The sequence below is a fragment of the Ixodes scapularis genome, unplaced genomic scaffold (genome assembly GCF_016920785.2).
Source record: "Ixodes scapularis isolate PalLabHiFi unplaced genomic scaffold, ASM1692078v2 PGA_scaffold0__279_contigs__length_252992795, whole genome shotgun sequence".
NCBI lineage: Eukaryota > Metazoa > Arthropoda > Arachnida > Ixodida > Ixodidae > Ixodes > Ixodes scapularis.
This window is the reverse complement of record NW_024609835.1, coordinates 35,315,356-35,892,071: the sequence shown is the minus strand read 5'-3', so window position 1 is coordinate 35,892,071 and position 576,716 is coordinate 35,315,356. Positions and strand designations below refer to the sequence as shown.

Below are 576,716 nucleotides of genomic sequence, written 5' to 3'. Positions count from 1 at the left end.
CAAAATGCAAATCGGTATCACAAGAAAAAAAAAAAAAAATAAAAAATAAAAAAGTGGCCAGAAAGTAAAAAAAAAAAAAAAAAGAAAGCTCTGAATGTACTTCTTAAGTATAGTCATAAAATTTGAAGCTAAACACAATAAAATAATCAGGTTTCTCCCTGTTTACGCCGGTTTATTCCCACCATGTTTCGAACGGTTCAAGGTTATGCCTGCTTTTTCTCCGAAAGCAATTTCGCGCAGAAATTGAGCACACGCAACAGAGCGCTCAGGACGCCATCCTAAATTTCCCTCGAGATTTAGCGGTGCTTAATTGCGTGTACCGTCAACAAATCTGGGCGTCGAAAGGGTGTGCACGGTATCGGAGCTCGTGATTGCAGAGGAATAGCGAGGGGTTGCTGAGGCGCCATGACCACCTCTTGGCCTTTTTTAAAATATCGCGTAAATTATTTCAAGTAAAAAAAAAAATATGCGGTTGTTTGTTTGTTAGAGAGAGTTGTCAAGGCAGTCAACTTGTTTCTTCTTTCCGTACTGTACGACCCCTTAATTTTGTAACCCATCAGGTCGCTCCTCCCATAGTCTTCAGACGTCGCGGCAGCGCTGCTAACCTGTTTGCATAACACCCTCCCTTCTCCGAATGGAGCGAGCGAAAGTCTCACTCCACGCGGTCGACCTTGCCGCAGGCTTCGGCGAGCCGACGCCACGCCGGTCTCGTCAAGTACCACGCACACAGAGCGTCGTGCGAGCATGTGCTCCGGTTTTATGTAGAAAGAATGCGAGGAAACAAGAAAACCAAACTTAGTTATGAGCCTCTCTGTGCCCAGATTTATATTGCCCGTTCACGAGTGCAAGGGTGCCCGAAAACAAACTGGCGCATTCTGAACGCCATTTTGTTTTTGTTTTATTTTCAAGAGAACGCCACGGGACACGTATGAACCAGGAAGTGCGTAAGTCAAACTGGAATAAACTAAGTCGTTTTTTTTTTCTTAAATTTTGTAGAGTTATTTAGAGTTGCTTTTCGCCGCCTTCTTCCAGTGGATAAAGACGGCGATGAATGAATTGGCTACTTATAGGTGTTGGACACTGTTGGATATCACGTGGCAGACGTCAAGGTGTAATCACCAAACACGTAAAGTTGAGAGAGAGAGAGAGAGAGAAGTGTTGAAAAAAAAAAGGAAGCCTGGAAATCTAAAGTTGAATTAAAACGTAAGGAGCGTGTTGGTACAGAGAGGTTCATTATGGGTTGAAAGATCTGTACTCGTCTGTGTTCTTGCCCTCTTTGTGTTTATTCTTTCTCTCTCTGTGTGTGTGTGTGTGTGTGTGTGTGTGTGTTTGTGTGTGTGCGTGTTTGTGTGTGTGCGTGCCTGCGTGCGTGTGTGTATGTGTGTGTGTGTGTGTGTGCGTGTGTGTGTGTGTGTGTGTAAGTAAAGTTGCGCGTGCGAAACTCGTACCTTCTGCAGACTTGCCCGTGATACATGATGATTGCCTGTGGCATAAGAAACATCTGAACTTGTTTTTTTTTTTTCTTCATAAAAATTTTAGGAGGTCTTAAAAAGTGAAGGAATGAACAAAGTGAACTTTGAAATATCGCGCCATTTTCGGAGCTGCCACGCGTTAGTCTGCGGTCCCGCGAGGGAGCGCTCGCGTCGTCAACATCTTGCAACATCTGAACTCGGCTGGGTCAGCAAAGTGGCTGCCGGGTGTGTCGCGAAAATAAATTAGACGAACGCCCGCGAACGAAACATAAAACTGCCTCTCGAAATGCGAGAACATGATAAACACATTAGAGTTATCGGCGACACCGAACTCAAGCGCAAAAGCGCAACGCGAGCACGATCCTTTTCTTAAGCAAGCAGGTTCGTTTCCGCTAGCAGACGACGATTCCGCCGCGGGAGAGGAGGCAACTCTCGTATGCGAGAGAGTATGCGAGACTCCGCGTGACCTCGCGAGAGCTCCTCCGTTCGCTGCTCGCTCGCTGGGCAGTTGGGCAGACTCTGTACAGTTTATGCGGCATGTGTTCCTTGTTGCATGGTTGTTGTTTCAGTGGCTGTCGCGCGTAGAAATATTTCAGTGTGTGCGGTTTCCCTCGAGTTTCCTTCGTTCACGGTTCATGCATTTGGTGCTGCGTTTGACTTTGAGTGTGGCCCGGCCTTTGCCTCGTTTCAAACGTCGCCGGAGTGCGCGCGCGGTTTTGCTAGCACCACGACTCTCCGCCGTGTGCAGCTGCCTCTGATGATCTGACATCGTCGTGTGTCCCTGGGTTTTACGCATTTTGGAATAGCATTGACCTTCTCCTGGAATTTATTCAAGGTGAGTACCATCTCCGAGCCGCTCCACGCTCGCCTGAGCGGCGATCGCAGAGAGCTGCGCTGTGCGAGTCAAGGGAATACCGACTTGCTTCTGTCGATTGTTTAGTAGAAAGTGCCGCCGCGAGCGGCAAATCGTTTTTTGCCGCTTTAAAATGTCAAAATCGGTCACTGTGCGAGCCAGCTTCGACCTTCAACTTCACGTGTAGCTGGCCCTTCTCGACACTATCGCGGGCTTGTGAACAGCTGATACGATATCCCGCGGCAGCCGAATCTGATAGTGCCGGACGTTGCTCTGTTTTTTCCTGCGACATGAAAGAAGTCCACCGCCCCAACGTTCGCTGTGCACCCCACCTCACCTTTTGCGATACCGAGAAATGATTATCTCCGGTCTGCAGATATTGCGTAACGCGAACCTCGTCTGCGAGCTTGAATGGCTGTAAGCAAGCTTCGGATCTAAGAATAGATTTTGACAAGGGCCCGGGCTCTCTTCCGTCGCTAATGTTTTTGCTTCGCAGATGAGGACGAGCTCGGAGAGGGGTGCCCATTTAACCCGAGCGCGCAAGCAGCATCGCGGTACTTGTGAAGTCGAGAAGCAAATTTTATGACGAGCGAACGGCGCGGACTCGCTGCCTGCTATCGCCATGAATAGCCGCGGTGCTAGCTTTCCGAACTCGCTCGCTCGGCCGCGCCGACGGCAAAATTAAGATTCTTTGGGTATCGGGAGGCACGTCCGGACGACCTCCCATCTGGTCTTAGAAATGTGGGGTACGGGTGAAAGCTGAAAGCGACGACGAGGGAAAACCAGGTAAGGGCAGGGGAGGGGGAAACGTGTAAAATGTATTTCGTTTCTCATTGCACCGCATTTCTGTCTCCCTCCGTGGTTCCGTTTTTCGTCGTTTTAATGAACACGGTTCCGCAGCTGTCTTCTCAGCGAAGTGCCGACCGGCACTCAAGTCGTGTGAACAACGTTGGGAATGTGGGCTTTTCTAAAATTGTTTTGTTGCCTTTTTTTTTTTGTGTGTGTGTGTGTGTGTGTGTGCGCGTGCGCGCGCGCGCGCGCGCGTGCGTGCGTGCGTGTGTGTGTGTGTGTGTGTGTGGCTTTTTGCCCTTTTTTTAACTTAAAGTTTGGTGGCGAGTTTTTATTCGTGTACGCCGCCAGAGGAGGAGACATTCAGCGACGGCGGCGGCATCATTCATAAAAGACCTCGGGCAAATTGCACTTCAATGCCGTCGTCTCTGAGGAACGCCAAGATCTATGATGGATGACGTGAAAGCGTTTGCTGTATAGTATATTTTGCTTGGAGGGGACCCGGCCCCACCGACGTTGATGAGATATCCTCCTATTGTAAACTCATCACTTGGCTCTTCGTGTGGAGTCTTAGATTGGTCGTGAATTTGAACGACCCACCCGTGGTTTGGAAAAATAAAAAAACACCGAAACGAAAAAAAAAAGGGGGGGGGGGGCGAACAAGAGTCGTTATCGTGCTTACAGGTGCGCGGTGTGTGGAGATCCAGCTGTGTGTATATACGGGAAATCACGACTCTACTGCAGGGTTAGCACTGTAGGCTTTACTATATTTTCTTTTTCTTTCCTTCCGAAATTCAAGCGAGCATGTTTATTAAAGATAACAGAAAAGATAGGGATAGTCTGATGCATTTTAAACATCGTGAACTTCCGCGATGTTGAATGTTCACTGTAAACAACGGAGTCTTCGCGAGGACGTACAGTTTTCGCAGAATTAGCGAAAAAAGAAAATAACGTGGGAAATTGATTACGCGAGTACACCACACATGGAAACGTATGCAAACTAGCATACCATTTGGAATCACGAAATTTTGCGCCCGCGGGGAATTTTCTAAGCCCACATTTTGCAGATTTTGCGAAGCAGAAACGTCGCTAAAACCGTCGATCGTAGCAACGTCACACCGCATTCGCGATTTTTTAAAAAAAGAAACAGTGCACAATAAAAATAATAATGAAAAAAAAATTGTTTTTTAACCTTATATATAGGGTTCCGCATTTTCGGTTTTTATTTTTTCGAAATTCGGCGTACTTTTTTCGGTGTTTATTTTAAAATTAAATTTTCGGTTTTTTTCGGCATATATTTATTCACAAAACAGTTTACCGGTTTTTTTCGGTGAATATAAAAGAAGCACCACCAGACACCGGATCAGATGATCCTTGTAGCTGTGATATTTGCAATCACTCAAAGAATAACGACACATATACATACCTGGTCCTCGCTACAACTTCCGTCAGGACACACCTAAAATCGCGGAATTCGCGGGCATAACGTCTTTAGCGCGCTTCTTTTTCCTTCCCATTCTGACGACGTCACCGTCTGAGGTGATGACCGTACAAAGACCAGCGGAATGTCAAAAAAATCCATCGTATTTATGTTTTTAACAATAGGGAAGTTTAAGAGAGCATGTTAAGAAAGGTATTGACGGTTTTCCTCGATGTCCTCTGAAGTGCATGAAGCGAGAAGGTTATACTAGCCCACATCCGAACTTTCTTTTTTTTTCGGGACCGGAACTTGACACACTAAGCCCGATCACAGAAAAGACACAGATGTCCCGCGAAGGCCAATCCACGACCGCTTTTGTTGCATGTTGAACCTTGGAAGAGGGCAATCACGAAGACGTCGCACAATGTCGCCCGCCTCAACGCGGGCGACATTGTGCCCCACCTCACCCACCTCAACGCGGCCCTAAAAAATCACTCCCCCACCCACCTCAACGCGGCCCTAAAAAACTGAGCTTTTTCGGTTAAAACCAAATTCTTGAAGACGGATTAGACGTACTTTTATCGGTGTTTATCGGTTTAAACCGAAAACGCCGAACCTACAAACTGACCTTTTTCGGTTAAAACCGAATTTCCGAAAATGGATTCGGCGTACCTTTATCGGTGTTTATCGGTTTAAACCGAAAACTCCGAACCCTACTTATATACACGTTATTTCCCACAGACGGGATCTCTGAAAAAAGGTTGGACCTTTCCCTTATAAACCGACATCTTCATAAACTCGTTTTTGTTTTTGTTTGCATCATTCAGTACTAAATAAAATAAAAAAAGTCCCCCTCCCCAAACAAAAAAACTGCATTTTTGTTTACTGTTTTTTTCCCTTGGTGCATGACTATTTGCATAAAGGGTGCTTTAAAATGGTCGTGATTGAGTTATTGTGCTTCTCCCTTCGCATCTTTTATTGCTTCCGGTCGACCTCGGGCCGTTGATGTCGTTGATACATGACTGCCATATCTTAAACCCTCAGGCTAGGAGGAATAACATCTGATTCCTCCTATCTCCGGGTTTAGATTTTGACGTTCCTTAAACGACTGGCCCGCGTACTTTCATTTCTTGCGATATGACCGATCCGCCGTTTCTCTACGTGTTCGGCAACCGCATTCCGTTGCTGAGTGGTGGTGCCCGTACTTTAGTATTACAGGACTTGGTTTGCTCTCGAAATTAGCTTCGAGCCCAGAGGTATAGCTCACGATATAGCAAAAGGACGATGTCCTGGGTGGGTGGGATAGGTCGAAAGTGATGCATAGTCTAATCGTGCTTCTCAAACACGCAAAAAAAAAAAAAAAAAAAAATTGTAGTAGATGTGTGGTGTTTATATCAATGCAGAGGAGTGAACCCATTCCATCCGTTAGATCCACTTGCAGGTTCTTCAAATACCACTGTTTCTTCGTTCGTTCTTCTTTCATCAGCGTAATGGCTGCGCGCATCGGACGCACTTGCGTAAGGGATTATTACCGCTTCTCTGCTCAGTGTTGCGCGCCAGGATGTGCACCTGCTTTGCGCAAGTAAATTACGAGTACAGTTACCGGCGTGACGTATTTTTGTTTCGCGGACTGTACGACCCTAGCCGTGGGGGTGCGTTTCGCAAGTTAATGGAATTTCACGAATGGGCGGTTCAAATGAAAAGGTGGCTCAATTATGATAATAATAATAATATTTTTATTAGCTCATGTGAGCCGCAGCACCGCAGAAAGGCACAACCCGAAGTATGATTCTACGAGCTTTAATCGCGAAAACCTGCGTTGCCGCGTTTACGAGTAAGGTGATCATTCAAGGATATATACAAGATGAGAACGATTCAAGATACAGTGTTTAGGGAAACCCTCGCCACCGTAATACGCATGTTAATCCGAGGAGACGATCCGGTAACATAATGAATTCTCCCAGGTGATAGGAAATTCTGTTGGGGATCCCAGTTAGCAGCCGTAACAACTTCGCGGTATGACCTGTTGTGAGAGCGCCCTGCAGCCAAAGAACGGAACCTTCAAGATAAGTAGAGACGTTTATTCGTGACGAAATAAAACGATTTTAGAGCCCTGGCCCGGGGAGAAATATAACGCTTCGAAAGTAACTTTAGGGACAAGTGTAGGCTTAATAGCTGAGCGTCCGGTCTCGAAGTTCCCATTATACTACATTCGTCGACGTCTTTCACCACCGTCACTGGTATACAATAGTACAGGAGGCTATAATATACTTCTCTAACTATTTGAGGAACAAAAAAAAAAGAAAAAAATAGCAAGCTCATTTTGTCTCGGACGTATTTTTAGACAAACAGCAACGAGAAAGAACAGCAGCAACAACCTTGGTTCCTTTGAAAATCGTTCTAAACACTCTTCTGGGGATTGCATACCTGAAAGTAGGAAATGACTCAAGGGAGGAAAATACAGAACACTTTAAATGTATATATCGAGGGATATCAGAGAAATTGGTCTTAATCAGGAAATAATTATCGTAGGAGACATGAATGCCCACTTAGAAGAGTTTGACGGATTCACAGATACAATTGGAAAGCTGCTAGAAGATTTCTGTGAGGCCCTGGACCTAGCGTTAGTTAATGCACAAGCAAAATGTGACGGCAAAATAACGTGGGAACGAAACAACTCACACTCAACAATAGATTACTGCCTCATGTCCCACAAACTGTATGTCAGTTAGGAGGTATGAAAATAGATGAGGAAGGAACAAAAAGCCTAGGGAGTGACCAGAAACGAATTATGATTAAATTTGGCGCATCCAAACCAGAACGGCAAGTCCAGGAACGAGCGGGCAAACTTAAACTAAGTGAAGCTCAAATACAAAAAGTATCGAAAAGCATTGAGAACACCGTATCGGAACAACCAGAAAGAGAGTGGACGTATGAGGATCTAATAGGAATCTTTAAAAGTGAATTAGAGAAACATCAAATTAAAACAAAGAGGAAAGCAAAAACGAAGGCACAAACCAAAAAGCTGGTGGGATAAGGAGGTCAAAGCAGCCATACTGCGGCGCCAAGGTGCACCTAGAAAGCATAGGTGGGAAAACAAAAAAAAAAAAAAAAAAAAAAAAAAAAAGAAGGGGAGCCTTGTCAGCTGAAGTAGCTTCAAAAGAGGAGAACTTCCAAGAGCGGAAAAGGGAAGCATCAGCTTTAATACAGGCCAAAATTGGAAGTGCAGGACTGCAGTGGATGATGGAAGTAAATAAAAAAGATAGGAATGCGGCAAAAAGGTTTTGGGAGCACATTAAAGCGCAGGAGAGAAGGAAGGAGGGTTTCCAACACATACTGACCACACAGGAGGGGAGGAGATTAGAGGGGGAAGAGGCTCGGGTATATATTAGGCATGCAATCGAAGAGACGTCTCTCAGCTTGAGCAGAGGGGGACAGTGAATAGCACGGCCAGCAGCAGTGTAGAGGAGGAACAGAATTGTGTACCGATGCAGACGACTACAAAAGATTAAGACAAAGGCAAAAAGTAAGGTTCCAGCAGGTACAGCGACAGGCCCAGACGACATACCCATGGAACTCATAAAGACACTAGGAAAAACAAGCGAATTGAAGTTACGGCATCTGATTAACCAAGTAATTATGGGAGGAGAGGGTCCCAATGATTGGAAACTAAGTAAAATGAGTCTAATACATAAATGCAAAGGAAACAAAGACATCATTAAGTCATATCGCCCGATAACGGTAACTTCAGCTCTATACAGATTAGCTATGCAGATAGTAAAGCGTAGAATGGAGCAATGGACAGAAGATATGCAAATACTGGGCGAGCTCCAAAATGGATTCCGAAGAGATAGAAGACTGGAAGATAACCTATTCGTCACCACTCAATGTATAGAAATAGCAATGAACAACCAAACTCCTTTGTGGTTAGCTTATTTGGACATCAAGGGGGCGTACGATAATGTGAACCAACAAAATCTCTGGGGTCAGCTGAAGGAGTATAATTTAGATAAAACATTGGTTAGGTTTCTTCAGCAGGTGTACACGGAAAATAAGGTAGTGATAACATGGGAAGCAGAAATTACACAACCCGCAGCAATACAAAGAGAACTCAGGCAGGGCTGTCCACTGTCAGCTCTGCTCTTCATGATATATCTCAATAAAATGGAAAAGAAATTAGAGCAGTGCAACTTAGGTTTCGATGTGAGTTATATGGAAGGAGGGAGAAATTTAGTACAGGTAATACGAGGACTGATGTATGCAGATGACATAGTACTCATGGCAGATAACCCGGATACATTACAGGAACTAGCTGGAATATGTGGAGAGGAAGAGGACACCTTGGGCATGAGTTTTAGTAGTGACAAGTCTGGAGTAATGGTGTTTAACGATGAAAAGAGGGGACCCTTGAGAATTCAAGACATTGTAATAGACCATATAGGAAAATACAAATATCTGGGAGTCTAACTCAATGAGGGAAGGAAATATCTAGAGGAACACGAGGAGAATAATTAGAAAAGGGAAAAGAAATTAATCTATAATGAAGCTCAAGGCACTATGGAACTATAACAGATATAAGGTGGTCAGAGGTATATGGAAAGGAGTGATGGTAGCAGGACTGTCTTTTGGCAATGCAGTACTGTGCATGAAATCTGAGGTTCAATCAGGATTAGAAATTCGTCAAAGAAGCGTAGGCAGATTGGCGCTGGGAGCACATGGAAAAACACCAAATGAGGGAGTACAGGGGGACGTGGGATGGTCGTCTTTTGAGAGCAGGGAGGCAATTAGTAAGTTGAAATTTGAACAAAGGTTGACCGAAATGGATGATACGCGGTGGGCACAGAAGGTATTCAAGTATTTATACATGAAAAGTTTAAACACAAAATGGACAAATCGAACCCGAAAGCTTACATTTAAATACCTTCACACTGGTGATGGAGCTGAACAGACTACTTCAGTGAAAAAGGGGGTGAAAGAGGCAGAGAGGAAAATGTGGGAGGGGAGAATGCAGAAGAAGCCAGCTTTAACTGTGTACAGGTCACGAAAGCAGGATATAAGAAAGGAAAATCTATTTGACAATTCACTGGGAAGTGCTTTACTCTTCGAGGCAAGAACGGGAGTTTTGAGGACGAGGACGTATAGGGCTAAATTTCAGGTAGACGGTCAGATTATGTGCCGCCTGCCAAAATGATAGCGAGACACTAGAGCACTTGGTTTTGAAGTGCCAGGGGCTTCGCCCTGCTCTCTCTGAGGGGGTAACGGATTTGGTCGGGGCCCTGGGTTTTACTGGCGACGATGGAAGGACGGGAGAGAAAGGGATTACAGTGATAAAGAGACGATTAGAAGATTGGTGGAAATTATCTAGGGAAAATTAAATGATGCACAACTAACTAGCACAGCTGGGGACAGGCGGGACAGAGGAAAATTAGGACTCCCTCCCGCGTGGCTCCGACCCAAAGTCTCAACCCTGTCTCCCAGTGGGTCCGGTGCTGGGGTAACGTCGACAAGGTTGACCAGAGGGAAATTGGTGACTTCCTCGCCCGGGGGGAAGAAGCAGGGGGGTGATGTTTTTAGTTTTTTTTTTCCCTATCCCCCGAAGGTCATCCTGGTGATATCCCACACTGCGTGGTGATAGTTAGGGGGAGAAAAATTGGTCTTAAAAGGGCGGGAGGAATCACGTTTTTGTCTTTGTAGACTTAGGCTAGGTGGCGCAAGCTACCGCCCGTTACTAAGGGTATAGCCATTAACACCCATCCATCCATCCATCCATCCATCCGTTTCAAGTGGAAATGCATTCTGCAATAACCCGATTATAATCGCTGATAGTTTAAGAACTGCAGGGCGTGATTTACCATTAAAATTTATAATTCGTTTTTTTTTTTCCATTTTTATTTGTTAATTTCACAATCTCATTGGCTGCGGAGTGGTGGCAAGGTGCACAGACTAGTCTATAGTGGATAGGCCCCGTTAATACGTCAATCGAGAGGGATATAATCAGGGACCATTAATCTAACGCCGTCATGTCAATTAAAGCCAAGCCTCGCGGCTCTTATACTGTCATGGACTGTAGGAAAGATAAAGCTCACTTATGTGGACTGGGCCCATGCGTTATTCCCCCGTAACATCCTATTAAAATTGCGTTCGAAAAAAAAAATAAATAAACAGAGCTGAATCGAACGTTAAGTGGAATTTTGAACCTGCAAACATAATTCAACGCGTCTAAACACAGACGAACAAAGAAACAAACAAAGAAACAGAAATAACGATGCGTTGGTATTTACTCTACAAAAAACATAAATATGTTTTATTAAAAAAAAAAAAAAAACATGTTTAAGGTCCGCGCGCGAAGTCTGTCTTTCGCGAGTAAGACCTTAAAACGATTTTTACGTGTTTCAAATTTGTGTCCGTTATTTATCGTGCCGCTTCTCACTGACACGGGCACACGTCCGTCGACTCCGAATATTGTTCCGCAAGAACGTAATAAAACTAGCCTAATTGCGTGAGTCAGCGCAAGCCCGAAATGCAAATGTTTATATTAGACCCCCCCCCCCCCCCCCCCCCCCTTTTTTTTTTTTTTGGACCGTGCGACTCAGGAGCTTCGTCTCGGCTGCGTTGACTTTGTCATTGCACCAGCAGATGCGAAGCTTTTCTTTTTCTCCTTTATTTTTCTTCTGCAGTTCTCCGCTTCCATCGCCGCATTCCAGCGCTAGGTGCACGCGTCCACGCACGTATATTTTTGAAATATGCAAATACTGCGTGTGTGCGCGCGCATCCCTCCCCGCGCATACGCGTGCCTCGTTTGGAGGAGGAAAATGCCGAGTGGGTTTCTGCTGGCGTTTCCTGCCTTTTTTGATTATTATTATTTCTCGCTCCTTCCCTTTCTTTCTTACACTCTTCTGTTTACGTCGGTGCCGCTGGTGGTCCGTGCGGACGCACACACAGTTTGTTGTTTGACGGTATATATGCCTGTCGCGTCAAGTTATAGGGTCAGTTCGTCCGACATGTCTACCCGGATGAGAGGGGGAAGAAAAAATGGAACTGAGAATATAAACCATGTTGAATTAACCTGGAACTGGGGTAGAGAAGAAACATAAAAACGTAGAAGGGACAAAAAGTTGACAGGACGATGTCTCAGGACAGAAACTAGGCAGGACGAAGTCTCAGGTCGATTCCGCATGGTTAATATTCACCAGCTCGCCTGCAGCCTTACGGCTTTTTCTAGAAACTGAGAAGTTACGGGTTTTATTGCCGTAGTCTTACTGTGCAGACGGGCGCACCTGCGGTCGAACCTAGAGTTAATGAATAAGCTACGCTTCCGAGTATAGACCTTTCCAGCGGCAGTCTCGATCGAAGCAACCGGGCGAAAAATGCTGAGTCACTGAGCTGTGGACGCATGCGCAGCGTCCAATATACCGCACAACAGATCAACAGCGCATGCTTGGAAGGCGTTCCACAGCCCAACAGACAAAGATGGCAGCGCGCAGGAGGCGATTTCTGCAAACGTCTATAGGACAAGTTCGGCCATCTTGGTGCTTAAAATCACCGTTGCCAGTTTTCCGGAACGTAATTTCAGATCGCAGGAAGCTGTTTATCGTTCTCAAGAAGCGCTAAAACAGTCCCCGACAGGGCAAAGCCAAAATAACTTCCTGACACTACATCTACTTGAAGCTCAGGAGGTCGGATTTTCGAATCGTAACGATCGCCAATGGCGCCCGCGCTCTCCACTTAGCACCAAAAATGGCGGCGCCCACAAGAAGGCCGGGGATGGAGGGGCGGCGGAGAAAAGCTCACCGGAGAAAAGCTCACCGGAGAAAAGCTCACCGGAGAAAAGCTCACCGGAGATAAGCTCACCGGAGAAAAGCTCACCGCAAAACCGGCAGATGCGGAGAAAAGCTCACCGATATTTTCTTAGCTTAGCTTGATTCTGCGTCAAACTTGGCAATTTAACACAATTCGCTTTCGTCACTTCATTAAAAATATGTCCTCGTTTTTGTAATATTCTTGAGATTCATTGGGCATATTTACTATTTCTTCAGAAATTAGTAATCAGCCATTCTGTAAATTATTGAAGCCGCAACTATAAAATCAGAACATTGTACACCGGTAAAAAAGGCAACAATTTATTGACAGCTGAGGGTGCGCCGTCGGTACTTCTGTCAGATAAAGAGGTTTGTTTTTTGCGAGCCAATATGAATAGCAGTGTGTGAATCGCTTGAGGTCCAAATATTGTGCAGTGCCTAATAGATAAGTAGATGTTTGTTGATGTCATCAGTGTCGGCTACGCTGTTTTCTTTGTGTTAATTTCACTAAGAAAACTTTAGTTGCGAGAACAGCTTCGTCTTGTCGTGTTTGTTGTCTTCACTCCGTCGTCGTCGTTTGAGCGGTTTTCATCATGTATAACGTTTACCAACCGCTACCTACCTAACAAAAAAATAGTTCTTATATAGCTCACGAGTAACAACGGTGACATTGCGCAGCTTTGAGGGTCATGGGTGGCTCACCGTAGAAGGCGGTATCACACCAAGGGGACGTGTGGAAACACCATGCAGCACGAACGGCTAGAAAGCGTGCATGTCCGTGGAAGCACGAACGGCTAGAAAGCGTGCATGTCCGTGGAAAAAAAGAAGCCTCGATATCCTATTGACAGCTTTATCCTGCTTTCAAATGTTAACAAAAGCTTCAAAGAGAATTTCAGGCACCGTGTTGTTGCGCATGCACTTTTGGATTTTCGGCATTTACACCTTTGATTTTTAGGTTTTAGGCAATCATCATTGCGTTTTTTTTTTAACTTTTTCCTGTTTTTAAGTTTATAGAGATTTTAGTTAGGATTTCGTCGCATAAAAAGCCACAAAAAACACTCTCCCGCAATTATTAATTTGGGAGCAATATACCCAATAAGCTTAACAAATATTACAAAAGAGGACATTTTATTTTTTACAAAGCTGACAAATTTTAATGATAATAAATTGATATATGTTACGCTCGATCCAACAGCCTCCATATAAAAAGAAGAAAAAATATCGGTGAGCAAATTTTCTCCGCATACGCTCAATGGCCGGTGAGCTTTTCTCCGCATCCGCCGGTTTTGCGGTGAGCTTTTCTCCGGTGAGCTTATCTCCGGTGAGCTTTTCTCCGGTGAGCTTTTCTCCGGTGAGCTTTTCTCCGGGATTCGGGATGGAGTGTCGGTACTCTAAGCGTGGCATATTCAGGGGCTCTGAGTCGAACCCATTTTGTTAACATCAAAACTTCGTTGCTCGGACTCGGGTGTTTTGCAGCGGGCTTTAGGGCGGCGAATCAGTTGGTACGCAAGCCCGGTGTTGTGTAATAAATAATAAAAATAAAAAATAAAAAAAGCGCAGTGCGCATGACTTGTTTGATCACTTTTCTCGCATTGTGACAGGTTACTTGATCAACAGTAATGCAAATTAGCAGAGTTTGAGACGTTGCCTTCTGCCATTCCGTTCCTTTCCCTTCCACTTTGGATTCCTCGCCGCCCAATCCCAGGTAGTTGAAGGAAACGGCAAATCTACGCCAGCTCGCCTGCGCCATCACTGCTTTATCAAACTGGACGCCAGAAGCTTAAACTGGTTGGAGTCGGTCTGCCCCTGAGATGTGGCGACACCCGTTCACGCGGTAGATGAGAAATTTTGCCAGTGCACTACGACGACTGCTGACTCGGGGTCTTCAACGCTTAGAGTATACCGACACTCCATCCCCGACCTTCTCGTGGGCGCCGCCATGTTTGGTGCTAAGTGGAGAGCGCGGGCGCCATTGGTGATTCTTCTCCAATTGTCAGGCGGTACAACCTGATGGGCTATGCTTGCGACGCTAATCGACCATTGATGTCCCACTTTTGTGCCTTATCTCTGTCAGTGACACAGTCGGTGCATGGTGACCGGAGTCAATGAACAATTCCTTAGGGCATGCTTCGGTTTTCCGAACAAAACATAGTGCGTCGTAGCTGTAGGCTATAAAGGCAACTTCCGTCGCTCGTATAACACGGCCGAACGTCCTTCTGTGTGCAGGGGAGGGCGATGGTGCCCCGAGCACGAGGAAAAGCCGAGGATTCGGAATGTCGTCCCTCAGTTCCTCGTGGCTTGTGTGTTCGCCCATAGCCCCGTCGTTATTGTGAGGAGAGCCGCGAGGGTTAAGGTCGGCCGGCACCACGCCTCTCCTGCACCGCACATGTTTTCCTCATTGGGCTCGCATAATTGCTGCGCCATTATTGCCGACGTCGTTGCCGGTCGCATCACGCACACGAGGCCTCAATTGTGGCTGGTCGCCTGAAGAACACGACCGAAGCGCTCGTATTTCGACCCATAAAGTGACGTTGTATCGCCCTCGCTTTGGAAATCAAGGGAAATCAGCTTGCGCCGAACACCTAAACTATAATCATAAAAAAAAGGGGTTGTCTATCTCGCATCATTCGCCGCATGCCTTTTCCATAGCGATACTCTTCTAACTAATCCGTCAATGTTTATTTTTTCCTTCTCAATGCAAAAAAAAAAAAAAAAAAAAAAAAAAAAAAGCTATCTCAGGTAAATTAAGACAGTTTTTGTTGACGAGCAAATACAAGCTGGTTGAGACATTTGGGTTTGAGTGGGACCGACTGCGTTGCAACCGGGCTTGCGAGCGCTTACGACGAGATTAGTCTGCTTACATGTCTGACTGTCTCAGGGAGAAGACGCCCTTTGTTGCACTGAGTGGACCAGCGTGCCAGGCGCTGGCGCACTGAGTGCGCGACTTTTGCAGTAAAATGGCATCAGAGTATTGGACAAGGCTACGCGCCCGTGCTGAGTCACACCAACTTGCGCAAACTTCAAAATACAAAAAAAAAAAAGACGATTGGGCGGAAAAATGGCCGAGATGTCACCACTCGAGCAAAGTTACGTGTGTGTATGAAGACACTCTAGACGAGATAACATCTGTCGGGTAACCATGGCCCGCTAACGGTCTGCGCATATTTCCTTTTTTTTTTATGCTTCGTTGTTTATTATTGGCTGGAAATCTGACAATATTGTAAGCGACTGATTTTCATAGAGAGTGCGATATATTTGATCTCTCGACTGCTGCGAAACCTTCAGTCTGGTTCCGCAAATATATATATCGCTGACCGGGATTGAGTCAGGGCTTCCCGATAGATGGCGCTCGCCGTAAGCAGCCACTAGAGTAACTACGCATACTGCTAGAGTAACTGTATAAGCAGAGCCTCTAGCAGCCACCGGCAGCCACTGGCAACTGGAGACGGCCTAAGCAGCCACTGGCGATTGGAGTCGAAGCAACGGACCCAGGCTAGCACCCTGTTTTCGAACAGCCTCGGCCTACCATGGGTCGAACTGAATTATCCGAATCGACCAGTAAATGACAGATAGTGACACTGTTCAATGTCATACGCGGGTTCCTGTTTCCACTGCACAGAACGTCCGGAAATTACCCTCTATGGAGGAAATAGCGCCTGCGTGCGTGCGTGCACGGACTGTTCTAAGGAAAGATTACTTTTCCATCAGCACACGCCCAGCTCGAGTGCTTGTGCTTACAACGCGTTTTGCACAGAGGCTCTGGCTCTGGTTTTGCACGTCTATGCGGACTCTCGTGCCCGTCCCTATCATTGTGTTGCACGCAACGTGAGATAGAACGCTTCAGCTTGCTCGCGCTCTTCCCTTCAAAAATATGTCTATGAAAAAAGCAAGAAAACAAAAATTGCACTGTCTCTCGCGCACTGCGCGTGCGGACCTCTTCTACAGGATATCTTTAAATGGGTCATGAAACGATATCGGGTTGAAATGTTCATAACTTCGCAGAGGCGTACTGGTCTACTCGCACAGACCGCCACTGATTCAGAAGCTTCTTTGTCGCGGTGAAATTACGAGAATAAAAGGGGCTATTTCTTTTAGGCTTGCCTCCGAAAAACTTGATGTCGTAATTATAGGATCGAAACCTCCCGCCTGGGCGACGGTCGAACGCGGCTCATGGAGTGGACACGGGAGCTGCGTGAGCGCTCGACTTCGGTTCGTAACGATAAAGGCCTCGGCAGACACTCGGGTAGCGGCTCGTGTCCAACCACTGCGGTGATGAGAAGAGCCGAACTCTAACAATGCCTAGAGCTCAGCACGCGTTTTCTACTTTGCCGACCTCAGCGTGTGATTAACGTTGGCGGCATAGGATAGGCACCAGGCCGCGTGGCCGTTAGTTCTGGCTCCGAGTTGAGTGGATGAACAATGCTCATATTTCTCGAATTTTTTCGGCAGCTGCCCCTGGCTAGAAAGAAAAACAAAGGAAAGTTTATTCATTTATTAACGTCAGGGCGTGATTCAAGTAGTATTTATCGAAAGTAGAAAAATTGTTTCATAAACATCGTTTTAAGCCGAACAAGTTAAAGTAGGCTAGCGGACAAGCAAAGCAAGCTTTGATATTTATTTTTTACACGTCTGCTTCGAAGATTTGTCTCTACTAGGAAACCATAGGCTATGAGGAAACCCCTTGCGCAGTGCGAAGCCCCGTCTTCTGGGACGTTCCAGAACGCGGCATGGAGATTTCGCAACTGCGACCCGCCTATCCGGGTCCGACGCCCAAATCCTCGGAAAGGATCGATCCTCGGCGTTCCCCGTCTGCGGCTCCGCGCTACTTTGCGTCTCCCGAGTCTCGTTCCGACGCACACGCAGCTGTCCCGGTCTAAAACAATGCCACCCATAGAAGCCACGTGCATTTCCTCCCCCATGCGTCGTCACTGATGGATTGTAGGTGCTGCGTACCTTTCTTACGCTGAAAACCGTGTTCATATCAAGTTTATCGTGTGCACCGCACCGTACCGTTGGCAAAAAAGGAAATTTAATTTAAACCCCGAGACTCGGATAAATCAAATCACGGACAAGACGGCACGTAATCTCAAGCGCAGCTGGGTTTAGATTATGATGTTTTCTAACCAGCTCTCCTGTACGTATAGTTTCGCTTCGGACATAATGTGTCGCGCATTGTGCATACGTATTCTCTGGGTACGGCAGTGTTGATACGTGTGCCAGGAGCATGAGACTTGATATTGATACGCGGAAACTTGAAGCGTGGAACGTTGTCACGTTGCGGTCAATGTAGACGTCAGCGGGAGAGCAGCAGTTTTACCGTTTTGTTTATTTGTAAGCTAGGAAGTATTTGCGGGGTAAGTATATGATTACTCCATTCGTACCTTTGGGATTAGCCACGGAGGATCTGTTTGTTACGCGGTAAATAGGTGCAGTCAGAGGCGTGACCAACGACGCGTGCACGCATCGTCTATCATGCGGGCATAGAAGCGCTAGCTCTGAATTTAGCTGAGACGGTGGACACCTGCTTACATCTTGGTTTGTACGTGGCATCATCGCATCATGCTGGTGGTCATACCTGACTGCCATAACAAAAACAACAACAACAACAACAAAAACACGGTTGGTGCGAAATGCTTGATGCAGCACTCTCAGCAGCGAGGCCACCACGATTGTGGCAGCTTTGACGTCACTGCAATTCATGTATATAGATATGAACTCGAGACGGGCATGGGGGACTGTATGAGGTGGTTTCTGTTGGCCATCTGTACAAGAAAGGAGGGTTGGAAAGGAAAGATTGAAGGTTGGCTCGCCATATAGTATAAGCTACTGATTTACCACAGTTCAAAAACTCGTCGAAATTTATTATTTTAAAAACCTAAATTGCCTCCCCCCCCTCCCTTTTTCCCCTTCAAAAGAGCATAACCTAATGAGAGTTTTCGATATGTATGTTGACTAACATTACTTCCGCCGACCGACCGACTTCGTCGTAGTTTTCCGTTGCCCAATTTCCGCTTTCAAGATTCTTCAACACGCTGATGTCAAATGGCGCTGTGACTCGCCATCGGACGGCGTACGCTGCATTAGTGTGCTATATGCTGTCGCCCTTTGTACGAGGAACTGCCGACAAAAAAAGCAACAGCAGCAACGCCAAAGTGTTAGTCGACACTACATTCTGGGCGGTGCGATCCCCGGCTAAGTTAATCGTGAGCCGGAAGGTTAAAGGAGCGCGTCCAATGGAGTTAGCTCCCCTCGAGGGGGAGGGTCGACGAACTGCGAGGGAATTTAAGTGTTCCCGGCGTTGCGACGCCGCGCTCCGGAGCCCGGCCATTACAGCTGTCGGTTGGCAGAGACAATTCCGAAAAGAAAAAAAAAAAAAAAAAAGTTAAATACACGGAAGGCAAGACCCATCCTCCGGGAAGGAGCGGACTGGAAAGCATTTCTGACGACAAAACGCACTTGGCTTGACCTGGCTGCCTGCCATCGGCTCGAAGCCATCCTTCAGCGTGCTCTTCCGGAGTCTTTCCCTTCCCGCACTATGCTGTCCAGTGGTAGACCACTCGGGTCACCACTGCACTGTCCCTGTCCGGTTTGTCGTTCGTTTTATGGCGTCTTTGCAGTTAGCGCACTATTCCAGATCGGAAAAGTAGGGGATGTATATACGTGTACACGACTTTCCCCGACGTCACACGAGCTGCCATTGTGGCTACCTTGACTTCTGAGTGCATTCATTTCTGCGGCGCTCATATTCGCACTACCGAATTTGTTTTTGTTTTTTTCTCGGCAAGAACGACTATAGAATGACCCAAAACGACACCCAGCACGAGGCGATTACGTCACTTGCAAGCCGTGTAATATGCGCGTGAATGATCACCGCTACAAAGTTCCGCAATTCCATCCTCGTGCGTCCATTCCCCGTTTTTCTGTTTCACACATTAGCCGCTAGGCCGCGCTAGACTGCGCTGCTGATTGGGATATAGGCGCAAACTCCTTATTTCTCGGTGTCGCATCTTTCCCGCTGCGTTGCGTCGCCTCATTTTGATTTTCGAGCGTGGAGATTGGTAGGACAATGCGGTTTGTAGTGGCTTAGGACGGGCGGAGTAGCCATGCTTGCCTGCTTCATTTTTCGTTACACGGGAAGGACACCTTCCTGAAGGAAACAGGCTTGCAGCTATGCCCAATCATGTTGTTGTTACAAAAAAAAAAAAAAACTTTTTTTTTTTTTTAATTTTTGAGCAGATGTGGGCTTGGAGGTTGGTCTATTTTTAAACGCCTCTTCCGTAACCTCTGATCTTGCACTTGACTGATCCCCTCTGAATTTGTAGAGTCTGTTCAGTCGAAAGAACACGCTGGTTGTTCATTGTATTCGGCAGTCAAATATCGCGGAAGAAGCATCATAGCTGCTTCATGGGGTTCTTGTCTTCCTAACCTTCACTTCGGATTTTTTTTTTTTTTTTTGCGTTGGCATCTTGTGTTTGATTGCACCTGTAACTATTGTTCACTTCCAACGACCTACATGATTTGTATTGTGCAACACCTGCGCCTCCACGAGCCACAATGTCTTTCTCGTCGTCATATTATTTTCTGACGAAACAGAGGCTGCAAGAGCGAGCCCCACGCTTTAAGCGAGTTTGTCCGGAAAAGAAAGCCTCTGCTTGTTACTGCGCGCACGATAAGAAAAAAAAAAGAAGAAAAGAAGAGGCCTAACAAACAAACAATTTAGTAATTTAATTAAAATGATCGCCTTCGGGTGATTGATAACATTACGAATTTTTTTACGCCATAAAGCAATTATTTTTGTTACTCATTAATAAAGTAAATTAATTATCGTAATTTTATTACTGTCGCTGCCTCAGGATCTGATCATCTCCACCCTAAGCACGCAACTGTGGCGAGCATAGCCGGCCCCGGGGTAATCCGCAAGAAGACGGGACTTCTTGTTTCGGCCTCAGGTCGAGAAGGCTCTGATAGACCGATTTCAGCGGGCGTATATGTATACGGCGCCTTCACAACGTCGCCAAAACTTCAGACATAGCCTGGCAGATCGCCACGAGAAGCGGCCGTCCGAATGGAAAAGGTGGAGCGGCCGACAACGGATGAGAGGAGAGCCACGTGAGTGGCGCCCCGCTGCGGCGAGACGCCGAAACACTCTTCTCCCGAGCGAACAAGTGTGTCTCGGGTCCTCGCCGCTGCAAAAGCTGTGCGCTGAATACCAGACTCCCCGAGAAATGCTCTGTGCGTACCAGACACTCGCTCTCCAAATCTGCGACCGGGCACTCCATGGCTCCTTCGTCGAACTGCCAGTCTTCGTGAGCATAGACGAGTATGGCCGCATCCTCTAATACATCGTACAAAAGACAGTCTTTAGGGACACTGTCTGAAGCATGTTTCCTGCTTGTGTGACACACCCCTGTAGCATTGGCCATACAAGAACTGTCTGCAGACATGTGTGAAGAAAGTACTAAGCAAACATGCTTCTATAGACGCTTGAGTCGTGTGTCTGCAGATAACTCCATCATCATGCATCTGCAGCAAACATCCGTGGCTTAGACGTATATGGGCGGTGTATTGCGGCATGCGGTGACGTGGACAAACTGGCTGGTGAGATCGGTGGTCCCTTCGCTGATTCCTCCCACACATCTCGTGAGATTTGTCGAAGTAAGAACGCTATCCTTTTATCTTCGAAAATATTTCACTAAGAGATAGACGATGACTCTATTATAGTCTGTTTCTGACAAGGGGTGAAGGTGCACGGCTACAGCTCTGATTGGCTGTCTCGAGTCGGCTGTCTGGAATTGGCTGTCTGCAGCTGGACCAATCAGAGCGCCGGCTGTTTGCCAAGTTACGTGCCTGCCTACAGAACGGGTCATTGTCCGGAATTCTGTTGGAAGGAGCGAAGCAAATATTCTAATCCTCATTACTAAAAAAAAAAAAAAAAAAAAGCAAAAGAACGAAAGAAAAATAAAACTCGGGAGAGCAGACAGCAGCCGATTCCATCGAGATTGTCGTTCCCGGTGCCCTATTGTGACCCGATGAGTCGGCTCTACGAAACACATCCTAATGATTCGAATAAATGCGGCAGAAGGCTCCTCCGGGCTCGGAGCGCTGTAAAGAAAGAAGCCTGCGTGACCTTTGGGGGAGATTCTTTGGAAAGTGCCTTCTAGCTGTAATGAAGATCCCAGAAACGGCGCTGTGTCGCGAATTCGGCCCGGATTATCTTCTTCTCGTTCGGCGCTTGAATATTACGTTTCTCTATCGTCTCGTTAGGAGGACTCGAGAAGGGAGATTTCTTGGGACTCCAGAAGAAAGCGGTCGGTGCGTGCGTGGGTAATGGAGCAAGGAGCATCGATCGGCCGACCGTGCCATTGGCTAATAGGCGTCATGCATTGTCTAGGGTGCCTCGAAGAGGCTGTGTGTGTGTTTGTTTGTGTGTGTGTGTTGTAAGGGGGGGGGGCGCCTTTTACCAAGTTTGCCGCGTGTTGCGCACGCGTCTGCTCGTGGCAAGCAGTTGTAAAGAGAATGAAAGAGGACGTCGCGATGCGAGTATGCTTTCAAACCCTTTGCACGAATATATATAAATATATATATATATATATATATATATATATATATATATATATATATATATATATATATATATATATATATATATATATATATAATATGCCAGCACGTTAAGTCTCAAATGCATGAGCGACGAAAACGGACGTCGCGTGGCTGTTACCATAGCAACCGCCGCGAACGCTGGCGTGATTTGCTATGGTAACAGCCACGCGACGTCAGTTTTCGTCGGTCGTGTGTTTGGGGCTGTAACTTTTCCGCGATGGACTCGTAGGATTAGCTCTTGTGTCCTTCGCGCTAAATTGTGCCGTTCACCGAGGCGTTTCGTTCAAATTTTTTATTGCAGAATCTTTTTTTGGTTGGTCCGCGCGCATTGTCTAGCTTGAGATTGTTGGCTTGAGATACGATACTTAGTCCGTTATTCCTTGCCCAACTCAGAGAAGCCATCCGAGGCGGGTCTGGCCGGTACCATTTTCAGCGTTCGTGCGTATGACGCGCTATTTTCTCGCTTTTCGAAGCGACAAACGTGCGCGTTCTGGACTGTGTGTGTGTAACAATGGAATTGACTCCGTAAGTGTGACTTCATGGGTCAAAACAAACCGTTGCTACGGTCGTTGTTATGGTCAAATACATCTGACTAGGTTTCGCTACTAAAATCGGACCGTTCAAAAATCATGAGTAGGATTTAAACCTCTAACAATCACATATATAAAAAGCTTGATTGTCATATGTGTTTCGACAGAAGTGTGCCGGTAAACGCTTGTTTCTGAGATATTTACGACTGCAACTTCCGGTCCTCAAGATGCCTGCAGCAGACGACGAATGCAAGAAGTATGCCGTCTGCCACACGCCGGCCGGCCAAGGAGACGCCGTCGTTTGAATCATGTGAATAAAGACGATATTCTGATATTGCATTTGTTTGACAAACAATACGTTTCAGACACTTATGAGAATTCATAGTGGGGTGCAATGCAAAATATGGTTTAGCCAAAGATTGGGCGTCGATCAAAGATGATCATCTGCTAAGGTCGCATTTGCAGCCGTGAGAAAAGCACTCCAGAGATCCAAAATGTTGTTTGGGGACTCGCGCTATGGGAGGGTGCTTCGTACCTGGTTGTTACCATCGCTTGAAGAAAGATTTCCGCAAGACCGCAAAGCGCGAAAGAACTGTATAAAAAACATAAGGTGCGAACATGTACCATTGGCGGACAGTTGCCTTGATGTAAAAAAAGGGCCAAACCAACCGAGAGCACGTAAAACCCATATTATGTTCGGTCATAGTGTCTTAAAATATGGCGCTATATCTATATATTATTACTATATTATTAATAAAGTAGTTGCATGCAAGTAGTAGTGAGAGTAAAATCCAGCTCAAACTTGCGGTAGTCTCATACTGCTATGGCAAAAAAGCGTTGAGAAGTATGTCTGTGCATGCGCTATCCGGTTATTTTGTTTATACGCTTCTATATCTACCTTTAGTGATGTTTTTTCATTGTGCTCTTCATATGTTCTCCTGTTCGGACTAGTCTTTTAATTAAGTATTTAGTACAAGCCTCAATGATAATAATAATAATAACAAACGACTTACCTGGACGGCGTACGATTTGTTTCTCATGCTCCTGCACTACGCCTGTAATGGACTTCAGGTCGTCGTCGTAACTGATCTTCATGACGTGGTTTGATTTCACGGAATGTTCACCCCTCGAAACTCAACTGGGTTCTTCACACATACAAAAAAAAAAAATAAAAAAATAAAGCTTATTGCTGAGTTTTTTACGGCCATGGCGATGCACTTGTTTTTGTCGCTCGCTTACCGACGCTATTCAATGAAGACGCCCGCTGCAACAGAGGCCAGCAAATCTATCGTGTCGTCTGCTACCAAAGCAAAGCGGAGTGTAATACTTCAGAAATGGACTTCATCGTGGCAATACGACACTGAGACGACAAGAACATCTTCATAATTAGATATCAAGAAGTTAGGCTGCTTGCAAAAAATTATTTACTTGTAACCAAAAATCTAGCCTCATCTGGAATCTCCATGCATTAGCCCATAGCAACGTCCCTAGCAACGATTTGTTTTGACCCAGACTCTATGTTGTGACTTAGTCACTTACGGAGTCAATGGTGTTCGCTCTTCCTCGATAATATAGTAAGGGTACAGGCGAGCTGGTGAATGTTAACCATGTTGAATAACCTAAGACTAGGGCAGAAGTGAACAAATAAGTCGAAGGAACAAAAAAGGACTCGATGACGCTTCAAGTTGAACCATAAGAAAAGGGGACTAAGCCTTCCTCTGGTGTGAGCAGAGATAATAAAGTAAGGGTGCAGGCGAGCTAGTGAATGTTAGCCATGTTGAATAACCTGAGACTGGAGCAGAAGTGAACAAATAAGTCGAAGGAACAAAAAAGGACAGGATGACGCTTCAAATTGAACCATAAGAAAAGGGGACTAAGCCTGCCTCTGGTGTGAGCAGAGATAATATAGTAAGGGTGCAGGCGAGCTAGTGAATGTTAGCCATGTTGAATAACCTGAGACTGGAGCAGAAGTGAACAAATAAGTCGAAGGAACAAAAAAGGACAGGATGACGCTTCAAATTGAACCATAAGAAAAGGGGACTAAGCCTGCCTCTGGGATGATCAGAGATAATATAGTAAGGGTGCATGCGAGCTGGTGAATGTTAACCATGTTGAATAACCTGAGACTGGGGCAGAAGTGAACAAACAAGTCGAAGGAACAGAAAAGGACAGGAGACGTAGTCTTGTCCTTTTCTGTTTCTTCGACTTATTTGTTCACTCCTGCCCCAGTCTCAGGATACTCAACATGGTTAATCTTCCTCGATCACCGAGCCATGAGCGTGATCGAATGTCGAACGCGATGAAATCGCGTGTTTGTGCCTTTTAGGTATCTGGCGTGGCCCGTGGCCTAGTCCTACGTGAGCCCGTGGTTCTCCTCTCGCGAAAACTAGGACCTTTACTAAGTATGGGCGTACATTAAAACTTGCCGCCACCGTATACGGCAAGTCACGTCGCGCCAGCAACATCATTTAGCGCGACGAGCTTAATGACCCCCGTCTGGAGATGGCCCGTCGAGACAAGGACGGGAGCGTGCTCCGATGATCCGGAAGAAGACTCGTAGATTCTCGATGAACGCCTCTCGGCCAGCCACGACAGCCCGATCAAGGACGAGTGGCAACCTTCGCGTTTCGGGCGCGGCGGCGACGCTTCTTCCGAGCGTTAATGGCGCCTCGAGGGGTGGCCGCGCGCGCTCCTTTCTTCGAAATACTGGCTCTGCCCAATACCACCTTGAAGACGAGACTGGCGCCTTTGCCCCACAAACGTTATCACTATGGTAGACCCAGGCAGCGTTGCCTAGCTTGCATCACCATGACCGCCAGCGTCTAGCGCAGGGTGTAAGATAGACAGGTGGGGAAACGAGAGCCAATTGAGCGACCGGATTGTGTCCCTCTCGGTTTTCTCTTCTTCTGTGGCGCCATCTATGTGGAGCACCGCGAACACTCACTCCGGGTGGGTGACCGGTTGCGACCGGCTAAACTGACGGAGATGGTTTCTCGTGGATTTTCAATGGAGGACTGTCGTGCTCTCGGTTTATTTTCGGCACTCTTCCATAAAGTTTCATGCAAATCCAATTCCAAATTTTTTCTTCTCGCCGCAGCGCCATCTGTCGCAAATCGGCGGTACCCGCAAGCAGATGAGTACACAATCCGGTCACGGTGCTGCGGTAGGCTTCTATGGGCCGTTTCCCCACCTGTCTATCTTACACCCTGGTCTAGCGTCTGACAACGAGCGCGACGTTATATGCGGAGAGCAGGTCGTCTGCTTCTGGTGTAGGAGTTGCGGTGACGTCAGAAAGACACCGAGCTCTGATTGGCTCGGATGGAAGGATAGTGGGTAGATCTCAAAGCAAGCTGCCTTGAGATGTACACACTATCCTTCATTTAGAATCGATGAAAGCTCGGCGTTCTGACATTATGCAGCCCCTGCAAAAGAAGCAGACGAACTTGCTCTCCGCATAGCACGCGGCGTGTTTGCCGCTTGGGGCGGGTCCATCTAAGGATGACGCCACGAGCGGGCCTTGTCTCTTCTAGCTGGTATTGCTCTTCGGCGGAATCGGGGCATGCTTGGTAAGCCCCGGCCGACCCGCGCCGCTGAAAGAGCGATCATGTGGTGTGCCGAACCGAGCTGAACACCCTTTCATGTTCCATGGGGTGCCTGATTAGCGCTGCGAGCACCCATAGCTGAACCAAAAAGAATACTAAAAGGAAAAAAAAAAGCATCGAGATGCATGAAATACCTACATTATAGGGATTTAATGGGAGAATAAGTGAGAGATTTGGTGTGTCACGCATTGCATATTTTCCCGCTAAATTTGGCGGAGAAACTGACTGGTTGACGTGGACGGGCATTCAGCTTCCCCCGTAAACTGGATGAATGGCTGCCGACGTATGCGGAGTGGTCAACGAGCTGTGCTCGTTGAGCACTTTGCAAACGCCGGCAGCCATGTTCGATATCGTTTCACACCAGTGAGGAACAAGCAAGGCTTGGGATACTTTTGAAGACAGCAATGACTTTATCTAGCTTATTTGTTTCTCGCTTCGGTATGTTCAGCATGTCCTTTTTAAATTAAGTTGCCCCTTTTGATTAAAATAAACAGGAGAGGCAGCAGTTAGTGCAAATAATTAGTTATACCGTAACCATCTCAGCAGCCGAGTTGATACCTCGCTTAATGGCAACGGAGGACTGGAATATATGAATAATTATTACATCAAAACTTTGGATTCGGCCAAGACAGGGATGAATGAACTTTTTATTGTATGCGCTCCTTCGTTCTTGTGCTGTTTGCGCCGTCTACAGTTCTACTCGTCAAATAAATTAAAATATTCATTAGATGGATAGCGTATGCAGGGATCGCTATTGGATTGGATAACGGGATTGTTATTGCATGCATGGTTAGCGGCATTGTTATTGGCACACCGTCCCTGACACACAGTCTCACCTGACACAATATTTTGTCTGAGAACACGTTTGCCCGACACTGGACAATCAGCTTCTTCTTCTTCTTTATTATAATCATCATCATCCCTTTTTCCTAACGTCAATGGTGATAATGCCAGTAATGATGACAGCTTTCGTAGCGCTTCAGGCAGGCACGTAGCCAGGATTTTGTTTCGAGTGGTGCCCGCCCATGACAGAATGTTGTATGAGAGGGAGGGGGGAGAGAAGGTCCCAGCAAATTGGAAGATTTCGGGGGGGGGGGGGGGGGGGGCGGGCCCCATGCCCCCCCCCCCCCCCCCCCCCCCCCCTTCCTGGCTATGTGCCTGGCTTCAGGCAGCATGGACGCTTGCTCGGACGAGTGTGTGTGTCGTGAGAGTCGACGTAGCGAGCCTCGAGTGATACGGAAAGATTAGGTCGGATAATAGCGGCGAGATGTTTTGGTGGCGCCCTCCTACGGTTCCCCCTTGTGACGTCATTACCTTGCAAATAACAAGTTCGATGGTGTTTGTAAATAGCATGGTGGAAGCCTGAAATCATTGCGCCTTCAAAGCAACGCTGCCAACACCGTCGAAATTAAAGTTCTTGTATTCCTCTTATTTCCGTCGATGGTATACCCTTTCCGACGTCATAGTCAGCTTTTGGGCCAATCGTGGAAGGTCGACCACAGCGACGCTTTCGGTCGCGCACGTCGCCAAAAGGAAACTGCTTATGTGAAGTGTCACAATCGCTTGCGGTGTAGCGGTCTGTCGAAACGCACATCCTGGCTTTCTTGCCGGGGACGATGTTTCGAAGTCGGTTTTGTGCGATGTCATAATGGGGCTGAAAACATCTGAGGTCTGCGCTGATTGGAGATGAATTGTTCCTGCCTGCATCTCGGGAAGGGGGTTATTGCGCTTCTATAGGAATACGGGCATTTGCTCCCGCTGAAGGTAAGATAATGCCTCATGTGCTATCTCCGTGGTTATTTTATCTGGTGTATTTGTCCTGTGAGGGAGTGACAGGTGTTCGTCGAATGTGTATATCTCTCGATTTACTGTCCGCGCTCGCGTTGCACGTCGAGGCTTGCGAGCCCATGGATGGTAGTTTCAACGATGACCTAATTAGGAGAAGGATGTCAGAAACGTAGAATCTTGTCCAGTTTTATCATCGTTTCTAAGCCGTGCTACTTGATCAGTATAAGCATCGAACGGTTGCCCACCGAAACATTACGGGTAAGATTGATCAAAGCGTAGGGGGTCAAAGTATTATGGGAGATAGTTTCATCGATGACATCTACGTACAGTCGGCGGAAAAAGTTTTGCGAAACACGGGAGCACCAGCCGAAATGACTTGCTGCGCTTTCGACGGCGGGCGGCTGCTCTCAAGTCTCACGCTTTGAGAATGTGCTTCCTTTCGTGCCTGCAGTCGTGTCTTTTCGACTCGCTTCCGTCCGACGCGCACGAGATGACAGGGATCGGTGCAGGGTGCCGCGAAACGATTCCTGGAGCACGCGAGCTTCGCCACCCATCACGGTGGTCGAGGCACACGCGAAATGACGGCTGACAAAGCGGCATCTAGTGGCAATCCCGGGTATCCCTTGTGCGTTGAGTAAAAGGTGTATGGCCAGGAGCACGAAAGGACGGGTACGCGCAAAGCATGGTTCTTGAGAGCGGGGCGGCTCGCCGCCAGAAAGCGCAGCAAGTCATTTTTCGTCTGGCGTTCCCGTGTCCGGCAAACTTTCGCTGCCGACTGTACGCTGCGCAACAGTCTGGCAAATCGGACAGGAAATCGTGCTATCCTGTTAAGAGTTTTGCATGACAGACGCAGTTCTGGGTCAAACGAACCCGACGTACAACATGCAATGCTCCGAAAATTCGTAAACGTAACTTTCAGCTTTTCTTTGCGTGAGAGCGTCACAAACTGACCATTAAATGGCATCTTTGATCTGTGTGAGCCTGCAGCAGCTAAAAGCATCAATCAGTAAATAAAGAGACCGGCCGTAATTAGGTCTGTACCGACACGGCATTGTAGTTTGGGCAAGTGCTGCATGATAAAGCGGTGAAAACCACGCGCTCGTCCACTCCCACTCAGAGACCGGGGACAGGTGACGAAAGACTTTGGAAGAAAGCTTAGGAGCGCTTCGTGCCGCCAGCTGCGTATATTTATCTTCGAACTACCGAATAACCACGTGTCCCCGGGCACACGTCCTTCTGCTCCCCGTGCCCCCTTCATCTTCCTCGTTTTATTCAACATGAGGATGGTCCCGCTGGTCCCGCGAGTGCGTTGCTTCCACGCACTGTCAGCTGACGTGTGAGCTGAGTATAGGAGTCGCTAAACGTATATGCTACGTTGCCACTCGATTTCTCATTCGACGTTATCGGGCGTGCCTCGCCGTCCGAACAGCCGCTGATAAGACGTCGGGGTGTTTGCAGAAAGGGTGCGGTGTACTTCACATCTATCGCGACTGTGCAAAAAGTGTGGCGGGAACGGGGGTCTTGCACGCGCACAATCATGGGAGGAAATAAACAAGAACGGGCGCGTTGCCATGCCGTGTGAATGTCGGGCGAGTTACCTGCACTGAGAGTGAGCCGAAGCACCAGCTGTTTCCGAGTTTGCGGCGTATCGGAGGATCGGGTGATGTCGATCCAACTTATAAGGGACCTTTAGTTGATTGTGCGCTAGAGCTTCGCTTTACTAAGGTGCTTTCATGAGTGTTTTGCTTAGGGTTATGACATTTTTTTTTAAGTACCCGATGCCGACAGCACACGCTCTCGAGGAAAATACAGACATAACCGGTTACAAAATGCCGTCGTTGTACTGTCAGTGCCAAGAGCTCGTTCCTAAAAACGCGCATTCTCGCGCAAAAAAAAAAAAAAAAAAAGGCAGCGCGAAAGCGAGGGACAAAATAGTCAGATGTTGTCACCCTAAGCAAAGCGCACATGAAGGCACCGCATACGTGAAGCTGGTACTAAATACTTTACTATACTCCGTTTCACCTTATGTTGTACCGCAGCGAAGGCTAGAAGCGCGAGCTGATAGCGTTGACAGCTGCCCTTACTGCACGAGAGCTTCTGCCGCCGAGACTGTGCCCTGAGCAAGGAGCTCGCGCTTGTAGCCTTTCCTGCGGTACATCATAAGGTGAAACGGAGTATAGGGAATACATTCCACTCTGCTCATTTGCATTAGACAGAACGCCTACAACGCCGAATCCAGCCCTGACGGAGGGGAGGTCCGTGTCAGTCCACGAGCATGTGCACGTGGATATTCGCGGCGGCCGCGGCAGTGTCGTCTCCGATTCCACCTAAAGCCCCTTCATGTTTCAAAAGTAGCGCAAGGTTCGTCGATGCATGAGGCACGTGCAACGTGCAGCCCTTGGGAAGATCATGGCGGCACAGCGCAGCAACCCGAAGGAAAAATCCATCAATGTAACCCTGTTTGGCAGTCAATGTTTTCTAGTGGACCGCTGACTGTGCCTGACTGTACGTCAAGCATGTCTGATTGGCCAACAAGTTACTCTGACCGACAGTCAAACTCCAGTCAGACTCCACTTGTCGGCTTTCTGATGGTTTTCTGGTGGCAGTCGGCCGCCGCGGAATGCCATCAAGATGTCTTGGTGGTGATTCTGATTGTACATCGATTGTCTCTGACTGTACGTCAAAAAGCTTTGACGTGCAGACAGACGTACGGTAAAAGGACGTAAAGTTCATTCGGATACCACTGTTTCGTCAAATCTATGAATACGAAATATATTTTTTCACAAGAAAACGATTTCGGGACGTGAGCCCATAAAACCGCTGATGTTAGAGATATGACATGCAGCCGACCGACAACCTTGGTCAGAAGCCGGCCGAAACGCCGAACACTCGGCGTTTCGGCGGACTCGGCGAAGCTCGGCGAAGCCATAGAGGCTTTGCCGAGCTTTCATGAACGATCGCTGTCGACTCGTTTTGTTTGCCCGCTTGCTCCAACCTGTCGATCCTGCCCGGGCTCTACAATGTCTGATGTTTTAGTAGAATTTCTACTCGACAAGACCCAGCCTGTTGTGAGTTTCGACGATGTAAGGGACTTTAGCGGTGTAGTTGAAGACGACAAGGTGTACCAGGTCTACTGGGCCGGAGACGCGCGAACAAAAGGAACGTTCTACGACGCGAAAGTACTCTACATGGCAGGTGAGTAGAACTGAAGTACGGCGAGTGATATACGAGTGCTTTGCATAGCATGCTGAAGACTTAACTGCATTTGCAGCCGAAGCATCTCGTTTAAAACGAATGGTCAAATCGAGTTTCCCACGCGATGGCATAGTATAGAGGTTAAGGTGTCCGATTTGTACGCAAGTGGTCGCAGGTTCGATCCGCGGTGGTCCTGCTTTTTTTTTTTTTTCTTTTTTTTCCTCGAACATTTTGTTTTATCGAGGCATTTGGCGATATTTATGAGTGCGTATAGCTTTACTCTTATATAAATGCTGCCCTTGTTGATGAAATTCCCTTGGCAGTGGCAGTCAGACGTCATCTGATGGACCATCAGATGACGTCTGATGGTCCATCACGTTCCACCAAGGCTGCTGATTGGCAGTCAGTGTCCCAAATTACGTATCTTGATGGAATTTTTAATAGGGAAAGTATTTGGCGCAGCACTGAGCTAGATTTTAAACGTCATGTTATTTTTAGAAGTGGCGCGCGGTGCGTGTCTGGCGCATTTCCACGACAATGAATTAGTTATGTAGAACAACCATCATCAATATCATCATTTACCGCCCGATAGCCGGGACCTCCCCGACGATAGATGGCTCTCGCCAAGCCCATAAAACCTGTCCGCGCCGAGGCTATTGTATTTGAGAGGAGTGGAATGTATTCCCCTTAGCAAAGTATTTGCTGGTGCCGTCACTTCGAGCCGAAGCATGGATTGAGCACGCGCCCCCTGAGCCCGCTCTCCACATCGTATACGGTCTACTAAACCTCTGAACTCTCGGGGGTTGCAGTTGATGGTCGAGTGCCTGACCGCATTCCCGTTCGTATATGGATTTTGGAGAGTGGCGATTAAATTGTGCCATCGCTCTTCCATGTAAGTGCCTATACATATGGATTGCACGTGGTGTCATCGCCCCGTGCTGCATGCTGGCCACTCCGGGTCATTTCTGCTCGTCCTTGCGGAGAAAAACAAACTCTGCGTTGCGTAATGACTGCCACAAAAGGTACTCACTTAGCAGAAGGACCACCGCAATGGTCGCTGTTTCGACGTCAGTACAACCCGTATGTTCTGTGTGACACGTCCTTAAAAGGTTTCCAAGTTCCTTAAAAGGTTTCCAGTCTTACTGTACTAGTCGATTAAATTCCCCGTCGATCGCTGTGGACCGCCCTTCCTTTTTTGTGATCTCTCATTCTGCCTCTCTGTCTCTGTATCTTAAAAAAAGAAAAAAAAAAAAAAAAAAGAAGAAAAGTCGGTAATTTTTTTTTTCTTATTTCAGTTCTAGATAGACTAAAAATCTACTTTTTTTATGTTGAGAGCTGGACAGATTGATTTGGTACGACATAGTCTCCCGACAAGATGCGAATAAAATGTTGCTCCCTCCGCTTGAAGTTATACCTCGAGGGCGCACCAATCGCCAGGGCAGATAGAAAAATCCATTTATTGGATGGACGAAAAGAATACCCCGCGGAGATTGGCAGGATGGCTGATTCATTCATGCACGGGGTAGGGAATGATCGGGGGATAAAGGTTAGAGGAAAAGAGGTAGGAATGGATGAAGAGAAAACAATTCCGAACCTTGTTCTTTGTTCGTTTAAATGTATGCCCCAAAAAGTCTAGACCAGTTTTTTTTGTTTTTTGTTTTTGTTTTGACAAATAAGTGAGGTCGTTGATTTGATACTTTACAAAGTTGAACTCCATGGTCCGAGCAGGCGAGTCAACGTAAGTGTTTCTCCGTTCGAAAGACACATGGAAACGCTGGCACGAAAGAAGAAAATCTCGTCTCGTCCAACGAGTGGCGTGTCTCATGTTCGATGCGCCCCCCGTGATACGCGTTTGTACTGGATTCATTCCGCGCGGTGCGGTCGTCAAAGTCGTCAAGGCTCCGTTCCATTCGGAAGCAACAAATGCCGACCAGTCTCCCCCCTCCCCCTCTCCCTCCCTCGTTCGGAATCTCTAACGAGTTTCAGGAAAAGCTGGACCGTTGTAATGCACGCCGTGCACGCAACGCGCACCGCGCCGTGCTGCACGTTGCTCCCGGCGCGATGCATTTCAGGAGTTCGCGTGCTCCGAGAAACCGAAAAGAGCGGGAGAATAGATTCTACCGACCGGGGAATCGACCTCGAGTCACATTTCTCTCACGCGTTCAGCTCCCGAATACGACCGCCGCTCCGATGCATGGATACGACCGTTCCTATACCGCTTCACGAGCGACCCAGAACCCACTCCTTTGAAACGACCGATGCTTTGCTGTAAAAATTGAAATTTATTCTTTTTAATACTTCCTTTTTTTTTTTTTTACGCGACGAAACTTTCGTGCAGGCGAGGAAGAAACGGATCCCTCCGCGAATATAAGATAACGCGTTTTGTGACTGCGTGTCTCCACGCGGACGAGAAGGAATCGTTGTGGGCCCTCTTCTCCGCGCGTTCTCGCGAGGCTTTGAATACGCGGCGTTGTCGTCGAGTGCCTATGTTTGGAATTGAAGTCTCCCCGTCTGTTCGCGGAGAATGTCTACCCGCTTGTGCACGCGTTCGACGGCGGCCAGACTATCTGCCGTGCCTGCTTTGCTGGCTCGTCCTCGGTCGCTCGCTTGGGGATGAAACGGGTGCCTTGTGCGCCGCGTGGCCTCTTTCTTTAAAGGGACCTGTGCCAAGGATGGCGAATATGTGCCATCGCGGGGGTCACACGCAGGGAGGAAGGGAGCGTGTCGCTTTCACGGATCGTTTGGTTGTCGACGAGCTCCGTTCGCCTCCGAGCTGAATGCGAGATGGGAGCTACGCGCTCGCCGGACCAGCCGACCGAATCCCTTTCGTCACCTGACCCGTCTCTCTGCGCGTGGGTATGGGCCTGGCGAAAGATATGACGTACGACTCGTTCATAAGTTCTTAGCTTCCAACGCACTGTCAGCTTTGGGGTGAACGAAGTTGCAGTTAAATTACGGAGGCGTACAACGAAATTCGAGTGAGAGCGCACTGCAGGCGAGCTGGCGTATGTAATTATCATTTTGTTGGATAGTAAATATGCAAAGGGTGGCGGCCTTGAGGGAGCTCTACCGAATAAACTTTCAGCTGATTTTGAGACTTTTTTCTTTCTCTTCCACGGTTGATGTGTCCAAGGTTTCTCGCCCTATATCTCGGGTATAATTCGGCAAAATGGTGTATGCGTTGTTGGAGAAAACAAGGGGGTATGGAGTGGATCGTCGTTCCTGAACTTGGCGGTGTGTAACGGGCTCTGTCTTTAACAAGTAAGAAGAAAAAAAAAAAAAAAGGCGTATAATCAGCGGCGCAGCTTGTCGAGAAATATTGAATAACCCTCGCTTCTCCTTGAACCCCCCCCCCCCCCCCCCCCCTTTTTTTTTTTAATGTAATACAACGCTGTAAGACATTTCTGGCCTCGACAGAGGCAAACACCTCTTCATTTTGTGTGGGCGTAAACATATGAAGGCAGAGAGATGGTTTCGGGTGCGGTTGAACTAAGATTACCTTACCTCTATATAACGTTTTTGTTTGCTCCATTATTTCTCAAACGCCGAGTGCCGCGGCTTGTACGGGTTCTCGTGCCCACCATCTGACGAAATATGTCTACGGTGCACTAGCCCCGTATGACCATAATTTTGGATGCACTAATTATTAATTAGTCTGACTCTTTGGCATGCCGGGCACCTTTATTTGGTTTGAAGCCTGAACTCCCTCACTGCATTTATTTAAAGCTGACTGTACAGTTTACACCTTGTCAACTGTTATTTCCGGCGCCAACAATGCTGCTAGTAAAGGAGTAACCGTTTTATACAGTGCATTAGATGGTATACACTTTCCTGTTAAGCATGTAATACACCGTACTGAATCTACTGATAAATAATAATAATAATAATAATAATAATAATAACAATAATAAAAGCGCTGGTATCCCAGGGAACGAAATAAGCAACTTTTTCACTTGAGCTGCTTTCAAATGAGATATTTCTCAATGACGGTGCTTATAAAGAGCTAGACGCTCGAAGTAAATAGACGCGCGAGTCTCTTCCTCAAATATGCCTGAGACTTGGACTCTCCTAGATTAGGCTCCCGTCTTAGATCCGTCACCCACCGATAAGGAGTGGTATGAGGAGGGGCGATCGCTGCGAAACACGGTTTTAGCGATAGAGTAGTAAGGGCGGTTTCAGGGTACGCCTTTTTACTTCCGGTAAGCCGGCTTCGGCCGTGCTCAGATCGTTTTCCGCCACTTCTCCTATTCGTCCGCACGTAAGCGATTCATCATTAGAGTCGGCCTTATTGTTGGTAAAACGCTTGAGTAAACGGAGATAGAATTCTTGAGTTATGTTGACGATATAAAACTCAAGAAGTACGATCGGGGACGCATCCCTTGCTTGGTTCTTTCCCCCTTCGGAGTTACACCAACGGCGTAGGTTTTTAGCAGCCGGCCGGTCGACTTCTCAAAGGCAGGAATGTGTAAACATCGGATGGCAGGCGATGATCCTTTATGTCGCCTACTGTTTAGTGCTTGTTGTTGTCGCAGGCATCGTGGTCTGGAAGGTACTTGGCGGAGGTCTAATTCCTCGAATAAAAAAAAGCTGAAACAGCTAGCGCAGTCCTTTCTTAGCAAGCTTCATATCGCAGATGAGCGCGTAGGGAATCCGATTGCCGTACACTCCGCGAATTATTATTCTTTTTTTTTTCCTGGAAAACACTACAGCTACCTTCTTCCTTACGGTCAGTTTGCCGTTGCTTAACAACTCGGCCCGGCTGCATTCCCGATATGAGTGGCGGTATGTTGTGGGTTCCGCTGTTTCTCTTACGTTTACGATGCACGCAGATCCATATATGTATCCAGGGTAACGTGATGTGGAGCGTCTGTTTCGTTTGAGGACTCTGCATGCGCGCTTTATCGGCACGGTATTGATAGGCTCGATGGAGCCTCGCACGCCTGACGGGTTGCCTGCAGTGATGTGATTGCTGCGCCATTTGCGCCAAATTGCGCCAAAGGGCTTACCCTGCTATATCCTGCTGCATTTAACCAAAATGTGAGGAATCTACGCCACCTTTGCGCCAAAACTTCATTTCACTTTAATAGTACTCAAAATAAATAGCTCAGTCGCTACCCAGTAGGATTGTTATGATATGCTTGTGCGCGTTTTCAGAACTTACGATAATCGCCTCAAATAACGAACTAGTTATTTGGTTTGATTTCGCCTCAAACGCTCGCAGTACTCGGAAGTTTCGCAATACTTCTCATGTTTGTGGTCTGTTCTGGCGGGTTAGTTATTAATAATTATCGTTAAGTGCGCTTCTCACCGCACAGTGATGCACTGCTGTGAAGCAACAACCGCGGAGTAGTCATCGCGGTTTTTGTGTGTCTTGCTTTGCCGCAGCGCACCCGAGTGCTCAGGGGAAAGAAAACTTTCGGGAGAAAGGAAAATGCCCCCCCCCCCCCCCCCCCCCCCCCCCCGGATACGTGCCTGATTTATTGGCTATATATGGGATATCGTTTCGCATCGTAAAGCTTAGCCATGCACCAGAAGATGATCTCGCTGCTAAAATATTGAACGTACCAGCATGCACACTGCTCCGCGATGCACTTAGGCACTAAAGCTCGATTTCCCTTTCAATACAGTTCGACACTCAGGAAGACGAGTGCTACCGCGCTCAACTGATCAGGCAGTCCCAGTAACAAATGGGGTTAAATGAATATGAGTGATTGGCGTCTCAGCTGCACTGCGGAGCAGTGCACATGCAGGTATATACTTCTGAGACAGTATGTAATCGTTATTTTATGATATTAGGGTCAATGAAAAAGAGAAAGCGCCTGTGCCGTGTTAGGCCTCGTTCCCACAGACAGCTTTCCTCCCGTCAGCGGCACGGACGGCTTCCCCGAAGCAGATTCCTCGTCGTCATGAGCATGCGGGCAGTTTTACGAGTCGTTTTTGAAGCACGGTTCCAAAATCTTGAAGGGTGCAGCTGGTCCGTTCCGTAAAACCGCACGTGAAATTTAACATAACTTAGCGAATCGTAAAACTGGTCCAACCGTGTAAACGATGATGATGATTTAGTTTGACCGGCAGCCTCATCTTCTACCAAACTTGTGAAACATTCTACAGCGTGCAGATCCGTGGAGGCTCGTGTTTTCGGCGTACGCCTTATGTAAACGAGACGGTCGACGTGACGTTTACCGGTCGGAGTTTCATGACCTGAGAAGCTAGATAGATTAAAGATAGGTGGTGTGTCTCCGTCATTTTGAACTTTAACGATCGTCCACGTCTTGTGCCCTCGAACCAAGTCATTTCGTCTGCTCGCGGTCGCCGCGGCTGCCAGTCTGCCCGCCGATCGCAAATATTTTCTAGCATGCGTAGTTTACAGCATTCACGATCGCTTACCATTGTGAGCACTCCTCGAAATGATTTGGTTCAACCTCTAGAATGAAGCATATTTTTATTGGTTTTACATAAGTCATGAACGGTGCTGGTTGCGTTGCAATGACGACTCCAGCGGCCGGAATGAAAAAAACGAACGAGAGGAACCTCCCAACGCCTCCAACGACTCGCGCGCGCATGCGCAGTTGCGTCGCCGATACGTTCGTGGACGAACCGTTCGCGTGGAAACGACTCGCTAAAACTCCCGGGTGAACACCTGAACGGTTTCGACCGGTCAGCGTGTCGCGCTCTCCGTTCGAGTGTCTCGGATCGATGCCAGGCAGGAAGGAATCTTATCGTGGCCAGCGAACTCTGATTAGAACGCCTGCGTTGCCGCGGCAGCAGCGAGGGAGCGGTACACGACGTCGTCGGAGCGTGGCCGTGGCTAATCCCCCGCTATAAATCGGCTCTTCTGGGCCTCGGGCGGTCTTGGCTAGGCTCGGCTTGGCCCATATGGCTACCGCGGCGTTGTCCTCGTCGGCAGCGACGTGGGCGTTCCATCACGCAGCCTTGGAAAGGGGGATGGGTGTCGCTGTCCTCATTGAAACCTCGCCACGGTGACCGCGGGCGGTAGTTTGGTTCGTTCCGTCGAGTGTGTATCCTGTGGCTTATTATGTAACAGATGGCGGTAGGCCACCTTTCCCTCTCTCGGTGTCCTCCACGCTTACCTTCAGCGTCTGTTTTACGAGGTCTCCTCCTCCGAGGCGCATCTTCACCGTCCGGTGAGAGCAGAGCTCGTGCGTCGGCTGTTCTCGGAAGAAGTTCATCGCAAAATACAAATTTATTCGTGGTATCAGAGCCGTAGAATGGGGAAACTAGGAAGGTGCATACACCATTCCAATCTCTATTCGCGACTCCAGCGAGCTATATCGTGAACGCCACTATCGGGCAAACATGGCGGTCTAAAACAGGTCGTGCCGTGCCATGTGCCAGCTCAACGCACAACACTGGGGCACCAGCAACCAATCGTTGGACTCAAAATGGTTTGCCCCGATTTTTATCCTCCACGTCTTGAACCTGCGGCGATGTGTTGGCGTAGGCGAGCTTCCAGAGGCTTGACTTTCTTCGAGAAAGCGACGATAGCACTGCCTTATATACTGTCCTTCCAAGGTGCTGATGAACGTTGATCAACGCGGAATGTTTAGTTCACGCGGTTACGTAGGTTGCGCTTAGAGCAACCTGGGTAACAAGCTAATACTACAGCTTCGTCAGGGTCACAGGGACAACTGTTTCATCGCACAAACCACCGACAACATGTAATCGAGGAAGCCGCAAGAGACTAGCAGAAATCGCGAAAGGACCTGTTCCGGCCAGTTCAGTGTTTTCCCGCTAGGTGCCGTCGCTTTGGAAAACGAGCAAATCACGTGCCATCCGCACGAACGCTAATATATGGTGGCGGCCAGACGCTCTTTCCTGGAAGGATCGATACTAGGCTGGTAAAATTAAGATTTAGTGTCTTAACTAACGTAACGTTAAAAAAAAAAAAAAGTTTTTGTGCCACGTAAGCAGTGCGTACGCTCGAGCTCCAGTTCCAGCCGTTCCGATCAAATAAACGTCGGTTTTGATGGCCACGTGACCAGCGCGGCTTTCTAATGGAAGATGAAGTAGCCGAAACGTGCGACTGCACAGTTTGCTTTAGTGCTGTCTGAGTACTGTTGGTAGTGTGATTGTGTGAAAAGACAAACTACTTCCTGCAACTTCTCTTCTTAGCCCTTGTTTCACATGCCTCGCGCATTCCCTCAGGTTTTTTTTTTTTTAAATTTTTTTTATCGTTTTTTACCTCGTAGATAGCTGCTTCTGAGGAACAAAAAGAAAACAAAGAAAACTCTACCTCCACTTTTTTTCTTATTTTTTTAGTGTTGTGGAGATAAACGTTGACAGGCTCTGTACAAGATTTGCCGCCAGGAATTCCTTTGTCTGTGCGTGGTCTACCGTCTCCCTATTGTCTGGCGAGGCCTCACTGTAGACCGACCCAACAATGCCTTCGAGATGTCGGCGCCAGAAAGCGGAGAGGTATAGGTGAGGGGAGTTCATTGTGCCCCTGTAGCATCATATATGACGCTCCAGGTGCTCCATCCCTCGCTTCATTAATCCGCCCGTTAATCCTCGCCACTGTGCAAGCACGTGCTTGTCCATTAATCCGAGAGCTTAATCGATGAAGGGGGCCACCCTCGCTTATCGAAACGCGCCATCGGCGTTTCGAATCGCGGTGGAACCTCCGCCGAGCTTCGTGCAGAGCCGGGCGCACCGTTCAACCCCAAGTTTACAGTGTGGTGAGAGAGAGTTATACGTGCTCGCCGAACCAATCAGCCGCCTCCCTCTCATCACGTGACCACGCTCTCTGCGCATGGGTATGAGCGGAACCGAAGTCGAGTGGCGAAGGATAGACGTCCAACCAGCATGTAGCTTCCACCACACTGTCCGCTTCGCGGTGAACGGAGACGCAGGAACAGGTAACGCACGGGGCGGTGCCTTGGCGATCGTTGGGCTCTTCCAGTGTGTACAAACAGGCGGTTGCTGCTCCGCGCGGCACTGGCGTGTTTAATGTCTGCTCACGGTATAATTGTAGTGTCCGCCGGGCTCTTTACTCGCGCCGCTGCGTGCGTAGATAAGTCGGCGACGTCGTGGCACGGCCGCGGTTGTGGAATTTATTGGCGCGTACGCGAGCGCGCAGCTTCGGGAAGTGTTCTGTGCGCGTGCGGAGCGATGCGTCAGCCAGTTTAAGCCGGGGCTCCCAGTCTTCGTGTCTGTAGACGCGACATTGTCCCTCATTTGCATGAACCAGGGAAAGGCTGTGCTCGCACGGGCAGTGTGCGTTTTGCGTTGCGCCGTATATACGACTGCAGCCTGCCGTTAACTGATTTTGGGGGAGTTTTGCGTTCGCGTGCGTCTTTCTGTGTTGTTTTGGGACCCTTGCTATCGCGACAGGCTCGCGCACTGTCGCTGCGTGTTGTTAACTGTGTGTGTGGTCCCGAACGTGTGGTAGCTGCGCACGATTTGTCGCCGAGTCGCAGCGGCAAGCGCGGTTCTGATTGAGCGGGACGTTTTGCGAGAAAAATTACGTAATGATCGGAACGCAGCGCCGCGTGGTGAAGGTGTAGTGATTCCGATTCGCAAAGCGCACGTATTACCTGCACCCACAACGCGGTGTTTTGTTCCGAAACAGCGAACGATAACCAGCCATTCGCTTCAGTTCATGTTACACGTCGCTTCGTCTGCCATTCGCGTGGTTCTCCCGCTGTATGCATGTTGCACCTACTGTGCTTCCTTTACGTTGTAAATGTGGGACGCGGGTAGTAAGCTGGAACAACCACCAGCATGTTTTGAGGAACAACGCTGGCCGTCTGTATATGATTGGCCTTTTGATTGCACGCTGCCTTCGTGCGTGCATTCGGGTGCTTTTTGCCGCCGTCGGGCGTGCATTAGGGTCGATGTTCTGCAACAATCGCGCGGCATCGTTTGCGCAGAAAATACAGCATCTAATGCGCGATGTGACACCAAGCATGACGTTTCATAGCTCTGTTTTAATTCGCAGACATTGTTTTAAGAGAACCTTTTTTCGTGCTCAATTTGCTGAGCTGTCTCCATATAACAGCCGGGATTGACTCTTCGGGTGTTCTGTGGGAAACTAGTAGGAGCAGGGGCATATCTTTTTTTAATACAAAATCTTGACTAAGCATGCATCTGTTACCTCCTTGGGGCTGTCTAGAGGACGTCCATTTTTGGTTGTGCGAAAAATCCGGCTTGGCCATCGACCTCGCGTCAGTACCTCCCGTAGTGTTCTGCTGACCCTCCAGAGGTGCGGTTATCGGTCATTTGGTCGGCAGTGCAAGGTCCAGTGAGATGCCGTCATGCCATAGAGAAATATAGTACTTCGTAAAGAGCGGACACTTCCATAGGCCCCAGCGGCCCAATTCAGTGTCAGCGAACCAACCCAGCGGCCAGTATACACCTTTTCCGTCTAACCTCGACCCAGCGCGTAACGTGCGTAGCCTCGACTCGGCGACTCGGCGCACAGCGGGAATAGTTCTTCCGGTTCTAACACTTCCGGTATGCGGGAGCAGGCCTAGCGGCTGGCAAGATGCTGAAGTGATGCGCGTTAAATGGGTTTTGAAGCACTTAACAGCGAAGTGAGTTGTAATAAGGTGGGTTAATACGTCGAAGCATCATGTCCGCGCATATTTGGTCATCGGGCTGCCACTGCGCAGTCGTTGGCTGCAGCAGCAATTTCCGAAAACGGAAGACAGCGCGCGACAAATTGTGCACCGAACACAAGAAGTCGCAAAGCGAATGCGGCTGTAACGTATACCTTTTGCATCGCTTCCCCGCTGATATCAGCGGGGAAGCTATGCAATATCAGCACATAAAAAAAGCAAATAGGCAGTATAGAAACAGACATCTACAAGTGCAGTAATAGGCCTCGATAAGTCAAATGCAGAACGAATTTTGCAGCTTGTGGTGCAAATGTAAGCCCCTGGGTGTAATGAGCCCCTGGGTGTAATGAGCCCCTGTAAGCCCCTGGGTGTAATGATTGTTATTGTCTACTCATGTTTTGCTTTTCATTCCGTTCATTCCTACGAGGTTGTGCACTATAATGTTGTATGTTGCTCGGTAGCGACGCCCCTTAAAGTACGTTAATAGAAACAATACGAAAAGAGGGCAAAAAATCGTCGTCGTCCTCCCCCCCCCCCCCCCCCCCCCCCCCCTTTCACCCCCATCTCCTGAATAGTTCCGAAGCATCTGGGCGTCATACGAAGTAGAGATGTCCCGGTACTAGCGATCGTACCTCGACGGTGCACCATAACAATAAACCGTTCGGCCCGCGTCGCCAACTCCCATTGTGAGTATTTCTACGATTAAACGATGATACTTCTATGTCCAGGGTCGCCCTCGCTCGCCCATAGAAACCCTCCGGTAGTCATTCGCAGAAGGCAGACATTCTTCACAAACAACAACACGCGAAGAGTAAACACTGGTAAACGTCCTCAGGAAAAGTGAACATGCCTCCGATTTCGATTACCGGCGACGCTGGCGACGAACCTCTCGGCGCTGTTGGTGCAACAACGGGCGCCATGAAGGCGAATAAACACGCCAGAACACAAGAGTAATTCACACTTTCAATAAAAAACAAATTAAGAACTCACTAAAGGGAAAACAATGAAGATACAATGCGCGGGGTCAATGGGGACAACGCGGGAGCTAGGAACAACGCTGCTTTCCGCATACCACAATGGGCGCACAACAACTAGACGCCAGACGGCAGACGGCGCGGCTGTCGCTGCAACACGCAAGATGGCGACGACTACGCGGAAAAGGTGTATAGTCCCTAGTTGAGTGTTGAATGGGTGGATACACGCAGTAACCGCTGGCCAGATTAATGAATGGATTCAAGGCGAATTCTGGCGGTATTTTTGTATCGGGCAGTAGCATGCGCCCTCTAGTTTAACAAGTCAGTGTTATTATAACTAGCATGGTTTTTGTTTAAAATGGAATTGTTTTATAAGCATACCTTAATTGTACTGCAGAAGAAAAGTCATCCAGCGATACATATAATTCAAACTGACCGCACACCGAAAAGGATATTTTCACATTTGTCCTAACTCTCTTTGAGGAACGACATAGACGACACCAGGGATTGACACACAAAAGTATTTATTTTTGTAACTATGACAAGCAAAACAAACATCTACTCTGAAGACAAGGAGTGATGTATGTCATTCATACATTATAAAAATAAAATTACACATGCAAAATGTATGAATAACGCGTCAACATTTGAAAAACTGGGAAAAAAGTACTGTATTACAGCGAGACTTACGGCGACAAATGCAATATGATGGAAAGCGTTTAAAAAAGTTAACGCCCAAGTTCCATGAAAGGCGCTTGCACATATGACCATGTGACTAATACAGCAACAATAGAAGAACAATCTGGCCCAGTGACATCTAAATTCAGTAACCGAATTAAAATGTTCGTCAACAAAGAAACTACACTCACAATACTTTTTACGTATACCGTATACCATGGCCGCAACGAAAGAATGACTAGAAACCCGCACGAGACAACAATCCGCGGATCCAACTCAACCCACACAACGAGGCAAGAGACACAGACCAAGCAGCCGAAGTACGTATCCGCGCCCTCCGTCGAGTGCACGACTCCGAAGCCAACCGTCGCGCCGCAGCCATAGCCACAGCCGTTGAAGCGTTTTGAAAGTTTTCAAAGTTCGCAATAATTTTAAGTGCACTCTGTACAACGAAGTTATTTAATAATATTATATATCTGACAAATGTTGTGAGTAAGTGGCACTGTTGCACCGAGTAACGTCCAGTAGAGTCCCTAACCCCTGGGCCGCGAAACGGCTCGAGTGACCACTCTTTACGTAGTACTATATTTCTCTATGGTCGTGCTTCGGCACTTTGTGGCTCCGCGGCGTGTCCCCAGGAGATCTCGCATCTCGGCCACCCTGGCCACCGGCGATGCTTCGTCGCGCGCAGATATAAAAGGCGCGGTCATGCGTAAAAACATATTACCCGAAAGAAATGGATCTGGCTTAGTTTTGTTTATTTTTTTTTTTCGCGGTTCGCAACTATCGTATTCGTGGAGAACGTAGCCCTGATTCTACTTTTACCCGGTGCTTGCACGCGGTCCGAGAGCTCCGCTTATAGCAGCGCCCATCGAAGACGACATCGCGGCTACTTTTGCTGCGAGCACAAGGCGGCCGCAAACGGGTTTTTGTCCTCCGATGGCTTTCGCGTCGTGCCCGAAAGTGATGGACGCGCAACAAAGGGCGCCCGGTGTCGTTTGCAGCGTCTGATGATATCGCCGATTAGCGCATTGTTCGAGGGGGCGTACCCTCGTACGTCAGAATCAGGGCATCTGCGAACGATCCGTTCGAGAGTGGGAAGCTGCCCCGTGGTGGGACGTCCCGCTCGCGGGATCATCTCCAGGTGATCGAAATTCTGCAGGGCGGGTTAAGGCGTCCCGCTGTACCCTGTTTCACCTTACGGTGGACCGAAGAGTACGCTATAAAATGTGCTAGCCAGTCCAGCGCTCAGAACTCCATCACGTGACTTTGCTCCTCCCGCGTCGGTGAAAGTCACGTGACAGTCGTAGGGCAGTGAACTGTCCTCGATTGGTCGTTGCGTCCTCTGCGGTCTATTTCAATGTGAGATAAAATATAGAGAAGCCTATTTATTTAAGTATCTTTAGAACCCTGAGAGTATTTAAGTGTCTTCAGAACCCTGAGAGTATTTAAGTATTTTTAGAATCATGACGGGACGTGACATTATGATCTCACGCTAAACCAAGACGCCACGCACGCACGCACGCACGCACGCACGCACGCACGCACGCACGCACGCACGCACGCACGCACGCACGCACGCACGCACGCACGCGCACACACACACACACACACACACACACGCGCGCACACGCACACGCACACGCACACGCACACACACACGCACACACACACGCACACACACACACACACACACACGCACACACACACACACACACACACACACACACGCGCGCGCACACGCACACACTGTATGCAGCTGATTTGCAATACTTTCTCGGCGTCGCTCGGACAGTGCGGCCGGTGGTGTCCCACTGCCGAGTTTGTTTCCCCGAGAATATCTCTTGTCGCTTCTTTGTGCACGAAGAAGGCATAGCGCGCCGACACAAAAAGGTTTATGATCGATAAGGACGGCTGTCTGATAGACTAGTGTGCTTCTGTGCCCGACCCCCGCGGCTTGGAACGAATGCGTGCTCTCGGATGGTCTGAGGCGCAAGGGGAAGGGTAGGTGGGGGAGAGCGTGAATGATGAAAGGATCGTGTGAATCGGCGACTCCAGCCGGACTCCAGCGAAATCGACGGCAGCTAAATAACGGCTATGCAAACAACAGAAAATTGTGGCGGCAGGTTCGTTCACCAGCCTTCTCGAAGGAACGAGGTATGCACGGGCAGCACGGCTCCTGGCAGTCTAAAGACAAATGAAAGTAGGCTTAGAAAGACGCGACGAAAATCGCCAATACTCAATAGACCTCTTCCAGAATCGAAGCGCCTCTGGCGGCCGGTCGCCACGTGATACATTCTTGGACCAGTCGGCTACTAGGCGTAGGTTTTGATTGTCCATTCAGGTTACCGTAGTTTAGAAAAAGAAGGAAAAAAAAAAACGCTGCATTTGAAACGTTTACAAGGCACCAATGAAAAAAAAAAAAAAGACAAGAAGACAAATGCTTCGTATGAACCATGCTTGACGACCAGCGTCCAGAATAAAGGCTGGTTCAAACAGCGCCGTTTTATTACATTTTATTACGTAACGTCAAAGTTAGCGAAACATTCGTGTCTCGAATGTTGTGTGCCAGACTGTCTCCTTGAATTGGTAGCCACGCTTAATACGAAGCACAGATGTCTCGGGGACTTGTACGTCGGCTTTCATAGCGAGAAAACGGGGCTCTCTGAACCAGCCTTTCGTTGTCACCGACGCACTCCTTCATAGCTTATCCCTGAGCATATTGCCAATATAAACGCTTTCTGAACTGAACATGCTTTACATATGGTCCCCAAAATAACTTTTTCGTCCACGAGTCGAATTACCGAAATTACGTTACTCCACGTACTCCTCGGCAACTTGTTCCCAGAATACAAGAGAGGGATTTCTGGAAGTAATATATTGTCTTGTGTTTAGAGCAGTAGCTTTTTCTTTTTTAGTAATTGGTTTTGGTTTTCCGCTAGCTGGATGTGGGTGCTTGCCAGCAGTGCATGGTTCCTCGAATTGATGGTTATACATACTGCGTAGACTCCTGCGGGAGGCGTCTGTGACGTGGCCCGGATACTTATCCGGGACCAGCGTGTGGTTTGGGCTCGGTCTTTGTCAACGACGTGTACAGTGGACGATACAGTTTTCGTGCAAATGGATTTGGAGTTTTTTTGCTGTGACACGTCAGTGTCGAGCAGCAAACTTTGGCGATGGAGTTGGTGCTTCGCGTAAGCAGTTTCCAATACTCTGGCAGTTTTGATTGCAGCCTTCCCGCTGCGCGAGATCAGGTCTGCTTCAGACTACACTTTAGATAGCTTCAAGCAAATATACAGTTTTCACTTTCGCCAAGCAAGAGCTAATCTTCAACAATGACCCAAACATGGGTTTATACGTATGCACACAGAGCAGCAAAACCCTGGCAGTGGTTTTGCTGCACATCACGTACTCCGGTCCTGCCGAAACCTAAAGTCGGAGTCCCACTGCTCGTATACACCATGCAACAGACACGGTGTTGTGTGCAGACAGGATGACAGAGTTATCTGTCGTCACGCCTGAAGCACGTTTGAAGCATGCTTGCTTCGAACATGCCCTGTTTTTGCATGGATGGATGTTAATAGCTATACCCTTTGTAACGGGCGGTAGTTCGCGCCACCTAGCCTTCATGTCTAGTGTAACTGGACCTCCTTCGTACAAGGAAGCAGCACGCAATAGACGGTGTCTGCAGACTGTTTCTTGTACGATGTATATAGCAATGAGGGGGACCGCGGCTTTAAGCACTACAGTGTGGACCGTCAGGAGGTATACAGAGCGTGTATACATACCAGACGTGCTGCAGCTGTCGTCCTATCAAAACTAGATTTCACCGGGGACGATCCTTTCCAGCCAAGGACAAGAGGAAACTCATTCGGGAGGAACTCAGCCTAGCTTCATATCTGCTCTAGCCTCCTTCTGCCGATGTCAAAGGACAAGAGCGGGTTCATCTCCGACGAGAAAACCCGCGTTTCAATCAGTCGATCTCTCCACATTCGGTGACCATCGTCTTACAGGTCATTTATACGTATCAAACTTCCCTCCGTACAATGGACTATGCAGCCTAAGCGGCCGGCCATGCAGCTTTCCAGCACTCATCATCGAGCCAAAACAAATAAAAATAAGTTGCTGGGCAGCTACCGCGCATGCGCAGAATGGGTTTCCTCAGCCCAGTAGACAAAGATGGCGACGTGCAGAAGGCGGTTATTGGAATGGCCCAAATACTCCGTTTCACACCGCAGCCACCGCTACCATCCGACAGACCCAATCGAGCAGTGCCAGAAGTGCATCGTCACTGCAGTCGTCGTTTGTGCGTTCGATATATCTACGGCTGAAGCAATCACGCACAGTGGATGCGGCGTGAACGTGCGCTTTCTTCTTTTTTTTTCTTCTGTGCGATCGGTTTAGCCGCTGATAGGAAACGCACAAACATAACGAGCTCCGTCACTTTTGACACTCCTTGATTGTCTCCATCGGATCAAACGGTGCACAAGTTCGTCTGCTTCTTTTGCAGGGGTTGTAGTGACGTCATAACGCCGAGCTCTGATTGGCTCCGATTGGAGGATATAGTGGGTAGACCTCAACCCACTACCCTTCAATCAGAGCCAATCAGAGCTCGGCGTTATGACGTCACCACAATCCCTGGACAAGAAGCAGACGAACTTGCGGTCCGCATACCGTTGGTTGCGGTCAGACTTGTTGTGAAGCGGAGTGTAATCCACTCACGAGCCGGTATACTTTATGGTAAAGTGAAAGAGCCTTTTCGCCTCCCGGTCTTTATCGTGGATCTGAAATGTCGCTTTCTGCGGCCGATTCGGTCTGAGATCCACGATGCCTGCCGCTCACCGAGTCGTCGGCCAGCACGGAAGCCCTCTCTCGCCTCGCGGCTTACGATTATTCCTCGTTCGGACCGTCCGAGGCTATCAGCACCGCCGCGGCCCCTTCTCTCACTGCTGCAGCGAGCAGCCTTGGCCGAAAGCGAATTCCTGTCAGGAGCGCTGCGGGTGGGGGGCGTGATAGCCAGTGTGCCGACGGAGGAGCCCTTTAAACAGGAAGCCGCTCAGACGCGCGCTCGCGCTAATGGAGCGTCGCTCGCGTGGCTCCCAACGCGCTGGGCGGCGAGACCGGGGGGAGGCACCCTCCGGGCCCTCCCTCACGCAACGAGGCCCTAGTGCTGGAGTTTCTTATGTCACCTACAGGAGGCCAGCGCCTACCGCGGAGATAAAGTACGCGTCGCCGCCGTATGTGCTCGGCATCCGCCTAAAACGAGGCGCTAGCGCTTGGGACTGCTAAGAATAAGATACCAAAGTCTTAGAACTCACAGTTATTTGAGTCGAAAGTTACGAGCGAATTTCGGACATCTTCAACGAGGAAATGCGATCAATGGAGACCGCGAATACCAGGAGGAGATGAGTGGCGAACGGTGTACCGGGGTCGCCTCTCGCTTTCTCATAAAACATTTTCGAAAATCGCCGATAACTTTTGAATTAAGTAAGGCGTATTTCTGAAACTTGGAATTTGATTCAAACAGCTAGTGCTAGATTAAAAAAAATAAAAAAAATAGCGATAAAATATTAAATTCTGTTTTGGCACATTTTGTAATATTGAACACGTCACACGAGTGCTGCTACAGCGTCGGGGTGATTGAACGCGACTCCCAGCCCGACGCTAGCGCAGCGCTCGTGTTCGTTCTGTGACCCGCGCTTGGCCTTCGGTAGGTGACGTAAGAATATAGAAGATGGCGGCCTCGTTGCGTCACAGAGGCCTGCCAGCTCCCGTCACGCCGTGCCGGGTGCACCCACGCTACCCACGCTGCGCTTTCTTCTTTTTTTTCCCGGAGTTGGGCTGGTTCGTGTTGTGTTTCCTTGGCGCCTTCATCCCCATGGTATCTCTCTCTTTTTCCCTCCGCGTTTCTGGGTGTCGACGGACGCACGGCGAGATAATAGAGGGTCGGTGTGAAAAGATACAGCTAGGAAGCATTAGTATACTTTTCTCGGAACGAGATTAGTCCGTGGAAGTACAAGATTTGCCCGAAAAGTCAAAAAAAAAAAAAAAAGTGTAAAATGTTTGCCATTACGTGGCGTCGTTCCGGTCTTGTTGCTGCTTTTGACGGCGTGGTTCAGGGCGTGGCACACGCATCTCGCGCGTGTTTCTGGTTGCGTATCGTGTCTGTAAGCGGAAATGCAGGCTGGTTTGATTTTTTTTTTTCGTTCAGTTTTCGGGTTGGGTAGTTATAGTTTCGTCCGATTTTCGATAAGCCAGTTCTTGGGCTGCCCTGTTTCTGCGCCAACGTATTAGCGGCGAGATGTTGTGGTGGCGCCCTCTTATGGTTCCCCCTTGTGACGTCATTACCTTGCAAACAACAAGTTCGATGGTGTTCGTCAATAGCATGGTGGAAGCTTGAAATCATTGCGCTCTCAAAGGAACACTGCCAACACCGTCAAAATTAAAGTTCTTTCATTCCTCTTATTTCCGTCGATGATAAATCCCCTTTCCGACGTCATAGTCAGCGTTCGGCCAATCGTGGAAGGCTGACCACAGCGACGCTTTCGGTCGCGCACGTCGCCAATATACTCCGAGGGGCGCCCTCGCGCGCGATTACGCGCTGCGGAGGTGGCTGAACGCGGCCCGATCGTTGCATTCGACGAAAGGAGCGGTGATGAGACCGAGCCCGGCTTATTTACGCGCCCGAAGTGGCCCCAGTTGTGTTCTGTGTATGGAACAAGGACGACGATAGCGCTTTATTGCCGAGTATGAATACGAAGAAGTCGGCGGTCAGCCCAAGTCTCCAACAATATCATAGCGCGTGTCTCTCCCTCGTTCGGGCTCTCTGCCTCGAGTTCGGTGTAGACCCTAGTCACGAACGGCCCAAGAAACGGAGGAGCCGTGGCCTATGGTTGGGATCACGGCTCTTGCTTCGTGATTATCCCTTCGGTGTTCTTATCGGCTCATGCTACAGTCTGATTGGCCGAGGAGCGATAATGAGATGCATGGGACTCGCCACGCCCTGCCTTTTTTAAGCTGTAGGTGAGCCTATGGATCTCGAACATTTCGCTCACTTGTGCTGTCATAGATCCCCTCTGCTCTTGACCCTCACGTCGCTTTGTTCCTGGTGCACTGCGTGATAAGCTATTTATTGTGCTTCTTTGGTGCGGTGGAATGCACACGAGATGTTAAAAGGACAACATTGGTGGAGAACGTATCCAGAAAATGTTAAAATAATTACAGAAAAAAAAGTGAGCAACAGATAATGTGACGAAATAAATGATGTGGCGAACAATAGACGGACTAATTAAATTTACATAAATACGAACGATCGTCCAGAAGCAGCCTTAACCGAGATGGAACGTTAGGAAGTAAGTTTAAACATAAATGAAAGATACTTTTCGCTCGTTTCGCTCTTGGCTCTCGTTATTCGCGTATTGGCGGAGCTGACGAAAAGGTTCTTCGCGGAGCAATAATAATAATAATAAAGAAAATAAATAAATAAAACGGAAGTAAGTCGGGGACTGATAATATTTGATCAACGGTAAAAAGTGAGGTCAAAGTACGCTTTGCAATAAATCAAATAAGGGGAAAAAAAAAAAGAATGACGGTATAAGTAAGTGCGAATAAGAAATCAAAGAAGCTCAATTCCTGTTTCGAGACGTTTGCATACATCTTGTAGGGAGCGGATAGCACGGAATGCGATATGTGCTCTTTGTCTCCCTGAGGTCGTATAGCTGCCGCCTTACCTGTCGTACTCTACGGCCTTGGAGTCTCGCTCGCGGTAGATTCACCGCTCGCGTCTCATATCTATTGACACACGACTACTGTATATGCAATGAACGCTAGTAATGCCACTGATTGGTGGCATTACCCGGCGTGACCTCTTGTCCGGATAACAATGAGCGGTGTTTTTTCTTGTCGTGACATCATTTCATTCGCAGCGGCCGGTGTTCCACTTGGCCGGTATTCTACTTGGCCCGTTTCCAGATATGTTAAATCGCCCCTTTCACTAAATTCATGTTTACGAGGCTTGTGGAGCGCTGTTAACTTGCGGGAGCGAAGTTTTGTCAAGTGCTTCTTTGGCACGAGGGTTGGCCCGAGGATAGTCTAGAAGCCCGGGCACATCACGTAGTATAAATAAGTATGTACGCAGTATTTGAGTATGAAGAAGTAACTGTTTAGAATGTATGTTTAGACAGCCGGAAGTTAGTCCGCCTCGTTGGGCGACAGCCGGCATACGGTGGTCGTCCAGATCTAAACGGGCGTGGGTGTGGATTGAAGCGAGTGTAAATCTACGCAGTCGCCCTTGAGAGCGCGTCCTTTGAACGGAGGTAGGAACTGCATGCTTAGGGTGCCTTCAAGTGCGCTTTGCTTAGGGTGATGACATCTGGCCATTTTGTTTAGAAAGCTTATTTTTCTTTTTCTGTTCCGAAGCGCGTGAAAGAACGTCTCCCTGCACGCGCTCTTAGCGTTTAGTCATAGCCCCCTCTCTACGCACAAAGCGTGCCAGTTCGACGACGGAGCCATAGAGTGCGCGGTCGCAGATTTGGAGCGCGAGGATCTGGTAGCACAGAGCATCAAAGAGCCATTTCTCGGGGAGCCCTGTACGTCAGCGCACAGCTTTTGCAGCGGCGAGAACCCGAAACACACTTGTTCGCTGGGGAAAAGTGTGTTTCGGCGTCTCGCCGCAGCGGTGCGCCCGTCACCTGGCTCTCATCTTATCCGTTGTCTGCTGCTCCATTTTTGTTTTTTTCACTTCGGCGGCCGCTTTTTGTGGCGATCTGCCAGGCTTTGTCAGTATATAGGAGGCTATGATTTAGTGCACCACGGCGACATTTTGTTTTCGGCGATTTCTTCGTATTTTCCCTGTGAGAGCGTGGGCTGTCGGCGTCGGGTATACTAGTGCCACTAAACGCTGCCTCTACAAGAACGACGCCTTCGGGGCACCTTGCAATTCATTGCAATAGATGCTCTTGCACCCCGGCCTTCAATGACATCCAGATTTTGGCTAGATACAAAGATAAAGTGTCGCGGGAATTACACGAGGCGTATGCAATTAGGACCAGAGACAAGAATTGTATAAGTGACACGTCGGTATCCTTATCTACAAATGAGTTTGAATTTTTGAAACGCGGGCTGAGTAGATAGAAAAGAAAAGATTTTTTTTTTTTGTGTGTGTGTGGCTATATAACGTGTGAATTTTTCAATAAACATCAGTTGAGAGTGCGCCTTGTCCTGTTTCCCTTCGTCTGTGTCCCTGTATTTTTTCGGCGCTTTTTTGCTCACTAAATGAGCTACGCTTCAGAGTAATGCCACTCGGCCATATTGTGTCTTAAAATCATGGTTGCCAGTTATCTGAAGCTTTATCTGAAATCACAGGAAACGCTTTTCCTCCCTCCACAAATGTTTAAACAGTTCGCAACAGAGCAAGGCGATATTACTTGACCTTCCTAACACCGAATCTAATGCTGAGGAAGTCACACTTTTGAACCATGACGATCGGCAGTTGCGTCTGCTCTGTATACGAGCCAAAATGGCGACGCCCACAACAATGTCGGGGAACAAAGTGCCGATACTCTAAGCGCAGCTCCTTTAGTGGCGCTAGGGTATACTACGGAGGATGTCATCACCCTAGACAGAAAAACATTGAGGCTTCCTTGAATACTGCTAAGATGGATGTCACGCGGCTTTGCCTCAACAGCGGGGAAATTTTCGCTTCAAGTGTGTATTTCACGAAGATAAACAGAGGAGCGCTCTCTTGAGCCCCGGTCACGCTTCTAATGCACCACACAAGAGACAGCCTTTAGAGGTACTGTCTGGGGAATTGCCTGCATGACGCTTACGCTTGTCATACACAAATTAACTGTCTGCACACATGTACAAACATGCTTCCAACATGAGTGAGGCGTGTGTCCACAGGTAATTGCGTCGTCATATCTGCAGCGAACACTTTTTCAGGATTTGCGGGCAGTGTGACTGTGGTTTTATTGTGCTATACGTGCGGCTCATAACAGTGAGTTTTAGTATTGCGTATATATGAGCAAATGCAAGCGCTGTGCATTTGCGTTTCGCGCTGCGTTCTCCACGACGCGCCTGCGCGAAATTGATCGCCACGCGCCAATCCAAGGCCGCAGTTTGGGCTCCGCGCACGCGCAGTGTGGAACACGCAAGGCTAACGCAAACGCACAGGGCTTGCGTTCGCTCCTATACGCAATACTAAAACTCACTATTATCTCCTCACGGATAATTGGAGGGATGCGCTTTTACATTGCCACATCGGATCTCGGAACTGCAGCGGGTTCCAGTCACGTCGTCGATGTCGTTGTAACGTCGTGACGTGTCGTGTTCGTTGTGGAGGGGCCACGGCTTTTTCCGCAATGTAAACCGCAAACGCCTTCGGTGGTCTTTTTTACCCTTAAAATCTCTTCCTGAAATGGAACGGACTGTTTCGTGTTTCGTCGTCATTTGTGGAGTCTGTGGAAACGTGTTTGCATTTTGGGCAGGACGCCAGGCCGTAAAAGTGCTCACATCCGTTCGTTGCGCATGCACTCGTGGAAAAGGTACAATAGCCGAAGGCGAAGGTCGCCCTTACAAATATTATCGACAAGTTTCGATCGAGTTTCTAACGTACTCCATAAGAATACATTAGAAACTCGAATAAAACTCGTTGATAATTTTTGTAAAGGCGTCTAGCACACCATCTCTCATGACTGAAAGCTCATTCACGCAGTAGCGTCTGACTACGTTCGATTACGTCGCTGGGGCTAATACGTCGAGATACTATTGTGTAGAGAGCTGGCAAAAACGTCGGCAAGCGCGCTGTGACGCCGTCTGCTTCGCGCTTAGCAGACGACCGAGTGGCGGTGTGATCACAGACTGGAAGAACAGTCAATGTGCGAGGGGCCTCGCAACGTTTTATTCCTCTCGGAGAGCAAGCGGCGCTGGGAGCAGAAACTGCCGCACCGCTTACGCTTTATAGACAGCTGTGTTGACGGCAGTATGTCACAGGGGTAAGCCACGGTAACTGATAGTCGTATCTCGACGTACAATATACGTTCCCGCAACCTAGTCAAACGTAATCAAACGCGACTGCGTGAGGCGTTTTCAATTTCGCTCATGCGAAACCAGGTTTGCGCGATTCACGATGGTTTGGTTTTTTCAGTTTTTTGCGTGGTTTTTCGTTCTTCTTTTTTTTTTTTTCGTTTGCTGAGTTGGGTTAGCTTAAGTGCCGACAAATGCCAGACCAACTTCGTTTAACACGTAAACGTCAAGGCACCAATGGCTAACAATCCGAGAGATGAAGCCCTCCCTTACTGATATGATTCCTTACCTCAGATATACTCAAGTGGCACATATACGCAGGCACGTAGCCAGGATTTTGGTTCGGGGGGGGGGGGGGGGGGGGGGGGGGCCTTCCATGACAAAATGCCGTATGAGGGGGAGGGGGAGAGGAGGTCCCAGTAAAATGGGAGATTTTGGGGGAGGGGAGGGGCCCGGTCCCCATGCCCCCCCCCCCCCCCCCCCCCACCCCCCTAAGCCCCCCCCCCCCCCCCCTGGCTACGTGCCTGTATATACGGTATTGGAGATAGACGCAGGTTCGCCACAGTTCTGCCAAATGGTCTCGACTTGGGTTTTTCTCTCCCACGTGTAAGGCGCGTAGAATCGACGCCATAACGAGGCCGTAGTGGTGGGGTTTCAAGAGGCGAACCCTATAGACTATAGTCTTGAATGAGTGAGGAAGGACACGATGCTCAGCAGAGCACTGACTCAGCACCCGTGCTCAATCCGTGTCCCGCGTTTGCTCCTTAGGTGACGTCGAGAATGAAGCCCTCCTTGTTACCTGTACTGGTTCTCTCTCTCTCTCTCTCTCACGCACACACAGACACAGAGAGAGAGAGAGAGAGAGAGAGATTTACTCATTATTCGTGCGCTGCGCGAAGCAGTTCTTACAAGATTTGGTTGTCGAAGGAAGAGAACGACGCTTTTTGCGCTTGAAACGTCTACGTCTTGATAAAAGGACATAAAGCTAATCTAGGATGCACCCACACATTTCTGAATTCAACACACGAAGGGGGAAATTAGTAACGTTCCGCGAGGAGGTGACCGCGAGGATAGAGGCGCTACAATCCCTCGCAAAAATGTAACCCCCCCCCCCCCCCCCCCAAAAAAAAAAAAAAAAAAAAAAAAAAAAAAAGGTTAATAACGCGTGAAAGCTTTATATGGTGTTATTTTTTTCTTTTAGAGCGACGCCCAAGATCGAGGATGCTGTCAGCTACGCCTACTTGTGCGGTCTCTATCCGGGGGTCGCGTTATTAGAGAAGGCAACAGCGATGGATCCCCCATAGGGCCAGCCCTCTTCCATTGTGTGGGCAGCCTCCAATTGGGCTTCGGTCGGCGGACGACGATGGAACGGCTCCTAGAGGCCCGTCCTAACTCTCCCGCCGTTTTCTCGTTAATTCTTCGGGGGGATTTCATTCGACCCCGTTGGAGGCCATGGGATACTTCTACGAGTACACCTAGGCAGTACTTCGGTGGTATACCTGCTGACGAAAAGGCGCACAGAAAACGGGGACTAAAGGAAGTGCAAACAGGAGAAGCGCTGACTCTCAACTGAACTTTAATTACCTGAAAACAAAACAAAGGAAACAGCAACCCCGCCCACGTCACGTGATATTCACCACGTTATGTGACGTGGGCGGGGTTGCTGTTTTCTTTGTTTTGTTTTCAGGTAATTAAAGTTTATCTGAGAGTCAGCGCTTATCCTGTTTGCACTTCCTTTAGTTCCTGTTTTCTGTGCGCTGTTTAACCGACATCGGCACCCTTATTCGGTACCTGCTGCTTGAACTGCTTGAAAATTCTGACGTTTCCATAAAGAAACGGTTCGAGTGAAAATAAGTGTGGATACGGCGAGTGAATGTTACAAAATGCGACTAGAGAACACACGATAACGGGGCTGACAAGCGTGAGTCGTCTTTGGTTGAAAGAGACGAAGAACTTGCACGCTGTATAGAATACTAGCAACGCATAATGTTAAATACGTAAAAAAAAAAAAAAAAAAAAAAAAAACAACAACAAACAACAACAACAAGAAAAAAAAAAAAAGACAGGGACAAAGAAAGAAGAACTAGCCCAACTCTACTAGAAACGCTTTTCCTTTCCTGGAATTTGTAACTTTTAGCGATGGTCGCACTCGTACCGTGAGCTAATGGAGGACTAAAGCCTAATCAACTTCTAGGAAACAATTACTTTTTTTTTATTTGCTCGTTGCTCTTGATTGATTTGATTAACGCCAATCAAACCCACTGTTAAGGACAGTTCATATAGTGCCGTTTGGACAGGTCATGTTACGGTGCTTAAAGTTACCGGATCTTATATCTGCTTACGTTGAGTTATGACCTCCAGTTACCTGGGCATCTGTGCTTTGAATCAAGGAGCAGCTTTGCACGCGACATACGGAACGTAGATGTCCCAGCGACTCGCGGTTGTGGCATAACGTGACGTCAAGATCGAATATAAGGGATTTACGTGCCAAACCAACGACGGACATCTGGCACGCCCGGAGGACTGAAGCGTGCAACCGAAATTGGCGTGCAGCCGAGAGCTCCGTTACACGGCGCCTTCTCCGCAATAAGGAGTATTCACTGGGCGCCATATTTGTGGGTGATGTCTAGAGCGCATGCTCTGAACGAGCCCACATTAATAGGCTGCTAAGACCGGCAATCTCTATGGTGTAAAATGCACGTTGCAAAAGAACCGGGGAAGCTCGATATCAGCACGCGCTCAGCAGCCGCGCCCACAGCTATGGCCGCCAGTGAATACTTCCTATAAGCCTCCATCAGATTGCGGGCACCTCGTCCGGGATTCGAACCCGCCACCTGGAGATCCGTAGGCCGGCGCTCACGGAGCCACTGAGGCGGCTGCATAACGAAACGTAAGGAAACGCTCCTGCGTGAATGGGTCTTTGCCTTGACACCCATCTCTTATACACAAGTTTTGAAGGGCGTCGCCTCATGCGCTATACGGCTTGTGGAATAGTGATGTGTGAGATGCGGGCGTTCTGCGGCACGTTGCCATGCGAGCACGTCGCGCGGTGGGAATTTTCCGGGCCTACTCGTCTTTTGCTCATGTTCGATCGCTGTCAGAAACAACGACAAAACTTTCATGCGGGTCATCTGAGCGCCGTTAAACTAGTGTCGAGATTTCCGCAAACTGTGAGAACGGAACGTCAAGGTGGCTGTCGATTATCTCATACGATGTTTATTGACCGTTTACTGGTAACGAGGCAGAGTAAAAAGCTAACCGCCATATGTTTGTTACCCGCATAATAATAAAGTCAGGATTAAAAGCAGTTTGCCGATTAAAAGCAGTTTGCACAGAAGACCGCAAGCATACCCTTGTCTTCTGTCGTAACTGCCTGGAACTTCCTCGGTCTTGGTGACAAAGTGTGGACCCACTCTTTGCTTACCCGCTTTGTCTCTACGCTGCTCCCCCCTGCAGATGCACGCTTTCAAGGGGGCGGCCATTTTGAGAGTGCTGTGGCCACGTGACATTTTCCGCGGCGTGCACAGCTTACTTTAGTGGAGGGCCAAACGATATTTGAAGCACCCCGGGATTCCGACTTTTTATACCCAAAATGCGGTTACGTTTTTACTCTTCCTTGCATGCCAAACCCAGCTCTCAGAAGTCAGCATGGCTACCGTCCCAGGAAGACACCTCGCTGACAAAGAGAGAGAGAGAGAGAGTGAGAGAAAGAGAGCGAGAGAGAGAGAGATGCCCAAGTGCCGGATGTGGAAGAGAGCCACTCAACGAGATGACAGCCCTTCGGCGTCGCCACTGAGACGGTCTGCGCTTGCTCGGCTCCAGTACACGGACTCCCTCAGGAGGAGCTCGTCGACACTTGGGGAGCCGGTAGCTAAGTGGCTTAGGACGACGACGACGAGGGCTTCTCTATCGCGGGTTTCTGCCGCCGCGAGGACACCGGGAAGATGAAGAGGACGCCGAACGACGACTGCGCGCCCCCGGGGGGTCTGTCGAACGCGCGCGATGCGAGAGCCGATGGCACCGTGGTTTTCGGGGCGAAGAAGCTCTATATTTCTATACGGGTATATAGTATACTGAGCGATCGGAGGAGTGGTCAGCGGAGGCCGCGGTCCCTTTTATAGTTCGAGATCGATGGGAGTGTGGACGTAGATGCGAGGACACGTGCAAGCTACTGATCTGCATACTTTTTCTCGACATAGCACACGAAAGGCAGTCTTTAGAGACACTGTCTGAGGTACGCTTCTTCCTCGTAACTGTCCGCAGACATGTTCGAAGAATACGCGAAGAAAACAGTCTTCGAACTTACATGAGTCGTGTCCGCGGATAATTCTGTCATCATGTCTGTGGAGAAACTCTGTCTTTGGTCTGATGCGTACGAGCAGTGTTCATTACGGCTCTACGTAGAGCCGTAGCTTCTTGACACCGTCTGTACAGACGGTGTCAAGAAGCTCGGCCGATGTCGTTTTTTTTTCTCTAACATTGTATCGAAAACTCACGAAGTCGTATTTCTTAATTGCAAACTATCTCCAGTTTTGGCCGCTCTGCACTATAAACATCAAAATGGCGGCGAAAAACGAGGAAGTCGGGAAATGAAGTATAATGCAATCGTAGCTTATCTAGCGGAGAACTACCTCATATCGGGTCTTTATTTGTTTTTGTGTTTTATGTACAAGACTTATCGGTATATATAAATATCCACGAGGGTTATAAGCCCTTCGAACTGATCGGAATGATCGATCGTTGGCGTGCTTCGTGAGCGTGTATTATATGCCCGCGAGGTATTATTATATTTTTTTTTTCGAGTGAAGGCGCAGGTAAGGAAGATGTTCTTTCGAGATGCCTGCAGCCCGGGGTGGCCCTTATACCAATCAACCACCGGTTCTGGGGCAGGTTTCCTTGGTGTAGCACTCCCTGCAGCCCGTTCGTTATAAAAAGAAAAAAAAAAAAAAGGGAAAAACAAATGGAGGGTTTCGATATTACCACCGGTGTCAGTCCGGGTGGTCCGACGGCTGTCCCTCGATCGCGCCTCAACGAATTCCCTCTGTCTGAAATGGCGTAAACCCAGTCGGCTTGCGCAATCTGCCAATGGCCGGGTTCTTCGGTTTCAGTGGAGCATTAAGAGTTGTAGAGAAGTTACGGACCCCATTACGTTGGGCAACCCTGGGTGGCACCCCCTGTGAGGCGGAACTGGAATGGGTTGCACTTGGAACTGGTCGCCATGAAGTGCGCGCCCGCGTACATTTGTGCTCTTTTATTTCCTATCCGCAAAAAAATAAAATCGCTGCAAATGAAAAAAAAAAAAAAAGAAGTGGGCACTTTTAGAACGGATAAAAACATATATCAGGATTTTTGTTTTTTTGTATATCCTCAAAATCGGGTCCGATTGTGTCGTACCGTGTTCGATAGCCGTTATATAATCGTTAACGTTTTTGTGGCAGCGCGATGTTAACAACAACAGCAACAACAACGAAAAATCCCTTCCCCGCATTGTATCGTGGAAGAGGGTGCACGGCGGTAACACAGAATATGATACTGTGAAATGCAATGATGCAACGGGTGACAAAGCAATGATGATCATTTCGGGTAAGGTAGAGCCACCGTATCCTTCACGGCTTAAGAAACACGGGCCGTGGCCTGACTCCCTCGGCATTTAAAAAGGACCGGTGCAACGATATTCAATTGGAATGTTTTTCACTCTACACGAGCTTACTGGCACACCTGGGACTCAAGGATACCCACACGCAACGCCACTGGACAAGGTACTCCTTTGTTGCGGTGTAATTTCAAGGACAAAAGCGATCATTTTCATTCAATCTCTCCTTCGCAAAATTTGATGACGTAACGTGGGGATCGCAGTACACCCAAGTGACGATATTTGAATGCGGTTCATAGATTGGACCCGAGCATTGCGTGGGCACTCGACTTGGGCTCGTGATAATTGCTAGCTCGAGAAGCATTCGGGTAGTGACCCGTGTCCAATCGCTGCAACGACGACAACAGCCGAGTCATAACAATGTATGGAACTCAGCGCGTGTCCTGTGCTTTGCCAGCCCCAGCGCGTGGCTATGATCAACACTGGCGGCACATAATCGGCTCCAGATCACGTGGCCGCTTGTTCTGGCTGTGGGTTGAGGGGGTGAACGCTGCTCGTTTTTCATAAATTTTTTTCTGGGACTTCTATTGCGTGGGGTGAAGAACGAACGCGTGTTTCATAGGTCATTAACGTTAGGGATCCGTTTTAAGCGGTATTTCCGCAAAGTACAAAAATTGTTGCATCGCTCCTTTAAGTCAAGCATTCGTTGAAAGGTGTCGGTGGGCAATTTCGTCACGACATGTTGCTAAACTCGCTATAGATAGCGTAGGAAGACTGTGACGCGCGGGTACTCAAACTAATAGGTCAGCCTGTGCCGAGGTGCACTTTAAGCAAATGCTGCACCTTTTATGGTGATAAAAATGAGAACGCGGGAGTTTTCTTTGTGCCGAGGTTGAAGAAGTCGGGTCAGTCGCACGCGGCTCTAGGTTTTTATTGCTTTTCTCGTGGCGTAACGTAATTTCCCCGGGGAAGTGGGTATGTTCGGGGCTAATTGCTGTGAACGCCCACCTTCTAAGGCTCTGCAGCGCTCTTTCTTTGGGGCTGGTGCCGTTCTTTGCCGCATCCAATGCCGGCTAATGTCGGCAACGCTCCAACGAATCGAAAGCTATATACGAAGTATAACGTCAGACGAAATCGCGGCGGCGAAGCAGAGATGTTCTTCCGCGTGCATCAGAACAAAACACACCGTGTGGTAAAGTGGCTCGATGGCACCACTTTGAGAATCGCGAGCACTTACCAGGTCTTTCTAAAGTTGCGATTGATGTTTTTCTTTCTGTTTCCATGTTTGAAACATCTTTTTTTTTTTTTGAGCAAGTAGGCTTAACGCGTGGAGAATCAAGCAGAAATATAATAAAGAAGCGTTGGGCGAGCAAATGGAGCGATGCAGCGAAGCGCTGCAGTGGCGAAATCGGGGCTTTAAAAGCGTGTTTTGGCGGAACGAGCTCTCGGACTAAAAGGACACCTTTCCTTCGCTGCCTTGTCAGGCAATAGCGCAAATAATCTGTTTTGGTGTTTGGAGGTTACGGCGACGCCCTTGACCTCAGATGCCGAGCGCTATCCGAGCTCTTCCTGCAAGCATCTCCTATGCTGACGGGTTTTGCTTGACTGCCGAAGTTATATTCTCTTACTCGCTTGTTTTAGCGTTGAATAGTGTAGCTCTGCATGTAGCGCCCAAATCGTTTTGCTTGCTCAGTGCTAGAGTTCGATTTGGGCTGTGCTGGTATAGTCCGTACCGATAATCTTCTGCGCGCTGCCACCTTAATGCACCCACCCTCCCGCCCTCTGCCCCTACCCCCGGAAGGGTAGAAGGCAATAAATTCAGATTGAAAGACAGCTTGCTTACTAAATCAACACAGCGCACAAAAAAACGAAGACAAAGTAGAACGGTGTACACAAGACAAGCGCTGTACACTTTGCCATTTCGTCTTTGTTTTCTGTGCGTTGTGTTGATTTTACTAAGTATGAATAGGGTGACCACTTTCCTCAAAGTACAAAACGGGACATCCCAGCGGTAGGCGAGGGGGGAAGGGGGGAGACTACTAAAGATTGAGAGTGAGAGAAAACATTTCACTGAAATCATTGCTCTTATTTCGAAATGTTACCATATTGCACTAAGCCCTACGGCCTGTCACACTCACAGTTCGGTTGCACGCACTCATTTGGAATGTCCTGCTTTGGGTCGTTCGTTGGTGTGGACGTATTTTTCCGTTGGTTGAAGTTTCCTAAGCAGGATTTTATCCTGCAGGACTCGGTTGTCAAAGTCTGCGCACTTATATGGGGGAAAAAAAAAAGAATAATGTCCCGAAAACAGGACATGATTCTTTATTGGGACAAAAAGACGGGACGGCAGAAGCGGACCTCAAAAACGGGACTGTCCCGGCCAAAACGGGACGTCTGGTCACCCTGAGTATGAACCAACTTCAGTTCAGTTCAGTTTTGGCAGCCTTGTGCCACCATGCGAACATTAGTCTAACCGTAAAAACTGAAGCGCATCTAGGTCATTGACGAGCTAACCATGCTTCAAGGTGTTGTTTCCGGAATACTTAAAGCTGTTCACTTCCAGAATTGTTCAAGGAATGGGGACGCACAATGAAAAATCTGTTTGATCAATCATTTTAAAAGTAAAATATTTTGTAACCACCAAACCACAAAAAAAAAAAAAATTGTTATGATTAATTTTTTATACGGCTTTTTACCTGAGGTGGTTAGTTTTCGTGGCTTTTTGCACATGTCCGTCTGGCCTCCTCTCCTGAATACGAACGGTCGCAAGGATATGCAGAAGGCAGCGCCCGGAGTGTAGCGGTGGCCAGGAGCACGTCATGGCCGATTATACGATATCGTCTTCGCCGGTTGTGCGCTACGGCACACTTCCGCTGGTGTTTGATTCAGAAGCGTTCTATCGCATAGCTTTCCTGACCCGCAAAGTAGACTATGAAACTGTGTAAGGGACTTTGTCAATCACATACATCCAGATTTTGAATGGAGTTCCCGCTCAGAGACGTAGTTTCTTGATGCACAGAGCCATGCCATGGACCTCCGTGTGCTTTGACCTTTTTCGTTTATTCTCGTCCCCGGCCACCTAAGGTATGGGCGACGAAAGAAATAATAAAACATCTCTACCTGTAAATAGTAAAAAAAAAAAAAAAAAAAAAAAAAAAAAAAAAAAAGAGAAAAAGAGAAACGAGAATTGGTAGCGGTTACGCATATATCCTATATGTCTTATATTGGCGTGGCGATGGCAAAACAATGTTGGAAGTGACGAAATCCAAAGATGGCGGCGACCTTGTGGAAGGTTTATACGCTGTATTTTTTTACACTCCGGCGGCTCTGAAACTTGTGTTGCATGTATCTCAGTAAGGCTGTTCGGCATTGGTCTATAACCCTGCTCTGACTGCCTACTCGTCGTTATTAATGGCCCTTCTATGCGTGTGCATGCCTACGAAAGCCCTTGGCGGCAATCTGAAATGACGACAGTCTGGCGGAATATTACGGGCACTCCCCCCTTCTCTGTCTCTCTCTTTCTTTTGTACGTGAGATTTAGCGAGGGATATCTCGTGGCAGATTGTCGCGCTTCCTTGATCCCGTGGGGAACAAGGCGGAGTTGTTCATGTAGTCGGATGCAGGCTGAACGCAGATGAAAATTTCATCGCGATGAGGTGACCGCGACCGCATGAATGATGGTGCTGCGAGCTCTAAAGGCCCGTTCACACATTTGCGTTCGGAGCGACCACTATGCTTACGAACGAATGCAACCGCTGCGACTCCAACGACAACTGTGCGCGACGTGTACACACACATGCAACCGCATGCAACCATGCGAAGCAACAGCCAATGAGAAACGAGCTTCAGCTCTTGCTCCTAGCCAATAGGAAGCGACCCAGCTACGCTTACAAACATGGCGGACGGTTTCGTACCCGACGCGGGGTAGCGGGGTCCTCACCGGAGCAGCCCGAGGGTTCGGCTACGGCGTACAGTCACGAATATCTGCTGTGCGCCTACAATAGCTGTGTAAAGGCTGGTTCAGACATCTAAAACGAACCCGTTATCCGCGACTGCGTCCGTTGTGACCAGAGCGACCGAAACGATCGCTCTGCGCCGCGCGTACACTCCTGCTACCACTGTAACAAGCGCAGCGGGTCGGCAGCAGGGCGACCGCCTCTCCGTTGCCGTCAGCTGTTTCAGCGGTGCCTCCAAAAAGAAGGGGACGCGCTGCCACTCACTTGCGTAACCGAAAATAGACAGACCGTCTTCTATGACCTCAAGCTTTATTACTCTTTATTTCAGGACACGCTTGCAGGGTAGTGCATAAAAAAAAGAAAAAGATGCAGTACGCCGTCTTGGACGATCACGACTTTAATACACGACTTTGCCGACAGTACAAATCTCGCCACACGCCTTTTTTACGATTATAAAAGACGATGTAATCTTAGCAACGATATAGCAACGTAGAAATATAATTTGACAGACGATGCGAGCGTTCAGGATTGCTAACACTAATCACCTTTTTCGGGCGATGAAAACAAGTAAAAAATTCGCATCCTTTGTACGGTACGCACCAGTAATACCTTGAACTTGAGCACACGCAAGGAATGCGCCAAAAAAGAAATCCGGGTGATGTTTGAGGACACAAATGCTAAGAAAGCACCACTGTAGTCGAAGTAAACAAACACGACGGCACGGGCGTTTCTGCTGTCTTGAGAGTGCCGCCACGAGATCGCCGCACAAGTAGGTGGATCTTCCCTTCTAGTACGTGCTGGGTTATCCTAACGACACACGACGAAAATTCACAGTCAAGGATAGCCCTTTTACGGGGAACGATGAGCCTTCACCACACCGTCTAATAGAGTTGGTCGTGGTCCTGCCGACGATCACCACCGACGCCATGTTTGCAAATAGAAGGAGCCTGGAACGACCGGCATGCAACGCGCGCGACCGAGCTCTCCTCGACCTGTGATTGGTCTGTCGCTCCCGTCGTTCCCGAACGTAACGAAAAAGTTCAGCCTGGCTCAACTCCTTGCGTTGCGAACGAACACGAACGAAACGACCGTTTGGCGCTTCGTTGCTATGGTAACTTGTCGTTCCAACCGGTTGCATTCGTTCGTAAGCGTAGTGGTCGCTCCGAACGCAACTGTGTGAACGGGCCTTAACAGCTGCACCGGGGCTGAGCGTAGCGCTTGCTTATTATTTGTGTTGTCTATCTAGTTAATTTTAACCTTTGGGATGCCAGACCGTGCGCCTACAGAACGGTGCACTTATTGTTGGGCTCGCATATGCATGCATGCTAACGTAAATATAAAACACACGAAAGCACGGACATTTGGTGGGACACGAAATATGTTATACAGGGTGTCACAAAAGAAAATTTACACGGTCTTTTTTACCGCAAAAATAAACTAGGCATCGCCGAAAGCTCATTGTCCGCCCAAAGGTAGCGTCAGAGGTCACAACCAGATGCCAAAGTTTCAGTTCGATCCGATAACTTAATCAAAAGTTATAAGCGATTTTCTGAAAATGTCAATGGGAAAATGGCGGCCGACGGAGTTTTCAAACACATGGGGCTCCATGGCACCAGAAACCGAAAACGGGCAAAAATGGGCTCCATTTTCCCATTGAAATTTTCAAAAAATCACTTATAACTTTTGATTAAGTTATCGGATCGGGCTGAAACTTTGGCATCTGGTTGTGACCTCTAGCTCTACCTTTGGACGGAGAATGAGCGTTGGGCGATGCCTACTTTATTTTTGCGGTAAAAAATACCGTGTAGATTTTCTTCTGTGACACCCTGTACATGTTGTGCGGCGTATTTTGTCTCATAGAATATGTTGTGTACATGGCTTGCTCCGGCGTCACGCCCGCGGCTATTGTGGTGACCTTGCCGCTAAGCGCCAACTTCAGCAGCCTTCATTTCGCACAATCGAGTCTTTTTTTCGGCAAGAACAGGAGTGACCACGAACATGATGAGATGACGACATGTGCACGCAGTGTCTATCTTGAGCGGGAAATATCGCGTTCTCTATATGTGCCCCGGCACACATACCCGATAACCCAGATCTTTGTCGAGGTGATCAGAATCACATAAGACAACTGGACTTTGGTTATACGAGTGCCCACGTCAGTACGCTTCCGATAGACGGGGCACGTTCGGATTCTTATGGACAGATTCACCGCGGTTACGACTGCGCTTTCCTGTGTTTCGTTAGCTTTGCGCGCTTCATCGAACGAAATCGTGCGGGTTTGAGAACCAGGAGAAATCTTTGGTCGGTGTGAGTGGCCACCTGGGTGAGATGCGAGCCAATTTTCGCGACTTTGACTACCTATTGGGTGCGCGCTGGTGCCTATTAAAATGACTGTCATCTGGACGATCGACATTAAATAGCAGTACGAAGTTAAGATTTGTGACGCGCCTCTCTATTAAAAAAAAAATATATATATATATATATATTAGTGATTTCAGGACCTTGCGCCATCTTTCTATGTCGGGAAAGCGTAAACTAGCGTTTTGATCGCGAACTCTCTCATCCACAAACTAGAGAGCGTGAATGTCTCTCCGCGGTACCACCACGCACGCCGAAAGTTTCGAATATAAATCCACTAGCCCAAAACTTGCATGTCTACGCTTCGTTAGAAATCGTATTATCATCCATCCTAATAACGGGCCTTGGCCTTGTCATGCCATCTCGTTGGCTAGCTCGACTACGTTGATTCTGAAGCGTAACTTATCGTTAATTTCTGTGTATATCCGCTCACGTCAGAATCGGGATTTCTCTTTTAAGGATGCTTCAAGTTCCGCAGGGACCACCGACAGAAGGGGCGGATTCGAGAAAAAATGAAGGAGCGATTTTCTGTTAGCTCGTGGATAAATCTTATGGTTCCTTTCGGGAAGGACTCTGCGACTTGAACGAGAGTTAAGAGCGCGTGCTTGCAGCTTTCGTTTTAGTCTGCGAAAGCCGTCAACGGAGTCTTGACGTGTCGGTAAAAAAATGAAAGCGAGGAACATATACGGACAAGACAGACATCTAAATAATGGCGGTGTGTGTATGTTTATGCAGCCAGAAGTTATTCAGCCTCTGTGGGCGTCTGGTGTCTGAGTTGTAGATGCGAAGTTTAGCCAGTGCAGTACAACCGCTTTAGCCTGGGGTTCACACTTTCGTTAGCAAGGACAGAAAGCTCGCGCTGAACACATAGTTTCTAGTAGAGCCCACTCGTTGTTTTGAGCTGAGCAGTTGTGAGATAAAAGTCTGCATATTCACCTCGGTCTTTGTCTATTTAGCATATTTGCCTCGCTTTTGTACCGTGCTATCTACAAATATTGAAGTGTCATTGAAGTCGGCGATAGCCCCCGAGCCCTAAGTAATCTCAGTAAATGTCGTTCCGCTGTGTGGCATCACAGATTTCCATATTTATGTCAAAATGTTTTCTTTCGGTTTCGATATTATTCGCCCATCTTCCTCCCCACATCGCAGTGATCATTATAATTAAAGAAAGCAGCTACGTACATACGAACCAGACACGGCGGTTTATAAAGTTGTCGAAATACCGGATGCTTTTGTCAGCTGCTCTTACGAATTAGCGTCGTCCATTACCGTCTTACCGTAATATCTTCGGGGCTATGATCCGCGTCTGTCTCCTCGAGGTTGAAGATGGGGTTTCAGCTGCCCCTTTCGCGGGGAGGGGAACAACCGCAGAAACGAAACGAATCTATTGTATATATGTTTCCTGTATTGGGGAGGGGATCGTTTCATCTCGTAGGCAGGGGTCACAGGAGGGTCATCCAAGATGGCGTCCGAGGTGGACGACCTCGTTAGCGGCCGATTGACAGGCTCACGACGTGCGGTGATGAAAAGACGTCTTTGTTCTTTCGAGGCGAGAGCTAAAAGCCGTTGTCCGTTTTCCTCCTGTGCGCGCGCCGAGTGTGGGCGCCGTGGGAGAGCCAGCCCCTCGGAGAGTGCTGCTGCTCGCTTCCTGCGCTCCGTGATGGATGACATTGTTTCGGGGCTACCCTCGCGAGGGTCCTCCGCTAAGAGGGAGACAGATTTTCGACGCTTTGTCTCTTTCGCTGCTTCGGTCGAGTGTCTCTCTCTGGGGCGGGTCGGGCGCTTCGATAGAACGCATGACACCGCGTGCCGTGCTTTATTTTTATCTTTCTTTCTTTTAAATATTTTCCGACGTAAGAGATACGCCACATTTCATGTTCCGAGACAAATGGTCCTCTTTTCTGGCCGTATAGTTCTTCTTTTGTCGTTGTCTCTTTCTGGCTGTCTAGTCTCCTTTCTGTCTTATAGATGGGCGACAAGTTCGAGAGAGTACTGCGACGTTCGTCGCGATGTAGTGTGTAATGCGTTCGTTTTGTTAAGAGAGACTTTATGTACGAAACACGGACCTCACATAACAAAGCACGAAGAAAGAGAAGTATGGTAATAGCGTCAGAACGGTCTCAAACTGTAATCAAACCCTGAAATTTTCTTTTTTTTATACTTTCCGTTCTTTTTTTTTACTAATTCGAACATTTCCACTACCTTTCCCCCCTTTTGATTTGTCATCAAGTTCAACGAATGATACCTAAGCTTCCCGTTCTAGTATGTAGTTTGCACCAAAGCCTGCTCATAAACTGTAGGTACACTGAACAAAAACGGACCGTGGCTGATCGTATTGTCCATATAGTAGATTGTAATCGGCGATCGTACCTGAAATGAAGTTAGTTGGACGTCCCACAGCACTCGCAGTAACCTTGTATTTTTGACTTACCTCCCGCGACCAGGTAATCTTTATAAATACATCTAGAATGACATCTCAGCCAAATGCAGTATGAGTGTATGAAGCAAATCACGCTATTCGTACGAAACGGGCACGCCGCCAGGTGGCCCGGCGTCTCCTCGCGTTTTTGTCACGCTTGCCAATGCTTTATTCGACTTGAGATTCCGATACTTTGGCTCCGATGCCATCTTGGGCAAGCCGGTGCTTCGATACAAGCGCCCGCCGCCCGTGGGTTGTTGTCGACTGCCCTCGCAGCGAGGGGGTCTACTCGTGGGCGTCCTATCAATTGTGCCTTCCTCTGTGCGCTCGTGGGCACTCTGCATCGTGGGAAGAACGTCGAGCTCGCCTACAGGAACGTGAAGAAACGGAGCAAGTGCTCAGCTGCGCTTCATTAGTCGTCGAGCAAGCTAATTAACGGGCCGACACCTTTCTTTTTTTTTTTTCACTTTCATTTCTGGGGACATTTTTTGGAAGTATGTTCTCATTTTGACGAAGTAACAAAACCAGTCATACCGCTCATATGCACGGTGCCAAAAAAAAGAAAAAAAACACAGTGATGTTTTGTTAATATGAACACCTCCGTTCCCCCAGAAAATCGTCCATAATGTGAGTTGTCCGTAATAGCGAAACAAAAATGCACGTATTTTCCCAGTTTGTCACCGAAAAAGGTGTCCATATAGCGGGATATCCATATTGACGGGGTCCATATTAACGAAACATGAGTACTTTTTTTTTTACCGCAAAAATGAAGTGTACGCTTCGCCGAACGCTCATTTTCCGCCCCACTTTAGCGCTTAGCGGTCCAAAGAAGATACCGAAGTTTCGGCACTAACTGTTTTTTTATTCAAAAGTTAGAGGTGATTTTCCGAAATGTTCAGTAAGACAAAATGGCGGCCGACCGAGCTCCGGAATACATATGAAGCTCCGGCATCATATGGCCCCGGTTACCGAAAACAGGCCCCATTTCCCCACGGAAACTTTTCTGACTATCACTTATAGAGAGAGAGAGAATAGTTGTTTATTTACACTCACGAAGAGGTCAACCTGCTTAAAAGCTGATTTGCTACTTCGCGAGCACTTATAACTTTTTCGATAAGATAACGGTAGAGCGATGAAACTTCGGCACCTGGTTCGGACCACTGCGCTACATTTTGGGTGGACAAGGAGCGTCGACAATAAATAGTTCATTTTTGCAATAAAAAATGTAATTTTTTTGGGCGGAAAAGGGGGATTGGGGGGGGGGGGGGGGACAACACGTTGTGCAGTATACAAAAACAAACAAACAAAATCTTTGAGCCTTTCCACTCTGGTGAAGAAGGAAGACCAGCGAAGCTGTACGCTCGTCCCATGTGTTTCTTCTTCGTCCTCGTGTTTTGCGCGCTGTTTCCTATACGATGAATTCCCAACAACACGCCCAGCTATATCTATTATTGTATGATAGCTGGAAAGGTTAGCGCCATCTATGATAGACGGCGGCAACCGTCTATCTATGAGCGACGGCGTCTATCAACGCCGTCGCTCATAGATTTCGGTAGCTGTCCAGAGTTTTGTGTCGACATTTGTTTGATACCGGACACGAAACTGGGAAATCCAGCCCTCAACAACACCGCTGTAAAAAAAAAAAAAAAAATACCCGGTGTTTGTTGCAGACGTAATAAAGGAATTATCTGCGTCTCAAGCATGCTCGAAGCACGTGAACTTGGAACATGTCGCTGCGGACAGTTTTTGAATGGCCAGTGTGACACGACCGAGGAACGTCTTTGACAGTATCTGCGGACTCTCTTTTCTATGGTACATAAGCAATGTGCATGCACTCACGTCCTCGTTTAATGGCATAAGGCAGATGGAGTGTATGGTGTAGCAATTTTTAAAGTAGTCATTTTATATTGGATGCCCCTATGGGTTTTCGTGCAGTCAGTAACAGAGCGATCTAGATCTGTTAGCAGTACCCTCGACCGCTGTTGACTGAACTGCTGTTTCGAGAGAGCCCAGACGTATGATGCGAATGGGTCGAATTGCGGTATTAGCGTTTTTGCTGAGAAAGAAAGAGAGAGGGAACAAACAATCATCATTACGCCAAGTGCGGCGCTCGGACAGTGGCCAGTTTCCTCCGTCGTTCTCAGGCTGCTGGCATAACAACCTCGGGCGGTTTCCTTCGAGGCGCGATCCGCTTTTCCAGCGATTCCTCGAAGGAAGTCGCCGATGGAGACATCGGTCTGGAATTCTTTTCCCTCGCGGCACGGGGGCTCCTGGAAACTCGCGACTTCCTCCGCGTTCTCCCGACATCAATTCTCTTTTTTGAAGGCTGTTGCGTGCGTCGCCCGGTCGACGCATGCATGGGGGAGATAGGAATTATCGCTCGTAAATGGCCCACTGGAACGGGGTCGTCCGCTCATTAGGGCACACGCTCGTCAAAGTATACTCGTCAGCGTTGCAGAATGTTGGCTCGGAACGGCCCTTATAGCACGCAGAGGCAACCGCCTGAACGAGGGGACGGAGCTCCGTCGCGGGGCGGGCCACAATATACAAACGTAGCTTGCACGCTGCATGGTGGGTGCAATGCGAGTGCTCTGAACGCTACCAAACTCGAGTCTACAATGCGGACAAATGCGCAGGAGCGTGAGCCAAGAATAAGCAAAGCCTGTGCAGGATCCTTTCGACATCATCGCGGTGTGATCGAGCGCAGATTAGACAGGAGGGCTGAGTCCAGTGAGTATACGCCACTCAATGTTGATGAACTATTGTGTGGTCACGCGAAAGCGCTGGGCACGGCACATATGCGGAAGACTATCTCCGTGTGCGAGCAAAGCGAAACCTAGAAGCGCGAGCTTACTGCCTTGAACAGCTCTTGCACTGCACGAGCGCGCGTGCTTGGCAGGTCCGTCGTAAGCACGGAGCTCGCTCCCACACTTTGGGCGTGAAACGCCAGAACAGCGAAATCGCCGTAGAGTGGCGTTTAAAAAGCTACAAGAGCGAACTCCGGGCTTTCTGCCTCTGTGGCAAGCACGATACAACATGGATCGGATCGGCTGCTCTCGCACATAAAGCGAAACAAACACAAAGGAAGTTCTTTATTTATTCTTTTCCCCATAATTTTTAATTTTTTTTTTTACTGTCAACAGTGACACCTGCGAGCTTATATCACGGAGTTTGGACATAACATGTTTTGAACAACGAGCCATATACGTTTTGCAGGGCTGCTCCTGTGCCGTAACTTGTAAACTTTGCAGGCGCGCATATCCTTTTTACTTTTTTTTTTATTTGCACATGTGTTTGTGGCCTTCGTGTCAGTTGATTCCACGGAAAAGTCATCATAATAGTTTATTGCATATGCCTCGGCAGTACATAACGCTATTGTTCATAGAGTTTGTAGTCGAGCGTCTTGCATGACTCTTCGGATGCGGTTGGAAAGGCCGAGAAGTGACGTTATGTTCTAATTCAAATTCAAAGCTTTATTTTGCCAGACGTACACTGGAGGGGTCTCCCGGACAAAGAGCTGCTAAAAGCAGCTTGACAGGGAGCCTAGTACACAAACAACAACAAAAGAAATCATATATTACACAATAATAACACCAGTACAACACAATATGAAAAAGAAATACATAAGACATATTATAACATCAAAAAAAATTAATAAATTGGATGGAAGGTAAACGTAAGTTAGCTTTGGAATTTAGAAATATTTCTCTCTCTCTAATTAACAGATCACTTATTTAGAACTGTGGGGAGGTTGTAATTGAGGGACTGTAAAAATAGTTTGTGCGGTATCGATGGACGTGGAATTACTTTCTATCTAGAAAATAAGGGTTCTCAGTGAGGATCGTAGGGCAGATTTGCTATATAACGCAACAATTTCTTTTGAAGAATCGGAATGTTATTTAGGTTTGTTTTTGTAGTATAGTTGCCCACACCAGATGGCAGTAGGTTAAGTGATAATTAAACAGGACAGAACAGCAAAATTTATTATTAACAGGTACGAAGTTTCGGCACCTAGCAATCACGCCAACTACTTGAGCTAGCTTTTTAATTAAGTAATCGATATGAAAGCTTCCAGCGGGTGTGCCCTGAAAAAGAAGAAAAAAAAAAAACAACCCCGCTTTATGCTGCTGCACTAATTCAATTGGCGCCGTCCTGATCTTTAGAAAAAAAAAAAAGAATTGGACGAAATTAAATTGCTTTAGACTTTAACGTGTTAATTTTCAATCCGTTTATTTCAGACGACATACAAATGTATTTAAGGCTAAATTTGCAGTTCTACTGAGGTCATCAACATCGCCGCCAGAAAACGAAGAAAAGGCTTTGTCGTTTGCATAAATTACAAACTGAGCTTGACTGTCAATATTGTCAATATCACGAAGAAGTTGGTCGGCAACTGTATACATATCTGATATGGCTTATCCGCCAACTGGCATGCTGGCTTTGGCTTTACTTCCCTGAACCTGTGTTTGCCTACCACAGGCGATTCCAAAAATAGAATCTTCCCTCGCAGCCGCCCGTATATACATTTGTTCAGAATCATTTTATTCTAAGGTACGCGTTATCGTTCGAATCAACCGTCGGATGATTTTTGCTCGGCTATATTTATACTTCTGCTTTCTTTCTGCTTTACACTTTCTCATCCCTCGCTTATTAAAAAAAGAGAAAAAAAATCTCTCGTAGGCCTTGAAATAAGTTCGTTCTATTCATCCCCCCCCCCCCCCCCCCCCCCTCTTCCACACCATATAGATACGTCGTTGTTTATTGCTCGTATATTTCGTTACCGAATAATTTAATATGATGCAGGAAATGGAGTTACTCTAAGACTCCTAGTTTTCTGGATATCTAGATGGTCAGTGACAGCTGAAGAAACCAGGGACGTGGCTGGCTTATTAGGTTCCCTCTCTGTGTTTGGTTCTTGGGCCTTCTTATCGGCGAATGCAGCAATCTGATTGGTTGCGGAGCGATAATGAGATGCACGGGACTCGCCACGCCCTGCGCTTTTTTAAGCTGTGACTAGAGTCTCTTTTCCCCCTCCTCACCTCAGACACTGTCGGGGGCGTGTTTGTTTTTTGGCTTGTGTGACGTCACATTGCATGGCCATGCTAAACTGTCTGCAGACAGATGTTCCAAGCATACATACAGAAGCATGGTGTGAGGCGGAAAAAACAACGGACACATGGAAGAAGACACAGGCGCCTGCGTCTTCTTCCTTGTGTCCGTTGTTTTTTCGCGCCTTACACCATGCTTCAGAACGTTCAGCGACTAGCCCAACTACAGGTTCTTCTACAGTACTTACATACAGGGTGAGTTCGTACAAGAACCGCCATGTTTGGCACGCCTCTCAAAATTCTAATTCCCAACGTGTGTATACCTGGGCACGCGAACGTCGTTTCGCAAAAAAAAGTATTATGTGTAATTTTTTTTTTAGAGTTTAATTTGAAGGTAGCGAAATATTCGAAATAAAGCATAAACGGCGCCCGTGTATTTTCTGTGCCCCGTACCAGCGTGTTCGTCGTCTGCTCACTGGTTAGCGAGCTCGCTCCCGTGTGGCGGCTTGCCGAAGGCAAACACGCCGAGAACGCCGAGTAAAGAGGATAGCGACGGGCGGGAGAATCGCGATAAGTAGTTTTAACGAAATGGGTGAAACGACAACCAACCTCACAAACCAGTGTGCAGTCGACGAGCATCCGCTACAGGACGTGCAAAATGCACAGCCGCCGTTTTTGTACTCTTTTTTTTTTTTGCCTTTTTTAATATTTCATCATTTCCGAGTTCAGCTCTAAAATAAAATGTACGTACAACTTTTTTACTTTTAATTTCGAAACGACGTTTGGGCGTGTTTACTTTTAGGTATGTGTGATAAGAATTGGAATTTCGCGGGGCGTGCAAAATGTGCTGGTTACCTTACCGGCCTCCCCCTGTATATATACCGGGTGTTTTTGCGAAGACTTTCAAAAATCCTAAAAATTAGGGCGATTGAAAAAAGAAGAAAGTCTCTTCGGGAACAAACTACCAGCCACGGCGGACGTCAGGAATTGCCGAAAACCTACTAATTAGCCAGATAATTAACGAAAACTTGTTAATTAACTTTTTAATTAGGGGAAATAGACATATGGTTCCAATTAGAAAGTTGCTGAGCGTTATCGAAAACCACTAAATCAGTCATTTTCAGAAAGACTTTGAGCGCGTGAGACGAGTAGTAGCGCACTAAAGTTACCACTTGTGGAGCAGGTACAAGGCTTGCGGTTGCGGTAAGGCGCCCGCGCGATTTTTCCGCCTCTTATCTAGCCCCAGCCTTGTACCTGCTCCACGAGTGGTAATATTAGTGCACTACTACTCTTCTCAAGCGCTTGAAGTCTTTCTGAAAATGACTTATTTAGTGGTTTTCGATAACGCTCAGCAACCTTCTAAATGGAATCATATGTCTATTTCCACTAATTAAAAAGTTAATTAACAAGTTTTAATTAATTATATGGCTAATTACTATGTTTTTGGCAATTCCTGACGTTCGCCGTGGCTGGTAGTTTGTTCCCGAAGAGAGTTTCTTCTTTTCTCAATCGCCCTAATTTTTAGGATTTTTGAAAGTCTTCGCAAAAACACCCGGTATATATATATATATGCAGCAAACGGTATATGCCTCGAAGTTCAAACACATGCTTCGGGCGTGTGCGCAGATAATACTGTCATGGTGTCTGCAGGGAGCACAGTGTCTTTCGTATATACGACGTGCGAAGAGCGTGACAGCGCCTTCGTGGCTCACACCAACCGAAACCACGACCAACCAAACCCACCAACGACGGATTTCGGCGGCTGATCCAATAGGCGTTGGAGGAACTGCGCAATGGGAATTTCATTCGCGGAATCGTAAAGTACACAGCCACTGTCGCCTAACACCTTCCGTTCCGTTACCTCGCCCACCGGCCTAAAGATAAGCGGTCTACTCGCGGAGAGTGCTTTTGCGCGTCTTGTTATCGGCAGAGTTGCGGGCCGTGTCTCTCGTCCGGTTCCTGGTCGAGGCCTTTGATGCATGTTGCTCGCTTTGGTGTACAGTTCGGGGGCCGACCGCGTGGACTGACTTTGTTGCCATCGTCCATGCCGGTGGTACTCGTTGTTTGGGATATATAGTTGGTGCATGATGCCTAGGAACCTTGTTTGCGCAAACAAGAGACGAACACGGAGAAGGGGACACGGACGTTCATTGTGGAATCCTGCAGTTGCAGCTTAAGTATATATACCCACGACGCGAGAGAATAAACACGTCGATAGCGTAACCGATGCGAAGCCGAATAAAATCGTGGATGGTTAAAAATCTAGGTTTTTAATTTTGACAAAGTTGAAAGGAAGGAAGCTTATATAATAGATTCGAACCCCGAATATTTGACGCGGAATGTGTTTAAAGAAAGACTCCGCTACATTTTTTTTTTTTTTCGAATTTAGGGTAACAGTTGTTTTTAGTGAAGGAAGTGTCCCTGAATTACGAGGTGTCCCTTTCTTTTCCGATGCCTCGTGTAGTTCTGTACATATCTTATCTCCAATTTTGTTTCGGGGGTCTGCAACGAAACCGAAACGGCCGGCTCGAACATGATGGCAACCGTTTCGATCAGCTGCATCGCCATCGTGTGACGCAAAGTTCGTACCGCGGTGCAGCCAAATGTACAGCTGGCTTAGTCGCAAGAGCGGTTCCAATCGGTGAGCTAAGGTGCTACGGCTGTTTCAGGGCCTTGTTTCGTAGATATCAAACATCTGTAGCAAACATTAATGCACATGATGGGCGGACGTTCAGAACGAGCCCCCATCGATCTTCCGAGAACCACAATCTTGGTTGTGTGCAATGCACGTTGTATGCAGACGCGTTGTGGGAGCTAATCGGTAAGCTTGCGCTGAGCAGGAATAGGAATAAACTATGTCCTCCAGTGAATGCCACCGTCGTCATCAGGACGCGCTTGAGCGAGCGGGGGGTCAATAATCTTCGTGCGGGAGTGCTGAGGACCACTTAGAAACTACGACCGCTAAAACATAACAAAACAAGCAGAAATCGTCCGCTGGAACGGCTGAAAACGCAACAGAAAAACATGGCGAAACAAGTGGCAGCACAAGAAGTAACCTCCTTGAGTACAAACATAACATCATGGCACAAGGTTGCTTGATAAGCAGCCAACCCGCTGAATGCCCGTTGAGAAGCTGGTGGTAACACCCTTTTATCGGTTATAGAGTGAATACGCTGTTTCCCATTAGTGTAATATTTTAGCAGTGCTCGTATTAGTCTCCGTAAATCGATAGCGGTCATTTATTATGGTTCGACTTCTGACCGAGCATCCCCGAAGAAAGTGCGACTTTACCCACGCTATCCCACGAAAAACCCTCAAGGAAAAACGTCACGCGCTCGCCAGATTCAGCGGACGCGGTTTTCACAAGGGACGTCATCAGCGGGATGGTCGTCACGTAAGACCGTGACGCGTCGCGGTCTCACGCGACGTCATGCGTCGTGTCGCGTTTTCACATTTAGACTGTTACTGAGCGAAGTCTGAGAGGCGCGGTGGTCGTATCCAGTTCTTGAGCTGGATTCGGCAGTAGTAGAGTAGTGCATTATATTCTACTACTACACCGGCGCATATGCATGCATAAATGCATCACGGCACAATGGCACCAACCTTTGGGATAGCGAGAGAGAAATAAATTTTCTACTTTCATTTTCGAAGCGTTACAGCGAAATCTACGCTTTTGCATTCCTACTTTCGTGCGCTATAGCTCTTTTTAAACTACAGATTCCAATAACACTAGCGGTCGCCATATTTAGGGCATCGCTTGGTGCGCGAAGCCAGCGATGCGATCGCTGCGCCATTTGCGCCAGCTGCTGTAAAAGTGTTTACCGTGCTACATCCTGCCAAAATGTGAGGTATCTGTGCCAACACTGCGCCAAAAAGTACTTTTGTTTTATTAATATTGAAGACAGAATAGTAGAGGCCCCGCTACCAAGCCCTTATCGTTACGGCAGGCTTGTACAAAGTTTCAGAACTTCCCATTATCACCTAATAACGTAACTTTCGATTTGATTTCTGTATGAGACACTGACAGTACTCTGACGCTTCGTAATATACCTCACGTTCGTTGTCTGTTCTGGCGGGTTTGCCAGCTTCGTTGAGTGCAGTTCTCACCGCGCACTGGTGTACTGCAGTAAAGAAACAACCTCAAAGTAGGTATCGAAATTTTGCATATCTATCTTGCTTCCCCGCAGCGCAAACGTGTGTTAAAAAAAAAAAAAAAAAAAAAAAAATAATAATAATAATTAGAACTAGACGTTACACACGCTTTTTAAATAAACCTGCGGCTGGCATCGGCTGCGAAATTCTGAGGATAATCTTTAGGAACTCAAGATTTGACAAGGAAAATGCTCGAGTATTGCGATATTTATATAGAATGGTTTGTAAGCTAAACTTTTGTCAACTATTTTGTTTATTTATCGTCTTTATATAGCTCCTGTCAGTTCGATGGACTAGTCAAAAAGTAAATAAGAACGAAATTAGCTGGAGCGATGAATGGAAGCTTTATCGCCTCCAGCTTAGAGGCCCTAAGCTGGACACTTGGCGAAAACGTCGGCGAGAATTCTGGCGGCCGCGGTTGGCCGATGCCGCACTTGACCTTGGCGCCGGCCAATCATAGCCACAGGATTTCTCGCCGACTTTTCCGCCAAGTGTCTAGATTAGGCGTATTTATTGTTCACGTACGGATTTTTTTTTATCATGACGTTCTTCATATAAAATGTTATGGATGTTCGTGACTAAATGACAAAGCTTTGTGTTTTTTTTTAATCCGAATTAGGAATTCTAGTTTTATTACACTGTTTGAAATTGTAACGAAGCATCCATTTGGGTGCTGAAAAATATTCTATTCTCACATTTTTTTTAGTTGAACATATATTATTTGGTCTGCCTTTGATTCCGTATCTAAAATAACCATACTGTCGTTCATCAATCAGCATCTTGCTGCCGTTCCTTTCGCTTCTACGCTCAACAAAACAGCAAGCCTGCTGTGGAGTTGTTACTAACAAAAACATGTACGGGAGCGAAAAGGCAAAACAGACATTGCTTTTTTAGTTCTTAATCTTAACATACTATTCGTATTGGTGTACATTAAGATAGAGTGTGTGCTTCTGCTCCGAGAGCTCCTTTTGCTGCTCCAAAATGGACTTTTGGCTGCTCCGAAACGTGCTCCAAAATGACTGAGACCAATCACGACACTGGACGTGTGTAATTGGGTCCGAGACTCCGAGCTGACGCCGAGCACCGACGCAGCACTCCTGACCAGGGCGTGCGTGCTCAAAGCGCATGCGCAAAATATGGCGGCCACATGATAATCGACGCAGCAGCTACCCGAGGGCACGCACTTTTGAAAATGGTAAAGCGGCAAAAACCAACGGACGCGTTTTTGGCGCTTTTGTCCGCAGAGTAGGCCATACCAACTGGCCTAAGTACGTCACCCTTACAATGTCGTTTTATGGTCCTTTTAATGTCCGATAGAGCGAATCGACGAGCCATATCCAGCCGGGAAAGGTCGGTGGAACGTTTGCGCATGCACGCACATTCACGTTTTCCCTCTCGCGACCGTATTCCGAACATAGAAAATTGATTCTTCGGTCGTTCGATCCCGAATCAAAGGAAGGCAGGTCGAAGACCCCGTCTGAAAATGATGTGACCAGCGCTGGACCTACGAAGCCTTTCTCGCTTTCCACGTCATAACGGGACATTCCGTACTCTCATTGTTAGCTTTCTAACTTTTTTTCTACTTGCCTCCACATTAATTTTGTTTTCTCGTTAAATATATATCAGGTTGCGGACCAAGCGGTCCAAGCAAGAGGGGATCTTGCATTGAGATTGTGCAGCTCGTCTGCTGTATACAAGTCGGAAGAGAATGCATCCATACAAGAAATCACGAGCAACGTATACATGCAAAGTATCGTTTGGGGAAGACACGAACTGGGAACAAGAAAATAACTCGGTTGGGAGGAAGTTGTAGTCATTTATTGTTCTAACTCCTGGAGAAATAAAGAAAATAACTGCGACATTGCGCGTGCGCAAAAAACCGAATTTGGGAGGAGTGAAGCGTCTGCGCATGCGCTGTGCCGCCGACAGCGCCACCGCAGCTGCATGACGTCAGGGCCGCGTGTTGGTCTATACGAGAAAAGCAGCAAGGCAGTGCGCGGGACTGATTGGTTTGTTTAAAAATAAACGGCGCGATTTAAAAAAAAAAAAAAAAAAAAAAAAAAAAAAAATTGTCATCAGCATTTTTGTATAAAGCGAACGCAACATGCAGTTCGCGTGTCCGGCATATGGGACTCCATCGAGAGCGCGAGCTGTTTATGGGCGCCGCCATAACCGACCTTTAGTTTTTTGTTTCCTCTTACTCCGTTCGCTTCCCTCCATCATTGCCGCAGCAGGACAGATTATTGCCACTTTAGGTGCTACTGTGTCCTTCTCTCCAGGATACGACTTTGTGCTGGCGTGTCCTTCTCTCCAGCATAGGCCTTTGTAGAGGCTCGTCAACGCCCGCTTTCGTACCTCGGCCTCTGGGCAAGGCAAGCGAAGGTCGGTGATGGGTGGCTCAGTCTGACGCGTGTTTAAAACGTCTATGCAATTTTTCCATTTTAAGTACGAAGGAAAATCCGTCTGTCTCAGTTTCTCGCGTCTTAAGGGACCTACCCTTAAGACGGGCAGATCCCTATGAAAACGAAAATAAACGAATCAACTCTTTACTCGTTCAAACAAAAAAGAACGTGCATTGCGATGGCCCATGAATGTTTAAGTGGGCAACGCAATAATTTTTGTACTTTGCGCATATACCGTTAAAAACTAATCCCTGACGTTAATTACCTATAAAACACGTGTTCGTTTTTCACCCCAAGCAATAAAAGTCTCCGAAAAAAAAAATTAAACAAAAACGAGCACCGTTAACCCCCTCAACTCGCAGCCAGAACAAGCGACCACATGATCTGGAGCCGATTATATGCTGCTAATGTTGATTATAGCCACGCGCTGGGGTTGGCAAGGCACAGGACACGCGCTGAGTTTCAGACATTGTTATGGCTCGGATATATGGTCGTCATTGCAGCGATTGAACACGGGCCACTACCCGAATGCTTCTCGAGCTAAAATCGAGTGCTCCGCTTTTGTCCTTGAAATTACACCGCCACAAAGAAGTTTCTTGGTCAGTGGCGTTGCGTGCGAGTATCCTTGAGTCCCACTTGTGCCAGTAAGCTCGTGTAAAGTGAAAAAAACATTCCAATTGATTGTCGTTGCACCGCCCCTTTAAAGGATCCCACGGAGGCCGCATCCTTGTCGATTAACTGACGTCTATTTGAGGGGCAGCGCGTCGCTCCTTTACTCTTAATCAGAGCCGCGTTATTGAAGGTGTCCGCAGATAAATCTGATACGTCATGTCTGTCTTTTGTGTGATACTACGCGCGTACACGTTCAGTTTCGCTACTCTGCATTCCGACACGCTCCCGTTGCGTTATTGCGGGACGTTGTTGCGCGTCTGCCAGGCGCTGCTTCTCTTTGCCGACCTTGCTGTCGTGCCGTCTGCTCCGCATCAGCGACGAATTGTGTCGGCCGTTTCGGTCCCGTCGACGCCGAGTGATCGGTTGCTGCTGCTGCCGGTGTTACTTGACGCGAGTCGATTTTAGTAACACGCGGCCGGGCGAGAGCTCAGGTATATATAGCGAGAGATTGACAGATTGCCGGCGTTTTACTGGTTCGGGGCGGACGTGAAAGTGGAGCGGTATCGCGCGCGCGCGCGCGCTCAGTGGCATTCCGACGCTGACATCTCGTCGTCCCAGTGACACCGAGGCCGACGGTTGGAATCTGTTCTGCTCACTCTTCTCGCGAAATTTGACGCGCTGTTACTCCTGTCGGCGAACACCCTTTGTTGTGGAAGTGTGACCGACAAATACGCATCCGTTCTTCGGGAGAAGCGTGGCGTTCGGGTATGAAGGCAGTTGTTACGAGCGGCGAGCATCGAGTCCTCCTTTCTTTCTTCCCTCTGAACGTGTAAGATACTTCAAGTGATACGCGCGGGTATTGTCTGTACGAATGCAATTGTACGCTCGTATATCTAACTAAATGTGGTTTAAATTAGCGCAATGTAGCGATATGAATTTATCTGTCTCTAGTTGTTCTCAATCTCCGAGCCGCGATCGCAGTCATACGCGCGCTCATGACTGCGATCGTATACCATGCATCAAATAATAAACTAAACTTCGAGCGCGCGAGCTCGAAGTTTGGTTTATTATTTGGTGCATGGTTTCTGTACGTGCGCGGCATAACGTTTTGAACTTTTCTTGTACTCAGTCTTGGGCAGGTCTCGGTTAGCCGCAAGTGGAAGACGTGTGTCACGCAATCCTTCCTTGGGTATCAAGGAGACGCATTAAACGTACAAAAAAAAAAAAAAAAATAGCGTGGATACATTGTGAACCCTCAGTTAAAAATTAGGCAAACCAAAGCTAAACTTCATCGCATTGTCAAGTGTCAACACATCGGAAGTATGATAAATTGGTATTACCTAGGCTCAAGTTCCACAATTTGTTTCTCGTGCCGAAGCAGGCGCGGAACCCCGAAGGTTCTGAAATCTGTACCCCCCCCCCCCCCCCCCCCCCCCCCCCCCCGACATCTGCTTCCAAGCAGCGTGAGCGGGTCGATGGCAAAACAAGTCGCCTGAGGTGGTATCTGTGTGTACTTCTCGTTATTGTTCAAGAACGCGGAACGCCGTAGAGGTATACTGGCCAAGGACGATCAGCTCAGCCTTGCGTGCTCATCCTTTTATGTTCTGAAACGTCGAAAATTCGTTTCGTTTTTTTTTTCTCCGGCCGAGCTTGCACGCAGTGTTCCCGTTGCGATTGTCTAGGCAGTGGTGCATGAACGCTGCGATAATTCACAAGTCGCTTTTTATTTCTTATTATTTTTTTTATTTCGTATCACTTTGTCACTCAGCGAGAGGTGATCACCTTTCCTGACATCATGGTGCTCTTTTTTCACATGCAGGGTTTCTTTTGTGTGTTTGCCACCGCCAGCCTCGGCATCTAGGTGAAACGTGGTCAGCCCGGTGAAAATGTCACAACAGACCCGAAAATCTAGGGAACTGTATATGAAGCTTGGCATCGACAGTTCGTCCCTTGCTCAACTGATATGAAGCGCTGCAGTTGCTATAAAAATAATAATTACAAAAAAAACTTAGTTTCAGCCTAAGTCCAAACGCAGCCGATGTTACGAGCGCGAGCATGTGGCCCTGAATAGTGCTTGCACTGCGCGAGCTCGCGTGCTTGGCAGAGACGCTGAAAGCCCCAAGCTCGCGCTTGTCTAGCATCGGCTGCGGCTGGACTTAAGCTGAAACAAAGTATAACCCAAGGCATGTGGAGTAACGTGCCATGCAGTTGGCATTGCCTTAGTTTTTGCAAATAATTCTTGTCCCCAAAGCGCTTGTGGCATTTCGTAAATATAATCTGTAGCCATTTTTTATGAATTGTCATTCTTGGACGATGCCACGTAGAACTCTGACGCTCAACCGGCATTTTTATGTCAACGCTTAGTTCGTGGCCGAGGTTGAGACTACTTTCCTATCTTATATACCAGAAGAGAGCTGAAAACGAGTAAACCTTCGCGGTTAGACGATTAACTTGTTATCGATTCACGGCGAGAAGTTTCGGTATCGCCGCCTGGTGGAATTTTTCCACAACCCAAAGTGAGGATACTTCCAACTTCCTCTGCTCGTGTAAGCACGTGCAATGGCAAGCTTCTATGCACTATGAAAAAAAAAAAATAATCGCGTGGGTAGCACGTGTATTAGCGCCGCCAGCGAGCTTCTCAAGGAGACTGCAGGGATTGGTGTTCCACGCGCCACACGCGCACGCCTTCCCCGTAGAAAAGTTTCGAAGTAAATAACCAAAATAAAGCGTTGACGAACGCGCGTGCAAGATACAATTTGTCTTAGGCATTTGCTTTAGAAAAGTTACTATTGCTGAAGCCAGCACGTGTGGCACGTGGAACACCAATCGCTGCATTCTCCTTGACCGAATGTGTTGCAGCTCGGAGCGCGTGAAGCGGGAGCTCGCGCTGCAAAACCCAGGGATCCCGGGTTCAAATCTTAACCCTGCCCATTTCGATCTGGATTAGCATCGTATACCGGCGTGCAGTCGTGTATCACTACTGCGTGGTCTACATTAAAGACCCCAGGCTAGCAGTGGTACTGCACTGGCTAAATTTCTCATCTACAGCGAGATACAAGGCACAATGGGGCAGGCTGACTTCCCGATGTCTAAACATACACACAACGCAATGAAGTTTTTCATCAATCTTTCGTCATCGGTGCTTCGGGGTACGGATAGGTTTATCCAAAATATCACTAGCGCGGCTATTGGACCTTGACGGTTAAAGGATCGATCTCGGAAGTAATTCATAGCCAGATCTTGTCTGTTACGCTATGTCCATAATTACGACTAATTGCCCCAATTTTCCGATGTCCTGTTGGTGCTTCTGTGAGTGGGACGGATTTTTTTCTTTTAAACTTTCGCCCGGTATTTTTGACCACCAGTAGACGGTACACGGTGGTCAAAACGGCACTCGTGGATAAAATAATTGGAACAGGCTCGGACATCAAAGGAACGGGAAAAAGAAACGCGACGCTCTGACCGCTCGCTTCCTCTGACACATGAAGCGAACGAGGAAGGCGCTCTGAAGCCTTTACCGCGTTCCTTTGTATAAACGCGGGTCTGTGTTGTGTTTCGTCCGGGTCCGCACCTCCGCGACCACCCAGATTCCGCGGCGTATATCCCTCGGGAAATTCCTAGGCCGCTGTACCACGGTCGCTTGATCAATGCTGCTTCGCTCTACGGCCTGCCGCTTCACCAGGAAATGCACAGACACAGTGATCCAGCTGAGTTTCCTTCGTTCGTCGCTGGAGGCGCAGCTAAATGTACACGAGCAATGTTTTTGCGTTGCTCAGGTCTCGCACCGCTCCCGCTCGTTGGCCGCCAGCTACACACACACACACACACGCACACGCACGTACACGTACACGCACACGCACGCACGCACGCACGCACGCACGCACGCACGCACAAAAGGACATTTTGCGCATTATTCGCGCGCTGCGCGAGACAGTTCCTACAAAATCTGATTGTCGAAGAAAGAAGCGAAGATTTTGGCGTTTGCAACGTTCCCAGCGGAGCGGGAACCAGAATTAAGTGGCGCTGGCTGTACGATGCAGTGGCCCCTGCTAGTAAACACGACATCGTGTCGGAGTCTCGGATTAACTGTAATCATCGAGAAATAACTAGGCGCGTGAGACTCGGAAAAGTCCGACAATTGCGTTGTCACTCGATCAGTCAAGCAAGCGTTACCCCATTATCCGGGTGCAGGAAAGCAGAAGAGTGGAAGAAATATACAAGAACTGGAACATAGAAATAACACTGAAGACACTAGCGAGCTGAAGAATTCTTCGCACCGTGAACACTCCATACACGATGCGAAGCTGTTAGCGCAAACAAGCAACTCCGCTTTGCCTGTTTTGTGGCGCAAACTTCTTATTCGGGAGAGTGACTATAAAGTTTGGTCTTCATCGATGCTCCGTTTGAATAAAATGCAGAAAAGCGCCGATGACGTGTTCGTGCTAACAGCGCCCCGCAGTGTAAGTTTTCGGGGAAGAGCGGATCTGTTCTCCGTTTGAACTTCCACGGCCACTCGATTAGGACTCCGAACTTCGGAGCAAAGGCTACGGGCTCAAGCTTCTTTGAGCGCTGAGCCATGCTTGTGCGGCGAGTTGAGTAGACGCGTTGAGGTACAGAGAAAGGGGGACGCCGGGAGAGATTTGAGGAGATAGGGAAGCAGCGTTTTCATATTTTTTTTTACCTGGTATTCTGCCCGTTTCGATCCGGATGAGCATCGTACCGGCGTGCGGTCGTGTATCACTACTGCGTGGTGCACGTTAAAGACCCCAGGCTAGCGGTTGTGCTGCACTGGCTGAATTTCTCATCTACAGCGAGTGTCTTGTCGCAACTTTGAAATGGCTGACCAACTACACGCTGTATTAATATTCACACAACCCCAATTATACCTGGTATTCACCTGCCGTGTAAATGACGAGGGAACCATATTAGACGAATAGCACTTTTTCATTCGATTCTGTGGCCTGTCCCTCAACGTCTATCTCCATCTGCGCATGCGCGTAGGTGACGTTCTCACTATTCTAGCTCATCTCTAAATGAGTGGCGATTAATCTGTTAATACCTCTTTCTTACTAACACCATGCCACTGAATCACTGGTTTTCTTTTTCACGTTTTTTCTCCCCACAGTACTGTTTTTCTGCGTCTGAATTTCGGCAAGCTTGACAACGCTATCTCGGCGTACACATGGCAAATCGCGGAGCCACATTGGGTTCCTCTTTAGCGTCCAATCTCTGCCGTTGGGAGAGAGTCGCGCGCCCTGGCGTCCATGCGAGTCTGTAGTCCGCAGCCAGTGCCAGCGGAGCGGAGGGGCCTGGGACGAATTGTTGACGTTGGCTCGGGCCGATGTTTTGTCTTCCGAGTCTGCTCCGGAGGGGCGGACTCTAAATAGAGCAGCTTTCCCCGCGGCGGAGCGCGGCTGACGCCGCCGCACGCCGCGGTCGCCGGAAGCGAACGTCGCCTATCCTTCCTGGCTTTTCGGTGCGGGGCTGATATTGATCCGTTTTCGCCCTCGGGTCATGTTATGGCTGTGGTTGTCGGGGAGGGCACCCTGTCCCGTTTGTCCGGGCACATGCGTGTCTGAAACGTTCAATATTGGAGGTGTTCCGCGTGCACTCCGAATCAAACTCACTAGGGAGCCGGCACTGTTTTGACCTTCAGTTAACTGTGTTGTGAACTTCTATCACTAGATCGAGAATTGTAGGAAAGCTTCTATTTCTAACCACTGTAGCAACGTCCTTGATAAAAGCTAATATGATTAAAAGAAGCCCTGCCAGACAATCAAAACAAAAGAACGGACAGCACAGCACAAAATATAAGATTTTATGTCGTGTTGTCTGTTTTTTTTTTTTTTTAATTTTCCTTAAGCGTGGATTAGACAGAAACGGAGGTATCCAGTTCTCGCTTTTTAGATGGTTTAATTTAAACTAAGCCAGCTAATAACTCACTTGAAAGTCTATAATTATAATGACTTGCAAGTCGACTGGGAAACACGGTGTCCTTATAGGTATGTGCTGTTTACACTTCCAATGTTTCTCTGGTGGTCTCTCGGAGAAACCACTAGAGAAAGTATAATTTGTTAATTAACTTCTTAATTAGTGAAAATAGACATATGGTTCTAATTAGAAACTTGCTAAGCATCATCGAAAACCACTAAATCAGCTTTTTGAGGAAGATATAAGACAGCGGCAGCATTTTACGGCGTTCTGAAAAACGCTCGATTTGGACGCGTTTCTAGGTTTCGGTTTCTTATCGGAGCGCATCTCTGCGCCCGCGGTCCTGCTCCCCGGTGGTCGCGGCGCGAAGCCACACCCTCGCCTCCCTCGTAGAATGGAGGGAGGTAGGGCGCACGTGCGCTGCGCGTCTCAGCCAATGGGGAGCAGGACCGCGGGCGCAGAGATGCGCTCCGATAAGAAACTGAAACCTAGAAACGCGTCCAAATGGAGCGTTTTTACGGAACGCCGTAAAATGCTGCCCCTGCGTTATATCCTTCTAAAAATGGTTGATTTAGTGGTTTTCGATTACGCTCAGCAAGTTTCTAATTGGAAGCACATGTGTATTTTCATTAGATAAAACGCAAATTAACAAATTTGACTTAATTAACCGACTGATCGTTACGATTAACCCTTTAGCCGTATAACTCGCCTGCACAAACCGTATAAGTGTATCTTTCACGTTTTTTTTATACAAATCTGTAACTGGTTGGTAAAATTTAGTGTTATCTTGTACCAGAAAAATCTGTAAAAGTACCGACGGTTGCTATTCGTTACACCACACTCCTTGTAGCTGTAGCAAAGAGTGTTAGAGAACTCTAGTTTGTACATCTAAAGGACGGAACAATGAAGGGACAACATATAAGGGGACAGCCCTTATATGTCAGGATATAAACGCGGGGAGAACACAATCACACAGATGTCTCCTTTGAGACGCCTATGTGTTTGTGTTACACATGTTGCCAAGTAGCTCAAGTCCGAGCGATGTGTGCGTTTCTGTGTGTCGAAAAAAAAAAAAAAAAGAGGGGGGAGGGGCGCATGAAAAAAGAGAAGAAACAAAAATGTCAGAAATATCGCGAAAAAACACCAACAACAAATAAAAGCATATTACCGATCACTACATGCGAGTTGTTTCGAGTCAGGCGTCCAAATAAATATGTGGAAAAAGATTACAAAGCTACACGAAGTGCTTGAGGTGGTCGACCCAGCAGGCATCTTCCTCTCCCTTCTATGTTCGAGCGACCCAGCAGGCATCTTCCCTTCCCTTCTCTGTTCTAGCAAACGAAGCGTCGGCCAGTCCCTGCCGCGTGTGCGGTCAGTTTGACCCGAGGCCATCGGACCCAGTTCCACGACGACTCGCAGGTGTGGGGGGGGCCTAGGTGTTATCGAACGGCACCGACGTGGGGGAGGGATATCGCGGCTACACAGACGGACCGATCGGCCGACGGACGCACGGCGTCGTGACTCGGCGCACGGGTGCACGCGGGCCGCCGCTCGGGGCGTGCGCCCGACCGGCCCGTGCTCGCCAGCGTCGTCGTCGACCGCCGGCGCTCTGGGTCACGATTCCCGTGCTGCACGCCCGGCGCGACGGCTCCGCGAGACGACCGCCCCTTCGCGCGCTCGGCGATGCTTCGAGCCACGCTGAAAGTCGTTTGCGGGACGTTCTCGTTTGTGCACCTTCCCTTTCGCGTATTGGCACGACGCCATGTCATTAATTAGCACGAACGTCTAGGTGTCCGACGGAGAAGGACTAAAAGCGGCTAATTGCATCACCCCGTTATCTTTAGATGTATTCGCTTTGACGGTTGTAGGAACGTGAATGCGGTCTTTATACATGTGTGTTTCGAGGTCGGGGATGAGTTTCGCGAAACTTGTGCGAGATACACGCTTCGTTTCTCGAACACTAAGAGCTCGTATATTAAAATCGTCACCCAGCGACTCGTGAGGACCATGAATAAGAAGCTTTGGTTTTGTAGAATGATCGGACCTTACATGAACAGATGGCGCTTCTGAATTGTACCGTGGACGGCAGGGGCTTTGTGCTCACCCTCTTTAAAAATCACTTCACAAAAGCTAAAAGAAAAAAAAAAATGGAATGCCACATTTTTGAAACAACAGTAGGTAGTTTCACCGAATATTCGTTGCTACGTTTAGCAACTCTGCCTGGCCGTCTTTACCCAAGTTCCCGACAGAAGGGGAAATCGATGCGGGAGTGTTGAAATTTGAGTAAATCGCTTAACACGACGGGAAAATTAATGAATTGTGAAGTTTAGGTAACCCTTCTCATGCCATAAAAAATTTTAACTTTTATAATATTTGTTTCTCCGTGGAGAGAAAAAAAAAAAAGAAAGAAAGAAGAAGAAGATGAAGTTGATAATTTCGGTTTAAAAGCCGAGGTCAAAATGCACACGGTAGCGGTGTCGCTTTTTCCTGGCGGAGTCGCTTATTTTCCACTTTACCTCGAGCAGCGTCTCTTTTCGCTCTCGTGTCTGGTTTTTGCTTTCGCCATCCGGCCCACCCTAGGATGATCCCTGTCTTTAGACCGTACTACCCATTGCTTCGCGTTAACGCTGTTTCGCTTCTCGCTTCGGGCGATCGAAATTCGCACCTATCAAACGTTCTTTCAGGTTAGTCCGTTGGGGAATCGGTGGCCGAGTGGTCTATACTCCGTTTCCCCTTATCTTGTACCGCAGCGAAGGCTAGAAGCGCGAGCTCATAGCGTTGGCAGCTGCCCTTGGTGCACGAGAGCTTGTGCCGCCGAGGTGTGCCAAAGAGCGAGGAGCTCGCGCTTGTAGCCTTTCCTGCGGTACAACACAAGGTGAAATAGAGTATAGCGCACTCCAGCTCGGAGCGCTGCAGAACCCAGGGATGTTGGGCTCGAGCCCCACCCCTGCCCGTTTCGATGTGGATGAGCATCGTACCGGCGTGCGGTCGTGTACCACTACTGCTTGATGCACTAAAACTAAGGAGAAAGGTCCCACTTCGGGGACCTTTCTCCTTAGTTTTAGGAAAGCCACGGTAACAGGGGTTTCTCGAGGAATAAAAATTAGGGGGAAGGTGCTTAAATTTTCGGGGGAGGGGGGGGGGGGGGGGGGGGTAGGGGACATTGAGAATAGAGGAGTCGTTACGAATTAAGGGGGTGCCTTCAGAAAAACATAGAGGGGGGGGGCGGGGTGTGCGTACAGCCCCCCCCCCCTCCCTCCCCCCAGCGCGTGTGTAGGGAAATAATGCACGGTAACGTAAACATCCTGAAACATCGGGTAAATTCCGAGATTGCTGCGTAAAATTTACACAGTTTATGCATTAGGTATCACGCATGAGATTCTACAGGTTGGTTTCGACACCCTCAGCTGTGTGCTGGTCATACACTTTCGCAGTCCATTTCTCTCGAAGTGCCCCACTTCATCTCAAGTTTACCAAACAAACAAAAAAAAAAAAAAAAAAAAAAAAAAAGGCGGCACGACAGATTAGCGGGCCGTGCCAAAACCTCTTTCTCCTTTTTTTTTTTTATTTCATTCTGGATTCGAGCCGCTGACAAGACACTCCCGGTCGCTCGAAGCCTCGAAGCCTCTTGGCAGCCCCTCCCCCGAGCTGGAGCCCTGGCTCGCGTCCAAGCGGGGAGGTTTACGTCTCAAGCGCGGCGGTGGAACCGCGCGGACCCCTGCAGTGTTGTGTCCCCGTTCCGGCCGACACGGCTAGTTCGTTGAACCTCCGCGGTTGCGCGAGCCCCCTCTCCCCTCAAGTTCTAATTGATCGTCCCCCCCCTCCCCCCCCCCCCCCTCGTGTTCGCGCGCCACCGCGTCGCTTCCGAGGGCTCGTGTGTATTGTCGCCGCTGCTTGCTGCTGCCGCCGAGCCGTGCGGCCAACGGAAGCGAGCCCCCCTTTAAATAGGGCCCAGTGGAACACGCGCCGTGGGCTGTTGCAGACCGGGGAACCCGCAGCACTACCGTTGTTTGTTTGGGACCTGTCAGGCGGGGCTTCCGCTTGCCGGGGGCTCTTGACCTTTTTTTTATTTGGGGGGGCTCTTCTGTGTCCCGAAGCCGACGTAATTGGGGAGTTGGACTGCGCGAGTGTCCTGGCTGGCGTTGTGCCTAATTCCGCTTCAATTGGCCGTCGGGCAGAACGTCCGGGATTGGGCTACGAGGAGGAAGGGGAAAAGGGCGAGGAGGTGGAACGGCCAAGGTTATTGCTTGGCAGAGGCGGGGATTTGTTTGTTCTTTGGCGGTCGAGCTCTTTCCGATTGTTGTCGAACGCCGTTCTCTTCTTGGAGCTCATACGAGCGGAGCGTGTGGGTATGTTGTGATTGGGGACAAAGGGCACTTCCTGCTGTCTTACACCAATGAAATAGGGATGAACTAGAAAGGCCCAACCAAAAACTTTGAAGTCCTGTTTTTTGTGTGTGTATGTGTGTGCGTGTGTATCACGATTTGAGCTCTCCGGCGTAATCGCCTCTCTCAGCCATGCGACGCTCTTTTTTGTTTTTTCTTGTTTTGTACGATGTTTGTTAGTGACCTCTCTGGATAGCACCTCAGCTAGGAATGCTGCGATGAGATATCTTATCGTACTACGGGTAAAAGCCCTCTCCTCCTATAAAGAAGTTCACGTTGACTGGGCGGCAAGAGTTATAGGGCTTGCGTGGAGCGAAGGTGTTTAGCTCTTATCTTTGTCACAGTCCGTGACCTTTGAAATTTATCGAAGGGACTGGAGATTTGCCGTGCCTGGCAGCGTTGTTGCGCAAATGCGCTTGTTTTGCTTTTTATTCTTACCGTGGCATCCTGATCGGACTTTATAAATGAGATCACCTCGCGAATGATTTAGGTTTTCAAAGGGTGTTCGCGCACCACTTCTGTACGAAGTTATTGTTTCGTGAGCAAATTATTCGGTCTGATTTGGGGGGGGGGGGGGGGGGGGCACATTTGATTTTTTTTGCAGTCTATTTTTTCATTATGCAGCGTGTTATTGAAAAGGGCCTTTTCCAAGTTCCTTTGTGGCAGTCTTCCTGTACGTTGCCGCCGTCAGTGATGAAACTACATACTCTTAGTAGGGCAGTTCTGCCTTTCTTCTATTTGCGTATTTTTAAATTTGACACAACAATGTAAAAAGAAGAATAAAAAAAAAAACATATTAAATGAAAGCTTTACCAGAGTCCTAGCGATTTTTGAAAGCGGTTTACATATAATGTACGCGAAAGCTGTGAAACAGTTCGGGCTACGGAGTTCGTATATCTGTATGCAGCTGTGGATAGAAACAATGAAATGCCCATGGCTTCTCTCTCAAACGCGCGTTTTCTTCTCTCTTCAGATGCCGGTGGTCTCACTATGTTGGTGACGGCGGCGGGCTGCAGTTGACGACGATGACGTCCGTAAGATTGCTCAATTCATCAGACCTCTTTGGGGCGTCGCACCACCTGAACGGGACCTACCACTCGAGTGACCGTTCCAGAACGCCCAACGTAAGCCTGCTGAATGGGTGGATGGATGGGACCGGAGCCCTTTTTGCGCCACCTAGTCTAGAAACGTGTACAGTTACAGCTCCCGCACTGCCTTCATCTGACCTTACCAGCGTCCTCACCTGCCCAACACCCTATTCCCTTACCTTATCACCTCAGCTATCCTCTCATTTATCAGCGTGACGTCACAAACTGTGCGTTCTGCCGGCGCGGCAGGAAGAGTTGTGCTCGCCCAAAGTATTTTGCCTTCGCAGGCCGTTTGCTCGACGCAAACACCATGGCACTCGTTAGACCAGTTTTAGCGTATCGTACATTTATAAATCGAAATTGGTATCGGGTTTTCGCGTTGCCGCTTTAAAACACGCTTTGAACCGTGACAGGCGGCCACAAATTTTTGTCTCGGCGGAAGTTTTGGTGCTCTCGAAACGGTGCCATGTAACTTCATGGTGCCAGCAAACGGCGAATCTGCATCGCTCTTGCATTCGTTTACTAAATTCGGTAGACTGCGTTCCTATAATTATTTTAGGAAAAAAAAAATACAAAGGAGAACGAGAAGAAAGAAAGGGTTATATATTTTCCGCTTCGCGGTTACTCATCGGGCCAAATATGCGCCAAGTATGGCGATAAATAATCTTAAAATGGGTTATTGAGTGGTACAGTTATTCTGTAAAAATACTAAGGGATGAGTTTTCGTTCAATCAAGAGTTACGAATGATTTTTTTTTTAAGCGAGGATGTAAGGTCTCTGCTTTCTTTCATATCAAACGTGATTAACATCAGTGCGGTCCATTGGGGGTGTCCAATTAAATAAATCAGCTTGAGTGTTTATTTTTTCCGTCTTTTTTTTTTTTTTATTTGTTTTTTTCGGTATCTTCGGGAGTATCCACGTCGAGGTACTTGGTTTTAGTGAACCCTCCCTGAAAAACTTATACTTTATGACATAAGTTTATCTTTTGATATTTCCAAAAAGTAAGTTCACCATTTATTCGCACTGTCGTTATTATTTACAATACAGTTCCCGATGAAATAAACCAGAACACATAGTTACTTTGTCGCTCTGGTTAGTTGAACCGAGTGACGTTTATGAATTTAATGTATGAAAAACCTACTTGTACAGATAAAGGTAATGTTCTTAGATAAAAGGTGCGCTCTGTGCTTACAGGTAGCGGCGATCTATGCGGGGCAGAAGAGTCGGCAGACTGAAGTGACGGTGCAGGTTTAAGGACACGGTAGCATTGCGGCAGAAACCTGAACGTGTCATTGCATTTTAATTTTCTTTTTAGGAGAGGGGATCCAAAAGTAGCCGGAATGAATTTCTGGAGGGCGGTTCGTTCCTAGTACCAACTTCCGCCGCTAGCAGCGCTTAGCGGCGCCCACTCCTAGAGTAACGGAACCGCTAAAGTTCTAGCGGCATGTTGTAAATTTTTTCTTCAAGCGCTTCAAAGTCGTTCCTCGTTTTTTTGCAGTGTCTGGTTTAACGATTTTCCACATCCGCAAAACGTTTTCCTTTCAGGAGGTTTTTCACAGGCGAACAGAAAAAAAGCTACTCAGGGTGAGGTACTGTGAATAGGAAAGGGTGAGGTACTGTGAATAGGAAAGGTGGAGAAGCGGTGTCATGCCACTGGTCGTTCAAAACCTGTTGCACTGACAGGGCATTATGCGCTGGGGCATTGTAGTGAAACCACAACTCCCCCTTTCCCACAAATCAGGGCGTTTCTGCCTCACTGAGTTGCTCAAGCGTCGCAAGACTCCCAGGAAAACCACTTGATCAACAATTTCACCTGGCGGAGCAAACTCGGAGTGAACAATGTTTGAATTTTCTTGGAGGTTTTCATCAGTTGAGGGTCGCCCCTAACGAACTTGGTCTAAAGCACGGTGGTCTAAAGTCCCTTGATAATTCTTTTACAAGTACCGACAACCAATCCAAATGACAAAGTACATTCCGCTGGAACAGGCATCCAGTTCAAACCTCTGCTGTGTGCCGCCATTCGATTCCTAAAACCTGTACCGTCACGCAGTCGGCGCTTCAAAGAATGTCGCTACTTGTAGGAAGCTCTTATCTGGGAACTTTACCTTGGTCGTCGATCAATAATTCACCGGCCTCGAAGCGAGACAACCTCTTGTAGACCTGCGATTTCTTCATTGCAACTTCTTTGTAGGCTATTTGAAGCATTACGAGAGTTTCCGCCGCCGTTTTCTCGCCGTTAGGGGGGACACTATCCAGAAGAAACAATTTCTGCAAAAAAAGTTTATTTTGAAAAATGCCATATTTACTTCATTCCCAGAAAGTTTCATTAGTTTACGCTGCATAGTTATTTTTTTTTTTATAAATTATTTTCGGTTTACCGGTGCTATGGAAAAGCTAAGTGTTGGAGCACTTTGAACGCATTTTTCTCCATTCCACTTTTTGGCATACATTTCACTGTAGGAAAACTATCGTTTTGTTATTACGTAACTTGGATTCATTTTATGAGTTTTTCTGGAGTGAAATTTTAAGGAGAAGATAGCTATGAGGTTGTATTTTTTTATTTTTGTCATTTTTCATGCTCAAGAACTAAAAATTTGGACAAACAATAAAAGTCTAAAAAAAAAAACAAGAAAAAAAAAAAAAACAGGAATTGTGTTTATGTGGTTTTCTTTTGTCATGAAAGATGGTATAATATAAAAATATAGCTCCATAGCTATTTGCTATGAACTGTCCTAAAGCAATATAACACATGAAAACGACACATTTATAAGTAATTTCAAAACGAGAGTTTTCCTAAGGAGACACGCCCATTTTCATCTTTGAACATTTTCAATTAGTTTTTTTATGTACTTCACCCAGGTTAACAAAATTTGACAGACATGTTCTCAACACCAACAAAAACAGGCCCTGTAAATGTCATTGTCAAATGTCACGCTGTTCCTTACAATGAGACATTGCGAAAAACGAAAAATTATTTTGATGCGCACGGAAAAAAACAACAACAACAACAACATGCCGCTATAATTTTAGCAGACGACACCGGTCGGCAAACTATACTCGGAAGGGGCAGAGGGAAGGGGTAGAGTAACTGTAAATGCTCCCTTTGCAGAGCCTATACAGTTACTCTAGGAAGGGGTGCCGCTAAGCGCTGCTAGCGAGGAAAGCTGCAAGGTACTACGAATGGCGCCTGCCCTCCAGAAATTCATTCCAGTTACTTTTGGGTCCCCCCTCGTATGCACACAACTGCACTCGCTTGGTGGTCCTCCCTGTGCTTTTATAGTATAGTCTTTTATAGCTACAACTCACCAGAGGCTTTAGTGTGACCACCGGTGTTCCACTAAGGTTATTTTGCTTTCCCATGGACAAAAAGCAATTTTCAGCGGAGAATTTTCTTTCTGTTTTCCCTTAAACTTTGCTACCCATGGTCACCTCCTAATTTTGAACTTGTTCGTCGTGGTTTTTATGACGCGTGGACTCTTCTTGTGCTATTTTAGCGTACAGTTCAACCATTAAACCACTTTGAAACGCCGGGATTAATGATACCTACATTTAACACTTAATTTTTTTTTTTGTTTTTTACGAAATAGTGTTTTTTTAGTCGAATTACACAAGCTACCTAGCTGCTCCTCATCCGAAGCGACGTGGACGGGGTGTTCTTTTCTGTGCGCAGAATGGACTGGAAGTGATCGAGACGAGCCGCACCGTTCGGGTCCACCAGGAAAAGCCTCACCTGGTGAGCCTCGGCGGCGGGAGGCTCAGCACCTCGGTCACCATACACCCCCTACCCGAAGGTGAACATCTTTGGTGAAAGTTTCGTCCTCTCGGTGCCGTGCGCACCTCTTTATACTATGCTAAAAAAAATTCCAGCTTTCGCTCGCGAATCTTTTAAGGAGTTGACGAAACCTCTTTGTTAAGCTGCCCCGACGTACAGCGCCAGCCACTCTTTGAGACTGTTAGGAAACGTCAGGTACGAACATGGCGTTCACCTCATGCAGCGTCCCGGATGCCTCCCCGTAATCTTGTTGCGTTGGCTTCGCTGCATGAACGGGGAGCATCGTGGCGAAGGCGATTTGTTTTTGCGCGGGGGAGGGGGGCGTTTGGGGTCGGGGACAGGGATCGTTCGGTCGGTCGATTGGTCGGATTTTTTTGTCGGTAGATCGTTTCGATAACTCCGATAATTATATCCGGTAGTCTGTAGATGCCTTTGTACATCTACTATATCGCTCTCGGGTATCGTTATCGGAGGTATCGAAACGATTTACTGCACTCTCCATTGATATTTTTTTCTCGAAACGGGAATGGTAAGTATATCCTTTTTACTAGTTATTTTGTTAGCATTGCATACTCTTACGACGTACGCGATTTTTAATTTTTCGCGTGTTATAACTGAGAGAAAATAAAGTTGCAGGAAGAATTTTATAACGTCGCAAATATCAATAGCAGCTCTGTGTTTGGCAGCAAGGAAACAAATATATAGTTTTTTTTTTGGTTTAATTTCTCGTGTCTGGGGTGGTGAAAATCTTGCCAATCTATGTCATGTATGCCGGGTCCGGTTTGCAGTGCATTACAAAGACACGGACACGGCAGTGCACTTGGCACCAGAATCGGCATTTGTATCCCCCCCAAGGGAAGATTGACCCGTCTCTGTCTAAACATGTAAAGTCTATTTTGCTGTTTTTGTTCTGCCTTTTTGTCATGTGTTGTGATGTCCCGGTAGAAAATTAAAGCCTGAAAGATACACTTTGCATGTTTTTACCCTGGGTGCAATTCTTTCAAGGTCGGCTTCACGGCACTGCATGTGTCCCAGCCGGTTGGCACTTGCATGATGATGGTATTCAAGTCTTCGCCAACTGTAATTTGAGTTACTAGTTGTGAAAAACAAACCAGTCTTTCATAGCGTAAATCTTCAACACTGACCATGCTTTTTAGCTGTACATATTTTTGTCCCCCGAACGTCCCATTATAATTTTTGTTGTCACATGCTAGTTGAACTTGACATCACAAAGGGTGCCTTCACGCTCAAGCGCAGCTGTGAATAGGAGCAATGAAATAACTTACTGCAGTCTGCTCGTGGCTCATTGACCACACCCTTTTGGTTACTACAATACATTCCCCGAGGAACGAATCCCTCTGCCTCGTATTTGTATCCCAATGCAGAGCGCAGGTTCGTCTGCTTCTTGCACAGGGGTTGTGATGATATCACTATGCTTAAATCTTATTGGCTGATTGAAAAAAATAAATAGTGGGTAGACCTCAAGGCATTTAGCATTGAGGTCTACCCGCTATCCTTCCAGTCAATTCTAATCTGAGCTCGGCGTCACTCTGACGTCACCTCAACCCCTGCACCCTTTCTGGCTGTGCCTCAACCCTTTCTGGCTGTGCCACAATGGGCGACGAACCCGAGTTTGCGGGCAAGCAACCAAGATGGTGGGTTCTTTTGCAGGCAAGACACGCATCGGCCGGTCCGACGCGCCGACGCTGCAGGACATTGTGGTTCAGGGTCCTGGTGTGGAGGCTGAGCACTGCTACATCCAAAACGAGTCTGGCAAGGTGACCCTCTACCCCGTGGCAAAGGTGATCTCCATCGATGGCATGACAGTCACCGAGCCATCCAGACTGCACCAGGGTACAGCAAACTTTTCGAAATCTGTTCTTAATTTTCTGTACCGAATCAGTGCGGGGTAAAGGCTTGTTACAACACAAGCGACTGCTTTCGACGCGACCGAGTGCATTATGACCAGTTGTGACATCTTACGACGAGAGAACGCACTGGCATGCTGGTGCCGTATATGAGATGTCCCTGGAGTGTGTTCTCCCGTTTTTAAGAGATCAGAAGAGGTTGGAACATATTCGGTCGTAAGCCGTCGCAGGCGTGTGAACGACCTTTAAGGTTATGGAAGTAAGCCATTACGCATTCTTTTGGTCAGCTTTGTGGTTAGTACAGTAGTGTATACAGACCACAAAACAACTCAGGAACAGCAGGAGCGACTGAAAAATCTCATCCATTATCCCCTCGGGAAATTAGATGAGATTTTTCAAAATCCCCTTCTTATCAATGACGTGTGTATCGAGTGCACCAGAAAGTAATATATTTATTTAAAATTGCATTAGAGAAAGGTTTCTAAAAGTACGGGAATTAATTATTTCAAGCTTAGTTTCCCTAGCTCTTACCGGTTATGTTAAGCTTAGAATATTTATGTATCAAAGAATTCCATATATGTATTCTAAACCTTCTTAAAGCCAGAATTTCACTAGGAGAGTTAGGTTCTTTCACTGCCACTCTCCTATTTTTCTAAGAAGCCCTTCCTGAGCTATATTCTATTTGGTAATCTCAGATTACAGTAGCTAACACTAGAGGGCAGTCTGGTCTTACATGATTTATCGGTGTCACCATCCTACACTTCCAAACATTTCTTGATTATCAGTGGGTTTTTGGTAGTGAGAGCATGATGGTATGTTGTAACTAAAAATAAAAAAAAAGCTCTGCACTTTTTTTTTGTGTATCATCTTTTCTTTTTTGTTTTTGGAAATTTGTACTGGGGCAACATAAAGGCTATTGTTTTGCTGCTTGGCTGGATATATTAGGAAGAAAATTACTCTGAGACTTGCCATGCACATTTTGTGCCTGCTAGTATGATTTGGCAGAATATCTTTGCTTGAACTTCCCACAATATTATGTCACAAACTGTTAAATGTGAAGAGAGGGAGAGGTCAGTTCCATAGGAAGCAAGGGTTCCACAAGGGGGGATAAAATGCATGGTATATTGTGCTAAGGGAATGCTACTCAAAAAGTTCTGCATGTTGTTTACTGATGTGTGTTATTCACTATTTATTTATATAGGGAGATGCATATTAGAATTTCCAAGAGGTGCTATTACATGGGACATGTTACTTTAAAAAAAAAAAAAACTGCATTAAGTGAAGAAAATTACCACCAAATATATGCGACGGTTAAGAAGTTTGTAGTTGCGTAGGGAGCATTAATAGTCACATGTTAAATGTCTGCTTGAGGGCAGAGTCTTAAAGTCACATTAGTCGTTCCATGTTTCTGTTCCACATCGCCAAACGAGGAAGATGGCTGTGAGTATTTTACGAGTGACTTCTGAGCACCTCCAGCACTTGAGTGTTTTCTTTTTTGAGACATGCCTTTGTAGTAGAGATGGCTTTGCAACAATCTGCACCTCCCTTCTAATTTCTGGGTCAGCTTGCTTGAAACACATGACGCAGCCAATAATACACCTTTCTTTGCACATTATTTTGTTAGAGATATTTGTAAACCTAGCACGTCGAGATGGGTAGCTATAATGAGGCTGCTTATTTGTGTCCTTATTCCATTCTCATTGCTTTGAACAAGCTGACCCTCAAGCCTGAATAATTCGTTTTTTTTTTTTTTTTTTTGTGGTTTATTTTTATTTTTTTCCCCTCATTTTTGCATTTTACACATTTTGGAATGACTTTGTTCTTTTATTCTGCCACATCGTTTTGTTTATAGCATGGTAGTAGTGTCCCATCATCTACCACTGTGTATCCCGCTATTTTTCCAGCAATAGATCCTTTTCAAAATTTCGAAATGATGCCCAGATTATGTGCGGCCACCATTAGTTGGTCATGCACTGTGAGCATGCATCGGACACAAGCGCTTCGTCATCATTCGGAGTGTACTCGGGTCAGAACGCATTCCACACGAGTGCTGCGTAAGTGCTCGGCGCGAACTCGGAACCAATCACGGGCTTCACGCCGCAAGCGACGAGACCAATTAATGTCGGCTGCGCATAATCTATACACCAACTCATGTTTACAAACAAACCTGAGCGCCCCTAACGGACGCCACCGGCGCCGCGCATGCGCGATGGGGGTGTGGGCAAGAAGTTCGCCGTCGCCCATAAACAAACCATTGGAACGCGATGTTGTCGGCGTCGGTGTGAGTCCCCCTGCCTTTTTTCGCGTTCGAATTGTTGATTCAACGTCTTCCGGGTGATGTCTGACTGAGTGGCGTCAGCGAAATTACCGAGGTTCGTTACACCGCAAAACTTTGCGTGAATAATGTGACATGTGGCGATTCATTCCGCTTGGACGTTGCAGTATGTACGCTAAAGCCTGATTCGCATGATGCGATTTCGCTCGCAATTTTCAGTCGCGACGCCGCTCGGGCTGCAAAAGCGTGAACCGTAGCTGAGATAGTCGACGTCGATACTGAAAATCGCAAGCAGAATCGGACCAAGTGAATTAGGCCTAAGAAGTCGGTGATGGTTACTGGTAACAATGATCAACACCTGCTTGTATCTACTGTTTACATCGAGTCTGCTTACCAACCTTCAAATTTAAGTCTTTTGAGGCCTGCACTTACTTCTTATCGCAAGCACCGGACCAACAATTGGTCTACGAGCCGGCGTCGCCTAAGAGAGCAGACGACAAGCAGAAACGTTTGAAAGAGCAGACGACAGCTCGAACGATCAGGCGGCCGTTTGAACTTGAAGGCGCACTAAACGTAGTCCGCAGGTGGTCCGCACAACTTGACGGTTTTCTGGCGTTCATGTTGGAATAAAACAAATAAATCTGATGACCATGAGTATCCGTGAATTCAACCCAAAGTGCTTCTCTCCCAAGCAATCGTTGTCCGACGGCGTCTGCATTTCCCTTTTCACGGCACATATCCATATTCTCAGACGAACCGAGCACGTGAAAACTGACCTTCAAACCTTTCTCGACACTTTTGGTACGGCCCCAGTCGCGGCGTTTTGACGAGAAGGCATGTTTTTGTCTGGTTCCTTTCAAAACAACGTAGGAATACACGTCTGGCGTGGGGACTTCTGCCCACAGTCCCAGACCGGAAGTGCGACCGACGCGCCACCACCGCGCCGTGACGTAACAGAGATGAGTTTGTGTATACTTCATTTCAGAAGTTCGGGAAGGGTCTGTTTTGTAGAGGTCACCACATGAAGTGAAAAGTTTCTTTCTAGCATTTATTCTACTCTATGGTCTTAATTTAAATTGGGTAGGCTCTATCTAGGTCCTTCGTTAATTTCACAATAAAAAAAAAAGTTGTGACATTAATGTTTGGTTTTGAAAGCTTGTATTCAAGAAAAATGATTTCTTACCATTCAGCACTCTTCTCAGGTCTTAGTGTCATTCATGTCTTCTAGTTTGGATATTTTTTTGGTCAGTGCCAATTTGTTAGAACACACTAATTAGGTAATAGACCCTTTTCAAAATTCCATCGGGCAACGTTGGCGGTTGCCATTTCTTGGTCACGGAGCGTGTGATGGGGTCGGACTCCTCGCCAAATGCTGATGCAGCTCCTAAAGTGCTTGCTCAAGCAAGGGTGAACTCGGATAATTGTCGCAGTAGCCACTAGATGGCGGACACTTTTGAAAGGGATCTATTGAAAGTTATATATCTCGGAAAAAATATTACTTGCATTGTACCATTCTGGCTTTTTCGTGCAATGCGTGAACTTTAAAGATGTTAATTTCTTTTCTTTTCTAAGACAAATAAAGAGCAGCAATATAACGGATAAAGTGGCATTCATCTTGCCTAAAAACATCTTTTTTGCACATTTTTTATTTTTAAATTTACTTCTAGATCTTTGGAAAATGAGGAAGTAAAAAAATAAGATGCTAAGTTGAGCAAAAGATGGGCTCGCTGAGAGAAGACATGTGTCTAATATTTATTCTGTCCTTTGTTGTTTAGGCAACATTTTTCTCTGGGGATATGCCCTCCCTGTGTTTTCTCTTTGATCTCTCTCTCGCCCTCTGTCTTACTTTTTCTTGATGAAGCTGGTGCACTTTTTCTTCCTCGTAGGCTGCATGATCTGCATAGGGAGGTCCAATTTCTTCCGGTTCAACCACCCCGAAGAAGCACAGAATCTGAAAGAGCTGCTTCCTAATTCGAGGCTATCTGCGAGTGCCACAGGCTTTCGTCCGGGTATGTGTGTGCTTTGTCTACTGTTTTTCAGTTGTTCGCTTTATCGAACCACGATGCATAGCACCAATTGGCATGTATGTATTGGATGTTCTCCTTAGTGGGTAATTTTAAAGGCGAAATCAAAGGTTCCCTATAGGCGATAGGTTGTTTATCTCTGGCCTTCATTATTTTTGGTTGAAGACAATGGTGGTAGTGGGAGTTAATAGATTTGAAGGCTTAGTTGTAATGAATGCGATGGAACAAAACTTTTCTGATATGGAAGACTGTTACATGAAAACAACAAAGATCAAACAACCTGTAACTAACAGCCGCACACAGCAGGGGTCCGTATTATTTTGTGGGGTATGGATACAAGTTCCATGGGTGCACGTTTTGTCAGTACAGTTTGACGTTAAGGGGAAGCTTTTGCAAAGCTTCGTCTACAACATATTTATTTTACTAAGTGTATTGGATTGGATGACTGGCTTCATTTTGTTTGCTGGAAGTATACTGGAACTATATATCGAAGCCACATAGATAGCTCTCGTAGAACAAACCCAAATTTTCGAGCTCTAATAAACCTATTGCTATATAACCCAAGCATCAAGGAGAATGCAGCGATTGGTGTTCTACACGCTGCACGTGCTGGCGTCAGCAGTGGTAACTTTTCTAAAGCAAATACCTAAAACAAATTGCATGTTGCACGCGCGTTTGTCAACGCTGTATTTTGGTTATTTACTTCAAATCTTTTATACGGGAAAGGCGTGCGTGTGTGGTGCGTGGAACACCAATCCCTGCATTCTCACACGGAAAGAATAAAAACACGGAAAATATACGAGGGACAGACACACACAATTATTTCATCTGTGTGTTTGTCCCTCGTATATTTTCTGTGTTTCTATTCTTCGTGAATTCCGTGTGAACTGTACTCCATCCAACGCGCTCTGCTACGTGTACCCTGCATTCTCCTTGATGCTTGGGTAATATAGCAATAGGTTTATTCTAGGATTCCAGACAGAGCATGTTACGTGTGGTCACCCCTTAATTCGCTGCTCTCTGCTCAAGGACAATGGATTTTAACCCTAGGTTCGAGTTTATGCCAGCCTTGTTGGAATTACCGAGGGGGCAAGATATACAGTCAAACCTCATTATATCGAACCCGGTTAATTCAAACTATTGTTTGTATCATACTATTTCTGAACAGACTAGTAGCTGCCATGAAAAGGCATAGCGAAAAATGCGGTTACATTGAACGAAAATTGAAGCATCTCCTGACAGATCTAACTCCCAAGAGCGTCGTTTTGCTCTGCAAGCTGGCTTTTCCGCAACGTGGGTGGCGGCGTGGGGGGAAAGCTAGCTTGCAGAGCAAGCTGGTTTTTTGTTTTCTTCCAGGCGGCCGCGTCGACTGCCCGGAAGAAAAAAAAAAATAATTCTCTTTTGCGGAGGGAGTGGGGAGAGGGTGAGCGGTGAGACCTTGAAATACCAAGAAGTAGCCACTGGAATAGCTGCGTGGCGTGTCCCTCATGACGTACAGACGCTACTTTGAGGGTAGACAACTTTTCTAAATTTGACGTGCTTGTTTGTTGTTAAATTCACTAAAACTTTTATATCGAATTACCCGCTATACCGAACTGGTAGACGGTTTTTCGCGAGTTCGATATAAACGGGTTTGACTATGCTGCCGTTCGGAATCCGGCGGCCGAGGTGATGCGCACAAAAAAATACTTTTTGGCGAGATGTTGCAAGATTTTTCAGTGAAGCGAACTGTCGACAAAATGTTGCAGTGTTGCCAGAACACTCTGTCGATTAAAACGTCGATGGACAAATTGATTGCTTCAAGGTGAACAGGGGCTGTAGCACTTAACAGAAGTAACATGGTGCACCATAAGAGAAGAATCTTGCAGGTCTGCACACAGGTCCATTCAAACTCTGTTATCTCTCGTTCAGTCAAGGGTTAAGACATTGTGCAGAAACCTATCCTCTCCAATCAGAGTCCAGTGGGATCCCCACCGAATACAGGTGACGACGCACTCAAGTAATCAGAGGCTAGGTAATTGGCCTCGCCAAGAGCCAAGAGGTTGGGCCCTGCGGCTCTGAATTCAAGTACCAAAACACAAGCCTTGGTTTGTTTAGGAAGCGGTGAAGGTATACTAATTCCGACCCTGGCTAGTATAGCTAAAACATGCCTCGCCAATAAACCTACTCTCACTACAGAGTGTGGGCAGGTGTATTAAAGAAAACAGACATGCCAGTCGCAGAAAGGAGTATCATGAGCGCATGGTTTGCAAGCATGACTTACAACATCAACGCTCAAAACTACCGTGGGTGTTCTGCTGGTTCTGTTTGTCCTCTTCCTTCATGTTTCCCAGTGACTCACATTTGGCCTAACAACAAAAATATGTTAAATTTTCTGTCTATAGTTTTTCTGTCATGCAGAAAATTCCAAATGAGCAGGTGGATAGGCTATAACAATATAAACATTCAAGCAGTAACTCCCCCCGAAAGTAGGCCAATTCCTCTCTTGAATTGATGTAACGCCAGATTAAAGCAAAAAGATATCGTTATTATTCCTTCATAGAGTGCACAACACCACTCACTGCCTGCCATCACTACGTAACGGCAATAGGGAGTATGCACTGGCGGCCATAGCTGTGTGCGCGAATGCTGAGCGCGTGCTGACGGCGAGCTTCCACAGTTATTTTGCGACAAGCATTCCGCACCATCAAGAGTGCCGGTCTTAGCAGCCTATCTGAGCTCGTTCTGAGCATACGTTCTAAACAGCACCCACAAATATGGCGTCCAGTGAATACTTCCTATAAGGCTCATTCGAACATGTTGCACCAACTGCGTTGCACTGCGTTGCATCGTGCAGCACAGCGCCTCCCCATCGGTTCGTCGTAAGGGTTGCCGTAGCAACAACTCGGCGCAAGCAGTTTTAACGCAGTCAAACACAACTTCATGATCGAGCCTTTAGGGCTTATCATTGACAGAAGCCAACTCGCGCAGTGACTGAACCTCCGAGCCGATTCCGCGGCACCCCGTCCTCGGGCGCCTTCGACCCCCTGGACAACAGCGTGGACTTTGTTGAAAAGGTGTCAAAGTTCGAGTTCCTGGCCCACAACCGGTCCCCGCCGGTCACCTCTTCCGAGAACCAGCGGTGGTTCGTGCGGGATGGCATCCGCATCCCCGCAGCCGCCCGGTTCACGCCGACCTCTCCCCGGTCGTCGTCGCCCAAGTCGCCCAAGTCTCCGCGCGTGGCGGCACTTTCGGGCCACGGGAGTCCCCTGACGGCCGGGCGGTGCACACCCACATCGCCCCGGCTGGGGACGGGCCACCGGGTGGCGAGCCACGAGGACATCCGCGCCTGCGAGGTGGAACTGGCGCAGCAGCATCGCAGGGTACGTAGCCCTGGAAACGGGGTTAGATTTGGGGAGAGGGGTGCACCTAGGCCTCCCAGGGGCGACTTTTTTAAAGGTAAAAACGACATACACCAGCTTCTTTTAGAAGAAGTATGTGGTTTTGGATGTGATGGCGATTATTAGGTAAACAAAATATATCTGGGCAATGCTTTGCCCGTGGAGTCACGTCTGTCCGTGACTCATAAATTCGCCCTGCCTGGAATGGCTGCTTTCTGTAAAAGAAGTTATGCCAGAAGGCTGAGGTTGAAGTAGAGGATGGGCACATCTAATTTCTTTTTGTTTGGAGGCAGCGCAGCGTGCCGTTACTACAATAAAATACCGAACAAGCACCCACCAAAAAGTTGGAGGAAATTGTGAAAAAATAGGGATGGGTGCTTGTTAACGCCTTGCCTACTAATAACCGGTGTCACTCGTGCCACCCTTATGGACCATAAAGCCTGACCACAAGTGTAACTCGTGTTTCGGTTTTGGCACTTGTTTATCACACTTTCTGGCGGATTGCAAAGCCTCCCCTGTTGCTCCATTCACCTTGGGTTGTTTGCTCATTTGTTTTGCTGTTTGGTAGAGACAAACGCTCCATTTAGCCGAAGAAAAAGAAAACAGTTGCTTGTAAGTCTCACGGGTGGTCTTGGTCCTGCAGTAGAGCCAAAATGGATGACGACCATCTGCCATAGATAGCCACAGGGGCTGGATTTAGGGCAGGTTTTTGGGTCGTCACGTGTGTGTCCCCAGATGCGGGTGATGGAAGGTGTTAGTAAAAATGTGGAAACTAGGAGATATTAAGTGAGCTCCTAATTATTTTTTTAATTTTTGCGATTAACTTAGTTGGCTATTTAGCTTTAAATGTGGCTTTAAGGGGCCCTGCAATGACTTTTTGACTGGTTTTTAATTTGCACTGAACCTGGGCGTACTGAACGTAGTAACTTAGTGAAACTTTTCTTTTTGCGAAACTCGCTTTATTTTAAAAGTTATAGGCAATTTAGAATTACAAAAACAAGCAAAAAATAACCTCCTTCATGACGTCATAGGTCCTGGCTTGACTGGCCGTGAACTGGAGGAGGAATAGTGAGCTCATCGAGCGCTCACGGCCGCCGCACTCTGTGTCGACGGTGCCGGAGGGCGCCACTAAAGCATGTTCTGGATAGGCTGTATGCAGCGGGCAGCCAAAGCGGCTTTCATTGCGTTTGCTGCGCGATTAAACACTAATTCGGCATGACACTTCATTGGCCACAAACGACAGCAAACACGGGGTAAAGATCAGTTCCGAATGGGAGCCACTTCGCGCTGCCATACCGCGAAACGGCCAAACCGCAAGACAAAGCCTCTCGCCAAAGGCCTTTCGGAACGCTCGGAGCCGGTCGGATCCTCCTGTCCAAACGACTGCAGCGCCACCGCATACATCCGGGATTTTTCCGTGTCGGCGCCTTATCCCACTACTCCTTTCTAGTATGCGCCGCCTTTCCACCGCTTGGCGGCGAGTATGTTGACGGGTCATTTCTTGTTTCCGTACTTTATAAACTGCATTTCTTTCTTTTTTTCATCTATAATAGTGAACAAAAACTACTTTTATAAATAATTGAAACGGTTCGCGCCACTTATATTTTGTATTTCGACCAAAAAGAAGTTTTTAGTGGCTCTGACCAGTAGTAAGCCCAGGACCAAAGACGTCACATTTTGCGCGCTTTCGGTACCGCGGGTCGCCCTCGTCGGTGGAGGAGGTTTCCGTGTCGTCCTGTTAAAATATGGCGCACTGATATTTAGCTACTCTTAAAGTGCCCGCTGGCCTGCCCGAACCCCAAGAGACGTGGAAACAGCATAAAAGGTAGACGCTTAAATATGATTGCAGGGCCCCTTTAAGCCTACCCTCTTGCCAAAATGTGAGATCTTTTGTATAGGGGCCTAGACAGTGGTAAGTCGGTCAATCTAGAAACGGAATTAAAAAAAAATGTGAAGCAGCAATTGGGCTCGGTTAGTACGACTGCTAATCCAGAGCCTTATGCATTAGCGGTTGAAAGTAAACATTTCAGAGAAATCTTTCTGCTTGGGAAAACAATAAATAAAGCACGACATTAGGGACTACCCAGATACACTCCAGTACAATACCCATCTAAGTTAAAACCGGCTGGGTTGGGCTTGAAACTCATTTATGTTGAGTAGCTTTCGCTCTTGGCTCTACATGCTTCCAAATTATGGTACATGGCTGCACAATCTCTCAGTTGTTTTATTGATGATGTCATACGAGTTACTTGTGGGAGCTCCAGACACTAATGTTTTTGTGCTTTTGAGATCATCAATTGTCACAATCTGCAATGGAACACTCTTGTTGTCAATATTGACAATTGTGGACTTTTCTAGAACTATTTAAAAAGACCTGGAAAATGATGCATACTTACAAGAGGTAAAGTGCTGTGGAACATAGGTAAAGACAGGTGATAAGATCCCATTCTTTTAGAAGGTGGTTAACTTGCAAAATGTAAGCAGATGCTGATCTTGCATTTGGGCTAACTCTGTCAGAGCTCTCTCTGTAGCACTTCTGGCGATTTTGGGAATTTTCGCCATAGTTAGTGAGGGTGTTTCAGATCAGTAAACAAAGGCGTTGCGGTATAATTATGTGAATACTAAAGAACTTCAACTTTTCGAGTCTGTGCTGGGCTGTTACCTAACTTAAAACCTTCTTCCTTTACGCTTCCCCCCGTACATGTCCAGGCTGTGACCGAGCGACTTCGCGACCAGGAGCAAGAGCGTCAGGAGCGCCAGCGCTTGGAAGAGATCCTGACCCTGTGCGCCGAGTACGAGCGCAAGGCCCACACGTCCACTTCTTCCTCCGACGCCAAGAAGAAGAATCCCAAGGAGAGTCCGCCTTCGTCGGACTCGGGAACCGAAGACGTCACCTCCCCTCCCGGATCCGGCAGCGATTCTTCGGCCCCCGACGACAGCAGCAAGACGTCCGAGTCGTCCGTCACGAGCGCGTCCACCGAAGACGACAGCAATGAGAAGGCCGGGCTGGAGCGAAATGACACCGTCCGCAGGAACAAGCAGCTTCCCGAACGTCCAAATCCCACAAAACCTCCGGTTGCGCCAACGCCGGCTGCCTCCGATGGCCTCCCTCCATTGGCAACCTCGAAGCTGACCAACCAGTCTGGGACGAACTTCGGAACAGGAGGCAGCTCTGTCGGTGCAGCCGAAGTTCTGATTGTGGTTCCGACCCCTGTGCACCATCCGAACCGCATCAAGACCAATGGTTCTTTGGCAGAATTGGATGGGAAACGAGCCGGAAGGCTGGCGCCAGACGGATCTGGCTCGGGCGATGGTATGCTCACAGTGGTGAGCAAGAAGGCCAATGCCACGTCGTCTGAAGATGAACTCACTAACATCCTTGGCGGTGAGTGTTTGAGCCACGGAATATAGTTAGGAGCTTATGAACAGGTCCACAGGAATGATGTGGCAGGTAACTATAAACTAGGGTAACTCCAAATCTGAGACCTCCCCCCCCCCCCCCCCCCCCCCCCCCCACCTCAAATTATCACTACTCATTAAAATTGGAAAAAAAAAATCTTTTTTTTTATTATACCTTAATATAATGTTGTTGCCCAAATAGGTTGGAGGATTTGTTACTTTGCGGCTTTTGTTACCTACTAGTGAATGGCTTTTGAAGTTACCATGATGTCTTGTAAATGAGCCTTGTCTGAAGCCAGCTAACAAAGCAGAGAGGAGGTTTGACATCCATTTGGCCTGCAGTAGGAGTGAACTGCTGTCTTCTTGAGAGCTTTTTTTGTCAAACAGTCATGGATTTGGAAAAGAGAGGGGCATATATAATGTCTTTGTTGACAGCTTGTACAACAGATATGTTTCTTCTGAGTCTCTTTTACACATATTTGGTTATGTTATGTTTAGCTCTTCCAGTAGCTTTCAGGCTTCCAATAAATTTTGCACGGCGCCTCATTTCCGAATGTATTAGTTTTGAAGGTGCTCTGCTAGGAATATTATCAGTAACGCTTTGATTGGAGCACAAAGAGATTTTAATGTGCCACTGCTTAAGGCATAATTAACTGAAGCTTGAAACATGGCAATTGTGGTAAATGACAGCTTGCAAGAACAGGGTAGAAGCAGAGGCACTAACGCGATACACCAGCATCCTTCTGTTATTCGCCATGGTCAATGTTTAGTGACTGGTCCAACTTACCAGATTGTTAAAATTAAGATATGTTTACTAGAAGTTTGATGTAATACAAACTAATAGCAGCGTGCAAAAAATACATGGACAAAGGGAAGAATGAACAGGACAAGCGCCAAACTTCCCTTTGTCCATTCAGCCCTTTGTGTATATTTTTGTGCGCTGCTACCAGTTTGTAATCATGAACTAACTTGCCTGAATCGCTAGATTGTTTGGTGTAATGTCACACATGATCGTAAGAAGAAAAAGCCTACGACAGAGTTTCCAGACAAAGCTTGAGGCTCTGTTAGAATGATCTCTGAAAAATCTACACTTAGTTCAATGCGATGTCAGGAGTCACAACGTGTTACCCAATCTCATATCAGTGAAGCTGGCACTTGAGATAGACCTTCTAGCAAAGCGTGCAGCACTGTCCGTGGCTCCGAGAGAAGTGGCAGGAACAGCCTATGTGAAACTGGTTGTGGCATACGACGAAGGTGACCTTGAGGTGGCCAAGGGTACGCAGGGACGGGGCAGGCGAGCAACTGCGCTACTCTTTCTCTCTTAGCTTTCTTTAGTGTCACATGACAGATGCTGCAGGGGCTAAGAGGAGCACACGGGGCATTCCTATTCATTCCGTGCAATGCGTGCTAGTGCGGAGCCTCTTGGAATTTCGCAACAAGTCTATTGCAGTTGGGGAGTGTGAAACAGTCTGAGCAGTTCTGCATGGACTCTTGCAGTCGGCGGTTCTTCCAAGTTGAGCCCACGGCCCGAGAAGACGGCACCTGCCCCTCCCTTGGAGAAGGCGCCCATGCCCTCAGTAGCCTACCCGCAGTCTCCCCGCACCCGCATCCGCACCGTGGCTACTGTGGAGAGGTCGCCCGAGGTCTATGAGAACCATCACGCCTGGAAGGACCTGGCCATCCAGCAGCTTGAGGAGGTGCAGCTGCAACCACCCAGGAAGCTCCCAGAGCGAGGAGGTTCCCTGAACATCCGCAAGGCCACCGAAGAGCCCAGGGTCCCCCTGAGACGGGTGAGGGCCTGTCCAAATGAGCGAGAAATCTTGATAGCAGCAACAGCACAGCAAAGACAAGAACAAAAAACAAACAAGGCTGCTTGTCTTTTTGTCCTTGACTTTTTGCACTGTGGCTGCTATAAGGAATTACCAACTTGCCTAAGCTTCCATCTTAACGGGAAAATCTTGCACAATTCGAAGAGCCCAGTATTGCGGGAATAAAAAGTTCGAGGCACTAACACTGTTTATGAACCGGAACCTCGACAAGGTTTTGTCTATACCAGGGCTTTTAAACACGCGGTCCGCGGGCCACAAGCAGCCTGTGACTCTCTGGGATGCGGCCCACAAGCATCCCCCAGCTGCGAGCCCTCGTTCCCATTCCTCGAATTCTGCATGCACCATAAATAATAGTTTTATATTGTTGATTCATTTCTGCTCATAAAGGAGCTGTGCTCCCTTCACAAATTTTTCACTAATCGGTTTTCTTTTGGACGAAGTATTGCTTCGTCTGAATATTTGCTTCTCAGCCCTTTCTGATATAAATCAACCGGAATGGCAATACCACTATCCTAGGGTATTCAAGTGCAAGCTCCTGACTCAAGGAGGCACCTCAACTGAACCAAGTCCGGATCAGCAGGAGCAACGGCCAAAGATAAAGCTATCAGCCCGGACTTCTATAGCTGTTAGAGAATGTTTTTGAGAGATGAAAGTATTTTCTTATAATTCTGCTATAAAAAGCATTGAGAAAGTAAAAACTGTCGTATGAAGAGATATTTTTTCTACGCCTATTCGCTTGTTCTCGTTCTTTTGAAAACTGCCATGTAACGTTGTATGATGGTGTTTTAAATCTTTTTATAACATCAGGTGTGGGACCGAAAGAAGTTGCACACGCAAATAAAAGCTAAAGAGGGCAAAAATGACGAGTTCACAAAAAGAAGAAAGCACATTGTTCCTCATCTAGAAATTATCTGTAGTGGATGGCTGGGACAGTTGGCTGCTTTGAAAAGGGAAATGGGAATTCTGTTTGTTTGTTTAGTTTTTTGTCACAGAATTGCCAAATACCCCCCCCCCTCCCCGCCCTCCCCCTTGGCCCTCGTCTTTCCGGGGGTGGGCTATCTAGCCCCCACAGTCGAATGAGTTTGAGACCCCTTGTCTATACTGCACACAGACGTTGTCCACGTTGTTACTTGCTTTGGTGTGTGTATGGTACTTGTTGTAAGGACGGCTGACAGGTTGTCGGTTGATGTGGTCAACAACAGCAATCAGATATTTACATGATAACTGTCCGGCATCTTTCGTTCATGGCCATGCCTCGATCGTCCACCTTGTGCCTTCTTTTCTCGGGTTTCCGCTTCTTTTTTGTCGGGATGCCTGCTTCCATATAGTAACTTTTAACAGTACTTTTTATGGGGCTAACCTTGTTTTCTTGCATTTACAGTAATCAAGTGGTAATTTGTACATTCATCATTCTTTGCTTTAGTTTTTTCTTGGAATTTTTTCGTTATAAGCCCACCACCTAAACATACTCTTATACCGCTGTCAGACATGCATGTTAAAGGCCTTCAGAACGACCTCCTTTAAAGGTTCGGCAAAACCAGCGCACGCCGATAAGTGCAAGATCGCGAGCTAATTTGCTGATTCTTTAAAGCAGTTTGTTTTGAAGGCCTTTAACGTGCCCGTTTGACAGCGGTAATACACAAAGTGATATGTTCTTTGGACAAGCATTGATTCATGGTAGTCATCTTTTATCTTCTAGAGATGGATTGCTTTTTCTGACTTTTTGGCAAACATCAGTTTTAGATCCAAACTTCTTGTTTTGAGGGACACTGCTACATAGGCTATCTGAGACTATTTGGTTGTTTGAGTGTTCCTTGCACATCTATCAATTAAAACAAAGGAATTTATAGATCTGGTTTGTTTAGCATTGCTTTGTTTGGTGTACCCTAGTTTGGATCCCACATGAGACTACTAAAATCTATATCAACAGCACTCTCCCTGGAGAGATTTCCCATCCCAGATTTCTGATCAATATCCATAGATTCGGGGGTGTCCGCAACTTTGCCCACACCCGATTCCCGTCAGACATCACGCAATATTCGATGGGAATTGCATCGACCATGCAATCTGCCATATCGGTACATGTGACACCGTGGAACTCGAGTTTAATATGCCCCTAATCTCTGCGCGTCTGCTCCCTTGATATGCAAGTTCATAGCCGGTTCCCATTTGGCATGTTTATGGCACCAAGCAACGCTGACAGTACTATCAGTTTTTATGACACGGGAGACTAGAAATTTTTGCGTGCTTATCACATGACGAAATCGCGTCAGCCATCTGTGGCATCAGTTCCAGTATCATATGACTCCTAGCGAACCCCTCCCGCTTCATTGTGTTTATTCCTCATTTTTTATATAATTTTGCTGTCGCATCCCCAATTGTTGCCCACCCGAAATTTTTTACGACATCTGTTCACCATAGGTGGGCATTCTTGTGGGTTTTACGGTAAGCAAAATTAGAGCCACAACATTAAAAGCAGACAGAGCTGGTGCCTCATCTGCCTGTACCCCGATGTTTTCCTTCAGTCATTCTGCCTGTTGTGCTCTTCTTTTACTTTTAATGACTTACAAAACATGCATTCAGCAAGAGAAAGTTCAAAGCACATTAGACTAAGTTTTTTTTTAGTGTCTTGTTTAGTGTTTTAGTCTTGAGTTTGAATTAAACAAAGATGGACTTTCGGTTTTACAGGCCAGGTCAAGTTCTGATGATGTCAGCCTGATGAGAAGACAGAGAGAAGATTCCTTTCACCAGATCACCAAACTCAAGAAGGACATCTTCAGTTTGGAAGCACATGCCAACGAGGGAATGCGTGAGGTGAGCACACACACTTTACAAAAAGCATAATCTTTTTTTTTAGAGCGCTTTCTCAAAGAAGAGAGGTTTTGCAGGTTTTTCCTATGATAGCAGCTTCCATTGAGAGAACTGGTGCAGTGGCAGGTGCACAATACCTCTGTGGACTTGAGATTAAGATGGCCAAAACAGAGTTACCAAAGAGACCTCGCTTAAGTGGCCACGGATAACCCCTACATCAATACCTTTTCGATTGTATTAAAAGCGTCAGGAGGGCATAATGTGCCCAAGTTTTCGCGTTTTCAGTATAAACCGATGAACCCGTAAAAATAATTCCCAAGCCGGTTCTACAAAGACCAAGGAAAACCGAAAAACCCCGAATTGGACATGTTCCTAAATAAAAAAAAGCCAAGTTTTGCGCAAAATAAAATTTTATGTAGAGCTCTATTTTGTGTTGACCTGAAACACAGCCCACACTGATTTCTTCACGAGGAGTACTTGCTTTTCATGAACCACACCCCATATCTCATTCCCTTCTTTCATCGGCCTCAGGGCAATTTCCAAGTATTCGGTGCAGGCTTTCTGGAGGTCAGGAAATCTCATGGCCGTGACTTCTCCAACATAAGCCCCGATAAAAGCCGATTTATTTTGTCCATTAGAGAAAAAAGTCGCCGAAAAGCACAGTATCCGTGGGAAAAACACCCCCTGGAAAAACACCCTGAATTTCAAAAGAAATCAACTATGAAAACTCTAAACCCTAAATATAACCTAGACAAATAGGTATGAAGTCGAGTTTAAGATGCTGAGAAAGCACATGTGGTGGGAGAGTATGTTGAGGGTGAGCAAGAAGAGAACAGGCAGGGGTGGGCTTACCTATTAATAGGTAGAGTAGGCAGCTGCCTGGGGCGGCAGACTTAAGAGGGCAACAAATTTCGGAGGGCAGGAAGAGTGCTGCTAACACTTTTCAAACTAATTTTGTGCCCACAGCATGTTGGAGCTAGGGCCTACTACTGAACTGCCCTGTAAAGCGGAGTGCTCAAGAGATGTGTCATGTACATACCTCGGAAAACATCACTCATGAGGGCCCTCACTCGCCCTCATCTTCACAGGTGAGGTGAGGGTGAGTGTGAGTTTCTGGAATCAGGAAGATTCATGAGTGTGAGGGTGAGTGAGGGCCGTGAGGGCGGTGAGTGTGTGAGGGGCATGAGGGCCATGAGTGCGTGAGGGGCCTGAGGGTGGTGAGTGGCATAAGGGGATGAGGGCCGTGAGAGTGGCGAGTGCGTGAGGGGTGTGAGGGCCATGAGTGCGTGAGGGGTGTGAGGGCCGTGAGGGCGGTGAGTGCATAAGGGTAGTGAGGGCCATGAGTGTGTGAGGGGTGTGAGGACCGTGAGAGTGGTGAGTGCGTGAGGGGTGTGAGGGCCCTGAGTGCGTGAGGGCAGTGAGTGTGTGAGGCCCCCTTCCCCCTTTATACGAAGCAACTTTCTCAGCAATTTTGGTTTTGCTGGTGGGTTGTTCCCTAGCTTTACCTAGATCGACACGAATCGCTGAGATCGGGTCCAGCTCGGAACAAGCGAGCAACTCGGAGCAATTCAAAAACGTTTGAAGCGGCCGCATCCAATCAGGGACGCAATATTTTCACGTGATACCTCGTGCCGGGGATGGTGACAACAAAAGACTTGGTTCTGGTTTGAAATTGGTCGTTTTTGGAAATAAACTGTTTTAGAAAGATGCATTAGTATTCTCAACCAGATTTAAATGCATAAAAAACACGTTTATAGCGCGTAATTGTGTGTCTAAATAATGCAAGAAAAATAAAATTTCGTGATAATGATGGCTAATTGCAGCATTTGGTTACTGCGTGTGAACGCGTGCGGCCCCTGTTGCTGCTGTTGCTACGTCAAGTTTCTGGACGAAATTGTTCCATCTGAAGCGGGCCTGAGTGCCGTAAGGGCCGTGAGGGGCGTGAGGGGTATGAGTGCGTGAGGGCCGTGAGGACGGTGAGTGCGTAAGGGGCATGAGTGCGTGAGGGGCATACCTGCCCAACTCTCTCGGATTACCCGGGAGACTTCCGGATTTTGACAATTTCGTACAGTTGTACGATTGACAGGAAAATCTCCCGGAAAATATCCGCCGTTGTTTTTTTTTATGACGTTTTATTGCTATAATCATCACGCGTGTGTCATTGCGAGTTACTCAAGAGTAGGTTTAGGTTACTCCGGCGGGTTACCACGTGGCAACTCGGAGCAGTAGCGTAAAACGAGGGTAGATATTAGGGAGTTTTCGTAGATCGTTTTCGCCGTCCCACAAGGCCCTCCGTAACCCGCTACGATAGCGGGAACTCCACAGTCAAGGCTATCGGCGCGCAGGCACAGTAAAAACCTTAGCGGAGGGGGCAACGCTGTCTACGAAAACTCCCTATTCAAATGCCAAGGCACGAAACCTCTACCCCTGAAGTTAGAGCGCACTTTGGAACACGGCTTATATGACCATGGGTGCGCTAGGCTTCAGTTGGCTTTGTGAGGTCGTCGAGTGAGGTGCGGAACGCCGAACTACTCTTCGTGTTTCCACGAGTTTAGTTCGAACCACTGATCTGTTGGAACGATAATGACACTTTCAAAAGCCAAGAATAAGTTCTTGCAAGTATTTCTGAGATCATACGCGACTGAGTTTCAATGCTTTGTGGCTTCGCGGTAAGCTGACAAGTATGGATTCTGTACCATGTGCGCCTGTGATGTGTGAGCGTTTCGCATGGCGGCAAGCTTGACATCAAGATACACATCCCTTCACGAAAGCATCAGAACCATGCTCGTGCCGTAGAAGGGCAGGGCACCACTGGCAGTTTACTCCGAAACAACTGCGAAGACAGTGTGATTCGCGCAGAGTGCTTCTTCACAAAGTTTCTTGTCAAACTAAAAAAAAAAAAAAAGTTCCCCCCTCTCTTTCCCCCCCCCCCCCCCCCCCGGATTTGATTTCTCCGAACTTGGCAGGTATGGAGGGGCGTGAGGGGTGTGAGTGAGTGAGGGGTTTGAGGGTGGTGAGTGGCGTAAGGGCGGTGAGTGTTTGAGGGGTGTGATTGCCATGAGTGCGTGAGGGACGTGAGGGCTGTGAGGTTCAGTGAGGGTGAGTGAAGGGCTGAAGGTGAGTGTGACTGTGAGGGTGAAGGTGAGTGAGGGGCTGAAGGTGAGTGTAGCTGTGAGGGTGAGTGTGAGTGAGGGGCTTAGGTGAGTGTGGCTGTGAGGGTGAGGGTGAGTGAGGGCGACCTAAAATGCTGACTTCTGGTCATGTAACAGTGCTTATTAAGGGTGTCTAGCGACCAGGAAAACGGGGGAAACTGGGAATTGTCAGGGAAATTTTAATTACTGGGAAAAATCAGGGAATTGTCAGGGATATTGTCAAAAAGCTAGCCCAGTCAGGAAAAATGAGCCGGAAATGCCATCGAGTGCCCTGAGCAAAGACTTGAGGACTTGGGGGCAGAAAAATAGGCAATAAATTCTGCTTAGAGAGAAGCACAGGCTCTGCTCACCCGATGTAGAGTGTGCTACCCGATGCAAAGGGAACAGCTGACAAACCTAGTCCAAGCCTTGGATTGGATTGGATTGAGGGCACGAAACTAGTCTAGATTCAGTTAGAGCTACTAGATTTAGTAACAAATCGGAAAGCCGCGTACCCCAGTCCAATCCAAGCCGAAAGTATCCGAAAGTGTCCATTTGGCAGCCATGCTGCCATTCGGTTATTAACAAGGCGTGTGTAGTTGAGCGTCGTGTTTTCATCGTGTTTCTGGAAGTGGCCTCTTCACTGACGATGTCGGCAGCAAGAAAGGGCTCATTTAATCCGAACTGGACGAACCCGAATATTTTGGAATATGAAAGTTGGATTAAGCCCGTGCAAAATGATCCTCACAGTGCTCAATCTCAATACTTTGTGTTCTAATGGTCTTATATACTTATCCACCTCTACAGTGGTCAGGGGTTTCACCTGAATTTGTCAGGGGAAACCTGGAAAAGTCAGGGAATTTCAAAATAATAATTTGCTAGACACCCTCTTACACATTGTTCGAGTGAGCTTCACAGTCATCTGTGGTTTTAGCTGCAAAGAACTGTCTCGCCTTAGAGGACAGGTTTGAATTAACTGGACACTGTATCTTCCAGCTTATACTTCAATCGTATCAAATTCGTTGCTTACGATGGGCCAGCTGAACAAAGATTACACCACACACAGACAGAAAACACTATTCACACTGCTTTTAACCTTCTTTTACCGGCAGTGTGAATGATGATATTTTTTGTGTGGGGTGTAATCTTTGTTCAGTTGGCCCATCATAAGCAATGAACCAACTAGCTCAGCTGAAGCCTGTGACATGGTATCAAATTTGCTTGCGTGCAATTCTGAGATACACCTGGAAAACTTAATGTCTTGCATACGAAACAGTGATAGCAGTCTATAATATATAATAGTGTGTGAATATTAAAATTTTTGAATAGTAGTTTTTGATAATACGCTATTCGATATTTGCTTTGAGATGAACTGGGATATGCATACTTTTCAAAGTGTTCATTGCCCTGGTTGAGCTTTGTTGAGTGCGCTTCTCATTGAGCATTTGTGCTCTGCAAGGAAACAGTACCTGCAAAGCTCGCGGGTCTCGCAGGTACTGCTTTCCTGTAGTGTAGAGGTGCTCAATGAGAAGTGCATTGTACGGGGCTAACTTTCCGCGATTATGCACAAGTATATGTTATGCAGCAGTGCCTTGACAACCCGCATTCATAATTCATGCTTTTCTTTGGTCAAATAAGAAATTGGAAAAAAAATGTGCATGTACAGTCGTCAACCAATTCCTCGGACATCAATGTTTCGGACCTAAAGAAGGAACCGCGACTTACCCGATAGAAATAGTGCATATTCACGACCAATGTTTCAGACAGCTTGAAGTCTGAAAGTTAAATTTTTCGGACAAAATTGTCACTAGCAATCAGCGGGACACACCACCTAGAAGCCGCCATATTAGATTTTATGTTGGCTGCACATGGATTGGTTTGATATGCCAGTGCTACTTGAGTCCTGCTTAGTCCTACTGCTAGGTGACACTATGCTATGGCTTTTGTTTTCTCTAGCTGCGTGTCATTATCATCATCATCATTGTTAACATTTTACTTTGTTCATTCGCCTTTCTGCAGTCGTGGATTTGTGCCTCTCATCTCGTCTCGGTGAATAGTGTTTTCGGACTTCGCTGGCATGGACGTCATGGCTCCATCTTTTCTTCCGCTGCCGCAAAGTGTTGCTATGAAGCGCGGAAAGTGCTCAATCATAATGCTAGAAAAGAAGGCAGCGATTCTCAAGCTAATAGAAAGTGGCCGAACGCAAGCAGAGGCGTAACCTGAAGCAAGGCACTATTGACGGCTTTTTTAAGCCCACTTAGATGTAATAAATTCAGGTTTTTTAATCTGGTTGTTTTTCGGACTGCTCTATTATCCGGATGTAATTTTCGGTCCCTGCGAAGTCTGAAAAATTGGTCGGCGTCTGTAGCAAGCAGATTTGTAAATTTCCTTGATTGGGATAGCCATGGCAACATTGCTTTGCAAATGCCACAGTTCATAAATATAGTTATTTGGCCAAAACCACTATTTGCTTCAAATTCGCTTTGAACTCAAAATTTACAATTTTGCATATGCCTAGTATATATATACATGCTAAAGGCAATTTAATTTAAAAACTTTACATGGCAGCGGGGGACGTCATTTTTAAAAACTGCCTAGGACAGAAAAATGCAAAGTCCATTTCTGAGAGCAAGCACATGCTAGGAAATGAGAACTCGCAAAGTAGCAGGTTCAAGACCGAGGTGTGTGACCGTAAGAGATGCAAACTTTGCGTTCCTTTCCCGCTGGAGCGGCAGCCTTGGCATGGCTTTCCTTTGGAGACGCTATGCGTGACAATGTTTGTGCCGTCGAGGCATAACATGCATATCAAGTTTTTCGGTGCGAGATCTCCACAAAGCAACCCACAATACATTCTGCATTACCAGTGTCTTTGCAACAATAGTGTAGGAAAGGTGCAAATATTTTCTCGGGTTAAAATGTCTCCAAAGTACTCATCCGACCCCAGGATTGGTTTACAACAACATGGGTACAAGCACGAGAATATTCAAAAACAATCACTTGTGAAATTTCAGTTGGAGCTGGAGCATGCCCTGATCACGGGAGAGCTGACTGACGCCCAGGCTTGCCAAAAGTCGGACTATCTTGTCCTGGAGAATCTTCAAGAGGAGGAGAGGCGCCTGGCCAAACAAGCTGAGCTAGACCGAGAGCAGGTGGGTGTGACTGCCGTGCAAACCTTTACACCCTTTGAACTTGCCCTGTACAATCATGTATGCTCTTCCGAGTTTTCTGCACACTCATGTACTGGAGTCCCTTGCTTAAAAAGCATTAACTTGCCAAGAAGTCACTCTTTCTCTGCATCCTTATTGCAAACACGAAGAAAGCTGGTAGACATGGAGGCATTGTTAATTTTTGTTTTCATTTTACGCTGATTACCCAAAGCTATCCAGCTCCAAAGTTCTGGTAGGTGCATTGCCTCTTGGCCAGGTAGAGCATGTGTACTGTGCTGGTTTCAGGGTTACTTATTTGTAAATGCAAAGGGTATAACTTCATGAGATGAGACGTTCATTGGTCTTTTCATTTACATAGAAGAACTGTCATCTTAACATTTTTATAAAAGGGCTTATGTTTGTTGCTGATTCCTAGCGAGCTATATTTCCTAGTATTATCTGAGTTGGAATCAGTAGCCAAATATTCAGGTATGTAGGTCAGGTCAGATGCCGTACACAACTGGATCCTTATCATGTGCCCCTTTTCTTTCTCAGAGGTCACGCTTTAACTGCTTGAGTCATTAACTTCTGACATAATCTTTAAAAGAGGGAGGGGCGATACAGTAGGCAGTCTGCAGGACTGTCTCAATTCTGTCCCTTTAGTCATGCAGGGTTGAGGTGGCAGAGGTCAAAGGAGCCTGTTCTTTCTTGAAGACGATAAGCATGCTTCAAAAAATCTCAACGCAGGTTCACGGGATAAGGATGAGCTTAAATCACCGAAGTAGTGTTTTCCAGATGCATAGTGGAAATCACTACTATGTGATGCGCTTCAAAGACCCCAGCCTAGCAGTTGTACTGCACTGGCTAAATTTTTCATCTACAGTGGCATTGTCGCCATACCTGAGAGGTAGACCGACTTTACGCTGTCTAGACATGAACGTCAAATTTAGTTTTTGGTGGTTGAGGTAGGTCAACCCAAACGTAAGCATAAAGGCCCGTTCACACACTCGTGACTCCTTAGGACTGTGTGCCTTAAAACCTCTTAAAATCACTTATGGTGAGAGAGTATGCTAGCCCACTGGTGCCATCTATGCTGTGATCCTGGAACTGCACTAGAGCAAAAGTTTTGCAGTATTTGCAGCGTCAAGTGTACATACCACCTACTACAGATGATCGTTTATAACAGTGGTTCTCAAATGGGGATCTACAGACCCTTTGGGGTCTCTGAAGGCCTGCTTAGGGTCCCTGAAGCCCTCGAATGTCAATCAAGCTAAGCAATAAAACTTTTTTTAGAGCGCAGCTCTTAGGGGCCCGTCGGCGTCGCCGTCGGCATAACCGCGAGGCCACGTGTCCCCCCCAAGGTCACGTGACCCCCTGAGATCACGTGACCTCCCCAGGTCATGTGCCCCCCTTTGGTCACGTGACCCCTTGAGATCACGTGACCCCCTGAGGTCACGTGACCCCCTGAGGTCACGTGACCCTCCCTGAAGTCACGTGACCCCCCTGAGGTCATGTGACCCCCATCCCCCCCCCCCGAGGTCACGCGACTCCCCCCCGAGGTCACGCGACTCCCCCCCGAGGTCACGCGACTCCCCCCCGAGGTCACGCGACTCCCCCCCGAGGTCACGCGACTCCCCCCCCGAGGTCACGCGACCCCCCCTCCCCCGAGGTCACGCGACCCCCCTCCCCCGAGGTCACGCGACCCCCCTCCCCCGAGGTCACGCGACCCCCCCTCCCCCGAGGTCACGCGACCCCCCCTCCCCCGAGGTCACGCGACCCCCCTCCCCCGAGGTCACGCGACCCCCCCTCCCCCGAGGTCACGCGACCCCCCTCCCCCGAGGTCACGCGAGCCCCCCTCCCCCGAGGTCACGCGACCCCCCCTCCCCCGAGGTCACGCGACCACCCCTGAGGTCACATGACCTCAAGGAGTCACCTATCCCTCAGTACGCTTCCATCCTCCTCCTCAAGAGCTGCGCTCTAATCCGGCGTTACAGGGAATTGTAAACGGCTTTCTTTTTTTCTTTTAATTCATGGCATGGCTACCTTACAAAGCTAAATACATAGGCCGAAGTATATGTGCCAAGTGAGTAATACTGATTATTCGCTGTTTCAGAGCTTTGAAGTTAAATCAAAGTTGACTTTTGCCACTGACTGTCTAATACCACAGCTCTTCTCCCCCCCATTGTGGATGGGGTCCCCCATCACTTCTGCAAATCCAGAAGGGGTCTGTGAAACATTAATGGATGAGAAGCAGTGGTCTATTGACAAAAGATTTTTAAGACAAGAAATAAAAGAAAGGACGATGTGCGAAAAATACAGAAAACATACGGGACTGCCAAGTGTTCGCGGCTACCCGACAGGTGGTGCAGTGGTCCTGCATAAGATTTCTCTTTTTGTATAAGATATCAAGAGGTCATCAAGGCTCACGGTCCTAAGCAGTCGCAAGTGTGTGAACTAGCCTTTCAGTACTGTGATCGCAACGTGAGGGTTCTCAAATCGGATTCCAGTTACATTAGAGTGATGGATCCATGCAGCGTCTGTACACTGATTCCTTTCCTGGCGTACCGCTTTCCCCCTTCAGGAGCAGCTGCAACTGCAGGTGTCGCGCGGACGCATCGACAAGTGGGAGCGGCTGACGCGGGAGCTGCACGAGGTGCTGTCTGAGGAAGGAGGGGAGGGGGAGGAGGAAGGGGGAGACGGGAGGAGGGTGCTGGGACCCAGGGCGGAGGCCTCTTTTCCCCGCCGGCAAGAGCTGGAGGAGCGCTACCGGCGGGAGCTGGAGAGCCTGGACGGGGAAAGGAGGGCCTTCGAGGACCTCGAGTTCCGGCAGCTGGAGCGGGAAGCCCGCAGAGAGGAGGAGAGAGAGGCACTTGCACACAGGGCAGACCGGGTCAGGGCTGCCCTCGCGGACAGGCAGGTGGGTCGTCTCCCATTACGTGTTGCCCGCAAAAGCTCCGGTTAGACACTGGGGTCGATCGATTTACCGTGTTTGCACGATTCTATCGCACACTTTTTTCGCCGGAATGAGTGCCTAAAATGACGCGCATTACAATCGAAACTGAAAGCCAAAGCTCAAAAGAAAAAAATGACCGCATCCCCACGTGGTGAATGATGTTGATTGGGGCGAAGCTCTGGTGGTGCTTATCGGCGTAGACGCTGAGCCGCAGCATGCCGAGCCTTTCGTTCGTTTTCATCCATGTCAGAAAAAGAATGTGTGATATGGAACGTGGTTATGTACGCATTTGAGCATTTGACCGCAGCGCCCTCTCGTCTATAAACGTTGAGCCAATGCATGCAAAGTTTAACTCGATTATTTACGCATTTGACCGCAGCGCCCTCTCCTTTATAGACGTTGAGCGGCTACATGCAACGTTTCATCCATGACATTCCCAGCTCTTGAGTTACTGCCACATATCAGAGCCCCCTACTCGTCGCGCAGTCGTGGCCGAGTGGTTAAGGCGATGGACTAAAAATCCATTGGGGTCTCCCCATGCAGGTTCGAATCCTGTCGACTCCACAAACATTTTTTTTTGCATCATTTCTTTTTTCTTTTTGCCCTACACGAGCACGAGTACGAGCACCAGCGAGATCGATGTGAGCACGGATGCCGGATGGACAAGGCTAGACCCTAAGGAGCTTCGCCCCTAAAACGCAATACTCGGTATAAGGCAGCTACTAGCTGCCTTATACCGAGTATTGCGTTTTAGGGGCGAAGCTCCTTAGCCCAATCGCCTTCGTGACCGTTTGTTTACTTTCGCCATTTTAAATATCTGTGTCGGGCATTCCTTCGCCTTTGCGGACTTGCGTCTGCCGTTTTAAGATGAAAAAACAAAATAAATTGCACTAGGAGGCTTTATTTGAACGAAATGTTATCATGCTGGCAGGAAACGATAACAACGGAGCGACACTGCGTGGCCTCGCAGTCCCAGCGACCCAACGAGCTTGCGAAGTGTTGTTTGGAAGACATCCCTCTAATAAGCGACGGTCGCGCACTCGTACAAGCGCGAGTAGCATGGTACCTCAAACACTTTAGACGAAAGCAAGGATGACCTTCTGCGGTCTGTGGACGGCGAAGAACCATTGCCAGATTCCGAAAATGGCGACTTGTGCGCGGTATTTATTTTTTTGTATTGGCGTGCGTTTCATAAAATAGGTTCTATGAGGTACGTGTTCCAAGTCCATTCTTTTACCTGCGCGGTAGAATCAGCAACAATTAAATTTTTGAATATCTGGGAGCTATATTTGCCTGCGTGTAAGAATCGGGGGCGCGTTAGAATCGTGCAAACACGGTAACCCGCACCAGCCTACACCGGTGCGGAAGGGCATGTCTTTCAGGAAAGTGCGGGGCAGTGACCTCTGGTATCGTAAATTGAATACGATGGTGTGTGCTTAGGGCAGCTGGTGCATGAGGTGTAGATAAGTTGAACGTGCTAACTGCGGAGTGTCCAGGCCAGTTTTTTAGTCACGGCACTTGGAATGATCTGTCCCCCGCCCCCCAACCCCGTGCAATTCCAACCGTTTGGAGTCTCAATGCGGGTGCACTGTCCCGTCATTTGCTAGCACGAGCAGATACATCACGATCGCCCCGCTTGCTGTTGTGTCTTTTCCTGTGTTGGGAGAAGCGGCCTTCAGCTTTGCAGCAATGTGGTTAACTTAGGGACAACGTTACAAAAGAAGTGTTGAAAACTAGGCTAGTTGGTAGTGTTTTCTTTTATAAAACAGAACACACCAGAAACAGGAAGAAAAGAAGACACACATGACAGATGAGTGCTCGGACGTAATGTGTGTCTTTTTTTGTCTGTTTTTCGTGTGCTTTGTTTTATAATGTTACAGAAGTTAGTTCAAGGAGCAACACAGACTGATATTGGGCAAGGCTGGGACCAAATGAACAACTTTCTGGTAACATGGCTAATGCTTTACCATGAGCCATTTTTTTAACCTCAGTCATGACACGACAAATGCAATGGCTTGAGGAGAGCTAGTGATGGACCGAGTCTGCCAAACTTCAGATTCAGAAATAAGAAAAAGTACAACGTAGACTCTAACCAATTTCTTCAATGTGCCCGACGTTTCGAAGCCAGCTCGGCTCCTTGTTCACGGGTGACTGTATATGGTCCCAAAGGTAGCAACCTGTCGTCGTTTTCTTCTCTTCTCTCTTAGCTTTGTTTTCTTCTTCTGTTTCTGTGTGTGGCGCATTTTAGTCCGTGTATGTAGCTGCTTGGAAGCGTTCCGGTGGATCGGTTCAGGTTGTTGCTTGTATTTTGTATGTGCCAAGATTCTATTAAGAGCCGCTTCCTCCAGTTTCTTTCTGTGTCGAGGATGGAGCTGCAGTCAAAGCCAATGGCGTGGCCGGTCTTCTGAGCATGTTCCGCCAGCGCGCTGCCTTGGATGTCATTCTTCTTTACGTCATACTTATGTCTACGCAGACGTTCGGGAAAGTTCTTTGTTTCCCCCACATAAGAGGCGTCGCATTCGGCACAAGGAATTTGGTAAATCAGGCCTTGAGCTTTTAGAGCGCAGCTCTTAGGGGCCCGTTCCCGGCTTGAGCGGCGTCGCCGTCGCCGTCGCCGTCGCCGTCGGCGTAACCAAGGTCATCCCAAGGTCACGTGACCCCTCCAGGTCACGTGACCCCTCCCAAGGTCATCTCAAGGTCACGTGACCCCACGTGACTCCCAAGGTTACGTGACCCCTCGAGGTCACGTGACCCCTCCCAAGGTCATCTCAAGGTCACGTGACCCCAAGACCCCACGTGACCCTTTGAAGGTCACGTGACCCCACGTGACTCCCAAGGTCACGTGACCCCTCCCAAGGTCATCTCAAGGTCACGTGACCCCAAGACCCCACGTGACCCTTTGCAGGTCACGTGACCCCCAAGTCACGTGACCCCTCTGAGGTCACATGACCCCCGAGGTCACATGGTCTCCTCCCCAAGGTCACGTGACCCCCAAGGTCACGTGACCCCTCCCAAGGTCATCTCAAGGTCACGTGACCCCAAGGTGACCCCCACGTGACCCCCCTCCCCGAAGTCACGTGACACCCCCCCCCCCCCCCCCCCGAGGTCACGTGACCGCCCCCCCCCGGAGCATATTAAAGAATGAGGGGAGGAGGAGGGGTCTACCCTCCCCTCAGTACCCTTCACTCCTCCTCCTCAAGAGCTGCGCTCCAATTCGGCGTTACAGGGATTTGTAAACGGCTTTCACTTTTTTTCTTTTGGTGGACGATCCTTTGGAAGAGGAAGAAAATGGCCCAGAGTTGAGACAGGTTTATGCGTAACTGCAATGCCGTACGGTCTCAAAACGCGGGCTAGGACCTCGCTCGTGCCATTGAGGTACGGGACGCACATGCGGCTGGAGGTGTTTTTGTTCTTGGATGTAGGAGGGTGACGAAGTTGTTTGTATATTTTGTTGACAAATCTCGTGGGGTAGTTGTTTTTCCGAAGGTCTCGCTTTATAATATCGACTTCCATCTTAAGTGACTTCTTTGTTGAGCAGACCGTGAGGGCGCGTCGAAAGAGCGCCGACACTACAGAGGATTTGTGAGTTGTAGGGTGGTCTGACGAGAAATTTAGGTAGCGACCGGTGTGCGTTGCTTTCCTGTATACTTGGAAGGATAAATGGTTCCCTGTTTTTTCCACTGCCACATCCAGAAATGGAAGGCACCCGTTAGACTCATGTTCAACCGTAAATTGAATGTCTGGATGGATAGAATTGAAATGTTTGTGAAGGCGGTCGACTTCGCTGGACTTGGCAACACAGAAGCAATCATCCACGTAACGCAGAAACAGAGTCGGTGTGGGAGAAAATGTGCTTAAGGCTTTTTGCTCGACGGCTTCCATTGTGAGGTTGGCTACAGTGACGGACACCGCGGCACCCATGGCTGTGCCACTACTTTGCTTGTAGTAGCGACCAGCGAAAGAAAAGTAGGTGTTTGTCAGGCACAGCTTTAGTAGCCGACATATCTCATTCACCGAGAGGTGTGTTCTTTCAGGTAGAGTCGTGTCGGCCTTGAGTGCCGTTCTGACAACAGACACCGCGAGTCGAATGGGAATACTCGTGAAGAGAGATACCACGTCGAATGAAACAAGGCACTCGTCGTCGTTCAATTGCAGGTCCGAAGCGAGTTCGATGAAGTGGGCAGTGTTCTCGACATGTGTGTTGGTCTTCCCCATGAGTGGAAGAAACAGACGATGGAGATAGTTTGACAGCGCTCGTAATGGCGACGTTGTAAAGTCAACTATGGGACGAAGCGGAATGCCACACTTGTGTATTTTTGGTAAGCCGTAGAACGCAGGAGTCGATCCGTTTCGGCAGATAAGACTAAGGTAGAGAGCCCGAAACTCCGGATATTTGTTGAAGACGGCGTAAAGCGCTTTGTTTAAGATTCCATGAATTTTTGATGTCGGGTCTTTCGGTAGCATAATGTACGCTTTGGTGTTCAGAAGTGCGTGCACCTTCTCCTCATAGTCTGTGCGGTCCATCACCACTGTGACATTCCCTTTGTCATCAGGAAGAATTACGATGCTGTTGTCTTCCTTTAGCTTCCTGAGGGCGGACTTTTCTTCTGTGCTATAGTTCAAATGCCTCCTCTGGTTTACCTTTGAAAGTACGCCGATGGCTTTCAAGCGAGCTTCTTCGCAGATGCAAGGGTCTAGTTTGTGTAAACCCTCCTCAACGGAAGCTGCCATAAGTGCGAGAGGAGGATGAACAGTAGTGAAGTTAAACTTCTTTCCTTTCGCCAAAACTAGTGTCTCGGTTGGGGAGAGTACCTTCGAAGAGACGTTTTTGACGAAATCCTTGTTCAAAGTTTGGGGGGTCCATCCTCGACACAGCTCCATCTTCGACACAGAAAGAAACTGGAGGAAGCGGCTCTTAATAGAATCTTGGCATATACAAAATACAAGCAACAACCTGAACCGATCCACCGGAACGCTCCCAAGCAGCTACATACACGGACTAAAATGCGCCACACACAGAAACAGAAGAAGAAAACAAAGCTAAGAGAGAAGAGAAGAAAACGACGACAGGTTGCTACCTTTGGGCCCATATACAGTCACCCGTGAACAAGGAGCCGAGCTGGCTTCGAAACGTCGGGCACATTGAAGAAATTGGTTAGAGTCTACGTTGTACTTTTTCTTATTACTTACCTAACCAGGCGGAGTTCCGCCGAAATGTTTACATTTAAGTCAGATTCAGAAAGAAAGTTCGGCAAAGATTCGTAAAAAATTCAGCAAATGTGTGCACATGCACGAAAATGCGACAGGGCCATGGATTGCAAATGGACGCCGCGCAGTTGTGCGGTTACCACTGTACGGTGTAGTACAACCAGCGGTTACGGCGAGGTGTGGAGTAGGCAATACGGTAACTGTGCGTTTGTGAGCCTTTGCGAGTGCGGTTATCTTCAATATTTTCTGCCTCAAGAACAGGAGATGGATCAGTAATTTACGCAGTCCACTCCATATGTGACAAATGCTGCGGTAAATTCTGGATTACGTGATTTTCATTTGACCTTTCTAGTGATGCATTGAGGTAGTTGAAATATTGACTGACAATACTTTAAAGCACTCCTCGCAATTATAACAGTCCTGTTTTTGGCTCACAAGTACTATCTAAGCTCGTTAAACAGACCTTAATTTTGACCAAGATTTCGGTCTGTTGTAAGAGGAGTATGTTGTATGCAGATGTGAAGTTGAGTCAATGGAATGTAGAGGAAACCAACTGAACTTCACAAATCGGTATGTTATATCCGAATTTCTGTTGTAACCAGGTCTGCTGTAATGATAGATTGTAGTTTGTGCCAAAGCAAAAAAATAATATTGCTTTTAATTAGCGTTATTTTGCAGTTTTCATGTATCTGCATAAAACTAAACACAAAACTATCATGTCTCGACGTTGCACATCCAACATTCCTAACTCTTCCCATCTTCCTAAACGTCCATGTGTCGTAACACCAGCAAACGGCATTTTAAAGGTTAAAATTGGGACGTTGCGATTATGGGACAAACACTTTCATGCAAAGCTGACGTCTAGTGACTCAAATAAAAAAACAGGCATACTATTTACAATAATATTGTTATCTCTTCTGGTGAAGACTCAGCAACCATTGCCTTTGTTTTTGCGCACAAAACGGTGACTCCCAGAGAAAGTAAGAACGCAGTGTTATTGCCTTTATTTTAACAATGTACACACGCTTGCAGGCTTGCCCTGATGAGAGCAAGCCTGCAAAACCGAAACTTTCATGGCATGAATCATGACTGCGCCTGCTACTACCTAACCTCGTTGTCGCACCACTTCTACAAGAAGTCACTGTAATATTGCCAGTAAACACAAAAACGACACTGGTACAATTGTCTTGTGGAATATCACCTTATTTAGTAATAACTGTATTAATATGCCTTACATGTTGCATTTAAGTTAAAAATAAACAACATAAAACCTTCTTTTGCAAGAAAAAAACTAAATATCAACATTAAGTCTGGTAACAGCGTATATTTTTTACAGCAGAGCTGTTAAGGGCTAGTTTCCTCAAAAGCGTGTCCGCCGGAATAGAAAAATTTGACACCAAACTCTGGACAGCCAACGCCATCTATGAGCGACTGCGGCAACCAGACAACTGGTTGCCGCCGTCGCTCATAGAAGGCAACGACCTTTCTTTGGAGGAAGAAGGGCGCTAGCGGAACAAGCGGTGACTTGTGCAGCAGCGCGAATGGTTCCACAACCGCCGCGAAGCCTCTATCGCCTAAAGTCCCACTGCGTCGAGCGCTTCAGATTCCCTTGCGAAAAAGAGCAGATCACTCGCCTGAAAAGCCACCGTCGAGAACAGAAGCTATAGCTCCGCTGCTCTTCTTTCTTCACCAGAGTGGAAAGGCTGAAAGATTGCCGAATCTTTGCCGAATCTTTAGAAAAGTTTGGCTTTGCCGAATTCCAAGACTTGTCGCCGAATTTTCGATACGGCAATGGTTCGGCCCATCACCACTTTCCACGCTGGCAGTCTCAAAGACTGCTCAACCCGACTCATCAGTCTGTGCTCGGCGTTCACAGTCCCAAGGATTTCTGTGTCACTTTTGATAGGAATGGAGCAATACCTTCAATTTCTTTTCATACACATATTAGATGAAAAATTCAGGTAGTTACACAAGACAGTCGAAAGCCTGTCTTGTCTGTTTGTCTTTAATGTCCCTCTTTCCTTATCGTAAAAAAGGTGCCGAATATTTTAGCTAATTTTACAGCGTGCCCCAGGATGGACGTGAGTTCTACCGAATATGAAAAATGCCTGGAAGCGAAGATAGAGATGAAGCAATACGCCTCGCAAGTGGGCTCATTTTTGTCTTCTGCGCATGAGAAAGGAAGTAGCGGTGACGGCAGAACGCCGAGACCTGATTGGCTGATCGCGACCCCCTATCTGAGCGTCGTCTGCATGCTCCTTTGCAACGTCGTCTGCTTGCAACGTCGTCTGCGTCTATCTTACCTTTCCTGCGACTTTCGGAAGTCGAGCGAGCTCGACTTTGCCTTTCAGAGAGGGCAGACGAAATAATACGAGCGGTACATTGTTTTTGTCTAACAACTAGCAGACGCGCATCAAGGAGGGAAGTCAAAGGACTCACTGGCGAGGCGTCCCGACTCCCGAGGCGCCGAGGTTTGTTTGCTAAGAACCGAGAGTGAGGGTGGTTAGTGTCCGCAAGTTCCCTCCCAAATAACTTTTTCCCTCCTTTCGTGTGCGGCGAGACTCCTCACTCTTTAACGGCGTCGGCGGGTTGGCGCAGTTAACGTCGTCTGCTTTACGTCTGCTAGTCAAAGCGGTGGCTGCTTTACCTTTCCTGCGTCTGTCGGAGATTCACCGCTTTTTCACCGGCGAGAGTCACCGTTGCCTCGGAAAACAAGGAGATGACAAGAGGAAGAGATTGACCTTTTAATCTAAAATTGAGGTCAGCGATCAAAGTATAAGATGGGAAGGGTTCACAAGGGTCGCGCGGGCATATTTCATTCAGCACGCCAGCCGGTCGTGGGCAGACGGTCGCCGAGTCGGAGTGCCTTCTAGGCCTATCTGCCGTGCTCGCTTGGTCGTTGTCGGTGGAATCGTGGCCGTTGGAGCTTTTCCCGGGTGTTTGTGGATCCAGCGTTCTTGTTCGTCGTGGTCTGTTTCAAGTACTTTTACTCTTTTCTTGCTGCTTGAAGTCGGGACGCGTGAGAAGCGCAGGTAGAAAAATAAACGTCCGTGGGTCGTCGCGACCGCGACGCTGTCGGCCATGCTGATTTGATCGTAAGAAGTGCGTAAGACAGCTTTGGAGCTGTCGTAGGATTTCGTCGTAACCTGCGCAAAACTTACGAAAATTTCGTTTCGTGAATACGAATTTGTTCTCAAGATTTGTCTTACGCATATTTTTGGCGTAAGATCGTTTCGTGAATCTGGCTTCTGCACTTTCGAAAGTCGCAGGAAAGGTAAGACAGACGCAGATGACGTTGCGAGCAGACGACGTTGCAAAGGAGCAGACGACGCTCAGATAGGGGGTCGCGATCAGCCAATCAGAACTCGGCGTTCTGACGTCACCGCTACCCCCTGCGCAAGGAGCAGACGAACTTGCCCTCCGCATACACAATTTAAAAGTTGTTGCAAGACAAGATACGTCATTTTGAATGATAATTAAGGGGTTACCAAAGGCCACCAGAACCTTCCATATATAATTGAGGCAAACAGACTATCGACAAACTGAAACCATTCTGGTGCAAGCCATCCCTGTCTTTCGAGACATTGGGAGGAGTCAGCGCAACCACTTGCATGAGACCTTAGAGGCTTTCTAAAAGCATGGGAAGTGCCACCTGGCCCTCTTTCATTTGTATCGAATAGCTTTCTGGCTCTTTTGCCAGTATGCAAAGTTCTGTGATATACGCCGCATAGTGCAGCACAATTAGCATAAGCAATTCCCAGTTTTTCCTGACCGACTTTGCTAAAAGTTTGTAATCATAAATACTACCTTGCTGGTGCAGTAGAACGGTCTCAAGTGGAGCAATAAAGCTAGGTAATAAAATTTACTCTTCGACACTGAGTGCTAGAAGCAAAATGCGAAAAAGGAACATTTTATTTGTGTTAACTATGTTGCAGTGAGTACAGACCGAAATAAGCTGCTTTGCATAGCTTCAATAGTATCATGTAAAATTTATTCAATGTTTCTGAATCACTGCATTCTTTTTCCTCTGCTGCAGCTAAGAATTCGAGAGCTCATGGAACAGCAGAAGACAATCGCCATGCAGATCGAGCAGGAGCAGTCAAGTTCTGACATTGACAAACAGCTGATTCATGCACAATTGCTACAGGTATGCGGTTCACTGTGATACGAATACACTACACATTGGATGGAGAGACAACTGTACAAAGGGGCTAAATAATAAGAACAGTGTATTTATTAATAATGTGCTTCGAACACTAATACATACGAAAATCGATTATTAGAAGATGTTTCCAATTTATTTCATATCCAAGCTAGTGTAAAAATAAATGTCTTGGCAGTTCACTTTGTCTTTCCACTTTTTCCTTTATAGTAGTACATATCTTCCCTTCTTAATAAAAAAAGAAAATGGAGATTGCTCAGTGATTTGCTCACACTTTCGTTGGCTGTTCTATCATCTCTGTATGTTTTCTACTGCTAGCTGCATATGAATCTACGATTACAAAGAATTTTTGCAAAAAATTGGAAGCACCTAGATACGCACAAAAATCAATAACACTTGGTGTAAACTAAAAAAAACAAAGGTACTTGCGATACAACTGTTGGCATTCTTTCTGGTTGCCTATAATGGGTATTTATCAAAGGAATTGATTAAATTTTCATGGTTTGGTGGTGATGTGTTTTCAGGAACAGCGGAAGCTGGACGTCCTTGACCAGCAGCTGAGGCATGCTACCCGCACTCCCCAGGACGCTTCTCTAGACTCCAGCGATGACAGCAGCTCTTCAGAGTCGGAAATTGTAAGTCCCTCATAGTTTGTCATCGTTACTAAGTGTAAAGCTGCAACCGAACTTGCTTTTTTTAGGTTGAGTTGAAAGATAGATAAGGAATCGGTGACCAAGTGTGTTGGTATGTACTGTAGCTCTGAGCACATAAAGCGAAAGCTTGTGCTTTAGAACTTATGCATACTGTGTTCAATCCCCAACCCTGACCGTTTCAACCTGAATGAGCATTCGTTGTGCAGTCTTGTATCACTACCACGAGATGCACGTTGGCTAGCAGTGGTAGTGCACTGGCTAAACTTCTCATCTACAGCAAAGTTAGCCAGCCCATTGGGACTGACTAACTTCCCGCTGTATAAACGAACACACAACAGAAAGATGGAAACATAAAGTTATAAATAAATATTAAACTGCAGCTTTGTTATTTTAGGAATAATTGCTACTGGACGATTGAGTTCTCCTGAGAAAGGACATGCATATAAGCACACTCGATCCTGCAAATGCAATTTCATTTTTTTCTTCTGTCACATGCCAACTGGTAAAAGGTTTCAAAAATGAATTACATAATCCCGTAGCCCACATATTTAACAATCAGTATTTATTTAGCATTCACATACACACATGCGAACAATGCAACAAATCCACATGCGCATGTTCATATCTGCTGCCACTGGTTTTCAGCACCAATTCATCCACTTGCAACTCCGAATTGCTGTGTAAGCTTCTCATCATGCTATTGAAAAGACTATGTACAGCAGACCCTTTTAATTCAAACTCCAGAAAGCCACAAATTTTGTTTGAATTATCGGAAGTTTGAATTATCAAAAATTCACATAAATATGATGCAAGATAAAATTATGATTTACTGTATGGATGGCTACACATGCAAAGCAGATATTTTATGATTTTCTCTACACAGGCCTACTAATCATAAGCAGCTATACCACACATGAAACATTGGTGAAATGTATGGCATAAGCTTATTCATCCCTCAAACATGTTGTTTATCGTGGACTGTTTAGAGAGCACATGACACCTCAAAACAAAATTAAGTTTGGTCTTCCTGTGAAAAATTCTATTGTGGACTACTCACTGCTCCTCAGTGGTGTTGCAATGGAATTGTTTTGTGTTGAGACCCGGCCACGTCCCAACATCTGCTCTTTTTTTTTCTCTCTCTTCACAATTCGGCGGCCGCTTCAAGAATTTAAAAATGGGTTTTTTCGCCTACTAGCAGGGCCTATCGCGCTTGTTACTTCAGAAAAAAAAGGCCTTTTTTTGTGCTTCACGCACAGCCAATCATGCTTGTACTTTGTCCACCACCGGTTCTTTCTAGGTCAAATTAACCAATATTGCATTATTCTGGATCGAAATAAAGTTTTTTTTTTTATATAAAAATGTATGGTCTTTTACAAGACCTCTGAACAGAGGCGAATTAAACGGTAAGTCGAATTAGTCGAGGTCGAACTAACACAAGTCGACTGTACATTGAAAACATAATGGGACAACCAAACTTTTTAATTTGTTTGAATTACGTACCCAGAAGTACAAAATATCTATGTTTAAATTATTGCGAGCTTACTGTAGTAGAATGTTGGAGAGATTGGATCAGAAGAGGATTAAGTATCTTCAACGTAGGGTAGCTTAGCAATGTAACATAAACCTTATAAGATTTCTTTAGGGACAGGTACAGGATACTTAGGGTTATTCACTTTGGATGGAGTGTTTCTAAAATTTTTTGTGTCTCTTCAGTTTTTATCGTCTAGAAATTAGAATATATGCACCCCTGAGAGTGGGGAAAGAAGGGACAACATGAATCACGCTTTGTTTTTGAGCTAAGAGAAACACTCCAAATGGCAAGTTCCAGCCATACCACTCATACAACAATGCACAGTAAATGTGATGCTCGCACATGGTACCTGAATGTCTGCCAGATGTTTGCCGAGAGTTTGTATGAAAGTCCTACGGGAGGTAATTTATTTTTAGTTTAGAAGGTATTGACAATGAGGCTTGGATTTTTTTGAGGGCCAAATTGTTGGCTAGATATGTTTCATGTGGTGTGCTTTGTGAAAGTTAGGAAGGCCAAATCATGCACAAGAGTTTGCTTGACCGAGTTTTTGCGGTCGCTTACGAAGAGAGAACACGCTGACACCGCGAGTGAGGTGACCCTAGCTGGGACAGTGGCATAGCAACCGGGGTGGCCGGGGGGGGGGCCGTGGGGGGCTGGGGAGGGGGTGGGGAGGGCCGGGGGGGCCCCGGTTACCAGGCATCCCAGGCACGTGGGAGGGTGCCACCTCTGGCAGAACCCTGCACCCCCCCTCCCCCCTCCCCCCCTCCCACTTTGCCCTTGCTTTACTGGTTGGCTGCGATATCAAGGAGTGAAGGGGAAGGGAGGGGGGCTACAAAAGACATAAGGGCCCCGGGTACTGGATGGCCTTGCTATTCGCGACTCCAGCGACCTATAGGGGGCGCCACCACCAAACAAACATGGCGGCTGAGTCCAGGTCGCGTCGGCTCGGCCGGGCCGCCTGAATGGGTGGCGCGTTCAATTTAACAAATTTTCTTTCGTTGAATGCCCAATTTTATGGGTATTTGAACTGAGACAGTTAAGTGTAGCCGGCGCGTATAAACTTGCCGAGCATAGCTTTGTTTTGCCGGTGTTTTTCTGTTTTTTTTTCATGTCAAACTTTCGTTTCGGAGACTTCGATCAAAACCGAAACTATGGGCTCCGAGAAACGGTAATAGACTCTAATTAGTTTTGATCATCTAAGGAAAGCGGCGAGGGCTACAAAATTGTTCCACCGAGAGTAATTTTTAGCTAACTCGCATGCCTCGACCATGCGACTTATCTGTCCGCAAATGGAGCTTTTGTGCCTGTCCGCGTTTCAAGAAACAGCTCCAGTCGTGTGCTCGGTCAAGAACACATGCTGCAGGAAAATTACAAAAATTAAGCAAGCGCTTCTTGAGCCAAGCAGCATGTCAACTCGCTGGCGCTTCACTAAGCAGCTGATACTCGTATTTCAATTCAGGTTTTAGTAGCAATCGAGAAGGTCATTTTAACGAATATGCGGATTATGTATCATATTACGTACTATGGTCCCACTAAAGCGATATTAGTATATTCTTCGGGTTGAAATATGAACTTAGTTAACTAACTATTATGTGAACTGCTGAATAAAAGTATATTTGACAGACAGAGATATACTAATTAAACTTAGCCAAATGGTTGTAGCCGGTAGAACGGAGACGAATGCGGACAAACTGAGGAGAGTCTTCATCGGAGATTCACTCAGACCTCTCTGCATTGAACCTGACTTCGAATCCTGAACGGATAAAATGAGTATTTTTTGTGGCCGGTCAACCTGAGCAATGTAGACGTATACTGCTGCTGGCTTCGACAGGGGTTATATTATAAATATTGGAGGCGCGATAGATCCTAATGACGTGACAGCTTCTAACTTTGCGAGACGCGTCCCCCACCTTTTGAAAGCAGATATTTTCCCTCGTTAATCATACGCAGCGAGCAGGTTTTCTGAATCAAGTAATTGCGAAATTAGCCCAACTCCTTCAATGTGTTCCTTTTCGGCGAAAAGCCGCCAAGATGAATAGCAAACGCACCGGCCGGCGTTAGTGGCTCAAATTAACTTGAAGCTAATCGAGCACAACCAAACTCAAGGAAAGCAGCTATCGAACCTTCCCATTCACTTGACTGCAACATTGGTGTTCCCTCCAGTGAAACACTTCGTCTGTCGACCTCAGTCCACTGTTCTACATCCTTATAAAGAAACCAGTTATCAGTTACCAAGCAGTCGTCAATTTGAATGTGATTAAAGACAGACGAGAAATCAAAACGTTTTTCCGTGATTCCTCTTCATCCAAAAAATTGAAAGCACGCGACCGTATGTTGTGGAGTAAACGGGCTCTCAAACACGTGATGGAAAGAAACAAAACTATTGAGGCTTCACCACACTAATGAACACTCAGGCAAACTTAAGAAATTTTCGGACCTTCGTCAAATTACATTGCTAGCCCCCGCGCCGACAGCACGTGTCCGCGAAAGCCATCAGAGCCGCGGCGGGGCGCGGAGCGACCTGGACCGACTGGTTCCCGGTTTTCCCTCTTGGAGGCGTCCGTTTTGCTGGAGTCGCGAATGCCACTGCCCTGGGACTGCATTTCACAGAGCGAAGTTTTTGCAGTATTTGTGAAATAAAATGTATGTAGTAGTACTGTTCGTGAAGAATGGCCGTTTATAACATTGTCAAAAGTTTTTTGAGCCAAGAAAGAAAGAAAAAAAAAATAAGAAGTTTACGGAGATCCAAAGTGTTGCATGGCCACCTGATGGATGGCGCCGGTGTTTTTTCTCTCTCTCTCTCTCTCTCTTATTCTCACAGAAAGCCATATACATTTGCACATTGTGTTGTTGTGGGTTCTTTTATATGTTAGAAATGTACACTCGCTGGCAATAAGAAGGTGAACGCCGGACCGTCCACCGCTCCGTGCTATCAGCGCCATGACGTGGCTGCCACGGCAGCTGCGTCATGGCGATGATAGCACAGAGTGGTCGACGGCTTGGCGTTCACCTTTATATCGCGCACGACTGTACAGTAATAGTGAATAGGAATGACTACCTCGGTCAGCACACGTATGTGATCCGAATTCTACAGTGAGAACTAAAAATGCAATCAACATAATATGCAGATGCCACCTGGCCAAGCCCCGCAATCTTGGTTTTCTCTCGGAAAATTATGCGACTAAATTTCTCGGAGAAAAAGGTGAAAACAGGTTCACCATGGAGCTTTGGTACACCATGCCACAATCATAGCCTTACCTAGAAAAGGTTTTAATGCCCGTGGCTATGACATCACTCGACTTGTCGTTCCGTTTCGGTTCGAGTTAATTTTTTTAGAGGAAGGAGGGGAGGGGGCTCTGAAGAGGTTCCCTCTCCTCCCTCCCTGGGAAGTTGGAGTTCGATCTGCTTGTGCGACTATAACTTTTTGGGAAAGATCACATTCAGAATTAACCTTTCTAGGTTCTTGGAGTACCGTGACATGAGGTGGGGATCAAAACATTCTGAGACTGATTTTGTAGCATAAAAAGAGAGGGCAGGACGGTGGTGTGCGCGCAGCATTCAAAGGATGGGACCTTCGTGCCTCGTTATGCCAAAGGGCGTCGTTCTGTGAACATTTGGAGCTGCGCTACACAAGTTTTTGTAACCATGTTTACGGGAACAGTTGTGATTTCACCATAGACTGCAAACCAGAGCGAGAGTGAACACCTATTTTGCGTCAAACTCGGCAAATATAGAACAGAGACTTTTAAAATGATTAAGCAGGCTTATGTCAAAAAGCATTGAATTGTGCAAAAATTGAGAGCTTTAAGTGACACTCATGTTTCTAGAATGGCAAAACTTTGCTGGAAGACAAAGAGGTAGGGCGACCTTCTCCGACCTCTCTTCGACTTCAGTGACGTGCTGCCATTCTTGAAGTGCAGGTGCCACTCAGAACACCTTGTACGCCTCACTACTTTTTGACATAAGCCTTCTAAATAATCTCAAAGGTCTCTGTTCTAGATTTGCCGAGTTCGACGCAAAATTGATGTTCACTCTTGTTTTGGTTTGCAGTCTATGGTGAAATTGCCATTATGCTCGTGCACGTGGGCAAACCAACTCGTCTCGTGCAACCCCATTTGTTCACTGAGCGAAGCCCTTTCGCATAATGACGCGGGAAGGTTTCTGCCTTCGACTGCTGTGTGAGCGTCACTGTGCTCTCCTCTCCTTTAATGCTACAAAATCAGCCTCGGAACTTTTTGATTGCACCTCGTAAGTGCTTTGTTTCTGATTCACAGCATTGTTATGCTTAATTTTGTTTGACATTCAGACATGTTTCTACAGCCCTTTGTCTTGCGTTTTTTTTTTGCCCCTTACAGAATAACGCTTTAAAGTTGGGCAGCCAGAACCAATGGAATCAGCGACTATGCTTGCACGTGCCTGACATCGCAGGTATGTCTCAATTATCTCTTTATGTAGCTAAAGTTAATTTCTTCGTGTCTGTTCTGTTAGGTGAAAACTGACTGTGGATGATAACCCAGGCAAAAATCAGTCCACTTCCAGCTGGATTATGGAACTGGAAATGAGGCAGTTTAGCTGGATCCAGCTGAAATCCAGCTGGAATTCAGCTGGACTGCCTCATTTCCAGTTCCATAATCCAGCTGGAAGTGGACTGATTTTCTCCTGGGAATGAACATTTCTCTGCAACGTTCACAGCCTACAGTCAAACGCCTTTATAACGAAGTCCGTGGTGCCGGCAGAATATTTTCGTAGTACAGGTGACCTCATTGTGGCAGTTGAGCGTGAAAAATCGATGGCGCGAAACCGAGTTTGAGCTATTGCATATTGATGTATGCATGTTGATGACATTGCACATTTTTGACCACTAGACACGTACGTGACCTTCTAGTTTTACGTCTAGATTTTAACGAAGTATCGCACACAAATAATTGCTTATTGATCTTTAATAACAGTACCGAAGAGGTAAGTTATATTTCGTTTGTTTTAAGTCCGAAATGTGCTTTTACGACAAAAACTCGGGCAGCTTTACAATGCCGTCAGCCACGGTGCTGTATTTTGGGTTTTAGACACTGATCTATGGGGCTAACAGTATTGTTAAAATAGTTTATCATGTTCTTTTACAGCGATCGCAATACAAATCTCGGCTCAGGTTTGCATGAAAGCTTCAGGATTTGGTAGGGTCACGTGTCTAGTGATCGAAATTATACAAAATGGAGGCAGCCAGGTGGGGGTCACTTTTGCCTGGTGAGCGAGATACCAGTTTCTCACTCTAAGCCCCTCTACCTTGTTACTTTCTGTGCGGCTGTACTGATTTCCTGTAGACTTTTGTGTCACGGATAGAGTCACAGGTTGTTTCCTTGAGCTTGTATTATCGCTCTAAGGTGGAACAATTTGGGACTTAGACCGTGCAAGGTCTTGCTTGGAATCTTGAAACCTGATAAAGATTGGTGCGTCGGTCCAACAAATGCCAGGACAGCATAAGAAAGTTGCGGCTGCCGATGAAAATATTTTTTTTATATATACTCACATTCGCGCAGCTCCTTTCAAATGTGCTGACGTATATGCAATATAAGAAAAAGAGTGCGCGCATTGACCAGATGGAGTGTATAAAAAAAATAAACTCGTATTGGAGCGGAGTGGCGAGTGCTCAATGGTGTGAGTAAAACAAAAGCGATGAAAGCATGCACGAGCGCACGCGGTGGCATGCGACGGAGGTGTGGCACCGTGCGGCGGAGGTGTGGCACCGCTTCCGTTGCACTGCTTCTGCTGCCGACGCGCCGCACATTCTCGGTTTTGGGTTCAAATAATTTGTTAGTGTGCAAACTTGTGTCTAGATGGCACTACGTCACTACGTTGCAGCGTACAGGCTTTCTACGCAGCAACATAGCCAAGTAGCACCATCTAGACACAAGGTTACACACTAATTATTTAAACCCAAAACCAAGAACGTGCGGCGCGGTGGCAGTTCCAACGAGTGCCGCTGCTGCAGTATTTCTCTGCTCTACACTCATCACTTGAGCCACAATTTACGTGAAATCAATTACTTTCATTTAGAAAATTAGTAATACCACTCATTTTTGCTTTGTGGGGTTGCAATATTGCTTCGTTAAACACAAATATTTGTTAAACAGGAATTCGTTGTAGAGGTCAGACAAACACTTATAGGAGATTGACTGTGACTTTTATTTCACTTCATTCAACGGGCGTTTTCGTAGTACAGAGGTGTTTGGTATAAAGGCGTCTGACTGTATTTCTTTAAAACAAAGATATGAATTCATTAAAGAAGTTGATTTGCCTCAATAACGATTCTGTCATGGGAACCATTGTCGCAGCAAGAGTACCAGCATATTAAAAATAATTGTTCCTTCAATTGACCCCCTTCATGGGGGGGTGCTTACTATATGCAGTGAAAAATAAGTAATTTTATTCTGCATAAATTTTGCTTTTTGAGATTTTGTTTCAAATTTTCCCTCAAACCTCTTTATTGCAACTTAAATGATGTTGCCAGGGTACCAAATAAATGGAGCATGCATATACCGAAGGAGATCAGGCAAGGTTTACATAAGCGCTCAAGTGGACAGATGGGCAGATCTATAGTAAATGTACTACCGTAAAATACCGAGAAAGCGCCCCCCCCCCCAACTCAAGAGATAATTCAACCAAAATATGGGGGGGCCCTTCCTTGGTTCCGCACCAATATTCAAGATGGCGGATAAAGAAAATGGCAGCCACTAAAAGTATGCAATCTAGACTGCAGTCTTACCAAAAATGATTTCCGTAGACAGTTTCCTTGCGAACTTTATCCTTTTATTCGCTGTCGAAACCATCGAAGGATTCCTCAGAATCTGACCCAAAAACCAGGTCCACACACTCATCCCTCAGCTCGTCGCGGTCTTCCGGGACCACAACGCCGATGTCAGCGAGCCGATCGCTGACATCGCTGACAAAGAAGTGCTGACGGCGCGTCCAGCACTTCTTTCGCACTCAAAAAATTCAAAAAGCGCGTCGTCCACTTTCTCGCTGAAAACGGGGGCTCCGTTTCCCAACTTGCGTCGTAACTTCGACTTTCCGAAATTCTCTTGAAGAAGCACTTCATACTTCTTGTCCCATTCGCGGATTCTCTTGCGATCAAGCTTGAACTGACGCGATGTCCAATGCACGTTCTTGCCATTCAGCCTGTGCCACTGGACGACCTCTATCTTCTTTTGCACAGTGTACGAGTGCATAGCGCACGCAGTAACGCGACTGGTTCCGGCGCCGTCAAACAACAAAATGGCGAACAAAAGGTTCACGTGGTTCACGTTTACTTTTGGATTGGATTGGATCCCTGGCTACACGTAAAAACAAAACTTCCAGAACGAAACTTTTTTCGGGGCCACCGGCAGTGGAAAAAGGGGGGAGGGGGAGGGGGAGGGGGGGGGGGCGCTTACTTGGTAGTTTACGGAAATGCGAAATGTGCGGAAAAAGGGAGGGGGCGCTTACACGAGGGGGTGCGATTACGCGGTATTTTACGGTATTCATATCACTTCAACTGTTACAGTTTCTCTTTATATTTGTGTCTAACCAATTCTTTGGGACAAGGAGTAACGGCAGAGAAAAAAAAAAAATTGGCAGCAACCTTTTCCTTCAAAGTACTATAATGCTTGAAATGCATTATAGGGAATTCGTGAGGGATCCAGTTTTCCCTCTAAATTTAGCGGGGAAACTGAATGGTTGTATAGGTGGCGTGACGTCGATTTGCCCTGCTCACTAAATTTAGTGGGTTACTGAATTGGTGTGCAAGTCACATGACGTCAATTTACCCATAAATTTTACGGGGAAACTTAATTGATGTTTTCGCAACAAAACATGAATTTTCCCACTAAATTTAGTGGGGAAACTGAGTTGACGTATAGGTTATGTGCTGTCAATTTCCACAAAGTGCATAGGTCACTTGACGTCAGGTGATGTAACGTGACGCCACTTTCCCCGCTAAATTTAGCGGAAAATGCACGGACGGACAGACAGACGGACGAAATATTGAGATTGGGGGTTAGCGTTAAAAAGCATTTCATGCTTTAATTCATCAGCTTTCTTTCGTTGTGTTTACTCTAGTTCCTCGAAAACATGGCCAACCTTTTTATGATGAAAGCTCACATATGCGGTTTCTTTTGGTGCTTGTGTAGTGGCGATCATAGGGATTTACTGGACGAAATCAGCGAGTGACGCGGCAGCGATATTGTTTAAGCTTCACAATGCAATCTGTGCTAACGTGCCGAGCATGGGAACGTCATGCTCAGCATTCGAATGCAGGTCGCTTCTTTTAATCTAATTGTTATATTTCTTTCTCGCGGTTTATCGCTCTTCTGTAAATACCAGTCGTTGACCTCTAAATGCTCTCCCAGCTTTTATAGGTTCCTGACGGAGGAAATGGGGAACCCAGTTTATAACGGTAACAAATAGGTTTGCCCTTTCAAACCGAGTATGAGAAAGGCATGATCATGAATGGATGTAGACCCTGCTGACACCTTTTCGAAAGCTGCAAGCTCATGGTCATGCCTTTCTAAGATGTGTGATTTACATGAGCATATGCGTGGCAAAACATAGCTCTTATCGCATCTTGCAAATCAGACTCGTTATTGCGAGGAATGCATTAAGGGGGGACACTACCCAGAAAAAACAATTTCTGCAAAAAAACGTTGATATTGAAAAATGTCATATTTACATCCACCAACATCTAGAGAGTATTGCCAGAAAGTTTCATTAGTTTACACTGCATAGTTAATTTTTTATAAATTATTTTCGGTCCACTGATGCTAAAGAAAAGGTAGAGGTTGGAGCACTTTGAACGCATTTTTCTCCATTCCACTTTTTAGCATAAATTTCACTTTAGGAAAACTATTGTTTTGTTATTACGCAACTTGGATTAATTTTTATGAGTGTTTCTGGGGTGAAATTTTAAGGGGAAGATAACTATGAGCTTGTATTTTTTATTTTTGTCATTTTTCATGCTCAAGAACTAAAAGTTTGGACAAAGGATGGAAATCTAAAAAACTGTATTTGTGTTTATGTGGCTTTTTTGTCATGAAAAATGGTATAACATAGAAATATAGCTCCATAGTTATCTGCTCTGAACTGTCCTAATGCAATGTAACACCTGAAAACAACAAATTTATAAGTAATTTCAAATTGATAGTTTTCCTAAGCAGACACGCCCACTTTCGTCTTTGAACGTTTGCAATTTTTTTTGTACTTCACCCAGGTTAACAAAAATTGGCAGAAATGTTATCAACATCAACAGAAACAAGCCCTGTAAATATAATTTAAATCAGACAAGTGGTTCAAAAATTTACTTTTTTGGGTAGTGTCCCCCCTTAAAAAAGCTTTCTCGGAATACTTTCTTTGTTTCACTCAATTGAATCGGTGCCTTGAAAATAAAAATATTTGTAAGTCATAGCAGTAATGTTCTGAAGTTCATGTGCTTACGAAGCTGTTTGATCCCGCAGTGAACCGGCTAAGTGGCAACGACTCTAGCTTCACAGGAGTGGAGTCAGAATCTTCTAGCATTGTCAGCAGCAGCGATCTTCCCAACGAGAGGTACTGTCTTTGAATGCTAATTATTCTTTTTGGTTTGCAGACATTTTAGATTTATACACCCTATAAATGTGTATAAGGGCCAAACTTTATTTTCTTGAATGTCGGGGTTCATTTTTTAGGTACGGCCCATACACAGATGAGAACAAGATAATTTTGAATCTGCATAAAAGACTGGATGTATTCTTGCAATTGCACACAGTGATCTATAGTGCCTCTATTAAGGTGAAAGCCTTAAGTACAAAACAACCGTGTTGGTAACAGTAATTAAACATGAGGAAGATACACATAAGGGGGGACGGACAGCTTATATGTATCTTCCTTATGTTTAATTACTGAAGGCCTTATATGTCTCATCATTCAGTTGACCTGCAAAGTCCTTTAGGAAACCATGTCGGCGACACGAGAGGTACCAAAACCCATGGTTCGCCACTGGACCACAATATGGCGTTACTTGTGCCAGAATCGGCAGAGGCACACACGCGGCGCAAACCCAGCGGGAGAGGAGGACACTCTCACTCGGGCAGCGGTGAAGAGCGGGCGTGCAACATGATGTGAAATTAACGGCGCCAAAAGTGCTTCGTAGGAGAGCGCACTGTCTTCGGAGGTTCGCTATCACCGGGATCAGCACTTAGGCTTTTGCCTTCAAGTCGTCTTAGGGATAACATAAGAGACCCTGTGAATTTTTTTGTCCTAGAATCATTGTAACCTGCAGTATTCTTGGCACTCGGGTCTGACCGGCATCAACAGTAGCCAGAGTTGCTTTTTGAGCCGTCCAGTAAGCGCCTTTCAGGGTTTGCGTTTCCCATTTAATTTGTAGAATTTCACCTTGCCGTCTGTTTCGATACCGACGTCGAGCAGCTGCAGTTTACCATGAGCCTAACTTGAACTGCACGCTTTGTCTGGCATTACATGCAGATCTTGTCGGCACCGTATTCGCGACTTGCTGCACGTCTGCCGCACTCCAAGGCATACGTGACAGTCCAAAAGTACTTTCCCACTGCTCTCAGGTTATGAGACCCGCATAGACCAACTTATCAGAAGAAAAATTTTACGTAGCCTAACTGACCGCGTTCGGCAATCCAAGCAACCAATTTCATGGCAGCAGATTGGTGGAAGTGTCCGGTTTCACTGCGCTTATGGGCGGAATGTGACTGTTGGTGATACGACAACCATAAAAAGGACAACTCTCCAAAGTTTTACTCCTGTAATCTCTCCTATCTGAGTTTCATAACACGGCAAAAAGTGTGAGCAGGAGCGCGTACATGGCGGGGTAGAGATGGCGGAGATGCAAAGCGCGTGCCACAGTGCGGAAGCAGTCGGCGTGCCTCGAATAATCATTGGAACATTTATCACATACTTTTGGGGACCGTTACACGCAGCAGTTTTTCGTTGGTTCGGTGAATTTAAGTGTGGCTACATCTCCGAAACACGATAAGCATGCTAGCCAGCCGTTGATGGCTGTGACTGAAGAAAATGTTGCTGTTGTGGAGAAAGTTAGAGAGGATCCCCAGTTGGCTTAAGGTGATATTAGGATGCATGATGATTAGTTCTTTGTGTGTTTCAGCGATTCTTCGTGACCACTTTCGCTTGAGTAACAGTTTTATCTCGCTGTTGCACAATTTAGCATAAGCCGGAAAGCTGGCACAGGTGGAATGGCGACATGAGGTGCTTCATGGTTCTAAAGTGGCGACTCCAGTGGTGTAGCCAATATTGTGATGGGTGATGAAACCAGAATCCCCGAGTATGATCCCAAAACAAAGCACCAGTCATTCATTCGGGCCTTGTTTGGAAGACTTTGCCACTGAAGGTCAGGTGCTAAGAAGTGTCGGAAAGAGAATGGTGGCAACATTTTCCTCAAGCAGTGGGCATGTGGCCCTGTTTGCTTTGGAAAACCCATGCATGGGGGACTGCAGAATGGTGGTTTATATTTTGCCTGCCAACAGTATTCAAGAAAATCCAGGAGAGACAACCAAGATTTGACTTGAGTGGAATCTTGCGGCAAGAAGGCAATGCATAGTCTCACTCTGCCAACATGACACTCAGCCTCCTCATAGGAGGCACTCCAGTAAAGTTGGTCTGCTATCTGCCTACAGTACAGACCTTGCTCCATGGGTCTTTTTCCCTTTCTCAGTGGGGATAGAAAAATTGTGCGGACAGCGATTTTCAACCTCTGAAGATGCTGTTGCAGCCTACCAAGACCACTTAAATGCAGTGTATGATACCTTGTGGTGCCAGTGCTTCCGTTATTGGTTTAGATACTTTAAAAAGATGGGTCGTTGTATGCAATTTCGGTTCGGAGAGAATACCTCGAAAAGATGTACCGTGAAATCCTTTGCGGGATTTTACGGTACATTGGTACATCAAAATGAAAAAATAAATTATGAAAAACATAAGGTTGGCTATTTTTGGAGATGAGACAGCAAAACTTGATCAAAAATTAACGATAAACACAGGGGCACCCACCATGACCTTGAAGCAGTTCAAACCGAGTGGTCCAATACATTTCTGCTTTTTGCGATTATACAGCCAGTGTCTCTTCCATGAAAATGAGCCTGGATTTATCTGCTCTCGAGGCACGCCGCGAGGTAGCACAGCTTTGCTTGTTTCATAAGCTTTATCATCGTCATCCCGCCGTTAGAAGCTCATTCTTGCTTAATCCCACACTGTCATCTCGTCGCCTCAATATCTCTCGCAATTTCCAACACATATCCGGTTCAAGTTACGCTTTTAACAAATCATTCCTACCACTAACAATTGGGGACTAGAACGGTCTTCCAGAATTTTTCGTGTTAATCACTGACCCTGCGGTTTTTAAAAGCTCCATCATCTTGCATTTTCGCTCTACTGATTAGCTTTCCAGTGTTGCTACTTTTGAGTTTTTGTTCGTGGTAGTGTGTGCTGTTTCTGTTCTTTTGTCGTTTGGGTTTCCAAAATTTAATTTAATAATTTCTTGCGTGGCCCCCTCCCTTTTTTTGTAATGGCCTCACACGAGGGCCCTTCAGGAAAAAATAAATGATATGAAATAAATGAACTGATACCCCAGATTGCGGACTAAGGAAATTCACGTTTCACAACGCGATAAACATGCTGCAGTTCGCTACAAACTCCTGTGTCATGGGAAAGGATACAGCAGACTGCGTATGCAACAGATTCGTGCTTCACGGTGTAATAAATACACAGAAATCGGCTGCGAACTTCCATGCCATGGGATCCGATATTGCGTGCGCAGATCGCGGACAAAAACGCAGGAACCCGCTGCGAACTCACTTGTCACACGTACCGGTACCGAAGATCGCGCAGTTGTTGCGATTCCTGTTGGACATTGCGTGATGTCCGATGAAAATCGGGGGGTGGGCGATTTTCTGGAATTTTGGTGTTGTGGAAATTTACTTTTAGCCAGAAAAACAGGATGGGTGATATCTCGGGAGGAGGATGCCCTTATGGGATTTGACGTTAATGACTGGAAGAAAAATATGTTCAATTAGTGACGTGTGTCTCAAGACGTTTCTAGTAAACCGCATATTAACTGCTTATAATCTTTGTTTGGTTTGTACTGAGTAAAAGCGTTACTTGGTTCGGCAACAGCATTGCAGTTGCGTGTCCAAGGTGGTAGACACGCTAAAATGCATCTTGGGTTTTAGTATGTCTACCCTCTCTGGCATGTAACATTGCATTTTACCATGGAAATGAATAGCATAAAATTTGCCATTAATGTACTTTTTGTAGAAGCTTGCTTTTGGTGGCATGTTGTTTGTCGGGCTTTAGTCAATAAAAATGACCAGTTCTAGATTAGCAAGACGTCCTAGTATACTCACAGCAACAGAAATACACAGGCACTATTTTCTCCTGGGGAAGTCGCCCCTGGGTCCCCACCACCTACATTAAATTTGACCAATGAGAATATTTAATTTCACGGAGATTCCGAACGTTGCTATTATTGCTCTTTTTAGGCATGTTTTGCATTATATTAACAGCAAATCTTTGTGTGCAGGGGATGTAATAGAGAAATTATTGTTTCAAAACTCCCTCCGACGGCGCCTCCAAGACGTGGAAAAAGGGCGTGTCACAATCTTTGATTAGATTTTTAATAGTAAAATCTGCCGACCATGAGTGTAATTTCAAGGATTTTTAGGATGTTTGAGCCCGTAGATTGAGTTATCACCATAAGTGGATTCTGTTTAGTATTTCTATTGTATTCTATTTAGTATTTCAAAATTCAGAATAGTTATTGTGAAATCAGCAAGTGAAAATTACACCCAAACCGACATTCAAATATACCCATACTTCTCAGTGTTGTGACGTCAGGGGAAGGCAGGCTTGGAAGTCGAGCGGGCAGTCTAGAAATGGACTATGCCGAGCATTTGTTTTCATGCTGCTGTTTGGGTACTGGAGCGACCTTCCAAAGCATTGATTTGACACCATGAAACTGCTTTTAATCAGTTGGGATCAAAGTCTACAATCCAATTAGTGAGCCACTGCCTTCCCCTGATGTCACTTTTTGTTGCTGCCAGTATAGACTTTCACTTTGAAAAATGCTGTAGAGGGCCAAAACTGAAAATTCATTACCTTGTTATAAAAACTCTTTTTGGCCCAATATTTGGGTTACTTTTTCAGCGAGGCTTGTTGTTGTGTCTAGCAAATTTTCAGACAAATCAGAAGCTATGAAGAAAATGCCGGAGTACCCTTTTAAGCTTACAATAGAAAGCAACCGTTCGAGTTGACGTCTGTCGCAATCTCTGCCACACGCTTCGCTCGAGCCCGTAGGCCCCGACTACGAGAGAACTCGAGCCCCCACTTCCCCACCCCGAAATTTCCCGGGAGGGGCAGAGCAAACCCCTGCAATGCCGAGCATCCCCCCCCCCCACCCACCCTAATCCATCCAGGAGCTCCTTGGGAAAGCAAGTAACCTCTCTTCAAGGGCCTCTGGTTGCATTAAGACGAGTTTGTTGGATTTTAAATTTTTGCCCGGGAAATTGAAAACTTTCCGCCTATGCTCGAGCCTCTTCGGTTCCAACGCTACTCTTATCTTACTACTCTGTAGTATGAATGCACTTGCTTCTTTGTGATGTCATTTGAAAGCCTCTTCTCTGGCATGCGCTGTTGGTGCAGTTCCTTCAGTGCCGGATTCACAGCTGGAGGGACCCCAGTTTGAAACCAAACATTTCAACATTTTCTTTGGTTCTTTTAACACAGGATGTGTTTAAGGTCAGGGATCCCCATGAAAGTGTGATGGAATGCTGCGAGAAACCGCTACCAAAAGCTGTCACACAGTAGACCTCGACAGCGGCACTGTGCTGGCTTTGGCGAGGAATTGACAAAAGTGGCTTTTTGTTGAGTCTTGGTTCATCTAACGCACAAAGGGGAACGTGAATCGTTCTTCAGGCTCCCTGCCCAGCAGCTACGTCTTGGGACTGTGTGACGTCAGTAGGGCCCCATACATCCATGTGTGCATTTATGTGACACATGTTCTTTCCGTCACTCACCCGTGAACAAAGGACAGAACTGGTCTCGAAATGTTGGGTTACGGTGTATTAAACTTCCGGTTTGAGTCCCTATTTTTCGCTTACTAAAATGTGTAGCATAGATTTCAGGGGAAAGTCTGTACAATAAAATGCATAATTGAGAAGAAAGAATGAAACAGCTAACGTTGCCCAATGGGAATCAATCTCAGGACTCCCAAGATTTTGAGCCCTGCACTCTACCAGTGTGTCAAGGAGGAGACTTGCGACGCGAGAGTTACTTTGCTACACCAACGGTGGGAAGCATGTGGGTGACTGCACGGCTAAATTAATTACCATATCATGTTATAGGGGAGGGGGCACGTGTGTGGGTGATTGTGTGACTATATCTTATGACCATATTAAGTGATTTGGCATCATGGAAAGATTCAAAAGACTTATGGGAGGCAAGCAAAGCTCGTTATAATGTCATGGCACCTATGAGGAAGACTGGTTATAAACGTATGAGTCTAGTGTTGCCAATACAAGAAGCGGGATACCACAGATTCCAAGCAGATGAAGCAAAACTAAAACATTATTTGCATGCCGACTTTACCCATAGGATCAAGCAAATCAAGTGTATAAGAGTGTATAAATATTTTTATTTATTGTGAATCTGCACCACTATCAGACACTGTAGGGGGCAGACAAACACGAGAAAATTAACATTTCTGCATTTGTGGGACGAACATTCTTAGAATGCAAAGCGTCCCATTCCCTAATGTTCTTAACAAAACTGAATTCTTGTCCCGGTGATTTTATCTTAGATTGAGCACAAAATACAATTTGGTCATAAATTTTATACTTGTGGACTTTTGTGTGATGCTCTGCAGTTACAGGATCTTGCATCACAGGAAACTGCTAGGGGCCATCCACATAAGACAATCTGTATTGAAACCTAGCGGTTCTGTGTGAAGTTGACGCTACCGGCCTTGAACAAAGCTTTCGAGGAATGTGCGCTCGTGCTAGAAAAACATATTTCAAAGGTAGTTTGCAGTTGTTGCCAGTGGCGTAGCCAGGATTTTATTTCGAGGGGGGGGGGTCCAATAACATGAATTACCTCCCCCCCCCCCCCCCCCCAATGACGAAGCAGGGTAAGCTCGGCGGTACCGACGCTCTTGCAAAGATTAGCGAGGCACTTTTAAGATAAAATGAGTGAAGCTGCATTGTAATTTTTGAAAACGGAGCAGGCTTCGTTTACAGGAATACAGGCGTGGTGACCCACTGTTCTACTGTCGTAGTAGTTGCGGCCCACCAATTTTAAAAGCTCCCTCACAGCGCACAACTCCCCCCGCTTTTTGAGGTAGCACTTCACTACCTACGCGTGAAGGCCAGACAAAACACAAGTATAGCATAGACCAGTGTCTGCTCAGTTCCGTGGACATCGCCATGTTTGTTTATGCTCACGCAATGACATGGTAAAAAGGAGGGAGAGGGGTGGGGGGGAAACTGCTTTTTGTGAGACTCGAGTTTTTTTTAGAAACCTTCGCACATATTGTAGTGCAAGAGCGTCGGAAAGGCAGTCACGAAGCTCCAAGAACGACGCCAATGCCAAAAGTGCTGTAAAGAGCAAAAACCTTGTTTTATGCGCAGCCCCTCTCTTCACTAGAGCCTGCGCTTGAGATTATTTTTTCACATTTTTATAGCTGGGGGCTAGGATCTCGGACACTGGTCTATTAGCCCCGAGAGCGAACGCAAGCGTCGCTGCGGTCGCCGCGCCCTGATTGGATGAGGCGTATCGTGACGTCAGGAAGAGGACTCCGCTCCGCGATCTCGCATAGGCTCGCTTCCCAGCACCGGTTTCCTGGTTTGGCGTTGCGTGCCGCGAGCGCTTCGAGGAGCTGGACTTCGTTTACCCGGTGTGCAAGACGTTGAGTTAGGCCGATATTGACGTGCTTCAGTACATTTTATAAGCCTGCTTGTTCCTTTTACTTTTAAATTTGAGTTACAAATCCCGAAAGCTACCTGCGAAGGCAAATCCGCCGATGAACCTCCCCGTCCGTCCACACGACACAAGGCAATCTTGCGAGGGGTCGGTGAAGCGGTGGCGCAAGTGTTTCAGCCGCTGGAATTCTGTTCCTTGCTGATTTTTTCAGCAAGGAACGGAATTCATGATTTAGGACGATATTACATCCCGCTTTCAAGGCATTTGAAGTGGCATTTATATCATGGGCCTTTAAGTGGTCGGCAAATTAGCTCGCGACCCCGACTCTGCGCTGCCACTCTGCATGCGCTGGTTCGCAGATGTTTTAAAGGCCCAGCGTCTGATGATCTTGGAAGTGCTCGTGGAACAGGGTTGTTTTACATAAATGTAGCTTCTTCGTGAATTAATTATATAGTTGATACACGCATGCAGGCATATTTCTTAGAAGATGCACAATTGCTGGAAATTAGCTTGTATGGTAGCAGCAAAAACGGCCGAATTGCCCCCAGTTGCCTGTATGATATGTATTGAACTGCCCGAAATATGCACAGCAATAGTGCCGCAATTGGGAATGTTTATACTTTTTCCTGGCTTTCTTTATTCCAGCCTTGGGTATCCGGAAAATACACCGTTTAGTCTGAATTGTCATTTCCAATTAAAAGAGACACTGCTGCAGGTCCCCAAAAGCTTCCTCAGCCTCCAAACTCCCTACAGCTGGACTCTCTGACAGCAGAAGAAAACAGGAGTAAAAGCAAGCATTCCAAGGTCTGTCCAGTGGTAGATGCAGCACCAGTAGCAGAAAATGTGGAGCCTATGAAGGGCGACAGTCTGCGTGACAAAAGCTTCTGGTATTTTAGCTTCAGGACAATTCGATTTAAGTAAAATCTCAATTTGAGGGCTTAAGGGACTAATAACGAGCTAGACACCTTCACTTACGTTTATTATACATGACTTGAGGGTTGATATAAACAAGTCCACAGATACCACCCTTATTGAAATACTATCCGAATCCAGCAAAGGTGAAATGCGAGAAATGTATATAATAAATGTTCCTTGTTTTTTTACTTTGCCCCTGCACTTGGGCTGTCTTCCTTGTGATTCTCTCCCCATGGCCCAGACTGTATTTGGCATGTTGCTCGAGCAACATGCAGCTTTTTTGCTTCGGCGATCTTGTTTAAAAACTGAGATACAAAAAACAAAATAGTATACATAACCTGCCAATTCATTCATTACACTTCCTACGCAAAACGCACACAACAAATAATTAAATAGAAACGAGCGCGCCGACAGCTAGCGTCGTCACAGCCTCCACAGGGCGAGCAGGGAGAATCGGGCAAAAATTCTTTCCTCGCCGTGACGTCACCCCGGTTTGCGTGAGGGGGCGCCACGTGAACTTCTCGGGGCTAATTGACCTTTCCAGCGGCAGTCTCGAGCGAAGCGATTTACGGCGCGCGTCCCTGGTTTTGAGAGGGTACGTCAGTGTTGCCCGACTGCGTTGGGCTTTGGGTTTTCTAGTCAGTGCGCTGCGGCAGCCTCCGTAGGCGCACTTCCGGACGCTGGTGGAGGCTACATTGCCGCGTTCTATTTTTTATTTTGTGTTCTATGGCGAATATTATGTCTCGGGGGTTTAAAGAATGCATTGTACTATTTTTGGGAACAGAAACACAGAAATGAAAACTGTTTTGATGAGTATGTTCGTGACAGAACAGATGCAACTGGAATGTTTGTTTCATTTTATGATCCATCTTTTTACGGCACCATACACTCAGCTTGTCAATCTACAAAGGTCTTAACCGTCGAAAATATTTGACCAAACAGGATGTCCGAACTGCATGGATATTCCCCGCCCAGAACCGTTCAACGAGTCTCATCAATCGAACAACATATATTGTACGTACAATATATACAATAATTCGGTCGCGCACCAGTCACCTAGCTGTGTTTGGAGATTTGTGTTTGTCCTCTGTCCCTCTTGTTCCCCTTCTCCAGGGATTATTTTCGTCATATATTGTACGTACCCCACGGTGCCGCGTTATCCGAACAGGATTTGAGAAAGGTCTCAAATAACACAGCATATCCAATATACAGTGTCGACGATAGTCACTTCACGACGATCGGACAGAATCCGGCGTGTTTTGGGGCACATGTAGAAGAGAGCCGCTTCTTTGCACAGCTTCAAAGCAAATGAACGAACGTGTCTATTCCGTCCCCACACTCCGGACTATTTTCCGCGAAGACCCGGAACATAGCTGGGAAGGCTTTTTGGAGATTATCTCAACGGAGATTATCCTACACCTCCAAGAACGCCGAACTGCCCACGTCGCGGGCTGCTTGATGTTCACTCTCTTCGTTCGTTTCCTGCGAAGGCCGAGCAGGTTATGAGCCCTGGTGTTTTCTGGTTCTCACAGTGGAAGATAACACGCAAAGGGTAAGCATCCTAAACAGGCGAATAAAGTAAACATTTCCAAGAAAAGCCGGCGAATTCTGAATGCGCAATGCAGGTGGGGAGTCACGCTGGCCGGGTTTCCACAGCTCAGGCGGGTGGCCGAAATTTCTGACTGATAGGGGTCACTCGATTCGCAAAATGGCCGCGGCCAGAGAGCTCTTTTTGCAAAGGTCTATAGGCAACCTGCAAGGCTGTTTGGTTTGCTGCTATCTAGTGACTGAAGCAAGAAACATTGGGTATATCTGAGAGCTGCAGCAGCATTGTTCAAACATGAGCTATTACTCTGGTGGCGCCGCTATAGCCTAGTGTCTGAAGCAAGAAATACCGGGTAGGCCATGAAGCCGTGAGCGCATAACATGCAAGTGCGGCGGAAGCTGCGGCCTAGCGGGCCAATCATAACGTGACTATGTATCACCGGAGTGCGCTTTTACTGCGAAGAGGTATATCAAGCTTTTCGCAGCGTCATGCTCCAAAATGTATGCGTTGCGCTCGTATGCGTAACGGATATCGAAGTTGTCGGCACGCAATGAGGGGCTTATCGTTCACCCTTTGCCAAGTTACACCGAGGCAGGGTAAAACCTTGGGCTCTCACTCTACTGGTGCCGCCTGGCTGTTACCGGCAGGCTATACTGCCACAGAAAATTAAGCAGCAAAAAAAAAAAAAAAAAAAAATCTCTACGTTGAAAAATTAGAGTAACCGTCCTCGCACAAACACTAGGGGCCCATATATATAGGGCGAGGGTAATTCTGAACAATCACAAAACCAAAATCTATGATCTCTTAGAGATTTAGCAAATTCGTGCTACAGAACAAGATGCCGAAGGAAAGAGAGTTTTATTTTTGCTAGGCCGCTTTGTCTTGCAGCGTGGTCCAGACTCCAAAGGCAGCAGCGGCATATCCTCGGGGCGATGAGTAGTCGTCAGTCCGAAATTGTTGTTCCGTCACTCGGAAAAATGACATCACACACCACACACAAACACACAAACCACACGCCGAACGTGGAAACGAACTTGAATACTCTTGCGCCTATGTATGCGTAGTGAGAATATGCAGGCTCTTCGGAGTTTGTGATGTTCCGTGCAACGAAAAGATGAATCTAATAACGAATTGCATCGGATTGCCACCTCGACATGAAAAGCAGAAAGCAAGACGGGCTTCATCGCATCCATGAGCGACCATCGAGACGGGCGTCTTGATGGAAGGAAATTTTACGAAGTGAGGGAAACTTTGCCAAAAACAGGGAAATTTTAGGCGTCCAATGAAAGAAGGAGAAACATGAAACGCCCGTCACGTCTGCGCTACATGCGGTCACCCTCTGTCCGGAGGCTTTATTCCCAAACGTCTATCGTCTCAAGATCCTAGCGACTCTGCGCGTAACAACGGCGGGAGCTGAGCGCTCGTTCTCTTTACTACGACGGCTGAAAACATACCTGAGAGCGCCCACTTCGAATGAGCGACTGCTCGGTCTAGTTCTTTCGAATGTTCACCGCGACATTGAAGTTCAAGCGGTGAACATCATGGATATTCTTTGCCGCGAACGCAGGCGGCTACATCTTAATATGTAGACGCTTGGCATAAATGAAATGATTAAGAGAGCCGTAAATTGCTTTCTGAAATAACTAGTCCGTTACTTTTTTATTCGCGGTAATTTCTAGTCGAAAGCACGTAATTCTGATCAGTGCGCAAGGTGTGCGTCAGCGCAGCGCCACTTGTTGCTCACAGTGCCATAGTTTTTTTTTTTTACAATTAATTTAATATTCCTTACATCACTGACATTGTTTTATATTATCACCATGTGTGCGCTTTATTATGTCCATCTGATTTAACTATGTATTTCAGGGAGCATAGTTTGTTATACTTTGCCTTGAAATTGCCATCCTTCACCCCACAAATGTTTCGAGATATCCGTTCAAGTTCCAAATCCCATCAAATAAGCATGAATGAAGAAATATTGACTATTTTCTTTATTTAAGCGTTTTATACCCCACAAGCATTCCTCCCGAAAGCATGTAAGTTGGAGATAGCCCGCGCGTCCCCTTTGCTCCTGGCCCCGTGCAAGACCGACTGCGTGAGCAGGGTAGCGAGCGGAGGGGGAGGAAGGGGGGGGGGGGGGGGCTAGTTTTGGTATTTGGAGGGGGGGAAGAGGTTTCGACCCCCCCCCCCCCCCCCCCCCCCCCCCCTTCTGCCTACGCCACTGGTTGTTGCCGTCGCTGCCCTATCAGCTGAAATGTGAATGGAGTATAGCACATGCCTGGGATAAAGCCTCAACGACGGTGATTGCGAAGTGTTTCTGTCGGGAACGAGGACAAACGCTGGTACGGCCCAGGTTCGGCCATCCGCGTCGCAGGTTACGGAGGTGCTTCACGCCGCGTGCTCAGCCTTCTGCTGCGTCCGTGCAGAGAAATTGATGACAATGATTTTTCAACAAAAGAAGTGGGGGATTACGGGTCTTTTCACACAGAATGTGTTATATGACTGGCACCCAGGGATGGGCAGTATTTCAAATACAAGTATTTAAATTACGTATTTCAAATATTTTGTGTATTTTGCATTTGTGTTTAATTACAAATTGGGTAATGTATTTGACTTGTGTATCGAACTACTAAAACGTGGGTATTTCAAATACAATTGTAATTAAATACAATTTTGTGGGCGAAAATACATCCCTCAAATTTATTGTCACTGTCCAGAGCAGTAAGAAAACTACGCTCTGCACCGAATGCAGTGTCTCTCAATCAAGCACAAGCGTTTAGTGACTTTGTGATTACGGTGCTAGTCCAGGGCAAGAATAGTGACGAAATCGACGTTCACAGGCGGACTGGCTAAATAAGTGCCTGTTACAACTTGTGAGGCTTTCCAGCCTGATTTCCATTAATCTTTTTGCCTGGAACATTCTAAATGCACGGGTCGTCCAGATTTTCGTAACTGATGCGAGTTGCAACAATAAAAAATTCTCTAGCTAAAGCTGCGCGTCTTGGTCGTCTCGGTCGTCTCGGTTCTTTGTTGGTCTATACTAAAATGTAATCGACAAAAACAGCTGCTTGAAGCTCTTTAATTTTTTCACCTATTACGTCCAAGCTGATTACATTTTTTTTGTGATTATATTTTTATTACGTTACTGGAGCCTCGCACACTAACTCCCGAGTGTGCGATGCAAAATTAAAATGAGATACCCAGAAACCCGTTGCAGGTGCCCTGAAGTCTCTGACGCAAATTTTGAGGAATGTATTTGAAAAAGTATTTGGAGGAGACCAAATACATTTGGTTGTATTTGTATCTTGTATTTAAATGATTTTTTTTTAAATGTAATTAAATTTGTAATTAAATACATTTTTGACGAAGTATTTTGTATTTGTATTTCAATACATATTTGCATGTATTTTGCCCATCCCTGCTGGCACCTAATGATAACCGGTTAGGTTACAGCAACGGAAGTTGACAGGCTGATTGCTGCGCCAACAGTGCCAAACTGCGCCGAGTGGCTAACCCTGCTACATCCTGCTACACTTTGCCAAGATATGGGTGATCTGCGCCAAGCCTGCAACAAAAAGCCGTTTCGGTCGCTTTTCGAAACCGAAACTAAACTGAGTACCGTAATTGAGCAAGCGCATGTTATGTGGCGCAAGCGGCCGCCCGACACTACACTGTTAGCAAAAATAACACGCCCAGACGTGTAAACCGTTGTCCCATAGCGGACAAACGTGTTCGTTTTACATTGAGCCATCTGTGTTTTTCGTCTACACATGAGGTGCCGTGTAAACTTAACACGCTACACCGTGTTTGCCTTCCGAGAAGCACGGTTCAACGTGTTCCTTATGAAACATGGCGGCCAGCAGCCGAGAACAGGCAAGAGACGAGCCCAAGCGAGCCGCGCCTTTCAGCCGAACTGAAAGCACACAGGACGCGTTCGTTCTCGTTCGATGTCTTTTATGCACAGTAAACAGTCTCCAAGCGGCGGACGTAGCTACGTGCAAAGGTACGTACGTGCATCGTCGGCGGTCGGTGGCTTCGGCAGCTACGACAAAACCGCTAGACAAAAAAAAAAAAAAAAAAACTTATACTAAACTTACATGGATAAATAACTCAAGCAAACTACTTGGAATCGGGCGTTAACTTGCGCCACCTAGTGAGATTTCTAGCAACCAATGAAAAAAAAGCAGGAGTCTGTTAATACGGTTGGAACTATCACGAGTAGACTGCAACTCTCCATACATCACAGACGACACGAGCACCACGTAGGACACAGCAGCGACACATACACAAACACAACACCGACACTACGCCCGACACTTCCTACTAACATCGCATTCTCCCCGCGGCGTAAATATGCTTGACATGTGCGGGTGAGCTTTTTGGTCGCTGACCGTTACAGATTTATAGAAGAAGACACAAAACACGGCACAATGGACAGCCGCATGTAAGAACTGTTTGCATTTAAAAAGTATAGAGGCAAAATCTGTAAAATTATTTCGCTGCGAAAAACAACGATGTACTAACAATAAATCTTAAACCGGCCATGAAACAGTTCAAATTTTTGTTATTTTCATGCTCGACCTGTGTTATGAGCAGTCCGACTAGCTTAAATCAGAAAAACAAATGATTGGGACTTTATCAGTACGTATTGAATAATCAATGGAAATTATACTTCCGCAAAGCATTTTTTATATATATATATTATTGTGAAGGACATCCGCCCAACACTTCACTTCCGCTAGTTGTAGTACGCGTACGGGAGCAGACGCGTTCACTTTTGGGGCGTTTTGATGCAGATTGTTGTCGTATGTCGTGTTGGTGTCGAGTGGAGCGGCGAGGCTTGGGAGTTTGTGACCGGTGTTATTCGTGATCACTAATGTGGCGCTGATGCGTTTTTTTTTTTTAAATATTTCTTTACAGTGACATTGCGAATTCACGGGCCCGTGGCACTGCGTTATGCTGAATCGCGAGCTCCTTCTCTGTTGACGTCGTTTTTCTGGTAGCACTCGTGGATACTGCAAGCGTTTAAACAGTGTGCACCGTCTCGCCTACATCCGCGGTGATGTACTCGACCTGTTGAAACTTATTGCTTCCGTCATTTTGGAATACGCAAGGCAATTATCTCGCTGCTCTGGTTTTGGTTATAAAAGCAAGGCAAAACGCTCGTAGTTCCCGCCCTCAGTACACGTTGGACATCTTCCACACTTTGACACCGGATAACTGGATGAACGAGGATTTACATTTACTTCAGAGGTCACTCGCGCCGCTTTCTCACCGTCGAGCAGCAGGATCAGCCGGCGACAAGCCGCGGATGAGAGGCTTGAGCATCAACAGCCCAAGTGTGCTCGGTGCCGATGCGGGCGATGCGGGTTTCTGTCAACCGGTAGCCCAGCACAGACCGTGACCGTTCCAGCTCTTCGTCACGACACGGTGTTGCAGAAAGCAGGGTATAATACCACTATGCGGACCACCGAAGCGAACGCACTGTTATCGTAAATCTTGGCTTGTGATGGCGCTTAAATTTGTAGATAATCTTATTCGTTTTTTCGGAGACGCAAACGACGGGCATAACAAAAGCGTTTGCATATTCCGCATACCTTGCAAACGCATCAGTCACCTTGCGAAAAGCGCAAAACACGGTGTCCGCACCGTCCTGACTTCCCAGTCTTTTACCTGCTTTAGAGCAGTTTGTACGTGTTGGTAGGTATGTTTACTGAAACTGCAACTTGAAACTTGGGGCAGTGCCAGAGGGAAAAGAGACAAATTCGGGCCTCTTCCCAAAGTAAAGAAAAAGCACTATGTTCACTACGTAAAAAATTGGTCTCAGTTCATGCATCTGTGGGCAGGTAGAATATCTTGCCCTAATTTATTCACACCGAATGATCAGCGCAACAAACTCACACGAGATTTACAGGAAAACATCGGTGGTGACTTAAGTTTCCGTGATATTCTGTATAACCGGTCGTTTGCGGGACCGAATCATCTACTCGAGCGGTGTGCGTCGCTGTGCCAACACGTCGCTGTGCAAATGCAGTCCAACGAAACGAAGCATAAAAACGGCAGATTTAGGACAACTATCCGAAGTTCATTGTTCAATTGAAACGACGTAATTTTGTTGAAAACGCCCGCAGCATTTTACTCACGGTATGCGTCGGGAATCTTCCACATTTTGAAACGGAACGAAGGAAGATTTACTTTTAAAAACGCTCGCTGCGTCCTCCCGGACCAGCTGGACCGGATCAGCTGACGACGACGGGGCTGAACCCGTCAAACGCAACCCCACAACAACCAATCTGAGCTCCGTGTTAGTGCGGGTTTCTACCTCCAAGCACCGCACCACACACCACAAACGTTTCGGCTCTTTCTCGCATCGCCGTGTTGCCCCAAACAGAACGGGATCGCCGAAGTCAACGCAGCGCTGTCGTGAACCTTGGCTTGTGGTTGCGCACTCGTGGACCCTTTGACTCCATTCGCTTTCAAAGCACACACGACGAATGGTACTTTCCGTCTTCCGGGAACAACACAGGGGCACTTCTACGGCCACGTCTTCACTATGTCCTCGCAAACTGCGAAGCTTCTCGCGTCTCGTCAAACCAAAACAATAGCGGCGCCATGCGTAGATTTTCTCCGGTCAAACAAAAAGAACGAAAGCCAACCGGCTCTTGCTTCCACCGTACATCGGCGTTGCGCTTTCGCCGTGACCAGATCGCTTGCAGTTGAAGGGTGAAGCAAAAACGAAACCAACTGCAATGTCACGTGTTCACATCGAGCACACGCTTTTTATATCCATTTTAACTGTTTAAAATGAATAATTAGACCAATGACTTTATTTGTGGTGTGTAAGAAACTATTATCAAAACCCCTAAACTAAATGCAAACATGGGCGACATGAGGGAAGCCGCATTGCCATCGACCAGAAAATGGCGGCGAGCACGGTAAGCGCGGGTTTCGCCAACGTCCTGCGGCATGGCGCAATTGCTTCTGGTGCATATCTGTCTCCGAGACATGTTTCTTTCCGCGGAATTTGTCTCGACGGTCCTTTCTAAGTGTGTCCCCAAGCATTCCGGTGCTTCGATAGCCGGCAATGCCGCGGTCGTCGTCGGGGGTGATGCGTGTTATCGAGGTCGGCTACACGGTTATGCGTGTATGACCGAACCAAAACAAGTTTTCTACTACCTCGCATGATTTCTGAACGAATTATCCGTTACTCATCGTGTAAATTTATGGTAATTTGTGTAAATAGCGTGTTTTTCACCCCAAATATTCACCAAATACACGGGACTTGCTAACAGTGTAAGGTCATTACCCGACACAAAGTACCCTGCATCAATAGTCCATCCGGTCTAGCATGGTTTTTCCGCCGTCTCGCGTTTCGCGCTCTCATCGTCTCGTCTCGTAAATCTTGTCTCGCGCGTCTTTTTTTTTTTTTTTTTTTCTTTTCAACAATAGACGCTGGTGTGTGCGGACGCTCGGAACGCTAGCGTGCCGGGTACTAGCCATGTCGTCATGCCGTGAATTGGAACTACGTGTTTTTGCGCGGCGGGTGTTATTTTGTAAGCTGAAGCACTCGCTCCTGAAAGCAATGGCCGTGAGAGAACTATTTTTGGTTTCTGCCTTCCTGTCACCGTGGTCGCGCGACGTCGAGTATTGCCCTCCTCACGTCGCTGCAGATATGGCGCTTTCTAAAAAGAAACTAAGTACCGCCACATGTTCATCAACATTCCTGTTATTGCGTAAATCATACGTTACTGCAAAAGTCTCTTTAAATCAAAGACTGTTGTGTCGAAGTATTGATTGCTTAAGGTTCTCTTGGTGAGTTTTCTTTCGAGAGGGACCCTGGTACGTGAAAAATCTGCCGCAAAAGGGAGTTGGTGAAAAGAAGTGAGCTGAAAGAAAGAAGGCAAAGTCTACTCGCTGAACCCCGCACAGCGCGCTTGTTTGTCTCGAGTTCAGTCGTTGCACAAAGCGCTTCAAGAACTTTTTGACCCTGGCTCGCGATGTTTTGCATTGATGCGCTCAGGTTCTTTTTTCGTATGTGTTCAGCTTGTACCTTGTTTGCCGGCCTGGCAAGCACGCGCCGCTCGACTGTTCTTTGTCGTACCCTCCACAGTTACATTTTCTATACAATTTTGGGAATCAGTTGGCGTCGGAAGGGAATGGCATGGTTTCGGTTTCGATCAGCAGCCGTTGTCTCCACTCGCACGACGAAGCATGCGCAACTACAAGCCTGCCGAAGTTGCCCTCGCGTGCATGCGAACATGATTGCACGTCAGAGGCACAAGCCGGGTTGCTTGCAATCCATTGTCTTACGTTTGCTTACTTTTGACGAATATCTGGCACGTCGGGAACCAGTAAAACGGTGGCAAGCGGTTTTTCCGAATTTCTTGGCAACGCCTACAGCACTGTACACTTGTGGTATGTCAAACCATTAAAAACACAGGCAGCGAGTTCCGTCACAACACGTCACATCACAACACAACACGAAGTGTCCTTCGTTTGTACAGCACTTAAAACAAATATTTTTGTTTATCTAAGGATGTCTGCTCCAAAAGTCACTTTTGCTGCTTTGAAACACTGTTTCGGCTGCCCCCAAAACCACTTTTTCTACTCCAAAACAGGTTTGTTTGCTCCAAAGGCCACATTTGCTGCTCCAAAACACTATTTAGGCTGCTCCAAAAAGGTGCTCCAAAATGGCTGAGGCCAATTATATCACTGTGACTGTCAGCCGAACGTTCACGCATCGCTCGTCTCCTTACTGACTGGACACCAGTGCCAGCCAGTGGCGGTCCTAAAAAAAAGGGGGGGGGGGGGGGGGGGGGGGAGGGGGGTCGCCCTTTTCCCCAAAACTTCTTTGCGCGTTTTTATTTTTTTTCTTCATTTGCTTGAAGAATGTTGGAGCACTCTTTTTCACTGGATGTGGCCAGTTGACTTTGACGATGTGCATCAGCCACACCTCACAGAGTATTTCAAGGTTCTGTTTTAGATGAGAATGTTAGCCATCGCTTGAGGTCTTTTCGGTTTAGGTTGCATCCCCCCCTCCCACCCCCCACCCCAAAACAGTTAATGTCTCGTATCGCTACTCGTGGCAGCCGTACCAACCTAAATAACGTCTTCAGACATACATCTGTGCTTCCCGGAAGAAAAATCGTGAGAGAGAGAGTGCCAGAAAAGAAGAGAAAGGAAGCAGAAGCTCACTTTGCCCCAAAGGGTTGAGGTATAATAATAATAATAATAATAATAATAATAATAATAATAATAATAATAATAATAATAATAATAATAATAATAATAACCTTTATTCAACTTTGGAAGGTTGCGGCACCACAGAAAAGCCGTTGGCCCTTACCTAAAACTGTGGTGCCGCACTACAAAAAAAAAAAAAAAAAAATGGAGAAAAAGAAGTTAGTGTTTGGTTCTCGTTTGCCCCTCCCCCTACTCTTCATGTTATAAAAGTCCCAAACACTTAACACCCCCCCCCCCCCCCCCCCCCGGGCCCATAAAAAAAAAGTTGCTTTTACATTGTGGGCACAAGGCATTAGCTCAGCGAGGCATAGCGATTTATTTCCTTTTAACAGCCTTCATCAGAAACTGTGGCCGGATGTAGCCGGTGCATAATTTGCGCCAATCTTACATCGCTGACGAACTAGCTCTGGCGTGGTCGAGAGCACTTGACCGCCGGACGCGGTTGGCGAAGAGTGATCGAGGTGTACGGGCAAGCTGCCTGGTAGCGACCAGAAACTTGGGGTAATTATAGTGGCTCAATTTTGCTGTACGCCGAGGCACTCTAGGGCTGTTTTAATGTTCTATTAAAAGCAAACAGAACAACTTGTATTTATATATAATAAATAGAACGACTTTACGAACATTCCATTTACTTTATGATATTTGGCCCACCTTTGGAAATCACCACTTATAGTTAAAAACAAAACTTTTTTAATTAGGGTTACATCTAATGACCCGCCAGAATCGACTTATTTGAGATGCGTTAGTTTGCTCTATCTTTTATTTGAAAGAGGCTATCTTAAACCTCGTTGCTCAGTCGAAATCATCATTTAGAGGCGCATCTTCATGTCGGCGCTCAGCGAGAATTTAGAATATTTTTTAGAGTCTTCGCACCCCGGCCGCTAAGTGTGACTTTGTGATAATTTTGCGTTTATTTAAAGGGCTCTCTAAAGTATCTATGTGCCAGTTGGGAATAAGTCTTTACCGGCCCAAGCGGGCTACGCTGGCTATATAGCGAGGGGTATAAAAGGTGGGGTGCTGCCGGCACATAAAAATTGGCACGAAACTAAAAGCGTTAGAGATAAGACGTGCAAAAGGAACGGGAAAGGAAATAAGCGACGTTTCGGGCGCACGCCTTTGTCACGCTACGGGAAAACTGAGGGGAAGCGAAGGAGAATAACGCGAGGGCTGTCGCAACATGACATTCTTTATCTTCTGGCGTCGCGTTGCGACAGCCCTCGCGTTTTTTACCTTGGTTTCCCCATAGTCTGACGAAGAGTGTGCGCCAGAAATGTCGCTTTTTTGCTTTCCCCTTCCTTTCCCGCGTCTTACCTCGCACAATTTAAATAAGGAAGGCTTGACCTTCAATTTCGGATCGAACGAGGCGGTCTTTCCAGCACCCTTCACACCTGCGATGCTTCCCCGCAGTGTGTGTCATGCGAAGGGAAAGCACCCTTTTCAGGCGATCCGGGAATCGCCTCTCCGGTGTTTCGGAAGAAACGTCACAATCTAAATCACAAAACATAAAAAAAAAGGAGCGTAATTTAGGAGCTGGATATAACACTCACTTCGCTGTGGTCCCAAAGACGTTTTGTTACCATCTGTCTCCAGCGCGTGTGCGCGTGGCAGTTTTTGCTGCGCTCGCTTTCGAAATCGGCGTGGGCCGTGAAATATGCTCGCTACATGGGGAAACGCGAGCGTTGTAAAGGCTGAGGGCGCCGTGGATGACGTCAGAGCTTTCGGGGAGGGTTTGAAGACGTATTTTTACCCATTTCCCGCATTGTATAATTAAAAAAAGCAAAGTAAGAAAAGATAACCCGCGACCTTTCCTTTCAATGTCCCAAATGTGTGGAATACAGTGTCCAAGGAACTATCGTTTAAACTTTGTTTACGAGACATTAAGCAGTCGTTTCGGAGAATGAAGAGGGACATTCTTTATTCATTTCCCCGCTAGATTTAGCGGGGAAATCGACTTTACGTCATCTGACGACACGTCTCGCGGTCACGTGATGTGACATCACGGTGATACCCTGACATCAAGTGGCATCAATTCTCCCGCTAAATTTAGCGTGGAAATGCACGGACGGGCGAACGTGAAGACACATTTTCGGGATAAGGCTGTTCCGTTAAAATGCATTAAAAATAAGTATCCAGGTTCTGGGGCAGGTTGAACAACAGTCGAACCTTTTCCCTCAAGTCTAGTAAACTGACGTCAATTTCTCAATATTTCGCGCAGACCCAAGGTACGAGACCACTGAGACTGGTTTTCGGTGGAAGGCATTCGCGGTTAACAAATTATATCGATTTCCAGGAAAACATTAATTCCAGCAGTGTGCGTTGACCTCGAATAAATGAGCCGCTCTTTGAGCAAACGGAGAAGTTCGGAAATTTGGTTTCGCGTTGAGGACTGAAGCGGCCTTCATATGGCGACGTGCGCGATCAAAACCGTCGCTGTGGTGGTCCTTCGACCATTGGCCAAATGCTGACTATGACGTCAGTAAAGGATTTCTCGTGGACGGAAATAATAGTAATGAAAGAACTTATATTTTGGCGGTGTTGGCAGTGCTGGTTTCAGAGCGCAATGATTTCAGGCTTCCACCGTGTTAATTACAGACACCACCGAACCTGTTGTTCGCCTGGTAATGACGTCACGAGAGGGAACCATAGGACGGCGCCACCAAAACATATCGCCGTCAATACATCATACAAAAGACAGTTTGCATACAGATTCGAACGCGAGTCACCCCGAGATCCGTGCTTCGAATGCCGCATGTCAATGAGTTCAAGGAGAAACTTGGCACGCGGCATTCGAACCGCGGACATTGAGGTGACTCGTGTTTACAGACTGTCTTTTGTATGATGGAGGAGCAGTGTGACCCCGGCTTTAGACTACTAGGTTTTTTTTATTTGTTATTAAGGTATTGATTAAACCACCAGTAATTCCGTGCCAAGTAGCAAAGCCACTTTCCCTCACTCAAAGCTTTTTTTTTTTTTTTTTTAGTTTTATTTTGGGTATTTGTACGAAGCGTAACTGGTCTATTTAATCCACAGGATTGCTTTAGCTCGAACAATCCGCTTCCGTTCCATCGAAAAAAAAAAAAAAAGAGTTATTTGGATACTTTGAAACATCGAGGTTCCGATACGGAACCTGAGTGCTTCGAAATAACCTTTTTTTTTTTTTTTTCTCTCAAATAAAAGATTGCAAGGTAAAGGCTTCAAAGGCCAGAGAGGTTATCTAGAGCAGAAATCCGACCGTTTTTTTTCTAAGCGAGAGAGGGAGGGAGGGACCTTGGGAAGGGGGGGGGGGAGGAAAATTGGAGAACCGCAAATATAAATCCCAAGGGAATCTCTATAAACTGTCGCCCGTGGCCTTTATTTTCTTTTGAAACTAAACCCCCAGACGAAACACCTCTATGACATTCCTTTGTTTCGGTGTTGGGGAAGCCAAGCAATTGTTTCCACACACTACGCTATTGCTTCCCTCCATCAGTCTCTTCGAGAGGCAGCTTCGAGAAAACAACAGCGAGAAAAAACGGCGCGCCACGAACAATGAGAACAAATAGTCCCCGATCTGGACGCAGAGGCCCTCCAGCGAATAAAGCCATCTACGCTCGCCCCCACCGCTCTCGGAAGAGGATCATTCATTTTCGGCGCTCTCTTCGGAATGGGGCGGCGGCACACATTGCTCGTGCGCCGCAACAGTTCCGTATATATACGCGGTCGTAAACCATCGGCATCGCGTATAGCCCTCCCTAAGCCTCGCCGGGACCACGGCAAAAAAGAACCCCCCCCCCCCCCCCCCCCCGTTGTTGCATTTAACGGCATCGGAGGAGGGACCGCCGCAGACGTGACCGATGACTACGACGCCCTCGGGCAACGCCACCTAGAAGACAAGGCCCGGGCGTGACGTCATCGCTGCGAGACGATGCTGACGCGCGCTAGGCGGCGCAGCGTGGGTCCACTAGTGGTGACGTTCCTTAGGAAGGCGCGTAGGCCTCGTCTTACAGGTGGTGGTGTTGCCTCGGGTCGTCTGTGCTCAGCTGCACCATACGATATGGACCTCGGAGGACGCCGCGAGCGAAACATCTTCCGGGTTACAAGGCCGTATAGGGTTGAATTATCAACGTCGCCGGCAGAGGCAAACGCAGGGCACGGATTGCACACGAGTCTGAGCCAATAACGCTGACCTAACAACACTCGTCTCCGGTCGGTGTCCAGCCTCTTCATATAATGTAACAACTCGTTGTCACATAAAAAAAAAAAAGCGTTGTTTAAACGTTACGCGAAATAGTTCTTACAAGATTTGGTTGTTAGAGGAAGAAGCCACGCTTTTCTTGCGTTTGAAATGTACACTTTTTGGTAAGATAACATATATCTAATCTGAAACGCAGTTCCGTATATATTTAATTGTTTACGTCAAAGGGGAAACTGGTAATGTTCCGCGAGGATCCGGATTGCTTTTATTTTTACTACGGCTCTGGTTTGCCTCGGGCGCGTGCTCTTGCGCTGGATGGAGCCGGTTTTGAATAAGGAATATCGCGGAGCAAAGCGAGTGAGGCGGATGAAAGCTTTAAGAAGGTTTCTGCGGCGGCAAATCAATTCTATTTCGCGGGGAAGGCTATACTTACATTTATTTCCAGAAAATGAGAGGAGGCCCGTATACGCCGCTGCTGCGGGTTTTTGGGCTTCGATTTTCGTTTTGAGGGGAAAAAAAAAAGAAGCGGGATCGATGGCATAAGTCACCGATCGGTTCCCCCGGAATCGGTTGCCTCCGGGCGGCGGACGGCGGCTGTAAGTGGAGTTGGCCGAAATGAACGGCCCGAAGGACAACAACGACGGTACCGGGCAGAGAAAATAATAATAACGAGGGTTTCCCGATTTCGACCATATAAATACCGCAGTCGTTTATCACTCCAGAAATTATATTTTTCTTTTTCTGAGAAGGATTTCTTTTGCCTTCGCTTAAACTTCGGAGAGTCAATTTTGTGGGACCCGCTTCTTCGGGTTTATCCGAGTTTACGCTGGCTTATGGGCGTCAATTGTCAAATACCTGATTTAAAGATATATAAATAAATAAAAGTACAGGTGGCATTGTTTTTGATTGTGGGTTAAGGGAGAAAGAGGTGAGAAGTGGTGCCATTATTTGGGAAGCTATGCCCGGGTTTTTGTACAAAGCGCAGTGGCCGTGTTCCTGAAGTCATCCAGATCTCTCTCTCTTTGTCCTTGATGATCAGGGAGATGTATTGTAAGTTTGATCGCTTGGTCTTTTGTGAATTTGTATGTTCTTTTTATTTAAAAATGCTTTTAACAAAGGGGATATCTGCGTAGAAGGTGGTTGAGAGCGGCTGTGTAGGGATGTCTGAAAAACAAACCAGTTAACTGAGTTTGAGACGTTCCCTTCTGTGTCTGTTCCTTCCACTAAAAGTTTTTTCCTTTTTTTGCACCACAGTTCCAAGTGTTAAACGACATGATCAGCTACCTCCAGCGCGCTCACGCACTCAGTCTTATCGGAATTAGGTCTCTTGAATGTGGCGGCTGCCTGGTTACCGCTTGCGGTGTTTGTATATTGCCTGCAGTGTTTGCATATTCAAGAAAAATGAGTACTATTGGAAATATTAAAAAAAAAAAAATTAAAGGGGATTATTGCGTAAAGTTTCAGGTAAACAAAAAAAAAAAAAAAAAAAAAGAAGAGAGTGCAAAAAAAAATTTCAATTTTTTTTTCTTCTGGGTGTTTCTAAGATATTGGGGCTTGCATAAAAATTAGAGACGGGTTATTGCCCTGATTAGGAAAGTGAGCGAACTCCGAGAAAGCAGGGTTGTTTTTTTTATTGTTTCAGAGGCGATGTTTGGATAAATATTAAGTTACTGGAGGAGAATGTTGCTCAAGCTGATCCCAGTGTAAGGATGAACGTGGAAAAGACGGGACGGGATACGACTACTCCCATTTGACAAGACAACTTTTTGGCGACCTGACTTGTGCCTTATGAAATCTCGTACACGTTACCTCCCCCCGCCGAAAAAAAAAGCAATAGAAAATACGATTTCTTTCGGTTAAAACATATTCAATTAGATTACTTGATTACTTGAGAAAAAAATTAGTAGGTGGTTACTTGGAAAAAAAAAAAAAAAAAGAAGTGACCGGCCGTTACTTTTTTAATTCTTCAGATTTTCCAAACGGCCCATTTTTCGGCCGGTTTTAAAACGGGTCCTTCGTGCTGTCCATCGTTGGAATCTAGCATTGAACTATGAACTTCTTATCTTCTTAACCCGCCAGTTTTTATAAACCATCCTCCTGTCGAAGACTTGGTCTCTCTAGGATTCCTTTATAGGAAACTTGGACAGGCAAAGGGCGCCATTAGGAAGGGGGAGGAAAAAAAAAAAGTCGCGGTTACAAGTAATTTTAGTACATCGAAAAGTAATTAGATTACTTTCGTGATCAATTCCTAATAATCGTAATGAAGCGATTTCCAAATTACTTCAGAAAGTAATCAATTATGAGTAATTTGATTGCTTAGAATGAGTCTCGTACAAGTCAGGCTTGCAGTCCCACGGGCTTTTAATTTCCATAGCCCGGTACAATTTCGCGCACAAACTAGGGAATGTGGGATGTTTAGAAAGCTTTTGAGCCAGCCATCGAACTGTGGCTCACCTGTCTCTCCGCTGTAGGTGAGAACAGTCCGGACACCGCTGTGCGACTGCTAACCCGAGGTCGTGAACGCGCATCACGCAGTTGTGAACTTGTGATACACGACCGCACGCCGATACGATGCTTATCCGAATCGAAACACAGACACAGACTTATACGCTGATCGAAGTTGTTCTGACTGAAAGGCTATAAGCGAACCGACAATGGACCTCGCGTAATGTTTAATCTTAATCCTAATGGAGCGGCGAACAACACAAAAGCGGTGCCTGACACCGTCGTGTGTTGCGGTAATATTCTTTGTTTTTGGAAGCAGAAAAAAAAAAAAAAGAGGGGGGGGGGGGGTGTTGTGCAATGGCAAAAGACGCGGCTAATGGAAGAGGCGATGGTCGTCTTTGTTAATACCGAACTCCGGCACGCCAGAACGTGAAGCAGGAGCGAAAGTCGATGCCGCGACTCCCGCGCACTTACCGTTCCCTCGTGACACATCTGTTTACGAAAGGGATTACGGTTCGTGGAGCGCTGGTGAGGGCTCGTTCCGCGTCGTGTTTCCCAACTTGTCCATTTTCTTTTTATGCAGATGCGGTCTGCAGTAAGGCAATAAGTGAATTAAGAACATTCTTGCTAGGCGGTTAGCAGAATAACTTAGTATGTACTGTTCTGCGTAAAAAAGATGAACTAGGAGGCTCGGAGTGTCGGCTCCGGCAGCAGTGGATGAAAGCTCAAGAAACAGTGCGAAATATACTTAAAAAAAAAAAAAAAAAACAAAAAAGAAAAAAAAAAAAAAACGAAGGGGGTGAGGTTTATATATTTTTCTTCTAAAAGAAGGAACGCTCTTGTCCTCTATGTTCGTTTAGAAACGGAGCAACGTTCGTCCCTGCAATCGGGGGAGCGAAGTTTCTCCCTCGTCTGCGTAGCAGTATGGCGGCTTCAAATCGAGTCACTCGATATCAGTAAGGCTTAACGAGGACTCCAGAACGGAACGGTTTTGACGCAGAACGCTGCCGCGAGGCAGCTGCAAAGATCTAGCGTAGTTTTCGGACAGGCAAATTACCTCGCACCTCTGGCGGCCCGCCGAGGCCTGCTTAAGCAGCTATCGCACGAAACGCTGTCAACCGCTTCGCACACATCCAAACAAGCTTCTGCTTTCGGAGCGAGAGCTGTAGCAAATGAAAACATAACACGAGCTTTTCACGAACTGTATTTGAATCGGACCCGCGTTGTTTGGTCTGGCAGGCACTGGAAGCCCCTCGGGTGGTGTCGGGTGTCCCCCCGGAGCTTCGTCCTATGTTCGGGAACATACGCCTCCGCAGGGAGGTACACTGCTGCGCCGTAAAGTGATTCGGAAAGCCAAAAGCTATTCTCAGGGTTCAAGGACACCGCCCCCCTCCCCGTCCCCTCCCCAGAAATGCACACTGACGTGGTATTTTGTCCTAAAAGGGGCGAATAGCACACCACAACACGCCGTAACGCGATTCGCGCCCCGATTGTGCGAGCGTATACGTCTCCGCTTTTCGGCGCGCATTCCTTCTTTCGGCGGAAGGAAATGGCGTCTTTCATCCATTCCGGACCGCGGAAATGTGTGGTTGCCCTTGGAAACGATTTATAATGAGACCGTGGAACGCAATCCGCATGACAGGCCCTCTAGAATCCTTTTAAAGCGGCCGGAAGCGGTTGACTGACGTCACTTGATTTTGATAAAAGACGAGTGCAGGGTGTAGAAACGCGAAGGCAAACTTTGTGACCGCAGACTTCTCATTCGTTAGACATGGAACGAGCAGAATCTTTCAACTTAATATACTGATGCGTGTGGCCTCGTTCAGAGCGAGCTAGAACGTCCGGAACAGTGGGGGGGCTTTGGTGCCTCCCTGCTAACTTTCGGCGTTCCGGTTAGTGTTTCGGTTGAGGTCACATGACGTCAATTTTCCCGCTAAATCTAGCGGAGAAACTGATTTTGTTCATAAGTGACGCGACACGAAGTCATGTGACGTCATTTTACCCGCTAAATTTAGCGGGAAAATTGAATTGGTGTTTGAGGCCACGTGGCATCAATTTTCCAGCCAAATTTAGCTGGAAGAGGAGAAGTGGGAGAGGAGGAGGAGGAAAAAGGAAGAAGAGGAGGTGGAGGAAAGTAAGGGAGGGGGAGTTGGAGGGGCATATCCTCCCCTCCGTACCCTCCACCCCTCCTCCTCAAAAGCTGCGCTCTAATTTCGCATTACTGAGATTTGTAAACCATCTTTCTTTTTCTCCCGAACTCAACCAATGACGTCGCGCACTTGGCTATTTTGTCATCGGGCGTTCCCGGGTTTTCTCTGATTCACCCTTTTGATTGGCGTGCCCCTCTTTGCAATCCGTCGCGGCAAAGACGCATTTCGGAACACTTGCTAAACGTGTACACTTTGTATTAAAAAAAAAAAAAAAAAGTTGAGTTTCGCGCGTACTCAGAACGCATTTCACAGCCCTTCAGGCAAGGATGGCAGTACACAGTAACGAAGGCGATTATGGTCTTTGCCGGTGCATTCATTTCGGTATGGTGGGAGGCATTTAGGTGGGCATATTTATTTCCTGGCCAATTCATCCCTACATACTCGGATTGGACTTAAGTATATATGCGCGAGGTAAGCACGCCTGAGTGTTTCACGTGCAAGCCTCTAGCCGGTTCCCAGATTTGCGTAATCGATAAGCCTTTGGAAATCTAGGGGCCCGCTAAAAGGTATCACATGAATCACTGAGGCCCCTTTACCTGCCCCTCCCTCCCCCTCTCTTCCCCGTAAAGCAGGCGATATGACGTTCATGAAAACGTGCCATCCTGGGTGGCTAAAGTGGCCCGTTTGCTTATTCCACGAGCTTGTCCGAAATCATAGGCCGCCCGGCGCAGCTTTGTCAGCATTCGGTACGTACTTCTATCCTCGAGGTGAGCCCCTACGATCGGCTTATTTGGGCCAGTCCCAACGCAGAGCTCGAAACGCCACATCAGTCCTCGGATCTGCGCTAATAATAAAAGAGCAATTTCGGTGCCTCTCTGGAGAAAGCAGGCAGCGTCTTCGTCGTCGCTGGGCCGTGGAAACCGAAGGGGCGGGGAGCGGCGCATGGCTGCGTTATACGTTACGCCTTGTCTGCCGCCGCCGGGCCCGAGAGATCCCGCTCCTCCCCGCGGGCTTCTAAAGACGGCGCCGGTGTTAACGGCCGCGCTAAAAGCAGCCGCTCTGCACGCGGGCTAGCATGCATGCGCGAGCTTTCTTTTGCTTTCGTTGACGCGGATACACTCACACAGAAAAGAAAGGCGCGCACTCGGGAGAAGTGTGCGGTGCTCGCCCCCGCACGAGGAATGGAGGGAGAAGAGTGTTTGGGAATCGCAGTGCCGATGTCGCGGTGCGTTGGTCCGAGACCGAGCACACCTGCCGAAGAGACTCCGAGGTGTGCGCTCGGCTCTGACGTGCCGCGCGGTCGCGTTTGCCATTGGGAAATGAGACGTCTTTCGTGGGGAATGCGCGCTCATGAAAGATCGCTCTTGTTGGTGGGACGGGACTTTGGTCGGTCGCTCGGCGAAAATGAGCCCGGCCGCTGGGGGAGAAGCACGCTTCCGCGGATCGGTGCCAGCGCACGTTCGAAAGAACGGAAAATCTGCTCTCTCTTTTTTTTTTTTTTCTCTTTGGCGGGCAGCAGCGAAAGGACGATCGATCGAGTTTTGAAGCCTGGGGAATGGTGAAATGTTCGGGGAAATTCTATCTCTTGTTGTGCAAGCTTGACGTATAAGATACTCTCATTGAAAAAAAGAAAAAAAAAGAAGAAAAGATTGTGTGTGTGCGTTACTCTGGGATGTTCAGTTTGTGTGTAATGCTGAAAAAAAAAACTATTTGGTTTGCTTGCTTGCTTCGCGAGTTTCTCGGCTTCTTTCGACTGGTTGAAGAAATCGGCTACCGCATTCCAGGCTTGCGGAGACCATTTGGCAACCCCCTTCTTACGAATATTCGGAACTGCAATATTTCATCTCGGTCTACCATCTCTTACTCTGTGCGGCAGATCATCATATCCAGCGCGGGGCAGCCGTGTAATCTCTCGGTTTGGTTGTTACGACATCATTATAGTACGGAACAAGCCGAATCATGGACTAAAACCTGCCATGCCGACTCGTAAAATGTTGTAGTATGGTTAGGTCGTGAAAGTGGTCACGGTAAAATAAATGCGCCGGTTCGTCCAACCGCATATGAAACCGATCGAGCCACACTAGCTGCATGACGTGTTTTTGTTGACAGTCCACGCAAGTGAATGCGTCGGTTAGAAGAACCGATCAAAGCAGACACCACCCAACGTTACGAGCTAATGGGACCAATCAAACAGCGTCAAAAGCGCAAGTCACTGTTTTTCTTTGTGTGTTTATGATTTGTTCGGCGATAATATGTAGAGCAAGTCGTCTGCTTCTTGCGGAGGAGTTGCGGTGACGTCAGAACAACGCCGAGCTCTGATTGGCTTTGCTTGAAAGGATAGTGGGTAGACGTCGATGCTAGATGCCTCGAGGTCTACCCACTACTCGTTTTCAACCAGCCAATAAGAGCTCAACGTTATGACATCATCACAACCCCTGTGCAAGAAGCAGACGAACTTGCACTCCGCATACCGGCTCGCGTATACCGTCGGCTGCGTTAACGTAAAACGAAGTATAGATAGAAATCCGTAGTGGCTGAATTTTATACGTTGGGCCTGCGCGGGTCATATATTGGATTGGAGTGCTACGTCAGCATTTGGCTGAAACTCGCGTTCTTTCAGTCACAGGTCCCAGCCGAACGCTGACACGACACTCGTGTCCACTATGCGACTCGCGCTGGTCACGTATAACAAACTAAGCTTTGTGGCTTTCTAGGGCGAGGGGATGCGCGTGTCTGGGCCTACGAGCTTTCGCTGAAACAGGTCAGGTCAGACAACGTTTATTGAGAGCGGAATTCAGCTGTCGGTTAACGGTATGGTAGGGCCAGAGGGGAAAGGGTTATCGGGATGTTGGGAGCGCGTACAATTTTAATTCTGGCAGCTACAAGGGGGCCTCTGCCGAGGTTGGCCGTCTTCAGAAAGTCGACCAGCGATCGGAGGATGAGGCTGCGTTGTTCAGAGTCTCCTGCGGGGTTTAGCCATTCGTCGAGTGTTGAAGGTTTGCCTTGACAGTTGCGTGCTCCCAGGGCGTCATTTCGTTCTTGGTCGAGCTTTGAACATTCCCACTCCAAGTGTTGAGTGTCTGCCCTTAGATTCGCCAGGCAGTACTTGCACTGGTCTGGTTCTGGTACAAAATCCGGGTTCTTCTTCTTTTGGACGTCCGCCCATTTCTTCGTTATTGATGGGGTGATTGCAGCTCCCGCTTGGAGTCTTCTAAGCAGGATGGATACGTGTCTTTGGAATCCTTTGGGAAGGCTTTCCCGTACCACGTCTTTGTGCCTGTCGATATTTTTCTTCAGAGAGATCGTGGCTGCTTTAATTTCCCCAAAAGAGTCGTAAAAGCCGCCAGGGTCGCTCTTCGGAGACTTCATTGGTTGCGATGTTTGTGGTGGATTCCGATGGGTTTGAGAGGGCGCGGGGGCTTCGGAGTGGCATTGAAAGCAGCGGAGGAAGGAACGAGTTAACTCTGCTGCTGCCTCGTTGGCTATCTCGTTGCCCTCGATCCATTCGTGACCCGGGATCCAGCGTACCGAGGCTCGGATCTCGCGCATCCTTAGCTTGATGGCCCTAGTTGTAATATTTCGAATCGCCTCGCACGTTTCTTGATGCGTCTTCAGTGAACGAATGGCGTCTTGGAAGTCTTTGGACATAATGATGCTCGTGTCGCATTGGGTTTGTTATCCTTAGTGCATTCAGGGCCTCTTCAATGGCCGTGAAACTGAATAGCTGCCAGGTGCGCTGTTGCTTCCCTAGCACCCTTCACGTTGTGACGCCATGCGAGGATTTTCAGATTTGGGCGCTTTTCCTGCGCGAGTCCTCGCAAATCCTTAAGCGGGTGCCCCCCCCCCCCCCCCCCCCCCCCCCCAATCCCCCCCGCAGCAATAACCGAGGGTCGTATCGATCGTGGGACTTTGTCCAGAACAAGAAAACGCGAAACTAACGCAATCGAGGCAACGACCGACGAACGACAGCCGCAAGAGCCTCAGGCTCAACTCAGTGGTTGCAGGACAGCAGCAGTAGATCCAGGCCCCGAGCTTGACAGCGCGCAGGGACGCTGTCAACCGGCCACGCGCCTCGGGCCCGCGGCATGTCCTCGACGAAGTGTTGGTCTTTTTGTCGCATCATAGCCTCGCAATCACGAGGCGGTGGGGTGACTGACCAGTGCCATTTTCTTGATTCCCCGAAATATTTCGTGGAAGTATGATAAGTATACGTGGTTCACCGCTGCTCGGAAAGCCTGGTGGAAGGAAGCTATAGCTGCCCTCCGTATCAACCAATCGCCAATCTTTCATCGCCTGTCGCAGCTCTTTGCCCGTTATTTGGCGCAGAGAGCGTGATCGCGTGGTGTAAGTGCGGCGGTTGACCGTTTCAAGAGACCCGTCAAGAACGCAGCAACGTAGTTTCTTTCGCTCTTTTAGCTTGCCATTGCACGGATTATATAGTACCTCGTGGGTTCCTTCTGTGCTCCTTTCGCCACTCGGAAGCACGCGATTCCACGAATCCGCCGACATTTTTTTTTATACAGTTTAATAATAATGTTTATTTCCGTTTCGAAGAAATGGCGGAGCTGTAGGGAAAAGAAAGCTTCAATTGGCGACGTGAGCGATCGAAAGCGTCGCTATGGTCGGCCTGCCACGATTGGCCGAATGATGACTATGACGTCAGCAAAGAATTTCCCATCGACGAAAATAAGACAAATGTAAGAACTTCAGTTTTGACGGTGTTGGTAGTGCTGGTTTCAGTATGCAATGATTTCAAGCTTCCACCCTGCTAATTACAAACCCCGTGTAACTTGTTATTCGCAAGGTAATGACGTCAGGAGTGGAAACCATTGGAGGGCACCACCGAAACATCTCGCCACCAATAGGGAGTATTCACTGGGGCCCGTAGCTGTGTGCGTGACTGCTGAGCGCGTGCTGACGGCGAGCTTCCACAGTTCCGCACCACCACGATTTCCGTTTTTAGCAGCCTAATCCTGTCAGCTCGTTCTGAGCATGCGCTCTAAAATGCGCCCTTAAATATGGCGTCGAGTAAATTCCCTTTATACGAAGCTTAAATGAGTCGTGAAATGGGACCAATCAGACAGCGTCAAAAGCGCTGTCTGATTGTGTTCTATCATCTCGTGTTCTATCATCTCTGACCCAATCATAAACTTAAAACATACTTGCTCTTTTGACACTGCTTGATTGACTTCATTACTGTGTAGCGTCGGCTGCGTCTGGACTTAAAGGCCGACGACCAGACTCGTGATTCTGCAAGGCAGGATATCCTCCTCACCGTGGGAGAGGAAGAAACAGGCAACGGTAGACATTGTACAAAGGGGAGAGGAGGAAGCAAGAGACAAGTAGAAAGCGCGAACTGGTCATCTGCCTTTAAGCTAAAACGTAGTATAACACATTGTATATTGCAAATGCGGACCATGAACCACGTGTCCCAAATGAATCATTTGGATCCATTCTCAAATCTTGGCGCACTACGTGGAGCGCAAGTTCGTCTCCTTCTTTTGCAGCAGTTGCAGTGACGTCAGGAAGACGCTCAGCCCTGATTGGTTCTGAATGAAAGGTAGTGGGTAGACCTCAAGGCAGCTTGCTTTGAGGTCTACCCACTATCCTTCAATCAGAGCCAATCAGAGCTCGGCGTGTTTCTGACGTCACTGCAACTGCTGCGCAACAATCAGACGACTTGCTCTCCTCATAGGCTCCCGGATTCTTCCTGCTGCTCAGTAAACAGCGATTCGCGTAGCCTAACTTTTTTTTAACGGTTTAGTACTACACAGTTGCGTGTTTTTTAAAATATTTTTTGCTCCATGTATTTTTTTTTGTGTGCGGTTTTGCAGTTGGGGAGTAAGATACTTACGAGCGATTGCCTTAACGATAAGGAAATAAATAGGCAGGAACCTTCTATAGTTCCCACGTATGGCATCAGGACCAAGATTTTCCTCAACGGTTGGGATCCTTGCTGCAGACGAAAAGCTTGGGGATATGCGTAAAGAGTCTCTTCCTTCTAGAGAGCAACATCGACAGTGTTGACTACCTGAGAACGCCCTTCGGTTTGTCGATGAGAGCAGCTGTCATATCCAACTGAAGACGTCGTGTAGTGGCGCCGCCCTTGGCCAATTATGGAAAGCCGACCACAGCGACGCTATCGTGGTGTCGCGCACGTGCAAAAACCGTTGGGTCGAAGCTACTAGAAAAATCGGAAGTGCACAATCACATTTCGCTGACTTCCCCCATTCTTGGCAACGCGAAAAGAAAGCGTCGCGTTCAATGCGTAGCACTGAGGCCTGGTTCACACTTGCGAATCGGCGGGCGAATCTGCAAGTATTCGGCACCCGGGCGTAGCGTCCACTGTGCATTGCCGCAACCGATTCCGTTTCGGCGGCAGCGGATCAGTTGTAAGTGTGAACCAGGTGTCACGAAGAAAATTATAGGCGTCTTCATCTTCATTTATGAAACGATTCTGTTGTTAACAATCACAACTGTTTATTTAAGGAATAGGAGATAAAATCTTTTACAACAGATATGGCCAATTCGTCAATAAATTCTGGGGGGAATAATCCTAACCTCTGGCGACTTCCCCTGCCGTCCTCCGAGACCGCGCTTTCAGCGGATGCCCCGACCACAGCCGAACTCGACAAACAAGGATCCACACAAAGGCGGGCGAGCCGAACTCCTCCACAGCCGTAAGGGGTCCCAAGTTTGCGAGATAGCGGGCGGAAGACTCCACAGCCGAAGTGGGTCGGACGTACAGGTTGGCCTCCAGAGGCAGGGAGATGTTCACGGCATGGTATCCGGGCGCCAAGTCAAACGTATTAACCCTTACCCTTCGGTGGCCGCTTATATTGAGTTCAGCAGCATCCTGGGGTCCTCCAGTTTACCAATCAGAGAGGTTTGGAAGGACCAATCAAGAGGGGTTTTCTTTGCACCAATCGAAAGGCTCGGAGCCCAAAGCAAATACGAACATTCCAAAAACACGCGTATATACGAGACAAAACACATTCCAAACGAAGCTCACAAGAGCAGCCATAAACAACAGAAAGCACATGCGTACGTAGACAGAGAAGTTACACATACACAGCGCAAAACCACCTCCGAAGTAGATATCCCAAATGCAAACATACACAAGACAAAACGTTTCCAACGCGGGGTTCTGTAAACTAAGTGTAGCTTTACAGCGTTCACGTTCTCCCCCATTTGGGGCCCCCCGACTCCGGTGGAATCCAACAGCCGCCCGTGTTAGACGGAAAGAACTCTCGGAGGAGACAAAAACATAAAGTGAAGCGAGACTAAATACTCGCGCGAGCAAAACTTCGCGACACAGGCCTGAGAGCCAGGATCGCCGAAACGATTCGCCGATCTTCCAAATAGCCTCTTGGCTAACTGCCATTTTAATCGCCTGCCTTTCATACTAGGTGTTTCTGGGAAGATAATGGAGCTTGCATAAAAAAAAAAAATAAAAAAAAAATAGGGTGTTAACAAACTGCTTGTTATAACAAACGTCAGAGATACACTCTAAAAAAAGTTTGTGCGTCTACTCTCACGCACAGCACTCGGAGAGCCAATCACCTCAACTTACGGAGGCAGCTCAGCGAATGTTGATGCCGAAACGTGTGTTTAGACCAAAAAACGCAGTCTGAGTTGTGACATGCATGCAATGCAAAACGTCACGCTTACATTGCTTAATGTCACAACTCAGACTGCGTTTTTTGGTCTAAACATATCTTTCGGCATTTTCATTCACTGAGCTGCCTCCGTAAGTTGAGGTGATTGGCTCTCCGAGTGTTGTGCGGGAAAGCAAACTCACCGGCTTTTTTTAGAGTGTAGAAAGAAAACAAAACAAAAAAACTACGAATTAGTAAAGTATTTAAGAATGACTAGTTAACATTTTAATTACTGAAAATAGGCATAGTCTCAATTAGAAGTTTGCTGGGCGTCACAGCAAACCCCTTGATCAGTCAATTTTAGGAGGACCTGAAGGAGGTGGGAAGTGCGGGAGTGGCCTAAGGTTACTTACTACACGTGTTGCAGGCGCAAGGCCGACGATGCGAAAACACGGATGATATCCTTTGTCCTTGTTTTATGGTTGTCCTTTGTCCCTCTTGTTCCCCTTCTCCAGGGATTATTTTCGTCATGATATCCTTATCATTTGCCCTTTCGTGTCGCCGGCCTTCACGTCGTCCTGGTCGTCCTGCTGACTGCTGATTTAGGGGTTTTCGACGACGCGCGGCAAGTTTCTAATTGGAACCAGACGTTTATTTTCACTGATTGAATGTCCTCGTCGAGAAGAAAAGGAATTGGGTGGCGCGAAATGGGTGCTCCATAAAGGTGCATTCACACGGGGGATGGATTTCGGGGAGGAATGTGATCGACGGAACTAGTGGGACTCCCTAGCCAACTGAAGCATTCGCACTTACGGCGGGGAGCCGAGAGGGATGTCAGCGTTATCAGACGCATTTAGCGATCACACTCCCGACAGCAGGGCTCGGTGTGGGCTGACGAGAAAATGGAGGCGTACATGAGACGGTGATACGCGATTATGGCAGCGGCACTGTTAGGTGCAGAAAATGACAAACTGCTTCATGGAAAAAAAAAAAAAAAAAAAAAAGGTTCTTCTTGAGTGGATGGATGCCACACAGAGGACATGGAATCAAGAACCATTTGTACGAGGAGCGGCTTGAGGACGGCATTGATGAATATCGAAGACTCCTTCGGGTGCCTCGGACGACGTGCAAAACAGCGCAAGCCACAAGAAGAGCCGATCTCGATGCCACCGCCGGCATCTCGCTACTTAATCTTGCCGAGCAAAATATGTAAAGTTGCCAGACACGCCTCCAAATACCGGCAGTTGTGAAGAGATCCCACGTCAAGGCGGAGAGCGTTTGTGTGCAGCCCGAGCAAGAGCTCCCCCGTCCCCCTGGAATGTCTGCGTCGGCGCGGCTACGCGCAAAAGCGTGACGTTGCTACCACGTGATGCGCACCCCGGGGTGCAAAGGGAGGGATTTCTGCCCCGTGTGCAGCGGCGAGGCCACCACAATCGCAGCTGATGTGACGTTACTGCAAGCCATGCATGAGATTGTACTCGTATTCGCCTGAAGAACCGTAGTTAGAAGGTCCGGCTCCTGGCGGAATGTTACTAATTACTTCTTTTCTGCGTTTAATTAAAATGTATGCACGGCGCATCTTAGACAGCTTTACGTTATTTTACCAAGACGTGCACGTTTCAGACCTTCAAAGGCATCATTTCTTCCTTCGACAACGAAATCATCTAAGAACTACTTGTCGCAATGCATAGATAATGCGCAAAACTTTTTTTTTATTCTTGATGTGTTATAGGGTGTTAAGCTGTCTCGTATTATAGTTATTTTTCGAATCGCATCTCGGGCTTCCACTGTTCCTAAGTGTTCGACACATCATTTCGACCTGCCTTATTTTCGTCACTGTCTCGGACCTTGTTTGGCAACGCGCGAGCCTCGGCGCGGCACCCGTCAATTGGGCGGACGCCCCAACCGCCTGCCAAAGTTTGTCACCGCTGTCGCAGGGTCCCGGGAATGTTTGGCAGCCGGTCGCCGACACCGCGTCGTGGGCGTCGTCGTAACTCGCGGGAAGGTCGTTCGCACTCCTTCCTTAGTTGCGGAGCCCGCGTGGCCCGTTGCGTCGTTTACCTGCTCCGCGCGTCAAAAACTGTCCTTATTATGTAACCGGTCGCTTGGCTGCAAGTTGGCTTCCTTTCAACGCAACTTGCTGCTACGTTCCTGCCGCCGACTCGTGACACTCGCTACAACCGATAACACCTAGAAGAGAAGGCCTGAGCGTGACGTCATCATTTTAAGGCACGTTCACACACTCGCAACTTCTTAGAACCGAGTGCTTTGAAACCTCTTAAAATCTCTAACAATGAGAGAACACGCTGGCGCCATCTATGTTCGTACTAGGGTCTCAAACACGTGGCCCGCGGGCCGCATGCGGTCCGCCACTCGCTGAGAAGCGGCACGCAGTTAACCGGCTGCGAGTCCCAATTTCTATGTCACGAGCGCTAGGAATGAAATGTGTCATAGTAATCCCATCTCGTCGATTCATTTGCGCTCGAAAAGTAGCCCTGCTATCTTAACATATACACATATCTTATATTTCTCTGTGTTCATTTGCCCTTTGTTTAGCTTAATTTCTTGCTTCACAGCCTTTTGTAATGTACAACAAACCCGCTTCTAGTCTGCAATGGCGAGCCACTCGCTGAAGGATGCATGTCGGCTGCGCAAACTCTCGCCTAGCAGGAGCAAGTGGCAAAGACAGAACTATAAGCTCGGGATTCTCACCTTCAAAAGGAAAACAATATCACCATTAAAAGACGAGTATTAGTTCAGAGTGTTCTAATAAAAATTTTTAGGAATTTAAGAACTGTCAAATCGAAAAATTGTTTTTTAAACGCATGTTGGAGCTTGGAACGACAGGTTACTTGCTTTCTTGTTCTATTAAAAATGCCAGCACGTTGGCGGAGCGGTGTATTAATAATTTCTATTGTCGCGTCGGGCCAGGGCTCAAAGTAGTCATATAAACAGATCAAATTTAAGGATGTCACTGGCAAAGCTGTGAGTTTACGGGAAGCATAGGGCACGAGTTCTCTTCTCATTAAATTCTTCTTACAACCCCCCCCCCCCCCCCCCCCCTCCCCTGGTCTTACGCTGGCCCTCGGCCTTTCCGGTGTGGGCTATCTGGCCCCCACACTCAAATGCGTCTGAGACCACTCACCTATGGTAAATGGTCTTTTTCTCATAGGCAGTACGTGCATTTGACGTCGCAAATACCGCAAAACCTTCACTCTAGTAAAATGCAGCTTCAGGGCCTTGTCCTGGTGGTCTTATCGCTCGAACACGGGATCCCGAGCTGGGCACCCAGACACCCAGCAGTGAGGGGCAGGCCGGTCGTAGGCGGGTTCAAATTCCACCGTGACGGCTATGTTTGTGGTTGAGACCGCTGCGTCATCGTGGGGTTAGGCAATCCGGCTTGACGTGGGGCTCTCCTCGTGACGTCGTTGGATTCGCGCACTGGGTCTCGTGTCTTCGACGCTGGCCTCGAGAGTTGCTTCACGTCATCTTCGCTCTTCGGACTTGTTTGTGTGTGTGTCTGCGTTTTAGTGAGCCGAACACGGCGTGCGCCGCGGCTCAGCGCCCCGCGTCAGCGCTTCGGGGGCCTTTTTTGGGTGCGGCTCGCAAAACCAGGATTTTTTGGTTCGAGATTTTGGACCCGAGGTCTGCAACGGGAGCCTTCGCTCCACGTGCTACAAGTTGCGCTGCGTTAGCACACACTGCTACCGGTTCCCAAAACACGCTCACAAATTGGTGGCCCGGATGTTGATCAAATATAAAAACTCCTGCTCGAAAAAAAAAAAAAATATTGCGCTTGAGGGCACGAAGAAACGACCTTCTAACTGGGGGCGCTGCGCTCGCTATTTACACCAGCGAGCGGCTTTGCTCCGTTTGACATTACGATGGACAATGGGGTACGCTAGGCGCCCTCAAAGCCATTTCCATGCCGAGTGAGTGTCGCGTGCACTTCGGGATGGGCTCAGCGAGGCGCGTTTCACGTACTACGTTCACAGTGCATGCATGGATTGGCTGTGATGGCACGTAGGGACCGCTGCGGTGCCTTGTAAGGCCCGTTCACACATGCAGCGGAGCGCTACAAGCATAGCGCTTACCTCGCGCTAAGCGCGTGCTGACGGGAGCGTTCACCAGCTTTGTATCGCACCGTCAAAACTGTTGCTCATGGCATACGATAAGTAGCTGATGGCACGTGAGGAGCGCTACATCAGCGCTTCGCTGCATGTGAGAACCGGCCTGTAAAGGCCTGTTCACACATGCAGCGGAGCGCTACAAGCATAGCGCTTACCTCGCGCTAAGCGCGTGCTGACGGGAGCGTTCACCAGCTTTGTATCGCACCGTCAAAACTGTTGCTCATGGCAGACGATAAGTAGCTGATGGCACGTGAGGAGCGCTACATCAGCGCTTCGCTGCATGTGAGAACCGGCCTGTAAGGGCCTGTTCACACATGCAGCGGAGCGCTACAAGCATAGCGCTAACCTCGCGCTAAGCGCGTGCTGACGACAGCGTTCACCAGCTTTGTATCGCACCGTCAAAACTGTTGCTCATGGCATACGATAAGTAGCTGATGGCACGTGAGGAGCGCTACATCAGCGCTTCGCTGCATGTGAGAACCGGCCTGTAAGGGCCTGTTCACACATGCAGCGGAGCGCTACAAGCATAGCGCTTACCTCGCGCTAAGCGCGTGCTGACGGGAGCGTTCACCAGCTTTGTATCGCACCGTCAAAACTGTTGCTCATGGCAGACGATAAGTAGCTGTCGGCACGTGAGAAGCGCTTCGCTGCATGTGAGAACCGGCCTTAAGGTGCAACCCCACCGTGCAGGACGTTTTGGTGCTTTTTGACGGCTTATAACTTTCGTTCTATGTAACTTACAGTTATAAAGTTAATGTCAAATTAAAGAGCTGTTTTTCGACAATCTTTTAATGTCTCAAAATTACGATTACTTTTAGTTGTTAGTTAATAATTTATCTTTTAATAGACCGCAGTCTCTAATGTTGAAAAAATTATTTCTCGAGTTATAACGCCCCATTGTCCACGATAATTTACGTGAGTGTTTGGTTGCATGTAATAAAATAAAAAAAGTAAGCAACGAAAGTACAGATAGTGTATATTTTAAAATAAAAAAAATAAAGTTTAAAATGATATCATTTTAAGGCGCTATAAAAATGAAATCACGTTAACTAATCAAAATAACGAGACATTAAATTATGAAGCATCCTTCAATATTACATTTTCGAGAACTTCCATATTGACATATTACACGTTAAAATGTTATAAGACCTCAAACTTTTCCCATTCAGTTACGGCAAATTGTAGTTTCTTAATATAAAGTACAGATGGCGACACGTGTTCAAGAACAGCTTGATGTGCATCTTCCGTCGTGTGCCGCCTGGAACGCCACGTGAAAGACAGAAATATAGCTAGATGTCACGGTGTCAGATGCCTGGACGCCCGCAGTGAGCGAGCCAGAGATGTCAGAAACACAGCGCGAGGCTGCGGGTGCACCACAGCTACTTTTGCGCGCGTTTTACTGTGCGTCGGTACGCATTCCCGACGCGATCCAAATGAAATGGGCGCCATGAAATGCATTCTGCCATTTCAGATTCCGCCACGTATGCAAAAATATTTTAATGTTTTTATTACATGGAAACACCATTTTCGCAATCAATCTATGCTTGTCGGAATGGCTTGACTATATTTTGTTTCAAAAACCACCTCGGTGGCTCTTAAGTGGCAATGATATTAAAACAAAACACAAAGCATTAAATCGTCTGAGTGTCTCTGAGCCAACGCGCTGGCCCATAAATCTATATTTGTTGGGTTTAAATATCGGCCGAGGTGCCCGATCCGACGGAGGACAATCTGAGATTTCGGTTGCACGTCAAAAGATCTCCAGTTAGTCAAAATAAACCCGCAATTTTTTTTTATTGGGGTGTGTTATGTGATTTTTGTTGCTAAAGTTGAGGCTTGGGCGAGTTGGTACATACTTCGGAAATTAAAAACAGCGCGGAAAGACGAGGACCAGACAAAGAAGTGACACGGACGTAGCGCTGACTTACAACTGAGTTTATTGAACGCAAACTCGCAATATTTATTTGCGGTGTCACGAACAAAAGAACATAAAAAATTCAGCCCATGTGATGTATCACCAATAAAAATAAAACAATGATAAAAAACATTGAAAAAAACATTGAAAAAAATAATAATGAAATGCACCATGACACAGCCGTACAGAGTATGTGCTAAAAATCGAGCAAGTCACGGAACTAGAAAATTCATCTCTTTGCCTGATAGGGCCACAGAAGGACTGCTTACACATGCTGCACCCAGCCTCGCTATCTCAACAGCCTCTAGAATTTCGCGAGTAAGCTGGTCCCTATGACGCTTAACAACCTCACACCGTTGGAAGTCGGGAAGGCAACCACAGTCGCGGCAATGAATGCCCAGGTGACCAGACACGGTTGTGGAGACACTGTAAGCGTGCTCTCTCAACCTGTCGTTGAGACAGCGGCCCGTCTGGCCAACGTAGCGCCTGCCACACGTCAGAGGGAGAGAATAAACAACCCCCTCCGAACACGGGACAAAGCGATCTCGATGCCTCGTACTGCAAGCCGTGGCCGCCCTCGAAGAAGTGTTAACAGCTCTGCACAACCTGGACAGCTTGTCCGGGGCAGATAATAAAACGTCGACGTCACACCTGCCAGCAATGCGTTTTAGGTTGTGGGACAGGCCGTGTACGTAGGGAATAACCACAAACTTTCTTCTTTCCCTTCCCTTTCTGTTGTTGGCCTCTTCTTCACTTCTCATAGGGCTGCTCTTGATATCTTTCAGCAAAGACTCGGCGACCGTTGTTAACACGTGAGAGGGAAACCCAGCATCTGCGAGGCGTTCAGTTTGCCTGTCAAAGCTATGTTTAATTTGATGATAACAAGACCTACGCAGCGCATGTGTATAGCAAGTCCTTGCAATCGCCCGCTTGACAGTTTTTGAGTGAGCGGACTCGAATGGCAACAATGGCTTTCCAGCACGGGGTTCATAGCTCCAACAAAGATGACCTGCACATATAGTTAAATTCAAATCCAATCCATTGTTGCCATTCGAGTCCGCTCACTCAAAAACTGTCAAGCGGGCGATTGCAAGGACTTGCTATACACATGCGCTGCGTAGGTCTTGTTATCATAAAATTAAACATAGCTTTGACAGGCAAACTGAACGCCTCGCAGATGCTGGGTTTCCCTCTCACGTGTTAACAACGGTCGCCGAGTCTTTGCTGAAAGATATCAAGAGCAGCCCTATGAGAAGTGAAGAAGAGGCCAACAACAGAAAGGGAAGGGAAAGAAGAAAGTTTGTGGTTATTCCCTACGTACACGGCCTGTCCCACAACCTAAAACGCATTGCTGGCAGGTGTGACGTCGACGTTTTATTATCTGCCCCGGACAAGCTGTCCAGGTTGTGCAGAGCTGTTAACCCTTCTTCGAGGGCGGCCACGGCTTGCAGTACGAGGCATCGAGATCGCTTTGTCCCGTGTTCGGAGGGGGTTGTTTATTCTCTCCCTCTGACGTGTGGCAGGCGCTACGTTGGCCAGACGGGCCGCTGTCTCAACGACAGGTTGAGAGAGCACGCTTACAGTGTCTCCACAACCGTGTCTGGTCACCTGGGCATTCATTGCCGCGACTGTGGTTGCCTTCCCGACTTCCAACGGTGTGAGGTTGTTAAGCGTCATAGGGACCAGCTTACTCGCGAAATTCTAGAGGCTGTTGAGATAGCGAGGCTGGGTGCAGCATGTGTAAGCAGTCCTTCTGTGGCCCTATCAGGCAAAGAGATGAATTTTCTAGTTCCGTGACTTGCTCGATTTTTAGCACATACTCTGTACGGCTGTGTCATGGCGCATTTCATTATTATTTTTTTCAATGTTTTTTTCAATGTTTTTTATCATTGTTTTATTTTTATTGGTGATACATCACATGGGCTGAATTTTTTATGTTCTTTTGTTCGTGACACCGCAAATAAATATTGCGAGTTTGCGTTCAATAAACTCAGTTGTAAGTCAGCGCTACGTCCGTGTCACTTCTTTGTCTGGTCCTCGTCTTTCCGCGCTGTTTTTAATTTCCGAAGGATTTTTGTTGGTTTGTCTTGTGAAACCCTAAGATCTGAATATTTGCTTTGCTTTACCTTAGTTCGGAACGCAGCCAACGATACGGGCTGATAAAGCCACTGAAGCAGCCGCAAGAGCGCAAGGCCCAGCTGTTTGTTCTCTTTCTATGCCTATGCGGTCGGGCTAAACTAGAACAACTAAGTAAGTTACGCTTCATAGACATCTTGGTGCTTAAGATAATGGTTGTCAGTTATCTGAACCTTTTGAAATCACAGGAAACGCCTTTCCCTCCTCCACAAATGTTTCAACAGTTCGTGACAAAGCAAAGCAATATTACGCGAGCTGCCTGACACCGAATCTTTTGAATCATGACGATCGGCAGTTGCGTTTGATTGGTTACTAACCACCAAGGTGGCGGCACCTACAATAATTTTGGGGAAAAAGTGCCGATACTCTAAGCATAGCTCATTTGGTTTAGCTCAGAGGCTAAACCAAGTGCGGCGGGGGACCGTTGGCCGAGTGTGTTGTGGCACCGCAGATGATCAGAGCACGTGGAGAAATGCTCGAGCTCGTTCAAATGCTCGTTCAAAGCACGGAGCTCACGCTTCGGAACCCAACGTTGGCGGAACGTGTAGGCACTAAATCCCCTCGATGTGTTTGCGTTGGTCTTTCAAATAACCTCAAAGGTGTCAGTGCACGAGGCCCGTGTCTCAAGTGGCCCTTGGAGGCAAATGGCGGCGCAGCACCCCGCTCGTAGCACGTCTCTTGCGCGTTTCCCCAACAATGGTTGGCGGTACTTGTAAAAAACGCCTTTATCAAGGGGCTTTAACAGGGACCCTGGGTTCAGTCGACCATCTTCATCCTACCGTCGTGCGATCGTGTACCACATATACTGCGCAATGCACGTTAAAGACTCCGAGCTAACAGTTGTACTGCACGTTTTATAACCTTCAACGGGTAACAATGTCGCCCTACGAAACTGCTGCTCTCTAAAAAACTAACGACTAGTTTTGAATGTGTCGTTACATTGCATTTTCAATGTGTGTTTGCTTGTTCGCGTTTTTTTTTTGTCGACATCTTTGATTATTGGGCCCTTACTTATGATGAACCAGACTATAGGTGTCGGACTTCTGGAAAAATATTATATGTCTAAGAAAATGGCACGTGAACGCAAAAAAAAAAAAAAAAAAAAAAAAAAAAAATAGGCGCACTTAATAAAAATAATTTAAATAATAGAATTTATTATAATTGTGTTTTCAAAGGTTTGAGCGTACCAAGAGCTATAAAAACGAACTCGATGCTTTGGATGGTGCGTTTGTTCACTGGAAGTATAGTTCAGGGCAGTATGCTCGCACTTGTATGTTCCGCTTCGCTCGCAGGGTAAAACCAAATACTTTATTGGTAATGTATTTAGTGAAATAAAGCTTATCTTCTGTATATGTGCAATGCCCTCAGTTTTCCCGTGACTACACGCTTGTTTATCATCATTTATTTTTGTTTCCCACTGAAAATCAGTTCGTGTTCTTTTGTGTGCTCCATGCATTTGAGACCAAAGTAACCCAGGAGCATTCTATTTCGCGGATTGTAAAAAAGCCTATGCAACTTGCCACGTGTGCCACAATCAATACAAAATATTATAAGCTTCAGATATCCCCACTTGCCTGAGTAAACATTGTTGTTTGTCAAGAACAATTGCGATTGTATAAAATCACGTGGGAAAAAGCTCGTTCTAGGCACGCAACCTTCGGAATGCAGTGAATACTCATAATCGGCGCCGAGATGATTGGTAGCTGTCAGCAGGTGGAGTTTTTCTATCAACCCAAGCTTAGAATGTTACCTTATTTTTCTTGTAAGCAATGAGGAGGGGACTTACACCAAATCTGAGGGTAATAAAGTACTATGGAGCTTTCAAACATAATGGCCTTAGCAGTATATGTGTACAAGCTTTAGCCTTTGATGCACCCTTAACTTTTGATACACTCAACGCTAGTGCAAAATGTAGGGCTGTTTCATTCTTAATGTGAGTCTTATACTATATTTTATACAATGTCAAACTGTACCCGTTTGCTTCTTTTTTTCATTTTTGCACACCACTACTTGCGCGCATAAATCACCAAATCACCAAATCAAAACTAGTACAGAATGCCACAAAAAAAAAAAAAGTTTTTTTTTTTATTTCAAAAATAAAGTACGCATCGTTTAACGCTCATTTTCTGCCAAAAGGTAGCGCTAGGTTACAACCAGATGCCAAAGTTTTATCCCGAACGGACACCTTATTCAAAAGTTATAAGTGATTTTCTGAAAATTTCAATGGGAAAATGAAGCCCATTTTTGCCCGTTTTCGGTTTCTGGTGCCATAGAGCCGCATGTATTCGAAAGCTCCGTCGGCCGCCATTTTCCCAATGAACGTTTCAGAAAATAACTTAAATTTTGAATAATGTATCGGATCGGGCTGAACTTTGACATCAGGTTGTGACCTCTAGCGCTGCCTTCGGGCGGAAATTGAGCGTTCGGCGATGCCTAGTTTATTCTTGCGGTAAAAAAAAAAAAAAAAACAGACCCTGTAATTTTTTTTGTTGTAACATCCTGTACTATGCTTAAACTGTGGAAAAGCTATCCACAGACCAAGAATCTTTGCCTGGCCAGTCATTGCATTTATCACTGAATTCGTTAATTATTACAATAACGAATTAATGATAATTAATTATTATCATTTATTGCTTTAAGTTAATTTTTAACCTCGGCATTTTTTTTTATTATGACTCCCGCACCAGCCCTACTTTGGGTTTACCAAACTCAACATCTAAACCTGAGTGTCATTTTTTTTGTGTTTTCCAGTCTCGTGGTTTTGGTCAAAATGAACACCCAGCTACCTGAGTGAGGCACCTAACCACCCAAAAATAGTTTTTTTTTTTTTTAGGTGGTTAATTTTTTAGGCTAGAATTTTGGACACCCAAGTCTATTCCGTCATTTCGTTTTCCTGGAAATCCACAAAGAGCCAAACACATGCAGGACAAAAGCGCCGGCCCGTCACAGTGCCGCCCGCCGAGCCGAGAAAGCAACGCTCAGTCACAGACTTCTAGAAGGTTTGCGTTCATTCTTTCACCAGGCGTAACTTTCGCCCTGTTTTCTTGTTCTCGAAAGTGCCAGTTCATCCTCGCCCCGAGCGCGCGACGCTCTTTGCCTTCTTTCCCGAACTTTCGAGATGGTGACGCACTGTAGATAAGCAGCTGCCGGCGACCTCGTCGAGTCACTCTCGCTCTCGCTCTCTGTCACGCTGCCGAATCGCCGCCTGCTTTTCTGCTACCTCGACGCTCTTTCCTTACTCTTTTTTTTTTTTTTGTTTGGCACAAGTTCGCCAATTAAGCCTTTATTTTTCAGTTCACTATTCGTCCTCTTGTCACCTTCATTCGTGTCAACATAAATCTGATCATGTTCAAATATGTGTAATTGGCCTCTGAAATTTCCGATAACGGTGCACAGGCAATTTTATATTTTCAACGCGTCAGTAGTTTTGTTGTGCATGTGTCTCGCCATTTGGCTCAGGACGATTCTCGCGTTTCGTTCTGCCTACATTTGCTAGAGACGTGAGCTCGGAGCGAAGGCAACTGGCCCCCTTGCACGAGAACTGGCGCAGCTGTGCGCGTTCCAAAGAAAGCTCGTGCAGAGAAAAACAAGCAAGGGACCAGGGATGTCAAATTCAGGATATAGAAAAATACCCCACTGTATCGAAGCGCCACCACACACGACTTCTCGGATTGATGAACAGGCTTGGAAGGCGATCTCACCGCCATCTGTTGGTTCAGAATCGCACTAACCAAGGGTGGGGTTGCACCTTAAGGTGAAACGGAGAATAGATCCGCCGTGCATCGAGACAGCTCTTGCTTGAACCTTGCCCGCTTGCTGGACGGGCCGACAGCGTAAGGTAGGTCATTAAAGGGGTACGAAAACGAAATTTTCGCTCTTATTTTGTTCGTTTAAATATGGTCTCTGTTGTGGCGGCAGCCCAGAAACACGGGTCTAGACTTTGTTTCTGGGCTGCCGGCAGAAAGGTCATGAAAACCAATTTTAAAACGAATGAACAGATTTTGAAATTGCGCCTAATTGCGGTCGGTGAGAGAAGGAGTGCCCTTTCGCGGCCGTATGTTTCTCTCGTGGAGTTCCTTATACAGTCCTGAATGTGACTTGGCGGAAAACGTGAACGAGTCTACCAGGTTGTATATGTTAACTTCCACACTGCTTCCACAACGTGCATTCTACACCAGAAAGGTCGTCGTTTTTTGTTTTTCGTTTCCGTATACTCCTCAAGCAGCCCCGTTTTCTTACGTTACGTTACGAAAGCTTACGTCTGCTTACGCCACAAGTCACCGGGACGTGTGCGCTTTCTATGAAGCGTAGCTACGAGTTCAAGGAAACAGCCCGGTACTCCACATTCCAGAGACGAATGTTTTGGTGACTTATAGACCGACACGCTGTTTACAAACAAGCCCGCGTTTGCTCACACAAGCTGTGGGCACTGCGCATGCGCAGAAACCGAATTCAAGTGAACTGAAGCTTCTGCGCATGCGCAGTGCCGCCGACAGCGCCACCGCAGCTGCGTGACGTCAGGGACGCGTGTTGGTCTATAGACCTTTGGCGAAAATCGCCTTTTGGGCGCTGCCATCTTTCTCTGCTGGGCTGCGCAACGCCCTCTGAGCATGCGCTGTTCATATGTGCTGTGCGGTATATCGGACGCTGCGCATGCGTCCACAGCTCAGTGACTCAGCATTTCTCGCCCAGGTGATAAGCGATGCAAAGGTCTAACCTAAGAAAACGGTGCTATGTGAACCCGCCTTCACGGTCGGTCCACAGGGGGCGTTTGCTTATGATTTCCTGCGTTACGTGAGAAATCTCCGGGACATTCGTGTTCAGTACGTCGCGTGCGAAGCTGCCCCTTGAGGTCGTAACGGTCGTAACGTAATATAGAAAAATAACCTTGTGTGAACTGACCTTGAATAGTGGCCTCTTAACCTGTCGCCGACTATAGTAAAATCTATTAAGTTTAAATTTAAATATCTGGGCATTTGCGTTATTTTATGATTATTATTATTTATTTATCTTTTCACGTAATGGTGCAGCAATATTATTATACGGAGCATTCTTGATTAGACGAACTGCCCTTCTCCGAAATACATATGTCACCTGCTAATCTTCAAGCGTAGGTTGACGCCCCCCCCCCCCCGCCCCCCCCCCCTCCCCCCTTGCCGTACAAGATGAAAGTACGACAGTTCGAATTCCCCTAACGCTACAGTATTGTGCGAAACAATAGACAGTTTTAGTGGACCGTACGCTATAGCTTTGCGTACGTAAGGAAATTGCGGGTCGTGAGTGCGCATGCGCAGAACGCAATAGAAGGGCTAGCGTATTGCGTACGGACGCAACGCTGGGGATTTTGCGTTGCTGGCTAGCGGGCCTTGCGGGACGCTCTCGAGAGATCTCGGACCCAACGAGAGCGCCAGTTTCAAGATGGCGGTTGCCTCGACTGGCGCAGCAAGGGCGACGTGGAGTTTTCGAAGCTCTGTGTTGCGTGAAATTGCGTGGTGCTCAGCTCAGCGATTCTTTCTGGGACCTACCGCGGTCGAATCAGATCGCCCTGCAGCTGAAGGAGTGCACAGTGGAAGTGTTCGCCGCTCGCAGTGTGCGTCGACGCTGCGATCTGCTCAACGCTAAGCCTGTTCCCACAGTTCATCGCCGACATACGAACGACTTTAAAAGAAATCGCCGAAGTTCTCGCTATGCACTGGACATCAGGGTCATGAATTTCACTCCGCGATAGCATTGATAAAAGGTGCCGTTTCCACGGGACGACTGACGGAGGCTCCGTGATCGAATTTGGCTACGCACTCGTACTCGTATCCTCTGTACCCCGCAGAAAGCGCTTGACGAGGCAGCTGTGGCTTGGTTTAATCTGAAATAAAGTGATTGGACACTTTTTCTTTTTCAATATTTCTTTCCAGGAGCATGGTTGCGCTATAAGCACGCGGAATTCTACGGCTCTAGCAAATTTAACCAAGATCATGCGCGGTGTTCACTCGAAAACGTAACGCACAACTAAATTCAATCCGAGCAGGTCATTTTTAGCGTACGCTATACTATTGCATATTGCGTACGTAAGGTCCAGCAAAGCTATACTAAAACTGTCTAATGTTAGATCGTCTTTTTATGGCGCTAGGTGGCGCTAAGTAACGCTCAAAATCACAGCCGCAGGTTTTGCGATTTATCTAGTAAGCGGTCGACTTGGTAGCGTTTGCGGAACGGACCACTAAAAGGGGTCTGTGCAGGCTATTTATAGCGTACGCTATACTTTTGTGTATTGTGTACGCTAGCGCCTGCAACGCTATACTAAAACTGTCTAATATATAACGAGCTTTTCTGACTGGTAATGGTGCTTGTAAACTATACCGAATGTTCTTCAAGGTTTAATATTTGTTGTAATATAGCGAATTGCGTATCGCAAGAAATGTGGGCACTGAGAGATGCCCCCATCGTTCTTGGTGGTGAACTGCAAACCACCTCACTTTTTTCGAAATCATAATAGATGATATTTTAAGACCTGAAAATTACCGCTTTGAGCTTTATACTCATTAATTTGTAAGTAATTTCTGGCACCTCCAAGCCTGAGGGTTCCAAGGTAAATAATTCGCAAACTTAGCGATGCTTTTTCTTTAAATTATTTTTCAATCCGAAAATACCAGTATCGTCAGCGTAAGTAACGATTATGACGTTTCTGGACAGCTTGACTGAATCGTTGATGTACAAATTACAGAATGATGGCCTCCAACTTTTTTTTTCCGGAAGACCTTTTATTTTAATAGACCAATGACAAAAGTAACGATAAAAGTACTAAAATATTTTTGTAGCACGCACCAGTGGTTCGCTTGCCCCATTCTTTTAAATGAATATTACAAAATATTGCCCGGCGGACGTATTTCTCTGAATTGATGTCAAAATTAAAGTTTCCTTTTTGTCTCCTTTTTTTCTTCTTCTAGGATCTGAAACGAAATTACGACGTGAAAGGCGAACAGACAAGAGTCGTAATTTCATTCGCTTGTGCGGTAAAGGAAACAAAACAGATTCACAAAATTGCTTTCTCTGTTTTATGCAGCTTCAGTCGGGACCAGCGGGCGGAAGTGCTCGAATAGCTTTTAAAAACGTAAGACGATTACAGCAGAGTGGCGGACAAATGGCCATCGTAGAAAAAAAAAAAAAAAAATAACGAAAAAAAGGCAATTCAAAGAAGTATGATTTAAATTTACGCTGTCTCGCGCCTAATCAGTCGGCGAACCGCGGCCTAGGAATATTGCAAAAGTTTCGAATGAAAAAAATAAAATAAAAATAAATAAATAAAGAAGTCGAATATTTAAAGCGAAGAAATGTTATAATTTCTTCTTTCTACATGAATAAAAGTTGAATTGAATAAGACATCAAGTAAGAAAAAGAAGAAAAAGAAAAAGACGAGCTTTTTGCGAAATTCGTCGTCCTCAAAAAAAAAGAAAAAAAGAATGCATTATTAAGGAATGTATGCACTCATTGAGATGCAGCATCAAGAACACTTGTGGCTCGTAATATAATTTCCGTGAAGCAATAACTTATTTAATTGCATTTCGGTTGCTCCGGGGACGAGTATTATTAATCGGATCACATTACATTTGGCGGCGGGTGCTCTTCAACGCAGTCGCCGTGTGAAGTTTCCGTCGTCGGGGCGAGTCGGAGGTTGTTATGTGCCCGTATGATCTGGGGCCGCTGACCCTGGCTTCGCCCACTTCATTTCCATACATCGGACGAGCCGGTTTCATATCGATCCGGATATCGATGGACGAGGACCTCGACTCCGATTGCTTTCTGGTGGCTGGAGTGACGAGAACGTCCTTTATTTTTTTTCGCGGCCGTGCTTTTATCATTTCATTTACTCCCCGCGCGCTCACCATACCGTGTGAGCCAAATGAATCATTGGCCTTTTGAGGGGACTGCCTTAATCGGTTTCCTTAATTATCGAGGTAAACTTTTTGTACAAAGGTAGCCGAAGAGGGTGCATTTTGTGTATCACAATTGCAAAGAATAAGCTTACCTGAGTAAAGAGTAAAAAAAAAAAAAAAAATAGCGTAACCTTTTCTGCCTGCAGCGTCCATTTGCCTAGGAAAGGCGTCTGCTTGGCGCAGAGCGAAATATTTGGGTATCCTATCCCGTTGTTACTGCACTGGATGGATCCTGCTATGTCCTCTATCAAAATAACCTTTTTTTTTTCTTTTTTGAGGGGGGTGGCAGTTTATTTTGCGAGCGTTGATCCTGATCGAGCGCCCTTATAAATTATCGTACCGCGTTTTGTGAAGAATGCAGGGCAGAGACACGGCGGCGTGTGTGGCTCCTTTCCATTGCGTGTGACCCTACCGATGGTGAAGGCAACATAGCATTCTGCACACAACTTGAAAGCAAGACATCTATCTGGCCAACGCCGTGTGAATAAACGCGTGCGATTGAAGGCTTGCGAAAACTACCTTGACGCGCGTGTTGCACGTTCTTACACCTTCCGTGAGTCTTTCTCAAACAGGTCAGAGTGCACTTGTCCGAAACGTGCAAGACTGACGATACTTTGTAGTCCACGCGAAGCAGCAAACAATGATGGCTCAAAGCGCGTGGGCAGCCACGTCGAGACAGGAACATGGCTTCTGACTGTCTTTACCGGACAATGCTTCGATATCTTAAAGGAGCTGTGCAACGATATTCCATTGGAATCTTTTTCTCTCTACACAAGCTTACTGGCACACCTGGGACTCAAGGATACTCACACGCAACGCCATTGGCCAAGAAACTCCTTTGTTGCGGTGTAATTTCAAAGACAAAAGCGATCATTTTCATTCAATCTCTCCTTTGCAAAATTTGATGACGTAACTCGGGGATCGCAGTACACCCAAGTGACGATATTTGAATGCGGTTCATAGATTGGACCCGAGCATTGCGTGGGCACTCGACTTGGGCTCGTGACAATTGCTAGCTCGAGAAGCATTCGTGTTGTGACCCGTGTCCAATCGCTGCGACGACGACAACAGCCGAGCCATAAAAATGTCTGGAACTCAGCGCGTGTCCTGTACTTTGCCAACTCCAGCGCGTGGCTATGATCAACACTGGCGGCATATAATCGGCTCCATATCGCGTGGCCGCTTGTTCTGGCTGCGAGTTGAGGGGGTGAACGCTGCTTGTTTTTCTTAAATTTTTTTCTGGGACTTCTATTGCGTGGCGGGAAAAACGAACGCGTGTGTCATAGGTCATTAACGTTAGGGATCCGTTTTAAGCGGTATTTGTGCACAGTACAAAAATTGTTGCATTGCTCCTTTAAGTGCCTGGTGATTATTGAAGTTCGCCACACACAGTCGTGCCGCTATTTCCTGTGCGTCTTCTCCGCAGATCACGGGAAAGGTCAATTCAGTCACGGCGATCAACGGAGTTGCCCCAGCAAATTATAAAGCTAAAAAGAAAAAAAAGACAGGTTTGAAAATTATATGTGCACAGGTACAGTGACCGTTATCTTTCAAACGTTCAGTCTCTGCGCAGACGTTGTTTTTGTGCCTCGCTATTTACTCAGGGATTGACCCTTGGCGTGCCGTGTTCCGCGGGGAAGGAAACATGCGGATACGATTTTACAGCGTATACATACATGAATTACTCGTAGACGTATTTTACGCTGCACTGTACGTTTGCTGTGTTTGTCGTCCGCGGATTGGGATTATCAACTTACCCTGCGCACTTTTCTGCAAAGAAAAAAAGAAAGAAAAGAAAAAAGGGAGGTCGCTGTTTTTAAGTGCGAATTTTATTTACAAATAACTTTTTTATTCTTTTTTAGCGTCAGCAGCAGCAGTGACGACCGCAGCCGGCCCACCAGCGAGCACGTGATCATGCCACAGGTCATCGCTCAGGTGAGCCCCGTTGCGTTTCACATGCTTCGTTCTTCGGCGGCTGACCGTCACCGAGAAGATTCCACAACGCGGCTTCTCAGATGCAACGAGTAGAATATTATTTACTTTCATACGTTCACCAACTTCGGAAAGAAGAAGAAAAAAAAAAAAGAAAAGAAAAGAAATATGCATAGAAAAGCTTGATGAATCCTCTTTCTGTTTTACTTACGAAGCTCCCGCAGACACAGCGGGAAGTCCTTTCGTTTTTTGCCACAATATATGGAACGCAACACGCGTGTTGGATTTCGCCACTGCAAGATTACATCGCCCAGTATCCTTTTTGAATTTTTTCAAGGCAGAAGATGGAGTTCTGAGTAGCGTCAAAATGCATCCTTGGCTCGCGTTGCTGTTTTTTTTTTTGTTTTTTTTTTTCCCCTCGAAATTTACGCGCAAATGCGACACCGTCTGAATCGCGGTAGGACCGGAGCACACGCTTTCCGAGTTGTTTCGTTGGCGTGGATGTAAATTTTCCGGAGGAATTGCGACCAGCCCTTGTTACCTCTAAGCTCGCGACTTCGCCTTTGGTACGCTGCCGACACGAGCGGCTTCGCCGTTTTTTCGCTGTTCTGCTTCGAGACGTCTTGCGCCTCACATTGTGATGTGAGATACGGGTGTGCTGAATAGGTTTCCTTGGCCAAGCCCACTTTCTAAGGCCGTGTCTTTATTATTTATCGTTGTTTTAAAGATAAAGCGAATGCACACCTTGGTTAAAGCAGGTCGCGGGTTGTTATTTGGTTGCGTTTTTTTTTTTGGTATATTTTTTATTTGATTGTCGTCTCTGTGAGCGTTCAAAACTTTCCAATTATCGCTCGCTTTACATGCGAGGCGGTAACGAAGGGCTAAACTGCGTTGCAGGACAAAAGTTTATGAGTTTCGGTTCAGAGGCTTGTCCGAGTTATCTTCGCGTAAAAACCCCGAAAACCGTTTTTTTTTTTTTTTTTGTTACGCAAGTTACGCAGGTTGCATGATGCAATTTTTGCAACTTCGCCATTTTCTGTTTCTGCGCTCGTGCCTGGGCGATCGGATGGCCTTCGACGTTGGGCCGCGGACGACCGTTCCCCTCGAGTGCGTTTCGCGTACGGGTGCCCCCCGCAATTTTCTCTCCTGCGTCTTTTTATCTGTCTTTTGTTTTCGAGGCACCGGCGCTTGTGTCCAAGCTCCGCAACGCAATGCGCTCAACATGTGAGATCGCTCGTAATTACGTCTTGGAACTCTTATCAGAGCTGCTTGCCGCGTGGGTTGAGTATACCGAGTTTATAGGGTGTTCTTTGTTTTATCGGGAGACGATCGGGGGAAATTTCATTATTATAGTTTAAAAAAAATGACACCTTCGTTCGAAGTATTTTGCCTTGTCCTCGCCTCGTGAACCGGAAATTTCCGAATAATGTTCGCCGTAGGTTAACGGGGCTGGAAGGGTTGGTGAAAAAACGAAAGAAAACAAAAAGCTGAACGTGAGCTCCGCTTCTTGAATTTGCGCTCGTATACTGCCCGCCACTGCTGGTGCAAAAATACGACATCAACGTTTTTTTTTTTTTTTTTTTTTCATTTTGCTTTGAAAAGCTGAGTGTTGGAGGGCGGCAAATTTTACTGCTTAGGTTAGCGTTCCGTATGAACCCAATTTTCATCACACTAGCATTTGTGAATCGCTGTATCGCGCATTGTACGCGTAGTACACGATACATGCATCCTTCGCGTGCTAAAGATTGCTAATAACGCATTTTACATTTGCTGCCGTTTGCGCGTAAAGGCTCGGATGTTTTACGCGCCCGGTTCCGTCTTTTTCAATGTCCGTCGAAGAACAGAGTTGGCTGGTGAGTCTCTATCCTACTGGAGTTTGTCGCGTATACGGGATGTGACAGTGACGGCTGCTGCCAATTCATCGTACAGAATACAGTCTGCAGACACGAGCGAAGCATACATTTATGTGTGGAACAAACATGCTTCGAAGATGCCCGAGGCGTGTGCACAGGTACTTATGTGTCATCGTGACTGTGGCAAGCACCGCGGCTGTTATTATACTCGTATGATGTTTGTGCAGTGTGACCGCGACTTTATACACCAACACGGTGTTTACAAAACAAGCTCGCTTTGCCCACACCAGGTGTGGGCGCTGCGCATGCGCAGTACCGACAGCAGCGCCACCGCTGTAGCGTGACGTCAGTGATTTAAGTTGGTCTAGAGGCGCGTCTGTGCTTCGGGGAATGTCTGTCTGGTGCCATCGCTTCTCGCCCGCCGCGTTTAAACGAAGCTCCTTCGTCACCGGGGCTCCCCCCTGGTCACTCGATCGACGTCCACGACGTTGGCAGTATACAGTCCCGCGAATTGGAATGCGCCCATGCTGCTTCGGAACCCGATTACGTCACGACGAGTGTTGAGCAACCGCATATATTTGGCTGTGTACTGGATAAAAGAGAAGCGGCGCGACGAACCTCGAAATCTCGTCGTCTCGGCACCCTCAAAGTTTTTTTTATTATATTTTACGTTTGGGGAATTTCATCTCGTCTGATTCTTCGTCGCGCTGGGCTGCACCGTCATTGTCTTGATGTGGATTTCCTCCACCCGCTTTGTTGGTTTCTTTTCGTCCTTTAACCGAGCGTCCGAATTGTGTTGGATTGCGGCAACCCTATGCTCTGCATATCTTAACGACATTTTTTTTTATTGTTTTAGTTTTTAAGCGGCAAGCAACAAAAGCGTTGCGATGAAGCCCGACCGGAATCAGGGTTCGCCTTTTGTTGTCGTGTTCTGCGGGGTCTTCTTTGTCTTCTCTGAAACAGATTATTTGTGAGAGCCTTATTCTCGCTTTTTTTTTCTTTTTTTCTCTCATCTGCCATAAAACGCAGCGAAACGAGCGAGCATACGTCGGCTTAACCCGGCCTTCAGTACGCGCACGCTGCCCTCTGTCGTACTTGGGGTGGGCGCAGTTGTAAGCTGAAATATCACGAGACACCAAACCGTTATCGTAATCGTAGATGAGAAGCTCGCGCTGGAGGCGGGACAACTGGAAGGTCTCCCCGCCGTTCCAAAACTTCCGCTAGGAAGTTTTAGTAGATGGTTGAGGCATGTCCGGTAGGGGAGCCCTGCACTCCACCAGCGCCCGTCGTATCGTCATCGGTAGAGCCCTGCGCGAATAACAGTTTGATCGTCCGCGTCGGATCCGCATCCGGAACGCTCTTAAATTATTATATCCTCATCCGATTCGCAATCGCATACTTTGTATCCGAACCGCATCCGCAAAATTCTGAACCACATCCGACCCGCAGTTTACGCATTTATTTTTGCGTCACAAAATCGAGAAATCAAGAGGGGCGGGCGTCTGTTTTCTTGTGGCTCGTACGCTTTTGGGTTTTCTATGCATTACTTTTTCTTGTGACAACAGTTTTGGCGACATACAACACCCCAAAGCCATTTTTCGTGAAAATCGTGTCTAGGCGTAAAGAACAATTTTCTCCCCGATCGGCACTTTTTTTCTAATGGGATAATTTGCTCCCGGAAAACATTGCTCGATGCACTTTTATACCATCACTCACTTATTCACTCTACACTCCGCGATCGCGCACGATTATGGGTCTTGGCTCGGCAAAATTGTGTAGATCCGGACCAGCGGATATTCGCCTCCGATCCGCAACCCTTCGAATGTGGTTAAATTTTATCCGTATCCGCAAGTTGACTGCGTATATCCGCGGGTGATCCGCGGGTAATCCGCGCATATGCGGGGCTATAATTATCGGTTACCGTTATCGGGATTATCGGAACGACCTACTAAATCTCCCTAGTGACCGTAGAGCGGTTCCACAGCAGTGGATCTCGCGATTGGGTCGGTTGGACGTAGCCTTTTTAAACTCTAGTGGTGTTAGTTATCTCGTCGTCACTAACACGCGGCCACAGCACTACCGAACCGTACATTGACGCCCCCGCTGCTAGGCAGAAGACAAAAACGGTGGCTTTACGTAATGGGTCGTGGCAAAGGGACAGGCGGGCAGGGGGACAGTTCCACGCGCGAAAGCCGTTTCAAAACAGCGCGGGCGGCGGCAGCGGGAGGGCTTTGTTGGCACGTCACTCGCAGCGTGCCGCTGCCACGCTTGTCTCCCCGCGGCGAGCTTGCGCTGCTGGGAGGCGGAACGGACAACTGGCCGCGGCGTCCTGAAGGATCGGTCGGCATACCAGGGCGACGCCTGGAATGGCTGCGCCTGTCGCCACTGTCGTTGGGGTGGCGGCGGTGGGGTACTCGGGAGCCAGTATTAAACTGTTATTGGGACCTCTGTTTGTCCTTAAACCGCAATCACAGTGTTAAAAAAAATAAAAAATCTGCACACGTTGTTTGAGGAGCCGTCTTTCTTCCTTGCGCGACGGTCCTGCCACACTGGGAGATCATAGTATGGTAGGAAAAAATAAACTTGAGCAAGGTGAATATGTAACAGAACAGCAGTATTCTAAGATCCCAGAAATATGCATGGACGCCTGCGGTGTCATTCGATGCAACACGTACTATAACGATGGAGGCCGAGGAAAGCTGGACGTGGAATTGGGGGAAGAATGTCTATTGCTGGATTATGTTTAGGCAAGCTATTTTCGAAGGAAATGAGCCGGAGTACCGATTGTGACAATCCGGGTGAAATGATTTCCAGACTGTCTTATTACTAAGGCGTTTTCGCACGCGGATAATGCAGTCTTCACGCGCTTGCGTATGCTTAGCAAAGGGTTTCAATGATATCGACTTATTCACACAGCCAGCAGAAAGGTACTCCCTTTTGAAATCGTCGAGTCAGCCCGCGCTCTTGAGTCGCGAGGATCTGAATAGGGAGCACTGATCTCTATGACAATTGCTGGATCGCGCTTCCCCGCTTGTTCGCTGCAGCGCAAGTGAAGCCACCGGGCTTCACTCGCTTGGGATACGATTTGCCGTTTTTGCTAGCCTTTGCTGCGGTTTTCCAGCGTGCTGACGACACGTTTTCTACTCGTTCGTCGTCATTCGCCGAAGAAGTTTTTTGAAGACTCTGTGTATTGTTGAGACTTGCCGTTGTGAACACGTGGAAAAGTTTACGAAAGTGCAGTGTCGCAGGAAAAAGGCACAACGCGTCGAAAGGAAGGGCTGGCGGCGTGTTCAAAGCTTCCTTGGCACGCCGAAGTGCCGTGTCTCTGTGCCTTCGCACGCTTGGATACCGACCAAGAACCGACGCCGTGTGTATGTGTTCAGCGAGTGCAATGTGCGTGAAGCTGTTCGTGCCTCTGGATCAGCGTCTTTTCCTCTCGCGGTTTAGGAACGAGCTTAATCCAGCGTCCACTAGCGACGGAAGATGGGGAGAAGGTACGTCTTTTTTTCGTCCTTAGACGATTTACACAATACCGTGCACAACAGCTCCTCATCACTGATCAGTGCTGGCTTATTATCAACCTACTTAATTGCACTTGACGTTTGAGCGCGGCTCGCCTTTGCACACGACCATATCGGCCGCGCTTCAAAGATTTTCATTCTCGCCGTCTTGTACTTTTGCTTTCGAAAACCCCCCTGGCTCCACAACGTTGCCCTATTCGTGCTCCCACGGAATCTATTAGAGTAGATTTGGGACATAGCCATGGTTAATATAGTACATAAGAACACGTACAGATCTCCCCCTTTTATTGATAGCAACTCACCGGGACAGCTGGACGATCCAGAACTCCGTGGCCGATATATATATAAATGATCTAAAGGCATCTACGCGCGACACACGCTCAGAACTTTGGCGCGGCGTCAATTCTTGACCGGTATCCAAGCGTGCGAAGGCACAAAGATGCATCACTCGGCGTGCCAAGGAAGCTTTGATCACGCCGCGACACCGGCGACACGTTTTCGACGAGTCGTACCTTTTGATACGGCTTCACGCACATTGCACTCGCTAAACACATTCACACGGCGTCGGTTCTTGGCGTCGGTATCCAAGCGTGCGAAGGCACAGAGACACGGCACTTCGGCGTGCCAAGGATGCTTTAAACACGCCGCCAGCCCTTCCTTTCGACGCGTTGTGCCTTTTTCCTGCGACACTGCACTTTCGTAAACTTTTCCACGTGTTCACAACGGCAAGTCTCAACAATACACAGAGTCTTCAAAAAACTTCTTCGGCGAATGACGACGAACGAGTAGAAAACGTGTCGTCAGCAATCTGGAAAACCGCAGCAAAGGCTAGCAAAAACGGCAAATCGTATCCCAAGCGAGTGAGGCCCGGTGGCTTCACTTGCGGGAGCGGCAAGCGCGATCCAGCAATTGTCATTGAGATCAGTGATAGGGAGTATTCACTGGCGGCCGTATCCGTGTGCGCTGCTGCTGAGCGCGTGCTGACGGCGAGCTAGTCCTTTTGGAGCGTGCATTCAGCACCATCAAGGTTGCCGGTCTTAGCAGCCTATTAATGTGAGCTCGTTCTGAGCATGCGCTCTAAACATCGCCCTCAAATATGGCGTCCAGTGAATACCTCCTATAGACGCTTTGCAGTAGCTGTGCATGGACGCCGCCATAACTGACCTTCAGTTTTTGTTTCCTCCTATTTCGTCTATTTAACTTCATCATTACCATAGCAGGCCAGGTTATTGCCACATTAGATCCAACTGTGTACTTTTCTAAAGCATCGGCCTTTGAAGAGGATCGTCAACTACCGTTTCAGTTGCTCGGCATCTCGGTAAGACAAGAGAAGGTCAGCAATGGCGGCTGTAATTTGGCGCGTGTGTAAAGCGTCTATAGACCGATCTCACCAAGCGTTCGGCGCATGCGTGACGCCGCCGTAACTCAGGAGGCAAAAAGCAGTGCACGAGAGGGCTCGTACTGTCTCGTGCTCCACATGCCGAGAGCTCCAGCGAGGTTGTTGCACGTGCAGAAAGACTGAAGTTCCCTCGATGCATTGCGACAGCGGTGCCGTAGTCAATCTGACTGGTGAGAGCAGAGAATAAAGGTTCCTTACCTACAGGTACCTTTATGATCGATACTTCATCTCACGAATGCCTGCAGTAAAGACAAAGGCACTGGCGCGTGAGCCTTGCTCAGCATAATGCTTTTGCTTGTACGAGAACGCGTGCATAGGAGGCATGCTCTTTCCAAAGCCACGCGCCCGTGCCCATGCCTTTGCTTGCAGCTCAGATGTTTGTGAGATTGAGTATAGATGGAGATTCCGGCTGCAGTATTTGCCACTCTTGAGCAAGCCATGGCTATCCTGCAAAAAATGCAGCGTGATCAATTATACGCATATGAAAAAAAAAGGGGGGGGGAGAAAAAAAAAAAAAAAAAACAGTGGTACTGAAACTCTTCTCCAAATGTGGACGCCCGTTGGAGCCGAGGCATCTGAGGGCTTACGGTTTTTATCCCGATTAAATATTTGTTCGGTTATCTGAGGCAGCGGAATTATGGTCTCTCAAAAAAGTATAATCGTTAAATATACTCCCTTAGAGACTGTAAAATTATAATTATTCTTCGAACCCTTTCTTTTCTTTTCTTCCTTTTTTCTCGCTGATTTGATTTTTATGCGGCTTCATTCGCGGAGCTTTTTCCGTCGTTTATTTGGAACAGGGGCGCTCTGGCCATTGCTGTAATACCCTAACTTATATAGCCACTGACAACTGAACAGGGCGTGGCTTAGCACGTCCTCGCTTCTTGCTTCGTGATTGGTTCTTCGGCGATTGCAGCAATCTCATTGGCTGTCGCAGCGATAATGAGATAAGCCAAGAAGAGAAGGAAGTTTTGCGCACAATTTATGCGCTGCGCGAAGGAGTTCTAACACGATTTGGTTGTCGAAGGAAGGGAGGATACTTTTGCGTTTTGAAACGTGTACGTCTAGATAAAATGACGTAAAGCTAATCTTGGATGCGCCTACAGATATCTTAATTGAACGCATGAAGGGGGAAAATTAGGGAATTTCTCAAAGAAGATGGACAAAAAAAAAAATCTTTTTTTATACCTACTGTTTTCTAATTGAACACAAGTGGGATATACGATTCGGCTCACTCTTATGCGAACAGAACTTTTCCGAGAATTTCCGCTGGCTCTGTTTATTTCGGGCTACCGCGCCGAAGGAACTAAATGAACCGCGCCGTTCCAAATGAATGGCGCGGCGAGGTAGTAAAGTTCGCAGTTGGTGTCCACATAGCGATCGGCATCACCGTGATTCATTTTGATGATAGATATCGCCACAGGCTATAACTGTGCGCTTGATTGCAGTCAGTGAATGGTATTGCTTAAGTGGCGAAACAATAAAAACGCAAAAAAAAAAAAAAAGAAAAAAGAAACGAGTGATTCTACCGTAATCCTGGTTTTGGAACGGGGAGCAAACGTGCCGTTCGTGTTCAACTCTCTTTTGGCATCTGCGGAATGTGTTATGTGCCCGCATTCCACGGTATTTAATTAACCACGGCTGAGGACTTTGGTGACTCTTGGCAGCGTCCGATATGTCTTGGGACTCGTATTGAAGAAGAACGTTGAGGTCGAGAGGCGCCACATGCCCTTAACGGTGCCCCTGGATCTTGGAGAGTTTTAGTGCATAGTTTTTTCATCCTGCACACAAAAAAAAAAAAAAAATAAAGAAAAGAAAAGGAGGGTATGTTCTTACACCCCTTGTCACATATACGGCACCACAAAACTTCAGTTGGACGTACAGCGCACTGAAGTTGAATCGACGCTACCAAATTTCGCGAGCAGCTTGTTAGCCGAGTTGTAGAACTTATTAAAATAGCTAATGTAAGTGTAATCTGAAAAAAAAAAAAAAAAAAGTTATCGGGTTTTTTTGGCTTTACTGCCAAACCTTAGTATTTTTTTTTCTGTAGACTTTGACACGTACTTTAGCTGTTTAATATGTTATATCGCACCGTCATCTACCCTCCCGCAAATGTTGGGGCAGTCAATAAAACTTTGGTTGGGGCTAGTTGGTTCATATCGATTAAAAGGTTAAAAGGCGCGAACAAACAGGACGAAAAAAGAGACACGTACGACACGGACAGGCGCCTGTCCGTGTCGTACGTGTCTCTTTTTTCGTTTGTTCGCGCCTTTTAACCTTTTAATTGGGGCAGTCAGTTTGACGTCAGTGCGCTTTACGTCGAATTAAAGTTTTGGGGTGTCGTATATGTGACAAGGAGTGTAAGAATATACCCCTTTTTTTTGGAGTGTGATAACGGCACCCGATAGTCCGCTGGCGCCTTTGCGTGTGCATTGTGTCGTTATAAGATATCCTTATCGGAGCCCAAAAATAACGATCTGCACTAAAAGGGATTGTCCGTTTGCTGGTACCATTTACTGTCATCGGAAAAGCAAACACGATCTACCAAAACACCCCATTGTCTCGGTGAACATAATGACACGGCCGCTGCCCCCAAGCTGCGGTAACACAATCAGCAGGCTGAAAGTTTCATCTCTGCGGAATGTTCGCTTCAGTCGCCATAAATGGACCACGTAGATCCCATTTTTCTGAGCAGCGCCTCTGGCTAGACAAATAGCCTATTATTAGGTGGCGCCCCGACGTGCGTCCTCGGACTCGACCCTGTTGCTCGTGGATACCGAGCTTGCATAAAGGCATGTTAATAGCCCTTCTAAAAAAAAAAAAAGAAAAAAATGGAAGTTGTTTACAACTCCCTGTAACGCCGAATTAGAGCGCAGCTCTTGAGGAGGAGGAGGGAAGGGTACTGGGGGGAGGATATACCCCTCCTCCCTCCTCCTCACTTTGTCATCCTGCCTGCTACTCCGCCATGGGGACCACGTGGCCCCCGTGAGGTCACGTGATCCCCCGAGGTCACGTGACCTCAGGGGGGTCACGTGACCTCAAGTTTGGGGGGGGGGGGGGGGGCTGACGCCGACGCCGTGTACAGGGAAGGCCCAGCGACTTGCGATTTTGATACAGTGTCAAATCGCAAATCGCACGATTTGTTCAGCGATGATAGAACACGTTCAGAAACATGACGAATACGGTGATATTCCAATTAATGCAAATGTGCAAGCGAGCTGGACAGGAATAGCGATAATAATCCCCGGAGAAGGGGAGCAGGGTAGACAAAGGACGAACACAAATATCCAAACACAGCCAAGGGACTGGTGTGCGACTGAAAGAAATCCGCCTTGGTCCTGGTATCGAACCAGGGACCTCTCCATTTCCAGTGGAGCGCTTTACCAACTGAGCTAACCAGGAGTTAGACGTCAGCAGAGCAAAGGGGTTTTGACAGCCGCCGCTAGTCTGACACCAACAACGATGAACGTCCTGCATTTTAAGGTTATGATGATAATAAAGTTATCATTTCGTTTGTTCGTTTGCTATACTGACGTCCTGGTTAGCTCAATTGGTAGAGCGCTCCACTGGAAATGAAGAGGTCCCTGGTTCGATACCACGACCAGGCGGATGTTTTCGGTCGCGCACCAGTCGCCTAGCTGTGTTTGGAGATTTCTGTTCGTGGTTTGTCCCCCTTGTTACACTTTTCTAGGGATTATTATCGCAATGACGAACACCACGTTGGCGCGCGTTTGACACTATATGATTGATCTCATCAGCTTGTAACGAAGGCTGCGTCCGGACGTAAGGCGAAACGAAGTATAGCGTTCGTCTTTGACTTTATCAAACATGTTTATTTGTCATCAGACTTAATCCCGTAGTGTGGAGCAATTTCGGCCAGTGTTGTATAGTTTAAATATACGGGTACCAAATTTCGGTTAATAACCCTGTCGCGATCTAAGAAACCTTCCGACTCATTTTAAAAATATTTAGAATACAGAAAATGCCGCGGGAGCGGGGTAATGCTGGCATTACCCCGCTCCCGACTATACTCTGTATACCCCGTTTCATCCTACATATGGACCGCAGTGGAGGCTGTACGAGCCATCAGAGCCAATACGGTGACTGGTGTGTGTGTGTCACGTGCCCCATTGGGAGGGACTCAGTAACGCCGGTGCGAGCTTAGTCACGTGATACGCCGACTGCGCTGGATTGGCCGAGATGGCTCGTGGCGTCCGCTGCCGTCCCATCGCATGCAGGGGAAACCGGAGTAGCGTTGGTCCGCATTCATTAGGCGAGCCTTTCGGTCGCTTTGATCCGGGACGGTACTTTTGAAGTGGAAGCTCCTCTCGAGGATTTGCGTACGCGGGCTTTGTCGAAGGATTGCGCGCGCATTACCCGTTACGCAAGCTGGAACCGCTTTCCAGGGCGCACGCTGATCAAGGTATCTGTGCCTGGTTTGGGAAACCGAGCTGGTATCTGGTGCCAGACCTAAATGAGGTCTCTCGTTCTTTGGGGGGATGGGATATGCATGGATAATGGAGATTTCGTAGACCGTTTTTTTTTCCCCTCCGCGATACGCTCTTTGCAACGAGAATGCCTCTAGTGCGCATACGCACCGTTCTAGTCTTGTCTTCGGAGTGACGGAGAGGGTTGCGAAAACGGTGCACGAAAACTCCCTAATAAAAATAAGTGGAGGAACGGAGGGAGTGGGGGTACGGGTGGGGGCTCGGGGTTTGTGCCGGAGGAAGCCGAGGAGGAGAAGGAGGACCTTTCGTTGGAACAAATGGTTGCCGTTAGATCCGGCGAACCTGCTCGTTATAGTGGTGCTTCTGTAATCGTGATGGCTACCTTCGTATAACGGCGATGTTGAAACGGTTAATTTTACTTTGGTCGCGTTCTGGCGAAGCTAGGGATCGAGGTAATCGGCGGCACGTAGCAGGCATTTTGCGTGTTCTTGTTCGGAGACAAGGTGTTTTGTAAGCCGACGTAATTGCTTCCTTTTTTATTTTATTTGATCGGCCTCGTGCATAATACGAACCTCAACAGCGTATAGTGGACTGCTTTGGCAGCCGCTGTGGGAGTGTTTCCACTTCAGAAAGGAAGGAACAAGCGCCGATGACATCTTTTTGTATATTTTATCATTGGCGTGCTTGTAAGGTGTGTTCGTCTCTCCATTTCGCATCTGCTTAATCTCATTGGACCTGTATAGCGCTGAGGAATGCGCGCAAGTACGAACGTGTGGCTTTAGAAGAAGGTAGGCGAATGCTCGTGCCGTCGAGGTATTTTTCAGAACTATGTTTTGACAGCGGAATACATGGTTTTAGAGCGCAGCTCCTAGGCGCCCGTTTCCGGCTTGAGCGGCATCGCCGTCGGTGTCACCGCGCGGTGCATTCTGGGAAATGTCCCATAATGCACCGCACGAGCCCCCCCTCCCCCCAAGTCACGTGACCTTTTCTTTCCGAAACCACGCGACCCCCCCCGGTCACGTGACCCCCCCAGGTCAAGTGACCCCTCAGTACCGTTCCCCTCAGTACTTTCCCCTCAGTACCCTCCCCTCAGTACTCTTCCCTCCTCCTCCTCAAGAGCTGCGCTCCAATTCGGCGTTGCAGGGAGTTAAACGGCTTTCATTTTTTTTTTTATTGACCCGAACGGCTGAAAATATGACCCCTTTGATAGCGCTACGCACCACGGTAAACAATTGTATAATCATTTCCCCGAGATGAAATATGGCCGTCTCTCTGACCTTGCTGGTGACTATCATCGTGCAGTGTTTTGATTTTGTCGTTTCCATCGAATAGGCCGAGATGAAAGACCCGTAAATCTCGCGGACATAAAAGTTGGGAGTAAAATCTTCAAGCCTCGGCCTTGTGTCGAGTGATGCCACTTTTAAATCATCCGCAGAAAGATTCGACATTCGTTCATCTTTTCCGGTCATATATTCCGGCAACACTTAATGAGAACGAACTATGAAAATCACGCAACAATAAGTAAAGAAAAAAAAAATAAACGCAGGTGAGCTGGTGAACGACATCCATAATAAACCCTCCCCCCCCCCCCCAAAAAAAAAAAAAAAAAAAAAAAAAAAAAAACGGTTTGAACAACGAAGTTGTGTGGTTCTGTCCGTTTTTTTTTCTAATTATTTCTGTCTCAGGTTTGCTGTGTAATAAGAGGCACTTTTTACGTTCACTAGTTTCTGATTCTCTTTGAGAAATAAAGAAGGAAAAGAAATGTTATTGCATGCTAATGACTTTTCATTAGGATATCGGGTTCGTCGCGCTTTTTTTTTCTAGAAATATTGATTGCCGTTACACTTATTATTTTCGCTTTCGTTTAAGGTCGTGAAAGGGGACGCGAGAAACACGTTGCTGCGCGTCGCAGTTTTTTTAGTTTAATGCGGCAGGATTTTCGTTTCAGCAAAGTGGCATTATGCCTTTCTTTTTATTTAAGTACCGCAGCGATTTGAGCGCGGGCGAGGTTGCAGTTCATGAATTCCCGAGTGCACGCCTCAAAGAGCCGAATATTGAGTGAGCGAAGTTCTGTCTCCGCTCTTCAGCGACGGATTTGCGAAACTTTGAAGTGCCGTACGGAAACCGTCAGCACATCATACGTTTATTTACGTGCGCTTCTTTGAACTTTGAATGCTCGAACAGCTCCGCCGTTCGAGAAACGAACATCAAGAAAGAGACGCGCGCACTTAAATGGTTTATTATATATCCGTCTGCAATCTCTTTGCCTCGAGAGCCCCGAAGTGTTTTTTGCGAGGCACGTTGCATAAACGCTGGAAGGAAGTGAGGAAAAGCCTGCGCTAGAAAAAAAAAAGAAGGAAAGACGTGTAAGTGCGGCAGAGGCAGCTTCCGAAGTTCCACATATGGCACGCAATGTTGTTCGACGATGCAAAATCGCGGTACTCGACTTTATTTCGTATCGGATTTGGTAAATAGTTGAGGTACCCTCTTCTTGAACCGCCTGAGACTGGATGGAGAATTTTGAAGGACCAAAAGTGGAAGGAACAGGAACAGCTAGTCTGGGGTCGCAGTGCGAGAACTGTGTGAGAAACTCCGCTCCCGAATTCCCAGAAAGAAATAACGTCACTAAGCTTACGAACCAATACGAACGCGTTATGGGGTCAGAATAGTCCTCTACACTCTGAAAAAAGCCTGTGAGTCTGCTTTCCCGCACGACACTCGGAGAGCCAATCACCGCAACTTACGGAGGCAGCTCAGCAAATGACGGTGCTGAAACATATCTTTAGACCAAAAAGCGTAGTCTGGGTTGTGACATTAAGCAATGCAAGCGTGACGTTTTGCATTGCTTAATGTCACAACTCAGACTGCGTTTTTTGGTCTAAATATATGTTTGGGCATCGTCATTCGCTGAGCTGCCTCCGTTAGTTGCGCTGATTGGCTCACCGAGTGTCGTGCGGGAAAGTATACGCACAGACTTTTTTAGAGTGTATCTCCCGCTATAGTTAAGGTCAGAGCGAGAGCGTTCGCGGTTGCTGATTGGTCATGGTGTCACAGCTTTCTATATAGTAGTCCCGCGTAATCGACCAATGAGAACTTGTTTTAAACGTTTTTGCGAGTTTATTATTGGGCATTATCAGAAGGTTCCACAAATACACACAATGGCGAGATAGACCTTTAACGGTCTTTGTCCTTCGTAATCTTCCATTCACCTTTTGATGTCAGTTTGTGTATACGGCGGAAGAACCACTTGAGATTTGCAGAAATAAGCGTGGATTGTCAATGGCTTCCAGCGTGAAATAGCGGATCGGATTATTATAATGCCAGCCTGCGTCCGATCTCACTTCGCCGCGGCTCTTGCTTCGTATAAAGCATGCGATCAACTTTATTTGTTAGCAGACGACGCATGGAGTTTTCTTATTTCAGTTTTGTCTGGGAATGACACTTCGCAGCAGAGCGGCTGCGTTTTTCTTTAGCAGGCGAACCGTCTGCGGACGCTACCTCAGCTCTCCCCGTGGCGGGAAAATTAGGTCTCGCTCTCGCGGGGACGAAACTCGGACCCCCGAGGCTCTTATACACGTGGCTAAAGAGACTACGAGCGTGTCCATGTATACTGTCGGACTTTCAAGCCCGTGTCTTCACGCATGCGCACTCCGCGTCGGTGACGTTTTGGTAGTATATACTCGTAATAACGGACCACTGTATTTCTGGGAATGTCGTGTGTTCCAAAGTACTCAAGTTAAGAGCAGACTACTGGGAGGGGGAATTACAGTTCACAGCGTGGGACTACTGTCCCATTGTCGCTGATGCATTGCATGCGATGTCATTTTATGCAACCAATCATGTTTGCCGTGTGTGATGGCACGAGATGGTTGTCTATTGGTACAGTGCGCATCGCTCTTCAGTTTAAGATATCACTGATGCATGTTTGTCGTCGTTTTAATGTGTCACCTTTTATATTAACCGGACCGGTTACCCAAAAATGATCGTTATGTAATCACTATATTTCGTACCTCTATTATCAACAGAGCGACATATATTGTAAGATCATACTGGTGCGCATATACGCGTGGTAAGTTATGATAAGTTAGAGTCACGGGATCGTCGTCATTGCTTACTCCCAACAAAATCGTCAGCGAGAGTAACTTTTGCGATGTCATTGAGATACTACGGTGGAAAACATGGGAACATCCTTTGAACTGGTTTGCGCGTGAATGTATGAGTTTGTTTTCCAAGTTTACCGGATGAGATGGGCCCACTGAACCAACTGACTTCGAGTCTGGTTACTGGAAGTTGCAAGCGGCGTCAGACGATTAAAGTATCTTTTTGTGTATTGGAAATATTGGAAAACAGCCCTTTGTGCAATCCACGTGAACTTGGTCAGCGAAGCTTTAAATTGCCACAAAAGGATTGCACGAAAGATTGGAACGATGGAGGTGTACATGGGCAGAGATGGCAATAAAACTCGCACCTTGTAAGAGTCGATGACGCACTCGTCTCCTCCTTTCTCTCACTTTCTCGGCGCATAGCTGTACATTTTGTTAAAAAAGTTACTCTTGTCCTGCGACTGATATTTAAAGGAGCTGTGCAACGATATTCAGTTGGAATGTTTTTCACTATACACGAGCTTACTGGCACTAGTGGGACTCAAGGATACTCCCACGCAACGCCACTGGCCAAGAAACTCCTTTGTTGCGGTGAAATTTCAAGGACGAAAGCAATTATTTTCGTTCAATCTCTCCTTTGCAAAATTTGATGACGTAACGTGGGGATCGCAGAACACCCAAGTGACGATATTTGAATGCGGTTCATAGATTGGACCCGAGCCCTGCGTGGGCACTCGATTTGGGCTCGTGATAATTACTAGCTCGAGAAGCATTCGGGTAGTCGTTCGCGTCCAATCGCTGCAACGACGACAATAGCCAAGCCATAACAATGTCTGGAACTCAGCGCGTGTCCTGTGCTTTGCCAACCCCATCGCGTGGCTATGGTCAACATTGGCGGCATATAATCGGCTCCAGATCGCGTGGCCGCTTCTTCTGGCTGCGAATTGAGGGGTTGAACGCTGCTCGTTTTTCTTTAATTTTTTTCTGGGACTTCTATTGCGTGGGGTGAAAAACGAACGCGTGTTTCATAGGTCATTAACGTTGGGGATCCGTTTTAAGCGGTATTTGGACGAAGTACAAAAATTGTTGCATTGCTCCTTTAACGGTTTTTCGGGATTTCCATTGCGGGTCTTTGATTTTTGAATTGGCGACACCGTTTGGGAGTTCTACTAAGTATAAGCGATTTATGGTAGACCCTTCCGTGACACACTGCTAGATCCCACTATCAGAAAGTCAGTACGTTCCAGCAGCATTCTGATGAAAGTCATATAGTCTACAGTGTAACTGTAATCTGCTTATTAAGTAGAGAAGTCTACTATGGTATAGACTGCTCTATTTATTATTCGAGTAAGATTACCGGAAATTACGCCTTTATTTTTCGCCGTCTGAGCCTCCTTCGTGCGTTAATATGCGCGCCAGGGATCATTCCCGCATCATAAGCTTTTTTCGCGTTGCTGAGCTGAGAAGAGGGCGCATTCCGCTAATTCGGTTTGCCATGAACCGGGTTCGACCAGTTTCGGTTTATTTTAGCAGACGTGATGTTATCCGGAGCCGTCTGATAAGCTGGGTTAGTTGTTTACGGCATCCGTATGCCTATATAGCGAAGTTCGTTATAACCTTGGGGTTTCTGTCGAGGTGTAATTCCATTACCGAGTTGGTTAGCTTCGGTTGGGTCTGCTGTCGGCCTAGCAGTGTGGTTCGCTAGAATGAACTAAGACCCGGCGCAGCGTCTCCGAGTTTTCGGATTCGTAGACGTGCCTCGGCGGCTGTGTCTTCCGGTCGGCCCTTCCCCGGGGAGCTTTCCATATGCCGTGAGACTGGTGAGACTTTATCGAGGGAGCGCAGTCGACGTCAGGAAGCGCGCACGGAGGCCGTCCACGTCCACACGTCGCGACTGGATTGTGTGTGGAGTCTTGTGTGTCGGCTATGATTGGACGTGAACTTGCACGTAGGACACTGGGGACCCCTTGGTATATGATCGCGTGCTTAGTTTACTTTTTTTTTACGTCATGAATTTTGTGTTTACACGCCCGGTTAGGAGTTTTTAGTATATTTTGTTTTCTTCATTAGGTGTGTTTCTTCTAGTTCCTTTTGCTACAGTGCTTTTGCTGAGAGGTAGGACTACCCTCGCGTCACGCAGGCTTATTATCGCTCGATGTGTCCGTGTCCTCTAACTTTGCTTCCCAGTCATCCAGGTCTAGATTTTGATGGTATTAATGTTGGCGCGGTGTGCCTTTCTGTAATGAACGATCTTTTGCTGCAGTGGGAACGGACGCTTAGACATGATTTTACAGTTACGCACGGGGTACTTATGGGACGTCGACATTGCTTTCTGAACAAGATTCACCGTCCTGTAGACACCAATGAATTACGTCGGCGATCGTCCATAAGGGAATGGAACTGGCAGTAGCGCTGTGGCAAGCATCAAGTGTAGCTCAAATCAAGCTATTTTTTTTATTTATTTTTTACTGTTATATATATTATGCACTCTTGCTTCAAGTCGAGCTTGCGACCTGACTTATGCTTAACGGAGTTTGGTGCTTTCATTCAGCGTTTTGGTTTAGGCACTCCGTGCCATCCACAGAACAGAGCAGACATGAACAGAGAGAGAGAAATTAGCATTTATTGAAAGGAAGACAGCGAGGTCAGCCAGCGCTTTGTGCCGGCTTGCTACGCTGTGAAAGAAGATGAAATAAAAAAAAGGAAATAAAAAGTAATAGTATAGACAAAGATAGCAAAGATACAAGGAAAGAAGATAAAAAGATGAAAAAAAATGCGCACGCACACAATACACACACACATACAAACTCACAAAACTGTTACGTTGGCAAGTGTTGGCTCACTTTGCAGCACACTGGATTGCAGTTCCTTAAAGTGTTTGTTGAAGATGTGTCTTCTTAATGAAATGTAAAAGAGCTTCAGTGGCCTTGTAACTGTCTGTAGTGGAAGGCCAGGGTCCAAACAGAAGCTTCAAGTCCACCTGGTCCTCTTCCTTTAATTTCAGGCGAGTCTTCAGTGCGGTCCTTTCAATACTGTAATCCCCGCAGGCACACAGGACGTGTTCGATGTTATGAATTGTTCTACACGATGAACAATCGGAAGATTCAGCTTTGCCAATTTTATGAAGATAGTATTTAGTATATGCAACATTGAGCCGCAAACGATGTAACACCGTCTCAAGTTTCCTTGGTAGTCCTCGTGGTATCCGGAATTCGAGTTTAGGATCAATACGGTGAAGGCTGTAATAGTGATATTGCGGATTTTCCCATTAAGATAGTGAGATTTCATTTCCGATAGATTTGATTAAATGATTGGCATCAGATCTTGAAAACGGAGTAGATACAGAAATTGTGCTCTCGTGGGCGTCTTTAGCGGCTCTATCGGCGCACACGTTTCCAATTATCCCGGAGTGGCCCGGAATCCACTGCAAGATGAAGTGATGTCCTTGATTCGATGCATACTGAATAGCCTGTAAAATATCATGGACTAGTTGTGAGTTAATGTTGTCTTTTCTTATCGAAGATAGAGCGTACAACGCAGACCTGGAGTCGACAAGTATTGCCCAACATCGTGGGCTTTCAGTGCCCGCGTGAACAACAGCTGCACGAATAGCTGCTAGTTCTGTCGCTGTTGATGAGGTGGCGTGGCTTAGTTTAGCCTTTATGTATGTGGCTGTGGATGGAATGTATACCCCCAGGGCTGAAGATGTGGGAATTGTAGAACCATCGGTGTAGATATGAGTAAATGACTCGTACGTTCTTTGAATATATTCAAGAGATATCTGTGTAATTACCGGGGAAGGAGCTGATTTTTTTTTAATGATTCCTGGTATGCTTGTTCTTATTTCCAAGTGAGGGTACTTCCAAGGTGGATATTGTGGATTCGCAGCTGCCTCAATTGAACTTGGCATATAGTCTTCTAGTACCATAATAACTTGCCCAAAGCCAGATGATGGTCTATATTTGACAATGTCTACCAGGTGGTGTTTATACACTCTGGTTTTGTGTCTTAGATGAGCTCGCAGTGTTTCTTGCGTCCTTAATATTGCGGGAGATTTCGCACGAGATTCCGCCAGAGTTCCAGAGGTGGAGGTACATTTTGGCAATCCAAAGCAGGCACGAAGTGCTTGAGCTTGCGCGCTTTCAAGTTCTTTAAAACAAGACCGCGAGACACGTTGCATGACTGGCAGACTGTAGCGCATAAGACCAACAAATAGAGCGTTATACAGAGCCATCAGCGCCGATACAGAGCATCCCCATCTGGTTCCACTGATCATCTTGATTATATGTGTAAACGAGGTGAGCTTTTTCTTTAACCGTTTAATATGGGGTCCCCACGTCATTTGCCTATCGAGAGTCACGCCCAAAAATGCATGTTCGGAGACATATGGAATTGGGGTTCCTTCTAAGTTAATGGGGTATCTGTACGTTTGTTTCATTGTAAACGCCAACGCCGCAGACTTCTCTGGTGATATGTACAAGCCTCGGCTGCTAAGGTACCGTGCGGCAATGTTGAGGGCTTTTTGTAGCCTGGCTCTGTTTATATATAAAAACTTGCTCGATGACCAGAAACATATATCGTCAGCGTATAAAGATACATGCACAGAAACAGGGAGTACCTTCAGAAGGCCTATAAGGCATATGCTGAACAGCATTGGACTGAGTACCCCACCTTGGGGAACCCCCTGTTTGACCTCATGGAAGTCAGTGTTGCCATCTTGTGTTGATATATAAACTTTTCGTTCTTTAAGGTAGCTGGAAATCCATGTAAATAAGCGCCCTCCGAAACCAATCGCCTTCATGTCGGAAAGTATGGCCTCGTGTTCTACCGAATCGAAGGCTGCTTTTATGTCAACGAATACTGCGGTGGTGACCTGCTTGACTGATTTCATTTGCTCTATGCTAGACACTAGATCTATAACGTTGTCAATACTGCATCTGCCACGTCGGAAACCACTCATGGATGAAGGATAAATGCATCTATTTTCAAGATCCCACTCCATGCGTGCAAGCAGCATGCGTTCCATTATTTTGCTTATGCAGCTGGTTAATGCGATCGGGCGATATGAATTGATATCGAGTGGTGGTTTCCCTGGTTTGAGAATTGGTATTACGCGAGCGATTTTCCACTCTTGGGGTATAATGCCAGTCTCCCATGAGGTATTGAATAAAGTGAGTAGGGCCATTCTAGCAGTTTCCCCCAAGTGACGTAAGGCTGAGTAGCGTATGCCATCTGGACCTGGACAGGACTTAGTGTTGGATGTAGCAAGTGCTATGTCTAGTTCCTTTTAGTTGAAACGGTCGTCCATAGAATTACATGCACTTACAGGGACGTGACCATCTGGGGTACCCTTGCTGTGATTGTTACCGGAGGGGCAGCTTGTAATCTTTATGCAGAACTCTTCTGCCACGACTGTTTCGGGTATTTGCCGTCTCAAAGAAATGGCTCTGAAGGGGTGAATTTGCTTTGGCCTTACGCTGAGGCTTCCCGTGATGTGCCATATTCGGGTAGTTGGCTTCCTGGGATCAAGGCCGGAACTCAGTGACCTCCAGCGTCTTCTTGAAAGTTTGTCTAAGTGCCGCTGTACACGCTTTTGTGCTCGTCTGGAAGCCTGAATATCTTCAACGTCTTGTGTTTTTCTTGCTTTTCGTTCAGCCCTTCGACGGATGGCACGAAGACGCTCATATTCTCCATCAACCGTTGTCTGCGGGTTTGTCACGTTGAAATATTTTGTTGCTTCTGAAGTGGAAGATGTCATGGCATTCACAAAGGATTCTGTTCCAGTGAGCATAAAACTGACAGCTTCCATTTTTTCTTGAAATATTTTCCAGTCGGTAGAAGGTACCGAGAAGCGTTGTTTGGAACAACGCAGACCTCTCACTGTGGTGTATGTCGGTGCATGGTCACTTCCGTGAGTTTCAATGTCAGCGAACCATGTAGTTTCTTCAGCAAGACCTGAAGATGCAAACGAAATATCTAAAGGGCTGTTCACTGATGCACCTTTAAAGAATGTAGGACTTCCATCATTTAGTATTACGAGATCATGGTTTAGCGTGATTCCAAGTAATGCCCTTCCTCGAGCATTATTCTTCGCACTTCCCCACAGTGTGTGGTGAGCATTAAAATCTCCTGTCAGAAGACGTGGTGGCGGGGTTTGTTGGAGAATAGCTTCAAGTCTCTTAGTGTCAAATTCTGCTCGAGGAGGTATATAACCGGTTATAACACTGAATGAGATATCGCCTTTTTTATAGTCACAGCAATATATTCATTTGTCCTATGGGACGAAATATTGTGCTCAATAAATGTGAGATCTTTTCGGATGCCGAGTAATACTCTGCTAAGACCGGTTTCTCTGTGGGAGTGAATAAGCTCATAACCAGATAATCTGATGTTAGGTCCTACTCTTGATTCCGAAATTGCTACTACAGGAAATTTGTGTTTGAAGAGGAATTGCCGAAAATTTGACAGCCTATTTCGAAAACCTCTTGCGTTCCATTGAAGGACAGTGGCCTCACTTCGTAATTTATCTAGTGACACCAGAGCATCACGAATGGAAGGACAGCATCAATCAACGTAATAAGCGCTTTGGCTATAGGCGAATCCCAAGAGCAAAGAAGATTGCGGATGACATTGACAACAGCCTGAATCTTGGCCTCAGACATTGGTGGTTGCTGTCGTGTAGACTTCTTTTCGGGTCGTTTGGTTTCTCCTTCTGATCTATCAGTGGATTTTGAAACTTGTGTGGGAAGAGTTGGAAATTCATCTTCACTGTTCCACTTGATTGGGGGATTACTCGTGTTTTTCTTCGCGTATTTCTGCAGGTGTCTCAGGTTGGACTGCTTGGCTGATGAGGAGTCTTCGCTCGTTGGGAGTTCTTGAGCTGCAGACGGTTTGTTTTCCTTTGACGCAGTCGTTTTAGGGGTCTCTTCTGCCAGTTGTTCTTTCGATGCGAGCAGCGCCGCTTTCGCGGACGCATAGCCAACTTTAGCTTGGCTCTTGTACTTGTATATCTTTTGTTCTCTTTGGTATGCCGGACAAAGATGAGATGTCGAGTCATGAGCTTTGCCGCAGTTCGTGCAGAGGGGGTTGTCTGCATTGCATCCGGTGCGTTCATGTGGTCCTCCTACAGCGTGTGCAACGTGACTCTTTCGTGCACGCGGTTCGAATGTGTCCAAACCCATTGCATTTCGAGCATTGGCGAGGTTTCTCTACAAACGGTTCCATCCTGTATCTTGTATATCCAATCGTGATGTATTCCGGCAAAATGTCTGTGTTGAGGACAACCTTAACAACTTGGGACGTGCCTAGCCGACGAACGGAGATAACAGGCGCCGTAGCTCGTATAGCCACCTGAAGTTCCGTGTCGTTTGTGTCTGACGGTACTCCGTATACAACTCCGATGGCCGATTCACGGGGAAAAGGCTCGTAGGCCTGGACAGGGGTGCCTCCGATGGTGGTCAGTGTAAGCAAAGCTTTTGTCGCATCTCTGTTTCTCGTGTCTATAACAAGTAGATTCAGCCTTCGGTTTGGCCTGACAAGGATGATTCCATCTGGGGCAGTCATCTCTAGCTTCTCGGTGATTTTCAGCGGATTGATTGTGGCGATTATTTTGGATGGATCTTTTGGCTTCAGTACCACTACAAGGTGGGGATGTTCTTGTTTCGTGTTTCTGACGGTCTTATTACTTGTCTCGGAGCTGCTGGAAGCTTTGCGTTTTTTGCGACTCTGGACCAGATTATATGGGTCGGAATCTTCACCGGGATCGTCAGAGATGCTCTCGTAGTAGGAGATTGTGCTCGAAGCACTTGACGTACCCATAGGCAGATCTTCCATTTCGACTGAAGGTATGTCCTGGCCGGAGGAAGGGCCGGCCTCGGCCATGGCAGATGAGCGATCGACTCAATTCGAAGAAAATGTTGCGTTTGGCTGGCCAGGGAGGTGAGAACTTTGATTAAAAAGGAGAAATATAGAGACGAGCTCAGGATCAGCAACGATAAGTTCGACTTCTTCTTCCTTTTCACATGAACAGAGCATGCTGCACTCCGTGCAGCATGCTCTGTTCAAACCCTACGTCTTACGGGCGCACGATTTTACCTCCGTCATGCTCCTTTCCTGCTCGAGGCAATAGTCGGATCCCCCTCTTTAGACTAAAGTGTGGCCTCCGTGCGACGCCAAGGGTTTAGGCGTCGTTTGGGGGGACGCGTTTTGTCGCGCTCCCTTCTATATAACTTCAAACGTGATCGGCCGCCGGTTCAGGATCACCTCTTCGCCCACACGCCCCCACCCGATGCCCGATTATTGCGCAAAGCATCCGCGGGCAGAGACCCCCATTGTCCGACGCGTGCGCTTCGTCGACATGGTCAGCCCTTTTTGTCGGTTCCCTCTTATTGGCCGCGGTCCTTACCTCTTGCGCAACGTGTGTGCCTTTCTTCGCCCCCTTTTGTTTTCCCCGTTTAAGACCTCGCCCGTCATTCTCCGGTCTCTGCCCCTCGTTTTCCGGGCGCTGGGAGTGACATTCGCATCCCAGCCATGACCGAAGATGTGGAGGCAAGCAACCTGTCGTGATCTGAGGGAGCGCTTGTCCTCATCAAGCAAGGGGCCCGTCTAAGCAAACTTCCAAGGAGGGGCGAACCCTATCCCCCCACTCGCCCACTCCATCTCTATGCGCAGTTCTTTTTATTTTTTTGCTGTCTCATCCCAAGTCCTACGCTCGTTTCGCCGTCTGTCTCCTCGGAGTTTTCTCTTCGCGCTGGTTGCTGCGGCATTCCTCTGTTTAGAAAGACGGAAAGACCGAGCTGAGCCGTCGTTCTTCGCTCTGCCGCGCGTTCCGTCGAGGGAGAAGAGGCCAGACGCGTGCGGGGTTTATGAGGTCCCGGAGATGCGGAGACACCAGCGGGCTTTGCCGCCCCCTCCCGCTTTCTGTGGTGCGTCTTTTTTTGGGACTGCGGAGAGCCGACTCCTCCGCGGACTCGGCGAAGCTGTGTGGTTTCCCTCGTTTGCCCGTTTTTCGTCGCTGGCGTTCTTCTCGGTGCGACTCCGCTTTTGCGGGGAAGTTGGTTTCAGATGACGAGGATATTCGTTCCGGTGGGATGGCAGGACGGCCGGCGCGAGGACGATGGGTATATTATGATGGCAGGTCTATAGAAACAGTCGCGGTGGGGAGAACGAAAAAAATATGGAGGGAGGCCAGATCGTGTGCCCGTGGCCGTTAAAGCTATTTACGAAGATCGAGGTTAGGGTGATGGCAGTCTCGGGCCTACTTGACGGAAATACTTCGACCTGCGTTAAAATTCCATCGTAAACCAAAAACACACAAAAAAAAAAAAAAAAAAAAAAAAAAAAAAACGGACAACACAGCAACAAGTTTTGTGTCTCCGGTTTTCGACGGAAGTTCTTCACCAGCTCGCCTGTGCTTTTACCCTTTCTGACTTGAAATGTTTAGATTGACTCTGTGTTGAGAGTTTTGAGGCGTAATCACGACGCCTTGGTGACACATTCAACTTAGCTGTTAAAAAAATAAAAAAAAATAAAAAAAAAAAGATGGGAAGCGAATGAAACCTGATTTTCTCACCATGTATCGTGTGCGAGGCCATGATGAAATCCACGGTGAAGGATGACCTTGCTGATTTCGGTACATCCAAACTGTTTCGATGGTTCCAAAGCTTCAAGCCTGTGTGATATACCTATTGCATAGAAGAGCTGCTAACTGTGGCAAGGGAACCCTTGATTTTGGCAACTGAACTAAACTGCTCTAGCAAATGTTTATAGTCGCTCTAATACCCCTGTTTTACAATCAATTCAAAAGCCTTTAGACGGAATACCTGTAGAGAATCGGCCAGGCAGTGCACGCAGAAGGGCACGCGTATGGCCGAGATCGTGAGCTGATGCGCCGATTCTCTCATTGTTCCGCACTTTTGCCATACGAGACCCGTGTATTTTTTTTCTTGCCAGGTCAGAAATCAATTATTACCTTTTGAATCCCAGTTTTCAGTATTATCGAACTTTTTAGGGGAAAAAAGGGGGGGGGGGGGATTTCTGTCCAATTGTTGCCGGTCATAGAAAACAATAGAAGAAAAAGGAGGTGAACAAATCCCGGTCCTGTACACCTTTTCCACAAAGGCGCAGCCATCTTGAACGTCGTCACTTATGCTATGCGGTAAAACAGTGCTTTTATCTCTTCACGCCGCTGGAAGGTGCTTACGAAAAATGCTTGATCGTTACACATTGTTGTTTTGCCTCACCCATAGCCTCCTCCTATAAAAAATATGGGTGAGGCTATGCCTCACCTATATTTTCTCGTATATTCCAAGTCTAAATGCTTTATTATTTTTTCGTCCCGAATACCAGATATGGAACCCACGGGACTCAGAACGACAGGAAACAGAAAACGTCTCGGGATTTTGCGGTCCGACTCTATTTCCGCCGTAATATTGGATAGATGAGTCCGGAGCCAGGAGACGAGCACGTGTCGACTTGCCACAATGATGTGGTCTTCCTTTTTTTTTTTTTTTTTTTCGCGCGCCGTTTTTGCTTTTGTTTTTTTATATACACAATGGCATCGGGAGGTTTGCAGTCGGGCTGGATATATTTAGCCACAGACGACTGATTCGCGGTTGCTATGAGATCCGCGCTGATGTTCCGGATTGTCTGAGTATATCGGCGGATAAAAAGGCCGAGCCAAGGAATGCTCGTTTCGCGCGCCTATACCTTCAGCCAGCAGTTTTTCTGTAGCTGTCGGAGCGGTATAGCCCAAGGGCGATGTTATTGTGACTCAGCCAAGAAAGCGGCATGGAGCGATCGAAATAGGAACCTTCCCAGTATCGGGCACGCGCTTATTCGCCCTCTTCCATCCATATTGTTGGTCACGTGGCGGACAAGGCACAAATCGAAATCTGTAAGGCGAGGTCATGAAAACACGTTCTTGGACTGCGGGAATTCATAACCGATGCCACTGCGCAAGCGTAGAGAACGAAAACCATTTGTTAGATCCTCGTCGGGAACATGGAGACCGATGAAAGAATAAGAGCAGATTTAGTTAGAGTCAGGAACATATACGCCTGCACTAATGCCTCATTCAGGCTGCATTCACACCATGGCGTTCGAATCGCAACCGCGAAGCGGATCCGCTCGTTTTCATCATCGAATGCGCGTGAAACTGCACTGACTCTTTAAAGAAACGCGTTCGCAACCGCTTTGCAGATGCGGTTGAGTCGGCAGTGTGAATGCGGTGTTACACTGGCGGATGAAGCGCACTCGCGAAGCGGTTTCGAACGCGGTTGTTTAAAGAGTCAGTGCAGGTTCGAGCGCGTTTGATGATGAAATCGAGCGGACCCGCTTCGCGGTTGCGATCGGAACGAACTTCGCGTGTTATTTTCGTCGTCTTCCAGGTTGGTGCGCTAACATTCGGCCATCCCGTAAATCAATTGTCCTCACTTGAGCTGTACAGACTTTCAACACTGTTGGCGTCAAAAATGTCGAGCCGTCTCAGTTTGTCGATTCGTAGAAACGTTGATTGAGCTGTTGCCCAGCTATGTCTTCGATGCGATAAGTGTCATTAGGAAGTCGTTTCGTTCAACGTACGGTCCCACGTACTTAGGCAGTAAGTTGCGAATTCTCCAATCGCCGTCGGTTCACGCTGAACTAGGACGATGTCCCCTGGTTCAAACCTCGGTGTTTGACGACGCTTTGTTGTTGTAGCGGCGCTTTTGTTTCTGTTGGTCAAGTGGGATGGCTTGGATAGCGGCCGCCCGTCGACTTGACATGGCCTCGTTCGTGTGAGTAGACGCCTCACGAAAAACATCGTCTAGATGATTTCTGTTCAAGTTTCTTGACGCGTAGCTAAACAGCAGCCCGAACGGGGTGCTCTGTATCGCGTCCTGATGCGTGTTGTTGAGACTTCATTGGACGAAACCAACAACTTTATCTCAATTTTTCCCATCCTTGGTTTTCGTTAAGGTAGCAATCGCTGGGGTGATGGTCCTGTTGAAGCGCTCAACTTGACCATTCGCATGGAGCGTAGTCATTGAAGTCAAAACGTGAGCGATCCCAGCTTCTTCACAATACTTCTCGAAAGCTGAGCTAGTATGCGCAACTCGGGACGGCGGTCCAACAAGTCCAACGATAGGTCGCAGACATATCGCTTGAGCTCCTGCGTTCCTAAAAGGCGTGAGCACGAGAAACTTCGTGAACGCGTCCACGGCTATACAATCCGGTATGGGTTCTCACGTATGAACTTTGGCAACGATCCCAAGTGGTCGATATGGACAGTGTGGAATAGGAAACCGACCTTGTTTGTGGAATGAGGTATGCCCGATTTCTTTCCTGTAGCCTTTGTCACTACACGCACTACCTCATCCAATCAGAGCGAACAAGAGCGTCGTCTGCTCCTTGCACAGTGTCTCGCGTTCGAACGCCGGCGTCGGAACGCGTTCCAACAATGGGTAGGCACAAAGGCACTCAGCTAGCCTTAGGTCTACCCACTGACCCTTGGAACGAGAGCACGGCGTTCTGACGTCCCTGCGCGTTCTTGTCTCCTCCTCTACCTCAGTTTCTCGGCGCAAGGTCACAGACAAGGTGAAAACGGCGGGCCAGGTCAAGAAGGAAGTAGAAGCCCCTCCAACCTCTTCCCACTTTAGCAGAGCGAAAGCTGGAGAGGAGGTCGCACTCGCCTCCTCTCCAGCTTTCGCTCTGCTAAAGTGGGAAGAGGTTGGAGGGGCTTCCACTTCCTTCTTGACCTGTCACCGACTATAGGTTACCTCAGTTGTGGAACTCCCGCGAAGGGGGGGTTCCACAACTCTTAAAGTAAAGAAAAGATAATTAGATCGGCACCGATCGTTTTAGCGGCAGCTGTCTCCAAATCATACCTCTTACGACAATATTTGCTGCTACGATACTCCCTAGATATCTTCCCCCGATTGTTCGCAATAGTAAGATGCTTCGCTGGCGCTGGCAATCGGCGATTATGTGGTGGACACCGTCATCCTTAGCTCTATTGGAACTCCCCCCCCCCCCCCCCCCTCCTCCTCCCCTCCCCAGTTATCTGAGGTAGTCCAACCCAATTCAACTCAATGATCATTTGCGGCTCAATGACAGTTGGCGCCGTCGTGAAACTCCGGCCGGTCGCGATTGAGTCAACTGTCCTTGGCTCAGTAACAGTTGGCAGCTCTCGTGTAACTAGGGTAGCTATAGAAACAAACGCTCAAAGTAATCTGTAGAAAAAAAAGACTTGTGCAGCCAGTTGTTGCGCGAGCAGTTTGGCGCGATGGCTTCCTTCCGAGTTTGCTCAGTCCGCGGACCTGGCACGCACCTCGCCGCACATCCGCGGACTTGTCCCCGGACACGTCCCTGTAGTCCGTACACCAGCTCTTGAGTTTTGCATGCTTTTTTCGCCTGGAAGATGGCGGATTTTGAAACACAAAAAAGTTGACGCCACCGATATCGTAGGAACTTGTCCGAGTACAGTTCCGCCGTGTGAACACAGCTTTAGCTGATGGCGCGATGAGGAACGATAGTTGAGCACGTGGACGCGGAAATGAGAACAAAGTATTACAGAGTGCCATCTTGAGAAAGGCATCTTTCTTGTCCTTAAATCTTTAGTATCGTTTTTTCCACGAAATGAGATGTTCAAAAATATAAACGAGCTTAAAGGGGCACGTGCACAGGAAAGAAGTCAGCGTTTTCCACTCTGGTGTCCTCAGGCTGCTCGGTGTTGAGTGTCAGAAATTCTGGCGGGGTTTGAATCTATTACGTGACTGTTTATGGTGTTCGAGCGTTCCGTAACGACAACTGAGGACGGCTTTTCGGAGACAACAAGGGGTGACGCCTTATACATGTCCGTATGCATGCACGCGTTACGTTATCACGACAGTTCCTCTGTTGTTCAGAATTGACGTGGGGTGCATCTCAAACAACAGGAGGAGCTGACACCGCTTTAGTTGCCAAGTTACGAAAGGCATGAGGCTTTGTGTAAAGGGCGGTGTCCACCCCCCCCCCCCCCCCCCCTTTTCCCGCTCTCCCGTAATTTTATGATCGTGATATATTGGGGCGGCTTTGTTGCTTTGATCTCGTTACTCAGCATCCCTCGCTCGACGCAATCACTTTTCTTAATTACTTATGGCGCGTTTTGCTGCGCATATTCGCGCCATCCATCATAGCCCTTTTGATAGGACCTTAGTAGTGAATATCTTGGTGTTTAAATATTTTGCTTGTATACACGAGAGGGGTTTTGATACATCTTGCGCATTTGGAGTGCGATTCTGATGTTGCTATTATTCGTTCGCCTTCATTTACAGCCCGAACCGAGCTCCACCCTCTCTTTTTTTCTCCCTCTTTATCTTTCTTCCGAGTTTTGTTTTTTTTACTTTTTGCTGTGTTTTTGTGTTTCACCATTTCGTAAACATGTTTACGAGGCTCGGGTGCGAGTTTACGGCAGCTTTTCTTTCTCCATACGTCGCTTTATAAGAATTTCCGGAAGAAATTTTCAGAATCGGGATCATTATTCACGCGTAATCCTCTTACAATTTCTCTCGCTCACTGCTTTTCACGCACGCGCTGCCCTTTCCCGTTTACCTATAACCTGTAGCCCTCGCCCGCCGAGCGCGTCTACCTTCGCGTAATTTCATTCGACTGCTCTCCTAGCTTCGGCCTCGATTTAGGAGGACTCCGAGCAAAACGTCCGTCCGGAGCCGAGGCCTTCAGAGTATATGCGTCGCGCTCCCGTTGTTGCTCCTGGTTATTGATCTTTCGCGAGCTGCGCCTCTTGACCTCCCCCGCTCGTCACCGCCGCCGCACGGATGTCAGAATTTATTTATTCGGGGCGGGAGTCGGAGGAGAGACTTTGCCAGGTTGCTAACGTCAAACCGCTGCAGATCCATCGTCGAGAAGAACGGGAACGAAAGGAGCCGCTAATTTGACGTATGGGATGCGTGCGGTCCCGGCCGGTGGGGGAGAGAAGGCGAAGAGGGGGGGTTCCCCCAAATTTCGTAATGGGCCGAACGTATTTAGGTGCCTAGAGTTCATCGACAAGATGCGAGGCTACATAGACGCGCACAAACGGCTGTTGACGGGTTAGGCCAGGGTTTATGTCAGTAAGGGCAATGTTCCGCCCAAAGGTTATTGGGCGGCGGGGGCTGTTGTAGCGCGAGCGCTTTGTTTTGGAATGCGCCTTTGCCGTACAAAAGGTTGGTGATTGGTTGGGTGACGCGGGTTAATGAACGTCGTTGGGAAAACACACTTCTGTTGTACACTGTGGAAGGCGACGAACGAATTTTTTTAAAAATATTTTGTGGTCGTTTTGTGGCAGGCGCGTTCTTTTGGTGCCCCGAAATAGCGGCCTCGTTGAGCGTTATGAAGGACGGCCCTTGAAATTAGCCAGATGGGTCTTGTGGCGAATGGATGTCGACACCGGCAAGTCTGTCACCTCCGATTTAGCAGCAACGTCACAACTCGCACGATGGTTTTGTTTTGTTTTGCTCGCGAGGGGTGGTTTATTTAGCGTCAAGGCCTGTGCTGGGGTATTGTCTTGCAGCTTAGGTGGGGCTCTCTTTGGGGCGATACCCGCTGTGGATACAACATCGGTTTGTTTCGTGACGTGCTTCGAACAGTCATGAAAACATTTTGTAATCGCATGCCCTTTTTTTTTTTTTTTTTCGAAGTTTGGAGTGTGCGGGACCTTGAATTTGGATTGATGCAACGAGCCTCCCCTCAGTCATTTCCATGCGCCATACGTCACACCAGAGCTTTCTCAATCTGAACGCGTGTTTAAAGCATAAAGTTTTTTTTTTTTTTTTTTTTTTTTTTTAACGCAGCTTTGTGACTTTGGAAATTTTTCTGTTTTTCCGTCCGTCCGTTCGTCTGTGCCATTTCCCGCTAAATGTAGCGGGTAAATTGAAGTTCGGTGACATGAAAATATCAGGTGACATCATCGAGTGACGTCATTTTTTCACGTGACGTCACGACTTGGCACCTTGACATCAATTTGCCGGCTAAATATGGCGGGAAAATTAATAAACAATGTGTATTTCTTAAGTACCCGAAGCAGCTGTTTAATGTCTTCTTGAACAGTTGAGACGTTCACCCCTTAAATAGTGCATTACAAGCATTGTGGGTCTTTGAATATATATATAAAAAGAAAAGTTCCTGGTAATTTTTTTATATCGTCTTCTGAATTCCACTAGGCAATGCCCACGTCATTTGCAACATGTAGTTTCTCGACTGACACACACGCAAATACGAGGTGTTTACGTGCGTAGCGCAAAAAGAAGGTTGCGCAAAAAATACGTTTGGTATCTATTTTTTTTTTTTGTTCTTTAGTTTACAAGGCGTTTTCTCGTAAAGCATTTCCGAGCTTTCGGTACACAAACATAGGTGCTTCCAGTCGGCTCTGTGTCACTGTGGCAATCCGGATTATCCGTTCAATCTTGTCCTCGCTGCGAGCGGATTACCGCGTCTCTAACCGAAATCTCCCGCTCGCACGTGGACGTGTGCTGGCAGGCGAAAGTGGCTCGATTGTGCGGCGATCACGAGAGCCGGCCGAGTTTATTTGGACGCGATAATCCGGTCGTCGCTAAGTCACTCTGGCGCACACAGAATTGCCTACCGCTTTCTCTCAGACGAAGCGGCGACGCGTGTTTTCTCGAAGCATCCCTTAGAGACTCGGAGGCACGGAAGCCACGGATAGGGACCCGGACGTCTTCGTCGAACGGCGTCCTTCTTCGATTTCGTATGAGCGAGTCTTGCGATTGGGGCTCCTCTGATTGGGTCTCCTGGGTGCGTGGGTCCTTCCAATTGCGGAAGGAATCGATGTTGGATTGGACCGCTGGTTCCCTCTTGGGATTGTCCTCGCACCACGCGCGACTCTCGTGTCGATTGAGCGTTGATACTGACCGCTTCGTCGTCGTTGTAACGAATTCCACACTCGTTCAAAATGGTATACAATGAATATCTGTTGTCGGATTGCCAACGGAACTTGGCAGTGCGTAAGATATACACGTGCGGACAGATCACACGTGCGTGCTATTTATTCGCGTTGCTAGATTGTGTCTACTCCGCTATAGGGAGTATTCACTGGCTGCCATATCCGTGCGCGCTGCGAGCTTCAGCAGTCCTTTTGGAGCGTGCACTTAGCACCGTCAAGGTTGCCGGTCTGAGCAGGCTATTAATGTGAGCTCGTTCTGAACATGCGCTCTAAACATCGCCCTCAAATATGGCGTCCAGTGAATACCTCCTATAGAGACGATACTTACGCATTAAGTAATTTTTTTTTATGTTACGTAAATATTTTAGATCGCTGTTTATATTCATGTAGATTTCTTTTATTTATGTATTTATTTACTCGTTTATTTGTAATTTAACAATAATTTTAGACTGCCTAGTTAAAACGGAAACGAATAACGCGAGAGAATGGTTAAAAGAAGGTGACGGTATTGGTTGAAAATATCACGGATCAGACGGATCATGTATACTAAGACTAGGAGCGGCGCCATAATTTGAACTGGTGTTCGGTAAAGGAAACTTGTCGCCACGAACGGAGTTTGAGAAACCACCACCGCCAAACGACAACATAGTGCTTTAAAGTACCCGTTCAGCGCTTTATGTCGTGCTTGCTGTAGAAGGGTATCGGTATTTTGACTCCTTTTGTTATTCAGCCCAAACCTTTAAGCCGGGGCCACACTGCTTATACATCATACAAAAGACATACTGTATACAGATTCGAAGGCAAGTAATTCCGAAATCCGTACTTGGAAGGCCGCATGGCAATGAGTTCAAGGAGGAAACTGCACGCGGCATTCGAACCACGGATATTTCGGTGACTCTTGTTTGCAGACTGTCTTTTGTATAATGTAGGAGCAGTGTGACCCCGGCTTTAGAGCTAGCGTGGTTCGCTCGTCAGTTTTTTTAAACGCGATGAGATATTATGAAGAGCAGCTTTGGTCCAAAGTCAATCTCTAGACGCGATCATATGTTACTTACTCAAGATTGTGAGTGCGGCAAGCGGGGAAATTGTTCGCGTGATTACCCTGTTGGAAAAGATTCGAGTTCTCACAACGTGCTTCTACACTTGATCGTAAGCCATTCATGACTTGTAGGGCCTGTGAGGTAACAGCAACATGCGCATGATTTTGGTCGCGTAATTTATTGTAATTGTCTCATCTATGAGCGATGCTTTCGTGTGGAATGGTCTTAAGTCACCCACAGAGTGAGAATGGCAAGGCCTGTCCTTTGAACGCCCAGCCTCCAGCACCGCTCCATGCTTTGCGCCGTGATTTGGCTGCTCGCGCGAGGCTACACGCGCGATGTTCACGAGATGCCGGAGCGTTGTCATATAGACGCTTTACACACGCGCCAAATTGAGCCGCCATAGCCGCCCTTCTCTTGTCTTACCGAGATGCCGAGCCACTGAAGCGGGCGTTGACGAGTCTCCACTAGGGCTATGCTGAGGAGGACACAGTAGCACTTAAAGTGACGATAACCTGGCCTGCTGTGGCAATGGTGAAGTGAAGCGAACGGAATAAGAGGAAACAAAAACTGAAGGTCAGTTATGGCGGCGTCCATGCACAGCTGCTGCAAAGCGTCTACAGCCTCATACTGACAAAGCCTGGCAGATCGCTACGAGAAGCGGCCTCCGAAATGGAAAAGGTAGAGCGGCAGATAACGCATGAGAGGAGAGCCACGTGACTTTCGCCCCGCTGCGGCGAGACGCCGAAACGCACTTCTTGATCCCGAGCGACCCAGTGTGTTTCGGGTCCTCGCCGCTGTAAATGCTGTGCGCTGACGTTCAGGTTTTCCGAGAAATGGTTCTTTGATGCTCTCAGATCCTCGTGCTCCAAATCTGCGACCGGGCACTCTATGGCTCCGTCTTAGAACCGCCAGGCTTTGTGAGTATATTGGAGGCTATGGCGTTGTTGAAGAAGCTCGCGCTGGAAGTGGGACAACCGACGCCGCTGCTTGCCGTTCTCATTCTGCCAGTGACTATCGAGATAAAGTTTACCCCAGAGTCAACAATCCACGCCTATACCACCTTCGCTGAAAGTTGCTAATTAAATAAGTCGCGTCATTGCGGTGAGCACTTCTAAGCTTAATCGTTTTTGATTAATCGAGCTGCTCTCCAATTTTCTTTGGCGGACGACGAGGCGGCGGACGCTTTCGAGAAATTAATATTTGGAGCCGCGAAGAGGGTCACCTGACCCCTCAGGAAAACTTAAGCGAGTGGAATGGGGCGCTGGTGAATAGGTCCACCAATAAGCCGCGCGATTCCCCCCCCAAAACTGCGGCTTCGAACCTAAATTTGCATCCAAGGACCACCTCAAGTACGCCCCCCCCCCCCCCCCCCTTCTTCATGTCAGGAGTTGGTCGGATCGTGCGTGAATTGTGCTTGCGCAGAAGGCCAGAGAGTTCGGGAGCGTTTATTAAACACCCCGACTCGGTCTCTTCGCACTCCCATCCAGTTCCCGGCGGACGCGTTGAGCTTCTCGACCATTGGCCGCGCTCCTTTGTCCAACCGCCGGGACGGAGCTCGAGGTCGTTTAAATTAAAGCTCGTCCGGTCAACCTTGGACGTCGTTTTGACAGGGTAGGAAGGAAGGACCGAGGAAAAGACTGGAACTTAATGAAAAAGTCTGGAGTGCGGCCGTGTATACCGGCCAAGGAGGCCGCCGAGCCCACTTTGACCTTTTTTTTTGTTCTATCCGCCGTCCGTTGTTTTCAGAGCTCTCCGAGGCGCTCCTTCGGGAGAAGCTTCGCGTTTACTCTTGAAAAGGCGGAAGTTTTTTTTTTTCCTTCTTTTTTTTTTTTTTCGTGTATCTTTTTGTTTTAGTCGCCGCGATAAAAAAATAGGAAGTGGATGAAGGGCAGAATCACTGGAGGATGGCTGGCGTGGGTATCATGATATAGCCGCGTGTTTTTGTTTACTTCGGAGCAGTCGGTTTGCAGAGGGGAAGAAGCCTCGAAGGGTCCTCGCTTCATTTCCGCCTTGATGCGATGGAAGTGCGGCGGTGGTGGAACCCCTGGCCCTCTTTTCCGGTCTACCCAGCCCGTACACTCCGGGCATTGTTTGTCCGCTGCTTTCTATCAGGCGGATGGGAATCAGTGAAGGGTCCCGGTGCGTTCTGTAGGGAAGTGGCGACCCCGGGTCATTGTCGACGGGCTTCGATGCTTTTCCACCGAGGAAAGAAAGGCCGAGATGCATGGGGTTGGGCGAAGGGCGAGAAATCGGCCACGGATACGAAGGTCTTTATTTGCACTACTCTTCGTTGCGTTTGACCGTCCGCTGGCCTCTTTTTCGAACTTGATTGGATGCCCGTGTCGCTTTTGTCCATAAATTCCGGTTCGCACATTTTCTTTTGAGTATGACCGAGTGCAAAGGCGTCGGAACTATTCGTGAGAAGGGGGAAGGGGGGGGGGGGGGATTATTGACCCAGTCCGTCCTATGGTTTACTGAAATCTTTTTTTATCTCCGGGGGTATTTAGACGCGTTGCAGTCAGTCCCTTATGACTGCTTGCGGCCAGAGACCACACTGGCTTCATCTATCGGGTTTCTCCGCAACATTTTTGATCAGCGCATCCTTCGTATTTCTTACGCACCATACTTTCACCGTGAGCTCAAAATACTTTTGACGCTTTTATAAGCGACCATTTCCCATACATAGTGCGTTGATTTGCGAAATAGAGCGAAATCTCTGCAATCTATAGTGAGGCGCAGTTGCAGCTGGTTACCTGATGGCGGTTCCGTTTTCTCGCCGTCAGCGGTTACAGAAATCGCTCGCACTAAAACGCGAATGTGCGAACCAGCCCCTTCCAAGTTTGCGCTGGGACGACAGGGCGCTACACCACACTGTTGGAGAAAAGGGAGCAGGGCTCGGACTTTCCGGGGAGTAACTCAGCCGCGATCTACCGTTTTTCAGTATTTTTTTGGAGTATATCGGCTAGAGACTTACGGCAGTTGGTCCACTCGCGAACCGAATGCTACAAACCCACAGTTGGGTGCAAAGGGACACACGTTCATCCTTCGAAAATGGCCCTGAGTGTTGGATCGCTGGGCATTCCCTGTGCTCGATTGGTTTAGACCAGTGGCCTCAAACTCATTGGAGAGTGGGGGCCAGATAGCCAATTGAGACTGGAAGCGCCGATGGGCAACGCTAGACGGGGAGAAAGGGGGGGGGGGGGGGGGCTAAAAAGATCTATAAGAGAAGGGACCCATTGCTCTATGCTTTTTGTTTCTACTCAGTTTTGCCAGTGACATCTTTAGTTTGATTTGTTTATATCACTACTTTGGTTCCTGACCTGATGTGATAAGATTTAAAATGATACCGCCCCGCCAACGTGCTGGTATTTTTAATAGAACAAAAGAGCAAGTACGCAGTCGTTCCCGTTGCTCAAATCACTCAGGAATTAACCAAGCTCAACATGTATAAAAAAAAAAAAAAAAAAAAAAAAACAACATTAAGTTGATTTGACAGGGCTTGCATTTCTGACGATTTTTATTAAAACACCCTGAATTGTATTTTAATAACGATTTTTTTTTTTTTTCGTGGTGATATTTCCGGATTGCTCGCTTTATCTACGACAGTTGCTCCTGCTGATTGGGAGTTCGCGCAGCCGAGGTGCATTTTTCAAGAAAGACCTCGGGCTTGCAGCCTAGTCGCGGAATTGTTGTACAATACAAAAAACCTGGGAAACCAAAAATAAAGCGAAACAGAAGTCAATTTAACGCAGATAAGTAAAAACTATGTGAATACGGAAAAATCACCGGAGCTACTTTTCGGGCGAGAATGAATCGGTGAGATGAGATCACTATGGCGCATGCCATCTCTAGCGTTGAGACATGAGAACCGAGACTCGTAGCTGGTTGGCCTGCGGGCCGAATCCCAGCGAGTCGCGGGCCGCATTCCAGCGAGTCATGTACCGCGTGCTTGAGACCCCTGGTTTAGACTGTGGTAGAACATCGCACAAAACCGACGAGCGCCGTGAGGATGCACTTTTGCTGCTGCTTGATTAGTTGAATCCGATCGTAGTGCCGGTTGTACTCGGACTTTTGTAAAACGGAGGACATATACTACTGTCGAGACCAGTTATAACGAAGTCGGTTAGAACGAAATAGCGGCAACAGCGAAGCGATCACGATTTCCTATTCCCTTTTGCATTTCGTTAGTCGAAGTGGGTTATAACGAAATAGCGGATATAGCGAAGTGATTTCCGGTTCCAGTTGACTTCGTTATAACCGGTCTCGACATATATAAGTTACGTGGCGCCACGCCACGGTCGTATGAAACGCGAGCAGAACGGCTTATTGGCGCCGAAACAGCGAACTCGAGTACTCTGACGTGAGTTGTCGTGCTCGGCGAGGCGTCGCGTCGGACGCTCGCGACTCTTTCGCCTTTCCAGTCTGTTTTCTGATAACACCGTTTCGCAGAGAGCCGCGGTTTGGAGGCACCCGTCTCCTCGCGTACAACTGCGGATGCCGGAACCGGAACGGAGAAAACGTCGGCGATAGTTCCGCTCCGGGAAGCTTTCAGCAGAGCGCAGAACCCCGATCGGCTTTCCCCTTGGCTGGTTCCGTGATTGGCTGAATGAAAGGCGCGCTCTTAGTGGTTCCCGATTGAAGGATTGGGCATGTCCGTCCGAGCGAAGAAAGAGGCTCACGTCCATTCTTCTTGGGATTTTGGCCGTCTGCTCACGGATGACGTTGTTTGGATTGGATCGTGTCGAGGCCGTCGCGAAAGATGGAGGGGGGGGGGGGGGGGGGGGGGGGGGGAGGCATCGTGACATTGTCGTCGTAGCTGGCGGGTATGGAGGAGGACGCTCCGTCGTCGGTGCTACTCCAGAAAATAGTTTTGCTTCCCAATTCTGGTGTTTACGGGTGTCGTTGAAGGATACGGTATTCGTTTATTTCTCTGTTATCCTTTCCGCGCGTTTGTTCGTGCGTGTGTGCGTGAGTGAGTGATGGAGGCAGCTCGTTGCGTGCGAGTATGTTTTGTGCGTGTGTATCACGTGTGTTTGTGTGTGTGCTCTCGTTGTGTGGAATCTGTTTCCTCGCCAGGAACGACAACGTCTGACATCTGCAAGCAGGAAAAGTCTGCGCATCAAAGTAAAAAAGAAAAACAAGGCTTTTTTGTTTTTTTAAATAAGTAACTTTAGATTTATTTAAATCAAACTTATTTGATTTATATCAGATTAATTTTATTTGAATCGATCCAGCTAGTAAGTGGTGATTTTTTATCACTGCATACATTTTTAAACATGGCAGATTGATCAATCCGTCCGATCACTGATCGGACGGATACAATGTAGAGGAAATAATTACTATAAATTTAAGGTAAAGTTAAATTAGCTATTGTTTTGTTGATCACCTAGTTGTACCGAGCAAAGACGGCTTGATGCTTTTATGTACACTAAAAAAACTTTATTTGATTTTTTTCTCGTTCTGATTTGCCTGCCTTAGGACGTTAGGTTACGGACGAAAGAAGTGGAAGGTAGGAATCAAACTGGATGCTCCGACTTGCTCAGAAGAGGACTGCTCTCTGCTCGCATTCAACCTGGTGTGAATATTTCTTGCTGGATGATTCTTTGATTTCAGCAGAAAAGAAATGCTCATAAATGATACACAAACGAGAAATTAAAAGTTTTTCCGATATTATTTTTGCGGGGAAGTCTCGATTGAAACTATCAGAATAAACCTGATCTGATTGAAATAACGATTTACATGATGACTTTAATCATATTGGTTTTCATTCTCCATCCTACTGCGTGTGCGCGAGAAGGTAACTTGGGAAAGTATTCGGCTGCACGTGCTTTCCCACAGGAGCAGACACATGATTGCGGCCAGGTGCCTTGCTTGCAGTTGTGTTATTTCCTTATTTGTGTGCGGACCGTTCCCATCAAGGGTTTCTGGCAGGTGCATCTTCAGAATTGGTGCACATTGCACTTGCTTTTCTCGCTTTCCGAGGCGACAAATTAAATTTTCGGTTGTTGATATCCCCATTCTAAAATGTATATATATAAAAGAATACAGGGTGAATTTTTTTTATTTTTTTTTATTCGGCATTGAAAGTAGCTCGAGTCCGTCTTGCTAGAAAGCGTAGTGTTGAGGCAACAAAAAGCCGTAAGAACGCCACTCGACACACGCGTATACAAACAAAGACTCGAGAAGAAATACTTCCGAAATTTCTCAAGCCTCGCTCCTTTTCCAAGTGTCCCCAGAGGGGAAGCTCGGGAGCAACAGGGCGCATTCGGGGATTTGGGGATGGCGCGGCGAGAGACTGGTGAAAGCTTTTTCCTCTTTGTTGGCTCATTGTTGCAGCGATGAAGACTGACGGCCGGTGAACGCACCCGGGTCGCTTCTCTCCCGCCGTAAGTCGGGCCCCGCTTTTCGAAGAACTTTGTCTTCGCTTCAGCTCCGAATGCGGGCTTCGAAAAGAAGAGAGCAGCGAGAGAGGGGATTTAGCGGTTCCGAGAAGAAGCCCATTTCGCTGCTGGCGGCACTTCGCTCGAAACGGCGTGCCGCCCGCTGTCTGCGTTTCGCTTTTATGGCTCGAGTGTCTCCATCGACGGGAGCCCCTCTCGACACATGCCGCCGCAGGGAGACGCGGGTTTGTTCTCTGAATGTCTTTTGAAAGTTTCGATGCCTCCCCTAGATCAATTTCGGAGACATTTCTGACAAGAAGCGATCAGAGGAGGATGAAAATACATGTCTTTCGTTCGTGTGCAGCGTATAATATCTGTGTTTTTCACCGGTATCTGAATTTTCATTTTTGTGTGTGTGTGTGTGTGTGTGTGTGTGTGCGCGCGCGCGCGCATGTGTAATGTCTTTATTATAAAAAAAATATTGAGAAGGGAAATGTGAGACGTACAACGTGTCCACAAAAAATAAGAAACGGTTTTTTTAGACCGCTAAACAAAACGACGCGTAGGCGAACGCTCAGCCTCCGGCCAAATGTAGCGCTGGAGGCCCTAACCAGATGCAAAAGTTTCATAACGTATCGTTATCTTATTCAAATGATAAGTGATTCTCTGCAAATTTCAGTCGGAAAATGGGGCCCGTTTTTGGTAGCTGACGCCATTCAACTCCATGCATTCGACGGCTTTGGGCCATGTCGCGCGCGATGGGCGTCCACTGAACCAGAGAAAACGCACACGCGGACATATGACGCGCACACGCGCAAACACGCGGGTTTATCCCTCTCGTCGCGCTCATCGTGGCAATTTGTGTAATGCAGCCGCACTAAAGCAAACACCCCCCCCCCCCCCTCCCTTAAAAAAAAAAAAAGCGTTACGTAGCGTACGGGCATGCTTCCTCGCCGATTCGATTTCGTCCATGCTCTTCTACCACAACCGTTCCTCGCGATCGTAACATCATGTGTGGTTTAAACGCAGCATGCGTCGATAGGCTAAATTTCACGCGAAGAGCGTTGCTGCCAAGCCTAACGAAAAGCCGTTACACACGGACCAAGGAAATCAAGCATACATAGCAATAGTATACGCATACAACGCATACTTAGACATACTTCTCGCGTAATTCGTGCTATTATTTACGAAATTTACCGAGCGGCGCAGCGGGAATCGATTCCTAGACCCTACGATTCCGCCACCCGAAACCTTTGCTCCTCGCTGCGCGCGGACGGTGCTTACGGGAGCTCAAGCACCTGGACTAAGTACGTCTCGAGAAAGCCTGCTGCAGTAGTACCGTAGTATAGCCGACCGTCGGTGCATGCAACTGGCTTCCCTTTGACAAAGCGTACTCCCCACGTGATCTTACGACGCCATGGGCCCCGAATAAATTTAAACTTGTCTCGATCTTTCTGATAAAGCCGAGGAGTACATCATGGCGTCATGCGTGCAACGCATGCCCGAAACCACCCTAAGCATTCCGTAACCAAACATAGCGAATCATAACGCACGCATATTGAATAAGCGACGTGTTCTGTTCTCTCCGGTTTTATCAAAATAATGAAGGCAACTTCAAAGTGTGTGTGTGTGTGTGCGCTCGTGCGTGCGTGCGTGAGACAAATAGAGAGAGTGAGAGAGAGTGAGGGGGGGGGTCGCTGAATTTTCCCTTAACATTTGCGTTAAATTTCAGCAGCGCATTATACTTGTCTTTAAAAATTATCAAATTCCTAGTTGATTAAGCAACAGTTGCTTCGCGCCAGATTTTCGTGAAAAGCTTGAGCCGTGTACAAAATGATACGAAGTGGGGCGGGGGGGGGGGGGGGGGGGGGGGAGGGGAGAAGCGTAGGCAGCCAGAATATGAATTCCCCGTAAGCAGCCTTGTTTCCGAGAACGAGCGGCACGCAGCTCGGGAGGTTCACGGGGAACTTCGGCTGGCTCTCCGCAGGAACGCCGAAATTCTGTCGTCTCTCGCACGGGTGTAAACGACAGCGATGAGAACGCGAAAAACTTAACATAAATGCTTGGTGGATTGTGTGAGATGGAGCGTGTGTGAAGGCTGGTTCTTTTCTGTGTTACAAAGGGTTGTGATGGGATTACTCAACCGCGTGAAACAAAAAGAAATTCTCGCTCCCCTCCTTTATGGGATGGAGGAGCGTAGTTCGTAGCGTTTCCTATTAGGGCGCCGAGTAAAAAATCTGTATTAATCGTGGTTTCGGCGCAGGCATTGATTTCAAGCCTGAATTCCTAGAAGTCTTCTTTCCGCTGTCTTTTTTTCTTCTTCTTAGAATCTCTTCCCCGTTATTTCAGCTGGTGCCCCGAAATGAGCTTTTTGGCATTTGGCTTTTGTGAATCGTTATCATTTTGGTTCTTAAATTGAGCTTTTTTATTTTTATTTTAGAATGCATTAGATGGCGGGATCGGGCCTGTGATTTCACAGCCACTTGGTGCAAGAAATGCCTGCCTCCACGTGGGTAGAAGAATAAAGAAATAAAAATAAATAAACATTAACAAAAAGGTGTCACACAAAAATATAAAACAAACAAGTAAACCAACAAAGAAGCGGAATCAAGGAAATACAAATATATTTTTGTTCAGATGTGTAAGACTGCGTGGAGGGTTTTTCTGCGGGCTTTAGTTTTAGGTCTCGGCTTTCGTTCGGAAACCTGACAGTTCTTAGAATACTTTTTCTCCTTCTTGTAACTCGTCCTTTTTGCACGGCAGGGTTCTTTTTTTTTTTTTTTTTCGGAAGTGGATAAACACTATACTTGTTTTCACCTCAAGAACCATAAGAAAAAAAGTCCGGCGTCTCGCGGATGATTACTAATTTTCAGCTTTAGGTGGAGATTAAAGATATATTTATTAGCATTTTAGAGTGGATACACGTTATCTTATCAAGGAGTACACGTTTCAAACGCCAAAAGCATCGCCTGTGCCTCCGACAACCAAATCTGGCGAGAACTATTTCGCGCGGCGTATGAACAATGCGCAAAACTTACTGTTTTTTTTTAGGTGAAAACGGGTATAGATACTTGGTTCCCGCTGTAGGATCGGATACTGCTACTTTTTCATTTTGTTGGCAGTATCAAGTTCTTGCCTCCTTTGTCGAAGGTTAGTCAGTTGAAAAAAAAAAAAATGGTTATGCAATTTTTTTGTGACTCCGATCTCTGATAAAACACAGTGCGTCATGCTTGCTGCGATCTCGTGGACACAGCCAAAGGATATCTTTCGTTTTCTTTAACCTACTCCGTATTTTGCTGAAGGATCGCCTTTTAGTGAAAGTGGCTCCTCCCTTCTTATGTAGGTGACTCTTAAGGGCTAGCGTCTTTTCCGGCCACGATAAATTTCAGTACTTTATATATATCTCTTATAAACGCACGTGGATGAAAACTCTCGTACGTGGACGAAAGGTCTTTCGGTTCCAGAGAAGGAGATAACAAAACGTGCATTCTGCGTCTGACGTTCTCGTTTTCACCTCAGGGAAATCTTGGCGCGCAGAAAGGTAGTAGATCCTTAGACTGAACTTCGTCGAGTTTTTGAGTGGAGGTTCTCGGGGTCCTCTTTCGATTTTCGTTGTCGTCATTTCCCGGCATTGTGAAGCAACAATGGCTCCTCCTCTGTTCGCTGCGCCGCCGCGCATGCAAAATAATTTTCTGCTCGCGTGGTAAAAGGTATTTTACGTTTTAGTCTTTTCTTTCGGCGCCCTTTGTACACTTCCGAGAAAGAAGTCGGGACTTCGAGGAGCGCACCGAAATAAATGCGCGCTGGGGAATCTTTTATTATCGAGCCTAAAATTCGAACCAGTCACGTCCGTCCGTTCCGGTCCCAAACAAGCTTTGATTTGGTCGCCTTTTGGCGCTGCTTTGTCGGCGGTTTTTTTACGGGCCTCTACAAGCATTCCGTCGTCGGAGCAAGTGCGTGGCTTCCGTTCCTTTACGACTCCCGCCTCTTGCTACCTATTTGTTTGAAGCTAAACAAATCAAGTAAGGTATAAACTAAGGAAATAAAAGAAAAAAGATGGTTCGGAGTAAAGTTTCGAGTTTTCCGGAGCGCTCTCTGTTTGCTGCGCGAAAAGTCGTTTGGTGCTTAACGAATTCCGCTTGTGTGCTAGCGCGGGCCTGGACAGTGCGGTACTCAATTATGAATGGCACTGGGAATACTTGGACCCGGCTGAGCTTTGTCGTCGCGCTTGCTTTCTTAAATTTTATTTGCTAACGGAGCCAAAAAAGCGTTTTTTGTAGGGTTTTTAATTTAATTGCCTACGTGCTCGTAGCTTGAAAGGAAGTACGATTCAGGATAACGTGACAGCTGCTTTTCTCTCATATTTCTCGAGTGAACCAGAAATTATTATTGCGTACGAGGTCTTTACTTCGCTATCGTTGTACCTGCAATGTAGACAGTCATCGGTTGGGGTTTGTCCCGCTTAAATGCACCGATTCGATCGTGAACACTTCTCTTTTTCCGCCTCTTAAATTAAACGCTCCGTGACTCAAGAAAAAAAATTCTAATAGTAATAATAATATAACTAATAATAATAACAATAATCAAGGATCCAGAATCTATTTTATTTGGCGCCCAGGAACAACCGTACGGTCTTGGTGCTGGAACACTGAAACTTACACACACACTACAAGTTACGCATAAACTGAAACACCAAAAAAGAGAAACAGAGCGAATACATATACTATACGTACGCACATACACCATCGCAAACTCAGTAGAAAACAGAGTCCGAAGTGCACGGCATGAATATAAGGAAATAATTATCTATCACATCGTGACAGTAGTGAACTGAAGGCCCTTACAGCATAGTACAAAAGTCGAAGCTATTGAGGAGGGGGCTCCAAGACAGAAAACATTAAAGTGTTGACTGCAGTGCCTTTTTTTACACTTCATATATATGTTAAAAATACACTTCATATATATGTGAACAAAAATTAAAAAAAACTGCACAGACAAGAAAAAATAGATAGGCTATCAGTTCGAATAATTTGTGTCACTTAGCTTCGTACCGAACCGAACAGGTACCCAATTCGTATATCAAACTTCCGCCGGCAGGAGTTAAAAATATCCGGTTGTTCGATGTAACAGATATAACCGTGCCAAGAGTCTAAATATCGGGTTGAGCTGACTTAGATTTCTAGCAGCGTAAAATATTGATTTGAGCCGCGTAGACACTCCCGGGAATGCACACTTCAGACAAGGGACCCGAAGGATGAGTCGAACCACGCGGAGATTTTGAAAAGGAACAAGTCTGCTTTCTCCCGACGTTTAGGCGAGGTAAGGTAAGTTTGCGCGTCCCAGCACTGCCTCATATTGCAGGTGATGCTCATTCTTATTAAAATAACGATATTTGAAAATAAGATGCATTTTCCTTGGACAGGTTCTATTCGTAACTTGTTAAGTTTCCAGATGCCTTTCTGCACAACTGACGCGACTTCTAAGTGGAAGCGACTCAGTGAACAATAGTGCTTAGGAGGCAGCCTGGCGACAGGCTATTTCCAGGGCTCGTAAAGACGCTGCTATTGTGTTTACCTGGTCATCAAATCGTAGGCTTGAATCAAATGTAACGGCGAGATTTCAGGTGCCACTCATGTGAGAAAGTAGGTCTCCACGAATACGATAAGGGAGAAACAGGCGTCCTGAGTTTTTCCAACAATTTGTATCACTTTAGTTTTAGAACGATTTGGAGAAAGCTTGTTTGGTGTACACGAATCGTTGAGCGAGCTCATGTCGTCCTGGAGCCTCATGCAGTCGTCGAGGTTTCGAATTTCTCGGTATACTTTAATATCATCAGCGTACTGTAAGAAAGATGAATGCGAGATGAGAAGAGAAACATCACTAACAAATATAGAATATAGTAGAAGACCTAAACAAAGCCCTGATCCCCTCGTTCTTTCTGTATGTCGTGGGATTTTTATGGTTAACTCGACCGAAACCCTTCCTGTCCCGTAAGTAGCAGTTAAACCATTCGAGCACCTGTCCACAGACGCCATAGTGAGAAAGCTTAGGTAATAAAATTGTATGATCGACCAGGTCGAAAACCTTGCCTAAGTGAAAATAAACACCATCGAGTTTACCTTGTTTGCATAAAATACGAAACACCGTTGATGTAAACGTGACCAGATTGGCTTGCCTTGCCGAAATAAAGCTTTTTTTTTTTTTTTTTGGTTAGGAATAAGGATTTTTAAATGAAAATGATGAAGAGCCGGGAGCAGCCATTTCAAAAAGCTTTGAAAGCGAGCACAAGTGAGAGATGGGTCTATAGTTTGATACATCCCCGCTTCTTCCTGAATTACGAATTGTAACAATTTCCGCAAGTTACCACGTCACTGGAAAACACCTGACTTAACTAAGTTATGAAGTATGTGAAAGGAAAGATTTCATGGTAGGTTTTGATTATGGCTGTTAGTATTCCGTCATGTCCAGGTGACAGCTTCGGCTTCATTTTTATTACATTCTAGAATGGTGTCGGTCGTCAGTCGTGATCGAGTTCAGCTCATTACAAAGGCCCTTGCGGGGAATAACATTGCAGGAGGCATTTACGTTATATCAGTATACTGACTTGAAATGGATCGGCAATAATCTCAGACGCATTTTTTTTTTAGCATTTATGTAGAGTTATAATCTTTGTTCTTTTTGCTTTCGCGGAACGTGAATTCACGCACTGTCGCAAAATTCTTAGGATTACGGGTTAAATAATCCGCCTCAGCCGTTTTCTGATGTGCATGACATTCGGGATTTAGAATTTGCTGTCAGTTTTCCCTGCAGCGTTTGAATTCAATTTCCCACTTCGAGATGCTTCGTTTCTCAAATTTTTGACGCAGAAAAGGTTTTCTTTTTAAGAACGTTCTCAACTCAGAGAAGAACCAGTAAGCAAATATAGGCCTGCGATTTGCATTCAGCGGAATATAGGTGTCCATACCGACCGGAGTTATTTTAGTGAATGTGGCGACATTGTAGCACCGTAAATAATAATAATAATAATAATAATAATAATAATAATAATAATAATAATAATAATAATAATAATAATAATAATAATACATTTATTCACACATGTAGAATCAACAATGGAATTACGGGTCCGGTCAAAGCCAGCATGGGCTTGTGGGACCAGGCCCTGCAGTAAAAGAATTCGGAAGTGCACATTGTCACGAGGAAGAGAAAAGAAAAAAGACAGTTGCACGAGACAGTGGCAGTGGCACAAGACAAAACAGAGGCACGAGATAAAAGGCATAGTTTCATGAATCCAAACCATCACATGTTGTAGGCTGAGCACTATGCACACGATGCGTTGACCCCGTTGTCTGAAGGATTGTAGCTCGAAGTGATCGAATGACGAGGGATCACTGACACTCATGGACACGAAAGCTTGCACATACCGTAGATTGTAACTGTGTCGCTGTTAAGGTGGCATCGCACACACACACCAAAGTACCGAAGTAAAGTGAAAGAAAAAACAACCATGAGCACATGGAGACTTTTGTCTATGTCCTTGATGGGTGCAGGCCTGTGTCAGACGTCTATTTTTGGTACTGATAGCCATCATAAAAGACAACATAATACAAGGTGCCGGTGCATATCTGAAATTAGGGTTGTATTGGATGCGCGCTGGTCAAGAAGTATGGGGTCAAATTTTGATACCGATTCCGCGTGCTTTATATCATTGCATCGATACGGCAGAATACATCTTTCTCAAGCTTTTCGTCAATGTTTTGTTGGAAGTAATTGCCAAAACCGACTCAGGGATGCTATTGAAGACATTAGGCACATAGAATATACGCAAACTTTCACCATAATGGGTCCTTACATGAGGAATTTGGAAACGAAAATAATTTCTTAGGTCACGAGATGGTAAGGATGGTATAATAAACTCACTGTCCCAAAAATGTCTTCGTATTACAGTCTGAAGGAACAGGGAGTGAAACGTAGGCAATTCCAAGAACGAGAAAAGGTTGACATTTTTTGAACATTCTGTGTTGTATGCAATGCTCTTTAGAGTATTTCGTAGAATTCTGTCAATTCTTGACTGCCATAGAAGGGGGCAATTAAAAAAAATAGTGATGCCATACCTGAGGACACTGTAAGTAAGAGCATGCATTATACATTTTCTTATAGTTAGCGGCATATATGTCTTAATATGGTACATCATACAAGCGACTGTTCTCAACCGTTGACATAGGTATGACAATAATAATAATAATAATAATTTACACTAAAAGACTAGCATATTCACGTCACAAGTCAGGTTCGTCAAAGCTTTCGCCTTCCAGGGCTCGTGTGACTGAACATTATTAAATAATAATAATAATAATAATAATAATAATAATAATAATAATAATAATAAATAATAATAATAATAATAATAATCGCTATCGTTGTCGTCGTCGTCGTCGTCGTCATCATCATCATCATCTCCACCACCACAACCACCACCACCACCACCACCACCACCACCATCATCATCATCATCATCATCCAGCGCATCAAGCCCGGCCACATTATTTACTCCGTATCTAGAGGTTTTCAAGATGGGAATAGGGCACGGGCTTGCCTCACACGCTGCTCACTTTTGGCCTGGTTAATTGTATGGAATTGTTTCCATAATCGACCTACTTCTCCTCGCGTGAAGACTTTGCCCGAGCGGCCTCGTTTCTGGGCCGCTAGCTCGCTTTCGGCGACGCGATGGTCTCTGCCCCCGAAGTCGATTTCAACGAAACTAGGTCACCAGTTATCTATCCCTCCCACTGGATAAATATTTCCTCGGGTCGTCCTCGACTGCCGATGGCGGCAAATGTCGGCGTGTTCTTTTGCTCGCTTTAGGGTCGGTCAGTCCCGTTCCTAACTTGTAAATATCCGCTTTTGCGACGTGAAGCTCGCGGAAGACGGCTGCGACTCTGCCGTCGAGTTGTTTTGGAAAATTGAAGGCCCGGCGTGGGGGCGAAGAGACTTAGGCGAGCCGGTCTGATATCGGAACAGATAGTCTGCGCGGCCATTTGTTTACTAGAGTCAGCTTAAGGGTCTGGCTTATTGTTTTAACGCTTCGTTCTTCTTCTTCATCGTCATCATCATTTACTATCCTTGTAGGCCTTTTGGGCATTACCGCAAAGGAGAAGTAGGAAAACAAAAACATTAATCTAAGTTGTGTTTATTGAAAGTGTACATATTGTTGCTCGCCCCTTTAAAGGGATTCTAAACAGATATTTGGATCTCGCAAAATAAGGCCGCAGAAGCGTTGAACGGGACGGTACGAACTCCGAAACATCACTGATACATCGATATCTCAAACGGATGGCAGTATTTCCTGGAAATGAAGGGTGCGATCAAGCGAGTTCTTTGACGTCATTGTCCTCCGGCAGATTTTGAGAATGAGGAAAAGCGGCCTCGCTTCTCTCCTTTCCGCTTCGGTTTACCTGCTCGACGGGACGAAGCGAAGAGGAGAGGGAGGGGCAATCGTGACGTGAGTTGTCTCGTCGGCCTCGTCGGCCGTGTTCAATCGCGTACTTCTTTTCCAAAAATACGGCCACCCTCAAGAAATATCGCGGATGGCGATTTGATTTGGTGTCAGAAGATTAGCCAATAATTAGTTTGCTACGGCGTCTCCTATATCCTTAATAAAGTAAAAAAAAAAAAAAAAAGACAACGCAATTGATTGAAATCGAAACCGAAGCTGAACTGAAGAGGAAGATGAAATGTAGAGGAGGGAGAGAGATGGGAGCCGGATGGTACGTGACTACACCCGATCGCGTTTTCTTTGTTTTGCGTTTTTGCGGTTGTGCGAAGCAGACAAAAAAAGAAAAAAAGCGTACTTCGCACGCAAAACGCGAAAGTCAAGCTCTTCGCGCTTGACGTTTGCACTTTTTTCAACCTTTTACCAATTCGTGTTCGTAAGACGAGCGATGTCTTCAGCCAAGAGAAGGGGCGACGACTCGGCGACGTCTTCGTGCGAATCAGCTTGGTGGTCGGGCTTTCTCTTTCGAAGCAAAACAGATCCGCCGGTACCGCGAACAACAGATCGAAAGTAGAGGCCCCAGGCCCACCGTCCGCCGCCATTACTAAGGCCGCATTCACACTGGAAGCGGATCCCCGTTCGCAAAGGGGTTGCGAACGCGGTTGTATAAAGATCCAGTACAATTGCACGGGCATTTGATGATGTCAAATGCGCGTGCAATTGTACTGGATCTCTATACAACCGCGTTCGTAACCGCTTTGCGAACGCGGATCTGCTTCCAGTGTGAATGCGCCATTAGTCCGCTTTGTCCGACAGTCCAGCCCGCGACTCCCTCAATACGACGCCCCGTTGAGAATTACGCAGGGAATGCACAGAGTGCTTCCTAATCTCTGTGCAATTTTTTTTCTCTTCAGTTTACGTATTTGTAGCTTCAAAAAAATAAATAAATAAATAAAGGCTAATATATTTTTTTTCTAGTTTTAATATTGAGTGTGTGCCTTCGATGATCCACGACTCTGATTGTATTTGGTGTGCATGTGTGTTTAAACCATAGAAAACGGCACGTGACCACGGAGGATGAGAGTGAGCGCGACTCAAACCGGCCAGTTCACGATCGGCGGTTTTCGGGAGGAAAGAAAACGAATTTCGAGCCGCAAATTGTGTTCTGGTTAGTTGGGCTCTCATATGTCGTGCTCAAATAAAAACCTTGGCGAGCATAAATACCCTGCTTGTGTCCCTTTAAGTTCAAGCACTCAGTAAATATAGGGTGCTTTAGCAGTGTTGCCGCTGGCTGGCACGGTACGGCGCCTGGCGCGCGCTTGAGGACTACTTCGAAGTGGCAACGCGAGCATCCGGTAATAGTACCTACATGTCTGTGTCAGGGTGTCGAACCGGAACCGAACCGAACCGAAAACCGGAACAGAACCGTTATTTTTAGCCGAACCGGAACTGAACCGAACCGAAATCTTCGCCGCCATCTTGGAACTGAACCGGAACTGAACCGGAAAAAAATATAACGGTAACCGGTTCAAAATGGTTCACGGTAATTTTTTTTTTGTTAGTATTACAAATTTATTATTTGGGAATAAAAAATTGGCACGTGTATTCCTCTACGTATTGATCAAATCGTCATATACAGAATTGCAATGTATAATAAATCCTGCTTCTTTGCGGCGCTTTCTTATTGGCACTATGATTAGCCATGTGTCACATCATCACGTGACGTCATGATGTCAAGGCATGCTGTCAAGTAATGTCACATCACGTGACCCCGTGACGTCACGTGACTCACCGCGTTAAGTCGATTCAAATTGAGGACGTCGCTAGATCTATTAACGTTGTTGATACCGTGACGTCACATGACATCACAACTTCGCACTGAGAGTAACGTGACACCATGATGTACCCGATCGTCATGATCCCGAGTTGAATGCTCTAGTTCATGACAACCAGCATCGCCAAACATTCGGGTAACGGCTCGTGTTCAACTCAAAGATTATGATGGGCCCGAGTCCCACTAGAGCTAGAAACAGAAACAAACAACAGCGACAAGCCTCAGACACAAGCAACATGTTCGCGATGGTACCTTTATACGGCTTTGAGTTGTTCGGTGCTCGCGAAGTTAGCACGAGCGTTTAAAGCCTGCAAATGGTACCATCGTGTGCATGATACTCGTGTTTGAGCATAGCCTTCCTTATTTTACAAAGCCTGTCAAATCGCGAAATACTCTGGTTTAAGGCTAGCCGCTGTCATTTGTTTCTGTTTGTCGCTTTAGTGGGGCTCGGGCATTATAGCCCAATTAAAACTATATCTGAAGATCAGCCCATGCTCTCTGCTTTGCCAACCCTGCGTACGACTATGATAAACACTGACGGTGTATATATATTAGGATCAGATCACGTGGCTGATAGTTCTAATTGCGAGTTGAGGAGGGGAAAGCTGTTTCATTTCTTTGTTTCGACTGTCTGCCATTTCGCGGAGGGGCAAACTAATGGATGCTTTTGCAAGTTATCAACGTCAGGGATTACATCTTAGCGGTATTCTTTGAACTTAAGGTAAAAAAAAAAAATGCTGCACGACCCATTTTACATGTATGCACACCATTGAGGCTCCCAAACATGTTTTCGTTATTGCTGAACTGCGTCAGAAAGTTGTTCCGAGACTAGAAGTGTTAAAGGGTCTAAATGTGACGTATTAGTCCGACGTTACATGAAACTATTAGTGTGTACGGGAGGGATACCTGAGAAGAAAGATCCTAGTGGCCTCACGGGGATAGCCGAACGTTGGCAGCCGCTCTAAGTCTCACAGGAGTATCGTTTTTAAGTTCTCCAAGTTTCGACCAGTCTTGTACACGTTACTCAAATAAAGTAATTGATTACAATTACTATTACTCTTGACTAAAAAGTATTCGATTAGATTACTTGATTACTCGACGCCAAAAGTAATTGGACATTACTTAAAGAAGTAATCGTTACTTTTCCGATTACTTTATTGTGTGAAGACACATCTTTAGCGCTCATAACAATGAACTACTTCCAACCTATATTTCACATTTGCACAAGTATTGAAGAAGAAAAACTGGCTCCCTCTTCGTGGTCGTTGCACCTTTACAATGCAGACACAAGCATAGAATTCGTTTGAAGACGTTTAATGATTTGGGCGTTCGCCAGTGTGTGTGTGTGTGGGGGGAGGGGGGGTGGAGCGGAGGGGGTTCTAGATCTTGTTAAGCTTGAGCAAGGGTTGTCGCTCAAAGTTTGCGTCGCTCATTTTATTATTCACATGTGGATGAGCTCGCATGTTATACAAAAGAGCAGCAGCTCCAGGATTCGAAACGGATCATGTGTAGTATCCATTAGCGGAACAGATCGCCCCGACCACTTCTCAACTCGAAACATGGGATACGGTCCATTCGTCACATGCAAACTCGTCACAGGACGATTGGTCACAGGAAGATTCGTCACACAGGGCCATTCGTCATAGGATGACTCGTCACGCGGCCGACCTGTCCCACAACAGTTCGTCCCCCCAAAAATGTATTGTTCAGTTTAGTTCGGGCGGACAAAGTGGCTAACCTAATATTTTAGTATGTCTTAGGCTTCTGAAAGGCGAAGAATTTGTAACAAACGTTTCAGCTTCTGGTTCGGTCCCGAACATTGAATGTTGGTTCGGCATGACAAAGTGGGTCGCCTCTTATCTTAGCATGTCTTTCGCTTCTCAAAGTCAAAGAATTTATAACAGACGTTTTAGCTACTGGGTCCGTCCCGAACGGTGAATGCGGAGGCCATATAGGAGCGACTATTTTTGAACTGAGACTGCATTCAAAAGGATGTAGGTGATCGCAACAAAGAGAGGTAGAGCCATGATGCTGCATGAGGGGTACTCGTACACATTCAGCAGAACGAATTCCGATATTTATTGGTTTTGTCAAATAGGTGTATGCAAGGCAAAACTACTGATTTGGCTGCCAGTCGGATTATTACTCGTTCAAGCCAGCAACTGAGATCAACCTGCTGAAGATCCGTAATATTATGAGAGGAAAAGCTGATGAGTATTTGAGATTAGTTTTTCTAACCATTGGTTTACGTGACAGTAGAAAATCGTGAAACTCCTCATCAGGGAACGTGGGCAGACTCGGTCGATGTGACCAGTTGGCCGCATGACGAGTCATCCTGTGACGAATGTTCCTATGTGACGAATCGTCCTGTGACCAATCGTCCTGTGACGAGTGCGCATGTGACGAATCGTCCTCATCCCTCGAAACATTGCTTGTCACAAAGACCACGTAGGGGAAATGGGGAAATATTTCAACTGCCTTTGTCATATTTTGCATCCGCTTTAGGCATTCTTCGGTTCTGGTTCTCCTACGGGCTGCGAGTAAGTACCCTAAGCAGGATTTTTTAATTTTTTTTTTATTTCTGTGTGTGTGTGTCTGTGAGGGGGCTAGTTTGAACGAAGGACTCACAAAGCTACATTCTGCTTCCTCAAACTTCGCCCTTAATGGCCTTTGTCACACACTGTGGCTTCCCACTCCCAGTCCCAGCTCTAAAAAAAGCAACAAAAAAAATGGACATTCCACAGAAACTGTACATAGAAAGAGATTTACCTTGTTGCCTACAGCTCCGCAAAAATCTTTCTTTTTTCCGTTCGAAACAAAAATTTTATTTCGTCATTTCATAAAAAAAAAAGGCGTGTGCCGGGGGCGGGGCGGGGGGGGGGGGGGGTGGTCGTGTGGTCAAATTGGAACGGTTACAAGTAATTTTATTACTTCAAAAAGTAATCAGATTACTCTTGTGATTACTGCCTAATAAAAGTAATCAACTGATTACAAAATTACTCTAAAAAGTAATCGAATACAAGTAATTTGATTACTTGTAATACGTACGGTACAAGTCTGGTTTCGACCGCCCTGTATTTTGTTTAAACTTCACAGTGTGGTGCAAAGTAAAAGCAAGGAAGAATTACTGTTAACAAGTGACACAAATATAATTGTCGAGTGAACACCACTCAATACGGAGCAGGCAATCCCTGAGGAATAAAAACTATCTTGAGGAGCAACTAAAAAAAAAGGGGGAGTGGGGAGGGGGTAGTTTTAAAGCATACTGTGTCGTAAAGATTCCTCTGGCCCGCATTTTCGGCGCAGACTAGAAAGCGTGGCCTGGAAACAATAGTGACAGATGGGTAGTTGGTAACACTTTTATTTGTAAAAACACTCTTGCCAGAAAGCACGTTTTTGTCGTGCCAGATACTCGCGCCGTGCCTAACGACTATGCACCAACAAGAAAAATGTGTGCCTCTCAAATACATAGCTTGCATTGAGCGCGAAACTTTTGCAGCGTGCATTTTGCCCCACCGGATTTGATTTTCTCAGCAAGAACAACTCACAATGACAACCAGTATCTAGTGCGATTACGTCACGTGCAAACCACGTTAAATACTTCAGCTTTCTGGTGAAGTGCGACGTTCGCAGCACCAGCAGTAGACGTCCAAGGTGTAAAGTTGTGTAGTATTTATAGCAGTCTCGCCATGATATACGGCAGCCTAATGAAATGTTGGAGCACATGACTGATAAAGAGTCCAGAAGTAAGGTCCCAAAACAAGTGCACGTAAAACCTAAGGTAACATTAGCCTCCCGAGGTAGTATCTCGCGACGTTTCGAGCTGAGGCAAGCTGATGCCCAAAAGTGATTTATATTAGGATTCTAAAAATCTTCGTCTGCCCTGCGCGGAATCTATGCTTAATTAGAAATATCATTTTCTGCATTTCTATGCATCTCTTTTTGCAGTAAAGCGTTGTGTAAGGGATTATTTAGAAAAAAATTGCGTGTCATCTCCTTACTTCTGCCCATTTCGTGTATTTGCCTTCCGATATATCATGTGACCACAGTGTTTTTTGGCATACCCTGCAACCCAGTATTTTACACTGCAAAACAGCTAACAAAAGCACGTTGCCGGAGACTCAACAGCTGGCGTATTTTCGAGTATCGTCCTTCCGTGTCCGTCTCAGGCGGTTATGTGAACTTCATAAAGTCAAATTTATCGATGATAATAAAAATATACTTAATTCCTGTCTGAAGATTTGGCAGCATAAATAGAACATCCTCACCTCAAAGATATATAAGTAAATGCACCTTTAAATTATCTGAAAGATGTTCTGCAAATCTTTTTCGGCGCTTTTATCCTCTATAGACACGTTATAGGTGATTTGAAAAAGCTTTAAATAATTTTTTTTTTATTTTGAAGCTAATTTAAAACTATGAGCTCCTCACGCATATATAACTTCTCAAATATATAGAAGTTTATTATCGCGTTTTTTATGTGTTTTTATTATCGCGTTTTTTCACTGAAACGAATGGTGGAACTATGACAATTGCACACTTAAACTCTCAGAAAGTGTCCGATTAAGTAGCTTCCGAATTGAGTAGAGCATGAAATCCCACTTTGTTCTATTTAACAAAAATCATCAATTAGCGAGGATGATGCTTATTTGTAAATTAAATGGACCGGCATTTTGTCAAGACCAAACCTCAACATCCAGGCTATGCCAGTTTATCCAATATAAAAAAAATGTTCACATGGGTAAGCACTGTTTTAGGTGAGATTCGATCTCAGTACGAAGGTGCTCATAGATTAGAGTGAAACATTTCAGCCACTCCTTTTCGCATGATTTGTCGCCCGCATCATGGTGCTGAGAGCAAACAATGCTAGTTAGAAAAACAAGCATTGCGATTGTCGCTTAGTGTTTCTATAAAATATAGACTGGAAGGACTTGTCCCGTGACTTTCGTGACATTTTGAAAATTATATTGCCTTAAGCTCAGTCGTCTCGTCATCATATATATATATATTGTGAAACGTATTCCGTAAAACACATTTTATGGTATATATGACACCGAGATGCCCATTTCATGATTTTATTCACTGTAATTAATTCCTTAGTTCAAGGGAAAAACCACGATTCAACATCTAATACTGCGATACAAAGTTGTACCAATCACGGGTATTTTAGGCAACCTACTTCATTTCGCGAAAACATTTCGATTCAGGTACAATGTATGTGACTCTGGTAAACGAAGGGATGTTGAGTCGTATAAACACGACGTTTTGTATGTTAATCTAGATTTTCTTTTCTTGTTCTGTAGGAATAAATAACAGAATTTTATAATTTTGGTACTTGAAAATAATACTGGATTGAACAAACGATAAAGAAAAGAAAACTATATACTGTAAACGACCTATTTTTTCGTGGGCTCAATATTTCGCGATTTAGGTCAAAGCTGAAGTTTTGGAATAATTCGCGGGTTGTAATTTTCTCGACGCGGTGGAATCTCAATATAAATTTTAATGTGTTTACATTTTACCGAAATTGTTCGCGGGACCCATTTTTCGCGAATTGTAGGCGATTAGTGAAATTCTAAAAAATAGATCCTCGCAAAAATCAGGTCGTTTACAGCAGTTAGTTTCACGGCTTAAATAGTGCCTATTGAAAGAACAACGCGGAAAATACATTCTCAATTTAGTGGTTGAAACCGGTTCGAACCGGTTCGAACCGGTTTGAACCGTTATTTTTTGCGCTCCGGAACTGAACCGGAACTGAACCGAAAGCCGTGAACCCGAACCCGAACCGAACCGATAAAAATATCGGTTCGACACTCTGGTCTGTGTGTCTCAGGGTGAAGACATCCATTGTTGCCCTGAATGTGCCAGCGCGTGACTCTCGCGCATTCGGTGTGTGACTTGGGCGGTAAAATGGCGTCAATGCATTAGGCAAAGCTACGCGCTCGAGGTGAGTGACACCGGATTGCGCGCATTTCAGGGTGCATAAAAAAGCGATTGGCCGGGAAAATGGCTGAGATGTCACCACTCAAGCAAAAGCGCGAGTATGTATGAAGGTGACGTTATTCTAATACTTCCGACTGCAGCTTTGCTGCGGCTTGCCAGTTCGTCGGGAGACACGTAGCAGCGATGTCCTCCTACCTGAGCTTCTTGATTTGCTCGCTGGAGGCGCAACTCGCCGGTGACGAGAATCACGTGACATTGGCTAGCGACGTCGCGCGTCACCGGTTGGTTTCGACGAGGCCGTAGTGTCGAGTCGTCCCCCAGCGGACGTGACAGCACGGGGAACGCACAGATTAACACCGAGTTCCGCGTTCGGCGGGTGCTCGGGTTTAATCCTTGCTGATTAAACGCGAGTGGCAGCGGAACGCCTGACGCAGCGGGCGATCTCCGTGGTTCCGTCCAGAGCGGCAGAAAGTATTGGAGTTCTTATATCGTGGTGTTTGATTCCACAGATATATATTAGATCGCCATTTTTACCGTTAATGAAGTCCTGTCTGTTAAGCAAAATGAAACGTGTGTTCAATCTACAGGACATCGTCTCTCTTTTGAATGAATCAGATACTACTCCTAGTGCACGTGGGACTATCGTTGTGGATAATATGGATACTTTAAGCGCGCGCCAAATTACAATTTCAGTAAAGTACATTAGCGCGACGCTGTTAGCGAGACTTGAACGTTTTCTTTTTTCTTTCAAATTTTACCTTGAAAGAATATTGCGGGCACCATATTTTGCCCCTTAGTTTTGTGCCCCAAATGAGCACTTTCCGTCACGCTAGTAGATTCGGCGACGGCCTTTTAAATTTAAGAAAGAAGAACAACAACGAAAACCGATGATCACTCTCTCGCGCTTACAGTGTCGCGCAGTGTCACTAGCGGTCTCTACACTGTTAGCAAAAATAACACGCCCAGACGTGTAAACCGTTGTCCCATAGCGGACACGTCGAAACGTGTTCGTTTTACACGAGGCCATCTGTGTTTTTCGTCTACACATGAGGTGCTGTGTAAACTTAACACGCTACACCGTGTCTGCCTTCCGCAAAACCGTTTCGAGCGTGTTCCTTATGAAACATGGCGGCCAGCGGCCGAGAACAGGCGAGAGACGAGCCCAGCGAGCCGCGCGCCTTTCAGCCGAATTGAAAGCACACAGGGCGCGTTAGTTCTCGTTCGATGTCTTTTATACACAGTAAAGTCTCCAAGCGGCGGACGTAGCTACTTGCAAAGGTACGTACGTGCGTTGTCGGCGGTCGGCGGCGTCGGTAGCGTCAACGAACCGCTAAACAAAAAGAACAAAAAAAAAAAAAAATACGAATGTCGAACTCGCATGGATAAATAACTTGAGCAAACTATTTAGAATCGGGCGGTAACTTGCGCCACCTATCGAGATTTCTAGCAGCCTGTTTTTTAAAAAAAGACGAGTCTGTTAACACTGCGAACGACCACGACTACACAGCAACCCTACATACAACGCAGGCAACCCAGCACACAGCTACACAGCACCGACATTTACACAAACACAACAACCGACACTACGCCCGACACTTCCTACTCGATATACACTTCTCCCCGCGGCGCATATAAGCTTGACATGTGCGGGTGAGCTCTTTGGTCGCTGACCATTACAGATTTATAGAAGAATACACAAAACACGGCGCAATGGACAGCCGTGTGTTAGAACTGTTTGCATTTAAAAAGTATCGAGGCAAAATCTATAATGTTAGTCCGTTGCAATAAATAACGATATGTTAACAATAAATCTTAAACTAGTCATGAAAAAGTTCAAATTTTTGTTATTTTTCTTCCTTGACCAGTGTTATGAGCAGTCCGACTAGCTTGAATCAGATAGGAAAACAAATTATTGGGATTTTGTCATTACGTGTACAATAATAAATGAAAATGATCCTTGCGCAAAGCATTTTTTATATATTTTTGTGAAGGACATCCGGACATCCGCCCAGCACTTCACTTCCGCTAGTTGCAGCAGTTGCAGTACGGGAGCAGACGCCTTCACTTTTGGGGCGTTTTGATGCAGTTTCTTGTCGTATGTCGTGTCGGTGTCGAGAAGAGCGGTGGGGCTTGGGAGTTTGTGACCGGTGTTATTCGTGAACACTGGTGTGGGGCGCTGATGCGTCTTTTTTTTATACTGCCACCACCCCGAACTTTGAAGATACACGGGCCCGTAGCAGTGCATTATGCTGAATCGCGAGCTCCTTCTCTGTTGACGTCGCTTTCCTGGTACCACTCGTGGATACTGCAAGCGTTTAAACAGCGTGCACCGTCTCGCCTACATCCCCGGTGACGTACTCGACCTGTTGAAACTTATTGCTTCCGTCATTTTAGAGTACGCAAGGCAGTTATCTCGTTGGTCTGGTTTCGGTTATAAAAGCAAGGCAAAACGCTCGTAGTTCCCGCCCTCAGTACACGTTGGACATCTTCCACACTTTGACACCGGATAACTGAATGAACGAGGATTTACATTCACTTCCGAGGTTACTCTCGCCGCCTCCTCACCGTTGAGCAGCAGGATGAGCTGGCGACAAGCCGCGGATGAAAGGCTTGAGCATCAACAGCCCAATCGCACTCGGTGCCGATGCGGGCGACGCGGGTTTATGTCAACCGGGAGGCCAGCACAAACCGTGACCATTCCAGCTCTTCGTCATGACACGGTGTTGCAGAGAGCAGGGTAAAATACAGCTACACGAATCACCGAAGCAAACGACTGCTATCTTAAATCTTGGCTTGTGATTGCGCCTTTGTAGTAGATCATCTTATTCGTTTTGCTGGAGAGACGCAAACGACGGGCATAACAAAATCGCTTGCATATTCCGCATATCTCACAAAAGCATTTACCCTGTCACCTTGCGAAAAGCGCGAAACACGGAGTCCGCACCGTCCTAAGCTTCCCGTTTTTTACCTGCTTTAGAGCAGTTTGTACCTGCTAGTAGATATGCCTACTGAAACTGAAACAGGGCAGTGCCAGAGAAAAAGAGACAAAGTTGGGAAAGCTTGCTCGCGCTCCAATTTCTCAACTCTCAAGTGATTGTACCATAATAAATGCACCAACGCGTCTTCCAAAATAAAGAAAGAGCACTACGTTCATAACATTAAAAATGGTCTCAGTACATGCATCTGTGGGCAGGTAGGAAACCTTGGCCTAATTTATTCACGCCGCATGATTGGCGCAAGAAACTCGTTGCAGGACCGAATCATCTACTCGAGCGGTGTGCGTCGCTATGCAAACGCAGTCCAACACGAAGCATAAAAAACGGCAGATTTAAGACAACAATCCGGAGTCGATTATTCAATTAAAACAACGTAATTTTGTTGAAAACGCCCGCTGCTTCTTACTCACGGTATGTGTCGGGATACTTCCACAGTTTGAAACGGAACGAAGGAAGATTTACTTTTAAAAACGCTCGCTGCGTCCTCCCGGACCAGCTGGACCGGATCAGCTGACGACGACGGGACTGTACCCGTTGAACCTCCACCACGCAACAAACAATTTGCGCTCCGTGTTAAAAGCGTGGTTCAAACAGACCCGGAATACAAAGCACCGCACCACACACGACGAATGTTTCAGCTCTTTTTCGCATCGCCGGGTTGCACCAAACAGAACGAGATCGCCGAAGTCAACGCCGCGCTGTCGTGAACCTTGGCTTGTGGATGCGAACTCGTGGACCCTGTGACTCCCTTCGCTTTCAAAGCACACACGACGATTACGAATGCTACTTTCCGTCTTCCAGGAACATCACAGGGGCACTTCTTCGGTCACGTCTTCACTATGTGCTCGCAAACTCCGAAGCTCTATGCGAAGCTTCTCGCGTCCCGTCAAACCAAAACAGTAGCGGCGCCATGCATACTTTCCAGATTTTCTCCGGTCAAACAAAAACAACGAAAGCCAACCGGCGCTTGCTTCCAGCGTACATCGGCGTTGCGCTTGCGCCGTGGCCAGATCGCTTGCAGTTGAAGGTTGAAGCAAAAACGAAACCAACTGCAATGTCACGTGTTCACATCGAGGACACGCTTTTTATATCCATTTTAACTGTTTGGAACGAATAACTACACTCATGACTTTATTTGTGGTGTCTAAAAAACTGTCATCAGGACCCCTAAACTAAATACAAACATGGGCGACATGAGGGAAGCCGCAGTGCCATCGACCAGAAGATTGCGGCGAGCACGGTAAGCGCGAGTTTCGCCAACGTCCTGCGACATGGCGCAATTGCCTTTGGTGCATATCTGTCTCCGAGACATGTTTCTTTCCGCGACATTTGTCTCGACGGTCCTTTCTAAGTGTGTCCCCAAGCATTCCGGTGCTTCGATAGCCGGCAATGCCGCGGTCGTCGCCGGGGGCGATGCGTGTTATCGATGTCGGCTACACGGTTATGCGTGTATGACCGAACCAAAACACGTTCTTTACAACCTCGCATGATTTCTGAACGAATTATCCGTTACTCATCGTGTAAATTTATGGTAATTTGTGTAAATAGCGTGTTTTTCACCCCAAATATTCTCCAAATACACGGGACTTGCTAACAGTGTAGAAAGACAATCATTCGTCGTGTGACCATACCGATGAAGTGAGACGAACGGGTAATAATAAAACAAAAAGGTGAAGGTCAGATATGACTGCACCCATGCATGGCTTCGTTGCTAGAACTGTTCGCGAGGGAGTTCCATTCGAAGGTATCTGAAGGGGAGCAACCAGCTCACGCGGCAAAAGTCATCTCGAAGATTGCGGTCTCGCGGAACGGGAAGCCTATCCTTTTTTGCTTAGCCTGAGCCACATTTTCGACTTTGCCCCAGTTTCCTTCGAGATCCAAGCTCGAGAAAGGTCGCAACAAGATTCTAGAAAAAGAAAAAAAGATAAAAAGAGTGTCGACACAAGTAAAAGGGTAAACAAACCGAAAGTGCGAGCGTACGAAGACGAGCTAGGGAACTGGAGCGTTTGGGGGCAATCTTGTTTTTGGGCAGCGCCAGCCGGTGCTCGCGCCGAGTCCTTTGACGGCTGCAGCTTCTTACAGCGCCTTCCGCTCGGGTAACTTTTCGGGGAGGGACGCATCTGTTGCCTGCCGTCCCCGTCAGAGAAACCGTCGCTTCCGCTGCCTGTCGGGGGACATCGTTATGGATGGCTTCTTCCGACGCCAGTTCCTGGTTGCGCGGGAAAGGGATAGCCGACTGGAGAAACGAAAGTGGGGGAGAGCTCAGGGTTTAATATGAATGGAAATTGTTCGCAGTGCTTGACCGAACGTTTCGCTTATTTGCAAGTTTAGAGCTCTCCGCGACGGAAGTGGCGAAACGAAAGCTTCTAATGCACCCACTTTTGTAGTATATCTGCGCTCTGCGCCATTGTATACTGTTGAACTACGCTGCAGTTTTTGTTCGATGAGTGTGATCGGTGTTGTGTGCTCCACCAACACCTCCCAGATAACATGGGTGGAGGGCGTAAGCTAAAGGTGCAAACGCAGCGGACGAATTGGACGCGATATTTGCGCCAGCGTTCGGCTGGACTTGTGTCCACCCTGATTGGAGACGAGTCTGAGCCGAATGGTGTCGCTACATTCGTGCCCGATCACTGTCCCGCGTTTGCCACTTTTTACGTGACGTCGAAAATGCACCACTCCGACCTACTTTTTTTGGGTGTCGGCCCTCAGATAAGAAGATCGTACTCCATAACATAACTTGCATAAAAAATAACAACATAAAAATGAAGAAATGCGCGAAAACAATACTATAGTTTCGGAACTCGTCTTTTCAACCCGAAAACGCAGTATCCCACATAGTGTGGCACTTATGGAATTTTGATCTGGCACTTTGTCGTTTGCTTCTGTTAGAAAAGCCGCTGAATGTTAGAGCTTTAAGAAGCAATTTTCGCTGGTCTCGTCATCACACATAGTTCTACCGTTCATTCACACTAACCGCTCATTCACACTGGAAGCGGATCCGCGTTCGCAAAGCGGTTGCGAACGCGGTTGTATAAAGATCCAGTACAATTGCACGCGCAATCGATGGCATCGAGCGCGCGTGCAATTGCACTGGATCTTTATACAACCGCGTTCGCAACCGCTTTGCGAACGCGGATCCGCTTCCAGTGTGAATGAGCGGTAAAAGCTGTGGTCGGTTTGCCTTGCTGCATACCCGACCCGGAGGAATAACACGGAGCCGGCGGTTTCAACAACAAGAAACTACATTTAATGGGACATGGACGAGACGATTAACATGGTTACCAGCGGCGCCTGAGTCCAGGCAGCGACTCTCCGTGCGCCGCCTCTGATCTGCCTTATCAAGGCGGCGCATCCGATGTGCGCGTGGCTGGCGTGACGTCGCCGCCACGCGGGAAAAGTTCGGCTTGAGCCTCGCAGTCGGGCAACTTGGCTTGGGAGCCGCCAGGGTGCCCACACTTCCCCCCCCTCAAGCTTCGTCCGGCATGTCGATGACGGAGACGTTGTGGGCGTCAGGGGGTGGATGGCGCTGTTGGGCGGACTGACGTTGTAAGTCCGGCCGGCGCCTGCTGGACGAGCGCGGCGGCTGCTGACGAGCGCGGCGGCTCAGTCAGCTCCAGCTTGTCGCTTGTTCGGGATCAGGGCTCCACCAGGTGGCTGCTTTGCACGTGGTCCTCGATCCTAGCCAGCTGCTGCTCCGTCCTGTAGAGGGTGGCCGCGGTCCACGATGAGACCGGCCGCCGTGTCGTTCAGATGGCGGGTGTGGCGACGGTTTTGTCCACGAGCCAGCTTCGTAGAAAACATAGAAGCAGACGACATGGGACTCAGTTGAGGGCTGAGCCTGACGTTATCTTCGGACCCCTTCCAGAAAGTTTGAAATAACGGATCTGAGGTGGGCACACAATCCTCTCCCCCCTCTTTTGAAAAAGGGGCAGATCCGTGGAAGTAGAAAACTACCCCCAAAATGCGAGAGAGGCAAAGCCAAGGAGACAAAAAAAAAAAAAAAAAGGTTCCTCTCTCTTTGGTGTCACCAACGTCGCAGATTATACCGCCGCCTTGGTGGAGACAAGGGGGTTTCCGGAACGGGACTGCCGTCAGTGTCGTTCCGGTCCTGCGAGGAATCTTCGTCTTCTGCTTGGAAAAATCGTTTAAGGTCGGTGACATGAACAGGTCCGGTTTCCTCACTAGACTCACAGTTAACTAGTTTGTAAGTGAGTGGTGAGCACTTTTCACGCACGCGAAACGGACCTTCCCACCTGTTGGCGAGGGAGGCTGCGAAGCCTCGAGCGGCGTCACTCAGTGGGTGAGTACGCCGGAGTACAAAATCTCCCACCTCGAACTGCAAGTCACGTCGCCCCTGGTTGTACTGTTCTGCCTGCTGTACTCGGGCGACGTCGAGATTTTCTCGGGCCTCTCTTAGGTTATCGGAGAAGCGCTTTCGCAGGTCCTCTGCGAACTTCACGTAGGGGCGAAGCCTTCCCCCAGACTGTGTAGAAAGGAGACTGTTAAAAAGCGGGAACGCAAGCTCCTTGCCGAAATTTAATTGGGCAGGAGTGAGACCCGTTGACCGATTAGTGGTTGTACGGGTTGCGAATGCCAGCTCGGGCAGTTTCGCGTCCCAGTCCTTGTGGCGCTCGGTGTATGCCACTAGCATCATCTTAAGGTTCCGATTTACCCTTTCCGTGATGTTTGCTTGCGGGTGGTACGGGGAAGTTCTTTTGTGCTTGATTCCCAGCACCGCGCATGCGTCCACAATCTGGGGATCCTCGTGTAGTGGCCGCGACGGTCACCAAGCCATGGGTATCCTGCGAGTGTTCCTCGGGAAGTGGAGCACGAGAGAGCGCATCAGCAACTTTGTTAGTTGACCCCGGGCGGTACACAATGGAGTAGTCGTGCTGTTGTAGCGTAAGCGCCCAACGAGCAAGACGCCCAGCTGGATTCTTAAGTCCCCTTAGCCATGATAGCGCTAAGTGATCAGATTGAATCTGGAACGTTGCGCCATCTAGGTACATATCAAATCGCTTCAAAGCATGAATAATGGCGAGACATTCACGTTCTGCGACACTGTAGTTGCGCTCGGCTGGAGTTAGCGTGTGGCTCGTGAAAGCAACTGGCCGAAGCACACCGCCATACTCCTGCAGCAAGACAGCACCCAGGCCACAGTCGCTTGCATCTGTCTGCAGAACGAACGGCTTGTTCAAGTCTGGGAGCTGTAAACAAGCGTTGTCAGTCACGGCTTTTGAAAGGGCTGCGAATGCGCATTGTTGTTGTTCGGACCAACACCACTTGACGCCGTTTTTTAGAAGGTGATTGAGCGGTTGCGATATCTCGGAACAGTGTGGAATGAAATCCCGGTAGAACGCAATCATTCCGAGGTATCTTTGCAGGCTCTTTACGTCATGTGGGCTTGGGTATTCCGTTAGCGCGCGCAACTTATCTTCGTTGGGGCGGAGCGTGCCGTTATCCACAACGAATCCAAGGAGGTTAATCTTGGGCGCGGCTAACTGAACCTTTCCGGGATGAATCGTGAGCCCAGCATTACGCATTCGCTTAAGTACAGTGCGAAGGTGCTCGACATGCTCTTCGATAGTTCTCGAGAAAACAACCACGTCATCCATGTATGCCATGGCAAATTCGTACTTCGAGTTCCCAAGTACAACATCCATCAGGCGTTGAAAACTGGCTGGAGAGTTAGACAAGCCAAACGGCAGTCGGGTGAACTCGAACAACCCTCTGTGGCAGATGAAAGCCGTTTTTGGAACGTCTGATGGGTGAATCTCGATCTGAAGCAACCCGCGACTGCAATCCAGCGTTGTAAACACGGTCGCGTTACCGAGCGCGTACATCACAGAGGAAATGCTGGGGAAAGGGTAGCTGTCTCGTACGGACACATCGTTAAGCCGCCTGTAATCCACACAGAGTCTGGCTGTTCCGTCTTTTTTCGGGGCGAGAACAACGGGGAATGCCCAGGGGCTCTTCGTCTCACGTACTGAACCGGTGTCGATCATTTCCTCGAGCGCCGCATCAAGGAGTGCCCTTTTGTGGACGCTGATCGGTCGAGGGTTGCACCTCCGAGGCGGCGCGTCACCGGTTTCAATGCGGTGCTGCAGAATGTCAGTCTTTCCAGGTGTTTCCGTGAACATCGGTGAGAAAGACTCCATGACGGCTTGCAGCTCCTGCTTCTGCTGGCTGCTTGCGGGGCACTTTCGCAACGATTCTCGAACGCCGGCAGGCAAGACGTCTGGCACCGTGGTGAAGTGGGCTGCAGTAGTCGAGTTAGGGATGCAGTCCTCCCTTTTGGTAAATGGAGTCAGCTCCGGTTGTTGACCCAGCCGGTATCCACCACCAGAAAAGTCGAGTGTCATGCTTTCGCCTGTAATGAAATCTCGGCCCAAGATCACGGGTACCACAAGTCCTGGCATATAAAGAAATCGCTGACGCCGCTTCTTTCCATTAAACCGAATCTGCAGCCTCACGGCTCCTCCAGCTGTTATCGCTGTACCAGAAGCTAGCTGCAAACGGGTTTCGCACTCCCGGAGGCTTATCTTTTTTGCTTTGCAGAGTTCGAAAACGAAATCCCCTATGAGCGAGATAGCGGCCCCGGAATCCAAAAGTGCGGCAATGGAAAAATCGAGCAGTGAAATCGTCATGCGCGGTTCAATGATATTAGGCTCGGGCTGGATTCGACATACCGATGGAATCTGTGCCACGGCCTCACTGCTCCCAGGGACTGCAACGGCCGTCGGCGAGTGGCTGTCTGGTTTCAGCGTCGCCGGCCGTAGTAGTTTCCCTGGTTCTGGTTCCGGCCCTTTGCCGCCGTCTCGTGCCACCTCTTGTTTGTAGTGTCCGGAAGTCTTGGACACTGGTTTCGGTGATGGCCGGGCTGCTCGCACTCGTAGCAGCAGTCCGACGACAGTTGCCTGCTTAGGCCACCGGCACCGAGGTGCCCGTCGGACCGCCTCCAGTGATCGGATAAGGAACCACTATGGGAGGGCCTCCACCAGGCTTGCGACTGGCTGTTGTGGGGAGGGCTTGTTCCGTTGCGGCGGGGGTCAATGCTGCTGGGCTGCGGGTTTGCGACCGCACCGTGCCAGTTTTCGCCAGCACTTGCAGGAGCAGACTGATGAAGATGGTTCGCTTGGGTGGTGATCTCCGTTGGGCCCCAGCTTGCGATAGGGCACGGCCAACGACCTCCCACCTGTCGTGGCGACCCCCGCCCGAAACCCTCACGGGCCTCGCTGTGACCTCCGGGGACCTCTCGGGGAGAGTTAGGCGAACATACGCTTATCCCGCACGGGAGTTCACCATGCATGCCACGCCAACTCTCCTGGTTGACGTGGTGGGGAAGGGAGGTCTCGTTCGGATAGTCCACTTGCGTGGAGGCCTCGGGGCCCCGCCATGCGCATGCCGGCTCGAGCGCGTACTTGGCTGGTGGCGGCGGCACGTAGTTCCGCTCGGCATGAAGAGCTTCCTCGATGAGGTGGGCGCCCCGGGCTAGCTCTTCAAGGGTCTCAAAGGTGCGGTTGATCAGGTAGACGTGGTACCTGGGGTGACACTGTCTTCTGACCCGAGCTACTCTGTCCGACTCCGGCGACTTCGGGTCCGCCCTCTTGAAGAGCTCTTGCATGACCCGAACGTACCGGACCAGACTTTCATCCGGGTGCTGCGTCCTTGCCTCGAGCTCTCGGAGAATCTGCGTCGCGTAGCCTGCAGGTAGGAACTCTTCGCGAAGCCTTGTCTGGAAGTCCGCCAGGCTGGCGAAGGGGGCCTGTGACCCCAACCAGCACCTGGCGCTGGCTTGTAACGCCAGCGGGACAATCCGGTCCACGATGAAGGCTTCTGAGGCACCGGAGGCAAGGTGGTACGTCTGCAGCTCGCCCAGGAAGTCTGCCACGGACTTGACGTCGTCGTACCCCATGTAGACCGGAACAGTCAAGTGTGGCCTGGGCTCTCGCGGTGGGGTCTCCTGCTGGCCAGGCGTGTGGGCCAGGCGCTGCATCACGGAGTCGCACATCTCCGTGACCTTCGTGAGCAGGTTCATTTGTGCTGCTGCGGCCATCGCGGCTTCCTGCTCCCGCGTGAGCATTTCTGCAAGCACAAAAAAAAAAAAAAAAGAAACGCCCCCAAAAACCCAACACAAGCGCGCAAAACGATTGCCGCGTTCACAAAGACACGGTCACAAACACGCCAATACAACAAACGTGGACGTGACGGAAGCACGAAACAACGATAGGAAACACGGGGAATATGAAAAAGGCTTACCGAAAGGAGAAACCAAGCCCCGTGAAATTCCTGCGAGTGGGTAGCATACCACGGTTGGGCGCCATTGTGGTCGGTTTGCCTTGCTGCATACCCGACCCGGAGGAATAACACGGAGCCGGCGGTTTCAACAACAAGAAACTACATTTAATGGGACATGGACGAGACGATTAACATGGTTACCAGCGGCGCCTGAGTCCAGGCAGCGACTCTCCGTGCGCCGCCTCTGATCTGCCTTATCAAGGCGGCGCATCCGATGTGCGCGTGGCTGGCGTGACGTCGCCGCCACGCGGGAAAAGTTCGGCTTGAGCCTCGCAGTCGGGCAACTTGGCTTGGGAGCCGCCAGGGTGCCCACAAAGCGGATCCGCGTTCGCAAAGCGGTTGCGAACGCGGTTGTATAAAGATCCAGTACAATTGCACGCGCACTTGATGTCATCGAGTGCGCGTGCAATTGTACTGGATCTTTATACAATCGCGTTCGCAACCGCTTTGCGAACGCGGATCCGCTTGCAGTGTGAATGAGCGGTTAGTGTGCCATACTTTTGTGTCACACGGCGGCGCTGTGTTGTAGTTACACTTAGATATTGCCTCTTAAACGGCCAGCTTCACCCTGCAGCGCGACCAACGCCGTTCTTTGGCCGACGACAAAATTAAATCAGCCTTTTTGCCGACGCAAGTGTTGTGCACTATTGTTTGTTCACAAACGAAAGGTTCTCTGATGACCAACACGTCTAGCTTAAAAAGACACAGAACTGCCTACCAAATATTTTCTTTCTTTGCTGAGTGCCCATGGGTGGGACACGCGCGCCAAAAAGCAAACTTTCATTCGGTTTTCAGAACGAGTCGGTTACTGTCGCTTAGGAGAAGAGGGGAAAATTTGAACCGCGTTCCTGGCTCCACGGCGTTTGCCTTTTCGGTGTACCATTATACGTTTCGGTTTCACTGCACGTCAGTGACTATTCCACTCCTAAGACGACGCTAGTTCTTATTTAACGAGGCGAGGTGGATGCGGTTTTAACTCATAGCCCACCGGCTGAATGGTTCAGTTCGCCGCGGAGAGGACAGGCATATTACATGTCGTATCCCCCCATTTTGTTTTAATTTTATTCCTGTCTCAGACGAGCTGAACGGCTACTAAGTCATCACGGTGCGAGCAAACATTTCAAGATGCCTTAATCACCGGGAGCCTTGCCCGAGGATTAGCGCAAAGACGCCGAGAAATGATGATGACCGGGGTCATTTGCAGTGGACCAGCGCGCATGGCCGTGTGTAAATGTTTCAGCCGCGTGTGATTTACATGAATTGCGTTGGCGTCCCACGCTTCGTTGAGTGGGACACCGATTAGCTTCTGCTCACCTGCTCATCTCTCTCGCTCAGGCTCTCTCTTGAAGTTTTAATGATTTCAGGAGGTGGTCGTGCTAGCTTCTGCTTGGAGATGCTGATTCTCCTGATGAAAAAAAAACAAAACATAACAGGAGTTTTTTTTTCTACTTCTTTGTATCAATTTATGAAAGTGTAATGCTGTTATGGTTCCTCGTTTTTAAGTCTTGAGCGCCAGGAAAAGTTATTACGAAGTAAATAATTGTAATTGTGTTGTCCGGTTTTAATTGTAATCCTGTTCCGTGATTCATTGCAGCGCCGTGTAAGTTAGAGCAAATCAAAATATAAATTGTAGTAATTTTGTTATAGATGCTTTAAACACGCGCCAGATTGCAGCCGCCATTACTGACCTTATCAGTTTTACCGTAGTTACCAAGCCAGTGGAACGGGCATTGACGAGCCTCCACTTAGGCCAATGCTGGGTAGAGGGACACATTATAATCTAAAGTGGCAATGACCTGGCCGGCTATGGTAATGATGAAGCGAAGTAAACGGAATAACAGGCGAGACGTAAACTGAAAGTCGGTTATAGCGGCGGCCATGCACAGCTGCTTAAAGGAACACTCACACACCCCGAAATATATATATATTTTTTTTGTTGCCAGGCGAATAATATCTGGTGCTAGGAGTCTACCCAATCAATATTTTGCTACAGTGACGCATATTTTTTAATAAAGTCAAACAACTCAACTGCTGGAAACCGAAACATGAGCACGGAAGCTCATGGCTGCGACATCTGGACGTTGTGTACCGAGGAGGGGGGGAGAAATATTGAGGAAGAGCCTAGAGTTGCCGGAAGTCACGTGGCTACACTCGACCGCGTTTTTTTTCTCCGCTTCTCCGGTGTGTGGAGCAGACAACGACGACGACGACGAAGTTTCGTGCACCGTTTGTCGTGCACGCAACTTTGTTTCGCGCTTTTACCCCCTCCTCTCGATGTTTTGCGCTTCAAGGTAGATTGGCCGGTACCACGAACGACAGTTCCGAAGTAGCGGCCCCACGTCCGTCGCAACATTGGTTCGTCTTGCACCGCCATCGCGTCGCCAATGACGCACTACGTCGCCATATTAAGGATGACGTAGTACATGTACTTCCTGTGATCTACGCAACATTTTTTTTTCTTTTGATCAGCGTATTTGCAGTTTCTTAAAGGCGACAGAAATGGGGTTTATATTCTTTTCTATTTTTTAATATTGATTGAGTACGTTAGGCGATTCACTACTTTGAACATATTTGGTGCGCATAGGTTGACCGCCACGTGACCACGGAAAAAAGAGTGAGCGCGACTGAAACCGGCCAATTCTCAACCGGCGGTTTTCGGGCGGAAAGAAAACGAATTTCGAGCCGCAGATTGTGTTCTGAGTGGTTGGGCTCTTACAGGCCATGTTCAAATAAAAACCTCGGCGAGCGTAAACACCCTGTCAGTGTCCCTTTTAAAGCGTCTATATATGTTTGTTTAGACAGCGGTAAGTTAGTCCGCCCCATTGAGCAGCTGGCGTCTCTCCTGTAGATGAGAAATGTAGCCAGTGCAGTACGACTGTTAGCCTGGAGTCTTTGAAATGCATCACGCAGTAGTGGGCGTGTTTTGAGGCCACGCTATTTGTAGCGGGAGCTCGCGCTGCCGTTTCGATGCATGCTCTGAAACGCTCGCCCGCAGCGATAGCGGGCCGTTGAAAACGATCTACTATACTCTGTTTCACCTTATGATGTACCGCAGGAAAAGCTACAAGCGCGAGCTAGCTCTGGGGCAGATCTCGGCGGCACAAGCTCTCGTGCATTGAGGGCAGCTGCAGTGCCAACGCTATCAGCTCGCACTTCTAGCCTTCGCTGCGGTACAACATAAGGTGAAACGGAGTATAGAACTCCCTAATATATCATACATCGCTCTATAACTGTGGGGGAATGGAGGCCGAGTGAGCTAGGCTTCGTCTTGCCTTAGCATGGAGTAATTGCCAAGGTTGTGTGAGCGCGAGCGGCTATCCTTGACTGCCTTGACTGGAGCGCTCGCTGCACGAGCACTCGCGCAGTCGCCGATGCTTCATTCAAAGCAAGTAGCTTGTGCTTTTAGCACACGCGACTAACAATGGTCCATGCTATGGCGTGACGAAGTATAGCCCCCACCTGCTCGGAGCATGTGGAGCGAGAGCTCGTGCTGTAGAACCCAGGGATCCTGGGGCCCTATGTTGCGCTTTTTGGACTTCCACGGCGACTAGAAAGAAGGAAGTGACGTCAACAACGCAGCAAACGCAGATTGCATGTTGATTGGTGAGAGTCGCTAATGACGAATACCCGCAGAAGAAAACAAAGAAAAAATTTTCTTTGTTTTCTTCTGCGGAAATTTGCCGTCAGAGAGTCTCATCAATCAACATCCAATCTGCGTTTGCTGCGTTGTTGACATTACTTCCTTCTGACTAGTCGCCGTAAGAGTCCAAAAACCGCAACATAGGGCCCCTGTTCAATCCCCACCCCGGCCCGTTTCCATCTGGATGAACATCGTTCTGGCGTGCGGTCGTCTGTCAATATACAGCTTTAGAATAGGGGAGGCCCAAAGCTTGGAGGCCCCAAAGAAATAGGGGCTCACCACTGCGCATGCGCCGAACCCAAACTCCGTTTGGGGTATTGGGCTGGTGCTCGCCCCCAACGCAGCATTCGAGAAATAGCGTGGGGCCCCCAATTGCTTGGGGCCGGGTTGCTTCGGCAAACATGGCGGTGCCCTTTCCGCTCACTTCGAAGAAAATTCGTCATGGTCGCTGCAGTATTAGCCAATTTCGTTGCAATGAATGGTGCAACCGTCTTTCGCTTTGCTTTATCTCGCTCAAGCCACAAAGAATGAGCGGTGGGCTCGCCCCATTATAAAGATCGTTCCTGATTCTGGCCGTTCCTAAGCCTAAAGAGACGCAGTAACCGTTGACATGGCAACCTATTGCTACTCCGTGGCCCCGAGGGAATTTCGTTCGTGGCGCGATACCAGCTACCTTAAAACAAGTATTTCAAGGCTTCAAAGTCGCTCCAGCTCAGATCTAAATAGAGCAGCTGCTCGCAGAGTAAACTCGCTCGCGTTCGTCTCAGTTTCGGCATACTTTAAGGCCTAAATCTTCGGCGACAGACGGTCGAAGCGCACACTAACGCCCAAAAAATCCGAGCACGTCCGCCAAATTAGAACGGATCGGATTGTTCTGGCTGAATACAGCCAACAACTTTTATACTGATTTTAGATTGTCTCTTGTTTTTTTATCCGGCTTGATTGTGATTTACCTTAACTATTACATGCAAACAAAAATTACTTGCTAAGGCGCATGTTTTACATTTTTTTTTATATTTTTATTTTTTGATTATTAAGCTCTTTAGCCGCATTAGCACTGCAAGCGGGAAACGTAAGCGCGCTGCGCTACGTTGCGAAACCCCTATTCTATAAGCCGTCGACGCCAACCTTGTTTCGTTTGGGTCCCCCAACTTCTTAGGGGAACCCGAACGTTGGGGCTATTCTAAAACTCTCTAATATTGCGTAGTGGACGTTAAAGACCTCACGACTGGCAGTGGCCTTATATCAATTAGTCTTTATACTGCACTGGCTAAATTTTTCATCTACAGCTGAGACACCAGACGCCCATTGGGGCTGACTAACTTCCGGCTGTATGAACACATACACAACACAGTTACTATAAGTATAACAGTTCAATAGTCCCCATTCTACGTAGTTGTAGCCTTATACTGGTGAAGGTGAATATTTTTGATGGAATTATCGGTGTGGAAGCACAGTTTTCTCTCGCAAAATAGCAATTTTTCTTTTTATTCCGAAATGCTTTTTTTTTTTTTGGGGGGGGGGGGGGGTGAAACTAATATTTTAGCATTACGCGATATTGCCGCGCGCAGGGCTGAGAAAGTAACGCTCGGTCACGGACCTCCAGAAAGTTCCCGTTTACTCATGTAGCGCACGCACGTAACTTCTATTATTTATATCCATGTATTTTCTGCTTTTGTTTTCTAGAAAGTGCGTGTTCATTCTCGCCCCGATCACGCGACGCTCGAGCCGCTTTCGCCGAATCTTCGAGATAGCGACGTACTCTAGATAAGAGGCCGCCCGGTACCTTGTCGAGTCAGTCTCGCCTCAGCGTTTGATCGTGCTGCTTCGCCGCCTTCGACGCCCGCGACGCTCCGTTATTATCCTTCGTACCCTTTTATTTTTGGCACAAGTTCGCCACATGAAACGTTTATTTCTTCCTGTTTATTTCTTGTTTATTGGTCACCACCCGTGACAGCTTGGTGGAGGTGCGGGGTAACGCATGCCCCTGCCGCGTACCCCTCCGAGGGACCGCAGTGCAAGTCCGACGCCAAGCCCACGAAGAACCATTGAAGGCACTACCGAGATCCGGTTCAGTCGTCGCACCCAAGGCCTACACCCGGAATTCGGACTTCTGCCGCCCAGGACCAAGCAGCCAACGAAGCCGACGATGGCCAACCAGTCGCCGACCCCCGCCGCTCCTGCCGTCGTCTACCTGCCCGCCGCCCCTCGTACGCCGACTCCCTTCCACGGCGAGATCCAAGAGGATGTCGAAGACTGGATCAAGCACTACGAGCGTGTGGCGCGGCACAACGGATGGACTGCGGAGCAGTGCCTCCAGAACCTCTACTTTTCGCTGGAGGGTACTGCGAGGTATTGGTTCGAGAATCACGAGGCTTCGCTTACGTCGTGGGACATCTGTGTGGCCGAGTTGCAGCGGACGTTCGCCACCCTACACCGACGGGAGAAGGCGGAAGATCTCCTCCCAATTCCAACGCAGGGCCCCGACGAAAGCGTCACAAGCTTCGTAGAAGATGTCCTCCGCCTGAGCGCCCGTGCCGACCCACGAGCTACAGACGACAAGAAGCTGCGGGTCCTCATGCGCGGGGTGAGAGACGACATCTTTGGAGGCCTCGTGCGCAACCCGCCGGGCACCGTCGAAGCCTTCGTCACCGAGGCGACAAACATCGAGCGCGCCCTCCAAGCGCGCGCTTCCCACTACCAGCGACATCCAAGTGTCGCTGCAACCGCGCTGCTTGGCGGTGAGAACGCTCCTGGTACGGACATCCGCGAAATTATCCGGGAGGTCGTCCGGGAGGAACTCCGCCAGTTGCTGCCAGCCGCAAGTCGACCAGCGACGCTCTCCATTGCCGAGGCTGTGCGCGAGGAAGTACAACGGGCGCTCCAACCAGAGGTTCCCGTCACCACGGTGGCACCGGAGGAACCGACGTTGAGCTACGCTGCCATAGCCCGACGACCGCCGCAAGCTCCCCGCCAAGCCGCGGCGCCACCCCGAAGAGACGCCCCAACGCCGCAGTATCCCCGACGACAGGAAGATCAGGCGCACGTTCACCCAGACCGACCTGCGCCGAGGAAGACAGACGTCTGGAGGACGGCCGACCGACGCCCGCTGTGTTACCACTGCGGGGAAGCTGACCATGTGTACCGCCCATGCCCATACCGACGACTCGGGCTGCGCGGATTCCACCCAAGCGACCCGCGCCCCAGGTATGGTGAACGCCCTGGGGAGATCGACGAGTATCTGCGACGACCCCAGTCCCCCGAGCCTGCGTCCCGCCGAGAGTTCCGATCGCCTTCACCACGACGTCCAGCTTCGCCGATGCACCGACCCCGACGTGAAAGCCTGTCGCCCCTCGCTCCACGCCGGGGAAACTAGGCGCGGCAACCCCTGGAGGTGGAGTTGCCGAAGACTACCGACGCCAAGATCCTCCACGAACGTCGGAGGGTCCCCACTCGAACGCTACCGGAGACCGAAACGACGCTCCTGAAACGGTGTCCAACAACCTAAACGTCATCATCGACGGCCACGACGCATCGGCACTGGTGGACACCGGAGCAGACTACTCAGTCTTGAGTGGGAGGCTCTCCCGCCACCTTCGAAAAGTCACGACGCCGTGGGATGGACCGCAGATACGAACCGCCGGCGGACATCTCATCACACCAGTGGGAAGGTGTACTGCGCGCGTGGACGGAGAGTCCTGCCCCGTCAAATTCGTCGTCTTCAAAGACTGTTCGAGAGACGTCATCCTTGGCATGGACTTCCTTTGTGAGTACGGTGCCGTGATCGACCTTGGAGCAAACAGGTTGACGCTGCGAAAGCCCGTGCTACCTCCGGAGGAATCCAAAACGTCGCCAGCCGCCGTCCGAGTCATTGCGGACCACGTGAACCTGCCGCCACGGTCGAGTGTTCGTGTGCCCGTCGTGACCGACGCAGTTGCCAGCGGGAAAGTCCTTCTGGAAGGCAACGTCCAACTGCTTCTCGGAAGAGGAATAGGCGTCGCATGGGGCGTAGCAGAGCTGCAGGATGGACGTTGTGTGGTCCTCGTGACGAACTTTCGACCGGAGGCGCAGCATCTTACGAAAGGGGCCACTATAGGACACGTTGAGGAACTTCTGGCCGACGCCGAAATCGCCGCGATCTCCGACGAGCCCTCGCCATGTCAGCCGTCCAGTACAGTGCCGCCACAGCTCGACGTCAACCCCAAGCTCAGCGCCACGGAACGACGACAGCTCGGAGACCTCCTCGCTGAGTTCGGCGACGGCTTTGCGACGACTTCGAGGGTGCGCCAGACCACAGTTGCGAAACACCGCATCATTACCAACGACGACGCGCTCCCTGTGCATCGGCCGCCGTACCGGGTCTCCCCAAAGGAACGAGAGGCCATTCATGAACAAGTACAGGAGATGCTCAACGACGACATCATTCAGCCTTCGAGCAGCCCGTGGGCCTCTCCAGTTGTGCTTGTGAAGAAGAAAGACGGAACGCTTCGATTCTGCGTTGACTACCGGCGGCTCAACGCGGTCACCAAGAAAGACGTGTATCCGCTCCCCCGCATCGACGACACGCTGGACCGGCTGCGCCACTCCCGATACTTTTCGTCGATGGATCTTAAGAGTGGCTACTGGCAGATCGAAGTCGACGAACGGGACCGAGAAAAGACTGCCTTCGTCACGCCCGACGGACTGTTTGAATTTAAGGTGATGCCCTTCGGACTGTGCACGGCGCCGGCAACGTTCCAACGTGTCATGGACACCGTCCTGGCAGGCCTCAAGTGGCAGAGCTGTCTCGTTTACCTCGACGACGTCGTGGTATTCTCCGCCAACTTCGACGAGCATTTGCGACGCCTTCGTGCCGTTTTTGAGGCAATCAGGACCGCAGGACTCACCCTCAAGCCGACGAAGTGCCGGTTTGCCTACGGCGAACTGAAGTTCCTGGGCCACGTTGTGAGCAACGAAGGTGTAAGTCCTGACCCTGAGAAAACTCGCGCCGTAGCGGCCTTTTCACCGCCCACCGACAAAAAGGCCGTCCGAAGATTCCTTGGACTTTGCGCATACTACCGGCGATTCGTTCAGGATTTCGCCAAGCTTTCTGCGCCGCTAACGCGCCTTACGAAAAACGCCGTGAACTTCGAATGGGGTGGAGAACGACAACAGGCATTCGACGAAATAAAGCGACGGCTCCAGTCACCACCGATTCTCGGCCACTTCGACCAATCGGCCGAAACGGAGGTCCACACGGACGCCAGTAATACAGGACTCGGAGCGGTACTGGTCCAACGACAAGACGGTGCGGAGCGCGTGATCGCATACGCTAGCCGGACGCTGTCAAACGCGGAAAGCAATTACTCGACGACCGAGAAGGAATGTCTGGCCGTCGTCTGGGCCATCACGAAATTCCGCACATACTTGTACGGGACTCCTTTTCGGGTGGTCACCGACCACCATTCGCTGTGTTGGTTAGCGAGCCTGAAGGACCCTTCGGGACGCCTCGCTCGGTGGAGCCTACGACTGCAAGAGTACGACGTGACCGTGGTCTACAAGTCAGGCCGAAAACACAGCGACGCCGACTGCCTGTCCAGAGCCCCTGTCGAGTCAGCTACCGGATGTGCCAAAGACGACGACGACGACGACCACTTTCTTGGCGCGGTGAGCATTCACGGCATGGCAGCGCTCCGGCGGGACGATCCTGAGTTGCGTGCACTGACCGACCACTTGGAGGGACGAGGGGGTACGATTCCCCGAGCCTTCTCGCGTGACTTGCCAAGATTCGCCGTCCAGAGAGGTCTCCTCTATAAAGAAAACTTCGGGGACAACAACTCGACGTGGCTCCTGGTCATTCCTGCTAGTCTTCAAGAAGAGATCTTCCAAGCCTGTCACGACGACCCAACATCTGGTCACCTTGGCTACAGTAGGACTCTTGCACGGATCCGAGAAAAATACTACTGGCCCAAGCTCCCGAAAACTGTCCACCTCTACGTCCGTTCGTGCCACGAATGCCAACGACGCAAGCAACCACCGACGAAGCCGGCAGGTCTCCTGCAACCGATCGCGCCCCCGACTGCACCATTCCAGCAGGTTGGAATGGGTCTTCTCGGACCTTTCCCACCGTCGACGCAGGGAAACCGGTGGATAATCGTGGCAACTGATTATCTCACCAGGTAGGCCGAGACAAAAGCACTCCCGTCGGGGACCGCCGTGGAAGTAGCCAAGTTCTTCGTGGAGTCTATCGTCCTCCGACACGGCGCTCCCCAAGTCCTGATTACGGACCGAGGATCCTCGTTCATGGCGCAACTGACACAAGAGATACTCCACCTGAGCCACACCGACCATCGTCGCACCACGGCGTACCACCCGCAGACCAACGGGCTGACGGAGAGACTCAACAAAACCATCGCCGACATGATCTCCATGTACGTCGACGTGGAGCACAAGACATGGGACGAGGTGTTGCCGTACGTCACATTTGCCTACAACACGGCCGTACAAGAGACCACCGGAGTGACACCCTTTCAACTGGTGCATGGGCGCAAAGTAACGACCATGCTGGACGCGATGCTGCCCCATGAGCCAGCTGACAGTGAGAGCGACGACGCCCAGGTGGTTGCTCATCGGGCCGAAGAAGTCCGCCAGCTCGCCCGACTCAGGATTCAAGACCAGCAACGCGCCGACGCGGGCCGCTACAACCTTCGTCGCAGGGACGTTCACTTCCAGCCCGGAGACAGGGTGTGGGTTTGGACGCCCATCCGTCGCCGCGGCCTCAATGAGAAACTGCTGAAACGGTACTTTGGACCATACAAGGTACTTCGTCGCCTCGGCGAGCTGAACTACGAGGTGATGCCCGACGGAACACGAACATCGTCACGCCGCCCACCACGACCTGAGGTCGTCCACGTCGTGCGCCTGAAGCCGTACTACGCTCGATAGGACTGTGGACCTTATGTGCATGCTCCAAAAGACTCTTGAGTTTATCGTTCTTTTTTATTTTGTTTTGTTTTACACTGCATCGGGGCGATGCACTTTTAAAGGGGGGAGTAATGCCGCGCGCAGGGCTGAGAAAGTAACGCTCGGTCACGGACCTCCAGAAAGTTCCCGTTTACTCATGTAGCGCACGCACGTAACATCTATTATTTATATCCATGTATCTTCTGCTTTCGTTTTCTAGAAAGTGCGTGTTCATTCTCGCCCCGATCACGCGACGTCGAGCCGCTTTCGCCGAATCTTCGAGATAGCGACGTACTCTAGATAAGAGGCCGCCCGCGACCTTGTCGAGTCAGTCTCGCCTCAGCGTTTGATCGTGCTGCTTCGCCGCCTTCGACGCCCGCGACGCTCCGTTATTATCCTTCGTACCCCTTTATTTTTGGCACAAGTTCGCCACATTAAACGTTTATTTCTTCCTGTTTATTTCTTGTTTATTGGTCACCACCCGTGACAATATTTCTTTTTTCTTTTTTTGGGGGTTGGGGGGTTTGGGGGGGGGGGGGGGACACTGAAGTATGCAATCTCCTAACTTCCTAACTTTCTCATATGATTACAGGGTAGTTTTTCGTTCGTGTCACCGGCTCCTTGTTCGTGGCAAGCTCACAATCGAGCCCGCTTGAATAGCCAGTTTTACTAACTTTAGAAAAACACATACTCTGCACACGAGAGTCTCGCTTGAAGTTTGCCCCGCTCGCTCTCAACCGAATTGACGGTGTTATTTTGTCTTCAAGTGACGAGTCTTTTGCGCAAACCTAGAAAATCGGTAGTCCTAGTTCAAGCCTAAACAAACGGGGCGCTCTTTGAGTACACAACCGATTATTATTATTATTGTGCCACCTACTCCGAACCTTGAAGTCGCATTTACTACGAAAACAGCGCCGCCGCTATCGCGGAATGTTCTACGCAAGACGTGCAGAGTGACCGTTCATTGTTTATTGAAAGGAGTAAAGCGCGCTTGGGAAGTTTGCTCGTCGCGCTGAGACGAAGCACACGTAGAAGGGTGGTCAAGCGCCGTGCGGCTCGAAAAAGTAAAACTCGGTACTTCCTCGCCGGCGCGGTTTGTTCTAATATTTAGGGGGAAAAAAATGAGGAAATTAGCCGGAAGCACGCGACCATTTTGTTCGCGAGCTTCTAGCTGGCAGTTTATGTTAGGACGCCGTTATTACCAAATTTTTCTCGAACCTTCTGTAGATAACGTGCGTCGGGGTAGTTAGGGTAGCATTTGAACGCAGATTATCGCACTTTTGATCTACCGCTCTCTCGAGGTATTCCGAAATTGCTACGCTGCATAGCATAGTCTAGACTTCGAGCTCACAAAACTCTCATTCGTTTTAATTCTGAAGTATACGGCAAAATCCTTTGGGACTCATTCGTACAACTGGGCGTTGGACACTTTCACCAGGGCAGTTAAGTATATGAATAGTTGGGCGAGTTAGTACGAATTCATTCCGAAAAACAGCGCAAACAGGCACGGATTGTGAAGGACGAGAACTGACAGGGACCAAGCGCCGACTATCGATTGAAAGTTTAAATGTTTTGCGTTTCTTTTCAAATGAACTCTCAGTTGATAGTCATTTCGCCTTCTGTGTGTTTTTGCACCGTTTTCCGCAATGAAGGGCTCATAAGTTAATAGTGTACGAAAAAAAAAATGAATTCCTGAAGTTTCCGGAGAATTGAATTTGCGTTAGGCTAACACAGAAGTCGTTCCTGCAAACTTCGACGTATTTAAGCTAATAAACAAGCACTTTATAGTGTGCGTAAATAACTGCGCAACGTTTTGCGCTAAATGAGGGACTCCCGGAAGATTTACATTTTCCCTTTTATTGCCGTGCATGAATACCTGCAACTTAATATTATCCTGTCATCATTACTGATTGAAACATTTGCCGTGTTCCAATATTTACTCGATCTTCCTCCAGAGTAAAGGTTATCTGCCTTGTCTTTCGAAAATCCGCTGGAATTCAGCGTCGCTCCTATACCTGTGTTAGCGCGTGATATGACCCGCGGGAGTAACCCGGATCGATTTGGTTAAGATTTGAAATACAGCGAGTATTTGTACCTTCACTATTAATGAAAGTTAAGTTATTACATTTTTTTTTGCTCCGAGCTAAATGACGTTATTTTTTTATATAATGTTTTGTTTGTTATGACGCGTTTTCCAACATTGGACGTTTCTATTTGATTGAATTCTTCGATAATATTAAATAGTAATTTAGATACACAATTTACGGTCGTACCCGCTGCTCTAGTCCTCGTTTACTTACATTGCTAGTTTTGGGCGCACCGACTCTTACTCATAAGTATTTCACGAAAACACACTGCTCTCGTGTTGCGTAATCGTAAGACCATTATTAGACTGGCACTCCTTTCCATCTATGAAGATGAGTACTTGGGGGGTTCTTACGTCACTCGGATACCTTAAATAATATGTACATGAGCGTTCGTTTTCATATTAGGATCGCCGAGTCTGGCGTATTTCTGCGCATACGTCACATTTGCTTCGAGAATTTCTCGGTAATTCGTACGAATGGTGAAAGGGTCTCGTACGGCGGAACGGTGAAGCTAAGTTTAGAAGGGTGTAGCGATGGCACTCGTTGAGATGAAGATATATTTTTCCTCTGTTGGGGGGACCTTTGGCTGATGGAGGGGGTTAGGAGAAAGAAAGGAAGGGGGAGGGGGGGGGGGGTCGTAAAAAAGCACTTGCTCGCTCAGATTATTAGATTTTATATATTCGACAGTAACGGAGTTGAAAACATGATGAGCTGAAAAAGACCTTTATTGGTCTTGACGAAGCTGCTCTTGCCTTACGGAATCAGCAATGGTAGGCTTATGTTTATTTTTGTTTTTGTTTTGTTTATGATTGAGCGTGGGCTGAAAATCTTCTGTGCATTCTTTTCTTACTTCAATCGGGATGCTATTTCTTTTTCGGTTTGGAACATATAATGTAAGAGCTTGGGGACGAAGCTACTACATTATATTCTTTGCGTTCTGGACGCGCGGGCTACGCTTCGTAAATATGAATATTGCAAGTGGCTGTTTAGAATTTCAGATACTCTACGGGTAGAATGAAAAAGAAAGCAAGCGACCAAACAAAGGTTTTGGGACTCTTGGTTTTTGTGAGGTCATTGCATCATTCGAGAGACTTAAAACGAATTGCCGATGTCCGTGGCTCCGCGATTACGTGACGTCACTTGTTTTAACGTCAAACTTGCGACACGCAATCAGGGAAGTCAAAAGTTGAACGAAAGAAATTTTAGTGCGGACATCCCAAACAACAACAACCGCAGAGGCAAACATGTTGGCTCTATATCAGGAGGATTACATTCGATTGCATCGTCTGACACATCCCGTTCGAGCGAACCTCATATTTGAGGGAATTTACGAGGCACACAGCAAACAAAAGGATCATTATTTGTATATCGTCGGCGATGTGGAAGCAGAGTTATTGTTGCGAAATGTTCTTCGGCAATAACGAGATGGAGGCAGTCTGTGTTTCCTAGTGGTTTGATCATAAAGCTAACGAAGCTGCTTCTTTAACCAGCATACAGTATAGACCGATACATGTTCAGAGTGCCTGCCAGTAAACACGCGGAGCCGGGGAAGTGGTCGGGAAAAACTCCTCTGCGTTCGCGAGCGTTGTGCCCGCAAGTGGGCGCCTCCTTGCCCACGCATCATGTTGAGAAGGGATGACGGCTTGGCCACTTCGAAATTGTGCGCTTTAATTTTTGCGGAGTGCAGTTGCTTGAGCGTGTATCTTTATTTATTTATTTATTTTTTTTTTTTTTTTTGGGGGGGGGGGGTTCGTAGCTTCCGCTTACCGACGGTTCTTGTCGTATCTGCATTACCGATGGCGCGGAGCTGTCAGAATTCGTTGGTCTCCATGGAGGAGCGGCGGTGACATTCCGGGAAAGAATGCAGCCCGAAATCCCTAGTTGTGGGTCATTAACTGACTTGGGCGAGCCCGTTGTGAGTGAGAGTAAAATGAATGTCTACCTCCGCCCTCCCTGTTTAGTTTATAGTTATTCTTTTGAGCCGAAGTGGGTGAATAACCCGAGCCAAAATCCCACGATGAAGTTGCCATTTTCTTGAACATATAGACCTCCGCCCTCCCTGTTTAGTTTATAGTTATTCTTTTGAGCCGAAGTGGGTGAATAACTCGAGCCAAAATCCCACGATGAAATCGCCAGTCTCTGGAACATGGGCTGTCTCTGAGCCCTCGCCACTGATTGTAGGGCTTCTGCACGGGACGATAGAAAGATGATTATATATGTTCTGCTTCGAACGCTCTGAGGTCCGGAGGCGCTGTAATCACTTAATCGTTCTCATAATAGACCCCTTTCAAAAGTCACGTGCCAATAGAAAAACAAAAATCCGATCCATTGCACACTGGTAGAACAACCGACACTGCAAGTAGCGCGAACGGGTAGATTCGACTTCCACCATAGCCTCTTTTATACTAAGAAAGCCTGGCAGTTCGACGACGGCGCCATATAGTGCCCGGTCGCGGATTTGGAGCGCGAGGATCTGGTAGCAGAAAGCATTTCTCGGGGAACCTGGTCGTGAGCGCACAGCTTTTGCAGCGGCGAGGACCCAAAATATGGATTTCAAACCCGAGAAAAAAAAAAAAAAAAAAAAACAGTAGCCCGAGGAACGCGAGAAGCACGAGCGGACATTTCATCGCTCGGGACAAGTGTGTTTCGGCGTCTCGCCGCAGCGGGGCGCCCGTTACATGACTTTTGTCTGCCGCTTTACACTTTCACTTTCGGCGGCCGCGTCACGTGACGATCTGGCGGCCATATCTGTGTGCGCTAATTCTGAGCGCGTGCTGATGGCGAGCTTCCACAGTTCTTTTGCAACGTGCATTCCGCACCATCGAGAGTGCCGGTCTTAGCAGCCTATTGATGTGAGCCCGTTCTGAGCATCCGCTCTAAACAGCACCCATAAATATGGCGTCCAGTGAAAGGCTATGCTTGCACACATGCCCGACGCTGCCATAAGTGCAGTCTATACGAGGCAGGTGCCAGTGCACGAGGAAGCTTGTGCAATCTCGTGCTCTGCTCGCGCGGCCCGCTGCGGGGTTGTTGCGCGTGCAGAAACACCATAGTTCCCACGATGCATGCCGGCAGCGATGGCGCTGCGAAGCTGGCTGGTGAGATCGGCCTATTCTTTGCCAACAGCATGAATTGAGACGGCATGCAACAGTGCACCTTGCTCGCTATAGCATCCTGACGTGAAGCCTTCTGTGCCAAATCCGGTGAGCGACTAAGTTATTATAAAATGACTTCCCCGTCGGTGTTTACGGACCGTCGGATTCCTTAGGCTCTGCAATATTTAACGATGTGTAGCGGGGAGGAAGTGTCCGGGTCGAAAATCTTTCCGAGACAAATGTGAGAACGGAAATGAATCGCTTCCCAGCGGTGTCCTCGTTCTCCAAAGTCGATGCAAGCTAACCTCGATTCCGCCACGGATTGAATGTCGTTTTCAGTTTCGCTAATTGCGTCCTGGCGAGGGGATTTCGGGATTTGCCGGGCTTTGTTTCGTGAGTTTCTCTAATTGGCGCTGCCGCCGTGAGGATAATGAACGTGCTGCTCTCGATTGTGCCAACCTCGCTGATCCACTGCCCGCCGTCGCGAGGAATGCAAGCCCTATGTTGCCAGGAGCGCGTCTTCGACCGGTCTGTTTACCGTCTTTTCAACAGGGGTCCCTCGATTTCCGCGTCATAAAAGTTTTCTGCTGTTGCCTGCTGCCATCCTGGCGGTGACGCAGCAGTAAATGTGGATGCGGCGGAATCTTGTTCTTCCACGGGTCGCTCTGGAGCCAGACAGTCGTCGGAAACCAACGCAGATGCGAGCTGCGACACTCCGACGACACCGGCCCTTACGTTCGTTCGCCTTTCTCGCCAGTATTTCGAGGACCAAACGCCAGGATCGTGACATCCGACTGCTTGGAACGCCGGCTTCTGTGACGCAATGTTTTGCCACTTTGGGGCTCGATAAATGGGCAGGATAGGACGATAAGCAGACCGGTCCGTGACGCCTTCCAGACGCCGTATTGGTACGCAGTGGACCCTTTTCAGGGCTTCAAGATGAATCTCGAGGTCTAACGGAACTGGACGCTTTTGCGTATTGGTGGCACAGTTGCACGTGACTTACTTCAAGTTCAGAACCGTATACAAAATTTCAACGCCGGGGGCGAACCATCGCCCTGTAATTGTTTAGTATAATGTTAATTTGCGTCGTGATCGGCTACGCCAGCCTGAGTAGACGGCGATGTGAGCATCGGCGAGTACGCATGTTTGGAAGTTACCGGCCGTTAGGGATAGCCAAGAAGATTCCGCGTTCGAACAATCGGTTCGAAGGCGGTAGTCGTAGCCTCAACGGGGGGCGTCTTTGACGAGGAAATATCGGAGTAGGAGACTTGTGCGGCCCAATGAGTCCCTTACTATGCTTGTGCACCTCTGTCGTCCGTGCAAACAAATAAGGAAACTCATGGAAGAGGTTTCCCCAGCATAGCCTAGGGCGGAATTCGACAGTCGGAAACGGGGACTCGCCAAACGGTTTAATGGACCTTTCCCACATTCCGACGGCACCAGGCGGTGGATGCACGAACTAAAAATCGAGGAAGTGACCTACCTGTGATACCATTCGATAATGGGAGCTACGCTACCAGTTCTTTTTTCGCTCTCTGAGCTGCGGCGCGTGCCCAACGCAACTTTAAAAAGGGGCACCCGTGGCGTCCACCCAAACGGCGCGTTTTTCTTTCCTTTCACTTTCTTTTTTTTCTGTAACACAATTATATATATGCTGGAATTACGTGTTCTGCTCGCTGATCCACAACCTCCTTCCGAATTTCCGAGATTTTTCGTGCCGACTTCCGCCGCTTGGCATCGGGTGCTCGCGCTTGCGCAGAACGCTTCTCGGAAAAGGTCCATTGTCGTTTTTGTTTATCATGCATTTTTGAAATCTACCTACCTTTAGATTGTATTGACCCCACAATGCCCTGATGTTTACATTGGACGTGTATTAACAAGGTCGAGTTATTAGGGTCCTTAATTCACGTAACTGACAGCCTGAGAAAAAAAAAAAGAAGGAGGGAGAGAGGGAGAAAGAAGTTCCCTTATTAGATTAGTTTGCTCGATACGCTAATGTGCAATTCGGCATAGGCTCAACCCGAAGGTTGCTAGAACGCGCGGAAGTAGAGGGCGGCTGCCTCCCTTTTTACAAGAGTTTCGGTAGAATTCTGGTTTTTCATTCTGTTCGGTTCTTACGGGTCGACCCATGATAGACTGAAGGACGTTGCACAGTACTTTATCAGCTCTTCCGACAAGAAGCTCGGTCTAATCAGACCTAGCCATTGTGTCGAGAACAACAGCTATCCTCGAGCACATAAATGCTGCAGTTGTATTGAAGAGCGATGTTGTTGTGCGTTTGAATACACATAATGTCTTTCGAGTTTGTTCCAGTGGGCATGGAGTTTCTTATTGAAAGACAGCGATGAATCGCTCGTAGATTTTTCTCGGGCTTCGCGGGTGTGTCGGATCGTTCGCTAGCGAGCAGTATTTTGTACGTTTTGTGTTTTGTGTGTATTGTATAGAGATACAGCTTTTGTCTGCTATTAGCTGAATGGCTCTTATAATAATAATAATAATGATAATAATAATAAAACAACTTTATTTTTTTTCAAGTTTGAGGGGGAGGGGGGGGGGGGGGGTGTAACCCTCGGAATAGTGAGCTGCATGCAAGCCTGCCGGAAACACGCATCACTCAACGCACACATAAATAATACAAAAATACTATAACAAATGAGTAGAAACTGATTCTTCACGAAGTAAAACGAAATGAAAATGATCGCAACCTCTGGGTTACATTTAAGCAAAAAAGAAAACGAAACACAATCAGAACAGAAATAATTTGAGCTTAAGAAACTAAGCGCAAATCTTCAGACATTAGACTTTCCATTCAATATTGCGAACAAATTATTCAAGAGTCTTAGCTGACTGACTAACGCAATGATCGGTACTGTTCGAGATTGTTCTACTAGGCTTATTTGTTTAACAAGGTGTTAAGTCAGGCTAGTTGGTTGGTCATGTTCACGGCCATAAAGCAACAGTTACTCTGGCAACCGCTGTCGTACAGACGGAAACATCTAAGACTAAAATTTTTCTACTGTCTTTATAAGGATAAAACTTGCATCACTAAAGAAAATTACATGCAATGTCCTCTCTACGTGTCGGAAACAGTGGACCATCAATACAAAGTTGCAACCATATTAGCTCTTTTTGTGAATCATATTTTGTTCGAACTGCATTAGTATGGAACATGCTTAAAGGGGCACTGACACCCCAAAGGTCGTATTTATTTTTATTGTCTAAAACGATGCAAGTTGCAGTCATAAACACGCAAAAAAAACCGCATCGCGAAAAAAAATTTTCCCGCGCGCGCGCGCGCCTTTTTATTTTTGGCGTTTGATTTTCCCGCCTCTCACCTCCTCGCTTCTTTTGATCGGTGACGTCAAAAATCAGGAAATTTAGAAGCTTTGTAGGCGACATCTCTATAACATTTAATAACGGCAATCGTAAAACATGTTTTTTAACGCAATCGCGAACGCACTACGGCCCTTCTTTTTGAAATACCAAAAATCGGGAGTTCGTTGTGGTGTCGTCTCCTGGATTTGTATCCTCCAACGGAAAACAGGCGACACCGCTCAAAACCGGTCCGCCGAAACGCCGCCGCTCGCTCCCTTCCTCCTCGCTTTGGGTCGCCATGGCAACAGCAGGGAGTGGTGAAAGGAAGTCGACTCTCAGGTCTCCGCGATTTTTGACGTCAAGGCACCGGCGCCGATCGCGCGGGAACTTCGAATTCGGCATTTGGAAATTGTTTTTTTTTACTTCACAAATACTGAATTCCCAAATTTCAAATTTTGAGGGTAATGTCCCGGCATCGTTTTCAATCGTTTCGGATAATAAAAAAAAATATGATTTTGATGTGTCAGTGCCCCTTTAACGAAAATGTGTTTCCATGTGTATTTTCAGCTAAAATGTTCTTTGTAAACCTCTCCCTGCAATAATGCGTCCAAGGCGATGCAGGTAACCTCAATAAATAAATGTTGAAACGGCAGTAAAGCAGCGCCTGTGTCTGTGTTCTCCTTTCACTGGTCCTCCGTATTTTTTGCGCTGTTGTAATACCATCCATTCATTTATTGTATTTCCTTAGTGCCCAAAGGCAATGCAGGGTGGGAGGGGAATAGAATGTCTGAGTAAGATAAAGGAACGCCAAATTAGGCAGGTAAACATAGAAAAATATAACAAAGTGAATCGGAAAAAGAGAAAAAACAACATCCACAAATGGTATTTTTAAATTGACCGCTCTCGGTTTGTGCATCAAACAAATTTGAAAAAAAAAAAAAAAAACTTTGATGACAATGCCTTTAGCGGTAGAAGTCTAGCATCTTTTTTGTAGAGACTCTCGTTGATTACTGGTAGACGACACTGAAGCATTAGAAAGATTTTGCCAGCAGGGTGTATTTTGCTCGTGACTCCGAGTAAGAGTTGGCCGAAAGTATGTGCGAACAGCGAAATCCGGCCACGGGTTGCCGGCTGCGCAGGCTCCCGACCCTCTCCTTCCCTGGGCCGCTTTGCTCGCGGTGATGGATGAACTGCGAGAACACCGGTAATAACCTTAATGCGTCCGGTGGCTCCCTGGAACTATCCGCTTCGTGCTCTCGGCGGGGCTGGAACACATCGTGCGAAGAAGTAAGCGAAAGTAACACGGAATTCGGAACTCGTGAAAATCGTTTCGTGCCGTCTTTGACAAATTGAGGTATTAACCGCATGTAAATCGAACGGGTTTTGTTAAAAAGACATTGAAGATCTTTTTTTTTTTTTTTTTTTTTTTTCGCTGGATGTTAGCCGAATTCACAGTTGTAAAAAAAAGAAAGGAAAACGGTAGGCAACATTTTTTTTTAATTCGTGCGATTTCTGCCTGGTTTTTCACACGTGATGCTTGATTCACCTAGGCCGGTTTGCTCATCTTGCGGCTGCGGCTGCGGCCGCGGCCAAGAGGGATTTTTACGTCACGTGACCGGCTCCGTGGGGACAAAGAAGTACCTAGCGTCCCTGCCTAACGGCGGAGAGATCCGCATCGCTTCAAGCACAAAAGCCTAATGTCGCTCGTAGGAACTGATTGCAGGGACATCCAACTGGAGTCCAATTGACCGCCCCGTTATACTGTAGGAGCGGCAGGTAAAGTTACGGCCAGGGAGGGTAAATAGGAGCCAAAATAAAGAAAAAAACCGCACGAGATAAAAGCGGTAGCAGGATATTTTTCTACCTCCGCCGGTGCCGGCGCCTCGCGCGTTCTGCTTTGGTCGAGAGGTTAAACTGCCGGTATTTGTCGTCACGGCGTGAAAGTTCCGGGTTCAAATCGCACTAGGAACTTCTTTTTTTTTTTTTTTTTTTTTTTGCGCGTGTCTTACTTTTTAACTGTGATCCTTTTTAGGAAATTATCCACTTGCACTACTGCGCCTTACACGGTTTTTACTGTTAGTCCCACCTGTTCAATCGAAACACCGGGAAGAAAAAAAAAAGGATCAACGCAAGTTAACGCGCTAATACAATCATTTCATAATGTTCATTAAAAGGAAACCAAGATAACAGCATCGCTATGGCTTTCACACTAACGGAGCCGAAACAAGCATCCTTTCCCCAGCAACTAGTTTTATGTGTTTTTAAATATACAACGCTCTTGCTACGATTCCTTTCAATAACAAGAGACGCCTATTCAGGACTAATAAAAACTGCAGTTGCGGCAATTAAAAAAAAAAAAAAACAAGCAAAAAGAAAAAAGAAAAAGACTAGCAACTGTGGCTACACTGATTGGGCGAAATCCTACAGGCAAGGCAGCAAGTCAAACGTCTGAGAAAGTAGTAAAACCGAAATAAAAGCGATCATACTTTTACTTGCATGGAATGTGATAAAAGGTATATTTATACTCTTTACATTTTGTTGTGGCAATCGTTTTGTAATATTACCACATTACTTGTTGACTTTTAGTTAGATTAGGGGACGATCACGACCGAATGCAAAAATTAATCAGGCGTCGACATCGCAAACCCTCTCTCTAATGCAAACACCTAAAATGACTTTTGAACAACAAATGGAATTCATTATAATTAATTCCATTTATGATCCAAAGTCATTTTAGGTCCCTCACTCTAATGCAAAATCCTAAAATGACTTTGGATCAACAAATGGAATGAAATGATTGTATTAGCGCATTAACTTGCGTTCATCTTTTTTTTTTTTTCTTCCCGATGTTTCGATTGAACAGGTGGCACTAAAAGAAAAAAAAAAAACGTGTAAGGCGCAGTAGTGCAAGTGGATGATTTCCTAAAAAGGATCACAGCTAAAAAGAAAGACGCTCACAAAATACAAAAAAAAAAAGAAAAAAAAAAAGAGAAGTCCCTAGCGCGATTTGAACCCGGAACTTTCACGCCGCGACGACAAGTACCGGCGCTTAAACCTCTCGACCATAGCAGCAGGGGCGAGACGCCGGCGCCGGCGGAGGTAGATAAATACACTGCTACCGCTTTTATCTCCTGTGGTTTCTTCTTTATTTTGGCTCCTATTTACCCTCCCTGGCCGTAACTTTACCTGCCGCTCCTACAGTATAAAGGGGCGGTCAATTAGATTGCAGATGAAAGTCCCTGCAATCAGTTTCTGCGAGCAAAATTAGGCTTTTGTGCTTGAAGCGATGCGGATCACTCCGCCATAAGGCAGGGACGCTAGGTACTTCCTTGTCCCCATGGAGCTGGTCACGTGACGTAAAAATCCCTCCTGGCCGCAGCTGAGACCGCAGCCGCAAGATGAGCAAACCGGCCCTGGTGTGATTACATGTTTGATGTCGCACGTTGCGATGTCGCTCGTGCTGCAAAACAACAACAAAAAAAAAACACTTTTGGTTCTCTATTAGCGATGTGCGCGGCCAAAAGCGTCGCTGTGGTCAGCTTTCCACGATTGGCCAAACCGTGGTCATATAAGCACTGTCAGATTGTCAACTTTGACGGTGTTAGTTTTGGATTGCGATGGCTCCTAGCTTTTACTGTGCTTTTTAAACACACCATCGAACTCGTCGTTGCACCCGATGGTAAGTAGCCAAAATAACAACTGGTGACGTTACGGCGAGACAAATCCCAGTCGTGACGTCACGGAGGGAAACCATAAGAGGGCGCCACCGAAACATCTCGGCGCTAATAGATTGCGATAACATTCGTCGTGAGACTCGGGACGCAGCTTACTGTGGATACGACGACACAAATTTTGAGGGAGCACTTTAATTTAGGAACGGTTTACGACGCAATCATTGACGCCAGAGCGACAGCCGCGCGCCACTTCGAAAATGAGTGATTGCATTATCTTTGTGTAATCGTTTAAAGGGATATTGAAGCGAAACTTGAAATACACCTATTATGGTCAGAAATAGGTTTAATATGATCAATGATATCCGTAAATCATAATCGCGCTTTTGTATTTTGAACGGATGGCTATATTTTTCACCCTGAAGGGCCCGATTGGGCGCGCGCTCAAAAATCAGCCTTCGGAGAGCGCGATGCGTCTTGGGATATTGGGCGCATTCGTGACGTCACTTGTGCCAGACGGGAAAGGCTACGGCCTGGATGTTGTGGTTACGAGCGTTGCCACTTGGTGGCGCGTCGACGATTTACGACCTGTGACAACGTGGCCGTTTGAGATGTGCAAGGGCTGCACGCACGCTGCACCACGGCAAGTCGGCAACCGCGGCACCACTGACAAAACCAGCTCTGAGGCCGGATTCTCAAAGCGAACTTACGACGAAAAAGTGCGTACGACAAATTTGAGAGAAAACCCCTATTCTCGAAACGAAATTGTCGTCACTTTTGCGCAGGTTACGACAGAATCCTACGACAGCTCCGCAGCTGTCTTACGCGCTTTTTACGATCAAATCAATATGGCCGACAGCGTCGCTCAGTTACTCGGTAGCGACGACCAACGGACATTTATTTTTCTACGTGCTCTTCTCGTGCGTCCCAACTTCAACCAGCAAAAAAAAAAAAAAAAAAAAAAAAAGGAATTAATATTTGAAACAGACCTCGACGATCAAGAACGCAGGATCCACAAACACCCGAGAAGAGCTACAACGGCCACGATTCTACCGACCAAGCGAGCTGGGCATTATATAGTATAGGCCTAGCAGCAACACCGACTCGGCGCACCGTTGCTCCGGCGGTCCTTGGCCAAGACCGTCTGCTCATGACAGGCTGGCCTGCTGAATGGAATATGCCCCCGTGACCCTTGTGGACCCTTCCCGGATGAATAATTTGATCCCTGAACTAAATTTCAGAGGTCATTTTCCCTTGTCATCTCAATCTCCTTTTTTTCCGAGACAGCGGTGACGAAGGGACTCTCATTGATTCAATCTCTTTGTTTTGTGTGATATAGAGCTCAAATAAACGCCATACGGATTACCTTCGCAACACGGTATGTACACTTTGTTATAAGTATGCCATTTTTATTCTGACACGACGCTACCTCACTGTCGAGCTATAGCAGTTCGTGGGAGCTAATGGCGATGTCGGTCCAACCTTTCTTTGCCGAGTGTCATGTCAGTATCGAGTTGCGATCGTAAAAGATCGGTCCAGAAGCACTTACCGAAACGCGGTCTAACAGAGCGAATCCCACACTCGATCAAACGCGCGTGTCCGCTCCGAGTGTGAACAGTTATTTGCGTGGCTCCTGCTGACACTCTCGTAGTTCAAACATATCTTTTTTAACGTCGGCTCGCAGCTCGTGACTCGCAGCAACTAATACTCGCCGTGCCAGAAGCATGCTCGGGTCGTGTCGTGCGAAGAGCCGCAACGAGAACGGGCTCACTTTTGCCAACTACGCTTTGGCTTTCTCCGCCAAGGCTTTGCAAACGCGTTCAGGCCGAGGCTAATTGTGCCGGCACGCCGTATTGCCGCAGAACGGCGCTGCTCCTATGCCACAAGTGATGTCACGAGAACTTTCCCACCATCCACCAGATGTGAATTTGAAATCGTTTAATTAGGGTTAAAATTAGTTCTCCTGTGTTTTACAGCGCGATATTGATATTTCCGAGGTGGTGCCTGTCCCTAGCCCATATTTATGCAGAAAGATCGGCGCTAAAATTTCGTTTCCGTACCCCTTTAATGCTCCTGCTGTTTCGCCACCATTATTGCAACTTCGTGTGTGTTTTGTTCGATCTGTTTCACCACCATCATTGGCCATGTGCCCAATGTACAAGCTGTCTCAACTCAAACCGGTAATTTCTTCTTAGCTTCGGCGCAAATGTGAATGTGTGCATGCTTCCGATCTGTGTATGCGCGGCGTGGGTTTATCTGCTTGCTAGGACGACGTCCTACAGAACGACATCTAGGGTGATCTCAAGGAGGACCTCTAGGACCACCTCAAAGGACGACCTCTTGGACGACCTTAAGGATGACATCGAGGATGACGTCCTAAAGGATGACGTGAAAAACGACCTCTTGGGCGATCTCAAGAAGGACCTCTTAGACGCCCTAAAAAAGGACGTCTAGGACGACGTCAAAGAGATTTCTAGGACGACCTCTCGGGCGACCTCGTATGCGGACGTCGTGCACATGCGGACTTCCCGCGGCGCCTCGAATGTGCCGCGCATACTCACGGCGCATTCGACACCAGATAGCGTATCGCGAAAATCGGGGAAAGTAGCTAAAGAATGCTATCGCATTAAAAAGCGTGGTGGAAGTTGCAGTGCTAGCTGCGAAAACGGGAGCAAAATCGCAACTTGTGAATTAGGCTTGAAGCTACAAAACCAAATGCTTTCGGTGCTTTCAGGTTATATATTGTCGGTTGCTCACCGTAGTTTGAGTCGAATGAAACCGCTTGCGGTATTAACTGATTTTCTGCTGTAGCCATTTGTGACGATTTCTTTCCGTACGCAGGCATGAGTACTGCTGCTTCCTTGGGAAATAAAAAAAATATTTTGTTTCGAGCCGGACTTTGTAGAACACAAAAACAAGGACCAATACACGAGAGCCTCGGTGTGCGCAGGCCACTCGAATTGGCGAGAAGGTGGCACATCGTAGATTATTTAACGTGGCGTCGCAGATCATTGTGTATCCTGCACACGGGCAGGCCTATATTGGACACATTTTTTGAATCCCGACAGCCAAGTTTCGCCCTGCTCCGTGTTATTTCTGTTTAAGCATGGCATACTTGAAGCGGAAGCCCTGCGCCCAGAAATTGGTCCCTCCGTCCTTCCCTCTATGCGTGCCCCATGACAGGGTATGTCAGCGCGACTGATTTCGTTGATATTGGGTACCCAGTCGTGGTCTACGTGACTTGACACTTTGCTGCATGACGTGACACCGCAACTTGACACCGTCAAGTCATGTCACTTCACCACGTCGCGGGATGTCAGGTTGCGCGGCGCCACGCACCGCGGCCATCGCAAAATCTGGATTCCCCAAAACACGCGGCAAAAGCGTGCAACGGGATGCTACAAACACCAAAATAGAGAGTTTTAGTAGATCGTTCCCATGACTCCGATAATGATACCCGATACTCCGCCACCGCCTCCCTTGTGCATGCATAGTATCGTTATCGGGGCTATCGGAGGTATCGGAACGGTCTACTAAAACTCTCTAATATCACTCATACAGCGATATCTCCGAACGGATGACCGTATTTTTCAAAGAGAGAGGCGCATTTGGCAGGAATGTTGACGTCATGTTTCTCCGAGAAGGAGAGGGAACGGCCTCGCGTCTTCTCCGCCTCGCGGCCTTGAGGGAGCGAAGCGAAGAGAGGAGGAAACTCGGTATCATGACGGTCACACGCCTCGTCGACCTGGTTCAATCTCGACTTCTTTTTCCAGAAATACGGCCGTCTATTTGAGATATTGCCTTACTAGTAGTGTTGTAGGGATTGTAGCGTCCCGCCTATATCTCCAGCATAGTTTTTTTTTTAATCCAAAATTCGGTTCACCATCCCTTTAAGCTTATTTAAACGATCACCGCTTGAGTACCGCGTTTCATAGATTACATGACTTTGGAGATATAGGTCTCTACCAATATTTTATCCTTTTTTTTTATGATTACACCACTTTTCGTCCACGTGCTCATCGCATTCTCTTTGCAACCTAGACTCGTTCGAGAAAGGCGAGCACTTAGGGCGTTTCTACTTGTGATGCTCGCGGGCACTCCTCGAATCTTCGGCTCCCCTATTCTAAGCGTTGGGGGCCTAGGACCACAGCATCAGAAAGAGCGTACGCAGTAACTGCGCGTGTTTGGCAGCCACAAATGAGGAAATAGCGTCGCCCCCGGTGTTCTCTTTCTACTTCGGTAATCTTACAGGGATAGCGTCCACCGTTCTCCCTCTGCTTAGCTGCTGGCTCACGTCTCGGCCTCCTAGCGAGCAACGGATATTCGCTGTAGCGACCGCGCGTGGCCTTGGCCTTGCTTTCTTCGCGCGCTCGATAATGAAAGCCGCTGATTGCGTTAACCGGCGCGGCCATTAAGGCGATAGGTCTTGCCGCGGTAGCAACGAAGATCCGCGGAATCGCTTCGTCGGGACGAGGGGAGGCTGCGAAAATGAAGAACCGTATGGTCTCCGGTTCATTATTCTCCGAACGTGCTTTGGTTTCTCGGCCCCGCGTTTCGAGCTCTCGCGCCTCTTGCCTAAGCGCCTCGGTGCTCTTTTTCACCTACGTGCTTTCGCGCGATCACTACCGCGTGATTCACGTTAACCCCGTCTGGCTCTTCTTTTTTGTTTTCCGTCCTTTTTCTTTATTCGCAGTGAAAAGGCAGTAGTTGAATATGCTTCTGTTTGTTCCTTCTTTGTTTCTGCCGCTGGATATCAGTGGTTTGGGGTCGATTTTTTTCCCCCGACAGCTGTAATCTTTCTGTATATATAAACTTGTTTCGAACGAACTATTGTTTGTTCTTCAGTGCCGGCGAGACCGTTCACGTGCGCCGTACATTTTCGATGACCCGCATAGAGGATGTCGCGTCGTACCGTTGTCGACTACGGGGCGTGGGTCGAGCGGCGTGCCGTCCTCGTTATCTTGCCTGGGCTGAAGGCGAACACAAACAAACAAAACTCGATTCTTCTTCTTTTTTTGTCTACATAGTCACAAAGAGTTTTTAGAGACGCGTGGTTTCTTCGCTGTTCTTGCTTCGTGGTCGGTTCTTCGGTTTTCTTATCAGCCAGGGCTTCAATGCCTACACGGAGGTAGAATTACACGTAACGTCCTGCGTCTTTTCAGCTGTCATTGACCGTTGCTTCATGACGCACGGGTTGGAATCTGTAACGCAGTCTAACCGACGCTTTATCTAGGTGCGCGCCTCGTGTCACGTCGGTAGAATTAAGAGTGCTTGTGAAGGCGAGGGAGAGCGTTTCTCGAAAGCCGCGCTCACGCAGCAAATGCATCATACAAAAGAGAGTCGGCACTTTGCTTGACGGTCTTGGCACATTGGTCGTACGAAACCTCTCTGCAGACATGTTCCAAGCTTACCTATACGGAGCGCAAGTTCGTCTGCTTCTTTTGCGGGGGTTGGGGTGAAGTCAGACTGCCGAGCTCTGATTGGTTCTGATTGAAGGGTAGTGGGTAGACCTCAAGGCAGCTTTCTTTGAGGTCTACCCACTATCCTCCAATCGGAACCAATCAGAGCTCGACGTTCTGACGTCAGCACAACCCATGCAATGGAAGCAGACGAACCTGGGCTCTGCAGAGGTAAGAAGCAAACGCGCTTTGAAGATTCGTGAGGTGCGTGTCCGGAGATAATTCTGTCGTCATCACTTTTTAGTCATTACTTTTTTTTTTTTCTTCATTTGTTTCGAACCGCGTATCGGATGTTTGCACAATGAATGAAGATTGGTTTCGAAGTGCCATGCAGGCACACGAAGTGCCCCGCTGCCTACTTGTTAGGGGAATGCCCCCGCGTACGGTTTACCCACGGCCATTCGGCAGAGGCTGACGCTTTGCCGCGGTGTTTTGCGAAGGTTTCGTGGCAGTCCAACCCTGATAGCGTGTGTCTACTTATTCGCTCTTTCTCGCGTGAGTTGAACCGTGGTGGCGCCAGTGTGCAAATAAGCCCTCGAACCCTTCCGGTTCCGAACTAGACGGCGGGTTTCATAGCATTTGCGAGATTAAATCTACCCGCTATTATCGAAAAATGGTCGATTATGCCACTCTTGAAGCTCGCCCATACTAGCGTCGCGGAGGTTTGCCGCTGGCCGCCGCGGGCTGACGGCCGAAACCAGTTTTCGCCCGATGTGGCGCGCCGCTGCAGGGCGCCGTCGAGGCAACCTGCCCGTGCGTGGTTCAGGGCTCGCCGTTTCTCGCCGCCAATGGAAGGTGAACTGACGCTACGAGCTAATGGGACCAATCAGACAGCGTCGAAACGCCCCTTCATGGTGTTTCTCATGTTACTGTACGAGTTTTATCATAGCTGAACTAGTCACAAGCAAAAAAGGCCTAGTGGCTTGCGTTTTTGACGCTGCTTGTTTGGTCCTATTAGCTTGTAGCGTCGGCAGCGTCTGTACTTAAGCTGAAACAAAGTATAGTGGGTACGTTTGGGGTTTACGGTAGTTTTCAATTTTCGTTGGACTAGCCGGCGCCATTTCAAGGCTGCCAAATTCTCCATAGCACCCATCTATTTTCTTCTTCCTATTTTCGCGGTTTCTGCGTCAATTGTAGAGTTATGCGTGACCATTACTGGGGTCTATTAGTTCCCGATGGCTGTGCATTGCCTCCAATTTGTAATAAGCATACTCCGGACGGAACTTTTGTAAGGTGCTTTTGACATCCCGCCCTCGTCATCATCCGCCGAAGTACAATTGAAAGTAGGTAAAATATTCGGGGCGTTGAGGATGCATACGATAACGCCTACTTAACTTGGGGCGTAGCGATTCACTGGACAATGGCGACGCTAAGATGTGGCGAGATAATTTAGACACGCTGCTGTTAGCATAAGAGAGGGGCCAACAGGGGGGATCGGTGGCCGAGTGGGCGAGCGCTCATCAGCTTGGACCATGTGGAGCGAAAGCTCGCGCTGCAGGACCCAGGAATCCTAGGTTCAATCGTCGTGCTTCAATCCCCACTACTGCCCGTTTTGATCTACAAGGTGATTCAATGGCTTCAATGGGGGCTGTTTTGCTCAGCCAATGGGAGAATAGAAATTTCTTTCCCGTTTTTTTTTTTTTTTTTTTTTTTTTTTTTTTTTTTTTTTTGCGGCTACGGACGTTGCTGGCTCCGCTCCATGGGATAGGTAAAGGGATTGTCCGGTCGAATTTTGGATTCGAGAAAACAATTGAATATAATTGTTATTGCCTCGAGACGCCTTGTACGTGCAATATCTGAATTTTATATGCCCCTCTGCATGAGTAATTGAATTTATACTGCTCCAATCGCATTCTAGCGCTAACACTGCTTTCATTGGCAACATTGAAGCTCTGACGTCACTTAACACAAAGCGAGCATTTTTGTCTTGTCGCTTGCCTGCGAGTGAACGCCGCAGCGTGCTTCGTTTTTGTTGTTGTGCTGGACTTGTTTCGTGGACGGGTGAGATTTTTGCTGCGCGGTTGGCTGCCACAATTACCGGGCAGCACATGCGAGCCAAGACATGACGTTCCACACTTTTCCGCGAGACGTGCAGTGACGAGCAAAATGGATTGTCGCCGTGCGTAGGGACTGGGTTCCCGTCAAGATCGAGATCCCGCTTGTGCAGCAATCATCTCACAGAAGAGAGTTACGAGCTGTGTTCTAAGCGGACAGAAGGCTGGTAAGCTGAGGTGTGATGCTGTGCCAACGATATTAAACTACGTCCACCCACTCCTAGCCCAAATCGGATCAATCAATTTGATTACGCAGCGAAACCGATGCCAGCAGCTGGGCGTCCGGAAACGATGCCAAAAGTTGTATTTAGCACGCGTGCAGCCCGATTCTGTTTGACCCGCGTGTGAAAATTGAGTGTGGCTACGATTCACCATGCTCCCCCAAGTCAAGTGACGACATGCACTTGAACGATTGGCTGTTTGCCTTCGACCCGCGGACATCGCCTCCGAGGGAACGACCCGCAGCCTCATCACCGATCCAGTGGATCAGCCGAAATGTGTACCCAGATGCCGCTTCGTGTACCTAGGTGCCGCCTCAGGGGCAAAATCGGCATCCTTTGCTTTGCAAGCGCTCCTAGCTCTTTGTCCGACCAGTGGCTGTCGCTGTTGTGTTTGCGCGGAACGGCATACGTTTGCTCGAAGCTTTTGGCTGTCTGCAAGTAATTTCCTGCTAAAAGGCGTGGCTTCTTTTGCACACGCTTGAGAACTGTATTAATAGAACCATATTTCAGTAGGGTACAGCTCAGGAGACTATATCATTCGAAACAAAATACAAGACATCCATCGACCAACGCTTGTTATCCCACCATCCGACAAAGCTTTGGGTTTTGTGACGTCACGCGGCAGCTACGAATGTCAGCCATTGACCCTGGTGAAATTCGATGTATAGTTTCGTACATACGCTCATCAAGGTTTTAATTAGCAAGGGGAGATCACATATCAAAATAAAAATGACGTTTATCTACATGAAGGCTCCCTCGGCGTAACGTGCGCAAGAACTTAAGTACTTCCGGTTTCGACCGGACAATCCCTTTAATGCTTTCGCATTAAAATATGTTTAGGTTGGTTCGGCGGCTCCATTGCGTGCGCTTCCCCGCGTTATCTGGATGCGCTGCAGGGAAGAGACATTCGCGGAATAGACGCTCCGCGCGAAGGGATATTTGCACGTGGGTTCTTCAAGGTCTTATGGTGGTTATTTGCTTCAAAACTTTTATACAGCTAAGGCGAGCCTTGCAGCGTATTTACATAAGTCCGCAGCCTTCTACTTAGTGCCTGGGCGATTTGGATAAATGTCTATTACGCCCTGTGAATACACGCAATTGGTGTCCTCGAAGAATCAAGACCGGGCATGTCGAATTCCGTTTAGCAGACGCACGCCGCAACACTTACGGTGCAGCGAAAGCGGGGGTCTCTGTTTCACCAACGGCACTTTCTTGCACTTTTCCAAGAAGCATACTCAACAAAATCTACACGATTTTTTCGAACGAGCAGACGTATGACCGAACTAAGTATTAGAGTAGTCTTCGCTTCCATGTCCTTTTTTCTTGCTTATTTTTTAATGCTGCACCCAAGAAATATTGAGGAAGTAGCGCGGACTGCGGCTGGAGGCCTCTCATTTCTCGTTCCGAACGGCCTGTTTCGTTGAACAACGAAAAGGGTAGCATACCGCGAGCTCGAAGGGCATGACCCTGTACGTCTAGACGTTTCTTGTTCGCAAAATGGAGAACATCATTTAGGGAAACGACCACTCGTGCGCGTTTCTATCGCTTAAACTTTCCACTCGTGCATGGTTACGCGAGGCTGGTCTTGCAGCGGGCAGTGGAAATTGGATTACTACTAAGTTTGGTAAGATGTTTTTTTTGTTTTTTTTTAACCCCTTTTCTTAATTTGCACAATGAAGTAAAACAAGGGGAAAAAATGAAAAAGTGGCAACAGATTTGGGCAGCTGGCATCGTTCCAAAATGCTATACTTTCAGTCGGGGCGGTCTAGTATCGTAACAGAAAATGATTCAGGAACTCGAAAAATCGGATGTCGCCGGTGAGCAACTAGAATGAGCGAACACGACTGAGTCACCGACGGATATAACACGCGTATGGACGTCGGACGTCGGTAGGCCTTGCCTTTTCCTTCTTAATTCGTTTCTTTGCTGTACCTCATTTCCTGCTGCGGGATCCTGCGCCTATAGTGTTAACGCGGGGTCTAGCAAGCGAGTTCATAATGTCTCCCCCTTTCACCCCCCCCCCCCCCCCCCCTCCCCCCCGATCCCCTTTCGCAAGTCGGAGCAGCAGCCAACCGAGGTGGGCCGGCTTAATTTACCTCCCTGTTTTCTTCGTCTTTCTTCTCATTCCCTGTGCGAGGTTGCGATGCAGCCACTGCCGCGTCCGCACCGACGGATGTGCTCGACATTCATCCGTCATGCGAGCTCTGGTCGCTCGCTCTCTGTGCGCTCGCATTCATTTAAGTGTCCGAATGCCGCTGCCGCATGTCCGACGCTGCGAGACACGTATACAAAACGCGCTTCGCTTTCAGACTCGGTCCTCTAACATCATTGTTTCGAAGCGGCGTGAAATGCCGGGCCACGACAAAAGCCGGCGACTGGCGTTGTCCTCCTGACCCCGAATTCCGGGGCCCGTGCCGGAAGCAGCGTCGAGATATATCGTGGGCCGGTCCCGCCGTCCGTCTCTGAAGGGCCGCGTGGGCGTTGCCCTATCTTCTTTCCGGACGGGCGGCGCTGCGTTTGTGGCGTACTGTCCAGATTACCCGACCATTTGGTGGCCGGCATAAATGCGCCCTCTTGCAACGCCCGGCGACGTATATAATATTCTCTGGGGTCGTCCCGACGCCTTGATTTGGAATTTGCGTGGGACGCTATGGAATGAGGAAGTTTGGGCGGTCGGTACGGGCGTGTTTGTCTCGCAGTTGTCCGAGGACGCAAAGTTTTACGTGGACTCATTTTGTAACTGCGGGGATGGACGGCCTGTCTCTTTGCGGTTGCGGGCGAGCGAATGCGATATAGACTTTACGTCGGGATACAGTCGAGTCTATGTAATATAATCACTTTCGTTCACCCAAACAGTCGTCCATAATGCGAGTTGTCCGTATAACGAGACTCGCTAGTGGAAATATTCACCCGGTTTGTTTATGTATTGGAATATTCATGTAAGTTGGATACATATTTACAAAACACTACTGTTGTTTTTTTATTTATTTTATTATCAGAAGCGAGTGGTTACTTGGCGTTACAAATGCTTGAGTCTAAGGAGTTTTCATTCGCCCTTAAACTGCGAATTCACGATAGTCTGATTGGTGTAGGACAATGTCTGTACCGGAATGTATTATTGCCTCTCGAAGCAACAAACATAAGAAGACAAGCCCGGCAGAGAGATCTAAGAGGCAGGCGCACTCATTCCAAATGAGACCAGTGATCAGCGAAGAGCGTCCACCAGTTCGCCGTTGTCATCTTTATGGCTTTTAATGTCCATTAATACTCGTTTTTCGGGGAAAAAATGAGTGGTTCTTCGGTACCGCGCAAATTATTATTTACAATCTCTCTATTAATACATTCCATCAATTTTAGATAAATGATTTCTGGATGGTACTGTTCATTCAAATTACATTCGGTAACTTGTCTCGTCATTTATAGCTTATGCAATGTTTTCTGTTTTATTTTCTTGTTATTTGCGTCGTCAGAATGCATAGCTTTTAGGTTGTTCAATATGTTTTTTTTTTTTTTTGCTGCCAATGTGATTACCAGACGCCGTTTGGCTGTCGTTTATCAGCTTTTTCTCTAGGCGACCCTCCAGAGTATGCCTGGAAAAGAAAGGATTGAATTGAATTTAAATTATGTACTTTCTCGGCTGTTTTCTGAGTTGGAACCGGCAGCAGCTAGAAGCGGCGAAGTGTGGCAATATGGAACTGGGGTGTGTCATACGTGTTCAGGTAAATTACTTCTGAAGTATGATTAGTTACAGTTTCTTTGTGTCTAGGATGAAGGAAAACTTAGGGGTAGAAAGGGGTGAGGCGAGACCAGGGAATGCAAAAATATTTCCAAACCGTTCTTTTTATTTTTTTGTTTTTATTCCCGGAGCCTCGGCATTGTTACATAGGAATCACCGCTGCATATCATGAGAGACCGTTAGGATGAACGCCATCGGTTTCAGACGCGATCTGAAGGAGCGAAACTCGCTGCTGATCGAGCGCCGGGACCATATTTTTGCTAGGCAAGCGAGGCTATCAAAAAGAGTATGCCGAAGATTTTCTACCGCGTGTTATCGAAGATGACGGCATGACACGATGGCTTCTTCAAGCGTGACGCGACAACTGTCGCATCGCTGAGATCTACGCATAGTGCCCTTAATATCTGTGTCTCTCGCTTGGCGCCTCGGCTGCAGCGAGCTGACCCATTTTCTTAATCGACATTATTATTTCTTTTTAGCAGTTTATAACGCCCTTTGTAATAGAAAGAAGCCATAGCGCGCGCGTTTCAAGGGCCTTCGGTTGCCTGGCAGCTCGCCCGGGGTTAGCCGGACGACTGTGTCTACAAGCATTGTATGTCTGTACACCGGGCAGACTTCTTCCGGGCGCACATACGCGGTGCACTTTGTTACTAAGGGCGCCTCGCCGCGATAGCCGCCCTCCCCGAAGATAGAGGCAGCGTCGATTCGGGCCGAAGTACGCCACTTTTCGGCGCCTTATCTCACGCAGAGTTATGGCGACGGCGCGGAGAAACAGGAACGCTGACCCAACGGGGCTCGCCCTTGCGAGCGTGGGGGGACGGGCTCTCGGGAGCCTTACTCAACGACCTAAAAACAAGCGAACAAGTCACTCGACGCCGGCAAAGAGAGGTGTTCGGAAGAGGCGGAGAGAGCGGGGCAAGGGACGGCCGTCTAGCTTTGTTTTTGCCGCTGACCGTCCCGGAAGCCGTTTCAACGAGGATGTAGTACGTCTTCGGCAATAAGGATTATCGATTGGATCTTGGTTGTTTTTTTTTTTTTTTTTTTTTCCCCACGGACTTCTTGGTATCATCTGTCTAATGGCCGGCCCGTAATAAACCAGCGTGTAATTGGACTTCGATGTTCTTTTCGTGCGCACTCTCCCCGCTCTTGGGGAAGGAGCGGAGGGGTCGACGAAATAAAATAAGGCGACGGATAAGGTCCTCTCAAAAGCTTTCTCGCTTTCTTTCTTTTTTGGTTTTTGTTGGGATGGTCAGCCAACCAAGAAGGCGACTTTGTCTGTGTTTTGCGTGGGAATCAATCTTTGTAAAACTTTTCCTTTCTCCTCCGCACACCGCGTTCATTGAGCAGAACGTGACGCGAGGGATTCGGAGGAGCAGCGGGCCGGAGCGCGGTTTTCGGAGGTGCAGGACCCGCGCGTGCGCCGTGAGCCCCCCCTTCCCGCCTCTGCGTGCGGAGCCTCCTGATTGGCCGCGTGACGCCGACGTCGACGTCACGTCCTACCCCACGCTGCTCTCCTCCTCGCGACCGCAGCGCCCTGCCGGCGTGTTCTTGGTCCGAGAAGCGCGTTCATTCGGATGCGCCCCGGTGTTGTGCCGTTGGACGCCGGCAAGCCTGGAAGGTTCAGACCCACTTGTCGTCTCGCCCGAGTCGCCGACTATTTCGGGCTGTGAGCCGGTGTTTTGGGACTCTTCCGCGTTTCGTGCGACTGCGCTGCGAGACCCGATCGTTGTCTGACAGCTGGCGCGTTCGCCCCCTCCCGAGACACTTTCTAGGGTCTGGCTACACCCGAGTATATCCTGCAAGACCACCTGTCATCGCGGCGAAGCTCGCTTTCCAGACTGCTGACGTGTTTGTGACTTCATCGCTGTTATTGTCGTCTTCGCCGTGAACATGCTCCGCGCTGGCCGCCGGCAACACTTGTGGCTGCCGTCTGACGACTAAACTCACGTGACTCATTTGGGCTGCTGCTTTTACGAAGAGTACGTTCTGCCGCGTATCGGTGTCTTTCTGTTCGACTGAAGCGCGCTTCGGGCGTCAGTAGTGAACGATGTCGGCTATCCTGATGGGATATGTGACGCGCCTGAAGAGGACCAAGGCCCTCGGCACCACCGTGACCAGCAGCGGATCGTCGGGAGGCAGCGTTCGCAGACAACAGGTGAGGGAACCCGCCTCTCGCCGTGATTAATGTCGTCTGCTTCTTCTGGACCCCGCCGTCTGCTACTCCCTGGCTGGTTTTCGTTTTCGCCGCGTTTTTGCTTCTGTCTGTCGAAGCACGCGGCTGAAATATTCCAAGCAACTAATTCGTGGGCCCTCCTTAGCAAGAGCCTGACTGCCACCGGCGTTTAAAGCCGCACGTTCCTGAAATGCTGATCGCAGTTGGTATGTATTGTAAATGCTAAAGGCACTCGTGTACTCGGTGCGGTTAAGGAGTTGGTATTATAAAAGGAGGTGGCAACGAATAGTTCCAATTTTAGCCCGTTCTTTTCGGTAAATGTAGTTTACGTACGTAATTGGAGCTTAACAGAAGTAAAACAAAAAAGTGATCATGATGTGTCTAGATTAAAATATAATGTTCCAAGGGCGTAAAAACGTATTTGAAGTTTATATAAAAAAAATGTAATTCAGGACCCGCATGCCTCAGGCGTTCCGAACACCTTTCACTATACTAGATCAATCGCACAGATTTGCATATGACGAGCCCCTTTGCTCGGGTGTGTGAGTCGTCGTACTTGTCTCGTGGAGTTTTGAATGAAGACTGCTCCTCTGTGGAACATTAAAGCGATTTGCTTTAGTAGTGGAGATAAATATAAAGCAGACATCGGCTTCCGCTTTAGCGGTGCCAGCTATACCCCTGCGCACCTAACAATAAATATTGACCACTCACTCCACGATACGCAGTTGCTATGATAATGAAACACCGCTCAAACCTTCTTTCAACGCACTCCAAAATATCATATTATGCTACCTGGACTCGGTCACAATGTGGCGTTGTGATATCTACATAGAGCAACTTAAACACTCAAAAGCAAGTATTTCGAGTAGAGGTCACAGTACATCTAGAGGTCTTTATGCGGGTTAGACTATCCGAACTATCGATACTTAAAGACCGTAATTTTAACACGATAATATAGAGCTAACGTATGTCAGTATACATAGCATTTCAGTGTTAAAGAATACGCAGAATGTGTATTTATTATGAAATGACGTTTCAGGTTATGACTGCCTCACTTTCTCAGACGACTGTCTACAGTCTAATGAAGTAGCGTCTTCTCAAGAAATAAGGAGTTGTGCTTCAAACTGTTAGTATATGAAACTGACCCATAGAAAACATATTCCACTGACATTAATACTCATACGGCTTAGGTAGTCTGATTTTTCGGGAATTGACGTATGCGTTCCTACTGAGAAACATTTGGAGCACACAGATGGACGCAGTGCTTTAAAAGGAATTGACGTGGTATTTAATCGTTCTCTTAACAGCAATTATAACGATTTAGAGCATTAGCCCCGCCGACGTCAGGGCCCACGTAATGATGTGGGCCATGATAAATGAAGCCCGGCCACTTAACACACGAGATGCCATTCCCTGTCCTTGAACGAATATCAAGTTTTGTGAACCGATAATTATTGAGACTGCTGAAGGGAGTCCACCGACCATCTAGGCAACAATATGGAAAGGAACAGACTTCCTCGCCTTTTACAGCGAAGCTGTATAGGACTCGTTGGTCGGGTTTTTTTTTTTTTTTTTTTTGTGTCCGTCGACGGAACAGTAGACGACAGATGAAATAGCCGACAGAAAATGCACGCGCCCGCCTTATTACCGTTCGCGCGCGCCTTATCTCTTATCATGTGGTTTTGATACTTGTTTCAATAAAAAAACCACAAAAAGTGTAAAAACAGTTGATAGGTGAAAAACACGTAGCGCTCCCAGCCATGCGTTTCTCGGTAAAAATTGCGGTTGCATAAGCTGCCGCGGCAATGGCAGAGTACGAAGTGTGGAGTGACATCACTAGCCCCGCTAACAATGCGAAGCACATAGCGCTCCCCGCATGCGTTTCTCGGTAAAGATTGCGGTTGCATAAGCTGCCGCGGCAACGGCAGAGTACAAGTAGGGAGTGACGTCACTAGCCCCGCTAACAATGCGGAGCACATAGCGCTCCCCGCATGCGTTTCTCGGTAAAAATTGCGGTTGCATAAGCTGCCGCGGCAACGGCAGAGTACGAAGTGTGGAGTGACGTCACTAGCCCCGCTAACAATCCGAAGCACATAGCGCTCCCCGCATGCGTTTCTCGGTAAAGATTGCGGTTGCATAAGCTGCCACGGCAACGGAATGGTACGAAGTCTTTCATATATAAAAAAGTTTTGGTACAGTGCATTTAATTATCTTTCGTAAATCATTTGGCATAGACCCTCTTGCTGTTTACAAACATTAACTGCTGCTTGCGTCCCGAGCGACTTCTGGTCGCACCGTCTTTGCAAATCTGTTGAGCTTGCTTATGTGGCCAGTGCTAGAAAGGATAAATGCTACACAGACAACAAAATTAAAGATTTAACGAGGGCCTTCGGCTGTACAATATTACATCTTAGAGGAGGCAAATTGGTTTACAAGAATACTCGAAATATTTGAACAAATCTTGCACTCCTTCGTTCTTCTGGCGTTCACCTGGAGAATCGGTGGTTAAACGTTTGATCTACATCTCAAGCAGCGGTGTTAAGGTGGCCTTTGTTCATTTTTTTTTTTATAAACCGGAAGTTCTCTGAGACGTCGAAAACTGGAGCATCACCTGGTGGTTTTTGCCATTAAAAGGGTCTATAGTGTAGTGGGCAATCGTTGCAGGTGATACCACAGTTTCGCTGTCCAACAACCTTCACAGCGTGGTTTGGAGACTTTTTTTTTTTTGACGTGTTTACAAATTTTGGAACATGTTATGGTTCCGACGAGGGCTAGAGTGGAAAGTTTAGGTTCATGCTTAGCGAATGTTGTGGGAGCCGTGAAACTGGAAAGAAGAAAGATGAACTGTTGCATTTCATATTGTTGTCGATGCGCTTCGTTCCACCCTAAGTCCAGACGCAGCCGATGCTACGAGCTGATGGGACCAATCAGACAGCGTCAAAAGCCAAAAGCACGCCGTCATGATTTCATCATGCTTCTGTTCATATTCTATCTTCGCTGAACCAGTCATAAACGAAAAAAGACTTAGTGACTCGCACTTTTCACGCTGCTTGACTGGTCCCATTACCTGGTAGCGTCGGCTGCATCTGGACTTAGCTATACCTTGTCATGACTGTGCTATCCACTTAGTTCTCAGATATTGAAGGGAAAGAGGGAACTTGCTCTTGTAGCAGGTATTCTTATACACCAACCCAGTGTTTTTCAAACAAGCCCGCTTTGCCCTCACCAGGTGTGGGCACTGCGTGTGCGCAGAAACCGAACTCGGGAGGAGGGAAGTGTTTGCGCATGCGCAGTAACTACATCAGCGCCACTACAATGGCGTGACGTCAGTGAGTTGAGTTGGTCTATAACCTCATCCTTGCCCGAAAGCTGGGAAGGGAAGGGTTGTAGTCTGCTTCATTACGTGTGACAGTAGAGCAGAGAATTGTAGTTATTAGACTTACGTAGGATAATACGAGTGGTTCTAACAGATAAAAGGGGACGGCGTTTACGGTTATTTATACTTAATCAAGCTCGCAACACTAAGCAGAATTAATTATGCTGCACTGTAGCAACACTGTTGCCCTGTTGATGGGACGCTGTTAATGAATTACTCACCGAAAGGGGCGACAGCATGGTTACAGTGTGGTGGAGACGCGTAAATAATACATTTACTGTAAATACGCACGAGAGGCGAGGGCTATAGTGACACAAACCGGGCAAGCGCTAACCACAACATGTGCAACGTTATGCTTTTTTTTTCGCTTTTGTTTTAGCATAAGATGCCTTTTTAGCGCTCCTCCCCTATCCCAAAATGTTGTCCGTCCCCCGCCCGTTCATTTCCCGCCAAATATCGCGGGGAAATCGACGTCGTGCGACTTGACGTCACGGAGTTTACAGACGCTAAATTTAGCCGAAAATTGACGTCACACGACCTATGCACCAATTAAGTTTCCCAGCTAAATTTGGAGGGAAAATTGATGTCACGTGATTTGACGCCACATGACCTATACGCAAATCGACTTCCCCTCTAAATTGTGCGAGGAAATTGATGTCACGTAACGTGACATCACGTGAACTATACACCAATGTAGTTGCCCGGCTAAATTTAGCGGGAAAAGTTAGGTCACCTAACACGACGTCACCTGTCCTTTATTTTATTACACTTATATTGATGCCACGTGTCCTATGTTAACATGACCGTATATAGTCTTCTGAACAAGTTAAAATGGTAACCTCTTAAATACTGCATTTCATGCATTAGTGGACTTTGAATGTTAAGGTCGCTTTCAATTTTTTGTAATGGATTGTACTTTTGGCGCTGACAAGACTGCATTTCGTATGCCGTTCGTTAAAGGAATCTCACACTTCCGCTGCTTTTAACTGGATAATTTTGGAAGTCCGCTCATGCCTACCGTGATATCACGCAAAAGCGGCAATATTATTGACGATAATTTTCATCTATAACCCTGATTTTCATCGCTTTCTTTTTATAAGAGAAGGAGAAGTTTCACAGGGCGATTTCATACGTACAAAACGACAAGGAAGCTGGAGGGACCGAGTTTAGAGGTTTGTAACATGGGTCGGCCATATTAAAACATAAGGAACAAAACGTAACGATTTTCATATCTTGCGGCTATCCGCCCTGTTTTCTAATTTTTTTAAAAAAGAGCGATTAATAAACATTTGATCACGCGGCACGGCATTGAATGAGGTTTCGAGTTCATTCGTCGAAAGTTAAACGAAAGGAAGGTTAAAAGTGAGCTCCGGATTGCTGACAATTGCAACAGCCGTTCTGTACCACTTTCCCCTGGAGTACTCTCAGTTTGAATTAAGACAAACAGTTCGGCCGGAATGTGAACACCCATCTTAGCCAATACCGGAATAGTTAATTCGTCTCTATGTGTGAAGCAGGAACATCGCGTTTGCAGGTACATTTCGTGAAAATTAGGTCTTTGTCCTGATATCGGTGTTTTTGTTTATCCCCTCTGCTTTCCTTGTCAATTTCCGGTACTGATAACCAGAAAACTAGTGCTATGATGGTCTGGTATTCTAATCAATGCCGTCTGTTTATTCCGCCATCTTTGTAAAACCTCGTGCATCGTGACCGTCACTGTCCGTCGAAAACAGCTCGGAAATCGTAAATCCCAGAGTTCCCTGTCAAGCTTTGCTTGTTTAACGCGCAGTCAGATTGCTTGACCTTGCCGCTTTAGTTAAACGTAATCTGTGTCTTAATCGTACTGCCCCTTATTTTTATTTGCGATAATCTCGGGAGAGTGTGTTAAGTGTAAATTAATGTAATGCTTTCTTCTCTCCTTTTTTTTTTTTTTAGGGGGGTGTCGAAGTCTTAGATTTGGATGTTGCGCGCCCAAGCTAAACGTTTCCGAGATCCGGACGACATTGCACAATGTTGCTGAAGCACTCTCCTCTTTCTCGCCGCGTCGAGGTTGCCACTCGAAAACAGATTAACTCCCGTTCTGAACGGCACTTACGAAAGAGAAGATCATCCGGCCGGGATTCGAGCGGTGCGTTCGGATTTCTTCCTCTTTTCCGGCCTCTCTCTCGCTCTCGTCGGCCACCGTCAGCTCGGCGTCCAAACCTCGCACGTGGCACCAACAGACTGCCTTATTCTGTCTCACGCGCGGCCCGGAGAAAAGGCCGCGGTAGCACGCTCAGCAAATGCTCAGTCAGTCGCCAAAGATGAGCTCCGTTCAAAGACTTTACCCTAGAGTCACGCCGGATGCTGTGGCAGTTCGGTTTGTGTATGCCGGGAACCCGCATTGGAGGTCTGCTCCGGCTCCCTGCACGCTCCATTTATACCAGACATGTTCTGACTCGGAGGAACCGCCCGTTGTGATTGTAACCGGAGTCGACAGCGCTTACAAAAGAGCTTGGGCAGGAGAACGTGCTTAAACGGCAAGGGTAGCCTCTTAATATTGTTATTTTTTTTTTCTCTATGCTGCCTCGTTCTGTTTGCGCCGAGATTAGCCGCTTTGCAAACACAGCTGTGTGTGTGGGAGGGAGAGTTCGGGTTCGTCTTTATTTATTTTACTTCTTTTTCTCCCGAGCCTCTTTTGATGACTGGCGCTCGGGAGTTGGGATGTTGTGCCTCGGGAGGCGAGAAGGCCTTGACCCGGAGTTTGAATCCCCGCTGGGCGTGGTCTTAACTTTCTTTCTTTTAATTTATTTTTTTTTTGGGGGGGGGGGGAGGTGGAGGGGGAGGGGGAGGGGGAGGGGGAGGGGGAGGGGGAGGGGAGGGGGCGGTGGACGGTGAATGCGCGGGGCTTGCCGGTCTGTCGGGAGCGGCAGGTGTGGCTTTTGTTCGTCGTCGTGGTCTTCTTGTGCTGCTAACGAGCCGGCTTACAGCTTGCGCGGTGCAGTAACCGGAGGCGCGCCGTGAACACAGACGGCTATTCGGTTGCGTTCGTTACAGGTCTTTCAGAGAGCTCGGTATTGAGCTTTTCGTGCGAACCTTGCTCCTTCGCGTTACCTCTTGCTGCCTTTACGAGATGGGTGCTGGGAACCAAAAGAGTGCGGATCAGGTGTCTCGTGTTCACAAAGGAAGCACACGCACAGAAAGTATAACTGGAGAAATGTTAATCAACAATTGCAAAGGGTACGTTATGTGGCCAGAGTCCAGTTGAAATCTTTATAATTCGTTTCCAAGGGTAACCGAAAATATCCACGCAAGTTTGTATCGATACACAAACTCATATTTGCAAACATACCTGCGCTTCGCTAGCGGCGCCACGCATGCGCGATGAGGTATGGGCAAGAAGTGCGCCGTTCCCGTCAACAGACCTTTGGGATGCGATGTTGTTAGCGTGGGTATGAGTCCCCGTACACTTTGTTTTTGTCTTTTTTGGTTGGGATTGTTGAATTTACATCTTCCTCGTATTATTTAATCACTTTAGACAAGGACGAGTATCTTCACGCTGAAAAACTTCCCGCGAATAATGTGACGAAAGGTTATCCATTCCTTATGGACGCAGCAGAATGGACGCCAAAGCCTAATTCGCACGATGAGATTCTGCTCGCTGTTTTAATTTGCCTCGTCGCTCGGGCTGCAGAACAAGCGTAGACGAAAACCGCGATACTCAACGTCAAAATTGAAAATCGCAAGCAGAATCGGATCGTGCAAATCAGGCATAACAAAATGGGCGATCGCTACCGGTTACACTGGTCAACGTCACCTTGCATCTATTGTTTATAGCAGTCCGATCTACCCAGACACACTTCAAATGAATACATCTGTAGAGTCCCGCAATAGACCGATCTCCCTAAGCGTTCGGCGCATGCGTGACGCCGCCGTCACTTTAGTTCTCAGGAGGCAGACGGCCGTGCACGCGAGGGCTCGCACCTTCTCGTGCTTTAAACTTGCAGCGCTCCAGCGAGGTTATTGCACGTGCAAAAAGACTTAAGTTCCCTCGATGCATTGCGACAGCGGCGGCGTAGTCAAACTGACTGCTGAAATCGGTCCATTACTTCGTATCCGAAGATGTGGTATACGGGCCGACGTCGCTTGAACGTGAAGTTTTTTTTTTTTTAAATCTGCAGACGGCCATTTTAACGTGAAGACGCACCGCACGCGAAATCTTAGGACCAGGTTCGCAGCAGCACACCCGGTCCTAAGACGTCGCAAGAGGACTAAAAACCGGTCTGGTCTCTCTCGGTCCTTCTCGGCTACAAATGTGTGAACAAGCCTTTATGACAATCATTTTTTTTTTTTTGGGGGGGGGGGGGGGGGGGGGGGGGTTACCTCTAAAGTGCTTCCCGCCCAGGCGATGGAGGTCCGACAGCGTCTAGTTTACCCTTTTCACGGCTCTATTCACGTTCTCGGGTGCATTGGACCGGCAGGAAAAAGGTGAAAACTGATCTTGTCACCTTTCTCAGCCCTTTCGTCGCAGCCTCATTCTACGCCACTCTGTGGAACCCCGAAAAAAAAAAGAAAGAGGGCTGGTTTCCACCAAAACAACTTACGCATACTTGGCCGACATGGCGTTTCTTGCCCACACCGCAGACTGGAAGAGCTCCCGAAACATGGTCACCCTCAGGATGTGAACTGCACGGAGGTCTTTCAGTTGTCCCTCCTCTCTTAGACTACAACAGCTCCTCGAAATCCGAAAAAATATAAGTGCAATCAGGCACCAGTCAAAACAACGAAGTAACGAGGCCAGCTCGAGTTAACTGGAGAAAAAACAGAAGCATGCCAAAGAGGGTGCAAATTTAATTTAATTTAGTAACGACTGCTGGCCAGGACCGTTCTGTAACTGAGGTCTCGCTGTACTCGAGGACTTTCGAAGAAGGGAAGACAGCGGGTTACTTCTGCGATTACTTCCTAATGATTCTATTCAAATGACTACAAAGTTACTCAAAGAAGTTAATCAATGACAAGTAATTTCGTGACTTGTAATAAGTAGCGTTTAGTACAAGTAATCAAATTGCTCGCAATTAATTACTTTCTGTAGTTATTTTGTAACTATTTGAGTACGTTTAATAGGAAGTAATCAAAAAGGTAATCCGAATGTTTTTGGAAGTATTAAATTACTTGTAATCGTTACTATTTTCCCCTCCCCTTTATAATGCCGCTATTTGTTTGTACAAGTTTCCTACCGAGGGTCCCTCGAACCAAGTCTTCGACAGGAGAATGGTTTACCGAATAAAGACAGCTAACTAGTTTGAAATTCGGTGATTCTAACCCAATAATGGACAGCATGAAAGACGCACCGTGTTCAAACCGGCAGAGCAAAAATCTGTCGTTTTGAATGTCTGAAGTAATCCAGGCACGTAGCCAGGGGGGGGGGGGGGGGAGGGGAGGGGGGGGGGAGGGGGGGGGAGGGGGGAGGGGGGGGGAGGGAGGGCATGGGACCCGGCCCCCCCCTTCCCCTTCCCGAAATCTTCCATTTTGCTGGGGCCTCCTCTCCCCCTCCCCCTCATACAGCATTTTGTCATAAGCGCCCTCTCCCCCCCCCCCCCCCTTCCCCCCCTCGAAACAAAATCCTGGCTACGTGCCTGAAGTAGTCGGGAAGGTAACGGCTACTTTCTCAAGTAATGACCCATTACTTTTGTTCTCAAGTAATAATTTAATCTAATTGAATACCTTTTTATTGAAGAGTAACTGTAATTGTAATCGATTACTTTTCTCGACTGACGTGTACGAGACTTTTGACGCTAAATGTGCGCGAGCACGCATAGCTTTGGCTTCATTGCTAAGAAAAGTTGTTCCCAAGTATAGATCTATTTTTCCTCGTCTAATTAAAATTAAAAAAAAAGTATATTTTTTGTCGGTGCACTTACCTTATTTATTTATTTTAAATTGACTTTAAGTCTGCAGGGCTAACGCAGAAACAGACGTGGATAATTCTGTATTTTTAACTTCTTTTCCTAACCGGCCCAACTCAACATCAGTAAGGGGTAGGAAGCTCTCTTCTCCAGCGCCAGGTTCCTACCTTTGATAACGCTTCGCTCTCTCGTGAGCTTCGATGGTGCACGCGCAGTCGAAGCACGGCGGAAAGCAACAAGCTCTTTCTGGGGGCGGACATACGAAAAGGACGCCCTTCGGTTTTTATCGTGTCATTGAATATGTGGCCGTTCTAAAGTTGCCGGACGCGGCTGAAAAAACGTCATATCTGCCCGCCTAAAAAAGTTAGCGCGAAAAAATGAAAACAACCATGGCTCGTTTATCTAGGTAGAGGGAGAGGACGTCAAAGCACCGAGCTGTATTTGGAATGATTACTGTGTAGACGCAAAGCTAGCTGCCTTTGTGTCCACTGCAGGCGTCGGTCGCGTTTTGTTCAGTGGAGACAAAGGCAGCTTCGCGTGTACACAGAGATCATTCCAACGAGAGCTCGGCGTTCTGACGTACCCTCTCCTCCTCTCTCTCACTTTCTGCCCGCATAGGCCAGCGCTCTGTTTACGAACAAACCCCCTCCCAGGTGTGAGCACTGCGCCTGCGCAGAACCAGATTTGCGTCAACTGGGGTGTCTGCGCGTGCGCCCTGCCAACAGCAGGGCCACCGCGGAGGCGTGACGTCAGGAGTAGTAGTTTTTTTTCGAGCATGAAGCGCGCACTTTAACTTCCGTAATCGGCGCAGAGGTTGGGGGCTGTGTTGCCGTTCGTCGTGATGTCTACTGCCGTAATCGAAAAAACAAAAATAGAGGCAGGTGATGATTTTTTTTTAGAATATACAACGTTTTAGGTTAAAAAAAAAAGCTTTGTTGTGCACAAACGCCCTATTTCGCAGCGATTGCAGCGAGCCGCTAGCTGCTCAAACGGTCCAAGATGGCGGACGCCGTTGTTGTCTGCTTCCAATGTCAGCCCTTCATCGCCTGTGAGAGGCTACCTCGCTGAATCGAGCGAGCGCCTGGATGTATTTATTCGGCGATGCACCCGTACAGGCTAGTGCCACTCAAAGAGACAAGAAATGGGGTGGACGTAAGCCGGCAGAATGTTTCTCGATTTGAGTTTATTTGAGTTTAAGAAGAAAGCCGTAGTTAAGTTTAAGGATATAGTGAAGCTTGATTGTATCACGTGCCCGTAAAATAATGTCGTTCGTCAATACCCGCGTGTTCTAAAGTTCCGCCTTAACGTCGCATTATAGAGAGACCCTATTTCGTTTTGCAGTTAGGGCCCCTCTACCTCAGACGATTGCTAACGTTAGAAAAGGTCCAGTGTTGTTGCCTGCTGTTTACGTGGCTCCTGGTTGGTCGCTAAAGATAAACTGCGGCGAAGCGTGCGACTATACCGTTGCTTCATCAATTTAAGAAAGCGTCTTATGAATCTTTGCGGATCGACTGAAAACATTCATAAGCAGCTTCATGAAACTTTTTACTTTCCTTAAAGCTCGCAGCAATTTTACTCTTCGAAACAGCTTACCCTTCAAGAGCGATGGTTTATGATAATTCGGTGTCCTTCCAAGTACGAAATGAACGAGAAATTATTCAACGAGGAACGTTTTCTAAAACGCTGACGTGTGTTCAGTTGCCTAATCCTCTCTCGATGCGCAAATTCCGGGAGTTTTTTTTAAATATTTTTCATTGGTGATGTTTTTCTTTTGCTGAGTTTTCTGGGGAACACACGGGTGAGGCAAACGTACTTAGACATTTATATCAGAAATAATTATTGTGTTTCTTTGAATCTGAGCTCTTAATGGGCCTTTAGAGTTCTTCTTTATGCTTCATTTCCCCGCTTATTAGTTCTAGACGCCGAGAAAAGTCGAAATTAAAATAGAACGAGTGAAATATTTCGAGGACGTATATCCTCTTCCGAGTTGCCGTTATGAACTTTATAAGCCTTTTCCATACGATTTTATGCTCAAGAGGAAATATCGGCCGATGTACGTAGTTCCTTTTGAGCAAGAGGACTGAGGTATATAAATATTTGCCACTCCTGAGGGCGTCACATTATCTGGCAAAAAGAGACATTTGCGTACTTTTTCTCTTCTTTCGAAACATTGGTGAAACTCAGCTCGCAACACCCCGATTTTAATGGACAGGGCCGAACGTATGTCACAAGTCAAATACTGCCTCTGGGTGGATTCTATTCAGCTCACGCGTTAACATGTACGACACAAATGTTCCGTGGCTTTGATATTCGCGATATGGCGGATATTTTCTTTTCACCTCCGATTCCATAGCTCTACTGTTTCGGGTATATCGGTTGCACGTTCAGGATTTTCCAGGTGGTCTAAATTAACCCGCAGTCCATCGCTGGACCCTTAGAGATGCCCTGGTCAAGTCTAGCACGTATAGCTTCAAAGTTTCATTTAGGATTTGTTACTTTCAGCTGATGAGAACTCACTCGACACCCCGCCCGGGGAGGAGATGATTACTCCTTCCTATTTGACGTGCCGCGGTGCGGAGACGTCACAGGGTGTGCGCTATACTTCGTTTCAGGTTACGTCCCGACGCAGCCGACGCTACGAAGTAATGGGACTAATCAAGCAGTGTCAAAAGCGCAAGTCACTAGGCCTTTCCTGTTTATGATTGGTTTAGAACACGTTCAGAAACACGACGAACACCAACCAGACAGCACCGCTTTGGTTGCTGTCTGATTGCGTCCATCAACTCGTAGTGTCGGCTGTGTGTGAACGTAAGGTGAACCGAAATATAATTGTATACCGAGGCTGTTAAACGGGAGTAGTATTCTCTTAAAACACCGGGGAAGCACGACAGCTGAAAGATCGAAACAGGACCTCACGCACAATAAATAAGTATTTTAAGGAAAAAGGGTTTTGCCAAACAGCAGTGGGCCTCCCGACGACGGTTTATGCGAGTTCGTGCGAGCTCATGCGGTTAATGCCAATGGTACGGCTGCCATTCAATACGACAAGGGAACGCCAAAAGGAATTGCAAGAAAATCCTTCGATTCGCTTGCCCCGTAATTGTCATCAAAGCGAGGGGAAACAAAAGTAGAAAATAGACCAGTCGTTCGACAGCGTCGTTCAGATAAAGCCGAGTGCAGCCGCGCCCTCTTCCGCAAATCGTGTTTTCTGTGGCAAACGTGAATCGTTCGGCGGGAATTCCCCTGCGCTAAACGAATTCCCCGAGTCCCAGCAGAATCATTCGGACTCTCAGCAGTTTCCTCCCCCGGAAACGGCTTCGGTCTTGGGACAAGATATCTCCTCCGAACTCGTCGAACACGTCGAACCGGGAAGACGGGAGCGGGTAGAAATCTCGGTACCATTCCGGAACTCTTAGTCAGTGTTGTCTCGCAGAAGAGCCGCAGAAGGAAAAAAAAGTGTCCTCAAATCGGATTGTCCTTTTTTTGCTTTCTTTTTGTTAGAAAAGTTTTGGGAGGCGGACAAAAGCTTTTGGGGAAAGCGGACAAATAGAGGTGGAAGAGGAGGCCAACTTAAGGCGCGAAAAACGATCTTGCTGCTTGGTTTTCTTGGTTTGACGTTATCTGGACCGGGGCCGGTTTGCTGATTAATGCGGTTATCTCTCCCGAGGGTTAACTCACCCTCAGAAGGGATTTTGAGGTTACGTGTCCGGCTCCGTGGGGACAAGAAACTAAAGGTAGCTAGCGTTCCAAGCAAATGGCTGCCGCAATTCTGTCCTCGCTTCGATTATTCGAGTGCGGTTTTCCGCAGAGAAAAAGGGTCAACAGGCGCGAATTGTAAGGGTACTCTAGCAGTGGCGTGTAACCTTTTTCTGGGAAAGGTCATGTAAAACGGGGAATAAAGAAAGCGGGAAGCTGGGCGAAATCGGCTGGAACGCTAGGCACTTTCTCCCCACGGAGCTGGTCACGTGCCCTCAGAATCTCCCCGGCGGCTATTATGCCTGTCGGGTAAGATAACAGCAGCGATCAGCAAACCGACCCTGTGGTCGTATCCGAGTTTTTCGTCCTCCCTGTGCCTTGCACGGCAATTCGCAGTCTCGTGAGAACTCGAGAAATTACGCTTATCGTTGGGGACCATTTTCATACTGGCACCAGCGGCGCAGCCGGGATAACCCCGACGTGTGCGGGGATTACGGCCGGCCGACAATTCCGCGCTGGAAGGACGGCGTGGGTTGCAGCCTTGTGAATAAAAGGACGTACGGGCCACGGCCAGACAATTTGGAGCAAGTCGTTTAGCAGATGTTACGAAGGTGGAAGAAGAGAGAAACGAATTATTCATGCGAGAAAAAATTTTAATGGTATCTGCGTGTTACGAAAGTTTGATTACTTGCGGGGACGTAGAGGCGGCTTACGTAGCGTTCGGAACAATAAAGGAGGCGTTAGCTTTTCGCGTTATCGCGGTAGGTCTGGGATAGTTTACGACAAAAACAATGAACTTGAATACTTAAAGGAGGTTGCGCGCATGCTTCAAGTTGATTATACGGGATGCCAGTCGTTGCAGTTAGGCGGGGCACCTGATGTCTCTCGTTTTCGTTCCTGACATTCATGACAAGCAGGGTCTCTTTCCTTTCAGCTGCCTCTGAAACGGCAGTCGATTAGTCCAACAGTTTTGTTTATTAAACTAAACAGCTATAATATAGGCATGCACGACTTTGTTAGTATTCAATCCTGGGGCAAGGAAGTATAAATACAACTGTCAAGTGTTTTCTACCGTCATGATGGCGACCATCTTGGAGTTATAGCTCGCGCTCGCTGTTAATTCGAGAGCTTAGGAATTCGTAGAGAATTCGGGGATGCTCAAGTTATATGTTAACCACCGAAAACGGATGAGAACAAGGTAAATACGTACTCGCGACAGGTAGAATTATCACAGCAAAATCAAGCGGCCGTACAGAGCGCGACACTGTTAGCGCGAACAAGCGATCGCCGGTTTTTTCTGTTTTTCTCTTTAAAACCAAGGGATGTCATTCAAGTTATTATTGCTACGGAAAGAGCTCATTTAGTTCTATAATATAGGTGATAAAATTTCGTGCTGGCTAATACTATTTATAAGTAAAATGCGAAAATGCGCCGATGTCGTGTTCGCGCTAACAGTGTCGCGATGTGTACATATAGTGTTGACTCTGAGTCTGACGTGTTTTCTTTTTGTTTCTTTACTTCAAATCAGATGAAACGAGCGAGACAAAAGAGATCGAGAAAGACAGAGAGCGACACTCCAGTCCAAGCTGTACTTCATGCTGTACCGGTTATGGTCGCAATTCGCCAGCTCACTACGGCGGCTCAATCACATATTTCGTGTCACCGATTCCTTCTAATATCCGTTCGGTACTGGTGCAATTGCTTCCGCGTTTTTCCTCTTTCCCACTTTTTTGTTTTCCCCGAACCTCTCTGCAACTCACCGATCTTCTTTTTTGTTTTTGTGAAACTACGTCGATTGGTACTTCTGACGTGACATCTGCTGCCGTTCCCAGCACGGCTCATTTCGTTCTCAGCGACTGCCTTAGCGACTCCAACTCTATCTCCCTGTCTCACTTTCCCCCCCTTTTTTTCTGCTTTTTTTTTTCTCTGGTATTTTGACTACCTGGCCTTAGCGCTGCATTATATCAGCAAGCTCGGATTAGTGCTATCCGGAAGCCCCGCGGTCCTGAACAGTCGCAGGGTGTGGGTCGGCCGTAAAAGTCGTTCAATAAGCGGAGTCTGCTGCATTTCAATCTATTGGAAATCTCGCTCCCCCCAAAATTGCTAATACGAAAAAGTCACTTTAAGCTAGGGTCATATTGCCTATATGTCATACAAAAGACAGTCTGCATAGAGATTCGAACGCTTGTCACCGTGAGGCCAGTGCTTTGAATGCCGCATGGCAATGGGTTGAAGGAGAAAATTTGGCACAAGGCATTCGAACCGCGGATATTGCGGCGACCCGTGTTTGTTGACTGCCTTTTTTATAACGTATGAGTAGTGTGACCCCGGCTTTACACTCCATAGAACATAAAAAAGGGTTTTTTCCTTGCGACCTTAACTGGGAGTAGTGAAGCGTTGTAAGTTGTTAGAAAGTTAAGTAAGAGGTAAATTGAAGAGGTGAATAAATTTCAGCCAGGTTCATCTTTATTTAGTGTTCTTCCGGTGATGTATGCTTGCGGTTCCGGGGATATATTCCCATTTGAGAACAAGTTTTATTTTGTGCCTAACCGTACACAGTGGAGAGCACCCCGCGCGACCATGAAACCGAAACGTTTGTAGCGTTCTTCGTTGTTGGGACCAGTTTGCTTAACACTGGAGAAGCACTCCATTGACCGATTCTTTTTGTTGGCTCGGGGACTTTGTGGCCTATTGCAGAGCGGGGGCAATTGGCGATTCTTATAGTTCCGATTCGAACATGCCGCTTCCTGAGCTTTAGGCACGGTACCAGGTTTCTTAGTTTGGTGACCAGGAAAGCGAGATCTAATTTGCCTCTCGTGGAACGAGCGGAGATGGCGTTTCGTAGACGGCTCGTCTGCTAACGAGTTCGAAGAGCGCGGTTCGTCTGCTACGGAGCGCCGTTCGCAGGTGGAAATAAGGCGAGAAAACAGCCTACGTCGTCTGCTAACAGACAGGAAGAAAAGTTGATCGTCTGCTACGAAGCGAGCGCTGCGGCGGAGTGAGATCGGACGCGTGCGAAAATTGTGATCGTCTGCTATTTCACGTTGGTAGCCATTGACAACCCACGTTTCGTTTGCAAACATCAAGTTGTTCTGCTGCCGTACACAAGGTGAAATGGATCGGCAGATGAAGGAGTACCAAGGACAAGCACTGTCAGGCTCAACTGCGCCTGAACGAAGCTCCTGACACGCAGGAAGCGCATGGTTGGAGGCGGCAAGGCCATCGCTTCGTGCTCAAGCCGCTTGCTCAAGACGCAGCATCCGGCGACGGAACGCCTGGGATCGACGCAGAACCGAGCAAAGGCGCCAACCGCAAGGACTGACAGCGATGACGTCAGCGACACGCACGCCTGGGAAAGCTTGTAGTTTTCGAGGGTGCTACGTGCGCGGCATCACGTTCCGGTCTTGGCCTACCGTACTGGATGCGGCCGACAACACAGCCCCTCGCTTCCTCGGCCTTGGACTACGGTCAGGATGCCCAAGCTCTGGCCCGCGAATGCCTCAGCCGAACGGCCCTTGTGGCACGTTCCCTCGACACATGACGCGGCCCACCTGACGGACGTCTCGTAGTCGCCCTTGGGTGAACGTTATATAAAGGCACGAGAGTTTTTTTGTTCGAGGGAGAGACCCGGAATATGAGTCAACATACTGCTTGCTACGCTGTAAATATGCAATAAACCTATCAGATCAGTCGTAAAGTAGTTGCTTCGAGGTGCCGGCAGATTTGAACCGCAGCCCGTCGAGGGACAACTAACCCGATCGACGAATGGGGAGGGGAAGGGGGAGGAGGAGAAGGAGGAGGGCAGGGGGGCGGCGCCTTCACGGACGAAGGTGAAGGAAGCGGTTGCAGTAGCACCATGAAGGCCGTGAGACTTTTCTCGCCATTTGAGAGTTGGTGAGACGGTCTTGCCCAGAGTCTCGCCAAAAATTTGCTTGATTTGAGCTCGCGAACAGGTAAAAAATATTTCATTGGTTGATTACACGCAAGTATTAGCGTTACGTCCAATCAGAGGCCGAGAACGTTCTTGCTCTTACTTTGACCAAACTCGCACCCCAGGAAGCTTCGGCGATAGCGTTTTGCTCTGTCGCAGAGTTTTGCATAATTTCTTGAGGACGAAAAACCCTTTCATGAGGTTTGAGACGAAGCCTCATACAGGTGGTTGCAGTTGTTTTAGGGAACGCGATGGCAGCAGTGTTTTTGCTCTTGAGCGTGACTTATTGGCGAATTTCATTACGTGTTTTCGAACCCACATTCACGCAGAAGGTTTCGATAGGGTGTATTATTCATTGACGTAATGTCGTCCGCCATTTTCTTGTTATGATTCCTCTGGCGTACCGATGGCGAGGGTTTGAGTGATCAACATGACAGCCTCAAATGTGTAGCTTACAGGAGCTTATATGTCTCATCACGCTGACACAGTAAACAAGAAGGCGGATTCACGTCCTGCACATACTTCCTAGTTAGTAGCTGTAGGGAATCCCGGACAAAAGCTCACCGGACAAAAGCTCACTGGACAGAAGCTCACCGGACAAAAGCTCACCCATTTTTTAACAGACCCGGACAAAAGCTCACCAAGAGAAAATTTTATGTTGGTCTTACAGAGAAACCAGGTTTAGAAAAAAAGGCGATCAGCCTCCTTTTAGCGAATTCGGCCACCGCGAAGCGGCGTGTACGGATAAGTCAGGTGAGTTAACATTTTTGTATTGAGCCGCCGCAGACTGCTGCCGCGAAGCGGCGCAAGCGCAACAGGGGGCTTGGGTTAACACGCGCACCAGTGATACACGCTTGAAGTAGAAAAGCCTTTTTTAAATAGCGTCCCCTTTTCGATAAACGGCATATCTCTAAACTGAGGCTCTGCTTTCTCTAAACCGGGCTTCAATAAAACGTGCCCGTTTTCTAAAAAAATGTTTCGACGAAATGGCATTCGATCAACCGTAGTAAACCCTTGCGTGGGATGAGGCACAAGTTCACCTAAAAATGGTGCAATGTCCATCGCGTCCACATTTTAGTTCAGCCCGTGTTTCGCCAGGGTAGCGAAAAAAATCAGGTGAGCTTTTGTTCGGGTTTGTGAAAAAACGGGTGAGCTTTTGTCCGGTGAGCTTTTGTCCGGTGAGCTTCTGTCCGGTGAGCTTTTGCCCGGTGAGCTTTTGTCCGGTTACCGCTGTAGGAGGGGGCATATGCGCCACTCCCAAGGTTTTCAAATCCAAAGCCCAGCGCGCGATATCCACAGCCCAACAGGCGCGTCTTCCCCGCCACTGAAAGCGAACAAAGCACGCACCACACGCAGGAACGATGAACATGGCACGGGCTGTTCGAGGGGTCCGATTTCGCTAACCGCGAGAGGGAGAGCAAGATCTCATTCGCCTTCCGCGGAACAATCCAAAATAGGGTTCCTGAAAGGTTCGTCTGCTATCGAAGCGTCCCCCGCCGACGTAAATAAAACAAGACCGTACGTTGTCTGCTAACAGATCGGGAAAAAAAAGTGAATAGTCTGCCACGAACCTTGCGCCGCGGCGAAGTTAGATCGCACGCAGGCTAAAATTCTGACCTCCTGCTATTTTACGCTGAAAGCCATTGAGAACTCCAGCTTTCCTTGCCAATTTCAAATTGTCCTGCTGTCTCACACAAGCTGACATCGACTTGTGAATGAATCAGTACTAAGGAGAAGCACACCAACGACAGCGAGGCCTCTGTCGCTATTTTTATGTTCGTGAGGCGTTCTCTTTAAAATATTGCCCGATTGTGAACTCGCGAGCCGGTAAAAAAAATGTCTTATTGGTAGATAACACGTAGACTGCGGCGCCGTGTTCAATCAGAAGCCGATAAAGCTCTCGCTCTCACCCTGAACAAATCGGGACCCCAGGTCAGGCAAACGAGTCGTGCTTTCGGGGTCTCGTGAAAATTCATCTCGCTGCGGAAACTTTGAGTGGTCTTTTCTCGACCGGCGACAGACAAAAACTGGGCGGTGAAAGCGGGAAGTACAACGCTGGTATTAGCGCTGCGCCAGATTTGGAAGCCAACTCGGCCTTTAATGTTTTTTTCTTTTTCTTTCTTAACTCGCTTTTTTGGTTGGTCTGAACAACGTTCCTGTAGTCGTGCGAGCGATTTAGGCAGCTCGCCTGTCGTCCAGCCGTGAACTCCCGGTATATTTATTATTCGATACGTCGAATGCGAATGAACGGATCCTCGTCGTTTGTCTTCTGGTCCGATCCTCTTAGTGGGCTCTAGCAAGCAGAAACAACGGCGACCTGTTCGCCGCGAGTGGCGTCTCCGTGTCCTTGTCTTGAGATGATTGCTCAGTTGCTTGGCGCACTGCCCGCCCAGGATGATTGGTGGGGTTTAGTCGTCCAGAGAGACCGACTGCCGTCGTCAGCTCGGAGGAACATTCGGCTGCAAAGCAAAACAGCAGCAAAGAAAACAACGGAAGGAGTGGAAAAAAAAAAAGGGTCCGCCGTAACATGCGTCGACAGTGATAAATGAAGCCACGGATAGGCAGGTCGAGCGTGACAGAGCGAGCTGCATCCTCTTTCGGTTCATAGCGTCGAGACAAATCTTTTTTTTTTTTGTTAATGTGACGCGTCAACTATTTGACTAAATTGCCCATTACTTTGAGCGTTCGCCAGATGTAGGTGACAGGAAACGCTGGAAACGAAGAGACGTTCTCTTTGCCCGGTAAGCGCCGGTGATGAGATCGAAGGAATTTCGTTCACCATTGGAGATTACCTTGTCAAACTTAGTTTGTATAAGAGGGAATGCTTCTCCTTTTACGAGCGCGAAAGGAGAATGTTCTGAGCCCTTCCGTAGGAGCTTTCCTTTTTTTTTCTTCACAGGTACACCTTGTGCGTGGACCAAATTTCCGACAAATGAGAAGATGCACGTTTGTTCTCTTCTCGCTGCTCATTTTACGTTGACAGGTCACGAGAAGAAATACCTACATGGAAGCGGAGCCTCTTTCACCTCATTTTACCGGCTAAAACATGTTTTTTTTTTTTTTGCAAGGGAAAGAGATTTTTGTTTTTACATTACTGAGCGGCGTGGGGTTAAGGACCGTGTTGCTTTTGTTGTTTGATGATCGTGATATGTCATCAAATGGGAGTGTACTATGATTTCTACCGTTTCTTATTAGCTTTGCAGGCTGGATTTTGCAGGGTGGTGTTGGAAAAATTCATTTTTTGCTTGACGAGTTCCTTTCTTTCGCTAAACGAAATTTCTCTTTCTTAATAATCTGTGAATACGAAAAAAAAAACTAAAAAATCCTTAATACTAAAGAACTCTCCCAATTTTTATATAAATGTATAAAGCAAATTAGCACATAGTATAACAACATTCTTAGAACTTATAGCTCCCACTGAAAGTAAGATCAACTGATCACATAGTGTGTATGTCCTTTTTTCTAAACGGGAAATTGAAAGCAACTTGATTTTTAGCATCTTGAACAGGCTAGACTAGGAACAAAACGTGGACAACACACAAAGTGGACTAGGAACAAAACATGTTATGTCCACTTTCTGTTTCTAGCCTCCGGTGTTCAAGACGTTGAAAGTTCGCCAGCTCGCCTGCATTTTCCCCGTTATTTATTTTTATCCTTGCAGTTTAAGCGGTTGTTTTCTAACTTGACTCAGGGTGTGCACTTAATCATTTCAGCCGACGATAACAGAAATGGGTGTGTAAATATAAGCATACTAGTTTCAATTTTTAATAGGTGGATATTTTCTGCACCGCTGACTTTATCTCGCCAAGCCTCACGCGGCATGACTACAACGCAGTCGTGTTTTCCAATTTACTGAGCGTCGACGCGATGTTCGGTTCCTACTTTAATAACTGCATTTCGCGTAGTTGAACAGGAGAAAACTAGCACGCGTTGAAAAGGCAAAGACGCGTTAATTTGGCTCTTAAATGTTCAAAATAAAACCTAGTTTGTTTGTTTGTTTGTTTTTCCCGGAAAATTTCGTTGGCGCGTTCGAACCCTCATTCTGGCGGTCGTTTCACAGCCCAATGCAGTTCCCGCATTGGACTCTATCGACACGGCCGGCGTTGAGCCTGTCTTCCGCAACGGAGTCGCACGTAGTCGAACGCTGCCCTTTGTGTGGTCCTTACAAATAGATCCTTTTAGGGAACCGTCTTTGCACATCCGCTACGGTGCGATGGGCTCTCCGGTACGAACTGCGCATATGAGAATCTTATCTTATAGCGCATGCGCAGTGGATTCCGGAGAGCCCATCGTATACCGTATGGGACGTGCAAAAACGGTTCCGTAAAACTTTCTCATGCATTCACACCGTAGCCTAGGGCTACGTTTGAGTACGTTATGAGGACCTACGTTGATTGACGCCGTGAGTCGCCTGTGCTCAAGCCTCGTGACAGCTAGATTGGCGGCACAGAACAATACAATACCATGCGGTACAGTGCAATAAGTAAAGTCGTAATTTCTTTTGCCTTCGAGTATAATACATTATAAAGCTCACACGTCATAAGCGAATAAGCAGTAGCCGTGCACGCAACATAGGAATCACATATTTCGCGGTAGTCAAACGTAGTCAATCTCTGAATGTAGACAAATGGGGAAAAATGTTTCGATGCCTCTTTAAAGCGTAATAACGCGAATTTTTCTAAAGATTGTTTGGTTTGTTTTTAGGTGTATCATGCAATAATGAGGAAATGGATTTTCTGATTTTTTTATCGCTCGGATTTGCAAATTTTGCGACGCCTCGGATCATTATCATTTGCATAAGAAAAGGCATTGCTTCAGCCTTCTCGCGCACGAATTATATGTATCGGTGTCTCTTTAGGCAAGAAAGGTTCCTGATCCATTATTAAGAGGCCTGCGCAGCATCACCACGTCTAGGCGCAGGGTGAAACGGACTCGCTAAAGCTCCTTAAGGTTCCTTCGTGGGAGTGTATCTTTATAAGGAGTGGACGAGAAAGAAGGCTTAAATTGAAGCGAAGCAAGTGTTAGGGGAATTCACGACGAACAAGTCGGGCATTGATTAGCGCATAACTCATTAGTGCGCTCTCGGAATTTGTTAATTTAGTAACCGATCGCTGCTCGCGACGACGCGCAGTTTTTTAACGGCGCTGATCGGAGCTGTTCTTCGTTGTTATAAATTGTCCTCGCGCTTAAGGATAACGACAATATAAATTAGTCTAATATAATCCCATTCGATATCGCTCCAGTGCGCCTTTCGGGCCTCACTCGCTGATGGAGTGATATTTTCGTTTTGAACCGTTCGACTTGTTCGATTTTTGATTGTTTACGTTAGCAGCAGTCTTTCGATTTGTTTTTCTGTTCATCCATTCACAGATCGCTATTTCTCACTTGACGAGCAAGCAGTGGTGGGCGACCTCTTTTTAACGTTTCTACGGCGCAAGTTTTTATTCTTCCTCACAGGTCGCTCGCCGTTCTATGGGCTTTGTTTTTCCGTCTCGCTTTGATGTAGCCTACTCGGCCTGTTCGTGGTTATATGTAGTAGCTTTTTCGGTCAGTCTGGTAGCCGAAATGACATTCTGAGTCTCGATTCGAACTGAAGGCCTAAAAACAAGGACCGTAGGGAGAAAGAGGCAACGCGAGGCGTGTTTTTGTCCTTGTTTTTAGGCGTTCAGTTCGAGATGAAAGACCAACTTGCCCAGTTGACTATTTTGTGAGATTCTGACGCCGCGTGGAGGCGGTCTCCATGCTGGAAAGACATAGGGGCCCGGAAAATAATGCTGTTTGTTAACACGACTCGTTCTATTTAGTGTACCATTGCGCATTTGTTAGCCTCAAGTTTCACGTGGGCTTGTTTTTTGTGTGGGAATTACCTTCATCACATGCTGCTTCGAAATGCTTGCAGAACGAGCGAATCAAGTACCTTCTGGCGCAGTCCCTGCCATGTTTTTTTAGGTGCCCTCGCCTCGTTTTGCGAACTATAGACAGTCTGCTGCGTTCTGCAGCTTCGAACCTAGCGAGTTGTCATATACGTGAGCGCCCTTCCTTTTTTTTAAATTTTGTTCTTCTTACAGGACCGCAATCTGTGCCTGGTTAATCATCCTTTAACGCTAGAACTGACCCCTTCTGGGCGAGTATGAAACAGACTCGGCTCGCAGGCAACAGAAAGACGACCTTTTTGGGCCACCTTGATGACGCTTCATTATTATCAACCTGGGACGAACATGCGCTGTTGTCAATAAGTGCTGCTGCTGGAGCTTCGACGGACTGACGCTGAGCAGCACATGAGTGTTCTTGCCTGTCAGGAACCAGGGTTTGGAGGTCTGCCTTCTAGTGGGAGTCGGCGTTAGTCATGACTCGCCCTCCAGATCCCAGGGATCCAGGGTTAAATTTCCATCCCTTTCCGTTTCGTCCTGGATGAGCATAATACCGGCGTTCGGTAGGGCATTACTACCGCGTGATGCAAGTTAAAGACCTCAGGGTGGTACTGCACTGGGGAAACTTCTCACCTACAGCGGAGAGTCTGAAATACCAGACGTCCATTGGGCCTGACTAACCTCCCTCTCTTTAAACACACGAGCGGCACAATTACTTTTGATAGTCATGCTCACTAACCCGCGCTGAACTTTACATGGGCTTCAATTGCGGAATCTTAGCTGCCGTGTAATAAAAGCACCTTCTATGACAACGAACTCGCGCGAGAGACGAGATTTTGACCTTAGGTAGTTGAAAGGGCTCCTCAAAAGCGTTAACCAAAAGCAGCGTAGCTATGTCATTCGCGCCTTGCTTTTTGTCTAATTTTTTCTTTAATATCACCATCATTACCGTCGAGCCCCTCGAACAAATGACAAAATAAAAAGGAGGAATGCCCTCTAAATTTATGAAAGTTGCATTCACGATATATGCGGCCGCATCGCATACCATTACAGCCAAAGCGCTGCCAACCGAGGGAGCACATCGCATCCTCGGCCAGTATATCGCACCGCGGGGTTTATTTGCCATCAGAATACTTTAGCCATTCATCTCCGTGACACGCCCCAGGAAAACTGGGCGTATGATGGTGGGCCGCAAACGGCCGCCTTTCTATTTATTTTTTTGTTACCCTAGCGTCCGGGCGTGGCTGCGAGTACTTGGTCCCCGTATATGTACAGGGGCTGCACAGCTCATTGTTTATCGCTCGTCGGCGCGGCGCGCTACTCTGACGAGGAAATGCGGTCCATCTAAATCTCATTGGCGGGGCCGGTTGGTAAACAAGGCGACGTCAGAGAGACGCTGCCGGCGCGGATGTCGCCTCGAGTTGTTGCCTCGAGATGTCGCGTTGGCCGGTGCTTCATTCAGCTTCGTTATCCTCGTGCGTCAGCTCGCATTTAACGATCGCGTTTGTTTCGAACAGACTCGTCTGTGGCGATGGCCTCACATCTGACGACATTTCATAGGCAACTATAGTAGGGCTGTTTGTTCTGGTGGAAGGATCTTTTCTTAGACCGCGATTACGCACGATGAGAGACGACAGCAGCGGAAAAAGCACGATGTTTGTTCATTCTGAAGCTTTTTCTTCTTTATCCCCCCCCCATAGGTTCTGGTCATTGACTGTCTAATGTTGACGTCTGCGTCTCTCTTCTGCGGGATTCACAGACAAGTCCGTCGTCGAAGCTCAGCAGAATGCTCGCGTTGTCGTCTAGCACAGGAGATGGAGCCCGCTCGTTTGCTGGCTATGCTGTAAAGTGGACGAGGTGCTACTTCGCGTGGTGCACTTTGTTGCGCACACGTTACGTTTCCATTTTGTATTTTAGCAGTATGTTCAAATGCGAGATTTCTCGCCTATCGTCAATAAAGGTTATATCAGTCCAAAAGGTGTATTTTGGTTGATAGTCACAGATATGTACTGACAAGCGTACGCGCTCGAAATATTACTCTTGACTGCATTAAATCTTATTGACACGGTGCGGTTTTGCTTGCGAATTCGCTGCTGCGATACCGGACATCGTAACTTTCACCACGCTCTTTTTTCTCTTTACACACGAGTGACGTTGCATTTGCGAAATCGCCATGTAAACTCGCACCTTTTGAATCAGGCCTGATAACGTGGTGTAAGCAAGATCACTTGATGCGACGCGCGTGAACGGAAAAACGCGCGAACGTCATCGCCACGCTTCTCTTACGTCAAAAATAATAAAACCTGAAAAAAAAAAAAAAATAAACGACGAGTTTTGTTTGGCGACGTTTGTTGCGCGTGTGGCGCTAACAAGCAGAGCGAACGTACAACAGGGCGAAGTTTGCCGGTTATTCGCCACGCATCCGCTCAATCGAGTCCATCCATCCTTAAGGCAGTGTTTCCTGGAGAGTCCTTACAATAAACCTTTCCCCAGAGTGGCAAGCGCCTTCTGGGTGGTTGTCTGCGAACTACAGATTAAGGGCAGCTTACCATGCCCCCCCCCCCGTGATAAGGCATTAGCATGGTGTCGTTGTATCGCTTTTCATCGCTTTATATGCCCCATACTACTAATGCTAAAAAAAAAAAAAAAATGTGGAAAAGGATGGAATTTGCGCAGAAATAGGTGCTTACAATGCTGGTCGTTTTGGAGGGAGATCTTCGAAAATGGCGACAGCGGGAAGCAAGGGAACGATAGAGGGTGTACGCGTGCGCAGAGCCTTGCTGGATAAAGGCCCATTTGCGGCAGTCGCTTTGCTAGGTTACTGAGGTTTCCGGCGCCAACCGTCGATTGGCACTCTGAGACTTTCCTATTTGCGATTGTCATCGCTTGTTTTTTGTAGCTACTTTCACGGCTTTCGTCTTTAGACTGTCAGGCGCTGATGAGAGTATCTGATTCGCTCGAGAAGGCTGGCGAGCGAACCTGCCGTCACTGCGTTCTATTCTAACGGCTAGGTGCCGACGATTTCGCTCGAGTCGCCCATAGATTGTAGAGATTCCAGAAGACTCGTGTCGCGAGCGTCTCCTTCGGGCCCTCGGATGATGGATCTAGAATACTGGGGAAGCAATCGACGTCTCGCGTCCCTATCGACATGCCTTTGCTCTGGGGAGAACAGTGGGCCTATTTCCCTAATTTTCCATTAGAAGGTGTGTGGATTGCATCTCGATCCACGGAATGTGCTTGCCCTATCCCGAACAACGCTTGACACCACGCCACATGTTCGTTCGATTGAAGCCGACAGTTTATCCATTCTCCATCGAGTCACACATTCTGCGGATCGTTTATTATTATTTCTCAAGTCGGAGCTGTGGAAGTAAACTCACGCGACGGAAGCACCTTTCTGTTTGACGAACTCGTGCGGCCATCGCATAAAGCGCTAGCCTTATATATATATATATATATTTATTTATTTTCTGATGGAACTTAGCTAACGTTTATAGTTGTTCGCGTGTGAGACAAGTCGAGAAATTTCTTCTGCCAAGGCGCGATTTTGTCGCCACTGGATTACTTGCCCGCTACATCTCCACAGTCTACATATTGTCACGAAGGAACACTGCGCGCGCGGCAATATTACAGCTTTCACAGTCGGCGTATTTATCTCACAACCCCGAGAGGCCACGTGTCGAATGTACAGTATGTTAACAATAAACGCCAGAAATCGCCTTCTTTCTTCATGTAGCCTGGTTTTCGGCTGCCTTCTCCGCTCTACCAAAGAGCTTTTGGGCAGTCGTATACACGCCCGAAACGGCGCCGAACCACGCCTCAAGCCAGTACACTGCCGGCCAAGGTCGGGTTTGCACTACACCAAGTGCGAGGGCTGCGGAGCCCAGTCCGTTTCGGGGAAGCCGGCCGACTGTCGGCACCCCTACCACCACTATGCACTTCGTTTCACCACACGATGAGCCGCGAAGAACCCTACGTGCCACCGGAGCCAATCTGAGGCCTTGTAGGTGCGACGTGCGCCTCGAACGGAACCTGCGGAGTGCGTAATCACGTGACGCGTTCATACAGCGCTGAACCGACTTCGATCGCTCATAGCGTCCGCGGCACTCCATCGTAAGGTGCGAGCGTGGTACAGAAGGAAACCAACCGACAAGCAGAGCGTGTTCGTTCGCTAACGAGGTTACAAATGTCCAGTGCATGGGCTCCCATGGCGCGCGTCGGAGGAGTGAAGGAACGCAGTCCCGGGGCAGCCGAGCCACCAACTGAGCTCTCTCTCTCTCTCTCTCTCTCTCTCTATTTTTTTTTTTCGTGCGGTGCGTCTGACCGCGCTACACTGGGGTGTCTGTGTGGAATGGAAGAGGAGAATGAGGCCGTAAATAACGCGCCGCATGAAATATGGGCGAATAAAAGAAGGCGGCACAGGAGGCGCCAGTTAAGATGAATGGTTCAGAGCGGTTCATTACGGGCCTGCGTCTTTGGCGTTCGTTTTAAGGCGCGTGCACTTCATGCAGTGCACGGTGGAGCCAAGATTCGAGAGAAGGAACAGCGAAAACCACGGAGAGCGTTTGCGATGTAATGGCGAGTTGCTCGGGAGTTGGCGCGTGCTGAGAGGAATATAGCGAGCGTAGCTGTCAAGCTCGAAGGGACCTTGTAGACGTTCGACGCTCTCGCCTCCTCCTTCCAGCTTGCGTTGCATACGCTACCCATAAACCACGTGACCGCCATGGAGCAGTTGAAAATACTCTGAAATCTAGATACTGACATTGCGAGCGTTTGTTGTCGTCGATGTGGCTGTCGTGCGTGGCGAACGGGTGAGCGGCTTCGTCGGGACATCCGACTGTGAAGTCTGTACTTTACGGGATGTCCTCTTCGGCAGAGAAATGGGCCGATGTATTACGCCGCGAGGAAAGTAGAGATGGTTCAAGTCGGGTTCGTTTGCGACTGGCAATGGCAGCTTATGCAGGCCGCGTGGTACGGTGTAATTAGTGCAGATGCGACCGCTAACGAGGAATGACTCAGGGCACTAATGATGGGTATGTGGTGAATTCGGGTTTGGGAGTAAGTGATCGAATGTCGGTAGTGCACGTGCCATGGCGCCAAATGAAAATAAAAGCCTGTTGACAGCGTCGAGATGTTAAAGGTGGCGCCCTCTGATGGTTTTCGTTCGTGACGTCACGACCAGGATTTGCCTCGCTGTGATTGGCAGGATTTGCCTCGCCGTGAATCAGCGATTGGGAAGACATCATCAGTATGCAGGGAGCAATGATTGGGCCAATTGCGAATGCCAACCACAGCGACGTTTTTACTTTGAGCTAAGGGCGTGCTGACGATAGTGTTCACCAGATTTGTATTGCACCGTCAAACCTGTTGCACACGGCAGGCGATAAGTAGCCGAAGACACGTGAACAGTGCTGCATCAGCGCTCCACTGCATGTGAATGGGAACCGGCCTTTATGGTGGTTACATGATAGCGACCGCGCTAAGGGTCGTCTTGCGGTTTTAGTGTGATCAAGAGATAAACGGGGCGAACCCTGGAGCTTGCATATGATCGACATGCCGCCAGTATTCGTGTTGCTCGCCCACAGTGATTGTGCCCAGCGATCAGGGTACAGGCGGCTGTGAGCTTCCCTTCTCGGTTGAATGAAAAGTTAAAGGTGGCGCTGGGAGGACCGCTATGAGTTATGTCAATGCACTGTTCGCCACGCTGCCTCCGAGCTGCGTTGCTCAATGCAGTTTGGTTTTCCGGATTGAACGTGCGCTCACTCGTGCAGCTCCGTCTCTCTCCGGAGGAATGAGGAGGCCGTGGCGCAATCTCATCTGCTGTTCTTGCGCAAGTCTTCGATGTCGGAAACGACATACCGACGTCCCCAGTTGGCGTATACAGCTCGTTGCTCACCCTCCTGCGGCGGAAACGGGAAGCGCTCTAGTGAGGGTCCCCCGTATTCTCCTGCTCAGCGGGCACGGCGGAACTGCTCGCGATCATGGCTCGCGAAATGACATTTCCGAATGAAAACAAACACCCTTCACTGCCCCAACGTAGTGCTGCAGCCGGTATGGGATTGTACCTTGTTGGAGAGTTCTAGTATTGCGCTGTGCGTTCGCGTTAGAGTTCCGTGCTCTGCGCATGCGCGTCGTCGCCATGCTGCAATCTAAGACTCCAATATTGGCTCCGCACATGTGCAGTGTAGAATACGAAACGCTATTGCAAACACACAGCGCTTGCGTCGCTCGTATACGCAACACTAAATCTCACTACCGTTTCACGAGTTTTCCAACGCCAACGAAACGTACTGCAGTGAGCAGATGTGCAAGCGGGTAGGCGTTTCTTCGAACTGGAAAGATTGAGATTGGCAAAATGATGGCGAGTCAAAATGAAAGAAGGAAATAAATGTACTGGAAATGTTCGTAATAAAAAAAAAGATAACGGAAGCCGTTTTTTCTGCTTTCGGGCACGAGAACACTAAAAGCCGCTGACCCACTGCTTATACATTAACCAAAAGACAGTCTGCATACAGATTCGAACGCGAGTCACCGCGAGGTCCGTGCTTCGAATGCCGCACGGCAATGAGTTCAAGGATAATGCACGCGGCATTCGAACGACGAATGCCGTGGTGCCTCGTGTTGCAGAGTCTCTTTTGTCTGACGTATTAGCAGTGTGGCCCGACTTTGAAAGTGTTGAGTGCGAGTTCGAGGGGCGTTGCAGCGTTACACCGCGAGTATAGCCCCCTCCAAATACTTGGACATCGTGTCGTGGCTGAAGGGGTCCTTTAAATCCTTCCGGACGTCTGATAAGTGTACCGTTCTTCTCCACAATGCCTCGCATGCATCCGGGCTCGTTGCAGGGTGCTTTGTTCGAGGCTGCAGTCCCTCTTTGTGAACGGTGTTTCCCCGTGTCGCGGGGAGCTAACTCGATTCCCTGGGGCTTCGATCGATTCCCGGGCGAACGGAGGGCCCATGTGCCTCTCCGGTTCCCGCGTTCGCCGCTCCTTCCGCCCGGTGCACGACTCATCCTGACAGCCATTACAGGATTGAGGCGCTTTACGCTTCGTTGTACGGGGAGGGAGTTTCGTCGCTGCGTCGTCGAAACTCACCGGTCTTTTTTTAACCTTTTTTTACTTTCTGTCGATTTTTTTAAAAGCATTGCCGCATAATTGTCTTAACAGGGGCCCAAGGTCGGGTCGGCGTACTTTGTACCGGGTTAAGCTCTAACCGCGCGTCGCTCAGGTTACAACACATTATACTCCCTTCATCTATAAGCAGACTGTGTTGTGGAAACTGTGCTCGTTGAACCAGTCATGGGCCTATCTTTCGTCACGTGGTCACGCTTCCGTCTATACCCACGCGCAGAGAAAGAGGGAGAGGGGGGGGGGGGTAAATGATGAAATAGAGGCAATTGATTGGCCGGGCGATGGCGTAGCTCCCATCGCACTGTCAGCTTAGAGGTGAACGAAGCTGAGTGGTGAGCAGCAGTGTGTTGTTCTTGGGTCGGGGACAGGTTTATTGATGTAAGCTGATGAGCTTCAGTTTGCGTGATGCTTTCTTAGTTGTTTGGGCATGCGGTTAGTGAAGGAATACTCCGAGTATACCTCCTGATTGGTCCTGTCCCGAGTTCGTGACGCGGGTTTGATGTTGGTTTTGCATATTGTGTAACTTCGGAAATTTCGCGTACCTTTGGTGGCCGCCGGCACTCGCGTTACCCTTGCCGTAGTGCCACGTCGTCGTCGTCATAAATTTGTAGAAATTTCGTTGCGGGAGCGATTTATGGCGGAAATTCGAGCCGTCGTGTCGAAGTCTGTCTAAACACCGCACGTGTTCACACCTTGCCTCTTCTTCTTGTGGTTGTACTGCTATTTCACGGCGTCTGTAAGCGAAATCAGAATACCAAAAGTACCTCTTTTTTCGTGATGCAGCGCGAAAAAAGAAAAGCTATGGTTAAATAATGAATTATTATTGAGCTGCTCCGAAATTGATGAACAGGCTTCGCTCGTGTTTTGTCATTTTCAGTATATTTCCCCAAGATAGTACGTTATAACAAGATGAGCCCTGTTCCGTCGATCGTGTGTTCCGTTTTCGCTGGAAAAATGCAGTTTTCTTCGTTGTTCTTGCAAAATGGTAAAGGAAAATTGAGTTGAAGTTTATGTACTACAGGGAGAGAAAGAAAGAAGGAAACATAGACAGAAAGAGAGAGCAAGAGAAAATAAATGAAGGTGGTGGTGTTATTTACATTATATGTCGGGTTTTCGTTTCCGCGCGAGCGCCAAGCGGATTTTTGCTTTCTTTTCATCGTACTTATTATTAATGCGTTTGTCACTCGGAAAACACATTACTAACAGTTCTGTTTGTGTTAAATTTTTGCTTATGGTTCAGGCCGATGAGGCAACGAGGGTTTGATCACGATTGCACGCCAAAATAGTTTGTATATCAGTTTCTTTTATGATTTTTTCTCACTGCATAAACTAACGAAAGGGCGGTGATGAAATATGTGTAATTACGTCGTCCAGAGGATTTGCTGCGCACATATTTCTGCGAACTTCCCACGGGTTGTCAGTTCCTTTCGTACGAACGTTCTGTCTTGTTTTCTTCGTTCTCCGCTTTCTCGTTTTGTGTCTCTTCTCTTATGATTGGAGAATATGGTCATTCCGCCCGTACATGTCCTTTAAAGCTATTTAGATAATTTGTATTTTATTTGAAAATGAAACAGAAAATCAGACTGTGGAGAAGTAAATAGTTTAGCAGCAGCTGCGCCTTGCTGAATACTTCATTTGACGTTTCGACTGTACGCTTTTAGACAGGGACCATGTATGGCCTCGTGACGCGGAACGTTTAATAACGCTTGCGCAGTAAAACTTCTGAATCCTATGTTGTTTGTCTTCTGTCGCGAAAGAAAAAAAAAACGAAACAATTAAAACATCTGTGCCAGAAAGTGAAGTAGCCTGTTTCAGTTACCGTCGCATATCTTGAACAAGACGTCTTATTCCTTTTGCCTCTTTCATGGAAAGAATATTTAACAAAAAATAGAAACGATCGCAGCCTTATTTAACGGAAGCTTTCTGGGGTTGGGCAAGGGAAGGGTAGGGGCCTTCTTTTGCCCCATCTGGTGTTCGACCAGAAAATTCGATCGCTTCCGGAGTGAAATTCGATTTAATCGAAAATGGTTATAGGTAGCTTTTTTTTTTTTCATATTTTTCATAGTTTTTTGTTGTATATTTTGAATTGAGTCTTATCCATTGGTGCGTTTTCACTTTCCGCGCTCTCAAGCCGACGTGACGCTCTGTCTTCCCGACTCTTTTTCACTGGTATCTCGCTGGGGTGAAATACGCCTCAGCTGGGACCGTGCACCGTCACGCGGGCGGGCACGGGTAGGCGCGATACTTTTTCTGGCGCAGCCGTCCCAGGTAGTGCAGTTATTTGGGCGAAAATTTGGTTTTTGTATGCTTAACCCTTTTTCGCCAAGCCAGGCCTAAATCGCTAAGCTAGGCCTAAATCGCCAAGCATGTGCCAGATTTTAGGCTTCGCCATTAGTCCTTTGGTTCATACATGGCAGCCTTGGATCGAGTCTGGTACTCTGGCAATTAAGTTGTGAACCAGAGAAAAGCCTTGGAAACGCAAGAGAAATCTACTCTAGCCGCCTTGGTGGCTCTGAGGCGAGAGCGCCGGCCTACGGATCCCCAGGTTGCGGGTTCGAATCCCGACCGAGCTGCCCGCAATATGACGGAGGCTTATTGCGGAGAAGGCGCCGTGTAACCGAGCTTTCGGTTGCGCGTCAAAAGATCCCCAGGTGGTCGAAATTAATCCTCAGTCCTCCGCTGGGGCGTGCCAGATGCCCGTCGTAGGTTTGGCACGTAAAACCCCTAAATTTGACTTTGATTTTTGACTTTGAGAAATCTACTCTGACACTAACGAACACATTGGAACAAAACCGCATTAGGCCCAAGTTAGAAACCTAGGATTGCCAAGCTTGTGCTAAATTAGGCGTTTCTCTGACGCGCCACCTGGGGCGATTCTAGCTGCATTCACTTCACAAAAAGTTAAACCTCTTTTTTTTTTCTTTTTTTCTTTTCTTTTTTGCGGCATTTTGATGGATTACTTTGGTTTCATAGGTGCTTATACGTGCTGTGTGAGGATTTGGTGGTTGAATATTTACATCGAGGCTGCGACGTTTTCTGAGAGAGGGACGAACAAGACGACGAACCTCTGGTGTATGATACATGAAATACGCATCATTCCCGTTTGTAATATAGGCGTCCTCGGCGGGAAAGAAATTATTTCGCGTTTGCATCCCTCTTGGGATCGAAGTAATTGTTGGTCCTTATCTTACGTTGGGAAGTATACTTACGAGCGTTTCGAGGTGTGTACAGTCGCGTCCAGCGTGATATTGTAGACAGCGCCGGTGGCATGTAATGTTGAATTGTTCCGCGCTGGTCCTTGCTGGGGTTCTGCGGAGTGGGCGAATGTTGGACTGAACAAGCGATAGCTTCGTTTCTGGCTCTTCGATCGGGATTGCCTTCCACTTCGCCTGGCGGATGTCCTTTGCTCTATATGTGCTCGAAGGTCACAGAGGGCAAGGATGATAGTTGCCTCACTGTTGTTTCCGAGCCTCAAAAAGTGTAGGCCGGGCAAAACTAAGTTTTGCTTCCTCGCAAAAAAAAAAAAAAAAACTTGAAAAACTTCAACATTTTTTTTGGAATCACGCGTTGAGTGAACGAAAACAAAACATGTTTGTTCACACTAACATCCCGAAGCCTGAGGCCGCAGAATGTGCCGTGATCCTACGACTGCTGTCGAAAATAGGCCGTGGTACTAGCGAACTCTGCGCCCTTTGCAGGTGCACACCTGATCAATGAGTTATTAGCTTTAATTGCATGACTGTGCCTTCCTCCATGCTGCTTCATGTTTATGAGAGAGAGCCCATTGGTCACCCAAATATGGGCTACAGAGTACAGACACCATTGTGCTAGGTTGGCACGACATTAAACATGCCTATATTTTCCGTTAAACTCGGGCTTGTGAAAATTTATTTATTTCGTTTATTATCTTTCGGACAGGCTCCGAAAGAGGGGCCAGTACTAAAGGCTAACAAGCCCGACGACGTACTTGTTCCTTACAGCTCACATAGGTAGGGTACATAAACGGACAGAAAAATAAAAATGAATTCAACTGGAAGTTACTCAAACTGATCGGCATCTTCCCGATAGCATAGACATATATAAATAACCAAATTACAAAATAATACAAGGTATTATTTTACAATAATACAAAACCCGTAACGGCCTCAAAAAAAAATATTCATCCGTTTTTGTTTTTTAATTTACAATACAGTGTGTTTCGTAATGTATTGCGGAGGATGGGGAGACTGTCTGGGTAACTGTTTTTCTTCTTCTTTTTTTTCTCAAATAAAATTTCCTGAGTTAGCTCAGAATTTTTATATTCATGACACGATTTTCTACTTGCAGGTATGTGCTTCCACTTTTCCCGATCAACAGCCCAACGTCCGTGGTCTTGGCTGGGTGAGCCATTGTAGTCATCAACCCTGTGTTGCGGGAGTTTCTCGGTATAAGTGAGATTTAAATAACTACTAATGCTATATAATTGATAACGCAAGGAAAGCTTCGATGACGCTCACAGTTTCTGTATCATCCTTGTTCCTTCCTCAAGAAAAGATCGAAGCCCATTGGATTGCAGTTGTGATTTTATCAAATAAAAATATTACTCGATTTTCTACAGAAGAGGTGCGACAGCTCGCACTGCAGAACCCAGAGGTCTTGGGTTCAACTATCACCCCTGCCCATTTCGATCTGGATGAGAATCGTACCGGCGTGCGGTCGTGTATCGCTACTGCGTGGTGCACGTTAGAGACCCCAGGCTAGCGGTTGTACTGCTCTGGCTCAATTTTTTCATCTACGGCGGAGACATTAGGCGCACATTGGGACGGACTTTCCCGTGTCTAAACATAGACATAACACAGTTACTTTACAGAGGAGCGCAAGTTTGAACTCTAAAAGCACTCGCCAGTAACGCGCGCGCGGTATCCGTTTCTGTATTTCTAAATCTGCCGAATCAGAGACTTTCCACCTTTTGCGCCAACGACGTTGGTATCACCCCCCCCCCCCCCCCCCTCCTTCTCCCAACATCGACGAGATTTGAAGGGCGGCGCTGAAGCAAGCACGTCATTCTCCGTTGCAAATGATGCTGGGGCAAAACTTACCGTGACTCAATCCCTTACGTAATGTAATGCTAGCGGGCGCTGTCGTTGTAGTCTCTATGTGGGATATTCATTGCATTCTCAGGCTCGGATTCAAGCCCTCTCGCGGTTTTTCGCCTAGAGGTCAAAGGTCTTACGATAGTCCGGTGCTGACGGGTGACGCAACGAACGGCGAGTGGAAATTAGAGATATGAAGAAACAGTTGGTTTCGTGTTTGTTGCCCCAGTTTTGTGGGGGCGAGTTTTGCGTAAGTCGGGTATATTGTTCGTCGATGGGCTTTTTCTTTTGTGTGTGACGAGGCATTGAAGCCTATTGTTGTTCTGAACTTACGAAATTAACTTGCCGCTGGAATCCTAATTGGGTTGCCTAAGACACTCCATGTGCATAGTATTGCTGTCGGTAGTTATTATGACAATTAAAGTCCGGATATTTTTAAAGGGGTTTTCGATACAAGCTTCCTTTTGTTCTAGACAACAATAGCAACAGAATCGAAAGGCGGGTAACGTTCAAAGCCTGGCACGGTGTGCAGGCTTTCAATAGGGCTTTCAAGACGTCGCTGTACAACCTAAAAAGGACTCCGGTAGCGTACGCGACGGAATACAAAGGCTCTTGGGTTACTCGATACGGAAATATTCATGTACAGGAGGGAACTGCTGACGAACCAGGAAGTGTCCTGCGTCGCAGTGGAGCGAGGGAAATGCGCATACGTTCGTCGGCCCGTCAGCAACTGTCTGACGCTGCTGACCACGCATGTCACCAAAAGGCAACTCAAAACAACTTCGCCCGAGCTTTTTTTTGTTTTTGTTTCGTTTTCCGATGGGCAAGGGAAGTAAAAGCAGTGATGCGTCAAAATGTCGGACGCATCAGGCGCAGACGGAACCCAAATTTCATTCGACGGACTAGTGACGCCATCGAGGTAGAAATCACGTTGCCCACGCCGATGGGACAACCTGTCGTTACCAGCGTTACAGTTGTGGAAAGTAGCTTAGCCTTTTTGGGTTGTAAGAAAGTTTTTGTTTTATTAATATTTCGGTGAATCATATTCGATCCGCTCCAGTGAGTTTTCCCCGTCAGCTTTCTGCGTGGTCTTGACAAAAGGACAGTCCTTTGAACCGGTTTTGTTACGCGGTACAGGGTCCTAGCGTCGTAGGAAAATCGCGCCCACGTGATATCCTCGTTACTTTAAGCGTGGTAGATTCTCAGCACTGTCTTTGAGTAATCTCTTTAAGGAGAATGTCTCGATATATATATATATATATATATATATATATATATATATATATATATATATATATTACGCAGGTAACGGTTCCGAATTCGTAGATTATGGTACAAATATATAGTACATGATGGGACGTTGAATTCATCTTTATGATAGAGAGTTTTTGTAGATCGCTCTAATAACTACAATTGGGATAGCAGATATTCTGCCGGGGACTTTTGCGCATGCATTATATCACGACAGGAGCCCGGAAGCGATATACTAAAAGTCCCTAATAATCGAGGTGTAAACCTATTGCGTTCTCGAACTTGGACTTATTTAAAAGTTTCATTGCCAAGGACAACAACAAAATCGACCTCGAACGCGAAGTAGTAAACATCTTAAATATTTATAAGGGGAAAAAGAAGGGAAAAACTGAACCTGCTTTTTTCTTGGTGCGGTATTGGTTTTCCGCGGGTTCAATCATTGAACGTCGCTCCCTCGTTAATTACTTCCGCGATGTCAGCTATTGGTTCAAAGGACCGTAGCCAAGCAATTTAGCTCCGGGAGCCAGGTTTTTACGCCGGACCGAATCTCGAGGTTCTCGTTTGCCCTCTCCCTCCTATCGTTTCCCATTTGCCCTCCACTTTAACGCCTGGTCGCCCCTCGACTAAGGCACCGCTAGGTCCTCCCCGCTCCCCCTTCTGTCCTCTTCGCGCTTCTCGCTTTTTGCTAGCTCCGCTCTTTTGCACCTTCCTGAGTTTTGGCGGAACGCCAGTGGAGCGACGCGTTTGCGTTGTTGAGCTTTCGTTTCGTGTCCCCTGTAAAGCGTGCTTTGCCTGCGAGGCTGTTGGGCGCCGCGGGAAAGCCATGCTCCTGAAACCTGTATTCGTCAGCCGGGTAACGTCACTGGAAGGGATGCTGAAATGAATATTGAAATATACCTCTCACGTTCAGCGATAAGTTCTACATTATCGACATTATTTCCTAATGACAATGGCACGCTTATATTAGAGTGAAGCTGTATATGACTCGTTGGTCTGTTTTTTTTTGTGTCCGTCGACAGATAAGATGGTCCACAGAAAACCATCGCGCGTGCCTTATCACCGTTCGCGTGCGCCTTATCTCTTATCATGTTGTTTTCACACTTGTTTCAATTAAAAAAAAAACACAAAACAAGTGTCAAAACCACGTCAAAGATGATAAGCACGTAGCACGCCCCGCATGTGTTCCCCGGTAAAGATTGCGACTGCATAAGCTACCGCGCCAACGGCAGCGTGCGAAATCTTTCATATATAAAAAAAAAAAAGTTTTTGTCTAGTGCATTTACTTTTCTTTCGTGAATAATTTGGTGTAGACACTTTTGGCTGTGTATTCGCGACTCCAGCGACCTATAGGGGGCGCCCCCACCAAACAAACATGGCGGCTGAGTCCAGGTCGCGGCGGCTCGGCCGGGCCGCCTGAACAGGTGGCGCGTTCAATTTAACAGATTTTCTTTTGTTTAATGCCCAATTTTATAGGTATTTGAACTGAGATGGTTAAGTGTAGCCGGTGCAGATAAACTTGCAAAGCATAGTTTTGTTTTGCCGGTGTTTTTTTGTTCTTTTCGTGTCAAACTTTCGTTTCGCTGATTTCGTTCAAAACCGAAACTATGAGCTCCGGAGAGACGGTAATATACTAATCAGTTTTGATCATCTAAGGAAAGCGGCGATGACTATAGAATTGTTCCACAGAGAGTAACTTTACAGCTAACTCGCATGCCTCGACCATGCGACTTATCTGTCCGCGAAATCGAGCTTTTGTGCGTATCCGCGTTTACAAAACAGCTCCAGTCTGCTCGGCCAACAACACAGGCTGCAGGAAAATTACGAAAATTAAGCAACCGCTTCTTGAGCCAAGGGCCATGTTAACCCGCCGGCGCCCCACTAAGCAGCTGATACTCGTATTTCAATTAAGGTTTTAGTAGCAATCGAGAAGTCATTTTGACGAGCGGGTTATGTATTATATTACGTACTATGTCCCACTAAAGCGATATTAGTATATTCTTCGGGTTGAAATATGAGCTTAGTTGACTAGCTATAAGGTGAACTGCTGGATAAAAGTATAGTTGACAGAAAGAGAGATACTACCTAAACTCACCCATATAGTTCTAGCCGGCAGCACGAAGACAAACTGAAGAGAGTCTTCATCGGAAATTCACGCAGAACCTCTCTGCATTGAACTTTGCTTCGAATCCTGAACGGAGAAAATTAGTATTTTTTGTGGCCGGTCAACCTGGGCATTGTAAACGGATATTGCTGCTGGCTTTGACGGGGGTATAATATAAATATTGGGAGGCGCAATAGATCAAAATGCCGTGACAGCTTCTAACGTCGCGAAACTCGTCCCCCACCTTTTGAAAACGGATAATTTCCCTCATTAATCGTATGCAGCGAGAAGGTTTTCCCAAATCAAGTAATTGCGAAATCTGCCCAACTCCTTCAGTGTGGTCCAGAGGCTTTTTCGGCGAAAAGCAGCCAAGATGAATAGCCAACGCACAGACCGGCGTGGGTGGCTCAATCTTGAAGCCAACCGAACGCAACCAAACTCAAGAAAAACAGCTATCGAACCTTCCCATTTATTTGACTGCAGCATTGGTGTTTCCTCCAGTATCAGTTACCAAGGAGTCGTCACTTTGAATGTGATTCGAGACAGACAAGAAATCAAAAAGTTTTTCCGTGATTCCTCCCCATCCAAGAAATCGAAAGCACGCGACCGTGTGCTGTGGAGTAAACGGGCTGTCAAACACGTAATAGAAGAAAACAATCTACTGAGGCTTCGCCACACTAATGATCACTCAGGCAAACTTAAGAAATATTCGGACCTTCGTCAAATTACATCGTTCGCCACCGCGCCGACAACACGTCTCCGCGAAAGCCATCAGAGACGCGGAGGGGCGCGGAGCGACCTGGACCGGCTGGTTCCCGGTTTTCCCGCTTGGCGGCGTCCGTTTTGCTGGAGTCGCGAATAGCCATGAACTGCCGCTTGAGTCCCAAGCGGCTTCCGGTCGCAGCGTCTTTGCCAGCTTGTTGAGCTTGCTTATGTCACCAGTGCTAGAAAGCACGAACGCTACACGGACAACGAAGTGGGAGGTTTAACGAGGGCCTTCGGCTGTAGAATATTACATCTTGGAGGAGGCAAGTTGGTTTACAAGAATACTCGAAATATTTTAACGGATCTTGCACTCCTTCGTGTTTTGGGTGTTCACCTGGAGAATTGGTGGTTAAACGTTTCATCTACATTCAAAACGGCGGTGTTAAGGTGGTCTTTATTCATCCTTTTCCTAAACCGAAGTTCTCTGGTACGTCGAAGGCTGGAGCACCACCTGGTGGCGTTTGCCATAAAGTGGGTCTATAGTACAGTGGGCAATCGTTGCAGGTGACACCACAGCTTCGCTGTCCAACCGCCTTCACAACGTAAACTAGAGCCTTAATTATTTTTTTACCTGGCAAGTATTTACTTGCATTGCCAATCACCGCGATAAGCAGAGGGAGCTCGGAAATGACGATACCGGGAAAATGCTTTCTGCCAAAAATGAAGTCACATTAATGTTGCACTAAACGTAAAACTCCAGCGTCCTTAAAAAAAAAAAAAAAAAAGGTTAACGCGTGGTTAAGTTTTTTTGTTTTTTTTTGTGGCTCTTAAGTTGTTTTAACTGGCGAGCACAGTGTCAGAAGCCGCGCAAACCAGATGCTATACGTCGTCATTTTCGCCTGGCGGACGTTCACCTCGATTCGCATTACTCGGAAACCGGCGCCAGGCGCGACAGCTTGTCATCGGCTAAGTCGGCGTGCCTCGGATTCTCATGTTTGCGAGCCAACCAAGATGGCTCATGTTTCGCTGCAAGGCGCGCAAGGAGAACGTCTGGGTATTTTTTTTTTTTCTTTTTTCTTATCGTACGAAAGCTTCGGTAACTCATTAAGCCTTCCGTGGCATCTCGCCTCGTTCGTTTGCCAATCACACACACGTATTCTCGTTCTTCTCTTTAGTTATTTTTTTTTTGTGTCGAGTTTGATGGCGTTTATGAACTATCGCATTCTGGCTTGCGTTCGGTGGAAAGTTTGCTCCACTTTGTAGATACGCCGGTTACTGTCCCACTAACGGTATTTGCAGACAGAGTTACTACGAAGCTTGTTATTGATATTTTTTCCGGAAATGTATTTTGAGGCTGGACTAAACGATTTCGGGGATCTTCTGAGAGTGCGTTGACTGCGCAGCGCGAGGCAGTCAACCAGCAAACCAGTGCGGGAAAAAAAGAAGAAAAAAACGAGGCGGAACGATCAGAATATTTAGCAGAATTGTGACGAACCCTTGAAGCTTTTTCTGTCTGAATGGGTGGGTGGGGGGGGGGGGGGGGGAGGGGAGGGGAGGGGGAGGGGGAGGGGAGGGGAGGGGGGTGGTTGTCCGCAGATGTTTATCTTGATAACATTGCAGCATGCTCAGTCCAGAATATTTACTTAAATAAGACACAATTTAATGGGCACAAAGTTCATTATAGTCTGCATGCCTCCAACCTTTGGCATATTTCTCGCATTGTACTTCTCGAGCCCTGGTACTATGCAGTGGCTCCTCGACTTTGCACCCTGAGGCCACTCTTCTGGGCGGTCGTACTCGGCCTTTGCGAGTTGGGAACTCTAACTTCCTCGTTTTTACAGCTGTAGAATGCCGAGTTCATTAGTAATTTCTAGATCACTCTGTTCGCCATGGAGCGCTAAGTTGAACGACGTAGATTCGCCATTTTGTAACAACGAAGGAGCTCACCGGAACAGAAATAGCCCGAACAAAATGAAATTACATGCCATAAAAAAAAATGATTTTTACGAGGCAAAGCGTTGCTTTCATCGTTTGCTCATGCGTGCCGCTTCAAGTGAAAATAAATAAATGAAAACAACAACAACAACAAAAGACAGCTTATTTAAGAAGTGCGGGGAGGAGCGAACCGAAGCTGAAACCATGCACACGGGAACGCGCTTTTCCAAGAAACACCCGACCCAGGGGCAACAAACCGTTTTCGAGCCGGTGAGAGTCTACAGACTGTCACCGGCGTCCCTGCTAAGGCTAACCGAGTGGACTGTGATTTCGATAGGCGCAGCCTGCGTAGTAGCAGTTTCAAACACTGCTGGCGGCTAAATTCTCGTCTTTTCTCGCTGTATTTTGCGCTTCATGGAGCATGTATTTTCCTGAGGACATTAAAAAAGCATTGCAGCACATTAAGAAAAAAAAAAGACGGTTAATTTGTTTTTTTGTTTTTGGGTGCGCGCGCGACGGAACGAATGCAACTGGAATGTTAGTTGTCGTTTTTTTTTACGATAAGATTGACGGCGCCGCCTGATTAGCCACGTGTCAAACGGCAAAGCGCTTAGCTGTCGAAAATAATTTACAACAGAAGAAAGCCGAAAGGCATGCATTTTTCACGCTCACAAATAACGTGTTTACCGATGGACAGGACACGGACACACTATTTAGCAAGTGTCAACATTCGAACAATATATTGTACACGATGCAGCGTTATTTGAAAAGAATTTATTAGAGAAAGATCTCAAGTAACACCGTCACAGTTGATGACACTCATATCTTGACGATCGGACGGAATCCAAGATGACTTCGTTTTGGGGCACGTAATGGGGAGAGCTTCCTTTTTTCACACCAACACCAAGGCAAAGAAACGGGCGTGACTGAGTCCAACGCGAACAACTAGTTTTGGCTATGACTGAGAAGTACTGTACGCGGGTTATCTCTGGGAGGGGGCAGAAAAGTCGTCATTGGTCGCAAAATCGAGTCGGGGGCCGTTCGACGTCCTTCCCCTCCTTCGTTTTCTTGTTAGTGTCCAGCAGAAATGCTTGAATAGCCAGGCAGTTACCAGCCCGATCTCTCACAGTGGAAGATAACCCAGAAAAGGTACGCAGCACGCACCAGAAAATTGAAGTGCAAACTTTCAAAAGGGGCCAGGACATGTCGAACACAAAACTGCAAAACATATGTAGAGAATATCGCTAAGCGGGTTTCCACGGTCCAAGAGGGTGGCAGAAAATTTCTAGCTGATGGGGGGCGCGAGAGTCGCACCAGCCGCATCAGCATCATCGACGTGGCGTCGGCCTAGGAGCGTTTTTTTGGAAAGGTGCATACTTGGGTGTTGAACTCAAAAGGGTTATGGAGGAATGCGGAGATCAGGTTGTCTTTCTTTGAAAGTTGAATATTTCGCTTCTAAGGATCTTTTTCATCTCGATTTTGAGCCTTTCTTTTTTTTTTTTTTTTTTTTCAACAATCCGCCAGTGGAGTGGATATCTCGACAACTTCGTTCCCTCTGTTTTGTTATTCTTTGAATGGATGGATTTATGAGAAGTCCTTCGCGAAGAATGCAGACTAAAATATTTACGCGACATAAAAAAAAAAGAAAGAAAAAAACAACGACAAGATGGTACGTTGTGCTTCATAGAGTTGCGATTGATTTCCAAGTCCAAGCAGTATTCTTACACATTTCATAAACTCTACTGGCTCCACTAGAAGTTAAAAAAACGCTCGAAATAATAAATAAAAAAATGGAGAAGCGACAGTAATATTTTGGTTGTTTCGCGTACAGTCGTTGCCAACATATGTGCCTATTTTAAAGTCGGAATCCATCTAAAATTATATAAAATCGAAGATTGTTTTTGAACCCGGCGTGCTCTCTTAAACTTCAGAAATCTCTGAACCACTTAGACAATTTAACGGTATCATAGTTCGGTGGGAGTACAATCGGATTACTCCTTGGAACAGTCGCGGCGGGTACATAACTGGTGCAGAATGCATGCACTTTGCATGCAAATTTCCTTTTTTTTTCCTTTTGCGTTTGTAAGGACAGTAATATTTTCCACCGCGACGAGTTAATACCTCGAGTAGTGGTGCACGCGCCACGGTACGCATGCAGCGGAGCGTAAGACGTGCTTACGACGCTTGAGAGAGACGCCGGTGCATCGGGCCAATGTGCGGACGCCGGCGGATGGCTCTTCTTTATGGAGGCTGAGACGAGGTTGGCTTTCACGGCCGTGCCTATGCCCTTGTTTCGTTGGGACCGGGGAAAAGACGTGCCTGACCTCATTAATGACTTCGCGTGACCCGCGTAGGGACCGGCAGATTTCAGTGTTTTCGTTTTCTCTCGCTAAGGGCACTTTAGCCGTACTCCGTTTGACCTTACGATGGACCGCAGGGAACGCTTACGAGCCGTCACGGCCAATCCAGCCCCATGAATAGAATTGATTTGCATTGTGGTTCTATTTTAATGTCTCACGTGACTCTTCTCCCGTCCCGAAAGTCCCTCGGCAGAAAAATGGTATTGAATTGGCTTCCATGGCACGTATACCGTCCTCTGCGGTCCATCCATCCCAAGGTGAAAGGAGGTTTAGTTGTTCCCGTTTATCGCGTGTCCTTTTATTTAAATCAATGTAATAGCGCATCAGTGAACCTCGAGATGTTGCTTGTCAGAGGCCGACGCTTAGCATCTCTAAAAATCGCGGTTCGTTATCCATGTCCGGTTAGTGGGTAGCCTTCAAACCCTACGGAGATTTTTCTTTGTGCAATGCTGAAACGTGATCATCCACACATCTAGCGCTTCGCTTTACTGGGAGGACCCAACAAAATGGAAGACTTTTTTTGGGGGGGAGGGGGGGGGGGTTGGGGGGGGGGAAGAGGGCGGGCCCCATGCCCCTCCCTGACTGCGTGCCTGTAACGTTCTAACGTACTTGTTACTATTTCAAAACAGTAACGGGTAACGTACTTAGGTTACTTATTTCGAGTAACGGGTAACGTAGCTACGTGACTTCTTCTTCCCAAGACTTAAAGGGGCCCTGCAATCATATTTAGGCGTCTACCTTTTTTGTGGTTTCCAGGTCTCTTATTGTTCGGGCAAGCCAGCGGGCACGGAGAGAGTAACTAAATATCAGTGCGTCATATTTTAACCGGACGACGCGGAAACCTCCTCCACCGACAAGGGCGATCCGCGTAGGCGAAAGAGCGCGATATCTGACGTCTTTGGTCCTGGGCTTACTACTGGTCAGAACTGCTAGAATCTTTTTTTTTAGTCGAGATACAAAATATAAGTGTCGCGAACCGTTTCAATTATGTATGAAAGTAGTTTTTGTTCGGTATATGAGATCAGAAAAGAAACAAATGCAGTTTATAAAGTACGGAAACAAGAAATGACCCGTCGACATACCCACCACCAAGCGGCGGAAAAAACGGCGCATATTAGAAAGGGCTAGTGCGATGAGGCGCCGACTAACGGCGTGCGTAGAAAGGACCCGGATGTACGCGGCGGCGCTGCGGTCGAGGATCCGACCGGTTCCGAGCGTTCCGAAGGCTTTCGGCGCCGGCTTTGCTGGCAATTTTGCCATTTGGCGGTATGGCAGCGCGGTGGCTTCCGTTCTGAACTGATATCTACCCCGTGTTTGCTGTCGTTTGTGGCCAATGAAGTGTTATGCCGAATTAGTCTTTAATCGTGCAGCAATGCCCTGACCGCCCGCTTCATACAGCCTCTCCAACACGTGCTTTAGTGGCGCCCTCTCGAGCCGTCGACATGGAGTGCGGCAGCCGTGAGCGCTCGATGAGCTCACTATCCCTCCTCTAGTTCACGGCCGCTCAAGCCAGGACCTACTACGTCATGAAGGAGGTTATTTTTTGCTTGTTTTTGTAATTCTAATTTGCCTTTAACTTCTAAACTAAAGCGAAATTTGAGAAAAGAAAAGTTTCATTAAGTTTCTACGTTCAGTGCGCTCAGGATCGGTGCAAATTAAAAATCAGTCAAAAAGTTGTTGCAGGGCCCCTTTAAAGCAAGTTACTCTTCAGTTTTTTCCGTGTTTTTCGGCGGCAAGCCATGTGAATATTTCAGTTGTTTTTTTGCGTTTTTTATTTGTGAGTATTTAGGTGAAACCATAAAAATAGTAATTATATTCAGTTTCTGCATTAATATGATATATGGCGTTTATGCATACCTCTATCGTTAATATTTGTCCTAAAATACGCACCAAGGTAAACTATGTCCTACTTCGAAGTATATTAGAACAAACAAATTTTTATGCTTTGTATAATCATGACATCAACAATGAATATCAAAACTTTCTTCATACTCTTAAAAACGCAGCAATTCAGAGCGCTGAAAGTAGGACAAACAGCAGATATGGAGAGCCGGTCTGCCCTTGGATGACGAGTCAAATTTTAGGCGTACTGAAAGAGAAAGACAGCTGGTATCGTAAATGGAAACAAAACAAAAGCAACAAATATTATCTAGGACAATTTAAGCGATTAAGGAACGCATCTGTTTCTCTTATGCGGAAAAGGAAACGGCAATATTACTCCTCTCTTAACGAACAAGCCGACGGGAATGCACAAAAGATTTGGGATATAGTTAATCACGCACTCGGCCTTCGCTCAGATCGACGTGTGCAACCCGAACTAGCCAACCAGGAAATGGTAGACAATTTTAATGACTACCGTATTTACTCGCATATTGGTCGATACGTCGTATAGGTCGACCCCCTAACTTCGGGACCCCCGAAAAAAAAAAAAAAAAAGTTGAAAAATATAATACCGGGATTCGCGTATTGGTCGACCCCCCAGTTTTGATGAGGCGATTTTTGAAAAACAGGTCGACCTATACGCGAGTAAATACGGTACTTTACGAACATAGGTCCTCTCCTAGCAGCACAGTTGCCACATGTGATAGTTTCCACGAGGTTAACGGCTTCGGTTGTTAATACCTTTGTCATACAGGAAATTGAGATGGCTGAAATTACGTCTACAATTAAAAGTCTTCGAGTAAACAAATCGGCCGGGCTCGATACCGTTCCAGTAAAATTAATAAAAGATAATATAGACATTTTAGGCGTTCATTTTCTACACTTGTTTAATCATTCATTGGAAAGCGCAATATATCCCGATGAGCTCAAAATAGCAAGGGTTGTACCCATTTTTAAAGAGGGAGATACTTCCGAGCCGTCTAGTTATCGACCAATATCAGTATTAAGTGTAATTAATACAATTTTTTAGAAAATAATTTGTAAACACATTCAGGAATTTATAAGTAAGTACAATATTCTCTGCCCTAGTCAGCACGGATTTAGGCCGAACAGATCTACCTCTTCCGCTGTACTCGTGTTAACTCAGCTTCTTAATAAGGCTCTTCATGAAAATAAAATTGCTGTGGTTGTTTATTTGGATATAAGTAAGGCTTTCGATACAGTTAATCACAAAATACTATTGAACAAGCTTCATGAGTACGGTTTTAGGGGAGATATTAGAGTTATTTCAAAGTTATCTTTCTAAACGAACACAATGTGTAACGATTAATAATTTTATCTCTACACCACAAACAGTGCTTACAGGGGTACCACAAGGCTCTGTTTTGGGGCCCATTCTTTTTTCTCTCTACGTCAATGATTTTCCTTCTGTTTTATGTCAGTCTGAAGCACTCATGTATGCAGACGATACGGCATTAGTTTTTGTCGGGGACACAATAAGTGAACTACAAGGTAAAATAAATGAAGAATTAACAAGGGTCTTAACGTGGTTCACTAGTAACCAACTCACACTTAACAAAAAAAAACTAAGTACACTGTGTTTCACTCTAGGAGAAGGCAAACAAATTCTGAAGAACTAGCTATATACTTAGATAACGTGCAGTTGCTGCATGTTTCCTGTTACAAATATTTGGGTGTCTTGTTTGAAACCGATATGCATTGGAAGAATCAAATTAAAAACATAAGCACAAAACTTGCACACGGATGCTACACACTACTAAAGGCTCGGGAGTTTATTAATTCGTCTATACTGCGCATTCTATACTTTGCATTTGTACATAGTCACTTGAATTACTGTATAGAGTCTTGGGGCGGAACATACACCACGTATTTAGAGCCACTCAGTCGATTGCAGAAAAGGGCTATGAGACTCATTACTTATTCTAGATATACCAAACCAAGTGGTCCTCTATTTCGATCAGTTGGTGCTGCCACTAGACCTCCTATACAACTTGAAAATAGCTGAAACAGTCTTTAAAATAATAAAAACTAACGACCCACTCCCGTTACAGATATTTAAATTACCATTACGGAATACGAGAGCTTCAACAAATAATCTGTTTAATTTGCCATCTTGTCGAAATGTTTATGGAGAAAGGCTTATTGAATTCAACGGTGCCCTGGTATGGAATGATATCCCTACCGACATCAAATGTAAACCCAATATATTACCATCCTTAAAGAAGTATTTAATTAAATTGCGAGCCAATGAATAAGTTCAATATCATGCCCTATATATTTTTTTCAATTAGTCTGTATGTTGTTTTGTGAATACTTTGATGTGTGCGTACATTTGTTTTTGTCTGCCTGCCGCATTGTAAAGGTTATTTCTAATGTTGGACCCGCGACTAGCCTCCACGGCTATGGGTCCAAGCAACGATTGTGTATTTAAAAAAAGAATAACAAAGGAATAATAAAGGAAAGGAAGGAAAGGAAAGGAAACAGTAAAACGTGTTAATTCATAATTAAACAAAGGTAACACAAACGTAACTTGCATTGGCTTTTATTGGTAACGGTAACAACGCGTTACTTTTATTTTGATGTACCGAAGATTGGTAACGCGTTCCTTTTATCTGCAAGTAACGAGTAACGTGTTTCGTTACTTTTAATCGGTAACGCCCACAACACTGCGCAGCACACTTGAAATGATTAGGTTAGTGGCCAACTGCTTACGGTGAAGAAGCTCTTTCTCGGTGAACAGCAAATGTGTCTGACAAGGTAAACGTCGCTACAGGATAGTACTTTTCCGGTCCAGGATTGCTCACCTGCCAATAAGACGTGGACACTGGTCGCCCGGTGAACGTGCCACGTTGTGTGAACTTTAAACGTTGCAGTAGGTATTTAGTGTGCACCCCGTATATATTCCGCTCGAATTCAACCTCCAGCATAACCCAACACTCTCTAGAGACTTCTCACACATCGATAGAAGGAAGTACACTGATGCCCTTATTTTGCGTACCAATCTTCGTGCGCGGAATTTTATTCAATCGTCAGCTCCTGTGGCTCTTTCTTCTTCATAAACCTTATTTTTTCAATCTTTTAAGCATACGGCGAACCACAGCCTTCGAAGGTTTTGTGCCAATAAACCCAATTCGATCAATCAGTCAGTTGTTGTTCAAACGCTGTGTATACGACTTTTTGTATCGTGCACTCTTGCAGTCCGCATCCGTGCGGGCTTATAGTTCCGCTACTGCCATCGCGGTGTTTTATTTTGGTCCGAGAGGCTCTGGGCGGAGGCGAACAAGCTTCCCCGGGCCGCCGTCGTCGTTAACGAACTCTGTCGAGTTGACCAATGACCCGTCGTGTTTATGCAACCTCTTACGCAACGGGTCGAGTCAGTGCAGCGCGGCATTACACGGGCGCACGTCTGAAGTGTGTGCTTTGCGCAACACCTTATGATTGAGAACGCTCCATTGTTAGATGCGTGTAGGGACGAAGACCCCGGAAACGCTTGAACATGAAAGTGGTGGATTGCTGTATCGCACTTCGCTCCGACTTTGGATTTGCGCAACGAATGACAAAGCAAAGATATTCCTAGTGGCATTTCCCCGTTATGTCTGTCGCTACTTTGTTGCGTTACGCGGAATTACTGACGTGATTACATATGGCTCGCGTCTCGGAGCCGTGTCTTGGTTAGTGAAAGGAAAGTGAGAAAATACTTCTGTACTTCGTTTCACCCGAACTCCTACCGCTGTCAAAGCTTAGAAGACGTACCGAAACGCGTACAAAGTAATTGCGTTGTACGTATGTTTATACAGCCTGAATTCAGTCTGCCTCAACGGGCGACTTGTCCCTCAGGCGTAGATGAGCAACTTAGCCAGTACAGTACAACCGGTAGCCTGGGACCTTAAACGCGCATCGCGCAGTATAGTGACAGCACAAGACCGCACGCTGGTACGATGCTCATCCAGATCGAAACTGGTATAGGTGTGGGGATTTGAACCCAGGATCCCTGGGTTGTGCAGCGCGAGCGACTGCGCTGCGTGAACACACTTGGCTGCCGATCCCCCTGAAACGCGCACGCGCAGACCAAAAAGGACAATATTACGGTGCTCTCATTGCGCTTGATTGGGAGCCGGCGGATTAGCACACATAGAAAGACTGCGAAGGCCGCGACCTTGCACTCTCGGCGCGGCGTGATTGGCCGCCTGGCTCCTAGAGTTGTCTGCTCCCGGAGTTAAGTAGAAACAAAGTAGATCGATAACCGGGGCTGCAAGCGGCGTTCTATGCTCCATCTAATTCTTATGCTGAGAACGCGGTGGAAATTACGCAGTTTCTGAACCAACCAACCGCCTCGTTTTCATCGCCTGACGACGCTCTCTGCCCAAAGTGGTGAGGGCGGTAGCGAATGTCCGACCGACTGAACGAGCACATAGCTTCCACCGCATTGTCAGCTATAGATGTGAACGCGCAGCCGGTTGATGAAGCTTACGCCGACGGTGTCGTCTCGGAATCCGAGTAAACAGCTCGTTAGTGCATTGGCTCGCAAATAGACTAAGGATTTGACGACGGTGACGAATCCCGAGAACTCTCGCGCGAGCAGTCGCCGCCCGAATGTTTAATTAGGGAACGCGGAGACCATACGCCAGTTGGGGTTGACAAACGAGGAGCGGAGGCGGAAGGACGGGACGCTTCGGGCAAATAATTCGCTGTCTGCCTCGAGTGTTTTGCGCCCGACTGAATCGTCTGACTGTCCCCGGGCCGAGGACGAGAATTCGGGAATTGTTTCAACGCCTGACGAGATTAAGCGCTATAAAGGCGCGGTAATGTGCGTCGTGAAGCAGTGGGGCGAAGAGAAGTTGTAAGAGGAGGCGGCTCGCGGCCCCATTATTATTATTTTTTGTATTTATGTTTCACTGTTTCCATTTTTTTTCTTGAGCTACGTTTTTCTTTTATAGTTTCCGTTTTCACCATTCTTTTAAGAAATAAAAGAAGGAAAGAAATGACATCATATTAATTTAAAGTTTGTGATAAAACAGAATGATTGCCGAAGCGGAGGAAATTGCTAAGTTTCAGTCTTCTCCCTAGGAAATACTTTTAGAGAGTCATTCACTCTTGCATACGAATCCCAACTGGGAGGCCGATCCGTTCGTCCTCTTTGGGAATGGACCGTTCTCATCTTGAATGCAATTTTGAGATCGTTCTTTTTAATTAGAGCGAAACAACATAAATGAAATTAAGCATTCTATTTCGGGTACGCAGCAAAAGCTATAGAAACAACTTCGTACTTCGACGTCTGCTTAGACCGTGGTCTCGCTGTTTTCTTATTCTGTGCGTTACCGGGCCTGTTTTTTACCTCTCGATTTAAGAAGTGCCCGAATCTGTCGTCAGTCTCTTCGTTCTACCTGTTGTTTTTTGAGTGAGCAGTATCCCAATTAAAGGGACATAAAACGCTTCCCTCGGTTTCGCTACCTGCTGTTGTGGAAAAAAAGAACCCCAAAAAATCCCGGTACTCAATGTGAACGAAAAACTCCAATTTGTTTTAAGGACATTTAGAACAGCGGGAACTCAGTCTGCCTCGGAGCGATGTCCGGTGTCGATATCTAACGTTCATCTTTCGGTAGACTAATGTTCAGAACGTGTTCTTGTTTAAGGTATTGCTAATTGCCAAGGGCATCGCGCTTTGGTATGAATATCCTTCCTTGGCTGGTGCCACTCGTCGTAGAACCCGGTGCCGACAGGACGCAATCATAAGAGAAATCCAAAGAAACAGCTTGATCTAAACTTCTGAAGAAGCGCCGGTCAAAGCCGACCTCAAACCGGTATCTTCGGTTCTCTGGGTTCTGCAGCGCGACATTTTGTTTCACGTGCTCCGCGCTGCGCCAACGCCATCTGGAAGTCAAGGCATGTAAATGACGTCATCGTTGGTGAACTCTTCCACCCACCCCAAGCGATGATGACATTTGGGGGCTGGGAAGGGAGCAGGGCACAAGCCTTGTTTTTTATACTCGGTTTCACCCCAAGAAAAACAAGTTTTGCGTATTGTTAATACGCCGCGCGAAGTTCTTACGAGATTTGATATGATCGGAGGAAGAAGCGGCGCTTTTGACGTCTGAAACGTGCGCGTCTTTTGTAAGCTAACATACATCTACTTTAAAATGCACTCATGCTCCGCTAAAAGTCGTACTTTCTTTTACTACGGTTTTTGATGTGAAAACGAGTATAGGTCGTGCTACGTGCGCTCGCTAACACACTCGACTCATCACGCATATGGGCTCGTCTAGCGGCTACCCTTTTACGGCGATTGCCGTTTTTGGCGAGGGTTTTCAACGGATTCCGTCTGCGTTTCGTTATGTTTGTCGTGAGACGCTATATCCCCCCCCCCCCCCCCCCCCCCGAAAAAGAAAAAAAAAAAACAATAACGGAGAGATACAGCGTCGTGACATTGTGACGTTAACACTGTCACCCGAGGCCCACGTCCCATAACGTTACAGGTTTCCCGCTAAATTTAGTCTCTACATTTGCCCTCTAAATTTAGCGATAATTTAGTGTCACGCGACGTCACGATGTCATGTAAATACGCTCCATTAAATTTTAACGAAGCAGCGTAACTGCGCAGCAGTGTGCAGCGTCTCGGTTTTTGCTAATGTTCATTTGCAGGAGACGTCAAGGAACCGCAGGAATGTTTGCTCCGAACTACAAAACAAACAAACAACACACGCAGACCTTGCGTGACACTACCGGGTACGCCCTTCATAAAACTAAAACCCGACTTTTTTTTTTCGTGGTATTTTGGTTTTGAAACGTGATCAGGTTTGTACGTGCTTCCTGAATCAGCAAATCGGTCGTGGACGGGAAACCCCCTAAACAAAGAACGCAGCAACGCACCAAAGTTCAGAGCACCTCCAATACAGCATGAAATATGCAACCACGCCGGGTACCTCAAAACAACAACAACGACATTGGGCAGACTTGAAGAAGGCCGTTTATTTCGACGAGTCATTGGGGCCGCTACTTTTAGGCCTCCGCACTACCCGTATACCGAAGGAAAGAGAACAAAAAGCGGGGGTATAAGATAAGCGAAAGCTCGCGACGCTGCCTAACGGGCACCGCGAGAGAGAAAATTGGGAACATCTGTTTTCCTTGGTTTCCGCTTCGGGGAGGTAAGAGCAAAACGATACGACGCTTTCGGGCTGATAGAATCTCGCGTAGGACAGGTTTGCTCATTGTCTGTATGTTGTGTCCTTCCGTTTTCCGTAGGAGTAGTTTGATGACTTTCAGTCGAGTCTGAGCCTCTCTAAACTTAACTCGTTACGGAAGATTTGTGTTCTCTCCGTGATTGGACGTGCTTGGCAGAAAGGAAAAAGAAAAGCAAGAATATAAGGACTACCGCGTTTTCTTCTTTCTTTCGATCGAGGCTGAAAGTGTTTCCGGACCGTCGCGAAATGCAGCGCCGCGAAACGAGCGGGGAGAGTGCCTTCCCGCGACGGTGAGACGAAGTAGCGCTTTGGGCGACGTGCGGTAGATAGCTCGCTTGCGCGTCGCCCCGTGGCGGTGTCCCGTGCAAGCGGCGAAATTGATGCCGTCCCCATATTTCGGTTCACCTTATACCATGGTCCACAGTGTACGCTGCGAGGCATCCAACCCAACGCTGCGAACGCGTCACGGGACTAAGTGCCCCGCGAGTCGCTGCGTCACTCCCGGAGGTCATGTCGCACTCGCTCGACATTGGATTGGCTCCGTTGGCTGGTAGCGTCCCCTACGGTCTCTAATGAGATGAAACGGAATACGGTCGAGCTGTTTAGTGGATCGCGTAGACCGGGGCAGGCTCCATGACGGTGTGCGACGGGGGAGAAATTCGTCGAATTTAACGAGGCGTTTGGAGTTCAAGAATAACTGCTGCTCCTTCTAAGAAAGTGCGAGCCCGGAATCGGCAGTAAGTTCTCTTTTTCGCGTGTACTTGAATTCATTAAAAGCGAAAGAAGGCCCCCTAGTGCACGACCCGTGTTTTTTCGTTCGCATTACGGGCGACGCCCAGCATAATGTGTGCCGAAGCAAAGGTAAACACGGGCGAAGCAGCGCACGTCCTGCGTGCTCACATCTGTCTTGTCTTCTAGGTAAACGTTTATTTTATTATTCGTCGTTTACCCAGAAGGTTTCTATGCCCCATTCCGTGAGTTTGCTACAGCGTTGCGGGCGAGTGCGGGCGTGGGTGCCTTACTTTAGGAAGTGCTTTTCTTGGGCGAGTTCTTGAGAGAACAGCACGTTCTGGTGAGAAAAATACGCTCTCGAGCTTGCGCCTCTCGAGGCACTACACATAATTGGGAGGGCGGCGTTATACAAATTGCGACGAAAACTGCGTGCCATGCGAGAGAGAAAAACAAAACAAATTGGTTAATAGAAAGACGAAAAGGTTAACCGAGCTGAATGATGCTGGCTCGCCACTTCGTGCTGGGGAAGGGGCAAAGGTATAAGAGTTTCCTCATGATCGCCAGGTTTTATGGAGGATTACGACGTTTTTGATATCATACTCATAACGTAGTCTAGGCCTATTTGGTGAAAATCTGTTTTTATTTGCGGGGAGCAAGTCGTCTGCTTTTTGCACAGGGGTTGCGGTGACGTCAGAACAACGCCGAGTTCTGATTGGCTTTGATTGGAAGGATAGGGGGTAGAACTAAGTGCTAGATGCCTTGAGGGTCTACCCACCATTTTTTTTCAATCAGCCAATGAGAGCTCGGTGTTCTGACATCACCGCAACCACTGTACAAGAAGCAGACGAACATGCGTTCTGCATTGAGACTCCTGGGCCGGCTTGCTGGAACAGCGTCTCAGCTGAGACTGGGTGAAAGGAAGCACTGCACAGGTTGGTGCGCGCGAGCGTTTTATGACGCGGTTTGAGTCCCGCTCAGCTCGTGCGCTGGCTTTTGCAGTTCTTTCTTTTCCCCCGTTTTAGCTGAGACGCTGTTTCTAGCGAGCTGGCCCTGAGGATGAGGATTCGAACGTGATCACAGATGACCGACTAATTCTCGATGATTTGTTTGGCGTCAGTTTATTTAAGAGAGAAGGTAAAAACGTACACGTCTAACAGTGACGTCAAGGGGAACGAGAGAAGCGTAGGAAAAATACGCACGTTCAATTGTCGTGTCTTCTTTATCTCGGTCACCGATGGTGGGAACGCAACTAAGGAAGGTAGGCCAAAATCGAATTTAAGTGGACAAACGAGTCAGAATGAATAGAGCGAGTAAAGTAACTTATGCAACAGAGCTCTTCGCCCCAGTACGCGGGTTTCTGCTTTCTATTTTATTTGCTCTTTTCATAACGGTTTGTAACCCGATGGTGGGAGAAGGAATCCGTATGCACGGACAAAGGCTTGCATCTGTTTTCTTGTTTTCTGGGATTCGTTTTTCGGTGGCTCGTTGCATTACTTTTGAGCAGCGAAACCCTGGAACGTGGCCGTTCACTCCATGGCCATGTTTTGTCACGCCTTTATTAAGAGCACATTTCAGGGCGCGCGAAGAATGTAGGCTCAGGAAATTTCCCCTAAGCGTCGTTGCGCAGGAGGCACTAAAGCGACCGGCTTTCTTGAAGGCTTTTGTGGCATTCCGCGGCTTTACGCGCTGGCGTAAAATCGCTCGTTGATGGTACCTTGCGCTGCTTTAAAAAAGGAAAATTGAGGGGAGGACAGCTCTCTTCTTTATTTTGTTTGTAGATCATATCAGTGTCCGAGGGAGGCAATCGAGACTTCGATTCATTCTCCTTCGCGCGTTGAGTTTTCATGACGTCCGCTCCGCTTGAGAAAGTGCAGTGGGCGTCTTTTTTATTGCGGAAGATTGAGCAAGATCCCGTTTCTTGGAAGTTTATTGAATTTGGAGTCTGCCGTAAAAGGGCTAACACATCGGCGATATGCCGATTGTTGTTCGTTTTAAAGGTTCGATTAACGGAAACGAAAAATCGCGCGGGCGCCTTATCGCGCCGGTCGCCTTTCTCTTGTTTCACGAAGAGTAAGTGTGAGAAACGCAGGAGTGCTCCTGCGTTTCTCACGTGCTCAAAGTATTTCTGAAAATGACTGATTTAGTGGTTTTCGATGACGCTCAGCAAGCTTCTAATTGGCACCATATGACTATTTTCACTAATTAAAAACGAAATTAACAAAGTTTACTTATTAGTCGACTGATCGTTACGATTTACCCCCTATAATATGTCCCTCCGGTCTTATAACTCACCTGCACAAACGGCATAAACATAGATGTTAGTACGTTTTTTTTTTTTTTTTTAAATAGTGTCATTTTTACAAAATACATTATAAGATCTTGCTTCTCACTATTTATTGAAACGAGAACTGTGGGTATGTCAGATTGCCTAGGGGCATGTTTTCTACAGCCCCTCCATCTGTGTCGTTACAAAGTGAAAAAAAAAAAAAAAAAAAAAAAAAAAAAAAAAAAAAAAAACTTGATAAAGGTTTGGCTGCTTCTTTCCTCGAGTCGATAAAGTGTACACAGTACCTCGAAAGCGCTCCTGGCTGTTTTTTTTTTTTTTTTTTTCTTTTTCCTTTTTTTTTTTGGCTTGTGTATGTCTTTACGTAGTTCGATGTTAGCCCAAGAATGATCCCCATTCCGAGGCGGAGGTCCTTCCCAGAGAAGACATTGACAGAACGGAACGCGTGAAGTTTATGTAAGACCAAATCTAGCAGCTCCCGTCATTGCCTGTCAGAACTGTCACAGACTGAACGGACAGGAAAGCGAGATAAAGGGGAAAAAACAAAAACAAAAACTAACCTATAGAATTTGCGTCCGAGCGTTTTCTGGCCTACTGTCGACCGACCGCACCTTTTGTCACCATCGAGGACGCTCGATGTCAAAGCGGTCCAGTGGACGTCTCCTGTCGTACGGGAGTGTCGCGGCCGACAGTTTCCTTCCGATGCAGCTTATAAAGTGGACAGGGGTGCCACTGCGTAGCTGCGGTGGGCTTTCCTTCGGTGGGCTGCCACTGACGTCTAGTGGATCTTATTGTCCGTAGGGACCCTCCTTTCAACTCGAGAGGGCGGGAGAATTCGTCGACCGAGTGCCTTCACCTCCGACCTTTTTTGGCCGTGTTTTCTTCACGCTGGCCTTTTTTTTTTTTTTTTTTTTTTTACTTTTTTGTGTTTTTTTCGAGCCTCGGTGCAGGAGCTACTACTTCATGTCCCAGCGCAGCCGACTCTCGTTCCGGCGTTGCTAATCAAACAACGTCCAAAAAGGTGTGCCGTTGCGGCGCTCATAGTCTTTGTCACATGGAGATATAGGAATTTACGATAGTAGAGAGTTTTACTAGATCGTTTTCAAAGGCCCGCTACCGCTACAGGCGCGCGCTTCGGAGCATGCATCGAAGGGGCAGCGCGAGCTCCCGCTACAAATAGCGTGGCCCAAAAACACCATCTACTAAAACTCTCTAGTGTCCCTCTTTCGTTATCGTAAATTAATAACCGACACGCTCAACCATCTACAGGTGTAGGAAGCTTCTGGAGGCGACATGATGCCACCAGATGTGAAGCCAGAAGTGTGGAGGGACACACCTCCAACGATGGCAGCTGTGGTTTTGATCATCGTTGAGGACGTGTCCCTCCAGACTCGTGGCTTCAGCTATGGTTGCCTCATGTCGCATCCAGAAGCTTGCTACCTCCTTGTTCATTGGCTTTGCTATCGCATCTCGTTCACTGTGCGTAATTGGTTGAGTCTGTGAGAGAAAACGTACAAAGGCGATAAGCACCGTGACGTTGCACTTTTGGGCGTTGATTGATTCGGTCTATCGGGCGTTGACATGCTCTCGGAGTTCAAATGGAACGAGATATATTTTCAGTTAGAGTTCTGGGAAAGCAAACGCTGTTTGGGATTATTAGCCGGCCGTTCTAAAGTTGACAATAAAAAAACGTTCTAAAAAAAAAAGAAAGAAAAACGAAAGAAAAGGCCCGGAAGTCGGGTGAGAACAGGGCGCTTTTTAGTACCACTCAAGGCGACGTTCAGTCCGAGGGCGATGTGGAGGTTAAAATGGTTCCCTAGACGTGTTTACACGTATGCGACTTGTGCGCATCGACTCCCATCGTTCTTGGAATGAAGCCGACGCGTGGGCGTTTACATGGATGCGTTGGATGTGTATATCAAGTCCTATACGCGAAAGTGGCGCCACGTCGTGTCACGTGTCAAAGTTAAAGCTGCGTTTGCGCGGCACAAGCCGTTTTCCGGCCGGTGTTTCGTGCGAGGAGGCTCCGACGAGCGTAAAGGACGCTGTCTTTGATGCTCTGCTAGAAGTTACAGGGCGCAAGAAACGTGAAAACCCAAGCGCTTTGGGCTCCGCTCTGGAAGAGAGGCTTGCGTCCTACTCCTGTCTATGCACCTTTATCCAGCAGCTCATCTATAGCATTCAGCTCACTAATAGCTGGGCTCCATGGGGCGGATATGCTACGAAAAATCGACGAATTTTGCCCGGTGGTCTTGGTTCTTTTGCGTGGCATAAGCACAGTGGCTGCTACGTCGCGCGCAAAGCGAGCGTCCCGTCTGGCGAAGTTTGTCAATCATTCGTCGCGTAATTCGCTCCATGGATTTTAGCCTTTACGATGGCAAGAAACGCTCGCGGTCATTCTCAAGAGAAAAAATTGCGTACGAACACCCGTGACCGTGCCCGTCTTCTGCCGCCGCCAACGAGATTTGCCGCCGCCATGTCCTCAGCAGTTTACCCGCGCTCCCGCAGGGAGTTCCTTTTGGTAATCCTCCCTGTTCCGAGATGCGGTGCGACCTGTGTTTACACCGGCTGTATAAATGCGCATTCGTCGTCTCGCTTCACCTCCATCTAGCGGCTTGAATGCGATGCGCTTCCCTAGCGCATTATATGCTACATGTTTACATGGCCGCATTGAATGCGACAGCTGGAGTCGATGCGCTCAAGTCATATTCGTGTTCACTCTGTTCCTGACGGCTCTGTGTCGTGTCGCTCGTTTTACAGCACGCTGATTTTTACTGTAATCCTAAACCCGGGTCACGCTGCTCATACGTCATACGAAAGACAGTCTGGAAACACGAGTCACCGCAATATCCCTGGTTCGAATGCCGCGCGCCAAGTTTTCTCCCTAAACTCATTGGCTTGCGGCATTCGAAGCACGGATCTCGCGGTGACTCGCGCTCGAATCTGTATGCAGACTGTCTTTTGCATGATGTATAAGCAGTGCGACCCCAGCTTTAGGCGTATTCTCGAAACAATCGGAGAGTCTACGCGGGAAGCTTTGCCTTCGAAAGCGACACGAATACGTAGTCGAACGATGTCGGATTCGTCATCGAAGGTATGACGAGGTTTGGAAAATCCGACAGTTCGAACTGTTCAGTCGACCGCGGCTCTTCTGCTGGAAGATGCTCATTGGGTACGATATGGGCCGCCAGTACAAATCTTGCCAGTTTCATGCCGCTGGATGGGTGCAATAACTGAACGGCAAACGACGGACCAACGATAAGGAGGGAATGTTGTCTAGCGTAATGTCATACATCTTTCACGTGGATTCTTCTACTCGACAGCGTTAACTAATCTTTTTCGCTCTGGGATAACGGGCACGTGATAAAGCGAGCATAACGGAACATGCAGCGTCGGCCGCGTTTTCTCCTGTCATTATTCTGGAAGCAGAAATCTTTCCTCTCCTTTAACAACGTACTTCTGGTTAAGTGCTTGCGGTGCAAGGCCGACGGCGAAGAACTGCTTTGCGATTATTTCCGAGCGCACGCAGGAAGGCAGAGCCCGAAATGTGGGGCTTCCGCTATCTTCATTTTCGAAGCGGCTCCTCGCTTTGCATAATGTTAGGTGCTTTCTGGAGATGGGCGCTCTTCCTTACAGGGTGCCAGCGTCAGGGAGCCTCAGCAATTTCATCCGTGAACTTATCCGTGAACAAAAGAGCTCTTAATCGCCGCAATTCGACTGCCGAAAACGAAGCTTTTTTTTTTTTTTTTTTTGTATTTTTTGTGGTCTGGAAAATGGGTGGTGAAAAGCTCGTTGCGATTCACTGTAGTTTGTTTTTGTTCCGTTTTTGTTCATTTTCTTAAGTTGAATGTGCGTAACTACTGTTGTAGTTCACTGTAGTAACATATACGCTCCTGGTTCGGCGGTCCTTTTTTTCATACGAGAATAAATGGTTTGATTTCACAGCCTTTTGTTCTTGTTGTTTCGGTTTGATGCTGGAGGATTTTGAGAAACTTGTGGTACGTCGCATAGATCCGGACTTAATTAGACAATTCCGTTTTGTTTTTAAATAAAAAAGCGCGAAAAGAAAATGCAACCGAAGGACGAATGAAAGAAACTGGACCGATCAAGCGCTGTTTCTTTGATTTTGTTTTCTTTTTTTTCTCGCTCTGTTTCTGTTCAAGATGCATCACAAACTAACCCAACCTAACCCAAGTGTGTATTCAGCATTTTGTTGCTCTAATGCACGGCCTGTGGAAGACGCCGTTGTAAAGCGTATTTTAATGTCTGCAGTACGTTCTGTTGTTTGCTTCATTTTGAAAGTACTTTTTTTATGGTGTGCGTTAGGCAAAGCAGGAAAGAAACACGCGCTTGCATGCTGGGAAGTGAAACAAAAAATGGTCGGCATTACAAGGTCATGACTTTTCGCTGCTTCATGGGGCCCGCGCTCGTGATTGTATGCGGTAACCGTACAAGTACGTGATAGCGCGTTGATGCTCCATTAATCCCGAGCCAGCTGGTTAATATATGGCCGATCTTTCCATCAAACGAGAGCTGTCATTTTTCCCCCTTTTTTTATTTTTTAGTAAACTGGATGAAAAAAATAACCGCAAACAAGAGTGATAAAAATGTTTGAATATGCACGAAACTTAGGCGCATACTTTAGCTACCTCTTTGTATAACAACCGCGCTGGTTAAAACAATTATCATGACATCCCACACAAGCTGTTAAATGAGCTCCTCGAACAAGGTTTCCGCATGGGTTCTTAACCATGCATCACCCACGGGTTCAACAAGCCCGTCAGTCTCCACAGATGTTCTTCCCTGGCACCGATCATCATGGGCGTCTTTTCGCCCCCCCCCCCCCCCCCCCCCCCGAAACCTCGTGCAGTTTCCTCCGCACGTTGTGCAGGCCTCTGGTGACTAACAGTCGTGTTGAATCGTGACGGAATGACTGAGAACCGATTCAGTAACCTCCTTTGAGGAGCTCATTTAAAGGCTCGTGCCACGTCATGAAAATTGCTTAAATCTGTGCGGTGGTTATCTGAAGATGCAGCTACAGTATGTATCTAAGATTTTTTTTTAATCAAAACTTTTCCCCTTGATTTCAGTTGAGCACGATATATTCTTGCACTATCAGTTGTGGTATGAAGCTGTTAGGATTCCTTAGGAGTACTAAATCGGCGGGAACGATAGTAGAGAGAGAGAGAGAGAGAGAGACGCGCGGAAATATGGAGATGACGTGATGGGTACATGAGAGGTCTTTCTACCAGGAACTCGGAGCATTTGCCCCTTCAAAGGAGGTAAGAGGACTAAATGCACTCGAAACATATTGGAAATGCATAAAATAGCAAGAACAAGACAACAAAAGTTCTCCTAGTAATCATCATCATCATCATAATCTTTATTGGTTCAGGAGAACGGCGATACCGCAGAAAGGCAGCAGCCCGTAAAGTGGAGGCCTGCGTTGCTGCGTCTAGTGATGGCCTTATGTGATAATATATTCACTCGCGTATCTTTTTTTTTTTTGTATATTCATACCTACATCAACACGATCCTCATCTTACGGCACACGCGGGGGGCATTGCGTTTCTGGAGCGCTTACGTAAAGGTTCACTGAATAAACTTTGGAACAGTCAGGTAGAAAGCACAGCCGCTTGTGCGGCCGACGTTTTCAAGCGATGATGGCTCGGAGAGCCCGGGGCAAACATTGCTTCCATTCGCTATGTGCTGCTCTCTTCGCCTCAGCGTAAAGACAGCGAGGAAAGGTTTATAGAAGAGGAGAGGTTAGGTCTGGAGCCCTTTGTAAACTCACCTGAGTGGTTAGTCTGAGACCTTTGTAAACTCGCCTGAGTGGTTCGAGGCAACACACGCTTGGAGGCGTCTCTGAACATTCTCTCGAAGGCCTCGAGATGTCTCTTGCACCGCCCTGTTCTGTCGGTTTAGCGCTGTGTTTCGCCATGATTCGATTTGCTGGAAGTTTCTGTTTACCCATCGAAAGGGAACGTCGGATACAGCAACCGCTCCGTCGCTGTTGTTACAACAACAAAAACTTGCTATAGAACTAACTTTCTCGCCTCACGCGTTCGGTCAAAACTATAGACGGCTGGCTCACAGAATTTCCGTGATCCACAATACCCAAGGTTTCCCTTAAGACCCTTTTGAGAGAATCACTTTCTTTGCTCAAGCTTGAAGTCTCTTCGCGAAATGCCGAGCGCACATAACATTCGGAAATATGCTTGGGTAGTTCAGATGGCGGAGAATAATTTTTTACACTTATTTTCTGCTTCAGTAGGAAGTCATTTACACACCGACCCGTCTGGCCTGCACAGCAGGGCCCAGATTCGTACATACTTTTGTACACAACTTCCTCGACGCAACCGATTGGAGCATACCTGTGTTGTTTTTTCACGCAGCTTTGTGCTCGCTCAAACACGAGCAGTGTAATACTCCATAAGCGGAAATCCATCTTAAAGGTTAACTGCAAAGAAAAAAAGAAGTGTTTTTTTAAACAGCCTAATTGGGACAAGCATGTCACAAAACAAATGTTCCACAAAATTTTTTTTTTTTTTTTTTTTTTTGCAATATTTACGTTACAGGACGATATTTAGTCGGAGTAAGAACCTCTCCACATTTGAAACTCCCGCTCTTTCGACCTCCGCGGAGAAGTACGCCCCGCCCCTCACCCTTGGATTTGCTCTTGGGTTGACCTGGCTGCGGAGATGAACCACGCAGCATCTCGACTTCCGGTGAGATCTGGCAACAACGCACGTTAAACATGGCGTCGGTATTGTTTTGGTTTGACTGACGGGACACGAGAAGCTGCGCGGTTTGCGAGCGTATAGGGAAGACTTGACCGGGGAAGTGCCCCTGTAGTGTTCCCGGAAGACGGAAAGTATCATTCGTAATCGTCGTGTGTGCTTTGAAAGCGAAGGGAATCGCAGGGTCCACGAGTGCGCAACCACAAGCCGACGTTCACGACAGCGCTGCGTTGACTTTGGCGATCTCGTTCTGTTTAATGCAACACGGCGATGCGACAAAGAACTGAAACGTTCGTGGTGTGTGTGGTGCGGTGCTTGGAAGTTTACACCTACACTAATACGGAGCGCAAATTGGTTGTTGTGTGGTTGAGGTTCAACGGGTTCAGTCTCGTCGTCGTCAGCTGATCCGGTCAAACTGGTCCGGGAGTACGCAGCGAGCGTTTTCAAAAGTAAATCTTCCTTCGTTTCGTTTCAAAATGTGGAAGATTCCCGATGCATACCGTGAGTAACAAGCTGCGGGCGTTTTCAACAAAATTACGTCGTTTTAATTGAACAAGGGAACCTAAATCTGGCGTTTTTATGCTCCATGTCGGACTGCGTTTGCACAGCGACGTGTTGCGCTCATCGTGCGGTGTGAATAAATTGGGCAAGATTTCCTACCTGCCCACAGATGCATGGACTGAGACCATTTTTTACATAGTGAACGCAGTGCTTTTCTTATTTTGGGAAGGGGCGTTGTGCATTTATTACGGTACAATCACTTGAGAGTTCAGAAATTGGGGAGGGCGGGCAAGCTTTCCGAACTTTGTCTCTTTGCTTTCTGGCAGTACCTTTAGTTTCAAGTTTTAGTAGACATACATACTAGCAGGTACAAACTGCTCTAAAGCAGGTAAAAGACTGGGAAGTCGGGACATTGCGGACTCTGTGTTTCGCGCTCTTTCGCAAGGTGACAGGGTAAATGCTTTTACGAGGTGTGCGGAATGTGGAAATGATTTTGTAATGCCCGTCGTTTGCGTCTCTCCAGCAAAAGGATTAAGATGATCTACAAAGGCGCAATCACAAACACATCCAATTCAAACAACTTTACGTAAGATGGTTCGGAAGCCGAGAAAAAAAAGTCTGTCGCCTAACGCAGAATTCGGACGTCGAAAGGCTTCTGCGGACAACTATTACGTAATAACCTGGCTGTGCCAAGTTTTTTTACGTAACAGCTGTGTCTCAGTCGCGGACGTTCGGTGAACCCGGTGCGAATCTCGACGGCCTCCGGAGCGAAATGACGAGAACGTAACTGGACACGTTTGTCGCTACGCGAACGCCCGATTGCCTCCAGCCAAATAGTATTCCTTTGGGGGCGACATGGCTGCTGGAAGGCTCGCTGTCGGGATCACTCATCTGACATCTCCAAAAAGTTAACATTTGCACGCGTAAACAGCGAAACAAAAAAAAAAAAAAAAGAAAAGAAAAAGAGAAAGGCGCGTTAGTAAGCAAAGAGGAAAACGAAAGAACCGCGCTATGAAAGCAAAAACCCCGCGTCGCTTCCTATCACTAACATTTGCGACAGCTGCTAACCACACACTACTTCACTTCAAGAGTCTCAGTCAAGCACCTGGGTCAGCACGAAACACTGATCACTTCGGCGAAACGACTAGTCGAGGTAGGCGAGACAGGCGGGAGCAGAGACTTCGACATGAAAGAGTGGCGAAGCTTTTGTTTGTTATGGTATGAAATCAAACGGAAGTGCCCGTCTTGTAAATCCTTTGCTCAAAAATGATGACTCTCATTACACGGGTTATTCTTTAAACGTAAAAATATGCCGCTCAAAATGAAATTGAAGCATATAACAAAGGTTTAACAATCAAGATCTAAGCTGTCAATCAAACTCTTAGCCAATGAGAAGTATAGCAGCCAATTGGGGCTAAACGTCACGGAACCCCAACTTCGTGGCGCGCGATTTAAAACGGACGAAATAGTCGCAAACTAAAATCAGTCTCACGCAAGAAATATTGCTGTAAAAAAATTTTTTCTCGCAGAATTTTTTTTTTTTTTTTTTGACATGCTTGTTCCAATTAGGCTGTTTAAAAAAAAAAATCATTTTCTGTGCGGTTACCCTTTAAATATGACATTTACTCTCAAATTCTGAACTAAACCTTTAAGAATATGCGAAAACCTGTGAAAGTACGGAATTACAACAACATTTGTCTTCGGAGTCCCCTCAGAGCTTTTGCGCCTTTATAACATTTGTCTACGAAAAATCGACCAAAAGAAATCTAGTCTATACCAAGCTAGCCTCGGCCGCTCCAACTGTCGCAGCGAGCGCACTGGCGACACGATGGATAAACTTCTTTTGTTTACAGCATTGCCTATAAAGGACTTTGCGGCACCAACCTTTGCGAGTTTTGAATGGGCACTTTGTCTAGATGAGACCCTCTTTGGTTCCTCTTTTCCGTGCTACCAACTCGAACTTTTACCGTTTAACAACTGTAGATCTAGAAATTGCGAATTCCCCAGGCAGTAGAACCAGCCGTCAGTCTTAACTCCGGTTCTACTTCGATAATATTATCTCTAACCTTACATGTGTAGTATTCATTTGGGGCGCAGATTAATATGTCAACAAATCTGCGAACAAACAAGCTTTCAACCCCCAAAGATTCTGCAAAAGATGTCACTTGCATGTCTAACACATTGAGATAAAATTCGAACAACAGCGGAGCCACTGCATGCGGAGCCGATACTCAAATCTCTCTCCCGAATAAAAGACCCTCCGTTAAGCTTTACCACGGTTAACCTTTTCTCCTTGTCTTAGGGTTTAAATTATGATGTTTCGTCACCAGCTGGCCCGCATACGTTCGCCCCTTACAAATTCCTCCTTGTGTGTACGCTTAACGCAGAAAAATGCGGAGCTGCGTTTAGCTTTTCGTTTACTTTTGTTATCTCGACCGTTCCACCCTGTATCGCTCGCTCGTGGGTCGACAGAACCGTTACGCAAGTGCGTGGCTTATGTAACGTTCGTTACATGAACAGCGTCGGCGCTTCTCGCGCTCTTCATCTCTTGTTACGAACCGCCGAAATTAAATCGACGTTGTCGCGCAACGGTCCGCGTAATTGGTAATCTGTTCACATTTGTCGAGCATCTGAAAGATAGGCTTACCTCCGTTGACCAATCCCACTACATGACGCCGGTGGTGTGTCTGTTGGGTTTCGCTCGGTCGGCCGTGCTTGTTGGCAGGGGGTCCTTCGGAAAAGCGACGCTGACACTGCTCCAGGTCAAAAGCTTCGAAATTGGTTTGCGTTGCTCCATCCCACTGACTTTGGTTACTTGGCCATTTTTACAGCGAAGCTGTTTATGGCTATAGGGTTCCGTGGATTTTTCGTGTTGTGACTAGAAACTCAACGCTCGCACCGCCGCACGCGCTGCGCGCGCATGCTTTCCCCATATAAAAGATTCGAAGTAACTAACCAAAATAAAGCGTTGACGAACGCGCGTGCAAGACGCCATTTGTTGTAGGCTTTTGCTTTAGAACGGTTACTGTTGCAGACGCCGACACGTGCGGCGCGTGGAACACTATTTCCTGCACTCTCCTCGGTGCTTGTGTAATGTAGCACCAGGTCTATTCAGTAGATTAGTTACCAATAGGCACAAATTTTAAGATCGGTTGACTCTCAGGTAGATAATAAAGGTTTCTCAAAAATTTGCCGCTGTGCGACCCGCGTCGGCCATGTCTACGCTCGCACCGCCCTTTCTTTGTCGTCGTTCCAAGCGCTTGCGTGCCTAGTTTCCTTTCCTTCCGCTCTCCCAGGGTGGCGGTCCCGTCGCGCGTGTCTACTTTCCGCCGGGTGTCTGTCCCGTCGCGCGTGTCTAGTTTCCTCCGGCTCCTGGGGGCGGGTCTGTGCCGTGTGCTAAACAGCTTCGCTGGTCATGCACCTTCACAGAGTGGAATGGCTCATGATTTTTTAGGCAGGGCGCAATGAACCTAAAGCCGCAGTCCCACTGTTCCTTGATCGTACAAGAGACACGGAGTTTCTCTGCAGATAAGTTGACAGGGTTATCTGTGGACACGTGTCAAGCGTGTTGGAAAGATTTTGGCTTCATACATGCTTGTCTTTGTATGACCACTGGGACAAGATTGTCATGCAAGGAGCAGCCTGTGCCTCGGCTCTTCGGAGATCCAGTCATTCCAATTTCTTTTATTCGCGCATTCCTAAATCGTGATTGCCTAAACGAAAGTGCCCTATTTTAGTCCAATGGTTTCTGACAAACTCCAGACCCTTGCGTAGAAGCAAACCCTAGAGCCGGGGTTACGCTGCTCGTATACATTGTAGGAAAGGCAGTCTGGAAACGCTAGTCACTGCATCAATATCTGAGGTTCGAATGCCGCGTGCCAAGTTTCACCTTGAGCTCATTGCCAACACGGCACGTTCGAAGCGCGGATCTCGCGGTGACTCGCCTTCGAATTTGTTCACAGACTGTCTTTTGTACGATGTATAAGCAGTGCGACCCCGGTTTGAAGTATCGTAACTAGAATCTTTATATACTCGGCGTCAACTCTTTCGTGCTACTTTGTCAGAGTACAGTCAGAGCAAGCGTAGGTTCCGCAGTGCTCTAACTCCTGTCGAAGCTGCTTGCACAAGAGGGTGTAAATGGGACGCCAGACGAAGCCACGTGGCACGTGCGCTTCGCAGTAGTCCGGGACAGCAGAGCTGTGGAAGCTACTCCAGCCTAGGGTGCCTCAATGACCTTCTGGTTAGAGTAATGCCACCCTTTGTAGTACCTAGTGCCACTAAATAAGCTACGCTTCAGAGTAACGTCACTTGGCCATATTGTGTCTTAAAATCATGGTTGCCAGTTATCTGAAGCTTTATCTGAAATCACAGGAAGCGCTTTTCCGCCCTCCACAAATGTTCAAACAGTTCCCGGCAGAGCAAAGCAATGTTACATAACCTTTCTAACACCGAACCGAATGCCGAGGAAGTCGCACTTTTGAATCATGACGATCGGCAGTTGCGTCTGCTCTGCATACGAGCCAAAATGGCGGCGCCCACAACAATGTCGGGGAACGGAGTGCCGATACTCTAAGCGTAGCTCATTTAGTGGCTCTAGTAGTACCCAATGCCGATAGCATGCGCTCACGGGGAAAATACAAAGAAATCGACGAAAACAAAATGTCGCCATAGCGCAGTCAGCGCCAAAGACGCGTGCAGGGACACGATCTTTCACGCGCTTCTGAACAAAAAATAAATGTAAAAGTGGGAACGAAATGGCCAGATGTCTCCACCTTAAGCAAAGCGCACATGAAGGCACCCTACTCCAGCCTCGGCAACGTATAGCACAAAAGAGCTAACGCTAAATATAAAAGTTTTGCAAAATGAAAATTATTTGCCGATGGCCCTCACCCGAAAAGGACGTTAGAATTTTGTCAAACAGTGAACCACCATACTTACAATAAACAAAGATGAAAATGCGTCTAGCTAAAGCTTCATATTGTGCGTAATCCGCGAACCCTCTACCTAGGATCTTCAGTTCATCCTGTGCGGGACAAAGACTTGTTCGCTTCGTCGCTACCGTTGCTCTTTTGAAACTTATCTGTACGGCGTTACAGGAGCCTAACTTCACTTAACGCCAACGAGCACATCTTTGGACGCTTTCGAGCGAAAGAAACTGTTCACACTTCTAGAGCACCTTGATACCTCTATACGCTTGATCTCTTAAGGGAAAGCGCGGTGCCGTACTCTTCGTGCAGGGATGAAAGTGAAGAAACTTCGAAGTTTAGGCGTGATTGAGTTCTATTGAGGGTCTACTTTCAACACGCTGAACACCTCCATAAAGTTCTTTTTTTTTTTATGTTTAGAGGAGGACGTTGTCAAAATTCGCGAGGGTTCAGAGATTCTGCGCCTCAAACTTGAACCGGTTTGAAGGAGAAAAACTTCGTGGCAGTTGCGTCGTTCAAAAATGTGCGTTGCTTCGTAGACCCACGGAAAAGGCTCAACGCTTTTGCTTCTTTTTCTGGCGATTTTCTCGCTTCCGATCGTTGAAAGAACTTTTTTTGTGTGACGAAAAGAAAGTTGTCGGCCCAGATTACTTGTATAGACCCTTGTGCCGTCCTAACGTCACCTTGAATAGACGTCGAGCCGTGGGGATGGATAGCAGGGTTCTCTAAGGTTTGATTACTTCGAGTTTCGGAGCTCGTCGGCAGAACTTTGAAACAATGGCGCCGCTGCTTGAGTAATCTAACGAGGCCCTTCTTTTTATTTGTCCCGCTAATGAAAACAGGTCCCCGGTCTTTGGAAGAAGCGACGGAGACGGAGGGGATACAGCTCAATTTCTTTCCTTTGTGAAGGAGGACTTCGGAATTAATTTAACTCGCAGAGCGGTTCTTTTTTCCTTGGTGTACAAATGCGACCGCGGCGCTTGAAAACGGTAAGAGGAATGACATAAAAAAACAAGGGAAGATACTTTTTCGGTCTCAATTCCCTGCGTTCTTCTTGCTCGATGCCTCGACTCATTAGGGTGTGTTCCACGATGTAATCTAACGTGTTTTTTGTTTTGTTTTTTCGTCCGGGACGCGATTCTAGGTGCTCGATGCGTAGCTACTCTGGCGCTTAAGGATCGTGCCTTCATTATGTGGCTTACGGAATTAGTGCAAGGGACTAGGTGTATTCCACGATATAGCGAGGTGGAGGTAATTAAATGGCGTTTCTTCGCTTCATGTAAGTCCGGGTCTTATTGGACGTGGCAGGATTGAATATAGTGCTGGCACTCTAACTCTAACTCTAAAAAACGAAAAAAAAAAATAAATTGGCGGCTTGTTTGGTTATTTTGTTAAATTCGTTTAAAAGCAGTAGCTTTTTGAGGTGCGTTTTGCTGTTAGTTTGGGTGGTGCCTGTAGGGCCGGGTTACCCTTAGTGTTTCAGTGTCTGTGGTGGGTGGGCAGGGTTTACTATGAAAACAGATTACTTTCCACCGGTCTCTTTGTGACTCTGCGTTCGCTTGTTTTTAGCACCACCTGGATACAAAGCTTTTGTGCGGAATTTTCTGGGTAACAAGGGGAAGCGCGCTTTGCTAACCTTTCCACTGCTCCTCGTTCCGCGGGCTGTTCGTACACCACCTGTTTCTGCTCCTCTCTTTCTCGTCCTTTTCACCCCTCTCCGCTCCTCACGCTTTCTCGCGCCACCTGCTTCTGCTCCTCCCATTCCTGCGTGTTGGGTTCGTAGCTTAGTCAGCAGCGCAGTCGGCCTCCAAGTCGGTTACGGAGGTTCGCTCCCTGGCACCGGTTGCTGTTCTGTGCAAGATCGTTTAGGGTTTACAGACTGGCCGACCCACACATTTTGTGCTTGCGCGGTTCCCGAGGTTCGTTGGCCCTATAAAACCACCAGTGTGATGATATCACAGCCGTAGATCAGTTTATTTTTGGGTTGTGGTTGCGTGCTTACTTCGGGGAATATTGGTCTAGCTTATTCTAGAGTGATTCCTGCGCCACTCGCCAAGTGAATATAAACAACGCAAGAGCAACCAGGACTAGACGAAGTGGGACGCGGACTCCGTGCCCACTCTTGACTATAATTTCACTCATGCTTCAATACCTTGCATCACTTGCCTTTTTGCATCACGAATTACGAGAAGTGAGTGACAGTCGTGACAGCGCTGCGTCTATTTGCTTCCTCTTTGTGTTCCGGTATACTTCACTCTGGTTTTATAATTAGGTACGTACCGACTCGCCCAACTAGAAACGTCACGAACCAAAGCTAAGTTTGCTGCGTCGCTTTGCAGGATACGAAAACTTTCTCAGCGAAGCACGATCCGGCATTCACGCACGCCCACAGGAACTCACCGATGTCAGTAGTCTGTGAAAGGCAGTCACACGCCTTTCAGATGTAGCAAATGGAATCGAAACGTTAGAAGCAAAGAGGATACGTCCGGTCTCGTGCAGTGCCCAAATAGGCAGACTCAAATCATGAAAACTGTAAAAGATCGTCATGTAAATTACCTTTACAAGATAAAGCAGTTGGGTCGATTATTCCTCCGCCCTGTAGTGTTTCGTAAATGCCATGCATGCCGATAATCTGGTTGAAGCCCCCTACGCCTATCCCCCCTGGGGAGAATATACAGACTCCTCGATGTTTCATTTCTTAAATACGCATCGGACGAGTATAGGAACTCGTTTTTATAGGTCTACAGAGTGATGAAGCGGGCGAGGCCGACCCCTTCCAGTCCCTGTATATTTTGACGGCGCCATTGGGAACAAAATCATTCATTTAGCTGGGGCAACAACCGTACATGGAAGAGCCCCAAGAGACAAATAACACCGGAACGAAGAATTGCTTTGATATACAAACAGCTAACATGAGCCGTCTGGAGCGGATACCGCCACTTTTGTCTTGTTTTTTGAGTCCTTGTCAGCGCCTAATATCGTCAGGTCAGCAACTCGATGGGAGGCTGCTCTCTTGTTTATCTATTTTTCTTCTCTTTGATTAGAAGTTTCGGTCCTTAGGCTTAGGTTCCAGCGTTCCTCGGCGGAACATCCGGCCGGTTGTACGACCACCCACACGTATCGGCTGGTGTCTGACGGCGTCACGCTTCAGCCATTTTGTTGTATGTTCGAGACCCGACATTTACGACACCCGTCTCGCTCTTTCGATTCTTTCGGTGTTTTGCTGATCGAATCGAGCTCAGTGTACGTCGACCTCCCCCCGGAAAAGAGCCCTGTGTGCGAGCCTTCGCCGGAAGCTCATCTTAGGTGCGACGAGGTGGCTTGCCTCTTTTTGCGTCAGCGCAGTCGGACTTGTTTTTTTTATTGGGCAAGTTGTGGGACGCTGTGCTTGTTTACTGTGCCCGGGTCGGCGACGTGTCTCTCTGGGGAACAAGGGCGTCCCAAGATGGCCGTCCCTAAAGTATTCGGGGGACGAGTCAGCGGTTCCTGAAGGATTTATGGCGGTCGTTTCGAGCTCCTTGTGGTCAAGTGAAAGAAAGTTTGTGAATCGACGGACCAGCGCGTGATAGGGAAGGCAAAGACCAGGATATCAATCCGATCAGCTGATTTTTCGAAGAGACTGTAAACGCGTATTGAGGTATAACTCTTATCTTGTGAACTGTATATCGCATACTGTGCTGTGATAAAGAATTCTAGCACACGAGATCGGCAAGCCAAATATATTTCTGCTGTGAAGATTAAAAAAAAAAAAAGCGATGAAGTTAACAAGTTTTTAGAGGGAAAATTCGCTGAGTTTGTCGCGTAAAAATACGCGAATTAATATAGACACTGTAACAGAAGATTAGTAATGACAGACACAAGGAAGACAATAATCATACTCAATATTACGTATGCATATATTTGTTTTGGTAATGGGACAGATTGGGGTTTAAAATTTCAATCTGAAATGGCTCGGCCTGATTCAGATGACTACGATTGCTCTCTGAGGCTAATATCATCCGAAGGGGTCACGTGACATGTGCGCTGTTCGCCAGTCTTTCATTTCGGCCGGGGACGTGATAGTTTATTGAATCCACAATCTATCCTTTTCGCGGCTCAAATAAATGGATTGGGAAAAACTAGGCCACTCGCTTATTTTGTTATTGGTAGGTCTGTAAGGTGTAATATTCTAAGCACTTCCGTGTGCGCGTAAATTTCGTGCGAGGCGCATAATCTAAAGTGAAACATTCGTACAGATATTTTCTGCTCATGTTCCCTGTTCTTAAAACCTGCCGTATTCGTGTTATTTCAGATTACCGAGGAAAAATCATACCTCTGAAGATTTAATGTATGACGAAGCACACACAAATGATTGACTGCTTGTTTGGTCATTCTGCCAAAGGCGTTGAAGTGCGGTAGCTTTGCACGGTTAGCGGTGCTCTTAGTTTTGGGTGGCTTTGTATGGAAACAGATGACGTCTTACCATTGTCTTTTTTTGACGCTCCGCACGCTTTTCTTCAGCACCACCGGGATGCGTATTCGTAAACAGCAGGCGATACTCGGCATGGTAACACTGCTCGCGTCGAATTGGCTGCCGGGTTAGTGGCGACATTCGCGGTGGCTCATTCGCTTATTCACGCGCCCCTTCCCTCTCTCGCGTATCGCCTACCGTTTACAAAAACGCAAGCCTTTCCGCTGAACTTTCTACGTCACCAAAAGGGGGTACCGCGCTTTTCTGCCATTTCGACTCCTCGTTCTGTGCGCTCTTTCTACACCACCTGTTTCTGCTCCTCTCTTTCTTGCTCTTTCCACCCCTGTCCGCTTCGTGCGCTTTCTCTCACCACCTGCCTCTGCTCCTGCCGTTCCTGCGTGCTGGGTCCGCAGCTCAGTCAGCAGGGAACTTGGCTTCCACGCCGGTCTCCGAAAATCAATTCCTGGCAGTGGTTGCTTTTTTTCCTTCTTTATTTTTTTTTATTTTTTTCTTTTTTAAATTGTTTAACGGTCACGGACCAACCGACCTACACATTTCATGCTTACACGGCTCCTGAGGTTGGTTGGCCCGATTACGCTACCGCTTTAAAACCTTGAAATACTCTCATTCAGTCGAGAAATTTCTGCAGAAAGACTATGCAGCTCTCTTGCAGCATGTAACACATGAAAATTTAAATTTATTTGAGAGTCTAGAATATCTTGAGTAACTTCGACGCGGACAACGCGTTTAATTATGAATCTCGTGATTTAGTTTGTCGTGCCTCTACGCCTCGATAGCTCAGCACCAATTAAAGAAAACAAATCACATGATGATGCAACCTCTTACCTGCTTCCTCGTAGCGGATACGCTCATACGGGACAATAACCGTTGATGGCTATCTCCTTAAATAGTGCAATAAACATACTGCAAGCCCCCCGCTTGAATAAAAACGCTTCAAATATGTTTTTCGTTGTATAATGTCTAAAGTCGTACTTGTTTGCTCGCTGGGATTACCAACGGTGGAAAAAACAGACAGTGGAGGATTTACGCGTACCGAGTGAAAGATGCGCTGGGCCTTTTTGCGGACCGAAATCGTTGTTCTGTAAGAGCTTTGTTGACAAAATGACTGCCTCTGCTGGTGCTTTTTTTTTTTTCGTGTTTCGCTGCAGCGGAAAACCCACATAGGAAGCCGTCTCTCCATTTCTCTCTCTCTCCCTCTCGCTGTTTCTCTTTTTCCTCTTTATCTTGGCTTGGACGCAACCAGTTTTAATGCTTTTTTAACGCTACTTCCCCAATCCCAAATTTTTTCCGTCCATCCGCTCATCCGTTCGCCCGTGCATTTCCCGCTAAATTTAGCGGAGAAATTGATGTCACGCCGCCTATGCACGAATTAAGATTCCCCTCTAAATTTAGCGGGGAATTTGATGTCACGTTACGTGACGTCACGGAACCACAGACCAATTCAGTTTCTCCGCTAAATTTAGTGGAAAATTGATGTCACACGACCTATACAGCAATTCAGTTCCCCGCTATATTTTTTGATGTCACGTAACCTGACGAGTCGGGAACTATACACCAATGTAGTTTCCCCGCTAAATTTAGCGGGAAAATTGAAGTCGCCTGACCCCAGTTACCTGACCTTTTTTCTATTTTCTTTACTATTATTATTTGCGTCCATCACTTGCCTCGATGGGCGCTTTTTCACAGTGAGGTCGCTGAATTGAAACTTCTTTGTCGCACTTTTAAGCACCCGAGCGGGTCTCTGCACAAATTTTAGGGAAGAGGTTCGCCAGTGAAACGGTTCGCGACTGCCTGTTCGGTTAAGACGACTGCGCGTCGTTGCCGCTAGAGTGCTTCGGCATGAAGTTTTCGCTAACGACGGGATGGTTTGTAATAATCGGGGCCCATTTGTCTCTCCGACATGACCATCAGTTATTCAAGAGCTGAGCGGAAATTCAGACGCTGAAAATGCAAATTCTGCCGTGGTGGACAAAACGGTGTGAGAAGTCGGCAGTATTATACTTTAATCGCTTTGTGCGAAGTTGTGCAATCTTTTGCATTAAGTTTCAAGGGCTTGACGTATTGAGACTTGTTATACATAGTTTTTAAATATGTTTGCGTTAAGAGGCTGGGGCATACATCTAAGCGAAGTTATGAAAGCAGGTGTAGTTTTAGTTTTAAATAAAAAAAATATATTTAAAGGGGTGCGAGGCTTCAGAGTTTCACCATCTTTCGTTGGCTCTTCAGGTCCTCTACAGTCGATACTCCGGCGAAGATCTGAAAGCAGCCGATTGGGTGTGTTTCGCCACCGGGATTTCGATCATCTGTTCGATCGAAAGTGTTTTGGTCGTCAGACTTTAATTGTTACTTTTAGTAAAGTTGCGGCATGTTATTTGCGGCCAGAGAAACGACTTTAGCGCGACATAGCAACATTGCCGCGTTCGAAAGGCTCTCAGGCCTGGTGCTTTGTTCCCTGGAGTGACTAGAGGGCTGAATCGACCTTTTTTGTTGCTCGCGTCTGCATCACGCTGAGTGGACGGAATCGTCGGGGGAATAAAACGCACCACTCTTCATCTCGTCCGGGAAAATAAGACACACACTTAAGTCTAACGATAGCAATAACAGCAGCAATAACAACAACGAACAAACAAAGAAAATATGGCGGCACCGCCTCGTCGCTGGCCCGATGTGTCTAGCGACCCTGTCTCGCCGAAGACTTCTATCAGCGCTGCTGTGTACTCAGTGTTCGAGTCGCAAGATGGGACGGCTCCCCGAGGAACCGCTTTCATTGGACATCAGCGCGGCGAATGCCTTCCGGAAAGTGCGGCTCGTTCGGTTACTCGGTGCCCAGCGCGGCCGTGCCCGTGATATGCGACGCGAACGCGGCGTCTGATGGAAACGTCGCGGCCAATCGAGCAAGCTGCCCGGTCTCGGCGGTACGTGGGTGCGCAAATTGAAGAAGACCGATCGTTCGCGGTTCTCGGTATAGGGCCCGTCTTGCGGAACGCGTCCGCTTTTGTGCTGGGACTCCCGTGGTGGCGGGACGCGCGTTATGAACGAGGTCTTTTCTGTCTTTTATATATATATATATATATATGTAGCGTATGTTTTGGAGGCTATGCGGAGATACTGAGATGTGGCAGGACGCGAAACAAGCTCGATGGTTGAGTGCGGGGCGAGGTTATGCATGGCAGCCATTGTGCTCCGGGCTATAGTGATAGATGCATAAAGAGGTAATTGATGGATGAGCAATCTCTTGATATTCTTTTTTTTTTTTTACTAGCCCGACTGTTAGTATCGCAAAGGAACAAAACAAAAAACAGCAACTATAAAACGTGCCCTTTGGGTTACAGTCGTGAAGAAATATATATAAGAGGACATCTATATTTCTTTAGAAAAGGCGTATCTATTCTTGAGGAAGTCAATAGGACAGTAAACATATCTCTTCTGGATTGCGAAATAACTTTCTTGTATTTTGCGCCTAAATGCAATTCAAACTAAGCAGTTTGTTAATTAAAAATGTTTCTGAATTCCTTAGAAACCCCATGGGCGCTCCTTTACATGGTCTAAACAGACACGAGCGGCTTTTGACCAGATGCGCGATGGCGTCGGTGCACGATCGCGCCACCTATGACGTTTCTATGGACCTCATCGTTTGTTTTATGAGGTATATTTGATTGATACGTAACTGGGAATCTAAGAAACTGATGGGGGATGCCATTGCCATAATAATGTCTGGTTTTGAACATCTCACCATCTCTTTGGAAACTTCTATTTTCCATAGAAACTAGAAGTTTCAGCGAATAGATTTTTTTAGTGCACATAAGTAACCGAGCAAAAGTAGATTGTTATTAATCTTAACGTTCAACGCGGGTGTACCTCGAACTTTCACTGTCTTTCTCTTGGGCGATTTATTTACAGTAGTTTCTGCATGTAGCAATCAAACAGTATTTTTTCCAGAGTTTCATACTTCACTGTACCGGATGCAGTCGGGGAGCTTTGATGTCCTCGCCGCTTAGAGCGATCCGGGAACCAGTAATGTGAGCCACAAACCCTAGGTCTACTGGCCTCTTGGGGTTTGTGCGTATTTTCTAAAGGTGATGCCTAAGATTTACAAAATGCATATCAAGTATTTGACTTGTACATACGTTCCTGCCTTTACTTTTTTTTTTCTTTTTTTTTTTTTATCGACTATATCTTGCAATTGTCTAAGAGTGAAGGAAACTAAATCGGTTTCCTTTTCCTTCGTTTGCATAGTCGAACGAAAATCATTCGTACTTTCCTCTTGTCGAAACATTTCGATTATTTGAGAGGAATAAAAAAAAAAAAAAAAATCTAGGACAAATACGCGATTTTTGCCGCTTTTAGCGACGCTTTCGCAATTTTTGTCGGCGAACAGAAAAAAAGAAATGAAGTTCTTGTTGGGCGTCGTTAATTTTCTGGAAGCGGTGGGATGTCTTCAAACGCCTTCGCTTGTTTCTTTCGCGTATCAAAGTGAGAAAGGTGTAGGATCTTAGGTTGCGTCCTTGAGTTCCGCTGGCGGGAGACTCGACGGGCTGGGCAGTGTTTGGTATGAGCTGGATGACGGCGGGAAAAGAGCGGTGTGCGGTTAGATTGGCGACCTGCTAGTTTTCGTGTCAGCTGATCTTTTATTTTGTTACGATAGAAGCGTATACATGTCGCCATTCCACGAAGTCACACACGCGAATGTCACCTCGCGCCCGCCGTCGCTGAAGGTTGTCAGCTGGTGCTTGAGCCCTGCTTCACGCTGGGTCATCTTCCGCTTGGCTTTACTGATTAGTATGTATACTTAAGGCCCATTCTCTCTCTACTGCTCACTTTGAACGACGCATCCGCTCAGTGCGAACATCGAGAAGTATACCGATGGCGTTAACCGCATATGGAAAGTTCAAACAATTTCGCCCTTCTCGTTTTTTTTTTATTGTTTCCTTTTGTGTGTTTTTATCGCTTTTCTTGGTTTGTTCCGCACTATTCTTGGTTTGTTTAGGGAAAAATTAGTTTTATTTATTACTTCCCGGATACAATCGTGCCGTCTAAAACTAAAAGAGAAAATTAAAAAATAAAATAAAAAAAAGCGCTCGACTTTGGCGCCGCATTTTATCGACTACCGACCTTGTTCACCTGCAGACTTCGCGAGGACGGTAACAAGGGCTTTGCGCCTCCTTAGCTTTGAAAAAGATAGCTAAAAAAAATAGAGGCAGTGGCCGTTTTTTTTCTTTTTTTATATCAAAGCCATTTCCCGTTTTGCTAAAAGGTAGAAAAGAACCTCCGCGTAAGGCTTGAGCTGTATACTGCGCAGGTGGGCGAAGACTTCCTCTGCCCTAACAGGCCGCAAATTGGAGTGCTTTTTTTCCCTAACAACGAGACCTTCGCGCGTTCTTGGCTCACGGACTGCCATTGAATGGCGTGGGGTCGTCCGGATCTTATCGTGTAAGGGTACATTCGTTCAGTGGCGTTTTTACGTATCCTCTCTGCGACACTTGTTAGCGCGGACACGACATCCGTGCTTCTTTCACATTTAAGTCACGCAGAATATTAGGGACCTTTAGCAAACCGCTGCGTGCTCCGCGTACCGCACTACCGGAGTCTCTGAAGCATGCTTTTAAGCGCGCGCCCGGGTGGTACCCTGACCGCGGGGCGCGCGCTTAAAAGCATGCTTGAAAGGCTCCGGTAGTGCGGTACGCGGAGCACGGCAGCGGTTGGCTATTGACGGACAACCAAATTCACCGCTTAAGTTAGCGGTCTTATTGGGAACCTTCGACCACACTAGTATAGGCTTTACGGCAGTCGTTCAATAGACAATCTTTAAAGCCCCATCTAGCAACATTGGCGGTCGGCATTTCTTGAGGCATGAAGCGTGGGATTGGACCAGAGTTCTCGCCGAACGCTGACGTCATATTCGTGTCCAGTACATGCCAAGAGTAAGTGCTCAACGCTCGACATCTCTGTTTTGTTGCCATGACAGCGAAGCGGTGCTCCATGGGGATCGGTGGTCGAGTGGGCTAAAGCGCACACCCAGCTCGACGCGCGTGGAGCGAAAGCTCGCGCTGCAGAACCCAGGGATCCTTGGTTCGAGCCCCATCCCGGGTTCGAGCCCCACCCCTGCCCGTTTCGATCTAGATGAGCATCGTACTGGCGTGCGGTCATGTATCATTACTGCGTGAGCACGTTAGAGACCCCAGGCTAGCAGTCGTATTGCTCTAACAGAATTGCGCATCTACAGTGCAAACCAGTGTTGTCCCATCCTTGCAGACTGATGTTGCGCTGTATAAATCATTAAAACGCACAATCTGACTTCTGAAGCGGTGCTCTGGTTGGTTGGCCTCTTTTTAACTTCCGGTCTTGTATCGCCGTGGGTCCCCGATACTTATTTAATCAAAGTTTCTGCGTGAATGGGCCTTACTCTTTCTTGAGAGTCTATCAAGCGCAATCACGACGTCTTCACAACTGTCCTCCCAACTATACGCCATTGAATTTCGCAATAACTTCGCATATCATGTAGGATAATTGGATGGATTCGTATAATAATCAGAAATACTCACCTTGGAAAATTAGATCTTTCATCGATGTTTTGGAGCTGACACCCGTCTTCTTCGGGCCTGCTACCCCAAAAATATCGGTTACAGATCAGTGGTCGTTTTGTTAGGGCGTACATTTCTCATTACCCTGTTCATCCCGGATCGTTTTTTTTTCCCTCACTGTGCAAGGATATTATCTGCGCTGCCCACATTTTTATTAACCTCAAACTTCTCAAGTGTCTTGTTTTTCTAAAAGAAAAAAAAAAAAAAATTGATAGGCTTACGTCAAGGAGTGCAGCAGACGTCGCACCATGCCGAGGGAATTTCATACGCTCGGAGGTATTCTGGTCCTCCTCGAGCGGATTGATCGTCCATTGTCAAGAAATAATCCAGCTTTTGTTGGATCGCTAAGAGAAGCTCTTTCAATGACACTATGCGCGTCTTATACACGGGGCCCACCGCTAGCTGAAGAAAAATATATTTGAGGAGAAAGGATCCTCAGTCTCATCACTTTATATTTTTTTATTTTTTTTTTCTACGGAAGTTTGGGTTTGTAAAGAGAAACTGGAGTGTTGCCTGTTTTATAAACACGAAAAGCGTACTTTGCACCAGAAAGCCAAGAAAAAAAAAAAGCCTAAACGTGTTTATATATGCCTGCATCTAGTTATGTTGCCTCAATGTGCCCAAAGCGCAATATCGCGAGAAAAAGATACGAATTTGAGGCAATTTAAACTGAGCAGGATGACTATACAGTACGGAGATATACAATGAGGTGACGTTAATTCTAAACACTCGTTTTTGACATGCGATCGAAGAACACTGTTGTATAGGCTGCGGAGACTACCTTTTCTGGTTGCAAGCTACGTTGCTCCTTTTAGGTGGAAAGAAAGAGTGATTAAACGTGGCCGTCTTTCTTTCTTTTTTTTCTTTTTTTTTTTTTGTGGTCTTGCTTTTAGACGGGAGAGTGGGCAGCTTTATAAACTTGGTTTAGCTTAAGACGCTGACCTTTTCTTAATCGCATTATCGCTTTTTGTGGATTACAAAAACTAAGCGTAACCTTTAACAGTACTCTGTGTACTGTTACATAGAGCCCGGCAGCGTGTTCCCGCCAGGCTCTATTTCTGGCTTGCAATTTCATATGCGTTTATCCTGTTTTTCGGTCTATGGTCCGGGGACAATGGATGTTTAAAAGTTCCAGTTTTACGTGGTAAGGACTATTTTCGGCTGCGGGCTAAACAGAAGAATTTTTTGAATGACAGTTTACGTGCTTGATGGCGTCTGTATGATACAAGCTTTTACGTGCTAATGAAGGATGCATTCATCAAGGTGCGCCGTGTATGATAGTTTTACGTGCACATAGTGCACCAGGTGTGGACTGTGCGAATGATAAGGACTATACAGCGGGTGCGGACTACATATAGACGTTAAAACATGTACCTTTATATAAATGCTCGTCATACCCACCAGAAATCATATTTCTTCAAACGTAACTTTCTCGAGACGCCATTGTATTAGTTCTTGCAGATGGCTGTCCAATTGTTAGCGCAACGCTGGCAGTTACCGTGAAAAACAGCGGTCGGTTTTTGTGTGCGGTTTATCCGTATCGATCGGAGGTTCGGGTACTCTGTGTAGTTTGGGCCAGGAGATGTTTTGAATCTGTGAGTGAGGTAGCGACGCGTGTACATGAGGCGATTTTTGTTTAATAAATTTGTAAGCTGTGTTTGAGACTTCGCTGTTATGTCCGTTTTTTTTTTTATTCTTCTTATTGTTATTCCTTTGTCTTTGGTTTGCTATGAATTTTATTAAATTAGCTCGCCTGTAAGCTTTTTTTTATATTCTACTTAATTTTCCAGGACGAGGAAAAATGAAAAGACATGAAAGGAGTTAAACAGAAACGACTTTTTTGAAATTGCCGTCCTTTTCGGAATATTTCCCGGTCGGCGCGAAGTGCAATGTTGCCCTTAGAAAGACGTCGGGACATTTGGTATTGCTCGCAGCATCGTTGGGAGCTCGTAAAAAAGCGCAACTATGAGTAATCGCACTTCGCAGGATGAACGGAGATGAATATTTAAAGCCCTCGCTGTCCTTGAGATGGATTGTGAAGATGAGCAGTTTTCTTTTTTATGCGCCGAAACAATGGCTGCCCATGATCATCGCCTGCACGCTTCGGGAAGTCGTCTCCGAGGGACAAATCGACCAAGTATTTGCGCTTCATGAAGAGTCCAAGCTGAACAAGGACTTTATCTTTGTACCTCGGTAGTGAAGACCCATCGACCCCTGGCCCGATTTTAGCTCGGTAATATTTCATCGAATGGCAGAATGCACCTAAACACGCAGCAGTCTTGTATCACACAGCGATAGCGAGACGCCAGTTTATTTTCTGCCTACCCGCGGTCATACAGTTCCCTAGGATATAGGCAGGCGTTCCGTGTTTTCAGCTAATACCGATGAACTCCGATAAATAACCCTCGAAGTGGTTTCCCCCAAATTAGGAAAAACCGAAAAAAAAAAAAAAAAAACGATTCAAAACTGCTTTTAATTTTTTTTTTTTTTTTTTTTTTAACACAGTTTGTATAATTGTCTTTGAGGTTGCTTCTTGCTTTGGGGACCACGTCACTTGACTTTTGTTCTCGGTACTGGTATAAAGTTTTGCTATTCTGTTTTTTTTTTACCTTTGTCATTTGTTTTGAATCTCCCCTCCTTTAATGCGTCCTTCGGACGCCCTTGAGGTAAATAAAATTAAATGAAACTATTCGGTCATTGCCGTAAATTTCATAGACCGACGAAAAGAGCGCACCGGAAGACGAAAAAGGAAGGGGAGGGGAGGGGAGGGAAGGGAAGGGAAGGGAAGGGAAGGGAAGGGAAGGGAAGGGAAGGGAAGGGAAGGGAAGGGGCATGATTTGGTGTCACAAATAAATAGGTATGCAGTTATTAGAACATTAGCCTCGACCAACCCCCCTTTCTTGCCTGCCACTCAAAATAAACACCGAAAATCGCCGATTGCAAAAAAAGTTAAAATACACTCTCCCCCCTCTGCCGAAAAAAAAACAAAAAAAAAACGCTTTTGATTTTTAAGGCAAATAAACCCCCAAAACATGGTACCCTAGACATAGGTAACTTCTGCTATTCTTCGTAATGGACTGACTTTTCTCCTCCTCGAGTCAGTTATTTAACTGTCGCAGTGCCCGCTTCCTTGTTCCGTGCAGTCTTGTGCTACGCGGGCTCTCGCTGGAATCCAAGATTTATGCGGCAGAAGAAAACGGAAGCTACAGTTCCGAGGGAGGTCAAAGCTTCTTGACCCTTCGGTTTCTTATGGGCAACACAAACACACAGACGCCTGTATATTTGCTCGGTCTCCTTTTAGGTATCCCCAGTTTCGGGTAGTTTTCAGCATGTTTGACAACCTCCTACATCTCTCTTGCATCCTTGATTATCTTCCTCAGTTCCAAAGGTTTCATGTCGAAAGCTAGGACTAATCGAAAACAACTGTACGTCTCTTCAAATTATAGTTTGTTTAGTACGAGGGCAGCAAACGCTGGGAGCCGATAAGACCAAACAAGCGGAATCAAAAGCATAACGCTACGGCGCGTGTGTCGTCTTTCTATACTTGTGTTATTACCGTCTTAACTATAGGCCTGGGCATTTGATCGATTAATGCTTTAATCGCGATTAAGATTTTAACCGATTAGTCGGTTAAATTTTGGAAAAAATAATAAATAAAAATAAAGTAAGAATTCAACGCCTTCAGCACTCATACATAGACGAATATACACATCTATGAAGGCAAACTTTTACAATTTTTTTTACTGAAAGTAAAGTGTAGGGGCGATATGTGTAACTCCAGACAAGGGGTGTGGAGAAAGTTGTCTGTCTCCCAGTCACATCACCACCGTACGAGTGTTCGTTTAGCGCAGCAGAGACTATTGCGAACAATGAAAGGAGTTCGCTATGGACGGAGAATACCAACGAACCTCTTTGCATCTGCGGCTGAAGGAATAATTTGTAAGTGTGATCTTAGCTGTTCTCAACGACACGTCAACGTTGATATAAAATGCGAAATTGTACCGCGCTGTTTGTTACGTATTCAGCGAAGGCAAACCATTTAATTTTGACTTTTTTTTTAACTATTAGGCGTGGAAATAAACGACACCGATTAATCGTATAATTAATCGATGAAAGGGTCGCTATTAATCGGGTTGAACTTTTTAATCGACGCCCTGCCCTACAATTACCAATCGAACGCAGTGTATGTGCCTCTGGGCGTCCTGCGTTGGTGTATCTTCTGACCCCCGACTTCCCCCCGGCTCGTGTGGAAACAAACTATATAGCGACGTACAGGTAGGGTACGGAATTACTTACTGGTACAATATAATACGAGCTTGTACTGAAACAAGGCCACGCCATGAGCCTCCCGGTTCGGCAGGGCTGTCAAAAGGGAGGTTAAAATGAACAGACGCGTTCCCTACATGGTGTCAATGTGGCAGCAGGTTTCAGGGCCTATAGACGCTTTACGCACGCGCCAAATTACAGCCGCCATTGCCGACCTTCTCCTGTCTTTTCGAGATACTAAGCCACTGGAGAGGGCTTTGGCGAGCATCCACAAAGGCAAACGCTGGGGAGAAGGACACAGTTGAATCTGAAATGGCAGTAACCTGCCCTGCTGTGGTAGAGATCGAGGCAAGTGATAAACATAAGAGGAAACAAAAACTGAAGGTCAGTTATGGCGGCGCCCATGCACAGCAGCTGTAAAGCATCTATAGCAACCCGGACTCAACCCACGCGACATTTTACCCTCTTCGTTTATCACTCGGCTATCTCGGCTCACGCTGCCGCCGACTGCAGATACCTCTCAGTCCTGTTTTGGGAACGACCAAACACAGTTGATTGGAGGCGGTATGCCCTTTTCAACGGTCGACGGCTCTCGTGCCCCATTCCGGTCCACGAAGTGACGATCGGTTAAAAGGTCTCCCGAATTCCCGTCCTCCCGGGCGTTTCCTGGGGTAACGTGGTGCCGGGGAGTCGTGCAGCCCCTCCGGGTTTGGCCAATACCACTTACAAGACAAGGCCAGCGCTTGACGTCATCGTTAGTGGACCCCCGACCCGCCCCAACGGCGAACACGCTGAAACTTGAGGGAAGCCGCCAGAAGACGGCAGACGCGTCCGTCTTAGCGTCGCCGCGTGATCACGTAACGCTCGTTGTGTGAAACGCTGCAATACGCGCTGGCGGCGACGCTGACGCAAGGTATAGGCGGCGCTGCGGTGGATCCACTAGTGATGACGTATGGTTAGGGAACAGGCATTCGGGCCTTGTCTTGTGAGTGGTATTGGTTGGCCGCGTCGCTCTTCTGACACGGTCAATAAATATAGGATGCCGAGGAATTTTCTTTTGGTGGTTGTATAGACGTCGGGAGTAGAATATCTGCCGATCGATACCTGCTCGGACGTGTGTCCCCTTTTGGCTGGTCTGAATCGTGTTCGTCGAGGAGCGATCAGTCCCATGGGGGTGGCCAGGTCGTAAAGTTTCGACGTCTTTTCCGTTTTTGGAGGGCGCGTCCCGATATGACGAGTCTGACCGAACACGTTTGTGTCGTTTCCGTTTTGTTTCTGTGGCTGGAAAGTTTGTGCGAGTCATGTTTTTGTTTCGCAAGTTATTAAAGAAGAAAAAGAAAGAAAAAAAAGAGAAACAACTGAAACTGCTGGATTTTTTTTTTAGTTCTTTCTTGACCGGGGTTTAAAAGTGATAACTTTTTCTTAGCTTTATACGTAACGCAGCGCTAGATATGCACTAGGAGTAACGCTGACGAGGGGCTGTGTCAGCGCGATACTACTAATATAGCACGACGTCAGCGATGCATCAACAAGATCAGTGTCATTTCCAGCCCTGACTAATATCGTTGGGGTGCGGGAACATATCTTAAAAGTGGAAATAACGTTTTGGGCATCCGCACTCGGACGCTCGGGTCCCACTAGAGCGACAAACAGAAACAACCGTCACCGACGAGCCTCGAACGCGCGCAACAAGCGCGGTAATGTATCTCCGGCGGGCTTGCAATCACTCGTGCGTACTTCGCGAGTACCGTGAGACTACAAGCCTGCCAAAGGATTAGAATCGTGCGCATGCTGGACGGGTTTGAGACATGTCGGTGGTTTCTGTTTGTCGCTCTAGTGGGGACTCGATCATAAGGAATCCAAAGCGTCTACTTTCTCGCAAAGCACGGAAGGCGTATATTTGGACTTAAAAAAGAAACAGTCCCCGCTATGTCATTGAACATCTTCGAATTGTAAATGTCGCCACTTGCGCCCGCTCCGTACGAGGCCACAAAAGGGAGACGCTTGAAAGACAGTCGGGGGAATCGGGCGTTGATACTCTAAGCGTGGCCTCTTTAGTATTTTGTGGTTCTACCGGAAGTGTGGGAGAAAAGAGGACAGTGTTTTTCGCATCGCAGAAATAAGCTATCGCATCACCGGGCGTTCAGTCTTCGCCCAGATGTTGAGGTAACGCTTGTAACCAGCCGCCAAGGTTTCGGAAGTTAGTGATCTTCGATTCCAAAAAGTTACGTAAGCGATGCTTTGAAATTCTTTATGAGAAAATGGCCATTAGCGAAGCCCGCGAATAGGTGGAAATAAATAGCTCCTGCTATTGAAAACTGACCCCATGTTGAGCTCATTTACCAGTTCAGAAAATCGCTTATGATGTTTGAATAAGATAACGCCATAAGTTATGAATCCTTGGCACCTAGCGCGCTAGCTCTACATTTTGGGTGGAGACGAAGGGTTCAACGATGGGTAGTTTATTTTTGCGATGAGAAACACACGGTTCTCTTTTGTCTGTAACGACTGGTAGTTTAGAACCAACAGCGAAGCTCTCCGGGCGCGTTAAAGACGCGGGAACAGCCAATGCGAGGCAAGACCCCGTCCGTTCATCGTGTTTTCGAATCGCGTATCTTTGCCTCTGTTTTGAGTACCCAGCCATCTAGAATACGCATCCGCAAAATCCCCCAAAAGTATATAATAGCCGGAAGGGTCGTTTGTGTTCTTTACCCTTGTTTCGCGAAGGAGGTGGTTCGGTGCGTGTATCCTTAATTACAAATTCTTTAGAGCCCGCGACGGGGCGTCGGCATCACGCCGCGCGTCGCTGAGCATAATTACGACGTGTTGGAAACTAATTAAGCTCTGGGTTGCGAACTGTCCGACGGTTACGGATAGTTCTGCTTCTTTCGGGCTCTCGGCGCTTTCCGCACGAGCGCCATCGAGGGCGTGATTCGGGGAACTGCGCGATTCGCATCGTGCTGCGTAATCGCAAATTTGGGGAATGTGTTTTCCGGGCTGGGATTTGTCATCAACGGGCGAAGAATGCACAACCGGATTACTCGCAGCGATGGGTTGTGTGCTATAGAATGTCGGAATATAGGTCTCGTATTTGCGATGGCTCTTGAGACCTGGGAGTCGGTGATTGCTTCGCCCACAACGATACAGTATATACGTATATGCATATGCGTGGAGGCTCGGAGAATGTGTGTCGTTGTCTTTGAATATGTAGGCGGAACACCGGTTGGGGATAAAGAATTTCTGGGTGTTTAGGTCTTATCCAGCGAATAGTATGGCAGGTACATTTTGAAGGGAAGGACAAATTCCCAGAAATAGGTCTCTGCAGTAGATTTCAATTCTTACAGAAATGCCAAAGTAGCCAACGAGCGCTTAATGCGACGAGGAACTGAAAGAGAGAGAAGGAGAGGAGAGCGCGCGGCGACTTCAAAATGCCAAGCTCTGAATTAGAACGGCGAATAGGGCTAGTTGGTTGTACATGCTTGAAGTGAGGCGCCAAAACAACGAGGACTCTCCTTGTGTCCTCGTTGTTCTGGCGCCTCACTTCAAGCCAAGCTCTGGTTCGAGTGATTAGAGGGTAGACCCAAAGGGGTGTTCACGCGGGGGAGAAATCCCTCCCTTTGCTCCCCTGGATCCGCATCACGTGGTCACGCTGTTGCGCGGAGCCGCGCTGACGTAGACATCCCAGGCGGGTGGGGGAGTTTTTGCTCGGGATGTACAAACAGTTCGCGCCTTGGCGGGATATCTCTTCGCTGGTCCGCTGGTCAGTATTTTGTTCGCGTGCCTGGCAACTTTACAGATTTTGCTCTGCGGGACACCGTCGGTTGCATCGGGATCGCCTCATTTGTTGTGGTCCGAGGCACCCGAAGGAGTCTTCGCCATTCACCAATGCCGTTCTCAAGCCTCTCCTCCATACAACTGGTTTTTGATCCGGTTCTCACCGTGTTGTATCCACCCAAGCAAAACCATTTTTTTTTTTTTTTTTTTTAGCGGGAAGCAGTTTGTTGTTTTCTTTATATTCTGCCGTCATCGCGTATCGCTGTTTCATGTGCGCCTCCATTTTTATACTCTCGTCAGCGCGCACCGAGCCCTGTTGTGTAGAGTGCGGCCGCTAGATGTGTCTTATAACACTGACATCTCTATCGGCAAGCTGGCATATATGGCAGGCCCTCAACGGAACTTCCGGCAAGCGGCCACCCGACGCAAAGGGGACGCTAGCCAATCCGAATCCGCCGTTCATGTGAAGGCTTCAGTCGAGAGGGAGGTCCGCTGGTTCTGCCTATCACTCACCTCACGCATATCTCTTCCCGAAAGTATCCCGTGGTCTCGCGCAACTTTTACGGCTGTCACCTGGACGATCGTTGTGGAACAACACGACGAGGTTAAGCTTTGCGACGCGTAAGTGATTCTATGTTTGTGAACTATACGGATGATGTAAGAATTTTCGTTCTTTTACATCAGGAAGATGTGAGCAAGCATTTTTATTGTGAAGCCAATCATCCATGAGCTAGGGAGCGCGATTCTCACATCGCGGTATCACCATCGCTGAAAGTTGCGAATACCCCTTAAGAAGACAATGCGATAAAACAAGTTTTTTTTTTAACAGTATAGAGGGAGTGGGACACGTTTTTTTTTTGTATCTTTTCCTTAAGACGAAAAAAACAACATTGCGCAACTTTTACGCTGTTAGACGCCTTTTCGGTGGAGGCTACGGCCCCCTCTAAGCCTCGCCCACATATCAGTTGCCCCGCCCATTACTACTGGACTGGCTTGGCTGCTCGACCGAACATGCTAATAAGCCTGATATCTCACTTTCCCGACATCCAGCGCGTCTGGTCTGGCCACCATAGTTTCACGCCCGCTCCCGAAGAACGCGGACATGAACGCTGCCCGTCGGCGTCTGTTTTCGCCTTCGACCGTCTGCTATTCCGCCCCCGTCTAAAAAAAACGTTTGCAACGCTCGCAAGACTCGACCGTGAAAGCGGCGTTCTAGCGTTCCATCACGCGCGGGCGACGTTCCAATACAAGCGTGTTTTAGCGTCTGTCAATGTGCGTAAAGAGCGACCGAAAAAAAAAAAAAAAGTAACTAAATGATTATGCAGTCATTTCAACTTTTATGTCTTTTTTTTTTTTTTCGCATGACATCCGCGAGCGAGGTGACAGAGCGTCATCGTGCACAATTAGAACGTGACTTAAAATTATTCGACTACGCTGTAAAGCTTGAGAGCTACTTCCCTTTCGAAGCTAAATGACGGAACATAGTAAACATATTTAAAACAGCGAAACACAAACAAAAAAGAAAAAAGAAACTCTAGCCCGCCTCTAAACATTATTGACGGAACATACCTGGACTAACTTTAACGAGCCGAACGCCCGATTGCCTCCATCCAAATGGCGCGCAAATTCTTACCCATGTAGGTATCATCTCGGTATTGAAACCACAGTCGCAGTCACGACGGTTGCACAATTCAGAGAGCAGCGGGGGCCGCTTTTACGGGAACCAACATCTTTATTCGGCATGAACACGCGCAAATAAATTAATCAAGGGAGATCGATCGAAATAGGGACGCTAAGCTGAGGCCAGTCCCGCTACGAAAACAAGCATCCGCACATCGTTTTCGAAGGGGCGTAGTTGGCGGCAGTTGTTCGCTGCAAACCATGTCGGTCGATGAGATCTTCCTCTAAACACCTCCGTGAACTCAAAAGGACCCGCACTCGTAAAAATTGACGAGCTCAATGTGCTACCCTCGTTCAGGACTCCGAAGTCACCGGTAGCCATGTTTGTTAACGTTTCTAACCAAAGAGGGTGAAGCAATCTCAGAATACATTTGCTTCTCAATCATAAATAAATAGTCGATCAAAATATTATTACGGCTCGGAGATATTAATGGTAGTGGCGACTAAATAATGATCGCCGTTACGACCATTATTTGATTAAACTCGGTTCTAATCATTTATTTTTTTTTATTTCAGTACCCTCAAGGCCTGCATTAGTGTCGTGATGTAGGCGAGTTGGTTCATGGTAGCGGAAATAAACAGCGCGCAAAAAATACACAAGGACGAAAGGAAGGTTCCCTCAATGCCCTAGGGCCTTACAGAGGGGAGTAGTGCGAGACAAATTTAGAATACAAACAATATACAAACACTAAAAGCCAAGCACTAAAAGTGTTTAAAAAAATGTGTAAACAAGTTAAGAAATTCATAAAACAAGGCAAACAAACAAAGAAAAGTATTAACATAAGTAAGCAGTCAACGCACTTTAAAAGAAATCAAAGGACGGTATGTTTACTAATTGCGCGGGAAGGCGATTCCACTCTGAAGATGCTATTGGAATAAAAGAGTTATAGTAGGGCTGAGGTGATGCAATGAGGAATTCCGACTTTAAATTGATGATCTACGCGCGGCGAAATGAAAACAGGATTTAACATTAGTTTATTTTTAGCGAAGTATTCGAATGATAAATTTTATAAAAAAAAGACACAAACGAGATATTTTTCGGCGTAATGAAAGAGCAAGAAGTGATAAATTGGTTCTCATACTTGAGACACTGGATGTGCGATGATAGTAAATATAAAACGGGCACCGCGATTCTGTAGGGCTCCAAGATCAGTCGCGAAAGTTGAGAGACCCGGACCCCAGATTGCTGCGGTATTGTCTGGTTTGGAACGGGCAAGGGTGTTATACATTAGTAGTTTTAGGAACGCTGGGGGCTAACCTAAAGTTTCTCTTTAGGTAACCGAGCATGGAGTTAGCGTTGGCGATAATGTGGTCAGTATGAGTTTTCCATGTCATGTTAGAAGTAATGTGCACCCCAAGGTACTTGTAGCATGGTACAGTTACAAGAGGAATCTCAAATATTGAGTAAATAGAAGATATAGTAATTCAACGGGAGATATTTGTCGCTTTACATTTCTTGGTATTCAGGGACATTTGCCACAAATCACACCAATCAGCCACAGTTTGTAAAGTCATTTTAAAGAAGTTCGATGTCAGTGGTATTAGTGACTTCTCGATAAATTACAAAATCATCGGCGAAGAGGCTAATAGATGATGATACACACAGTGGTAAGTCATTTACGTAAATTAAAAACGACTGGGGCCCCAAAACAAACCCTTGCGGTACACCAGCAGTAATAGGTTTCATAGAAGAATTTACATTGTTAGCATGAACGAACTGAGAACGATTAGCTAAAAAACATGTAATCCAAGACAGCACGTTAGGATCGAGATTGAGTTGACTGAGTTGAAAGAGTAAACGTTTATGGGGAACTTTGTCGAAAGCTTTGCAGAAATCTAAAAAAAAACAGTCTATCTGGGATCCACGGTCAAGTATGGAAAGCACATCATTAATGAAGGTCAGTGGTTGAGTCTCACATGAAAGGGATTTACGAAAGCCATGTTGTGATGGAGAAAAGAAGGAATTAGAGTCCAAGTAGTTAACCGAATGAGTGAATATTATGTGCTCTAAAAGTTTACAAGGTGTGCTGACTAAGGAAATTTGGGCGATAGTTAAGAGGACTCTGTTTATTGCCATGTTTATGGAGTGGAACCACCTTCCCTATTTTCCATTCCTCTGGCAATACACCAGATGCAAGAGATCGCTCAAAATTCTTGAAAAGGTAAATTGCGATATAATTTGTTGTTTTGACGAAGATGTTTTAAGTTAGCAATCAACTTTAAAATTCCGTCATAATCAATTACAAGAGGTTCCATGGGGAAAAAAGCTATAATTAGGGTACACAGGGTGGGAACAATCGTCATCTACAGAAAACGATTCTACAAAAATGTCATTTAAAATGGAGGCACAATGGTCATTTGGAATAACAACGCCATTATTAGTGAGCGAGGTATCGTTCGTTTTGTTTCCATTCATAATACGCCAAAACTGTTTAGGACTGGTAAGTAACATGGAGGGTAAAGTCACATTAAAAATGTTAGTTTAGCGTCCTTGATTGCTAGTTTATAAGCGTCCTCAGCTGCATGATAGATTTCCCAAAGTGCGTCACTACAAGAAAGCTTTGCAGAACGGAACAAACGTTTCTGTTTCTTGTTAAGGCGCTTAAGTGTTACATTAAACCATGGAGACAAGGAATTCGTTAAGAAAGCCAGCTAATTCGTTATTTATAGCACCGAATTGGTGAGTGATCGCTAATACCCAGTAAATAAGATATGGAATAGACAAGGTTAGAGTCAGAGGAGAAAATGAGATCTAGTACAGTGGCCGAAGACACAGTGACTCGAGTAGGTTCGGCAACAAGTTGTGTTAATGGAAAACCCAAGCAAAGATTGAGGAAATCAGAGTAAATTTCAGAATTGCAAGTGGTAGTTGGGAATGCTCCTGAGCAGTCGATTAGGGGCACATTGAAATCGCCAAGTGAAAACAAAGATGCAAAAGGAAACCTAGATGTAATTGTGCATAACGCATCGTGGAGGGCAGAACAAAAGTTTGGGGACGCATTAGGTGGACGATAACAGGCACACAAAATAACATTTATATGGGCAGAGATTAAACGCGCGCAAACCAGTTCAAGCTGGGTGTTAACGCTCACTTGGTAACATTCAAGATTTACATTCACTGCGATTAGAACCCCCCCCCCCCCCCTTCCCGGCCTATCAGTTCGGTCACAGCGATAAAACCTACAACTCTGAACACAATCAAAAATTTCATTATCGCGAATAACACGGCGACGTCACCGTTTCCCACAGACTTGATGGAACACTTTCCCAATCTGATAGCCTCAAGCAGAGACGAAAATTGCCAGCTCCTTTTGGTCAGTGTTTCCATTCGGTAAGATATGTCCACGGATATTCTTTTGCCTATCAATCTAAAGTAATTTTTTTTTTTCGCAGTTGGAAGTACATGTTTGCAGTTCAAAGACAGACTCTACACTTTTGCTGCTGTTGTTTTTTCGGGCTGAAAAACCGCCAGCCTTCTTGAACGAAGGAACCCACTTGAGGCTTCCTCCCGCGCTTCCAGTGCATGTGCCGCGTTCATTTCCAACGGTCGGCCCATCTCCTCGGAATCTTTCTCTCCCCGTCTCCGCCGTCGTCTTGCGGCGTCTGTATGTGGCCCCAGGGAAGCGATTAACATTTCCACTACATTAGTTTAATTACCCAGCAAGTTTCCCGCAGCCGGTGCCGGGCAGCTGCCGGCTCGCGAAAGATGCGGAGCAAATAAACACTACACAAGCATAACAATTCCGAAGAAGAGAAAAAAAAAGCGCGAACGTCATTAATAATGGTTTTCATGGCGTCAAACTGCATTAATATGGACACTGCTATCAACTTAACATAAATTAACAACTCTCCCGGGGTACAGCGTGCGCTGATATTCATGTTTTTTTTTTTCTTTTCTCCTTTACTTTTCGATGGTTGTTCCCGGTGGTTAGTTATACGATCGATCTTTCCTTCGGTTGGGTCGTCGACGTTGTCAACATTGGCAATCAGCATAATTGCGTAACTAAATGTATCTATGTTTTGATGGCTTTCTTTTTTTGGCAATATATAATGTTGGGTGTCCCATGTCACCGGGCTCGATCTAAAATGGGCCGTAAAAATCGACTCCTGCACGTAGCACTGTAAACTTTTCGTCAAAATGTATTTCACAGGTCGGTTTTTTCTTGTAAAATTAGAAAGCGTAGCTCCCGTTCTGCAAGAAATAGGGCGAATAAACTTGCCAGGGTCAACGGCGGGTGGCGACGCAGACGGCCAATTCGAGTTGCGGGGTGTGTTTGGCGCGCGTGTTGATAGGTGGCGTCGAGAGCAGCGTCCGAAGGTGTAGCCGACCAGCGGAACAAAGCAGACAACACGCAGCCGAAATCCGTTGGCAGCAAAAACGCCGTCGTTTGCAAACGCGTTTTTTTTTTTTTTACTCTAAGTTTTTATTTTGCTGTTTCCACTTATTTTTAGACCAAAGGTACGTTACAAAAAGATTATTCCCATTTTAATAAACCACGGTGGTCGCGAGCAGTCTCGATGAAGAGGTAGCGCCATCTATCAATACGAGCGCCAAACACACACCGCAACTCGACTTGGTCATCTGCGTCGCCGCCCGTCGCTGACCCTGTCAAGTTCCTTCGGCCCATTTTTTTGCAGAAAGAGAGCTACGCTTTCTAATTTTACAAGAAAAACCGACCTGCGAAATATACCTTTGTCGACAAGTTGAGATTGCTATACCTGCCGGCGTCGATTTTTACGGTCCGTTAGATTGAGCCTGACGACTTGGGACAGCATATACATTGTATGTCACTGACAGGTTAAGACTCCCAGGATGTGGCACATTATGTTGATGCTGCTTACTTCGTAATTAGTTCCTGAGTTCTTATGTGCTAATGCCACAATTTGATTGGCTGCGGAGAGACAATGAGATGCCAAGGGCTCGGAACGCCCTGCATTTCTAAATCTGTCACTGTCTGTAGTGGCGCAAATAGTTACTGTCCTGCTATTTTTTTTTTTTTTTGCCATCACGATTCACCGAAAGCGCAGTGGTGTCTTTTCATTTCTTTTTTTGTTGCCACGAGCTTGTTTTTTTATTCAAGATAAAAAAGAAAAAAAAAAAGTAGAAAAGGGCAAACGCTATCAAAACATGTAGGGCGTTGAAAAGTGCTAATACAAGCTTTCACTTAAGCGGTAAAGTTTTTCGCTCCTCAATGCCATGTCTGATTAGCCAGAGAACACCATAAGCATGTCCTAAGAGCGTCAAAATCTGCACCTGGTCGTTTCTGGTAAGATAAAGGCTATTCATTGAAGGAACGGTCGTCCCGCTATAGGCGCTGGACGATTTCAGGCACATTTGCGATACAGTCGGGCCGAGACCCGGTGTCATTGTCAAACGACGCGTTGACTGTCCGTTCTCGCTTCTGTCGCTTCGATATCAAAATTGCCGTTCTGCTTGCATAGAAAACGTAAAGGGGCTTATAATTAGGGTGAAATAAATCGCGAGCCTAATTTCAGTCTCATTTTTCCGAATTAAAAATTGGGGTGAAATGACAAATCGACGCTGGCATGTAGTTTTTTTAGGCTTGTCTTCGTGGAACTAATCGGTGGTCGCACTATGAAAAGGGCTCAATCGCACGCATCTATCCATTCCGATTCCCACCGAGTATACTAGTTTGTGCGCCGGCCGCTTGGTGTCATCCTTATGTGGAAAAGGCACGTTCCAAATCCACACCCTCCCTCTAAAAAAAGCCCGTGAGTCTGCTTTCACGCACAACACCCGTAGAGCCAATCACCGCAACTTACGGAGGCAGTTCAGCGAATGACAATGCCGAAACATATGTTTAGACCAAAAAACGCAGTCTGAGTTGTGACATTTAGCAATGCAAGCGTGACGTTTTGCATTGCTTAATGTGACAACTCAGACTGCGTTTTTTGGTCTAAACGTATGTTTCGGCATCGTCATTCGCTGAGCTGCCTCCGTAAGTTGCGGTGATTGGCTCTACGAGTGTTGTGCGTGAAAGCAGACTCACGGGCTTTTTTTAGAGTGCTGTGTGGGACTAAAAGGCCTAGGCTAGGAGTCCGAGTTTTTTCGGAACACACGGAAACCAAGTCTTTTCGATGAAGATCTAAATGAGGAGAGAGAAAAAAAAGCTTTTAATGAAAGGCACCATTTTGAGCTATTGCTGAAACACCGAACAACTGAACCGTCCCGGAGATTTTCCAAGCCTAGTCTGATTTATTGCTCAAAACGTATATTCTTGGTTTAGAACTTCGTTCTCGTGACCTCCTTTGTATGTCGCGGTTTATATTCCTATACTGTATGAAAGGCTGGATGTGTGCTTTTATACTTGCGACCGTGTTTGCGGTCCTGACAGCGTCACTCGCAGGTTTTAGGACGAACATGGCTGCCTAGCACCAAAATGAACTCGAAGACGCCGTGCTTTCTTCTCAGACGTGCTCAGTTAAGTTTGTCTTTTTATCGCTACTTTCAAATAGTTGTTCACAGTTGAAGAAGCGGACACTCCGACCTTTTAAGAGTCCAAGATAACCCCAAAGACACCGGCTTTGTTAATAAGCCCCTCACTTTGATGTTCGACGCGTCCATCGGCTTTTCTCTTCAACTAAGTTTTCTACATTTTATGTTTGCCTTTTTGTGATAAAAAAACAAAACAAAAAAACAGGCACCAGAAAATATAATCACCCCTGCCTGCCTGGTTGGGCAGGAACGAGATGTAGCAGACACGAAACTCAACAAAGCTTTTATTATATGAGATCCCTTCTTGCAGTAAAGCCTTCATTAGTTTCGTATTTGTCAGTACATTAAGTTGAAAGAAAAATAAGGGGGCCTTGAGTCCCTCGAGTCAGTCCTTGACCCACTTTTGAGTTTGGCTGGGTGCGCTAAGCTTTCAATAACTCGAGCAACTCAAGCGAATATCTGGAACATCGACTGGAACACTTTTTTTTTTTTTTTTTTTTGCTTTGTTTGTTCGGATGACATTCTTAGGTGCACCTTGTTATCCCGAACCCCGAGTTCCGCAGCGTCCGGAAAGCCATCTGAAATCCCGGCGTGTGCGCTGGGGCGGTGTTGGCTAACGAGCGCCGGTGTTCCTTCCCTCCCCGAAGGATTTCCTCCGCGCGTGTTCTTCGGCCAGGACCGGTTAACGTATCGGAGGCCGTTAAAGGCCATCGTCCCCCCTTCCCCCCCTTCTCCGAAGTTTTCCCCCCTGAACGAATGTCGGACGGGTGAGGTGCAGCCCCGAGTGCTATATAGCTACTACGCCGGACGCAGTGGTGATTTGCCGAAGCCCCCTGGAAGCTCGGGTTACGCGCGGTGTACAACGGGTCCCTCGGCGCTCTTCGCCGAAAAGGTCACGTCGTTGCAAATCTCGTGGCTGCCTGCGTCTGTTTGCCTGTTCGGGTCCTTCCCCCGTGGTTTGGCCGACGACCGGTTCATTACGTCGGCATGTGGATAGGTCTGCATATGTAGAGGCTCTGTTTTGTCTTACGATGGACCGGAGGTGGCGCTACGACCCATCGAGGCCAATCCAATGTGGCGTTAGTGTCACGTGGTCTTGAGAGAGAGAGAGGGTGCATCGACGGGAAGAGCGCACGCAGTCACGTGAGACGTGTAGAGCGCTTGATTGACCGGGATGGTTCGTAGCCTCCGCTGAGGTTCATCGCAACGTGAAACGGGGTACGGTGGCTGTTGACCTTTGCTTGCGCGTTCGTTCGTTTGGCTTTGGTGGTGCCCACGAGCCGTGGGTCGTACCGTGACTGGAGCTGATGGGAGTGAGGGAGGGAGGACGAGAGGTTGTTGAGAAAGAGGGTTGACGAGGTGGAGAGATAGGGATTGCGAAATTGGGGCTGTGGGACTGTTCGCTTGCGGTCTGGTCTTCCGAAACCATCATAACGGGTATTCACGTGACAGGCACGTAGTAGCCGGAAAGGGGGGGGGGGGGGGGGGGGCATGGGGCCCGGCCTCCCCCCCCGATATCGTTAATTTTGCTGGGGCCTCCTCTCCCCCCTCCCCCTCATACAGCATTGTGTCATGGGCGGACCCTCTCGAAACAAAGTCCTGGCTACGTGCCGGTCACGTGACGTCGTTGCGGTATTATTTAACGTTGCAGTCAGCAGTCCTAAAGGGTGATTGCGATACTTTAACGGCCAGTCAGCGGTCCTAAACAGGTCATCGCGATACTTTGTTGTACTACGTTTTCCATGCTGAGAGATACAGGATTGTTCACTTTTAAACTAATAATGCTTCAGTACCTCGAATTTACGAGGTGCTCCTAAGAACGGTACTTATATCAATGAAAATCCATTTTCTAAAAGGAAACAAAAAAACAAAAAAAAGGCCCGAATCACTTGGAAATGGGTCTATCGACCCGTGAGGACGCGTAAATGACGGAAGTAAGAAGACAAAGATATATATATATTCTATCTTCTTTTTTGTGTGATTATTACAGGAGCAAAAGTAAAAGTGGGCGACAAAAAGAAAAAAAGACTGAGAGAAGAAGGTGACATCCGGAGGAATTCGTTATATGGAAGTATTTGCGGAATAATACTGTTAGGAGGGATCGATCGTTGGATACAAGACCGATACTGCTGGTGAGGGCAGTGGATAGTTATGTTACTATGAGGCTTGTGCTCGCGATAGTATAAATCAGTTTGGATGTTTTTACGTCGCACGCACTTTATTTTAGTGAAGCGGGCGTGCGTGTAGAGAAGCGGTACGGGGTTCTTCGATTGGATCGCAACCTTTAAGCGGATGAATAATCACTCTAATGCTAGCATTTAAATAGCCCGAGAATTTTTTACCCAAATTTTAGAAGTTCGGCGCCACAAAGCTGCATAACTTCGCATTCGTAAATGTTGCCTTTTAGGAAAAGTGTTTCTAATCCAGATGGATATGGCAGTGAATTGAGAAGTCGTAGTGACCAACTTGACATACAGGTAGGTCATTCTAACATCGGCAATCATGGTACCTGTCATCAGGGTATAGTGGAGTTTCTTCGCTCTAAAGATAACAATCGTCTCTATTATTTTTTTTTTAATACACATATATAAATTTGTCTTGTTTCGGCGTTTCTAAGAGGGAACGGGGACGGAGAAGGGGGAACGCACGCTTGCGAAAACAAACACGCCGTAAACACAGCTGCCGATCGCTTCCCCGAGACCGACAGCATTGAGTGTTTGGTTCGTTTTTCAAACAACTAGAAAAAAAGTGAAATTTTAAGTGTTCTCTCTTTTTTTTAACTTTTTATAACGCATTTTAATATGTTCTTTCTACTCGATCGCACCGCTAACTTTGCGAATGCCTGGCCTAGTTCTGCAGGGAGCGAATCGGAAACGGCTCCCCGAAGATCGCAGTCCTGTGACGACTCTCTGCTTTCTTTACGCGTTCGAGTCGTATACGCACGCTTGAAACGCTCAAACGCCCAATTCTCAGCCTTCTCGGTGGAATCCCCGAACCTTGTTCCCAGATGACGCTCAGTGGAAATAACACGTTTTGTTTTATTGTGTGTGTGTGTGTGTGTGTGTGTGTGTGTTTGTGTGTTCGTGTGGTGTTTGTTTGGTTGCTTCCTTGTTTCTACCGTAAACTTTTTGTGTTGCCGACACTACCTCTTTTCTACCAGCCAAACAGAATGACAGAACTTCGTATCCTCCTTTTCGCAGAAGGCAGTTCACAGCGATCAGTGCCTGCTTCGAGCTCAGAACAACAAGGCGAAACAATAAAGACACTAAAATTGAATCCCCGCTAGCTCACGTTTACGTCTTCGATGGACCAAAGTGCTAGACGTCAGAAGCGCTTCTGGACAGCCACTCTAGAACCGGGGGGAATGAAAGAAAAAGAAAAAGCGTGTTTCTATCCGCACTTAAACTTCGCGTTGGCTTTTCGGATTACAGCACTTGGAACACAGGACGTCTGAAAGGTTTTCAGACCCGTTTAAGGCTTTCTCCGACGGCTCTGAAAGCCTCCTTGTCGACGCAGTTCGTTCTCGTGTTTGATGACAAGAGGCCCTTGGTGTATCCCGCCGCCGGCGTTTGTTTTCTAAGAGGAGGCCGAAAACAATGGCGGCGCTCTGCGAGAAGGAGCCCATTTATCGCGTCACTAGCCTTTCTTTAAGTACTAATGCGGCATCATTGGCCGGTGGAGGTTGTTTAAACTAAGTGCTAAGTTTAGTTTCAAGATGCGCTCAAACACCTGGCAACTGGCGCTAAATATACACTCGGAGATATGTGCGCCTCGTTTGTGCGAAGTATTAACACACAGAAAGAAACGGGGAACGTTTGGCCTTTGCGCATTCGTCCGCCCAGGTTTTGCGCCAAGTCGCTAATGAGGGACGAAAAATATTTACAATCTGTTTGTACGAATTACAGCGCACTTAGCGAGGCAGCTGCAAACGTACGGTCATCAGGGTAAAGGACCGCCTCTGCTATTTGCCTAAGCAGGAGCCTGTTAATGATTACGGGACCGTTTTACCTGCGCCTCGCAGAACACTGCTCTCGCAGCTTTACGGGCATAGTATCGCGGAAGAGACATGAGGCTACATCACCTGTTCTCCAACTTGGGATGGCTTATTTTGAGCGGAATGAAGTCTTGTCGATTATCTGTTTCACTCATAACGTTTTCACCCGTGTCCAAAGTCACGCCCGCAACTGCTCGTCTTCTTACCCGCGAAATACTCAAACAGCCAATCTCTGGGATCTACGGAATCAGCTCAGCGAATGATGAGGCTGCAACCCCTTTCAGGGGTTGCAGTATCAATAAATAAATAAATAAATAAACATCCGTCTAGACCTCAAAATGAAGTCTGCGCTGTGGCATTACGCAATGCAAAGCGTCATGCTTGCATTGCGTAATGCCACAGTGCAGTTTTAATTTTGAGGTCTAAACAGATGTTCCACCTCATCACTCGTTGAGCTGATTTCGTAGACCTCAAAGATTGGCTCTTTAAGCGTTTTTTTTTTCAGGTAAGAAGACGCGCAGGCATATCTTAGAGTGTAGCTGATGTTCACTTTAAACGCGCCGATGTCATTTGACTTATATCTTATAGACACCCGTTGTGATCTGCCTTAGTGCTTTCATTGCTTGGTGTTCGTAGGACTTGAGCTGGGTAGTCCTAAGTCACTCCTATGTTTGCTTCAGAGGGGGGAGGGGGGAGGGGGGGGGGGGGGAGGCTAGACATATTTTTTACATTGGCATTTTCGCATCTATTTTCAAACACGTGATTCCTATAGATCTTTGGTTCTTGATGAATCTGCACAACTGTGCACCTGGTTACGCCCAGGGCAGCCATTTGAAATGGGGGCATCCTGCCGTTTCTTATGAATTCCGCTTACTTCTTTCCGGGATTTATCACAAACGAAAGTTGGAAAATTCTTTGTTTCTTGTTTCGTCCGTTCCCTGTGAGATTTATGTTGCTCCCTGCTTCAATGCGATAACAGGCATCGACACGGTCCTACATAGTTGTGTTAAAGGGATACTGAACCGAAATTTGGATTTCGCAAAGTAAGGCTGCAGAAGTGTTGAACGGGACGCTACGAACTCCAAAACATCACTCGTACATCGATATCTCAAACGGATCGGCGTATTTTTGGAAAAGAGGGGCGCGATCAAGGCGAGTTCTTTGACGTAACTGCCCTCCGGGAGAATTTGAGAATGAGGAGAAGCGGCCTCGCTTCTCTCCTCCTCGCTTCGGTTCACCAGCTTGACGGGACGTAGCGAGGAGGAGAGAGAATGGGAATCGTGACGTGCCTTGCCTCGTCGGCCCCGTCGGCCGGGTTCAATCGCGCACTTCTTTTCCAAAAAATACGGCGATCCGTTAGATATATCGCCGTATGAGTGATATTTTTTGGTTTCGCAGCTTTCCGCCTTTCCGCCCGGCATTGTTTAGTGAGCTCGAAATTTCGGTTGAGTATCCCTTTAAGGACGTCAAAGAATCCGTATGAGTATGAGTCCAGGCTCTCGTTGTTGAATGTTTCTCCCGAAGTCCGTTCAATTTTATCTGTATACTCGGAAGCTATAGTGTATCTTTGTTAGACGTTCGTATTCTTCTTTTTAAATATGAGATTTTTCTTTTTTAGCCCTCAAGAGCTTTTCATGTGTGTGCAAAATTCACGCATCATTCGGTTCTCTTACAACCTTTCTGTACTATTTGGGATCATCAAATGACAACACAATAACTTTTTTGTGTGATAATTTTGCTTGTTAATTGCTATATGCAATGCCAGTCTATGTGTATTCCCTGACATTTTTTTTTTGTATAGGTGTGCGTATTAGTGCGCACGCCTTTCCTTTAATAATTTTATTTTTGTTCGCCTTTCTTAGGCGTGTGTTGCTTTGTGTTTAAATTTCGACGGTTGCTGCTTGGTCAGAAAGAAGAATCAAGCATCGAAGATTATGTCTTCAAAAAAGAATTTCTTAGTCGTTTTTAAATAAAAAGGTGGTTGGGAAAGACTGACACGGACAAGAAGTAACACAATAAATGATTTACACAGTGAACACAAAGGTCGAGCCGAAAAAAGAAAATCAACATTACAGTATTTGGCCTGGTATTAGAATGAACGATAAAGAATGGCACTGTAAAGCGGCGTGCTTATTGGAATACTATGCGCGGTTTTGCGCCGTAGAAATCATGCCATTTACTTATCAGTCTTGATTTGAGCAAAAACAAAAGGTAGTGGTAGCCGCAAAGCACTCGCCTCATACTCTCCATGCAACACTGTAGGGCCACCCACGTAAATGAGTCTATCCCGAATATTTCAGTGTTGCTTTAAGCGCAACTCGCTTCTTCCAGTCGTTTCCCATATAGTTTTGTATATAAAGCTCGCGGTTCAGTTCTGGGAAACTGTTTAATGGATAATGACGTATTTACAAAGTTCGTTAACTTATAAAGTGAAGGCAAGAAATGATGGTTCTCGACTTTTATTCCTAAACTTCAAAAAAACGACTTTTTGTTTTCTGCATAGCCTCGCGCACATTAAAATACCCGTCACGGCGTACTCGTGTTCACTTCAAGAGAAATAAGTAATTCCTTTTTGTTCACCAAATACTCTTCAAAACGCCGTTTCATCTTTTTAGTGGCGTACGTGAGTACCTTCTGCGATTTCGGCCCTCAACTGAACTGTTCCGACGTATAGTCGCATTAGGCCCGAAAGATGCGCACGAGGAGAGGGGGCATAAGTAAGCAGTTTGTCTGATCTTCCTCGGCGATCAAAGTCTATTTTGGTACTTTGTTCAGTCTCCCTTTAAACAAGTTGAGATTAAGGATATGTGTACAAAGAAAGTTTGTCTTTTCTAAGTATATCACGTGAGGTTGCGAAAGAATATGTCTGCCTCGCTAACGCAGATTTAATGTGAGATTAGGCGTAGGGCTCCGGCAGCGAAGAAATCGACTAGCTCGGAACGCAGCGCGTCGCTTTATGTATATACCTTGGTCGGTGTTTTCGGCGTCTCAAACAAGGATACTTGGCAGCCGCTGTGAGTTATGGGTCTGCGTTTAGATGCATCTCCCGCGGCAGCTTCCAAGTTTCGCAGAGTCTCATATATCGTAATGGTGCATTTTTAGAAAAAAGTTAGTAGTACTTACTGTCCAAACGTTAGTAGTACTTACTAACCCTAATTTATTAACTGCTTGTCACAACATTCACTAGGCAGTTGCAGTTCGTAACGGTCAAGTTAGTAACGTTACTAACTCCAGAAGGAAGTAACACTTACTAACCAACGTAGTATCTTTCACTACCTTTAAGAAGTAACTGGCACTGATTCTCACAAGACCTACACCCTGGGCAACAAATGGAGTAGTAATTTCTCCCTATAAGGAGGAACAGAAATGTCCAATATATCACTCCACGAGAGGACCTAATTCCCCGGTACCTCGCACGCGAGAGACGACGCTGTTCACGTGTAGCGTTTCGGCGCCTAGGGCCACGTAGTGTGATTGACGTAGCTTCCACCAGATGGCGCTCAAAGCTGAAAACAATTATTGATTTTGAATTGGAAGCTTTGGCTAGATGGCGCATGCCGCCGCCCGATTTAAAGGCTTCAGCCGTATTTATCTATCCATTCATTCATTTAGCCATCCATCCATCCATCCATCCATTCATAAAACAGTTGGAGCTGCACCGCTGTCATTTACCTCGCTATTCGAGCTCTAAATACACAGGCATGCAGGAGTGTACGATACAATGCACTGGCATATAAATACAGAAGAACACGCACACAACAGCAACAGAACAGCCAAACCAATGACGCACTTTCCTCTACCTATAGGCCAAGTTCACCCGATTGCTATATATGACAGTCTGATATTTTAATTCTACTAGGTCGGTAACTGCTACATTTGTCGCATAAACACGTAGAGGCTGACCAAATATTACTCTTACCTAATATTCCTTTATCGCGCGTTTGAGGCAGTAAACAACTGATAAAACGGTAGTAACGGTACGAATAAATTAGCAACTGCTGCAATCACAAACGTTTTACTATTTTTTTTTTCTAGGGGTGTGGGTATCTCGATATTACGTAAGAAATTGGTTTCTGTGCGCTACGATGCACTATGTTTCGACGGTGCTTCTTTAAACATCTCTCTCGTATCGCGTACCATCATGCTCGAATGTAGAATTACGGTAATAAGCCTGGTGTGCTCTCAGGATACAGCTAATCAACGATTACTGGGGGGGGGGGGGGGGGGGGGGGGAGGAGGAGGAGGAGGAGGAGGAGGAGGATGAGGAGGAGGAGGAGGAGGAGGAGGAGGAGGAGGAGGAGGAGGAGGAGGAGGAGGAGGAGGAGGGAGGGAGGGAGGGGGTTATGTTTATCACATCTTTCCTCCCCCTATTTTCGTGTTATGTGTCGCCTTTACTTTATCCTAAAACGTTTCGAGCGATGTTCACGTTGTGTCGTTTGCGTTTTTACGACAGCATTTTCATCCGTGAGCTTGCCTCGTTTGCTATGTATTGCCGCAGACGGGGATGGGATCTTAGTGTGGCGGCTTCAAGTATTTTTTAACCTTCGTGTAACACTTTAAGGGCTGCTCTATGTCGGAACAGCGTAGAGCGGACGGGAGACCACTTTTTTGCATCGCTTGAGGAAATGAGTTACTTTGTCGTACCGGACCGAAGATATGTTCATGAAGTGAAGACGGCGGAGCAACACACACACACACACGCACACACACACACGCACACGCACATATATATATATATATATATATATATATATATATATATATATATATATATATATATATATATATATATATATATACACACACAACACGGGCACTTCACACCATCGTACGTGGTCTCCGAGGAGGATATAAACGAATATGTGCAGATGAATGAACCGTACTTAATCCAATGAATAAAGAATCAAAGTTATCAGGAACCCGCCAAAAGCCAAAAAACGGCGGAGCTAGGATTTGAACTCTGGGCCTCCCAATGTCCGGTCGGGTATGGTGTAGAGGTTAGCACACCCGACCGGACATTGGGAGGCCCAGAGTTCAAATATATATATATAATATCAGTGTGTCGAACCGAAAAAAATACGGGTTCGGTTACAGTTCAGGTTCAGGTAAATTTATTTTGTTCCGGTTCAGTTCCGGTTCGATTCATTCGATAAGCGAACCGGTTCGCGAACCGGTTCGGGGCGCTGAAGCGGTTCGCGAACCGGTTCGAAAATTATAAATGACAAATTGCAACATCAAAATAAATTACAAATAAAACATATGAAATCAGCACATACGAAACGGGATACATCGTAGTGTAAGGCTCAGGGATTTCTACCAAGAATGGTTTCTTTATGTGCACTCAAAGGTTACCTCACCGACGTTTACGGATTCGGACTTCATCTAATTGGGTCCGACGCAGTAGCTGTAAAATCCGCGACCTCCTTACAAACCCACTTACAAGTAGAACTCGCTAACTATCCCGCCACCTCGGCGTGTAAGCAATTGAAGGAACAGTGGGGAGAAATTACAGCTTTCTTTATTTGAACTAGCCTCCGGTAACTCAAATTAGACCCTTAAAGAAGTTTTCATTAAACAAGATACGGAATATGAAAAACAGTTTACCGAACGCAACGCCAGAAGGACGTAATAGGATAAATATTAAAATAGAAGAGTTCGCTGTCTCACAAATATGTTAGCTTCTAAGTGCCTATACGAAACCGGATGCATTATTATCAAACTCCACAGCCTTTTCTTTTCTCATTCCGATGGAAGCAAGCTTCAAGAACTCGCGCGTTCTAGAAACGTGTTATGAAATGAGCACACAGGAGCATTTAGGATTTTCGAGATTGTAGGAAAATGAAATCCCGTGACGCAATTTTTTTTTACACAGCCTTCCAATTTTCTTTTTTCCATGCAAGCTGCGACCAGCGCAATACTGGTTCCTATGTCAAGATTCATGGTTGCAGCGTCTGTCAAGATTCATGGATGCAGCGTTTATATTCCTAAGACTGAGTGGAGAAGAAAAATATGTAAGCGAGGTGTGTGTCAGTTGACGGCACTTAAAAAACAAATGGCATTGATAGCACATTCATTGTCAACAGCGCGTGGCCGAACCGTTTTGACATGAGCCGGTAACCGTTATTTTTTTCCGATTCAGTTCCGGTTCGGGTTCATTGCGATAACAATATAACGGTTCGGGTTCATTTCCGGAAAAAATACCGGTTCGGTTTTGGTTTTCGGTTCAGTTCGGTTCCGGTTCGACACCCTGATTATATATATATATATATATATATATATATATATATATATATATATATATATATATATATATATATATCGCGTCTAGGTGTTTGAGAAAGTCTAGGACAAAAGTGTACTAAACTAATACCTCGAAAAAAAAAATTCCACAGCGTTTGTGCGTGCAGAAAAAGGTCCAACTACAGTGCTTCCTTGAGATTTAGATATTTTTGGCTTCATTTTAGCAGCACCAGTTTTATATAGTATACCAAAACCACGGCGGCGCATCTAAATTTGATTTTTTTTTTTTTTTCGAAACACGATAAACAGGAGGTTGATTGTGAGAGATTTGAGTGAGGCTGCGCTTGAGGGATTAAAATGTTTTTCATGATTTGGGAACGCTTCTAACCTAAAGCCCGTGAGTATTCTTTCCTGCACGAAGTCGCTGTAATGGCGTTTCAGTTGGCGTCCTTTTAGTTCGATCCGATGTAAACACGCCGTTGTTCAAGTAGTCTCTATTTTTATTTAATTTCTTTTCTTCGTACTTAAAATTCTTCAAAGGGGGGGGGGGGGGAGGGGGGGGGGGGAGACTGCATATTTCGTTGAATCCCCTTATGGACGTTGTGCAGGTCTCAAGAAACGCTTAAACGGTTGGCTGGAGACAGAGCGGGAAGTCTTGCCTCGAATGCGGCGTTTGGAGGCGGCGACCCAAATTATGCGCATTATTTACGCTTTACCGCACGTGCATTTGGCATTTTCTGTTTCGGTTTGGTGTTTCGATTGAAATAACGTGGAACGGTAGTGCATATTTGACGACCCGCAGTCAGTTTAGGGTTTACAACTTTTCCCACTTTTCATCGATGTGAGCGCGCGCCGAGAGCATCTTTTTTATCCCGCACAATTTTTCATAGCTGCGCGGTTGCATGCCTCGGGATCAGCTCTTCCTGTCACGAAGATGGATCTGGGTGGAGTTCAGCGACCGTCAAGACTTCTTCCAAATTTCGTTCTCGAGACATTTTCAGTCTCTAAAAATCTTCTTGCAGAAAAAGAAAAGAAAACCTTAATAATAATATATACACATATTCCCACGCAAAGCACAAAAAAAGAAGTTGAAATTTTTTAGTTTTTTTTTTTTTAATGTTTACATAAGACAAGAAAGGTTCGCAGCGCGGCTTGGTCCGCCTTCACGTAAGCTGCCGCCTATGCTGTTGGAAAAACCGGGCTGGCGGCCCGCAAACAGCCGGACTACCGACCCTATCATTACATTTTCCTGGTGCTTCTTTGTCAACTTCGCTCCAGTTCATCTAAATTGAAACTGGAACTCAGCTCAGAATCGGACCTTGCAACCAAACGCACGAACGGTCGTTTCCGACGTCACGCCACTAAGGTGGCGCTGCCGTCGGCGCGGAGCGTGCGCAAACGCGTCTGCGCACGCTCCCGATGTGGGCAAACGCGGACTCGTTTGTGGAACAGCGCGTTGGTGTACTCACTCCGTTTCACTCTGAAGCGCAACCGCCCCTTAGGCTATAGGATTCCACGGAGTCAAGCTTGCGGCGTTAGAAGTGCGTCGTCACAACGTCCTTGTGCGCGTGCGCGCAGAAAAAAAAAGTTACAGGTCCTTGGGGCTTCATTCACGGTGCGTGTTCGGTTTAGCCGGGGGTTAGCAGACAGACGCACAAAGATGACGAGCAGCGAGACTTACGAACAGTACGCGTTGCCCGACTTCTGCTCGTATACATATTTCCGAATTTTCGGGAAAACAAATCGTCTTTAAGTTGGATACGCCATTCGTACTGGTCAAATGATCCGCGCGCTGTTGGGCGCCTGTTAATAAGATGCGTAGCTAGGTTTGCAACGTTGGGCTCTGGTTTCATGACCGAAGCTTGCGGCGGGAATCGCAGGATGCACGCTCGTTCGCAGATTGCGAAGTTGTTAAATTTTACGTTCCCCCGAAGTTCACGTACAGTCACACGTCTGGGAAATGTCCACGTTATCTCGCGGCTTCGGCGAGCCTCATCACTCGCCCACGCGTCGATCGCAACGTTCAAGATGGCTGTACCTGTTTGTTTGCTCTCGAGAGATGTTTTGCCGACCCATTCGGTGTGGTCTTTCGAAAAGGGCTCCACTTCATCATCCCAGACGCCCGAAGAGGAAGCTTTTAGAGGATGGTGCAGCCCCCGGGGAGCGAAGCGCGGAGGAGCTTGGCAAGTCGCGAAGCATGATGCATCTTCGTTTCCGACCTGTGATCTGCTTTTCTTTCTTTCTTGTTTTGATCGTGTTTGTTTAGCTGTCTAGCGGCGCTTATTCATTTGCCGGAGCTCCAGGTAGATGAGTAAGTGCCACACCGTTGCGCCCGGAGACCTGGGATGTGTTTTCAAAGTAACACATTTTCTACTTTCAGGGGTTCTCGTGTGGTGTACGCTTTTCTTCAGTGACCTAGCGCGGTCATAAATTGCCAGGCTTTTCTGATGGCCTTTGCGGCTTACGTGCGTGTTTTTGCGGTACTATTAATTTTCGCGTGTGCATGTCGGCGCTCTTACAAAAATGTCTAAGTTGGAAACAGTGTCGAAATTGTTATTTTCTTAAAGCAGAAGTTAGATAAAGTGGCGAAATCTTTACTATGCTTAGTGATAATTTAGTAAGGGCAGGGTGTGGTGACTTCTGAGCGCTTCCTTATTGATGTGAACCTGTGCGTCGCGCTGTCAACTATCAAGTTGAAATGAATGATTCGCGCCACTGTATACACATCCTGACAACCAACAGAGCCCTGCCTATATCTTTAGGGCGTATATATAACTTTCTTTGCACAAACGAAAAGAAAGAAAGAGTGACTTTGACAAAAGTAGTTTGAGAAGCACATGAGATGCGGTGACACGGGTTCTGGTGGCTGGCGTTTCGTCTTAAAAACGCATACATTATTAAGGGTTGGAAGCCTCCCGACAAGTGACATTGTTTCCTCCAGTGAGAACAGACGCTTATTTTAATAATTAAAGTGATGGGAATATATCCGTATTCGTCGATATTCGAATATTATTCGTCATGTTATGTCCAGAGACGGCTGAATTTTTATGTAATGTCACTCCGTGGGTTCAAACATTCAAGCTGACGAAATGTCGCCATTATACTTGGTATCGACTCCAATGCCTCGAACAGACATCGCTTTCAAAGATGTATTTGCCACATCCTCTATGCCGACTACCTAGTACGTAAAGGTAACTTTTGTTATGACGCACGCTCTTCGACTTTCAGCGTCTGATTTTTTATTCGCCAGCATTTTTTTTTTTTCTCGCTTGGGATGTCAGCTGCGAGTTGTCGGATAGCGAGTGTCGTCCTCATAAATCTATGATCGGCGCGGGAAGCTGAGCGCCGGCGCTTTCATTCTGTCCCGCGGATCGTGACTCGACCGCGACACGAGGGGACGGCTCGTCATTTCCTAGGGTCGAAGATCGATGGCTATCTTCCCCCGGGGTACCGCGTTCACCTCGAACCCCTGACGTCTCTTCGCAATGCCTTGGCCCCTTCGAGACGGACGGGGAAAGGAAGCTTGACGTAGATGAATATCGGCCGAGAGCTGTGACCCATCGGGAGGAAAGGAAAACTTTGTGCATTTAGAGTTTCTCGGTTGCCATCAGTAACCGCGAGGAAGGGAGTGGAACGCGAGGGAAGCGGGGAAGCGACGCTTCGCGACCATCATTTTCGTCAACTCGGGATCCGTGCGCCCATCGATTTCGATTTGTCGGCTAATTTCGGGGGCGGAGCGACTTGCTCTGCGCACCGGCTCTGCTCGTTCGCGGCGTTGTGAACTCGCGGCGTCTCGAGTGCCGGTACTAATGTACCCTGGCGTCACGTTGGTCGTGTTTCTGTTACTTTATTTTTTTTTAATCATTAATCGTAAATAGTCTTTTTCCCCCTTTTTGCTATGGATTACAGGTCATTGAGATACTTGTTTTCGAGGTCACGTTACCGCCTTTCTGCTTTAAAGAAAATACAACCATAGTCTTTTTTTTTTTAAGATTTAGGGTTATTTTACGCAGATACTGTATTACATATGGAAATAAATAAAAAATAAACAAAAAATTAACCTGGGCATTCAAAAAATTGTTTTATGGTCCCAGCCAATGAAGAACTAAGGAGATATTCGGGGCGACTTGCATCGGGGGTAGACAATATCGTTACTTCATATATCAAACTGCGTAGTGAGTATTTTAAGTGTTTTTAGGAATGCATTTTCTATTCAGTGGGTACACTTGCGGGCTCCGAACTCCGATTCCCTCACACCCTGTCCCCGTATGAATATGACACAGCAATACTTCGCTCTCGGCAAAAGGGTTTATTCACTCACTTATTGCCTGGGGAATTTCGGGATCGCGGAACGGTCAACAGCGACGCCTTGGGCAGGTCCGCTGCAACTGCAGCTGCTCCATGTCCCAGCGGCAGTCGTCCACACCGCGTCATGGGGACGTCGTCGTCCAGGGTCGCTGTTCGGTCCGTTCATCGAGTCCACCACTCGACGTAGCACCCGCACTCCCCCGCGCCAGCGTCCGTGTCCCATCGAATCCCGCGCCAGCGTCTTCCTCTCCGGCCTCCGCTGCGCGCTTCTTCGTTGCCGCCGCCCGAGAGAGACTCTTCTTTGTCCCGCTTCCCCTTTTCAAGCCTTGTCTCCTTTGTTCTGGGAAGCCAGTCGTGTGACGTCAGTTGGCCTAGAGGAGCGCCTTATTAGGATCTTGTGGTACGCGAGGCCATGGCCGCTCGCCCGAGGCATGACGCATTTAGGAGGCATGGCGCGTTAAGCGCGATCCAAACCAACGCTTCTTTTTGCGGCTGTAGGTCGTGCGCGCCCCGGATGTGACGTATTTCGTGACGTCGCGCCGGTTCTTCGCTCCTTTCGGGCGCGCATAAAAAAGTTGGTTGATTTTTAACTTCTTTCTCAACGCGCACAAAAACGCGCGGTGACGTAGTAGGGCGCTCCTGTGTCCCGGCCAATCGGTGGAAGGCAAGCTAGTTCCGGCTCCGCGTTTCTTCGCCGTCTGGCCGGCCAGTCTGTCGCAGTTGCACTTGCTTGCGAGTATGGCTGCATCTATGAATTTTCTCCCCGTTTCCGACGCGAGGAAGGTGACCGCCGGAGTGCGCTCGTGCCTGCGTGCGCGCGTGCGCGCTCGCCCGAAGTTGTCCCGTCCAAACCAAAGCACACGGTTCTGACTCAGAAATTGCGCCGGAAACAGCAAAAACGTCACGAAATACGTCACATCCGGGGCGCGCACGACCTACAGCCGCAAAAAGAAGCGTTGGTTTGGATCGCGCTTTAAGCTGCTGCCGGGATTTGGGGCCCGAAGTGTCGTCGCGGGGGAGGGCAGCCAGATCTCCACACACTTCACACGAAATGTAATCCGCATTCTTGGGCTCTGGTTTTGTCAAACAAAAAGCTGGAGTCGGAAGTTGACTGATCGCTTCGATTGGACTGCGGCAAAAAGGCACTGCGTCAACGTCGCGAGAGTTCAATCGGAGCATTCCGTGAACTTCGGCCCGAACTTCGCTTTTGACGAGTATGGGGCCCCCAATTGTGGTCAATGCAACTTTGCAATACCCTTCTACACGTCACGATTATAGTATTTTTGCTTGGTGGAGTCCTAAGAAATTTCAACTGCGACTTCAAATATAGTTTCTGAAGTAGATTTCGTTACTCCACATAATTTCAAACTTTATTTTAAAAAAATGACTACGGCCTGATAAACAAGGAAGGTGAAGACAGTAGACTTTGTCTCAACTCATGTGCGTTCAGTGTACGGAACGATGTTTTTTGTTTTGTTTTTTTTATTCCGCCTACTTCAATTTTTTTTTCCTTCCACTGCAGTCGCGGGGCAAGTGTAATCATACTTAAGCGTGTTTCACACACTTGCGTCGATTCCGACCGTGTGCGACTGCAACAGCTTGCGACATACGGGTTGCTATGAAGCAGCTGCTTCGGCTCCAAGGAAACCAGTTTTTACCCCGTTTTTTGGAGCCGACGCACCTGTTGCCATAGCAGCCCGTTCGTCGCAAGCCGTTGCAGTCGCACGCGGTCGAACGTGCGCGCAAGTGTGTGAAACAACTAGTGATGGACCGAATCTGCCGAACTTCAGATTCGGCAAAGTTCGGCAAAGATTCGGAAGAAATTCGGAAATGTCTGCGCACGCGCGAGAACGCGACGGGTCCGTGGATTGCAAATGGACGCCGGGCGGTCGTGCGGTTACCATCTCACAGTGGAGTACAACCAGCGGTTACAGCGAGGAGTGGAGTAGGCAACGCGGTAATTGCGCGTTTGTGAGCCTTTGCGAGTGTAGTTCTCTTCAATATTTTATGCCTCAAGAACAGAAGATCAACCAGTAATTTGCGCAGTCTACTGCGCAAGTGACAAATGATGCGGCCATTCTCGATAACGTTATTTTCACTTGACCTTTCCAGTGATGCAATGAGGTAGTTGAAACATTGAGTAACAGTTACTTTCAAGCATTCCTCGCAATTATTACAATCCTGTTTTCGGCTCACAAGTAGTTTGTGCCAAAACAAAGATAATATTGCTTTTTTAGTTAGTGTTATTTCGTGGTTTTCATTTTTTCGCATAAAACGAAACCCAGAATGATCACGCTTGTCGTTGCACATCTGACATTCATAATTCTTCACATCTTCCTGAACGTCCGTGTCTGTTCTAACATCGGAAACCGGAACTTTAGAGGTTAAAATCGAGGCGTTGTGAATATGGGAAGCACATTTCGTGCCAAGTTTACTTCAAGTGACTTGTTAGGTCCCAGGACTTTCGGGGAAACTGTGTTCTGTATATATATTCTTGTATGGTTTTTTTTGTGACGGGCTCAAAAGAAAACAGGGGGCCCGCAATGGTTTACGAGTCCCGGACGCGACGGCAATTAACGAATTCCGAAGTAACCCGAATATCGGGCACCAGGGTTGGAAATGTGGGGAGTCGGCGAGAAGAACCGCCGGGTCGGAACGACACGGCGGGGGGTGCGGAGCGACCCGGCGAGGTGACAGGCGATGCTGACCAGACGCCCGGGAAAGTGGGGACGATCCCTGGAATTTTGGGGGCGCGCGGGAAAGAGGAAGGCAGTTTATGCTGAGCATCGGAGGGGACAAGACGCCACCAGGACTCCGAGAGGTCTCGCGTAGCTCCTAAGATCTGTAACCCAGTCCGTAACTATATGTGTAAATAAATCATATATATATATTCGTAACCTTCACCTGGGTGTCCCTCTGCCACTATATCTCCGTTGGCCAAGGCGGAATTGGGGGTTGCCATCATCAGATCGGCGGCAACCCAACGAAGATCTTTAGCCTCTCTCAACGACACCAGCAAGAGTGAGAGGAGAGAAAATTAACTTGACTCAAATCGAAAAACATGCATATTTACAATATTATCTCTTCTGGTGAAGGCTCAGCAACCGTTACATTCGTTTTCGCTCGAAACGACGACTCACAGACCAAGTAAAAACGCAGTGTTATTGCCTTTATTTTAACAATGCACACACGCTTGCAGCTCGCAGCTTGCGCTGATGAGGCCTCAAGAACGAAACTCTCAAATCGTGATTTGTGATTGCGCCTGCCACTACCCAACCTTGTTGTCATGCCACTTCTGCAAGAAGTGACTGTAAAATCGCCAGTAAATACAGAGAAACGACACCGATACAATTATCTTTTAGAATATCACCTTATTTAGTAATAACTGTGTCAACATGCATTATATGTTGCATAAAAAGAAACAGCATAAAACCTTTTCTCGCCAGAAAAAAAAAATGTAAATATCAACGTTAAGTCTGGTAACAATGTATTTTTGCGGAATCTTTGCCGAATCTTTCGAGAAGTTAGGCAAGATTTCGGCTCTGCCGAATCCCAAGATTCGGCGCCGTATTTTCGAATCGGCAAAAGTTCGGCCCATCACTCAAAACAACCTTTACGCTTCTTAATGGCGGTTGCGGTGCTCCCGGCCAACTCAGTGGCGTGGAAGAATCCGTCGGCCTTCGTGAAGGTTGCTTCCCCGCATTGAGACCTTGCTTGCGGCGGAGCACGCTCTGCAGGACGATCCTTCGGGTTGGTTTCTCTTGTGCAGGACGGGGATTTTCCAACGAAGGCGAAATTTTCTCGCATTCGTCACCGTATTCAGCCTTCTATTACTTCTTTACGCTTATCTTTCTGGCTTAATTCACACAAAGGAGTTTTACGTTTTGTGTTAATGTTCTGGCTCTGCGACCCTTGCCACCTTCAAGCTTCGTCATTACTCTTCAATTCAATTTTCCACTAAACTGAAAAGTTTAGTGGGAAACTTGCGAAGCATAAATCACCAGCGGTGTGCCACAAACCCACGACCTATTGCTTTCGACTCCAGTTTTGGCAGAGCTCTCTTCCAACAGTCAATACGTTACTTCTCGTTATGTTTACGCTTCTTTTACACAGTGATCTTCGGGCTTGGATTTTCGTAGAAGTCGCTCAAAACTGTCGAATTCTGCACCGTGTTTTTTACGATGGAGGTGACGCTTAGTTCTGTGGTTGAAATTCGTCAAATAAACTGCGGTTAAATTGTTCAAATTCTCTGATTCCTTTATCTGTTTTTCTCGGACATTGCTGCGTGGCGCACTTGCCGAAATGAAGCTGCCAAAGATTTAGTGTGGTTTCCGTATTATTGTGCCGAGGTAGATCCACATCCTACGTTTAGCAGCCCCTACCGATCGTCTCGGGAATACAAATTTTGGCGGATACATATAAAACGCTCAGTGGAAAATTTCATGACCGGTCGCTTCGTGCGATTTGATATTAACCATTACCACCCCATAACCTGCCATTTTAAGAAAAGACAAAATGTACAGAGTTGGTTCGCAAAGCTTTTTAAAACTTATATTTTAAAAAAGTATGTTTAATTGACTTAATTTCTGCGCAGTATGTGCATACCCTTTTCTTTGTTTTGCCTTTTGGGCAAGTTTAATCTTAACGCATGGATGTTTTCTCCTTCGGGTGTTTGACTTATCACGCGAGCCTTCTAGAATTTCGTCACTTCAGGTTAGTCGCACGCATTTTTCTTCTCTTTCTTATACTTGAAGAAACGCACCCTCGCCGTAATATATTATGTTTGTTGCGTTTGTGATGCACACTTGACTGGTCTTTATTTATGCGGCTCAAATTTTGGAAACTCCAGGAACCTACAATAGCTTGGAGTTCCGTGACATTTGCATAAGCACGCCTTCTCCCTCTGCACTTCCTTTCAAGGATGCGAAAGCTAATATCGTCATTTTTTCGGAGGAGACAGGGCAGAAAGGAAGGGAGGAACTTTGCAGTTTGTGTGGGCTTGATGTTTTTTCAGCAGTATTAATATTTCTTTTTTTAATGCCTCGGGGTTTGTACACAGAAACGTTTTGTTAACTCTTTTATGTAATCCCAAAAGTCAACTTCACTAAAAGAGAAAGATAGAAAAAACTCTTTGAAGAATCACCGCGTTTTATAGAGTTTCAAAGGCACCCTGATGTATTTTTTGTTCCTCTAGGTTGCACAGCATTGCGTCATTTTAGTTTGCCGGAATAAATTTAGATAAAATGAAAGGCCGGGTTGCGATTTCTTTTTCTTGATGAGGGTAGATGGAGGGCCAGAGTAAGATGGTAAGAATATTATTGTAAAAAAAAATACGATTACCTAAATTAATTAACTAGGAACGCGTTTAATGGCACGTGAGGGACGTGCTTGGTTGAGAAGAAACCACGCACGCGTGATGGTATTTTGTTGGGAAACTTCCCATTCCGTGGAATTGCGCTTTTGATTGCTTTGTGCGGTCATTGACTCAAGTGGTTGTGCCTTTTTTTTCATAGCGCTCACTTTAGAGAACGAGAGAAAAGAAAAAGCGAGTATCTCGACGTCTGCTAATTTTTAGACTGATTTAATATACCGTATACTTTCGCATCTACCTCTTTCTCTTTCACACACTCTCTCTTTCTCTAGAACACAGAAACGCAAAGATTCACACAAACGCACGGATGCACACGTATAGAAGCACATACACATTGCCACGCACACTTAATGCACAAAACGCGCGCGCACACACACACACACACACTCCACTGTCACCCCCTAAGCGACTAACACATGTATGTTTGTGGCCATTTTAGACTTTTTTTTTTCCCCTGAAGGAGGGTGGTGAATTCCACTTTCGGGATCGACAGAAAAAAAAAAAAAAACTAAAGAAGAACACGAGAGGTTGTGTTGCGTAGGTTTTATGACGCATTTCAAAATTGACCATGTTGTACTGCATCTAGCTATCTATCAAAGTTAATTTGTTCAGCTTCCGGTCGACAATAGCCTGCCTGCTTTTGAGATAATTTTAATTGCCTGCGCAATGTCCGAAACACAGGTAAAGTGCCATATTAAGTCGAGTACGGACATAAAAACAAAATCCCGCTTTCTCGCAGAGCTCGCCCAGGCCGATTATTTCGATATACGAGGGGAACCTGGCAAATAATAACAGATGCAGAAAGTTCACGCACACAGCGTTGTCTGAGCTTCATTCCGAATGTATCAAACGTCATGATGATCAAACCAGTAGTTACAACATCCGCTCGTGGCAACGTTTGTTGTGGCTGTTTTGTTTCTAGGTTGCTTTCGGAGACCGCAATCATACACCGCGTGAAAGAATATCGGCGTGCCTCAGTGCATGTTATACCGAAAGTTACTAACGGTGTACTCATTAACAGATTCCAGTTGTACCTATCCTTCCCTTTAAAGTGTCAAGTCTGCAATTGGTGGCGAGAGCTGTTTAGAGCGTATTGTGTAAACCATGGGTCTCCAATCTTTTTGGGTAAGGGGCCTAATGAGGAACCTGTCGCAATCTCCAAAAAAGAAAGGATATATATATATATATATATATATACACATATATATATATATATTCTAGATAAGCATTTCAACACATATATTAACGTTAAAGTCTCAAAAAAAAAAAAAAAAAGCTCTAAGGTATATGAATAGTTAGATCTTTTTGAAATTCGATATTTAGTTTATTATGGCATTACACGAGAATGTTCTCCGAGAAACTCACCAGGCATAAATCAAAGTGCATGGGAGCTTCGGCCCATCCGCGCAGAGCAAAGGACTCATTAGAATGATAAAACTAATGCTGGTAACATGCGATAGTTGCGAGAGAGGACACTAAGCACAGTGTATACGAGAATGCAAAGGAATTCTAATATAGTTAGTATATTATAGGCATGAAGCAGGGGGTAGAAAATGGTGACCCTGGTGGTGACAAAGCTTCAAATAATAATATGGCGAGAGGACCAACGTTCTTTCTGCAATCTTCATTTGCACATATGGAGCGCGTCGTGGCGCCGTTTCTTTAAGCGCGCTTCTTTGTACGCCGTTAGCAGCGCGTCTGGTGGAAGCGTGCCGCGGGCAGGGCTTCGTTGAAAGAACCTCGGCGGGCCACGGGCCTATCGGAAGACTTCGTCGGGCTGGATCTGGCCCACGGGCCGGGGTCTGAAACCCCTGGTATAAAACCTTTCGCGTAATCTGTACTTTAACGTAAAGGATTGCAAAACATTTGCTCCGTTCTGTACTGCAGGAACGGAATGAAACGCGAACGCCATAATGCGTGGTCTTTGATGCTTGCTGCCCTGCCTCGAGGCTCATAGAATTGGAGTGGACAGGTAGCTGCCAGAGTGTGGCGCCTCCTCCGATGTGCACGCCTTCGCAAACCCCTCTCCACTTTACAGTTTTGTCGCCTCCGAGTAGCCCAACATATATATATCCAAGGTCACCTGTTTCGCCGTTCGCTGTTCATTGCGTTCCGATAGTCAATATATATATTTTTTGCGCTCTTAATTGTTATCTAAATACAATGCACTCTAGCCGGCATTTAAATATTCATTTTACGAGAGCGGGAATAAATTTTATGGGAAGTAGACTATCAAATCTACGAATAATATATATATATATATACTTTTTTTATTTTTTAAAAAAGTATATATATATATATATATATATATACTTTTTTTATTTTATTTTTTTTTTTTTTTTATAACGGGTACCCGGACAGCTACTGTCGTCGAGTCAAAGGATGGATAAATGTATGCTTGGGGTTTAATTTATGTGTCATGTCCGACGAGAGGAGTGCGCGTTCCCAGATTAAATTGGCGCTCAAGAACGCGCTCCCGTACACGTTTGACTGCATTGTCGCAGAAAGTTCTCCCCGAAGGTAGGGCTCAGTACGGATGTGGACGCTCGAATTCACACAGATACACGCGCGGAAGTAGAGTTTAAACCGCTCTTCCTTCCTTGTTTTCCTGTCCACGACGAAAGCGCGGCTGCCGCACATGCGTGACACTAGCCTTGTGTGCAGGGATTTGGGTCTTGTTGGGGGTTGCGGAGAGCTTTGGGGACGTAAGAAACTCTATTAAAGCTCCCTCGAGAGAGAGGTTCAAACCAGCTCGCAAAATGGTCGTGCGTGAACTCCCGGAGCCGGAAGTGACGTCGCCGGTGGCGTCAACGGTGACGTTTCTCTGCTTTCGGACCCCGGAGTGAAAGTTGAATATATTTTAGAATTTTCCTAGATTTTTTCCGCCGTCCCGCAGCGCCCTCCGCAACCCGCTAGGATACCCGGAACTCTACTGCCAAGGCCATCGGCGCGCAGGGGCACTGGCGGCCTTTGTTACGAGGTGCTTAGCGGAGGGGGAAACACGGTCTACGAAAACTCCCTGATGATCCCTCCCGGAGTCGGAGGAGGCCGTATCTTCGCAGTAGCCAACCCTCCTCGCTCTTCCCGAAAACCTCGCGCGGGAGCGAGGTAAGGGTGGGTGTGTTCTTATCGCTTTTCGGAAGCGATAAAACCTTTAAGTCACTGAAAAATCCCACAAAGGGGGCCTGTTCTCCTTCTCCCGCCCATAGAGGCTATTGTGCGTTTTTTCCGCTTCGCCCAGCGCACCTCGCCGGTGCGCTGGCGACGGGCGCCCTCCCCTGGTTGGCTGCTTCGGAATCCGGGCGCATCCGGGTTCCGAAAAGGGACTGTTTTCAACTTTCGATCCGTCCCCCGGTACACGGTAAATGTGACCGTTGACTTCACCGGCGACGTCATTTCCGGGGTCCGGACGTTCCCGCACGACCGGGTTGGATTGGACCGCCCTTAGGGACAGGCACGCACACGGGAACACACACGCAAACACACTTGGGCGTTCAAGCGCACATACCATTTACACAAATACCTATAGTACGAGCACACGCGTACGAACACGCAGACGCGCGCGTTCGGCGTTAACGTAGACTTTCTCGGGCAGAGTGTGTTTAAGAAACTTTAATGCGGCTTTGAAGACTAGTTTACTGCACAACAGCAACGTATTCACCACGAGTGTCGTTTGTTTGAGGCGCTTTCTCGGAATTTCTTTCAGCGCTACCTTGACCAAGCTGTAGACCTGACTATGTTTGGGTTGAAGGTTTGTTTCGGTGACTATATATATTCGTACTTACTTTTTTTTTTTTTTTTTTTTTTTGTGAGACGAAGGTTTTCTTTGAAAATGTTACATTCCTTCGTGTTGACGGGTAGGTTGTGCGTGGAGGTTATACGTGTATGGCCAGTCGAGAGATATAAACAAGAAGGAATGTGTTTACATACTACATGGGCCTTGGAATTACGTATGGCTAGGAGACAAAAAAATTCAGACACGAGGTCCGCCATTTTATTTTTGCTTTCCAGATTCGAACGTCTAGTTTCCCGTGTTCTAACAATGAATTTACTTATTTATTTATTTATTTATTTATTTATTTCAATACGCTCAGGGCCAACGGCATTACAGAGGGGAGTGGGTTGTATTCAACAAGAAAAAATATACAATGAATAACTTAAAGGGATACTGGACCGAAATTTCGAGCTCACTAAACAAGGCCGGGCAGACAGGCGGGAAGCTGCAAAACCAAAAAATATCACTCTTACGGCGATATATCTAACGGATCGCCGTATTTTTTGGAGAAGAAGTGCGCGATTGAACCCGGCCGACGAGGCCGACGAGACAAGGCACGTCACGATGCCCATTGTCTCTCCTGCTCGCTACGTTCCGTCAAGCTGGTGAACCGAAGCGAGGAGGGGAGGAGCGAGGCCGCTTCTCTCCATTCTCAAATTCTCCTGGAGGACAGTTACGTCAAAGAACTCGCTTGATCGTGCCTTTCTTTTCCAAAAGTACGGCCGTCCGTTTGAGGTATCAATGTACGAGTGATGTTTTGGAGTTCGTAGAGTCCCGTTCAACACTTCTGCAGCCTTACTTTGCGGATTCCGAATTTCGGTTCAGTATCCCTTTAAAGGCAAAGCAGATATTAGTTACGAACAATAGAAATTAGAAACAACAGTTTTAAATAAATCATCCGCCTGGATTATGGCGATTGAGGTGGGAAGGTGGTTCCAATCCAAAGAAGTTTTGGGAATGAAAAATTGTTGAAATGTGTCCGTACTACATAGTGGTGCACCTACTTTATGAGGATGATCAGGACGGAATGAAATATAGAAAGTTGGTGTGAGGAGACGTTGACTGAGGAATGAGTTCGTGTGAAATACTTTATGGAAGAGACAGAAACGGGCTACCTTTTGGCGTGAGGCAAGACTAAGCAAAGATAAGTTAACTTTCATAGAGGTGACACTTGCAGTGCGTTGATAATTACTGAGGATAAAACGAGCGGAATGATTTTGAACAGCTTTTACTGGGTTAACCAAATTTAAAAGGCTCGGGTCCCAGATAGACGACGCGTATTCAAGCTTTGAGCGTACGAGTGTTTTATAAAGAGTTAATTTCAAAGAGGAGGGAGCTAAAGAAAAAATACGGTTTAAATAACCAAGTATGCGATTAGCACTACTAATAACGTATCCAATATGTATTTTCCAGGAAAGATCAGATGTTATGCGTACGCCGAGGTACTTGTAAGACGCCACATAAAGTAAAGGAACATTGTTAAGACAGTAGCTGGGAGAAACTGAATGATTACGAGACACTCTCATTACTTTGCACTTAATTGTGTTAAGCTCCATATGCCAAGTTTCACACCAATGAAGAATAACGTTAATGTCTGTCTGGAGCTTGATAACATCTGAATCATCATTAATTTCACGGTGAATGACACAATCATCTGCAAAAAGGTTGATTCAAAAAGAAATGTTATTCGGCAGGTCATTAATGAAGATTAAAAACAGAAGTGGGCCTAATATAGAACCCTGAGACACGCAGGAGGTCACTGATGCGAGCGGAGATGTATGGTTATTGGCGGTAACGAACTCTAATTGGCTAGTAAGAAAGAACTGGATCCAAGCCATAACGTTAGCATCAATGCGAAGGTTACTCAGTTTAAAAAAAAAAAAAAAAAAAAAAAAGCAACTCGTGTATGATGTTATCGAACGCCTTCGGGAAATCCAAAATACCCAGTCGATCTGGGACATCCTACCAAGAACAGAGTGCAAGTCGTCAATAAATAATAAAAGCTGGGTCTCGCAGGAAAATGATTTTCGGAATCCATGCTGAGCCGCGTTGAAAAACATGTTAGACTCCAAAAGAGAACAAGCTGAGAATAAATGACATGTTCAAGTATTTTACATGGTATGCTAGTGAGTGAAATTGGTCTATAGTTGTTAGGGGAATGTTTATCACTTCCTTTGTGCAATGGAACCACCTTCCCAACTTTCCAATCGTCTGGGAGGACACCGAGATCTAGAGATTGGGTGAATATTTTTGACAGTATGATGGAAGAATATACACTTGTGTTTTGTTTTTGTTTTTAATTTGGAGTTAATATTATCGACACCAGCACTGGATGATAGTTTAAGGTTATCGATTATCCGAACAATGCTAATGGTATCAATTTCGAAATGTTCCGTAGGCATGAAGTTGCGCCGGGGTAACGAACAATGTGACGTGTTACTTACACTGCAAAAAGATTTAACAACAGCCGCGTTTAGAATTTCAGCACACTCTTCGCTAGGTATAACACAATTATCCACCCTGATTGAGATTTCGTTCGAATTGTTATCACCAATAATGTTCCAAAACTGCTTAGGATTAGTAGACAGCATATTCGGCAAAGTCTGATTAAAGTACACAAGCTTCGCATCGTGAACAGCAGATTTTTAAGCCTCATATGCGTTCTGATAAGCCTGGCAACGTTTCGTGCAGCCTGTGGCATTTGCAGAGCCAAACAATCTTTTTTTTTTTTTCATATCAGAAAGCCTTTTGAGTGTCAGGTTAAACAAGGTTGAATGAGTGTGTGATCTTATCGAGCGATAAGAATGGTGCCGATCAGAGTACGCTGGGAAAATGGAGGTAGCCTTTTTTTTTTGTGAGAAATGGACTAGTGGCGTTCTCGCTTGCTTCTTGAGTTTCCCGGCACCACTCCGATGTAAGCAGAGAAGCTGGTTCATCGTGTGTCTCGCGTTTTATCTCGTTCTCTCTCTCTTCCCAAGAGGAGCTTAGAGAGGCACGAACCCCGGCAGTTCTTTATGTCCATTGTCTTCGCTTTCGCTGGACGACATTCTTCTCCGTCTGATTCTGTTCCCTTTCTTTTTCTCCCCGCGGAGTTCGATTGTCTCATATTGGATTTCGTAGTGTATAGTCTTTCTTTCTTATTCTCACGGCATGATCTTTTTTTTTTTCTTTTTTTTTTTCGTGCTTTTATACGAGTCTGAAATCTAGCGGCGCTTAAACGCGTAGGAAAGAGAAAAAAAATAATAAAAGGAATAAACAGATGCTGCCCCCGTCGCAATAAATTATGTATCGTTTTTTTTTTTTACCTTTATTTATTTTTAGCTTTCTCAAATTTTGTCGATTGTCATTTTTTCTGCTTTTTCTTTTGCGCCTGTTTTTTTTAAACATTTTTCAGGTTCAGTGAGATTTCTTGCATTGGATTCTTTCTCTCTTTTCTGTCTCTCTCGCTCCCTTGCCTCGTTTCAATCTTTTTATTTCGATTATTATTAGCTCGAACATTTCGCTACGTCGCTTTTGATTCATATTCCGAAGTTAGCCAAGAATGTATTCATCGCTCGTACGCTTTGCCGCGCTTTAGTTAGTTTGTTTGGTTTACACGATGTCAGCAACGGAAGTTTTTACCGGGACCTTCATTGTTCTTTTACTCATTGCTTCCGCGCGCGTCTGCGTGCTGTCGTCTCCGGCCTCCTCGCGCCTTTCCCGACACGCTTGTCGACACATAGCGCGATCCTGAATGGATAACGGCCAAGATGGCAGTAAACGGAACCTTCCTTCTTCGTCGCATTCGCTTCCGCTTCCGGCGCGACTCGTAGATCCGAGGGGAAAAAAAAATAAAAAAGAATGAGTGGTAAAAAGGGCGACAAGGGGGGCTGTCCTCAACAGTTCGCACCGTTAGCGCGAACCGTTATCACAGCGTCGCCTGCAAACGACGTTTTAATAGCGACGTTCGGTGTCGAGCGCACCATTGCCAGAACGTGCACCCGACCGAGCGCCTTCGGTTCTTTCTTCTATGTTACAAGTGTTCCGGCGGGCGGGAGGGCGAGCCTGCACTGCGGTTGACAGCGTCCCTTTCTCGCTACGCGCACCTCGGAAATTGGTCCTAGTCCGACACTCATTTGCATGACCGTTTGCATCTATTTGCACCTTTGATGCGGCGCGTGTTAAGTGACCCTTTCGTTTTTTGCGTTTTTGCGCGTCTTGTCTCTTTGCGCTGTTGTCTCGTCTGATGAGATTAAAACGTGGAGCCCGCTGTTCTTCCGCGCGTTTCTCGGTTGTGATTTTCGCTCTATTTTCTCGGTGGCGTGTCTCGGCGTGTTTGAGGAGGCAATCGTTATTCAAACGAGCCAGTCTGGCGACATGTGAGCGCTAGCCGTAAAACCCTGCTCGTGTGCTTGCGTGCCGACGGATGTTAGGCAGGACCGTGTAGCAGCTGTGAAATAACGGCATTTGTTGTTCTCCGACTCTTGTCTCTCCTCTTTCTTGCTTTTTTTTTTTTTTTTTTTTTTTTGTTTGAGCAGCGTTCAGTGTGTTTTTGTTGCACACGTTTCGGCTAGCCTCGTTTGCACCTCAGCAACGCGGGAACAGAAAAACATATATAAAGGTCAGGCGTAGGGCGAGTGGATCTCTTGCGCTGGACGTCCAATGTGCGCATGGATTATTCGTATAGGACCGTCTTTTTTTTTTCGTATACTCAATATCTTTTTTTCTTTTCTTTTTTATCAATGAGCTTTTTTTATTTTTTAAACTCATTTTTTTTTAAAATACATTTCTGGGAATCAAGCTCTAAAATTGGCTGTATACGAAGTTTAGATGATTCCGTATTTACTCGAGTAATAGCCGCACTGTTTATGAAGAAAACTCGAGGGTTCGCTTTTCTTCGGAGCGCGCGGATTGCCAATCACCGCGTTAGACAGTATGATTCCAGCGGTTTACAGGGCAAAGATAACGTCTTCGCGTGAAGGTACCGTCGGTGGAGATTGCATTTGTATGGAGAATCGTGTTCTTGATCTGGTAATTCGTTATGCTATTTATGTGCAACGGAATGACTGGCTGTATACGTGCTTTGCGGGAAAGCAGACGCAAGCGCTTTGCTCATAAATAGTGTGACTATTACTCGAGTAAATACGGTAGTCTCAACTGTTCGTCTGTCTTTTGTTGTTTGTGCGTGCAATAAGAACACGAAAAAAAAACAAAAGAAACAGGAAGTATGTAGTTTGTACGTGCCGTGCCCTCTTTCAATTTTTTTTTTTTTAATTGCGCATTTTATTGGTTGTTTTGGAGCGCGCCGAGATCAGCAGACCAGATTCGAGATGGAGCACGCGATCCGAACCGAGTCGCTCCGCCTTCAGGTCCCCAGTGGAACGTGACCACTCCTCCAGGATCGGCGGATACCTCTCCGTCCATCCACCTTTTCGAAAATCCCCTTTCCGCGGTCCCCGATCTAAAAGCACATGTTTTCGCAATCGCGGCGCTAACTACACGTGTTCAGCGCACGAGGAGAGTTCATCATGATGTGAAAGATTCGTGTCGATAAGCGATGTGCACCAGCGTAGCCCACACCGGCCTCTTCATCGGAATACTCGTGAACGATGTCGGGGAGTACGTTTTCATTTTCGACCTTGTGTGCAGACGTCCGAAAAGGCGTTCGAATGCATGCAATCCCCGTCATTGCTGCTACTCGAGCCGCTGCTGTTGGAGGAGCTGCTCGACAAACGCGACGACGAACGGTTATGAAACTGCAGCGGCAATAAAGCGGGCGGCGCTTCACGAGCGGCCATTACGAATTCTTCCGAAGCGAAATGCCCGGCGAGGAAGGAACTCACGTGTGCGCGCCGAGGGCTGGCCAGGCTGGCTTCCGGTCGAATCCGTTGAAATCGGCGGAGCCACTTTTCTCGGATCCGAATCGAGATCCGGAGTGTGAGCTGATTCAAAAGGACACGTGGAACTGATCCGTCTCGATCCCGATCGCCCAGTGGTATAGGCATCTTCTAGAAAACTCGATCCCGTCGCGCTTTAAAATGACCAATGGAAAACGTCATATGGGTTGTCAGACTTCTTTTAATGTGCGTCTAGCCGAATGGGGCGCAGCTGTTTCGCCCGCAATATTTTAACTACAAAAAAAAAAAAAAAAAAAAAAAGTAAGCTTTGTAGTTTTGGTGAAAAATCACGGCAGCAGATCTGAAGGCTGGTTCGCACATTTGCCTTTGAGTGTGCTCGAATGCCCTGTACTCGCTCGTATCCACTTCCTACCGAGAGCACAGTGATACCCTGGCGCCATCTACCGGGCATATATATATATATTTTTTTTTTTTAAGGTTTTTTTTTTTTACTGCAAGCTTGAAATATATTTGGCAGCGTTATGAGTGATAGTTTTTTTTTCATAAGTACTGAGTATATTTGATCTCGCAAGTAGTGCAAAACCTTCAGTGTAGTTATACGCGGATCGGGTGGGTTTCAGGACTACTTTAATGGTGGCGACCGAGTACAGCACACGCGAGCGAACTCAAATGCAGATGTGTGACCCGGCCTTGACACGTCCTGCGAAGGACTCTGGTTCGATCTCGACTATCCTGGGGGCTGTTTGATCAAAATCTCGGTTTTTACGATACTTTAACGTAACTGTCGTTCGTAATAAGTCAGAAAACAGCGTCGAGTTGGCACTCCCGTGAGAACCTTTTCCCGCACTACAGAAATTGTACCCAATTTTGTATGAGTTACGTGTACGAAATTAAGTACAATTTCTCCTGTGGGGAAAAACGTTCTAGCAGGAGTGCCAACTCCACGCTCTTTTCTCACTTTTTACGAACGGAAGTTACGCCTATCATGAGAAGGAGGAGGAGGGCGGGTAAAGCTTTCGTTGGCAACAAAAACTCCGCGTTTCGTGTTTTTTTGTTTTGTTTTTTGGAGTGTTTAGTCGATTTTTGAGCGTCGGACATCGACTTGTTAACAGCCTACAAATGCTCGCTTTTAACGCGCGTGAATATTTGTTTACCCCTTCACTGCCAACGCAGGTAGTTGAGATTTGACGAACTGCACTTCAATAACTTCTTAAAAAAAGAAAAAGTCCTTGATGCTGTTTTTATTTTGACGCGACGTGAGCGAGTGTTCGCGTTCTCTCCTCTCGTTTTTATTTTTTTTTTTATTTTTTGTGGAAAGAGTGTCTCAACATTGTCTGGGATGACGCACACGCGGGCTTCTTTATGTATATGTACCGTTTGATTCCTGAGACGCGTTCAAATAATTAGCGTGCATTATATTGATCGTCGGAGCGCCTAACAAGCTACGACGTTCTTTGCCCTTAGTTTTATCCGGTTCAGGGCAGACTTGTACACGTACTGAAAAAAAGTAACCTATTACAATTACTTCACTCTAAAAAGTAACCGATTACAATTACAGCCTCAAAAAGTTATCGGAAAATTACTCTAAGGTAATCGATTACTTCCCACGTTACTTTTCATACAACTTTTTTTTATTATTACGGTAGCACATATAGGCATTTATACCAGTGCCACGCAGGCAACTCGAATGCTATTTACAACGAATGACATGTGTGTGATTGGCGAATCAGCTAGCAATCTATCGCGCGTGGAAGGCGTCACGCCCGGAGTGTCGCGCGCTGATTGGCCTTCCGCTTAAATGCCATTCTTCGTAAATGGCATTCGAGTTGCCCGTGTGGCACGGGTATTATGCCCCTGTCAGACGGTGTTCTAAAGATCCTTTTCACTAAGCTCCTTTATAGAATCGGCCAATAAGCTCGCGATGTGGAGTGCGCACGTGCTCTACGGCGTGCGCTGGTTCGCCGATTTTATAAAGGAGCTTAGTGAAAAGGATCTTTAGAACGCCGTCTGACACGGCATTTATACACTTCTTCTTCTTCTTCTTTTTTTTTTTTTTTTTTTTTGTCCTCTACACCTTGTTTAGTTTCAGCCACAATTGCATCTCGAAGTGTGTGTCGGTCATCCGCCAACGAATCGTGGTGTCATGAACAGAGCTCCTAGTTTCAATTGGCACAGTTGGTGGAGGGATATTATTCGGGGACTAATATTAGGGACGAAGACATAATTTTGACAACCCCAATGAAATGTACGAAACAAAAACTAAGAATATAAATGTTCAAAAGTGAGACCCCCTAAACCAGTCAAAAGCTCGTAGGAGCATGCTCATGAATTTGAATACAAACTGTTTCCTGGTTAAAGGTCAGAAACAGTCCAAAGACACGGACAAGAACTAGAAGGTAGACGAACGACAGCGCTGCTGGAAGTATGCCTGGAAAATAGAGTGGCCAGTAGAAAACTAGAGCTTGTCACCTAAAGCTGCCGAGCGAAACTTGCTAGGCATCCCAGAAATTAAGTGTGTTATAATTAAACATTTTAAACTTGAGTAGTAAAAGGATCAACATAACGGAGAAGCACGTTACCTTTATGTGCGTACAATAGTTGGAGTTGGTAGCACTTGAACATGAAAGAATCTTGAGTAGTGGCCGACAAAGCAAACACTCGAACGTCACGTTGATTTTATCTTTCATTTTTATAACAACGAGAAGAGCACGTCACCTCCGCCGTGTGCGAAAAAAAATGTATTGTTTATTGGGTACATCAATTTCCTCTGTAAAGACGTTGAAACCAACAGGATACGAGAGAGAGAAAGAGAGAGACAAAAATAATAAAAAGAAAACAGCGGTTTAACAGCGGATGCTGTGAGCACTCAGAACCAATCCAAGGCCGTATGGGTGTCACATGACCTTGGATAAAGGGCACAGCGACGCGTGGAAAGCGTACCACGGACTACCTCCACAGAGCGGTATTGGCTAGGATAGCTTGTAGCGTCCGCTGCGTCCGGACGTAAGCTGAAACGGAGTATAGAAATCTTCTAGGTGGCGAATCTTCTATTAAAAAAAATCGATGACAGATTAAGAAAAGTTTACGAGGAAGAGAGGAGAAAGCAAACGCAAGGTTGGAGTGGAGATGAGTTATCTCCTCTCTGTTTTGTTTTAGCGCATTTTGCCGAACAGAACACACAAACAGCCTTTCGTGTTGGAGTCTGGCTGAAGACGGAGCTCTCGGTTATTAAAGATAAAACGAAATAAAAGAAGGGACGCCTCGTGTACTGGGCGCTTAGGTTACGCGAAGCGGGGAACGGCTCCGAGTGAAGGGCAGTTCTCGTTCGCTCTCAGGGACTTTGGAGCTCGCGAGCGTCGGCGACTCCATCGGCTCCATCCCCCAAGCTTTCGTCTGCTTCCTCCTCTCCAGCTCGCAGATATTTCTTAACCTGTCGCCCGGTCTCGCCCTTGTGGCCCAGCACTTCTAAACCTTCTCGCAAAAAAAAAAAAAAAAGAAAAAAAGAAGAACAAAAAAGAAGGAAATTGAGAGAAATGGTAATGAATAATTTTGTAATCGATTACAGCAAGAAAGTAATTAAATTACAAGAATGGTTATTCGTTAAAGGATGTCATTGAAGCGATACAAAATTACAGTAAAATGTAATCGATTACAAGTAATCCATTGTTTGTAACGCGTTACGTACGAGTGTGGTTAGGGTTATGAAATAAGCATATAACAAGCTCCGACGTTTCCTTCCCCCCCTCCCCCCCCCCAAAAAAAAAGAAGTAAAAGAAATAAATAATTCTGCCTAGACAGGGCTGCTAAAGCTGCGTTTTAGCCAACTATTCGAAGCGCTCACGCGTTCTGGTTGCAAAAGCCTCTCCCAAGGCCGTTTGCACAAGAAGCGACATCGATTTTTGCGCATACCCCAGGCTTACTTACAACACACGCTAAAATCGCTGAGGTACACCGCGGTTGCTCTCAGAAATTGCGAACGATGTCGTTGTTGTCGGGCGATATATACGCGATCGAGCTTGGTCGCTGGGAAGCAGCGTCGGCAGTAACTCTTGTCGGCGTTGCGAGTAAGTATTTCGCAGTATCCTCTCTACAGACCGAAATGCTGGAGTCGCGAGCGAGTAATTAAGAACGGACCTAATTGTTTCGAGCCGCGACGGAAAGACGTAAAAACGGTTCTTGCCCGGGACCACACGGAACTGCATGGGTACTTTTCTGTTTTTCATTTGCGCAGTGAGGTTCCTCCCGTAATTCGCGGTGCTGCGATAGCTCTTATCCCTGGAACCGCGACGACTCGGTCTCCTTAATTCCGCATCCAAAAACTGCCGGATTTTTTTTTTTTTTTTTTAAGCGTACGCGCGTAGGAGGTTTTTTTTCCTTCGGGCACGGGTAAACGAATACGCTGAACAAAATAAAAACGAATGAGCCTTACTTTTCTAATGGAGGATTATGAGGATGAGTGGGATATGATTGATAATCCTTGACTTCTTTTGTATACAGTGGCTTTTCCGAAATATGTACTACTGACAAAAACTTATTACGCTTGAGTCGAAGTAATTCGGGCATGAACTCGGGGGGAATTGTTTTTTCTTACTTCGTTCCTCTTAAGATAAGAATTAAGATTCAAGACGCTCTGGGTTGGAAAGTGTGGCAAGACCTAAAGGAGTATATTTATAAATACGTATGTCTTTGTGTGTGTGTGTGTGTGTGTGTGTGTGTGTGTGTGTGTGAGTGTGTGTGAGTGTGTGTGTGTGTGTGTGTGTGTGTGTGTGTGTGTGTGTGTGTGTGTGTGTGTGTGTGTGTGTGTGTGTGTGTGTGTGAGAGAGAGAGAGAGAGAGAGAGAGAGAGTGACAGAGAAAGAGAGAGAGAAAGAAAGAAATAAAGGGAGATATTTGTCTTTTTTATGTACTATAAGCATTTTACTGGAATGAAATGTGGAGTGTGGAGACCTCACTTCAGAACTTTAAGACCTCACGACTCACGAGTTTCGTTCTTCTGCGCGATTTAGTTACTTTGAGCGCCAATTCTGAGCTAGCTCTTTGTTTGTATATATATATATATATATATTAGTGCATCTTTTACGATTTTTTTTTTGTAATAAGCCCGTTCGAATTAAAATGGAACACCGATACTATATATATCGGGTGTTCCATTTTAATTTGAACAGACTTATTACAAAAACAAATCGTAAAAGATGCACTTATACAGTTTGTGCAGGTGAGTTATACGGCCGGTGGAACATCATATAGGTGGCGAATCTTTTTGATAAGTCGGATAATTAACTAAACTTCCTTAATTAACTTCTTAATTAGTAAAATAACGCCCTATAGTTTCAATTGTGAGCATGCTGAGCATAATTGAAAACCACTATGTCAGTCAATTTTAGAACTACTTGAAGCTCGTAGGAACTCGGGACCGCACCAAAGTTACCACTGGTACAGCAGACGCAAAGCTAGCTGTGGCGGAACGCGATGATAACCTAATCATCCGCGTTTTGCGACTGCTGCAGGAGGACTGGATGCCCTTTGACGCGCTAACTTCCCTAACACCCCTTTGTGGACTCCCGAAAACGGGTTAACCCTTTTTGGGCGATTGAAACAATCTGTATTTCCTTGATATCATGGCTCAGTTAGTCAACAAACGTGCGTGATTCGGTAATAAACTTCAACTCCGTTTTTTTGTTTTGTTTTGTTTTTCGTTACAATCTGCATTGATCTGTGATGCTTGAGTACACCGCCCACTCCGTCGCACGCGCATCTTCCGTGTTCTGGTGCTGAGGAGATTCACATGTGACATTTGTCTTCTTCTAGATTGGTATAAATCGAAACGATTTTTGATGTGTCTCGGAACTCCGTCAGAAATATACATTACATCAGAAAACAAGGGCAGCAGCTCCTCGAGTCGTTCTTCGATAAAGGCAAATGCAAAGAGCGCGTGTGCAGTCGTGGCAAGTGTCATTACTCACCATTCTAAAGCTTAGTGTCCCCTTTGAGATCGTGGCTACGCAGGTGAAGATAGTCACCATCTTATTCTTTCAGTGGTAGCTTTGCACGGCACGTTGAATGACAACACTCCAGTTTTTTTTTTCGAAATCGATGTGGTATGGTCACGTCACCGGGCTGTAGATTCGTTTTTTAGAGGCATATGGCAGTACGTTGAGCGCGTTTGATGTAAGAGTGGGGTATGTGTTTTGTCGTCCACTTCTTGAACTCGTTAAATAAAGCTGTTGCTTCCAAATATTTTCTTAGTAACTCCCCACCATACTCCCACAATCCCAACTCTAGGTCATCTTCAGGTTAAATGCAAATTTTCTCAAGAAAGAGAGATTTTCGTTTGAACAGGCTGCGCATGTTAAAATGAAGCAGTTTTCTGATGGATTGTCACAAAGAAAACAAATTTCTGAACATCTTCAAATTCGTGGTCTTCCCTGCGGTGTTTGACAGAGATGTGAGGCAAAGTGAAAAGTTGGCACAGTACACGCACACTCATTCTTTGTGAACTAGGCGTCTCTTAACTCACTTAAGTCGAAGAGAGTAAAATTTCGTTAGGGCAATTTTTGATTCGGGATGGTCCGCTTTGAATTCCTTGTAGGCTTCCCTAATCGATCTTGTCATGAACCGCTTCGTGACGTACACTTCCTTTCTGTCAATGAAAAGCCGCACGACATCTTTCTTTTCGGGCTTTGCCTTGGGGCAATCCATAGCGTCTGACGTGTAGTAGGCTAGGGCAAGAGCCGCATCACTTTGTCAATAGGATGTCCTTTGTGTGAGTCAGCTGTCGCCCAGATCCCCATTTCTCTTCTGCGCTTTCTTGAAGCGTGCTTTGTGGCTTCAGAGATTGCTTTTAATATATATATATAGAGAGATAGAGAGATTGGAGGCCAGCAAAGTAAACAGGCGGCAGCGTTCTTTTTGCGACATTCTTTTCGATAGGCAACACGCAAATTACTGGCCCAGCCTGCGCATGGGGAACTTGACTCTCTTCATTGTCAAGATCTACAGGTGCTCCGTTCACATGGCTCAGTTTATGGCCTATTTTATTTTGGAATTCCTTGGTCACTTCGGATTGTTTCCGTTTTACATAGCCGGCACGTCTGCGCGAACTTGCGCTAGGGAGCTTTAGCAAGTCACACTTAGTACTTGAACCAGGGCATCCTCGTCATTGAATGATGTGTCCGCTGGCGCCAGAGAGGGTGACGATGAGCTCAGTGACGATGCTTTCTGACCTCGCTGATGTTGTTCGGTCTATCTGCAGAGCGTTGTGTAACGTTTTTGCACACGACGTCATTGGGGTCGTCATGCTCGGCATCCTCGGCCCGTATACTGAGGCCAAGTTCTGAAACTTTGTGGAAATAGCGACCGTGATAAATTTTTCGCTTGTGCCTTCTTGAATAATCGGCGCACGCTTGCCGGTCTTCACTGAACTTGCAGGCCATAGCACAAACGAACGCTCCTGGCTTTCTAGAAAGAAGAGAGTCCATTTTCAAATACATTAAGCGTAGAACGGAGACGGAGTAAACATCAGCGCTTCGAGATTGCTTGAGCCAGACGGGAACCGAGTAGGTTCCCACTGCCACTATCCCCTTCTTTTGTAGAGCGTGTCAGATAGGGTGCACGGGAGGAGGAGGAAGGAGAAGGGAGGAGCGCTGACGTTCGATCTGTCCTCCAAATGCCCGGTCTTGGGATAATCCAGGCTTGCCCTTGCTCCCAGAGAGATAATCCTTTGAAGCTCTGGTACCCTGCTGGATACACTGACGGTAGACCGGCGCAGGTTTTAATACGTGGTCCCCTAGGTGGCTGTCTAACTTCCTGTAAGAACTCGGAGCCGGAAATTAGACTGAGGGTAAGTGGTATGTACTTCGAAGGAAATGCGCCACGGATTGTGCAAGGAGTATTGCGTGAGCGAACTTACGAATACTGTCTCTTTTTACTCCGCGTTATGCACAACTTTTCTTACTTGTACGCTACATGTAAAGGCAAGTATTAGTATTTGGTCATTATTCATATCCATGGCACAATATTGTCCATAATAGCACCCATGCGAATGCGCATTGAGAACGTACATCTTACAATATTCAAGCGTTAATTGCGGAGAGAAAAACGAGCTACTACGCTTTCTATTTACACTGTCTAATAAACCACTATCGTAGCTTACTAATCAAAAATTAAGGAAATTAAAATTAGGGTTTTGAAAGCAAAATCCCGATTTCGCAAGATTTCTTAAACATTGGTTAATTTAAATGTATGAAGCACATTGTTTCTTTCATATATAATATTGAGTTTATATTTAATCGAACGATGTTAGTTTGAGCTTTCTGGTGGTATCTAGTTCATTAAAATATCTTGGTAAGGTAATACGTACAAGATGGTCAAGGCTGGCCAAAAATAATCAGACACAGTTCGGCATTTCCTTTTCAGATATTCCTAAGTATATACATAAAAATCCAATGCAATAAGCGCAATTAAAACTGTTTTGAAAGTGTCACCCTAGAGCCCTTGTGCAGTAGTCTGAGAAGTGACGAAATAACGAGTGGTAAAACATGCGATCTCCGACAGGCTGAAGAAACACCAGCTTTCTCGTTTGCCGCTTCCATGGCCAATAACCTGAAAACAAAACAAAAATCCGCCAAGCCTGCCCTTTACGCTCTTTTTCATTTCAAGAAGGTGGCCAAAACATTTTTTTTTTTGGTCAGAATGAAAAATTCGATTGTAAAACCATGCCCGAGTTGAGATGAAAACATCCATATATATATTTGTGTTCCGAGTGTTTTGTTTAATCTGGGATCTGTTTTCTTGTCGTTTCAGGTATGTGAAACCACCTGTACTTGCCCCCGCAATTCATCGTGTAGGCGACTAAAGGTAAGGTGAGATTGGTCGCCTTGAGTGGCCCACTGGTCTTGTGTTCATTCAAAATTCCATTCTTACCGAAGCTAATTTTCGTTTAACTTTGAAAAATGCGAGTGAAGCGTGCCATCAAAGAGGGTTTGCTGGCTGCTAAACACCCGCGCTGCAAGCTCCACGAAGCTCCACGAAGCTCACAAAAAAGAAAGCAAAAACACAAAAGGCATTTGAGTGAACTCCGAGACTCTTCGACAAGACTAGAACTCTTTGCCAGTTGCAAAAGATGGGAAAACAACGGGGAAAAGAAAAAAAAAAAAGCGCTACAGAAGGTCTTTATAAAATGCAGATCTGCGTATGGCGGTTTGATCGATGTATCGAAATAAAGCAGCAGATTTTTGCTACTCTCTTAATCCTGGACGAGGTTGCAGCGAGCCAAGAAAGGAGAATCGCGCTGCGCGTTAACGATCGCGAAAGGTTCCGAAGTGACATCGGTCCTTCGGAACATTCGTTGTTTGTTTGCAATATATAAACACACAGCGTTTACATTCACTATCAGTGCCATTGCATTCCCCAACAAATCTGGATGCATTACCTCCCCACGAAAAATTATGAAATGCTGCTAAGACTTTTTATATATTATTAGTCACAAAATTATTCGCGAGAAAGATAGGCCTCATATGGTCCAAATATGTTTTTATTTTTTTTTCCTTTACACTTCTATATCTTTGAAACATGAGTCGTGGTTACACCGTGGTCGTGGTACAAGTATGGTACCGGGTACGTCGTACAAGTGTCACACTGTCGTCTGCCGCGATCCTGGCGGTGTCGCAGCAGCGGTCGTGGATGTGGCAGACGCCTGTTCTGCTGCAGGTCGCTCTTCAGTTTGACAGGCCACGGAAGCTTCGACAGTCAGGCGTTGGGACGCTGCGACTACAGCGACACTCGCGTTCTCTGTTGTTTTTATCCGACCGTATGTCACTCCGGCTTTTGTGACATCATTTTTGCCATTTGGGACCACTTTCGATCATATGGCGGAATAGGACGCCAAATGCATTAGTGTTCCAGGCCCCGTAGTACAATGGAGGCCTTAGCGCTCGGTTACACGTTCCGCAGTTTCTGCAACTAGGTGATTGACGTCTGGGGTGTTTCTGAACGATCTCTTTTCCATGAAGGTGGAAAGAGTCTAGGCCGACTCGGTCGAACGCCAACTCGTCGACGGCAACATCGTCGGCAGCCCATTCGTCGAATATGCCAGTTCGTCATAGGGCAACTCGTCCAAGGAAAACTCGTCGAAGATGCCAACTGGTCGCCGCTTTTTGAAAGCCACAATATGTAACTTTTGTCCTAAAACTTTAAAGGAAATACTGCCCTAAAGTGATCCCTAAAATTGCCGTATGATAAATTAAATGACCCTTAGTGTGCTCTTTCTTTTCGAAGACAAGAACTTGCCGCATTGGCCGCTTTCATGGTGCACTGAGAGACGGTCAGTACATCGCTCGTATATCACTGGTGCGCGCGTTAACCTACCCGGCCCAACCGTTCACGCCGCTTCTTCGCGACAGTCTGCGGCAGCTCATTACAAAAACGTCAACCCACCTGTCCCAGGCGTTCACGCCGTTTTGCGGCAACCGTCCGCGGCGGCTCATTACAAAAAGTAATGAAGAAAAGGAAGAAACGAACGTTCCCGAGTTGACAGATTTCTCAACTTGTCTCGAGGTTCTGTCCTGTCCTCGCGCTCTTATGATTTTTCCTTCCGTCTTGTAACATAACAATGGCACTGTCCCTAGTCCAAATACAAATTAAAATTTAGGTCAAAAGATAACAAGAAATCGCGATCTTTTACGTCTGACCTTCATTCAAAGGAATCGCCACTCGACAGATTTCCCCGACAAGTTGCTTTTCGACGAATTGCCCTATTACGCATTGGCCTATTCGACGAATGGACCATCGACACGGTGGCTGTCGGCGAGTTGGTCGGATCCCGGTTGAAAAGGTGGCGATGCAAAAAAGTGGTTGCTATTGTTCTTGAAATTGCGGTATCTCAATTGACCGACCAATGAAGGCATTCTAAACTGCGTCTTTTAACTCTACCTCGTAAAACGTAAAGTGTTGCCATATATAGAGTGCGATAATATACATTTGCGTCCTTATAAAATAAAAAAAATAAATGTGTTTTAAACTTTAAGTGCCCTTAGAGTGATGTTCTCCTTATCGAAGGGTAGTCACCCATAGGTTGAGCTACACCCCTCCCGGAGTGTTATATCCAACTTCTGAAATGTTTTTTTTTTTTTTTTTCTTGAGCAAGTTTTTGACCCCGTTTCGTCCTCCTTCCCGTTTACGTTTTCTGAGGCTCGGTGACTCTTCTGGACTTAAAACAGCTTCGGAAATTAACGCAGGTCACTTTCGAAGGGATGATATCGACACAGTGGCTAGACACTGTGCGACACTGTTATTGTGAAAGTGTCCTTTTTTTTTTTTTTTTTGCTTTTAGAATTAAAATGATGCCATCAAAACTACTAGTGCGTAGGAAATTGCTCATTTGGACCATTAACCTGGTAAAATTTGATGCGTCCCAAAATTCGTTTTTGTCCTTTGACACTTGTACAGCCACAAAGTGGACTGCTGTGCTCAAGCTGCATTTACACTCTTCGTACCAAAGCACACACGCGTAAAAAAAAAATACTTGCTTAATAAATCGCAAATAAATTTACTGAAATATATTAACTAGCTAGTAATCTCATAACATCTATAATACTACGCATAAGTATTGAACTAATTGCATTTTAATGGCTTACCTATGTTTGGAAGTTTTGTCTCAGTTTTAATTTGTAATCGTCTATAAACTGGAACGCACGTTATATCACCCCCCCCCCCTTTTTTTTTTCTTTTTTGTTCTCTGGATTGTGAAAGCTAATTTCAATTTTGTCTGATATGAACGACCCTTTCTGATGGAATGACGCTTTAAATTCGACCATGCGGAACTTTACGGTTGAATGAACCCATCGGGAAATGGATATGCTTCACAGGGACGGGATTCTCAGATGTCGTTCTGTGCGGACGAAAGCCTTTAAAAGAGCGAAAGAATGATGGAGGGGGGAGCGAGACAGAGTGAAAGAAAGGAGAATTAATTCACTCAGGAGGAATTAGTTTTGCAGGATTATTCTGGATTATGAGATGAGAACTTTATATGAAAAGGGTTTAATCGAGCATAGATATCTCCACATTTTCTTTGTCGCCACTTCCGTCGTTTTAAGTATCTCCGGCGAAGAGGTGCCGACCTTTAAGAGCCGAATATCTAGAGAGATAAAGGGGGAGAGAATGGGATAGAATCCTAAAATAGGGTAAAACTAAATAACGTAAAATGCTGACAACTCGACGCAACCGCCGTTGAAGGCTTCGTGTTGTATGTGTGGGTGTTTGGTGGGTGAATGTGTCGATGTGTGGGTCGGAGGGAGTTTGTAAAACGCACTGCTTTAATAGAAACACTTGGTGTGGTACTTCGCGAAAACCCAGAACAAGAATGACGGCTGGATTTCAAAGTTTCTGCTGATAATGTCCTGTTCACGGCTTGAACAAGAAAACAGCTTACGTAGGATTTTCCCGGCAAAATTCTAGCTTTGATGCGCGCTATACATAACCGAAGATGTTCGTTTAAAAATGTTTTTGGGTCATCTGTGTTCGTATCTGTTTGTGTGTGCGTGGGTGGGTGGGAGTGGGAGGTTTTCCTAAACGCACTGCTTCAATAGAAACATTGCGCATGGTACTTTCAAAAACCCCGAAGAGAAATGACAGCTGGATTTCAAAGCTGCTGCTGAGCGTGTCCCGTTCGCGGCTTCAACAAGCAAAATGGTTTGCTTGGGATGTTTTTGACAGGAGTCAGCTGTGATGCGCGCTACGTGGCTTCTCTAAACGACGTCGTTCGTTCAAAAACGTTTTTTTGGGTAATTTTGTGTGTGCTTGTGTGTGTCTATCTGTGCGCGCGCGCGTGTGTGTGTGCGTGTGTGTGTGTGTGTGGTGAAACAATACTGTTGTGACCTACCCTCATGCCGCCGATCCTGTTTTGTATTATTTTGTCTTTCGGTTTTTTCTTTGAGTGAGGCAGACCAGGCCACTTTGGTCTCTTCCACATTTTCGTGGATACGCTTTTTTTTCTGCTTTCTGTATCTGCTTTTCAAAAAATGACCCACTTTGTTTTTGTGTTTTGTGCCTCGTGAAGATATCAATGATTGATCGCTTCGCTTGGTCTGAGATGGTTGGTAATGAGAATAGCATATTTTGATGGATAACAGTGTTTTTTTTTTTTTGATGTTGTGTAAAGGGTGAAAGCATCAGTTGAATTGTATAAAAGGTAGTGTTTGAAAATCTTTTGTTCTCTTTGGAGTGTGCATATGCCACAAGAACAAAATACAAAAAATATCGAGAACGGATAACGTGATAGAAACGAAAACCGAAGGAATGTAAGGAAGAACTAGACCAACGCTACCCGGATATTCAGGTTCCGAGGTATTTTCCTCGGCGCACCAGTTCTAGTGCTTGCGCTGCAACATCTTTTACGAGTACATTTGTTTAAAACTGAGAGTATGTATGCGCGCAAAAAGAAAAAAGAAAGAGATAGATAGATTTGGGAAGAGAGAGAAAAAAAAAATTATCCCTGATGCGATACAACGATGGTAAAGTTTTACGGAACGACACTTTTAGAATCATCAGATACGCTTAGAACATATAGGTGAGTTGTTTACGCATGAACGGCTTATATACTTTCGTTAAGAATCACAATAGTCGGTTGCTACTAGTTAAGAGTTCGGGGGATGGTCCTCCCACTTCTTTTCCCTCTAGCAGAGCTAACGCTGGGGAGGAGGCGACCACCTCTCCAGCGTTCGCTCTGATAACGTGGAAAGAGGTAGAAGGAGCTTTTTCCGAAATCTTAACCTGCATCAACCGACCATTGAAGGCCATAGACCTCCTGAAAAGGGTCCTTTACGGCCGTCGTGACAGTGTTTACGTGTTTGACACTTGTACAGTCACAAGGTAGGCTGTGCTCAAGCCGCATCCACACTCCTTGTACCAAAGACACGGTGCCCGCTGCACACACGGTCACAAAAGTTTCTGTACAGACGCCTCAAAAATGTTCGAAGCTTGTTTGCTTTATGTTTCTAGCATGTCTGCAGGCAGTTTGTTTGTATGACCGATGTGACCGTCATACGACCAAGAAACATGCCCCATAGAGAGTCCGCACACCGTCTTTTACACGATTGGCGGTGGGACCGCGCGGCTTTAGAGTATCGGCACTCCGTTTCCCGATGTTCTTGCGTACGCGTCGTCATTTTGGTGCCTCGGGCTGAGCCGGCGTAAGTGGATATATTATGGTTCCGGTTCGAAAATGTCACTTGCTATATGCTTTAGATGTGGTGTTATAGGAAGCTCAGGCGGTGTGGAGTTTGCTCCGTTGCGAGCTGTTTTATTTACATTTCTGGAGAACGGAGATGGTGTTTCCTACGTTTTCAGATCAAGCTCCAGATAACGGGCGACAATGATTTAAGCGTTGAAAAGGGCGAAGTGTCGTTAGCCTAAAGCGTAGCTCACTTGCTGTCTCAAGTCAAGCGAAACGAAGCATTAAAAAAAATATAGTGGCGTCATTTTCAAACGAGGAGGTGGGGCAGTAAGGTTGTAAGTGGATCAAGGTGCAAAATGAAGTTTAACCTCCAAGCACGGCGGAGAGTAGCTCATCGTCATCCGGGGGACGAAAGGGGGGGGGGGGGGGGGGGGGGGAAGGAGGGGAGCTGTGAAGTAAAAGGATGATTGTAGTTAGATAAATAAAACATCAATTGACTGAATGGCCCTCTGGAGTTCACGCTATCATATGTTACGCTATCGCCAAAACCAATGAGAAGCGGTACGCAAATGGGGACGCTATCGTGTAAACCACAAATTTCAAACTACCTAAAAAAAAAAAAAAAATTACACCGTTTAAAGTTGTTTGCAGTTTGCAGCGTCTTGTTGAAAGGCGGGCGCGCGTTTCGAAGGAACCTTGTCGTAGTTCGGGCTACTTGGCAGGCAGTGCACGCTTTTCGGTGGTGACGGCGCCTTGATTAGGTCTGCGAGGAAGATTTCGATCGGCCGCCGTTGAAGACTCCGTGACGCGCATAAAAGAATCGACTTTGATTCTGCGTGTCCCTTCCACTAACGCAACCGCAGGCGAAATACTCGTAAATGTGTAGACACGTCGCCACTTGCGCGCTCGAAACGCGGTAACGCTGTAAACGGATTATTATTTTTTTTTTTTATCGGAAAATCTAGTCCCCTTTTTTCTTGGTTTCTATTAATATTATTTATTTATTTCGGTTCGGGAGACCCGCTGCGGCCGCAGAAAGGCAAGTAGCTCAAACCGTAAAGGCCTGCGGTGCCGTATTTAAAAGATTTCTTCTCTCTTCCTGGCCTTTTGATCCGAGGTTTTCCACCGGTGCACGAATTCCGTCGGCAACTACTGCTGTTTTTTTTTTTTTTTTTTTTTTTTGCTTTTTTTTTAAGTGAATATAGAAGGGATCTGCGTGTTCCTGAAGAAGAGCAAAACGGTAGCGCGCTCCCCGGGATGAAAACCAGGCTGTGATAATTCGTTTAGGTTGGACCGATCTTCACCTGATGCGCATCGCCGAGAGCCGTCGGATGTTCTTTATTTCGTCGGGAGAATTTTTCCGGTCCTTTCTCATTCTTGTTTTTCGGATTCCGTTTGCTGCGCGTGGAGAATTGACTTTATCTTTTCTTTTTTTTCGTTTGATTTTTGGACAAAGTGTTTGAGCGTCGAAAGAATGCAGCCGGCTCGTGGCAGGGCGTCGGTCCTGCGGGGCTGTAGAATGTTATGACGCGTGCCTTGGAGCGTGGCGCGTTGTTCCCTAGTCCGCGGGGTGTTCGTTCGGCGCCCCGGCTGCTTCGCCGTTATAAATTGAAGTCGCCGGAGAGTGTAATTGGATTCTGTCCGACGGCTCTTGAAAGCTCTACGGTCACTCCCCCGCTTCGAACGAGCTTCCTGTGTTTTTCGTCTGATCTCGTAAACTTTTCGCGGGACTTGGTCCGACCATGCTTTGTGTTTTTTTAACGCGGCAAGGATAGGAAAATTCGGGAGTGGGACTGATGCCTTCTTGTCCCTTTCCAAGACGGAGCCGTAATACTGTGTGTTTATTTCAGTTTTTTTTTTTTTTTTTTTTTTGCTGGCTTTTGGATTGCGTCGGCATGCCCAATACTGGCCCATTTTCTTTTAACCCAGGTCCTTATGAATTTGGTTTCCGTGAGATAAGCCGGAGGTTGCGATATAGCGTCACGAAAAGCCGTCACACAGCCATTTAATAAGTTCGGATAATTAATTACCAATAATAATAATAATGGTAAATAATTCGTTACCTCAATTCAATAGTTTGCGAAATGCTTTTACAATTCGTCTGGACATAAAAGAAACACATATATCCACTCTTCTTTTTTTTAAATAATATTCTACATTTCGGGACACAGTTGCTGGCATGCACCCGCCCAGCGGCTAATGACAAAAGAAAAATTGTGGACAGAAATGGATATATTCCTTTTTACTGGCGTCCATCTCGCAGATACTAAGTATACTTTAAACGTGTTTACTTAGGAATATATATTTGATTTAATCAAAGGTGAAACAATACTCTTAAAAAAAACATTGTGGTGTGTTGCTTATTTCTCATCGCCATTATCGTTGGCTGGAGTAGCCGAATGAAAATCAAAACGCAATGCCGCGAACGGGAAATATTTTTAAGCTGGAATCTGCGCAACAAGTGTTCTACCTAAAGCGTTTGTATACAAACATCGTGTATATTTTTTTTAGTGCGGTAGTATAAGAAGTTGTAGCTTCAAATAATGGCATCCCGGAGAGGCGGTCTCTGCACTGAATTAATTACGTTGTTTTTCAGTGTTTTAGATTGTTCGTGACACTCCCATGGGTTCAAATATGACCGATTAACCTAAGATTAATCTCCCATTAATCATCAATTATATCCAATAAAGAAATTAACCGGAGTATGATGCATGCATCGATAGCTGAGTTGAATCATTTTACCACCCAATGGAATGGGTATTAAGGTCAATGGTGAGTAAGTTTGAAGATAAATCATTATTTTTTTCTTCAAAATTGTCAAACGAATTTAGGTAGATAATAGATTGATTTACTCTTCTAGTGTCACCTGCAAATCATACAAAAAACTCACTTTCGCTTTTAGTATGTATGCGTCAATTCGAGGTGTTATACACCATTCGCTCAGTGAGCACAAAGGTATTTTTCCCATAGGAGATCTCTTTTCAATCGCAGTTAAGTCACGCAGTTAAGTCACGTGCCACGCGCTGAGGATCGGGAATTGATTCGACACCACCAGAAAGGTCCCATAGCTAAAGGTATCTTTCTAACCGTGTGAATGGGCTATAAGTCTTTTAAAAAGCGTTTCCACCCATGTATGCTCCCGCCGTTTGTGGACAGTGTCGCAAGATCTTAAAATGGATACACACTCGATCGGAAACAGAAGGAAATAGTCGAAGCGTTGTGAAACGTTTTGGTGCAATAAAGGGTACGGACGAACGTTGAGGAAACATTACATGTCTTTCGGGCGTCGATTGTAAAAGGATTTTCTGTGGACGACCTAGAAGAAAATCTATATAGAGAAACAGATATACGAGAGAAAAGAGAGGAAGAAAGCACTGGAATAGAGAGAGATTGAGAAAGAATCATCGTCCGTGATGTACCTTCGTGAAGACTGTCGGATCGTTCTCTTATATCTTAGTGACTTTTAAAGGACTCGTTGAAAATCATAACGGCTGTAAAGGGTGTTGTGTCTCTCAGTAAACTGCGCCTGGCAGGCCAGCTGCCAACCCTGTCGGAATGTTTTTTGAGCGAAAGATGTCGCAAGATGGAGTCGCTCTTCGCTAGTGGGTTTGTAGCTAAGCTTTTTATTCTTTTTTTTTTTTTTAGAAGAAAAGGATGCGCTTGTCGACACGAAATAACGATTGCGGCGCGGCCGAGGGAGCCTTTGATCTCCTCGCACGACGCCACCCACGTCCCATTGGGTCACCCGTATCCGCTTTACCGCCCACGCTCAAGTGCGGTCAGCAACGCTCGGGACTAGAGCGCAAATAAATAAATAAAACATTGGTCGAAGGCGCCGGTAACCGGGGCGATAGGAATGGAGTGTCCGCGGTCTTGCTCTTGTTATGAATGTCTGAGGTTACCACTCGAACCGATCTACTTTCCGTTTTACCGTTTGAAGTTTCCTCTCCTGCTAGTTTGAGCCGAAAGGCCCGCTGGGATCCATTCGGCAGTGGCTCTCTTTTCCTCTGGTTGATTGTTTCCTGTCTTTGAGGTCACACCGCTACGGGAACGCTGCGGTGTGAATGGCGTATGCGTAAGACGCTTCACGTCACGCGAAGCTCTTTTCTGCGTGCGCCCAGCGTTCAGAACTGGTGTGGACCAACGCCGGTTTGTTTTGTAAACAGCGCGTTGCCGTATGGAAAAGGACTTGAACAAAGTATCGTGTGCGTCGCATACCGATGCGCCTTGCTTTAACACGGGGTTTTGGCCGATTCACACGACGGACCAAATCGCGATTTTCGTCCGCGGACCGTGTACCACCTGAGCGGGACGTCACCGATTCCTGCGATCCGCGCCTCCTCCGCGGAGACGCGGACTGATAAAGTCGAGCGCCTTTTTCACTCGCGGACGTTTGGCGGCAGAGTGACTTGGAAAGCATTTAGTCTGGCAACGGTACATGGTTTTTTTGGTATTTTGCTTCTGTGCGTTCAAAACAAAAATGGCGCGTCGTTGCGTTTTGTGCGTTTGTTGGTTCATTTTGTCGTACGATTCTTGGTTCCACGCGTGAGAGAAACTCCAAAAACTTTGTCCGACTGACGCGACGCAGGTTCCGGTGCTCCTCCGGGTCCGTGTCAAGAAGCTCCCGTCAAAACTAGTCTAGCACCGCAATAATTCTTGCACGTCCAATCAGGATTTCACCGAGCAAGCCCTCTCTTGTGGATGTGGTGTGCTTGAGTGTTGTGCACGAGCGCGGAGTGTGAAGGCATCTCCAAACGCCCCTCCGCGAGCCCAGAAGTTCGTCGCGTCTACGCCGAAGCTTTCTCGGGCAGGATCATGCCTGTGTCACTGTCATGCTTTGGGTTAGTAAAGTTAGTGGCGCTTCGCGCGAAGCCTGTCCCGGTGTTTTGTTCCGAATCTGTACGTAGCAGCGGCGTACGATTCTTCATCGCGGTAGCAACCGTCGATTTCTCTCTTGGACAACGGTGCTACTGTGCGGTGTTGGAGTTTCGCGGCACTGTGGGGTGCGAACAGGTTCGGCCCGTCCTCACTGGCGTCTGCTCGTCGTCTCCCTCGTGTGGATGCGCTTGGGAGACGGACGAACCGCGGATATGTCGTCACGTGATCAATCCGTCCGCGGATCAGTCCGTCGTGTGAATCGGCTATTAATGGCGTTTTTTTCTTCGTCTCCGGATCATATGAAGGTGGTACTCGCGCTCCTGCATAGTTTGGTTTCTAGAGCTGGCACGATTCGTCGACGTCGAAAGGTTATTTTTGCTATACGTTGGCAAGCAGATTCGGTTGTTTTTGCGCATACTGGAAGGAGGCGAGGTTACTTGCAGTTATTATTAGTATGTCGTAAACTGAGGGGGGAACACGAGGTTTTGTGGTCTCCCTGTCAGCTTGAAGGGAGGGCGGATGAGGAATAGATTAGTTATTACTGCGTCCCATAACAAAATACCCGCAGTGTGCATTTTATAATAATTATAGTTAAGTGTGGTTCACGCACCTGCGTTTGAGTACCACCGACTGCGTTACCGCCGCTTGCATATCGACGCGTCGCACGGACTACGATTGATGTAGCAGCCATCGTCGTAAAAGCAGTCACTAGCGGTCCGTTGTACTAAAACTCAAACGTGAAGACAGTAACGGGTGGCAGCGTTTGACTACGTTATAAGGGCTTACGTCGAGTTACTACCGCGAGGCACCTCGTCATCGGTGCTTCGTATTATTAAACGTTACAGCTAATTCGAGGCTTTGCAGGCGACATATGAAGCAGAGATGTTTTCGCGGTCGTAGTACCTAACTTAATTAACAAAATGCAGTCGAACGCCAGAGTGTGAATGAGCTTTTCTTGTCTCAACCGGCCTTTAGCTTTTATTATTGCTTTTTGTCTCATCATATCCTCGTGACTTCCGTGGTCATCTCGCGGAAGTTTATGAGCTAATAAGCCATTCTTATTATTCTCGTGTTACGAGAACGCTACGGCATGGCGGAAAAGCCGACACCGTAAAATGTACAACTCTGAAGCTACGCATGGATGTTCTTCAGGTGAGGGAATATAATGAGGATATTGAACTGTCTAGGGGACGCAACACGTCTGTGTTTCGTCCTCTCTGTGTTTTAGTCTTTCTGTTATCTAGCAAATTGTGTCTTTATTAAAAATGAGAAAAGAAAATTAAAGAAAAACTGACACGCAGGCTTTCTGATGTGCGTTTCTTTCTGCAGCTGCGGCGATGAAACCCAACTGTTGTTGCGTTCACGACAGTCTTTTTTTTTTTTCTTTACTTGGTATTGGTTGCAAGTAAACATAAAAGAAGCAACGTTTTCCCAATGAATTTTATTGGGAGAAGGTGACATAAAATGTTAATTTTTGCAAAGTTGGATAGCTGTACTTAAGCTACCGATGACAGTTTGATATAAGGGAGAGAAAAAAACAAAAGAAAAAACATACACGTCCTAATTACGCTTTTTTTTCTTTACTGCTGGACGATTTCCGAATCACAATACACTCAAAAGCGTGTAATTGACTTACTGAGAGTTCCCGCTCACCGTGCACAGGGAGGCAAAATACGGGATTGTAGTGTACCAAATCACGTCTGTGAATCTCCCCAGTTACTTCGGTGCTGACGGAGTAAAACATACCTTGTCGCGCACTTTGTGCTCTCAGGATCACCAGCGGAGAACACGTAGCACCAAAGAAAGAAAAGCTAACTGTAAGAAAGAAGAGGGACAGAAAAAAAAAAAATCCTTTAGCTTTTATGGCCACATAAGCGGCACGCGCTGGAAAGATCTCCCATGCATATTTAACCGCCGGTGCCTCTTCGATGTGGGGGCGTCTTTCGGCTCTCTCGCCAATTGGTTTTCCAGCAGCGTCAGCGAAGGGAACAAAAAGAGGTGTGCTGCGCGCATCACTCGTGATCGGCGCCGGCTTTTGCTCTGTTTGGCGAGTCGCTTCGTCCGTGCACGTACGCAGCGTGGCGCGCTTCTTGGCCCAATGAAAGGCGACGTTTTGTCGGGAGCCGCGGGAATAAATCACAGCTCGAGAACGCGTCGACGCGCTGCGTTTGCCGTACACGAAAAACGCATTACGGGAGGGGCGCAGAAAGGAGCGCTACTGTATACGCTAAGCCGACAGTGCGGTGGACGCTACGTGCTCGCCAAAACCAATCGTACGTCTCTATTTTGCCACCAGATCACACTCTCACCCATACCGACGTGCGAAGAGCGGGGTCAGGGGACGAAAGAAAGGCAGTGGGTCTTGTTCCGGCGAGCGCGTCGAGTTTCTCACCGCACTGTCAGCTTAGGGGTGGAGTCTAGTATAGTGTTTGCACACGCTTCTTTTACTCGTTTCTGCAAGCAGCGACACCGGCGACTGAGGTCACAGTGGGCGTTTTTCGGCTTCTTTCGTGTGCCGCCCGTGCCTTCTTATCGAGACTTCCCGCCTACTGATGTCGGGTCGAATCGGGCCTCGTCGGGTCGCTGGTACGATCGGCTTGGGTCAGTTGGTGAGTGGCGGAAGGGAGCTCCCTCTGCGATGGGAAGTCGCTGTCATTGCGCGTTGCGTTGAGGCCGGCTTCGAATGCGACAGATTGTACGTCGGGAGATTTATTACTTGGGAGGGCAGACGCGGGCTGACAAGTGAAACGGTCGGAAGTGCGAGATCGAGAGGAGCGGGCATGGCTTAAAGGCTGACTCAGATACTCGCATTTCCGTACTGTGTACTGCGTACTTTGTCGGTGTCGACGTCACGTGATCCGCGCTATGACATCACGTGGGGTCGCGACGTCACGCAGCACCCTGAAGTCAAGTAGCACTATATTCCCGCAAAATCTAGCGAAGAAATTATTCGTTAAATTTGGCCGGAAATTTGAAATGTCACGACGTCACGTGATGCTGTGACGTCATAGTGATTCCCTGCTAAATTTAGCGTAGAAGTTTATGCACTAAATTTAGCGGGCCACGACGTACGCGAAACACACGCGGGGTCCGCTGCAAAAACCTCCCCAACAGCGGCTTACACCGTTGAGAAAAAAGGAAAAAAAAAAAAGATTGAGGCAGCATTAAACGTACACCATCTTTGTGCTGGCGTTTCGCTAATGAGTTTCGCCTCGGTGTTGAATGTCAGAGGGGTGGGAGGGGAGATTGAAAGTCGGGGGCGACGTAGGAGCAGTGGCTCGCTCTTTTAATTTCCCAAGCTACGCGTTCATCTTTACGTATAGCTTCCTTTTTGCTAACACGTTGGCACGCCAGGTTCGCTTTCGCCGCCTTTGCTTGTAACTTTTAGACGGTTATTGCGTGGGTATCTTCGGAAGATTAAGCTGTTTTGTTTTCGGGTAAATAAGTGGGAGTTAAAAAAGCGGGAAGCCTCTCCCTGAGCCAAGTATGCCACCGAGGCTGCTCTCCGGCGGCCCGCTGCGAAGGCGCCTCAGTCTCCGGTTCGCCTACTTCGACGTCGTAAACGGTTGAAGGTGGCGCCGTGAACTTGATTCATACCTGGGTGAGTGTTCTTTTCCAGCGTGCCCGAAAGCCTTTGCCGCCTCAGGCACCCCGTCAATAGGTCTTCTTTTAGCCGCTGCTTTCGAAATAAACGAGGTAAACAGTACCTGTGTACCGCTGGCACTTCGAACCGGAAGTGCCTTTCGTCGTTGCGTCGTCGAAGGAACTCGGCAAACATAACAGCTTGTTATGACGCGCTTTCTGGAGCGAAGAAAGTCCACTGGAGGAGAGCAGAAAGCTGGGTGCCTACTGATTGACTTAGCCCGCGTTCCCTCTAGAGAGCAGACTTGCCATAGGCGCAATATTTGTTTGCTCCCTTGCCGACGTCACTTCCGGGTTGTTTTGTGTGGTCGCGTGTGCTACTTTTTTTTTTCTTTTTTTTTTTAGGGATCTGGTTGGAGAATGTGCGCGCATGCTTTTTACGGGACGCTGGCTTCTTCGTTTATGTTCTGTTTCGTTTTGTATTTTAGCTTGGCAAAAACATTTGGGTGTTGGTTGATGGGATGTTTACCGCTTGTAGAGAAAGCCGACGTTTTGAACTGCTTTTTTTATTTCTTCTCTGAGAACCCTTTGCTTTGAGTTTCATTTTCTGTTCAGTAACATTCGCTCCAGTGTTTTCTTCTTTTTTCTTCTTCTTTTTTTTCGGGGGTTGGGGAGGGGGAGGGGGGCAGGTTTTTGTATGCAATTTTTGTTCGGTTGCTAACCGTATGACTCGCTGTTCCAGGCTCTTTCGCAACAGATCGATAATGTTTTCGTTGGTACATATATTGCGCGGTATTGTGCAGATGAATGGGTCATTCAGCCGGGAGATATGTGTGTTCCCTTCCGGGTCAACTGCTGCGAGGGCGGAAACGGAACGCTGTTGTAAAAAAAAAAAAAAAAAAAAAAAGAAAAAAAAAAAAAGGTCGTATGAAAGATTTGAGCTCTTCTTGTTTATAAAACGTCGGTGTTTAGAAATCGATTCGGTCTTGGCCGTGACGGGGTGCAAGGGTCCGAACCAAGATCGTCAAACGTTTCCCGTACTCATTTGCAGCTAAATGTTTGAATCGTCTCGGGAGAACTTTATCCCGAGTTGGATATATACTAATTCCCTCTAGTCTGTTCCTGTTCTAATGGTAATGAGCCTTTGTGACGTGCATTGTAAGCTGATTTGTCACGTGCATAAGCGGATTAACATTGTTAGGCTGCGGTGGATGGAGGTCCTAATAGTCTTAATGAAAGACGGAATTTGTTAAGTCGGGGAATCGCGGTGGTGTTGGTCGTAAATCCTCCGTGCTGTTCGTATGTGATGCCCCTGTTTACGGATACTTAAAATGTCTTGAGGACGAACTCCTTTAAAGAATCGGGGAGTCAGCTCACGATCTCGACTCTGCGCGTGCCCCTCGGAGCGCGCTGGCCTTTTAAGTTTCCGTTGAATAGGAGTATTATACTCTACAAAATATTTTATTTATGTCTTGTAGCTTCTGTTATTTTTTTTTTATAAACCCATGTCCTTGAACCAAAAGAGCCTTTTCGTGTTTTGTTTATATCATAGCTGCCGCGGTATCTCATCGCTGCCGCACGACGTTACCATGGGCTGACATGCTCGATTTATTTTTTATTATAGTACCCTCGCATAGCGAGGATAACGAGACAGACCAAGAAAATCATACGTCGCTTAAGAAATATAATTTATTTCTGGCGTTTTTGTTTCTATATATTGTCTCATAAAGTACGCTGCCAGATCAACGTCGGTGCGCTGAAAGAGAACGGCTCAGCGAAGACGAGCTAAAAAAAAAAGGAGTGGAGAAGGTTTTTAAAGAGAATATTGATTTTCTTTTGGCCCTTGCCGAATTTTGTTTTGTTATTTTAAAATTCCAGGCCGGATTTTCTCGCAGCGATGGCTCACTCTCATTTTCGATATTGGAAAATACGAGGCCTGTAGCTAGTTATTAAGGCACGGTATGAGCAACGGGCGCGTTGCTAAAGCCGTGCCGCAGGCGCTGAGGGGAGTGTAATTCAGTTACCGCGTGCCAGAAAGAGCTACACGCGGATAGACACCGTTAGCGAGAAAATAACATTCCTAGACGCGTGGTTCGTTTGTTCCTCGACGGACACACAAGTAGTTGTGTGTAGTTTCTCCGTGACTGTAACCACGCCAAAATGTGCGTATCTTTATCGACTGTTCCTTGTCGATCTGTGGTCTGTTTTCGCCTATGCGGGTTTGAAACGTTTGCGTCGCTTTGAACTACTTTGTATCAGTATACAGAAAGTTGCGTTTTATTCCCGCGTAAAAAATGGGGCCTGTCACAGTTATTAAGAAACGCCTCTTTTATTGAACCGTACTTGTACGTAATCCGTTACAAGTAACGAAATTGCTTCTAATACCTTACATTTATCAGTAATTTTGTAAGGGAATAATTTCATATTCTACAAGGTAACTGTAAAGTAATTTCCTTACTTATTTACGTAAAATCATTAATGTGATGCGTTGCATTTGGTTTTCATTCACGGGGAAAAAAAGTGGGAATATAAAACCCCATGAACAAAAACTTTTTCTAAAAAAAAATACTTTTTTTTTTTTTTTGTAATGATAAGTTTAGAGTTTTATGGGTAAGCATTACCGGAATCCCACTGTCACCTGCACCATACCTGCACATACAAAACGCAAGGCCTGGCTTTCTTCAGACGCTGGAGACATTTCTTCAAGTCATTTAAAACCTCGACTCGAATCTTTTTTCTATTTTTTCGTGGTTTTTGTTGGTTTACAAATTGTAACTCGTCAGTTTTCTCGCCCACGACGAAGCACACTGATAAAAAGCACCTGACTCTCGGTGAAAACAATATTAGGCAAACTCTCGATTTCAAAACGTTTCCTTGAAACGAAAAAAAAAGAAATGTCGAAGTTCACGCGAGTTGGTGTAGGAAAGATGTGCGTGCCGTTTCTTTTGGCCCCTCCACTCCCTCACGCAAGAGCCAGTGACAAATACGCCCACACCTATTGGCTCTCATTTCCCCCCCCTAATTTCCTTTTACAACGCCTACGCGCACACACACACATACAAATATCGTCGACTGCGCGCCTTCTAAAGGTCAGGACAATTAACAATGCTCTCCTCGGATATAGAGACTACGGCAGTTTGCATAATGTCACAACAGAAGGGGACGCTCCGTTTTCTGCTGAACAGAGTTCAACAGAGAAATCGACCGAGAAGGATGTGACATTAACTGGCGGGCTGCTCAAAACATATTGGAATGTTTATTTCATTTTGTGCAGGTTTTCGTCTGCTCTTCTAAAATAAAAGCTTCGGGTTGGCTGCATTCCTGTCACCCTGTTTCGCGCGTCTCTCTTTTTTTTCTTCTTTTTTTTTTGAAGGATATTGGGGCACGTTGTTGAGAATATATACAACTTTCAGTGATGGTGGTACGGTGGAGTCAGAATCGCGCTTCCTTGCTTCTGTAGGATCGACTTCAGAAGGAAGGTGCTTGCTTACACCTCCCAGACGTGGAAGTATGAGGTAAGATAAGACTCTAATACAGCTCATAATCCACAAAATTACAGTTATTGCTGTCGCTGTGGAGAGGCGACACGCTGCCGTTGTCTCATCTGACATTTAGCTGAAGAACACTGAGCGGTGGCACGGCCGACCCGTGCTACTTGCATTTTGGACGGCATCAAGAAACGGTTGGCCCGGCATACGTGCTTCTACATTTTGGTTTAATCGACGCTATAGTTTTGTTTTCTGAGGGATTCCCGATGTTTTTGTTGGTTATATATCCCAAAAGTTCCATCCTCTTATTCACCGACGAGTCAACCAAGGCATAACGTGTTCAGAGCTATTGTTTAATTGTTATGTGTATTTACCGTGGCTTGTTATTTTCCTGCACCACCGTTGGAGATATTTGCCAGCTAAAATATGTTTATATAATATATTCGCATACATTGATTTTATTCGAGGCTTAATTATATGTAATACAATTTTTATAGCTTTGCCGTTCTAACAGCGTCAAAACAAGTTGTATCAACGAAGCTTGGCGCTTTCACCAGGGCAGAGAGCTGTTTCATTTTTCTCAAGAAGCACGTAATGCAATACGTCAGGCATTCGTGAGTGTTTTAATTGAAAGGGTGTTCAGCGCGACTGACGATATCTTCACTCTATAGGGCTGTGCGGCTGAAGTTTCGCCGCGCGTACGCAGCGCCACTCCTCCCCCTGGCGAGGCGCGCCGATACTTGTTAGAAGTACGAGGAGCAGACGACGCGGGAGGCTGGTGCGCTTGTCGTGCTGGCCTCGCGACTCGTAAAGTAATGTACCAAATGCAAAAGGTACCCAAAGGTCACAGCATCATATTAAACAGATAGGTATCCGCCTCCCGAAAAGTTTTGTTTGGTTCCTGGGAGGTTATTTAAGAAAGATTGCCAGAAGCATGAATCGCCAGCTGTGCGGAGGACAGGTTTAATTATTGTTTCTCTATCTTGTCGCGTGATTCAGTAATGCAGCTACGCTTGCTTGTCACATTAATAGGGACTTTTTGTAGGTCACACGCGAGAGCATGCAGAGGTTTTGCGTTGCTTGGGGGCGGTACGAGCTGGCGCCAGTGGGGCCCGCAATCCGACACTGACGCTCTACGATAAGTCCCTAATGTAATAGCTACGATGGTTCCCCATGGCTGTCTACAAACAAAACTCAAATATGCAGTTACCATTTTTTTTTATCAAGGAATTTAAATTTGAGAACCAATCTCACTTTGCTTACCCGCCCATTTTGTTCCCCGATGTTAACAACAGAAAGAGGGTAAGCGGCAACAGACCTGGGGAAAAACTAGGCAGATAATCGTAGCCCCTATTGCGTACCGACTTGAACGCATAATTGAAAATAAATTGACGGCTGTATTCAATTTTTTTTGTATATTATTAAAATGATGTAGTTAGCCCACAACAGGTATAATTACTTTCCAAGGGCCTCTCAAAATTAGATTCTAGAACATCCCGGGGTCGACCAATTTGAGCGGGTTGGCAATGTTAGACGTTCCTAGTGTAATAGCTAGGACGCTTCCCCATGGATGCCGACAAAATAAACCCGATTATGCAGTTACTATTTCTTAAACAAGTTTAAATTTGAGAACCCAGCTCACCTTGCTTACTAGCCAATTTTCCATTATGGTAAATTAGTGGAGACTGGGTCGAGAAAACTCGAAACATCAACCGTGGACAGAAAGAGGTATCTCTCATACACTGTTGATATTTTTAGTTTTTTCGCCCCAGTCTCGGGTAATTCATCCAAATTGTTAATATACACACCGGCTCGCCTGCGCTCTCACAGTAATTTCTATCAATTTTGTTCCCTGGCGCTTACAAGAGAAGGCGAGTAAGCAGCGAAAGACATGAGGGCCAATGAGGCAGATAATCATAGCCCGTATTGAGTAGTGACTTGAGCGCATAGTTGAAAAGTGATTTACACTGACGACCGTACTCTAGTTCTTTTTTTATATTATTAAAATGATGTAGTTAACCTCCAACAGGCATAATTACTTTCCAAGTAACTCTAAAAAATCAACCCCGGACATTCCTCGGTCCACCAATAAGAGTGTGTTGGCAATGTTAGATGTATAAATTGAAAGCAAAATAAAGAGGACGAGGACAGCACAGGGCACGTCACAAAGGCCAGTAACTAAGCCTTCATGACTGAAGTTTAAAATTAAGTAATATGCTCTTGCAGAGCGAGAGAGAGAGTGAAGAAATATTCACGATGCTCTCCTGGCACACAGACTCAAGATATATCAAGTTTAATTGTACCTAAACAGCAAACAAAACAAATAGTGACGACAATTTTTTTATTTGTTGTGAACCGGAACAGTCTGCAAAATTATCATTCTGCGGTCACATAAAAATAAGTTAAAAAAGGGACGCTTTACGACGCAAATGCAAGTCGATTGGAGATCCCTCTCTTCACTAATAAAATTAAAAGTGGGTTACTGACGCACGTACATGAATTGCAATTCTACCGCTTTGACGGCAGCGACAGATGCGCGCAAACACAGCAAGGTGTCGCGGCGTATACTGCAGAGCTTGCAGTAATGCAATTACTGTAATGAAATTACAGTAATTTAATTACTTGTTCCAGTAATTAGTAATGTAATTCATTACTTTTTGTAGCAGGTAATTTAGTAATGTAATGAATTACTCCAGCGACGGTAATTGTAATTAAATTACCTAATTACTTTTTCGCACCAGGCATATTTTTTGTGTCCACAATACACAAGAGCGCTTTTTTTTATTTTTTTATTTTTCCTCTACACCTTTCCAAAAAAGCTCTTTGGCCGCCGCTATGTTGCTGATGCTAACGCGGCTGGTGCGACTCTCGCGCCCGCTATCAGCTAGACATTTTCTGCCACTCTCTCGAACTGTCAAAACCCGCTCAGCGCGATTCTCTACCTATGTTTTGCGGTTTTGCATTCGACGTTTTCTGGCCCCTCTTGAAAGTTTCCGCTTACTTTTTCTGATGCATACTGCGTACCCTCTCTGTGTTATCTTCCACTGTGAGAAATAGGGCTGGTAAGTGCCTTCTATTCGAGCTTTTCTGCTCGACATTCACGGGAAACGAAGGAGGGGAAGTAGGTCGAACTAAGGCCCCTGGTGGAACGGCCCTCGACGCGATTTTGCGAACAATGACAATTGTTCTCCCCCCTCCGAGGGATAATCCGCGTAGGGTCCTCAAACATCCCCAAAAATAGTTTTCCGGGTTTGGGTGGGAAACGAATCAGTCGCGTGCGTTCCTCTGTCCATCGGTAAACATGCAACAGAGAGTTCTAGCTGTGTGCCATGAACTGTGTAAGTAATGTAAATAGAGTTATCTGTAAAAGGAAGTTATCAATAGCTCCTTTATATTTAAAAGTATACAAAAGTAATGCGAAAGTAATCTCATTACTTTTAAAAGTAATTTGTAATGGTAATAATTACTTTCTGGCTGTGGTAATTTGTAATGTAATTTAATTACATTTCAGCAATTTTCAGCAAAGTAATTAGTAATGTAATTTAATTACAAAATATGAGTAATTTGGCCAGCTCTGGCGTATAGTAATACATATATATTTTGTTGGACCCGTTCAAGATAAAAGCGGAGGCCTTATTGACATACCGTTTCGTTTTTTTTTTTTATTAAAACTTGACCCAGTGTTGCGATTAGGCTGTGCGTGCCTCGTCATTAACTTCATCCGGATGAATTAGAACAGGCGCGGCATGCTTCCATCAGCCGGTAACTCCGAGAACTGACCTGAGTTCAAGCTGTGTATAAGACAGCGCAGCTGTGCGCGAAAAGACAATTTATATAATATTGCATCCTCATCTTTCTCCAAATAGCCCTGACTTTGAAGAGCTAGCGAAACCATAAAGAAAAAGAGCATTTATCTCGAGGCGGATGTTACAGTACGCTGTCTTGCACTTGCAGGACACACTTCGCAAACGACAAATATTCCTATGCCTGGATCATTTGCTCCACCCCGGAGACCTGACACACAGGCAACCTTTCTTTGCGGAGGTTCGCCTCCCTAAAAAATTTTTAGTTTTTTAACGGACAGAAAGCTTCAGCGCGGTGCCCGCCATTGCAACTGGCAGCGCGATGGGACGAGCGTACGGCTAAGTAGGGCGAAGTTGGGCCACGGCGCGGCGCCACCGGTATCGCTCCAGTGCGCTCCCTGGCCCAGCCGAACGGTCCCATATGCGCGTTCCCGCCTGCGATGCGTTCTAGTAGCGCGATAACTTTAATCGCAAAAGCGACCATCGCAGGCAAAAAGCGACGCGATTTGAGCAGTCGGTACTGGACCCGACGTTTTTGCGATGCGATCTAGTCGCGGAGCGGCTGAGCGAATCAACGGCGTTCGGACCGAGAGTTTTTGAGAGGCGACTCGCCAACGAAAGCGTTGGACTCGCTCATCGCGCACGCCGGTGTGAACATCTAATTTGTTTGCGATGCGATCCAGTCGCATCGCGCGACTGCTTACATCGCCGGTGGGAATGCGCCTTAAAACGAGGCAAGACGTCCGACGAGACTTTTGAGAGCCAGCTGTTGCTCAACGTCACTCAAGTGTGACTGTGGGCGACAATAAACGCTTCCAAAACACTCTTGTGCTTTGTGTCTTACCCTAGGACAGTAATGTAGAATGAAGCGCCGCGAAATTCACGGAATATTGTTTATGGCAACGGTCACTTACTTGTATGGAAGGGTAATTGTAACTGTGTAAGTGTAAATGTAGCCTTGTGTAAGTGTAAATGTAATTCCTCACATTTTGTTTTTTTAATAACGTGTACAAGTCAGTATTGAACAATTAACTGAACAGCCCAAAATACCGACCACGCGGCGGTACGCGAATCGTATTCATAGTGTCTTAATGACTGACTTTCGTTCACTTTTACACCGGCTAGAGAGAACAAGGCAGTTCATGAACCCATGTTCTTGTTGGTCCTCGTAAACAAAAGCTGTCTGGGGCGTGCTTGCACCTTCGTCGTATCGCAACTCCACGGCGTTATCCGTCCCCTTCCTTATTCGACACTCTGAAACACGGTGCCCGGAGGTGAAGTGCTCTATCAGTGTGCGACATTCCGCAGTGAAACGAACACTGACCGAAACAAACGTTAGAGAAACGACAGAGACGGACGATATGTTAACAAGACGTGTCACTCCATTTTCCCGTGTGGCGCAACCACTTAGCATCGGGTTTGGCTTAAGTTTCGGACGAGTGTCAGGGGTAGTCCAATCCGTCTCGAGCTTTGTTTCTTCAGCTTCCTGTCCGTTTGCTTCTCCCTGTTCCTTCACCTGCCGTCCATTTTCTCGTTTTTGTTTTTATGTTATCCTTATGCCGCCCAGAGTCTTTGCGTGGCCGCATGCCAGTTAACTCGCCTACGCGATGATGACATCTCTAAGGCAACTCTTTAGCGCCTGTGCCATCTTGGCCGCCGCCTGTGCGTCGTCTTCCGTTGTGCGGCTAAGGGGGGCGTGTCCTCCGAAGTAGCCGCTTTTAGAACCGCAGTCAGCGACCGCAGTTTCCTGCCGCGAGCCTGACGACTCCGGGAACGGCGGAGGCATGTTTTTCTTCCTCCTCACTGCGAGGAATGCCACCAATGCGCCGACTACTGTGTATCTTATGCCCCCCGCAGGCTCCCCCTGGATCGCGGGTGATCCGTCCCGTCGCGCCCACGCCCCCATTTCCAGTAACAGTCCTTGCCGCCGAATGCGTGATGTCAGAAAGCAAAAATGCGAGATGGAGGCCCGCCTGGAGAGGCGACTCTTTACCGCATCATCGGTGACTAGTGAAGTTTAGTCGGATAACAGATATTCGTTCTATACATATTGTCACGGGTGGTGACCAAAAGAAACAATAAATACACAGAAAGAAATAGACGTTTAATGTGGCGAACTTGTGCCAAAAATAAAAGGAAATAGAAAAATAACAACAGAGCGTCGCGGGCGTCGAAGGCGGCGAAGCAGCAAGGTCGAACGCTGAGGCGAAACTGACTCGACAAGGTCGCGGGCGGCCTCTTATCTAGAGTGCGTCGCTATCTCGAAGATTCGGCGAAAGCGGCTCGAGCGTCGCGTGATCGGGCGAGAATGAACATGCACTTTCTAGAAAACAAAAGCAGGAATAAATGAGAGAAGTTACATGCGGTACATGAATAAACGAGAACTTTCTGGAGGTCCGTGACTGAGCGTTGCTTTCTCAGCCCTGGGCGCGGCATTATCCCCCCCTTTAAAAGTGCATCGTCCCGATGCAGCACAAAAACGGAAAACAAAAAAAACAACAAAAGGACAGCAGAATTGCTAGCCGGAGTTCACAGTCCACAGTTCACTCGTCGACGAGAGTGGAGAGTCCTATCGTTCGTAATACGGCTTCAGCCGGACGACGTGCACTACCTCGGGTCGCGGCTGACGTCTTGCAGATGGGCGGGTTCCGTCGGGAAGGACTTCGTAGTTTAAGTCCCCGAGACGGCGAAGCACCTTGTAGGGTCCAAAGTAGCGCTTGAGAAGCTTCTCGCTGAGACCGCGGCGCCGTATTGGTGTCCACACCCATACCCGGTCTCCGGGTTGATAGTGGGCGTCACGCCGGCGAAGATTGTATCGGCCGGCGTCGACATGTTGCTGGTCTTGAATTCGTAGTCTTGCCAGTTGGCGGACCTCTTCTGCCCGTTGAGCAACCACCTGGGCGTCATCGCTTCCGTCGTCGACTGGATCGTGCGGCAACATAGAGTCTAGCATAGTCGTCACCTTCCGGCCATATACCAGCTGGAAGGGCGTCACTCTTGTGGTCTCTTGTACGGCCGTATTGTAGGCAAATGTGACGTATGGCAATACCTCGTCCCATGTCTTGTGCTCCACGTCGACGTACATGGAGATCATGTCGGCGATGGTCTTGTTGAGCCGCTCCGTCAACCCGTTTGTCTGCGGATGGTATGCAGTTGTCCGACGGTGGTCCGTCTGGCTTAGACGAAGGATCTCCTGGGTTAACTGCGCCATGAACGATGACCCTCGGTCTGTGATCAGGACTTCGGGGGCGCCATGCCGGAGGACGATGGACTCGATGAAGAACTTCGCGACTTCGACAGCAGTCCCCGAAGGAAGGGCTTTCGCCTCGGCGTAACGCGTAAGATAATCTGTGGCGACGATTATCCAGCGGTTTCCCAGGGTCGACGGTGGAAAAGGGCCCAGCAAATCCATTCCAATTTGCTGGAACGGTTTGGTTGGAGGGGGAATCGGCTGAAGGCGACCTGCTGGCTTTGACGGCGGTTTCTTGCGTCGCTGGCACTCATGGCACGATCGCGTGTAGAGATGGACGGTTTTCGGCAGCTTGGGCCAGTAGTATTTTTCACGTATTCGGGCTAGTGTTCGGCTGTAACCGAGGTGTCCTGAAGTTGGGTCGTCGTGGCAGGCTTGAAGAATCTCTTCTCGAAGGCTGGTGGGGACTACCAGAAGCCACGACGAATTACTGGTTCCAAAATTTTCCTTATAAAGTACACCTCTTCGAATAGCGAAGGTCGGCAGGACTCGTGAAAAGACACGAGAAACGGTACTTCCTCGTCCTTCTAGATGCTCAATCAGGGCGCGGAGCTCCGGATCGTCTCGTTGAAGTCCTGCCATGTCGTTGGTGTCCACGGCACCTAGGAAACACTCGTCATCATCCACGTCGGTACTGTCTGGCGTTTCGACGGGGGCTCTGGACAAGCAGTCGGCGTCGCTATGTTTCCGTCCTGACTTGTAGACTACGGTCATGTCAAATTCTTGCAGTCGAAGACTCCATCGAGCCAGGCGTCCTGAAGGGTCTTTGAGGTTTGCAAGCCAACAGAGCGAGTGGTGGTCTGTGACCACCCGGAACGGGTTCCCGTATATGTACGGACGAAACTTTGTGATCGCCCATACAACCGCGAGACATTCTTTTTCCGTCGTGGAGTAATTTTTCTCCGCTTTTGACAGTGTCCTACTTGCGTAGGCAATAACTCGCTCCGTGCCTTCCTGTAGCTGTACCAATACCGCACCAAGGCCGGAGTTACTTGCGTCCGTGTGAATTTCGGTTTCGGCGTGCTGGTCGAAATGTCCGAGGATCGGAGGTGTCTGAAGTCTTTGTTTCAGTTCGTCGAACGCCCGTTCTTGTTCTTCTGCCCAGTGAAACTTCACGGCGTCTTTCGTAAGATGTGTGAGGGGCGCCGAAATTTTTGCGAAATCTTGAACGAAGCGCCTGTAGTACGCGCACAGCCCCAGGAATCTGCGGATGGCCTTCTTGTCCGATGGTCGAGGGAATTCGGCTACGGCGGATGTCTTCGCGGGGTCAGGGCGTACTCCTTCGCTACTAACGACATGACCAAGGAACTTAAGTTCGGCGTAGGCGAAGCGGCACTTCGTTGGCTTGAGTGTGAGCCCTGCGGTCTTGATGGCTTGGAGCACGGCCCTAAGCCGTTTCAAGTGCTCGTCGAAGTCGTGCGAAAAAACGACGACGTCATCCAGGTAAACGAGGCAGCTCTGCCACTTCAGTCCCGTTAGTACAGTATCCATGACCCGCTGGAAAGTCGCCGGCGCCGTACAGAGTCCGAAGGGCATCACCTTGAACTCGTAAAGTCCATCGGGCGTGACAAAGGCAGTCTTCTCGCGGTCCCGTTCATCGACCTCAATCTGCCAGTAGCCACTCTTCAAGTCCATCGACGAAAAGTACCGGGTGTGGCGTAAACGGTCGAGGGTGTCATCTATGCGGGGAAGCGGATAGACATCTTTCTTTGTAACAGCGTTCAGCCGCCTGTAGTCCACGCAGAACCTAAGGGTTCCGTCTTTCTTCTTCACCAGCACGACTGGAGAGGCCCACGGACTGCTTGAAGGCTGAATAATATCGTCGTCGAGCATTTCTTGAACTTGTTTCTGGATGGTTTCCCTCTCCTTCACCGAAACTCGGTACGGCGACTGATGAATAGGGGGCACGTCATCGTCAGTGACAATTCGATGCTTCGCAACCGCTGTTTGGCGTAGCCTTGACGATGTGGCGAAGCACTCACTGAACTCAGCGAGAACGTCAGTCAGCTGTCATCGTTGTGGGCCTGGGAGGGATGGGTCGATGTCGAGCTTTGACGGCGTGGTTCCCTTGTGGTGCGTCGGAGAGGCGTCTTCTGAGATCACGGCGATGGCGGCCGAGTCCTGAATTTCCTCGACGTAGCCCACAGCTGTACCCTTTGTAAGGTGCTGCGACTCTTGCCGGAAGTTGGTGACAAGGGCTACGGTACGCCCGTCCTGGAGCTCGGTTACGCCTCTTGCAATACCAATCCCTCGTCCAAGGAGAAGTTGGACGCTTCCTTCCAACAGTGCTATCCCGCAGGTGGCTTCGTCGGTCCCGACGGGGACAAAGACACTGGACAGCGGCGGCAGGTTTACGTGGCTGGTAAGGACTCGCACTGCAGCTAACGTCGCTTTGGGATCTTCCGCCGAGGGAACAGGTTTCCGAAGCGTCAGCTTGTTCTCCCCAAGGTCGATGATGGCGCCGTATTCACACAAAAAGTCCATTCCGAGAATGACGTCTCTCGAACAGTCTTGCAGAACGACGAACTTGACAGGGCAGGTTTCACCATGGATCTCAACGCGAGCAGTGCACCTGCCGACAGGCGTGATGAGGTGTCCGCCGGCGGTTCGTATCTGTGGTCCATCCCACGACGTCGTAACTTTCCGAAGGCGACGAGAGAGTCTCCCACTCAAAACGGAGTAATCCGCTCCGGTGTCGACGAGTGCTGTCGCGTCGTGGCCGTCGATGATAACGTTGAGGTTGTTCGACACTGTTACAGAAACGTCGTTTCGGGGCGTTGCGGCGTTAGAGTGGGAGAGCTCCGACGATCTTGGAGGATCTTGGCATCGTTCGTCTTCGGCAACACCACCTCCCGGCATTGCCGCGCCTAGTTTTCCCGACGGGACGCAATGGGTGACAGGCTGTCTCGGCGAGACCGGCGGAAGGGCGATGGCGAGCGTCGGGGAGATGGCGAACGGAATACTCGGCGGGGAGACGACTCAGGAGTTGAAGAGCGGCGGAGGTAGTCCTCGATGTCCCGAGGTCGCTCTCCAAGACGTGGTCGAGGGTCGTTGGGCGCGAACCCTCGTAGGCCGAGCTGGCGGTAGGGGCATCGTCGGTAGATATGGTCGGCTTCCCCGCAGTGGTAGCACAACGGGCGTCGATCAGCCGTCCTCCACACGTCGGTCTTCCTTGGCGCAACTTGTTCTGGACGAACGTGTGCCCGATCTTCCTGGCGTCGGGAATGCTGCGGCTCTGGAAGCACACGTCCGGGAGGCGCCATGTACGGACGCGGTGCTGATGGTGCTCGGCGGAGCATTTCGGCGTAGCTTACGGCTGGCTCCTGCTGTGCTGCTGCGGTGACGGCAACCTCGGGATGGAAAGCTCGGTGAACTTCCTCTCGGACGACGTCGGCGAGTGAGAGTGAGGCTGGGCGATCTGCAGCAGGTAGAATCTTCCGGAGCTCTTCCCGGACGATATCCCGGACGATATCCCGAAGGCTGTCGACACCGGTGGTGCTCAGGTCCGGAAGTGTAGCTGCGACGGTTGGAGAAGTAGGCGCGCCGGCGAGTCGGTGGTAGTGGCTTGCTCGGGCCGTCAGTGCGCGCTCGATGTTCGTGGCCTCACTCACAAATGCATCGACGGTCGTCGGGGGATTGCGAACCAGGCCTCCAAAAATTTCTGCCTTGACGCCTCGCATGAGGATTCGAAGTTTCTTTTCCTCAGCGGCCTCCGGGTCTGCTCGGGCACTTAGACGCAGAACATCCTCTACAAAGCTGGTCAGGCTTTCATTGGGGCCCTGCACCCTTGTTTGAAGCAGGTCCTCTGCTCGCTGGCGACGATGGTGGTTAATGAATGTTCGTTTGAGTTCGGCGACGCAGGACTCCCATGTGGGGAAGGAGGCTTCGTGGTTTTCAAACCAGTGCCTCGCAGTGCCCTCAAGCGAGAAGTAAAGGTTGTGGAGGCACTGCTCAGTCGTCCATCCGTTGTGGCGGGCCACACGTTCGTAGTGTCGCAGCCAGTCCTCGATGTCTTCGTGGATCTCCCCGTGGAAAGGCGTCGGAGTCCGGGGTGCGACGGGCAGGACGACGACGCTGGCGGTGGACGGGCTCTGCGACGACTGGCTGTCCATCGTTGGTCTCGTTGGCTGCTTAGTCTTGGGCGGCAGAGGTCCGAACTCCGGGTGTAGGCCTTGGGTGCGACGACTGAACCGGATCTCGGAAGTGCTTTCGTTGGTTCTTCGTGGACTAGGCGTCGGACTTGGACTGCGGGCCCTCGGAGGGGTACGCGGCAGGGGCATGCGGTACCCCGCACCTCCACCAAAATGTCACGGGTGGTGACCAAAAGAAACAATAAATACACAGAAAGAAATAGACGTTTAATGTGGCGAACTTGTGCCAAAAATAAAAGGAAATAGAAAAATAACAACAGAGCGTCGCGGGCGTCGAAGGCGGCGAAGCAGCAAGGTCGAACGCTGAGGCGAAACTGACTCGACAAGGTCGCGGGCGGCCTCTTATCTAGAGTGCGTCGCTATCTCGAAGATTCGGCGAAAGCGGCTCGAGCGTCGCGTGATCGGGCGAGAATGAACATGCACTTTCTAGAAAACAAAAGCAGGAATAAATGAGAGAAGTTACATGCGGTACATGAATAAACGAGAACTTTCTGGAGGTCCGTGACTGAGCGTTGCTTTCTCAGCCCTGGGCGCGGCAATATATCCTGTATAATGCTATTGTCGAATATCTTCTCACATTCGTCGTCTTCCCATCGCCGTCCTTTTAAGATCGACTGCATTATGAGGGAAAATCCCGGTTTCTATTTTAACCGCTTTGTATCGGCCTTGCTTTCGTATAACCACTACTACTCGCAATCCACTCTGGAAAGCCAGCTTTGAAGACGGGCAAATATATTTTTATTATGCGTGTGTGCAGCATTTCCAGCTATTTTTACGCTCCGTTGTGAAAGCTAACCTAGCTTCCACAGTGCTCCAACTCTGTCAAAGATAGTTGCGCGAGCGCAGGCAAATGAGGCGCAACAAACAGAACCACGTGTTCTCGCAGCAGTGCGGAACTGCTGCACAGTGGAAGCTACGCTGGTGTTCACTATGTACCGCAAAATAGTTCACGCGGGTTCTATTTTACTCTTTACTAATACTGCTACTACTCCCACCACCACCACCACCCCGAGGAGAAATTTCCTTCGTTGGGTTGTTGTCCTTCGTTGTTGTCCTAGGATTACTTCCTTTCCTGCGCTCTCCGCCCACCGCGTCATCAGGCTTTCATTAGCGTCGGTGTACTCGCGTGGGCTGGTTATTGCTGTCTCCAGGATTGCTGACTTGCGGAAGGAGGCACGCTAGCGTAGGCGGAATCGCCGTACGCGGTGGGCCCTTACTGAAATATGCAGCTGTTTTTCTTGTTTTGGCCGATGCGGCCACTCGGATATTTAGGTTTAACAGCCTGCTCGGGTTGTCCTAATAACAAGCGTAAATCAACCTTTTTACTTTTTTTTTTGAAGATGTTTTGGTTAACGATACGTATGCTTCAGGAAATATTAAGTAATCCCTTCGGTAGATATGCACTTCGAATGAAGCCCTGGTCCGGAAGAGAGAGAGACATAAGGCACATAAGACACCGACGACATAAGACAGACAAGTCGCGGAAAGTGCAGTCAGTTTTAAGCGTATGCGCTCGTGTTATGATAGTTTGTGGGAAGATAGTTTAAATCTGAAATTAAGTACTATGCGAGATAAAAAGGTGGTGTAGAAGGAAACCGACATTTATATGACGAAGACAGGTTCTATTTGTAAAGTAGAGGTAGAAAGGAAGCACGTTATTATAATATTATGGATACCAAACTAAAGACGTTGGCGTTAGGAAATGCTATTTTGAGGCAAGCTGATTTGCCCCTCTGTAAACGCTCGGTCAATAAAGTTGACTTTAAAGGTTCTTCTTGTTGAATAGTGCTCGCACATTTCCTCACCACCAATGAAAATGCATATGTATCGAATATAGTTTGTATTTTTTTGTCTTGTTCATAAACAGCCGAACGAATGTCGCGTATGATGGCAGTGTACACGCTACTCGCAACAGCGCAACGCACGGTTGTTCCTGCAACAATGCACGTATGTGTTGTATACAGAGACGGTCGTTTGGAAACTCGGCAAACTTCCGCAGTGCCATGTCGTCGGTGGGAGCTACTAATGAGTAATAACGAACGATACTCATCCGAAGGTTACCCGACGCCGTCCTATAACTGTATTAGGCGCCAGAGTGCGTACGTCTGTTCACAGAAATCAACGAATCGCGAGCCGCGTTCGAGTTCCTGATCGCTTTGAGGGGATTTTCCGCTCCAGCGGTGACGCCCCGGATGAAAGTCACGTGGCAGGTCTATGTACCGGTTGTTAGTGACGCGCTGGCGGAGTGCGTTGCCGAGCGGAAAACGAGGTTCTGTACGGACTGTTTGGGATCGAAAGAGCGGGGATGTCGCCCGTCCTTTGCCTCTCGGTTGGCGGAGCCTTGACTGTCCTCGTCGGTGCACCACCGTCAAAGGCACTGCGAGGTTAACGGGATCCGTTTCGCAGTGTTCGGAAAGGTCACGCCAAGGAAGAGTTGGATCAGCTTGGCTGGGTGCTTATACCTAAAGACCTCTACGCGTCCATGCAGAGAAAAAGGGGGGGAGGGAGGGGTTAGTAGTAGTAGTAGTGCCATCTAAAGACTACTTTTGTTGAGCAACTATAGTCTCCCCCCACCCCCCTTAATGCACCGTAGTAAAAAGAGAAAATTACCTGTCTCCATTTGCCAAAGGCGTTTTACATGCCTAGCATTTAGAGGTCGCATCGCGCTCCTCTGGTAACGAGGCCACGTCAAAGGTCGCATACCAAGGTTTCGTGACTACATAAAAGTCGTGACAGTATCACTTTGTCCTGTGAGGTAACAATGTCACATCATCGTATCACCTGACGTCACGTGGCACCGTTACACATCAGTGTCACGTGACCTTTTTGGCGCATGACGTAATGGAGTCACGTGACGTCACAGGAGACCTGAATCCGTTCAGAGCGCTTTCGTGTGCGCGTATGTAGCCTCGATGATGTCGCATTTAGATGTGCGTTTAAGAACGAGTTGTGAAAACTAACCCTTATCAAAAGTGCGGAACGTCGTACGTCTTTCTGTTTTTACTTAAAAAGAGAACAATTGATTTTTTTATTGGCTACTTTGCGCACCGTTTAGACCATCCCCAGTCAACCGAATTTATATTATTTTTTTTTAAGATGACAACGCGTATAGTCAATATAAATTTTGAATAAATATTCCTTAGTACCCGAATAATGTGATTTTCTTTTTAAAGGAACAGAACGAATTGGAAAATAAATAAACGGTTGTATTGAGTATTTTACTTTCGATGGTGATACCCGGGAGGATTACGAGCTCCCGAAAGTGCATCAGCACGTCCGCCATGTTTGCAGAAGGGGCCGTACACATACTGGTACGCGGTAGACGCACCACCTCCTAGATAAACGAGTTTGTACCGCTGGATTTTCTGCGTCACCTATAGCAGAGGCCGCGGCGGGCACCGATTGGACACGACTCCTCCGTCACCGTTCGGCTGGTGCTCGTGTCCAGTCAGTGAGAAGACGAGTCCCAGCCGAAAGCTGAGGCAACATTCGTGTCCAATCGGCTCCCCGCGCTGGCCTCCGGTGGCGTAGCAAATGTAGTAGAACGGCCTGCTTCCCTGGGAGGTGCTGGTATGGAGCCATGGAACGCGTCTCCGACTCGTATGTTTACTGCGTTCAAAAAAGTGGTCTCTCGATTTCCGCTTGATGACGTCATAAGAGTGTCACGCTCTCGCCGACCGCGATCCTGGCGGTGTCACTGCAGCGATGGTGGACGCAGCAAACGCCTGTCCTGCTGCGGGTCGCTCTCCAATGTGACAGTGCCCGGAATCTTCGGCACTCGGCAGTTGGGACCCCGCGATGAGAGCGATTCTCGCGCTCGCTCGGGCTTTTCGCCAGTATTTCTATGACCAAAGGCCAGGATCGCGACATCTGACGGCGTGACACTCCGGCTCCTGTGATGTCATTTTGTTGCAACTTCGCGACCGCTTTCGATGCATGGGCGGAACAGGACGCCTAATTAAAGCGCGATCCAAACCAACGCGTTTTTGTGCGCGTCTACGCCGCGCACTTCCCGGAGATTGCGTATTTCGTGACGTTTTTGCTGTTTTCGGGGCGCTTTCTGAGTCACAAGCATGCGCGTTGGTTTGGACGGTGCGCTTTCGGGCGAGCGGAGAGCATCTGCGCCTGTCGGCGAAGAAACGCGGAGCCGCAACTAGTGCCCTCCACCGATTGGCCGGGAGAGGAGCGCTCTACTAGGTCACAGCGCGTTTCCGTGCGCGTTCAGAACAAGCTGAAATCATCCAACTTTCTTTTGCGCGCCCGGAAGACGCAAAGAATCAGCGCGACGTCACGAAGTATACGCAATTTCCGGGAGAGACACGGCCTACGCGCGCACAGAAACGCGTTGGTTTGAATCGCGCTTAACACATCAGTCGCCTACGCGTTCCTGACACCGCACACCACCGAAAAAAAGCAGAAAAAAATTTTAACAATCGAATTCTTTGGGCGCCTATGCTGCCGGAAGGATCACTCGTAATCCTAATAACTGAACGTTACTTTTAAGCGCGTACCCAGTCCGCAAACAAAAGTTTGTTCTGCAAAGCTGATTGCTGAGAGTGCTTTACTGTCCGTAAGGATATGTAAGAGCTGTCCGTTAGAGCACGGACAGGAAAATGCATTCCGTAAAACCTATTAGGGAAAGCGCTCTTCGTAAGGGTCTTTAAGGGCTGTTTGTGAAGGGGCAAGCAGGAGTAGGCTTTCCGTAAATGATATCACGGAAAGCACTCTTGGGTATCCGTAGTCGTACAGAGAGCGGCGGCAATAGAAGTGTGGACTGTCGAATGAGCCATAAAAATCGATGCTGTCATGTAACAAGCTCACCTTATCGTCGATGTTTTTTTTTTTGTTTTTTTTGTTTTTTTCTTTTTTTTGTGACAGATTCTTGGTTAAAATTTTAAGGTTGGTAGACGTTTCGATGAAAGGAGAAGACAGAACACACAAACGGGAGCACTATCTTGCAATCGTGGAAAAGCCATCACAGTCACCCAGACATTCTGTCAGACGGGGAGGTTTGGTGGAACCCCCCCCCCCCCCTTCCCCATACAACAATACCGTTGGTAATTAATAACTTATCTCGATATATTTGCAGGCTGCCATGCTCATGTAGCGGATCATGTGGGCTGTACTCAGTAGACATCAACTCTTAAGCCTAGTTCAGACAGTTGCGTTTGACTGCGTTTGACTGCGTTGCGGCTGCGAGAAACCAGGACATCCCTGTTGCTTATATCGCGTGTAAAGATGATTCCTTGAATTAGATTCCATGCTTCATACGAAGCACAGATGTGCCGGTGACTCGCTTTCGGTTCCCGACGCGACGCAGTCAAACGCAAGTGTCTGAACCGGCCTTTACCGTGTTCACTCCGCTGAACAGCTGGGCAGACATGCCTCCCAGAGTATTGGCCACGTGCACGACCAACAGCTTTGCTGTGGTCGGTCTTCCGTGATTTACCAAACCCTCAAAATGGCGTCTTGAGTAGGACAAATTCTGCTTTCATCGGCTGAAATAAGATAGATGTCAGACTGTCAGCGTTGGCGTTGTTAGTTCAAGAACGCGATGACACCAAGCTTCCACTGCGCTTTCTAGACCATCGTAATCGTCCTTGGTAGCCGATAGCACTGTCCGTGACGTCACAGGTGGGAACTACAAGAGGGAGCCATTGAAACGTCTCGTTGCCAATGGTGAGTATTCACTGGCGGCCATAGCTGAGTCCTCGGTAGCGCGGGCTTACGGCGAGTCTTTAGTTTTTTCTCCACGTGCATTCCTCCTCCATCAATATTGCCGGTCTCAACGGCCTACAGAGGTGAGGTCGTTCTGAGCATGCACTCTAAGAAAAAAGTTGGCCTCATGGGACTAACGGCAGCATTTGGTCCTCTGAACTCCCAGTTGCTCCCCGAAAGGACCATCTGGCTCAAGCTAGGTACCGTGCGCAAAAGCTGGGGACTAACTGCGCTCGACTGGGACCAACCGATAGGCGTGAGCGAGCAAAAGCATCCATTAGTCCCCCTCAGACAGGGTGCATCTGTATGATTTAGTCCCCGAATGCAAACGGAATGTTCGCCAGGAGGACGGATGCTATTTCGCTTGTCTTGGGGATCGGCGAGACTCAGCCCAGCACGGCTGAAAGTCTTGACAAAACTCGGACAAAACTGGCGAATTTGTTTAATGTGCCACGAACGTTACGACATTACATGGTAGAGCTTCACGCGTTGTGTGAATGCGAGTGAACGAATTTGTTGCCTCGACTTCACCCAACTATCTCGTCAAAAAGAATCTGTTTACATTCCACAAGTCCCATTTACGTAATTTGCCTTCGCGCAAAAAATGTGCATTTATCCAAACGCAACGCCTCCAAATACTAACACTCTTTTTCTTTTTAAAATTAAACTTAACAGTTTGTAGAAGTCACGCTTTTAACACCGGAATCTCGCAGTCAGAATAAATGGTCACTTCAATCGCTAAAACTGAGCATTCCCACCGGCGATATAAGCAGTAGCGCGATGCGACTAGATCGCATCGCAAAAAAAATTAGATGGTCACACCGGCGTGTGCCATGAGCGAGTCCAACGCCTTCGTTGGCGAGTCGTTTCTCGAAAACTCTCGCTCCGAACGCCGTTGATTGGCTCAGCCGCTCCGCGACAAGATCGCATCGCAAAAAAGTCGGGTCTAGAAGCGACTGCTCAAATCGCGTCGCTTTTTGCCCGCGATGGTCGCTTTTGCGATGAAAGTTATCGCGCGACTACATCGCATCGCCGGTGGGAACGCGCTTCCGTCTCTGCGTGACAAACCTTTCTGGGTAGTCCAATGTCGAACTCAAAATCCGCAACGACACACTTGATGCACGGCACGTTCCACTTAAAGAGCACATTCAGGGGCAGTATCCAGACGCCTTCATGCCATCGTCGTCGCTGTTTCCAAAACAATCCAGATGAACAACGAAGAACGAATCACGCCCGGAACGTCACACCTGGCAGCACCCTACTAATACAAAACAAATGCAAACTAAAAAAAAAAACGCCACTCGAGAAAGCTGAAAATTCTTAAGAGAGAGAGAGAGAGAAAAGAAAGAAAACTGTTTGCTTGTACGTCACTCGACCGGCGTGTTGAAAGTGGCAACCTTCTCCCGTCCTTGGAGCTCTTCAGTGTCCTTGTGTAGTGAGTAGTGGGAGCGGGAAAAGAGATTATCTTCTGCGCGCACTGCCCCCTCCCCCTAATCCCGTACCGCGCAATCTTTGCTCCTTGTACACGGGGGGTGGGGGGGGGGGGGGGGGGGAGGGGGGCAGGTGGGGTCCGTCGTGAAAATGGGAGGTGTCTTTGTTTGAAAAGAACCTGTTTTTAGTAAGTTGAAAGTCGAAATACAGCCTTCGTCGGAGGCTGGTCGCCTTGTGTCGTCTCCGATCATGGCGGGATACGGTTTGGATTCGCGGTACTGAAGCACTGCACTTGATATGCTCTGAAGTCACAAGTCAAGGGAACTCGATTAAGGTATGTCGAAGTGCTTCTGTTTATGGTGTATTTATTAACTGCGGCTTTAGAAAGTGTTTTATTTTGAGCGCGTTCTCTAGCTTGCAAAGCGCGCGTCATGCTCTATTCTTTTTGGCACTATGGTTGCTGATTTTGTTATGCAGCACAGAGACCTCATATCGAATCGTATCGAGCGAAACGCCAGTTCTACCTATGGCTTATTTTTTTTTTGTGTGTATGTTTCGCAGACACACAAATGGTCAAGCAGGATCGCTTGACCATAAACGCCTGTCCAAACATGCAGCGGAGCGCTACAAGCATAGCGCTGACCTTGCGCTAAGCGCGTGCTGACGGGATCGGTCAGCAGCTTTGTATCGCACCGACAAAGCTCTTGCTCATGGCAGACGAAAAGTAGCTCATGACACGTGAACAGCGCTACATCAGCGCTTCGCTGCGTGTGAGAACCGGCATTAATGGAGATATTTATTCGATTGTACACTAGACTTTCGCGTTGGTGGCGGGAGATCGTGCCGTCACTTTGAAGCATAGTTCGAGCACGCACGCGCTGGGTCTGTAATTCGCAGCGAACGGTCTACTAAAATCTAATATTGCGCTGGTCTGCTGTCAATAGATCGCATGTTGGATGTGAACCATTGTATCACTTATGCAGCCTATTTGTTAATTTATTATGCATGTGTTATAACTTATATATCATATATTTGTCAAGCGATTGGGTATTTACGCTGCCCTGTTACTAATAATCCAAATTCCTCGCAAACAGGCAAGAAGCTGCCGGTGCCCGAATAAACGGTGCTGGGACCACGACCGGCTTGGACAGACGTCCCAGTGTCCAAGCCATCGTCGACGCAAGTGCACCCTTCGGAATTTGGCATTATCGTGGATTCTACCGCCCAGGAAGTTCGACTTCAGTCATCCTTGAATGCGATGTGTATCTACGAGGCAATAAAGCTACGTTTAACCTGAACTCCACAATTTTGGTTCTGTGATTTGTGGCTCGGGACCAAATGTAAAGGATAAACCTTTAGTCCCAGAGGTCTAAATCCAAGGGCGCAACGTTTAGACCCAAGGGTCCAAGTGCAAGGGCCTAACAGTTGGTCCTCGGGTTCATTTGAAACGGTGTAACAGTTAGTCCCAGGGGTCCAACTGCAAGGGCCTAACAGTTCGTCCTCGGGGTTCAATTAAAACGGTGTAACAGTTGGTCCCAGGGGACCAAGTGCAAGGGCCTAACAGTTAGTCCTCGAGGTGCATTTTAAACGGTGTAACAGTTCGTCCCAACGGTGCTAGTGCGAGGGAATAACTGACGGGGCGCAACAGTTGCTCCCGTTACAGTTGCTCCCCTAGGGGACTAATGGTGGTGGCAGCGCATTTGGTCCCCCGAGGGACTAAGTCGCGCTCCCTTTTTTCTTAGAGTGTGCGCTGTGAACTGCGTACTCAGATATGGCGTCCAGTGAATCCACCCCATGACTTTTTTTTCCCACGCGTGAACGGATCATTTCTTCCGAGGTTGAGTCCCGCTGCGCGGTCATCCGTCTTGCGCCAAACTAGGCGAACTGGCCAAGCCATTTTTCTGTCGTGATCGCTGCCCAAACTGGCCGAAAACGAGTGACTTTCTCGCGGTGGGTGTTCTATTTCGAGAAGCGCCGTTATGCGGATGCGATGCACGTCGTCTTCAGGTGAGGCTTAAAATAAGACTCGGGGAAGGAGGTAGACGGTCCGGGAAAGGGAAGAGGATCCGCTTTTAATTTCGGAGCTCCGGATTATCTTCATATCTACGCCGCAGCGTCTCCCGGGAGGCTGGCAAGGCAACCCACGTTGCCGCTTTAATTCGCTGGCAGTTAGCTGAACAGTAATCATTTTGGTAAATTTACCGAGCGCCAACTCACATACGTACAGCTCGAGTTCATCTGTTGCTTTAATTCGCGCGATTACGTGGACGAGGAGCGGCATCATCTTAGCCCAAAACCAACCTACGTGAACCCGAGAATCGGAAAGATTTGTATGGCTGGGTCCGTTCGTGCTGGCCCCCTGCTACAGCCACTGCACCTCAGCGTTAACACAGTTGATGGGTAGATGAATGGATCTATAGTAAGTATTCACTGGCGGCCATAGTTGTGTGTGCGGCTGCTGAGCGCGTGCTGATGGTGAGCTTCCAAGGTTTTTTGTTTTTTTTTGCAACGTGCATTCCCCATTTTCAGGATTGCCGGTCTTTGCAGCCTATTAATATGGGCTCGTTCTGAGCGTGCGCTCTAGACAGTACCCACAAATATGACGCCCAGTGAATACTCCTTATAGGCGTTTGCAAACATCAGTTTCCGACTGGTGCCCCAAGCGTAAAAGCACGTGCAGCACGCGCGGGTGAAGGTAGCTTTGGCAGGCTTGTACTTGCACGTGCTCGCTCACACGGGCAAAAACATGGCGGCGGCCAGATGCCTTGCTTGCAATCGTCTATGCGGCTAAACCCCTTTTAACTGGGCGGCGGCTTGTGCCACCTATCTAGTGTATTTCAATAGCTAACATCTCTGATACAGGGAAAAAAACGTAATGATACCTGCTATGGTACCTGGTATGATGCCTGCTATGAAAGCTAATATCTGATGCTGGAGGACACTGACCCAACTATTTAGCAATTAAACAGAAACGCGACATACAAGGTATCCTGAAACAGAACACCGAGGAGGTGCATAGCTGGCAACAATTGCGAAGTATCTCAAAGCGTTGCTTGATTTTCGCGACTGTTTCGACTTTTCAACCCCACCTACAACAACAACGTTCTTTCGCTTAGCCCTCTCCTTCCTCCCACTCCTTCTTTCGGCGGGTGTTCTGTGCGTGCGCGCGTGTGTGTATGTGAGCGGGTGTTTAGTTTGGTGCGGCTATCCCACGCCTCGCCAGAGACAAGCAACCGCGGCGGCACGTGGCAAACTCGCGGCCCGCCCTTCTAAAGATAGCTCTGGCCGTGACTCTCCCCCGCAGCCGCGGTTGCAACCCGGGGCAGCGCCAAAGCATAGCGCCGCGCCCAGGGCTCACGCAGACATCCCCCAGCCTCCGAGTGTGCAAGAGCGCTCCGTCGACCGCCGCCGCTCATCACTGATTCACCAGCGCGGAAAGAGTGATGCGCCTTGTGCCGACAGCTGCCCCGTCTGAGGAGTGCTGACAGCCGACGCTCCCGTGGTTGTCGTTGGGGGATATGCTGTTTTACCTGATTCTCTACTGGAGGACGCGACCTGGTTCTCAAACTCGCTGGGAAAAAGTGTCGAGGCGCCCGGGGTCGTGATTTCGTGATTGACGGGTGGGGTGAGTGACGCGCAAGAGTCGCGAGCGACCCGCCGATCTGTTGCGTGGCCCGCCGGCGTTGAAAGAAGCGCTCGGGGGGACCTTCGAATGCTTCTCTTGGTCACCGTCGGGAAAGACGCTTGTCGGACGTTACGGCCATGATTCTGGCGATCTGGAAGTTCTACTATAAGGTGAGCGGTGGAGCTAGGTTGTTGTTGTTTGGTGCTTGTTCCCGAACGTGGCGTCTTTGTTTCGGATGGAGGTGTCGAGAGTTGGCGGGTCTGGCGAAAAACATTACGCGCTTCGGTCTGCCACTTTTGTGCGTGGTGAGAATAACGCTGAACTCCTGCAGTGCTCTCACGGTGGTCTCTTCGTGCTTCTAAACAAACGATGGTTGTTATAGTAGGCAATGTAATGAAGCTCGTCTAAAATATATCGCTATCGCTATATCCCGTGTATACTTGCGTTCTTTTTTTTATGTTTAGGTTTGAGTGTGGGTGTGTGTTTGAGGGGTATTTTCATTGCGCCCGAAACGCAAATTTCTTGACCATCATAAACAAATTTTTGTGAGAGTGAAATTTCTTACGGATTCCGGCAATCACAGGTGTGTACTAGAGTCACTAAATTAGCTGCTCTTCAGAATAACGACAAGTCAGCCATCTTGGTGCCTAAAATCCTTGTTACCGTTTGTCTGAGGTTTTTTGTTTGAGATTGCAGGAAACGCTTTTCTTTCTTCCAGCGATGTTTAAACTGTCCGCGGACCGCGACAGAGCAAAACGTTATTGCGTTTTGCGAAACGTTATAGTGTTATCCGACATCGTATGTGAAGCTCAGGAAGTCGCATTCTCCAAGCATAAAGATGGCCGTCCACTTTTGCATGAAGCGCAAAAATGGCGTCGCCCCCAAGAAGATATAGACTGTGAATTAACAAGCGCAAACGACAAAGAAGAGAAGAAGGGGACAGGACAGAGCGCTCTGTCCCCTGTACCCTTCTACTTTTCTTAGTCTTTTGCGCTTGTTAATTCACGGTCTAGATGTTCAACTAGCCCCCAACCCCCCCCCCCCCCCCCCCCCCCCCTGCCTAATTGATCTTGATGCCTCGAAGAAGGAATGGAGTGTGACTGCTCTGAATAAGTTTGTTCGAACGTAGCTTATTTTGTCGCTCCGTCCATGTATATGCACAAGCCGACCAATGAACGAGAGCTCGGGCCACGCATGTATAAAGAGTCACCGACATTGGGTTGGCGAGTGTGTGTGTACGAAGTGCGACACTCCTAGCGCCAACAAGCGATCGCCGTTTTTTTGTTTTTTTTTCAGTTATTCTCTTTGAAACTAAGGGATGTCATGCAAGTTGTTATTGCTACGGAAAGATCTCATTTAGTTCTATAATGTAAGCGCTAAAATTTCCTGCTCGCTAATACTATTTAGAAGTAAAACGCGAAAATGCGCCGATGTCGTGTTCGCGCTAACAGTGTCGCGATGTGTACCTTCTGCGGTGCGGGAACGATTTTGGAAATTCTTCCGTTCCCCTTCTCTTTCCCACGAGTGAGCGGGTTCGACAAACCTGGACACTGTGTTTGCAGTTAAAACTCACTGCATCCTGAGAAAGTGATGTCATTGCCTTCGCTGCCTGCTCGTCGGACACAGAGGAATACTAGCATAGGGGTGACCAAACCTCGCAATGGGATGGGCTGATCGGTTTTATTTCTCATGGCAATCGCCGTATTGGCCCATTCAAATATTCAAACCTTTGAAAAGGTTGTTCCGGACCAGTCGCGCCAAGATCGCTAATGGAGAATCATCGTACTGGAAGCGTTCCTCGCCATTATAAGCGTCTTTGGCACTATGCGTGCAATCAGCGTATCAATCATGCTTATCTGCGCGGTGCTCTTACAGTGGTGTTTTTCTTGCGTATTCGAAGACAGGGAATTTTTTTTTTTTTTTCAGTGCCAACCAGCACCAACGCCGCATGTATTGAAGGTGCGAAGATGTGCGATTGTTTGGCCGGTGTGTTGCTTAACAAAATCTCGATATTGAAGAAATGTCTTTATAAAGCATTTTGTCACCGGGAATTAGTATCGGTTTACAAAGAAGCGACAGGTCAAGGAAAAACTGCTCATTCCGTGAACCAAAATGGCGACCACACGGAAAGGGGAACCTGGCGCTACTTTCCCGGGATCCAGTGGCCTTGGTTGCAGTTTGCCACAGCCTAATTGCGTCGGGCACCAATTATCGAGATTTTGGGCACGTCGAACACACTCTTATAGTCACGACCTACTGTAATCCTGACCTGCCAACAGAAGGGACCCCTATGGGACCAGCTGTCGCTGGCGGAGTGCCTGGCTTCTCCGTTGAGGGCGCGCGTTAAAGGTTTGGCTGGGACCCACACGCACCTCACAGCCTGCCTTCCCTACGACCTGCCACCCCTGCCACTAGCTGCCACCCCTGTCACACAAGAGACAAAATAGCCGCGAAGCGCTCGTGAAAATCGCGTCCATCCAAAAAAAAAAACAAAAAAAAAACGTTTAAACGCCTAAAAAAAAGTTATTTATAATTTTATTTTTTTATTGCTACTTCCGAATAAAGGATTCCCTAGCCAGATATCCCACCCATTACTGCGTCGTCGGCCTGATGCAATTACGGCTGTTTAAAACAAAACAAAAAAAAAAAAAAAAAAAATGGGGCTACTTTTTTTTATGTTTTATTATACATTTTGGTTCTGGGTTGTTGCGTATTATTATTATGCGAACTTTGTCCCACTGTTTTGTGATTGGGTGGCCGTTCAAGCGCACGCTGCATTCTTCTTGGAAGCGCTGAGGTGAGGTATTTCTAAACAAGATCATTGTCGGTGGTAAGCTAAGATCTCAGTAGGCGCCTCGCCTCTAGCGCAAGCTTTCTGCCTTCGATAACGCCTCATCGCGCATGCAACCACAACTCGGCAGAAGACAACCAGTGCGTATTCCAGGCGGAGCTTCTTCTAAACTCTTAATCTGTCACCGCCTCTATAGTTGAGGATAGGTTTCACAAACGGTTTAACAAACTGCTGCTGGTTTTCTTCAGCTGTATTGAAGTAATCACAGTGCGACCTTTTTTTCGGTTGAGCGCATTCCTCGGACCCAAAGAAAAGCAGTTTGTTTTTCCGTATAACTTCACCCTTTTTACACACTAGGTAAAGAAGTCCGTCGCTGCTTCGAGTAGCTTCAGGTCGCCCAAGAGAACGCCCGAACGCACCGCGCGCTTGCTCCGGGATTCCACATGTCCGTAATAAAAGCGAGGCGGTGCACTTTTCGAGGGGGAGAGGTGGAAAGTGGGGTATTTTTGGAATTCGATGAGTGCGTCGTGTCTTCTTTCTGAAGCACACATGTGCACTGCCAGCCAGGAGCATCGATCGATTTCTGACCTAGTTTCAAACTTAACACAATTTCACTGGTCGGAATGGTGTTGCCTTGTACGAGATTCTCGAGAATGCGCGTAAGAAGTGGATCACCCAGATCTCATTTCAACTCGATTCGGTTGGCCAATTTGTGTCACGAAACTCATCGACGGACGAGTCGAACGATCGAACCTATGCCGTGTCGAGGTTAATGCTATTATCAGCGTGTTTAACGTTGTCGCTTTTTTTGGAATGCCCGTCCGCTTGCATGCAGTGAGCGTGAAACGCGTGTGCGAAAAACTCTCGAAGAATCGGAAACATGCGAATATTGTTTCACGCTATTTTTGTGAACGTATATACTGCGTGAAAACCGCAAATATAGTCCCGTTCGTGGCATATTGCGCCAATTTCGCACCTTAAATACCCTCTTGTAATTCGTGTTTCAAAAGAATGTCAAAATACTTTTTTTAAGTTACAATTTTTTTTTTTTCGCACGTGTTTAAGCGTTAGCTGTCCACCTGGCCTCTTCACTTTGCGTGAGAGAGCGCTGATGAACTGAGGGCACTTGTAAGTAATACTTCTAAGTGTTGGCTCGATCCATTTTTTTTTTCTATGGATGATACGATGATATGGATGTGTTCTTCTAAACCCTTAATTGATCATGAATGTTGAACGTCATGTTTGTCTAAAGTTCTAACCGTGAATGACAAACAGCTGTAACTGTTTACCTCAGGCTGCGTTTCTTCTACGCGGCGAGAAACTGAAGGGAGGAGAGAAGACGAGAGGGCGCGGGGGACGTCAGTGTGCCGAGCTCTAGGTTCGAATGTTTCGAGGCTAGACGCCAAGCTTTTTCGCTACTTAGTGTTCGCAAGCGTTCGAACGCCAAACATCGGCGTTAGGCATTCGAACCCGTTCGAAGAGTACGTAGAGATAGAGGGAGCTGGCTCTGTTTCTACATGCTAATCAATCCAGCCGAAGCTCCGCGTTCTGACGACGCCGCGCCCTTCCGTGTCCTCCTCTCTTTCAGTTTCTCACCGCATAGCCACTGGCACACTGAGAACGGCAGAGAGAATCGAGTTTCAGTTGTCCCACTCCCAGCCCGAGCGTCCTACTTTCAATGAGGCTTCGTCGTCTCATGAGCCTCGAGCGTGCACGCTCAACCAAAGCACCAAGGAAGGCAGCGTGCACGGCCGGGCTTTTGCAAGAGACGCCCCGCCCTGTCTCTCTCACCTTGTGAGCGACACCTTCGCTCCTAGAGAGCACAATCGAGCTACGAGGATCTTAATAGCTGTGTAGCTTACTGCAGGAGGCGTTCAATATGCCGCATGGTTCGCCCAAACGCACGAACGTCTTTTTTTTTTTTTCTCCTCAGTTTTCTTAAGCAGTCTAAAGGCCGCCATCGAAACAACCCGTGTTGTAAAACAGGTGCTTAGTTGGCACAAACACAGGTGGGAAAGTTTGGTGTTAGGTGTATACCTGTACGGCACAAGGTGCAGCAGAACGCCGATGTCGCATATGATTCGGGCTAGCTGTGGCACGCAGTGTGTACACATTGCTGCCAATTTCTTTTTTTTTGTCGTTAGCTCTTGCGTGGGTTTTGGACTCACAAAATTCTCATCGATCGCTGGCTGCTGATCAGCATTGGCATCGGCTTTCCGTATTGCGGAATGACCGACCCGGCTGTCTCATGTACGGGAGAAAAAAAAAAAAAACCTCCCCGCTACTCCTTTTTTTTTTTTTTTTTTTTTGTTTACTGTTATCCAGAATTTTCTTTCAATTTTGGAGCTTACCCCGGGCTATGTTATTGCTCTTTTTTTGTGTCTTGTCTTTTTCTTTAGGCAAGATGCTCCTAGTTTATATCCTTTCATTGTCTCGAGCAGCAGTGGCGCAAGACGTGTTTCTTTTCCACTTCTTGCTTATCTCGGTGAACCGTCTCCTCTCTTTCTGAGTCTTGACATTTACCGAAGAAACATATTGCCTTTGTTCGGGGAATTTGTTTTTGTTGTGTTTGAAAGAAAAGCAGAGCAATTTATTTTTTAGAAAAATTTGTTCTTACGTACTTCGAGATTAGGTCAGCGAAAGATTAAAATTACCGAACAAAAAAGCTTACTTTTTTCTTTTTTTTAACAGAAGGTCAAAAGGGTTTGATGGCTGCTGCTTAGGAGTGGTGAGCAAATATTTAAATTTATTGGATAATCTGACGAATTTCCACCCCAAGACGAAGTTACACAAATTTTAGGGGGTTTTGGTTGTTCTTTGTTATCGCGCTTCTTTAGCCTCAGACGACACAAAGAAAGTTTGAGCGCATTGTAAAATAAGATAAAATAATTAACCCTCTTCATTCCTAGAACAGTTGAATGACTGAGTCTAAACTTTTTAAACCAAGCCGCCGAACTTACACGAAAGGTTACCGAGAAGACGCATGCTAGTGTACGTTGGTTAGGTAATGTAGATGAGATGAGTTGACGTACGTTTTGATTACAGCGCAACGTTTCTTTTTTTTTTTTATTTTTGAATGAAGATAGCTTTTGTGTGTGTGTGCGTTTTAAACGTATACATGATGATGCCAGCGGCAATATCAGCTGGCGCCGTTTAGTGCTTCCGAATGGGGCAAATGCGCATGAGGTACAGTGGCGCGTAGTCGAATGCCTCATGGTGACAGGAGTTAAAAGCGGCAAGTGCTTTCTGTAGAAGCTTGTTTTTGATGGCATGGCGTATTGTTTGTGGCGCTTTAGTGAATAAAAATGACCAGTTCTAGGTCATTTTTGTGCCCTAGAACTCGCAGCAATAGAAATACAAGGGCCCTACCTTTTCTTAGAGGGGGGAGGGAGGGAGGGCGGGGGGAGGCGTCCTCGGGTCCGCGCGACCTTTATGGAACTTGACCAATGAAAATACTTAATTGCGTGGAGATTCCGCAAGTTCCTATTATTCGTCTTGTTATGCGCACTGCGCATTATATTTTGACAAAAATGAAATGTTTGAGCGTAAGAGACGTAATACAGCAATTATTGTTTGAAAACGCCACATGACAGCGCCCCTTGGGGGGGGGGGGGGGGGGGGGGGGGGGGGGGGGGGGGGGGCTATGCAGGACGGCGGGACGTAGGCACCTGGGCAACTCCGCCTGCTGCGATTGGTCAGCGGCGGTGGCGGTGGCGCTGACCAATCGCAGCCGTCTTGCATAGCCTGGTGTCCGCTCCAAGGCGCAGAAAGAAAGGCGTGTCACGATATTTGATTGCATTTTTAAGAATGAACTGGGCCGCCCGTGGGTGTAACGATAATAATCCCTGGAGGCGGAGAGATATCCCTGGTTCGAAACCAGGACCAGGCGGATTTCTTTAGTCGCGCACCAGTCGGCCTAGCTATGTTTAGAAATTAGTGTTTGTCCTTTGTCCCCACCCTTCCCCTTCCTCTAGGATTAGTACCGTTATTACTTTCCAGCTGGCCGTACCTTTGCAATATTTGCCTTAATACCAGAATTTTTTTAATGATGTTTAGAGCCCGTAGATTGCGTTATCACCATAAACAGATGATCACAGAATCCACTTGAGTGCCCCTGTAATGTAAAAGTCAATTCCGACTCTTTTTTTTTTCTCTGCTTTTGTGCCACCACAGCCTGAACGCCGCGGGGCCAGATCATCTTGCCGCACCCTGTACATGGTTTAGGCTCCGCTGTTCGGAGGATGTTGTAATCCATAGTGTGTTGATCGTGCAGTTTGGCTGAGCAACAACGTGACTCTCTCTCAAGTAACACGCCGACTTCGCTGCTCCTCTGCCCCCCCAGGCCGTCTTTCATATCGGAAAAACAGCCTTTTCAATTTCAAGCTCCGCACAGGAAAGCCCGATGTTAATCTTACAGAACGAGCCCAGGTTTGAATTTCGTTTAGTTTCAGGGGTATCGGGTACCGAAATCACATCTTCATGGTGCCTCTTTTCGGAAAATTGGCCTGGCAGTAGCTTGATTCGGTTTCGATCGAATATCCGAATGAGGAAAGCTGTTTCTGACGCTGGCATGTTTCTTTTTTTTTTTTTTTCTTTCTTTTTCGCTGCGATGGATTGACGGGGCATATTCGTGGGAGCGATTGCAACTTACCGCGAACGAAAATAAAAGCTGCTTCTGCGAATTTCGCTGCCTGAAGCTCAAATACTAAATTTTTTTTTGCCTGGCATCGTGCAGGAGAGGATGGTGGCGATTTTTTTAGACGTTAATTAGCGTTTGTTTAATATCTATGGATAAATATCTATTTGTGTATACGTCAGGATATACCTGGATTGGTGCTTGTTCTAATGAAGTAACATGTGCATTAATTAAACAAATCTTCTTTTGTGGCTTAATAAATAAGGGACCAAAAAGGATAGGTGAGAAAATGAAGGCCAGAGTTCTGGCCTTCATTTTCTCACTTATCCTTGGTCACGGTGGACGTGATAATTTAGAGTCATACAAGTTGCCTTCGGTCTGTTGAGAGTCTAAATGCGTTTATTTGCTTATCTGCGGTCTAGTTACACCAAAGTATGACGTCCTATCACTGTTATTATTTGTTCTTGGTATTTTCTACCAAACCACGCGGGAAAGTTCGTAACCATTGACAACCATATCCTGAAAAAGCAAGGAATTCCGATACTAACTGTGGCATCACATTCAGAATCTTCATAGATTCAAACAATACTTCCCTTGGTAGAGCAGACGGAGGCAGCGTCAATGATAGTTGAAAGAAACGTCTAAATAACCTGGTGGAGGGCTATATGTATACTTATATAATTTTTCTTTTAGGCTTTACAGATTTGTTTTAAAAAAAGCTGTGAAAACACTTATGCGATTTCTTCAGGGGAGTTATATATACGGCGACGGGGACATAATATATTGGATAATTGTCACGATGAGTGAAATAATCAACTAAAATTGGTTAATGACATTTTGAGTGATTGAAAATGAACACATAGTTCCAATGAGAAACTTGCTGAGCTTCATCGAAAACCCCCTAAATTAGTCATTAACAGAAAGATTTCGAGCGCGTGGGAAGCGCAGTGGTGCGCGAAAGTAACCACTCTTGCGACAGGAACACGGCTAGCGATAGGAAAATGCGGATAAGAGACAGAAAAACCTCTCGAGCCCCTCGTTATCGCACCGGTAGCCTTGCACCTATTTGACGGGTGGTAACTTTGGCGGTTCATTATCACCCATATTATGTCCCCATGACACCGTAGAACTCAACTGCACAGGCCGCGTTAGTGTACCCTTTATGGCTTTTTTTTAACACATCCCTAACCGTCTCCCCCCAACCGAAAAAAAAGAAAAAAAAAAGAACACCGTGCATATATATTTCGCTCTCTCTCTCCTTCTGTTTATATATATACTTTGTTTAACTTTGTTTGAATTTGTTTAGTCTGCCAAAACGCGTATCGCCGCCGTGTCATTCATTACCGGTGCTCTTGTACACGTTCCAAAAAAAAAAAAAAAAGTAAGGAATTACATTTACAATTACCTATGGCTAAATTGTAACTACTTACGATTACACTGGCATAAAAGTAAGTGACCGTTACTTGAAAAAGTAATCCGTTACTTTCGCGGCGCTACCTTCAACCTTACTTTTTTAAAGTAAAAAAAAAAAGTGTTATGGAAGCGTTTATTGTTGCCTTCACTTACACTCTGTGTGACCTTGAGCTACATCTGGATCTCAAAAGTCTCATGGGACATCTTGCCTCGTTTCTATGTGAAGACGTCGTCCTCCGCGCTGAACAACCGTTTCAATCCACTTTTTTTTCCAAATAGATGCCGGCACCTGAACGCGAGATTGGGTTCGGGATGGAGTGGCTCACAAGGCCTCTCCCACTCGTTCGACACCCAAAACGTCAGCTACCGTAGCTCATGTTCGCCCATTAAGACGCTGTGACCTAGATACGGTTCCCACAAAACTTCGCCTTTGTCGCCAGCGGGAATTATCTTCGTCCCTGAAGTTGATACAAAGAAGTCATTGCTCTCTCTATTGAACTTAAGGAAGCAAAGCAGCAGACTTGTACGTAATCCGTTACAAGTAACGAAATTACTTGTAATCCCTTACTTTTATCAGTAATTTTGTAACGGAATAATTACATATTTTCTAGAGTAATTTTGAAGTAATTCCCTTACATTTTTGACGTAACGGATTCCGTGTAATCCGTACTTTTTTTTTGTCGGAACCAACCCCCCCCCCCCCTCCCCTCACGGCCCCCATTTTAAATAAATTTTTGTTTTTTCATTCTTTTTTTTTTTTTTTTTTTTGTAAAGTCGAGCGCAGTGACACTTTCACACAAATCGACCAGCGCAGCCGCAAAGGGAGGCTTGGCACTCTTCAGTTCCGGAAAGCCTTTTTTTACAACACCAAGCCCCTGAATCTATCTTTCTTTTAAGACCCTAACATCAACGTCAAAAAATACAAATGAACAATTCGCGAGAAAAAAAAGGGGGAGAGGGGGGCAAGTTATTTCCGCTTTTTTTTTTTTTTAGTCCCTTTGTTTTTTCTTGGCGATCGAAGACGGTAAAAGGAGGACACCAAGTGATTGTGCGCCTCTTCGAGAAGCTCGAGGCGGTAAGTGCACTGAAAAGAATTAACAATGTCCTTCTCGGATATAGTGACTCCAGCCATTTTCATAATGTCACAACAGGAGACAACGCTCTGTCTACCCTATCCTTTTTTGTGAGTCAGCGTTTTGCAAGTATTTAGAAAATGGTAATGTTCTTCCTTTCTTCTTTCTGTTTTGCCCCAGCAGGACGCATCTCATCTCAAGCAGATATTTTTACAATAAAACATAATGTTGGCTGACGTAGACTTGATATGCTGGACTTGAGGCGAGAGTGAAACTCGTGAGTGGGTCCATAGCGCGGCTTACTTAGTACTCTACACTTTGCTGCCCGTGGCATCAGTGGACGTCTATCTGGAGAACACCGGAGTAAACTGCAGTCTGTTCGTGCTCCGTGCGCTTTTGAACGGCACCAAGAAAAGTACACATGGCGACATGCGTTTACATTTCCGTTTTAACCGACGTTCTAATTAATTGTTGTTATGAGCGTCCTTCTTTTTCTTTTATTACTTATATTTATATACAGGAAACTTTTTTTTTTTTTTATTCACCAACGTCTCAAGTGAGGCTCGAACTGTTCAGAAACAAAGGAAGAAGAATATCGAGCCAAACCTTATTTATCATTTTATTATCACCTTACTGTTACAACTATGTTTTGCTATTGATGACTTCTACAGCTTCGTGATTTAGAGAATGAACAATTTTAGTAGATCGGTCCGATGACTCCGATAACGATATCCGATACTTCGCAGCCTTCTTTGCGTATACATCATATCGTTATCGGGTACCGTTATCGCGGGTATCGGAGGTATCGGAAAGATCTACTAAATCTCTCGAATAGCAGGCAACGGCTGCAACGACGAAGCTTTGCTCTACATTCGAGGTAATTAGTACTTCCTTTGCTTCGCTGAAGAAGCTCACTGCAGAGCATAAAGCATTCGTGAGGAACAATATAGGGCACTCGCATCCAGTGCCTCAGCTCAAATGGTGTTCAGCGTAGCAGTCGACATATTCAGTAATAGATAATGCAAAATGTCTGACGAGACATTCGAGAGCCAGCTGTTGCTCAAAATACTCAAGGTCATTAAATGGAACAGGTTGCAACAATAAGAACTTGAATAACCCCCTTCCGTTTGTTTCTTACTTGAGGACAATAATGTTAAAAGTAACGCCACGAAAGTAACGGATTACTTTTTGGGGTAACGGTCAGTTACTTTCATGGGAGGGTAATTGTAATTGTAATAAATTACAATTTAGCCTTGAGTAATTGTAAATGTAATTCCTTACTATTTTTCAGTAACGTGTACAAGTCTGCAAAGCAGTAGTAGAGGGGCAAAAACAGAAGGCACGCACAGATCCGCTGCACCAGATCGTGTGCATTCTGACTGTTTATTTATTTTATTTGTTTCGTTAAAAAGAAACACTGGCTTCGGGAGTTTGCGTACATTTTTTGCACGGAGATTCCGGTTCTTCATATCAATGTGTTTTTTCCCTTGTGGGCGAGCAAGCTGACGTGCAACGATTTGCAGACAACCAAACAAACAAAAACAAAAAAAAAAATATTCGATTTTAGATTTTAGATGACGTGAGGAAAGGCTTTGATCATCTGGAGAATGCCAGACCTTGCGTTTTGTAAGTGCAGGTAACAGTGGGATTTCGTTAAATTCAATAAAAATTCCGCTTTTTTTTTTACTTTTGTTTAATAATATTTAAAGTTTCTGCGTTTTTCCTTCCTGAATGAAAACGGAAATGGGACGGATTACAATCATTCCCTTACGTGAAAAAAGGTAAAGGAATTACTTTGCAATCACCATATAAAATATGTACTTTTTCCCCTTACAAAATTACTAATAAATGTAAGCGATCGCAAGTAATTTCGTTGCTTGTATCGGTCTAAGTACGAGTCTGCGGGGCGGTGCTGACACTTAAGGCCTGTTCCCACATGCAGCGGAGCGCTACAAGCATAGCGCTTACCTCGCGCTAAGCGCGTGCTGATGGGAGCGTTCACCAGCTTTGTATCGCACCGTCAAAACTGTTGCTCATGGCAGGCGATAAGTAGCTGACGGCACGTGAGGAGCGCTACATCAGCGCTTCGCTGCATGTGAGAACCGGCCTTTACTGCTACTCATTGCTTGCACTCCGCGCACGCAGACATACAGACACAATAGTTATGTTTTTAGTTCCGGCATTTTCGATTTATCATTTCCTCGGTGCTGTGCGAATCCCTAACGCTGCATCGCTAAATTCGTGTAATGCATGCGCTCATTATGCACACGGCGCGCAGGCTCTGGTGCTCGGGTTTCGAGATTGAATTACGGCAGCTTGGAGGCATGTTTTACGCGAAGCGTCGGCACACATCGTGGGTTAGGGGCTTTTCGTTGTATCGTAATTTGCACATGCAAAGGGCAATGCCATCGCCCAAGGCGCTTTAATGACTCTGTTCCCAAGACAACGCAGTCCACGAGAAAAGGTGTCGCGCTCAGCACTGCGCCGAATGAAAAGACATCGCTCTGCGCATAGGCTTGCCCCTTCCTCGGGGTAACTAGCGAAGCCCATCCGTTTCCGGCCTGAAGATTGGATTTGCGCTGCGATGCTGAGCGCCACACTTTCGTTGGGAAACTAGCTAGAGTTTCCCTCGCCTCCCATAGGGTGCACCGGTAATTATTTGCCACAAGACCCCCTCGCCACACACACACACAAGAAAAAAAAAAAAAACGTGCGAGCATTTTTTTTTTTTTTTTTGCATTTAGAGCTTAAGAATAGCCGTTTGAAAGCGTTGCTCCCGAAGACCAGACAGCGCCTATAGTTATTCAAATATGCGCGAAGCCTCTGTTTCACATGGTGTGATTTTAGTTGGGAATTCGCAGCTGCGACGTCGGTCCGACACCGCAGCTTCCCCCAGGCTTTTTTGTGCCTCACGAGCGACGTCGGAGCTACCAGATCGCAAGTTAAATTACTCCATGCGGATCAGGCTTAATTGCAGCCAGTTGCAAAGTGACTGGAACACCCAGGCAGAGGCGTATAGAGAGAGAGAGAGTTTGGCAATACGTTGGGAAGTATGGGAGGCGAATGAGGAGGTGCCATTGGTCGAAAGCGCGCTGGGCTTGTTCCAGGGCGTTTTCACAATTTCAGATGTGGCCCGCTACAAGCCGCAAATAATACCCTGGCGGTGGTCGCGAGAAGCAAAATTAATATGTGCGTCGGAGTAACTCTTGGTAACTGGAAATATGGTGCACCTAAGTTTTCAATCACGGTCGTGCAAACGAAAGTAAGAAAAATCTAGCAGAACGATTGACGTAATCCGTAGCCAGGCGCCGAGGGCTGGGAATCTGCTGTCCGAATGGTCAGACTCCGTCCGAGCAAAACAGAGTTCGAGCGGCATATTCGGTGCGACATTCGATTTGCTTGATCATAATCGAAACATCACGTGCACCATATTTTCAACCATGAATGGTTACTACAATTAACTCTTACGCGCTTATTAAAACTGCTTCTCGCTATCACCGCTAGGGGATTCTTTTTGGCTTCTGGTTGGCAGAAAGAGCACGTCAAGCCCTCTTTCTGCGTGTGGTGCACGCCCTGGCTCTGCCCGCTCCTCCGATTGTTCAAACTCCCTCTATATACGGCTCTGCATCCAGGAGGATGGTGGGTTTGTAGTTTTGGGTGGTATGTTTTTAAAGCTAACACCTAAAGCAGCCTAAGGCTGGTTCACACGCTTCCGCTTGGGAAGGCTGTTGTGATTTATACAACAGGCTGCGCTGCTGGGTAGTCGATTGTAAGCACTCACAGGAGGCTGAAGAATCGGTTGAACCACACTCGGCTGCAAGCAAAACTAAGTGTGGGAACCAGATTTTACTGTTTGTATGGTGTACAAAAAGCTGCCTAACACACGGTGAAAATAAATAAATAAAGCTGCTGGCACGCGTTTTGCCGGTATTACGTTCCTAGTGCCCCTTGGTGTGCACTGATTTCAGAAAATAAACAAACCGTTGGAAGAGAATGGACAGTCAGTTTAGTGCGCTGAGAATATGCGACGTTATGTCTGATCTCCAACGCAGGTTTTTGGTGCGCGCAGTCATCTGGCATCGTCATTCCCGCGCTCCTCCCGCAGTCCTCAACCACTGGTTACGGTTGCGATTGTAAGCGAGGAACGTCGCGCGGGCTCAGTGTTCCTGCAGCTGATACCCCCCGCGATCCGAGAAACTCAGCACTTCGTGTGCTTCGTGCTGGGTGCGAACCAATAACTCCTAGGTAACAAGGCCCGCGCTTGCTGCAACGTCACGTACTGGATGCCAGCCACAGACTATCGCTTCAAGCGGGACCAGTGTCCGATTAGTGAGAACACGAGTCCCACTTAAAGGTTGGCGTAGCATTCATCTGTGCCTCGTGCTACAGCCTCCAATAAGCGGCCTGAAAAAAAAAAGAGAGAGATCCAGCATTGGTTTTGTTATCTGCACTTCGTTTCACTTTTAAGTTGGACGCTGTGATAGGATGGAGTCAATCGTTCGGGGCCAAAATTGCATCATCGCGGTGGTCGTCGTCTTCGTGCGTTCGCTAGTCTCGACAAAACCGATCACTTACAGCAAATGCGCCGCTATCCTGCGTTTTTCCTTCGGCGCTTTTTTGATTTAGTTGGTCATAAAACAAACCCACAACGTGATGTTTCATTGTCTCGATCGGATAGAGCGTCGGCTGCGGTCAAACTTTTAATACGTGAAACGAAGAATACAGGAGGCATTGGGCTTATGCGCGCGCGTTTGCCTCCTTCTACCAGACGGAGCAGCGGTGTGCGGGGTTCATGTCGTTCCCGGGCTGGCAGCCGAAGGCCGTGGCGAAGTTCTTGTGGTTCCAAAGCGCGATGTTGACGCGCGCGCGGGCGGGCGCTTCGCCGAAGCGCACGCGGCGTCGTTCGTAGCCCGGGCCGCGCTGGTCGCACAAGGCGGCCGCGTAGTTGACGTAGAAGAGCTGCTCGTAGGTGAGGCCCGCCACGCTGCTGCGCGTCGCCCGAGCCCCGCGGGCGTTGGTGGACAGGCGGTGCAGGTAGTAGTCGTACAGCGGGTCCAGCACGGCGTTGTCGGCCATTAGTTGATCCAGATCGCGTACCAGGTCGACGGTCTGTGGGCGGGAGTTACAGCGGGTCTCGATTATCTTATCGCAAAGCCGTTTCACTTTGAGTGTGCGGAGCGCGAGTTCGTCTGCTTCGTGCGCAGGGGTCGCGGTGACGTCAGAACGACGGCGGGCTCTGATTGGCTCTGATTGTAAGGATAGTGAATAGACCTCGAAGCAGCTAGCATCGAGGCCTACCCACTACCTTTCCAGTCGCAGCCAATCAGAGCGCGGTGTTCTGACGTCACCGCAACCGCTGCGCACGAAGCAGACGAACTTGTGCTGCGCTTATGGATAGAAACCGAGGGAGATGAGGAGATTAAGAGCGCACGGGGACGTAATAGTGCCGAGCTCTGATTGGAATGATTAGTCGGTAGGTGCAAAGTTAGCTGCCTTTGTTTTTACACAGGCTTTGAATGCCTTTAATACCCTTGTCAGACGGGCTGATTTAGTGCACTTCAAGCAAGTGCTCTTCGCCTGTAGCATCATTTCCGTATAGTGTGCCACACGGCTTGTTCCTGTAGAACACACTCGGCTTCGAGTGAATTTGGCGAACTCACTTCACTCGATCGAGTCCGTGGACTCGATAGGCGTTTTTCAACAGGAAAACATGACAACGCAGAAACCATAAACCTGGCGTAAATTTTTGTTGTAAAAAGAATTAAAAAATCGCGAAAGAATAGACAGGAGTGTCAGTGAAAAAATATTGGAGTGGTGGGATAGACTTTGCCTTACAGTGTAGGCTTATCTGTACCAAGATTAACGCCGCGGTGAATAGTTAAAAGACGACGACAAAGTCAGTCATTCCAATGCCATCTTGATTAGCAGAGGAGGATAGAGCCTACATTTGTTGCGGCATGTAATTATACGAGACGACACGATGGTCGTGGTCTAATAAGGCAGTGCCTCCTCGTAAACCTCCATGGGACGAAGCGGAACGCCAAGGTTGGATCTTCTTGTTTATCTTGGCTTGCGACGATCGATCAGAATCATCCATTTGGCGTAAAGATAGTCAATTAATGTAACGTTGTTTTGTAACGTGTCTTCATTAAATAGACAAAATATCGCCGATACATTTATGCCTTTACTTTAACATCTTACGTGTCTCATAGTACTTTACCCATCGTTACCGCCGTCATTTGAGACTGACACACATTTTTTTCTCCGTGGGGCACCGTAACACTTGAAGTGACATTCGGCAAGCTGAACTGCACTCTTTTGAAGTGCAGCACACTGGTCCGTCTGACAGGAGTAAAACACTGAGTAGGGACAAAAGCCGCTAGGATGGCGTCTCCCCACTAATCATTCCAACCAGAGCTGGGTACTTTGATGTCTCTGCGCGTGCTCACCTCCCCCTCTCCCTCAATTTCTACCCGTATGGTCACTTACGGAGAGAGAAGGGCAGGGCGTCTTTTTCTTCAGAAGCCCGGCCTTCTGCACGGCCGGGGCTTTTGCGCGCGTTTTGCTCGGAATGTCGGTATCGCATGTCACGACAGCTTTCTAAGTTCTACACCGTCTGTAACCCACAGTATTTTTTTTTTTTAGTTGCGCTATTGGATTGTATTATATGACGCGTGAGGCTCATCTCTAACCTGGGCGTACACTGCGCGAAGCAGCACGGGCACGACACGGGAGCGATTTCTCGCGTTTTACTCCAAGAGGGTATTGACGAGCACTAAATGGCTTCCCGCTTATATTAGCTGCCTGAAGGAAAGCTTTCCCCCGCACCAGGAGTTTGGATGACAGAATTTCGAATTTAGAACAAGATACAAGTAAAAGGTAGCCTACGCCTGCCAAGCTTATATAAACTTAAGTAAGTAGTTAATTTCAGTCAACCAATATACTATCCTGTTGCTATCTTATCCCGACGTCTGCCGCCGCCGACAGCATTACCCTCCGAAACCACAGCAAAAAACTTCATTATCTTTATGCTTTTTCAAAGAAATATTTGTTGTCTTGAAAGAAATAAAAGAGAAAAAAAATCACGTATAACGGTAAACGTGGTAAATTTTTACTCGCTTTTGCACCATAGTTTGGTAGGCCTTCGCCTGCCAAACTTATTTTATATTAAGTTAAGCAGTTATTTTTAGTCAACCAATATATGCTCCTATGTCGTTGCAATCCTATCCTGACGTTCGCCGCCGCCGAAAAAGTTACCCTCCGAAACAACAACAAAATAGCTATCTCCGTGCTTTTGTTAAGAAATGTTCGTTGTCTTTCAAGATATAAAGAAGAAGAAAAAACGTGTGTAACGTGGTAACTTTTCCCTTGCTTTTAGCTGGGTTTGTCTTCTCTTTGTTTACATTTTGGTTTCTCGTTCTAGTCTCGGCAGCGGGGACATGTCGATGGCGAGTGTCGTAAGAACGCGAGGCAATTCTTTCTCGGTTCGAATTGGCTCGGGTCTCGCTCAGTGGCGCTGGGTGTCACCTCAGACAAAGGCAACCTGGCACCGCTTCAGTTTGACCTACTGACCGTGGACCGAAGGACCCGTGACAGCCCAAACAGTGGTCTATATTTAACGCCGGGTGACGCGACACCCCCACCCGTGACATGCTAGGGAGAAAGCGACATGCCGCCCATAACGTCACTCCGGCGGACGACGCGCAGAAGTGAGATCAGTTTTGTCTCTTCTTCACAAAACTCGTGCGCATTCGTTTCTCTTTTATTGTTTTTTTTTATCATTTTTAACGACACATACACACATACACTTTTTTATGCTATTACATTTTTGAGCGAACCTTACGCACTTTCGCCTCCGTGGTTCGGTTTGTAATTGATTAAGGGTGGCGATGTGGGTTAGTTGGTTCATACTAACGAAAAGGCAAACAGCCCACAGCAAACGGGGACTATAGGAAGTGCAAACAGGACAAGCGCTGACTCTCAACTGAAATTTAATCACATGTGATTAAATTTTGTTTTGCGGAAGCCAGCGAGCTCCGCTTTCAGCGCAAAGCTCGCTGGCTTCCGCAGTGCTTTGGTTGCGTGTGCCTGCGCGTTCGCACTTGTGTTAGCAAGGGCAAAATTCAAAGTGGAGAGTCAAAACAAAATTGAAAAATAAAGCTATAAATTGAAGCCTTCTGCGCGAACTTCTAGTGTCAGCTGAAGTGTAGCTGAAGGGTGAACGGGGCGACGTGCGCGATCAAAAGCGTTGCCAGCGTCGCCGTGGTCGGCCTGCCTCGATTGGCCGAATGCTGACTATTACGTCAGCAAAAGAGTTCTCATCGACGGAAATAAGAGGAATGTAAGAACTTCGATTTGACAGCAGTGTTGGTAGTGTTGCTTTGTGAGCGCAATGGTTTCAAGCTCCCACCATGCTCATTACAAACACCATCGAACTTGTTCTTCGCAAGGTAATGACGTCACGAGAGGGAACCATACGAGGGCGGCACCAAATACTTCACTACAGGGAATACATTCCACTCCGCTCATTTGCATTAGACAGAACGCCTACAGCGCCGAATCAAGCCCTGGCGGAGTGGAGGTCCGCATCAGTCCACGCGCATGTGCACCTGGATGCTCGCGGCGGCCGCGGCGGTGTCGTCTCCGATTCCACCTAAAGCCCCTTCATGTTTTAAAAGTAGCGCAAGGTGCGTCGATGCACGAGGCACGTGCAACGTGCAACCCTTGGGAAGATCATGGCGGCACAGCGCAGCAAAGCATTTGGCGCAGTACTGATACAGTGTACTAGAATACTTGGGTATTCTAGTACACTGTAGCACTGAGCTAGATTTTAGTCGCCATGTTCTTCCTTGAAGTGGCACGCGGCACTTGTCTCGAGCATTTCCACAACAATAAATTTGGTATGTAGAACAAACATCATCATCATCATCATCATTTACCGCCCGATAGCCGAGACCTCCCCGACGATAGATGGCTCTCGCCAAGCCCAGAAAATAGAGTGCCTTCATACACACGCGCGCTTTTGCTTGAGTGGTGACATCTCCGCCATTTTTCCACCCAATCGTTCTTTCTATGCATTTTGAAGTGCGCGCAATCCGGTGTCACTCAGCACGAGCGCGTAGCTTTGCCTAATGCATGGACGCCATTTTACCGCCCAAGTCACGCACCAAGTGCGCGAGAGCGTCACGCGCTGGCGCATTCAGGGCAACAATGGATGTCTTCACCCTGAGACAGACAGACATGTAGGCACCCTACCAGAAAACCTGTCCGCGCCGAGGCTATTGTATTTGAGAGGAGTGGAATGTATTCCCCCTAGTTAAGTATTTGGCGCCACCAAAACATCTCGCCGCTAATAGTGGGCCTCGGCTATACGGGTACAAACTGAGGGAGAGGAGGAGACGACAGCGCGCCGGGACATCAGAACACCGAGCTCTGGTTGGAATGATTAAAGGGGTACCGAAATGAAATGTTTTGCACTAATTCCTCTGTTTAGATGGGGTCTATGTTGGGCCGGCAGCACAGAAACGTTTAGCCTATAGACTAGTGTTTCTGGACTCGAGGCAGTGAAGTCAAGAAAACTAATTTTTGAAACGAATGAAGGGATTTCAAAACTGCGTCTGGTGGCCGTTTGTGAAGATCCGTTAGAATGCCGCGACGTCATAACCAACGAAGCACTGCAGGCGGCACGCATCTGTTGTATTATACTCCAATGCGGAACGCAAGTTCGTCCGCTTCTTGCGCGGGAGTCACAGTGACGTCAGAAGGCCGAGCTCTGCTTGGCTCCGGCTGGGAGGATAGTGGGTCTGGCAGGCTCCGGCGAGGAGGATTGGCTCCAGCTGGGAGGATAGGGGCAGCTAGCATTAAGGTCTCCCCGCTATCCTCCTAGCCAGAGCCAGAGAGAGCTCGGCGTTCTAAGTTCACTGGAATCCCTGCGCAAGAACCAGACGAACTTTCGCTCCGCACAGTCCGATCTCATAGCCACTATGGTGCCATGGAGCGCGGCTCTTACTGGTGTGTTTTCCGCGCCCAAAAAAGTGGTCCCTCTGTTTCTGCCCGATGACGTCATACAAGTGTCACGCTGTCGCCTACCCGATCCTGGCGGTGTCCCAGCAGCGGTCGTGGATGTGGCAGACGCCTGTTCTGCTGCAGGTGACTGTCCAGGCTGACAGTCCTCGGAAGCTCCGGCAGCCAGGAGTTTGAGACGCCGTGACGACAGCGACGCTCGCGTCTGCTCGTGGTTTTTGCCGTAACTTCTACGACCAACCGCCAGGATCGCGACATCCGACAAATGACACTATGGCTTTTGTGGCGTCATTCGTTACCACTTCGGGACCAGTCTCGATGAATGTTAAACATTCATCGAGACTGGACGTTAAACACACCAGTGGGAGACGCTTTCCAGGCACCACATTATCGTAGATGTCACTGTACCCGTCATCCGTCGTGGGAGTTGTAGTCTTCCTGCACGCGCGACAATGTCACTGAGGGTCTGCGCGAGCAGAACACGAGGCGGCACGAGCTGTCTCGTGAAGCTAACGCCTACCTTGCACGAACTACAGTTATGGCGGCGTCGCGCATGCGTGGAACGCTCAGTGAGGTGGATCTATTAAGCATATCTTTGGTAACGCGTCCAACACATGGGGCATGATATATTAGCTGCAAAGTTACCGAGGGTCTTATAATTTTTATATGGATATTGTAAGAGAAAAACATTTGAGCTGCAGTAATGCTACAACAAAAGTTAGTCGCGGGAGGCCCTTCCGTAGGAGGTAGACCTTTAGATAAAAAAAAATTAAAAAAAATGGGTGGACGAAAAGTATTGCTAGAATTTCCACAGCAGTTCCTAAGCAATTTAACGAAGAAACGTTTACGCCATTCAGTGCGGGGCAAGATGCCCTCGCATTGTAACGAGAATGATTTCGGCAAGATTTTGTAATGAGAAAAATTTCGGCATCATTTTCTTTTCTTCGTTTATTACTCTATCGTATACTGTCCGCCGCCTATGCGCAGTTCAGTTCTTCTGACTGGAGTTTTCCCTATCATGGGAGCCATTTTGTACTGTTGGGAAGGCGTAGTGCACCCGCTATTCACGAGTTCGGGTTAAACGGGTAGCGATACCGCCTTCCCCGAAAACAACGTTCCCCATTTACTCGGGGAAAACACATTATTATTTTTTATTATTGTATTTATAAAGAAGGTTGAGCTCATTAGTTCGCCTTTGTAGTCGTTTTATGGTCAAAAGAAAAAAGGAAAGTTGGCAGTTTACAGGAATGGCGGTATGATAACCCTCCAGACTTCATTTTCTGACACGAGCAAAATTTGAGATATGCCTTTTCTCTCCCGCATCATCTCTGCTCTTACGCATTTTTTCTTTGCTATCTTAGTTTCCGTGAGCTAGAATTACACCGCCTTGGTTTCTTTTGTTTTATTTTTTTTTTTTTTTGGGGGGGGGGGGGGGGGGGGGGCTGTATACCGTTGAGTTGCCACGCAACCAAAGCCGGCTAGTGAATGCGATAAGTTTTTTTTTTTTCTTTGCTTCAGACTTTTTATATGCGGAGAAGAACCATACATAAGCTACATTTCATCATCATGCAAGTGCTTCTTTTTCTTTTTGTGCTACTTGTTACGCTCTTTTGTCATGCGTGGTAAACACATCCTCAAAAGAAACAAAAAAAAAACAACTATGTTTTATATAAGCACATTTGTTCGGCCACTCATGACCGACAAAACACGCAGCGGCGCCTCTATCAGTAAACGTAACCGAATATTCTTCGACCTAAACGTGCTTGTATCACATGAAAAGCACTAGTCGCAAAAACCCCACCTCCCATGTAGCATAGCGTTACTCACAGCCTCTAGTTTATTTTCTTCTTCGCAATCATTAGGAGAAAAAAAAAAGATCTATGTAGCCGTTGGCATATTTCCTTTTTGCGTGGTCTAATTAGCCTGGTAGCGTTGCGCTGTTGCGAGACTTCTGCAAAACGCGCTGCTGGAGACGCTGACGCGAGCTAGGTGGCACTGCGTGGATCCATTATACCCCTGTTACACGGGCACCCTTAACCGCGGTTAACTCAGCTTTAACTGCGGTTACGTGGCAGCGCAGATGCCGCACTATACCCTCGGACAGCTATTTCAAAAGAAGTGAAGAAAGAGCGTGCACTGCTTTGATGGGTGCTCAAGATGCTCAAGCGCACGTTCGCCCATAGCTCTAACTGCATCGCCGCAGAATGTTGTCGGCAAGTATTGTGCGCTAATTGTGGTTTAGCGTAACTGCAGTTAAATGTGCCCGTGTAACAAGGGTCTTAGTGATGGATGACAAGGTTTGATGACAAGGTCTTCTGCCTTGTCTTCAAGGTGGTATTGGTTAACCACGGACCACGGCACTCAGCACCAGCAAATGTTTAGTGCTAGCAGGATGCTGTGTTGCTAACTCTATGCGGAGCACAAGTTCGTCTGCTTCTTGCACTGGGGTTGCGACGTTGTCGGAACGCCAAGCCCTGATTGGCTGATTGAAAAAATAGGGGGTAGACATTAAGGCACCTAACATTGAGGTCTACCCGCTATCCTTTCCATCAAAGCCAATCAGAGCTCGGTGTCGTTCTGACGTCACCTCAACCACTGCGCATGAAGACGACTGCCCACATAAAGACCCATCAACAGCCCACTCGTTTCAGTTTAGTGTATTTTGCGAACCTAGTCATATGGCAGGGTGTGTGTGTGGGGGGGGGGGGGGGGGGGGGCGGAGGAGGGGGGAGTTTTTTCCGTATTTCCTGGTGCTTTTCGTGTTCGTCTTTAGTTTAGACCTATCGGTATCTCAGTTTGTTCAGTTATAAACTGTGGTGCCTGGAGCGCGTCTTCCACCGGTCTGTTTACCGTTCTCTCCCGCCCGTGCATTGAAAGTGGTCCCGAAGTGACAAACAAATTACGTCATAGAAGCCGGTGTGTCATGCTGTCGATTGTCGCGATCCCGGCAGTCGGTCGTCAAAATGCTGGCGACAAAGGCGAGAGGACGCAATGGTCGCTGTCGTCGCGGCGTCCCATCTCGTGTTTGGTTTGGCTCCCGTCGACCGTCCGGCTACAGGGCGACCTACGACAAAACGGGCTTGTGACGTACCCACCTCAGCTTCTGTGCCACCGCCGAGGTCGTGGAAGGCAACGGCGTGATACTTCTGCGACGCCGTCCGGCGGAAATTGTGAGGAACCACTTTTTAGGTCGCGGTAAACGTTCCAGTCGGAGGCGTGCTCCAGGCATCGTAGCTAAGTGTTCCCTGGGAGTGCGTTGGTTCGCCGTCTCCGCCGTCTAAGCGAAATCAGCTCGGACTTACGGCGGCCGCGATGTTCCCCATGGCGGTCTTGTACTGGTCGAAGAGGCAGTCCTTGGTGGCGGAGAATCGGGCGTAGCTCTCCTTGCTCCACCAGTCCCTCACTCGGCGCTGGTGGTCTACGGAGGAGCCGCGCTCGTTCAGGGCCTCGAACATTCCCCGCATGAGGAACGGGACGACTACGGGCAAGAACACTGAGTCCACCGCCTTGGAGAGCCCCTTGAGGAACGCAACCACCGCGTACGGAACGTACAGATGGTTCTTGCCGTGCACGTATTCGTAGCCGGGCCGCAGGCTGGTCACGTGATACCTTCGGACAAGCAGAGGTCGGATACTGATGCGAGGCTTGCTCTAATCGAAAGTTGTTTACTGTGACCTCACCGACAGCAAAACGCAGGTCATTGTGAAGCACGACAGCCCAGTGTGGTTCGAGCGAAAGGTGAATCGCGAGGATTCAGTGGTAGCAAATTGAAAAGAATGTTAGAAGGTCTTCGATTTTGTGTTATTGTCTCAAATTCGGTGTGCCTACGTTTCGGTCAATGATTTCGAGATTAAATGTAATCCGATTTTACTTTGAATTCTTGGGGCATTATTTAAAATGCGCTCACTGTGTCGAAGCAACGACACAGGGAGCTATAGTTTTTGGACTTCAGAGACAGTGAGTCGTACACCTTTAGTATCGGTGATCTCACAACCCTGTAGGTTTAAGGGGGCGGCAAGAAATCGATTCGTATTTACTTTTTTTTTTTTTTTTTGCGCATTGGGTACATTGTACGTACCTGTTGTCGTAGTCCCAAGCTTTGTGGTCAGAAAACCAGGGGTTGTAGTAGACGCGCCTCGTGTTTGACTGGATGTCCACGTAGCTCTGCAGAAGCTGTGCCCCCAGAAACTCCGGAGCGTTCGGGTTGTAGTAGGCAGCCGGTACGTTCAAGTCGGCGATGGTGCCCATGAAGACGAACTCCATGTTGGCGATTTTCTCCCTGGCGATGATCCTCTCGACAGGGTTCAGCCATCTGGCTGCAGCCGCCCGTTTGGCGAAAAACTCGAGTGTTTCGTTGAAGATGCGCTTTATCTGAATGTCGAAGTGCGTGGCGTAGCGTAGCGGGTTCTCCTCGCCCAGCGACATGCGCAGGAACGTGCGCATCCCAAATGGATATAAGTGTTCCAAGAGATGCACACAGGCCTGCGTGATATGATTAAGCACGGCATAAATTTGTGACTCCTTAACGCCTTTTGTTCCTAGGCAACGTCATTACTGTTTCGAACTTTCTCATCCATCTTTCTGGAATAAGATTCGGAACGAGCTCTCGAAATCGTACGCATTTACACCTTCCACGGACGGCGCTCTAAGGTCGTTGAAATTCTAACGGCGTCTCCTGACATTCCTACATCATCTTCAACAAAAGTTTCGACCGCCCGCTTTGTCTTCAGGCATGCTAGATGTCTTCTTGTCTCCACCCGAACCAAATCGTGCGAAAATATCCCAGAGATGACGCTAGAGACGCTACGCAACCATTCTAGAAACAAAGTCTAAATCTTTCTTTTAAAGCATTATTAAAACGATTTTCCAAAATGTTGTCCCTCCATCCGTGCATTTTCCGCTAAATCTAGCGGGGAAAGTGACGTCACGTGCCCTATACACTGGAAAATGAACGGCACGCAACCTATACGTCAATGCAGTTTTCCCGTTAAATTTAACTGAAAGTATGCATCATGTGACACACCAAATGCCTCACCCCATCCCTCTCCTCCCTTTTTCTTCCCATCACTAACCCCTCCTAGAAACATTTCCTAGATAACCCTAGGCATAGCCTCCTCTATACTCACAAAGCCTGGCAGTTCGATGGCGGAGCCATAGAGTGCCTAATCGCAGACTTGGAGCGCGCGGATCTGGTAGCACAGAGCATTTCTCAAGGAGTCTGGTAGTCAGCGCACAGCTTTTGCAGCAGCGAGGAGCCGAAGCATGCTTTCAAACCCGACGAGAAAAGAATGGCCCGAGGAACGCGAGAAGCATGAGCGGACATTCCATCGCTCGGGACAAGTGTGTTTTGGCGTCTCGCCGCAGCGGGGCGCCCGTTACATGACTCTTATCTGCCGCTCTACATTTTCACTTTCGGCGGCCGCGTCTCGTGGCGATCTGCCAGGCTTTGTCAGTATAGAGGAGGCTATGCCCTAGGTGATGTTGCTACCAGGGTGTCCGCCCTCTTCCCCTCCCCCCCCCCCTCCCCCCCCCCCCCCCCCACCTGCATCCCGGACTGGGGCGGGACAAAAGGGGAAGCAGGTGGATGTCGTGGAATGAGTCCATCTGGCACGGACAGCTGGTGTGAACGCTGCATTCACTCGAACTCTTCGAAACGAAACCTCTTCTAGGCGGGTAAGGCCGCCTAGAGGAGGTTTCGCTCCGAAGAGTTTGTGTAAATGCAGTGATCACACCGGCTGTCCGCGCCATACGAACATATAACACGACATCCATCTGCTGTCCCCCTTGTCCCGCCCCAGCCCGAGAGGCGGATCTCGAGCACCTCCTTTCAAGCGTTCAAGCGGCCGCCAAACTTTCAATGTTGGACGCTCGGCCTACACCACCATTCTCTTCTGGACTTCTTCCAGGAAGCAGGAATGCAATTTTACTTTGTAATATTTGCCGCGTGGGGAACCGACGTTATTAAAAAAATTACCTATCCCTTGTCTTCCTCCTCTTCCTCCCATCCCTCCCCTATTCTGCTCTTCTCCCTCCCCTCTTCCAATCCCTCTCCTCATTCTCCCGCAGTGCCCTCTCTCCCTCCCCATCTGCCTCCCTTCCTCCCCCTCCCGCATAACCCCATCTTCCTCACTTCCCCTCTCTCTTCCTCCTTCTTATCTCCTTCCTCTTCCTTCTCCCCATTCCTTTCCCCATCCTACAGTGCTCTTCCTCCCCCTCCCTCCCCATTTGCTGTTTTTTCCCCACCCCTGATCACGTCACACGCCAATTTAGTTTCCTTAAAATAATAAAAATACAGGTTCTTCGGTTCTTCAATTGTTTGGAAGACATTAAACAATCGTTACGACTGTTTAATGTCTTCCAAACAGTTGAAACAATCGCTCCTAAAAGCAGCTTGTTATTCATATAGAACTTTTGAAGGTAAAGTTCGCTGCCATTTTTTTTTATTAATATTTTTACATGTTGTATTACATTTATTATTTCTGCGCGTAGCTTGCATTAGGGCGCCTTAATCCGTCGGCATCCGTCGTAAGGTGATAACATGAGGTCATTATCACCTTTTCTTTTTTGTGTGGTCATCTGTGTTTAGCATTGGGTATTGCAAAAAGTGACCGCGCCATTGAGAAGAATATCGAGGCCTCCTTACGGTTATGGACTTAAATGTATGCGCTGAGAAACTAAGAGGAGACGATAGCGCGCAGTGGCGTCAAAACGTCGAGCTCTGATTGAATTGATTAGTTGGCAGCCCTAAAGCGTTTGGCTCTCGCGTTCGAATGCGTTCGACGAGTGCAGTGGAGACAGGCAGCTAGCTTCAGATCTACCCTCTAATCCTACCAATCAGAGCTCGGCGTTCTGACGTCCCCTCGTCCTTCTCCTTCTCTCCCGCAGTTTCTAGGCGCATACGGTGGCCTTCCTGGTTTCCGCAAATATATGTAATATATATACTTAACAGCTCTACACGTGGCCGTCTGATTCGTTCGCCTTTAGCCCCACCTGAAAGCGCTCTGGAACGTTGCGCACGGGATCGCTGAGACTGAGGGCCACGAGGAACGCTGCGTCATCCGGCAGTAGCGGGGACAGATGTACCAAGGTCCGATATCCCATGTAGTTGAAGAGCGTCGTGCTGGACGTGTTCTCCATGATCTCCGCCAGATGGTTGAAGTAATCTAGGTCGGCCACCTCGACGGAGTTAACCGGATTATTCGAATCACCTGGAAATACCGACGGCCTGCTGTCAGTTATAAATATCATTCTCACAAGTTTGTATTTTGTTTGGTAATCTGAAAATCTTGGAGGACGCCGGACGTAGCAGGTGCTTTTACCGGACACAATATACGATAGCGTTCTCTTCCGCCATTATCAGGCATGTTTGAATATACCGGGGAGGGGACACGCGATTTCTGAAGATGCTCTTCTGTGTTGTCGACTTCTGCAACTTCGGTGCCATCTGTGGGTAGATCGTGCTGACGTCATGTTGTCTGGTGGTTTATGTTCTGGTGGTTTATGTTCAATGAGCGTTTCCCCCACTATGTTCATTTAGCATTGCAGAGGTCATACTTCGAGGCAGGTAATAAGCTTGAACACCCACTAGCACCGCAAAATAATGTCATGTACATAAAAAAAAAATCAGACGTTTGTGTTAAGACATCGTAAGGTCGGTCTGCCTTTGAGATACAGCGACACTGTTTTACGCTCGAAGAAAATTAGTCAGTGCAGTGCAACCGCAAGCATTAAGTCTTTCGCGTCGATCACACATTAATGGGGAGTTGTCGTAGATCGTCTTTCCCCCTCCAGCACGTTCTCCGGAACGAGGACGCCACTACTGCGCATGTGCGGTGGCCGAGCCTTGCCTGCAAGGTCTCGGATCTCGTAGCGGATTGTGGAGAAAGTTGCGAGACAGCGGAAACGATCGACGAAAACTGCCCAATGATAGACACGAACGTATTCCGGTACGATGCTCATCGAGATCGAAACGGGCAGGGATGGGGATTGAACCGAGGATCCCTAGGTTTTGCAACTTTCTCTCCGCGTGCTCAGATCCGCACTGCGTTAATACGCTCGGCCACCGATCCCCCGTATCACGTAGACAAAGTATGTAGTACTCGTATGGTGTGCAGAAAAGCACAGCGGTCTGTGCCCACAGGAGACCTGCTCGCCTCGCGGATTTCGGCACAGTTACTAAAAGTCCGCTCTAAGAATACGATGAGCGGTTGCTGACAGCGAGTTTCCACCGCGTGCGTTCCACACGTACTGGATCGCGAATCGAATGAAGGCTCTTAAGACGTCTGGGCGCAAGACTCGTAGTATCCTTATTGCCTCGCCGCTCCTCGGTGTCTCCGGCTTCATGGCGCGTGTCCGGCAGAATCGTGCGTACCCGAATTTCCTCTGGCGAGAAGCCTGGCCAGATAGGATCCCCAATGCCACGTGGCTCTGGCATGGGGCAGGGCGTCGGGTTCGACTTCTCGATAAGCGGATTTTGATGTTGGGCGTCGCGTGGCCAAAGCGTCCTCCAGACGCATCTCGAAGGTGACGAGGTTGTGGGCGAAGACGTCCACGTCCGGCAGCACGCCCAGCAGGGACAGTGCCCGGGCCACGACCGCCGTGTAGTTCTGGGCGTCCTCTTCCGAGTGCCACAGGGCGTTCCTTTTATAGATGGTGGAAGGAGTGTCCAGCTGCACGGCGCAGCAGGGCTCGTACTCGCTCTTCACTCGCACCTGCGCCGGAAAGAGTGGGCCGCTGTTTTGCGGCATACTGACCAGACCATATGATCAGACAGGCGGTGGGGCGAAATGTCGTCATAGAGATGGTCAGACAATGGTCAGTGAATTTTGCTAACACTCTCTTCAGATGACAGGTTCGACCAACGTTGAATTCGTAGTGTCTTCAGTTTCGGCGAATTCTATTCGGTGTTCATGTCGGTGTTCCACGGGCAACAATTATTGTTTCGATTGCTATCTGGTTTAAATTGAGAACTTTCCATATTGTTCGAACCCTAACTTTAGATTGGGCGAGTTTAATGTAGTGCCAGGCCAAGTTTTTACGGAAGACAGTAAATTATTTTGTTACTACCTGGCTGACATGGATGCGTTCTTTGGCCTTTTCAGTTCAATGTAGAGCTGTTGTCTTGTTGTTGTTGCTGTTTTTTTTTTTTTTAACTGCTCTTTTTGTGATTCACAGGACTGCGGTTGCAAGAAAAACTAAATCTAATATACGTTTGTTCTGCGGAAAAACGAAATGTAATGTAAAATACGTTATTTTTTTAATATAACTAATTTTTTTCAACAAGGTTGACCTTTCATGGGTGTTGTTTCCACAGTGTGTTTAACGGGCTCGGCGGACGTTAACGGGGCCATATTTATCACGATCCGTCGGCTAATTAACTAAAATTACGTACTGAGCTTTTTTGAGTATTGGTTTAATGAATCATGTTTCAAATGCAATTTCAAAGCCAATCACTGATAAGGGTTAAACCAATTGATACCATTTGCGAAAAGATAATGGTCTTCGAGATAATTAGCGATGCGTGTTTCAATGTTTGTCGGCAATTCAAAAAGTGGGCGCACGAAGCGAGCCTCATTATCAACGTGCAAGACTGACGTAACCGTAACGAATTCTTTATCTCGGCAGCTCGTGGTTCGTGGAAGCGTCGACTGGACGCTTCCAGATAATCACAAAGTGCCAACACCTCTTTACCGCATTATTTAGGATGCCCCACCTTCCAATGTGCTTCTATGCCGGCACATTGACAAACATGCGAAAACGTACAGATTACTATCTCAAAGACCATTGCCTTATCGCGCATTGTATAAATTTGTGTAGCCATTATTACTCATTGGCTTTAAAACAGAACGTGAGCACGACTCATGAAATCAATACTTAAAACAAAAATTATTAGGCAATGTTAGTTATAATTAGCCGATAGACCGTGATCAATATTGCCCGATCTAATGCTAGCCGAGCCCGTTAAATGCGTAGTAAAGACTAGCACACATGTAAGGGTCATCCACCTTTTTCTTCTTTTTTTTTAAATTCGGTTATAAGTAAAAAGGATCATCGTGTGTATAAGCGCTGTTCACCGCGATTTCAGCAGGTGCGACTGGGCTGTGACAACATATCGTTGAAAAATTTCCTTTGGTGCGCGTCAGCTAGATTGTGATGGATGTTGGTTGTGCTTTTCTGGGTATAAGGGCTGCAGAGTGATTTATAGCGGTTCATCGGGAAACGATGACGTTTCTCAGTGACAAAGCTTACGCACGTGTAAGCGCGAACAACTAGTCAATTAGAATCTTTTCACATCAGTACGCTCACACTCTCGTCTAGTTGCGTAATCCGTCGCGTAATGCGTCGTACTAGCGTCGTTCATAATTATAGAATAACAGTACGTGGCAGTGAAAGAGGAGAGTGCAACCCGGTTCAAATCCGCATCTTTTGTTATATATAAATGAGGTATGGGGAAAATAATGGGCCGTAAAAAGCTAATTAAAAGGTGCGTGCTGTCGAAGTTACTATCAGAGTTTAATGCGACGTTTTGAGAGAGAGAGAGAAGGGGGGGGGGGGGGCATTTTCATCGGGGCATGATAAAGCTCAAGTTCAAGTTGAATTGCTTTCAAGAACATCTGAATGATGTATGACATGAAAAGATAAAATAATTAATCAATTATCTTAGTATACATTGAATGTTTGGACAGCAGCGTTATGTAGGTGGTTCGCACTGAACATGTAAGAAATGGTAATTATGGTAATCATAACTTCTATTCCTTTTTCGTCCCGTTATTTGAATCTTACAACACTTTATATATTTATTTCGTGAGTGTTTGCATCGGTGGGATTTCGTGAGTGTTTGCATCGGTGGGTTTCGTCTTGGTGAGTTGCGAGAAAGCCGTGCCGCTTTCGCGTAGTCGACGGATCGGTACATACCTGCACGAAAGGGAAGACGCCCAGCATTGCATCAAGGGTGGCCGCCGTGGCAGAGACGTTGGAGCCGGCCGCCTTCCTTTGGTACGGCCATCCAGGGAGTCCCACGGTCCCTAGCAGGTCCTGCCACGGATCCCAGCCGAGCCCGTTGCGGCTGTAGCCGGACGTGCAGTTGGGCAGGAAGAACACGGCCTGGTTCAGGAACACCCCGGGATAGTCATGGTAGCTGCGCTCGCGCAGGGCGAAGTAGCGCTCCAGCGTCTTGGGCACCTCGTACATGAGCTTGGTCGTCGCCTGGATCAAGTAGGGCGCATCATGAGGCTGGCCCGAGACCGGCCAACGCCGCGAGCACACGTAGCCGTAGAAATCCTCGCAGGGGTCCTGGTCCGGGGCCAGTCTCGACATCAGGTAAGCGTCCAGACGCTTGCAGAGGGACGCTCTTGAGCACAGTGGTTCCGCCGGCCCTGCCGCGGCCCGTTGGGGCGGAGACGTCCCGTTGGCGGCCGTCCTGGCGATCTCGGAGGCCGTGGAGACGTCGTCGGAACGGGAAGCAGGGACGGAAACGTTGTAGTTTACGACCTTTGGACTCGTGTCGGGCTTGCGCCGCATTTGCTGGAAGGCTCTGCGCACCACCACGACGCCTAGGAGGCAGTTACAGCAGACTAGCGTTGCGGCCGCCAGTGCTCCCATCCCTATGCTCCCCGGAAGCCGTGGACGGTGCATGGTTCTTTCTGCGTCGATGGTTGAACGGAGGGGATTTTTCCTTTCACAGCTCCAAGAGGCTTCCGGGCCAAAAGCCTATCAAATGCTGACGCTGCGTTTTGTACATCGCCAATAGAAATGATTGTGATGCGCGACACATGGTAACGCGCACATGACTTAGACGCCTTTTCGCCTTCTGCTTCTAAAGGCTACTGGCGGGCATCAAAATTTGCTTCTTGGATTAGTACCCGACTGAGCACTTTCCACTGTTATAGTTGTTTTTATGACTTAAATATAAGAGAAAAACGGGAAAAACCGGCGATGGCTCGTTCGCACTAGCTGTGTCGCGGGGTGTACCTGCGAGCTAATTGTAGCTAATCGCTCACCTCCTGTTTTGGGTCGCGCTTGTACCCCTTACATAGACCATTTGTCTTCTTTGCATTTCTTTCTGAAGCTGGGATCAGCAAAAACGTTACGTGTTTTTTTTTTTTTTTTTTTCTGTCTTGTTTGTAGCCTCTGTAATTGCAAGGCTTACATTCCTTTAGATATCTGCCGCGATCGTGATAGCATCGAGTGCGCACCTATATCACGATTTAGAGGCAAAAGTTTTCATTGTCAACTTTTTTTTTTTAAAGCAAAATTGAGTTAGATACAATTTTTCTCCCTTAAAAATTAAATGATTGTTCTTTTTTGTTGTTTCTTCTTGAACTTGTTTTTTAATGTATGCGAGGCCACAGAAAGTAGCGTTCCAGTCGTGGTGACGGAAGTCAAGTATTTCAAGCTACGGCAACCTGCCTGGTCTCCCGTCACGAAAACGCGGTCGCAGCATACTGCCGTTCGCTCATCGCGGATCGACAGCTGCATTTTTGTGTCGCAAACATTGCCTCCCAGGATGCAAGACCTGGCTTACAAAACTGAGAGGTGTGCAGCTAGCAATTCTACATTGTGGAATGTACAGTCTCCGGCAATATGAAAGACCCACTGGGAGCGCGTGGCCGGGGCGGTGGCTGGCGGGGGCGCTGCGAGCGCTCCGAGCAATTCCATTCTGGTTCGAGGAAAGGACGCTCACTCGGGCTCAGCTAAAGCGAAACGCGCTTATCAGATTGTGCTGAGCCCCGAGTGAGCGTCCTCCCCTCGAAGCAGAATGGAATTGCCCGGAGCGCTCGCAGCGCCCCCGCCAGCCACCGCCTCGGCCACGCGCTCCCAGTGGGTCTTTCATATTGCCGGAGACTGTACTTCTAGTACACGGGGAAAACTACCCCTGCACAAACAAACAACAGTTTTTCCGAGTAAAGCAGTCAATAGAAATTACCCTCGAGGAATGTTCTGTGGATACGGCGGCATAATACACCTGTGGCTGTGTTGTCCCCTTTTTTCTTCTCTTTTTGTCCTGCGTCTCGGGTTTTACAATGTTGAAAGTTCACCAGCTCGCTTGCATCTTCTCTGTAATTTCTAAACTTTTAAGAGCCGGGGAAATCGGTTGAAGCACAAAGTTTGCCTTCTTGGCAACACGCAGTGTCGTCGTTCCCCATTGGAGACGACACGTGTCCGTGTGTGGGGGAAGGGGGGGGGGGGGGGGGCTATTGCGTTTGTAATAATAATGCGGACCCGCGTAATAAGGTCTCTTTCGCCTTCGGCGCTGCGTTCAAAGAGCTGCGGGACGGCGGCGTTTCCCACGCGGCAGCAGCGCGATGCTATATGATCCCTTGATTGGGGTTTCCTTTCAAAGTCGGCGGCCCGAGCCGGAGTCTCTCTGAAAACCAGTCCTTCTTTCTTTGGGCCTTTTCTTCCTTTCAACGGGGTTCTTTCGACAGAGGCGGCTGATATCTCTCGCTTCTGCCGGCTTTCAGACATTTCCCTGGCTCGCCGGCGACGCCGGTTGGTCAAGGACGAGCGCGATGAAAGGCCCGCTCGGGCGGCGTCGCGCGGTTGCGGCGAGAAAATGAGAATTTCGGGCCCGAAGGGCACGGAGATGGCGGAGAAGGATATGGGCTCGTGCAGAGAGACGCGCGTGCGCCCGCCGCATTGGGCTAATTCAATGGCCTTTCTCTGCGTTCCCATGTGGCATCGCATTGGGAGTGTGAGAGCGGTATTCAAGATGGAGCGCGCTCTCGCGCGGTGCACTTCTCGGGTACACTGCATCTTGGGTATACACCGTTCCCACAAGGGCGCGGCCATCTTGAATGTCGTCACTTCTGGCATGCGGTAAAGGATCGTCTTGATCTCTCCCTGCCGCTGGAAGGTGTTCACAAAGAATGCGTGCTTTTCACGGATTCTTGTTTTGCCTCACCTATATTTTCTTGCATAGCCCAGGTTGAAATGTTTTATTATTTTTTCTTCCCGCATACCAGATACGGAAGCCACGTGACAGAGAGTGACAGGAAACAGAAAACGTCGATAGAAATTATCCACAGCCCAGCTTGCTATTCCCTGAGCCCAATTCCCGCGTATTCGCCGTTTCGGAGCATGGCACGCGCCGGGCTCATGATCGAACGCTGGAAAGGGAACCGAAAAGAGACGCTTTGGTCTCCAACCGCGATGTTAAAAAATTAGCGATCTTTCGAAGTTTGTAATGACTATATTAGAGTCAGCGACAAAACGAGCGCATATTTGACAAGGTCGCTCTTTCTGAGCGAAACATCTGTGCTCGCTCGAGTACCGTGCTCTTGAAACTCTCGAAAAATCCCTGACTCCTAAAGTGAAGCGTTGTCCTTCACCTTCGCGACCACTTAATCTGTGCAGAAGCTATACCCGTGGTGGCCAGAGCGGCGTAGATGTAGGCACTCTCACGAATGCCTACATCAATGCTGTCCCGCGATGGAATGGGAACACCATTCGTTGACCCTCCCTCTATTATAGTCATGGTTAGTAGAGTTTAAATGGTATGACGCTTCAATGATCGCGCATTGGCGGTGGCAAGAGGTGCTCACGGCCGCTTGTCACTGAGACGCTGGCTAAGCTGATTAGAAGGCGATCAAGAGCTGGTGTTCCGAGTGATCATCAGTAAGCGGTAAAGATAGTTGGGAGCCACAGATAATGGAGCTTGTGAAGGAACGACTCACTCTGCCTGCCGGGTCCGTTTCTTCTTCCTCTTCTCTACCCTGTACCAGCCCGGGTGCAAGGAAACAATAAAACTTCTTTTTTTTTTTTTTGATTGGGGGCGGGGGGGGGGGGGGGGGGGCGTGGGGGGATGTTGGTAATAATTAGAAGGATAATGAAAACCTAAGTGCGAAAACATTTTGATATAAACTTGGAGGGGCGAGGGTACGTCGATTGGAATATTAGAGAGTTTTAGTAGATCGTTCCCATGACTCCGATAACGATATCCCGATACTCCGCCACCGCCTCCCTTGCGCATCCATAATAGAGAGTTTTAGTAGATCGTTCCCATGACTCCGATAACGATACCCGATACTCCGCCACCGCCTCCCTTGTGCATGCATACTATCGTTATCGGGGCTATCGGAGGTATCGGAACGATTTACTAAAACTAGAGAGTTTTAGTAGATCGTTCCGATACCTCCGATAGCCCCGATAACGATACTATGCATGCGCAAGGGAGGCGGTGGCGGAGTATCGGGATATCGTTATCGGAGTCATGGGAACGATCTACTAAAACTCTCTACTGTCTAGTATCGTTATCGGGGCTATCGGAGGTATCGGAACGATCTACTAAAACTCTCTATTATAAAAGCAAAGTGTAAGTAAGATATGGGGATATTACCTTCGGTGTACTTAGTTTTGCTAATAGAGCAAAGATTAGAATTTTGTGATTCGAGCTATTTTCTCCTCAACACGGGCTACCGACATTCGATGAAACGAAGGATATCTGCGACCTGATGCAGGAGGACATTTTAGTGCTTTAGGGAACATGAAATAAAGTAGGGCTAGGAATTCTATTGATTAACCTTCCGATTATTAAATTAATTCTTTATTCGCGATAAACTTTTTTAACCGGTTAATCAGTTAAATTTTGACGAACTAAAACCAGAAAAAAACACTCAACACTGTGATTACACCGACATTGCGGCAAACTGTAATTTCGCTTTAATAATAGTGAAGATATAATGGCTTAGGAGTCAAGGCCTGCTACATGAACTGATCGTTCCGTTAAGCTTGAGCAAATTTTCAGACCTTTCGATTATCGCCTCAAATGACGTAATATTCGATTTCATCTTTCTATCAAACAGTGACAGTACTCGGACGTTTTGCAATATTTCTCACGTTCGTGGGCTTTCCTGGCGAGTTAGTTAGCTTCGTTGAGTGCGCTTCTATCCGCGCGCTGGTGTACTGCAGTGAAGCTACAACCACAAAACAAACATCGCGATGTTTTTTCCTTCTTTTTTTTTATAATGTTGTTTTTTTGTTTTTTTTTTTTTTGCAGCGCATCGGTGTGCCAATAAAGCACTGCTCCAGAACAGGATGTTACTCGTAACTTCTGAATAAAACTGCGGCTAGTATATGTGGTATTATGCGATATCCTAACGATTACTTTTTGGAAGTCGAGATCGGGCACGGATGCTTTGGTATTGCGATCAGATTTACGTGGATTGCTCTGTAGGTTTTTTTTTTTTTTTTTGTCAACTCTTTTGTTTATTTATTGTCTTTCTATAATTTTCATCCGTTTGATCAGCCAGTCAAATAAAAACTAAATTAGTTGGAACTGTTTTGTCGCCACCGGACCGCGTGTTTACGGGTAACGACGGCTTTGGAATCGAACGCGGCGCTGGCAGAGTCCTCGGTCATTGTCCGCCCGGGCAGTCGATAAATATACACTCTAAGCGCAGGTTTCCGGCAGAACATTGTTGTGGGACCCTGCGCAGTGCGGCTCATAATTAATGCTCGTGTATCGACGACAGCCTTTTGGGGAATTTCTGACGCGCCCTTCTTCGTTGACGTCGTCGCTGGCATAGTGTAATTTTTCACGTTATGCCTTCTACTGTTTTCTTTTCCTTACTGTACTGCTCAGCTTTCTCATAATTGTAGTGTTGGTGTTAAAAAATTGGGTTGTGCGTGTGTTTATACAGCCTAGAACTTGGTCTGCCTCACAGGGGCGACGAGTCTCCCAGCTGTAGATGAGAAATTTAGCCAGTACGGTACAACCGCTAGCCTGGGGTCTTTAACGTGCACCACGCAGTAGTGATACACGACCGCACGCCGGTACGATGCTCATCCAGATCGAAACGGGCAGGGGTGGGGCTCGAACCCAGGATCCCTGGGTTCTGCAGCGCGAAGTGTTTGTGTTGTGTTTCGCGGTTGGGGTCTTTCGATTCGACTCTGCGAGTTTTTTTTTTATTTCATTGGCAAACTATGAGGTCGGACCGAATAATTTTTGAATTTATATAAAGCTCGTTTAATAGAGCGTTTCGAACGAGGACAGCTCTTTGTAAGACCTTACGAAAAGCCATTTCCGCTCGAAACGTCGGTTAAACGCGGTCACTTTCACGGTTGGCATTTCATTAATGGCCTCGTGTAGTCCCGTATCGTCTTTTCTGATACGTTAGTTTCATACTTTTTATAATTATAATGCAATTAAATGCGAAAGTGCAAGCGAGCTGGACAAGGATGACGAAAATAATCCCTGGAGGAGGGGAACCAGAGGGACAAAGGACAAACATAAATCTCCAAACACAGCTATGTGACTGTCGAGCATCTGAAAAAATCCGCCTGATCCGGGTGTCGAACTGTGTTTGGAGATTTATGTTTGTCCTTTGTCCCTCTTGTTCCCCTTCTCCAGGGATTATTTTCGTCATTCTTGTCCAGCTCGCTTGCACCTTCGCATTTAATTGCATTATAATTATAACCTTAAATTTGCAAGCTTCACCCTTGTTGGTGTTAGACTGGTGGCAGCTGATAAAACCCGTTTGCTCTACTGACGTCTAACCCCTGGTTAGCTCAGTTGGTAGAGCGCTCCACCTGTAATGGAGAGGTCTCGGGTTCGATACCCGGACCAGGCGGATTTTTTCAGATGCTCACCAGTCACCAGCTGTGTTTGGAGATTTATGTTTGTCCTTTGTTCCTCTTGTTCCCCTTCTCCAGGGATTATTTTCGTCATACTTTTTTATGTTTTTATTTTTAGTCTTTTTTATTCAATGAAACGTATACAATCACCGCAACATGTCGCATTGTTTTGTATTATAGTTTCGATCGATCGCGTTTCTTGTATCCCGTGTCCGTAACCTGGACGAGTACCGGCTTTGAGCCTCGCCACCAGAAAGAAGAGAGCGTTCGTTACTTAGCGAAATGAAGATAAAATAATTAAACGAAGGCACTTAAAACTGCTTACGTGATGCTAAAGCATTCCTATGAGCTGCGCCCCACGTCTTCCTTTTTCTCACGGTGCTCCGGTGGTAACATCAGTTTCCCCCACTGCGCAGGCGCTGCACCCCCGCCGGCTCCACGGCTTTCGTGACGACGATGCACCTGCGTTGCTGTGCTTTTCTTTACGTTTTAATTCTGAGGGGCGTCCGCTTTGACCATGAGCGTCCCGTCGGCTTCCGTGACGAGGCATCTGCGTTCCTGCGCTTTTCTTTGTGTTTCATTTTTTCTTAGGCACGTCCGCTTTGCAGTCAGTGGGAATTGGTGTGTCGTTTCGCTCAGCCAATGGGAATTTAGGTGCCGTTTTTCGCTACTACAGACATCAGATAACGCCGGCTTCGCGCCGTGGGACCCCAGTTAATGCTTTCGCATTAAAATTCCGCCGACATTCTCGCACGCGGATCTTTTGATCTCTGTACGCCGATCTTTTGATACGATAACATATAGATCTGTCCACCAGTCACCGTTGTGACGTTCCAGTCGGTATTGATTACGAAACTATTATAGACGCACGACCATATGAATTCTAACGTAACACGCGAGATAGCCCTCAACACTAATTCCCGAGTGCAGCCAACGCTACGACCCGAGAGGGGCCGCTCAATAAGCAGCGCCAAAAAGTGCACCGTCATGGCGCTCGTCGCCTCCGTGCGTTCGCCCTCCCCGGCTGAACCAATCACGCAGAGCGACTATGCACTTTTTGCGCCGCTTGATTGGCTCTGCTTGATTGGTTCCGCTTGATTGGCTCTTCTTGATTGGCAGCGCTCGGATTAGATATCCGCAATGCCGTAGTCGTCCCCCATCCAACTCCGCAGCCGTGCGAGCGGTCGCCATCTCAATTGACGCGAACCCAAAACGGATCCGCGACTCCATTATTACCCGCGTCGCGGCTCCTCCGGGCATTTAGTTGCCGAGTTTGAACCTTTTGTTCCCCCCCCCCCCCCCCCTTTCTCCATTCGCTGCCGTTTGTTTTCCTTGGGGCTCCCCTTCGCGAGGTGGTGATACTTGTTCAAGACACTCAATTAATCGACGTTTTCCCGCTTCCCTTCCGTGGGCTTAAAGCTGACAATGCGGTGGGAGGTATACGGGCTCGCCGGACCAATCTGCCGCCTTCCTTCATCACCTGACCTTCGTTCTACGCGCGTGGGCGGGATCATGCGGCGGTCAAAGGATAGGGGCACCCGTGGTTGGTTGATCGACGGCGTAGCTCCTACCTCACTGTCAACTAACCTATACGAAGTGGCCTCGGTGCGAGGCTCCTCTCGAGCGCTGAAGCTCTCTCGACAATGTTCAGTACACGCTCCGGGGCTTAGTTAGGGGGGTTATTATCCTAAAGAAGCGCGTCTTCTAAAAACTGCTTCCTGTGGAGAACCGCATTGTATTGTTTCTTTCTAACAGGCGCATTTTTCTGTAAGCTTTTGCTTTTCTCTCGTTGTACTTCTTCTCGTGACGAGGCTGTGAAAAAACGTTGCGGGGAAGTAACCAGCACTTCGAAATAGCAGTTTTAGTTGTATTATTATTAATTAGTAATTAAAAGTAAAATGTTGCTTCTTAAGAAGGAACGAAGCCCGGAGTTTTAATTAGCACCATCGAAGGTCACCAGATGAGGGACGGGAAATACGTGCTGCCCCGCCGCCTCATTTGTGTCCAATTGTAAAATGTCGATGAAAAAAAAAAAAAAAAAAATCCGCGATATATTAACAAATTTTTTGAAGTACCTGAGTACTTTAACAAAAATTCAAATAAAAACAAACAAACAGACAAATGTATTCAAGAATGGTTCGGAGGAGAGAAATGTCAAAGTAGGGAACAATAAGGGCTCTCTTTTTTCTTTTTCTTTTGTTACGGGAAGTTATGAACTTATATTGTTAATTGCATTCAGAGACCACTGAGCGCTCCTTTCGAGAATGGGGTGTCTCTTTTTAACCAAACACTGCAATATGGCGGAATACAGAGAAACGTTAAACATGTCACCTCTTTGCCAATGTTGGAAGTGAACATGGCATGAGAGCGACATGCCAGCTCGATGGCATCTTTCGCACACTCCACCGTGCAGCAGTATTCGACTCGACGTGGTGAAGGATTGACTTTTAAAAGGAGATAGGGAGGTTCTTTTCAAGGGAGGTTTCATTTTGAACCAACAGAACGTTGGTTCTTTATAGAACCTCTCCTCGAGAAGATCCCCTTCTCTTTTTTCAGCTCCTCTCACCCCGCTCTTATTGGTTCATGGTTTGCCATCGCTGTGAGCGCCAAACCAGCGTTTTTTCTTGTCACACGAATTTGCTGTAATTAGTTCGACATGTATTCCCAAGTGTCCCGAAGGCTCGACGCGCCCCGCAGCTGCACTGAGCGCTTCAGTTGTCCGCGGACGCATCTCGGCGCTGGAGCGCTGTCACGGACAGAACGCGGCTCTTCCGGAAAATGCAGGCGCTTTCGCGCACCTCGCGTCGGGAAGCGCGCGTCAGAGTTTTGGGCTGATGTGGACCGGAGCCAAGATGCGTAGGGAAAGAATGTGCCTGTTACTAACCTCCACCCCCGCCCATCGTCGGAGGTATTGCGACGACCTGAATCTATTACGAGCGAAGATGGGGTAACGCGGGAACGTGGGCGGAGGCGTGCAATTGAATGCGAGACACCGAAAAATACCGCGCGTCTATCTTCGTTATTTTTGTTCCTTGTGTCGTAGTTTTGTGTGGGTATGCGCGCGTTTACCATGATCGAAACTCATTGTTTCTAATTTAATTTATTTACTCAGATGGCATTCCATAGAAATGGAAATGTTAATGAACGTGAAAGATAGAGTTATTCACAGGCGTAGGAGCTGGACTCCGAACGTCAGGGAGGGTAGATCGCTGTGCTACCCACGCCGCGAGGCATTCACCTTCGATTGAATGTGTAGGGGAGCGAACTGCGTTGTACGTCCGTGTACTTACAGCCATCAAAGACAGCGAGATCGCGTTGGAGCAAGGGTGTTCGAAACAAGCGTATCTTATAGACACTTCTATTTTTTTTTTTTTTCATGAACTGCGTTGTTACTGTTTTAAGCGGTTCAGTGGCGTCACAAGGGGGGTGCGGGGGGCGGACTGCCTTGGGTGCAGCACTCCGGGGGGTGTCGCGGCGGGCCACGAGATGAGGGGGGGGGGGGGGGGGGGGGGTGTCACCACGTGCCACCGTCCCGGGTGCCGCTGACCCTAGTGACGCCACTAAAGCAGTTACCACTGGATAGTTTTAACATAACGTTACCGTCACGCCATTAAACGCTCGAACCAGCCTGAGGACTACCGAGAAGGACTGTCGTCTTACACCACGTTTTTGTTTCTCGGCAGCACCGCCTCCACTGCGATCTTTCTGCCTTTGGTAACACTTCGTCGCTCTCGCAGCCAAAACGACGGTATACAACAAGCGCGCGCCGGAGATGGAGCGTCTACTGAATTCTTAACCTGACGCCGACTATACTCGTATTCACCTCTAGAACTTTAGTAAAAAAAAAGGTCTGATTCCTCTCTGAACGTTATGAATTTCCAGAGGCGGACTTACCGATAGGCAAAGTACCTAGGGCGACAGAATTTTGAGGGCGACCAATTTGTGGTCGTCCCTAAATGAATTAACTTTTTTTTTTTTCTGTCTAGCTACGAATTTAGTTATTTCGGAAATTCTAGCTCCAAATCTAGCCACTTCTGAAAATTTTATTATTTTCACAGCACCAGATCGCAGAAATCCAGAGTCCGCTGTTCTTCCAGTTCAGTCGGGATGCCACCGTCAGCTTTTACTTTATGATTATGATGGTAGCACAGTGGTGGCGATTGAAAGCTATGCTCAAATTACTAAGATTATCGTAGTAAGAAGTAAAAAAAAAAAATAATAAAAAAATTGTGCTTTGAAAAAATTCTAGTGATACCAACCACCGTAGCCTCACGTCCAAATCCGTAACAGATCGCCTGCAATGGTAGGCTAGAACGGGAGGTGTGACAATCTATCGCTTCGTCCATCCGGAGAAAATGGCAAGGCTGTTCCATAGGGTTGTTACACCAAACTCTAGAGGCTCAGGTGGCGCTAGTGTGCCTTTGCACTTTGAAGCAGACAGCAGTCAATCTAAATTTGACTCCCCTAATGCGTTCCTTCGAGAAAACGCAAATCCGTTTTCTCTTCGCGCTCAATTATAAGAGCAAATATTGCTTGGTGTTGTGCCAGAATAATGAGTTTGGAACCTTTTTACAATTGGATGTACAAAAATATGTGTTAGAGCGTTTTTCTTTAAAATTCATTTCATGGCATCGAACACTGCGCTAAAATCGCCCAGTACACATGTATAATACGTGTTGACGTTGTAGACTGCCATTATAGGGCACGTATTTACGCATATACACTCCGTGCGGGAACTATAGGGGGCGCTTTGAAAAACGCGCGCAGCGCCGCTAGCGGAGGAGCTGGCGTTCGACCGTGAGGCGCGTTCAGCAGCCTGCGGCGCCTTTTCGCATGCCGAGTTGTGGCGGCGGAAGCGCGCGAGGACGAAACTTTTGCTTCTTGAGCCGATACGTTGAGGGTGACATTGCATGAGTGTTGGGGCAAACCTAAGAAAGGCATTTAGCTGTTCTCCACTTCTTATATATTGAGTTTGAGTCGTTATTAGGGGTAAATTCTCTAGTTGCAGCCGAAAAAGGAGTTGGAGCGATTCTCCGAAAAATCGCTCCAACTCTTGTATACCCACCCTATCATAGTCTCAATAGATACTGATAGTATTTTGAAATAAATAAATAATAAATAAAGACGGCCGCCACCATAATTGCTCTGAGTGGGAAATTTATTTTGCTCGTCGCTGTAAACGTAGGACTGCTGGAACGATGATATTGGAGGCGAGTGAGATGTTCACTAAGTTTGTGCACGAACTGTGCCAAGTTTGATTAAGACAGCAGGTGTGAAAGTTATGTTTCTAACGAATAAAGAAATAAAGCTGTACGGTATATCCAATATTGAACCCAAAATGTTGTGTTATAGCGGGCTGTGCAAAGTGCAGATTTGGGCACACAGGTGCTTGGACTTGACAGTAACATGACACAGCACTTATTATACAAAAAAAGGTGCTATAGGCAAACCAGATGAAAATTTGGTTTGGGCGGCGTAACTCAATGGGAACCGGTTTTGACCATGAAAAGGCTGTCAAGAGAATACCACTGGTCGGGGGAGGTGGAGACTTTACAGGTAGGAAGGAACTAGTGGAGTCTACTTCCAATTGAAACAACTTTACGAAAGGTGGTTCCAAAGCCGAGAAAACAAAGTTGTCGGCCAACACACGGTTTGGCCGCCAAGGGCTTTTGCGGTCAGCTGTTGTGTAATAACCTGTTGTGCGAGGTGCTGATTTTCGGCGCACAGGTACTTTGACATGACCGTCACTTGGCACAACAGTTATTATAACAAAAATACTTGGCATAGCGAAACCAGGTGGAAATTTAGTTTGGGCGGCGTAACTAAATGGGAACTGGCTTTTACCGTCAAAGGCTGTCAGATATTACCACTCATCGTGGGAGGTGCACACTTTATTGGTAGGAAGGGACCAGTGGACGGTACTTCCAGTTCGAACCACTTTGCGATGGGTGGCTCTAAAGCCGAGAAAGAAAAAAAAAATGTCTACAGAACTCGGGGTGTCAGCGTTTCCACATCTAGAAGGAGGCTGATCAAGAAAGAAAGCACACCACATAAACTTCCATACTTAAACGCCGATTCTCCAATGATTCCGAGTTTCATTATTGTTTTCTTTAGGTTTATATTTGTCACTTTTTTTTTACTCTTCGAATCTTTCTTCATGAAGTGCAGATTGCGTGCCATACTTGTCCGGAAATATCATCGACACGTACGATGGGGACGAAACTTGTTTGGAGGGCATTCCTCCAACGAGATTGGCACAGCATACCCGCGAGTGTGGGATGGCATTTCAGTTCGTCCCATCGGCGCTGACACATGTAGGCGTTACTGGTACGAAAACAAACGCAGAGCGCAAAGCGGCAGTGTAGAATATGTCAGCCGTGCCGACACAGTGGCAGACATGATCGGGACACCAAATTTCTCGCGTCGTACGGCACGGCTTTATCGTTGTCGCTGCCCCACAAAACATCGGCGAGGTGAAAAACTGTGAAACTTTGTCTCCACGAGATACGACGTATAACTATTGAAGAACTTAATGACGCAGCACAGGCAGCACTTCATGCTGTGAACCCAGCGCAATCGCACCACTCCGACTTCAATGCGTACCAACGTACGCGGCGTGGTTTCGGTTTCGTTTTTTCTGGAGTACTCACTGCCCACCTTCGGTACCGGCCGCGCGGCGGCGTGCCAGTCGTGTCGCACGGAGTGTATAGGCAATGCTGTGAATCACACAGAGTAAACCAGCTTGACAAAACACCAAAAGGGTGGTAATATATGCCAAATCAAGCAATCAAAACAGACGATAAGAACGAAGCATGGAGTTATGGAACGAAGAACACGTACTGGATTTTTCGTTTTGTTTCCGTCATCTGAATGCTATTAGAGTTTGAGTATACCCGACTCACTTTTTAGTTGTTCTTTTTGCATGAATTGATAGCTTGTATTGGCATATGATGCTGTACAACATAGCCCTAGGCCTCAGCATTTGCTAACTTAAACATCACTAAAAAAAAACAACATTAACTAAATAATTTACATCTTTACAATGTGAATAGAGCTATATAGTACCCGTTACGAGTAAAGAAACTACACTGATTTCTATTATTCCCCGGCGAAGAGAAAAATATCACGTACCTTTTCCCATAGAAATACACAGGAATACTGGAAAAGTATAGACTGGTTGCTCTCTGCTTCAATTTGCAACCGGAAGTATTGTAGACACTAGCGCCAGCTGAGCTTCTAGTGTTTATTGTTATAACTATGTGGTATAAACTAGTGTCACTAAATAAGTTACGCTAGTTTGAACAACTAAATGACAAATTTATTATTATTATTATTATTTTGCTGCTTATTGAATTTAAACCGATGACGCTAGCGATGATGATGGCTGTGGGTCGGTCAGCGTCAGCCTCGGGACTTTGTGGCTTCGGCTGAATGTACAACGACGGCACGACCAAGGCCACTCAAGTTGTCCGCCACACTGGGGAATTGAGCAGTTATGACGGGGCGGATACGAACATCGAAAGCGTATGCAGTGAGAGCGCGTTAACTAATGCACTTGTAGATTTTTCAACACAAAAAAAAGTATATATATATATATATATATATATATATATATATATATATATATATATATTTATAGATATCGACGTGTAAATATATATTTGTTTTCCTTTTCTTCTGGTGCGCGGTTGTGGATTTGTGCACGTATATTCCATGTCCTTATCACAGCCACTCTGGGACGTTTCTTTGGAAATTCTTACCTAAAACATCCGTGGTATGCCTTTCGGGCGTCTGCTTCGGGACGTGGGACGTCCGCATATTTTTGGGGTGTCCCCGGGACGTTTGGTGTCGTCTGCGGTACGGTTCATTCATCTGCATATTTTCAAATATGTTCTCTTTGGAGACCGCGTAAAATGATAATCGGCCATATTGACGACTTTCATCGCGGGATTTGGAACCTACTTTCGCGGCTTCGTGTTTAGACCGCCAGGCGCTGTGAGTACTTGATTCGCTCAAGAAGGAGAGCGAACCTGCCGCCACAGCTTTCGGTTTTAGCCGCTAGGTGCCGTCGATTCCGCTGGAGGGTTAGGGTGCCACTGCCTACATGTCTGTCTGTCTCCGGCTGAAGTCATCCTTGGTTACACTGAGTGGGTCAGCGCGTGAGGCGCTGACGCACTCAGCGAGTGACTTGTGCGGTAAAATGGTATCTAAGTACAGTGTACTAAGCATTAGCCAAAGCTACGCGCTCGAGCTAAATCACACCGGACTGCGCGCACTTCAAAAAAAAAAAAAAAAAAAAACGATTCGGCGGAAAAATAGCAGAGGTGCCACCACTCAATCAAAAGCGCTTGTGTGTATAAAGGCACTCTTGGAGGTACTCATTGGCGACTTCAACTGTGCTGCTGTGCACATGTCACCAGATTTCTTTCCCACCGTCAAGACTACTGCCCATGACAGATGATAAGTTGATTTACCCACGTCTCGTGCTGGTGACGACATGTGAATCAGAAGCAACAAGAGTGAGCTCCGGGCTTTCAGCGGCCCTGCCAAGCACGCGTACTCGTGCAGTGAGCACCGTTCTGGGCTGCATGCTCCCGCTTGTAGAGCATCGGCTAGCTGCGTCTGGACCACACCGTGGTCTGGACTTAAGCTTAAAGTATGGAAGTATGCATGGTTAAGCTAAAACAAAGTATGATACATGCGCACGCTCCCATGCTGTAGGTGTACGACCGTTTAGGAACCATCTGTAAGAACCCGGTGGCCGCTTCGGACGACGCCTCAGCGTCGCGTGAAGGAAGATCCGTTGGACGTGCCCCGGCATTCGACTCTGGTTTGTGGCTTGCCCGTGATTTACCCAGGCCCATGAAATTCGTTAGTTTTTGCGTGACTAGAATGGCGGGGGGAGGGGAGGGGGTACCTTCTCAGAGTCACTAAACAACCAATTTCGAAAAAAAAAAAGAAAAAAAGAAACGATGACTGACTTTTTTTCTAGAGCGCAGCTCTCAGACGTCCGGTTCCGCGTTCGGCGTTCGGCGGCGTCGCCGTCGGCGTAACCGCCCCGCTAAATTTAGTAGGAAACAGAATTGCTGTTGATGTTACGTGACGTCAATTTTCCCGCTAAATTTAGCGGAGAAACGGAACTTGTTCATGGGTGACGTGAGCGGAGAAATTGACGTCACGTGACCTCAACACCGATTCAGTTTCCCCGCTAAATTTAACGAGGAAAATGAGGTCACATGGCTTCGTGTCACGTCACCCGTGAACAAATTCAGCGGGAGAAAGAGAGGAGAAAAGGAGGAGGGTAGGAGAGGGGGAGGAGGAGGGGCATACCCTTCCCTCTGTACCCTGCCCTCCTCCTCCTCAAGAGCTGCACTCTAATTTCGCATTACAGATATTTGTAAACGTCTTTTTTTTTGTACTCCGCATTTGTCGAGCACCGAGGAATGGCCTTGGAGGGAAGACATTTATTGTAACGAACCGAGATGCGCCCATACTTGACGCATAAAACAACCTGATGTTATTTCTTTAAAAAAAAATAACAGTAGGTTTCGAGGAGGAGAAAATGAAATTTAATCAAGGGGTATTTGTAGTGGGCGAATATGTGTCGACGCCGAGGTTGGGAGATTGGTTCCAGTTATGCGGAAGTTGGAACTCCCCCAGGACACGGAATTGCTAAGGCTTGAAGCCTCTTGATGTTTTTGACGTGAAATTCATTAAGGAGCTTTACTGATACTTAGCCTTGGGCGCCACTGACGGTCCTTGTAGACATATACATTCGAGTAGTTATTGTTTCGTATCGATCATGTTGGGATTGTCTCTGGCTCATTCAGCGCAGTCATGCACCACAATATTTATTTATTAATTTATTCCAACCACCCCACAGCGGCCGTGAGGACATTATAGGGGAGGATGGGCAAACTAAAGCCCTTTGACAAAATCTACGCTTGGAGTTCCTTACAAGTTCCGCCAAACATTGCTGTGCGAACGCGCAAGACGCGTGTCACAGTGAGTGCTTCGCCTCCACTCGCTTCCAAGGACCGCTCATTTCAGTCCATCGCCGCCATTTTCCTCGACGGGCTGCACGAGGAAGCACCTCGTGCAGTGGCGGATTTGACGCTACTTTCAAACGCAAACACATCAAGGGGAGTTAGAGCAAACAAGTAAATGGCCCACACCACATCAAAGAAAGCACGTCATACTGCCTACAGCGAAACATACTTCCTATCGCCGGCGCGGTTAGCGCCTTTCTCAGCTTCGACCACAGGTCTGTACGATAACCTTGAAGTTAAAGTTGTTGTGTTGTTGTTGGTCCTCCCGGTGGTGTGGGAGGCAGGTTCCGCTCCGATGGTCTGGAGCGTGGTGGCACGAACGTCGCTGAATGACGGGTCGACTCACTGCTTGTAAAGAACTACGTGCATTTATTTACACTCTAGTTACAAGTCCCAACTTGGGAGACCATCCGGCCTCGTCTAAAGTCTCGACCCCTGTCCCCGATTTCTCTCCATCAAATCCCCAGTCCGAATCTTCACAAAGAAAGCTAAAAAAACAATGCCGACGCAACTCTGGAAAGTTCTAACAAAAGAAAACACCCTAATAAATAATTATGATTTCTATATACTTAACACTTGACAAGCGTGAAGTGTACGGCACCAGTCGTCATTGTTTCCGTACTGGCATTTTCTTTTTTTTCTTCTTTTTTTTACAACTTTATTTTATTTGTTAAGTTACTCTTCATAGATTCCGTTGTTTATGCCACCTCCATTACATTTTTTTTTTTTCCACATGTCTCTTCTTTTTTTTAGACTCTACCTTTATCGATTGGTGATCGGGACAGTGTCCAGATTTCCCGACGTACTCGTTTTTGTCCTTCTTTTGCCCCAAATGCGCAGTGCGCAGCTATTGCAGGGTCATCCGCAGCCAGGGTTGAATTACATGCAGTGTGTGCTCTGCAGTGTGCAATGTTGTTATGCATTGCCCTTTTTACCTCGCTCACGATGACATTGGCCACGGCCGTACATCCGTATTTTTCCGTTTGTTCTCTCGTGTAGGGAATAAATTGCTTGCTCATGGTTTTCTCATTAGGTGAGGAAGCAGCGATGGAAGTGTTTTCTCCCGCTTCCTTGTAACGGAGCTGCATGCGAACTTGTAACAACGTTAAAGTCATCCTCGCTTCACAGACTGATTTATTGTTCGGTTTTATTGAGACCTTGATGTTTATCGAGTGTAGGCAAGTAATCGTAATATAAAGTTATCGTGTGTTGGCACCAAAAGAGTAAAATAATCAGCAAGTAGGGGAAGGAAACTTTCAAGTTTCTATAGCGAGCGTTGTAGGATATCAAAACTCTAGAAAAGTGGATACCAGATGTGTTAATAGGTCCCCTGTTGCCCTTATCGTCTGTTCTTTAGGATCTTTTCTTTTTCGTTTTTTTTTTCTTTTTTTTTTTCTGTTTGCGTTTTGAATAGACCGCAATCCTATCTCTCTCGTGAGCATGTTGTTTACCCCCCAAAGCGTGCGGTGCGCGCGACAGAGACTAAAATTGGGTTAGATATAAATGGTCTCCTACTCATGAGACGCCAGTTTAGAAACTGGTACCGGAGGACGGGTGAATGTGATCTTGCCGCCAACTTCGCGAGTCGTGCTAAACCGCTCGAAAAATTTGCTGGATGATGGCCAGGTTGGTGCAATACCAAAAGTTCCGTCCGTTAACCCCGATGACGAGCGGGATATTGCTAAAGGGGACCCACTTTGCCGAGGTCTCACGCGTACACATGCACGCGCGCACGGACGCATACAGACATACGCACGCACACACGCGCACAAACAAATAAAAAGATGGACTTAACTTTGCGGTGGACGGTGCGGCGGAAGTGTGAAGCGCAAGTATAAATGTATCTTGTGCCGAAATTCAGATCCGTTTTGTTTTGAAACCTTTTCTCTTTGGTCTCTTTATTTCAGTGTAACGTCTCAAGGCCGTCAATATGTGCGCGTTTGAAAAGCGATAATCGGATTAAATCAGAATGAGTTGGTATAAAAAGCACCGAAGAGTATACGGAAAGGGGGGGGGGGGGGGGGGGGTGCATGCCGGCGAAGAAGTGTGAATAATTCTTGCGACGAAATTAGCTGAATTCACTATATTGTCAGTGGCAGGTTAACAGTTCGGGGGCAGGCTCCTCCCACCTCTTTCCCCTTTAGCGGAAGTGAACGCTGGAGAGGATGCGACCTCCTCTCCAGCTTTTGCTCTTCTTGACTGGAAAGAAGTTGGAGGAGCTCCCCTGTTGACTTCCACCGATTTCTACCAAGTCGAAGGAGCCTGCTCCTTGATTATTCGTAGGTTAGTGCAATGGTCGCTACTCTAGTCGCTACGTTTCCCCTTTTTTTATGTATTTTGGGTAGCAACATATGTAATGAGTCTCTCTCTTTCCGTCATACATCGTTTTGTGACACTTATCTTCATGCCTAAACAACTACTCGATTTGTTAATTTCCCGGGCGTTTATCCTAATAACCAAATTGGGTCAAAGAGCACCATCTTTACTCGACGGTTCGGGACCATATCCCACCAGCCGCGATTTCGTTCGCTTTCTTTGACCGTCCAAGTCAGGCTGGAAGTGGGCTTGGTAAATCGAGCGAAGCATCCATTGCCTCGAACGACGATAGAGCTGGGGGGAGCCACGTGACGTGGCTCCAGTGTTGTTCCACAAATCGACGGGGCTGTTTTCGTCGGCGTGCCGCTGGTTAACAAGGAAGTCCCCGCCACTGCTTCCCATAAACACAAGCGCGATTGAAAGAACCCCGAAGGAACTGTTTGCTCAATCTTCTCAAGGGTCGGAGACGGGGGCTCGAAGGGTTCCACCTAATCTCCTCGTTCGCTGTAATGTATGAGGCTCATTTGGGCTAAGGTCGGGCCTTGGAATTTTAATCAAGGTCACGCTCGGATGCACTCTTCTTCCTAAAGTCTCAAGTTTTTTTTATATTTGTTTTTAGTTTTTAGGCATTTTACTGTACAAAAAAGAGGGAGGAATAAGTACACGCGAAGAATGCAAATGCAGCCGCTGTCCATTTTCACGTAGTTTGTGAGTTTAGGGTATGTACGAAGGAAATTTTCAGTGAGCGGCTTTGTCCCTTCTTTCGGGTGTGCTGGTCTTTACGGGGTGCGTCGTTCAAATCATCTCTTAGTCGGCACGTTTCTACTTAGACATTTCGCAATTTTTGCAGTCCCTCGAGCAGCCCTTCATTCAACAAGTTTGACATAATTATCTGTTGTTGTAGCAGTAGCGGCAATGTAGTAGTAACAGTTGTTTAAGCGCTTTAGTATACATAAAACGGTGTTCCAAACGGCGACGTACACTTCGCGCTTTCCACTTTTCCCCGCCTCCTCCTTTTCTATATCCTCCACTTTTACTTTGCCCCTACTTGGCTCCACCAGCACCTTAGGAGAGGGGAGCGCTGAGAGGATTATCTTCCCTGCAGAAAACTGAGCTTCTACGGGGGGAGGGGGGGGGGGGGGGGGGGGGGGGGGGCGGGCGGGCGGGCGGGGGCGGGGCGGGGCGAGCGAGGGCGAGGCGGGGCGGGTTTTAAACTTCAGTTATCTTCCTCTTTACTTTTGATACATTCCTAGAAAGTCGCAGTGCACGCCGCGGAAAGTACCACAATGTTTCATATGAGTATCTTTTGAAATATCGTGTTTGTAAAGAGTTTTACTCCGCTGACCGGGCCGGTTCGTTTGGCTGCGGTTTCGCTTTTTTTTTTTTTTTTTTTTTTATTAAATTTTATTACAATTTTTTTTTTTTTTTTTTTTTGTGTTAAGCTCTCTTTATTTATATTATAATCGGCTTTAAGTCTGCAATGCTAACGCGGGAGCAGACCAGAGACACAACATTTTTCTTATTCTTTGAAGTCTCAACTCAACATATAGGTGGTATTCACTGAGCCTGCAGGTTCGATTTTGCCAGGGAGCGCCACCGTCGATCCGCCATCTTCGAGGTCGCGGTTTGACTGGCTTGGGTACGCTACGCGGTCGTCCGCTGCTAGTGTGTGCTAATTTCATATCGTTGAAGCTTCGTTGAACAGAAGAGAGAAGAAAAGTTGATCTCGGGGGCGGGCCGTTTTCCTTGTTGCCGCCGAGTACCGTGTGTAAAGGCTGAACCGCATGTAAGCAATTTGGCGAGCGACGGGACGAGACGAGCGACAGCGACGACGACCCGCTTCGCTGTCGCTCGGTCACTCGCGCGACGTGGCAAACCGCATAAAAGCGACGGGAGCAAGCGACCAAGGCGATAATTAAGCGACCCATTCTAGAAATCCAAAAACCGAGCGACGCGACGACCGACCGCGAGAAATCTCCGTCGCTCGTCGCCGACTCCCGTCGCTGTCGCCATCGCTCGTTAAATCGCTTACATGCGGTTCACCCTTCACTGTCACTCGTCGCGTAGCTCGGTTTTGGGATTTCTAGAAAACTTAGCACTCATCGCCTTGGTCGTGTGCTCCCGTCGCTTTCGTGCGGTTTGCCTCGTCGCGCGAGTGACCGAGCGGCAGCGAAGCGGGTCGTCGTCGCTTGTCTTCCCGCTCGCTAAATCGCTTACATGCGGTTTTTAAATCGCTTGAGCTAATGAAAAATGCGCCGCATTTTTCATAAGCTGCGCACTCTGTTAGCCGCACGGTATGTTTCTGCACAGGAATGAACACCGAAGGCACGACGTATGTACGACACAGCGGCGATGGAGCAATACGGTTACATGGCCGTAGTACAGAAAATCCGCTAGAGAGAAACAATAAAGAAACTAGCAAAACAAAACAAAGAGTAATCACAGCGTGCTACAAAAGCACCAAAGTAGAAAAATTAGTTCTCGCAAGAGCTAGCGCCGTCGGCACGGCGGGCGACACGGAGCGCTTCATGGAGCCGAGGGAGCATCGCGGCCGCGGTAAGTGAGTCCGATAGCGACAAAAACTAACTAAAACACACAAAAAATACTCCCACGGCGATTCAAAAGCACCAAAGTATAAGAATAACCCCTAGTTTCGGTCAAAAAGACCCTTTAAAGCTGTAAAATACTGCTAAACCACGCTCAAAAGGTCCGGAGAGATGGCATTCGCGATAGCAAGAGACCTCGAAGATGGCGACCGTGGTGGGCGATGCCAGCGAACCTGGCGAGTGACGTCAAGTGAATGTCACCTATATGTCCTTCCGCTCGCGGGTTAATGCATTAGCTTCCCTCTTTGTTCGAGAGATGGCGCCAGCTGCCGAACGCTCCGCGTCCTACCTCATCGAGCGCGTCGCGCACCGCCCCGCGGCCTCGCATCGCTTGCATTCGGTGTTCGGCAGTTTGCCGCGCGGTGCGCTGCGCGTCCTTGTATTTTTCTTTTTTTGCTTTCGTGAGCGTCAGCGGTTTATCCGTCTATCCGTCAATCACGTCGCCAGTCGACAGCGCCGCGTCCTGCATCGCTTGCATCCTTTCGTCCTTTCTTTCGGCCTGCTTCGAAGTGCCCCATGATCGCAGCAGCATCGCGCAAAACACCGCGATACGACGACGCTTCAGGATGTTTGGAGACCCGCACGTCATGTACATATCCGTGAGTACGCGCATTTTGTCGCTTTCGCCGCTTTCACTTCCGTCTCCAGCCTGCGGAAGGAGGGGGGACGCGTCCGACGAGCGGAGTGAGCGCAGCTCCCAAACACGTCGGGACGCGGCCAGTTACATAAGACAAGTAGCCCTTATCGGCAGCGGTGGCGGTAAACGGTGCAAAGAGAAAGCTCGCGCTCTCCGCGCGTACTATTTCGGTCGACGTCGGGGTTCCCGGCGAGGAGCCGAGAAGCGGCGACATTTCACGCTGCTGGCTTTTCGGAGGTGGAGAGTGTCCTAACAACCGCTCGCTTTCAGATCGTCGGATCTCCCACCGCGCGCGCGATATTTTGAGCCGTGATGCCGGTGACATTGCGCTTCGTTTTTGATGCTTGCCGCTGTTCTCAAGCTCCGCCGCCGGGAGACAAGCGCAGGTTTCTCGAGATTTGACAATAAACCGTATTTTGCTCTTTTCAAGGTCGTTTTCACTTCTCGATAAGCGTTGCCACACGATGAACACAGCTCTCACGAGGAAAGGTGACGTGTTTCGTAGCCTTGTCTTCGTGCTGTGCCAAACCAGACAACGGAGATATAATGGACGGGTAAAACCGATGGGCGTCTTTTTTTGGTTTGTTTGTCGGTGCTTTGGTGCCCCCCGTTCCATTAACTCCATCCATCCAAGGGTAGCCGATAATGAATGTTGCCTTGAAGGAAAAGTGGCGACTTTATCGCATGCTTCGTTTAACTCGGAACTGTACCGAAAGTAGTCCCAACAAAAACTTCGTGGAAGAGAATGCAATGAGCAAGGCCTTAAATTTTAGTAACAATAATTTAACGAGCCAGACTTAATAAAGTATTCAATGTTATGTTTCCTGGAACACTTTGTTAAGATATTTCTACTCTTTCGTCATAAACTATATTACACCTATATTCACTGTTCTTGCAGTCCTGGGTGAATTAACTGCCCGACATTGTTGCTTAAATGTATGGGCGTTAAAAGGAAACTTCAGAAATGAGGAACTAGAATGTGCATCCAAAACGGCAAGAACGCTCTACATCCAATGAACATTGTATCAGTGTGTGTTGATTACTATTGTCTGGTGCACTTCAAATTCCTCCGGCTAGTAGTTTTGGACCAACTTCAAGCTTTCTAAAAATTCATGCACCAAATTACTTTAGGATGGTTCAATGTTGTTTTGCCTTTTTGTTGCCTAAAACATATTGGTTGCTCTAGTGGTGAGCACATTGGGAAGGAGTTCAGGCCTGTATGTCAGCAGTAATTGACAGCACTCTTTTTATTTGTGTATTCCAGGTGCATCAGCACGAACGCAACCAGCAGCTGAATGCAGAGGACCGGTCAGTGCTAGTTCCCCGTTCCGGAGATGACGCCATCCACCATGAAATCCGCAGGAGGGAGAAGCAGAAGGCTCAGGTGGGCTTGGGATCATTTCTCTCCACACACCGCTGCCACAAGCAAACACACAGATGGCTTTGCCATACATGTACCTATTTGTTTGTATACATCTGCACTCTCTTTTGAAGCGAGCATTATTTTCACAATTAAGTGGTTGTAATATGAGGAGAAAGGGATCTGAAACGTTCCACAACTGCTGTTGATTGTAGAGCTTGTTGGCATTCGCTTTTTTTTTTTTACATTTTTTTGTAACTTGTTTATTAGCATTAAGACTGCGAGTTGGGCTAGTTGGTTCTGATACATGATGGGAAATGTGCCAAAAAAACAAGGAGAGAGAAGAGAGGCACACAGGGACAAGGGCGTAACCAACCGGCGGAATCTTCCTATACCTCCCATTGGGACTCCAATTGCAGACGGCAGTGCCAAATCTCCCCTAACGGGTGTTGGGTTTCTCCAAAAGCAATTAGAAATAGGCAAGAATAGAGATGAATGGATGTTGCCTTATCACTAAAGTAAACAAAGACGACACCATTGGCGTTTCTGCTGTCTTGAGGGTGCTGCTACAACATCGCCGCATGAGTAGATGGATCTTCCCTTTTAGGGCGTGCTGGGTTATCATCGTGACACGTGACGAAAATTCAGTCACGGATAGCGCTATACGTGGAACGATGAGCTTCCACCACACCGCCCACGTCAACAATCACCACCGCCGCCTTGTTTTTCAGCAGTGCACGAATCGCGAAACAGCATAGTCTTGTTTTTCTCTTGCTTCGTTTACCACATGATAGATGGTGCATAGCACCGAGCATTATAAAATTCGCCAATTTTCGTCGCATCGCTCATTATTCAACAAAATGTGGATCAGAATATTCTTTAACAAAACTTTGAAGAAACATTTGCTGGCTATTTATTGTTTATGATTGTGGTGCTGGTGAGGTAGGCTCTTATCCAATAGGCGACGTCGACTTGGCTGATGTGCATTGGCGCCGCGGATGCATCACAGTGAAAAGGCAGAGCTTTCGAAGGAAGGAAAGGATAAAAGGGTCCGCCTTTCTTTTAAAGGTTCAAGAACGAAAATTTTTTTTGGCTCTATTTTTGTGTTATGGTTTTCTTTTCACACCCTTTACGACATGCAGTGGATGAAATTCGATCGTAAACTCATTTCATGGTCCCTTTCACCGGCTGCCAGACTGGGGTAAAGGCTGTGAGAACTAGCTTTACCATAGAACGACTGGTACAGTTTTTTAATCTTCATTAAAATAACGCACTTGGAATGAGGGGTGAGGAAAGATGTGGTGCAGTGCTTGAGTAAAGTCGTTGAGGGAAGGAAGTGCGACTATAATGTTTTTAAGTGAATTTCAAAGCAATACAACACTATGACCTTACTAGACAGTCTTATTTACTGTCTGTGTTAAAGAACACCAATTATTTATAAAGCAATACATTTTGGCAGATTCAGACATTGCATTATGTTGTCTGAACGGTTTATATTTTTGTTTCAGGTGTTTGTAAAAAGGTATTTGATGTGCCTTTCTCTTTTAAAGACAATAGTTTGTTTGAATATACAATTAGATTTGTGGTTTGTTTGTTATACATCTTTTGTAATTTAAACAAGTTGAGGTAATTGACAGTTAAATTTCCTCTTAATTGCTGACTTCAAGTGAATTTGAAGTCCAATACTGCATTACTGACTACATTTGACTAAAGAGGAACAGTGCCTTTCACCCACTGCGAAATACCACCATTCAGGTAGGCCACGAGATTTGGTGTCTCGCTGTTTTGCCAGTAGAAGCAGAGAACAACTTATGATGTCAACATTCTACCAGGGGAGCTTTTAACATTATTTTCAACACTGAGCTGCGTACAAAAACAAAAGGGCAGTAGACATGGTTACCTGTTGCATAGCTCGCAAGTATTACCAAACAGGGTCAGTAACGGCATCTCGAGGAATGCTACGCCACATTCAAAAGGCGCGGTTGATCTTCAGGCAAATAAATACTTATCCAGAAAACCAACAAATGTATTCATTTTAAGAGCTGTTCTGGAAATGTAAACCAAAAATTAATTCGGCGATACTCGACGATTTGCCTTGTGCGCAGGTGTCGGCACGAAATGAGAACGAGCTTTACGAGATGCGCACATTTCATGGTTCTTAGTAGGAAAGGGTTCGTTATAGTGACAAACAAGATGAGAACGTTAAAGCATTTCCTTCCAACGCCCGGCCTTCAGCACATTCTTGATGCCTTTTGTCGTGCTTTGGTTGCGCGTGCATGCTCTAGGGCCGAAGCATTGTCGAATGTAGGAAGCTTGCACTTGATAAGGAACAACCAAAACTCTTCCCTACCGTTCTTATCTCTTTGGCGACTACAGTGCTGATCTCCGATGTGCCAATCGTTATGCAGAGACCGCTGACTCGGTACCTTCCGGTGCGGGGAGCAGAGTGCGACCTGCGGCAGCACGTGGAGTCTGCGGGTCACCAGGTCGAGCTCTGCCCGCACATCCACCTGACTGCGAGCTCGTGCCGTGGCTATCTGCACAAGCTGGGTGGCAAATGGCGCTCCTGGAAGAAGCGCTGGTTCGTCTTTGACCGCAGCCGCCGGGCGCTTGTGTACTTCAGCGACAAGACCGAGACCAAACTCAAGGGCGGCGTCCCCTTCCAGGTGGGAGTCCGTGATTGAAGCGCTAGGGTGAACAAACCAAGCATACAAATGTAAGGAGGACGAGGGAGACGCATTCAACCGCTGGACTACCAACTGCATTAAATGAAACACTTCATCTTCATCGACAGGCTAGGATCAATCATACCTAGCTTGCTTCTCTTCTTTCTTTTTTTCCTTAATTTTTAAACTAAGGCATCCTCCTTGTCTGTCTACTTGTGGGCGGTGCTTCCACCTCACAAGAGCGTCCTCTCTTCTCTGGTTAAGGTCACAGAGGGTGAACTAACACACATGTCCCCTTTTTCTCTTGCATGTTTAAAGCTTCTAAAACCTCATGTGCAAACCGGTTTCGATGGTGCCTCAGGATGGTAACTTTATCTAGGTTCGCCTTGCACTTACAGTCACGGCAATGTAGGGCTAAGTGACCTGCTGCCGTCAAGTTCTTCAAACTGTTGGCATGTTCCCGAGTCCTATCATTTATACACCGCCCGGTCTGGCCGATGTAACAGCGGCCGCATGTCAGGGGTATGTGGTATATAACCTCCTTGTCGCACTGGGCATAGACGGTCCTGTGATTGGTGCCACAGCCCTTGCTGTTGCTGGTTTGCCCCTGATTGACCTTGCGGCACAACGAATAGGCCTTATTGGGCGCCGAACACAGCACTTGTACCTCGTGCCGATTTGCCATCTTTTTTAACCTATGTGTAATCCCATGAATATATGGGACAACCACACACGGTCTTTTTTTCTTCTTTTGCTGTGTGGAAGGGTCACTGCGTCCGCATGTCGTCTGGATGGTGCGGCAAATTAGAACTTTATTCTAAATTCTAAAAATTCTTATAACTTTTGGGCTATTACCTATCAGCCACGGTGGTGGCCTACCAAAATCGCCACTACGTGCAGAGAAGCGGCGTGTGCATAGGATCCCAAGTGGCCCCACATCTGTGTGAAGTTTTTCTCGGAGCTTGCGGGCGTGCCATCCAAGAAAGCATTAAAGATTCAAGAATCGCGGCGATATTTAGGTATGTAGATGATTTCCTCATTTTATGCACTACAGAACTTGACGATCATATCGACAGGTGCCTCAACAACATCCTGAGGTATTTTCAGCAGTCATGCATGGGGCTCAATTTCACGCATGAGCTTCCAGTCAGGAAGACCATCAAGTTTCTTGATTTGGTTTTGGAGTTCAGAGCAGATCATGTTTGCTGGAGATACCAAGCCCGTTCAGGCAAAGGGTTTCTCCCCTTCTCGTCGCAGCATTCAAAAACTGTTAAGCAGGCAGTAGCCGTCACAGCCCTGTTTTCTAGCCTGAAGAAATCTTGTGAGCATTAGATCTCCCGAAGCTTGGAGTTGCAAATATCCAGACTCGAAGACGCGGGCTACCCACGACATGTGATTGCCTCTGTGTGCGAAAGAATTTGCCGCACCATCAAGACGACTTGCGGACGCAGCGACCCTTCCACACAGCAAAAGAAGAAAAGAAGACCGTATGTGGTTTTCCCATATATTCATGGGATTACACATAGGTTAAAAAAGATGGCAAATCGGCACGAGGTACAAGTGCTGCGTTCGGCGCCCAATAAGGCCTATTCGTTGTGCCGCAAGGTCAATCAGGGGCAAACCAGCAACAGCGAGGGGTGTGGCACCAATCACAGGACCGTCTATGCCCACTGCGACAAGGAGGTTATATACCACATACCCCTGACATGCGGCCGCTGTTACATCGGCCAGACTGGGCGGTGTATAAATGATAAGACTCGGGAACATGCCAACAGTTTGAAGAACTTGACGGCAGCAGGTCACTTATCCCTACATTGCCGTGACTGCAAGTGCAAGGCGAACCTAGACAAAGTTACCATCCTGGGGCACCATCGAAACCGGTTTGCACGTGAGGTTTTAGAAGCTTTAAACATACAAGAGAAAGGGGACATGTGTGTTAGTTCACCATCTGTGACCTTAACCAGAGAAGAGAGGACGTTCTTGCGAGGTGGAAGCACCGCCCTCAAGTAGAAAGACGAGGAGGATGCCTTAGTTTAAAAATGAAGGAAAGAAAGAAAGAAGTGAAGCAAGCTAGGTATGATTGATCCTAGCCTGTCGAAGAAAATGAAGTGTTTCATTAAATGCAGTTGGTAGTCCAGCAGTTGAATGCGTCTCTCTCGTCCTCCTTACATTTGTATGCTTGGTTTATTCAACTCGTGTCTTCTAAATATGTGTAACCAACGTGCTCAACTCTTTCCCGTGGCGCCAGGGTGGGTTTGGCACGGGTGTAAAATGCGGGGGATTTGGCAGCACAAACTCCATCCCAAGGAGATAAACCAGCTCATGCTTCTTTCTGCAACGAAAGCAGGGCTGGTTGTCGGCTATTTAACCACAGTAATTTCCGAGTGCATTCAAAAGCCAAATATAGTCAGTGGCATATTGGCATTTTCTGAAAATTTTGTAGCTCTCGTTAGGTATCGTTTCAGAAGAAAGTTTTTGTGCTCCGCATGACATTTGTGTAAAAGCAGTCTTGGTTTAATGTTCACCAAATCTGATTGAATGTAGTTATTTTTTATTTATTTACTCTAAAGGGCCCTTTTTGGCGTCATTTGATGGGAAAAGGTATGGAGTAGAATACAACCAGGCAAAGGGATAATTAATGATAAATATTTTTTATCATCTCCTGACAGGACCATTTTTTTAACATTATATTTATAATATACACTGATATTATCTGAAAGAATAGATTTGATAATAAAAAAAAAAATAAAGAAATTTTGAGAGAAGAAAATCAGCTGTGCTAAAGTTGGTATGACAAGCCTACACCATACAAAATTTTAATTGGATATTAGCCTAAATGTAAAGAAAATAACAATAGCATAACATCCATTGAATGATTCAGGGACTGTCCAATGCTAGTCCACCCACTCGTCTCACCTGCGGAATTTGTTTTGTTGGGAGCTGTTTTTCTGGATTGACCTTCTCTTATCTGTCCTTTCAAGGCACAAGAGAACTGTGTTGTTTGCCCTGTGCTTATCAAGGGCTTATCAAATTCTAGAAGGGTTCCCTGGAAGCATGAAGCCTTTTATTCCAGCATCTGGTGTAACTTCTTCTGGATTGTTAGAACGGGAGGCCCTTTGGTTAAAATACTTGGAGTGTCTTCAAAAACTCACAATACATCTTTGGGGTTTAAATGGCCCCAGGGAAGCTGTTCATACATGTCTAAAGGTTTCAAGAACCAGGACATACAAAGTGCTAAATACCCCTAAAAAATTTGCAGCTCAAAGTGGGAATGTCGCCGCTTCCAAATATTTGAAGCAATTTCTGAACCCCTTCGTAGGCCAGGCTTAGAACTTCAAGACACAGCCATTTGTGGAGTCGGGGATTTGGAGGAAAAGATTGGGAGTATGATATTCTTCCTCTCTCCTGTGTTGTATATTTATAAGTGAGGCTCCGTGTTTTCAGGTAAATTCGGAAAACTCGATAAAAATATTCGCCGGTGAAATATTTGTCAATTTAGACTTATTTGAAAAACTCTGATTCTCAAGGCCACCATGGCAAAATAAAAAGCAAAAAAGACTGTATTTTACAAATAAATTTTGAGAGAGCACAGGGTCAGTGGTTCTCAAGAGACTGCTTTCTGTTTTGTTTTTAAATTTTGGACTATTGACAAAGGGGAGTTTACTGTCTATCTCGTCGAGGTTGGTTCAGAACAATGGATCAATGTTTATATGGGTCACGACAAAAGACACCGTTTCTGTTTACAGTTTGGACAATACTTAATTTGCTTCTTAAATGACCAAGGAGAATTTGGTTTTTATTATAGCAAGAGCAATGAACCTGTAGACGTTCTTTGAGTGGGGCAGTGCAGCTGGAGTTTTTTCACTTCCCAGTGACCAAGTCCAGGCGTTTAGTTTTTCCTAGGTATTGACATTATTTGAAGCAGCACTTTGCAAGGTTTGTCGTGGGACAGCAAGTATTTCCAAAGGCAATGGTGCCAATGCCAAATGCATCTGCAGACATATCATTTGATCAGGTTCAAGTTTATGTTTATTACCCTCAAAGATGTTCATTTGAACATATTTTTTGGGGTAGGGGGTGGAATAAAAATAAAAATTGAACTGAGTACATTGGCAGCAAAAATAACTGAGATTAAATAGCAAACTTAAAACAGACTATATGGAATTTGAGAACTCATTGTTTGAACAAAAAATGTTGTAATATCTACTTGGTGTTGATAGCATGGACACCAAGAGAATTTAAAACAATATACATCATAATATTGAATCCCAGCATTTTTTTATGAAAATGATTTCATTAGTTTCAGTGGCTTAAGAGGTGAAATCTTATGATTTTGGGTTATGTTGGTGTCCAGATATTATTTATTTTTATATTTTATTCTGAAAAATTGAAAATGCTGTGAAATTAAACTCTAAATTTTCTAGAATTGTAAATTTAAATAAAATGAACTCCTATAAATCCTGAATTTTCAATGAAAAAGCAAAATTCAAATGACACCCTCTGAATCTCACGAAAAATTAACTTAAAAAACACAAAATCCTATATATAACCTACAAAATTCAAAGAGAAAATCAGTTAGCATGGCACCGATGGTGAATTGTGCTGTAGGAATCTCAGCTGCCCGACCCTGTCTATTTTTATGGAGACGGCCAATTGTTCCACAATGCCCCTTTAAGTTGCAAAAATGTTAGGGCAACTCTTTGCATAGCATCTACGACATGAGCTTGAGGGGTGCAATTCTCCCATGGGAATTTCAGCTGTAGCCACCAGTCCCCGTCCTGTCTATATTCTTCAGAAGCATTTACATCTGCTATACAATGCCACTTCCTATTGCACAACTTTGAGACGGCTCAGTACACAACAGCTACAAGGCATTGCCCCGGGCACAGAACTCCAGGTTGTCTTAATAAATGCAGGATTGTACATACTTATGGGGACAGCAGCATGTTATGACCTTGTACAAACAATGAACTGTGTTGCTTCCTGCCCATTAGTGAAGCTAATGAACCGACTGGAAGAAGGTTAACGAGACCCACTTTCCAACTGTGCAGAGCTGATCGCACTCACCAGAGCATAGGCACTTTGGTTTTATGCCAACGAAACTTACATGGGATGTCTTGCAGAACTCATTCCTGCTCAGGGAATGTATGAAATTCAGCACTAATACCGTGAGGCTTGCAATCCTAGAAAACTACTAAAAACTGAAGTCTCGTATGCAGTAACTGCAGCAATGTCTTGTCCCCTCTTACTATATTTGCTCGAGTAATAGCCACTCTGTTTACGAACAAAGCCTGTTGGTCTACTTTCCCGCGAAGCACAGGGATAGCAAATCACCGCGATCGGCAGAAAAATGGCTGCAATTTATGGGACAGAGATAACGTCATCACGCGAAAATGCTACCTTCTCTGATCGCAATTTTACGAAGAACCATGTACTCGACTTCTTTATTCGCTGCATTTTTTATGCAGAGCGCGATGAATGGCTGTATGTGTGTTCTCCTGGAAAGTAGAGGCAAGAAGTGCGGCTATTACTTGAGCAAATATGGTATGTGGTGACCATTACTACTGTAAAAATGACACATCACAACGATGAAACCCGGTGTCAGAAAACACTAACCAAAAAGTTTTTAACAGTTATGGGCCCACAACTGCTTATTCATTGGTGTATATATTTTCTTCCTTAGGTGGCAAGAATGTGAGGCAATAGTGACTTAGCTTAGTTGTTGGTCCACAGTTTCGAGTTAGTGATGTTTCCAAAAGTGCTTAGCTATGCTGGCTGTCTCACTGGACTAAAAGCTGAGGAACCCACTTTGCCTGGTCTCGGCATTGGTGAAATGAAGCAGTGCAGGAGCCCAAAGACCTTGTAAACAATAATGCGCATACTAAGGAGGCCTTGGCTGGTAGTTGTGCATCAAAGGATGGCTCGGTGTTGCTGATGCGATGCTTAAACCAGAAAACACTTTGCTTAGGGGCAGGGACAGCGAGGGGAATTGGGGAGTTTGAGGAAACCATGGGCGTATTTGGGGTACCTCTAGGCCCCTAAGAACACTTGTCCGAGAACTCGTGGTCTTTGTGACTGACCATATTTTGTCCTCGTTTTTCTCAGGCGATAGAAGAGGTGTACGTGGATCACCTGCACTCTGTGAAGAGCCCCAACCCCCGGGTGACGTTCTGCGTCAAAACGTATGAGCGCACGTTCCACCTGATGGCCCCGACTGCCGAGGCGATGCGCATTTGGGTGGACGTCATCTTCACGGGGGCAGAGGGCTACCTCGAGTTCCTCTCCGAAGCAGACATGGCCCCCTCCCGCTCTCGCCACAAGTTCAAGGAATGAGCCGCAAGCTCGAGGAGAGCCACTTCACATCTATGGGGGGTACAGGTGAGTTGCTAAGTGAGATATACGGTCAACTTGTTCCCAAAAGAAAGAGTGGAATGCACTCGTTTAAATTGTGTTTGAGTTTTACTCTCTTTGGATTGCTTCGGGGGGCAAGAGAAAACTGGAGCTCACAGGTGGGGAGCCGGAAAACCTCGCTGTGAAATGTGCAAAAATAAGTGACTACTTTTTTTTCTTTAACAAAGCTGTTTGCCTCATATCGTGATGCATTCACAGCACTCAACCGCGTTAGCTAAGGTTCAGAGGTTCAGGTGATTTCGTTGCTCATGACGCACAGGAGGAACAGCGCACCCGCAAAACAGTCACTCAAGTCCACACACACAAAAGAGACACACTTACGCAGCCGAATCCAACTTACGAAGGGAATACAAGCACTAAGCTATTCGGAGCTGCGCTCAGTAGCAATGCATCCGTCGACAAATATTTGGGGTTCACGTTTGTGTCTTGGCACACCACATGCATTACCAACACATGTGTGTGATGAAAGTTGGCAGAACACCTGACAAGCTAGTTCCAGCCATAGCCCAGAAGATCGGGTGCCCAGGCTCTTCTGGTACACGAGCTCATGGGCGAATTTAAGTGGGGGTGGGGGGAGGAACTTCCCCCCCCCCCCCCCAAAAAAAAATCACATGCACCAGCATTTCTTAGGAAGCTATGATTAGTTGTTGGTGACTTGGCAAATCTGTGTAATGCTACGCCTGTAACATTGCATCTGTCCATGACGTCATCTCTCTGCAGACCCCCCCCCCTCCTCCCTCGCCAGTCAAATGACCCCCTTCCAAGCCTGACCCATAAATCCACCCCTTTACATTCTGTCATAGGAATGCTCGTTTCACTGAAAGAATGAGTAGGGACTTCCAATGTTTATTGTCAAAGCACACTTCTGGAAGCATTATTTTCATGCCTATGACATTACTGTCAAATACAAAAACATGTATAGGATAACAATAATATTTCTTGAAGAAAGGGAACAAGGGGGACAAATGACAAACACAAACCTCCGAACACAACTAAGTGACTGGTGCGCGGCTTAAAAAATCTGCCAAGTCGTTATTTGTTATCGTTATTCTTGTACAGCTTGCTTGCACCTTCGCATTTTTTTGCATTACTATCATCAAAATGTATAGGGCTGCAAAAAGTCTTTGTTGTAAAGGTCACTTCATTATAAGCATCACCCTTCCTATCACCCCTCAAAAAGTGTGATAGGCTTACTGAAAGAAACTGATGTTTATTCGAGACAGGTACATGGTTGGTGATCTTCTTTTCAATAGTTTGTTTTATAGAACTAGCAACCACAGCTGACCCGATGCTGAGAGTTACAGCGTGCCGGGTCACGAGGTCTGGGAGCGACGGCAGAAAATGTTGAAGGGCTTCACACGCTGCAGTCACTTCACGGGTTCTTATCGCTTTGGGCTCCTCTGCCGACTCTTCGTCACTATCTGCTTGATGCTCGTGACCTTCCTCAGTATCCTTAATGGACTCAACAATTTCCTTAAACGTAAGCTCTGTGCAAACCAAGACATTGTATGTATATTCAAGTGTACACCTGTCGGAGGTCTCCTACAATGCAGCGCTGACTCCGGCGGAATTTGTGTCTAGCAATACTTGGAGCATTGTGGCAGTAGCGTCACAGTTGCCGGCGCAGTCGTGAGCTGCAGATATCTTGAATTCAGCCTTCTTCCAGCAATTACACACAGCGTTCGGCAACACATTCCACCGGGCACCAGTCATCATTTCGGTGGCTCAGCAAATGTTGGTCTTGATCAAAACCAGGTCTAAGTGGACCACGGGTAAATGGCGGTGGTGACGTGCTGGAAAGCAGCTTAATGAGTTTGTTTTCGGGGTGGTCCAGCTTCACACCGTGCCACTTGCGCCTGAACCTTCAATATGAGGAACATCGTCCACATCAATACAGTGATCGCGCATTCGTCAGCAGCGTCTTTTTTTCTTCCACCCACCGTCGACAGCCAGAGCAAATTTTATCTCTTCGTCACTTGAACTGACGCCATTTCTTTGAGCCCTGAATGGCGTGCACTCGTCGTAGCAGTCCCAAGACCGGGGCGCAAACAAACACAATACCAGCACAGTTGCCACAGCAGCAAAGAACGAAGCCGCATTTACACAAATGCAACTTTGGTGCGTCAACTCCAGTTGTCACATTCAATGCGGTCACGTATGTAATAGCTTGCTAGGCAAGCACATTGCATTCAAGCCGCTAGGCGGAAGTGGATTGAGACGGCGAATGCGCATTCATACAAAGAATTATGAGAAAGCGCTCGCTGCGGGAGCGTATAACAGCAGAGAATGTGGCGGCAGTTTTGTCAGCACCAGCAGGGGGCAGCACCAGGCTGTGCCAAGCCCGCATGCACCTATCGGTCTGTGTATCCGGCCGTGGTTTGTGTGGCAGTATGTCGTGCGACCAGGTGGAAACTTCTCGCTCGCTAGGGCGTGCACACCAACCACCAACATTGCTTCTGTTTGAGAGTGACGTGGCCTGGAGCCCAAAGTGCTTGCTTGGGTTTTGATGTTTCATGTTGGCTAGCCCAGCTTGTTTTGTCTAGCCTCAGCCTATGGGATAATTTTACACAGGATGCGTAACGTATATCCACAGCATGTGACACTTGGCGAGCCCACAGGGATCACATTCAACTTCAGCTCCCTGTCACGGTGCGTGAGAAAGCGCACATTTGCGATTTGGAGAACTAAACTGAACCTTACCCCAGAGCACACGCCTGGGAACAAGAGATTGTCTCGTCGACAAGACGACTCGATGCACTTCATATAACCACATAACCAAAGCACGCGGAATTTTATTCATGTAACTGAAGTTAACTCTATTAAGTGAACATTATTTTATTTTCTTCACAAACCAATGTCGCATTACTAATTAACCAAACGTCAGCACCCGGCCACTGCTGACATGGTGCGGTCGACAGAATCTGCAGAATCCAACAAAACCGGTGACCACGCCCTGATCACGGACTCCAACAATGGAACGGAAGTCGCCAATCAGGAGACCACGTCTCAGAAAATACAAGTCGTCAAAATTCAACTCCAGCAGTTAATTCTGGCCCTCAACAACACACTTTCTACAGCGTAGCCAGAAAATGGCATCAACGTGATAAGCGGAAACGGATCAGAACGAAAAGTAACCACGATGGATGCTTCTGCACTGTGCACGACAGCACAGGTGAGTGGTAACGCATCAACGGTCAGTTTGCTGTCTGTCATCATCCCAATGCAACATCAACTGACAGAGACCCTACAACAGTCCATAAGGCTTCTCCAAGTTCACTCCACAAGCGACACTTCGCACGCGATTTCCACATACGAGGGGGAGTCCTATGAAAACGTCGCTGAGTCTCTTCGAGAAACCACACAGGTGCTTCTTCTTGCAAATTGGATACCAAACTTTACCCTGCTCAGCACCGTCACCCAACTTCACAGTGCTGCACGAGAGTGGCACGAGTCATATGGTTCCCGAATTGACTACTGGGAAGTATAAAAGAAAGCCATCAACAAACGTGTCCGACAAAAAATGGGGACTTCAACAATTCTTGGAGTACCAGTAACATCGACATCTCTGCCACAAGAAGAGCATTGTTCAGTACATCTACGCGAAGAATGCCACGCTCGAGCGAGCTCCCTGTGAGCTAATAGCCAGCGGACGGGTCTTAATCCTACACGAAATCACCGGAGACAAGTGGGCCAATCCCCTGGCAGCACACGGCTGCAAGTCTATCCTCGAGCTGATTGACTGCGCGACAACCCTGGACCACCGCCGCCCCAGAGAAAAGACTGAACCGCACAAAGGCGTGCACGAACCTGCAACATCAACTCAGCAAACAACGAGCGCCCCGACGAATGCCCCATCACTGAAACCCTTCAAACGCTTGAGTCAAAGGAACTGTCTTAATTGCGACCAGCCCAGTCACTTCTCCAGGGACGGTCCAGAGCCGAAAACTACAGCAACCACCCGCGCAGAGCGGAAACTGGCGCAAAAAAGCATGAGTTCAAGCGAGAAGAATGTCCACTGCTTCTTGTGCACGACAGGAGATTCTCTCTTCATTGTCACCGCCTTCACGGAGAGAAACCGTTTTCTGAAGGTGTGAGTAACGTTTTGTCCTTCATGGAAGGATGGTTGTTTTCCCCATCCCCATTGTTACCCTCGGGTTTCGATGGGGACCGAATGAATGTGGAATGCTGTGCGGTGCTGTGGGGGTCACCGTTCTTTACAGTCAGGAACCGGAAGACTCGTGATGGATGTTATGATAAATATATTTACACTAGAGAGCAAATACGATACAGGGGCTGTCACGCTGCTGCTGCCGCCCGCGGCAGCCCAATGCCAACAATTGCGCCTCGGCACCAAGTCCCTCGCCGTGCACGGCAAGTTCTCTGTCTCGCAAGACAGAATATGCGGGAGGATGACGTCCTGCTCCGCGCACGGGCTTGTTTAAAGTCGACATCTTTTCCCAAAGGAGACGCTGACATTCCGAAGGGGGGCTGGACCTCCCACTCTCCCCAGAGTCTCCCACATGGCCCTGACAATGTCATTTCCCCAATTACCCCGGTGGCAAGGGCGGCCACCAGCTCTGGCCCTGGTAACGAAGGCTTTGTTCATTTCCCATGCGGGGAAATCTGCTTCCACTTTCAGGAGCCGGCCGCCGCTTGCTGCGAAAGGGAATAAACGTGGAGCATTGGGTGCCTCCGAAGGACGCTTTGGGTGACCACACTACCAATTCCCCGAGCTCTTTCAGCTAAGCTTCTTCGGTCATCCCTACACGTCCCCCCTGAAAACTGCACTAGAACTTGTGAACCTGCCAGCAGTTACGAAAACAGGATTCCCAAAACCCCAACCAGAACACAAAAACAAACAGCTTAAACCCAAGCAAAGCATAAAAAGAACAAAACACGGCTAAAAGTAACAAAGCCATGCTCCTCTAGCGCGAATTGCTAAATAACAATGAAAAAGGAGTAACACTTCTTTGTACTTGTGAAGACCGCAACCTTGGTCAACCACAACATTTCTTAGCTGAACTCTCGCAGACCTGGATCGCTTGCAACAACATCCGTTGTGCCGCAAGAGCTTCCGCATACAAAAGACAACAAAAACAATAAAGCATAGCAAAGGACACACAGTGAGTGCGAGTTCAATGGCACCTCGCAAAGGCCGCGGTAGTGATCGCCTCCTCACATGCACGGCCGCTGACACCACTTGTGTAAGCAGGAGAAAGTGCTCTACTGCCACCATACAATCGCCCCATACTCGAGCAGCTGTGTCAGTTGTCGCAAGGACCGGGACACCTGCCAGAGTTTCCTTTAGGCCCGCCGAAGGCATGCCCGTCTCGGTCTGCCCACGGAACTTTGTTTGACGCTCACTTTGCGGTCAACTTGGTCAAAGGAAGAACCAGCTTTGCACCCATGGCACGCCATCTTGTTCCCAGCTCTAAGGTGGTCGCCCCACGGCAATTCGTGCGCCTGCACCGGCACCTCCCCACGCCGCCCACTTGGTGGCACCCACCGTATCGCACCCTCCCTACAAGGACCGTCATGGTGACACCGAAGTCCAATCTGAACAACTGCATTAGCCCCCCTCCCAACCTCGGCGTCCACCAATCTCCCCAGCACTGGGCCCGACCCCTGGTTCTCCAGGAGCTGCTCCCTTCGTTCACGCGTGGCCCGATCGGCCTCGTACCCCATGGCAGTGTCCGGTTCCTATACGGCACAATCGGCCTCATACCCCATTTCAGTGTCCGGTTCCTGGACAGCACGATCAGCCTCGGACCCCACGGCAATCTCCAGGTCGCTTTGTGCATCTGGTTCTGTTTCCCTCGCACAGTGAGCCTCGGGCCCGCATTTTCCGCTGCATTGAGGTGCGACTCTTCACGGCGCTCCCCTAGGAGCCGTGCTTTTGCTCTCCGTTCCTCCGCCCGGAGTTCTGGGAGTCGTACCTGCAGCTCTAGCTCCTTCATTTTTTTCTCCTCGCAAGGGCTGTCTGAGCGCTCAGCGGATCTGCTTCCCTATCCGACCCCTTATCGCCTCCATCTCTAAGGCTCCCCCCCACTACGCAAGTTATACTTCACCATGCAGCTAAACGCGCAGGTGTCAACCAGCGACTGAAGGGTAAGTGACCACGTTCCTGGCGGTGCTGTAGAGTCCATGAAGGTTGTTGATGCCGCCATACTCGCAAGTCCCCGGTGTCAATTACTGCACACAGATTCCGTTCCCCTGAGTCCTTGTTGCCGCTACTGGAGGTTTCGGGTTTTGACGAAGTCTTCTTGAGGCTGGTTTCTCGAGTCTTTTGACATCCGTTGTCTCAGATGGTCCTGGCCTCTTGACATCGAACACTGCTACCCTCTGCGCCAGCACAGGGCTCGTCATCCCCCTTGCACACAATGTTGTCGAAGTGACCGTCATCGCCCACGATTTTCGTTGACTGCGCCAGTAATGTTTCCACTTTCAGGACCTGGCCACCACTTGCCACAAAAGGGAAAAACGTGAGGCATGGGGCGTCTCCGAAGGACGCTTCGGGTGACCACGCCGCCAATTCCTTGAGCTCTTTCAGCGAAGCTCCTTTGGCTATCCCTATAGCGTGCATGCACATTGGGGCCAACATATCGATCATCGATCCAAAAGCACTATCCGAGGATGCTTGCGTGTTGTTTTTGGTCCCGAGGAGAAGAATTCGTCGACATTTTGGACAACAAGCTGATGCTTGACACACCTCTAACGATCAGCGTTGGATTAGCGACTGCCAAGGTACCCGAAATGCTCATTTTTCCTCTCCCCACATTAACTGACCTACTTCTCGGATCGGATTTGCACCAACTTGCGTACGGAGATGTCACATTTTATGTTCCAAACGACATAACCACCGTTCAGCTACCTCAAAAAACGTCACGATTCACCCTCAAAGATTTTGAAAACGACAATCTTCGGAGGAGCACCGGTGTCCCCTTTCACGAGAAACTGCCCCAAGCCGAAAGCCTGGCCATGTTCGTGAAATTGGAGCCTGCATAGAATGGCATCGAACTTACCCTATTGCAATAAATCTACGCAGCCCTGGACAGCATTACCGAAGACGCTTCGCCGGAAGAATGCGAAAAGTTCTTCGGAGTATTCACGAAGCACCACACTGCATTCACGACAATGGAGGAACAACTGGGCACCTGCCCACATGTCGAGCATTCCATCGAGCTACGCGACAAGATCCCCGTGGCGTTGTGACCCCATCGATGTTCCCTAGCCGACCTGGAATTCGTCAAACGAGAGTTTAAAGACTACCGGGAACGCTGATCTGTTTGCGAAAGCAAAAGCGAATATGCTGCACCAACGCTTGCGGTCAACCAGCCGGATGGTCCCTTGACTACCAAATGGGTGGCTCACAACTATTGAAAATTGAACGGCAAAACGATCAACCCGCTGTATCCCATGCGTTGAATGGACTATGCACTTGAGGATGTAATGAGAGACTGCTCCCGCTACCCCACTATTATGGACGTCAAGACTGCATTCTTGACCATCCGAGTGAAGCCTCAAGTTGTTCACAAAACAGCCTTTGTCATTCCAGATGGCAAGTACGAGTATCTTTGCATGGCCTTCGAGGTCTTTAAAGCACCCCAAACCATGCAAATGGTCATGCGAAGAACCTTCGACGGACTTTCCCGAACAGCAACGTACATCATACCTGCCAACTCTTCCGAATTTTTCGTGAAATGTACAAATTGGGACTAATTTTACGATTTTACAAATCTTGCTTGAAATTTTGCAAAAAAAAACAAAATTATATAAAATTTTTTTTTTTTTTACTTTTTTTTTTTTTTTTTTGCAAAGCCGTTGCTGGCGGTATTTTGCACCGCCACAAGAGGGCGATTGGTACCGTCCACAGCAGCGTCGTGGTTTTTACTATTTGTCTATCCGGTGGCCACGGATCCAAAACCAGCCTTCGTTCGTGTGTTCGGCGGCGCACGTTGGTTCGGCATGTTCAGACGTGTTTGGGCCTCTCTGTTTCGGCCAGTTTCGAGGCGAGCAATGCGGCGTTTGTGTGTGTCTGTTGCACATGTAATTGTAGCATTCCCCTGGTCGCGGTGGCTTTGCAGCGCAATGCCGAACTCCAAACCTCAAAAGAGGTGCTTTCAAGTCTTCCTGAAGCTCTACACTTTGGAATTTCCGTGCTTCGTGCCGACCAAAAAGGGAGAGAAGTTTGGATTCTTTAGCACGTGCACGTGTGATGCAAGCGTTTCGCACGGCGGCGAGGCTGACATTAAGCTTCGCATCGCCCTGCGGGAATTTTACGAATTTGAAAGTCCACAGGTTGACAGGTATGGTACATGGATGACGTTGGCCAGGGCGCAACAACCGTAACCGAGGCTTTCAAGCATTAGACGAAGCCCTACGACGTATCGTTTTTAACAGGCTCCATTGGACATCACGAAGTGCCAGTTCGTCCGAACCAGCGTTCAATTTTTAGAATTGTGATCGCAGCGGAAGGCACCCGGTCCTCAGCGTGCCACTGCAGTTGACAAGTTCCAGCCCAAGAAAGATGCGAAACGTCTTTACTCACTCCATAAAAAGACAACAAAACGAAAGAAAGGCAAACATTGAGCAACTCTGCCGACACAATCCACATGCACCAGCGGCAACAGAGTTCTCCAACGCCTGCGTCGGCCGAGTGCTCTTTTGTGGCGCACATGAAAGCAACAAACGTATCCGATGCCCCCGCTTGTTATAGAGAAAGCTATAGAGCAAGCACCAACATCCAGGATGACATTGCAGATCACCAACAGTCAAAAATGCGCAGACCTCTGGCCTACCTTGCGGATTACTACGCGTTGGTGTGATTTGAGGACAAATCACTTATAAACGGGTCCTTATCACATGAGCGAATGTCGTTTTAGCAAACAGTGACATTTGAGTGAATCAACATTTTAGCAAATAACAGGGGCACGCATTAGCCCACCCCCCTGCGCTATGCTTACGCCGCTTCGCGGTGACAGTCTGCGGCGGCTCGGTACGAAAGTCTGAACCCACTTGGCCCACCCGAAAACGCCGCTTCACAGTGTCCAACTATTCGCTAAAGTGTCATTCAGTGAATGGTGGGCGTTCACTAAAACGTCATTTGATCAAGTGAGTGCCTCCCCTTTTAAACTGGGGCATTTTGGCTAGACCAGCTTGTTTTGTTTAGCCTCAGCCTATGCACCGATTTCACAAGGGATATGTAATGTATGTCCACAACGCATGACACGCTTTGCGAGCCCGCAAGGATGAAGTTGGAATTTAACCCCCTTTCACAGTCCGTGGGAAAGCGCACATTCGCAATTTGGATAACTGAACTGAACCTTGCCCAGAGCGCCTGCCAGGGAAGAAGAGATGGTCTTGTTGGCAAAATGACCCAATGCACGCCTTGCAACTAACGTATGCGAAAACCTCTTTATGTAACTAAAGTTAACCCAGTCAAATAAACATCATTTCAATTTCTTCACTAGCCAACGTTGTATTTCTCATTAACGAAACGTTGGCACCCAGCCTCTGCCGACTCTTGTATCCCATAAATGCTTGCAGAGCATCGAAGACAGATTCATCAATGTCTGCACTCGTTGAGAGGGCCACAGCACGTGGAACACGGGCTGGAAAATGTGGTCGCGTGGTGTGGCTTGGGCCAGAAGCGCAGCTTTCACTTTAAAATGTGACACGGCATGGTGTCATCTTCACAGAGGACTCTATGGGCATCTATTTGAGTTGATGCGCTTAAGTCGCATTCGTGTAAATGCAGCTTCTGACTCTAGTCTGCCTGGGCAGAGGCAGACCAGTGAGCAGAAGACTGAAGACAGCATGAATGCTTGCATTGCAGCAATCTGTGATTCTGTGTGCTTTTGCTTTCACCTAGAGAGTTTTCGCTGTCTTAGAGTTCAAAGCAAGAATGCCTTATTATTTTCTTTAGTCATAAATAGGGTAACGTACGAAGGCTTCTCCAGCCTGCATCCTGTGCGAGCTCCCTATTTTTTTGTAAAGCTTAGGCATCCCGTGAGGCTCGAGCATTTGCACGTTGCCAACCGGAAATAGTGCCAATAAGGCAAAGCACAAATGTTGCCAGTTATATTCATTATCACAAGTAGGTGATCAGTGACACGTAAAGTGTTTCTCCCAAGCTGGCAAATTCGTCGTTGTGCCATTAAGAATACATCCTCATGATAACAAACTGGACAAAACACATTATCGTCTTCGTTATACAGGTCATTTCACTCCCGTTGGATTTGTCGCAGAGGCATTTGACTGTGATTTCGGAAGATGTAGAAATAGCTGCGCAATTATCACTGTGATGTCTTCTACCAAATTAGCCGTTTCGTAACTTGGATGTTTGGCTTAAGATATAGAGGCTTTATTATTTTGACATCCCTCAACAAAATAATAAATACACTATTTGCTTCAGCATTTTACCCTCAATTTTATGGATACAGCAATACAGGCCTTGTTTGGTGTGGCATACTTGCCAGTGATGTTATGGGCAGTGAGCTTTTGGTGCAGTAACTTCATGATGTGAAGAGCCATGACTTTTAGATGGAGTCCTTTGTGACCTCAGTGCAAACAATTTTAATGAGCTTCAGATTTGTTGACTTCAAGGTTGAGTAAATGAGTCCAAAGAGGCTTCAAATGGCATCCTATTGTGCATACACATCGAGGATAGTTTCTTTGAACGCCACATTTTCCAGAGCTGTATAGACATTAATTTAATATTATAGCATATTTTTGCGAGTTGAACAAAGTCATCAAGCAGATGGTTTGGTTAGTATAATGGAGGCTACGATTTGGTTCTGCCGCACTTCACCCTTGTGGCCGAAGCTTCGTCATTGATTAGAAGACTGCTTTATGTGGCCAAGGTGCTGCAGAAAGGGAGGAGGAAGCAATGCATAAAGGGATGGTGAACCGAACTTTGGATTTCAGAAAACAATGCTGGAGCTGTAGACAGGATGCTACAATCCCTACAACCCTACTTGTAAGCAGATATCTCGAAGTGACGGCCGTATATTTGGAAAAAAAGGTCGAGATTGAACGAGGCTGACAAGGCGCGTGACGTCAAGATATCTTGTTTCCTCCTCTCTTCGTTTCGCCCCCCCCCCCAAGGCGCCGAGGCGGAGAAGACGCGAGGCCGTTCTTTGTCCTTCTCGGAGAAACAAGACGTAAACATATCTGTCAAAAGCCTCTTCTTTCTTTTTTTTTAAATACAGTCGTCCGTTTGATGTATTGTTGTATGAGTGCTGTTTTGATGTTTGTAGCATCCTGTGGCACGCTTTTGCCGCCGTGCTTTGTGGAATCCAGATTTCGGTTCAGCATCCCTTTAAGGACCAATTGCTGACAATGGTTATAGCTGCACAGCATTTCAAGCAGCTTTATAAATTTGCTTTTGTTATTTTTTTTATATACACATTTAAACACAATGATGCAAGAAGCTCTAGGACACATGAGGCAACTTCCATGTAATAATGGGAGATGATGCTTCTTAGGTTAAGAATATGTATGGATATTTCCTTTTTGTATTCTTCAAATGTTATAAAATCAAGGGTTGAGCACTTACAGTTGCACAGGCAGGTGCTTGGTATTTTATGGTGCTACAGTCGCCGACTGATTTTTCGGGCTTCGTGGTGGCTGAAAAAGCGTTTGAATAATAAAGCAGTCCGAAAAATCTGCAAATAACACTTGCCTTTATTGAGCCTAAGCAGGCTTCAACTAGTCGCTAAGAGTACCTTGTGTCATGTTATGTTTGCAGGCGATCGCGCCCACTCGCATTTGCGTCAACGTCATGTCCTCACCCAGCAGAGGCGCAAAAAGAGGCAATGAGGTCCAAAGCACTTATCGACACGGGGCAAAATGACGAAATCGCGAGACATTTAGGTGCGAAGTTTAGAAGCTGTTACAGCGCATTTCACACTTCACGGATGGCGGCTGGCACGAAAACAGAACAAAATTTTGGTTGGAGATGGGAAATCGACCAAACAAAGAAACCAACACGATGATGATGCATAGAAAAAACAAAATGCGTAGCATAGCATGCCTAGCGGCTGGTTCGGCAGCACTAAAATAGTGCTGCCAAACCTATCGAATCCATCTGAATCATCAAGCCAAGCCTGCAGTCAAGCCAGCGAAAAATCCAAGATGGCAGTCTCTTGGCGGCTTCCACTCGTAGCTATTTTAGTCTGAAAAATCAAACTTTTGGACCACAAACTGTCCGAAAAATTGGTTTTTAATATGTACTGTTTCGTTTGGATAAGTCACGGTTCCTCGTCAATCTCCGAAATAATCGGCAAGTCCGAAATTTCAGCGTCCGTAAAATTGGTCGGGAACAGTACTAAAAGTAAGAACTGGAAGAACAACGTGCCTTGCACTGTTTTTACCTCAGCCATGCACCAACTGGCCCAACTTCATGCCTCGTTTCACCTGGCTGCCCTGTTTTGCCCTGTTCTTTTTTTTTTGCATTTGAGTGTACAGTGAATAGTGCATGTCCTAATTAGGTCCTCCTCTTGTCTGTTTTCTCAGGGGATGCTGGATTGGACAACGGTATCCTCCAAGCATGCGCGGAATGCCTTCACAACCGTCATCTATGTGGCTAAAACCAACGAAGGAGCAAGCTACATCAGTAGGTTGGAGTGACAACATTTTGCCCAGGGAGTGATGTGCCATGTATTCCTCAGAGTGAAGGACACTTGGAGGCAGAGATAGCTTTTTGGTCATGAACAAAAATGCCAAGTGACGTTTGAAAGACTTGCCGCGGTCATCGTTCCGGTTGCCCGTAAATTCAGCTTCATGTCGACGCACTCGTGCATCAAAAGGGAAGGGTCTTGTGCGCACTTTCGACACGTTTGGGAGGCTCTGGTCTCCGTGAGTCATCATTGTAAACTTGGCACTTCTTTGCTGTTTTTTTTTTGTGTGTTAGAGTATGTTTTGAGGCATGAAACATATCGGAGCCTGGAAGTGCACGTTTCTTCTCAACATTTCAATTTCATATCTTAGTGTACTCAAGTGCTCAGCCAGGAATTTTGTTTGATGTGGCTCTTGTGTGGCCCTTGTAATGTGTAAGGCTTGTTTGTCTTGCTTGTTATAATGAAAAGGTTTCTTGCTTGTCATGTATTATTGACCTTTCAGGAAAATGCTCCTGATAACATAACAGTCAACTGAGGTGTACCTTTGTATGTATTGTAAGCTGGTTTCATTCGCAGAACTTTCTGAGGTTGCTGCATCCTAACTGAGTGTTGATGTGATAGGCTGAGCGTGATATTATAAAAGCTCCCAAGTTTTTTTTTTTAGTACATGCATTCAGCATTAATTTCTAAAGTATGAAAATATCAGCATGAACTTAATATTTAGCTGTTTCATCGTGTTTTGAAAGTGTAAAGCTCCATAACAGTTGTAAGCAGGGAATGTTGACTGTTGGTTAAATGGCTTGTTGAAACCATATTTGTCTAGCTTTATTTCCCTCATCATGTGAAAGGAAGGCAAGTTGAATGGTTTCTTGGACATCGACCTTTGCACATCACCATTGTCATAGTCATCTGTATCTCATTATATGTCAACAACCGTTTACCTTTTTGAAATTTGGAAATATTTACAGTGGAGGAAGTTGCTCTGTATCGGGATCCAATGGCAGTTTACCTATAAATTAGGGAGAGGGAGCTTCAAAAGAAACATTTAATTCTGCACTGATCAACACTGGTTTGAATATATTGGACACATGGCCCGAATTGCATCACTTTACACACACTCCACCAGTGATTCAAGATTTTGTCATCTAAGCAATTTCGTAGAGCATTTGGGCCAGAAATTGATCTCCTTGTATGCATTACCACAAGAACCCAAATGTTGTGGCTGCCTTATATAAGAGTACACTAGGCAAATTCCCAGGAGTACCACAGGGTGGTGGTATACACTTCCCATGGAGACTTAGCTGAGGGATCCAGTACACAGTGTTTTGAACTCTTTTAGTGATTCCTTCTGTGGCAGTTCCTGACTGTCGCTTTTTTTTCTTGTTTCAGACAAAAAGGGCAGTTTGTGAGGGCCCCTGAAGGGGCAGATTTTGTGTAAGGCATTTACAGATTACCTTTTTTTTATCTCCTCATTTTTTCATAATTTGTCGATGACATTTGAGGAGGCATTGCACACAAATTTTGGCTGTTTTGCTTCCCATCAGACCTGACAGACCTGGTATGTCTTTTTTTTTTTTTTACTTTAAGTTTGAGATTTTGAAGTGTGGATGCTAAAGACAACATTGTTCATGGCTTGGGTCTCTTGAAGGCATCTCGGCTTGTTTGGGTCATTGCTTGCCAACTTGGCATCTATGTACTCTACTACCTTAGTTGCACAAATTAATTAGGCGTAGTGGTACAGCAAAATGCATGCCACACAGCGCACGAAGGCAGATATCAATACTGTTTCAGGTTGTATGTCTACAATATAAGGGCATTTCTTCCTGCCATGTCACCATTGAAATTGCTTTATGCTGGTGCCTTCAATCTCAGATTGGGAATTCCCGGACTGTGCCCTACCTAGGTGTCCTTGGACGTGTTGGGCTCCACTTGCAGTCACAGTCGTGACACAATCACTCAAACTTAGTACTATATGCTCTCGGTGCATATGGTTATCATTTTACTAGAAGAGTGAAACCTGTCCAAGCAGCTCATACATATATCTGCTGGGACACAAAGCAAATATCTAAGTCAACCCATGTTCCTGTTGCAGATGATTGTGTTTCAATGTTTAAGTGTGACTCCATTACAAAAAGCTATTGTAGATATGTGAAAAGCCTGCGGTTGGAAGTTGTGTTCAGTCACTTTTTTTTAGCAGAATGCTTTGATTTGCACTGCAGGAAGGATGGAATTCGAAATTGTTTTAATTTTGACAACTTGTCTAATGACTTCTGTGGACACATGCACTGATGTAAACTTCAGAGATAAATCTAGCTGCTTCAGGATTAAGGCTGGTGAAGTGGTGCTAACTTCAACCTAGCTCTTCAGGGTGTTATGATACCCTGTTGTGTGTTTTTTGCACACCCTTTATTTAATAAGAAAACACTACCAAAACTTGGGAGCTCCCATGCCAGTGTGAGAATGAGCTAATGCAAGCTCCAAGTGAATTGTCAACTATGGTTCTAAATGAGTGATAAAAAATTTATTGGGTCGAGGAGTCGAGGATTCACCTCTGCTTCATGTACCAGACACAGATGAACATAGAAGTTGTTTCCCAATTATATCTTTGTAGCAGGGCATTCACATTACAAGCTCAAAAACTTGGTTTCTCAGTGCTGTATATGTGCTTTGCATTTTGATACAACCAGGCATAAGGCAGCACATTCATCAATGTTCACTTATTTCTTTTGACACCATTATTCACTTTGACCACATGAAAAACCTTCAACTGTTAGCTGTTAATTGTTTTTTTCTCCACTTTATTCCACAGTAAAGTCAGTAACGGTGTTGGAGGCCATGTCCAGGCTCCCACAGACTTTCATTATTTGCAGCACATACGTATGTTATGTCATCGGAGCTCTTGAGTTGATTTATCAAGCGTAACCGGAATATTTCGTTCGAACTCCAGTCAGAATGTCATACTTGTACCACAGCTTGGTACATAGTAGGTGTCTTGTTTGCATTCTAGCTTTTAATCTTTCAGGTTTCAGTTTGAGTGGTACACATCCTGTGAATGGTAGCTATAGAATGTACCGATTTGCTCTCACTGAATACTATACAAGAAAAATCTGTACTTAACCAATAGCTCTAGGACTAGTTATTGGTGTTCCGGCAGTGATCAATTTTGCAGAGAAATAGCAGACCCTTCTTGCTGTGTAAATTTTCTTTCTTCTCCGATGATGAAGGCTGGCAGCACCTTGTTAACCATACTTTGCTCGAAGTGGACGTGCCGGTTTTATTTGTCTCAATCTTTTGCACCTAAAGATCTGCGGTTCACATTTGGGTGCAAACTTGAATTAGAGTCAGTGTCCTGGTAATTATATTGGGGCAGAGCCATGCCTGGGTGAGTGTTCTTGCATTGTATGATCTTGGTGCTTTTTTTCTTTGTGCTGTCTTTGATTTCATGCTTTTTGTGTAGCTCTGATGCTACGCACAAAATAAATAAAATGATAGAAAACAAACCAGTCTATCAGTGATTTAAGACGTTAGTGCCACTATATTCTGGGATTCCCAAGGCGAGCAGTGAAAGCTTTTGTACTGTACTTAGGGACTTTATTCGTTACCTCCAGCAACATGGTCTTGTGGCAGTTGTGTTTTGTTTTGTTTTTACTCGCACCAAGATGCATTTGTGATGAAGACAGGCGCCTCTCACATTTCAGTTTTGGCACAGCCTAGTGTCCGCAGAGGAAACGAACTATTTTTCGCACCGCAAAGGTAAACAGGATTGCCGAAAACTCGGATTTTGCCAGAGTAGCACAGGAGGTTGGGTTACGACGCCAACTTCGATTACATTAGAGAGGACGTCGACGGGCAGCATGAAGGGCGACAGGAAACAAGGTGCATGGAATGGAGCGCTTACTAGAAAAGACTCGAGTATCGTAGAAGTCTGGGCGAGGTGATGCATTAAAACGAGCAAACAACGCAAAATGGGGGGGGGGGGGGGGGGGGGGGGGGGGGGGGGGGGGGGGCGGGCCAGGGGAAGACAGTTTTTCCTCTCTCTTCCTCTGCTTCGTCGTCATTTTGCGCTGTTTTCTAGTTTCATTAATAATGCTACTTATTGCCACGCGCGTCGCCGAGTGAGCGCGTGCGTGGCGACTCTCTTATTTATTCTTTCAACTTGACGTTCTCATAAGTTCGAGAACCTTGTTGTCTGATCGAGTTAGGAATGTTCTATGCGCCAAACATTCTGCGCTGAATGTCCCAGAAACCAACGCTGGTACAAAAGATGCTTCGCGTGGCGACACGGAGCCAGTCTTGCCCCAGCGTTCGATCCTGCTGTTTCGCTGATACCACCTTAAAATCAAAGGACTCGACGCTCGTGTCCGCATATGTCTTAGGGGCTTCCTAACGTTGGGACACCCCATTTTGAAACTTCCAATCAAAGTTAAGCGTCAACGAAGGCACGTGCCGCGTGCTATTCGTTTTTAAGTTTTTGCTTCGTAACAGCTACTGCCGCAGACACCTGCACGTGCAGCGAGCAGAACGCATTACTGAGCTCGCGCACGTGGCACGAGCTCTGAACGCTCAGTCAGTGCAGCCTTCGAACGCCGATAGTTTGGTTTCACGGAAGATCCCCGCAAGAAAGAACACTGACACATTTCCCTTCCAAGCTTCACGCGAAGGTAAATCTATCCTGTATCCTCTCGTGAGACTGCAGCGTTACGCTCTATCTAATCCCGCTATTTGAGCGCACAATCGACTCTGCATGCCGATAGAACAAAAGCAGTTCTTAGGCGATCCGAGTAACCATCGGCAAGCGGGAATGCTCGTTGACGAACTTCCTTTGTCGCTGGGTTGTGACGCTCAAGCGTAGATTGCTGGTGAGGTGTGTTTGGCGTTGGATGTCTGATCGTCTACTAGGGGGCCATCGGGTGTTTGAGGTTAGGTTACGAGTCCGGAGGGAAAGGTTTTCATCCCAACATTAAAAGTTGGGTGCCGAGTCTTAAGACCCATTCACACAGTAACCGTTTAACTGCGTTATGAGGACATACGTCGAGTTACGACCATAGGTCACCGGAACATCAGCGTTCCGAATGAAGTCCCGTTTCTTTCTGCCAGGGAGACAGAATGAGAAAGGCGTCTTCTTTAGACGCAGGCCTGCTGGACGCGTTCGTTGCACTCCGCCGTGCTTTAGCTGCGCGTGCACTTTCGAAGCTCACGAGACGCTTGATCGCACAGAAGGTACAACTGAAAGACCTCCGCGCCATTCGTATCATGTCGCTACAACGTTTACTAAAATCGTAGCCCGATTTTCGAATCCAACGGCCTAGCGCCTGCATGTTCGTCGCTTCCAAAAACGGACAGAAGCCGAAATTTTAGAATGTATTCCAGAAAGGGGCTGCGTTCGTACGTATGGTGTTTGTGTGTTTTATTCGCTTTTCGAAGCGACGAACACGGGCGTGCCGCGTTCTAATTTTCCCACGCGACGGCTGTGATTTTGTAAACGTTGGAACGAACGCGAGTGTATTCACCGACGAATCTCGTCCACTAGATCGTTGTTAGGGGCTGTGGCGCGTGCCGAAGGCGAGCAGTCCAAGGACTCGCATGACACCATCAAATGTGTGTGTTTCATCGGGATGACATCAAACAAGAAAACGGAGAATTAATGTCGTGCGAATAGCTGTATACAAAACGTTTTTCTTTTTCTAAAAGTACCTGAATAAAAAAAAAAAAAATATGGTACTTGCGTTAAGGTTTTGTCAGCCTTGAAGCTAAGTTGGGGCCATGGGAGCCACTTAGTTAGCTAACGAATTAATCAAAATTACCGGCTTTGAATTCATAGTTTTGAATGCATAATGTAGTTGGAGGATTGATGCTCGACATCCTTATGGGGTCCACTCTCTTGACGAAAATAATCCCTGGAGAAGGGGAACAAGAGGGACAAAGGACAAACACAAATCTCCAAACACAGCTAGGTGACTGGTGCGCGACCGAAAAAATCCGCCTGGGACGGGTATCGAACCCGGGACCCCTCTATTACAGGTTTTCGGTCGCACACCAGTCACCTAGCTGTGTTAGGAGATTTGTGTTTGTCCTTTGTCCCTCTTGTTCCCCTTCTCCAGGGATTATTTTCGTCATTCTTGTCCAGCTCGCTTGCAACCTTTGCATTATAATCCACTCCCTTCATCCCAGGATGATCCATACCGAGACACTTCACCCCAGACACTTTAGCCCAAAGTCGTTTCATTCCAAGACGTTTCATCCCAAGGCGTCTTATCCCATAGTCATTACTTGCCTGGATGGTTCATACTTTGGATTGCCTCTGCCAAACTTCATACCAGGATACTTCATTCCAGGGCAGTTAATCCCATACACTTCATTGCAAGACATTTCTTATCAGGACGTTCTATGCCACTGTCAGTGGCATCTAATACCCAGACATTTCATACCAGAATAATTTGGTGCACCCACGAGTTGCTAAGCTCGTGCAAGGAAAGATAATTCGCATCAGGATACTTCACTCCAGGGCAGTTAATCCCAGACATTTCATACGAAAGTCATTTCACCCCGAAACATTTTTTACCGAGTCGTTTTGTGCCAGTGGCATCTAATACCCCGACATTTCTTATCAGATTAATTTGGTACACCCCCGAGTTACTGAGCTATATGCAAGGAGAGATATTCCAGCTTGTTCTTTGCGGACCAACACAGCCGTCACGTCAGGCACGTAGCCCGGGGAGGGGCGGGGGGGAAGAGGCCGGATTACCCCGTAATCCTTAGTTTTTCTGGGACCTCCTCACCCCCTCCCTCATGTATGACGTTTTCCCATGCCCCCCTCCCCCCCCCCCCCCCCCACACACACACATACACACACGCACGCTCCAGAAATAAAATCCTGGCCACGTGCCTACGTCACGTTCATTTAAAACAGGCGAATTTCACAAGTTGTACCGCGGAACCGGAAGCGGTCAGGTGCCAGCCACGTAACACATCCCGTGCTAAAACAAAAAAAAAAAAAAAGACGTCTTGCTATCCAATACGGGCCCATAGTAAACCACGATATTAAGCCCTTTTGTTTAATTTAACATCATTTTGGGTTCTGCATCGCAGTGACCACTGACGGCTCGGTATCGGATTAGCGAAAGTCGGGTTATTCGACTTAGAGTCATTAATTTCCCTCTTTATATCCCCCTTTCCCTCTTTATATATCTTTATACCTCCATTTTTATTTCCCTATTTATATCTCACCTCTCGTTCTTCGAACACAATTTAGAGTGCTGCTTCAAAGTGTCAAGACCCGTTCACACTCTTGCAACCGAGTACGACCGAGAGAGACCAGACCGGTTTTTAAGCCTCTTGCGATCTCTTAGCACCAGCCCCGCTGCAGCGCATCTGGCCCTAAGAAAACCGGTCTGGTCTCTTTCGGTCGTACTCGGTTGCAAGGGTGTAAACGAGCCTTTAAGGCCCGTTCACACTCTTGCAACCGAGTGCGACCGAGAGAGACCAAACCGGTTTTTAAGCCTCTTGCGATCTCTTAGGACCAGCTCCGCTCAGTGCATCCGGTCCCAAGAAGTCTTTCTCGGTCGTACTCGGTTGCAAGAGTGTGAACGCGCCTTAATAGTTCGATTTACTTAAGGCCCGTTCACACTCTTGCAACCGAGTGCGACCGAGAGAGACCAAACCGGTTTTTAAGCCTCTTGCGATCTCTTAGGACCAGCTCCGCTCAGTGCATCCGGTCCCAAGAAGTCTTTCTCGGTCGTACTCGGTTGCAAGAGTGTGAACGCGCCTTTATTCTCAAAGCTTCAAACCACAAAGAACCACAAAAATTGCAGTGGCTGAGCTCGGCTATGCCTGGATATACGTAGCGTGAGCTTATGCGCACAAAATGAGAGGCGCTATCAAGCGGCTCCGGTGCAGCGTCAGACTTGGCTACTGCGCAACGGAGGCGCACAGCTGGGCTCGCGGCGGCGCCAGTGCGTCTGCCGCAGCTTTGACGTCACTCCTCTGGAATGCGCAGACCAGCGAGGCGGGCGCGGCGGCGGTGGCTCCCGCACACCAGCTGTGCGCCGTGTGACGTCACTGCTCCGGCACGGAGCACAGCTCATTATGCGAGCCACGCGAAACTGCTCAACCTTGGCCAGTGTAGCTCACGCTACTATATCGGGAATTGATGTCACGTGAGACCTTTCCGAAATCTATCGTGCCAAGACAACATTCACCAGAAATGTCAAAAATTGAAATGTTTATTTTGCAATTACCCACGCGTCAACGAAAAAAAAAAATTTTAACAAGCTTTTACAGCACTTCATTTCAGGCTAATAAACTCTTCAGAACACACAAGTAGGGATAATACTGTCGAGTTGATATCAAGTCTTGCACCAAGAGAGAAGCCAACGGGGTGGTTTTCAACTTAGGGTTTTAATCAGACCGCTAGCCAGAGTGCGAGCCAGAGCGCACTGCGGCCACGGGCCATCCCGCTCTTCCTCCTCTTCTCAGTCTCACTACGCCCCCCCCCCCCCCGCCCCCCTCTCCTGGTTTGCGTTTGCATGTTGTGTGTTTAGATGGGCAAGCCCATCCAAACTTTTTTGTTTTTTAAGTATAACTTCCGGCTTTAGAAACAGTGTTAATTTACTGCGCTATATGACGCAAAAACAAAAAAAAAAAAAAAAAAAAAAAAAACGACCATGATAATGATGATGGTCACGTGGTACGCGCTCTCCAGCCTACAAAAAATGAAACCTGTCTGCAAACTACTTTTGTTTTTATGCAAGGTGTAGTTTTACACATGGCATACGGGGCACGGATGTTGCGGTGGCTCGCGTTCGAACGATGTATGCAATAAAGCTCCTCTATCCTGGGAAAAGTGGCGCCATTCATTGTTGTGGAAATGCTCGAGACACGTGCCGCGCGCCCGGGAAAAACATGGCGTTGAATCTAGCTCAGTGCTGCGCTGTGCCGCCATGATCTTCCCAAGGGCCGCACGTTGCACATGCCTGTTGCATCGACGCACCTCGCACTACTTTTAGAACATGAAGGGGCTTTAGCATGTAAGCTCGCTATTCTCTAGGGTCATTATATGTTTATAAGGAGTATTCACTGGGCGTCATATTTGTGGGTGATGTCTAGAACGCATGCTCTGAACGAGCCCACATTAATAGGCTGCTAAGACTGGCAATCTTGAGGGTGCAGAATGGAATCACGTTACAAAAGAACTGTGGAAGCTCGCCATCAGCACGCGCTCAGCAGTCGCGCACACAGCTATGGCCGCCAGTGAATACTTCCTATAGAGACGCGGCAATATTTCGTGTCTGGGCATAGCAAAACCTGGCAGTTCGACGACAGAGCCGTAGGGCGCCCGGTCGCAGATTTGGAGCGCGAGAATCTGGTAGCGCAGAGCATTTCTCAAGGAAGCTGGTAGTGAGCGCACAGCTTTTGCAGCGGTGAGGACGCGCGAGGAACGTGAGGAGCACGAGCGGGCATTCCATCGCTCGGGAGAAGTGTGTTTTGGGGTCTCGCCGTATCGGGGCGCCCGTTACATGACTCTCCCCTCATCCGTTGTCTGCCGTTTTACCTTTTCACTTGTGGCGGCCGCGTCTCATGGCGATCTGCCAGGCTTTGTTAGTATGGAGGAGGCTATGGTCTGGGATACGTACGAAAAATTTTATTTTGAAAAAGACGCCCCTGAACAAAACAAAACAAAAAAAAATATTTTTGCTTATACCGTGCGCTAAATTTCTGGAATTTGCATAACACTCACGTAGCTAAGAAGAAAAAAATTGGGAAAAAAAACAGTTGCGTGCCACACAATCTTAGGTAGGCGCCTTATTACTTAATAATATGCCTTGTATCTTACACTAAATTGCAAACATTGAAAGACGCCATTTTGGGTCCACATAGGAGCTCCAAAAAGAAGACATTTTATGAAATTTGTTTTTGTCAACATGGATTTGGGTGTTAGCCACAATACTTTTTTCGTTTGTTCTCATAGAACCAGTAATTGAACGTGTTAAATTTCCAAAGCCTCGCTTTGTTGCGTTTTAATTAAATGACAAATTTCCAGTTTATGCAGAAACGGGCATCTTGAGAGCCAGAAAAAGCAATGTTGTTATCGGTGCCCGGAACTTTCAAAATAGCCAAAAGTTCTATCCATCTCATTCGTTTAACATTAAAAAAATTCATCAAGCATTCTACACTGTGAAGGTGGATGACCAGCGAAGCTGTTTAGCAGACGACACAGACCCGCCCCGAGGAGCCGGAGGATACGAGAGACGCGCGACGTCACCGCCACCCCGGGAGAGCGGAAGGAAAGGAAACTAAGCACGCAAGCCGTTGGGACGATAAAAAGAGAGAACGGTGCGAGCGGAGACATGGCCAACGCGGGTCGCACAGCGGCCAGTCTTTGAGAAACCTTCATTATCTACCTGATAGTCTACTTATCTTGAAAATGGTGCCTATTGATAGCTAATCTAGGGGGCTAAGCTCGGCGCCGCGAGATCGAGGCGAGTTCTCCGCCAAACTCGCCGACCGCCGCGATTGGTCGGCGCCGTGCATGACGACACGCGCCGTCACTCCCTAGATCGTGACATCAAAACGGAGGGTTTGAGGCGGTCGGAGAGTGGCATATTTGGAACTCGCGGCGAGATGCTGTGACGTCATTGTGACGTGGCAAAAGCCGCCGCGGATAGGAAAAGCTTGCCGGCTCCGACCTAGGCGAGTTTGGGCGAGTTGGGCGCGAAATGAGGGAGAAGCGTCCAAAATGGCAGTGTTCTTGTTCGTGTTTTGCCGTCGGCATAGGTATTTAAACCACGCCAATATGTTTGACATGGATGACGTTCATTTTCCACAACACTATCGCCTCTCGAAAGACGTGGTAAGGTGGCTGTGCGATGAACTGCGTGGCGAACCGGGCTTGAGGCGATGGAGCCGTGAATGAACCGTCGCCCCCGTCGTGAATCCTACATCCAAATTCTAAAAAGTGAATCCTAGAAACAAATGTGTTTTTACGGCAATCTGCAACCAGGAACGCAATTTACCATTACCTACAGGCTTTTACAATTATTTTGATTGGTTGCTGTGCTGCGTAGATGCAAGATAAACGCGCTTGATAAAATTCAAACTAAAACATATGATAGAAGAAAAGCAATATACATGAATGGCGCAGACTAACAACTGTGTAATTTCTTTCTCATCTTTCTTCTTCCACACCGTATTTTGACAAACAAATTGGCCGTTAATTGTTTATACAGCAGGAAAACATGCCAGAACATTGCGACATTGTCACCTACTGTAGATAAGCAATTTAGCCAGTGCAGTATGACTGCTAGCCTAGGGTCTTTAACGTGCACCAAGTAGTAGTGATACACGACCGCATGCCGGTACGATGCTCATCAACATCGAAAAGGGCAGGGGTGGGGGTGAATCCACGATCCTGGGTTCTGCAGCGCGAGCTTTCGCTCCACGTGCACCCTATTCTGAAAAAAAAAATATATATATATATATTGTGGCTGTGTGGCGGTATGGGGGAGAAAGATGAGAAAGAAATTACACAGTTGTTAGTCTGCGCCATTCCTGTATGTTGTTTTTCGTCTATACTCTGCTTTAGTTTATATCTTTATCAAGAGCGTTTTTCTTGCATCTGCGTGGCGCAGCAAACCATCACAATGTCTAGTCAACTAGCCCACATCCAAGCAATGTTTGTATAATTAGCATCCCTGCTGTTACCTATTCTTATTTGCCATTTACGATTTAAATAAAAAAAAATTGGGCTGTATGTGTGTTGATACTGCCTAAAACTTGGTCTGCCTCAACGGGGAAGATTCTCCCAGCTGTAGATGAGAAATTTAGCCATGCAGTGCCGTACAACCGCTAGCCTGGGGTCTTTAACGTCCATCCCGCAGTAGTGTTACACGACTGCACGCCGGTACGATGCTCATCAACATCGAAACGGGCAGGGGTGGGGATTGAACCCAGCATCCTGGGTTCTGCAACGGACCTTTCGCTCGACGTGCTCCGAGCTGGTGTGCGCTAGCCTAGCCGGCCACCGATCCCCCGATTTAAATAAAATAAAAACCCTTCACTGCGGAGCGTAGGGAAAAATCGGAGCTACGCTGGGGAACTCGCCGCCGCCCGGGGGGGGGGGGGGGGGGGGGGTCGGAATTGTAAGAGGGGGAGTGGGAAACTCGCCGGGGCGGAGTCAAAAGAAGCTCCTCCCCTCCCTCGTGACGTCGCATCGGAGAGATTCCCGCCGGAGTCGAGCTTAGCCCCCCTATACTGAATAGTCCCATTGCTGGATTACCCAAGCATCAAGGAGAATGCTGGTAATGGTGTTCCACGCGCCGCACGTGCCGACGTCTGCGGCTGTTACTGTTCTGAAGCAAAAGCCACAAACAAATGGCATATTGCACGCGCGTTCTTCAACGCTTTATTTTGGTTAATTACTTGGAATCTTTTATACGGAAAGGCGTGCGCGTGCGGGGGTGCAAGCATAGAGTTTTTGGTCGCGCACACGAAAAATTACGGAATCCTAGCCCATAGCCTCCTATATACTGCCCAGCCGTAAACAGCTTCGCTGTAAAAGTCAATTTTCGTTGCTGAGATTTTTTTTTTTTTTTTTTTTTTTTAAGATTGGTTTTTTCGATTATGCCTTTAGGCGCCCGCCTCGTAGGCGACGCATGCCGGCGTTTGCTGCAGCGAGGCGTCAACGGTTTGAGACGCCGCCACAAGGTCTTCAACGCTCTCGTGAAAAAGCGTTTTATTCAGTTAAGGTGGACGTTATCCGGACTTCCATGCATCCGTATCCTCTTTTTATAATGTAGTGATTCTGGCGTCTCAGTTCCACCCTACTGCCTAGGTAACTGCCGACGAGCGCAGGCCTGCATCGTGCGCTTTGGCCTAGTCTTTCGTCATGAGCGTAGCAACCGGGGAGGCAAGGGGGGCACTTGCCCGCCCCCCCTTCCCCAGTTTTCAGAGTGGGGGGGCAAGACATGTGTTTTGCCCCCCCCCCCCCTCCCCCTGAAACAGCCGCCACTGGGCAGGGCAGACAGTGGCCGGCGGCGCCCAAGGGAAACCAAGGGCACCGCCCCCCGGCCCTAAGGGGGGGGGGGCTGGTTTGCCCCCCCCCCCCCACTCAAAAACAGGTTGATACGCCACTGTCTGTCGTGTGTCCAGATATGAAAACAATTCAGACCAGACAGCTCTTCACCGATGAGCATAATATTTAAATAGGAAGTAGAAACGCCAAAACTAACCGATGAATATCTAAGTAACACGTGTCCTGTCGTGTTTGTGTCTTTATTGTCCTTGCTTTCTTCGCGCTTTTAACCTTTTAATTCAATAAAAAAATCACAACTATTACCTTTTCGCAAAATCTGTGAATTGGTGAAGCTTCCGAAGTAGTTGGCATCCATAATTCAATTGTAACATGAGCCATGAAACTATTAATTAAAATGTTAATAAGCAATATGTTTAATAAACCGACTTGCCATGAGGGTCATTACCTCATCTAAAGTCCGCGTAGGCTGACACTCAGATTGGGAAGACGGCACCCGTGTAACTCCCACTTGTTATTAAACACATTTCCTCTAAAAATAATAAAAAGTTCAGAATTCGATACATGTTCTGCTGGCTTCCAGAGTATCCCGGAGTCTAAACGTTTGCACATGTACTGAACCTCAGGGGTGTGAGCCGTCCGCCACTGAGAGCGGAATCCCTTTCCGATCATTACACATGCTTTTGGTAGCACTAAATATTCTATTAAAATACATTTAAGTTCAATAGACAAGCGACATCAACGTTGTCATTTCTCATAGGTGAAGAGCTATCCGGTCTGGATAGTTTTTATATCTGGACATACGACAGACGAGGACGAAGCGTAGTATGCATTTCAAACTCGGGAAGCAGACGATGCAGGCCTGCGTTCGTCGGCAATTACCCGGAAAGAAGTAGAGTAAAATTAAGACGTCAGTATCACTACGTAACGCAAAGAGGATGCAGATGCATGTAAGTAAGGATGAAGTCCACTTCAACTGAATAAAACGTGTTTTTAGGAGTGTGTTGAAGGCCTTGCGTCGCCGTCTCACACCGCTGACGCCACGCTTGCAAACGCTGGCGTACGTCGCTTACGATGCGGGGGCGCCTGGAGGCATATGGTAAAAAAAAAACATAAAAAAAAATTCTTAGCAACAACAAAAAATATTTTTCTAAATTTGGGATATGTTAAACGAAGGAGATGAATTGAACTTTTGGCTATTTCGAAAATTCCGGGCACCGCTGTCCACATTGCTTATTCTGGCTCTCAATATGGCCGTTTCCATAAACTGGGTATTTTGCCATTTAATTAGAACGCAACAAAACGAGGCTCTGAAAATTTATCAAGTGGAATTCAATTATTAGTTCTATGAGAACAAACGAAAAAAGTATTGTAGGTAACACCGAAATCGATAATGACTGAAAAAAAAAGAGAAATTTTATAAAGTCTCCTTTTCGGAGCTCCTATGCGGACCCAAAATGGCGTCTGTTAATGTTTGTATTTTAGTGTAAGATAGGGCATATTATTAATGCGAGGGCATGTAAGTGTCCAATGGAGCGGAGCCCGCGGAGTCTGTAACCGCGAAAAAGCGCGAAAGAAATGCCTAATCTCCCATTGGCTGAGCGAAACGGTACCGAGATGGACATTGGCGGTCGCTTCAAGAGAGCGCGCGCTCGGCCAGGCGTTGACGGAAGGGGCTGGGGGGCTGCGGCCGCGTCTGCTCCTCTCGGTGCCAAGAAACATGGCGGCGCTTGAGGAAAAGGAAGAAACTTTTATTGATTGCAAGAGAGATTTTTTGTTAAATACTAGATATAATAAAACATAAAGGACGGACGAAACAAAACAAAAGAAACATGTTTTGTTTTGTCCGTCCTTTATGTTTGATTATTTCTAGTATTTAACTTTCTCACCAGCGCACTTATAAAAAAGTAGATTTTTGGTCTAGGTGGGGAAGGGGGGGGGGGGGGGGGGGGCTTAGTCCAGGGCTCCAGTACTCTCTACTGCAGCCCTTGCCCTTTGTACCAGCATTTGCTGGTCGTCGGAGGAGGGGCTGAGCAGCGCAGCTTCCCAGCTCTCGTAGGAAGGGGAAGAGGAAAGGGGGAGCGAGGGGTTGGAGAGACACGCCCAAGTGACATGATAGAGGCAAATAGAAGGATGGGTACTCGCCGCAGTGTGGACAAGTGTCTGGATATTTGTTGGGGTAGAATTTATGCTGGGGTGCCAAATGTTTGAATGTTGTCATCTGTAGCTGACACCTGCTCGTGGCCTCCTCCCGGGTTAGTGAGTGATTAGGCGGTGGATACTTGAAACGTTGGCTGCGTTGAAACGCCAGGGCCTCGGGGAAGGCATTACGAGAGGCGAGGAATCTTCGGTGGATTGGTCCGTGTCCGCGTCGGGTGCCTGGGCGGTGCAAGCTCGGGCGATGGCGTGTGCATGCCGACTGGCATCTATATCGTCGGCGGCCGCAACCTCGGCAGTAGCGAAACGTGGCCGTCCACGCCTGTACACCGCAGGCGAACTAAGGGAGCGGGAGAACGACTTTCATGCTTTTGCATTCAGAGCTCGTAAGGAGAGCTTGGGTGTCCTCGGAATTTTTTAATTAATTAGGTGCCCACCTAAATTTGTGTGGTACGCAACCGTTTTTTCCCACTGTTTTTCTAACTACGTGGGTTTTATGCAAATTCCTGAAAATCGGAGCATGATATCAGCAAAAATAAAATTTCTTTCTCACACACAAAAAAAAAAAAAAAAAATTGAGTACAGAGGCGTTTTTATTTAAATTATATTTTTTTTGTACATATCCCAGACATGAAAAAAATTGCCGCGTCTTCTTTGGCATGGAATGACACTGTAGTATTTATTCCGCCTATGTAGTGCTTGTAGAACATACGAGTATACAAGCGCTGTTTGCGACACCGGTGGTAGGCTTCGGTTCTCCCGCCGTAACAAAACAGTATAACAAACATCGCGATCCAAGACGGCCGCTCACGTGCTTGAACGGGTTGTTGATGGACGATCGATGACGACGGTGACGAATGGGGTCGATGGATCGGAGAACGCAACGACCTTTAGTTGAGCAAAACCTGCAGCGTCGGAAAATAAAAGTCTGTTTCTCGTGTCGTTCATCATTAATCTCTAATATTGAATATATGTTATCGTATCGATTGTTCTATAATTTATCACGTGGTGTTTATCAGTATGACCAGCGCAATCACAAGTGTGTATTGCCAAGGAAGAAGTGCTTGGCTGAGGCTCTGCTGCTTTTTTTCGAGTGCGCGTCAGTAGTGCAAGAACGCAGATTTACGCCTGGGTACTTTTATTACTTGGGCCTAACCTTAAGCATGACATTACGTGATCACGTGTCACGTACGATTACGTCATCACGCGTCCCGTTAGGTTAGGCCCAACGTTAGTCGCAATCACGCAAGGGGCTTGATCATTTAATCCTATGTATTTAGGCCCACCGTAAGGTTAGGCCTAACCTTACGTTGGTCGTAATTACGTAAATCACGTGAATAACCCATGAAGACGTGTTTACGGGAGCACGTAATCTTACGTAATTACGCCCACCTTAAAAGTAAGCCTAACTTAAGGTTAGGCCTAACCTTATGATACTTGGGATGAACTTCATCTTCCAGGAAGGAGACTTTCTGGTGTGAAATATCCTCGTATGGAATGTCCTTGGTATGAAGCGTCTTGGGATGGGACATCTCGGGATAAAACTATTTTGCATAAAGTGCCTGGGACGAAATGCATTGGGATGAACTTCATCTTCTAGGCAGGAGACTTTCTGGTATGAAATATCCACGTATGGAATGTCCTTGGTATGAAGCGTCTTGAGATGGGACATCTCGGGATAAAACTATTTTGCATGAAGTGCCTGGGACGAAATGCATTGGGCTGAACTTCATCTTCTAGGCAGGAGACTTTCTGGTATGAAATATCCACGTATGGAATGTCCTTGGTATGAAGCGTCTTGAGATGGGACATCTCGGGATAAAACTATTTTGCATAAAGTGTCTGGGATGAAGTGTTTTGGGATGAACTTCATCTTCTAGGCAGGAGACTTTCTGGTATGAAATATCCACGTATGGAATGTCCTTGGTATGAAGCGTCTTGAGATGGGACATCTCGGGATAAAACTATTTTGCATGAAGTGCCTGGGACGAAATGCATTGGGATGAACTTCATCTTCTAGGCAGGAGACTTTCTGGTATGAAATATCCACGTATGGAATGTCCTTGGTATGAAGCGTCTTGAGATGGGACATCTCGGGATAAAACTATTTTGCATGAAGTGCCTGGGACGAAATGCATTGGGATGAACTTCATCTTCTAGGCAGGAGACTTTCTGGTATGAAATATCCACGTATGGAATGTCCTTGGTATGAAGCGTCTTGGGATGGGACATCTCGGGATAAAACTATTTTGCATAAAGTGTCTGGGATGAAGTGTTTTGGGATGAAGTTACACGGGATGAAGTGAGTGACCCTTGGAAGGCTCCTAAAAGTCTCTGAATACTGCATGAACTATTCTGGCACGAAATGCCGTGGTATGAAATGTTCATATGATGAACTGTGTGGGGTAAAACACCTTGAGATGAATTGACTTAATGAAGTGTCCTGAGATGAAGTGACTTGTTATGAAGTATGGTAGAGCCATCCTTATAATCTAGCCATGACGTGAAATCCTGAAAAATTTCAAAGTTGGCGTACGGGGCGAGAAACGTCATCTTTGTACACGGCTCGAAACCGAAACTAACACGTTGAAGCGCACTTGTGGCGTCGATCCCTTCGCTCTCTCCTTGTGTCAGACTGCTGACATTACTTGCGGCGTGGACTGAGGGGTTGCGAAGCCGGTGCGGTGAACTCAACGTTACAGGGGCTTTTCGGCAGGATAGTTCAGGTTTAAAGCCGTGTACACGAATTACATTTATCGTAGTGGCGTCGACTTGAAATTTTGTAATCATAATTTCAAGTCACGGCTAGAGTATAATGAGCTCAAGGTCTATTCTCCAATTGCCCAACTTATCGGGGCGATTACCCCCATGTAATTTACACCTGCTCGTATGACTCACCTGCACAGACCGCTCTAGCGTATGTTTCATGGTCTTTTTTTATATGGAAAGAGTTCAAAGAAAACACCCTGTGTAACTTAACTGCCACCGATTGCCACACTAGTTATGAACATAAAAACATCAGGGCGGGCCTCGGTGCAAAATTGTTGTGACTTTCGACGCTCAGGTGAGGTTTAACTGACCCTGTAGTGCCGTCAATGGCCACGTAATTACTGTAGTTTTTACATCTTTAAGAATTTGTAGCACGCGCCATCACGTCGAAAATATTCTGATAGTTAATTACTCTCCGGAACTTGGTAATTCTGCAGATGAACCCCCCGAGACCGGTACCCGGTGAGCCGAGAGCACTCGGGCCCCGACTGTGCCTCGAGAACCCAAGTCGGCTGACCTCGCAGCCGTTGGCCACCAGAGCTGGAGGTACAGCTTCAGCCGTCCAGGGTGCCCTCTCGCTTCAGAGTGGGGTAATGCATGGCGCCATGCTGGTGAAGACTGAGGGCGGCCAGCTCGAGATGGTGAACATGGGCCCTGCTCTCAGTTCAGGTCCGTCAGCACCAACCATTATGGTCAGGGAGGCCTTTAGACTGCGGCCACCCCAAACCCGTGGAGGACAACAAATGTTCCAGCAAATACCGGCCAGATACGCTCTACCCACTCAGATGGTGGGAACGGTGTTGAGGCAAAGGCAACCAGGACCTGGCATCCTGCCAGGTGTTGGGCAAGCAAAGTTAGTCGGCCAGGGCACTATGCAACAGCAAGGTGGTTTGAGCCTGCCGACGGTAAGGGCGGGTCCCCCTGCGCAGCCACTCACTGTTCAGACCGCTCTAGCCAACAGTCACACAGGGACTTCAACCCCGCCTCAGATGTCGCCAGACATGGCAAAAAATAAATGCAAGAACTTTCTCTCCACCTTGATTCGCCTGGCGAGTGCTCAGCCCGAGCACACTGCCACCAGTGTCAGATGTCTCATTCAGGGTCTTATTGACGGAATTATTCAACCGGAAGATTTCACGAAGCAGTTGGAGAAGGAGCTGAATTCTTCACCGCAACCATGTCTCATTCCTTTCCTAAGGAACAGTCTGCCACATTTGAGGCACTCACTACTCAAGAAAGAGTTTTCTATCGAAGGACTGCGCCCGCCAAGAACTGCCGTCCCAATGTCGCCGACGATGACGGCAGCTCAAAGCCTACAAAAAGATCCCAATTCTCTGTCGATTCTTCCTCGTTCGGCGACACACAGGCAAATTTTGACTCCCAGATCGCTCGCCACGCAGCTTCAAAATCCTTCGAGACTTCAGGCTGTGTTTGCACAACAGCAGAGACTTGCGACGCGTTCAGCATCAACCGCGAGTGCGGCAGCCGCTGGAACGAGCCTTCTTTTGTCGAAATCTACGGGTCTCGCGCCACTCTCGAGTGGGATTCCGCCGTTCAAAGGGGTGCCACCGGTGGTTAGAGATCCCATCGGGATCCTAAGGAAAAAACGAGCCTCTGTATCGCAAAAGATTGACGATGACATCAATGACGTTGCAGCGATGGGAGGCGTCAATTTGGTTGAGGAAAATCACAATATTTTGTCGTCACACGCCGGACTCGTAGGCACGGAGGTTCGCTCGTGCCAGGACTACAATTTTCTTTTCACGGAGCCGCTTCGAAGACGGATAGCAGGCATGTCTGCGAAGTACGGCATCAGCGAAATTCCAGACGACGTTCTGGCCCTCGTGTCGCAGGCTACTCAAGAACGCCTCCGGTCACTGCTGGAGAAACTCAGCGTCATTTCTGAGCATCGGCAAGAGAGTGTCCGAGTCGATGCTCGCTACGATGCTATGCAAGACGTGAGGGGACAACTAAGGTTTCTGGAGGAAATCGACAGGGTTGCGAAGAGACGACACAGTGAACAAGAGCGAGATATGCTGCTTCGCGCGGCTAGGAGTCGCTCCAGGATGGACGACCCCGAGCAACTGAAGCTCAAGCAGAAGGCGAAGGAAATGCAGAAAGCGGACGCGGAAAAGATGCGTCAAAAAGAAGCCAACATCACCGCGTTGTTAGCAATCGGATCACGAGATCGACAAAGCGGCGAGAGTTCGGCTATCGCGTGCTCGAGCGCAAGTTCCATGGTTCCGACGTGTCCGAGGTTGAAGAGGGTCAAGGTCAGAGACGTCCTTTTCCTCCTGGAGCAAGAGCGCGGCAGTTGCCGGAGCGAGTTTTTGTACAAGGCGTATCTTAAGTAGAGAGACAATGATTTTACTCTTCTACGGCGATGTTCTAAATAAATGTCACCAGTTGCGCCTGTGAGGTTCGTTCACGAAAATAAAAATACAGTTATGGTATACGCGCTTTGAGGCACTGCTTTTTCCTTCGCAACTTTGATTGACCGCTGAATCCGACAAAACGTCCTACAGTGTCTATACTCTATTTCACCTTATGATGTACCGCAGGAAAGGCTACAAGCGCGAGCTCCTTGCTCTGGGGCACATCTAGGCGCCACAAGCTCTCGCGCATTAAGGGCAGCTGCCACCGCTGTGAGCTCGCACTTCTAGCCTTCGCTGCGGTACAACATAAGGTGAAACGAAGTATAGACAATTGCAAGCATCGCCCCGACTAGTGTCCCATGAGTCAAGCACGTGCAGCTTGCGCGTGAACATAGCTTTGACAAGCTTGAAATTGCACCGGCCTGTCCGCACGAGAAGAGGCTTGGCGACGGCCGGTGTCCTTGATTGCAATCTTCTATAGGGAGTATTCACTTGACGCCATATTTGTGGGTGCTGTTTGGAGCGTATGCTCAGAACGGGCTCCCATCAATAGGCTGCTAAGACCGGCATTCTTGATGGTGCGGAATGCACGTTGCAAAAGAACTGTGGAAGCTCGCCATCAGCACGCGCTCAGCATTCGCGCACACAGCTATGGCCGCCAGTGAATACTCCCTATAAGAAGATGTCAGATCAAAACTATAGTTGAAAAATGTCAGAGCCAGTCCGGATCCGAAAATGAGTGTGAGCAAATGTCAGGCTTTTTTCTGGCCGGACTATTTTTTTATTTTTTTTTTTTTTTTAGCAGTCTGGCAATTTCTTTCTGTCCAGTTTCGGATCCAGTGTCAATCAGTCTTTTTCAATACGGTCTAGCCTCCTTCCAGGACTCAGGATCGAATCCGACCCTTCGGCGCTGGCGATGGTTTACGCAGTTAATTTAACGCGGATCCATTGGGCGCTTCGAGACCGAAAGCACGATGGGACGATTAGTCGGCTGTGCATTTAGGGTTCAACACCAGCGCGACACATTTCTCGCGACAAGTATTTTACTGCTACCGGAAAGCAAACATTTTTTTTTTTTTAGTTTGCCCACGGTGGATTAAAAAACAAACTCCAAGGCAAACTGCAGACGGAAATCGGCGGGAGGAGCAAATGAGTTTTCAAAAGCTGCTGCTGGTGCAGCGGGTAGTTACTATTAAGGTCACTGGACCCTGGGAAAGCTCCCCGTATGGAGTCGTCATTTCGGTTCACGGAATGAGCAGTTTCTTCTTGACCTCTTCATTTTTGATGAACTGATTTAAATTCCCAGTGACAGGTTGCTTTATGAAGAGATTTCATGAATACCGAGATTGTGTTATCCACACACCGGCGAAACACGCGCACATCTTCGCACCTCATGCAGCGTCGGTGCTTGGCGGTATTTAAAAGATTATTTCTCTGCTTTGTAATACGCAAGAAAAGCAATACCGCTGTAAGAGACCTGTGGAGAAAAGTAGTATCTTTAAGGTGATTGTATGCACAGTGCCAAAGACGCGTATATACGGACTTAGAGATAGGCGAAATATGTTGCCCTTGAGTTTGAATAAACCAGAAGCTTTCATGAACTACACACAAACAAGCAGCATTGATTATAGCATGGCAAGCGCAGTCTTACTGTAGAGAAGTTGCTGAACCTCGTTACACCATTACACTTTCGCTACGTGCTCATGAGAATAAAAAGTGAAAGCGGCACAGTCTGCTCTGTAATTTGAGACGAAGGTTGTATGTTTTATAAGATCTATTTTTTCTGCAGATAAAAAACACTTTTCCAATTTCGTTTTTTTTTTGTGCACCTATTTACGGATTATGGCGTCATCAACGGACCTATTTAAAGGGGCGGTGCAGCGATATTCAATTGGAATGTGTTTTTTTTTCACTTAACACGAGCTTACTGGCATTAGTGGGACTCAAGGATACTCGCACGCAACGCCACTGGCCAAGGAACTCCTTTGTTGCGGTGTAATTTCAAGGACAAAAGCGATCACTTTCATTCAGTCTCTCCTTCGCAAAACATGATGACGTAGCTGGGTGGTCGCAGTACCTCCCAGTGACGATAGTTAATGCGGTTCATCGGTTGGATCAGAGCATTGTGTGGGCACTCGATTTGGGCTCGTGATAATCGATAGCTTGAAAAGCATTCGGGGAGTGGCTCGTGTCCAATCGCTGCAATGGCAACAATAGCCGAACCATAGCAATGTCTGGAATTCAGCGCGTGTCCTATGCTTTGCCGACCCCAGCGCGTGGCTATGATCAACATTGGCGGCATATAATCGGGTCCAGCACACATGGCCGCTTGTTCTGGCTGCGAGGTGAGGGGGTGAACGCTGCTCGTTTTTCTTTAATTTTTTTTCTGTGACTTCGATTGCGTGTGGTTAAAAATGAACGGGTCTTTCACAGGTCATTAACGCCAGGGATCCGTTCTAAGCGGTATTTACGCATAGTACAAAAATCGTTGCATCACCCCTTTAACAATGTCATGGTAAACTAACTTGTTACGTGAACCTTGAGTTTTTCACATATTGGTGTAAAAAGTTGCACGGGACCTTAAACTATAATACAAGGAAGTCAATATTTTATCAGCAGTTCACATATCACGTACTGTACGTATAATCTTTCTAGTGATTCAGTAACTCCTTCTTCATCGTACCGATGACCAATACCCCTACAGATTGCAATAACATGCTGAATAGGGCCATTTCTGCTAATATTCTGTTTTCTTCACTGAAAGCCAACTTGGCACAAAGATCATACTGTGCTATGTAGGATTGTACCGCAGGCTATATCTCTCCCGTACAATCGTCACACCTCCCATGCATCATTCAGTTCGATTAACCTCTGCGTATTTTCAACAAACAGATGTTTCTCTCCTTGACGCCACGCGCACGGTGAGCGCCGCTCGGCGAAACGTTTCGCTTGCTTAAAGGGATTGTCCGGTCGAAACCGGAAGTACTTAAGTTCTTGCGTTCGTTACGTCGAGGGAGCCTTCATATAGACAAACGTTATTTTTATTTTGATATATGATCTCCCGTTATTTATTAAACGTTTCATGAGCCCATGTACGAAACTGCACCCCGAATTTCGCCAGTGTCAATGGCTGACATCCGTAGGCGCTGCGTGACGTTACAAAGCGCAAAGGTTTGTCGGATGGTCGGGATAACAAGAGTTGGTCGATGGATGCCTTTTATTTTGTTTCGAATTATATAGCCTCCTAGGCAGTACCCTACTGAAATACGGTTCTTTTAATGCAGTTCCCAACACGTGCAAAAAAAGTCACGCCTTTTAGCAGGATATTACTCGCAGACAGCCATAAGCTTCGAGCAAACGTATGCCGTTTCGCGCAAACACAAAGCTTGCAAAGCAGGATGCAGATATCGCCTCTGAAGCTGCACCTAGGTACACGAAGCGGCATCTGGGTACATATTTCGGCGGATCCACTGGATTGGTGATGAGACTGCGGGTCATTCCCTCAGAGGCAATGTCCGCGGGTCGAAGGCAAGCGGCGAACCGTTCAATTGCATGTCGTCACTTGACTTGGACGAGCTTGGTGAATCGTAGTCACGCTCCATTTTCACACGCGGGTCAAACAGATATCGGGCTGCACGCGTGCTAAATACAACCTCTGGAACCATTTCGAGATGGCTTAGCTCTTGGTTTCGGTTACGCTGGATAATCAAAGTATGTTCGATTCGGCCAGGAAGTTCTGAACTATAGTCGGTTACAAGTCAAGAAGGTAGCGGCAAATGCCCCTCAAAGGAAATCTGCATTTCGACGATAGGTTCGTGGCATCGGGATGATTTTGCGTCGGGAGTCACTGGCGCAGCGCGCGGTCGGTATACCGGTCACCTCGAAGAAGGCCTGACGGTAGCGTCTTGGCCAAGACAGTCATCGACCGTAACTTTAACGTCGAACCACGAAAAAAAAAAAAATCTCAGGCCCGTTAGTGGGCGTCCACAGATACCAGCGGACAAAGCATGCAGTATTATGCTCAGCTACGGGAACATGCGAGTGCCAACGCACTAAATCCCAGACCCCTGCATTGTATCGGAGTCGTCAATATGCATCCAAGAGCAACTGAAGGCGGGGACTATCAAGAGGGCAATACCTTTCCCGTGTCTGTAAGTAAGAATATCAACACTGTGGAGCCCCACATAGCATCAAAAGGAAACAATTTATGTGAGCCAATATTTCAACACTCACCACAGGGAGCCAAACCTACGGGAGCAGGTGCCTAAAACGCTTTCAGAATATCATAATCAAGCATATTCCTACCCTCGGGTATGATCTCGATTCCGCGTACACCGCGGGTACGTTATTATCCTAAATGAGAGGAAATGCAACCTCCGTATCGGCGTTGTTGTTAAACATCGCAGACATATTTGAGCAAGAGCTGCGAAAAATGGCACCACGAGCAGAGACGGATGAAGAGTGTCGTCTGCTATCGCCGTCTGCTCTTGTCGTCTGCTTCTGCACGGGCGCTGAACTGAGTCCGGAGCCGGTGCAAGATTTTGAGCAGGTACGTAGCCAGGATTTTGTTTCGGGGGCGGGGGGGGGGGGGGGGGGGGGGGCGGGACCGCCCATGACAAAAAGCTGTATGAGGGGGAGGGGGGAAAGGAGGTCCCAGCAAAATGAAAGATTTCGAGGGGGGGGGGGGGGGGGGTCGGGCCCCCTGGGCCTCCCCCCTGGATACGTGCCTGATTTTGAGGAACTGGGTCTTAACTCGTTCAGAACTGGGATGAATCAAACGCGCCAGTGCAGCGGTCGTGCAACCTCCGGTTGAATCGAATGCACCAGTTCCTGCACTGCTGAACTAGTTCAGCCAGTTCAGGCGAATTGAACAGACCTAAATTGACTGATCCGATTTGGGCGAGGGGTGGGTGGACGTAGTTTAATATTGTTGGTACAGCAGCACACCTAAACTTACAAGCATTCTGTCCGCTTAGAGCTCAGCTCGTAGCTCTCTTCTGTGAGATGATTGCTGCATAAGCGCGATCTCCAACTCGGCGGGACCCCAGTTCCTACGCACGACGACAATCCACTTTGCTCGTCACTGCACGTCTCGCGGAAGAGTGTGGAACGTCATGTCTTGGCTCGCATGTGCTGCCCGGTAGTTGTGGCACCCAACCGCGCAACAAAAATCTCACCCAACCACGAAACAAGTCGAGCACAACAACAAAAACGAAGCACGCTGAGGCTTTCACTCGCAGGCAAACGACGAGTTAAAAATGCTCGCTTTGTGTTTTGTGACGTCAGAGCTTCAATGCTGCCAACGAAAGCAGCGTTTACGCTAGAATGCGATTGGAGCAGTATAAATTCAATTACTCACACAGAGGGACATATAAAATTCAGATATTGCACGTACGATGCGTCTCGATGCTATAACAATGATATTCAATTGTTTTCTCGAATACAAAATATTACCGGACAATCCCTTTAAAGGGATACTTCAACGAAATTTCGGCGCTCATTTTTTGGTCTATATGTGTTCAAAAAGCAGCATCACATCGAACATACCAATATCTTGTTAAAAAAACTCTCGAAAAGGAATTTTAAAACGAATTAAACGACTAGCAAAGAGCACCTGGTGGATGTCGCTAACGCCTCGTTTGTAATGCCCGTCTAGGAACCTTGACAGCTAGTAACGGAGGTTGTCTCGCCTCCGGCCACGAAGAGTTAGAA

At 47.3% G+C, this 576,716-nt stretch overlaps 2 protein-coding genes and 1 non-coding gene across 3 annotated transcripts; all 3 read left to right on the top strand.

Annotated features, from left to right (window-relative positions):
• The first annotated feature begins 92,135 nt into the window (after nt 1-92,135).
• LOC8051271 (pleckstrin homology-like domain family B member 1) lies at nt 92,136-554,176 on the top strand. The gene is made up of 21 exons (XM_040207523.3): nt 92,136-92,285; nt 95,920-96,040; nt 97,693-97,875; nt 102,051-102,173; nt 105,159-105,550; nt 108,278-108,953; nt 110,465-110,757; nt 113,485-113,610; nt 119,750-119,887; nt 122,466-122,801; nt 132,082-132,192; nt 132,732-132,842; nt 138,747-138,819; nt 143,874-143,964; nt 197,387-197,459; nt 336,293-336,346; nt 435,208-435,261; nt 528,884-529,003; nt 531,388-531,645; nt 537,751-538,023; nt 550,573-554,176. Exons 1-20 carry the CDS (start codon nt 92,187-92,189, stop codon nt 537,976-537,978), a joined length of 3,660 nt encoding a protein of 1,219 aa, XP_040063457.2. The 5' UTR covers nt 92,136-92,186; the 3' UTR covers nt 537,979-538,023; nt 550,573-554,176.
• On the top strand, nt 123,320-123,401 carry Trnaf-aaa. The gene has a single exon. It is a non-coding gene; the product is annotated as a tRNA-Phe (tRNA).
• A 15,046-nt stretch (nt 554,177-569,222) lies between the features above and the next one.
• LOC115322448 (transcription initiation factor TFIID subunit 4-like) lies at nt 569,223-570,983 on the top strand. The gene has a single exon (XM_029982806.3). The coding sequence runs from the start codon at nt 569,223-569,225 to the stop codon at nt 570,981-570,983; it is 1,761 nt and encodes a 586-aa protein (XP_029838666.3).
• Nucleotides 570,984-576,716: the final 5,733 nt, after the last annotated feature.

Coding starts and splice junctions, on each gene's coding strand:
- LOC8051271 (XM_040207523.3), top strand. CDS start 92,187: ATGACGTCCGTAAGATTGCTCAATTCATCAGACCTCTTTGGGGCGTCG. Junction 92,286..95,919: donor ACCGTTCCAGAACGCCCAAC/GTAAGCCTGCTG, acceptor TTCTGTGCGCAG/AATGGACTGGAAGTGATCGA. Junction 143,965..197,386: donor AGCGATCTTCCCAACGAGAG/GTACTGTCTTTG, acceptor ATTCTTTTTTAG/CGTCAGCAGCAGCAGTGACG.
- LOC115322448 (XM_029982806.3), top strand. CDS start 569,223: ATGCATGGCGCCATGCTGGTGAAGACTGAGGGCGGCCAGCTCGAGATG.